Here is a 539,472-nt window from a genome sequence, read left to right on the forward strand (position 1 = left end):
GGGACAGATCCTCCTTGTAGGATGACATCAAGGTGCTCATAGAGCAGTACGAGTGTGGTGCCATCCCAGAGCATCCGCTCTGCTCTCCGGCCTTGTTATAGGCCTGCAAGAGCTCTTTCATCTTCATCCGGACCTGATTGAGGGTCTGGGTTTGGCCTTTGTTGGGCAGGGCTGGCAGCCATCTGGCCACAGATGTCAGCATTCGTTTTTCTGTTGTGGAGATCCTGGAAGTTGGTCTCCTTGCTCCAGACCTCAATGAGGTCCAGGATCTGCACTCTAGTCCAGGCCGGAGCTCTCTTGCGTACCTGGCGAGTGGCAGCCAAGAGTGCTGCAGGAGTGCTGGCAACTGTGGGAGGCTCAGAGCATTGAGGTCTGTCATGGCTCCATCGGCTCCTGCTATATGGCACAGGGCTTGCCAAGCTGGCCATCTGCCACGAGCCTTTGTCCTGCAGCCTGCTATTTTAAGCTCCATGGGAGAAGGGGAGCAGTAGAGATGCCAGGTGTGGCTAGAGCAGCCACAACTGCAGCTGTGAGAGGCCTCCGGAGGCCTATTATTTCGAATTAGCAGCACTAGTTATCATCTGCACTAAAGCTATTTCAAAATAACAATTTTGAAATAAGCGTTCTTCCCCGAGGAAAGCAGGAGTACAGATTTCAAAATAATGGATTTGGTAGTGTGGACACTCCACTTGTTACTCAGAAATAACTCCCTAGTATAGACCAGGGGTAGTTGTGCACAGTGCCTAGCACAATGGAGTCCAGGTCCATGACTGGGTCCATGTAGTGCTACTACAATACAAGTGATACTTTAATGTATTGTCTTGAATTGAAAGGTTTTATTTGGATTTTTAGTTTTCACAATACGTTGCTTACTTGCAATTATTGCTAAATTCACCATTTCATCACCTAATTTGTTCAGTAGTGTGATATTTTGTAATGCCTGACAGGAATAGGGCTAGTGTGTATATGCTTTTTATTGAATTTCACCTTTTTCACACCTTCCTTGTTCTCACCAATGACCATAAAGATATAAACACAGAAATCACTCAGAACCAGCCAGCTCAAATACTTGTTGTCTTGTCGGACTATAATAGAAACTGGAACATTCATTTGTACCCAACAGTTAGTTACAAGACCTTTGAAAGTTCTTACAGTTCCCAGACTGAGAGCTGAGATGAAGCAAAATGGGCAGGCAGTTCAGAAAAAAAGTAAAGGTAAGTGGAAGTAAATAGGCTTTGCAGCCTATGCTAACGGTAGGTCAAGAGAAATTCTATCAGTACCATTTTAAGGTAAGACTTCTTGGTCCTTTCCCATGGTGGTGAGAGCCACCCAAAACAGTCGAGGAAAGCAGGACATGCCCTGTTTCTAATCACTCATACCAGTGTAAATGAAATCAGAATCAGGTTATTATGGTGAGATGTAATTTCTCAAGTGTTAGAGACTTGATTACTATCTTTATATATTAAAACCCAATCTCATCCACAAAATCCTAGCACCAGTGCTTTTTTTGTTTAAAAAAAAAAAAGTGCCAGTACTCCGGGGAAAAGTTGTTGAGCTCTGACTGGAGGTGCTGGTACTGTGTCTGAAGGTTCCAGTGCTGCATACGGGACAGTACCATCACAAAAAAAGCACTGCCAAGCACTAATCAGGACATGCTGGGTTACGTGAAATTTTGTCAAAATATGGCATTTTGTTAATGGCTTTTGCAGAAATTACCAGTTTCAGCAGAACTTTTGGCAGGAAGTTGCTTTATGTACTAGGCTCTCTCCTAACATCTGACCAATGAGAGCGAGTCACTATTTTGACATACTATGTATTTTGGAGAAGTGTTTGAAGGATTGGAACAAAAACAAACTTTGAAATCCTGAAAGCTGTTGAGAAACATAATTGCTGTCTTCCAGACAGCTCTACCAAAGAGTTTTTACATAAAAGTTCTTAACATTCTCCTTTTTTACAATATAAGTACATAGAATCATAGAATTCTAGAACCAGAAAGGACCTCAAGAGATCATCAAATCCAGTCCCCTGCTCTGATGGCAAGACCAAATACCATATGAATCATCCCTGACAGGTGTCTGTCTAACGAGCTCTTTAAAATGTCCAGTGTTGGAGATTCCACAACCTCTCTAGGCAGTTTATTCCAGTCTTTAACCACCCTGACAATTAGGAAGCTTTTCCTAATTCCATCTTAAACCTCTCTTGCAACAATTTAAGTCCATTGCTTCTTGTCCTATCCTCAGAGGCTGAGGAAAACAATTTTTCTCCCCCTTCCTCGTAACACCCTTTTAGATACTGAAAAACTGCTATCATGTTCCCTCTCAGTCTTCTTTTTTCTAAACAAGCCAATTCTCTCAGTCTTCCCTCATAGGTCATGTTTTCTAGACCTTTAATCATTTTCGTTGCTCTTTTCTGGACCTTCTCCAGTTTCTCCACATCTTTCTTGAAATGTATTGCCCAGAAATGAACACAATACTCCATCTGAGGCCTAGTCAGTGGAGAGTGGAGTAGCAGAATAACTTTTCGTGTCTTGCTCATAACAATCCTGTAAATATGTAATAAGACAATACAGCATGAGGAGGGGCGTTCATTTTACAAGCCAGAAATGCCTTCATGTTGTAGCATTGTGTGCTCTCTGCATTGTATTAAAGTGAATTGTTTTAATAAAAACATTCTAGTAAGCGTTAAGTATGTTTAGCCAGAAAATATCTCCACTCCTCTGGGTTGTTTTTCTACCCAGCTCCTCTACTGGTTGTGTGTCTTGTTACCTAGAATGCATATTCCAAGACATTTGCTTATAAGTGCAAGTTTCAGTGGGGTAGCCATGTTACTCTGTTTCAGCAAAACCAACAAGGCACCATAATTTATTTGGGCATACGCTTTCATGGGCTGAAGTGTAGTATCTCATATGGCCCTCTGTTGCATTTCAGCTTGCGTGTCCATATTACCACTTCAAGAAAAGTTAGAAAAAGTTATCTAATCTAAGCCTGCCTTTATCCTAATTTCATCTTTCTTTGATATTAATGTAATGCGGTGTCCCTTTCTATAGCATCCAAATGCTCATCCCAGTTTTATTGATCAGTTCAGCAATGTCTGCCAGATGACTTCATAAGGGATTCCCCTCTTCGCTTTTCCCTGATTCTTGGAATCTCTGCTTTCTGTTTTTGTTTTATTTTCTCCCTTGCTCCTATTTCTTTTTCTTCTTTATATGGGAAAGGCTTTGTCAGTGAAGCATGTCCTACAGCATGCTTTGGAGATTCATGTTTTGGGTTAGTCTTCTCTCTTCTGGTAGCTTGTTCCATAGCCAGGTTCTGTAAAGTACCATTTTATGCTGTTAATTTAATACTTTGGGACTTCCAGCTTCCAAGATGAATGATTCTAGCTGGGGATAGTTGCTCCAGTACAGCTAACATCATAAAGAGAATGCCAAAGTAATGAGTTTTCAGCAGAACAACACATACTTCAGGAAATAATCCATGAGCAATAAAGGGGCCGTTTTCTGAAGTACTCTTCGTTAATGGGGAAGTGCATCATATAATTTTAAATGTTTTATAAAACAAACAAACACTGGGACATTTTGTTGTCCATGACATTCACTTCCCAAGGCAAGGAACAGAACCCAGAAATCCTGATTCTCCCTGCCTCCTGTCCCTCCTTCCCCTCCCCCCCAATATTTTAGCACTGTATATTGAATTGTGGTTACCCATTGGTGAAATGTGGAACCATTACCCTTTACGGCTGGCCCAGCTTAAGAACAACATTTACTCCTCTAGCTCAAGTGGCAGAGATCTGTGCTGGAAAACTGAAGGTCCATGGTCCAAGTGCTGCTGGTGATGTATGTTAAGAGGGCCCGTATGGGTGTACAGAATATAATTAGTCCGTTTTAAACAGAAAAACAATTTGGTTGACATGGTGAGACAACATCTTTTTAAAAGAGGCTTTATATTAAAAATCCATGCAACATTCAATATAACACAAGAGTTCCATAGTTCAGACATTTGTCACACATTTCCATGACTTGTCACCAATGGCAGATTTGAAGATAGAGAACTATGCCCCTGTGTCATGTAGCACTAGTAGAGAAACCCAGATCCTCAAAGGTATGTAGGTGCCTAACTTCCTGATTTCAATAGGAGTTAGGTACCTAAATAGCTTGTGAGAATCCTGGGCCAAAGTGTCTGTTCCTCACACTGAATAAGGAACTTCAATGGAATAAGGAAAACAATGTTATCCCTACTTTTTTCCCCTTTTTCTGATTTTTACCATAAACCTCTAGCATGGATCCTACCAGGACCCCATTCAGCATGGCTTTTCACTAAACATTTCATCACATCCTGTATCCCCCTAAATATACTTTCTGGAGGTGATCTTTCCCAAATGCAAGATCTAAATAAATTACTGTGCTCTTGGTCGAATTTAAATATGATTTATAAAGGGAGTAAAATAACATTTGGAGCATAAGCCGCTACATAATTATGAAGAATTTGCAATTTTCCTTGTTCTTTGCAACTCTTGCTTTTTTTTTTTTTTTTTTTTTTTTTTTTTTTTTTAAGGTCTTAGGGACTACTGTATTGGCATGAAAAGATTAATTTTCTGTTGGCACAAGACAAATACTCAGATGCTGCTTTTTCTGCTATTCAAGTCAATGCTTGTTTCCTATTGCTATAATCCATAATTAAATTATACTGAAGAAAAAACTGAAAAGTTTTAAAACATACAGAAAAATGGGATTCCTGAGATTCAGGGAATTAGTGGAGTCAGCGATTCATACTTGGTAACTATCACCTCAGTTTGGTAACAGGAAGACAGAGTCTAAAGGAGAGTGGATAAATGGGGCTTTACTAAAGGTGTTTGTTACTATTTGTACACCAGCTTTTCAACAAAGACTGGAGGGAAAATATTATTCTAGTTTTACAGATGGGGAACAGAAATGAAATGATTTGCCCAACATCACACAGCAAATCAGTGGGAAAGCCAGGGACTGAGTCCAGATTTCTTGATGCCCCTTATTATGGGTGCACTCATTCCTACTAGGAAGAAATGGGAAACATTCCTGAAAAGTCCAGACAGCAAAAGAAAATTACCAGGTTCTGGTCCATTTCATTGCTGCTTCCTTTAGCATTCTGGACACCAGTGGATCAGAATCTGGTCAGTTTTTTTGTCTGAGCAACTGAAGGGAAATATAGTCCCAGGTTTTCTGCACTGCCATATTCCGCTACATCCAGCAGCCTCTGCTGCTCTTCATATTTCTGACCAGGTCAGCGATAGAGCAATGCACCAGATTTTGAGTAAACTTTTTGGGAAACTTTTTGTGCTGATTTCCTTTACATTAAAATTAAGCCACATTTTCTTCTGCATAATCAAGTTTCAAAACCATTCAGGCACGTAAATGTTCAGTTGGAAACTTTTGAAAGAGCACCCATACAACTTTGTTCAGAGTTATGAACATTTCAGAGACATGAATGGCCTCCATTTCCAAGATTTTCATAACTCTGAGGTTCTTCTGTATTATCTGTCCTGTACACTGACTGCAAAGACTGCTCAGCATCAGGTCAGTTGGCTCGAGGGTTCCCAAAGGTGTTTAAATATGACCCACGTTTTCAAATGTGGACAAGTCACCTAAGGCGAGAATGGGACAACAGGTTGGGTGGAAAGAAGAGACAGTGTTGCTGTATTTGATAGCATCAGGGGAAAGAAGAAAATTTTTTGGAGGCAAGAAGAGGAAAAGAATGATGCTTTTTTCCATATCTGACTAAAGTTGATTGGAATAATGGACATTAAGAGCCCATATCAAGAGCTGCACAGATGAAGCGGTTTGCTGTGCACAGAGAGAAGTGTTATTGGTCCTAGAAAACTTCAGGCCCTAGGCTACATATTCTTCAATGCAATCTAATTAACCATAGAGAAATCTAACAACAGGGATACACCATCACACCAAGTTCTGGAGACTGTGCTCTATGCGAAAGGACAATTTTCTTGCTTCCTTAGCAATTGATAGCGGGAGAGACTACTTTGGGGCAGGTGTATTTGTTCATTAATAACATATTTAAAAGGGATGCTGCAAATTGCCTCTCCCCCCAGTTCTGACTTGCATGTGAATTAGTATAACCTGCCAGCTTCTGGTTTTTTTTAATGCACCTATTATCTTGCCAAGAATAAATTGCTGCCACGTTCACTGAAATACCGCAATGATGGGATGTGCCCTGCCTACCAGAATGCTCCCTAGCGTTTTGTAGCGGTGAGCACTTACTACATACAAAGGAGAAACAATTAGTAGCATGCTCAGGAGTTTGCTAGCACACAGATGGGCCCCATACTCATACATATGTAGCACTGGTGTCCAATAGCAATGCACAGATGGAGAAATAAATGAACCTCTCTGCTATTTATTCCACTTCCATTTTTTACACCTGCTAAAGTAAAAGATTTTGCCAAATGGTAAAGGACTAGGTACGAAGGAAATGGAGTTTTATTCACATGTTTGTAAGATAAATTAATATAAAATATGATTTTCAAATATAGTAGCTAGCTAGCTAGTGCCTCCAATGTATCAATCCCTTTCACATCATGTCAGTTAAACCATAAACCCACAAGAAGCCGTAAAAGCTTTGAATACAGCAAGTGAAAATCTGTTGCCAGATTTTCCTAGTATAGACACAGTTCTAGGCTATAATCTCCCAAACTCTGACGACAGTGGGGCTACTCACATGTTTCAAAGTAAGAGTGCTTTATATTAGGTGAGCCACAGACGTGTGGTGAAATCTTGGCTCCAGTGATTTCAATGGGGTCTGAATTTTTCTCCAGATGAGGCCATTGAAGGCTTGAATATTGGTATAAAATCCAAAAGTTGCCTTTTTGAGTAGCTGTGATTGTATCAAACTGCCGGGATGCATTCAGCACACAAAATTACTTTAATAGCTCTGCAGTGTGGTCATTTTTAGCATTCACTGCAAAGGTTTTATGAATCTCATCTGCCATTCTAGGGAATAGTAAGCCTACTGTTGTTAAACTAATATCACTTCCAAAGCATTTCTAAAGGAACCTAAGGATACAAGGGATTTTAGATACTCTTTCAAAAGACTTTTTAACTCTAGGGCTGTGTCTAGACTGCATCCCTTTTTCGTAAAAGGGATGCAAATTAAACATATCGCAATTGCAAATGAAGCGGGGATTTAAATCTCCCCCGCTTCATTAGCATAAAAATGGCTGCTGCTTTTTTCCGGCTCAGAGCTTTGCGGGAAAAAAGCGCCAGTCTAGACATGGATCTTTCAGAAAATAAAGCCTTTTCCGAAAGGTCCCTTATCCCTCCATTTCCTTGGAGTCTGGGCTTGTGGAGTCATTGCTTCCAAGACTGTGCTGGATCATCTAGGGTGTGTCTACATTGCAGCCTTGGCTTGAAATAAGCTACACAATTTGAGCTATGCAAATTGCCTAGCTTATTTTGAGTTAATTTCGAAATCATTTATTTTGTAATTTGGTGCTGTCTACGCAGTGCCAAATTTTAAAATAAACAGCTATTCTGAAACATGCCTTAATCTTCTTGGAACAAGGTTTACAGGAATATCGGAATACCTTGCCCATTAGATTTCAAAATAACAGGCTTGTTTCAAAGACACAGGATAGCTATTTAGGGATACTAGAAGTATCCCAAAATAGTACTGCAGTGTAGACATACCCCTACATTGCATTGTAAACCTGGGTTTCCTTGCTAATATGCTAATTTGACTGTACTGCACTGCGCAGACCTTTTGACTTGGGCCTGCAGCTTCACTAAATCCATGTTGCAAAATGACAGGGCTTGCTTGGCTCCTAATAGCTGAAGGGTCCTAAGCCTGCATCCTGAGTGACCTGACTCAGGCTGATTTTTGGGTAGCTAGGAGATGGGCTTGGGCACAAACCCTGGGCCTTTGTATGCAGTGTAGCCATACCCTAAGGAGTTAACAGGGATACTGTCTATCTCCTCTGCTGGGGCTAATTGCTGCATTTGCAACAGCTGAAGGAATAGAAAATGCTGCAGAACAGAAGAAAGGCAGGGCTGCCACACATACTCCAGAGAGGGGACTCCTTCAACAGCCTGGAAAGTTGGACTTCAAAGGGAAGAATCAGAATGTGAGTCTGGGGAAAGTTGAAAGAAGAAGATAGAAAGCAGCTCAGGGAAACAACAAGGGATTGAGAGGAACTGATTGATATGGGGTGGGAGGGGTGTTCCCTGGGCTGGAACCCTGATGAGTGTGTGGGCCTGGTTTTCTCTACCATTCCCAGGAGAGGGGACAGTAAAGATCAGAGAAGAAATGGGTCATGGGACCATAGGCCACTAGTGCCTGTGGGGGTGTATGTGAGGGGGAGAGTGCAAGGAGGGTCACCCAGGGGAACAAGGAGGGGGCATAAGGGAGCATCCCATTTAGCAATTAAAATTTTGGTAGGGGGGCAGGGAGCAGTGCACCTCCCGAGTGCTATTGCAAGTTGCCTATGCATAGGATTCTCAAATCTTAATTAGGATTACTGTTCTCAGGAGGCAGAAAACCAGGTACAAAACTGAATGATTGTTGGTGGGAAACTGAGTCAGACTTGTTGCAGCACTGCACATGGCTGAGAGAGGGTGGCATGACCACCCTGGTCATTCGTATTCAGCTCTGAAAAGTGACTAGAAAAATGGCACTTGCACTAGATTCTGCCCCTCTCTGCTTTCCAGTCATATCTGCTTATTTTACTGACAATTAGCAGGGTTTTTTTCTGTTTTTACCACTCTGATGGAGACGGCATAAATGTGTAGACAGATAAACCTGCAGAGCAACTTCTGCTAAGAGAATGATCTAGATTTTTGTGTAACCACAAGAGAATTGTTGACTCAACTCCAAATATTACACCTGTGCAAGCCCACAGATGGTGTGGTGTTATGCAGGTGTCATGGGGAGGAGGGGCAGAATTTCAAGACAATGGAAATGTGTGGGTGTCACCAAGTGGGAAAACTTGGCTTCCAGGTCTTTTACCACTGGTGAGATGTGCCATTAGAAAAGAGTTCAGCTTGTTTCTAAATTGGCTTATTGATTTAGTGGGTTTGTGGTGGTAGCAGGGTGGTGTGAGACATTGTAACAAGCCTACTCAGTCACTGCAGTCTACAAATCTGATACTGTTACCCTAGGCTTGAATAAAGACATTAACTGGTTAAAGAAATGTCAGTCTGAGGTTCCCAATCAAAATCCACTGAAGTCAATGGGAACCTTTCCATTCATAGCAGAGGTTTTTTGAATAGGCCCTGAAGCCCAAGTCCTGTAAAGTCCTTCATATAGGGCAGAAGATCCACCAACATGGAACTCACTGCAGGATCAGATCCTCAAGACCCTCTGAGTGTGTGTGTTAAACACTAGGCTGGGATGATAAGAGTAACAGAAAAGAACAAGTAGTTCCATAAATGAGCTATGTGCACGGCTTGATGGCTTTGTATTACTGTAATGTAAAATAAAATACATACAAGATTAAATACCAGAACAGCCCATTCCCAGCAATTTTCACAGAATTTTGGACTCTGCTGGGTTAATTCTGTAGTCCTTAACTCCTATTGAATCAAAATACAAGACTGAAGATTTTTGTCCTGGCACCGTTTGCTATTTTTACAGTTGTATTTCCCCACATGTTTTTATCTTTTTAGCATGATATAGTGAGACCGTTCCTGAAAGATACATGTGTTATGTCCCTTATGAACATGGTCAAGTACAGGCAGTCCCCGGGTTACGTACAAGATAGGGACTGTAGGTTTGTTCTTAAGTTGAATCTGTATGTAAGTCGGAACTGGCGTCCAGATTCAGACACTGCTGAAACTGACCGCCAGTTCTGACTTATATACAGAATCAACTTAAGAACCCCAGGCGTCCCCAAGTCAGCTGCTGCTGAAACTGATCAGCAGCTGATTCCAGGAAGCCCAGGGCAGAGCAACTCTGCCTGGGGCTTCCTGTAGTCAGCGCTGGTCAGTTTCAGCAGAACCTGACTTGGGGACGCCTGGGGCAGAGCAGCTGGGGTGCTGCTGGGTTGGTCCAGTAGCGCGGCCGCTCCTCGGTGCTACTGGACCAACCCAGCAGCACCCCATCTGCTCTGCCCCAGGCGTCCTGATTCAGCCGCTGCTGAAACTGACCAGCAGCGGCTGAATCAGGACCTGGGGCAGAGCAGCTGGGGTGCTGCCGGGTTGGTCCAGTAGCGCCCACGGGCGCTGCAGGACCAATCGGCAGCGCCCCAGCTGCTCTGCCCCAGAGTCCAAAACAAAAGCCTCGTCTGCTGGGGGGGGGGGAGCACACTAGCTGCGCCCCCCCCCCCAGCAGACCAGGGACACGGGGAGCAGAGCCGCAGCGGCAGCGGGGTGCCGCGCCTCTGAGGCTTTGCTCTCGCAAAGCCTCAGAGGCGCGGGACCCCCCGCGGCTGCGGCTTCAGTCAGGGTGCCTGTGGTCTGCTGGGGACCGTCCCCAGCAGACCACAGGCACCCGGACTGAAGCCGCAGCCGCGGGGGGTCCCGCGCCTCTGAGGCTTTGCCAGAGCAAAGCCTCAGAGGCGCGGGGAACCGCCGCTGCTGCCGCCGCTCCAGTCTGGATGCCTGTGGTCTGCTGGGGACGGTCCCCAGCAGACCACAGGCACCCGGACTGAAGCCGCAGCCACGGGGGGGTCCCGCGCCTCTGAGGCTTTGCCAGAGCAAAGCCTCAGAGGCGCGGGGAACCGCCGCTGCTGCCGCTTTGACTGAAGCGGCAGCAGCGGCGGTTCCCCGCGCCTCTGAGGCTTTGCTCTGGCAAAGCCTCAGAGGCGCGGGACCCCCCCGCGGCTGTGGCTTCAGTCCGGGTGCCTGTGGTCTGCTGGGGACCGTCCCCAGCAGACCACAGGCACCGGGTCTCATGCGGCAGCAGCGGGGGTTCCCGCGCTTCTGAGGCTTTGCTCTGGCAAAGCCTCAGAAGCGCAGGAACCCGCCTGCTGCTGCCGCTTGGGTCCCGGTGCCTGTGGTCTGCTGGGGACGGTACCCAGCAGACCACAGGCACCGGCACCCAAGTGGCAGCAGCAGCGGTTCCCGCGCTTCCGAGGCTTTGCTCTGGCAAAGCCTCAGAAGCGCGGGAACCCGCCTGGTGCCCCTGGTCTGCTGGAGACGGTCTCCAGCAGACCAGGGGCACCGGAGCAGCTTACGAACGGGGCTTTCTCGCCCCGACTTCCGGGGCGAGAAAGCTCCGTTCGTAAGTGCGGATCCGACATAAGTCGGATCCGCGTAAGTCGGGGACTGCCTGTAGTTAATTTTTCGTGCATTTTATTTGCACCATAAAGTAGGTGTCAATCTGAGGGTAGACTCCATTTCTTCTATTTCCTGTTGAATGCCATTCATCTCCATGCTTATATTTTTAACCCCTTTATAAAAATAGTTTACAAACCAAATAAATATTCTGAAAGAACTGTGTGCACTCTCTTGTCAGTAGAGGGGTCCCATTGACTGGCATTGCAATAAGCTAATGCAAATGCCCTATGACATCTGCAAAGGGATTTCATGCTGGAGTCCTTGAATTGGCAATTCCTATCTCTAAATCAAAATGAGTAAAACTTTGATAAAATCTCATAAACATGTATAAAATAAAGAAATATCTGAGTATTGTACAAACTCTATTTCATGTATACAGCAGTATTTGGATGAGTTATGCAGTATAAATATTTTCTCATTTATAGTACAACAGGTTGCCTTTTTATCGTTCGTGCTTATTTCCCTGAACTTCCCTGTCTGTATGTATTCATTTGTGGTTTTTTGTCTTATACTTAGATTATAAGCACTTTGGGCCAGGGACTTTTTGGACTAGCACAATGGCATCTGGGTTATGACTGGAGCTCTGAGGTGCCACTACACCTCAAATAATAAATCCTGACTGTTAAGCTTTGGGCTGTAATTTTGTAATTGGATATATCAAATCTTGAATAATTAACTTTATTGTTATATTACAATAATTTGTTGTGTTATTGATTACCATGAGGCTTGTGTGTATTTCTGGTATATTTAATTTTGGATGGTAGGGCCTTGATACTGTTTCCACTGAAGCCAATGTGGTTTTTTTTGGGGGGGTGGTCCTGCAATTTTATTAAATAGGTGAGGATCAGCACTACATTTTGTAATAATTTGGCTTAGTGTAATTAAGATGTTTTAAATGGTTTGGGCACCTCATTGTTGATTCAGATGCTGCTACTGTTGCATTGTTAATGCTTCCTCCTTGTTGCCTATCTTCTCATATAATGGAGAAGATTTAAATGTAATGGGGCAAGATTGGTCTGGAAATGGGAATAAAGCCATGTTTGCTCTTGAATTACAACCTCACATGTAGCTGCACCAGGGCATCATGTCTCAAGTTTCATTTGGTGTGGCTACACCCTTGGGTAAGATCCCAGGGTTGACAAAGTTTAAGAGTCAGCAGAGCTAGGGTGAAATCCTGGACACACTGAAGTCAATGGGAGCTTTGTCTTTGACTTCAGTGGAGCCAGAATTTCACCCCTGATTTGTCTGCCCAGTTAAACCATTGAATCACGGAGTTTGATCTCAGTTGCTAATAAAAAAAGACCATTGTTTGTCTTTTATCTACATTTGCAGCTGAACCACATTTAGTACCCGTACAACTGCACCCATTGCTGATACAGTTGTCACAAATAGTCCAGTTGCATAATATATTCCAGGCCCATGTGGGCGCTTCTATAGAGCATTGAGCCTCCAGCGTGGGTTGGCAGGCTCAGGCTCATGCGACTGCATTACAAATAGCTGTGTACATGTTATAATTGCCTTCCTTAGGCCACAGAGCCTGAGCTCCAAACTGAACCCCAACTTCACAACAATGTCTATCCAGCTATTTTTAGCATTATAGCTCCAGACCCACTAATCCAAGTCTGTCAATCTGACCTGGGAGGCTCCCTGTCAGGGGCTCAGTAGATACTGACACTAAAAAATAGGAGGAAGGGTATTTCATTTCTTTTGTAAAGCACTTGCATAAATCTCCATACATCTCAGAGCACAAGATTGTATTGTCCTTACAAAAAGAACACTTACACTTCAGAATTTATACTAAAAAGGAAAACTCGTGTGTGTTTGTGTTTAATTCCAGCATCTTTTCAATTTGTTTGACATGCGACAATCATTTCAAAATATTACCCTAAAAACTGGCAGAAATTCACACAGAGGCACAAAACGAAACTCACTCCGCACTTCAATGGATAAAAACCTCAGGAGCCAAGAGTGTTCTCAGGTAAATTTCAGCATTTATTGCAACATTTGCTTCCCTGCTCCAATTGTCCTGAAACTACTCAATAATACCCTGTCACCGCCCTAAATTCTGTGGTAAATTGTATTTGCCAACCAAATAACTCCCAGTTTATCCTTATGGCTTAGTGATTGTTCCACTTCCTTGAACTATTAACTCTGCATTTATGCTATTAACCCTCTTAAAGCCCCATTTTTACACCAGTAAAGTCAATGGGATTTTTTCCATTGACTTCAAAGACGGTTGGGTTGAGTCTTTAGTTTAAAAAACCTGAACAAGTTTAGAAGAAAACAGGAAAGGTAAAAGAAAATTTACATTAGATGTAATTTTAAAACAATATTATACTCAGATAAAATATCTTTGTGAACACTGAAATGTACTTGAAAACCATTTTTAGTTTCCTCTCTTTTATCATTCACTAAAGCTTCCATGGTATAAAGTCCCCATTCCACAGAAATTATACCTAAAGCACATAATCAAGAATAAAGAGATCTGAGCTCTTTTCTCAATCTGTCATAGATTCCTGCCTATATAGCCGATTTTACTGCCCTTTCCCTTGAGTACAATGAGAATCGAACTACTTTCCTATGTCACAAGGATGCTGTGAAGCATAATTCACAGATATTTGTGAAAGTACTGTATTTTTGGGGAGACTAGAAAGATGAAAAACATTGTTCAACATGAAAAGTATTGAGCAGGTATTTAAAAGTTCCTTAGAATTTGAGTGTGTGTGTACACTCATGGAATTGTTCAAGATTTAATTACTAGTATACTAGAGTTTTCATTTTAAAAGGACTGATTGGAATAGTCGTATGGTTAGTAAATGTAATTCTTGTGTAACTGGATCTTTCCTCTTTGGCTGTGCATGACTTCTGTGATATCTTGGAGAGAACAGTGAAGATGTGTGAAAACTCCTGAATAAAAGGTTTGAAAAGGGGAGAAAAATGTCAAAACTGAATTTTGGTGATTACAGTTATAACTTGTACTATGATTACCCTTGAAGAAAGACGTGGAGATAGGGTTCAAAAAGGAGACTTGTAAAATATTTTTAGCTGAACAGATTTTTTGCAGAGAGTGAATAAAGTCATTATGTCTCACATGGTAACTTCAAATTTTGGTTCCTATAGTGACATTTATTGGAATTGCTTTTTTTTAATTAGATTTAAAAGGTATTTTAGATGCTGATGATTGTAGCAGTAAAGAAAAATGTTTTCAGTGATAGCCGTTGGAGATGCAGAGCTATTTTATATATTATACTGCATACATCTGAGATGGGAAGATCCAGCTTAGAGGGCATATCAGAGAGTCTTGCTAGGAACAGTATGTGCATTATCTTGTCTCTAGCATCTGTTTGGTTTTGTTGGGAGCATGTATCAGCATTCACAGGAACCCTATCAGCTTGAAAATATAAACCAAACATAATCGATGCAGTGCTTGAATATGTAGAGAGACCCTATGGATGCGCAAATATTGCCTATAGTAACTTGTCCAAGGCCTCATGGGGAACTAGTGTCCGCACTGGGATTGGTCCATTGCTAAATCCACTAGGCCGGAGTGGGCAATAATTTTTAATAGGGGGCCACTCCAAGATTCTGATAAGTGGTCAAGGGCCGCACTTTTCTATGGAGGGCATTTGGGGTCTGGGATGGAGGATAAGTGCAGAAGGGAGCCTGGGTTAGGAGTATGGGACGGAGGAGGGGGTGTGGGCACCTTCTATTGATATGCATTTAGCTTCAGAGACTCAAACACCCATGGAATTATTTTTCTATGAAGAAGATACAGATTCGGAGCCCCACTCAGAAATACCAGGAGACTGTCTATTAGGAGGGAGTGTGTGTGAGAGAAATCTTCTGAAAAAAGAAGTTAGTTTATTCTATCTCAGTAGATGCTCAGCACAGTAAAATGCCCCTCCAAAAGGTCCTCTGCCCTTTGAGATGTTTGTTTAAATGGCTGTCTCTCACTGGTTCTAGCCTGAGGGTTTCTGCACAGGCAATATGCAGTCTGAGCCTGAAGTCAAGCAATTTGAGCCTAATGATTAAGATCCTAAGCAATTTGGGCCTAAAAGTTCTATTAGAATCACAAGGTGTCAGCAATGTCATACAACATTTTTTTCTATAATATTTTCTGTATTTTTTCATTAAAGCCAGACAGTTCAGCATACTGCCAAATCATGAGTTCTGAATGAATACTTTGATGTGTATTATGCAGCCTCCCAAGAGTAAGAGACTGGTAATATCTGAATGATAAAATCTAAAGCACTCTTCTTGCCCAGGGGAGCTTCACAACCTCCTCATTGTTTTAATGACATTTCAAGCATGCATTTTAACACATAATACTACCCCATATTAGCAAATTCATAAAATACCTTAGGACATATATTAATGGGCCTTTGTTGGGCATTTGTTATGTGGTGAGGACACTTGTTATACCAGTTATTTCATCCATATATTCTTTCTCCTATAGCTGGAGTGGTGGCCTTTTTTTTATATGAGGCCAAATCCTGTAGCCTATTGCAGTGGTCTCCAATCTTTTTACACCCAAGATTTTTAAATGACAGACCAAGCCAAGATCTGCCCCACCCCTTTCTGGGAAGCCCTGCCCCTTTCTTGAAGCCCCACCCCTTTCTATTCTCCTCCTCCCCATCACTTGCTATCCCCAATCCTTATACTGCTGCTTTTTTTCCAATTCTTCTGTAGAAAGAGGTTTTTCCAACATTTGGCCTGTCTAGACTGGACCAAATGTCAGAAAACTCCCTTCATTTGGAAGCCCCCTTATTCCTCGTGGAAAGAGGAATATAGGGGTGACCAAAAGAGCATGTTTGCTCTTCCACTAAAAAAAAGTGGAAGAACAAACGCATCCGTGGATACAGAAGAGTTTTTCTGGGATATCTCCAGAATCCTGAAAAACTCCTGCAGTCTAGCCATACCCTCATTGGGTTGAGAGAGAATGTGTAGGCTCTGGGGTGGGAATGAGGGATTTGGTGTGGGAAGGGGTAAGAGGTGCGAGCTCTGGGAGGAAATCTGGATGCAGGAGGAGTTGGAGAAGGGGACGCTGGCTCGGGGAGGGGGCTCCAGGCCGGGCAGTGTTGGGGTACTAAGCAAGCCACAGGCTTGTGGATGTGAGGGTGCAGGAATTTGTGCTGGGGTATGTGAGGGCCTCAGGGCAGGGGGTTCCAGTGTATGATAAGCTCAGATCTAGGGTCTGGGGAAAGGGGGAGTGCTGGAGTGGCTGTGGCCAGATGGGGGCTTGGCCCCAATTGGGGAGTTTGTTGACCAGGCTTCATTTTTAAATAAAATACTGTGTCAAACACAAAAAGTTTCTGCATTGTCTTTATTTATGAGAAGGGCAGGGAACCTGTTTTGAGTCAGGGGTCACTGACCCACAGAAAAGTCAATTGGGAGCAGGGGACATGGTACTGGGGAAGGGTGCTAGTGAGTGCTGGGGCAGAGAACAGAGTGCCAGTGGGGGGCACGGACGAGGGAATAGGGTGCTGGGAGGGAAGGGGACAGGTTTCTGCAGCAGGGGAGAGGGTGCCTGTGGGGACAGAGATCTGTGGCTGAGGACAGGGGAGAGGAAATGATGCCAGGAGGACAGGTTTCTGCAGCAGGGGCAGGGAGCCAGCGGGGGCCGGGTTTCTGCAGCGGGGGATGAGAACAGGTTTCTCCATTAGGGGGTAGGGGGCAGGGTGCCAGTGGGGGCTGGTTTCTGAAGCGGGGGAGCAGGGTACTGGGGGGAAGGTTTCTGCAGGGGCAGGGACAGGTTTTTGCAGCGGGAGGGTGGGGGGAAAGTTCTGTGGCTGGGGGCATGGGAGAGGGAACAGGGGGCAGGAGGGCGGGGGACAAGGTTCTCAGGCAGGGGGCAGGAACAGGGTTTGGGGGCAGGGTGCCAGTGGGGTCAGGGAGTCCCCTACACCAGCCTCAGAGGGAAGCCTCTGTTGCGTGCTCCCTCTGGTGCCAACCGCCCTCCCCCCACAGAGGAAGAAAGCCCTGTCGTGCGCCTCTGCCGGGCCGGATTCCTCCCTCCCGCGGAGCAGGGAAGCCCTCGCACGTGACCCCTCGGGGCCGACTCCCCGCTCCCGCAGAGAAGGGAAGTCCCAGTGCGCGCCTCTGGGGACTTACCTGGTAAGTTAGTGGAACGTCAGGGAGCCGGGGCAAGGAGCAGCTAGCGCATTTCCGCAACCCCCGGAAGTGATGCGCAGCTGTAGAACTTCTGTCCACCCCGTGGGAAGCTGCCACTATCTCCACTGTTGCTCGAGGTGGGTAGTGGGGCTTCTTGGGGATGGAGGGAAATGTGGGGCCCAGAACGCCTCGCGATCGACTGGTCGAGGCCTTGGGATCGACCAGTCAATCGCGATTGACTGGTTAGTGATGACGGGCCTATTGTCTTTAGAAGAGGTAAGATACACTTCCATGCAAAAGGCCGATACACATTCTAGGTACCTCTGTGCAGGGATAAATAATAGCCTGAAAAAGTCCCATAGAAATAGAAACCTATGTAATACCTTGTGTAAGTAAGAGATGCAAACCCCTTTTAGCACTAGTTCTGCTCAGATAAGAACATCATAGATGGAATTTCTGAAAGAATTCAGAGTTGGCTTAACACTGCTTTCATTTAAGTTAATTTCAAAATATTTAGTTCAAATTTCAACCTTTTTTCTTTTTAAACATTTTTTGGGAGGAGGGGCCTAAACTTAATTTTTAAAACGAAGCTGTTTTGATTCAGTAAACTGGTCTTTTTAGTTTTTAAAAAATGCTAAAACATAATATTGGTAACCCATCTGCCAGCTAGCACCAGCAGCAGCCAGGGCCAGGTTCAATATCTCGGTGTAGCTTTCAGTCCAACAGAGCTGGCTTGAGCCTGGTATTCTGGGAAATTCACACAACACCCGTGGGTGCCTCTGAGAGGCAATGCTTCCCTACTCTCAAGCACAGAGTCCGAGTGTAGAAAAGAAACCTTTAACGCAAGGGGAAGGAAGTAACATGGCATTAATTTGGGAAAACATCACAAAGTTCATAACCAAAACCCATGAGTAACAATCCCACCCCAAGCAGGTTGGGCAATTTCCTTTTACTCTCAAGTTCTTAAGTCCAGCAATTTAAATGTCCCCATCACATGCCTAACCTTTCTCTGTACCCCACTCACAATTGCTGTCCTTGGTTGGGGCAGACCCAGAGTTCAGAGGCGCATTCGCAGAGTCCACCTCCTATCCTGACTGGGGGGAGGTAAGGAGGCATCTTACAAATTCCACTGGTCACTCACCATCCACCTGCTCTCTGCCGTTACCTTTCTGGCCATTCGTCTCACCTCACTGCTGCCTCTCTCCGTTGTTGCCCTGCTGGCTGCTCATTACGCCTCTCCATTGCCTTTCTGCTGGCTGCTCATCGTGCTACTGTCACTTTGTTCACCACTCATCATACCTTCCGCAGGCTTGTGGTGGATTTGGCTTTGGGACAAACCTAGTGATTTCAGCTCTTGGACCAAAGCACAGTCCAGCCACAAGAAATTCCAGCATCTACTGGAGTAAATTTAAAATAATACAAGAGACTCCTTATGGAGTCTGTTCTGTTCTAGTGATAGAACTAGGTGGGGGAGAGAAATGGGTTGAACCAGTCTTACAGCTCATGCCTGGAGGGCAGGCAGCCTGCTGATTCAGCGTCCCACCCTCTCCATCTCATTTCAAAGAGCTTTGGCAAGGGAAATCTTGTCCATCGGAGGTTCTTTACACTTACAATCTCCTTTGAATTGAGTTAAACACAGTCTGACTTTTCTGCATTCCTACAATAACTGCAAGCATTGGTGGACAATTCCTGCATTTAGTGTTAACACAGTTTGTGACCCCACAACAGCCAAATCGGTTACAATGGGCCAAAATGCCATTGTAATAGCTGGATATCTAACACATCTAAGCAAAGCGGGGGTGAACTGTATTTACATAAACACACCCAGGATTTCTTTCACATTCCAGCTGGTTGTAATGGAAGCATTGATTCAGACCCTGCTTACTTCAGAATAATTTTGAAATTTTTATTCTTAACACTTTTTGACTCAAGAAACATATCCAAGGAGCCCTACTTTCAGTTGCAGAGTTGATAAACTGACATTTTTATTAGAATTTTTTCCAGTAATATTTTCCAATAAACTCTAATAACATTCTCCCACTTATATAATCAGTCTTCTGTTCCAGAAATTATATATTGGTTCAATGTATGCTTGCACACTAAGACAGAGAGAAATGTGAATCTGCAGTAGTAGGAAATGAAGTACAATGACCTATAAATGCAGAAGAGTGTAAAAATTTGGCTGAAATTGTAATTGTTTTAAAGTAATTGCCTAAATATTAAAGTACTCAGAAATTTCAATACATTGCTTCCCAGTCAATCAGCCCATCTATTCCTTATATGTCATTATCTTTCATTACAGTTACTGTGGGGTTGGTTCAAGTTTAATGTCAATAGTTGTATCTCCTTTTGCTATGATCCTGGCAAGATGAGTCATTATGTTTATGACATCACTGTAAGAATCATCCAGGTGTCCAGAAAGTAATAATTTATTGTTCTCTTCCCTTTAAGTCAATGCTGAACCAATCTGCCTGTATAATACTAGGAGTGCTGGGGAGATGCTGTCAGATGAGGTTTAAAATTGAAGTCACCTATACTTGTGGTCATTAAACCCTCTGGGTATGTCTACACTACATGCCTCTGTCGGCAGAGGCATGTAGATTTGTTTGTTCAGCAAAGGCAAATGAAGCCGCGATTTAAATGATCGCGGCTTCATTTACATTTACATGGCTGCCGCGCTGAGCCGACAAACAGCTGATCAGCTGTTTGTCGGCTCGCCGCTAGTCTGGACGTTCCCCCTGTCGACATCAAAGCCCTTTGTCGGCAGCCCCGGTAAACCTCATTCCACGAGGAATAACGGGGCTGCCGACAAAGGGCTTTGATGTCGACAGGGGGAACATCCAGACTAGCGGCGAGCCGACAAACAGCTGATCAGCTGTTTGTCGGCTCAGCGCGGCAGCCATGTAAATGTAAATGAAGCCGCGATCATTTAAATCGTGGCTTCATTTGCCTTTGCTGATCTGTCTAATCTACATGCCTCTGCCGACAGAGGCATGTAGTCTAGACACAGCCTCTATGTTCCTTAAACTGCTAATCTAACAGCCACAACAGGAATCTAGCTCAAGTAAATATGTTCTGTCTATTTAACCCCCCCAACTTCAATGCAGCTTCAATTCCCAGATTTTCCCGCAGTTTTGTTTGAATATGACATTCTTTATTTACTGTCTCAAATTGTCATCTTGCACTGTTTAAATCCGTTAGGTTCAGTTCTGTTGTTGAATAAAATGATCAACATGTATCCTTTACCCACCTCTTCATGATGGGTTCTGATGCTCAATGTATCAGTGTTTGTAAAATGCTTTGAGATTTTGGATGAAAGGTGTTACAGAAATGAAAAGTGATGATTATTTTTTTAGGATTTGTTGTCAGTGCAGAAAATATACATTTAAATGGAGTCTGCGGCAAAATGTAAAGTTATAGTGCTACAGTATTTTTCTTCTCTCGTGATGATATAAAAACTGATCACTATGGACTACATTCACATTATGCTGATTTATGCTGAGAATCTGGTGCTATATTTATGAGAAAAGAAAAATAGTTTAATTAGAAATCCTACGTTAGTTAAATTAAGAAGTAGGAAATGTATCGCTGATCTCCTTTTTGAGGAGTCCATGACTGTCACCTAGCAAGACAAATACAAATGCATTCATTAAATTAAAATAAATATTCCCATGTAAACATTTTTAAAAAGCCAATAAACATCTTATACCATATTTGCAACATAAATATTTGTCATTTTGTGTTAAAGCCTGAGAGCTAAAATATAAAACTGACTCAAAAGAAAAGTAAAATTAAATATTTTCATTGTCTAAATTGAGATAAATGCCAAACAGTGTAAAAAGTAAACAATCAGCCCCACCACAAGCACCAGTCAATGAATATTTTCAAATTTTTTCTCTTAATCTAAAGCATTAGTAATTTAAAGAAGGAAGATTGCTTAAAAAAAAAAGTTTTAACCTGACAGTGTCTGGTTCTCTTAAATAAGAATCACAGTGGTGGTTGTAAAGAGGTGCTCTCACATAGCCCTGAGAATATAAATATCACAATCCATAGGTTGGCTGGTAATTAATTTTCAAAGTATAGGTAATGGAGGTGGCAAAATGCACTTTATTAAACTATACAATGAGGAGGACACATGCTGTGTACTCTTTAAGGCCGCAGATGTCTCTGAATGTGGGAAAACCTATGCGGGAAGTAAAGAAGCATGTGCAAGTACCTACTCTGCACCCCCTCATTGCACATTATCATGCTCCTTGCAAACCAGCATGGAGGGTTGGTTCAGGATCTGTGCTGTGGGTCCCCAACACCAAACACTCTTCCCCTCATGGCAGAGAACTGGTTACAGAAGCAGCATAGTAGTAGTTGCCTGGTAGCACTCCACATCCCCCCCCCCATCCTTAATATTGAATGAGCAGCCTGATCCACTGCAATGGGAATCTTTCCATTGGTTTCAATAAGTAATAGATATGGAACTAAAACTGTTTAGTTGTTGTTAGTGTAAGCAGGCTCTCGGGAGAGCTCCTGGGTGTGTCCTATGTAAATACAGTTTTCTCCTGTTTTGCTGAGGCTATATCTATATTTACCCACAGATCGATGCTCTGGAGATCCATTTTCTGGCATTTGTTTTAGTGGGTCTAGTAAAGACCCTTAAAGCAAACACCAAGGGCACCCCCACTGGCGCTGGTACTTCTCCTCGAGTGGAGTAAGAGAAGTCACTGGGAGTGTTTCTCCCTATCAACCTCCCACTGTGGGAGGTTCGAATCAAGGTACATCGACGCCAGCTATGCAATTAACAGAGCTGTAGCTGTATGTCTTGATTCAAACTTATCCCCTAGTATGGACCTGGCCTTAGATTTGTTAGATATTGAGCAGATGGAATGGTATTTTGCTCATTGTAATCAATGTAATTTATTACCAAACACTAGTGATGTTTGTATTATTTTAGCTATCCTTATATTTGTTTACCAGAGTTTACAATTTTGGGGGAATACAGAAAAATAGGACAGTGCTAAATTGTTCCAAATGAAAGGACTCACATATAGTGGAAAGAATCTTGCAAATGCAGGGGCTGGACTTTCAGAGGTCTGTGAAGAAAAGGGATGAGGGAAGGTTATTCTGGTTATGAGGCTATATTGCTTCCCCTACCCACACTGGTTTAATCTATTCCCCTTCAAAGAACAGCACTAAATAGGCATCATTAGATGCCTCTTTTCTTATGTTAATTGGGTTGGGGTTGTTTCTTCTGCCCTGCTTGCTAAGAGTTGAAATCACTGGGAGCTGAAATCATTTGAAACTGGTGGGCAGAAGTCACAGCAAAGAAGTGGATGGCAGCAGATAGTGACTGACAGCAGAGCGTGCTGGAGAGATGTGATGAGCAGCCAGCAGAGCAATGGCAGTGAGCAGTGAACAGGTGGCTAGTGAGTGACCAGCAGAGCAAGATGCCTCTTTATCTCCTCCCACTCAGGATGGGAGGTGAACTCTGCAGATGCACCTCTGAATTCTGGGTCTGCTCTGACCAAGGGTAGTGACCATGAGTGGAGTGAAGAGAAGGGATGGGCATGTGATGGGGACATTTAGATTGCTGAATTTAAGAACCCAAGAGGAAAAGGACATTACCTAATCTACTTGGGGTGAGACTTTTACTCAGAGTTTTGGTTATGAAATCTGTTTGTGGTGTTTTCTTAAACTAATGCCACGTCACTACTTTTCCTTTTATTAAAAGTTTCTCTTCTATGCTCAGACTCTGTGCTTGCAAGTGGGAAGTGTTGCCTCTCAGAGGTGCCCGAGGTAGTGTGTGAATTTCCCAGATTACTGGGGTGGTGCTTGAGCCAGTTTTACATTGGATGGATGGAGAGAAACCACCCAGCTCAGTGGTCACCAACCAGTAGATTGGGATTCACTGTAGATCCTGGTGCCTCTTGAAAGGTGATCTTGACTGGTGGAGCAGGGGTAGGCAATCATTTTTGGCCACGGGCCACTTAATTTTTTTGAAGTGCCCCCGGGCTGCCTGGAAGGGGTGGGGACCTAAACTGGAAGGTGGGGACAGGATGCTTCTGGGCTACCCCACCCCCAGACCATGATTGGTCTGGGGGTGGGCGCGCTCCTTTGCCCCCCCCACCTTCCTACTAGGCACCCACTGTGCCCTGTGAGGAGCCAATCAGGCCCTGGGGTTGGGGAAGTGCTCAAGGCTTCCTCCCACCCTACGAGGAGCACATGGCCCTCACAGGGCTAGGGCAGGACAAAGGAAGTTTTGCACAGCTGCCCTGCCCCCAGGCCCTGATTAGCCTAGGGGCCGGGAGGAGCACCCGAAGCCTCTTCCCGCCCCATCCCCGCCCTGCGAGGAACACGCGGCACTTCAAAGTGCTACGTGCTCCTCGCAGGGTGGGAGGAGGCTTTGGGAATTCCCCCAGGCCAATCAGGGCTTGCGGGTGGGGGAGCTGCACGAAGCTTTCTTCACCCTGCCCCCACCCTGTGTGAGTGTGTGGCACTTTGACGTGCCATGTGCTCCTTGTAGGGCAGGGAGGGGGAAGGGTGGAAGAAACTTTGCGCACTCCTCCCGTCCCTAGGCCAATCAGGGCTTGGGGGTGGGGGAGCGTGTGACGTCTCTTCCCCACCCCTGCCCTGCGAGGAGCACATAGCACTTTGAAGTGCAGCATGCTCCTTGCAGGGTGGGAGGAAGTTTCGCGTGCTTCCTGTCCTCAGCCCTTAATTGGCCTGAGGGTGGGAGAATGGCAGGGCCTCCGCGGGCCAGATCAGCCCACTTGGTGGGCTGAATCCAACCCACAGAGGCCCTTTGTCCCATCCCTGGTCCGGAGACTATCAAGTGCCAGCTCTTCAGCAGCCCCTTCCCTCCCCTCCCGCCCCACTTGTGTGCATTTCCTGCCCTCTGCCTTGCAGCTGCCCCAGTCCTGGAGTCTCCTTCTTGCTGTGCAGGATGGAAAAGGCAGTGGAAGGGGGCATGGATGTCAGGGATAATGAGTCCATCCCCCTTCTTCCCTCCCACTCCCCCCCGGGAGCCACTGCTGGAGATGCTGGCCACTTTCAGTAGTGGTGCAGGGCCCAGGCAGGGGTGACTGAGCTACTACCTGAGAGCTACCTGAGGTAAGTGGTGCCCAGTGGAAATCCTAAACCACAGCCTTCTTCCCTAAGTGCAGGCCAGAGCCCTTACCACACTTCCAAACCCCTCAGCCCAAGACCCCTCAGCCCGCCCCACCGTACTCCAACATTCTGCCCTAGCCTGGTGAAAGTGAATATGGAGGAGGGAGAGCAGATGCAATGGTCAGGACAGGGCATAGGGAGCTTAAGTCGCACTGCTGAATATATCCAATAAGAGTACTGAATCCTCAGCACTTCTGAAAATGAGGCCACTAGATACCATTGGGTGACTATAGATTTAGATGCCTCACTGTAGGAATCCAAGTTTGAGCATGTTGACTATAAGGTCACCCACAACTCCATGTGATATCAGTGGCTTCCAGAGTTGGCCTTACCATGAGGTGAACTGAGGCAGCTGCCTCAGATGCCAGACTGGGGGGGGGGGCGCCACTAGGACCCAGAGTGTAGAAAATTGTGTCTGCTGCTGGTGCATATGTATTCTCTCTGCTCTAGATGCACAGAGATGGTGGACTGCCATGAGAGGAGTAGAACAGGAAGAAGACCTTTCAAAGTTTTGGCCCTAGCTAGGAGACATGGGGGCATCATTTGAGCTCCCTGTTTCAGGTGCCAAAATGTTGTGGGCCGGCCCTGATGGCTTCTAAAGGAATGTTCAGCACTTCTGAAAGTTGGGTCTTATGGTTTCTTGGTCTGGGTGGCCAAAAAGTGGAAACACACCAAAATAAAAGCATCTAGGAGTCCTGTGGCACCTTATAGACTAACTGAAGTGATGGAACATAAGCTTTCGTGGGCAAAGACCCACTTCGTCAGATAAGGTGCCACAGGACTCCTCTTCGCTTTTGCAGATTCAGACTAACACGGCTACCCCTCTGATACTTGACACCAAAATAAGTGACCCTTTTAAAAGGAGAATACTTGATTTGTCTCCGTTTCTCCATCTCTAAAAGGGGGATAGTATTCAGTTGCCTTAGAAGGGTGTTGAAATACTGTTAAACAATCTCCGTAAAGTGCTTTGCTCTCATTCAGTGGAAGGTGTGATTATGAGGATGGATGGTGGTATCAGACACCACAGCGGTGGGCACCGCAGAAAATATTTTGTGTCTATACACTTCTTCCCAGCCCGCCTCTTGCGCTCTTCCTGTTGTACAAATCAGTAGCATCCCTTTAGCAAAGGTAAATAACGGCCTCCCCCCACTTTTAAATTAACCTCCAGATGCCTAATGCTGGCTTTGCCTGCTGTTTTGCCTTCCAGGATTTTGTACCATTTTCCCTCTCCAGCAAGAGCATCAGGAAGGGAGATTTTAAAGGCAGGGAAAGTGCTTGGAGCTCAGAGCCTGCTCCCTTGCAGCTCTGAGGGGGCTGTGGGATCTCTCGCTGTATCTTTAAGATCCCCTCCTCCACCGTGTCCCTCCAGCCCCTCCCTGCCTCCCCCATCTCCTGCTCTCCTGCGCGCTCTGTCTCCGCCGCTGGGCTCTGCCTGACTCTGCTCCTCGCCAGGCTCCCTGGACCCGCAGCCATGGCCGACATGAAAACAGGCGTCTTCGCCAAAAATGTCCAGAAACGGCTGAACAGGGCTCAGGAGAAGGTCAGCGGAGGGCAGGCGGGAGACCGGGGCGTGGGGCGCCCGGAGGCGGGAGACTGAGGGGGGACAGGTGCGCCCGGAGCGCTGCCACTGACATGGGGAGGATGGAGAGCGCGCGGGGAGGCCGCCTCCCGGGCTGGGTGCGGAGGGGAAGCAGCGGCCGCTGCTGCAGGGGGCCGCGAGGGAGCATCTCGGGCTGGGGGAAGAGGAGGGAGCTGGGAAATGCAGCGAGCTGCAGGGCAGGGCTGCAGAAGCAATGGCACCGGGGGACACGCGCTGCTGCCTCCCCCCTCCCCTTCTCCCAGCCCTGACAGCTCAAGAACCGCAGGGTTCATTCATGCATAGGGTGGCCATCCTGGTATTAGGGCCTTTGTTTTACACATGCAGCTACCCCCCTCCCCCCCCCCCCCCCCCCGCCCACCGGGCCCAACAGTGTCTCCATCCCCTTTTGGTCACCCTGTATGCCCCGTCGCCCCTGCCGGGCACCAAAGGTCAATCCCTGAGCCCTCGTGTGCGCGTAACCTTCACCTTTTGCTGGGGATGGGAGGCTGGATCGTGCCTCTCTCTGGGATCACACTGAGGGGAGCAGCTGGAATTGTGCACTTTGCTGGGGGTGGGCTCGAGGGGGAGGGGAATAAAATGTCTCTTTAAACCCTCTCAGGGCAAGAGAGGAAAGAACCAATTTTCGTTCATTTTAAAATAGTTTGCCAAATAGTCATAGGCAAACAAGATCCCTGGACAGTTGCTGAAAATCTAAGGGGCTGCCTTGTCTTGAAAGGTCTGTGTGGCCTGCTTGGAACAATATTGGGTGCCCTTCCACAGAAGGTCAGGAGGGAACCGTAAACCCTAATCAATGTGCACACTACAGTGTTTCCAGGAAAGCAGAAAGTCAGTAATTACAAATATTGTGAATCGCTTTGGTTTTGATGTATACTTGTTCAATTAGCCTTTCTCTGGGGTATAATGACAGAAGGAACATGTAAATGCGTCTTTATTCATTATGGAATGTAAATGAACAATTATCATTTTAATTTGCAATGCCTGTATAACAAACACTTTCAATAACTACCGAGTAACACAGTGTATTCTTGCCTTAAAGACAGGAAAGCTACTGTTGTCAGTTATATAATATAAAACTGTCCCATTTATTCTTCATCTTGACTGAAATACTCTTAGACTATTGTGCAGATCAATCAGCCTTAGGTTTCTCAGAATAAATATTGTGTGACTAAAGTGGATTTATTTTGGTTTACCCTACTGTTCCCTTCCCCTCACACATTGACTATTCCAGGGTTTTATCTGATTGGAAAATTATTGCTTTGGCATGTAGAGAACACACCTGGCGTAGATCCTCACTGCATTTTATCTGCGGTGGCTCCATCAAAGGCAGTAGAGCTACATTGTTTTAGATCAAGCGAGAGTCTGGTCCACGTGTTTTGTAATTAGAGACAAAATATCAAGAGAATTTTAGGCCAAACGGTAGCACTGAAGAATGCAGCACAGTGGCAGGAATACATCCGTTGCCTTGACCTGCTCACAGAAATAAAGGCTGGGCTGTCTCTTCTCCCCACCTCCACAAATGCACACTTCCAGTACTCTAAGAGGATTGTATTTCCTTTAATATCCTCCCAAGCTCCTCTTAAACTAAAGTGCTTCTCCTTACACCTAGTTCATTTGTCAGCTAAGCCTTTCTGTGACAGAGGTAGTTCTAGCTACCTTCTACCTTGCTGGTGTCAGTAATCCACAGTGACCACAGCACAGACTTCTTTAAGGGCTTGTGTCAGATTTTCCATTAGTAATTGCTTGGAGTTGGGTTTCTCATTTTAAAAAAAGTTAGCCATGATGACACTAAAAACTCACAAAGCTGCTCGTATTTCAGTTGTTACATTTTTTTCTGATTAAAGAAAAATCCTTTAAGTTAACAGGGAATTTGCGAGAGTCAGTATTGCAGGATATCCTTATTAAGCCTTATTAATTGAACCCAGTGGCTATAAATGTGCCACATAAATTGTTCCAGCTTTATATTTTTTGCAGCTCTGGAAATATAGATACAGCCTTTGAATTCGAGCAGAAATTTTTTTGTGCATGAATGTATCGATGGAGAAAATGCATGTTGTCATGGTGCAATATAATGATTTTATCAGCATAAGTTAGTGATAGCCATATTCCACATTAGTGACAAAGTCATCCCAGCTGAATGCCAATAAAATCTCTAAGCCACACTATCGTGAATTCTGCATTTGCACACATTTTACATAAGTGCTCTAGGGAGTTTTAAAAAATTATTTTACTGATGCTGTTTTTCATAGCTCTCTACCAATATTTCAGCTGCCTTTGTATCCTGTACTGTATTCAACTCTACAGAGCTGCAAAATGTATCATAGATAGAATATAGAAAGCTCCCACATAAATAATGTCATCATTTTAGGACCTACCATCTGAGGTTGTCACGTGCTAAAAACAGTTCTGTATCCTGTTAGAACTTTCCTCTGTCAAATGACATAATGTTCTTGTATATCTATTTCTGATTGGTCCCCAAATATTCGGCTTTAAACCAGTCACTAGTCTAGTAGTGAATATTGACCATCCTGCAATTTGGCATAATGTTAAAAATAGAGAAGGCAACTGAAATTATTCAGAGGTTTTGATCAGAGTTCCATGAAAAAAATCTATTTCTTGATTCTGTATATTGGATGGATATCACCGTCATGTAGGCTTGATCCAGTAATGAATGAAAGTTAATTATTTTAAGTGCTTTGCTGATACAGGGGCATATAGTGTGTGTGTGTGTGTGTGTGTGTGTGTGTGTGTGTGTGTGTGTGTGTGTGATGTCAATACTAACATATAGTTTTGCTTTAGAGGAAGTACATGTTATCAATGGGTCTGGTGAGAACATAAAGTTCAAGAGTGCAGCTGAAGTAGATTATGATGTTGCCAGACAGAGATCTGTCTCTGCTGCTCTGTTCAAGGTTTGCATATAGTTTTATTGCTTGAAATACACAAATCTCTCTTATACACATTCTTTATTGTCCCTCACAAAATCTCTTCTCCTACTGTTTTGTCTTCAACATCTACTTATTTTTTCTCTGTCTCCATATATTTCTGCTGACTACTTGTTCTGCCTCAGGCTACAGGGATCTCATCTTAACTGCTATTTCCCACTCTCCAGACTTTTCTCTCCACTACCAGTTAGCTCTAGATTGCCATAATGGTTATATGAGTTAAAATCTTCAACATTTTTTTGCTAATATTTTAAAAGCAGAATTGAGAGTGCTAAAAACTCCACCTGCAGCTTTTTTCTTTTTTTTTTAGTTTTTTTAAATAAAAAAATGGGTTGGAGTTGCAAAAACTAACAAATATTTATACATTATATGTAGGTGTTTCACTGGTGTTTTATCAGGCATTTTAAATGGTTGAAAGTTTTGATTTCATAAGTTCAGTGTGATTGTGTGATTTATTCATTGAACAACACACACACAGACTTTAGTGTGCAATCTGACATAAAGGAGCAATATATTAGAAACAAATGACTTTTGTTTACTCAATTTATTCTTGTGATTTGCTGAAATTCTGGTGAAAGTACAAATATTTTCTGTTTTTGTTTTACTGTGGTAGTACTTGTGTCAAGGACATGAATGTTATAAGGTATTTGGTGCCATATGTCAAATCAGATCCAATAGCCAGACTGTGGAAAATTATCATTTTAATGGTAAATTATATAACTTTCAACTCCCTGTGTATATACATGTGTGAGTATGTGTTATATGTGTGTGTGGATGTATGTGTGCATGTACATGTGTATTAACTAAGTTAAAATTGGTGTGAAAATATTTTGCATTAATATAGCATGTCTTCATATTAAATAAAAGATTGATAAATTACCTATCTATATATAAAGTTTAACAGTAGCTTCCATGTAAATATATATACTACTGTACATGATTTAGCTGTCTCAATTGATTTAAAAAAATGTATCTTATGTAATTTAGTAATTTTTTTGAATGAGACCTGTAAACTAAATATCAACATCCATTTTGTATACGTTTTGTATAATGACTTGTTTCTTCAAGGATACCAAAAAGCTTTACAAACTAATCATTACACCCATTTCTAGAGTGTACTATGGCACGTGTATGACACTGCACTTTAACACGATAAAACACTTTTAAGACAGAGAAAGAGAATGAATTGGTGTCCATTTTTAAATGGTAGGGGTAACATTGGTAGAGGTAGAATGTAACTACCCAAATTTAGGTTTGACCAGGCTAATTCCCAAAGGTGTGATTTGGATTTTTTTAATAACACACACACACACACACACAATTTTGGACTGATCCTCTCTCCTTCAGTCTCTCCCCACCTCACCCCTTCACGCACTAATTTCAGTGCTATCCCTCTGTTTCTTTGCACCTCCCACCAATCTGTCCAATTCAGACCCTCCCTTTTCCTCTTGCCAGGAAATATGACCCATCCACCATCAGATCTTGTCTCTACCGTCCTCACATTGTTTAACCCCAAACCCACTGTTGTTCTCCTGAGAGTGGGATCTGATCATTTTTCCCTTCCCCACTCTCTGCCTTATTCCGCTGGACTGACAGGTACTGTGTGGACGAGGGAATCACTAGTGGGAGCAGGGAGGATGAATAAGTCTCTCCTCAGTAGCCTGTGTTGCACCCCGAAGAGGCACTGCAAATGAAACCTTGCTGTGACCGCCTGCTGCTCTGGGACTTGTCAGCTGCGATGGGCAGCAGCTGGGGCAAAGAGAATACTGGGGGGGTGGGCATGCTGGGGGCAAAGAAGATGCTTGTGCTCCTGCTCCCTGAGTGCAAGTGGGGTGGGCTTGCACAGCAAGAGAGTGCCACCGGGTGGGAGCACGGTGAGCTCCTACTCCCCCAGAAGGTCTTGCTGGTGATTAGAAGCAAGTGCTGGAGGGGCAGACAAGCTGCATGTGGGAGAAAAAAGGAAGCGTAAAGGGTGTTCCTGAGCACTCTTCCCTCTGTGGCAATGGTGGCATTCTGTCTGCTTCAGTACCCTGTAGGCAGCAAGCAGAGCAGCTCTGCCATCACCCCTGCTTCCGCTCTCACTGTGAGAGCCATAGCAGAGCCCTTCATGTGCGCTTAGAGCCTCTCTGTGTGTATCTGCTATTGCCTGAGAGTTGTATGTTTCTTTGCATCTTTTCTTCAGGCCATTGGGCACAAGCCGCATGCCCCCTTATCACTTTGATTAATAAGCATTAGACACAACAGGGACATGTACCTCCAATGCATCACTGTGCAAAATACATGTTAAGGCCCCAGTCTTCCTCTGCAGTGATGGCCATGGGGACATGGCTGTGGATCCCTGATGCTCAGCCCCACAAAGCAGTTAGAGTAGGCCACCTGCTCCTCTAACTTGTGCTGCAGGTGTAAGTAAGCAGAACTTCTGCTATTGGGAGGATCAGACACTGTGAGGCTCATTTCCACTCTGTTCCATCCTTGTTTTACTCCCGGCCTGCCTCCCCTCACATCTGCTTCTGTCAGTTTTACACTGCCAGAGAGTCCTTCCTATGTTGGTTCTGCTGGGTTAAGTAGTTTAACTTGTGCTGCCACAAAGTGTCATGGAGAATCCAGTCCTCAGCATCTGGAGGGCAGGGTTTCTTTTCCCCAGTTGGGCTGCAACATGAATGTTGTATTATAGTGAGTCTTTCCTGGTTTTGAGCACAACATAATTTGTTCCTGTCTCAGAGAATAGCTAGATAGTTGATAGTTTCTGGAGTTAGAAGCCACTGACTCACTAGGAAGGCAATACTACTCTGCCATGTTGCGTCACACGAGTCTGTCTCGACCAGCACGACTGTATGTAGAAAGCATTGGCATATTCTCACTGTCCCGAGATTCCTACTCTTCATTCATTATTCTTTTTCTTCTTTGTATTCGTGCAGCACCTAAACGCCCCATCTAAACTTGGGGCCCATGGGCTAAGCATTTTGTGAGGTCTTTGGGCATAATTCTTACTATGCATTTGCAATCAAAATAGACAAAGCAGATAAGAGGGCAGGTGCAGCAGGGCCACAGAGAGGTAGAGGGACTGGTCCTAGGTTACACACCTTGTCAGTGGAAGAGATAAATTAGAACTAGGTCTTCAGACTCACAGTCCAGTGCCCTACCAGATACCCTTGCTCTACTTTTCAGTATCTTTTGTTTATTTTTTCCTCACTTCCTTCCACTACCTCTTCTCTGGTTACTTGTGTTTTGTAACTTACTCACCTGATGTGACCTTTTGTCTTGTTCTCCCCAACTCATCAGCTTCTTCATTAGTATCCATTCCTTATTAATCTTTAGTTCTGAGTCACATTTCACACATACACCCCACCCCTGTGGAGCTATCATCAAACTTCCTTTCCTGTAACTTCAGCAGCTTTTTAACTTGTGCTTTAGAAAGAGCATTAAAAGGTCCAGTGACTCAATCATGCAATCAGGAATTAATACTTTACATGTATAGGGAGAGGGAAGTCTGTGTAAAAGTGATGCTGTCAAAACCAGCTATATTTACCATTGCTTACTACTATACTTCAAAAAGCAGCTCGTATATTTCAGGTGCTCTACACATATTTCAAATTTCCTTTCCTTTCCTTTCTGAAATTGTGAACTTTCCTAACACTGGGTCTAGATCTGTAAAATTCTGCTTCAGTAAATAAATTATTTTAATAGGGCTGTGACTAATTGCAGTTAATTCATGCAACTAACTCAAAAGATTAATTGCAATTACAAATTACCTGTGATTAATCACAGTTTGAATTGCACTGCCAAACAATAGAATACCAGTTGAAAATTATTACATATTTTGGATGTTTTCCGACATTTTCACTTAACACAGAATACAAAGTGTACAATGCTCACTTTACAGATATTTGAATTGTAAAAATGGCAAAAGAAATAGTATTTTTCCATTTACCTCATAATGCATTGTAGTATGAGCGCTTTATCATGAAAGTGCAATCTGCAAATGTAGATTGTTATATAACTTCACTCATAAACAAAATAATGTGACGCTTTAGAGCCCACAAATCTACTCATTCCTTCTTCTAATTTACCATTCACTCAAAGAAAAAAGTTTGTTTACATTTACAGGAGATAATGCTGCCTGCTTTACAGTGTCACCTGAAATTGAGAACAGGCATTCACATGGCACTTTTCTGGCAGGCACTGCAAGGTATTTACATGCCAGATATGCAAAACATTCATATGCCCATCCATGCTTTGCCCGCCATTCCAGAGGACATGCTTCCATGCTGATGACTCTCATTAAAAATAATTAAATTTGTGAGTTAACTCATTGGAAGATAGTTGTATGGCTCCTGCTCTGTGTTGTAGCCACAGTCTGCCATATATTTCATGTTATGCTATTCTTATATGATATCTCAGCATATGTTGTTCATTTTAAGAACACTTTCACTGCAGATTTGACAAAATGCGAAGAAGGTACCAGTGTGCGATTTCTAAAGATAGCTACAGCACTTGACCCAAAGTTTAAGAATCAGAAGTGCCTTCCAAAATCTGAGGGGAACGAAGAGTGGAACATGCTCCCAAAAGTCTTAAAAGCGGCATCAATAAGGAAACTGAAAACTTAAACTATTAGAAAAGAAAATCAACCTTTTGCTGGTAGCATCTGAGGCTACATCTATACTGAAAGGTTTTTGCGCAAAAACCTGCAGTGTGTCCACACTTCAAGCATGCTTTTGCGCAAGCAAATCAACAGTAAAGTGACAGAACAGAGGGCTTCTTGTGGTATAGGTAAACCTCCTTCTACGAGGCAGAACTCCTTTTTGATCTATAGCTCTTGTGCAAAAAGACATGTGAGGATGCTCCATAGGGGTTTCTTGTGCAAAAAGAGCCTATACAAAAATGCACAGAAATGGCCATCAGAGCTTTCTTGAACAAAAGCATCTATGCAGTGTGAACGCTCTCTTGTGCAAAAGCGCATCGCAAAAGCAATGCGCTTTGAGGTGTGGACGTGCTTTTGAGCAAGACGTTTTTGCACAAGAATTCTTCTGCAAAAGACTTCTTGCGCAAAAACTGCAGTATAAACGTAGCCTGAGTTAGGTGATGTAAATGAGCATGTGTTGCTTTGTGCTGTTTGAATAGTTATTAAGCAGAATCCATCATCAGCCTAGATGCATGTCCTCTGGAGTTGTGGCTAAAGCATGACAATTTTTAGCGCATTTGGCACATACATATTTTGTGATCCTGGCTAAAACAGTGCCATTCAAATGCCTGTTTCCAGTTCTAGGTGACATTGTAAAAAAGAAGTGGGCAGCATTATTTCCTGCAAATACAAATAATCTCATTTATCTGAGTTGATAAGAAGTATGACTGAGTGGATTTGTAGCCTCTAAAATTTTACATTGTTTCATTTTTGAATGCAGTCATTTTTACATATAAGTCTACATTTGTAAGTTGAACTTCATGATTAAGAGATTGCAGTGCAGTACTTGAATTACGTGAATCGAAAAATACTACAGGCAGTCCCCGAGTTACGCGGATCCGACTTATATCGGACCAGGAAGACGCGGAGCAAAGCCGCGGAGGGCTCGGGCAGCGGGACAGCCCAGGCGCGTCTGGGCTGTTCCGCTGCCGGCTTCCTTGGAGGCTTTGCAAAGTGTGAACGCAGCTGAATCAGGACGCCTGGGGCAGAGCAGCTGGAGTGCTGCTGGGTTGGTCCAGTAGTGCCGAGGAGCGGCGCTACTGGACCAACCCTGCAGCACCCCAGCTGCTCTGCCCCAGGTGTCCCCAAGTCAGCCGCTGCTGAAACTGACCAGGGGCTGACTACAGGAAGCCTGAGGCAGAGTTGCTCTGCCCCAGGCTTCCTGGAATCAGCCGCTGATCAGTTTCAGCAGTGGATGACTTGGGTACACCTGGGGCAGAGCAGCTGGGGTGCTGCCAGTTGGTCCCTGCAGCACCGAGGTGCGGTGCTGCGGGGACCTACCTGGCAGCGCCCCAGGTGCTCTTTCCCAGGCATCCAGATTCAGCTGCTGTTGAAACTGATCAGCGGCTGATTCCAAAAAGCCCAGGGCAGAGCAACTCTGCCTCAGGCTTCCTGTAGTCAGCCACTGGTCAGTTTCAGCAGTGGCTGAATCTGGAAGCCAGTTCCGATTTACATACAAATTCAACTTAAGAAGAAACCTACAGTCCCTATCTTGTACGTATCCTGGGGACTGCCTGTATTTCTTTTGTTTTTTATACTACCAGTATTTGTGAAAAAAAATACTGAGCATTGTACACTTCATATTGTGTTTTAATTGAAAGCAATATGTGTCAAGGCTGTTCCCCACTCTGGCATGATGAATGCAGAAGTGGGATCCTGCAAGAGTACTCCAAAACCTTGCCTCTACAGGCTCTGGTATAAAAACTCCACCCCTTTTCCCCCCCAATACCCAGATTATGGGGAATCGGCTGCCACCATGAAGTGCTTTTGAATCCACAGAGATGAACACTTGAAACCAACCTCAGGGTACCCCCCAAGCTCTTTTTCCCCAAAAGAGCTTGAACAAGAAGAGAGCAAAACAATCTGCAGTCTGTGGTAGCTGACCCCTCAGTTAGGCATGCAGATACACACAGACAAACCTTCCAGGACACAAAGATCAACCAATACCGGTTAATTAAAAAAAAAAGAAACAAATTTCCATTATCAAAACAAATCTATAGTTGCAAGCATAATAAAGTGGCTAGATGGGAAGGGCCACCAATTGATATAGATACTCAGGGAAAACTCCTGGGCTAAAACTTAGTTACAAAGAGAAAAAGAAAATTACAATTAACTTTTCCCTACTTACACATTAAGAAGTCTCCCTCCGTCTTGGAAGAAACTGCGCTAAATCTCAAGCACAGAAGAGAGATAGAGATGCAGCCGTGTTAGTCTGGTCTAGCTGAAATACAGGACTATGCAGCACTTTAAAGACTAACAAAATGGTTTATTAGGCGATGAGCTTTCGTGGGCCAGACCCACTTCCTCAGATCAATATGTGGAAGAAAATTGGCATGACCATATATACCAAAGTGATACAATTAAAAAAAAAAAAAGTGAACACATATAAAACTGACTAATCAGATTTAAGAACAGAGGAGGAGTGAGGGGGGAAGGTTAGTGTCTGTGAGGTAATGACATTAGGGGGTGATAATTGAGGAAGCTATCTTGTAATGGGTGAGAAGGCTGGAGGCCCCCTATTTCGAAATAAGTGTCTACACAGCGCTTATTTTGAAATAGCTATTTTGAATTTGGCTTTATGCCTCGTAGAATGAGGTTTACCAAATTCAAAATAAGCATTCTGCTATTTCAAATTTATTTCGAAATAGTGGTATGGCTGTGTAGATGCTAGGAAAGTTATTTCAAAATAAGGGCTGTTATTTTGAAATAATTTTGCTGTTTAGACATACCCTTAGTCACTAGGTGCTGGTCAGCACTCGTGCTTGACAGTATATTTGAAAATGTAGAAAACATCTATAAGATTTAAATAAATGATATTCTATTCTTGTTTAACAGCACAATTAATCATGATTAATTTTTTAATCATGTTATTAATTATGATTAAATGTTTTAATTACTTCACAGCCCTAATTTTTAAAAAATTAAAATGTCGCTAACCAACCAGAACGAACCCTTCCCTAGGCGCAAAGGGAAATGTCTGCTGAGGAAGGAGTACTGCAGAAAGGGTTCTGGGAGTTATAATGAACCACAAGCTAAATATGAGTCAACAGTATACGACAGACATAATAAGTTCTTTCACATTACAGGCAGTCCCCGGGTTACGTACAAGATACGGACTGTAGGTTTGTTCTTAAGTTGAATCTGTATGTAAGTCGGAACTGGCGTCCAGATTCAGCCTCTGCTGAAACGCCAGTTCTGACTTACATACAGATTCAATTTAAGAACCCCAGGCATCCCCAAGTCAGCTGCTGCTGAAACTGATCAGCGGCTGATTCCAGGAAGCCCAGCAGTGGCTGAATCAGGATGCCTGGGGCAGAGCAGCTGGGGTGCTGCCGGGTTGGTCCAGTAGCACCCAGAGCGGCGCTACGGGACCAACTGGCAGCGCCCCAGCTGCTGTACCACAGGCGTCCGGAGCAAAGCCGCGGAGCACGGGGACAGCGGGACAGCCCAGACGCGCCGTGGCTGTCCTGCTGCCCTCGGGCTCCGCGGCTTTACTCTGCTTTGCTCCCCGTCTCCCTGGTCTGTAGACCAGGGGGACGGGGAGCAAAGCCGCGGAACACGCGGGCAGCGGACAGCCCAGACGCGTCTGGGCTGTCCGCTGCCCGCGTGCTCCGCCGCTTTGCTTCCTCTCCCTGGTCTGCTGGAGACCAGGAAGACAGGCCCCGTTCGTAACTGCGGATCCGACATAAGTCGGATCCGCGTAATTCGGGGACTGCCTGTACTCTGTGCTGATAAGGGCGCACTTGGAATATTACGACTAGTTCTGGGCCCCACATTCCAGGAAAGATGTGGACAAATTGGAGAAAGTCCAAAGAAGAGCAACAAAAATGAATGAAGGTCTAGAAAACATAATTTATGGTGAAAGATTGAAAAACTTGTGTTTGATTAGTCTGAAGAATAGAAGACTGAGAGGGAACAAAACAGTTTTCAAGTTTATAAAGCGTTGTTACAAGGAGGAGGGTGACAAATTGTTCTCCTTAACCTCTGAGGATAGAACAAGAAGCAATGGGCTTAAATTGCAGCAAGAGAGATTTAGGTTGAACATTAAGACAAACTTTCTAACTGTCAGGGTAGCTAAGTATTGGAACAAACTATGTAGGGAGTTTCTGGAATCTCTGTCACTGGAGGTTAAGAACAGGCTAGACAAACACCTGTCAGGAATGCCCTAATTATTACTTAGTCCTGTGTTTGATTCAGGGGAATGGACTAGAGGACATGTTAAGTTTCTTTCCAGTACTTCACGTATGATTTTATGTACCTAAGGGCTTGTCTATACTACTGTGTAATGAAAAGCAAGGTGTTATGGTTAAACTTTAAACTTTGTGTGAGAAACAGTGTAGCATAGTTTAAAACCTGGCTTACAATTGTTTAATTTGCCCCTGTAAACCAGGTTTAGAAATACTCAATTATATCTTTGTTTAAAGTGATGCAGCATCTTCTGTGTGTAGATTGGGCCTAACTTTAACCATTTGGGTAATTTCACTGAAGTGAAATCCACTATTAACATGGCATTGTTTTGTTGCCGTAGAAGTGGTGGATAATTAAAAATAAACCAAAGTTTGTGTTTGTAAAAATGCAAGGAAAAGTAGATGGTCCTAAAGAGAGAGAAGAATTGAATTGCTTACACCATGTACAGTGTTTAGATATACATCAGACAGATACTTACAACAGACAGAGAACTGAGGAGTAAGGTCAAAGTTGGTGCAAAGAATGGGAAAACATCAAAGGATCATCAAGTCTGAAAAAAAGATGAAAAAAGGACTTATCTTAAAGAAATTTAACAAGTTATTCCATGGATGGTTAGGGACCTTTGTTTCCAAAGTTGTGGCTCATCTAAATGAAGAAAGAGGGAAGGCTAGGTAATCCTAAAATTTTGTTTTTAGCATGACTTGAGTGTGTCTGGGAGAGCAATATAGCCAGTGTGATTTGAAAACAAGACTGAATAATGGAAGGAATCTGAATTCCAGATATAGCATGTCTGATTATACAGAGAAGGCTGCTGCAACCACAATGAATCCATGGGTACCAGATTTGGTCATCAGAAAAGGATGACATAAGAGGAACAGATTAATTATCTGAGGAAAAGGCAGATCAAAAATCATCAAAATAGAATGGAAAGTGTTGGGTCTTATATCCAGATTTAAGTTATCTGGAAGGAAGTTGGGAACAGCAGCTGTAGTTTCAAGAGAGATAGTGTCACCACTTTGATTTCAAGAATTTAGTTTGTAAATGCCTGAAAGTGTATGCCAAATTGTATACAGTGTAGTTGTACCTATGTTGGTCCCAGGATATTCCATTCACAAGGTAGGTGAGGTAATATCTTTTATTGGATCAGCTGCTGTTGGTGAGACACAAACTTTCAAGTCACACAGAGCCTTATCTACCTTCTCTCTAATCATGCAGAGGGAATTCAGTTGAATACAGCAAAAATACTATATTTCTTCAAGGGCTTGTTCATGAGAATTCCAATCAGGTATAGGCACACTATGTGCATGAGCATCTGAAACTTTCCCCCTAGCAACTTCCATAGGGTTGGCTGTGGAGACTCCTACAGTGGTGCTGCTGTATCAGCGCATATATACCACACCTGACCCTGCCCTCTCTCAGTTCCTTGATGGCATTGGAGCATTCTAACTCTTGCCTTGGCAAGTGTCTAGTCCCTAGCTATAGCTCTTCATTGTCTTTGTTACATGTGGCAGAGTCTTCAGTGTCAGCAGAATCAGTGGGCAAGCATCCAAGAACTGTAGCCCCTCTGGGGCACTAGAGCATGCCTAGCGCCCCAGGCTTTGAATCATGCACAGTTTGTAAGTGTCCTATGCCCAATAGTGACCTGCACAACACGTGCCTTCGCTGTTTGGGGGAAAAACACTGCACTGAGAAGTGCAAAATGTGTAGAAGTTTTAAGCCCCACATCAGAAAGGACCGGGAGTACAGATTCTAGCCGCTCCTTATGGAAGTGGCACTAAAACCCTCTCAGGCCGAGAAATCAGCACCTGGAGCCAGCTTGGTCCAGAGTGCTCTGGCCTCCATGCAAGATAATGCTCCAAGACCAAGCACACTCAAAGATTCCCAGGCTTCCTATCACCAAAGACCACGGCGTTGAGACACAGATCCACCTCACTGGCACGGCGTGGCAGGAGGGAAGACAGGGTAGATCCCTTCATAAGTCTTGGCCAAGACAGGGCCAAATACGTTGCAAGTCTAGTATGAGAGGCTCAGAATGTGCCATCGACTCCAGAACCGACATCGTTGAGTCCAGAACGTGGCCTGTCACCAAGGGACATAAGTCCAGTGCAGGTCCTGAACTCCCCCTTGACGCCCAACACCTATGAGGTGGCCCAAGACCTCATAGAGGCAAACTCAGTAGATATTTCAAGGGCAGGGAAACTGAATCAGTGTCTTAATCCTAATAGTGATTCCAAGTTTGAAGCACACTCGCAGATTACAGTGTGGGAGATTTTAATGACCCTGGTACAGCATGAACAGTGACACTGCAAGTGAAAAATCACTGTTGCACACTGCAGAACTGGGCTGTTTGGTAAGGTTTATCTAGAGTAATAGTGAAGTAGAAAGGCTCATGGTCAGAGGGTGCTATGAGGGCTTTGTTGATGCTATAATTATTGTGATTACTGTGAAAATTTTGAATTTATTGTATGTGGGAAAATATAGGATGAATATTAACCTGGCAAAACACATTTAAGCATTTTAAAAGGGATATTATTCTAGTTTCTTAAATCCCCTTGAAATTTGGGATACCATAAGGATCACAAATATGCATTTTTTGGGGGAACTAATACTCTTACTGTTTAATTTCCTAGGTAACACAAGTGACCAGACTGGCACCTGTTTGCTAATGCCTGTCATTAGTCCTGTCCTGAAAACATTGACTCTGGGGGTCTGATTGTTACCAATGGTAGTCATCTCAGTGAGGTGATGCAGCTTGCTCCTGATAGCAAACACTAAACCCAGAAGGAAGTGTGTGCCAGATGGAGGTCATTGTGTCCATCCTCTCTAACAACTTCTCTCCACCAGTTGAAAAAGGAAACAGTTTTACCCTCCATTATATAAGTATTCTGTTTCTCACAGTCGCTGATTAATGGAAATACCTGATGCAGATTTGACTGCATGTTAATATGTCTTGAAGACGGACATTTTTTTAGATCCACTGCTCTTGAAATCATTCTGTAACTGGAAAGTTGGTCACAAATACAAAAGGCTCCTTATCCCTCTATTGCTCTGCCTGAAATAGTCTATTCTGTGCACTGCTGTAGGCAAGGCATTGTCATCACTAAGCCTCATCCAACCCCCGTCACCCCCAGGGATTGTGAGATGGTACTTGGCTTTTATGAAAAAAAATGTAAATGGAAATGAAACTACATTTTCAGCAGTGGGTCACAATTTCAGATCACAGCTCTCCTTCCTGCTCAATAATATACTTCCCCCACGATGCCTATGTCCATATCTGCAAGAATGTTTAATTCTGGAAGTATCGCATGGCAGTCTCATGTAACCTTAACACAGTCTGAAGTAGTATTGCAAAGTTTGTTACGGTCATATTTTGCTTATGTTCTACATATCTTGTATACCTAAGGCTCACATTTCATAAGTATGGAGGCTCCCACAGCTGCTGCTGATTCTGGATATTCTCAGCACCATTTCTGATGATAATTCTTAAATTTGTTTTGTCAGTAGTGGTTTTGCCAGGCTGGGCATTGCAGAATTGAGTCCTCTTTATATTTTCAATTTACTGTTGCTGTTAGGTGGTTGGAAAGGGTTGCCAGGTGTCCGGTTTTCACAGCATCTGTCCGGTAGAAACATTCAGAAAATACTGGACATGTGCCATGTCCGGTGTATTGTGAATTCCCGGCTGGGCGCCGGAGGGAAGCCTGGTGGGGGTGGGGGAGCGACTAGGAGGCGGAGCACGATTGGCTTTGGGAGCCCTATGGTTGCGCGCAAAAGCTGGGTAGGGCGGGGCGGCCTGGGGCGGGGGCTGGGACCCTCAGCCACCCCCCTAGCCAGCTTTTGCATGGCTCCCAGTGACAATCGCGGCCCGCCTCCCAGCTGGGAGCCTCTGGTTGCGAGCAGAAGCCGGGCGGGGGGAATGGCTCCCAACCCCCACCCCCCCGGCTTCTGCTGGCAAGTAAAGGGAGTGCCTGCCAGGGGCGCAGCTGGAAGGACTCCGGCTGTGGCCAGTGGCTGCACCCCCCCCTTGCCAGGTCTACTTCCTGCCCCCCTTCCTCTGTCCCCCCCATCCTCCCCTCCAGCCCCATGGTCCCCAATCCCCCCCAGCTCTGCTTCCCACCCCCTCTTCCTGCTGGCCAGTCCCACGGCCCCCGGACACCCCCCACCAGCTCTGCTTCCCACCCCCCTCCTCCCCTCTAGCCCCCCGGCTTTCCCCCACCACCAGTTCTGCTTCCCACCCCCGTCCTGGCCAGCCCCCTCCCCCCCCACAAGCATGTCTGGTTTTTTAGCAGGGTCTACCTGGCAACCCTATTGGAAATAAAGACTCTAGAGAGGTGCAGTGGTTAAAGCACTAGACTATACCTTTTAACATTTTCACTGTCAAATCTTCCTCTGCTATTTAGCAGTGTAACACATTCAGCAACAGGGGCTCCTCCCCTTTGGCTTAATTTTGGCTATTTGGTTTAGTATGTAGGCACTGAGAGGTGTTGGTGGTCAGACTAGATGAGATATTGGCCAGATGGTCGTCCCTTCTGGCCTTAAACTTGGAGACTGACTGAAATAATGAGTTATCCAAGCCCACATATGGGGAGGCCACATTGCATGCTTAGTGATCTAGGATTTATCCCAATAGGCTGAAGTCCTCCAAGGCTATGTCTACACTTGTGGGTTCTTGCACAAGTATGGCCGTTCTTGCACAAGAATCTGCAGAGCGTCCACACTGTCCGCCTGCTGTTGCGCAAGGAAATTTACAGTACTGTGTGATAAGAGAGGGCTTCTTGCGCAAGAGCTACGCTCTTTTTTAACAGGAGTAAGCCCTCTTGCGCAGGAGCTCTTGCGCAAGTGGGCAGCGTGGACGCTCAGCAGGGATTTCTTGTACAAGAAAGCCCTATGGCTAAAATGGCCACCAGAGCTTTCTTGTGCAAGAGAGCGTCCACACTGACATGGGTGCTCTTGTGCAAAAGCACAGCTCGCACATGGCAGTGTGGACGTTTTCTTGCGCAAGACTTCTTGCACAAGAACCCTTGCACAAAATGTTCTTGTGCTAGAAGTCGTGATTATAGACATAGTCCAAAGGTTCTCCCTCTTCAGCCCAACTATGCTGAACACAATAGTACAGCTAGACTGTGCTAACACTCATAGCACCTCTGTGATCTGTTGTTCTGCACTTTGCACATGAGTTTGGGAGTAAGATACAAGGCTACCCAATCTAAATCTTGTAGCAGACCCCTGCCAAAATGTTATCCAGAAGAGATGTTGGGGTGCGGGGAGGGGGAAATGGGGAACAGGGAAACGCATATCAGGCCCATACAGTAGGGCCGCCAGATTCATTGAGCCCCTGGGCAAGGCAAGGGAAAGCCAGCTCTGCACCCCCTGGAAGGGATGGGGCTAGTCTCCTCCATGTAACTATTAGCACTGTTTGGAGTGCACCACGCTTACCCCAGGCAGCCTTCAGTGCTTTAGTGATTTAAATGGTCTGTGGTTCTGGTTGCTGCTTCAGTAGTGACAGCAGCAGCCAGGAGCCCTGGGACCTTTTGAATCACCAGGACCACGGGGCAGTCTATTACTGGTGATATAAATAATAAATTATAATAATAACCAAGAAAGTGGTGGGCACAGATTGTTTTCTGATACCCAAACTGGTGATTCTGTGTGCACCAGCAAGGAACTTAAGAAACCAGCAATTTTAAATCCACAAGTTTCAGGATGAAGAGAACAAAATGCCCTAAATCATATAAAAACAATAAAAAGGAGAGAGGGAAGAGGAATGTACTTTTCACCTGGTGATGTGTGAGGGGTGTACTTGCTGGTTGCCTGAAAGATACTGTGTGCTGAGCTTTGTTTGTTTGTTTGTTTGCTTGGAGGTCCGTGTGCTGAGCTTGTTTGAAGCTAGCAGTGAGAGATAAAAACGCATAATTTAAAAAGTGGAAGTTAAATCCCAGTGAGGAAAATAGCAGGGAACATAAGCTCTGTCAAATTAAGTGTAAAAATATAATTAGGAAAGCCAAAAAGCATTCTGAAGAAGAGCTAGGCAAAAATTCAGTAAGTAATAGCAATTTTTAAAGTACGTCAGCCACAGGAAGCCTGCTAAACAACTACTGGGGCCGCTGGACGATCAAGATGCTAAAGGAGCACTCAAGGACAATAAGGTCATTGAAGAGAAACTAAATGAATTATTTGCATCTGTCTTCACAGCTGAGGTTGTTAAGGAGATTCCCACACCTGAGTCATTCTTTTTAAGTGACAAAATCATCTTCTGTGCCAAATGTCTGGAAGATAGTTAATGTGATGCCAATTTTTAAAAAGGATGCTAGAGGTGATTCTGGCAATGTTAGACCAGTAAGTCTAACTTCATTACTGAGTGAATTGGTTGAAACCATAAAGTAAAGAACAGACTTATTAGACATAGATGAATATTATTTGTGGGGAGAAAAGTCAACATGGTTCACTCACTAATCATCCCTCACTAATCTATTAGAGCTTCAGGGGGTAGCCAAGTTAGTCTGTATCGGATAAATGTTAAAAACAACAAATGGTCTGGTAGCACTTTAAAGACTAACAAAACATGTAGATGGTATCATGAGCTTTCATGGGCACAGCCAACTTCTTCAGATGACCAGATTCATGATACCATCTACTGTACATATTTTGTTAGTCTTTAAAGTGCTACCAGACTATTCATTGTTTTAAAAGTTTATCCTGTACAGACTAACTCGGCTACTTCCTGAAGCTTTAGATATTAATTGTTGACTTCATGTTTTACTTTTTCAGGTACAGCAAGAACAGTTTTACACCAGGCATGTCATTGTTGACTTTTGTTCAAGAACATTTGAACTATAAAACCCTATTTCTCACCCTAGAGCATATACAGTGACAAGCTTGATCATGCCCCAAACATTGATTCTTTCCCATGGCATAAGTGGGAAAGCTGAAGAATTTGGCTACTGAGTTTATATCTTGTCAGTCTCTAGGCTGACCCCAAGCTCTTCTCTTTGAGGTCCCAGACCAAGTACAATTGCAATCAGTGGAAATCTTCCCATTTACTTCAATAAGCACTCTAGATTAGGACAAATGTGCATATCTTACATCATAAGAATGGCCATACTGGGTCAGATAAAAGATCCATCTAGCTCAGTATCCTGTGTTCCAACCTTGACCAATGCCAGGTGCCCCAGAAAAAATGAACAGAACAGGTAATAATCAAGTGATCCCTCTCTTGTCTCCCATTCCCAGCTTCTGAGAAACAGAAGCTAGGGACACCATTCCTACTCATCCTGGCTAATAGCCATTGATGGACCTATGCTCCTTGAATTTTTATAGTTATTTTTTTGAACCTTGTTAAAATCCCTGTTTTCACAACAGCCTCTGGCAAGGAGTTCTACAGGCTGACTGTGCGTTGTGTGAATAAATATGTCCTTTTGTTTGTTTTAAACCTGCTACATAACAATTTCATTTGGTGACCCCTAATCCTTCGGTTATGGGAACAAGTAAATAACAAGTAAATAATATGTCTCCTGTTTACTTTTTTACTTTTTCCACATCAGTCATGATTTTATAGACCTCTGTCATATTCCCCCTTATTTGCCTCTTTTCTAAGCTGGAAAGTTCCAGTCTTATTAACCTCTCCTCATATGGTAGCTCTTCTGAATCCCTAATCATTTTTGCTACCCTTTTCTGAACTTTGTTCAGTGCCAAAGTAACTTTTTTGAGATTAGGCAACCAAATCTTCACACAGTATTCAAGACGTGGGCATACTATGGATTTATATACAGGCAATATGATATTCTTTGACTTACTCTCTATGCCTTTTCTAATGATTTCTTACACTCTGCTTGCTTTTTTGACTGCTGATACATATTGAGTAGATGTTTTTGGAGATCCAGCCACAAAGACTCCAAAGTCTCTCTCGAGTGGGGATAGTTAATTTAGTCCCCATCATTTTGCACATATTGTTGGGATTATGTTTTCCAGTGTACATTACTTTGCATTTATCAACATTAAAATTAATTTGCTATTTTGTTGCCCTAGTTCTGTGAGATCCTGTAGGACCCCACTAGTTACCCCTTTCCATTCTGAAAAATGACCATTTATTTCTACCCTTTGTTTCCTATCTTTTAACTAGTTCTTAGTCCATTAGAGGACCTTCCCTTTTATTCCATGACAGCCTTTGATGAGGGACCTTGTCAAAGGCTTTCTGGAAATCTAAATACACTGTATCTATTGGATCCCCCTTGTCCCCATGCTTGTTGACACACTCAAAGAACTCTAGCAGATTAAACTTAAAAAACAACAAATAGTCTGGTAGCACTTTAAAGACTAACAAAGCATGTAGATGGTATTGTGAGCTTTTGTGGGCACAGCCCACTTCTTCAGATGATCAGATGAAAGCTCATGATACCATCTACATGTTTTGTTAGTCTTTAAAGTGCTACCAGACTATATGTTGTTTTTAAAGTTAATTAATATCTAGTAGCTCTTGTCAGCAGAATCTTTATGAACCACAAATGTCATGCGCACTTACTCCACTTTAATACTGTGTAAACATGAGTTCTATTTAATAATGTGTTGGCGTCTGATCTTGGATACGGGGGTGTGTATTGCTGTTTGTTCATTATAATCCTGCAATAGCTAATTTTACCAGAGACATGATAAAATGTATGTATTCCCATCTGAGCTCTGTTTCTTTAGTGCAGGACTGGTACCGTTCTTTTTTTCCATACTCATAGGCAAAGACTGGATTCTGCCACCCTTCCTCACACTGAGAGCTATCTTACTCTGTGAGTGGTCCTGCTGAAAAATAAAGCATCTATATATAGATTAAGGTACTATTCAATGTGAATAAGAGTGGCACATATGGTCCAGACTAACTTTCTAGCCAGCAAATATATTTTTTTCCATTTGTGCTTTGCATAATTTAAAAATCAACTTTATCTTGCACACAGACAATTCTTCCATTGAATTAGCATGAGTTTTGTCTGAGTAAAAGAAAATTTGGAGTAATATTTAGGGAAATATTACTTCCTTCCATTACAATACTTAAGCTTTTGCTTATTACATATTTGGTTTAAGATAAACAGAAGTGCACTTGATATTATCTAGCAATGTGTTCATAGTATGGATTACCTTTCAACAGCCTGATTCTGCTCCTGTTGTTTTCAGTGGCAGCAGGACCAGGCTATCTTTGGGTTATATTTAGCTCAGTGTACTGCAGAAAGCTCACACAAGACTGATGGACCATGAAAGATTTAAATGGTGCATAGGCCTTGTGCTAGCTCTCTGCAGAGGACCTAATTTAACCTTTAATGTTAGAGTTATCTCTGGTACATACGTAAAACTGTATACATGGATATACTGAGTTCCAAAGCATTTTATTTTTAGTCAGCGTTAACAGTAAGGGACTAGATCCTCAAGGGTTTTAGAGGAACTCTATTAACTTGTGTGGATTATGCCGGCGATAGTAGCCAAGGATCCAACCCAGGGTTATGCAGTTCCTCATTGACCTTTTAGTATTGATTTACACAGGCAATGACAATAAAACAAAATGCACATTTTGTTCATCGGCAGTTTTCTGTTGTGCTGATACTGTGAGGTATTGAGCTAATTGTACCTGTGCCAGCAGCCTTAAGTGAATGTGCAAAGCCCTCGCATACCATTGCAGGGAAATGCCCGACATTGACTTTGTGCTAAAATTTCCCAAGGACTGCATGCAGACGCATTCGCATCAGCCTTTTGCTTGCTTGCTTCCCCCACCCGCTCCACCTCAACAAACGCCCACACACAAGTGCAGAGGGCTTAATAGATCAGTCTGGGGCCGTCTGTCACTGTTTTTAATCTTGCTAATTTTTCTACTCCTGTTTATACCAGTCAGTTGGATGAAGTGTGCCTCATTCTACGCAAGTAGTTTGATTGCTCCCTTTTCATTTAATTTAAGAAGCACTTCCACGGTATTTTCTTGTTACATTTAATTTGCTACGTTGTCAGAGATGTACAGCAAGTGAGCCAAATCCTAAGACTGTGCAAGGTTGTAGAAAATCCTCTTCTTTCTTTATTGTGTGTGTCTATGTTTGTATTTATGTGTTACAAATATGTCCGAGCCTCAACTGGTGTAAATTTGCATATTTCAATGGCACGATGCCACTTTGGGACAGATCTTCAACAGACATAAAGATTAGAGAAGGGAAAGAGTTGTTGGATATCTTGATAACACTGGATGTCTAGGGCTCCAACACTAATCTCATGGGCTAGGTCACTGAGCTGTAAACATGGAATTCACAGGCTAGTCCAGGGCTAGAGCAGTTACACAGCACATCAACTAAGGTCTTGCTGACAGTAGCACAAGGGGTGGTGTTTTCATGCAGATTAACTTTTTGTTAAGAATTCTCAATGTATTTGGCACCAATAAGTTGGTCTCCAGCATAGTGCTTGGAGCTCTTCCTTCCACCAATTCAAATAAATTGAACATCAGTAACCAGGATATATAATAATAAAAACTATGCAGCACTTCTGTAGATGCTTACATGGCAGACGTGCTGTACTATGCTCTAATCCTCACAGCGTTCTGGAGGGCATAATAATAATGACTGATGTATACTATAAATTGCTGGGAGCTGTTGTTATTCATAGTGAACTAGTTTTATTTAACAGATCCTCTCTAGAACAATGCAACTTCTGTTTGAGTTTCTGTTCACATCATCTCAGAGTAGGAATTTAGATATGATTTTGAGCAATGTAAATCTTCATGTTTCTATCCTTCTGTTTGGAGGGATCCCCTACAAGCGCCGAATGCCCTGGAGCAGCTGACATGTTTGTTTGTTTGTTTGTTTGTTTGTTTTCCTTCTCTGATCTGTTTGTAGTTTGGGGATTTTGTGTTTGGGGATTTTTGGATTTGATAGAGTGGGTAATTTGAGATTGAGGACCTTCACATGCTGAGAGATGAACAGAGAGCCCTTTTGTTTTCCTAGAATTCATGTCCCCCATTATTGACACTTGTGCAAGGAGAGGGCTCAGTCAGATTGTGTGCACATCCACCTGCATTGGCTTAATGCAGTATGGAAATATTGGACTGAGTGCCAAAGTTTACAATTAAATTTTGTTCAAATGTATTTAGGGATTACCACAGAGAGGAAATCTCCTTTCTTTCCTCCTGCACTTACCTCATGATCACTGGAATTTAGGACTTTACTGATTTACTGCTGGTGTCATAGTACCACTGGAAGCTGTAAGATTCAGTGGTGGTTGTTAAAAACAGAGTACTGGGTTCTTACTTGTGGTGAAAAAGGGACTTATTTTCACAATTCAACTCACTTTACAGCAGTCTCTCTGGGAAAGTTTTGGGAAGAGGAAGGCTGAAGTGTGCAGGCTGACTAACCCACATTTGGCAGAGTGGATCAGTTGAGATCCATTGATTGGGAGAGTGATCCAGCTGAAGTAATGGAGAGTAGTCCTAAGATCTCCCTAGGACCATGGAAGTGGAAAGCTGTCTTAGTTTTTTCACTTGCCCCATTCAGGGTGGCTCACTCAGAGTTTAAGTTAACATTGATATGTCCTTTTTTTTCAATTCAAAAAGATCTTTTAACTGGGCTGTTTTAGTGGTTTTCAACCTTGTTTTCATTTGAAGATCCCTAAAATATGTCAAAGATGTGGCTCCCTTTGCAAACTTTACGTATAGTCAGTTGAAAACCACTGAGCCATGGGTTGAGCTATGCAGTGGACTCTGACCCTTCATTGTTTCTTTTAGAGGATATGACAATAGTGCTGAGGAAAACCTCAGTAAACGTCAGGAGGTTAAACAGGTTAAGAGAGAGAATGACAAATGGAGCCTTCCAAAGATGTTGCTCTGAGATGTCACAGAGAGAGTCAGATACTGAAGCAAGATATCACCTGGTACACCAGGCACAATGGTATTCAGTGTCCATGTAGTCTAACGGAAAAAACCTGTCTTCTTCAAAGCTTCCTTTTATCTTCCTAGTGCCCCACAGATGACTTCTGGTTTTGCTATAATTCTTCCCCATCAGGTTGCACAGTCAAAAGGCTGCGAAGTAATGAGTAAAGAATCTTCCCTTCAGTAACTGTGCCAGCAAATTGCTATAATAGATTGTGCCTGTTTGAAAGACTAGTGTGCCCATATATGTCACGTTTCATCCCAGGGAACTTACTTACAAAGGGAAAAGAAAATGAGGATAGGCTTTCTGGGAATGAATTAATGGGAATATAGTTCAGTCTATCTCTGTTTTTTAGATGTTACACCCACCTGCATTAGTAATGCTGGAAAATATTTGCAGTGTTCTCTGATGTGGGGCAAAAAAAAAAAATGGGCGCGGGATATATATCGTAAGAGATAAAACCAGAACTGATTCTAGAACTGAAGCCCTGTCACCCCACATCTTTGAAATCTAACAGAGAGGAGCCAGTGTTGTCACTGTAGTTGAGTGGTGATGGGAAGGACCACGAATGGGAATGCATGGGTCCTGCAGTGCATTGAGAAGGGCGTAAGTCAAGCAGTAAATATCAAGGAAGGCCCAATTTTCTGATTGTGTACCTCCATGTCTTATGGAAGGCAGGTGGGGGGAGGGAGCAGTTACTGCAAAAATACCATTTGGACTCACCCCTTTCTGACTTGCAGTAGGAGCACATCAAATTCACTATATCCACCAGAATCAGGGCTGCCTGTTCTAGTATCAGAATGTCCCTCTTCAATCCCTGTACTTTTCTCTGAACCAATAAAGTTAATCTTCCTATATATTTATATTTTATATTAGTTGTCTTATCCATTATATGAACTAGAATAATTTTGGTGCTACCTTTATTATATTTTATAGACAAAATTCAACTCCCATTGGTTTCATTAGCACCAAGGATGAAGGTAGGCTAAGGATTGCATATTTGAGAATGATAAAGAAGTGCTGGAGTCTTTTACAGGTGAAAGCCATATGAACCTCTCTGTTTTGTCCTCTTCTAAAGCACAAAAAAAGAAAGCTCAGGGCACAGTCTCAGTCACTAAACCACAAAAGGGCTAAAATCAACTTAACTTTTGCATTCATGATCCAAATGCAAAGGTTGTGTATAAGCTAGTATACATTTGACTTTCTTAGATCTGCTTACACTTACTGAAGTATCTATTTGCACTTACTGAGGTATAACTGAATTCTAATCTAACTTGATATAATTTACATGCTGGTGATCTGGAATAATGTGTTGATGAGGATTATTCTAAGATGTATAGTCCCATCGGTCTCTTTGCTAACAGCCCACCTGTGCTGGGACACCATTGGTTTGTGAGTTACACTATTTTATACCCCATTTCAAACAGCGAGACTTTGAGGGCCAAGATCAGAGGTGATGCCTAGGTGGAGGTCTGAGTCACATATTGGTAATGTATGAGTGACTAAGTCAATGAAACATACAGGAGGAAAGGAAGGATGTTACACTAACTCTGGCTTAGATTCATTTGCTTAGATTCATCTGGTGACTTCAGTGATTTTTGAATGGGTGCAAAGGCAGAGTTGGGCTAGTAGGCCATAAGAATAACAAAAGATTTGAGAAAATACATGGTCTGTCATATGACTTTTCACCCCAGATCAAGAGAGAAAAATATTGAAATCCTTTCTAGAAGGATGGATCAAAAACTTTTTCAAAGGCAGATACAGAAAAAGGCTTTAACCCACTGAAAATAGAAAGGGCTCTTGAAGCAAACGCTTTATGAATAGAATAATATGATGCCTCCCATAGACACTACAAGTTGGACTTGCAACCTTCATTGAATACAGAATTTGCACACGAAGCTATTGGACGTCCTTCAGCCTATTATCTGTTATGATACTTTTTAAGTCTGCAAAGAAATTTTAATTATCTGAGTATTTTTCCTTACTTTGATCTCTGTCCCTGTTTTATTTGAAGTCTCCCTCTTGACTGCTCACTGGTGGAAAAATGGAGGTGAGCATGAGTGCTGTGGAGAAAAGACATTTTGTAACCTGCTAGTTTATTTTCTCTAAAATAGCACAGCCATGAATTCTGACCTTCCCTGCTGATACCAAGTGAAGGTGCAATAGTCGGAGCAGATTGTGTGCATTTCAATAAAACCTGCCTTATATGCACTAAAGACAGGTAGAACCCCACTGCTATTTAGGCACTTTGCAAAGTAGTGAGAAAAATCACTGTATAACAAAGCAAAAGTTATAAATTGCACCAACTGTACCTTAACTGATTCTGACAAATATAGGTCAATTTGAATTATTTATTATAAAAACTTGATAATATATATGTACAAGTTAATGTTTTGTAATGAATTGTATAAAAAACAGAGAGACCTTAGAACACAAATCGCTATTGCCTCTATTATTTCTGTTTAATCTTTCCTGAAAGATACAGAAAAATGGACAGTATTTTGCCCCGGTGTGAAGAATAGCGAAGTATGGACTAGGAAAGTCATATAGTATCACAAAACAATCAATTTCAGGCTATGTATATGCCGATGTCATTGGACATGGAAGTAAGGTAAAAGGAAAAACTGAGGGCAGTTGGGTGATTTGCCCAGATTTGCGTCTGAGCTAGAAATACAATACAGGTCTTGTGACTCTCCCAATACAGAGTCCTATCCATAGGCCTACACATCTCTTACTGTATTAGGGGTGTTATATATCAGGTAATTGAATAGTCAAGTAAACGCTTGAATTATTATCTGTTACTCAACTATTCTATAGTCCTCAGAGGTGTGGCCAGCAGCCAATACAGAGCTACATCTGCCTCTGTATCAGAAGCAGCAGCGTGGAGTGCCAGGCAAGAGCTGTTTTGTTTGGGGACCAATTTTAGAAACCAGTTCCCCGTGCAGACCAGCTGCCTGCTGCCCCACGCTGCTGCTTCTGATCGGCTCCCCGTGGACAGAGGGTGCTCCACCTGCCCTGTCTGCAGGGAGCTCAGACCCCACACCTTCCTGCAGACAGAGGCTGCTCTGCCTTCCACAATACAGCTTCTCTCTACAGTGAGCCTGGGTCGGCTGTGGACAGAGACTGCTCCCCCAGTTGCAGGCCCTGTCTGGAGGGGTGGGGGAGGTCTGAGCTCCTTGCCGACAGGGGAAGCGGAGCAGCCTCTGTCTGCGGGAAGCTCAAGCCTGCTGCAGACAGAGGCTGCTTTGTGGCAGTGTCTCCTCCCCCAGTAGGGAGGTAATAGTGCAGTTAATTAACCAATAAGGAAAAGCTCATCGGATAATGCTATAGATCAGTGTTTCCTAAACTGAGTTCCGTGGCACAGTTGAGGCAGTTGGAGGTGTGCTGCAGAGAATAACAGTTTTCAAAATGGCCACCCTTAAAGGGGCAAGTGACCTTTTTTGGAGGACTCAATAACTTTCCCCAGCCTCTTTTTTTTTTTCCTTCAACAAAAAATCCTTGGTGTTCCTCATAAAAAAATTGTTTGGTGTTCCCCAGGTCTTAAAAAGTTTAAGAAACACTGCTATAGACTACATGCATTTTTCCCCGCTCCTTTCCCCCCCCCCCCGACTAGTAAATTTTTTAGCAGGCTGGCCAGCAACCTGGCTCAGTCCTGCCTTGTTCTGGGTCCGGGACATATCCCTGCTGCATCTCAGCATTTAAAGTAGGAGATGGGTGGGCAGGTGGCCTGGCTCAGTTCCAACTCGTGCTGGGTCCGGGAGCTCAGCCCCTCCCTCCCCTTCCCTCAGAGCAGAGGCTGCTGCCACCCTGCACTGCTGCCTCTGTATCAGAGACAGCAGCATGATGCAACAGGAAGCCAGTCCATGAGGGGAGCTGGTTTTTAAATTGGCTCCCCTTGCGGAACAGTTCCCACTGGACAGCCCATACTGCTGCCTCTGATACAGAGGCAGCAGCATGGAGTGGCGGGAGGCTCCTTAGGAGTAGGACTGGGGTGTAGTGGCTGCCAGACCCACCCCCAGGGACTATAAAATAGTTGACTGATAAGAATTCATGCGATTAATCAACTATTCAATTAAATGACATTTAACATCCCTATTCCCTGCCCCATGTGGGAAGAGGGGGCAGGCAGCACCATGAAGCCAGTGCTGGGGGAAACCTGTGTTGCCAGTGCTCCTGCTCTCTCTCCCGTTTGTTGTCTCTGATATAGGCAAAGATTATAGGTTGGATCATATCTCCTAGCCTCACCATGACTTTGATCTGCTAGCGAAGGACTGTATGATTCTAGAGTTAGCAAAAGCCTTATTTTACAGATGGCAAATTGTCAGGTATGAGCACTCACAGGTAACAGAAGTTATTTTTCATTGAGGTACATCAGTGTAAAATTGGGGTGAGTTAAGAATTGGTCCAAAATATCATCAGTAAAACTGTGTTATGTAACTTGTCCTTTTTGTACACAGCTTTTATAGTGTTCCTTGTTAATGAAATGCAATATTACTGTGTCTTCTGTAGTCTGCTGAATTTGAGTTCTTCCTTCACTGAATTATGGTCTGCTAATGAAGGTCTGAGTATGCATACTGCAAAATGTTTAAAAAAAGTCTATAAATATGTATCCCTCATACTCTTGAAATTGAATGTTGTCATGACTCTGGACATGTTTTTAAACAAGATTATGTTTTGCCCATTTTAAGTAAGTTGTGCACCATTAAAATAATTGGTCTCTTTAGGAAAACATCACGAAATATCCTTTCCTCCCCATACTATGTGACTTCTGCCTATCTGATAGAATCTATTCTTCCCTGGGTGCACCTGCGTAGTTTCCCTTAATGCTAATGGAAGCTGTGTGTACGGACATCCAGAGTGATCATTTACTCCCTGTAATGACCATAATATTCCTCAATCAGAAAAAAATAAAAACAGTAACTGGTAAGCAATACCTAGCATTTAAATATGATCTATAAAATATTTTTATCCCTATAATTTGCTTTATCAGAAAAGAAGATCAGTTATGGCTGTTTTTGAGTTTGGATCTGCATTGTTATGCAAAGATGGAGAGAAGGGCACGAGGCGCCATATAGGCAGATCTCTCTCATACTGTCCCTGTTGGGAACCACCCTTATCTTGAAGTCACTTCAAACTTGTGCCGGGGTCCATTCCATTCCCTGTGTTGGGTATTGGAGGAGCACAGAGGTGGCATAATGAGCCACTCTCTTATGTACTTTCACAAGGCACAGAGAGGTACTGTTGTAGTTGGTTTATCTATAGTGTCCAGACTGTGATGGAAAAGGGGCAAGTCTGTGGTCAGGCACCACTTTTTACTGGCTAGTGGAGACGCACGGTAGACAAAGAAGTGGTCAGTGTGCCTTTTTAAAGGGATTCTTCCCTCCCTTGCTTATAACACTCAGAGCTGCAAAGGACAGTCTAGAGGTTGAACATCATCACATTGTCCCCTATGTAGGGCTCTGCCTCAAAGACACAATTTATTTAGTCTAGTGTAAACTTTGCACATCAAAAAATGGCGTGCCACTGATTCTGCCATGAACGTGCTTGTTTAATACTGAACTTTTTCTTATTTACTCTGCTCACAAATTCAGAATCCAAGGGACGCTATTCTTCTTTCGAAAAGCCAAACAACCTATGTGTGGGCATTAAGATCAGATACACCTAAATGTATGGACTGTAGCCATCACCAGCAGAAGGAGTTTGACATTCATTAAACAAATACCTAGCCACTGAGTACTGTAAAATCACTGAGCCACACTATCTGCCGCTGGAAGTGCTCAGCATCTCTCATGATTGGCTCCAGATATTGAAAAATTTAACCAGCACTTACCTGCTGAAAAGCTATGCATAGTCACTAGGGCTAAATAAACCAGCAGTGCCCCATACCAAGTCATGTTCTCTCCCCAAACGCATCTCTTCCACTCCAATCTGCAATTGACTGGATACCCTCTGAAGCCTTTGCCATTTCAACAACCTCACTTTAAATGAGGGCAGAGTTTGGCCAACTATGTTTACTTTCTGACTGAAAATGCAGCACCAAAAATTACAGTAATTATATATTTCTCTAGACGTGCCAGACTAAACCAGAACTATTGAAGTAAGTGGCTAAAATTAACAAGTCTTTGAATATTTTTAGTGCTCCAGGTTAGATTATAAAGAGTTATCCAGGAGAATGTGGGAAGTGCATGTTTTGCAAGGCATCACCATACTTAGTTTTCATTACAATTAGTTACTGTGGAGGGAAGTATAGTCATATGCTTTTGCTGTTGATAGGCAGTTCATAGCTGTTGCTTGCTTTTTTTTTTTTTAAACATCAAAGCAAAGCTAATGAAAATGATCTCATACTGAAAGAGCTCCTCTGGAAAAAAAAATTATCCCTAAAAGAATTCTGTTTTTTCTGTAGCAGCATATTTATTTTTAAATGAAAAATCCTTGCCAGGAAACTGCAGTAGTGGATTTGTGACTGTACAGAGCTAGGAGGGCTCATGTTCTGTTGGGGTGTTTTTTGCACATTTGTCGGGGGAAAAAAAGTCCAAGAAACACGCTGGGGTGCTGCTAATTAAATGTATGTTAACCTTAAAATGGCTAGTTCTTTAATTTGTGTTTTCATCTTCATTTTTTTCCGAATTCTGATTTCAACAACATACTTATAGCTAGATCAGCTCATTTTGTTAATGAGAGCAGAAAACAGGAATCAAAGGAGCATTAATAAGCAACTGTATTTAATGGAGAAACACTGCCATTTAAATCTTTTATTTAGGTACAATTGATTGTGCTTAGAAATATTCTTAGGCTTGGTCTTCACTTAAAATTCAGGTTAGGGTTGTTGATCAGGATTGTGAAAATGCTAACGCCTCAGTGTAGATGTAGCTAGGTGAATAGAAGAATACTTTTGTGAATCTAGGTGCTGTTACTCATGGAGATGGCAATGTAGCTATGCCGGTATAATCTTTGTAGGACAGACAAACCCTTTTGAAATCTGACTGTAGATAGATTGCACTGAAAAAGACAGTGTCTTGGGTAGCATGAGTTCTGTTTCTGACTTTGCCACTGACTTGCTGTGGGACTCTAAGCAAGTCATTTTAATTCCCTTTTCCTCAGAAAAAAACAACAAATGGTCTGGTAGCACTTTTTGTTAGTCTATAAAGTTCTACCAGACCATTTGTTGGTTTTTTTCTGTAACAGACTAACTCAGCTACCCCCCGAAGCTTCTATTCTTCAGCTTACCTATCTGTACAGTTAGTGCCATGACAGTACTTGGCCAACTTACAGGATGAGAGGCTTAATTTAGGTCTGTGTTGAAGCTTTCAAAGCTGCTACTGCATAAGAGGGATTGCGACCAGTCGTCATACTAGTAGCTGGAGGGATTCTACCTACAGAGAAGAGAGAGATAGAGGCAGCATGCCTAAAAGGGGTGGATGGGAAAGTGTGCGTTCGAATTGCAGCAATTGTCCTGTACCCCTTGTGGGTCTGTGACTGCCTTGTCTTTGCAATCAAGAAACACAAACACCAGGACTGTAGTTAGCATTTGTGAGGATGAAGAAGGAGAAAGTTTCCTTCCAATCTCTCCCCTCCAACTGAGCTTCGCTTATTTGAGCAGAGGAAGCTAGCGTCTGGTCCTGAATGTTTATATGTTTCCTTGAGAGCTTCAGAAAAAAGCCTAAAAGAGTCAAAGGAACATTGGCATCTTTCTGCTTTGAAGAGGTGTTTTCATAATCTTATTCAGCATAGTTTCTTGACCCATTTTGCTGTGTTACATTCCTGTAGAATGGATGGCAGGCAGTGCTTTGTGAGACATGAGACTTGTAACCCCTCAGAAATCCAATACCAGGTGCACACCCTCAAAGTTTGAATTCAAACATAACACACTGTTTTGGGATTAATTTCATTGCCATCTTGGGCTTGTACATTCGCTTTCCCTTCTTAGCCCTCTTATGTGAGGGTTACTCTATGAGGGGTGACTTGATGGTTTAGTTTTGTGTTCCATTTCAGAACATGCTAGGTGTTAGAGTGACTGGATAGCAAGTTTGAAAAATCAGGACAGGGTTGGGAGATAACAGGCACTTATATAAGATAAAGACCCTGAATAGCAGTGTTATATCTCTGAAATCAGGACATCAGGTGACCCTATGGAGTGCTGAGAGAGAAGGAATGTGGGCTTTTGTGTCTGTGAGTGAGGGAGACATAATGTAAGAGACAGGAAGAGAAGCCCCAAAACAAAGTATTTTTGGGGCATTTAAAATATGTGGCTGCAATAGAGCAAAATGATGGGGATACAGATATATTCTATGTCTAAGTCCCTGAGACTGAGAAAAGTTTGAGATTTTCACAGCTCTGTCTCTCACAACCATTACATAAATCCCTGAGAGCAAAAAATCTGATCTGGGTGTTCACTCATCTGGATTTGCCTAAGAATGTATTTCCTTCCTCTTCCCCCTCCCCCCACCTTTCTCACCCCACGCTAGGACTTCAAAGTGTCAGCAAATCTCTACCGCTTTCATCTTAGGGGTGTGTGTGTCAGTGTTTCCTCTAATGTTTTCCATCGATGTGCACTGAAATATGTACGAATGTGCACCACCACTAGAATCAAAAAGCTTAGCTGTGGGCTCTCTGCTAATAAGCTAGGTGACATCTGAATTTCTCCTGAGCAGCCGCACAAAAACACAGCTTACAGGGAACACTTGGCTGTGTTGGTGTGAGAGAAATTTCAGCCGTTTTTCTTTTCTACTGTTAATGAAAGTGATTTGTATTTTTGCTAGCAATCATTAGAGCTGGTTGACTGGCAACTAGTACTTCATAACTTGTTAATAATGTGATGGGTTTGGTCACGGAGAACCCCTTGGACTGTCATCGGATGTGCTGAAATACTACTGAACCTGCCTACCTGCCCTTTGGGAGGTTCCATCACTCCGTCCTGCTGAGCCAGGACCTCCAGTCAATCTGCCACTAGCACAGAGATGGGGCTGCAACCCACAGCAAAGTAATACAGACACTGAGATCAGCTCAGCTCTGGAAAGGCTCAGACAAAGGGACCACCCAGTTGTACAGTCCAAATGGGTCTAGAACTGCTGATAAATCTATCTTACTCATATTGTCTGCCCTCTTCCTAATGTAAGGAGAGAGATTCACAGCTGCTTGCCCCTCCCCCCCCCCAATAAAAATGCCTCACACCAAGTTTATTAATAAACAAAAGTATAAAAAGTAGGATTTACGTAGTGATAAGGGCTAGTGGACGGAACAGTGCAGATTGCTAAACAAAATAAAAACAACACACACTAGCTAAGCCTAATACACTTGTTACGTGCCACATCTTACCCTAACACTAGTTCTAATAATCTTTTCTCAAAGGCTGGAAGGTTGCCTGGGCCTGATCTTTCCCCATTCAGTTTTACATATTTCCATCTATTAACTTGGATGGTAAGCAGGGGTCTGTCATGACAACTGGTAGTCACCCCTCTTGTTTAGTGTTCCACCTTGATATAGATTTTGCTCCAAACAGGAATCCATTTGTGATCAGCTTAAATTTTTTCTCCGTTTCAATGTTAAAGTATGAGGACCAAGATGGGGCCCAGCATCATGTGATTTAAACGTACGTCCTTGGGGGAAACTCTCAGCCAACATGGAGACTTCATGCACAGCAAGCCAAGGCATAAATCTACAGCATGCTAGCCTGCTGGACAGTAAGTGTGGACCCTGCTATGACTCGCTAAAAGATATGTAGTATACTTTAACCTACTGCAGTGATTTAAGTAAAGATGTGGCTTTAACTGATTTAGTTAAATCAGTATCAACATCTAGGTAGATGTACTTATTTCAGTTTTAAATGTAGGAGGCCCCCGCTTGATGATGGCCCGATTTACGACCCCCCGCACTTGCGAACTTTTCTGTAAGTGCAGAAGGGGCCGAAATCCCCCGACTTACGTCCTCGGTCCCGCATTTACAAAGGCTTACAATGCCTGTTGTAAGTGCGGGCTCGAGGTACAACGCCCCTGACTTGTGACACTATTTCTGGAACCGATCACGTTGCCATTCAGGGGTAGCCTGTAAGGGTTATTTCTGGTTAAAGTTGATTATTGGTTTAAGCTAAACCAAAATAAGACGGTTCACATAGGGTACATCTACTCTGCAAAGCTATTTCGGGATCCCAAAATATTCTGAAATAGCTATCCCATGTCTTCACAGCAAGCCTGTTATTTTGGGCTTCCTATTCCAACCTCCCTGTAAACCTCATTTTATGAGGCATAAGGGATGTTTCGGAATAGCACTTTATTTCAAAATTTGGTGTCATGTAGACAGCGCCAAATAGCTTATTTTGTCATTTCAAAATAGCATCAAAATAAAATATGGAGTTTGTGTAGCTCAAATTGCATATCTTATTTCGAGTTACGGTGCTGTGTAGATGCACCCATAGGATGGACATCAGTTTAATTAGCAGGTTTAAAAATCAGTTGAAGTTGAACTGATACAACTATCTCATGTAGACACAGTCTTAAAAGACCATGCCAGAAAGCCATCAAGAAACACAGAATGAAGTTTGGACATTAACAATCTATAGCTGGAGGGAAATTTTTGAGAAGTTAATTGAAAAAATACACTAGAGAAAAAATACACTAATAAATCAGTGAAAAAATCACATATTTGGTCAAGCATTTTACGCTAGTGGAAAAAGAGACTATATTCAGAATTATATTATTCACAGTGAATTCTTCACTCAGGTTTAATTAAAACACATATTTGCATTCTCCAATTCTCATTTTAACCTACTTGAAGACCCATTTGCACTGTCAGTGAGATAAAGGCTGGCTTTAGTATAAATGAAAATCGGGTCCACAGAGATGTAACAATATCCCCATCAATTAGCTCTATTTCCGATTTCCAAGGCCTCTTATGAGACTGATTCAGAGCAGTCTCGTATTCTTTGTATATTGCTCCCTAATATTTGGTTCAATTAAGTTTTCAGGAGGACAAGATATTATTTTAATCTTTCTCTCTCTTAATAGTGTCAAATAATCAATAAGCTCCTATCTGGTAATATGGAGAAAAATTTGAAAGAAAATGGCTGCAAGAAATCCAGCCACTGATATAATATATGCCAGTTCCATAGTTCCGTTCTTAGAAACAGCCAAGAGCAAGAGGAGCAATTAATTGATGAGCAGATGGATTTTTCATATGGAAACAAGGTCTCATGTGAGAAATCACTGTACTCTATAATACTTACACACACACACACCCACCCTCTACCTTCCTCCTCCCCCTCCCTACCCACCCGGACAGCACAAGAGGTAGCACTAAGCAAAACAAAGCTTCTGAACGCAGTCCCCATTGTACTCACCCCAGGATCCTGCCCTGAGCTCTCTTTCCGCAGGGGAGTTGAGACACGATAGTACCTGTAAGAAATGTTAGTTGCTTTCACCCTTGTGGGTATCACTTGGCGACAGCTACCATCCATTGACTGTCAGTAAGCCTCACTCTATGCCCAGCCCATCAAATTTTACTATACGTGCTCTCAACAACGACATCCCGCATTCCACTCTGCGGTCTGATGATCACTTCATTGGGGATTTGGTCATAGATTGAAAATCTTAGAATTCTTCTTCCCATAACCTTCTCCATGACAGACAGTTGCAGTTTGTGTGTCTTCATCAGTGCCCATGTTTCACTACTACACAACATTGCTGGCAATACTGTTGAGTTGAAGAGACCGGCACATGTTGCTTTGTTAATTTTTCCTTGGAGCTCATCCCTGATAGAAGTAAGTGCGCACCGACCTGCTTGCTTTCTTCATGTAAGATCACCTTCCTGATTGAGGTGCATACTAATTTCTTGGCTCAAATATATGCATTGCTCAACTTCTATTTGTTCTCCTTTCCTTATTATTTGGGCTTTTGGCAAGGTACTAGCCCGAATAAATTTTGCTTTTCAGTGGTTATTTTCAGTCTGACTTAGCGGCTTTTTATATTGTGTTCCTGCAGCATTTTCTTTAGTTTGATATTTTTGGAGATCTACACAATATCATCCATAGATCTGAGATGGTTTAACTTCTCTCCATTGATGTTGATTCTACTCTTCAAATTCATCTACCTTGTTACCATTTTGAGGCAGACTATGAAGAGTTTTGGTGAAACAGTGTCTCCTTGTTTCACACCTTTCTTAGCTGGGATATGAAGGAGAGTATCAAATAGCAGGTTGCACTTTTCAGCTGTTGGAGGAGATTCTTGAGGTCAGTTGTGGTTGGCATGAGATATAGCAGCCCAAAGACTGCTCTAAATTGGACCAGAGCCACAACCTACTTTTGATTTTCTCCCTCCAGTTCAGTCTTTGATGAGTAAAGTCTGGAAGATGTAACATAGATGTCCCAATAAAGCTCATTAAAAATATGGCCCTGTTTTCATAATAGGACTTTTCTTTGAACTAAATGTACATTGGGATTTGTCTCACTTAATTGTTGGTTTGGTATGTAGCTAAGATTCTCATTTAGCACTCATATCTGTCACCTTCCTCTGCTGCAAAAACCCAAAAATGCTAAAGGCAAGTGAGAAATATAGACACTTGACAGTGCCTAAAATGTGAAAAGATAAAACATTAAAAATAATTGGAGATCTTGGACTCTAATTTGGACTCTACTTTTTAGCAATATTTTAGACTCACATCTTGTACAAATTAGACTTTTTCTTCATAAGAAAGGCAGTCAGTGTATTGTAATTGGGCTCAATTTTGTGATTAGTTGTAGTGATACATTCTATAATCCTAAACTATGTTCCATACTCAGTTTATCCAGTACCTTTTTCAGGAACAAATGCACACACTTTGAGCAAGATAACTCTATATAAAGGTGGTGTTCCATGCTGCTTTTCATAGTTGGTTATTGTCTAAACTCAACCTTTTGCTGGGAGCTGCCTTTGTTAATTTAACCTGCAATAAGAATACAATCCATAGTCTGGGTTTAACTGTTCCAGGAAGAAAATTTAGGAAGGAATCCTTTGTGTTTAGTGTCTTCAGTCTTTGTAAGACTCTCAACCCTCTTATAGTCCTGACTAATTAATGAGACCCACCTGGTATGATTACTTGCATGAATTGGCAAAATAAAGCTTTGCACCCCTATGTAGGGTTCTAACACCCGGCACCTGTCAGACACATTCAATATAATTGTTTGCTGCATGATCTTGCCTTTTCTTTGATTACAGTAAAATGATTTTGTGTAAGTGGGAAAAAAACGGAATAGATTCCTCAGTCCTTCACCATTCCTTTTGCAAGAGCATACTTCCTTTTCATATAGGGTTGATCACAGGTAAAGGACAAAAAATGTTGCAAGAGATCCTTGTTAAAATACTGAAAGCACATCTTAGATACAGAATAAAAATTCCATTTTGCCTTATGGATTTTTACTGAAATGCATATGGAGTATTGCAACATTATTGAATAATGTTGTGGACAATAATGTTTTGAAGGCACAGTTTCTCCTCTGCTTCTTATGTCAAGATGCCTTGAGGCATTAATTTCATTCAAATACATTTTTAAAATAAAATTTTACTCCCTGGAGCAATAAATACATGTTTCTCCTTGCTCAAAAGCTTTGGAATAATCTTTTCATGGAAGGGGTAGGAGCACTTGAAGCATTTAAAATTAGACTGGTTGAACAACAGACAACATAGTGGAGGGAATAATCCTATATTGTCAGGAAGAATAGACATGGGGATCTTTCCTTGATGTAAGTGATCCTATATGTAATCCCTCCTCCCCTTTTCTCCCTGGGTTACTTGGGAGCAGGCAACACTCATCTGTGTGTCTGGGCACCTTATGTTTTTTATACCAAAGAAGATCCTGAATATCCCAGTGGTGATGCTAGATAGGTGGGAATCCTCTATCAACCCCTCTGCTGCAGCCTATTACAGTACTTCTAAGGGGATTCAAAATTGACAGTGCCTCCACCTGGTTGGTCTCTGTCTACACTCAATAGCATGTTTTGGGGATCTCCAGGGAAAAAAAGCATTTTGATCATCTGTGGCATGGGTCTAACTCCAAAATATCAATTGTAAATAATAAATACCTAATGTACTTAAATTAGAATTAACACACCTTTACTTTACAATTTAAAGAAACAGAGTTTAACAGACTAAGATTAAATATCCCACCTAATTTGAATCCACAGTGTGCAGTTGAGTAAAATCAATTAACAAATAAAGAATATAGTAATACATTAAACTTAACCAGCATTTACACTACCACCATTTACCCCACCCCGGGGTGTACTCTCCTCTGGATTTCAAAGTCCCAGATGCTTGCTTTCATGAACATGCTTGGAGGCAGTATGGTACAGGTTCTGTGTGTCAGTCCAGCCAAGGCTATAATCTGCACAACGCTTCTGAAACTGGAGCTGGCCCCACTAAACACCAACAGCTCTGGGTTCCAGGTCACTGGGAAGATTACACCGCCTCTTCTCAAACTCAGCTTCAGTCTCTCTGCTGTGCTCCTTCCCATGCAAGCACTTCCCCAAACAACAGTCCCAGTTACTCATAGTTCCTTTTCTTCCCAGTCCAGGCACAGCAAGTCTCTCCCCTTCAGGGACAATCACCAATAGCCTGTGAAGCTCTCTGCTTGATCAAAACCCCAGCAGGCTCTAGCTTTCAACAGCAGCTCCTAAATCTGGATGAAGCTTCACACACAGAGTCTAGCTCCTTTATTGTCCAGATCAGCGTTGTTGTCATCCAGCATTATCCTCTTATTTTGTAGGGAAAGAGTTAGGGAGAACATTAAAGGCTCCATAAATCATAGCATGAAGTTAGCAGCATGTGCTTTGGAACAACTGTATATTTCTCACTGTAGCCATAGTGGTTGCATAAAAATGTTAAATATCAGTATGGATCCTGCAGGGAATCTGGAAAACATGAGAAATTTTGGAAAGTGTGGCTGTATTCCGAAAAAAACCACTATTCTCTGAAAATGATATACAGGCAGTCCCCGACTTACGTGGATCCGACTTATGTCAGATCCCTAGATACGAACGGGGTGAGGCAACTCCCGCACATGCGCAGCAGCATTCCCGGGGCTCGCTCACCTGGGTCCTAGGATCCACCTCCTCCTCCTCTTCGGCCAGCTCCAACTGGCCTCTGCCTGCAGCAGCTGGCCACAGGGACAGGGATCCCGCAGAGCTGCCGGGCAGAGGAAAAGTGCCTCCCCACGCCCGCTGCCTCCCTCCCCCCCCCCCCCCCGCGGCCTCGCATCCTGCACGCCTCCCCCCTTCCCCCCCTGCCAGCAACAGGCTGCCCCCTCCCCTGAGCAACAGGCTGCCGAACAGCAGACAAAAGCAGCCTCTCCGCCCCTCCTCCCCCTATACATGCTGGGCTCCCTGGGCAAACAAAGACTCCACCAAAACAAACAAAGTGCTGGCCTCATTGTGTTAGCAAAAAAAGGACCCTCCTCCTAGAACCCTGGGTGGTGTGTGGAAATAAAGCTATTAGCTCAAAGCATGGTGCAGAGCTGTTTGGTATTTGATGAGTTGCTCCTTTAGTCCTGAGTTTGTCACAGGGACAGAAATAGATGTGAAATCTTCTGAACAGGGGAACAGACAGCAAAACAAACATTAGAGGGGAGTTAACCTTTCCCTATGCTATCCAAAACTAAAAAAAATGTTTGGCTAGAGTTTCCCCTACAATATGTACCAGTTCCGACTTACATACAAATTCAACTTAAGAACAAACCTACAGTCCCTATCTTGTACGTAACCCGGGGACTGCCTGTAGTTGAGTTCCATGCTTGCTGTCTTATGATTTTCAGATTAAATCTATTTAGTTAAGAACATCAACAACAAAAGGTTTTCCTAACTGGTAGTACTGCATATTTAATCTGAAAATCTGAATAGGTTATTTCTGTTTACACCTTAACAGCCATAGATACTGTGCAGTTGGAACTTGATTAAAATGTGCAGACAATTGCAAAACAGAATACAACCCAGTGTACTCTTTTCTGTAGCTGTATAAGGACTGCTGTGCCAAAAGGAATGGAATGTAGTGAAATGTACTTTGAGGAAAAATAAGCAGGTATGGCTTGGAACAGACCTGATGAGTAAAAATATGGCATTTCACCCTAGAATTATGCTTTAAGAAAAAAGGCCAACTAGCTACAGCTGGTCTTAAAAAGGACAAAATGTGGTAAAGACATTTTGTGGTAAAAACATTTTTTGTTAAAAAGAAATTTCATGTCTTTGATTGACTAGAGAATTTTGATCCCTGTTACTGAATCTTGCATGAATTCTCTCATAGATAACTAAAATGTATTAAAATAGTTGGCTGGTCAGATTGCTCAGTCCTAAAATAGTTTAGTCACTATGAATCATCCAATTCTCACCTCAAATTTCTGTTAACATGCTGAGATGCCGCTGTAACATCTTCTTTTAATGCCTGGAACACAGACTGCCTCCATCCCACAATAAAGACTTAATAATAGCAATGTTGCACTTCTGGGAGGGATTAGGAACCCATCACCCTTTTTGTCATGCTTTATTGCTTAATGAAAATTCCGTTCTGCCATATGTTTTGGAAACACTGGAGATTCCCTTATGTGCTGTTTGCTGGGTAGTCTGCTATTTAGATTTGCTAGCGTGTGTGCTGCTCTGCAGTATATCATAATAAGCAAAGAGGTGATCTGATTCCAAAAGGACTAAAGGTTTGGCTTCATTGCAATCTTAACCTGAATTATAACTGTCTATCTTGAGTTCTATCCCCTTACAAAACCTGTCAAGTATGGGGGTGCTTTTAACTCAACTTGGTGGGCCTATCAGGGAATATAACCTTGAATTAGCACAACTCATCAGTGGATCATGATGCTGCTACATTCACACTCTGCCCCCTCCTGTTCTGCAATGTGATTTGTCCTTTTCATATGTGTTCATTTTTGTTTAATTGTATCCTTTGGTATATATGGTTGTGACTATTTTCTTCCACTATTTGATCTGAGGAAGTGGGTCTGGCCCACGAAAGCTCATCATCTAATAAACCATCTTGTTAGTCTTTAAAGTGCTACATTGTCCTGCATTTTGCTTCTGCCACTTAGTTGTGATTCAATGATGTGGCCAGTCTTAGTTGAGCCGGGCAATCTAGGTCAGGTATGGGAACCTAGGATCTGTAAGATGGAGCAGTGATGCCGCACTACCGATAAAGCCAGAGATGTTCTATTGACAAAGTGAGGAAAAGACTTAACTTCAGTAATGCTCACCTAAAGGTTCCAGAACGGTAATTTGCAGAGCGTGTGAATGTAGTTAAATTTCTAACCCTAGAGGCTGCCAAGGCTTTTTAGGTATTCAAAAGTTGTAGTTGAGCTCATGTACAGATTTGAGGAGCTGAATTATATGCCAGGGAAGAGGGTAGTTTCTTGAATCTTAATGCTTTCACAAAGGATTCATTTTTAAATTTATGTTTCAGAATAGTACAGGTGTATTTTGATTGATGCTTGTGCGAGATGTTCTGTCTCAAATCTCAAGTTCTTTTCTGGTAGTGCCAAGTTTTAGACTACTTCATCCAGAATTAGATTCCTAAATATCTTAAATTATGTACTTAAATATGAGGTAAAAGCCTACATTTGGCCGGAGAGGTATGATTAGTAAGCTTCTTTATCTGCTTGGAATGCAGCATGATGGAGGTTTCAGCACAGGAGAAGAAATTGTATTAAGATTAGCCTGTGTTGATAGCGCTATATTTCAGTCAGAAGCTAGAGCACACATGCATTTGAGGTGGAAATGACAATATAATCAAATTCATGAGTTTTATGACATATTAAGACAGAGATTATAAATGTCTACTTTTGGTGTACACAGTAGTTCCTTTACCTTCTCCCTGTGGTTCCTCCAATTAGCTTTGCCTTAGCAGCTGAAAGGTAATTGACTAAATTCCAGTACAAGTAATTACACTGGCCTAGATCCTCAAAGGTATTTGGGTGCCTAACTCTAATTGATTTAAATGGGAGTTAGGTGCCTAAATACCTTTCAGGATCCAGGTCATTCTCTGTGAGGTTTCAATTAGATATGGTTGTCTTTTACTTTTGGGTCTGAACTCTTGCGTGAGGTGTTGCTGCACACTGTTAAACTGCTGACTTTGCACCCAGAAGCAGCCGCATTTTAGTGGTGAGTGAAATTATACTTAGTACCATAAGAAAATGTTGCTTCCCTTAAAAAAAAAAAAAAAAAAAAGTTTCCATTGTAGCCTCCTGTTTTCATGCACTAATGATTTTCCAAATGTGTGGTGTTTTTTCATATTGGGTAAAATCCTCTCAGTTTTGAGTTCAAAAGCTAAATCTTTTTTCCATTGTAAAAATATCCTCCATTATTCGTATGCTTTGTCTTGTTTTGTGGAAGAAGAGAAATAACTCAAAAACAGCAGAACCTTGCAACTTAAAATTTAAGTTGCACAGTACTTAAGGAGGGGAGAAGGGACTCTTCCAGGGGACTAGCAAATCCCCTAATACTGACTTAACATATCCCTTGACCACTACCTGCAATTTATAAGCTTCTCTGGACAAAACCTGAGGAAGGATGGCCATTGTAACATTGCCTGTGCTTCTCCAGAGTGAACTCCTGCAGGGAATAATGGCTCCAGTTGATGCAGGAGGAAAGTATAATCTGCTTTAGCTTCCCTGGCTTTTGTGTGCTTGATTTACACAGAAGTTTCCGACACAGGAGTTTCCTTTCAATTTTTTTTTTTCGTGGAGCACATATAATTAGCAAAGTCCTTCAGAATATACCTGTTCTTGTAGCAAAGCTGGCATGTTGTGTATTCCCACTGTGATTCCTATGCAGTTGACATTTCTCAATGCTGATTAGGCCACAGTGTCTCAGAATCTTCAGTAAATTGCTCTGATATGGACACAGAATGCTTTTGTCTCTTTTCAGTTTGTTTTATCAAACTGCTTCTTGATTAATGTGGTTTGCATGCAAGGTACTTACATAAATGTGATTGGAGTTGTCTATTTAAGGGGTCTCCATTATGGAAGAACGGCCCATCCCTGATAAGCTGTGTTCTTCCTTTCCTGGTGTTGTTTCACTGATTCTTTTTATTATTTTAAATCACTAATAGCTTAATTTAAGTGCTGTAATTTGGAAACAATTCTCTTTGGTATAGTGACAGGGTACTTGACATGCTAGAATGATGTTATTACCTACTGGTTCTGATCCTGCATTCATTCCTCTTGCACCACATGAAACTGTCATTGACATTGAGGGGAGATTTGTGTGAACAAGGAATGCAAGATTGGGCCCCAGAGGTTCTGTGTAATTAGAAAGTTGGCAACCTACCTAACACCCCTGCCCTGACCCAAACCCGCCCTTTCACCTGGGCCCCACTCCTGCCCAATGCCCATTCCCTCCATTCTTCACTCCCTCTATCAGTTGCTCTCCCCCATCCACACTCACTTTCACAGAGCTGAAGCAAGATGTTGGCATGCTGGGAGGAGGATAAGGGCTATGGCTGGGAATGCAAGTTCAGGGTGGGGCCAGAAATGAAGAGTTCTGGGTTTGGGTGAGGCCTTTGGGCTGAGGCAGAGGGTTGGAGTGTGAAAGAGTGTTTGGGGTGTTGGGTCCGTGCAGCATTGGTTCTCAGGAAGTGGCTACCAGATCCTTTCAGCCCCTGGGCACATGGGTGGCCAGGGAGGCTTTGTGTGGGCCTCATGCCCATGGGTGCTGCCCTCACAGCTCCCGTTATTTGCAATTTGAAGCCTGTGGGAGCTGCAGAGCCAGCACTTAGGACAGAAGAAGTGCACAGAGCCTCTCCCTGGCTGCCTATGCACAGGGACCTGGCAGCAGCTTCTGGGAGGGAGTCTGCCTTAGTTCCAGGACCCTGCTGTGCTGCAGACTGGACTTTTAACAGCCCCGCCGGGGGTGCTGTCTGGAGCAGCCAAAGTCCCTTTTCAACCAGGCATTCAGGTGGAAAACTTGATGTCTGGCAACCCTACCCATGGTGCTTAGGGCTATATTAGTTGTCAATAGTTTCTATTTAAATGAACCACGTGATGGGTGCTGGCAGAAGGGCAGCAGATAGCATCTATAAGAAACAGGAGTTGAGATCTCCAGTGAACTTTAACTTTTGTCAAATAAAAATGGTTGCTAATATTGTCAAATGTGACTAGAACTTTGGAGTGCCATAATTTTAGGGACACTGTTGACCCAGTTTAAGGGGCATAATTTTCAGAAGTAGCAAGCAGTTAGTGCCTCAAGTGGGGCACTCAGAAATCAAGGTACCTGAAAGCAATAGTACTTTTTTGAAAAACTTAGGCAAACTCCTCCCATCTTTTGTCAAGAGCAGGAGTGGAGAAATTCTTCACCCATTCTGATTTAAGTTTAGCTATAGCATTCATAATTACTTGCAAATACAGTACTGTTTGTATAATGCAGAGGGAAATGCTTCCTTGTCTGTATTCAACAAGATGTCTTGTTTTGGTAAGTCAGAATTGTTCTTAGATGTTTTGTCTCTTGTCCAAACATAACTGAAGTCTCTAACCATGGGCTGTGAATCGGAATGTTCAGACATTTATATTTAGAGCAGATTTCTAATCCTTGCTGTTATCTTCCCTTGGAATCTGCCACTGTGGCATTGGGAGAGCCCTTTTAAACATTTCTGAATAAATAAAAAGATCCATGAATGTTTAAAAGGGCTCTCCCAATGCCACAGTGGGCATTTGAAGATGAACATTTATGATAGTGGAGCTGCTGAATTGACATGGTGCTTTGGAGTGGAAACATTTTAAAATTTATTCTCCTATCAGAAATGATTCAGAATTAATTATTGTGGAAGGAGAAGGCAGAGGGCTAGTGTGCTCTAGCTTTGGCAATTATGCTGCTTTGCACTTAATTACACAGTCTCATGTCATTCATATAGCTTCACATTTATATAGGGCAGGGAAACTCAACTTTGGAAGCCCTGGGGGCCACAATGATACCCACAGCACATATCGAGGGCTGAAGCTTAAATGTGGTTGTCCACTACTGATCCAGAAGGACTGCAAAGTTCTTTCAGGAATTGCCTCAGGAATTCACTCGCTATCAAAATGCAGTCTTCTCCGGAGGAGATGTGTACATGCTGTTAACCATTTGTTGCCTGTATTATGTACAGCAGTTTAGAACAGTTAGAGAAAAGGAAGATCATCCTTTTGGAACCGCATGGGAAAGGGTAGAAAGGCAGATACAGTAATTCCTCATTTAACGTGTGCCTGCTTAACACGTTTTTGCGATAGCACGATTTTTTTTTTAGGGAACGTTTTTTGAATTACACAACCGTCCCTGGAATAACACTATTTCCCCAGCCAGCCCATTGCCAATGGCTGTGCAGGGCTTCTCCTGCCTCCCTGGAAAGCGGCGGAGGGTTCGCTGCTTGCAGCGCCATTCCTCACTGACTCCCCCTTGCCGGATGGCTTGCCCCCTCTCCTCCACCCCTGCTTGCAGGCCGGCGGCTGGGTTTCCCCAGCTGGCCCGTTGCCGGCGGCTGCGCGGGGCTTCCCCTGCCTCCCTGCAAAGCAGCGGAGGGTTTGCCACTTCCCTCACCATTCCCTGGCGACCCCCCCCTTGCCGGACGCAGTGTGGGTCCCGGCAGACCCGTCACAGGGGCATACTCCCAACCCAATCCCCTCTCCTCTCCTCCCCAGAGCCAAACACCTCCCCTCCCTGTGGTAACCCAGTCCCCTTTCTCCCCCAACCTTATGTCCCGGTCCCAACAGACACCACTGCTTGAAATGCAACCCCAACCTTTTCCATTGTTTTCAATGGGAAAATTGACCCCGCAGAACACGTTTTCACTTAACTCGATCATTTTCTGAAACATATCTACAGTGTTAAATGAGGAATTACTGTAATGTAACTACCCTCCCCCCTCCCAATGACTTTCAGAGTCATAGGGTGCAATTTTACTCTCAAGAAGAGCGTCATCTGCAATCTGACAAGTTTACAGCATGAAATGGTGTGGCTGCAAGTCTGCCTCGGAAGAATGGTCTGAGAGATGTCTTAATGCAGTGTTTCTCCACTTTCAGGTTGCTAAGTCTTTGTTTACAGTCCAATATTTTCATGACTCCCTTGCAATTTTATTATGTTTGCTATATAAAGATCCATGATAATATTGATAATATTCCTTGAAAGGGAATCCTCTGAACTGTCATTCATGTTAAAATTCGACACTTTCCAACAAGGACTTAACAAACATTTGAACTATCTCACCCATTACCAAGATAGTTTCCCCAATTATCACCTCTAATACCATTAACTCACAAACATCCCACTCTCCCTACCTCTAATATCATCAATTCACAGACACTTACCTTCCTTCCCCCCCCCCTGCATCCCCCTCCTGATCTGCAATGTGATTTGTCCTTTTCATATTTGTTCATTTTTTTAAATTGTATCCTTTGGTTTATATGGTTGTGACTACTTTCTTCCACTATTTGATCTGAGGAAGTGGGTCTGGCCCACGAAAGCTCATCATCTAATAAACCATCTTGTTAGTCTTTAAAGTGCTACATTGTCCTGCATTTTGCTTCAACTACCCCAGACTAACACGGCTACATTTCTATCGATAATATTGGTGTGTGAGTACGGTTACCAGGTAGACCCCCCCCCCCAAATACCAGACACACTTGATCGTGGGCAGGGGGAGGGACCGGCAGGAGGGAGGGGCTGCCGGCCAGGAGATGAAGGGGGAGGGAGGCGGGGCTGGAGAGAGAGAGAGAGGGGTGGGGTGGGGGCGAGGAATTGACCTTGAAAGATAAGGGTATATGAGGAATGGGAGAACTAAATTATCTTTGCTTTAGATTGTAATAACATTTTGAACACCTGCCTTTTTTGACTGGCAAGTTGAGAAACTCTGCTCTGATAAACTAGTTTACCTCCTTTTATTTTTCTCATCTTTCTTCAGAGCTGCTTGACTGTTGGGAGCTGAACATCAAGCACGTGGATACATTAGTATGAGTCAAACTGAAATGAGATTGGTGGGAAACGAACAGGGGCTAGGAGTGCCAAAATAAAAATCCTGCTGTGTGCTGAAGAGTTTTTCACATTTTCTGCCCAGCTTAATGTGTTTTTTATTTGTATTTGACAGTGTTTTCATTTGATGGTTAGTAGAAAAGGAAAAATTATCATACATTTTAAAAAATGGGTGGGTGGTTGTTCTTGTGTCAGTGCTTGCCTAAATTCCTCAGGCGCTCAGGAGCAGAAGTGAAACCGTTTGGGGAGACACCTGGGGGAGATTTCTGCACTCCCTCCCTCCCCCATGGGATAAACTGATGGATGGAACCAGGTCTTACATCTTCCTATATAGAGAAAGAGTTCTTGACAGATTATACCTGGTTATATTTATAGGATAGAAGACAGTGACAACATTGTAATGTCTAAAGATATTCTAAGCATCCCTATGGAGAACATGACAGGGAGATTATTTCCAATGACTGTTAATTTCTAGTTCAATTTGCAATGCATTTGATATATGTTCTAAAGGGTTATTTCTCCTCGCTTTAGAACAGTTGATATATAAATGGTAAGGGCCAGACAGTTTTATAAGAAATGATCTGAGACCCACAATTGCGTGTAAATTATATGTAAGCTCCTACCAGAATTTAGAGGTGAACAAATAAATACCTCTGGAGCGTCTTTGAAAGGCACATGAAAGGTAAAATGATAGTTTTATAATCCTTGGCCATCGGTGGTTCCTTACAGCACTTTCAAAGCAACACATCAGCTATTTCTTATACTGCACGTAAGTTAACAGAACACATCACCCTTATACCTGGAGCAGAGATGCCATGTGTGACAGGTTGGACCACAGGGATCTCCTTGAGACTGTCACTTGATGATCTGATCATACCACTGAGCCTCCCTACCTGCCCTCTGGAGTGCATAGCAGAGTAACACAGACACTCAGAACAGGTCAGTTCTGGGAAGATTCAGTCACATGGCCTTGATGTAGATAAATTTGTCTTACTCTGCATAAAAGTTTTACACAGAGAAGTCTCATAACCAATGCTATGGAGTGAAGAGGTGATAAAGGAGAGAGAGCTCTGTTAGTTTTTGGTATTAACCTGATTATTCATCTCTTAAGTAGTCCTGCTAAGTGGCATTTTCTCCCAGTTATAACTGTTACTGCTCTGCCGGATTTGTGAAAACTTCTCTGTATTTAGAGCAGTAGACTGAAGATTGCAGTAAAACTGCACGTATGGCAGGCATGGTTACCGAAATTATCTAGTTAGCTGGCAGGAAATTGGACCTCCCTCTCCGAAGTAGCATTAAGCAAAAGACATTGCAGGAATCCATCCCTGTTTAACTGATGGCATGGAAAAGAACTAGGCTCTATCAAGTTTTGTGTAACAAATAACAGGATTATTACTTTTGGAAATGTTAGCAGAAATAAGCTGTATTTTTTCACCTTCCCCCACCTCGCCAACGTCCTTAGTGTATTTACATTTACTTGAGTTTTTTTACAGCCCCACGATCTATATAGGCTATTTCTAAACTCAGGTAGGGTTGCATTACCTAGTTTGTGTACCCATACTTGTGCTACGTCTCACCAACCTAAAATGTGTATAATGTAAGTAGCAGCATAGTCTTGATAGCATGAGTGGTCATGGCATACCTTAACTGTACCCAATACAAACCTGCCTGCAACGGGTGACTACACACTTGGTAGAGGTAAACATTGTTGCTGCTGCTGTTGCCCATAATACAATGGCTACACTGCTATTTATACTTCCTCTAGTTCAATAAGAACTAGTGCAAGTCGGTGTATATGAGCAGGGGAATCACGCTCCTAGCTCACAGCATGGAAGACCAAGCCAAGACTTCAAGTACTATGTAAAATTTTAATAAACTTCATTTTAATTGGGTAATCTGAATAAAAAGTGATACTGTATCACTTGGTTGACCATGATGCTTTGTAATGCGCTAACCAGTTTGTCTTTATTTAAGCCTAGGGTAACAGTGTCAAACTACTGTTACCTTGGGGTTGAATAAAAACCTAAACCAGTTGGCACATTACAAAGCCAATTTCCCCAGCCTTTAGTATCTGCATTTTCACATCAAAAGCTATGAATGGGATGCATCCACCCCACTTAATTAGCCTCATTAACACAGGACCTGCAGTTGACAGGTACTTCTTTTGTCTCTCTCTCTCTCTCTCTCTCTCTCGCTCTCTCTCAAATTAAAATCTTGGATTCTGTTATTTCCACTCCAGTTCTTCTGATGAAGTGGGTTTTAACCACTAAAGCTCATAATACAGCCTCTCCCTGAGTTACGAACGAGTTACGGACCAAACGCTTGGCTGTAACTCGATCTGTTCATAATTCGGACCCCATTGAGTTACACGTGACCACACTGTTCGTAAGTGCGGGTTGCATTCGTTACTCGAGGACCGCCTTTATGACCGCTCCATGGGAGCTTTGGTCGTAAGTGCGAATGGTTATAACTTGACCGTTCGCAACTCGGGGAGCGGCTGTACTATACATTTTTGTTAGTCTCTAAGGTGTCACACGACTACTCATTATTTTTGAAGAAACAGTGATGTTTCCCTGGGGCTGCTTGTCTTAAAACTTTCAATTCTATTCCCTGCTCCCTTTTACTGTCTGCAGACAGCCTTTTCTGCAGCTAATATCTCTCACCAGGAGGTGAGGTTTCAATGGTCAAAAGGGGTTGAAGTGGTGCTCTTAGTGCCCCCCAAACATTTAATTACTGTTTTTAAAACATTGATATTGCTTATATATCCACCTTCATCCTGACGTTTAAAAATGTTAAGTCAGTTGTTCTAAATATCTTCTAAATCATGCCCTGCAATATCTGGTTAATGAGAGTGCTGAGGGCAACAACTGTCTTTACTTACAGAAGGTGACACTCCTACACCTGAGGTTCACTGTCAGGGAAGGTCATTCAGAATTCATTTTGGAAGGAATGTTTCAGAGCTTGTTGTATTCATTTGTAAGGGAAAATGAGACAGATACACTGAATGACAAATGTGGATCTTTGTCAAATCACTGTAGCTCCTCACACTGTTAAATCTTGTGGGTGACAGCTCCATATTATACAACCCAAATCTGGTTTTTAGTCCATCTTTTTAGAATAAAAAATCTTTCTTTTCTATGTGGCTATTCTTTTGACCTTGTTTTTTTCTTTTGTACTAAACCACTTGATCTTGCAACAATATAATCAGGCTAATCAGAATATTAATCTACAGTCCAGGTACTAGATAGATTTTAATGTAGATTTTTTTTTTCAAAGGCTGGCAGTGTTTACCTAAAATACTCTACTTTGTTAGCAGGTTCTGAGAAGGGGTTAATTCCCAGTTTAGTCAGTATCTAACCACCCATATGCATAGGGCTTATGCTTAAACTTAGACATGCATATGAGTGAATTAGGACCTTATATATCATTAAATAAATATATGGAAGTTACTTGAATTATACATCCCAACCATTTGAACCTTGATGGAGCATGTCCTACAAATATATAAAATTTGTTTCTCAATTAAATAAGCCTTTGTAATGCCACAGTATGGTGTGATCATAGGACAAACTCTAATGATTTCTTTATAGCAGTGTTTCCCAACCAGGGTTCCATGAGAAATCGCAGAATAAATAATGCTGGGTGGGGCCTGGAGAGTCTGTCACGCCCTTCGCTTCCCGCCCTGGCACTTGGCTGACTTCTGCGCCGCTCAGCCGGGCCACTGCGCGGGAGCAAGTGGTGCAAGCGATTGGGTACTTCTGTGTTACTTAGCCGGGCCGCTGCACAGGAGCAAGCAGCCATTTGGGCTTCGTGAGTGAGAAGCAGGAGCGGGAGGAGAAGAGAATGAGAGAGTGAGGCAGGAGGAGAAGAGAGAGAAAGAGAGAGAGGCAGGAGGAGGAGGAAAAGAAGAGAAAGAGACAGGAAAAATGCTCCCGTTTTTTTTCTTACAATGTAAGCTGACATATATATGTATGTGTGTATAAAAAACAGCTCTTTACAAATACATTTTCTTGAAAAAATATAGCAGTACTTGAATTGCTCTCCCCGCTGTCAACTTTTTCTGGCCAAGCAAACGTTTTCATAGGTAGGGGTTCCTCGGGATATGAAAAAATATTTTAGGGGTTCCTCCATGGGAAAAAGGTTGGGAATCACTGCTCTATAGATTTAAAGAAAAACCAATATGTACCTAAGTGCCTGTATGCTTCCTACATTCCTTCCTTCTGAGCACGCCAGTGCCTACAGGAAGGAAATGTAGGAATAAATTAACCAAATGTTGGGATTTGCACTGCATTTTTAATCTTAGTAGCTGTCAGAGTCTAAATATGTATTTCAGTGTTTTTAAACAAATACAAGTTGCATTAATGCAAAAATAGTGTTCACTACCTGTAACCTTTTATTTATATATGCACTCATAACTTTCATTAAATTGGTCGTAAAATTTTGCTACAACATGTCAGCAGAATTTAAATAATTACCACTACTACTTAATACATAATTCTGGAATTGATAGGGAATGAAATCCTGCTTGTATAGGTTGAACCTCTCTAATCTAGCACTCTCAGGACCTGGCCATTGCAGAACCAGAGAATTTGCTGATCCATGGGAGGTCATCTACAGGGGCGGCCCATGGATGAAGGCAACCTTGGAAGTTGCCTAGGGCGCCACATTTATCGCGGCGCCCAATGATGACATCACACCATTGAGGGCTATGGAGGCAGGAGTGTTGATCGTGCTTTCCGCCTAGGGCGTCAGTTGCTGGCAGCGCTCCTCAAGCTGCTCCTGGTCATGTAGCAGCATTAGCAACACTTTCACTGCTTACTGGGCTCTTAGAAGATATTTAGGGGTAAATTAGAGCTAAATAGCAGCACAGAACACTGAGAGCCAGGACTGGTGGCTGTAAACAAACTTTATGGGACTGAAGGAAACTTGGCCACACACATGAAAAGTGGACATCTGGCTACAGTCATGCCAGACTAGGGATGTGATGGACCAGGGAGTGTCAGAGTAGGGAGGTTCAATCTGTAGTGGACCCACACAAATCAGTGGATCTACTCATCTGACTGAGGTGAGCAGGACTATCCTTTGTTATGTCTCTGAACTTTCACTTACATGACTAACTGATGCAGCTCCTGCAGAAACTGAATGAGACCTCACATAGATGCACAGAGAGCTCAGCCCTGAAATCATTAGTCATGTATGTAGCTCAGGTGATTTTTTTCCCCACTCCAATGAGGTGCTGAGTGCCTCATAAGAGATGCTGAGTGCATTCTGAGACTGAATCTGAAAACCCTTACTCATGTAGTCCTCAGTCACATCACTTTGAACACAACTATCCATGCAAGTGAGAACTACTTTTTGGGAGTGAACCTTGCCTTTTAGGAGGTGCTCAGATCTCACAGTGTTGTTCCTTAACCGAGCAAGGATAATCTTGAGGTTAAGGCACTGAACTATCAGAGAAGAGATCTGGGCTCATTCCCCAGATGGTTTGATTGAATGGATAGAGGAATCGCTTATTCTGTTCTGTACTTCTCTTCCCCATCTATACAATGGAGATATTTCCCTGCCACAGGGGAATGTTGTGAGCAAAAATTCATTGGAGGTACTGAACGATTACAGTGATGGGGCTAGCTATGTAGCTATATGAATAGAACACTGCATCCAAAAGTGAAGGACAGAAGCCAACAGGATACCTTGCTGTTCCAGTAAATGGTGAGGGAGGAGGGAGAACCCTTTTAACTCAATGTCTCTGTCGGTCTAATTTAATGAATAAATTTCAGCTCTGTGTCCTCCTCCCACTGATTTTTTCAGTGACAGATTGTCTGTGGCTGCGTCTTATTGAAGGATGTCTTGTTCTGCTGTATTACCTGTCTGACATAGACTTCTGTTTGTTGAAGAACAGCCAAAGCATGTTGACAGCAAGCCTTGCTTTAGCATCAGCATGAACATCTTGCATACTGAACAGTTAGCGGCACCTCTGCATTTAGGATTGCTAATGAAACACTTTTTTCTTACTGAATGTCACAGTTGGTGCTGTTTCTAAGGAGTGGCATCTGGGGTGGCCAACTTAAGTGCTTAGTACCTGTCTTGCCCATGGCTGGAATTTTAGTTTGAAAGCATTATGATGAATCAATTAAGTGCATTTTTTAACATTATTTTAAAAAACTGTTTATTTAGGAAGATTTAACAGGCTTACAAATTCTTGCACTGGAATAATCAGAGATCAAACAGTCGTCATAACAGTCATTTTGTATTTAGAGAAACATACAGTAATATCACTAGCTATCTTTAACCCCTGTCTATTGAATGTTGGGCCAATGTTTCCTCTATTTTTTCCATCCATGTGTGGAATAAATTTTATGTTCACTGAGGCATTTGCAGATGTATACCATATGCTACTGGCTGTGGGTGCTCTGCTAATCAGCTGTGCAGCATTTTAATCTCTTCTGGGTAGCCACCCAAGCGCACAACTTACAGGGAACACTGCATTGGCCCAAATCCAGTGCTCCCTGCCTAACTCTGTTCTCACTCTGGTAAGTTCTTTTTGGTTCAGAGGAAATTTGTGAGAGTAAGGACAGTTAAATCCACATAGACACCTCAGGCCTTGGCCACTTGAAAAGTCACAGGAGAGAACTGTGACCAACCTCTTCCCCTGTAAGAACATCAGCAAGTGATAACTAAGCTAAGAAGAAGCATCTGGAGTGACAGGGATTTTCTGTGGTGCTTGTCACTATTGTACTTCAGTGCAACACAAATATTAGCTTATTTCCATAACTCCCTTCTGACAGGGAGCTGAGGCACAGAGATTATGGTGAACAACACTCACTAAATTTGAGCTCTTGAGGACCAAGCCTGCCAATGGCAGAATAAGGGGGCAGTTACCCTGGGGCCTGGTGTTCAAAGGGGCCTGGAGCTCCTGGCTACTGCCACTGATACTGCAGCAGCAGTGGTGGCTGGAGCCCTGGGCCTCTTTGAACTATTGTGGGAATGCTGTTCCCATGCTCTGTGGGACTCTGAGGCCTGGGCGGAGGGAGGGGTGCTGACTGTGCTCACCCTTCCCCTTCCACCTGAGGCCCCACCTATTCCAAGGGTATGGAGCCAAGCCACCACACACCTTGCCACAGGACCTCAGTGGCTGTTGGCCCCACTGTCTAGGTCCTAATTTTCAGAGTGCCCAGCATTTCAAAGCCCTTATATGCTCAGAGCTCAGATCCCATTGACTACTGTTGCAGTCGTGAGTGCTCACCGTTCTGCAAATGAGGCCTCCAGGACTCTAGGGCTGTGTCTAGACTACATGCCTCTGTCAGCAGAGGCATGTAGATTAGGGTTGTAGGCAAAGGCAAATGAAGCCGCGATTTAAATTATCGCGGCTTCATTTACATTTACATGGCTGCCGCGCTGAGCCGACAAACAGCTGATCAGCTGCTTGTCGGCTCAGCGCGCTAGTCTGGACGTTCCCCCTGTCGACATCAAAGCCCTTTGTCGGCAGCCCCGTTATTCCTCGTGGGATGAGGTTTACCGGGGCTGCCGACAAAGGGCTTTGATGTCGACAGGGGGAACGTCCAGACTAGCGGCGAGCCGACAAACAGCTGATCAGCTGTTTGTCGGCTCAGTGCGGCAGCCATGTAAATGTAAATGAAGCCGCGATCATTTAAATCGCGGCTTCATTTGCCTTTGCTGAACAAACAAATCTACATGCCTCTGCCGACAGAGGCATGTAGTTTAGACATACCCTAGTTGAGCATCCAGAAAATGAAGAAGATAGTGTAGTGACAACCAGTGAAAAATTGAGTTTGTGACTTGCCCAACATCATGTAGGAGTCCTGTGCACAGACATGGGAAAAAATCCAGTTCTCCAGAGCAGCATTCTGTGGTCTTATTCATAAGACCATCCTTGTTCTTCCTGAAATCCTCTTCTTCCGTCACATTCCTACCTCTGCAATAAGTGAGTCAAGGGGCCTTCAGACAAGAATCTACTATACAACCCCGATTTACTTTAGAGCAGGTGCATACAGTGTATTGAATGAAGGAGTGGTCTTGTGGAAAAATATTATGATGTGATCACCTAAATCAGGGGTTCCCAACCTAGGGTACGCGTACCCCCAGGGGGTACAAGAAGCTTGTCAAGGGGGTACAGGGAATATTTGGTAAATAACTAGATTATCCTAATTGAAATATTCCAAAAGTAGTAGTGTTAGTGAAAAACGTTGTGGATTCTAGAGTCTAGAATTTATTTCCTTTCATATTAAATAGGGGGTATAGGAAGGTTTACTAAAAGCCAAAGGGGCACGGGGACCGAAAAAGGCTGGGAACCACTGACCTAAATAATAATGGTGTCAATCATAATACATCTGCCCAAGAAGGCCTGCTATAATAGAAAAGTAGGCTCTACTGCAATAAAAATAAAATTCCATTCTGTGCCAACATACAAGGCCTTATCCACTTCACTGTCCAACCACTGCCTGCCAGCCCACTCCTCCCTTCCACAAAGCAATATGAGGTATGCTATCCTGACGTGATTTCAACTTGCTCTTGGACAATCACTCTCACTGCTGTTTTGTCCATCAAGTAAAAAATATCTATGAAAATATCCTATCACTATTAGCATCTGCAGTTTTTTCTCTAGTTTTTTATTGTTGCCATAGGTATGAAAGTAGAATCTTTTTGAACAATTACTCCACTCTTGCTATTTATTCCCTGCCTGAAGTCATAATCCTTCTTTAAACATTGCAATAATTTATCTAATACCCAGAAGGTTATGATCTCAGGTGGAGAATAAGCCGCAAGAGCTCACAAACTACCATTTTGATGCAAATATCCTTGCGAAAAGCAATGTAAAAATAGAAATGTAAGCAATGTATATTACTGGAGCTGTTTTTAATTATCTTTGATGTTTCCACAACACACCATTGGACCTTTAAAATCATTTATTGTTTGGAATTTGTTAAGGTAATTTAAGAGTGAAAGCGAATTTGATGACTCTTCTAGAAGACTAATTCTTTCCCAGCAATATTTGACTAACACATTCTTTTTAAAATATAAGTTTGTTCCTGTAATTACTGTTTCAGAGACCTAGTGCCTCAAGATGCTTATGGATAGCTATGAAAATATGCCACCCCACAATCTCTTTATAAATCATCAAGCAGTGATCTGGATCAGTATATTTTTTGGAGAAGGAGCAATCTCACAGGTGTTCTCATAGAAGTTTAGATGTTTAGCTGCCAATGAAATCAGTAGGAGTTAGGTGCTTAAATACCTTGGGGGCCTTGGCTTGTGATTTCAAATACATCTTGTATTTTTAAATGTATGGACCAGGATGTGCTCCGTCTGATTTTTTCATTCTGATTTGGATATTTACCATGAGCTTTCTGAAAGTCTGAACCACTTTGCCATTTCATTCAGCGGTGAGTGATAGCGTGGATAAGTGATATATGAGATAGTGTTGCTCTGAAAGATGGTTTGGTAACTTCCCAGAGGTGTATGCTTATTACTGATGCTACCTCATCAGATAAGCCACAGTGCGTGAGGGATGTGATGCTGCATTAGGAATCTGAAATGTAAGTTAGGAAAAGCATCACATTTCAGTGCATTGGAATATGTATCTCAAAGTAGTGAGCGGCTGTCTCTCTGAAATCAGGGTGCCATGGCTAGGACAATCTGAATGTGGTGAAAGATTGTGTGGCATGGTGTGCAGCTAACTGTTGAGTCTAGAGATAGCTCTTAAACAATAATGTAGACTCTTGCCTTCATTTGCACAGTGCCCTTATGTCCATTATGGATTTCAGCTATAAATGTGGAAAGGACCAGGAATGATTGCTCTAAATCTCCAAAGCTAATAAACAATCAAGTTGGGACCAACTTCATGTAATTCTAACAAGGAAACTACATATTCAAATTATCTTCCCTAGTTTGTGCCAAAACTGAAGGCACCTTGGACATTAGGGTTTGCCTAAAGTTCTATCACTAGATTTGGCAGTTAAGAATCAGATGCCACATTATGGATTTAAGCCTGAAATATGTTTTAAAAGCACCATTACTTCAGATCTAAAAATAGGTTTATTTATATATTGCTTCCCTCCCCAATACTTCATCAGCTGAACTGCAGAAAGTAACATGATGGTGCAAAATAGATACTGTGATTGATTAAAGACTGGGATGATCAATGGATGAGCCCCTGTTAAAAGAAATACTGAGAACCTGGAGCCTTTTTATTTACCTTCTTATTTTTAAGGCTTGCAAGGGGAGAGTGCACACAGACACAGACAGAGTGGTTCAGAACCAAACCTCCCTACCCAGTGCTCTCCGCCCTCCATACCTGGCTGGGCCCCCGGGATGTGTCCGCCTCTCCTGGTACATGGCACTGCATCTTCTCAAGGCAACATAGAGGGCATGCAGTCGCAGCCCTTCCCACAATTAGTGCCAGGGTTCACACCAGAGCATGGCCAGGAGCAGCCTTTCAGATCTGTGCAGGACGGAAAGGATGGCGGCTGCTTCCCATTGCAGAGAGAGGTGCCAGGGTAGGGGGTAAGAATGACCTGGCCTCTGTTTCTGCAGCTAATACCTCTAAGCTGAGTCATTTTCCTCATGGTACTTTGTTGTGTGAAAAGAGAAACTTTGTACTAGATTTCATTTTGGTTATGAAATTATTAGTCATAGATCCATGCAGTTCAGAGCTGGACAAATTCTATTAAGATCATATATGCCATCCACCTGCCAATGGTTCTATGATCTTTAATTGAGATTTTGGCAGTAATAACTCTTCCATAGAGTGCTCTGTCCAAAGCACTGGGAATGTGCTACTATGACCATTCTGATTACCTGGGTTAGGTTTTTGTTCTTGATTGTGGTCAGTACTAAATGTCAAGGGGACAGAAATTGAATGTTTGGATAAAAGAAAGATATGCTATGTTGGATAGATTTAAACATCAGTGCAGTGAGACTGTGTTTGCTGCTGACCTAAATATTCTTTCAGTAGGCACACTAATGGGAATAGCCAAGTGAGCAAGTATCCGATGGGAGCAGTATCATTTGTCTGGGTTTTCATTGATTCACCAGAGTGGACTTGTGATTTGTTTGGGATGCAATAAGAGGCCGTTGGTTATGCTGTTGCTGTGTGGGCTGTTACTTTTGGGATGCTACAGCATGCTCTTGTTCAGTCAAAAACGATCAAATTGGTCTGTGCATGAAGCGGCAGCACCAACAGATGCAGAAACTGTTGTCGCCCAAGGCAGCGGAGTAGGCGTCTCCTCCAGTTCTTTGAGATGCCTCTTTGGCTCCTCCTCCTTCTCTCTTTTTTTCTATTCAGCTCTCTCCTCCTAGTGCTGTGGTCAGCAACCAGTTGATCGCAATCGACTGGTCGATAGTGAGGCCTTGACCAGTCGATCGCGAGGCATTCTGGGCCCCCCATTTCTCCTCACCCACAAGAAGCTCCACTATCTACCTTGAGCAACAGTGGAGGTAGTGGCAGCTTCCCATGGGGTGGGCAGAAGTCCTGTAGCGGCACGTCACTTCCAGGGGTTCCGGAAATGCGCTGGCTGCTTCCTTGACCCAAGTCTGTGGCAGGCTGGGAACTTACCGGGTGAGTCTCCAGAGGCGCATGCTGGGACTTCCCTTCTCTGTGGGAGGGGGGAGTCGGGCCCAGAGGGGGCACATGAGCAGGCTTCCCTGCTCCACGGGAGGGGAGAAGTCAGGCCTGGAGGGGGCACATGATGGGGGCTTCTCTGCTCCGTGGGAGGGTCATGCCGGCCCTGGCGGAGGCGCACAATGGAGCTTCCTTCCTCCGCGGGGGGTGAGGGAGATCGGCTCCAAGGGGGCACGTGCGCGGGCTTCTTTGCTTCGCGAGAGAGGGGAGTTGGTTCCGGGTCCCTGGGGGGGTGGGAATCCTGGGAGAAGGCGGGTGCAGGGGACTCTCTGCCCCCACTGGCACCCTGTCCCCTGTCACAGAACCCTGTCCCCTTGCCTCCCGGCATCTTGTTCCCTGCCCCCCAGCCACAGAACTCTGTCCCACTAGCACCCTGATGCCTGCTGCAGAAACCTGTCCCCATTGGCCCCCTGCTGCAGAAACCTGTCCCCTGACCTCCCGGCACCCTGTTCCCTCTCCCCTGCCCCCAGCTGTAGAACTCTGCCCCCACTGGCACCCTGTGCCTTGCCCCAGCACTCACTAGAACTCTTTCTCAGTACCATGTCCTCTGCTCCACCAGCACAGTTGGGGCCACATTAGTGAGGCTTGGGTGGGTTTTGGAGCAGGTTTTTTTGGCATCTCACTTGCGTGGTCTCAACTGACTTTTCTGTGGGTCAGTGACCCCTGACTCAAAACAGGTTCCCTGCCCTTCTCATAAATAAGGACAATGCAGAAACTTTTTGTGTTTGACACAGTATTTTACTTAAAAATGAAGCCTGGTCAACAAACCCCCAACTGGGGCCAAGACCCCATCTGGCCACAGCATCATAATGCTCCTGCACTCCCCCTTCCCCCAGACCCTAGATCTGAGCCTAGCATACACTGGAACCCCTCACATACCCCAACCCGAATTCCTGAACCCTCACATCCACAAGTCTGTGGCTTGCTTAGTACCCCAACCCTACATCTGACTCCAACACTGCCCAGCCTGGAGCCCCTTCCCCAAACCAGCGTCCCCTTCTTCATCTCCTCCTGCATCCAGATTTCCTCCCAGAGCTTGCACCTCTCACCCCTCCCCACACCCAAATCCTTCATTCCCACCCCAGAGCTTACACATCCTGTTTCAACCCAGTGAGGGTACAGCTAGACTGCAGGAGTTTTTCAGGATTCCAGAGATATCCCAGAAAAACTCTTCTGCATCCAGGGATGCATTTGTTCTTCCGCTTTTTTTAGTGGAAGATCAAACATGATCTTTTGGTCACCTCTATATTCCTCTTTCTACGAGGAATAAGGGGGTTTCCAAAAGAAGGGAGTTTTCTGACATTTGGTCCAGTCTAGACAGGTCAAGTGTTGGAAAAACCTCTTCCTACAGAAGAATTGGGGAAAAAAAGCAGCAGTATAAGGGTTGGGTATAGCAGGTGATGGAGAGGAGGAGAATAGAGAGGGCAGGGTTTCAAGGAAGGAGAGGGCTTCAAGGAAGGGGCGGGGCGCTAGATCTTGGCTTGTCCTGTCATTTAAAAAGTGATCTTGGGTGTAAAAAAGTTGGAGACTACTGTCCTAGTGTATGCATTCTGAACCTGGTAGATTTTAGCACCCTGAAGCCCTCCAGTGACTTCTTATCTTTCTCTCTCTCTCTCTCTCTCTCTCTCTCTGCCCTCCTTAATCTCATGCTGGCTTCTCTTCACTAGCTTTCCTCCAGCCTGCACAAGGTTCTTACTCTCTTACGTCTTTTCACTACCTACTGCATCTTGATATTTTTCATTTTGGTCGCCATCCCTCTTTGACTTCCTCCTCCTCCTAGTCCCATTCCTGTGAGGCCCTTCATCTCTATTCTATTCCAGCACCCCCTCCTTTGGCTGGGTCTTGTGCTGTGCCTTACAAGCATGTCAGACACAAATGGCTGGGGAGCACTGATTAGGTAAAATATTCTGAAAAATATTCATTGTGCTACTTTTCAGAGTAAACCAGAACTCTTTGAAGACATCCAGGATTTACCTTCTGCTGTAGTCAGCACCCTTCTGCATACTCTCAGCATTCATGTGATAAGAATTTGATGAGACATTAGCAGAGGGGAGTACTGTTTTAAATGCTGTAAAAGAGAAGTGAGAAATAGCCATTAGAAAGACAGTAGAAGCATTGCTACTACTGTTTATATCTCTGCCCTCTGTCCGGGAAATGAGGTCTGAGGCTCATCCCTTTCCCAATTCTTGAATTCCTGCTGACTAGCTAAGTTTTGTTGCTGGATCTTTTATAATCATATCAGCCAGGTGGTCACCATCCTGTACGATACAGTTAAATTTAAGGATTTAATGTTTATTTACAGAGGAACAGGTGATAACCTCCTGTTTGTCATAGATTTTGAAGTCTATCCATCCTAGCCCAACAATACACTGTTGTGTTAAATAAGTGACTACTATCCTTAAATGCATCTTTAATTAGAAAAATGCCTCTTAATACCTGTTAAATAAACCTTAGAAAATATCAACAGGTTTCTGTTGTCATTGTCATCAAATACTAACCAGGATTAAGCCTGTCTTCAAATGTATTCTGCATTCATACTAGGGATGTGAATGACTAGTCGACTATCTGATAAGCAAATGCTTATCATATAGTCAACAGGCTAGTTTACTAGTTGCTTTCCCCCTCTTGTCGCTTCTGTCAGAAAGAGGCGGCAAGGGGGGAGGGCAGAAGACGGTGCTTCAAAGTGGCAGTTCGGCGTGGAGCCTGGGGCCAGACCCTAGGCTCCACACAGTGTTGCCACTTTGAAATGCTGGCTCCACGCTGCACGCAGCATTTCAAAGTGCCAGTGTCACGTTGAGCCCAGAGTCAGCTGGGGACTCACCTGCTGAACAAGGGCTCCACGTGGTGCTGCTGCCTTGAAACACAGCGTGGAGCTTGACACCGGGCTCCCCAGGGCATTTCAAAGTGGCAGCACCGCACAGAACCCAGGGTTTGAACTGCTGTGGGGAGCATGGAGTCAGCAGAGGATTGCTTCGAAGGCGGAAGCGCCCTTATCGAGTAATCGAATAGTTGATGCAAATTGCATTGACTATTTGGTTAGCCAAATCTAAATTTGACATCCCTAATCCTGCTTCTCCACTCACACTCAAAATGGTTGTTGATTATTTCATATACTAATCAATCACTGGTTTAGAAAGCTTGTGTCTTACTTTGTGTGTGTTATGGTGACATTTGTTCCGTATAGCTCCCTAGTGCATCTTTGTGTCATCTGCAGAATGATCTATAACTGTGTTCTGTAATTCCTGTAACAGGTTATGATAATCATCCATTTTTCCATGGCATAATTTGCACATTTTGTCATTTAGACTGTGTACAAAGCTTGCATTTCCAGTTTTTTCATTTTGATGAATAGAACAGTTCTACACTGCAGTATGTTATGCTTGTATGGATATTATGTAGTGCTATTCTTGTTTAACTAACTGTTCCCATGCATCACAGCCCTTTACTATACACAAAACACTAACGAATAGTGATTTAAAATGCATCCATCAGTGAAGTAAGTCTTCAAGCTTCCTGACTCAGAAAAATGGATCAGCCAATAAGTTTACATTTGTACAGAGCCTTTAATCCTAAGCTTCCCATGGTACTCTGGAAATTATGTCTCTACAACGCCAGTGAAATATGCAGGGGAATAACTCCTTCCTCAACAGTCACTGCAGTGTTTGGTATCCTAAAGCGCAGAGGAGACCAGCATGAATTGCAGGGGTTGTAGAAATCCAATGGAGCCTCCAACACTAACCCTTCCTCTCTGCAGCCTCTGATCAACCAGGGAGAAGGAAAAACAAGGAGTAAGGAAACAAAGTGGAGACAGGACAGAGGATGGGGCTGCAAAGATCTCTAGCCAGTAGCAGAGAACAAGGAGTTGGAGCCAGCCATAGGTGGGGAAGGCAGAAGCATAGACAGAGCAACATTAACTGAATAGGCATAGACAGGGTGGCATGTATTAGAATATCTGTTCTGGGTGAGCAAATAGAAAGGGACAAGATATGGGGGAGTGGAGGATTTTATTTTCTGCAAGTTGGTTGGCAGAGCCATCCCCAGGCAGATGTAGGGCCTGGGGCAACCTCCCACCCAGTATCCCAGGCCTGGGTAGAGGGCAACTCCTCTGCCATAGGCCCCCACCTCCACCCTGCCTCTGCTCCAACCTCCCAGCCCTTGCCCCACTCCTTCCCCAGCTGGCACCCCTGCTCTGCCCCTGTGGCAGCAGAGGTCACCACCCCCCTCCCTGTCAGATTCACTATGGCGGTGGCAGGGAGCCAAAGCAATCCAGCAGCCTGTTCCACCCCACCGTGCCACCCTCCCAGCCTGCTGTACTCCAATTCTCTGCGTCGGGGCTAAGTGGGGTGCCCCAGGGCTTGGTCGCTCTGCTTCCTGCTGCTGTGGAGAAGCAGAACACCTCTATCTGGGAGAGGGTGGCATAGCATGATGTGGTGGGGTGGAGCAGAGCAGGCTTCTGGGCCAAGGTGAGTATGGGGATAGGGAGGGGAACTCTGTGCCCAGCCCCAATTCCCTGGGTCCCTCCCATGCATAGGATGATTGAGGCAGCTACCCCAAACCGCCCCAGGGCTCTGATGCTGAGGCTCAATTAAATTTGCTTGAGGAGTGAGGAACATCCAGATTTCATCGCACGTCTGGAATGATGGTCACTAACCACCATGTTGTCCAACAGTGAGTAAGTGTATTTCAGAAAAAAATTCAGTGATGGAAGGATCAGATAGGCAAAGATGGGGTAAACCAACAGCATTACTGCAGTTGGAATGCACAGTCAGAAGCAAAGAGATTTGCTGTTATTAATCATCAGAAGTCTGGTTTTCTCTACAGCATTAATTTAGCAAATTTAGTGCTGCAGTAGAATGAATCTTTAGCTAAAAGTCGAACAACATTGTACTGGAAGCCTGGGGCACAGTTTAAACAGGTCAGTTAAGATAGGTTATTGGGGGTGTTTCTTAGAGCCATGCTCTCAACCTTTTCATCCTACTGTACTCCTTTCAGTTTCACCTTACTTTAAAAACTACTTGTTTACAAAATCAGACACAAAAATACAAAAGTTTCACAACACACTATTGCTGAAAAATTGCTTCTTTACTCTTTTCACCATATAATTATAAAATAAATCAATGGAAATATAAATACTGTGCCTATATTTCAATGTATAGTATATAGAACAGAATGAAATTTTAGTTTGTACTGACTTCACTGGTGCTTTTTATGTAGCTTGTTGGACAATCAGACAAATATTTAGATGAGCTGATGAACCCCCGGGGAAGACCTCTGCATACTCACAGAGGTACGCATAGCCCTGATTGAGAACCATTGCATTAGAGCGATTTTTGCTCTGCATGTTTGGTGTCTAGGAGGAGGGCATGTGAGGTCAGCTGACTTTTTAAAATTGTTCATTTCCTTGTTTTATGTGACTGAGCAGGGGTAAATTTGTCATCTTTGCTCCCCAGTGCCATTTTCTGAACATGTAATATTTTGTGTGGTGGAAAAAAATGAGGAAAGTCTCTTAAACACTGTGGACTGAAGGGTTATCACCTATTCATAAGTGATATCATAGGATCTTAGAACTGGAAGGGACCTTGAGAGGTCATCAAGTCCAGTCCCCTGCCCTCACGGCAGGACCAAGCTGTCTACATCATCCCTGACAGGTGTTTGTCTAACCTTCTCTTAAATATCTCCAGTGATGGAGATTCCACAGCCCCCCTAGGCAATTTATTCCAGTGTTTAACCACCCTGACAGGAAGTTTTTCCTGATGTCCACCCTAAACCTCCCTTGCTGCAATATAAGCCCATTGCTTCTTGTCCTATCCTCAGAGGCCAAGGAAAACAATTTTTCTCTCTCCTCCTTGTGACACCCTTTTAGATACTTGAAAACTGCTATCATGTCCCCTCTCTGTCTTCTCTTTATGAAAGAGGTTTTCCAGATAGGTTCTGTGCCTTTACATGTCAATGCTTCTTGATATTTGAAAACTATCTAGCACATCACCGATGCTGATTCATCTACTCTATCAGTATGGTTGCTAAGTGCAGTTCTCAAGCATGCCTGAAGTAGCTCTATTATAGGAAGTCACTTGATAAAATATCAAGGGGACAAAGAGCAGCTATTTATCAGTGAAGAGCTTTGCTGCAATAGTCTTCCAAGCCTTCCATAGTCCTCCTTTGGCAAACACTGAAGTATATAGAGTTGTGTTTTAAATGGTTTGGCAGGTGTTAGCTATTCTGCTTTGAATAAATGACAAATGGATTTTTTCACAGCTGTAGCGTACACATCAATCAAAATTGAGGCCTGTGCAAACATTCTGCAGTAGTCAGCCAATGGCGCTGCCAGAAAGCAATGGCAACGTACTAATATGGACCAAGAATAACTTTGTGCTTTCGGAGGTGGTAGGAGTGCAGGAAACAAAAGATGAAATTCAGGCTTGGTGTAATTGGGCACAACTCTTATTCCAGGCAAAGGAATCTGAGCCTGATGAAACCAAGGCTATATCTGGACCAAAGTCTTTTCACTCCTAGTTTTAAATGTTGATTAAATGCTATTTGTGTATGCATGTAGTTTTCTAATTAAATTATGATAATTCTGATTAATTAAATAATTAGGATATTTTTGGTGCTAAGAGCCAGTTAACTTAAATTATTAATATTTTATAATGTAATGACTTCGTGGTGTAGTCATGAAGTGTGGCCAGAGTCTACCATTGAAGCTAAAAGGCTAAATGAATTAGCTGGAAATACTAGCAGGCTGATATTCTCTTATGCAGTCCAGCCAATAGGCTAAACATTTTAAATGAAAGTAAAATGTAGATGTTTAAATAAATGACTTGATTTCCAATAGGTATCTAACTTGTAAAATGTTGGTCTTGTTGATCTCTGTCTATTTCCATATGCTCTGAGATATTTCAGTGGAAGTTTTTAACAGAAATTTGAAGTATGTTTATTTTTAGATTTTTGTACTGTATCAAGCCCATTGCTTTTAAGAATTAAAGAGAAAATAAACAGTGCTTACAGGAAGAATTTAAGCAGATGTTTATCAATTGTTTTATGCATTATTTAAAACTAGGAAATACAAATTGTTTTTATTAAATCTGTAAAATAATTAGAGTAATTGTTTTTAACTCTAATATAAAAATACAACCAAAACAATCAGGAAATTTGCATCTTCCTGTCTTTTCACTTAAAGGCATTATTATTGAAAAGGTATCTGGGCCAGGAGACCTAAAAGACCAGGGCAGAATTGTTCTCAGAATCATCATGGCAAAACATTTTTTTTAATTTGCCAAATAGAAAAGCAGCCAATTGAAATACACACAAAATATAGTTACCTTATATCTAGACACTGTAACATAGTTCACCCCAAATGCTTCAGAAACTGCCATATCCTGCTCCCCTTGTCAGTAGAGATAACTATTTGACAATCTGGTTGTCATATTTCTTCAGTTGTAGCTTACTGATGTATAGTCCCATTGTAGTTGTCCCAATGGCAATTGTCAGAAATCAGGATTTTCCTGCCATTTCAGTGGCTCTTTTGCATTCTGTTTTCTCTGTTTAGGCATTGGATGAATCCCAATGCCCCATTGAAGTGAAATGAAGAAACGCTCATTTTATATAAAATAAAATATTTTAGTCTCAACAGTGCTACAGGACCACTCTTTTTTTTTTTAAGTCATGTCAGTGTCATTCAATGTCCTCAAGTGTCCTTCATAGCTAATCTGTCAGTTTGACCCATTGTTTGGTCGTATGTATTTTGATGTTCCTTTCTTTTGCACTCCGCATAATATGCTGTAGCCTGTTATAGTGGTGCCCCAATGCAGCAGGTTCCATATAACTTCCATATAATCCAGATCCTCAAAGATCTGGACTGCATGTGGCTTTCCTAGACCTCTGTTGCTTAGAAAATCTAGAAGGGCAGTTGCTCAGTCATATATCTACCAAAAGATTGGTTGGAGATGCAGAATTTTACATTCCTGTATTGAGCTGAACTAGAGAAAACCCTTGGCTTGCATCCAAAAATAAATATAATTATTTGTTGGCTAGTAAGTGGCCACTTACCAAGCTCCTGTCTAGACTTCAATCAGCTCGTTTCATTTGCTCCATTTTTGTCAAAGATTTCAGCTTTCTTATGACAACATACACAAAGATGTGACACACAGAATGTCAGTGAGATTTTGATGAGGAAAACTGATAATCCCAGTCACCAGTCACAAGAGGCTTACAAAATACCATTGAGATGAACCAGTAACCTGCTAGCTTTTTATCCCTACTTCCATCTCTTCAGCATCTGCCTGTAGTGGATATGTCAAAACCTACCTTCATCAGTAATTTCATCATTGTGTCACAGTTCAAGGCAGCTGAACATCTATCCTCCCTCTGTAGTCCAGCAACTCTAGGCTCTCAGCTCTTCAGCTGTCATGTCTTTTGGATCTCCCTCCCAAAGAGTATTTGCAGACTGCACAGTTCCCTGACTACACAATGATGCCCCCAGCAAAAGACAGACCGCCTAAGCAGCATTGCTTCACTCCTCTCCTCAGAGATGGTGCACAGTGTGCTTTCCACAGATAGATTACCCCATATCTCCTTGTAAGCAAGCATATTTATTTGTAAGATGAAAGCATTCAGAGCAAGCCTGCTAACACAATAGTAGAGCATACATGCATGCTAATAAGCTTATCACGGATCACCCCAACTCCAACAAGTGCTCTGGCCAACTTCAAGCCTCACCTACATCATAGGTTCAGCTCAGCACAAGTACATACTCTGTTTTACAGGGTTTCAGCATATGAATGTATTTCCAGCCCTGCCATAAGAATGGGACCTCCCATTGAACCAGAGGTCCTGCCTGTTTACTGGATGGGAAGGAAGGCCCCATGTCATTTAACGCAGATTCTTTAACCAAAATTTCTTTCTTTGTCTGTTGGTCTCTGGAAAATTTGAATTGAAACAGTATAGGTGAACACCTCTTCAGGGTGGTGTTTCTCTCTGGAGGTGTTACACCCTGAGGCCACATCTCCACTTGCTGTGCTGGAGATCGATCTTCTGGCATTTGATTTAGCAGCTTTAGTAAGGACCCACTAAATCAAACACTGAGGCTGTGTCTACATTGGCAAGGTTTTGTGCAAAAATGGCCGCTTTTGCACAAAATCTTGCCGCCTGTCTACACTGGCCGTGAGTATTTGTGCAAGAACACTGACGTTCTAATGTACAAAATCAGTGCTTCTTGCACAAATACTCTGACGCTCCCGCTCGGGGATAATCCCTCTTGCACAAGTATTCTTGCATAAGAGGCCAGTGTAGACAGGCAACGTTAATTTCTTGCGCAAGAAAGCCCGATGGCTAAAATGGCCATCGGAGCTTTCTTGCGCAAGAGAGCATCTACACTGGCACGGATGCTTTTGCGCAAAAGCACATGCCAGTGTAGACGCTCTATTACGCAAATACTTTTAACAGAAAAACTTTTCCGTTAAAAGTATTTGTGCAAAATCATGCCAGTGTAGACGCAGTCTGAGGGTTCTAGAACTCCTCAATTTGTGAGGAATAAGGGAAATCCGATGGGAGCCAATGCTCTGGTCGACCTCCCACTGTGAAGACAGCACCAAGCTCGGATTAAGGTATGTCGACTCCAGCTACATTATTTACATAGTTGGAGTTGTGTACCTTAGTTCCTGTGGGGTGTGGTCTCTTCCCCCCATGGAAATACATATAATCCCTCAATTGTACATGAATATATACATTTTAATACTGTGAACTCCTAAAATATTTATTGAATTAAATTTAAAGTTTGTCCAGGATATTGAAGGGTACTGTCATATCTGCCATACATTGTATTCACATTTAATAAGGTAAAATTTTGGAGAAATTCCATGTTTTGGGGGAAATAATTGAATTTTTGTAGTAGGGTTGAGTTGAAAATAAATATGGTGGCTATTTGGAGCTACTCAGAGGTTTGGAATATTAAAATAAGTGCATGTTAGTAGTCAAACATATATAAAATATATAGTAGGATCACATGATTTTGCAAAATATTATCACATGACTAGCCTTTTTTCAAAACACTTGCAATATCATACTTTTGAATGAATGTGGTGACTAAATAAAAGTTCTTTTGTAAGTTTAAAATAATTATTGTTTGTAATTTTCAGTTTTCCCCTCTTATTTCTTGCTAAAAACCATACAAAGAAGGATTATGTTAATATTGTAACATAGAATGACCTATAAGATGTAAGAAAGGTCTATGCATTTTGATATTTGTTCCATCATACCCAGACTGAAGATGATTTTTCCAGAAAATCTCCCTCTTTCTTTCGTTGAACCTTTGGGATCTTTCAGCATCAGAAATATTTATTGTTTCATAAAAAAGGAGCAAGAACTCCTCACATTTCATATATGCACACTCTCTTTTCCTCCACCTCAGAAATGTTGTAGAGTTCTGTGTCTGTAATCTTACTTTATTTTTTTTCAAAGGTAGTATCATGTATGTACTTTGGAGACAAATTATACTATGTAGCGCATAGCACAGCTAAAAAGTAAAATGCCATAAAAACGTAATAGCAGCTGTGGTGAGAACAGAGGCAGTTAAAGCCATGATATTGTTTTATTGTGACTCTAAATATTCTACTTACTAGACATAATGCAATTCTTTTTGTTCCTTTCTTTCTGATTTAGGTTCTCCAAAAGCTAGGAAAAGCTGATGAAACAAAAGATGAACAGTTTGAAGAATATGTTCAAAACTTCAAACGGCAAGAGGTCAGTTTCTTGTTTGGTTTGTGTAATTGTATCACACAAAAATTGGGGTGTATTTAAATTCTTTGATTGGATGAACATGCTTTTGAGCAACAGGTTAGATGCATTGTACGGAGAGATAACAATTAAAGGATTTCATCATGCAGTCTTAATATCAACAAAACTCACAGGATTGGGCCCAATACTTGTAACAAAGGGCCAGATTCTGATTTCCTGCAACACCATCCTGAAACTGGGGGCTCTCTCTTTAACACAGTGTCATGTGATTCTTGATGAACAACAGTATTAACTGAGAACAGAAGCTAACACAAATTAATATTGCAAATTCAAAATTTTCATTATGCTTTGCAAAGCAAAGGCAAATTCGTCTGATTTTTTTGCTTATTTTCTTGGTTGCATTACATTTAGTACTTGTCAATGCCAGAAGATTAACATTATAGACTATAATATGTATGTGTTCCTTCCTGCGCTGCTCCATTTATGTAGTATTTGTTAATAATATTTAATATATCTTTTACAACAGTGCCCAGGTATGTCCTATGTGCTTTTGGTACATCTATGATGGCACACTATCTGTAACAAAAGCCTTGTTATCTACTCTGTTTGCAGGGTACTCAAAATTCAAACCTTTGATACTCCTTGCCATACTGGTAAAACTGATCAGAGATGACTAATCATACTAAATTCCATTGCAGTTTTCTAGTGGGAGTTGAAACCTACTAGGAATTAAGTGAATGCTATCAAGATTTAAATATGAATACAGCTCTCCAGAGGTTTAGCCATAGTCTTTCTGTTCTTTCCTATGCATATGTGTTAAAGACACTCAAATAGTTTAGATCCAAGAAATTATTTCCCCATCTTTTGTAAAATGTACTCTGGATACAAAATATCTGTTTGTTTTATCCAAAATGTTTAATGTAAAAGTGAAAATAACCCAATTAACAAAAAGTTGATTAAAAACATCCCCATTAGAAAAGGAGCTAACACGGTGAAATGGCTACTGTTGGAAGACAAGGTAGGCCTAGATGGGCCTTTGATCTGACAGAGTATGGACATACTTATGTTACGACATTTTTCTGCTTCCTCTTATGTAGCTGCTTATTGTTCTGTGTGGGGAGTCATAATTCTTCCTTTGTAACATAACTGTCATTTTCACAGTAATTAATTGTGATGTCAAAAAAGAGGCATAGGTTTTCTCTTTACATGGAGACTACGTGGCAGGAATGAGGCCCTGTTGAGAGAAACAGCTTCTGTAAGATGTAATGTAATTAGAGCCAAATAACCCTTGCAGTAGATGGAGAAATAAGAAGGATGAAAGGTGGATCTCCCATTTCAATAAAATTTTGTCTCAAGGAAGAGAATTTGCTTCTGAAGAATGTGCTGCAGTGGTATTTTCCTGCTGGACGTCATGCTGTGTGCAAACAAGACTGATGTTTCTAATTTTGTGTATCTGCTCAGTCTTTGATGAACAGATTCTGAATAATGAGCACATCAGAATCTAGGTAGCACTAAATCAGTACATCACCATGAGACTGGGGCCAGAGGTTAAACTTGGGTGGGGAGTGTTAGTGTTCCTCTTCTAAGCACCACCCACAAAGGAAGTCCTGCCCATCTGATGTTCCAAAGTGACACCATTTTCAGAAGATAGTACAGGTGTTCACAGTGTGATCATGCATGCTTTCTGACCTCTGCTGGGCTGTGTGGGATTCATTTCCTCTCAAATGAACTCATAGGTTCTGCTAGATTCCTTGTGGTTAAGTATGGGCAAACTAAAGTCTGTCCATTTGTATAGGTCTTCATAATACATCTCCTCTTGGTTTGTCCTTGCTTTGATCAACAGTGAAACAGTTAACAAAGCTCAGATATAAAGTGTTATCACTGTGCATCTGAATTAACGCCTGTTTCAATTAAAGTAATATTTCTGAGGTTTCAAAGCAGCTCAACCAAACTTCCCTGTCAAAGAACCTTTTAAGGGGAATTCCAAAGTTCACTTAAAATTTCTGACTAGCAGTATGGCTCAATAATGCAGCGATCTGATTTCCAGTTGTGCTTTAGGACTGCATTTGAGTTTTGGGGAGATGTTCCTTTCAGCTTTGCTTCTCCTTCTGAGGTGTTTGCAGCCTTTGGTGCCCCTGCAGGCTTTTTAGCTAACTTGAGAAATTCCAGAGAATAAAACAAGCGTCAAGTGTCTCATTGGAGAGCTCAAAAACTTTTGTGGGTAGAATGCAGTCCACACCTTCACTTTTGATTCTTTCAGGCAGGATCATCTCCCCTCCCCTCCCCTCCCCTCCCCTCCCCTCCTCCCCCGCTCTTCCCTAGCAGGAAATAATTGGCTCTGAGGTAAACAACCAATCCTTTCCCCATGCCTCTAGCTGTATTAGAGCAATGATGCCAGATAGAAGATTGTGCCTAGGTCTTTGTAGTCTCCACTAGCAGCTCCACCTCTGATGGCCATATCTGTCATCCTCCTCCCCATCTGTTGTCCTCAAATATCATGGATAGACAGCACTGGACACAGCACCATTCCCCAATATCTATATCATATTACCACTCCCTCCACATCCTTTCACATATGGATTGCTGTCCCTCTAGCTGGCCAACGAGTGAGAAGAGGGACAGCAATCCAGCTGTGAAAGAGAAACAAGGCCCTTGTTGGCTCAGTGTTGGCTCTTCTTGGCCCACTGTTTATTTACTTCTAACCCTTTAGCCCACATTTTGTAAGGCTGGAAGGTTCCTCAGTGCATATTGGTCCAAATTGAAGATAGTATTACTATCTCCTCTTTGACTATTGGTCAAAGATTCCATGTTTCTAACTAGGGAAGGTGTTTAATTGAAAGCACAACCTTCTCAATATACTGGCCCTTCCCAGGCAACTAGCTCCAGAAACACATCACCTCAGTACCCAATGGAGCATGAAAACTCACAGGTGGCAACAGACCACCTGTCCTCTGGGAAAAAAAATAAAATTATGATCAGTCATGATGCCCTGTCAGAATAAATGCTAACATGGGTGATTTCATCCAGGATCGTGTTAGTGTTCATAAACACTTGAGGAAGAAGAAAATTCACTTATCTTTTTCTGGATAATTTATCTTATCAGGACTCAAGAGAGAGAGTGAGTTGAAACAAACCACACTGTCATACAGTTTCTAGAGCATGTTGGATTCATAATAAACACAGACATACAGTGCTAGGGAAATCAATCAAAGGCCAGAGCTTAGAATAATACTATCTGGTACAAAGTCTTATCTGAGGCAAGTATTAACTGAAAATGGCCACTAAGGCAGTAAATAGAAACAAAAATCCAATTCCTATTGGAGCCTAGTGGGAATTCTGATCTCAGACACAGGCATACTTCAATGAATCAGAGTGCACAGGAGACCTGTCCAGTATTATGTGTTGTTCCTTCCACATCTCACCCTATCAAATCCATTGCCAGAGACCACTGTCTCATTGTCAGTTCTCCCCTCAACTGGTGAATGCAGAGAATCAGATATGTTTACGGGGTCCACTGATTATCAAACAAATCAGAGTGGTATTTAGGTCAGACCCTAACTGGGGATAATGAAGGAGGGTTCGTAGAGGCTGTGTCTAAACTATATCCCTTTTTTGATAAAGGGATGTAGATTAGGCATGTTGATATTGCAAATGAAGCTGGAATTTAAATATCCTGTGCTTCATTTGAATAATGCCGATTGCTGCTTTTTTTCGAAACAGAGCTTTTTTGAAAAACACCCGGCAGTTTAGACGGGGCATTATTGACAAAAATGCCCAGTTTCTAAAGATCCTGTACTCCTCAAAAAATGAGGAACATAGGATCTTTTGAAAAGGGGAATTTCTGTCGAAAATGCCCCATCTAAACTGACGTTTTTTTCAAAATAGCCCTGTTTTGAAAAAAGCAACAGTCACCATTATGCAAATGAAGCATGGGATATTTAAATCCCGGCTTCATTTGCAATATCAACATACCTAATCTACATCCCTTTATCGAAAAAGGGATATAGTTTAGACACAGCCTTAGATTCCAGTTCTGTCCTGAAAATGGGCACCAGAGACACAGCACAGCATCCACAAACTGGAACATAGTAATTCACTGAGGCAGGAGTTACAGCATGTTATTTAAAGTGGAAGGGGATTCCCAACTTAACCCTTCTCAGAAATCCTCCCTCCCTCCTACCAGAAGCCTGAACTTCTGGCACATAAGTTCCTACACCCATCCCCTGCAATTTGGAGTCAGTGTCATTATGACCTGACAATTTCAGTAGCCTTACTCATTATAAGTCAGTTTAATGATCGGGTGATACATCTTCTCGCAAATGGTAACAGCTACAATGACCCGCTGCCTCTTCTGTATCAGAACCTGACTTCTCACAAAGCTGGGCAATTATTTTGCTGTGTGCCTTGCCACTTTTTCCACTGCTCCCCAGGACAATATAAAAGCAGGAAAGAGAGAGTAGCGATATACTATTTGCCTTTCTTGCTGAAGAACCTAACACTAGACTTTTCAGAAATATCCAACTCTGGAAGATTGCTCTTGCAAAATCCAGTCATTGATAGTGGGACATATAGAATCAACATGAATACCTGGATAAAGTGATTTTCACTTTTAGACCCAAAAAGGAAGTGAAAAATATAACTTACTCTGTTGGCTGGCACAAAGTCCATAGTCTAGCTACCATATTAAACAAATGATAGCCTTTCTTTCTACCAGGGGAACTTTAATGTGGGAATATAAGTATATCCAAGGGAAAAGGCCAAGTCTCTATTGTATGCATGTTCAAGAAAAGGCATCCCAGCATTAAATGCTTCCTTAGGGGCAACCTTCCTTGTTCAGAAGTTCACAGAACACTGCCTTGGGATCTCATTCTGCTACATACAGCACTACCCTGCTGGATGTGTCACTATAATTCTTCCCAATTAAATATTGCTCCTGTTTCCGATTAGATTAATTTTTTAGTCTCATCAGAGAAGGCTTCCAGTGTTGTATTTTTAACTCAGACAAGTAGTTCTTGCAATTGTTATAGCAGTGATTCCCAAAATCAATTAAAGAAATCATCTTCCTTTTGTTAAGCATCAAAGGCAGTCCACTGGAGCTTGACGAACTCAGGAAATGAAGCAGTGTCTCCTATACTGAGATCTGATAGGTAGCCTTCTCTCTATCAATACATATCGTGACGGTTTCTCCCTCTCCCCTACCTGTTTTAGGAAAATTGGCTTATGAATACAAATATGCATGACCCTGGAGGGATCTTGTACATTTCAAAAGCAAAGCACCACTGAGAGCACGGAGCCAGTGGGGGACTGTTTGAGAAATAAGTTTTTGTTTTTTAGACTGAGTCCCCCCACTGGCCCTGTGCTCCTGGCGACACTTCGCTTTTGAAATGTACAAGAGCCCCGGGAGGCTCTTATACATTTTGAAAGCAGGGAGCACAGGGCCAGCAGGGGACTGGGGTCCCCAGCTCACCCCAGGCTCCCAGGGTGCTTCCGCCAGTTCCCCACTGTGCCTCTGCCCCTTCTCCCCATGGAGACGGTGTTGCGGGCAACCGGCTTGTAAGCCAGCTCCCCCCAACACTGGATCCTGCTCTCTCCCTCGCTGCCTATCTCTGATAGTCAGCAATGGGGTGGGAAGTGACTAGTTGAATCACTAGTCAACTATCCGATAACCATTTTCTTATTGGATAGTTGACTAGTTGCTTACATCCCTACTATGTACTTAACTTTGGTCACATGCTTAGGTACCCTAATGAACCAGTGATGTAGCCGAACAAAAAAGTCCACTGGAAAATCTGTCTGGAGACACTCTGAAGTGATTGTTTTTCATGGCGGAATCTTCATCTGATTTTGGATCTCAGAGAATTTTTTCAGGTTCATCCACTACCATCCATCTCTTGGTTGAGTACTTCTCAATAGAAGCCATTCTGGGCCTATCAAATCTGATGTTGACTGGGCCAAATGAATCTCTGCAGACTAACAGAAGTCAGTTCATTTTTTGCGGGCACAGAACTTGCTGTCTTTACATAGTTCCTAGGTCCTATGAGTCGAAAGTCAGATACTACACCTATCTAGGGTCCTTTAGCATGGAGTACCAAGATGTTGATTTTAAATCATGCATAAAATATATTTGTATCTTAACTTTAATTTGATTTACATATAAGGAAACTGCCTGTCTCACAAGGAACTTGTCACTATTAAATAGAACTCATGAACTGTAAATGATCTCATACAAAACATATGCAGTTTGTGTATACCAAAAGATAGCAGTTCCCGAATCTCTGTTTCTTCCTTTCTGCACAAATAAATTGTGGACATATGTAGCCTTTGAATCAAACCTAAAATGGTTTTAAAAAAAATAGTCAAATCCTGCATGTTCCCCTTTCAGGAAAAACTATCACTGGAAGTTTGCCCTAATAAGGAGTTGGGGCCTACATTTTCTCTGCTCAATTAAGGCACGTCTTCACTCGCTGCACCCAGAGATAGATGTTCTGGCATTCAAATTAGTGGGTCTAGTTTAGACCCATAATTCAAACTCTGAAGCCAGCTCCAGCCAGCATTTGTATTCCTTGCAGTCACAAGGAGTGAGGGAAGCCAACGGGAGCCTTTACTCCCTTGGGTTTCCCACAGTGGGGATGGCACTAAGCTCATCTTAAGGTAAGCCGACTCCAGCTACCTGTTCTACCTAACTGGAGTTGCATACCTTAAGTCAGTGGTCCCCAACCTTTAGAGGCTGCCGGGCGCCAGGGGGCGTGGCCGTTCGCCTGCCAGGCGCCAGAGGGCGGGGACACATGCACGCTCGGGGGCGGGTGGGCCCCCCTCATAGCCGCATGCTCGGGGGCGGGGCCCCCCATAGCCACATGCTCAGGGGCGGGGCCCCCCGCAAGCGCTGCATGCCCGGGGCCGGCACCCCCTCCAAATGCCGCACGCCCGGGGCTGGCGCCCCTCCCCCAAGCACCGCGCGCCCGGGGCCGGCGCGCCTCCCAAGTGCCACGTGCCGGGGGCCGGTGCGCCCCCCCCCAAGTGCCGCACGCCCGGGGCGCGAGCAGCCAATTTGCGGCGCTCCCAGGGCCGGCGCTTACCATGCGCCCGGGCCAGCTCCGGCACCATGCATGCACTACATGCCCGGGGCCAGGTCAGCCCCGAGCACTTGGCGGGCGCACTTGGTGGGCACTGTGTTGGGGACCACTGCCTTAAGTAGACCTTCCTGGTCTACTGTAGATCTGGCCTCAGTGAAGCAAGTGTATCTTGCACTTCATTTTTATTTTCTGATTCCAGTCTCATGGAAATAATGTATTGCTTGCTGACTAGTATTATGCGAAATTAAACAGCAATTCCCTTGCCACTAACTGTATTCTAATCCAAATAATGCCAGCTTTATAGTTCATAACAGATCAATATTCTGCTTAATGTCTTCTGTGCATCTTTATCTTTAATTGCTGAGTTGCTCCATCAGTATGTAAAGCTATTTGCTCTTTGTTTTCCACCACAGAAGTTACATTACACTATATAAATAAAAAAAAGCCACTCTCTGTTATATAACCAGCAATCAGTAAAATATTGCCAGGATGAAAAGTAAGTAAAATGTCCAATATTCTGGGTGCTGATTTATAAAATGAGAAAGTAAAGAGGTTTTCCTTCATTGTTCAATACTTGCTCATTTAGTGGATTGTTTTACAGAATTCACATTATGCACACGAGGGACAGAATGGAGCTGTTGCTGTTCACACATGATATACATAATACGGAATCCTTGAAAGCTCCATTGTTGGTCTATTGTTTGGGCCTGGTAAGTGTATGGGGGAGGAATGTAGATCTTCATCTAGTGTAACTTGTTATTACAGGTTGAACATCTCCAATGCGGAACCTGTGAGACCTGACCAGTGCTAAATCAGAGAATTTGCTGAACCATGGGAGATCAATATTGTCTAGCAGCATTATCAATACTTCCAGGCTGCATCTAGACTGGCAAATTTTTCCACAAAAGCAGAGCTTTTGCGGAAAAACTTGCCAGCTGTCTACACGGGCCGCTTTGAATTTGTGCAAGAACGCTGACAATCTAATGTAAGATTGTCAGTGTTCTTCCGCAAATATAATGACTCTCCCATTCGGGAAAAAGCCCTCTTGCACAAATGCTTTTGTGCAAGAGGGACAGTGTAGACAGCTGAGAACCGTTTTGTGCAAAAAAGCCCCGATGGTGAAAATGGCGATCGGGGCTTTCTTGCGCAAAACCGCGTCTTGATTGGCACGGATGCTTTTCCGCAAAAAGTGCTTTTGCACAAAAGCGTCCATGCCAACCTAGACGCTCTTTTCCACAAATGCTTTTAACGGAAAAACTTTTCCATTAAAAGCATTTGTGGAAAATCATGCCAGTCTAGACGTAGCCCCACTGTTTAGTGAGCTCTTAGAAGACATTTAGAGGCAAATTAGAGCTAAATAACAGCATAGAACACTGAGACCCAGGACTGGTGTCTGTAAATAAATGTTATGGGACAACAAGAAACAGGGACACACCCATGATAATTAACTAATCCAGCTAACTAAAATCATACAACTTAGATGGGGCTACTATAAGGTAGGTGCATAACTGGCTGGATAATTGTTCTCAGAGAGTAGTTATTAATGGTTCACAATAATGCTGGAAGGGCATAACAAGTGGGGTTCCGCAGGAGTCTGTTTTGGGACCAGTTCTGTTCAATATCTTCATCAACAATTTAGCACAGAGAGTATGCTTATTAAGTTTGCAGGCGATACAAAGCTGGGAGAGGTTGCAACTGCTTTGGATGATAGGCTCATAATTCAAAATGATCTGGACAAACTGGAGAAATGGTCTGAAGTAAATAGAATGAAGTTTAATAAGGACAAATGCAAAGTGCTCCACTTATGAAGCAACGATCAGTTTCTCACATACAGAATGGGAAGCAACTGTCTAGGAAGGAGTACTGCAGAAAGGGATCTAGGGGTTATAGTGAACCACAAGCTAAATATGAGTCAACAGTGTGACGCTGTTGCAAAAAAAGCAAACCTGATTCTGGGATGCATTAACAGGAGTATTGTGAGCAAGACACGAGAAGTCATTCTTTCATTCTACTCTATGCTGATTAGGCCTCAGTTGGAGTATTGTGTCCAGTTCTGGGTACCACATTTCAAGAAAGATATGGAGAAATTGGAGAGGGTGCAGAGAAGATCAAGAAGAATGATTTAAAGGTCTAGAGAACATGATCTATGAAGGAAGACATGATTTACGGTACCATTTGTTGTTGCTGCCACCTTGTGGTAAGAAAGTGCACTCAATAAACAAGTCATTTGGTTTAAGTATTAGGACCAGATCCTCACCTGTTGTAAAGGCAATGGAGCTACATTGCTTTAAACCAGATGTGGATACTGTTCTTAACCTACAATTTTTATTAAGAGAATGAACAGTAACAAACCGTTACTTGGTATCTAACTAAAGATCCGTGTGGTCCCTTTCTCAGTACCAGCCAGAGACTAAAAGGTATGAAGGCAAAAGAGGGCACCAACATGTACTAGCTCACCTGGGATTCATCTGAACTGAAATTCTCCAGCAGTCTTTTTCCTATGGGAATTCCTGGGTGTCCCACCTATGGATGTCTTAAATCGGTAATGTATCATTATTAGTGTAGAGCCCATTCCACACTCCATCCTGTGGCAGTCACGGCCTTGCTTAGGCTTGGGATAGAAACAAGTCTGAGATTTTTCAGAGCTGAGTGAGTTAGAAGCCAAGCTTCACTCATTGATATTTTTGAAAATCTCAGTATAAATCTCCAGAGAACTCCTGACAGTTAGCATTTTGTGAAAAAAAATATATGATCATGTGTAGGATCACATGTAGGTTCCCATATTATGTTAATACAGATATTAAGGCTTCAGGGAGCCTTCTTTCCTCAAACAGAGTTGATGCCAAACATGATTCACAGTGGATACCCTGCAGAAAGCCCACCCCCCCCCCCAAAGAACATCCAGTCCATGTCAGTAATTTCTTCTCCTCCCATCTCAATATTGGTGATCAGTGAAAGTCCTCTGCATTTGAGTAAGTATCACATGAACTTTACAGCCAGAGCCTGTTGAGTTAACAGACCTCTTCCGTGGAGTAAGCCTGTGGCACAGCTGAGATGCTTGCTGACCATTAAACCCAATTTATGGTGGGAATAAATGCTGCAGGTCATGAGGGAGGAAGCAGGAATGCATTCCTACTCACCACTGGGAATCTTTTTGTGCTAAAACGTATTCACGATCATGATGGGCAGAGTGATGAGCTATAAATACTCAAAAATATACACCATTTGTGCATTTCACCGGGATTATCAGGTGACTTCATGTACAATTAAATCCCATATCAATCCCGATAGTTTCCAAGTAGGTGTGATCTCAGAAAGGATCTGTACTTTGATAGGTTTCTTTTTTCTGGAAAAGTTGACCTGCTCACTAATGAATTCAACAATTCACATTAGACAATTAGGTTTTGGGGGTTTTTTTAGTTGTTTACTCCTTCAAAATCTAAAATGGAAAGCTTAATTAATCAAAGTAGAATAGTTTAGATTGCATTTTGATAATTCTAGGATGTTTTTACCTGTGATATCTCAGCCCCTTTTAACGATAGTGTGTTCATTGCTTTACCTAACACATGAAAACTTGCCATGTTTCTTTAGTCCAATTATCATTGAGTATTTAAACATATTGTTGTGTGTGACTTCAGGAACGCTAGTGTCTGCCTATGGAGAGACTAGACATAAACTCTGGGCTTTGATAAATGGAGGGGATGCCGTCCAGAAGATCTTCCCTGAGGGATATGGAATGTGGAAAATAGCCCCTTGTTTTAATACTGCCTCCTTGTAGCCAGACAGGAACCCGCCTTATAACGTCCATTTTTGCTTGCCTGGAGCATACAGGGCACACAGAGCAGAAGGCCCAGGCTGTGTGACTGTGAATGGCTGTAAACAGAGATATGCCAATTGCTGACCAAGAGGCTGCCAAGGAGTGTCCTTAACTCAAACCCATATTGATACGAACACACAGCCGTCCGCGGGGGGAGGAATCTCTCGCCCAGTAAAAAAAAAATGTCTAATACACACAATTTAGTTCTCTCTCTTGCAAGTGTAAATTAACTTGAAACTTGCTTGTAAAAACTGGCGCCACAAAACGGACCAGTACAATTCGGCATCTTAAATAAAAAAGAGGATACAGGCCCCCAGGGGTATATAGATGGGTCCAGCAGCGCATTTTCACTAAGTGTCAATCTACCGTCTATCTGCTGGTCGGGTTAGGTGTTTGATCTCCCGAGGTTCCAAGGGAATGCCCACCTCGTATTCGTCTTTCCTAGAAATTAAGAAACCGGCCCTGGCCTGACACGCTGAAGTCAAGAGGCACAAAAAGGGGTAAAAATTGTACCTGGATGTGGTCCTTTGCTTAAGTGTATATATATATACATAGTGTTAAAGCTCTTTAAAAATTAAGCTGTCACTTGGTACCATTATTTCTATTTTCTATCTTTATATTTTTCCTGTAACCATTTTTAAAATCTATATATATATTTGCTAGCATTTTAAAAATAAAGCAATAGCCATTGTAACCATATAATTTATAAGCTTCCTTAATAAACCTGTAACTGTTTAAGCTTTAACCTAACTCCTTCAGTTGCTGTAATAAAACCAAGCACAATTTAAAAAAACTTCAGCCGGTCATAAAGAAACAAACATAGGAAGAGCTTGGGCATTTGGATCTGTGTCACTCCCAGGTGACAAGATCCATTGGGGCACCTTTTCAGCCTTTCCTAGGCTGCCCGCTGCAAAAAAAACCCCTGTGTTCTAGCAGCTAAAATCTAAGGTGTAATAAGCTCTTCCTATATAACGGGGCGTCTGTTGGCCTGCTGGCCACCCTCTGCAACAAAAGCCCGGTCCTAGCAGTAAAAACACAAACGTTAAACCCTTTCTCAAAAACATACACACACACACTGCCCTAACCGTCGGCTAACACTCCTGAAATGGGCAAGTTACTCCTTAATTAACAAAAATAAAGCAAATGTTAACAAGCCCACTAACCCACAGCATTTAGCTATAGATTATAAATGAATACAGGCAGTCCCCGGGTTACGTACAAGATAGGGACTATAGGTTTGTTCTTAAGTTGAATCTGTATGTAAGTCGGAACTGGCGTCCAGATTCAGCCGCTGCTGAAACTGATCAGTTTCAACAGTGGCTGAATCTGGATGCCAGTTCTGACTTACATACAGATTCAACTTAAGAACCCCAGGCATCCCCAAGTCAGCCGCTGCTGAAACTGATCAGCAGCTGATTACAGGAAGCCCCAGGCAGGGGCTTCCTGTAGTCAGCCACTGGTCAGTTTCAGCAGCGGCTGACTTGGGGACGCCTGGGGCAGAGCAGCTGGGGTGCTGCTGGGTTGGTCCAGTAGCGCCGCCGCTGGACCAACCCAGCAGCACCCAAGCTGCTCTGCCCCAGGCGTCCTGATTCAGCCGCTACTGAAACTGACCAGCAGTGGCTGAATCAGGACTCCTGGGGCAGAGCAGCTGGGGTGCGGCCGGGTTGGTCCCGTAGCGCCCAGAGCGGCGCTACGGGACCAACCGGCAGCACCCCAGCTGCTTTACCGCAGGCGCCCGGAGCAAAGCCGCGGAGCACGGGGACAGCGGGACAGCCCAGACGCGCCGTGGCTGTCCTGCTGCCCTCGGGCTCCGCGGCTGTGCTCTGCTTTGCTCCCCGTCCCGCTGCCAGGTTCCTCTCCCTGGTTCCTCTCCCTGGCAGGGGGACGGGGAGCAAAACAGAGCACAGCCGCGGAGCACGCGGGCGGCGGACAGCTCAGACGCGTCTGGGCTGCCCGCTGCCCGCGTGTTCCGCCGCTTTGCTTCCTCTCCCTGGTCTGCTGGAGACCAGGGAGAGGGCCCCGTTCGTAAGTGCGGATCCGACGTAAGTCGGATCCGCGTAACTCGGGGACTGCCTGTATAGGTACAGATACAGACAGAGGCAAAATACAGTTACAGAAAATATAGATCTATGTATTATTGTATGTAGGTGTAGATTTTATTCAGGAACATACTTTAGGGTCTGATCTTGCATTCTTAGCACACACAATTTCCTTTGATTCCAGTTTAAGCTTGAGATATATAAATAATGCAGGGTCAGACCTCTAGTTTTCTTGACTGAAAAACAAGAAGAGATATAGAAGTTAAAGGCCAAAAATACCACAAGTAGAATGTCCTGGATGGAACAGAACATAGTATGCAGTAGAAGTAAGATGTGAAAAAACTTGATTTATGTGATTCATTTCTATCTTAGGGTTTTTCTTGCTCAGGATGAATCAAGGAAACCCTAGCGCATTTGTGCCTTTTTTACATTGTCAAGGGAATTTTTTTTTATTTTGGTTAATTATCCCAGACACATGTTTGAACAAAGGCACTCTCTGTATCGATTCATCCTGTCCTCTAGATGTCTGCATTTGCCACTTCTTGTTATCGCAGACTGTGACAGTGTAAAGCACACTTTTCCATTCATATCTACTGAAGAAATAAGCATCTTATGAGATTTTTGATTAGTAGGATCTGTTGGATAAGGGAAGTACAAGTTATGTGAATACTACATATCTTTAATATTAGGCTTCACAAGTAGATTTTTTTAAATAAAAATCAAGACTGGACAGTCTGAGGTACTTTTGGGGGAGAGAAGGTATTGAGGGAAGAACTGAGCACTATTATGAGCTCATCTTCTATTGAGGGGCTACGTCTACATTGTAGGTGCTTTGTGCAAGAACAGGTGTTCTTGTGCAAAAAATTTGCAGTGTCTACACTGCACGCGTGTTCTTGCGCAAGTAAATTTTCAGTAAAGCATCGGAAAACAGGGTTTCTTCTGGAAGAGTTATTCCTCTCCCCATGAGGAATAAGCCCTCTTGCGCAAGAGCTCTTCCACAAGAAGGCAGTGTAGACCGGCAACATGATTTTCTTGCACAAAAAACCCCTATGGCTAAAATGGTCATCAGAGCAAAAGCAGTGGATGCACTCCTGTGGAATGTGCAGCGCTGCTTGGTGGCCCCTGTGCATAGGAGCTTCAGGGACATTTTGTTGCTTCTGGGAGCTACCTGAGAGAAGCACCTCATGGAGCCTGCACCCCTTCTGCACTGAATTTCCTGCCCCAGCCTGGGGCCCACTCCCACACTCCAAACCCTTCAGCCTCACTCCCCATGACAAAGCCTCCTCCTATACCTCACCTCCCTGTCCCAGCCCTGAGCCCCTTCCCTTATCCCATGCCCCTCATCCTCACAGCTGCAGCCGGAGACCCCGCCACTTCCTGTACCCCAGATTCCTGCCCCAGCCTGATGAAAATGAGTGTGTGTGTGGGGGGGGGGGGGGAAGAGTGAACAATGGAGAGAGGAATGATGGAGTGAATGGAGGCAAGACCTCAGAGAAGGGGTGGAGCCTCAGAGAAGGGGCAAGACAAAGGTGTTTGGTTTTCTGCAATCAGGATGTTGGTAACCCTGGGGTCTACCTCCCATGACAGCTACTTATCACTGGAACAATGGAGTTGTTACTGTTGAGAGTGACACTCATGTGCAGGAGACAGAGGCTTCTTGGTGACTGGCTATGAATCTGCAACTCACTTCCAGCAAAGATCAGGATTCCCATTACCTCAGTGTCTTCAGAGCAAAATGCAAAGGACTGATCCAGCTAGGAAGCTTGGTGATGTCTAAGAGGAACAACCGAATTGCTTATATGTGAGTGCAAGGAGTCTGGGCAGTAATGTTAAAAACTGGAAATGCAGGTATGGAAGTTTAGAGTTTGTACGGTTCTGGCCAACAGGAACTGAGACATTGTGCTGGGGATGGGGGCAGCATGCAAAGCCTCCACCCATCCACCCCAGTGCATGGCACAGCGACACACCAGTCAAAAGGAGCTGAGAGATTGTGCTGGGGGCAAGGGTAGCGTGTGAAGCCTTCCCCTCACACTCCTCCAGCTCGTGGTGTAGAGAGCCACATGGAGCAACCAGCCACTTTAAGTGGCACAGAGCTCCTCCATGCCCAGGGGTCCCAGCAGAGTGGGTCACAGGTCAATTAAAAGTCTTGGCGGACCTAATCCAGAATCCGGGCTGTATCTTGCTCACTTCTGCCCTAGTGCTAACAGTTCTTTAAATTAACACTTCTGATGTCTCTATAGGATGTCAATCCCCATCTTAAAATGCATGCAAATTAGGGCTCTTGATGACAGCCTAGATTTTTTGCAATAGAGACTAATAACTGTACATTTCAATAAAGTTGACTGATAAAGGTACTGATTTAATTTGAACTATTGTGCCAGACATATTTAGTTATAAAATGACAACTTTCATTTAGGCTTGCAGTGGCATAAATGATAAACTGTTTTGTAACTCTGTCTCACAATTTAACACCAAATCTGCACCCTGTGGCAGTCAGGTGGTATACAGTGATCTTGACTCTTATCAAGTTCATGTGATTTATTTTGTCAAATATCAAGTATGTGATATTTTCAGCTTCACAGCATAAACTGAATTGTAACTATGTGTTGCATATGATATGATTTAAGAAAACCATGTCCCCATCTCTCTTGTTCAGAGAAAATGCTAACCAAGGATGCTTTAAAACAGTTCCATAAACTCATATTAAGGAATTTTCCTAAATTCATAAGGGGAGACTTTCACATTCTTAATGGAAAAATTAAAAAAGTATTTCTAATGCCTCTGATGGCAAAACATTGCAGTTGCAGTTCCATTTCTAATGTCCTTTCTCCACATCTAGAAAAGCTTCCAAAGTCTTACAGCCAACTTTATCCTTCATGTGACTGGATTTGGCCCTTAATGTTTGAATCTGCTTTAGTATTTTAATCTGTGAGTCAAAATATTCCTACCTACTCTACCATATTTTTCATTAAAAGGCTCAATACTGGTTAAGGGATCTTTAGGTGCATCTACATTGTACCTGTAGCTCAAAATAAACGATGTAATTTGAGCTATGCAAATTGATTAGCTTATTTTGAGTTAATTTCAGAATAGTTTATTTTGAAATTTGTCACTTATTTCAAAATAAATCACTATTCCAAAATGTTCCATACTCCTTGTGGAGTGAAGTTTACAGGGACATTGGAATAGTGAGCCCATTATATTTTGAAATAACAGGGTGCTCAAAAGACGCGGAAGGTATCCCAGTGGTATCCCGAAATAGCGCTGCAGTGTAGGCGTAGCCATGGAGTCCCATAACTATGGTGGATTAGTGGCTCCTAACAGTGCAAGGATTTTCCTGGTCCCCCTCAAGTTTTTGCCTGTGTATGACCCCTGTCCTGAGGCATAAAATCCTTTGTAGACCTCAGAATATTGATGTATTTGAATTAGGGTGCCAGAGTTGGTAAATAAAAAGAGGAAAAAGAGGATGATGAGATGACAAGGCCAAGGATTTTTATACAATAATTGTCCAAAATACCATTGTAAGTTACCGTTTTGGACATCACAGTAGAGTTTTGCATTGTTTTTTAGTAAGGATAGGGTCAAATGGTTTTGTTTTGGATGTGGATCATCTCACAACATGATTATGTGCAATCTAATGAGATTGACTGTAAATATATTGTGAATATATATATATATTAACTTTGACACTGTGTAGCCTGAGGGTATCAGTTTTGACACCATGGAGCCTTATCGAATCAAGCACCTGGATTATGAGGATTCTGCTCTCCTTTTTTAAAATTATTTTTCCCTTTTTATATATTATAAAACCGTTCTTTTTTCTGTTATGTTTTTATTGTGATGATAAAGTAGGTACTAGCATGTGAGAATAATTTTTTTAGTTTAATTCTTTATAGATGAGAATAGCAGCAGACTAGTACATTGCAAAGAGTTTCTTTATGAAGCTACATCTCAATTAACAAAGTGGCGAGACTGATTGTCTTAATGCAAATTCAGGCAATAATGATTTCAGAGCTAACAGATGCTTTGAATAAAATTGTGAGGCACGTAGAGGAACATAATTTGTCGGACAAAAGTCAACATGGTTTCTGTAAAGGGAAATCATATCTTACTAATCTATTAGAGTTCTTTGAAGGGGTTAAAAAACATGCAGACAAGGGGGATCCAGTAGATATAGTATACTTAGATTTTCAGAAAGCCTTTGACAAGATTCCTCACCAAAGGCTCTTGTGTAAATTACAATACATTGCCATGGGATAAGAGGGAAAGTCCTTTCTTGGATTGAGAACTGGTTAAAAGACAGGAAACAACGGGTAGGAATAAATGGTAAATTTTCAGAATGGAGAGGGGTAACTAGTGGTGTCCCCCAAGGGTCAGTCCTGGGACCAATCCTTTTCAACTTATTCATAAATGATCTGGAGAAAGGAGTAAGCAGTGAGGTGGTAAAGTTTGCGGATGATACCAAACTGTTTAGGATAATCAAGACAGAAGCAGACTGTGAGGGACTCCAAAAAGATCTCACCTAACTGAGTGATTGGGCCACAAAATGGCAAATGAAATTTAATGTGGATAAGTGTAAAGTAATGCACATCGGGAAAAATAACCCCAACTATAGGTACAGTATCATGGGGGCTAATTTGGCTACCACAAATCAGGAAAGAGATCTTGGAGTTATCGAGGATAGTTCTCTGAAAACTTCCACACAGTGTGCAGCGGCGGTCAAAAAGGCAAATAGGATGCTAGGCGTTATTAAGAAAGGGATAGAAAATAAGACACAATATCTTACTGCCCCTGTATAAAACTATGGTACACCCACATCTGGAATACTGTGTACAGATGTGGTCTCCTCACCTCAAAAAAGATATTTTGGCCTTGGGAAGGGTTCAGAAAAGGGCAACTAAAATGATTAGGGGTTTGGAACAGGTCCCATATGAAGAGAGGTTAAAGCAACTGGGACTTTTCAGTTTAGAAAAGAGGATACTGAAGGGGGATATGATAGATGTATATAAAATCATTAGTGGTGTGGAGAGGGCGGATAAAAAAAAGTTATTTATTAGTTCCCGTAATAGAAGAACTAGAGGACACCAAATGAAATTAATGGGTAGCAGGTTTAAAACTAATAAAAGAAAGTTCTTCTTCACACAGCATGTAGACAACCTGTGGAACTCCTTGCCAGAGGAGGCTGTGAGGGCTAGGACTATAACAGAGTTTAAAGAGAAGCTAGATAATTTCATGGAGGTTAGGTCCATAAAAGGCTATTAGCCAGGGGAGATAAATGGTGTCCCTGGCCTCTGTTTGACAGAGGCTAGAGAAGAATGGCAGGAGACAAATCTCTTGATCATTGTCTTCGGTCCACCCTCTCTGGGCATCTGGTGCAGGCCATTGTCGGCAGACAGGCTACTGGGCTAGATGGACCTTTGGTCTGAACCAGTATGGCCGTTCTTATGTTCTTAATGCTTCAGGGGGTAGCCGAGTTAGTCTGTACAGGATAAACTTAAAAAATAACAAGTGGTCTGGTAGCACTTTATAGACTAAGAAAACATGTCGATGGAATCATGAGCTTTCGTGTGCACAGCCCACTTCTTCAGATGACCAGAGTTTTGAGTTTAGGATGTGCAGACCCGAAATAAATAGGGAAAAAGGGAGGGGAGAGAAACAAGGAGCAGAGGGTATGAAAATATCAAAGGGAAAAACAGGAAGGCAGAACTGGGAATCAGTAAGCACCTGAAGATTGGGTAGCTAAAACAAAGCAGATAAGAATCAAAGGCAATAACAGGAATGTACACAAAGAGCTGTTTGCACCTTCATTAAATGTTAGGTTTAATGTGATGGCTCTGAAAGGAAGGGGAATCCTCTGTGTATATCTGGCATACCACATTCATTACAGCAGTAAGATGTAATGGATATTTTTTATTTCGCTATAGTTGTATTTTCTATCATTAGATTTCCTCATTAAATGCACGGTAAAAATTATTGTTTCATGTTTAATGTGAGGTGTTCCAGTGGTCCAGTACTTTTAGCACTATGAGCATAATCTGGAAGAAGAGAAAAGAAAACCCTTTACAATTGTAAGACAAGTCTTTATGGAAGCATTTGAAGCAGGGATGGGGAACCTTTTTTGGGTCAAGGGCTGTTGACTTGCAGAAAAATCAGTCGGGGGTTGGACACAAATAACAAGCAAAAACCCTCTCCCCCCAAAAAAACCCCTCACTGATGTGGTCCCTGACTGAGAAGTACAAAGACACTCTCCACATTTTCCTCACCGACTAAAGCCTGGTGGGGCTCAGGCTAGTAGATTTTGTGTGCTTCAGCTGCACAGGAGGTGGCAGGAGCTAGAATGCCAACGCAGGCTGTCCAAAGCTCTGGGGGAACCCTGTGCTTTGGGGGCTGGATCCAGTCAAGCTGGGGGGCTGGATGCAGCCCCTGGGCCTTAGGTTCCTACCCCTGATTTAAAGAATAGAGGGGGGGAAATGAGATGCAATCAAAATGGAAAAACAATATGCCAAAGCTTTCCTCTTTGTTTTTATTGCCACAGGACAGAGGATGCAGGATCCTTTCAGAATATTGGGGACAAGAGAGGAGTGCATTGATTTCACTGCATGGAGAAACAGCTTGTTAGCTGATCAACTTATGTAAATCTTCATTAACTGTTACATTGTAAAATTGGCAGGGCAGAAGATGTCTGAAGGAAGTTTGCCTTTTTTGTCTAGTGAGGCCTAATTCTGGTACCATTAAACTCTATGGCCACATCTACATGTTAGCCTTCTTCTGGAAAAGCTTATGCAAATGAAGTGTGGAGTGCAATATTGCCACGCTTCATTTGCATAATGAATTAGCAGCCGTTTTTGCGCAAGAGGCTTTTGCCTGAAAAAATGGGGAAGAATGGCTCTTGTACAAGGGGGGGGGTTTCCTCAAATAGAAGCCTTCTACATAGCTCCTTTCTGTGCAAAAGCCCCTTGTGGAAAAACAGCTGCTAATTAATTATGCAAATGAAGTGCGGTGACATTCCACTCCATACTTCATTTGCATAAGCTTTTGGGGAAGAAGGCTACAGTGTAGACGTAGTCAGCAGGACTTTTGCTATTAATGTTAATGAAATCTGGAATGGGCCCTTAGGCCTTCTATTGCTATGTGTCATACAGTATTTGCTGGTGGAGTTCTGTGTTGTTTAGATGCTTTAGTGACTTGAACCCTATAAATAGCATAGATTGAGAGAGCTCAGCATTGTAAGTTACAACCATTCATACAAAAGGATAGTGCTAACAGATGATGTGATTAAATATTACCCCTTTTAAAATATGTCTCTATGTTCATTTTTTACGGGCAACTCAACATTTACCAATTGACCATAAAGTATAACAGTTTTTGTGACATTACCCTCAGTTAGGATGTGGAATTGGAACTGGAAACAATTTATTGAATAACGTGTCATTACAGCGCCTTTTGTTGCGTACTTGTTATTCCACGCATACTTGTTATTGCACAACAGGAGTGGCACCTCATATATAATTCTGTAGTTTATCTCTGAACAATACATAGACATTGTACTTAAAGTGGGAGTGTATAGTTCAGAAGATTGGTACTGGCCTATGGAACCTTCCAGTTTTGAGAGCGTCAATCCATCAAATTAATTAATGATCCAAAGCCTTTATCATCTCACCATCCACAGGGAGGTAGATTTCATGTAGTTCATACTAGATGGCTACGTCTACACTGGCCCCTTTTCCGGAAGGGGCATGTAAATTTCACGAGTCGTCGTAGGGAAATCCGCGGGGGATTTAAATATCCCCCGCGGCATTTAAATAAAAATGTCCGCCGCTTTTTTCCGGCTTTTAAAAAAGCCGGAAAAGAGCGTCTAGACTGGCCCCGATCCTCCGGAAAAAGTGCCCTTTTCCGGAGGCTCTTATTCCTACTTCAAAGTAGGGGCCAGTCTAGACGCTCTTTTCCGGCTTTTTTAAAAGCCGGAAAAAAGCGGCGGACATTTTTATTTAAATGCCGCGGGGGATATTTAAATCCCCCGCGGATTTCCCTACGACGACTCGTGAAATTTACATGCCCCTTCCGGAAAAGGGGCCAGTGTAGACGTAGCCGATGTGTGTCTACACCCAAAATCCCATCATCACAATTGGACCAGAACCCATTCTAACAGTGTCAGCAAAGTAAACCATGAATGGGAACAGAATTATCCTCTCACTGGACAGCAAGTCCTTCCAGAACTGGGTTGGGACTTGGTGGTGGGGTGAAATAAGTGTGATCATTTAGCTTCTCTATCTCTGCTGAAAAGCAGAGGACAAACTCTTCTCCTTTCCTTGCCTTGGGTAAGTAGGACAGCCCATAGCTCCCCTTCCTCCTTGATTTTGTGAAAACTTTCCCATCTGTTTGTCTACAGGTAGTATGGAAAGTTGTGCTCCTTAAGTCACCCATAATGCTCCAAAGCAAAATTCGGCTACCCCCTGAAGCTCTTTAATTTACATGGCTCCCAGTCCAACAGTACGCTCATTTCAACAGAAAATGAATAAATAAATGCACGTTCTGAAGTCTATTACCTTTTTTAGTGAAGATAATTTGCATTAAACCGTTTGAACTGTGTATTTAATCTGACAAAATCACAGAAGACACTTCTCAGCCATTTTTGAGCCTCTTCTCTGAGCACGTTAGATACCTAAGGGTGGATCCTTGTCATTGCTCCACCGACTTCAGTGTACATCAGCTGAGGGTCCATCCCACAGAGAGTAAAGATAGACACCTCTTTTGGGAGCTAAGTTTCATATTAAAAACCTGATTAAAGCTCAAAGCATACAACTGATGCTTCAACAGGCAGAACTCAGATCTACGGGAGAAAATATGACAGCAAGCTGATACTCTTAAACAATAGCTTCTTTAAGGATACGAAGCAGTTTATAAACATCTAAGATTTTCCTAATGCTGCAGAATATTAAAAGTATCCTAAAGAACAGGTTTTTTAATCTAAAGTATGTTTAAAGGCGTTAAAATATGACATTGTTTTTCTTTGTTAATACTCTTCTGAGGTGTGACACATTAACTATGTTACAATCATAGCTACGGTACACCAATCAATATTCTTACCATATGATCTTTGGAATTCTCAATGGATATTGATCATAGATAAAGGTCTCTTTGATGTACTTGCATAGGAAACAGTTAAGATTTCTGAACAGACTATAGGATACTATTGCTTAAGATGGCTTTATCTTTTTGGAACAATATAAGTTTTCCAGTAAAATTTCTGTAGTTATTTATTACCATTATGACATCAATTTTCTGAAAAATTGCTAATAGTGCAATAAGGATTGAGAAAACCTTAGATAAAATTACTTTTTATTTTTTACAATAGCCAATAAAAAACTTCTAAATTATTTCTGAAATCCTTTTGCAAAGTATTATGAGACTTACAATTGTGGCTAGATCTTTGGCTGGTATAAATTGGTAATTTCATTCGCGTGAGTAGCAGATATAATTTAATTAATTAGATATTCTTCATTGTTAGAAAAAGGCAGGGTATCATACATGTCAATCAGACCTTGGCTTTGAAAGACAAGCCTCTCTTACTAACTGAAATTCTCCTTTGTGTGGAGGGGCGGCACAAGGGCTGTGCCCCAGATAAAATCTCAAATTATAATTTTAGTGGTGCATAGGATTTACACGAGCCCACCTCTCTGTGTATGTGTTTGCACATCTACACAATAACACAAAGTGGGTATATATGATGTTTCAAATGAGTCATAATGAGGCATTATCTGATGGATATTGTCTGAAATTGTTCTTTTATTGCTAATTCAGATATAGCGGCATTTGTGGCTATTTTAAATGACTGTTGTATGTACATATTTTAAGGCACATGGCACCATGAGGAAAATGCTTATTCCATCTTTCTCAGCTACAGTCTGTATGTCCAACCTCCAATTTCATGTCTTTCTTTTTTTCAGGCGGAAGGTTCCAGGCTCCAGAGAGAGCTACGAGGATATTTAGCTGCCATCAAAGGTAATTTTTAACAGGCTTTATATCTGTATTTTTTAAACTTTTTTGGTAAAAAGATGCCCAAAACAAATAGGTGGTTCTGCAATCATTTGAAACACACAGGTGGAGAATCAGAGTGTAAGTGTGGGGCTTGCCCAACAGATAATATAAAGCGAGAGAGATCATTTTTCTCATCATGGTGCCTCATTTCTGATTTGGGGTTCTGCCCAGACACTCTGCTCGAAGCCCTGCATTTCAAAAAGTGACCCCCGATTACGTGTGCAGACTTGAATGTGCAGTCTTGTACACTATTCCTTATGGAGGCAAATTATGTGATTCATGTGCATAAACTCCCATTTGAGTATTCAGATCAAGCAAAACAGGACAGGCACATGCACAGGTGATAGTGTACAGAAAATATTATGCACAAAAAGGCAGCCATTGGTGAGAACACAACCACATGTGAATGCTGCCCTTGACCTCTGCAGCAGTGGATCACTTCCTCACAATCCTGGTCAATCTGACTTAGGTTCTGAGTCTTTGCATTGAGAGCTATCACAGCTTTCTGACTGCGAAATCCATAGCAGATTATCTTTAATCTGCCAAGGGGAAAATATTTTTTTTCTTCTGGGAACAAACCCACACCTAAGCTATTTTCTATGCTCTTTGCAGAAGCTCACTGCACATCAGCCAAACATCAAGGATAAAGCAAAGAGTTGTTTAAATCCTAGTGGACATGTAAATTCAACCCACTGAACACAGCTACTCACTGCAGAGAGGTTTCTCTTTTGTAACTGCCTCTTCTAGAAACCTTTGAAGGGATTTGGTGCCTGATTCTCTGGAGATGCCTAAAGAAGGAGGCCATTTGAGAGAGATTCCTTGTTTCCTGATTCTTTATCTGCCCCTATCTGCACACAGTTATAACATGGACCAGCTAGCAATTGCTCTCAAAGGATTTCATATTGGAGCTACTGCAAGTCATAATAAAGTTTCAAGGGTTGTGAATATGCTAGGATATTTTTGCTGATGACAGGGAGACCGACAGATTGGCCGGGCCACTGGGCAAGGTTGGGCGGGACTGGCTCATTGCTGCCATCAGGGGCAGCCAGCCCTTGGTGAGGCCCGGAGTGCACCACGCCAGCCCCTGCAGCCTTCAGCACTGCTCAGAGCATACTGAACGGGGCTATAGGGCAATTTAAATGGTTTGGGGTTTCCAGCCATCACTGCCACTGCTACCACAGGAACAGCGGTGGCAGCAGCCAGGAGCCCAGGCCCTTTTGAATTGCCAGGCCCTGGGACAACTGCTTCCCTTTGCTCCCCATGTCGGTGAGCCTAGTTGATGAGAATCACATTATAGAAATAAAAAATGGCTCAAGTTATTTTTACCATTTATTATTTATATAATTGTGCAAGGCATTATATGAAAAAGTCATATAACAGGCATGAGGCATTCCCTGGTATCTAGATCAGAACAAACTATTCTGCAGTTAGAAGGATTACAACTTCTCTCTCTCTCTTTTTTTTTTTTTTATTTGGCATCTGCCCATTTCTAGTTTTGTGTTATTACTCAGATCCCTAGCATTACAAGCCATATAGATTATAATGTGGCTGCTTGTTAACCAGATCATCTTTCCTTAATGTAGGTGGATTATTTTGCATGGTGTTTTGATTTCTGTGCTGGTGACAACAATCCTTCTCTTCCTCTCTGTTTATTTGTTAATATTTTGCCCCTTAATCTTCTTTATTTACTCCATTATTTAATGAATTTAATGACCACTCTTTTCATGGAATTTAACTTTCGGATAAAGTTCTTGCTTGAGATTTGCTTTATTGGCAGTGCTCATCTGTTTGAATGTTTTTCATAATGGTGCTCGTTATCTAAATTTGATATCAGCAGTTTATTACTGATGTGATGAATGAAATGAGTTTGGTGAATCAGTCCCTTCCCAGTGATCCTCCCAAGAGAAGTGAAATGATCACATTTAGCGTCAAATGGCATCCTCCTTGAGAATCTTATTCAGCACAAAATGCAACAGTGATGCAAACCTGAATGATCTTTTTCGCTAATACAGACAAGCGCCTCTTGTTAAAAATGTCATACTAGAGACAGTGATGTTGAATATGTAATGAGCAGGTGCTTTAAATTTACTAATCTATGATTACACAAACAAACATATTTCATAAAGGTGTGTGCTACACAGTGCTAAATTGTGCCCAGGTTCTACATGGCCACACAGGGCAACATTGATATGGCCTTACAGCACGTATGTGGAGTTTGTTTTAGCTAGGAGTGAGGAACAGGGACTGGTCACCCAAAAGTAAGCAACTGAGTACAAGATGTAGTCAGTCATGAGTCTTCCTCTCACTCTCAGTTCCCTCCCCTATGTACACGCACTCGCACTGGCCAGCAGAGCTGGGTGGATGCGAGGAGGGGGTATGCATCACCTTGGACAGACTGATAAGAGTACTCCCCCATCAGCAGAGAACTGGGAGTGACAGAAGGAGTGTACTTCAGGGATGCGTGTTGGTGCTCCTCCATGCTTACTGCTGTGTTGAAAGGCTGAGCTTAGGGTCACGGATGGGGGGGGAGTGGAAAGGGAGCAGCTGCCCTAGACACAATGATTTAAAAGGGTCTGGGCTCCTGGCAACTGCCACGGCTACCTTGGCCATGGGAGCAATCAAAGCCATGGACCCTTTAAATCATGGCTGGAGTCCCCAGCAGCGGCACGTGCCCTGCGGCCCTGGTAGCACTGAAGGACTGGCTGGGGAAGGTACCCCCCAACCCTGCCCCTTCTGCCCAAGGTCTCGCTCCTTCTGGGGGGCCTGGAGCCAGCTCCCCCCAGGGCCCAGTGAAGATTCTCTCATCAGCCCAAGTTGGTCTCCTAGAAAAGCCAGGAGAAGATTGTCCAGTCACATCAGTGATGAGGAAGCTGTGGAACATTCTTCACCCTGATGTCAAAATTTGCATTGGTGAATACTGCAGCATTCCAGCCCACACAAGTAAGGGTTGAGAGTGTTCACTTCAAAGCAAATAACAGGTCTGTTTATAGTTCTTCAAAAACATTGGTTACTCCACTGGTTAGTGCCTCTCGTGTAAAATGCACATAATATTCTCTTGTAACGCTGACGTTTAAACTTGTATGAGAATTCTGATCCTTTATCACTGTTACACTTGGTGGATAGCGTGAAAACTGATCTTGAACTGTTAGTTCTTCAGGGTAAAGACTCACCTCATTTTGTGTATTTTACTGTGCTGAGATCATTGTTGAAGTCAACAAATAATTATATTGCCTTTTAGTGTAGGGACTTATACTTAGGAGATGAGTCAGCATTTTTAACCATATTAATAGAGAGACTGTATACCGTGACTTACTATATATTTGGGGCAGGAATTATCTTTTTGTTCTGTATTTGCAGAGTACCTTGCACAGACTGTGGGCCAATACTGTGGCTCTGAGCTACTACAGGCGTACCAATAAATAATTAATAAGTGGTCCTATTTAGAGGTTGTATTTCTATAGTCAGGAAATATACACTTAGTTGATTTGGTGGGCAGAAGCAGATGTTTGAAATTCTGAGTATAATTACAGAGTCCACACCACGTGCGGCTCTTTAATTGTGAATACATTTTTGACGAGATGGCTGATATCCTCATCAGAACAGATTGTTAGCTATTTTTGAAGACAGAAGTAAAGTTGCATCACCATGAGTCTCAGGAAGTGGAAAAACTTTACAGTAATATTTAATCTCTAATTAAAGTGATTTTCTCTCTTATTTGACAGTAAGCTACCATGGCATGAGCTCTAGAATTTAACTTAATTTTACTCCATGACATTAGAATCACAGAATTCTAGACTTTCAGTGTGGAAAAGCGATAGGAGATCTTTGCATTCTTGAAACAATGTGCGGTCAAATGACCCTGATTTGATCATTTTTGTTCATTCATCTTAATGTAAAGAGAGAGATTTTTAATAATACTCATTCCTGCAAGATACGTCTCAGGAAAGTAGCTGTGTTAGTCTGTAACTTTAAAAATGAGTAGTCCTGAAGCACTTTAGAGACTAACAAAAAGTATTTTTACTGTACTCATGTTCCTCCATTGGGCTCTTTGGTGCTTCTTAAATCTCTTAGCCTACCTGAGCTCTTCTTGTCCCTGCACTGGGTCTTGCTCTTTTCTGGTGACCACTGGAAGGAATAAAATAATTGCATTAAATAAGTGTAGAATATTTGATTTTTATGAGATGCTAATAAGAGAATGTTGCACCTCACCTGCATTTCTCTATCACTCTGGCTACATTCTGCTGTATCTGTTCAAACTCTATTAGTACTGATTGCAGGGTACTAGAGAACTAAGAGAGTGGATAAAATTTCCCTGATTCTCATACTTTGCCATCTGATGGCTGGTGTCCTTCCTTCTGTCAAGCTTTTCTAGCAGTATCAGGTGCCTCCAGGCCTCTGTGGGGTTTTTGTCTCTTAGCTCTTTGAAAACACAGAGAGTTGTAGTTGATGCTAATGGTCGTGATTTTCAGATAAATCCTAAATCAACCTCCCTTTTTGCACCTCAAGTTATTGGTCAGGCAAACAAAGGCATATAGATATTTACCTGCAATTATTTGTGGGTAAAAATTGATGGTATTAAAAGAAAAGGACTGATAGGCCTCTGTTTCTTTGATTGATTTGACATAGGAATGACAAATAGGAATGGTCTTCCAGAAGAATGGTAGGAAAGCTCACATATTCTGCATCTAAAATATGTGCCTATATCACACATCAGTCCCCAAAACATAATTTACTTCAAGTTAGTAATTTCATTTATTAGAGTTTGTCTTTTTGGTAAGATTTAATGATGAATTGTGAAATAATTTATTTGCTCAATAAAAACTATACTAAATAACTCAGTTGATTCCTCCAAGACCCCCTCCACACTCATGTAATAAAACACTAGGAGCCAGGCTCAAATAGAGGAACACAAATTTCTCCTCGATTGAACAAGGATCTCCAATGGCTAGATTGTCAGGATCAATGGGTAGTGATCAACAGTTCATCACCCTGTGATGTCGGTTCTAAGGCTAGTTTTGTTCCACATCTTTATTAATAACCTGGATGAGAGGATGGATTGCACCCTCAGTAAGTTTGCAGATGATACTAAGCTGGGGGTGGGGGGAAAGATAGATACATTGGAGGGTAGGGAAAGAGTCCAGAGTGCCCTAGACAAATTGGAGGATCAGGTCAAAAGAAATCTGATGAGGTTCAACAAGAACAAGTGCAAAGTCCCGCACTTGGGACAGAAGAATCCCAAGCACTGTTACAGGCTAGGGACCAAATGGCTTAGCAGCAGTTTACCTGGGGATTACAGTGGATGAGAAGCTAGATATGAGTCAACAGCGTGCTCTTGTAGCCAAGAAGGTTAATGACATATTTGGGTGCATCAGGAGGAGCACTGCCAGCAGATCTAGAGAAGTTATTATTCCCCTTTATTTGTCATTGGTGATGCCACATCTGGAGTACTGTGTCCAGAAAGGATGTGGACACTTTGGAGACAGTGCAGTGGAGGGCAAGAAAAGTTATTAGGGGGCTGGAGCACATGACTTACGAGGTGCTGCTGAGGGATTTGGGCTTGTATAGTCTGCAGAAGAGAAGAGTGAGGGGGGATTTGATAGCAACCTTTAACTACCTGAAGGGAGGTTCCAAAGACGATAGAGAGAGACTGTTCTCAGTGGTAACAGAACAAGGAGCAGTGCTCTCAAGATGCAGTGCGGGAGACCTAGTTTGGGTATTGGGAAAAAAACCTTTTTTACTAGGAGGGTGGTGAAGCACTGGAATGGGTTACTTAGGGAGGTGATGGAATCTCCATCCCTAGAGGTTTTTAAGTTCCGGCTTGACAGAGCCCTGGCTGGGATGATTTATTTGGGATTGGTCCTGCCTAGGGCGGGGGGCTGGTCTCGATAATCTCCTGAAGTCTCTTCCAGCCTAGGATTCTATGATTCTCCATTTGGAACACAGGCAAGTCAGCCCCAGAATGTGTAAATGACAAGGGATCAGCTGACATTGATGGCCAACCACACAGCAAGCCTATTCCTCTAACCTCTGTCCTTGGCTCTCTGCTAGCTTTGGGCTCCCTGGGAACCTGGCTTCATTGATTCTGTGCCATTGTGGACTCCCAATACCCCTGCCACCTTGCAGTGAAACCATCACATCTTGGGGGCGGGGAGGTTCTGCTTCTTCAGGTTTTAAAATAACTACTCCTAGAATAGGTAGGGGCAGACTTGTTCCCTCCCATCCTTGGCCTGCTGCCTTCAGGCTTGACCGTCTCCATGTATGGCTCCCTAGTCTTCTTAAGAGCCCCTGCAAATTCTAGGGAAAGTGACTGTTCTGCATGGAAAAAGGAAGTAGATTTCATCTAGGTGAGGATCTCAGGGGGGAAATATAACCCTCAATAGCTGGATTATTTAGCTCAGATTGTACCACGTAATTCAATTATTTCACCATTTCTAGTTATTAACTAGGAAGTGATGCAATTACCAAAAACAAGCAATACTAATTCAAACAGTTGATATTAAATATCAATTGCTAACTCTACATCATTGGTAGAAATTATTTTACTATTCCTCAGAACTGTAATGGCTTCTTTTAAGTAATTTATTTTTCTCAGTGACAGGAGCAGAGAAAGAGAGCGAGAGCACATACAGCCTAGGGATCACACGAATCCTCTTAATTTCAGTATTGAATAACACATAAGCATTATCAGAATATGACAAACATTGAATGTGAATACAAATAAATCCCTGGACTTTGTGAGTGCACGCACAACTATCTTAGGGTATGTCTACACTGCAAAGATAACAGCCGTTATTTCGAATTAACTTTAATAGCATCTATACATGCAAACCGCTATTTCGAAATTAATTCGAAATAGTGGAGCGCTTAATTTGAATTTGGTAAACCTCATTCTACGAGGAGTAATGCCAAATTCGAAATAGCTATTTTGAATTAAGTGCTGTGTAGACACTTAATTCGAACTAGGGGGCCTCCAGCCCTTCCCAGGGAGCCATGGTGGCCACTCTGGGCACAACCAGGAAAACTTACTCTCCTCTCCCTCAGCCCCGGAGCCATTAAAGGGGTAGACCCTGGCCACAGTGCCTGTGCCAGTTCCAAGCCTGCCAGCCCAGAGCTAGCATTGGCCCCCGGGGCCCCTGACCCAGTGCCCCCAAAACATGAGCCAGCAAACCACTGGCAGCCAGCCCTCCACCACTCCCCAGGAGCAGTCTGCCAGCTCCCAGGAGCCTGACGGGCTGGAGAAGGTGGGCGCCTTCCTGGTCCAGGGTGGAGATCATGGACCTTATTCAGGTTTGGGGGGGATGCCTCCAACATCCATGATCTCCGCACTAGATGGAGGAATGCGGCCATCTATGGCAGGATAGCTGCCAGCCTGGCCACCAAAGGCCACATGCGAACCCAGGAGCAGGTTTGCATGAAAATCAGGTTGGTCCGGAGAGACCCCCCCAGCCCTGAGCTTCCCCTTCCCCTTGCTTCCTCCTTCCAGCTCCCTCCTCCCAGGTTTCCCCCTCCCCTCTCCCACCCTCTCTCTCACCTCCTTTTTCCAGTCTCCACAGAGGTTCATTTCCTCCCCCCAGTTTTGTTCAATAAACCCAGTTTCTATTTCTGAACATACGTGTCTTTTGTTTGACATCAGGAAGGGGGGCTAAGGAGGGGTAAGTGGAAGGACTTGAGGGAGGAACGGGGCATGAGCCCCTGGTGAGGAGGACCGGGGTGGCTCTGAGGGCTCCTCAGGGTGGACGCCCTCCCACAGGGCCTCCTGGATCCTGACAGCCCCCCAATGGACCCCCCCAGATGGCAGCCTGCAGCAAGTACAGTCGTGCTGATGGAAATGACCCCAAGAGATGCACCGGTGTGCCCAGGGGCAGCTCTGGCTCCATGTGGCCGAGTGCTGTGGAGTCCTGAGTGTGGGCACTCTTTTCTGTCCCTCATCGAGGTAAACAAGCAAGCGGAGAACCCTGAGAACTGTCTGTCCGGGGTGGGGGTAGGGTCCCTTTAAGCATGGAGCTCAGTTAGCCTCAGGCAGCAGCCCCACACACTGAGTCCCAACCTGATGCCCTGCCGGCACTGGTTCCAGCCAGCCTTAACTTTGGTTCAGGGTCCACTGAGTGTGGACGTGCTATTTTGAAATAGGTTTTGTGTGTAGATACGTTAATTCGTATTAACTTAATTCAAAATAGTTAATTTGAATTAAGCTAACTCGAATTAACGCTGTAGTGTAGATGTACCCTGAGTATGATCATACAAATAGCAAAGCACAGGCTGAAAGCCTGGCCATAGATCATTGTATAGATGTACATACACACATAGGGGTTGCCAGGTGTCCGGTATTCTACCAGACAGTCTGGTTTTTGGGCCATCTGTCTGGTAAAAAAAATCCAGAAAATATCGGACATTTGCAATGTCCTGTATTTCCTGTATTTCTGGCTGGTCGCCGGACAGCAGACTGGTGGGGGCTGGGAGAATGGCTGGGAGGCGGGGCGCAATCGGCACAGGGAGCCCTGGCTGTGTCTGACGCCTTGAGGAGGAGGAGAAGCCCTGTCCCTGCTCCTGAGCACGTGGTGTAGCTGCAGCCGGACTCACTCGCGCTTCTCCGGACCATGCGCGGGACTTACAGCACCACAGGATCTGCACATGCCCGGGTCAGTCCCACCCCACCCCTGCTTCCTCCGACCCTTCCCAACTAGCTCCACTGCCCCGACCCCCTCCTGATCACCCCTGTTTCCTGCCGTCGGGTTCTTCTCCTCCCGATCTCCCCGGGCCAGCTGCGCTGCCCCTGACCCTCCCATCTCCTAGGGCCAGCCCTGCCCCCCAGCCAGCCCCACACCCCTTCCATGGTGCCCTCTCTCCTCCCAATCAAGTGTGTCTGGTATTTTTTCTAAACCTACCTGATAACCCTATACACACATGGAGAATATAGCAATAAATGTAGCACACAAACTATAGTATGGCAGCAAGAATCGTAGTTGCAAGGCCAAATTCAGTCCTGTGGTGCAATTTGGTACAAGTCCCACTATCTTAGATACATCTGAATTTAGTGTATGATGTTTTACAGCAATGTGGGGAAACAACTGATTATTGGGCATTGATAAATATGCTTGCACTTTTCTGGTGTATTGTTGGCACAGGCTAAATATGATAGAGTCCTTTACATTTTTTAAAACATAGAAATAACTAGGATCTACAGGAGTTAGACTGCATTTGTCCTTTTTCTGGTGCATTAGTGGAAAAAGTGACTTGTCTGGAAAAAAATATGAGAATGTCTGGTCCATTTTGCATTTCAGTCTGTATTAGTCAATGGCACTCTCACTTATCTTATTTACTCATTTTAATAATTGGTGCCCTGCATGATCGCTATATGTTTAGGGTCAGTTGGCTGGTTTTCATTTCACTACTTCCCCATTCTGATGGCAGGCAAGATGGCAAGCCCCAGCCTCAGCTGGCCATTCTCTTGGTGGTGCAGGTACCTCCACTGGTCACTCTGCAGTATAGCTCTCCCCTGTGCTCGCTGTTCCCAGTAGCCACAGTGAGTATTGTGTCCTCCTGTCTGTCCCCTCCCTTTCTGTGTTATGGAAAACAGCCCCATTCCAGGGACGTCCCATTTTCCTGGTACAACCAAACTGTGGCATTGCTTTAAGTTAGGAGAAAAAAGTAAGCGGCGTACCAAAATTTGTGGCCCTAGCTCTTACTGTTTAGGAGAAGTTCATGAACGAATGGACTTGCAGACAGCCAGACACACTCTAAAATGTGCTTATCTATATTATCTGTTGATAGAGATGGTCTTATACATAGCACTGTTTTTTGTTTGTACAGTACCCTATCTGTGGCTGAGTTGAAAGTAAACTGCAGCGAGATCTGAAGACATATGATGTGGGTTTAGTACTTAGTGTGCTTAAGAGCACAAGAGCAGAATCATGATGTTTCAGGGAGGCTCAAAGTGTGAGTAGGGATGTGTGAACCTGTCTGACATGCATTTTTATTGAGTGAATGGACAGAACACAGTATTCTTAAAAGCAAGAGAGCTGCGTCCTTTTTTTCCTCTGAATTGTTTAATTTGTGGCAGTAGAAAGAGGATTTAAAAATCCTCTTCATTTTGTCAGGTACATTTTAAAACACATTTAAAAAAATCAGAAATACCTTAATGGTCCAGTGATGCATCATTCCTTGTGGGGATTGAGTAGTGAGTGGCGTGGTTTCCAGCAGAGAGAGGGAAATGTTCCATAAGCCCTTAGCATCAGTTTGAACACTCTGGGCTTGATTGTAGCATTACATAAAAAGACCCATGTTGTATGGAGTGTACCAAGCATGGTTGGAGCTTTGGGAAGCATTGCACACAGTGTCTTCTATTGCTCTGGGGAAGCACAGCCAAAGTGCCCTCTTTAAAATGAGTGGAATGAACACACAGTTTTGCATTCAGCCAGCTCTGTTGGCCTGCCACTGGTTAGGGTAAGGTTTGGTACTGCGCTCTCCCCTTCCTTTGTTAGCACTAACAGTCCTGAGGCTTTCTGACAATTCCTTTCTCCCAACCTGCTCATATAGTGAGTGGCAAAACAACCAATGGATTTAATGGTGCAAGAGTGAATGCACGAACTCCATTGTGTTTGACCCTTGTGCCTCTCCTATAAACTTCCAAGTAAATGCCAGAACATTTCTTTTTCTTTTCTTCATAGAAAATCATTTTTGTAAGCAGTCAAATGTCATTGTACTTGTAATGGCCTGTGTGTTTGTTAAGCAGTGAACAGATGACTGAGCAGGCCACAAAATACCTTCCAGGGAGAATTCTAACAGGAGTTTCAGGTTATTCCAGATGCTTTTTGGGGGGAGGGGAGAGATTGGGGTGTATGGTGTGTGTCAGAAGACTTCTCTATTTCTAGGAAAAATAGAAATCTAATTGCTGTTCCTAAATTCAGTCAATGAAAGGTTAATTCTAAAACTTACTCTAGAGCTATTTCCAGGGCAGAGCAGATGTGCTGTAGCAAACAAAGATTTTGGCTGGTAAATGTTTTTGTAATTAAAAAAATGGATTTTTTAAAAAACATTCTGGTTTTTTGCCATTGGAATTCAGCTCATTTCAGCAGGTTGTATGGAAAAGTTTAAATGAATGTGGTTGTAATGTTAAAACAAGAAACCCATGAAGTTGGTTCTAATGGTGTCTCAAGAGGCTCTAATCTCTGGTGAGGCCATGGTCTGTCTGAGAGACTTGTCTAATCCCTTCACAGGTTGTGTGGCAAGAAAGCAAGGATCACAACAAAGGAATTTCTTTATCAGTCACATTACTCCTGAAAGTAGTATAGATTGACAGACTTTTTAAAACGATGAAAGGTCTTGATATGCTCCAGGCCCCAGTCAGATCTCACACCCTCTGCAAGTCAGTGTTTCAGGCTGAGTAGGGTCTTTTCTGCACATCCTGCTTATGTGTTAACATTGCTCTTGCACAGGGTAACATGATCTCTTGAACAGTGTCTCTGCCTGCTTGCCAAGTGCTCCCCATCCCCCATTCATGCTGGTATCATAAACAGAAAAACGTTGTTCCATGGTGGGGGGTGAGCCAGGAGCTGAGAGTCATTCAAAGTTGATAGTTACAGATTGCCATTTTGTTGGCTTCTCATTGAAGTCCTTCAAGGAGTTTACAAGTGCTTTTCCTGGGCAGAGCTGCTATCTGGAATGTAATTCAGTACACTACCTCGAGCCAGTTTAGATACATGTTCAGCACATAATACAAATGGGAGTTCCTAACTGTATAAAAAGACACCCTACCCTGTCACACTCATAATAGACTATACAGTATAGGACATTTCCTAAGTAGTTAGTGGCTGGTTATGCTTTGAACATGAAGGTTTTTGGTTTGTTTGTTTGTTTGTGTGATAGTTTGTTTAAACTCTTTAAACGCTATATTCTTGTCACACCAACAGACATTGGTCTGGGGCACCTAATTACAAGTCCTGGCTGGTCTGGGGAGGGAAAGGACCTCTCCTTCCCATGCATGGTCACTCTTGGCGAGAGATCAGAGCCACTTCTGAGTACTTTGCCATGCTGCAGGAGGCTCTGGGGCTCAGCAGTATCCCCGGAAGTTCTGGCTGATGGAGGAAGACTGTGGAGGTGTCTGCGCCTTGTTGCTGGGAGCATCACAGATGGTGGCTTGTATCTGTGAGTCCTGGTCAGGCTGGGGAAGGATAGGACTTGTCTTTCCCCTGAATGGTTTCTGAAAAGGGAGATTAGTCACACCACTAGGTAACTTTTGGTTTGGGACCCCCACAGTTACAACACTGTGAAATTTTAGATGTAAACATCTAAAAAAAATGAAAATGACCAATTTCAAAACCCTCTGGCTGTGAAATTGATCTAAATGGACCATGAATTTGGTAGGGCCCTCATTATACAGAAGGGGAAAAAAGTGGAAGAAAATAAAGATTTGACCCACTATTCCCTGTGTCGTATAAAATAATATATTGTTTTTCTATAAAATCCTAGGCATGCAAGAGGCTTCTAAGAAGCTTACAGAGTCTCTTCATGAAGTATACGAGCCTGAATGGTATGGCCGGGAAGATGTGAAAATGGTTGGAGAGGTAAGAGATGCGAAAGAATATGGTTGAGAATAAATTCATATTGGTGCAGAATATAACAGTAAGGCTCCAAGAAAGCACCTTGTGGTAATCAGAGAACAATCCAAGAACCATATTTGTGTCATAATGCAGCTATAGTGCATAAACTATATTCTTAAAATACTTTATTATTTTTATTATTAATCATTATTTTTATTATTTGTTGACTTTCTAAACCATTATACAAAATGGCCTTTATTCTTGTCTCACTCCCATTCATTTTAAAACCTGTGTAATTCTAGCAACTTCAGTGGAGTTACTCTAGATTTACTTCAGTGTATCAAAAGTGAGGGCAGAGTCAGGCTTAGTAGCAGTTATTTGACAAGCTATTGTGAGACATCTTACATGCATACTGAATCTTCATGATCATCCTGTAAATAAAAATAATTAAATTAATGGAGATTGCCTATCTCCTTGAACTGGAAGGGACCTTGAAGGTCATCGAGTCCAGTCCCCTGCCATCACAGCAGGACCAAGTACCATCTCTGACAAACTTTTGCCCCAAATCCCTAAATCCTGTAGTAATTTATAATAATGGTAGGACTAATAAGAGATAGAATACCCGATTGCATACTGGCTGCTCTCTAGCCAGAATCTGTTCCTATTTACATGGTGCATGTCTGGAGTAACCCCACTGCCCTGTGGCCCAGCAATTTAAAAGGGCCTGGGGCTCCCAGCTGCTGCTTCCATTATATCAGAAACGACATTATCTGGAGCTCCAGGCCCTTTAACTCATTGCCAGAGCCCTGGTGGTACACTGAAGGACTGGGTGGATGAGGCTAGGACCAGTCTCACCATCTCTGCCCAAGACCCTGCCCCTCTTGGGGGCCCAGAGCCAATCCCAATCTACCTTGCTCAGGGCCCAGCAAAGTCTGTCAAGTCTGCCCTGACTCCAGATTTACAACATTGTGAGTGTAGACTCTAACCATTTCATTTTGGAGCAAGCCTTGTGGTGATGTTTTTATTAATTATTTTTCTTTAGGGTACAGTAAATATTAGAGGCCAAATTAGGGCCTGTGTAAACTAGTTTAAAGCCCATGGAAGTCTATGGGCAAATGTATTGATGGTAAGAGGGTATAAACTTGTGAGAAAACTGATGAAATTATAATCTGTCATTTTTACTGATCTGGCATTAAGTGTGGGAGCCACCCCAGGAAAAACAAATAAAAATGACTGTAAGATAAAGCAGCCCTCCCAAACTCCCTTGTTAATTGCCTTTCTTGCTGTTCTTCTCCCACCTTACTTCCTGCCAATGGAATATAAATTATATTTGTTTTGTAAACACACAGAATGCCAAATCAGTATAAATGACACACACTGTGGATTTGATTTACATCAAATTGATTTAAATCATGATTTAAACCTCTAGTCAGGAAGACTCAATTTAATCATGGTTTTCTGCATAAAAGTACATTCTTGTTGGTTGTCATAACCTTAATACGTATTCTTCACAACTCAGAGATAGATGTAGGGTTTCATTTTTAGAAGGTATTCAATATACATTTTTAAAGAGTGATTTATTTTGAAAACTTTTCAGAATAGTTTTACAGCTATATCAGAAAATGAATGATTGTTTGATTATTTCATTTATCAAAGGTAATTGAAGCAGATATTTATGAAGTCATTGGGAGGTGAACTATCTCCAATTCAGCAGATTAATCGTTAACATTTGGAAGATTTTCTTGACATGCTGTATTAGGAGGAGGACATCACCAGACAGACATTTAAATTGTTTTATTTAACTAGAACAACAACATTATGTATTCTGGATTTTTTCTTCCTTAGCCAACATAATATTTTAACAAATCAAGCATATGAATTTTTTAATTTAGTTTAAACAGTCAAGTTTTTTGAAGTCAAGTTTGTATTTGTTAAAATGTTTTTAACTAAAATAGTTAAATGAAATATATATTTTTTTAAAACAAAAATTAAATTGACTATGTCAAGCCAGGTCAACATGAGAAACTTAAAATATTGGCTTCTATTCACTGAACTTTTTGAAACTTTGCACTTTTAGGGAAAGGTAAGGGACTGACTCTCTGTACACAGATTTGCAGAGGGACAATAGAATTGAGGTCTGTTAATGTCTCACCTCTCTATATTATTTATTTCTTTGTTTAAAAATATTGCCATTGCCATTAACAAGCATGTCATCTCTGGAGATACAAATCCACGGTTTGAGAACTGCAAAACTAAGCATCTCTGTTGATACCTTCTAGACTGAGCACTGAGTCCCATTCGTAGATAGAAAGATTAATGTAAATAATCTATACAGAAGCCTAAGATTGGGTCCCTAACCCATGAACTATTGGAACTCATGTACAAAACTTTTTTCAAACATTACATGGTTTAGAATTAGAATTTATAATCCCTATTCCATGATGAGATATCTTTGAGCTATGATGTATCTTAATTAAAACTATCTTAACACAATTTTTTCCTCAAAAAGCATATAAAAAAATTCCAATTTAAATTAAAAAATCAGATTTTGTTTTAATTTTTTAAAAAAAAATTATTGATTTTTATCCACCCTAGCTACATGACACTGCTTCTATCTACGTGCGTTCATTGGCTGAACATTTAAGTTTTTATTTTTATCGTTGCTAATTTTGGACTTGGGGACAGAATCTTCTCTCATAAATACTGCTGTAAATCCAAAGTATTGCCGCGGATTCCTGAAGAGTTTCTCTGCATTCAGGTATGATGGATCTGCTAACCAGGGGACTACAACTTCCATAAATCCCCCTCCCACCGCTTTTCCATTTCCCTGAGCCAGGTAAGGGGAAAGATCCTGAACCAGAAGCTGTCTGGGCTCTGCTGGGAGGCAGCATTCCATGCAGAGAAACTGAATTCAGAACAGATTAGTTAAGAATTGTATATAGAGCTGCATGTGGAACAGTTTGGCACTGGACAATATTACAATGAGGTGTAGGTTAGTGTGGGATGCATGGGGGAGCAGCTGTAGCTGGGCAGGAAGCCACTGCAGAAGGGTGGGATGAGGTTTACCTGGGTGGTCGCAAATACCTTTGATGTCGACACCCACGCATCCAGACTATCGCGCTGAGCCGACAAACAGCTGATCAGCTGTTTGTCGGCTCAGCGCAGCAGCCATGTAAATTTAAATGAAGCGGCGATTATTTAAATCGCCGCTTCATTTTACTATGTCTGGTAGCCTAATCTACATGCCTCTGACGACAGGGGCATGTTGTCTAGACGTACCCGAAGACTAGCTTGGAAACCTACAAGCTCTTGTTTGATTGAATGAATGGAAACTGAACTAGAGATAGCATCTCAGGCACTAGGAATGGAGAGCCATTTCTCTCGATTGGAGTGTCCCAGGGACCCAGATAAAAACCACTTTTAGTCACTTAGTTTAAAATGTACTGTTTAATCCTTTATACCTAGGGTAGTTGGTACCTTTTCCTTGCCTGCCAGCCCTGTAAAATACCCATTCACTTAGCCATGAATCTGTTTGGTTATTGAATACCATGAGGGCCAGCAGATACAAGGCTTAGGTACTGACACACCTTCATTGCTTGTCTGTGCATCCTGGTGTACATGCCACATCACTGGAACCTTAGAGACATGGTATAGTCCCGTCATGAGAAACCCCAATAATTACACTGGTGTGAGAAATGGGATTTCAAATGGTAAATTTGGCTGGTAGGATGTAAAGGGAACGAGCCATAGGTACGAGGGCTAGTTGTTGGATAGAAATCTTACAACCATAGAAGACTAGGGTTGGAAGCAACCACGGGAGGTCATCTAGTCCAACCTGCTGCTCAAAGCAGGACCAACCACAACTAAATCATTACAGCCAATGCTTTGTCAAGCCTCACCTTAAAACCACCTAAGAATGGAGAGTCCACCACCTCTCTATGCAACCCTTTCCAGTGCTTTACCACACTTCTAGTGAAATAGTTTTTCCTAAAATGGACAACACTGATAATCTAAGGGTATGTCTGCACTACAGTCTGCCGCATCCAAGGAACTCATTTGCTCTTCCACTTTTTTTTTTGAGGAAGAGCAAACATGCTCTTTCGGGGAGCCCTGTATACCTCGTTCTACGAGGAATAAGGGCTCCTCCGAAAGAGGAGGCTTTTCCGCCATTTGGCTCCGTCTAGACAGGGCCAAATGGCGGAAAAGCCTCTTCCAGAAAAGCAATCGGAAAAAGCTACACAAATTGCGGAGCACAACCTATAGTGTAGACCTAGCCTAAGTTTTCCTCTGAGCTCTGATAGCAGAAATAGATAGAGAAGTGCAGTAGGGAGAGGGTGATATGAGTTGTAGTCCCTTGCTTAGTCTATACATCTCTCACTGCTGTAGATCCAAAGTATTCTCAGTGGTTTAAGAGGAATTACTCTGAATTCATAGTAGTCTACTTGAGAACAGAGTCTTAGACTCTGTTACATACAGGAAAAAACTTCTGGCCCCCTCCTGTGTAAATATGGTCTTGAAGGTCGTGTCTACACAGCAGGGTTTAACTTGAAATAAGCTACAGAAATTGAGATACGTGAATTGTGTCGCTTATTTTGAAATAGCTTATTTTGAGTTTTGGTGCTGTCTATACAGCACTTATTTCTGAAATAGAGCACTCTTCCTACGACTTCCCTTATTCCTCATAAGATGAGGGTTACAGGAGTTGGAGTAAAAAGTTCTCCAGCTTGACAGTATTTTGACATTATGTCGAAATAACTGCCGGCTGTGTAAACACAGACTATGTTATTTCAAATTAATGCTAGTTATTTAGAAATAATGTTGTTGTACAGACATAGCCAAACAGGGTAACACATGACACACTATAGTCTGTACAGCTGAATCTTTTCCAATGTAATTAATATTAAGTTGGGATATGAAGTTATAGATTTATGAATTGCTGAAAATACAGTTTAGGAGAATATGCTTACCTTGTAAAGTCCACAGGCAATTAATTCTAAATTGTTCCATCTTAATGACCTTGATCTTTAAGTGAGGAGAGAATGTGATTTAAGGCACTAATCATTTATTCAGCAAGTGCTTTTCAGTCCCATTAACTTTTTGAAAACCTCCAAGATTTTAATTTATCTAGAATGTGTCTCTGCAAATTATTTTCAAATATCAATGTACCATAATTGCTATTGCTTGCTATGATCTAATGCTTTGCTGCTTTTTACACAACTGTAATTAAATGTGGTGTTAATAATATGGACTTTTAAAGTGTGATTAATGGATTGTAATAAGAGTATTATTCGTTAGCATCTGCAATTAAGATAGGAAATAGATTAAATTAATTTTGGCATCTTGTGTCATACCGCATTTGCAGCATGTCTGTCTTGTGGCACAGAATAAATAAGCAGTATCCCTAGAAAATAGCTTGCTCATGGAAATTCATAGGACTTCTGCTTGCTCATGGAAATTCAGTGATCCTGCAGGGCAGTGGTTCTCACCTTTCCCATACCACGCACCCCTCCCAAAATTCCCTTTTATCTAGGTGAGATCTAACTGGAATCCCCTTCCCATTTACTGACATGAAGAATGGATGTCTTTTTACTTGCTGGTGTAGCAGTAGTTTATATCCTGAATCCAAATTGTCTGACTTCTGCATCCATTGAATTTAAATATTTATACCAGCCATTTCCCCTCAGAAGGCTCTATTAGTGATAGGCAAAGCGAGAAACAAATATGGGGAATATATGACTTCCTCTGGTTTGGAAGAATACTCAACCAGAAAACAACTATTAAAATAAAATAAACCCAAATGCTCCACTGTCATTAAAGTTTCAGAGAGGTAGCTGTTTCGGCAAAAACAATGAGAAGTCCTGTGGCATCTTAAAGACTAACTAAGTTATTTGGGAATAAGCTTTGAGGGCTTCATCCCAAATAAATGTGTTAGTCTGTAAGGTACCACAAGACCTCTAATTATTTTTATTGTCCATAAAATTTATTGAAAAATCAAAATCGAGGCTACAGATTGCTCTAGTGGAGGAAGGAACCAACCTTTATTCATTTTGTTTTACTTTTATCTCAGTTGCATGTTGATGGTCATTAGAGGAGAAACTATGATGTACATATCAATGAACCTATATATAGGTGGGAAACAGAGTAACTTCAGTTTTGGCACTCCCGGCCTGCTAGAAAAAGTAATAATCCTAAAGAGGTTGGATTCATGATTTTCCAAGACTGCTACTACTTTTTTTATTGATTACTGGAAAAAAAACTATTCAATTGTAAGTTTAAACTCACATTGAACTTTTTTTTTATCCATTTCACAAATAAATTCTGATTTTTGCAGGAAGAACATATTAAGATTCAAGGAGAATTAAGCTTTGCAGTTTACATGTGTTTCCCCTAAATTTTGAGTGAAAGTTAAGTGATTGTCAACTGCGTTTCTCTGTATCTTCTCTTTCTTTATAGAAATGTGATGTGCTCTGGGAAGACTTTCATCAAAAGCTGGTGGATGGGTCTTTGCTGACTTTGGATACATACCTGGGACAGTTTCCTGATATCAAAGTACAGTAATATGTTTCTATACAGGGAAGAACTAAAAGGATACCATTTACTATTAGAGAAACGAAATAAAGACTAGACAGGAAGCCAGTTCTCATGTAAAATGTTAACACATCTAATTCTGTAAGCAAGTTCTGTTCATAAGTATGCTATTTTTAAATACTATGCAGAAGCACCAACTGATTTTCTTAAAGAACCCTTTGTATCTCAGATTTTCTGCTCCCACTGAAGTCAATGGCACAACTGCCACTGACTTTCAGCAGTCTTGGATCAAGCCCTTGAGCCCAAAGTATTATGGATTTATTAAGATAAAAGCAGAATGATTTGGGTAAGAAGAGTTCTGTCATTAATCTTTTCTTGGTTAGATGCACCTCTGGATGTTTAAGGGTCTCTGTTTTTTTTTTTTTTTTCTTGAACGTGAAAGTTTCTTTGATATGATCAATAACAAAAGCATTGTACATTAAAGTTCCGATAATCCGGCACCTTTAGGAGCCAGGGGGTGCCGGATTATCAGATATGCCAGACTATCGGAAGGGGGGGCTATGAGGGCCACAGCCCTGAGAGGCAGCGCTACGGGACCTACCTGGCAGCACTCCAGCTGCTCTGCCCCCGGCTTTCCCGATTCAGCCGCTGGTCAGTTTTAGCAGCAGTTGAATCGGGGAAGCTGGGGACAGAGCAGCTCCAATTGTCCGGCTGCCTGGAGCACTTCTAGGTTCCTGATGGTGCCGGACCATCAGGAGTGCCGGACCATCAGATGCCGGACCATCGGAGTTTTACTGTATTACATCTCAGTAGAGACTGCTATTATACACATCATAACAAATACTCTCCAAGACTCCTTTTTAATTCTGTCTTCTTTGTAAGGAGTTCAGAGTGGCATGCACCCAGTTTCTCTGAAATTTCAGTAATGTAAACTCCCCATCCAGCAAAATGCTTAAGTATGCAACTTAATGCTTGAAGACAATAGGACTATTGACATGCTTAAAGTCTTAAGCTTAAAGCTAAAAATAATAAATGCATGACTAAAGAAAACATGGGAGTTAAAGGAAAACAACTCATTAACCAAATAGACTATGAGAAAAGGGAATGTTACAAATAGATGATAACAATTTTTAAAGTAATCCTGACTGGCATTTAGTTGCCAGATAGATGCCACCCTTTGGATACTTATTCCAAATCATCAAAAAGATTTTAACTTTGTTCAGAAGGGCAGAAATGTTCAGTTTCTACAGGCTATGATGGCTGAAAATTGATTACCATTTTGTAATATTGACAGCTGATGTACAAATTAAAAAAAAATTAACCAATCCTGCCTGGCTTTACCTATAGCTCTTGGTGGTATATAGTAAAAGTATGTATTCTGATATTCAAGAAATGCTTGGTTCAACTTTGTTTTCACTATGAAACACAAGTGAGGCGATAGGGATGTCAAGATGTTAAGAAATTGGGAACTAAACTGAATTTGGAATAATACTTGTGATCAAACATAATCTTCAGCCCTGATGTATGGCCGTTATGGATACCAATCAAAGCTGTAGCCAGCTCATTTTAACACCATAATTTCTAAGAGCCAAAGCTACATTGCATGGCTTCAGAGACTGGTAATTGGAGCTCAAGTCATTCTGGCCACATTGACCAATGGGGTGAGTGATTGAGGTGCAGCCATTCATGCCTGTGACAAATTTATTTCTTTTGCTTTCATGTTGATGGTTAATCAGGCCTATGTTGATAGTGGCTCTCATAATTATCATCTGGTGCCCTATTTGAAAACGCACTGTGGTCTCAATGACTTTCTGTAAGACAGGAAACTATACTGTAAAAATCACCAACATAAGGGCAATTTTAATTACTGTCTCATTTGAGACACAGAGGGAGATCTTCTTATATCCTCCCCATTGGTGCACAGCTGCTCTGCAGTCATTTCAGCCAGCCACTAGAAGATTCCCGCAGTACTGAGGTATTCTAGCAGGGGGCACAGAGCCATCTTAGTGACTTCAACAGTCCCCAGTCCTGCTGACATAGGAAAAATAGCCAGGGAAAAGGGAGCACAGCCAGAGCTTTTTTATGAAGGGATGATTTTCAGCTATGAATAAGGGTTGCCCATTCAGTCCCTGCTATAATTGGCACCTGGGACTACATGAGCACCAGAACAACCCTTGGGCCAGAGTGCTTAAAGGAGTCATAAAATCCCATTCCTGCTCCTAACCTGTGCCCAATTCATCTTTAGTGGTAGGCCAGAGATCTGGTCCACAATATTGTAAAAGAAAGTCTATATTATTGTAATGTGAGCAGTTTTCCAAGGCACCTTTTAGCATTCTGAGAGGTTCTACAGTAGCTTATTTGCCTTCCTGCTATATGATGTCAAAACTAAGTGTATTCATTATATACTCAAAGTCATACTGAGAAGTTTTCAGTGTTTCCCCTATCTCTGAAAAAAGTAGTATATAGTAATCATTAAATTCACACATTCTGTGATATGAAAGGGAAGGTAGTTTATGATACTATTCTAGCATAATAAATCCATTCACGCCGCTGGAGATAAAGATGTGTCTGTTCATATATTATAAAATTGATATGTGAGGTCCCAGCCCTTCAAGCTTTCCACACACAGCTCTCTTGTCATGCCATTAATTCTCAGTAAATAGGTTCCTTATTAAAATAATACATTACATAAATTGTCTCTTTACACCATTGTGCTTTCACTGTGCAATGTTATGATAAATAACGTTTAGATTGCAAATGAGGAGGTAAAGAATGAAAGACAAATTAAAGCAAATGAAATCAAAGTTCTGTCTCGAATTGCTTGGGTGCTTGGTAATAATGCTGAATTTTGCAACTGTAATGTTTGGCAGACTCGCATTGCAAAGCGAAGCAGAAAGCTGGTGGACTATGACAGTGCAAGGCATCACTTGGAAGCCCTGCAGAGCTCAAAAAGAAGAGATGAAAGCAGAATTACTAAGGTAGGATATGTCTTTAAATAATGATATTACTGGCAGTAGAGGACCCAAGTTTGGGTAAAATTTCTTTCTGCACGGTGGGATAGGCACAGCGTCTGTTCTCTTCTGTTCCAGATTATGGGACTGCTCCCATGCTGATATTTAAACATTTTATGCACTATGCTAGAATGCTCAGCAACTTTGCACGACTGTGTTCCATTTAAATCCTGTTTTGTGTTGTATTGGAATTTAAGATGTGCATAGGACTTGTGCTTGCTATGGATCAGTTACACTCTTTATGAAAGACCGCCACGAGGGGCTTCCTCCTACAGCCCATAATCATATGCTGATTTAACAGCATCTGCTCACGTGAATGAGGGTTGTGGGGGTCTTGCCCTGTATTATTAAATTCTTAAGAATATAGCCCATTACCCTTTAAACAGATAAGGAAACACGTGTAAAGCATGTGAGGAAATTATGTTAAAATGTGGGTTCTTTGGAAAATTGCTTATTTTACATTTTGTTAGTAGTGCAAGACTTAGCAAAGGTTCATCCAGAGGTTGAACCTATACAGTAAAATTGGGCTGGTTTATTGTTTGCATTAAAACCATGTGGCATTTGTGATTTTGCACATTTAGACACAAAAACAGGTGACATTTTTTCTTTCAATTGAGGCTGAATTCTTTGGAATAAAAAATGACTGGGATTCAAAACCATGTAAGGCAAACTAGACAAAAATGTATGCAGTAGCACCGTGGTCACCAACCAGTTAATCACGATCGACTGGTCGATCACGAGGCCTTGACCAGTCAATCGCAAGGCGTTCCAGGCCTCCCATTTTCCCCCAGCCCCAAGAAACCCCACTACCTACCTCGAGTGACAATGGAGGTAGTGGCAGCTTCCTGTGGGGTGGACAGAAGTCCTGCAGCTGCGCATCACTTCCGGGGGTTCCGGAAATGCGCTGGCTGCTTCCTTGCCCCAAGTCTGTGGTGGGCCGGGAACTTACCGGAGGCGCGCTGGGACTTCCCTTCTCTGTGGGAGGGAGGAGTTGGGCCCGGAGGGGGCGTGTGACGTGGGCTTCCCTGCTCTGTGGGAGGCTCATGTCGGCTCTGGCAAAGGTGTGCAATGCAGCTTCCTTCCTCCGCGGGAGGAGAGATGGTCTCAAAGGGGTGCATGCGTGGGCTTCTTTGCGCCACAGGAGGGGGGAGTTGGGCCCGGAGGTGGCACGTGACGGGGGCTGCTTCCCTGATCCGCGGGAGGCTCTCACCGGCCCTGGTGGAGGTGCACGATGGAGCTTCCTTCCTCTACGGGAGGGGGGGGTTGGCCCCAAGGGGGCGCGCGATGAGGGCTTCCCTGCTCCACGAGAGGGGGGAGTCGGTTACGGAGGAGGTGTGCAACAGGGCTTCCCTCCTCGGAGGTGGGGGGGAGGGGTATCCTGGAGGGGCCGGGTGAAGGGGACTCTCTGCCCCCACTGGCACCCTACCCCCTCTCCCCTGTCCCCAGCTGCAGAACCCTGCCCCCACTGGCACCCTAGGCCTTGCCCCAGCACCCTTCCTCAGTACCATATCCCCTGCTCCCACCAGCACAGTTGGTGCCACATTAGTGAGGCTTGGGCGGGGGGGGTGGAGGAGAGGTGGTTTTTTTTTCTTTGCATCTCACTTCTGTGGCCTCAACTGACTTTTCTTTGGGTCAGTGACCCCTGACTCAAAACCGGTTCCCTGCCCTTATCGTAAATAAAGACAATGCAGAAACTTTTTGTGTTTGACATAGTATTTTATTTAAAAATGAAACCTGGTCAACAAATTCCCAATTGGGGCCAAGCTCCCATCTGGCCACAGCATCATAATACTCCTGCACTCCCCCTTTCCCCAGACCCTAGCATACAGTGGAACCCCTCACATACCCCAATCCAAATTCCTGTATCCTCACATCCATAAGCCTGTGGCTTGCTTAGTACCCCAACCCTACATCTGATTCCAACGCTGCCCGGCTTGGAGCCCCCTCCCTGAGCCATCGTCCCCTCCTCCTGCATCTAGATTTCCTCCCAGAGCTTGCACCTCTCACCCCTTCCCACACCCAAATCCCTCATTCCCACCCCAGAGACTACACATCCTGTGTCAACCCAGCTAGACTACAGGAGTACGGCTAGACTTCAGGAGTTTTTCAGGATTCTGGAGATATCCCAGAAAAACTCTTTTTTTTAGTAGAAGAGCAAATATGCTCTTTCAGTCACCCCTACATTCTTCTGTCCATGAGGAATAAGGGAGATTCCAAAAGAAGGGGGTTTTCTGACATTTGGTCCAGTCTAGATAGGTCAAATGTTGCAAAAACCTACTCCCACAGAAGAATTGAAAAAAAAAAGCAGCAGTATAAGGGTTGGAGATAGCAAGTGATGGAGAGGAGGAGAATACAGAGGGTGGGGCTTCAAGGAAGGGGCGGGGCGGTAGATCTTGGATTGTTCTGTCATTTAAAAAGTGATCTTAGGTGTAAAAAGATTGGAGACCACTGCAGTCGTGTGTTCAAACTGAAACAAATTAACAGCAATGGTTTTTTAAATAGAAAAGCAGATTTGTGCAATTTCACTGTGATTGAAGAATAAAAGCCAACATATTTTGCTTTGTTCTAGGCAGAAGAAGAGTTTCAAAAAGCACAGAAAGTGTTTGAGGACTTTAATATTGATTTACAAGAAGAGTTGCCATCTCTATGGTCAAGGTAAGCCAAATTGCTAGTACACATAGACTGTGCTTTTGAAACAAACCTAATGGAATTAATCTCCCAACTCCAGCTGAATTGTAATGTGTGTGACTGGATGGTTAGTATCAGGAGTGAAGTAGATACAGCTCCTCAATGCCAGAACCACTACTCCCACTTGGAAAGTGAGTAACTGAGGGTACGTCTACACTACAACATTAATTCTAACAAACTTAGTTCGAATTAGTTAATTCGAACTAAGCTAATTCGAACTAACGCATCTAGAACTAAAAACTAGTTCGAATTAGCGTTTGCTAATTCGAACTAGCGCGTCCACATTAAGTGGACCCTGAACCAGGCTTAAGGATGGCCGGAAGCAGTGCCAGCAGGGCATCAGAGGAGGACTTAGAGCGTGGAGATGCTGTCTCAGGCTAGCCGAGGGCTGTGCTTAAAGGGTCCCGACCCCCACCCCTGACAGACAGTTCTCAGGGGTGCCCCGCTTGCAAAGCAGTCCTGGCTTGGAGTGCCCACACTGGGCACATCACAGCACTCGGCCATCAGCCCGGCTGCACTTGCCGCAGGCTGCCATCTGGGGAGAGGGAGCAATTGGGGGGCTGCAGGAGAGCTTCCACCCCCAGAAACCCGCAGAGCCAGCCCAGTCCTCCCCATCGGGGGCTCGTACCTCATTCCTCCCTCACCTCCTTCCACTTACCCTTCCCTAGCCCCTCTTCTTGATGTACAAAATAAAGATAACGTGTCTTTCAAAATGGAATCTGTCTTTATTGAACAAAACTGGGGGAGACTGGGAAAAGGAGGTGGGAGAGGGGAAGAGAGAGGCTGGGAGAGGGAGGGCAACTAACATGATCAGGGGTTGGGAACAGGTCCCATATGAAGAGAGGCTAAAGAGACTGGGACTTTTCAGCTTAGAAAAGAGGAGATGGAGGGGGGACAGGATCAAGGTCTCTAAAAGCAGGAGTTGGGTGGAGACGGTGCATACAGAAAAGTTCTTCATTAGTTCCCATAAAGAAGGACTACAGGACAACAAAGGAAAGAAATGGGTAGCAGGCTTCAAACTAGTAACAGAAAGTTCTTCTTTACAAAGCAGAGTCAACCTGTGGAACTCCTTGCTGCAGGAGGCTGTGAAGGCTAGAACTGGAACAGAGTTTAAAGGGAAGTGAGATCAAGTCATGGAGGTTGGGTCCATGGAGTGCTATTAGCCAGGGGGTAGGAGTGGTGTCCCTGCCCAAGGTTTGTGGAAGGCTGGAGAGGGATGGCACGAGACAAATGGCTTGGTCACTGTCTTCGGTCCATCCCCTCCAGGGTCCCTAGGGTTGGCCGCTGTTGGCAGACAGGATACTGGGCTAGATGGACCTTTGGTCTGACCCAGGACGGCCATTGTAAGCTCAGGGCTCAGGGTCGGGGGTCTCAGTGGACCCCCTTGATTCTCTTGCACACCTGCTCCTGGGTGGCCAGGCTGGCAGCTATCCTGCCCAAGCCGGCCACTTTCCTGTGCCTAGTGCGGAGATCGTGGACGAGGTCCACGATGTCCGCACTAGCCGAGGCGGGTGCCCGCCTCTTGCGGTCCCGGGCAAGCTCCCGGGAGCCGCCAGCCTGGTCCCGGGAAGAGGGGGTGGGCTGGGGGGCATCGGGTGGCTGGCTCGATCCGTGCCAGGTGCAGGGTCTGCTGGCTGGGTGCTGGCAGGCTTGCACCTGGCACAGGCACCGTAGCCAGCCCGTGTCCCTTTAAGGGGTCCGGGGCCGGGAGGGGGGCAGACGAGTTTCCCTGGTGTTGGCCATAGTGGCCACCAGGGAAACCTGGGGAGGGCTAGCCTCCCACTAGTTCGAATTAAGGGGCTACACACCCCTTAATTCGAACTAGCTAGTTCGAACTAGGCTTAATCTTCGTGGAATGAGGATTACCTAGTTCGAACTAAGCGCTCCGTTAGTTCGAATTAAATTCGAACTAACGGAGCGCTAGTGTAGCGTCTTTGAAAGTTAGTTTAAACTAACGTCCGTTAGTTCGAACTAACTTTGTAGTGTAGACATACCCTGAGGAAGGAGAATCTGTAGTGCTGCAGTGTGCTGAAGGAGCGCATTCCAGTTGGGCTACCCTATGATGGTTCCTTGATAATTCCAGCCATGTTTTTGGTTTGTTTGTTTTTTAACTAGCAATAGAAAAAAAAATACATGGTATCTGATCATCTTAGAACCTTTAATATATTTACCCTCAGAATGTCCCTGTCAAGTAAAGTGGTAACATTTATCTCTGTTTAAAAATGGGAAACTGAGATGTAGAGAAGTTGAGGGACTTGCATAAAGTCACTCAGGAAGTCACTGAGTGAGCAAACCCTCATCTTCATGTTCCTCTTCCCAAAAAAGTTGCTGATTCTTAAAGCAACAACATACACCACAACCTGGCTCTTGCCCATCCTAATCACAAGCCCCTAAAAACAGAACTATCCCTTTGTCTCTGTTTACAAAAAATACCGAACATGGTGGGAAAAAAATTGGTCAAGCAAAAAAAGACTAAAGTTGTTGAGGGGGAAAAAAACCCCAACTGCACGAAAAAAAGAGTCACCGCTCCTTTAAATCCCCCCCGCACTCCCTGCCCCCACCAGATGTGTCAGGGGAAGAATGTCCCAAACGGCCTTCCATCCGAGAAATACATGTCTGGTATTTTCTGGGTTTTTTTTACTGGACAGGGGCCACAAATACCACAGTCTGGGACAATACCAGACACCTGGAAACTCTATGTGAAACTGTGTTCTGAACAAAAAGAACTACAGAATGTTAAATGCTTTCAGAAAGCCCTCCAATTTTCAAACTGATCACTAAGTGTTAGTGTGTGCTTTTGACATTAATGTCTCAGTGCCTTAGTTCCACATCTATAAAATGGAAATAGGGATGTTGTGGAAAATATATTCATTCCTGTTTGTGAAGCACTCAGTCTGTGGCTTTCAATGTGGCCTCAGGCAAGTCATATGCCCCTCCCGACCCTTTGTCTTGTCTATTTGAACTATAAGCTCCTAAAGTCTGCCCCTTTGTTCTTCTCTCATTCCCTAAGTGTCTTATTATGTATTTGTACAGTGCTTGGCATAGTGGGGCTCTGCTCCCATCAAAGGTCTGTAGCTGCTACCATACTACAAACACGTAATAACAATGACTCTATATTAACACAGCAGGAGTTTTCTTAGACTGCATAGTGTTCATTGTATAATAGTACTATTTGTATTAATTTCATCCAGGGGGGCTGACAGAGTTGCTGGACCCCTGGGCAAGGTTGGGGAGTGGCTTCATGCTCTTGGAAGGGGTGGAGCTGCCCAGAGAATGCTGTGCCATATAGGGATGTTAAATTACAACTAATCGATGGAATTTCCACTGACTAGTCGATTAGTCGATAAATGAGGGAAACTGCAGAGCCACAGTGAGGTTATCTCCCTGCCCTGGCTCTTAATACATTTAAAAAGCAGAGGAGCGGCACCTGGGACAGGGCATGAGCCAGGAATCAGCTGATTCCCTGCTCACACCCGATCCCCCACTATGCCTCTGCCTCAGATGGAGATGGTGCTGGGAGGAACTGGCTTTTAAACCAGCTGTCCCAACACCAGCTCCTGCTCCCCCACTTGCTGCCTCTCATAGAGGCAGCAAGGGGGGAAAATGACTAGTTGAGTCACTATTCGACTATCCGATAAGCTTATGCTTACATCCCTACTGCCATGACCCACCCCCCAACCCGTACCAGCTCTCAGAGATGCCAAGAGCACACCACACAGTGCTGTGGTGGAGACTTAAAGGGGGGCAGCGGCAGCAGCAGCCGGGAGCCCTAGGCCTTTCTGAATTGCCGGAACCCAGGGCAATTGCCATCTTGCCCCTGCCTCCCATCAGCAGGCCTGACTTCAGCGATAATGCCTGCAGGACAGCTTCTGCCATCCTTACTCAAACTGAGTATTAATTTACTCTCTGGGTATTTTCACTGAAAAACGGGACCATGTAGGGAAGAAAGTGACCCTCATCATGAACAAAGGTGGCAGAATCTGGACCCCAGCTGCACGGCTTCACGAGATGTTACCTGAAGAGCAAAGCAGGATGAAATTGTTTGGTTAATATTCCGCAGTCATTGGCTTTTCTCAGGATCGTCAGGACACGGTGACAAACGTTGCTTTGCTGTTTGAAAGAAATGAACAGCTCCTTTTCTCTCCTTGTCTCTGTTCACACTTCTTTTTTTCCCCTCTTGGGCATCCTCTCTCAGACGAGTTGGCTTCTATGTGACCACTTTCAAAAACATATCCAGCCTTGAAGCCAAGTTTCACAAGGAAATAGCTTTGGTGAGTAAAAGTGAATGTGCTATGTGAATTGTACAATCAATTAATGTCTCATTTGGGAGCAATATAATATATTGAAGTGGCATCTCTGAGAATTTGTGATATTAGAATTTGTGATATTACTGTCTTGATTCCTGGTCACAATGTAGAATTAACATGAGTTTCCACTACATTCCTTTGTACTGTGCTGATGTAATAATGTCCGTTATGTTGTTGGATTAAAATGCAACCTCAATTACAGTATTAAGCTCTTTCTCTTTTTAGAGCATCTTCCATCTCTTCACCCCTTCCCCCCCACACACATTGTCCTTTTCAAAATTATCAATGGGACCAGGTTGCAGAGTATCTTATGTCAGCATTATTTTAAAACTGTATCATCTCAACAAGCGCACAAGAAAATGGTGAATGCTTCTCCTTTTAAGATCCACCTCTGTGAATTCCTGCACTGCTAGCAATTTATCATGTACCCATAATTCTCAAGCAATCAAAGTAACTTCAGTAAGACCTTTCTGAGCATATGCTTGTGTACTTCATCAGACTAGCCTAGTTGTTTGTCTGAACTCAAAAGTCTGTTGAAGTAAAAAAAAGTTAAACTGGTTCAATAACTATGCAGACCAGGTATAAGAGAGAGAGTTAAAAAAGTTTTCAGGTAAGGGGCAAACAGCAACCTTGACTGTACTTCATACCTGAAATCACCTACCACTGTCCTTTTTGGAGATCCTACCATATTACAGGTTTTAAAAGAAGCCTGTTAATCAAGTATGAATTCCAGCGGTATGCACTTCAGTTGTGTGCAATGATAAAACAATAGCGGTAAAGGGTGAGCTCTGTTTCATAGCTTTAGCTGGTGGATTAAGGGCAAGCCTGTAGATTGAGCCTGATATGGAAAGGGCTGAGGTACTGGAATAATTAACAGCACGCCCTCTTCTGTTTTCTTCTTTAGCTACAACAGGCTACAGGATGTTTGAGTACTGTTTCTCCCATTGTTAATTAAAAAAAATTATCTTACAACTGGCACCCTCCAATAGCTCTCTACACAAACCAAATCTTATAACTCACTTGGTTAGGTCCAATAATGGTATCAGCAGAATAAATATGTGGACAAAGCTGGCAACGGGGTTTGTTGCAAGGGAAGGTACCAGGGTTGGTATTAGTGTGGTATGTCCTGTGGTTGTTGGTAAGAATCAAGAACTCATATTCCTGCGCATCCAGAAATATAATCTATGCTATCATGTGCCGAAAGTGTCCGTCTGCTATGTACATTGGACAAACATCTCAGACACTTCGCCAAAGGATTAATGCCCACAAAACAGATATCAGACAAGATCACAAAGAAAAAACAGTTTCTTGCCATTTTAACCAGAAAGGACACTCTCTCAATGACTTAACCACCTGCATTCTGCTACAAAGACCTTTTACATCTGCACTTGACAATTCAGAGGATTCCCTTTCATTCATGTTAAAATTCGACACACTCCAAAGAGGATTGAACAAACACTTGAACTATCTTACACATTATCAAGATAGCTTTCCCAATTATCACCTCTAATACCATTAACTCACAAACATCCCACTCTCCCCACCTCTAATATAGTCAATTCACAGACACTTACCTTCCTTCCCCCCCCCCCCCCCGCATCCCCCTCCTGTTCTGAAATGTGATTTGTCCTTTTCATATGTGTTCATTTTTTTTAATTGTATCCTTTGGTATATATGGTTGTGACTATTTTCTTCCACTATTTGATCTGAGGAAGTGGGTCTGGCTCATCATCTAATAAACCATCTTGTTAGTCTTTAAAGTGCTACATTGTCCTGCATTTTGCTTCAACTACCCCAGACTAACACTGCTACATTTCTATCACTATAATTTCAGTAGGCTTGGAATCAGGACCTAAACAAATGGCCCTGTGGTATATCAGAAGAGGTCTGTATTGTTTTAGAGAGATCAGTAATTTCTAAACCTGGCTTGCCATGTGGACTTTTAGTAGTTATTGCCACCTTTACCCTAATATCACATTTAGTAAGCAAGTGTTTTCCTTCTCAGCTATGTCACAAACTGTATGAGGTGATGACCAAGTTGGGAGATCAGCATGCCGATAAAGCCTTCACCATTCAAGGAGCACCCAGGTAATAGTTTATGAAAGTACAATCCATTTTCTCCTTTCCAAAATAGTCAACCCAACTATAGCATGTTGTACAGCTATATCTTCATCTATGTAGACCAATGTACACCACCGAAGGATCTGCCCCTTACATTTTTGTGATTGGAATATACAACAGTGTTGCCTTGTCTAATTATTTTACCTCAAGTCTTGTAATACGTGGGGTTTTACTTAAAACTAAGGCTCCTGAAGGCATGTGAGTAGGTGAAAATCTCAAAGTACATTTCTAACCTCCATGGTTGTTTAGAAAGGCCTGAGAACATGACCCAAGTGCCCCCTATGGTTCCAAAACTGAAAGGTGAACTAAAACAATGCCAACATTATAATTTTTTAAATAAAATATTTCTTAGCGAATCCCATACTTTATGGGAGCTTAGTTCATAATATTGGAACACTTGGGGTTAAAGATATAGATCCTTCATCTCCTGACTTTTATTTTGCACACCGCATGACTTGCTGCCCCTCTGCCTGGCAAAGAGAAAAATGGATTTTTCCACTTTCACTTTTATAATGATCAAGGGATGAAAAGACACAAAATGTAATAGAATTGGTACTGAGCTAGAGAATAAAACTGATGTTTTAGGGCAAATACAGAATTCCTGCATTTGTGACTATCATTCCTTCCATAAGAAAATGTGAAATGAAATTCTGACCAGTGTGCTAAGTTGTGCCCAAAGAAGACTCACATAACCATTAATTAGAGTTGATGAAAATCCAGAATTTCTCTCAAAGGAGATTCCAATATTTCAACATTTGTTTTCATTCCAAATCAGAAGGTGAATTGATATATTAGAACGTTTTTTCACAAAATGTCACCATTAGAAAAATGTCTATTCAGAATTATCCAAACATTTTATCTGGGGTTCTTTTAACATTAATCTGCATCTGTATGAACTACCATAGTGCCTCGTGGGAGTTTTAATTTTTTAATGTCCCTATTCTCCTCTGTGCACTGGTTGGACTACGTCTCCCACGATGTACTTACAGAAACTTTGATTTTATAGAAACCACACAATCCATTAAGAATTTTCCATCAAAACACTTTTTAAACTGGCATTTATTTACACCTCATATTGTGGCCATCTGTGGCCCCACAAATGCACATGTCCTTCCCCTGCTCTTGCTTTGTCAAGTTACTTTTGACAGGAGGGGTAGGAGAGACATCTCTCTCCAAAGTAATAACCATTGGTTATTACAATATGGTCTTTTTTTTCCTAATTTACTTTAAAACCCTTGTATTTTTGACCTTCCAGTATGACACGCAACTTTATTTAATTTTTTTGTATCACATTATATTGTTGTATGTATAATCTCATAACTTGAGGTTAGGAAGCTTTTAATTGTTTTGCTAAGGTTCAGCATTAATATGAAGAACTAACAGCTTTACTTGAGTCTGCTTTACCAAAAGCCTGCATAAAACTAACTACAGTCACATTTTCAAGTATCTTATGTCCCAACATGCACTATATCTTGTGTGAAACCCTGGATGGAGTCTTAGAGGGTGGTTTTTTTTATTGGCATTCCAAAATCTTGTTCAGGAACTCAGGAAAGGGTCATTTCAAGATAAGACCATTGTTATTTTTTATTAAGAAGCAACTAAAGAACACAATGAAGTTTGAACTTTTCTGTGGGGGGGAGGGGAGGAAGAAAGAGCATGTCATTGAATATGCTTTCTCGGAGGGAAATAAAATAGATCAGAAGGAGCTTGTTCATAATTGCATATTCCTTTTTTTTTTAATATTTTCACAGAAAGAGGTGGTGAGTGTGATCTAAAATATATTCTTGCCAAAGAATAACTTTGCTTTGCTTTTGTGTTAAGAACATGATTGTGACTGGTGTCCTCAATCATGTCATGCTTCATTTTTTCCTAAAGATACATAGAGGCAGTTCTCCTCTTGCTGAATACTGTGCTCCTTGAATGCTGCAGCCTGTAGTCTTATTAATTATAGAAGGAAAAATCTGTTTTCTTCAATATTAGATATTAGAAGTTCCTAGACAGTATAATGCCCCTCAGATTTTGAGCCTGTTCTATCTGGTATAAATTAATGCAGCACCAATGAAATCAACTGAGCTGTGCTGATTTATACCAGCAGAGAAGCGGTCCTATAATTAGCAGTAGTCTTTTTGGTTTTGATGAAATTTCTTCTTGTAGCTGTTGTTTTATATTATTCTTGTTATTTATTATTGTGCCTTGAACTGGGATTGGGTCTCACCAGAGCCTTTTAGATTGTGAGCTGTGTATCAAGTAAGTTGGTTAGTAAAGACAATAATTGTTATTCACATTCTGTGATACTTTCAAATGGACACGAGAAATCATTTTAAATACAGAATCTTCTGAAATGTAAACACTGTTTTTTCAAGATATAAGCACGAGAATAAGACCAGTAGATCTGGCTAGAAAACAGAATCTATACAAAATAAGTATTTCCTTTGATGCCTTAGATCATTAATAGGTTGAATTTAATCACTGTTCTAGTTATTTATTACATAAGGGGCAAAATATATTCCTGATGTCAGGGGTGCATTTTAATGATTGTGTGAAAAATATGATGGGTTTGAGGCTACTGAGTCAGAAACCCACATTCTTCATAAGATTTAGAAGTGTAATAATTCATGGTATAAAGACAGTGAAGCCTCATGATATATTCAGCATATGTTACTTTGTCTTCATCCAGTGACTCGGGTCCACTCCGCATTGCGAAAACACCTTCACCTCCCGAGGAGGCCTCTCCCCTGCCTAGCCCTTCATCTAGTCCCAATCATACACTGGCACCTGTTTCATCTCCGGCACCAGCTCGGCCTAAATCACCTTCACAGGTAGGAAGAAAGCTCATCTGGGGCATGGGCCTGTTGCATTGTGAGATGTAGCTGAGCTTTTGTGGGAGACTCCACAACAGATAAATCTGGTGAGACTTACATTTGGATGGTGAGTGCGCAGTTCTTGCGCAAGAAGCCTGCATTGTAGATGTAGCCTATATGTATTCATACACAAATAGAACTTGTTTAGTGTTGACAATTTATTCACTGCATTGTCATTAAAAAGTCAGCATTAACCAAGAGTTGTCACTACGCAGTGCTATCTGAGATACCAGAGTTTTCCCTTTTCTTGGAATAAGGAATAATTGTGTTAGCTCAGATACTGGTCTACTGTGATAATTTTTGGCAAACTATGTATTAGACCTCAGTGTCTTGTTATATTTATTTTTGTACTAGATTGACTTTCACTGAGATTAAAATTCTCATTCATGATTCTCATCAGTGTGAGATACAACTTCAGCAGTGCAAGAATTGTATATGATGCTTTCACATGCATCAAACATAAGGTAGCTGAGTGATGAAAAGCTTAAAGTTTCATTGCAACATATACAATACAATGAATACCATTATTAAAAGAGTTTACCAAATTATATATATATTTTAAAATACAGTACAAAAAGATGGTGTTAGAAGTTTTCAACATTATTATGTTGCAGTAGTGGCAATTAAGTTGTATGTGGAAATCACAATTTTTTTAATATGAGGAACATTTAAAACATAATTACATATTCATGAATTGTATTGTCTACAAAATGTGTGTTTGCACACTGGTTGCCTGTGCATTCAGTCTACTGGCAACACTGATGGGCCAGCTCCTCACCTAGTATAACTCAGTGTTGCCCTATTGACTTAATTGGAGCTACATTGATTTATTTTACCTGAGGATTTGCCCAAGATTTATATGCCCAGCTTTTACATTTTCACAGACATGTATATTATATTAATCCAAACCATGTGTTAAACCAACAGACGCTGGGCATCCGCAGGTGGGATTGAACCTGTGACCATAGGAGCTAAAGCTATGAGCCTCTTCTTCATGAGCTAAAAGCTAATTGGCTCTTAGCTGAGATTGTAGAGCAGACTTTGCGCTCCCTTGCATGTGGTCTAAGTGCATCAGGGTTATATATGGATTTACCATGGCTATTTTTAGTCTTATGGTATCAGAAGGATTATAATTTCGTTTCCTAAAAATAGATATGATTTGATTTGTTTTGTCACTTTTTCCTTGTCGCTTTGTAAGAAATGTGTCCTTGCAGCATGTTTGTTATAGCTGGAAAAGTGCAGTGTTATCAACTGCCAGATTCTCCTCAGTGCAGGAAATGGTGCATTGTACATGCTGTACAGTTGACTTCACTCTGTTCACTCCAGACTCAAGACATTGAACATTAGCTTTTTTGCCATCTCGGCCCGATGCTTTTTATCAGTTTTATAATCACAGAATTCAGGGTTGTGTCACCGCTAAGGCCTCTATCCAGCAAAACACTTAAGAATGCAGGTTGTCGATGGACCTATGCAAATACTTAAAGTTGCACATATACTTTACATGCTTTAGTCAATCAGTGCAAAAACAGGATGAATATTATCAGATTTCAAGAAACTTTGCATAATTTCTTATTTCAACCACACAATGGAATTTTGAAAAAAATCCTGGTGTCAGTTAAGTCAAAACTGGTTTGATTAATGCCACATTAATAGTTTAACTTGATTATCTCATAGGATGCTGAGGGAAAATAGTCAATTTTACTACCCTTCCCCTACATCCTCAAATGCTTAATACAGTTTAACACCCCACAAACTTTCCCTGAATCTGAAATTTCCCTTCCTGAAATAACGCTCTCTCTTCCTTAAGTCTCATTCATGTGCTCCAGAATTATTTATCTTAGAATTTGGGGTGCTTGTAGACAATCTTGAACAAATTCATGTCCAGATTAAACCTCTCCAGTCTGGCATCCTCAAGACCTGACTGGTGCTGAACCAGAGAATTTGCAGTACCATAGGAGATCAATATTATTGTGAGTGGGCCTCTCTTTATTTTTATAAATGGAACAATGTTTGTGGTGCTGCTTAATAATCTATCACTGTACCGATACACCCTACGTAAGCCTACGCCTAGCAGAAGTTTATCAACTCTCTTCATAACAAAGTGTTATTGTTGTTATAAACACTTCCACTGCTTTCTGGGCTCTTAGAATACATTTAGGGGTAAATTAGAGCTAAATAACAGCACAGAACACTGAAAGCCAGGACTGCCAGCTGTAAACAATCTTTACAGGACCACAGAAAACTTGGCCACACGAATGATTAGCAGACACCCATATAACCAAAATCATGCTAGACTATGGATATTGCCGGACTAGAGAGTGTTGGACTAGAGAAGTTCAATCTGTCTTATATATATTTTAAAAGAGAAAAAATGTGATTACAAATTCATATATGATGCAATCTGTTCTGGTCCTTCAAGTACTTCTACACATGTTCAAATTACATAGGTGAGTAGTTTCATTAACATCCATATGTCCTTAAAGTTAAGCACATGCTTAAGTGCTGTTGCTGATTAGAGGTTTAATTGCTCCTGTACTTTAAATAAGCATGTGCATAGTTTCTTTGTTGATTCAGGACCAAGAATTCTTCATTTTTTGTTTGCCTTTGATGAAACTCTATGCCAGGGTTGCCAACCGTCAGTAAATTTATGGACAGTCTTTAAAAAATTAGCCAAAATTGGACATGTCCGTAAAGTCCGTAAAAAATTTAGGTATCTGTAAATTTCATAAAAGTGCAATAAAATTTCAAAAAACAGCAATTATTCTGTAGCCATTACATTTCTTCTGTGCTGCTTCAGCCATTTTACTGAGGAGCAGCAGAAATTGGACGTTTTAGTTGTTTATTTAGCTCAGTGGTTGAGGTGACATAATGTGAATCATATGATCCACGTAATGTTATCATCTACATTATCCTGCCGAGTTAGTATCAGTACACTTGCAATTTATGTAATTTAATATTTTTTACTGATTATTTTTCACTTTTGGCCATTTATGTCATCTTAACATAGTATAACAATTATGTCTGTAAAAAAATTTGTCCGTAAAATTTTCCCTTTTTGTCTGTAAATGAAATTTCTGTGGGTTGGCAACCCTGCTTTAGGCCAAGGGCTTGAGACACAGCCCAACAAAGTTAGTAGAAACATTGCCATTGACCCACAAGACAAAGGTTAAAAAAATTGTCCTAAGAGACCTACTATTTTTCATCCTTTCATATTTCAGAATTTCAAGAACACAAAACTTTGATGGCTACCTCTGAAATTTGTAACCCCTTAATTATTAGTGTAACTAGTACTCTCTTTTTTTTAAATTGCTTTTGGGGAGACATACTAGGAAATAGAAAATTATATTAAAAAAAAGTATTTGCCAATAGATTATTCCACATTGAAACATGTGACCACAGCAAATAATTTTTGTAACTGCAAAATTTAACAAATCTTGTGGTAGGGTAAAGCCCAGGTTATGCTTATATCAAACTAGAGTATAGTATAGAAAATAAGATTTTTCTAGAGGCACTTAGTTTGAACAGTATTATATATACACAGTATACTACCCTATCAATTGGGAACAAGACAACTTCAGGCTAAATCACTGGCCTTTAATTGATTTTGTTCTGGATTGATTGCTTATAGTTTTAAATAAAGAGAATCTTACCAATTTTCTATTGGATAGGAAGCCACAGTCAATAAAAATGTAATTGATGTAGATGATTGTCACTTTTTGTCGTACACAGAGAGGAGTTACACTGCAGGACTTAATACATTTCTATTCATAACTCCATATTTTGAACATCCATGCAGCATAGAGTCAAGTATCAGAGGGGTAGCCGTGTTAGTCTGAATCTGCAAAAACGTTGAGGAGTCGTGTGGCACCTTATAGACTAACTGAAGTGTAGGAGCATAAGCTTTTGTGGGCAAAGACCCACTTCATCAGATGCATCTGACTAAGTGGGTCTTTGCCCACGAAAGCTTATGCTCCTACACTTCAGTTAGTCTATAAGGTGCCACAGGACTCCTCGCCACTCATGCAGCATAGAGATTCTCTTAGTTTTAGGGATAAAGGACACCAGTTCCCAGTGCTGTCAGCTACTTAACATTACTGGCCTTAAATAATGGGTGTACAGGAGTCAGAAAAACAATACAGATGAACTATACAAAGTTTAAGAAAATAAGGAATGAGAGAGATTAGTTTCTATGCAACACTGCAGTGCAAATGCTGCTACTGTATTACAAATGAGGTACAGTATCTTCCAGTGTAATACCTTGATAGTTTGAATCTTCAGCCAAGAAATATTGTTGTATAAATCCTCTAAACTAGAGTCCCTGTAGAGGCAGGAGATTTAGTTTAAAAAATGTTTTATTCTCTCAAACCAGATGATTTTGAACAGACAGTGGGATTCTGATCTGAATCATATCAGTGGAGTCATTGAGGTTAGCAGAGTCCCTTAGATTTGCACCGGAGCAACTGAGAAGAAAATCTAACCCCCAAAACATTTTATTTTAGCCCTACTTAAATCCTAAAATTCATTCCCTTAGACCTGTCTTACTGTTTTACTTCATGATGTTTTTGCTTTTTGCCTAGTTGAGGAAAGGGCCTCCTGTCCCACCACTGCCTAAACTCACACCCACAAAGGAACTACAGCAGGAGAATATCATCAGCTTCTTTGATGACAACTTTGTACCAGAAATCAGTGTGACAACTCCTTCACAGGTCAGTCTCAGAGTCGATGAGCTGCTTCAGTGTGAGTCTAATCTTGCAAATCCTCCAATTTCTCAAGTGGGAAACTAATGTAAATGTCATTGGGGGCTTTGAGTGCAAAGGGCATGCAACATTGTATCTTTTATAGCATGGTTGTATGAGTTATATATATTGTGCATTCTCAGGAGGATTTGCAGTGGTAGTATATTGAAAAATGATGAGATGCCATTTGCTGAGGATGCCATTTGCTACTACTAAAAGGCTGCTGAAAAGTTTACAACTAAACTTGACACACATCTGGTTTCTGGTTTCATTAAAAATGCAAATTTCAGCTTAGTTTGTTTTTAAAGCCCAATGCTTTTAAATATCCCAAAATCCACTTTTGAGTAGTTCTGAGCTGATTTATAGCCTATATTTTGACTGGGGAAATCCAGGCGACAGAGGAGGGAAGGGTGAAACTTCAAGTTTAGTTATGCTTTTGTGCAGATTTCTCCATGGTTGTGTGTATTGAAAGTGAAAAAATATATTTGCACATATTCATGCAAAGCATGAATCAGGTACTGATTCAGGTACTTCTCTGGCTTTGACCTGTGGGAATATTAATTATACAACAGAGCACTCCAAGGTAACTTGATTTCTTAGTATGATTATACTGTAAAACAAAATAAAAATAGTGTAGGCTTAGTCTCTTATAACAAAAATCAGTTCTGCAAATAGGCACACACAAATTTCACTTAGTTACAGTGATTCAGGCACAGCCATGGTAATTGTAGGTCGCTTAGTGATTGTGAGCTATCAAGATAATTGCTTATACGCAAATCTGAAGTCTGAGCCTGCAAATGTACAAAGTATGAATTAATGTAGTATGTGTTTGAGTGTTAACATTTTCACCTGACTTTATATAAGACCAAGAGAGTCCAAACAGAATTAAAAAACAAAATTAATTACAGACTCAGATCAAGTAATGTTTAGATTTTCTTGACAAAATTTTTTGACTCTACCTTTATGAATATGGTATTAATTGGCCTGGCCTACACCTTTATGCTAAGGTTGATGTAGCTTGTGTGGAAAATGTCATGTCCTATGTGAAGAGGTTAGGTTGACAAAGCCACACTGCAGACTCATTGAGATCAATGCCAGTACCCTCTGGAGACAGTGGACTTACTACAGTGATGTAAAAGCCCCTTCTCTTGCTGTATCTACAGCATAGTGCTACTGCAGTGCTGATGCGACATGGCAGTTGTGTCACTGTAGCACTTGTAGTGTATGTATACCCCATAGTCAGTGTGTCCCGCCCTTCTTGCAGAGGGATGTAGAGAAACAATGCATGTCTTGGCCACCATAAGCGTGCACCCTTCAGCAGTGCCAAAAGCACTAATGGTGATGCCCTTGCAGGTAGATTGTGGGACCCCTGACACAGAGTGAGTTTTTCAAATATCTTACATCAGAGTTCATGTGTACTTGCCGCTGCAGGGGAAAGTCCTGAATTATGCAGTAGGCGTCAATCTAACCTGTTCCTGAATATTGTCCTCTGCATTAAATATGACCTCTATCTAACTTTTAATCTCCCTAGACATACCATTAGACCGCTATGGGTCTGATTTTCATTTATACAAAAATCTAATGCTGTAAAGGGGTCTTGAGTGCGGGTCAGTCACATTTTTCACTCAAGCCCTTTTACTCTGCCAGATGGTGTAAAGGGTCTTCAGTGTAACTAAGAATCTGAGGCAAACATATGCATACGCAGAAAGAATATGATCTCTACTTACTTGTGGTTTTGGATGCTTCATTAAGGGAAGTAATTGTTGATAATAAATATTTATGTATAAATGTAATACATGAAAATAGGTAGACATCATTCTCCCGTCTCATGCACTTTTACATAATACGTTACATTATATTATATTATTCCAGTTCGTTTGGAAGTATAATTCTGAGTAGTCTAAATGCCTTAAAGCCTACAGAGCCCTCTAATGGTACAGAGCTTTAAAACAATGATTAAAGCTTTCTGTGGCTTTTTATTGTCATCAAGAACCAACAAAGCCCCAGGTGGTTGAGTGGTGCTATGCTGTGCTGGTTACACATTTTTAAAAATGATTTTCAGTAGTTCAGAGCCCTTCTCTTCCTTTCTCCTTCCACACAAGGGAAAAAACCACATTGCTGTGATTGGTCATTGTTCGTTATTGGTTGATTATTTATTAAGCACTGACAATGTGCTTGGTGCTGTACAAGAATAAAAATAAGGACAGTCCTTCCTCAGAGAGTTTAAAAGTTAGGGCTCTGGCTCATGAAAGTAGCTAAGGACATACTTAGGTCCATCCCTTTTCAGGAAAACATTGACTGAAAAACAGACAGAGGAAAAAAACTGACATCTTGGGTGATCAGAGAAGGTGATAATTTAGAATTGTATTCTGTTTTTATAATGTTGTGTTTTCTCTTCTTCCCGGGTCTCACACCTCTCTCCCTCTCGACTCTTGGGTTGGGACACTGAAGGCATTTGATACAATTTAGTGCTTGTATGGGTCACTGCCATACTAACATTACAGAACTTTTCTCTGTTAACATTATTGTTTTATTTTCAGGGTTTGAACTACCAGATAAATAAAATATAAAATGACTCTGAGGCTCTCCCATGCTTATTCCCATCATCACTGTAATTTCTGGGTGCCAATTACATTAGTTAGAAGAAGCAGACATGATACTCAACAATGCTGGATGTTAGCAATGCTGCTTCCATTGCAGTGAGTGGGGAACATACATGCTTGTTTCCATGGGAGCAGCATGAGGCCAATGCTGAGCAATTCTGAAAAATCTCACACATACTGTCATCCAAAACTCCAGTGTGAATTGGGCAGCAGGGCTGCTGAGTCAGGCTTGGAGAGGCAACAGCGTTTGTTCCCCGTTGCATCTAGCTAGTTCCACTGACTCTTCCTGGTGAGGGAGCGAAACAGTGGCTCTGTCCCCTTCTCCAGCCCTTTATATCTGTTTTGGAGAGGCCAAAACAGGACATAGTGGCCTTAGATAGTCTTTGTACTGAGAGGGCTGCTTCATGCTGATCTCTACCATGAGTTTCTTGCATCTTCCTCCTCACTTGCACACTTAGACAGATGCGATCTTGCCTTTGCAATCTGATTCCGATTCAAGAGGTAGATCGTGCCATTCTTTGTTCATGCTTCATCCTGTTCTGCAGGCAGTAATCTACAGAACACACAGAGTAATTTGTTAAACATTTCAATATGCTTCATGTCTTTGCTAGAGGTTTTCCAAAGGTTTTCTGCTTTCCTAAGGTTTCAAGTAATTCAGTATCTAAGTCAAACTATATCCTTCTTCTGAGATGTTTTTTCTAGCGTTAAAATGAACATGCTGTTCATTTTGTTCTAAAGGTAGCTACTGTTGTATTAATCCCTGGAACAGTCTATATCCTCTCACAACAGATACTTTATCTTGTCACTTTGCAGGGATTAAATGAGACTCCCACTCATTTGTTTCAGTTCTCAAAAATAACAGCTTCCTTCTCAAATTGCGGTAAAAGATAATGAATCTCTCTGTATTTAATTCTTAGCACTGAATACAAGTCTACAACTTCTATTTATATACAACTTATAGTTTTAAAGTGAAGTGTGTGAATTCAGCCTGATTTTCAGATCATTTACAACTGATTTACCTAGATAGTTACCATGCTTGTGCATGCAGATGAGCTTTTTTCAAGAAAAATGCTCTAATTAGACATTTGAACCTGCTGTTTCTCAGTATTGGTTTTCATTTACAGGCAGTCCCCGACTTACGCGGATCTGACTTACGTCGGATCTGCACTTACGAACGGAGCTTTCTCGCCCCGGAAGTCGGGGCGAGAAAGCCCCGTTCGTAAGCTGCTCCGGTGCCCCTGGTCTGCTGGAGACCGTCTCCAGCAGACCAGGGGCACCGGGCGGGTTCCCGCGCTTCTGAGGCTTTGCCAGAGCAAAGCCTCAGAAGCGCGGGAACCGCTGCTGCTGCCCCTTGAGACCCGGTGCCTGTGGTCTGCTGGGGACGGTCCCCAGCAGACCACAGGCACCCGGACTGAAGCCGCAGCCGCGGGGGGTCCCGCGCCTCTGAGGCTTTGCCAGAGCAAAGCCTCAGAGGCGCGGGGAACCGCCGCTGCTGCCGCTTTGACTGAAGCACCACAGGTCCCCAGCAGACCACAGGCACCCAGATTGAAGCCGCAGCCGTGGCGGGGTCCCTGCCTCTGAGGCTTTGCCAGAGCAAAGCCTCAGAGGCGCGGCACCCCGCTGCCGCTGCGGCTCTGCTCCCCGTGTCCCTGGTCTGCTGGGGGGGGGAGCGCAGCTAGTGTGCTCCCCCCCCCCAGCAGACCAGGCTTTTGTTTTGGACTCTGGGGCAGAGCAGCTGGGGCGCTGCCGATTGGTCCTGCAGCGCCCGTGGGCACTACTGGACCAACCCGGCAGCACCCCAGCTGCTCTGCCCCAGGTCCTGATTCAGCCGCTGCTGGTCAGTTTCAGCAGCGGCTGAATCAGGACGTCTGGGGCAGAGCAGATGGGGTGCTGCTGGGTTGGTCCAGTAGCACCCCAGCTGCTCTGCCCCAGGCGTCCCCAAGTCAGCTTCTGCTGAAACTGACCAGCGCTGACTACAGGAAGCCCGAGGCAGAGTTGCTCTGCCCCAGGCTTCCTGGAATCAGCTGCTGATCAGTTTCAGCAGCAGCTGACTTGGGGACGCCTGGGGTTCTTAAGTTGATTCTGTATGTAAGTCAGAACTGGTGGTCAGTTTCAGCAGTGTCTGAATCTGGACGCCAGTTCCGACTTACATACAGATTCAACTTAAGAACAAACCTACAGTCCCTATCTTGTACTTAACCCGGGGACTGCCTGTACAGTTTTTTCACCTGGAATAATTTTAAAACTCTGGACCTGTCTGTTTCGGCTACTAGTAAGCAGGAAAGAGTTTATTTGTACCTGTAGTATTTTATCATTCACCACAGTGGTGCAGCTAACTTGAATTCCTTTAAAAATAATATAGCAGAGTCTCACAACCTGCATATTCCGTAATTCATCTATAAAAAACCCAGAAGTGTGTCTCCCTACTATTCTGCCAAAATGGAATAACCAAATGCTCTAGTGAGATCCCATTCTAAAAACTAAGGTATTTATCAGAAATAATTAAATCTAAATTGTAACTGTGAAATTACTGGAAAGAAGCATTTTCTGATGCAGTGTTCTAAATATATTTTTTTCACATTCATTCAGAGAGAGCCTGATTGAAAGCCTGGGCATCATAAGGAAGTTTGTATGAATTCCATTGAGTTTTGGATCAGGCTCTTACTTGATAATTTATGAACTGCAAATTAGAAGAGATCTACTGTAGTTAATGCAGAATTATGGACAAGTTGATGTATTAAGATTTAAGCAGGGATGGATGGGTATGACTCTACAGTTTGAAGTCACAGACATTTATTAGAGTGAAATTTGATTTGCACATATTCATTATCCTTCTATATTAACTTTTCACAAACAATTGAGCACTGTGACTAGAATTTGCACTGTGGCATCTAACTCCTTTGGGTTTTTAAAAAATTCTTACACTGTAGCTTTATCACGGCTGGTAGTCATGGATCTTGAATTCTATGGAGAATTCTCTGAAGTCTTTAGAGAAATCACTCACCTCCCACGTCTGGTTGCAGGTATATGCGAAACCTTCATATTTTCCTTGTACAGTGTGGTTTTTGTATGAGTTTAAAGTGAGCATCTCTCCTCTAACAGAATGAAGTTCCTGAAGCTAAGAAAGAGGAATGTTTGCTAGATCTGGACTTTGATCCTTTCAAACCAGAAGTGGTATCAACAGGAATAACCCATTCACCCATCTCTCAGGTATTTCTTTGTAAGAGGTATTTATGCAGGAATAGAACATGCTGAATTTTGCTCATGAATTAATGAATGATGGATTTTCCATAGAGTAATTGAGAAAAATTGTAACCTTGCCAAGCCTACCAGTTTTTTTTAATCCAACCTTGACTCTCTGTTGCTCACAAGATGCTCAGTCTTAAAGGGTCCACATACTGTCACTTTGCTATGATAGAGTTCCTGAACTAAGTACAGAATATGAACTGATTGGCTTTCTTTTTCATACATCTGTTTTAGTTATGACTACAAGAAAAAGAAAAGAAAATGGTCCTGTGAGATAATATAGTGAAAAATTATTCTATACTATATAACAATCTATGCCATGTTGACTGAAGGTAGTAGTTTCCCTCATCAAAGTTTTAGGTAATATGGGAGTTGCTAGCTTTCTGCTTGCTTGACCTAGTGAAGTTGCAATGTTAACCTCCTATCTACTAACTAATGCGAATAGAATCTTTTCTAAATATCCAAGGTGGAAAAAGTTTCTCTGGGCAGCAAGGACCTGTCTCTGTATAGCAGGCAGATAAACTATGTTTACATTCTGCTAACAATGCACATAAGTTTCAGTGTGATTCTGGCCTGACATGGTTTAAAGTGTTTATAGATAGTCTAAATTAACCGGTGAGGAGCTCAAGGGTGGTAGAAAGTGAGAGGACAAGAAGCCAGCTGGTTGAGATAATCCAGGTTCTCCTGCTGATCTTTGTGAATTAATTTATTTGGTGAGAATGCCTGGTTATGTAATAGATCTGTGATAATTTCCAATTATACACATGGGAACAAAAAAAATCACAATATCCGCTCTCCAGATTTCAAGACAGGGTTTTTATTCCAATTGTCCCAGTGTTTGCAGAAAGCTTAGTAGTTGTGGTGCTATGCCACCTCCTACTTGTTTTTTAATTCCCCTATCTGTAAAAAAAAAAAGAAAAAAAAAAGAAATCATTGGAATTTAGATTTCTGCATTCAGTGTTAACAGAAAATACCAGCTTTGACTCTGCTAGCTCTGCCCTTTCAGCTCCTTACTTAATAATCCTTAACTTGATTAGAGAAGTGGGAGAATTAAACACAAAATATGAAATTTTCATAAGAGCATTTGAGCTCTGACTGCATAATGTACTAATTGCAGTAGGTTTTTATTTTTGCAGTGGATAGAAATATTTGCCTACATGAAATATAGAAAACCATTGAACAGAGACTATTTATATTCTCTGTGTATTCCCAAGTAGGTGCATAGGAGGCATTTACCAACTACTTCCTCCCTCCCCCCAAAACATACAGAAAGGGATTATCTTTGTGTGAGTGAGACATAGCTCTGTGCCTCCCTACTGAGGGAGGATATCCTTGAGAATTACAATCCACTATTCTGACTAGATGTGACTGAGTCATTTACTGTGAAAACATAGTCAGGATGAAGTCTGTGATCTCAGTATTTGGAGAGCCCTATAATACTACCAAGGGGAGGGGTAGCTAAAGATGGAGTTCCAGCCTCAGCACTTTCTGAGCTTATGTTGGTTTTACTCCAGCCTCTTATCTGCTAGACCAGGGGTTTTCAACTTTTTTTTCTCTCTGGGGCCCCTCTCAACATGCTATAAAAACTCCAGGCCCAGCAGGAGGAGGGAGGACTCAGGTCAGGGGCTTTGGGCATAGGCATAGTTTGGCTTCTATTTGGGAGGAGCAGAGGCCAGTCGGGTTTAAGCCACCTCTGCATGATAGGGTTAAGGGAGGGAACGCTGCCTCCACCCCTACTCACCTTTGCAGGACACCCACCCTGTCTGGATTGGTGGGTGGCTGCATACAAAAATTATAACTCAAAGATGGGGGGCTTAGTTCAACAAATTTGAAAACCGTTTAGGGTGCCCGGAGGAAGTAACTAGGGGCTAAGTGCAGACATGGCAGGCCCGAGGCTATGTATGGACTAGGGAGTAGTTTTGGGTGTAGGGAAAGGATAGCTCCGGGTGCTGGGAGGGAGGTAGCTGGGGCTGGGTGCACAGAAGGGATAGCTTAGGGTATAGGGAGGAAGTATTTCAGGGCATAGGGAGAGACATACTAGCAGCCAGGGGCTCTGATAGCCTCCACCAGTCCCTGGGCAAGGTGTGTGGGGTTGGGAGAGGACTGGCTGTGTACTCCCAGAAGGGGAGCAGGGGAGGGGATGGGAGCAGCCAGCACTCCATGCTGCCTGGAGCACACCATGCCGCCCCACCGAGGTCTTAGAGCACCCAGAGTGTACGACAGTCCAGTGGCAATTTAAAGGGCCCAGTGCTCTGGCTGTCACTACTGCTGCAATTGCAGCAGTGGTGGCTGGGAACCCCAGAGCCCTTTGAATCACCAGGTCCCAGGACAACTGCCCCCTATGTCCTCCCCCTGTTGACAGGACTGGTAGGGGCTGCATGCGGGCAAGGGGCAGCTCAGCTTTATAGGGAGAGGGGCACTAGGGGCTGTGTCTAGGAGGGCTCTCCTGGGGTCCCTGTTGTCAGAGGGGTTTTCTAGCCATGGAGCCAGGTGTCTCCACCCGGACAACTTTCATCAGCTGCCTTGGTGGGAGCAAAGAGGGCAGGGAGCTGAGACGCACTCAACTAGGAGATGAGGGAACTTTGCCACTGCCTGGTCAATGGCACTAGCCCAAGCAGCAGCTGCCCCGCACTGCCTGGCTCCAGCTTCCCACCTCCAACCTGGCAAGAGGGCAGAGAGATGAGATGGGGTAATGGGGGGGGGGAAGGGTTAGGGGGAGTGTTGAGCTGCCCCTGGGAATGCCATGCTCTTGCACTGCAGTTCAGGGGTTGGGGGCAATACCCTCCATGTCCCTAACTGTGCCAGTGGGCCTGGGTCTCTGCCCCATAGGGAACACCAGGACTTGGGGCTCCAAATTCTGTCCTGCATGGGCATCAGCCCCCTGGGGGGTGCTGTAGATGAGGGCTTCAGTCCTGCACCCCTCAGCTTCCACCATGCAGGGGGCACCATGGATTGGGCCTTCAACCCTGTGCATCCTGATATCAGCCCCATAGAGGGGTGTTAGGGCTCTGGGTCTGGATTTCCACCCTGGGGCCCCACAGCTCCCTTGAAAGGGCTTGTGGATCCCCAGTTGAGAACTGCTGTGCTAGACTATCAGGGGGTGTTGTGATTCTTTTTTCCTCTCACTAAACTGCACTGAGGCAGTGTACTGAAGGTAAGCACAGTCTTCTGTGCAGTGGCTCCCAAATTTCTTCCCTACCTGCCATTTAAGTCCCCCACCACTGCAAACAGACTCTGAAAAGTGCCCGTCTGCCCTCGTTTCTGGCTCTGTGGCCCTCAATCCACAAATGCCTGGACTATTTTCCCTCTGACTCCCCCAGTCTGCCAGCAGTAATATCCTCTCCTCCCACCACACTCACAGACCAGCCTCTGTCTCTTCTCTCTCCATTAATTATGACACATGCACCTCACAAGGACCTAGTCTCAATCACCCCCTAGCTACTAAGCTCACCCAGAGGAACATTCTGATCTTCACCTGAGTCCTGCTGCTATCCGGTCTCCCAGAGCATGCAGTCATGCCTCAGATGTCAAATCTCTATACCATCCACATCTTAAATCCACCTTTTCCATAGGGGCCACCTGTATGGGAATGAAATAACATCCCTTAGGGTTAATATTGCTTTAAATAATTTTGGTTGCTGGCATTTTGCAACTGCACAGTCAAGTTAGTGCTATTGAAGTGTGTTTAAAGACATCTCCATCAGCCTAAGAAAGACCAGCATTGTGAATTTTTTTTGTTTTGTGTTTTTTTTTTAAACAGTAGAATTGGGAGAAATAGTTCTCCTTTCATGCCAGAGTTGTATTTCCTTCACACCATGGAGCTTTCAGGATTGGGGAAGATTACTAGGCTGTGAGGGAGGAGAGAGAAAAGGAGGCATTTTCCCCCCAAACGCCACTCTTATCCAGTAGCAAAAAAGCCACAACTCAGAGTAGGGTTGCCAGTGGAAATGTAGCAGAGCCTTAGTTGTAGTAGTAATGACAGACATCAACCTGGGATGCAACCCTCCATCTTGGACTTTACAATTACCTCTCATTCACACTGGGACTTTTAATGTGAATAAATACGATCATTTCCTTGAGTTGCAGAATTGGATCCATAACTTTTCAGGAAAGTATTGATATATAACTAATAGACTATTAAGATGCATGCAGATGAATATCAATTTGGATATACCCATGAAAGAAATAATTACTTGGGAATAAACTAATTGAGAACTGGATGATGTTCATCCGCAGTAATTGTTTTGATTTACGAAAAGGGGTTTGTAGTCGTGAAAAATTGGAGTAGTTTATTACATAAGCAGCATACTACATGCTTCAGGCATTCATTACATTGAGGGTGCAGTCATTTAGCAAGACAGGAAGGCAAATGCAATATGCTCCATCCTCAAAGTTAGGAAAATATTTAGTAGCAGTTCTCCAAACAGTTTTTGATTTTTTTTTGTAGTTGTGCTTTTATTTTGTAACCACTTTGGAGCATTAGTTTTTAAGGTATCCCAGCTGCCCCTTTTGACCAATGAAGACCATTCTGAGATGGGGGATTATTAATATCAGGACTGAATTTAGCTTTCATGTATCCATTGGTCTGTCCATCCATCTCTGTCCCTTTTGCTCATGGCGAGACGGCTCAGAGTGTAAACAAATACAAACCAATTCTGAGGGTTTAAAAGTTGCCACTTGATTTCACCTAGAGGGGTAAGTTTTTCCCTGGGTCCCTACAACAGCCACACAAGATTATCCATGTCCCTTGATTTTTGAATGAAATCTTGATACTTTAATAGCTGTGTGAGGCAGAGATACCCCTGCCTCTGACATTGCTAAAATCACTACAAGCATTCTCCTTGTTGTGGCCGTACAGCTAGATTGGCCCTTCTTCTGATAAGATGCTAACTTCTGTGACCTCTGTCCACAGAAAGGGATATTTTAATAGATTCAGAGGTATGAAAATCTAGTGTGCTGAGTGAGGGATTGAGAGCAAGGGATTCCTTTATCCTGGTTCTAACCATAGTCCTCTCATTGCATTGGTCAAGGCACAATCTTTTTTGCTTTTGTCTGCGTTTGTAAAATAAAACGGTACCTCCCTACCTTGCACAGGAATTGTCACAAGACCCCCCCGGTGACTGGTAAGCCAGACTTCTGGTTTATAAGAGCAATTGTCTCTTGCAAACTCATTTATTTATTGATTACTATGATGATGAGCCAAGCAGCTAGCCTTCGTTTCTGTAGCAACAGAGGGCTGGAGAGACCTGAAAACAAGAATGGCCATAATGATTATTGCCAGGTGCTTCGAAGGAATGAACAGAACAGGCAATCATCAAGTGATCCATCCCCTGTCTTCCATTTAAGCTTCTGGCATATAAAGGCTGGGAACACTAAGAGCATGCTGTTGCATTCCTGTCCATCCTGACTAATAAACATTGGTGGATCTATCTTCCCTATCTGAAGTTCTTGTATGCTAATCATATGCATAGGGGTGTGATCTCACTGGAGAAGTGCAGTTTGGTTGTAGTAGAAACTATCACAACCCTCCCTTTGCCCTTCCCCAGCCTTAAAAAATACACTAAGACTGTGCTTAAACACTGTGTATAGTTACAGCACTACATAAATAAGTTCTAACACACAGTGTACAAACAGTATTTTCACCAATATATTTTTTCTCCTTTTCCAGACATTACCCTGGGATTTATGGACGGTAAGATTGAAATGTATATTGTGTACTGAGATGTTTTCGTGCCTCTGAACCTGTAGCACTCTAGAGGATTTGTAATCATTTTCACATAAGGCAAAATGAAACATTTGCAGAGAATGCCAAAATATTTTACAGTATGTGAAGCCCACCTAACATTCTTAGGAACAAACAGAAAAATGTTTTTATTATTTGGACAACAAAAAGCAAACAGCTTTAGTCAATCTGGTTAATAGGATTTTGCCACTTATGGCATTTTTTGGCTTTAAAATTGCCATGCTGGTGATTCAAGGTCCAATAAAGCCATTTTTACCAAGGTAATTCAAAGTTATTTATTTTTCTTATTAGTGCAAACAACAAATTGCACTACATTAAGAGTGTATGACCTTTATTGTCTAGCTCCTATATAACAAATCTCTCTGGGGTTTAGTTTTAGAAGAATCTTCAGCCAGAGTCCAGTAATAACCCCAGAAGTGAATTAAGCCACCACAATCCTATTTTAATAATGTACCTTTATGCCATTGGCACAGCCACCACTCCATCCTCAAGAGCTGTTGCTCATCCCATCACAATACTGTATAAGGCCATTAGGGAATGTTACATCTGAGTCCCTTTGAGAGTTTCCATCATGTATAAAGAAGGTTTGACTGTTCTTGATTGACAGCCAATTTAACACTTACCCCTATCTAAATGCCTACATGTGTAAAACAGTATGATTCAAAGCAATAATTCTGGTGAGAGAGCTTTACCGTAGGGATCTGATCTTAACCCTCCGGAGGTCAATAAGCTTTCAATGAGGATATAGACAGCCTGATTTGGTAAGAGGCTAGGGGTGTTCTCAGCTGCCTATTTATGATCACATTGGGGAGGTGGAATTGTTTCCCTCTTGGGATGAAATTAACTCCTGGATTTAAATGATATAAAGTGAACCTTCTCTCTAAACCCTTCATTAGCTGCTGAACAGGTGTCTCATTATCAGGAGATACAATTCCTCCTCACCCAACCCATGTAAATCAAATGGTCTAGAACCTCATCTAGTGTCTGAAGGGGTGGGGCGGGCTGAGGTAAGCCATTCAGAAAATGCCTGCAACTGGCCTGGAGCAGCAGTGGCAGCAGGCAGGAGCTCCAGGTGCTTTTGTATCACCAGGCTTTGGAGCAGTTTCCTCTGTTGTGCCCTTCCTTCCCCATCCCCATTAGCAGGCCTGGCCCAGAAAGTTTTGCCTCATGTTCACTGCTTCAGGAGCAACATGCAAAACCTTCAAGGGTGGTTTATAAGCAAGCAGGGAAACCAAACAGGGTTTGGGAGCTCTGGGGACAGAAATAGGAGAGCTGGACACAGAGGTGGAAGGCAATTCTATATGAAGGGAAGGAGAGTCTTACAGAACAGAAGTGGCAGTGCTACTGCAAAAGAGGTATTTCTGTTAAGGAATTGTTCCAATCCAGGTTCACTTGGTTAACCTGAGTACAGCTATTTTCTGCTTTTATTCTCACATACTTAATAGCTATTGGAAGGTGGTTATGGATGCTACTGGTCACCTGTTTTCAGATTTCTCGGATTGTATTTCCTTTTAACGTAATTTCATCTACTTTTGTATTTTTCAAAATTCAGAAAGAGAATGGAACTTTAAATTTTAAAAGTAAGAGTGAACATAGCATAAGCTGCTCTCATGTAGAGAAGCAGCTACTACTGTAGAATGTACAACTGCTCTTTCTCCCATCTCCTGCTGCTAAATCAGTGCTGTGCAGAAAGACGACAGCTTATTTTCATGAGCTTTCTTCCAGCTTTGTGTCAAAGTGATAGCTGCCTACACGTCCTGAGGCGCCAAAGAACTCTAATCTGTTTCCTTGTACAGGCTTAAGTAGCACAGAAATCTGTGGATCTTTTCTGTTGACTCAAGGCCTTAAGTAGCAAAACAGGTAGCAAGTGTAATGCTCATCTCTGCTTCTTAGGGAGGATTAAACAGAGTCCAGAATAAAAAATAAGATTTAATCTATATATTTTAGTTAGAATTAAAAAAAATAATAATTTCAAAGCTAGTGTAAATGTTTTGAGAACATCTTGAAGTCATAACATTAAATGAATAGTGGATGTTTTGTGTAAGTTTGCTGGCCTCACATTTTTCTTTTGTAGCTTGTCAATATTTTTCTTTGTTATAGCTCATTCCAATTCCCTCTGCTCTTATAAAAACAAGTAACAAGCTTGTCAAAGGCATCACTGTTAAATAGTTTGGATTGGAAGTTTCACAAGCTGTATTATATTGTGAACTTCCTCTTAACAGGCAGATTGAATCAGATTCACCTTTGCCCTGCACTTTGAGTAGTCTCTTGTACCAGTGTAAAGTGATTTTTAAATAGATAGCACTTTAATTTGTAGGCATTTTAATTTTTCAGCATTTTACACCCATTTGGCACTGATGTCATTGCAAAGTGGATGGCAAAAGAGAATCGGACCTACAGGTTGAACCTCTAAAATCCGGGACTCTCTGGTCCAGCAACATCTGTGATCTGGCAGGACCAGAGAGACCCAGATGGCCAGATTCAGAAGCGCATCCTGGGCTGAGCTGATGTTGGGTAGTGTAGACCCTGTAGGGGCTGGCATGGCATAGGGAGGTGCAGCCCCAGTTGGGGCTGGAGGCAGCAGGGCTGGTAGCCAGGAGCACCGTTCTGGCCAGGGTGGGTGGTGGGAAGCACAGCCCTGGCCAGTGCTGGAGTCAACAGCGCCAGCGCCTAGGTATGCAGCCCAGCCTGGCACTGTGGGGCTCACAGCCCCAGCCAGGTCTGGAGTCAGCAGGGTGGCCCTTGTCTGGAGCTGGTGCAGTGTGTGGGCAGGGGTGGCTAGACACAGCAGGGCAGGCGGTATAGAGTGCCGCCCGAGCTGGGAGCAGAACCCTACATCTGGGTAGGGAGCCTTGACCTCCCCTGGTCTGGCAAATTCTGTGGTTCAGGTCCTGAGGATGCCGGACAAGGGAGGTTCGACCTGTATTTACAGTAAGTCCCCTGCCAGAGTTGTCTAAAGGAAGTTAATGTAAATGACATTAGACCCATTATTGATCTCTCTAGTATTACTGTGTCTCTCCAGTATTTTTAAACCAACATGGCTGTAACTGCACTGCATAGACTAGGCCTATTATCTTTTGAATCACTTCCCGTCCTATTCATGATCAGACAAAGCAATCTCCCTTTTTTCTGGTGTTTCAATAAGTTCCTTGTTATTAATAAGTTCCAAGCACCGAAACGACTTGCATGGAACATCATCAGGGAACTATTTAATATATGTTTAGCTACTTTTAGTGTGAGTTAGCAGCTCAAAAGATGGAGAAGAGCCAGCATCATTGTGATCAGCCAGCTTTGAGCTGCTCCTGCCAGCTCCATAACCACTGGTAATCCATATGGCACTGAAAAGAAACCACTAGTTTAGATAAATCACGGGGTTTAATATGACATTTGTTTATTTATATGGTTTTCTTCCAAACAGACAAGCAGTGAACTGGTGCAGCCGGTAAGTAAACCTCCTAAAACTCTGTTTTGAGACTCATGGCTTAATTAGTGTGGTGTAATATAGTTCTCTCTTTTGCCTTTCAATACCATTCTCTAGATTTCTAGCTATTGTGTTCAAATACTGCAAACCACATAACTTTTCCTTAAACAGTATAATTTAGTCATTTTGCATTCTTTATCTTTAAACTAAAATTACTATATAAAAATATCAATGTTGTGTTTTCTTATCAAGTCCACCGTTATCTTTTTTTCATCTTGTTCTTTTCTTTGCTTTTCTGTCTGCCTAAAGCCTGACTCTTCAAAAAGTCTTTCCCTGTGTAACCTGGTCATGGAGGAACCCCCAAACAATGGGTCAACAGAAGATATTAACAGATCCCATTCTGATCTAGGTTCACTCAGCTGGGGCCTAGAACTTAGCACAGCCAGTGTCAGCCAGGAGATCACTGCAGGTGGCTCTTTGCCCGAGGCAGAGCAAACCTCAAGAGAATCCACTGGTACATTGTCTGTTAGTGTTTGGTCTGCTGTAGGTGAGCAGGAGGATCATGCACCAGGGTCCTCTTCTGTAGATGGAAATCAGAGGACTTCACTGAAGGCACATTCAGATGCTAGAAGCATCCCATGGGAAGATTTGGAGACCAATCAGCCTTTTGTGAATGAATCCAGTTGTGAGATGCCGGTCATGGGAACTGATAGCTTATTGGATGACTCCCCAAGTGATGTGGAAAAGGCAGCGGGGAAGAAGCAGAAGGAAGAAGAGTCTATGTGGGCAGGTGTGGAGCCATGTGAAAAGGTAGAGACCAGAGCTGTTAACTTCAAGGAGATAAAGCATACAAAGGAGTTTGAAGAGACAGATTATGAAAATAAAGAACACAGTGAAGTAGAACCTCATAAGGGCTTAGCAGAACAAGACCATCAGATCCTAGAAAACAATGAGATAGAAACTGTATGGGAGTCAGAATATAATAACGAGCAAACTGAGCTAAATGTTGACAATTACCTTGAGGAAACTGGTCCAGAAAACCATGGGCAAATAAAATTTAAAGGTGTTAATGTCATTCAAGAGATAGATGGAGGTGTTCCTGGAAGTCTGAGTGCAGGGCTGGAAGATGAGGCCAACATAGCAATGAACACATGTAAACATGTAGGATGTGCTGATACTGAACCTGAGAATGTCTTAGATATTTGGAATTGTGTCCATGAAACAGAGTGTTTGGATGACTTAGATCCTGCTGGCAGTGTTATTGGAGGCAGTACAGCCATGGAGGGCATAAATGTTACGGGACATAGAGTCCTAGATGTTACAGAGCACTCTGAGAAGGACACTGCAGTTGTTGGGAAAGTTCTGTGCGATGCGGAATTATTCAGTGCAGAAGAGTCTGTTAAAGAAACAGAAGACAATAGCTTCGGCGCCCTCTCAAATGGTAGTGCTGCTGCTGAGTGTCAAGCTGCCTTTATACCCTTTGAAAAAGAATTGGCACTGCAGCTTGAGTCAGCTGACAAAGCTAATGCAAAGTGCAGTCATTCTTGTTTAGATAATGTGGAAGATAAATTGATAGTTAGGGCAACACCTACAGTGACCGAAGACCATAGTTGTAACATTAGTGTCCCTGGAGGAGCCTTGGAAACAGATCCCTGGCTGGCAAACTGGGATCCAACCGTTAATAATGATCCCTGGGGGTTTTCTAGTCTGACAGATGGCCAACCAAATGGATTTGATAGCTGGCCCTTTCCCCCTAAGCAACAAGACTCAGAGGAAAGTAATATGGAAAACACCTGGCCAAGCTTTAGTGATAAATGGTCTACCCAAGACTTAGGAGGTATAGATAGTAGCTGGGGAGATATGGGTGTAACCACAAGCAATAAAAATCAGGAGGTATCTTTAAAACAAGGCACATCTGGGGAGCAGGCAAGCATTAGCAATCCTGCACCAAGCAAGGAAATAGCTAGGCCCTTGGTTCTGTTTCAAGTGGGAAATTCCAGAAATGCTAGCACCGAGAGTTCAACTAGTCCCAAAGACTATGAGACCAACAACTCAGATTTATCTGAAGATGAAATTGCTAATCGGAGATATGGATTGTTGTACCAGGAAATTGAGGCTGATAAAGAAGAGGTACCTACCCCAGTGTGTAGCATAGTCTAGAAAAAGAGTTCCTTAGGTTGTACTTAACCCTGTGTTTTATAAACAGTCTGTTTACATGTCCTCCCCTGCCTCTTCTGAACCTTTGCTAATCTTGTTGAAAATTTCTCATGCAACTGTCCAACATGTGGTGCAGCTGTAAACCATCAAGGCCCCTTTTGCATTTTATGATTTTTTTTAAATATACACCTACAGTCTTTTCAAAATCCTAAGATCTATCATTCTGCCTTCTTGTAGTCTGTTAAAGAGTTATTAAGTAACTTCTCTCATTAACTGTCTTGCCCTTCATCTTTTCATTGTATTTTATTTTTGGTGTATTTTTTGGCATTTGTTAAATTTGTTAATAAATAACACTGAGTTAATAAACTAATGATAATTATTTGTTCTGCTCTTCACTTCTATTAGGCATCCAGCAGCACATTTAATGGATTCACGCAGGTAAGAAATAAAAACGTCTGAGAGCTATTTCTGTGCAGTTGAGAATGGATCAGGTCAGCCCTGATGTGTCCTCTGCCAGAAGCATCAAGAGAAGATGACAATACCACATCACGAGTTACCTCTTCCAGACCCCAAATGTTGTACATAGTGGGCATATTCATGTGGATAGCTTTAATTAGTTAGCTTGGATACCAAAGTGTTCCAAGATGGATTTCCTCATAGGCTAGTCCCATGAGTAATTACTCAGGCTTTTGAGTGGAATTGTCCAGTTTGCATCAGACAAGTTTCAGTATGTCTGTACAAGCTGCAGTCACAACCCAGGCCTACAGTGTAGACATACCCAATGTCATTAGAGTGACCAGATGTCCTAATTTTATAAGGATTGTCCCAATAGTCTGGGCTTTGTTTTTATACAGGTGCTTGTCATGCACACCCTTCCTATCACCATCCTGGATGATTACGACTTGCTACCTGACCATCCTAAATGTCACTGATATGGTGCCAATATTTCAGGGGATATCTTGGCTCCATGGAAGTCAATGCCAAACTCCCTCCACTTTTGTGGGGCCAAAGTTTTACCCATGAAGCAACTGTGTTTTAGATTTCTAGTTGAATTTTCGGAAGCTAATTTTACTCAGATACCAAAATGTTAAAAGCGAAAATTCATATTCTTATCCTGACTTTTTGTCTTTTATCTTCTTTTTTTTTAAATCTCACTCTCAGTGAAGAAGTTAAGTTTTAGACTAATTGTAAGCCATAGAATTTACAAGGGTATATGCTGAGTCTCTAAGGCAGAACTGGGTCCTTCCTTGGGTTGGAGGCCACTGACCCACAGAAAAATCAATCGGGGAATCAAATGAGAAGCCAAAAAAAAAAAAAAAAAGCCACCCCCCCAAATCCTTACTGACATGGCCCGAAAGAGAGAAACAGTTCCCTCACAGAGCAGAGCCTAGTAGGGCCCAGGTTAATAGATTGTGTGTGCTCCAGCCCCACAGGGGGACAGCAAGGAGCTGGAGTGTCAGCACAGGCTCCCTAGTGGTGAGGGGGAGCCACAAGCCTTGGGGGCCAGATTCAGGCAAGCCATAGGTTCCCCACTCCTGCTCTAAGGGGTGCAACAAATGGGTTAGGGTGGGGAAAAGCACTTTAAATGATTTTTGCATGCCTCACAATCTTAGGCTGCGCCAGGGCCCCCAGCATAACTTAGGCAGCCCTTGGTCATATGTAAGATTCAGCAGTCCCGCTGGGGTACCTTCTGGGCATGCTGCTCGGTATCTCTGCAGTGCTGTGGCCAAGCCCCTGACACTTTGTCCACACTCACCGACCTTATCCTAAATCTTGTGATGGAGTTCTCAGAAGGTACATGAGCTTCTAACTCCTAGCACCATTTTGCCCAGTACAGGGGTTTGGAATGGGGAAGAAAATCTTACCCTTAATTTCTTACAGAACCAAATCTGTAAAATAAATCAAAGGTATCATTGAATTCAGCGGGACCAGAATTTATCCTCATTATTTTGTAAATCATGTGACTGCATATAATGAACCATATTTTTTAAATCCGTCTTCTACCTTTGCACTTGCAACTTGTAGATACTATTTGTTTCCATAATTATACGGTGGGACAGATAACATCATAGGGACATCTCTGCATCTTTACCTGCTAAGATAACTTGGTGATGGGTGCAGAAAAAAACTTAAAAGGGATAAAACTGACTAGAGCAAATAATTACAAGCACAGAAATGCATGCCAATTCTTAAAATGCTGCCTCATTACGTGTGGATTTTAAATTGACACTAAGATTTTCAAATGAGCGTTGGTCAGACAATGGTCTTGTTGAAATATATAGCAAACATAAAAGATACTGAATACATAGTACTTATAAAACAACCAAGCGGAGCTAGTCAGAATGTTTTGATTTTTAAAAAAATGTTGAAGATGCTGTTTCGAAAAGCCATGGGCATTTTTTAAATAAATTTCAATGTCAGTAAAAATTCCAATTGAAATTTTTTCTAAGTTTTTTGCTTTTGTTCTTAATTGGTAAAAATTTGAACTTCATTGCTCAAGGGAAAAAAATCCCACTTTTTCCTCACCTTTGTATTCTTTTCTCTTTTTTCTCAAAAGGAAAAGTGCACAATGTAATAAAAAAAAAGTTAGATAAAATATAAAAGACCCTACTTTACCTCCCTTTTAAACTTTTCTCCACTGGAAAAGGATTGGGGAAAGATAGAGAGGAGAATAGGGAGGAGGGTTATTTAAATTTTTTTTAATAATAAAAAAATTCTAAAACTTTCATCACAAAAGTGCGTGAAGATTCTAAAATGAAATTAAAAATCCATTCTTTGAAAATGTTTCACAAAATATACTAATCTTTTTTTGAACAGCTGTACAGTATAGTTGATAATATCTTCCAGAGAGAAACAGAGGGAAATTTGGGTTTTTATAATAAACATTTAACAAATGTAAATTTATTGCATCCAAGGAACTCAAATTGTAAAAAAAAGCCCAATATTTGTTTTATACTATAATTTTCCACAGGAAGTTAGAATACCAGGTAGTGTTTAGTTAACCTTTGTAGAGTTAGCCAAACTTTAGTTATCCAAGTCTGTTATGTGAAAACAGAAACGTTCAATACATGTAACAAAATTCCATACTAATGTGTAAAAAAAATCTGTCCAACTTGCTTTTATATCCCCTATCTCATTTAGATAAGCAGATTTTAACTGTCTGAAGGTAGTTTCATTTGTTTAAATTCCTTTTTTTTTTTTGTAGTTTCCTTTCAATTTTTTAAAATGTCTTCATGGGTTTTGAAACAATCATGCAACATGACATATAAAATTGAACATAAACTGTGGGCTGACAACAGCCAATCATTTTGCACAAGTCTTCTTCTAGTGAATAAAAATAGAGCATGTCACTAGGGTAAATGGGAAGTCAAAATTAGGTTCTGAGAGTGCAATTCTCATCCCTACTCCAGCCACCTTACAATGTAGAAAAGAGCCAGAGCCATGTAAAAGGAGGCCCTAAGAAACCCAGGTCCAGCCAAGAGGAAACTTCAGTGTGGAAGCTCAGGAAAACAGTTTCAAGTTGTCTTCTAAGGACTCTCTAATAAATCCTGATATACAGGAGATGTGCTGAGACATGCCTGGGAATAGGCAGGCCCATAGCACAGGATTATGGAGATTCTGAACAGTGCTGTCTCTGAACAGCTGGGGACAGGCTGCCATAATTTTGCCCATTCATAGCTTCCCAGGCCTCAGTGCAGCCCAGAATCAGGAGAATACAAAGGTGATTTATAGCAGGCATATCATAGACTCACATCCCTCTACTTTGAATAGTCCCTTACAATATGTGCTAACTACTTATGCTAAACATTCTGCTCCATCTTGTATTTTGCTGGGACACTGGGAGTCACAGGCAGGAAGAGAAGCTATGAGTGGCCTGAAGATTTCTCTCTCTCTCAACAATAGCAGCTGGCAGTGGGCCCATCAGCCACCGTGGGTCCAGGGGCAAGGTGTGGGAGCGCACTGCACTCCTAATGGGGTGGAGCCTTGCATGGAAGGGGTGAGACTGAGGGCAGTCAGTCTTTAGTGCCCCCCCAGATCACAGTACTGATCACACCCCCCAGTTCTGAGAACCACACAGAGTGCCCAGCATAGCTCTCCGACACTTCCATGGCAATTCAAGGGTTGCCCAGAGCTCCAGCTGCCACCAAAGTAGCTGCAGGGGTGGCTGGGAGCTCCAGGCCCCTTTGAAATGTTGGGCCCTGGGGCAACTGTCTCCTTTGCCCCAATCCTCCCCCCACCATTGGCAGGCCTGACAGCTGGTCCAATAAAAGATATTACCTCATCTACCTTGTCTCTCTAGGGCTATGTCTACACCGCCACTTTTTATCGGAAGAAAGTATGCAAATTGCACTCCGCAATTTGTGTTCCTTTTTCCGATAGTTTTGTCAGAAGAGGCTTTTCTGAAATTTGGCCCATCTACACTGGGTCAAATTTTAGAAAAACCTCCTCTTTCAGAAGAGCCCTTCTCCCTCATGGCATGAGGAATACAGGGCTTCTGAAAGAGTGTGTCTACTCTTCCACAAAAAATGTCAGAAGAGCAGATGTGTTCCCTGGACGCTGCACAGTTTTTCCTGGATACCTCTGTTATCCCGGAAAAACTCTGTAGTCTAGACATAGCCTAGTAGAACTGTTGTAAGTTAGGTGCATTGTGTGAGACAGTGAACTTAGATTTACATTTCTATGCCTTCATCAGGATAACATCTAATAGACTTTTTTAAATTCTTCCATATAGTATTTTTTAAAACTAGAATATATTTAATTGTCTTCATTTGAAATAAACTTATTAAAATGATCTGTTTCAGATCTGAATCTCCTTAACTTACTTAAGTAATGCTCTGGAGTCAATGAGAGCTTTTCCTCATTAAGCCTTACAGAAGGAAACTGTTCGTAGACTTCTACAAGATTGCTTAAAATATTTTTTCTTGCTTCCTTCTTGGATATTTTTTTCCTTCCTTAGGATACTTCACTATTCACAGTGCAGTCAAATCAGGATATGGTCGATAACTTGGTAAGTTTTGGCTTCTATTTCTTTTTTTTTAAATGTTCTATAAACTTTGAGTTTTTGCAAATGCATCTATTGCACCGATGTGCTTCTTTCTTTTAAATCATGTATCCTTTGCCTTCAAGGCTGGCCTAAGGATTCTCTGTAGTGGTGAACTTTTCCCCACTCAAACATTCTTGTACAGAAGCAAACCAATCCAAAATAAAACCCACAACAACCAGAAACATTGTTCTGCATCCAGCATCTTAAAAAGGGATGTTTTTCAAATATTTCAAGTTTAATTTCTAGCATTTTAGTTTTATAGTTTAACAGGAATGGCCTATTTGCACATAATTTACATTAATTTATGTAACTGCTACAATCCGTGCATTAACTAAGCAGATGCTGGCCCAAAATAGTACCAACTTTATATTCTGTATTACAACAATACATTAGCTTTTTCACGTTTCAAATGTTACTTTTCATCTGTAGTTTTTCATATATTTAATCAGACACGTTCTTTTTCCAGAGAAGGTCCAGAGAAGAGCAACAAAAATGATTAAAGGTCTACAAAGCATGACCTATGAGGGAAGACTGAAAGAATTAGGCTTGTTTAGTTTAGAAAAGACGACTGAGGGGAGGACATAATAGAGGTTTTCAAGTATCTAAAAGGGTATTACAAAGAGGAGGGGAAAAAATTGTTCTTCTTGGCTTCTGATGATAGGACAACAAGCAATGGGCTTAAATTGCAGCCAGGGAGGTTTAGGTTGGACATTAGGAAAAACTTCCTACCTGTCAGGGTGGTTAAACACTGGAATAAATTGCCTAGGGGGGTTGTGAAATCTCCATCATTGGAGATATTTAAGAGCAGGTTATCTATCAGGGATGATCTAGATGGTGCTTGGTCCTGCTGTGAGGGCAGGGGACTAGACTTGATGACCTCTCGAGGTGCCTTCCAGTTATAGTATTTTATGATTCTATGACTTTTATTAATGAAGACATTTTATTAGAAATGTTTGTGCATATGATCATGCTCTGGTAGACAGTTAGTTCTCACCAACATTCTACTGCAGTTTTGATTTAGCTAAAGGCGATACAGAAATGTGAAGTGTCAGTGTAGTAGTAGAGACATAAACTATAAATGCTAGTTGGCAGTGGCAAGAGTTTGAAAGTATTATTTAGGGTGGCTTCCATATAGTATATATACACATATTTCCAGAAGAGTAATCAAATACTGTATTTCAGTAAGTATACTCTGGGCATTATTTTGCGGCAGTTCAAACAGGGCAAACAGACTGAAGATTACTTGATAAATCCTATTGTGTGCAAGCAACTTGAAGAAAATCAATGTAATCTGCATTATAGCAATTGTCTTAAGTAGCTACAATTACTTATACTTAAGCCTCAGGAAACTCATTAGTGGCCAACAGTAGGTAGAAATGCCTAGTGTTTTTCATTCCAGTTTCTGATTTCTTCTTTGTGAAATACCATACAGCTAATATTAATCTACTATGTACTCCACGCTATTTACTCCGCAGTGTGATATACTATAATGAATGTTTTTATACTATGCCAACTCCTGATATCCTTATTTAGGTAAAGACCTATTGACTGCAAAGGGAGTTAGCCTGTTTAAGGAATGAGTGAAAAATAAATAAAGGCCTCTTGCTTTTACTTGAAAAGTATTGAAAAAGAAAATGTTTTTATATCTTAGGGTATGTCTACACAGCAGAGCTAAAGTCAAATTAAGCTATGCAACTTCAACTATGTCATTTGCATAGCTTAAGTTGAAATAGCTTAAATTGAAATAGCTTAATTTGGCTTTTGGCGCTGTCTACACAGCATGATGTTGAAGGAAGAACTCTCTTCCTTTGACTTCCCTTACTCCTTGTAAAATGAGGGTTACCATGAGTCAAAGTAAGAAGTTCTCCAGCTCAACATTATTTCAAAATAAAGGCTTGTAGTTTACACGTGAACTATGCTATTTTGGAATAACGCTAGTTATTCCAAAATAACACTGCTGTGTAGATGTACCCCATGAGACTTTTACAGATGCTGCCTTTTATATCACAAGAACCCTTCCGCCCAACTGTGTGGTGGTGTCAAATGTGAATGAAGATGCTTGACTGAAGTAACTAACTTCTGAGCTTTGCAGTAAACAAAATAATTAGTTCATGGTGGACTAATCCAGTAAGTTTGTTTTGACTGGTTGAGCTAGTTATTCTGTGTAAGTGATCCCAACCTATAAAGCTCCTGCTATGTAGAAGTACTCCTATCCTAAGTATTTTTATCCCTTGGAGTAAACACTATTACAATTATAGTTTGGAAGCGGTCTTATGAAATGTGGAAGTTAGTATATATGTGGGGAAATCATTTTGGGTGGGTGAGGGGCACTTTACTGCAGGGCTCTTGTTCCTTGATGTGCTAACAACAAATATATGCTAAAATTCAGCAGAGTTTGAGCCACAGTGACGTGGCTCAGAAGATGGATTCCACATAGGTGACTGGTGTGGAGTTAACTATTAGAGCAGTGTTCCTCAAAGTGATCCATGGACCCACTCTGAGAAAGTTTCCAACAGGCCGCTCGGGTTTGTTTATTTACTGGCTCCGCAACCATGGAGCCTCGTGTCTCCCATTGGCTGTAGTTTGCCATTTGCAGCCAAGGAGAGCCTCAGGAAGCAGCAGCAGTCCAGGTCACACCACTTCCCATGACTCCTCTTGGCTGCAAACAGTGAACCTCAGCCAATGGGAGCTACGAGGCTTCGTGGCTATGGAGCCAGTAAGTAAACACACCAGAACTGCCAGTTAGTGGCTTTCTCAGAATGGGTCTGCAGACCACTCTGAGAAATGCTGTAGTAGAGGGAGAGTGTATTAATCACAAATTGTTTTCCCCTTCCCCGATTTCAAATGATCTTCATCACTGATTTTTCCATTTAAAATAAAAGCTAACTAAAACTGAGGTCGAAGAAGTGCCATCTTTGGAACCCGAGGCTGAAGAACCCCCCGTTCCCTCTGTTGCGGCAGCTGCTCCTGATCAAGAAGCTCAGTTTGCTGAGCCTAGTGAGCCAGCAGAGGAAGCTGTGGTGAGTGACCAATACCTCATGCCCCAGCTTTCGTCTTATTTGGTTCTTTGTTCATCATTGCGTATGTGTCCACCACATTTCAGCCATCCTTTCCATTTTTATTCCTCTTTACTTTTAAGGCTGGTTTCCGTTCTAGCCTCCAAGGCCACAACAGGCTTTCCCAAAGTCATGTGTGAGCCTTTTAACCCTTAAAATGCCATTCCTCTGTGGTTGGCATTTTAAGAGTGAAATTCAACTGAACTACTCTGGATTCAGATATTGTCATTGTTACATTAGAAGTGCTGTTTCACCTAGTCTCTCTGCAGATGCCAATAACTGTAGTTTATCACATGCAAGAGGCGTTCTTCACAGCCAGAAAATGAGGTGCTTAAATTTTGCAGAAATTCCTCTCGACCGGAAAGAAGGGCTAGTACTGCATGCCAATCAGGTGTAACTAGAGTTGGGGTTTCATTCAGTGGTGTCAGATCAATAATCCTGATGTCAGCTCTGTTTGATTCATACAGCCTTAAATGCACATGAATGCTTGACACCAACTAAGAGGTTGGGCTCAGTGCTGTGTAGTCATAATTTATTGCTCTTGTTCAGGGAGTACAAATAATATACTGCAGCTCTGAAAAGAGTTTAGTATATTTTTTCTAACTATCTGGGTCCAATAGCTGGCCTATTTGGTGCGGAGGAGCGTGCAGAAGCCATATATTCATCCATACCTACCCTGACCATTTGCCCCTGGATAGTACCTGGGCGTGCTCTACACAGAAATTAGATTCACAATCTGGGTATCCATAATGTTGCTACATGTGAGTCCTTACTTCCCCCCATGTTGTCTTGCACTGTCTTTAGGGACTCATTCTGATTGTATATACATTGGTTAACTCTTTCTTGGTTTGCATGGATTTACTCCAGATGTTTATCACAGTGAGCTCAGAATCAGCAGCTTACAATAATTCATCCAAACACATTAAGCTCTGCAATTTGAGTGGTTCTGCTCTTCTCCTCTGTGTTTTCTTTTGAATTGGTATAAATCACAGTAATAACATGTCAGCATTGTGGGAAGGCAAACAGTGAAACAGACGGTCTTTAGGCAAGGCATTTTGTCAAGCCTGAGTCTAAGATGCCTCCCATTTAATCTAAATAAATTTGATAGGTTAGAATAAAGGAATGGGGGTAGGGAAACAACTGTTAGCCCCAATTGCTTCTTCATTTCAGAGAACCAAATTGCATATAAAGTAGTTTTGAAGAGCAGATTATAATGAAGCTTAAGAGGTTGTTTCTAAAATTGGTTTGATTTTTTTTTCTTTTTACCGGGATTTCATGAAATAATCTTTGAATAAATTATTTTTCTGAAAGAAGCGATTGCTAAACCCTCTGTATCCTCAGTTGAGGCAAAATAAAAGTGTAAAATCCGCTATATTCCTTGAACACTAATTAACTGATCGACTATAACTGCAATCCCCGCTCATTCATAGTAGACTAACTTGACCTTTTCAGATAATCCTTTTTACTGCTTGAACATCACGTGTCGTATTTAGTTTGTGTTCTGCTAGAATATGGTACTGCTGAGGCACACATTATAGCACTATTATGGAAGTAGGCAAATAATTTGAGAGTGGGGGCAACTTTAGAGGTAATACAGAAGACAGATGATAAATATGAAACAGCAATTAAATTATTTTTGTTATGGTTTTCTCTCTTATTTTGTAAATCAAGTTCTTGTTCATTTGAAAAGAGAGCGCTCTCTGGGAAATAAGAAATGAAACATGCTAATTTTAATAACTGATGAGGTAGCTTCACAGTTGGATTGTGGTCCAGTGGGAGATGCAAACGTTACTTTAGAAAAATAACTTCTAATATCTAATTTAGAAAAAGTTTTTAAGATTAACGAAGAAATAGACAAATCAGTTCAAAGGCCAACATTTGATAAGTCTGCCATAGATTAAATTATTCCTCAATAGCAGACCTGCATTCAGTGTATCAGTGAATTTAAAAAAAAGTGTTATACAATATTAGTAAAGTTTCCCCTACTACATTTATCTTATAGCTTTACATTATATGCCATTGACAGTGGCAGTCAGTAGGTGTAATTCGCCTGTTACATGAACTGTCAGACCACATTATGCCAGAAAATGTACCTTAGCTATGTACTGTTCACTTTTGTGAGGCTCTGGCATATTTTCCAGCATAACATCTCTCATTTACTTGGAAGGAAGGGAAGGGGTAGTTCAGTTGTCAGGGCACTAAGTAGGTTCTGACTTGCTGGTAGACTTGAGTTCAAGTCCCCACTCCTCCACAATCTTCCTGTGTGACATTGGTTAGTGACTTACGGGTATGAACACTGTTCACATTGGCAAGCCACCCAGTTCAAGAGCTTTGCGCTAGTAGTGCTTCCACTAGCACTGTAAAAGCAGCTGTGTAACTAGCATTTAGAAATTGTATCTCAAGCTCTGAAGACCAAGAGCAACTTCAAAGTACTTTCTATATAGCCTTTTGTAAAGTGGCAACCCAAGCCCTTCTCACTCCAGGTTGGGAGGCAGTGCACTGGCAGTGTCAGTGTACCTTTGGAAATAGATTGGTGTCAAAAGAGGCACATAGGTAGCGAGTGGGATTTATAGAAGCACCTGAAGTCAATTATTTCAGTGGCAGTTAAGCATGTCTGTAAATCCCATTAGGCACATATTTGTGCTTGTAGAATAGTGATAGAATTGTAGCCGTGTTAGTCTGGTGTAGCTGAAACAAAATACAGGACTATGTAGCACTTTAAAGACTAACAAGATGGTTTATTAGATGATGAGCTTTCATGGGCCAGACCCACTTCCTCAGATCAAATAGTGGAAGAAAATAGTCACAACCATATATACCAAAGGATACAATTAAAAAAAAATAAACACATATGAAAAGGACAAATCAGATTTCAAAACCGAAGGGGGATGCGGGGGGGGGGGGGGGGGGGGAGGTAAATGTCTGTGAGCTAATGGTATTAGAGGTGATAATTGGGGAAGCTATCTTTGTAATGGGTAAGATAGCTAGGGTCTTTGTTGAGACCCACGCGTAGGGTATTGAATTTTAGCCTGAATGACAGTTCAGAGTATTCCCTTTCAAGTGCAGATTTAAAAGGCTTCTGAAGCAGGATGCAGGTAATTAAGTCATTGAGACAGTGTCCTTTCTGGTTGAAATGGCAAGAAACTGTTTTTTCTTTGTGATCCTGTCTAATATCTGTTTTGTGGGCATTGATCCTTTGGCGGAGTGGATCAGACACTTTGTAAGATCCTGGAAAAATTTTTGAAGGAGAAAGTAGTTAGAGACATTGAGGCTAATGGCAATTGGGACAAATTACAACATGGTTTTACAAAAGGTAGATCATGCCAAACCAACCTGATCTCCTTTTTTGAGAAAGTTACAGATTTTTTAGATAAAGGAAATGCAGTGGATCTAATCTACCTCGACTTTAGTAAGGCATTTGATACAGTACCACATGGGGAATTATTGGTTAAATTGGAAAAGATAGGGATTAATATGAAAGTTGAGAGGTGGATAAGCAACTGGTTAAAGGGGAGACTACAGCGGGTCATACTGAAAGGTGAACTGTCAGGTTGGAGGAAGGTTACTAGAGGAGTTCCTCAGGGATCAATTTTGGGGCTAATTTTATTTAATCTTTTTATTGCTGATCTTGGCACCAAAAGTGGAAGTGTCCTGATAAAATTTGCGGATGACACAAAGTTGGGAGCTATTGCCAATTCAGAAAAAAGATCGGGATATCATACAGGAAGATCTGGATGATCTTGTAAATTGGAGTGATAGCAATAGGATGAAATTTAATAGTGAGAAGTGTAAGGTTATGCATTTAGGGATTAATAACAAGAATTTTAGTTATAAGCTGGGGACACATCAGTTGGAAGTAACGGAGGAGGAGAAGGACCTCGGAATCCTGGTTGATTATAGAATGACTATGAGCCGCCATTGTGACATGGCCGTGAAAAAGGCTAATACGATCTTGGGATGTATTAGGCGAGGTATTTCCAGTAGGGATAAGGAGGTGTTAGTGCCATTATACAAGGCATTGGTGAGACCCCATTTGGAATACTGTGTGCAGTTCTGGTCTCCCATGTTTAAGAAGAATGAATTCAAACTGGAACAGGTACAAAGAAGGGCCACTAGGATGATCCGAGGAATGGAAAACCTGTCTTATGAAAGGAGACTCAAGGAGCTTGGCTTGTTTACTTTAACCAAAAGAAGGCTGAGGGGAGACATGATTGCACTCTTTAAATATATTAGAGGGATAAATACCAGGGAGGGAGAGGAATTATTTAAGTTTAATACCAATGTGGACACAAGAACAAAATGGATATAAGCTGGCTAGTAGGAAGTTTAGACTTGAGATTAGACAAAGGTTTCTAACCATTAGAAGAGTGAGGTTCTGGAACGGCCTTCCAAGGGAAATAGTGGGGGCAAAAGATCTATCTGGTTTCAAGATTAAACTAGATGGGTTTATGAAGGGGATGGTTTGATGAGATAACATGATCTTGGTAACTAATTGACCATTCATTATCAGTGGGAAATAGGAGTTACTATAGAGAACTTTCTGGGTGTCTGGCTGATGAGTCTTGCCCACGTGCTCAGGGTTTAGCTGATCGCCATATTTGGGGTCGGGAAGGAATTTTCCTCCAGGGTAGATTGGCAGAGGCCCTGGAGGTTTTTTGCCTTCCTCTGTAGCATGGGGTACAGATCACAGCTGGAGGATTCTCTGCATCTTGGGGTGTTCAAAGTATTTGAAGGCTTCAATATCTGAGATATAGGTGAGAGGATTATTCTAGGAGGGGTGGGTGAGATGTTGTGGCCTGCACTGTGCAAGGGGTCAGACTAGATGATCATAATGGTCCCTTCTGACCTGAGTCTTTAAAGTGCTACATAGTCCTGTATTTTATTTGTGCTTGTAGGCACCTCAGTATCTGTAAAAATCTGGCCCTTCATTTCCCCGTGCCTCAGTTTCCATCTGTAAAATGGAGATATTAGTGCCGTTGATAGATGTGATTTATGCCTAAGTTCCTCTGTAATTTAATGCATATCTTTGGAAATTTGTGGCATGAATATTCAATGCAAGTCAAAGGGAATTCTTGTGAAGCATGAACTCATAGTGAGTAACATCTGTCAGAATGTGGCCTGGCTGTTTTTGTTTTATTTATGATTCTTTAATCCTTATTATCCTGTTTAAAAATATTTTAGTTACCAAGGGCTTGTCTACACTACTGAGAAGATTGACGCTGCTGCAGTCAATCTTCCAGCATTTGAATTAGCGGGTGTAGTGAAAACCTGCTGATTTGGGCTGAGAGGGCACTCCTCACGAGCAGTAGTCCTGCCCCTCATAGGAGATGGGGAAGTCAGTGGAAGCATGTGTTCCTGTCAACCTCCCACTGTGTGTCAAAGCACCATTTAAGATACTTTGACTCCAACTAGGAGTTGTATATCTTAAGTTGACTTTCCCCTTTAATATAGACCATGCCTAAGTGAGAGAACAGAATCAGTTTGATATGGCTTAAGGAGTAAGTTATGCACATATAAAAGAACAGCAAATAGGCAAAAGGAACTATTCAAAATCCTACTTTTGCCTGTAAATTAATTGCCCAAATTAGAAACAGCAAATGCATTCACAGAAATCCAGGTTGGTACCTTAATGATTTATAAATGGGGGGTGGGAGAAGTGGGTAGACAGGTTTTTTCAACCAGCTGTAAATAACTGATTTAGGTATTTGTAATATGTTAACTTATGCTTTGGATCCATAATAATAGATCCCATTCCGTAATAAGATAAAAGTAATTTCCAAAGGCCAAATCCCAAAATACTTCTTATCCAGGTATCACTCCTTAACACACATGGCCCTTAAATGTGAATCTTTCTTGAAAAATCAGTTTGGTATTTCCTGCCATGTCAGATAGGTGGGTATTTTTCCCCCTCAGCAAACACTTAGGCTATGTCTACACTGGCAGGTTCTTATGCAAGAACGGACGTTCTTCCGCAGAGCATCCACACTGCCCGCCCGCTCTTGCGCAAGAAGATTTACAGTAAAGCGTGGTAAGAGAGGGCTTCTTGCGCAAAAGCTACGCTCTTTTCTAACAAGTGTAAGCTCTCTTGTGCAAGAGCTCTTGCGGAAGAGGGCAGTGTGGATGCGCAGCAGGGGTTTCTTGTGCAAGAAAGCCCTATGGCTAAAATGGCCATCAGAGCTTTCTTGCTCAAGAGAGCGTCCATGCTACCATGGGTGCCCTTGCGCAAAAGCACATGGCAGTGTGGATGTGTTCTTGCACAAGAACCCTTGTGCAAGATGTTCTTGCGCAAGAACTTGCCGGTGTAGACATAGCCCTAATGTTGGGAGTGAAAGGAGGGAAAAAAATATTCTTCCATGTGTGTTCCCCTATGTCCTCGATCCAGTGTCTGATTAAGTCATTGCAGTATAGGAACTTACTTCATCCTTCAGGGCTCAAGTGCTGTATAAACCAGCTGCAGGTTTTTATTAGTCTTTGGCAACCATTGATCTATTGTTTATTTTCTCATTTTTGTGGTGAAGGAAGGGATTGGTATGCAACAGGTTCACATATCTACCTTCTGAGTGTCCAGTAGCACCAGGGAAAGTAAAGGCATCTTTGGCTTACACTAGTATAAGAAGGGCAGTCTCATCAAGATCACAGATCTCTGGAGACAGTTCTGCCACTTATTTCTATGCATTACTCAAAGTTAGAAGTAGAATACCATTTAAAAACATATTGTGCTTTAGCTGTTGTGTTGTTTTTTTTCCTGGTTAAAAATGCTCCTTCCACTGTGTCCATTTTTCATATTCAAACTCAGATATATTTTGGATACGCTTTTGGCAGATGGCGTGCTACTTGTGTGGGAAGGATGTGCATTAATTTTAAATGCCAACATACATCACTAAATATAGTAATAATTCATGTTCAAGATACTCTGCTACATGTGAAGGAAAAAGAGATTGGATTTTAAATGAAAAGGGCAACAATGTGATGTCTTATTGTGAAACAGTTAGTAAATCTTGTTATGTTTGTTTGCTAGCCTTTTGTATGTTGTCAGGAACACATATAGGCTGTGTCTACATTGCATGCTTCTTGCACAAGAACAGCTGTTCTTGCGCAAAAACTTGTTTGGTGCCTACACTGCACGCGCGTTCTTGCGCAAGTAAATTTACAGTAAAGTGCTGGAAAACAGGGCTTCTTGCACAAGAGTTATTCCTCTCCCCACGAGGAATAAGCCCTCTTGTGCAAGAGCACTTCCACAAGGCGGCAGCGGAGACAGGCAACAGGAGTTTCTTGCCAAGAAAGTTCTATGGCTAAAATGGCTATCAGAGTTTTCTTGCACAAGAGAACGTCCAAACTGCCATGGACGCTCTTGCGCAAAAGCGCATCTCTTCCATAAAAGCACATGGCAGTGTGGATGTGCTCTTGTGCAAGAACTTTTGCTCAGGAACTCTTGCACAAAACTGTTTTTGTGCAAGAAGCATGCAATGTAGACATAGCCATTCTGTTTATTGAACTGACCCTAGATCCCTGTTTTATTAGTTGCCATTAGTTCTTCTGAGAGAGCTCTCCTGTGGCCTAGGGACTAATGCCTGCTTGCATGATGCCCTCCCCTTACATTAGTCAGTGTGTCTCAACTAAAGCCTGTGATTTTTTTTGTAAATTCTAGTTCACTATGCATGAGACTCCCTCTCGTTAAGATCCTAGCAAGCACAAACTGTGTACTGCATGTACTGGGTTTCATTTTTAAAAGCAGATTTCAATCTGAGGTTACAAAATTGTGGCTGCCTCTAGTTGTGGACACACTTCCTGGCGTACAGATGCTTCATTGCCTAATTTGGGAGTGAAGTGATGTCGCTAGCTATAGAAATGCTATGGATTGCACTTTTACTAAATGTCACCAACATTTTGTGTTTGCAACTAATTGCAAGTGTCACGTTGAAGCAGGAGGCTCTTTTAAAAATGAGGGCTCTGGGATATGTAGGTGAAAAAGATTGTGACAGATAAATAGCATTATGATGTGTAAAGATGGGGAGCAGAGCTGGTGCAAAACACAAGATGGGCTATTCAAGAGAATCTAAAATCATGGAGACACATCCAACTGAATACCTTAGCTTCAGAAAGATCTCTCTCATGTGTGCATTCAATGATGCAATAGAAGTTTTAATCAAGCAAATCCCCAGGAGTTGGCCTTATCTATAGACATATGATAAAGCACTTTGGGAAGATGGCTAAGCCCGGTCATTGGACAGTATAAACAACCAAAGACACCAAAACAGTGGAAGTCAGCAGTTCTTCTTAAGACTGGCAGGGACTCCTCTTGTCTAGGAAGCTAGCAGTCTGTATCTTCCACTAACCCAGTTTCTTGTTGTCATCAACTTTTATCAAGTTGATCTGGTGTTCTGCACAAAGGGCTTCAACCAATTTTACATACATTGGTTCGTCACAGTTTGAAGCAAGAACACAAAGGTGGGCTTGGCGTTTGTCCAAGGCTTTGGCAGCTTCACGAATACCACGAGCTAAGCCATCGTGGATGAGTGCGGTCTTCAGCACTTCTTGCAGGGCGGTGTTAACATCCATTACACCTCCAGCAGTAATGCCTTCCTCAGCCATGGTCGGTTGGGGGTCGCTCCCGCCTGGGTTTTGCCCCTTAGCCTCTGCTAGTATCTTCCACTAGTCACTTTATAAGATAATGGAAAGAATGGTACAGTCAAGACTGTTATGGTGGCTTCTAAAAGAAGGGAAGATCGAATTACCCACACGGCATTCAGGCCTTTCATTCAGCTCTGGACCCAATGATGGCATTCTGTCAGCCTGTTCTTGATGGATTCCAACTAAAGCCATCACAGTCATTGATAAAAGTCCTTTTGAATCCCAGTGTAGCATTTGATAGGCTGGCATGATAAACTCTGAGTCAAACTTAAGAGAGATGGGAATTCATAGCAAAACATGCCTCTTGATAAGAGATTTGCTGCAGTACAGAAAAAATAATAGTAAGACTAAATGTTAATTTTGATAAAGACAAGGCCACTCAGCATGGAAAAATTTCAGGGTTTGGTTTTAATTTCTCTTTTCTTGCTGAGCTCCTCTGGACTGCCAGATTGGTTGAAATCATCTCCATACAGGTATGAAACAGAAGTATCTGGAGTGTGAATTGAATGACAGCTTGATTAGGCAGGCAAAGGAACATAAAATCCAGCTGAGTCCAGCCAAAAGAGTCCACATACCATACCATTGGTAGGAGAAGGTATTGCTGCTGGAGAGAAACCTGGTGTATTTTGGAATGACCTTGGCCACAGAACTAAGGTTTGAACCAGAAACATAGCAGCCAAAGAAAAGAAGAGCCTGAAACATATATGATGGAATTCCAGTACCAACTGGGGTTCTTGTTGTGGCCAGTCTCTGAATACAGCATACTCCTTGACAGTTCTCTAAATACCCGAATATGCCTCATCTCTCTAGTCACACATTTGTTCCCAAGTAGACTTGTCAAGACTGACACTGTACAATCATTTGCAGTTTACCTGATAACTGGATTTGTAAGATCTGATCTAACAGTAATTTGTGAACAAGAGCATCTTGAAAATCACAGAAAACAGTTAATTTCGTATGGAAATAGTCTCCCTTCTCTAACTGAATGTCATCATTATTGAGGAACCCTCCTTCCCCTCCCCCCAAAAAAACCCACCAAGGGTGAAAGGATTGTCTTGTTTCAAAAGAGGTATAAAGTCCACTAAAGAAACAGTGGTATTTCAAGATGATAGGAAGATTAGGTGCATAAAGAAACTTGTATATCTATTAATTCCTCTACATGAACCTATTTACTTTAGTAAATGTCTCCTTCTTTTGAAACCTTGCTCAAAGGAACACCTGGACGTGTCTTTAAGGAAAATTGCATAAAAGCCATCCAGCACTGTCGGTTACAAGGCAAACAGATTTACACATACACTGATGGTTCATCACAAATATGTCAAGAGTTGTGAATGTGTATCTGCTTCTGGTAACCTAAATGGAGAGAATATAGGGCATGCATCAGTTTGAATTATCTGACTGAAATGAAAGCTAATAAAGAAAGTAGACAAAGGTGGATGTTCTCTTGTTGTTGACTTGCAAGAAGCAACCCTTAGTTCCTTTTGAAGAACTCAGAATGGTATCAACAGTGCAGTTCAAAAGGAGGCTCAAAGAATCAGAGAGCAAGGCAATAAATTAAAGAAAAATAATGAAAGGTGTCAGATCTGACACACTCATATCTCTAGATGAGTGCACAGTGGCGTTTTGGGGTGGCACCCCTCCAGGTAAGTTGACTTGGAAATGTATGTTATGGCACAAATTTAGATGTTCCCAGTAAGTATACAAAAAGCAAGGATACTACTCAGCAAAAGTGCCAGTTTGAAAGAGACCATTTTTATGATCAACATTTTAAAAAAGTGTAAGTCAACTCAGCAGTAACTTGCATTTGGTGCATGTGTGTGTGTGTTTACTTCCATAAAATATTATCATTTTATGCTCAATCTTTGTTCATATATCCATACATCTAAATTCTCACTCACGCTTGCAGTGTAAATAGGTTAAAACATTCAAGGAGTCAATTTTGGTAGCTTCAAATGAAAATTAATAATAAAAAGGTTATATAACACTGTAATTTTAACAGGATAAAGCTGTGAGAGGTTTCCATGGTAACGCTGCTGATAGCAAATGACTTCCCCTGGCATCTGGACATGTTTAGGGCTTATGATCTGACTGCAGGCAATACTAGAAGATTAGATTAAAAAAACATGATTGATACAAAGTTCAGAAATAACACAGCATCTCTTTATTAGGAAAAAACACAACCATTTCCAATGAAGTTTGTGCAATTCTGGAATGACAATTACAGGCTTGTGAAGGTTACTGAGGCTCGTTCTACATTATTATGTGTAAATTATTTTCAGCAATGGTTGTAACCAAAGATTACTCTAAAATGCTTTGTGTTCACACACAGTACTGGTGCAGACTGGGTTACCTCCACATTCAGAAAGCATGCTAAAATTTTGCAAAAGGGATAGATTATACAGTTTGTCTTTATATAATCCTTGTCTACTGCTGCACCTAGCCTGGTGTTAAAACTGTGCATGCTACAATAGAATTGGAAAACAGCTAGGAAATGGCTGCCCAGAAAAGTTCTGGAAGAAATGTACTTGTCATCTGTTTTCCAACAGGTCTTGCAGTTAGTACAGTTTTACTCCTCCTGACTAGAGGCCTTAGTGTTAAATCCCATCTACACTGAAGAAAATACCAGGTATGGGAAATCAATTACATCATTGTAATTTTTTAACTCAATTAAAAACTAACAAATGTGAGTACTTGGTGCAAAAGATCTGAGGCCTCTATTCAGCAAAGCACCTGATCACATTCTTAAAATTTTAACTTTAGGCATTTGTTTGAACCCTATTGAATCAGGCCTGAAAGTTGGTTGTAGATATTTCTACATTGGAAACAGTACAGAAGCATGGCTATAGATGCACTGTTGTGATGTGGACAGTTACTACAGCAATTGAAGGTGGTCTTCTGAGAGGCATACTGTGTTTCAGAGGGCATGACTTTTTTCAAAGTCCTGAGTAATGTAGTTAAGACAACCTAACTTTGTAGTCTAGACCAACCCTTGGTTAGCTGGGAAAGCAATACATTCTGTGCCACGTCATCACTTTCTGCACAGTTCACTTCACACTCCAGGCAGCATCAAAAAGAGTCTCTCCTTTTTGAGAAATCCCAGGAAGAAAATATATTTTAAATGTTGTTGGGTCATGGGGGGCGGGGAGGAAGCAGCTGTAGGCAGCTTTAGGAAAAGTTTGAGATTGCTGTAATCCAGAGGATTAGCAATACTCTGGGGAAGGAGCCTATAAAAAAAACTTTTTCAAAGCTAACAGTACTGCGAGAACAGCCATATAAAAATAATGGAGGTCTTACAATTCACAGAATGATAATGGTGACGAAGAGGGAAGAAAGGGATTAATTTTCTTAATTCTTAGACCACGCTGATTTTTTGCTCTGATGCTGAGTTGTATTAAGAATGGTTTGCTTTGCTAGACAATATCTGAATAAGCTTCCATGTATTATGCCATTAAGTTCCAGCTATTCATTTTGTTGCATCCAGTACATGCCATGCATCCATTAAATCTGAGTAATGCGTCCTTTTCTACTGCTAAAAACTTTTGAATGTGCTGACCATATTTCCTATTCAAGCAGGAGGAAACAGTCACAACAGGTGAAAAGGAGACAGCTGGTATTGCTGAGGAGGAGAGTAAGGTAAATATGAACAGCTATAGGAGGGTATATGTTCTTTAATATCACAAGAAAAGGATTGCAGAATTGTGTGCGTTGATTTTTTGTTTTCCATGTTATCAACAGGCAGGCGGATAGAATATGTGCTAGCTAGAACAGCTCACATGTCAACGCCGACCTATTTTAGAACCCATCTATTGAAATAGTACAGAGTCATAATTGTTTTAGGGCAGGGAACAATGTGGTTATGTGGCAGAGGGTGATATAATATTGGTCCTATTGACATTTAGAATGAACAGAAAATATATTGCCATGGAGTCTGAATGGCTTTTAACACTTCCTGTGGATTTGTTTGTCTGGGTTCTTAATAGTATCTTTTTTTTAAAAAATCATTCATCATTCCATTTTTCTAGCATGCTAAGCCCCAAACTGAAGCAGAAGTTAGAATATAATCCTTGAAAATTTTTATTTTCTAAAGTACTAATTCGACATTTCATTAGATTTTTTTTAAACACCTTAAAAGTTCAATGAAATGTTGTACCTATGATGTACTGTTTGTTTTAGATTATGTTCTCATAGGGGTGAAAAAACATAGACTGTTTATTCTAGATTCTTGTTTCCTAAAGTGCAAGCGTGACCATGCATTTTAAAATATGGTGAGTGTAATACAAGAGGATTTCAGCACTAGTGATTGGAAATTAAATGCAGAAAGGATTGAAAAATAAGGAAACCAGAGCCTCTGGTAACTAATCAATTTGGGTCCAATCCTGCAAGGTGCTAATTACCTCTCTTTTTATCTAAGTTTTTTTTATTACTGCCCATCAGTGTGAAAAAAACTATTTGCATGTATATGCAACCACACTTAAGCTGTAGCCCTCAGCAAGTGCTGTGAGTATCATTGTGGCCCCCAAGGCTTCCCAAGTTGAGCAGCCCTGATTTAGATGGTTGTTCAGTACCCTACATGAGAAATCCATCCAGACTTCCACAGGATTTATCCCCTAAAGCATTAGCTTCAGTCCTCAATAGCATTATTTTAACTTGCTTAGCTACAATTATATTTAATGATCACAACAATTATCTAGTCAATTTTTAAATCCAGCCATTGGAATTAATCTTAATTTAGTGAAAACTCACATGTACTATTCAAGTCAACCTTTATGGGTTTGATCCTGTTGACTCATAGAATCCCCCAGCATTAAATATCATGGGCCATATTTCTCCTCTTACTTACTCTTCTTCTATATACAGGAGAGTTTAATATATCATCAGGTAGCATATGTAGATATACAAGTACCTGTCTGATTGACCACTGCTATCTAGGGCAAAGTCATGATCTCACTGAAGTAAATGTGAATTTTGCCATTGATTTAAATGGAGGCAGGATTTCATCCTAACTGATAAGAAGACTTATCCAAGATATGATAGCGAGAAATGGCTCCATTTTTACCATTTGCCCTTGTAGTATCAGCAGAAACCCAGTTTCTTTCTTCTCTTGTTACAGTCTATGCCACAAGAATGAATAATGATGCTATGTTGATGCATGATGTACATACAACGACTAATATGACAAGGGGCTGTAAGAGTCTGATAGTTTTGTGTACCATATTTTAGGGTCGATAATTATAAAATTACAACCTACTTCCTTCATGGAATAAAATGGACTGCACAAATCCAAACAATAGAAAAGAAGGGTTGATTGTGATCACAGCAGATAGCAGGATCAGTTTCTGTGGCATCGTGTTAGAGGTATAGTGAATCAAATCAACCTAATATGCACTGCCACGCACATTTCTCCTCCACTAGCTTCTCTCTGGGTTTATAAAATGATTGTTTCTTTGAAGCAGGACTGCTGAAATTGGTAGTATAATGAAGGCCTGGCTTGAAGATTTTATCCATAAGTCTCATGGTTGAGATACTGAAGTTTGCTGGTAGAATTCAATGCGGCTTTCTATTAAAGCAGTGCATACTTGATTTTTGTATCAAATGCAATTAAAATGAAAATCTCCTCTATACAGTCACAAACATTAGCTTTACTCATATTTTGGAAAGAAAATAGGAAAGATTTATTTACCAGTCTCATTAATCGTTAACCATGGCTGAGACCACTGCAACATCCAGCATTGATGGCAGCCAACTCAGAGTGGATATGAACAACCTTATTTATGAAGCAGATATCTGATGCGAGACAACAAGGAATATCAGCCTATTAACCCACCAATGCCAGTTCTGTTAATGCAGCTTGATAAATGCAGCAGTGGAAGGGAAAGACAATCATTTTTACTCCCAGTCTCACTGTGGCATGATTCATCAGAAATACCATAATGAATATGCTGGAATTTGGAGTAGGACTTTTCTATTGGCCCATCCCCACAAGTAGATGAAACTAGCTGGGGAAAGGCATCCATTCATTATGTTCTATGGACAGCCTCCGCTGTCTGGGTTCTGATGGAGCTGCAGCTCTTTTGAAAGTAGCCCTTCTCCAGCAGAATCCATGAATAAAGTGCAATACAGACCCATCTGCCCTCTCCTAGAGGCAGATCCTCCAGCAATGCAGCTTTAAGGCAAATGAGCCCTCCAATTCTGCTCTAAATGTTTTTATTGTAGCGTATGCTTTATATCTGTGCCCAATATGCAGCACTATGGGTACATCTAGACTACCGGGTTTTGTCGACAGAAGTTTTGTCGACAGTATCTGTCGACAAAACTTCTGTCGACAAAGAGCGTCCAGACACATTGAGTTCTGTCAACAAAGCAAGCTGCTTTGTCGACAGAACCCTGTAGTCTAGACGCAACCCTACAGGCAATAACACCTTCTGTCGACAGAACTCAGCGGTAGTGTAGATGCTGGTATAGTTTTGTCGACAAAAGTCCACTTTTGTCGACAAAACTCAGTAGTCTAGACACACCCTATGCCTTTAAACCATTTTTAGTTTTGCTAATGCCTTAGATCTTCCCTGAAGTGACTTCTGTGGATGCCACTAAATATACTAAGGAAGCATCAATACAGCTCCCCCCCCCCCACACACCCCTTTAAAAATAAGGTGCAGAATAGAAGCAAAAGGCATAATTCTCCTTGTATTTATCTTGATGTGAATATATATTAACATAAAAGCCTGGAGCTCTTTAAAAGTGGCCTGGGTGCAGTTGGCAAATAGCTGAAGACAAGAATGATGGCCGTGGCTAAATGGTTTCTATTCTCTGTAGATAGTAGCTGTAGCTGAAGACACTGGTGCCGTTGAAAATGCTGTTTTAACTGAAGCAAGTGAAGATACTGCTGTAGCTGAACCCGAAACAGCTGATGAAGATGACAAACCTAAAATAGAAGGGAAGGATGCAGAGGTGGCTCAGGTAGGACTTTGTCAAGATGCTTTCTGAACCACCACACTAAAGAAAATACTGGACTGTTCATGTCTCCTAAGCCTAAGATACCACAAAATATCTTCTCAGGAGCATGATGGCTTAGCTGTCCATATGAGCCCCCTTTCTGTTTTCAGAAAGTAGCAAAGTCACACCACTCACTTCAGTAGAGCTATGCCAATTTATACCAGCTGGGAATCTGGCCCAATGTGCCCCAAAATAATTTCTGATGACTGTACAGTTGATAGATACGCTCTCAGATGTGCTCTGGGGATCATAACCAACTCAATTAATCCTAAAGATAAGCAGAAGCTAGTTCATTCCATTAGCTATAAGTCTGGTGAGCAGTGGCTGGTTAAGCAGAGCTTTCAGACTCTTCAGATGTGTTTTTTATTTAACAGATGTATTTCAGTGATAAATAAGATGAAGTGCATTGGTGTTCAGAGATACTGAACACATGTAATTCTCCTTGAAGTCAACAGCTGTGATGAGTGCTCAACGGGGAAGATTTGCAGAGGCACAAAATTTAGCACGGGCCTAAGTCCCACTATTTTGCATTGGGAGTTAGGTACCAAACTGTTCTTTGTGCCTCTGAAAACCTCTCCGCTGCCCTGGCACTTCTGAAAGTCAAGCCTTAAATCCCATGTAAATGGGAGGTCTAGAAGAAACAAATTGCACGGATATTCCAGTGAGTGGTCAGGAAGGCGTCCGTCGTTCCAGTGGCTGGAGACCAAAGAAATAACCTTATGTGGTACCCTGTCAGTTGAGAGTTGGAGGACTTCCATGTCATGATTCTTAGGTTCTGCACATCAGTTTGTTCTGGTCGCCCTCCTCTTGTCTTGCTCTTCAGGTTGTGGATTGCTTTTTCTTATATGCTTATCCAATGCCTCACACAAGGAAACTGGGGTCTCTAGGTGCTACCTCAGTACAAGTAATTAATAATAATACAATAATCAGAACAGCCCCTGACCCAGCAATAAAAGTTCTCTCTCTATGCAGGGCTTGGGGTGTTTTTTAACCCAGACTAGATAAAATAAGGAATTGATAGGCTGGTCATCCTTCCCTTCTACCTGCTTCCTCACAGGGAGTGGAAGAAGAGGGACAGATTTAGGAAACAGGAATTCATTTATATAACTTCTCCCACACCACACATTAATGAACAGTGCTGCAGCAGTGAGGGAGAAGTATTTCCCTTGAGAACCAGGATGAATTGGTTATGTTGGCCAGCTGGCCAATGGACCCTTTAGAGGGTTTCATGCTCTAAATAGCTGCATAAAATCCTGTCTGCACACTGCCCTTATATTAACATGATAGTAATGGGCTTCACATGGTTTCCTCCCTCATTTATGTTGGTGTCAATCAGGAGAAACTTCTCTTAACTCAATGGGTTTTAAATGGTGTTTAAGCTTTTGCAAGTGAATATAGAGGGGCTGATTTTGCTCTCTCACAGGGTTTGCATTCATGTCAGAGTTACTGTCAGTGGAGATACTTCTGATTTACAGCCATGGTATGGCCAAATCCAAAGCACTTTGAAGTTAATGTCCATGGATGTTGGATAGGGGCCTTGGTGAAAACTGAATAAGGTGCAGAGCATTTTATCGTCTGCTATGATGAGTCGTAATCCACTGGTAGTTATATAGAGAACTGACATGGGGAGAAAAGGAGACTCGCAGTCTCAAACTGGGAGGATATTATGCCGTAGGTGCACTAGCAAAGTTCTTGTCAACGAGAAGATCAACTGTGCATAAAAGGAAAATATATCCATATTTTCTCTCAAATAGTGTAGGGAATAGTGTAGTGTAGTTTACCCCTAAAAATAGAAAAGCAAATAAGCTTTGTTCCATGCTTTTTAGAAGCAATCTTTCAGAACATTTCTTTCTTTTTTTTTTCCCCAGGAGAAAATCAGCAGCATCCCTTCACTAGTAATAGAGCCAGCCTCAAACAACGAAGATGAGGGAGAGGAACATGAAGTAAGAGGGAACAAATCCGAAGATGTTGTGGAAGACATTGGCATTCAGGGCATTGCAAGTGATGCCAGTGAAACGTCACAGGTTGTAAGTGAGCAGAAAGCCCCTGAGGAAATCCAGACAACATCCTCTGAAGAACAGCCTGTGTCAGCAGATGCAGCCCATGGAATGCCACCTGGCTTTCTCTTTAAGGTCTACATGAGTATTAATCATTCTTATTTTACACATTCCTTTAAACCTAACATCAAGTGTAAATAAGCATATCCAGGAACACAGTTTATTTAGGCTGTTGGCTGTGTGGTTAAGTAGCAAAAATGTGAAGCAGTTTTTTCCTCCATAAAGGGGGAAATAACACTTGTACTGTTGAAAAGTCTCAGCGTGGTAGCCATGTTCATCTGCAGGACTTGACAAACCACGGCAAAAACCACTTGCCAGCCCTGCACTACGCATGCATGAACCGCCAGTGAAAGGGGCGACCGGCTGAAATCTACTCGCCACGGGCAAGTAGACAAGCGGATTGGTCGAGCCCTGTTCATCTGTATCTGCAAAATTAACAAAGAGGTCTCTGGCACCTTAGGCAATGTCTACACTACAGATAAGATTGAAGCAGCTGCAGTCAATCATCCGGGGTTCAAATTAGCAGGTCTAGTGAAGACACGCTAATTTGAACTGAGAGGGCACTCCCATGAATGCCGGTAGCTGTGCTTCCACAAGGAGTAAAGGAAAATGATGGGAGAGCATACTCCCTTTGACTTTCTGTGGATGGTGCCAAAATTAAAGTTAAGATACTTTGACTTCAGCTATGCAATTAACGTAGCTGAAGTTGCACACCCTAACTCGAACTCATCCCCTAGTGTAGACCAGGTCTTAGAGACTAAGAGATTTATCAAGGCATAAGCTTTTGTGAGTAAAACCCACTTCATCAGATGAATTGGAGTGGCAGTTTACAGAAGCAGGCCAAAGTTGCTTGTGTGACTGAAGCTAATTAAGTCAGGGTGGAAGTGAGTCATTCACAGCATTTGGTCTGGAGATGTGAAAATTCAGAGAGGGGAAATTGCCTTTGTGATGCATTAACCAGTTGAGATCCTTATTCAGTCCCAAGGTGATAGTGCTGAATTGGCAAGTGAATTCCAGCTCATCTGTCTCCCTCCATAATCAGGTTTTAAAAAACTATTTTGTAGAAGGATGGCTGCTTTCAAATCCATTACTGAATGGCCAGGGAGCTTAAAGTGTTCCCCTACAGGTGTATGTGTGTTATCATTCCTGATATCTGATTTGTGTCCACCTTGTGTGGGGGGGAAAGGAGGAGGATTGTGGGAATGTCACCCTCACTTCTGTGTTACCTTCAGAGCTGTATTGTCCCTCTCCTGCACAACCGGATATAGAAGCCCCCTTTGTTGGGGCACTCCCAGGAGCAAGGGGGCATCATATTTCATGGTGAAGGGCTTTATTCATGGTACATGACGAGTGTTCCATGGCCATGAAAGTGGTGAGGCTCTAATCATAGATGTAATTACCAACACATAGGGATGTAAGAGAGAGTTTAACCAGTTAACTATTAACAGGACCCAATAAGCATCAGCTTAACAGTTAAGCTGCCTTGGGGCTGGGAGACTATGGGGCCAGTACTGCCAGGAGCCCAAGGGGCAGGCAGCCCATGGAGCCTGTTTAATTGTGTAACCTATGGAACTGTAATTGGTTACAGTGTTAGTTAATCCTTTTTACATCCCTACCAGCATGCAACAGCGCTTACCAGTCCACACAGTAGAATTCCCATTGCCCACACCTTTAACTGCCCACTGGAATTATACCATATTCCTCATACAGTTGTTTCAGAAAATCCTGTTACTGTATGAATAAGGACAGTAGGATTTATCCAAGGAGCAGAACTCATGGGCTGTTACAGCATCACTGTTCCTCCAGACCCTGTGACTTGGAGTTGTGGTTATCCCCCTGTCATTGAAGCAATGAATGAATGGTCAGCTTGGTATGTGTATTTCTTCATAGAGGACAATAAAAAACATGTAACTAAGCGAGTCGGCCATTTTCTATATTTGCACTGATATCAGCTTAAATAGAGGAAATGCCATGGCAGCATGAAAGCACAGTACAGGTACACATGGTTTAACCTTAGTTCCAAGAGACAATTTTTCTACTTGACTTTTCTTAGTACTTTCTTTAGATGAGATCCTCATGTTTTGTTTTATTTCAGGTTGAAGCTCTACATGATTTTGAGGCAGCTAATACTGATGAGCTTAACTTAAAAAGAGGAGATATAGTACTAGTAATCCCTTCTGAGGCCACTGCTGACCAGGTAAACAACCAAGGAATGGTTTCTTTTGCTATTTTTCTTTTTCTGGAGAGGCTTCCAAAGTTAAGAAATGCACTCATTTAAAAATCAATCACTGTTAGGTGAAAATAAAATATGAAGTCAGAACACATTGAGACTAAAACTAAGAGTAAAAGGCAATACTGAAAATGAAGTACATGTATTGAAGGTATGATTTAACCTTCACTGTGGATCAAGATTCTTCTAAATTTCATTTGGCTGCTTTAAATCATGGTGCACGCAGCACGCACGCGCACGTCCTCCCTCCCTCTGCGCACACACACCTTCCATACATATAAATACAGGAGGCCCCGACTTGCGACGTGATTCATTCTGGACGAAGTGTCGAAAGTGGGGGTGTCGTAACTCGAACCCACATTTACAGTAGATGCTGTGCGCCGTCATAAATGCAGGCTGAGAATGTAAGTTGGGGGTTTCCGGCCCCTTCTGCACTTACAAAAATGGTAAGTGCAGGGAGTTGGAACTCGGGTGGTCACATATCGGGAGCCTCTGTAGTTCATTAGATCACTGAAATATCATGTTCTAACATTTCAGCAAAATTGATTATATGGTAATCTAGTGTTTTGAGCTTGTTATACATATAAATTTGAACAGATCAAATCCATACAAATTAGGTCATAGAGCAAATGCTCACAAATTGTCTAACCCTACAAGCAAGTTATATGTAGTAAGTCTGGAGCTTTAAACACTGCTCACTGGAAGTCTAAATCTCTTAGGGTATGTCTACACTACCCTCCTAGTTCAAACTAGCGGGGTAATGTAGGCATACCGCACTTGCAAATGAAGCCCGGGATTTGAATTTCCCAGGCTTCATTTGCATAAGCGGGGAGCCGCCATTTTTAAAACCCCGCTGGTTGGAACCCCGTGCAGTGCGGCTACACGGGGCTCGAACTAGGTAGTTCGGACTAGGATTCCTATGCCGAACTACCTAGTTCGAGCCCCGTGTAGCCGCGCTGCACGGAGTCCGAACTAGCGGACATTTAAAAATGGCGGCTCCCTGCTTATGCAAATGAAGCCCAGGAAATTCAAATCCCGGGCTTCATTTGCAAGTGCGGTATGCCTACATTACCCTCCTAGTTCGAACTAGGAGGGTAGTGTAGACATACCCTTACAGTACACTACCCCTGCAATTCCCTACCCAGACAAAACACCTAGAACCTTCAGCCAAATCTCTAGTGGTATAGGCTGTTCTGGACCAGGTCTTCTTCCCTCCCCCCTTCCTGCCCCAAAAAAGGGTTCATATTGTTGATAAAAGATTGACCACAGAGCTATAATTTTATTAGAACGTGCAAAGATGTTTTAGTTTCATTTAAATGTGAAACTTTGCAATAGTAAAATAAATGGTGTTTAGGTAGACAATTTTATACTCTAATTTTTGGCTTCATCTAATGCCCATTAAAGTCAGTGGAAAGACTTGTAGTTGCAGATCACAATTGAATTTGAACAAAAAATATTCTTCAGCTTTGCTAGAAACATGAATTCACTGCTTCTCATATAGCAATGGTAACGTTAATCTACCCATTCAAAGGGTTCAAGGAAGGTACTGCAGTTATTTTACTGGGCTTCTTTTTATTGTTTAGTTCCTCATTGGTAGGGGAAAATTTGAAGACCATGCTTCTATTGCTGTCATTTTGAGACCTCATACTGGGAATATTCCTAACCACTCTGAATAAACTGATGGTCTTCCATGGGACTGTTCAGAATGCAAACCACTATTCCTGGCATCATATGTTTGCAATATTGGGCCCTCATAATATTGCTTTTAAGAAGTGCTAATGTTATCAACTGATCTCTTGCTGTATATGAGCAGGATAAGTTATCTGTTTTATGATTCTAGTGTATTGTACTGGATACTTCTTCAGCATGAATCTACATTCTTCTTATAAAGCTAGATTCTGCTATCTTGGTTCACGTTGAATAGTACCTTATTCCATTTGTAGTCACGTTTATTTCAATGGCATTATTCTCAGAGTAAAGTACTAAATATGAGGATGACAAAAATCAGACCTTAGCTTCCACTGAAGTCAATGGAAGTTAGGCTGTTGAATATTTCTGAGGGTTTGGGCCATAGTCCTTAGTTCTTGGAGTATTAAATATTAGCTTGGATTTTTTGGGGTTAATCTATAAAAATATATTACTCTGTTATGTTAATCTCATTAGCATTAATTGGAGTAAATTGTGTGCATTGACAAAGGAAATAGACCTTCATATATGCATGGTTCTGAATTCAGAAAGTTCCTATTATTATTCAGTGCACATTTTCCCTTCATGTTTAACATCCTCATTAAACTTAATCTTTTTGTATTGCACTAGAGTACTTTGTGGTATTATACTGATTTGTTTCTTTTTCTTTTCTTTTTTTTTTTTTAAAATCTCAACTGCTCATTTTCTCTCCTTCAAAACTGGCCTGTCTAAAGCCATATTATCTGGTAGTATCAATTCATAGTTTCAGATCCTATCAAACAAGAATACTTTGAGCTTCTTTGCTCCTTGTGATTCCGCTTTTTCCAATATACTTGATTTGAACTGATTTAAGATTAGATCTAGTTAGCACGTGCTCCTAGCAGGAGCTGCTTCTTCCTATGATCAGGAAGCAGTCATTTACTGCTGCCCTTTCTGTCTCAATCATGCCACATGCTTGAAAAATATTCTCCTGGTTAAAATTACTCTGGTTTATTGCACTGCCACTTTAAGGGCTGTGATTCTTATCTACTACAGTAGTACTCAGTCCTGACTCATTAGCAAGCTATTTCATCACTAACTGAAAGCTACTGAATAAATGACCATGCCATGTTGGGAATTTCCCCCATGTCCCATTATTTTGTGGCCATCTGGATCATATTCCTAAAAACAGCCTCTAATTTGGGACCTACATTATTATGGATTCAGTTAGGTGTGCCCACCGTTTTGGAGCTGCAGTCACTGGGGGCAAAAAAAGGATTAAATTTAAATGGCCAGGATACAGGCACTGGCATAGGCAGCTAAGGAACCTCAAGCCCTTTGTGGATCTAGCCCTACATCTTAAGTTCCATATGTTAAAACTCTAAGAACTCCATTTAGCTGCTACCTAACTTTGAAGGTACTTACATGTCTGCCAAATGAAGTCCCCGAGGTGTCTACACTTCTGGTTGGGTACACAACTGCCTGATAATCCTGCATCCCCTCAGTCACAATCCCGCCTGAAGGGCCTTATTTGGTAAACATGGTCAGAGATCACCTGAGTGTGTGTTTAGTGGTCTGAGCCTCATACAAAACACAGAAGGAGGATATTGTCCTCTTATAGCCCTCTGGTTAGAGTAGTCCCACACAATATGGAAGTCATGTTCAGTTCTCACCTGCCCCCATCTAAGGTGAAATAGGGACATGAAACCACATCTCCCACCTGAAGCCAGTGACCCAATGAATATTTATTTGGACAAAGTGGAACAGCATCAACAGGAGAGATAAAATACCCCACCCCAAAATTGCATATAGCCCAGTGGCGAAGGCACTTCCTGGCAAGGTGGGAGGCCTAGGTTCAAGTTCCTACTCCAAATCAAGCAGAGTAAAGATTTGAGCACACGTCTCACGTTCTGGGTGTGGTCTCTCACCACTCAGCTATGGCTATAAAGAGACCACCCCTTCTCTCTTAGTCGAAGTGTGCACAATTTTAAATCCTGAGCCGGGGAACCTAAGAACGGTCTTACTGGGTCAGACCAAAAGTCCATCTTGCCTAGTGTCCTGTCTTCTGACAGTGGTCAATGCCAGAAGCCACAGAGCAAATGAACAGAACAAGGAATCCTCAAGTGTTCCATTCCCAGCTTCTGACACATAGGACCCTACCTTCCTTCCACACAGAGCTAGATAAGGGCTTATACACATTAGTACTTCCTTGGGTATCATTTGTCACTCAGGGAAAAACCACCTCTGTGAGTGATGTAAGCTACAGCGACCTAAGCACTGATACAACAGTGTTATGTTGGCAGAAGTCAACCTTCTGCCACATGGGAAGGTGGAGTTGTTATACCAATGGTAGAGCTGTCTCTCATCGGCATAGCACACCTCCACTCAGTGCTGCAGGGCCATCAGTATAGCTGCCCCACTGTAGCAATCCTAGCCATTTGTCCCGGTTTTCCCCCTTCCTTGGCATTTCCTGCTGACTGGCTTAGGCAAGTCATCAGCAGGCTGGTGTTTGTGAAACTCATTTGTTGTACAGGAAGCCTGAGTGCCTGTGGATTCCACTAGGCAGAAGGATGTCTACAGTTAGGCACTGCAATTCTATGTTCTTTGTGTGTTTCTAGCCACTCAACTCTAACATATGAAAGAGCAGCAATAATGTAGTTGCAAAATTATAAGTTGGGGGGTCATTGTTTCAGTGTCCTCAATTATCTCCTCCTCTCCCCCATCTATTTTTGTCTCTTTCATGAGTGCAAGGACAGATCTTAACTTTTCCCATCTATTTGATCAACAATTCCTGTTACACTTCCATAAATTAGGCCAGTTGCAGCACAGAGCTAGCCAAAAAGATTTGGAACTGAAAGCAGAGGATATATTTTGAAAGACATCAAATTATTTTTTTAAGCAGAGGTAGTTAATGCCAGTTCAAGTTAAGTTTCCCCTGTTTGGGGAAACACTTCCCCTGTTTAACATCCAAGCTATATTAATTTGGTGTGGTGTTTTCAATGCCACATGTCCATCTCCAGCTGGATTTTTGGAAAAAAGTTTCACATAAAGTTGTCGTTGGGTATGTGGATTTGGGATTTCTTGACTGTGGAAGAGACAGGAATTGTTGCCACCACTGACTGCCATTATAGAAACCCAGAGAAAATTCTGCATAAAAAGGGGACACTTTAGGGATAATTGGAAAATAAAAACGTATTTTTTTCTCTAGCTTCATGTTGGAAGATTGTGTCTCTGCCCTCCACCTACCGATATAGAAACTATGACTCTTAATATTAATTTAAATACTATTAATTTTAAAGGGACCTCAACACATGCTCCGATTTTGCACCAATGAAAAAGTCTGTTTACCTATAAACTCTCCCTTTTACCTTGCAGGAGGCTGGCTGGATGACAGGTATTAAAGAATCTGATTGGCTGCAATACAGAGATGCTGTAGCTTATAGGGGACTTTTCCCAGAGAACTTCACAAAGCCCGCGGAGTAGCTCAGGCATAACAGTGTTGTAAGAAGCGGTCAGTAGGTTTTTAAATCTCTTTGAAACACAGGAATCCACTTTTGTAGTTAAACTGCTAATGGTTTACAGACTGGTGCCAGACAAAGCTTGGTGAAACATATCAAATGAGCATGAAAGTTAAGCTAGCATCGTCTGAAATATTAAGAGATATGTCCTTATTTGTTCACACGTACGTGGCAACGGGTTTGTTTGTGCTTTGTCGGAGCTATGGTGATCCTGTATTTGATCCTTTCCCATGAAATCTAAAATTAGCCTCCTCACTACCAGAACCTTAACTTCTCTGCACTAAGTGTATTGTATTGAGTTGCTGCACTACCGAAAATTTTACTAGTAACCCTTTAGTAATGAGGTCAAACTATTAAGTTTCATGTGTTTAAAAAAAATGAACTGCTGCAAAGTTTTTCAATGTTCTTTTTGAACATATATACACATATATGCTTGTGTGTATATAAGTGCATACAGATACATATGCATTAACATGTTACTCTCCATTGTAGTACTTTGCCTCTGTAATATCACTGATAAATGCATTGCTCGTACATGGTCTGGCATTACAGTAAATAGTTTTGTTCCAAAACAAAGCTAGCTGCTCCATTGCCAAAACATTATACAATATCTGTGTTCTGTAATGTGGAAGTTTTACTCTGAGATGAACAATTATAACAATCACGTTTGAGCTGCTAAAACATTGGAAGGCATGGCTCAGTCTCCTCTATTTCTAGCTGCAATAGTTTGAGATTGTGTGGATGGAATGGCTGTAATGCTAATCTATAATTGGCTGAATTTTGAAAACAACAAATACCTAAGGTCAACAAATAAACAATATATTTTCACTCTATATATTTATGCAGCACACCTTCACAGATCCTTTTCAAATAAGGTATATAATGTATCCTGTATCAAGAAGTCATCTGTATACTCTTATGTTTTTCAGTGTTGTGTCATTCAAAATAAACCTTTGATCCAAAAGAAGCTGTTTTAAGAGTGTTTTTGAAATTATTATTATATTAATTCCAATTTAATCACGAAAAGTTCCTCTTCTTTCCCTTCTATCCCCCCAGAATCCATATGCATGAGTTCTAGCATAAATCATCTCATACATTCCTTCTTTATGAAGAGCATCTTATAGCTCTAACCCCCAATTAGTTTCTGCCCACAATGAATAAAAGAGCTTACCTGGAATTCAGTTAATGCACAAATACAGCTGACAATTTTTTTACTCTTCATCCTTTGTCCATTTACTATACTTTGAATCTGAATCTTTAAAAGAAAAAGCTTCCTACATAGTTTGTGGAGTCTGTATAAATTGTAGAACATCCTACATTTTCTTGGAGCCTTGTTTTCTTTTCTTGATACCTGGTGCCACATTCCTTAATTGCTTTGTTAGGATTCTTGCTCTTGTAACTCCCACAGACCTAAAAGTCCGTGTCTCTGATCTGGAGTCAAAAAATCTCCTTTATGAACTGTTCATCAGTTGTTGTCTGGTGCAGCAGGCTCCAAGTTATACTTCCAAAAGTTTGAGGTGGTCAGTGAGACCTAGTGTTGCTGGTGTATGTCTCAGATTTAATGTCCACATGTCCCACATTGCTTTAAATGATGTTTGATGTCTGTGCTTCATTAGTTTTCTGTAAAACAGTAAAAAAAAAAACTGCATTAAAGGGAGCATCCTCACCTCTTTCCAGAAACCAGTGTTGTCATCCTCTCTTGACAGCAAGTGACCAAGGACTCCAGGCCCTGTTGCTTCAGAACACTAGAGGAAATATTTGACGAAAATGGGCAGGAAGACATAATGATTGTTTGAATGTCTTAATTTAGCCAATACTAGCTGTACTTTGTAAACTTGATGCCTTGGGATTAGGGCTGGATTAAGGGGGGGGGGCTAGCCGGGCAGCTGCCCAGGGTGCCAGCCTATGGGGGGGGCGCCTGATTGAAGTGGTAAGGGGCACCGCACGCCCGGGGGTGGGGCCGCGCATATGCCGCGTGCCCGGGCGCCCCTTACCACTTCATTCAGGCACCCCCCACAGGTTGGCGCCCGGGGGCGCAGCCGCACATGTGCCGCTCACCCGGGGGCGCAGCATCCCTTACCATATCAATCAGGTGCCATGCGCCTGCTGCCCGGGGTGCAAGTTTGGCTTGGTCCGGCACTGCTTGGGATGCTGGGTCTCATGTCCTAGGGACCAATGCCATTGGTGTTGGTCTCACTGCCGTGCACAACAATTTACACAAAGCATATATTAAATGGGAAAGGTCTGATCTGAGCAACCATTACAGCACTTTTGGACATGTGCTACATAAATGCTATGTGACTATTTTCTTCGCCTTGCAATTTTGTCTCCTTTTTACAAGAAAAGTGGCAGTTCACAAGTCAGCAGGATACCAGAAATAAGAAGAGACTCACTAATAATGGCCCAGCAGCCAGACATACACGTGTCTAGATATGGGTTGTGAGTGGCAGCTTAATGCCAAGGGTGCGTGGGACCCCTCCAGAGCTTTTTCCAGTCTAAGTTTCTGCAGTACATGGCCTGCAGGCAGCCAGAGGAACAGATGCAGAGGAAGGTTTCATGTGCCAGACTCGGGCAAGTCTAATTTTAGAGTAGCCCTGCTAGAGGCAGATGAAAAGGCTGGGCACCATTGCTACTTGCAGTCAAGAAGGGAGCCCTTGGAAGGTCTGGAGTAGAAGCAGTCCAACAGCAAGAGTTCATCACCACTTCCTGTACCTACCAGGCAAAAAGATAGGGAGAGGGAGACAAGGAAGGTGGTCACAAGGGAGTTGCAATATTTAAAGGTCCTCTAGATTCAGACAGTGGCTGTAGTAGAGGGAAGGGAACAATTAGAACAAGGAGATTTTTGTTATTGTTGGGGCAATTGCATTAGCCAGCTTTGAGGGTGTAAAGAAAAAACATTCCTTGCCTTCCCTTATAGAATCTTGAGTTCTTGTTTTGTCCCTATGGGTGCTCTGCTGTAAGATGGTATGTGCCCATCAGGTCTCAAGTACAGAGTGGAAAGCAGTTTCCGTGAGCTGGTGTCTGCACAGAGCCAGCACTTCATGCCTCCCGATAAGGACAGATAAGGTAGGTACAGTCCTCCTACCTACCCACCCACCCACTCTCATCTCCACTGCAAAGCAGACTTTCTGCAGCTGAGAGGAAGGAGAGCAGGAGAAGGATCACAAATTGCAATGAAACATCTTGATTAACTCAAATAAGCAAATAACCTCTCTTCCTTTGAGTATACACCCTTACTGGCGCTATGCTTTAGGACACACTCAAACAGTAACTCAAAGGAGGAGCAGGAGGGTACTGAGCAGACTAGTCCAACACTGGAAGACTGCTGCACCAAAAAGCAGTGTCATCCCTGGAAACAGGTAAGATGATTTCATGATTGGCAAAGGAATGAATGGAAAACCAGGTTGCAGTCCTACAAATTTCTGTTATGGGGTCATCCTTCAGTAGAACTGTGGATGTGGACTGAGCTCTAGTGGAATGTGTTCTTTGGGAGCTGTATCCAACGAGAGCCATCGCATGTTAAGATGACAATTCAAAACCCACCTTGATGTCTGAGTGGAAATAGGTTGAGGAGTCATCCTCTCTGCAAATGATAAATAGACTAGGAAATGCCCAGAAGGCCTTAGACTTGTCAAGATAGAAGAGAGGGTCCTTGTGACATCTAGTGTATGTAGGCTAGGCTCCTTTCTAAGAGAGAGGAGGTTTCAGGCCGAACACTGACAGGGCAAGCTTTTGATTCATTCAACGTGGCATTCCAAAGATAACTTCAGGAGAGCGTGAGGATGGGACGCAGTATTGCATTGCCTTTATAAAAGAACGTTGAGCTCTCTCATTTGTCTAGCTAAAGAGATTGCTATGGATAACTAAATCCTGAACGAGAGATGGAGGAGAGATCAGGTAGCCATCAGTTCAAATGGAGGCCTTTTCAGAGCCTAGAGAACAAAACTGAGGTCCCACTTAGGGGTCAGGCTCCGTACAGGGAGAAACAAGTTGTGTAAGGCTGGATAAAGACTGAGAAGCCTTCGATGGGTGAGAGGAAGGCTGTTATAGTGGCCAAAAAGAACTCTGAGCTGATTGATAGAATTTGCATCTTTAAATCCAACAGGTAGTCCATGATTTTGGAGAGCAGAGCAGCTAAGGCTTGGGAAGAGTGAAGGGAACACCAGGAATGGAAGCATTTCCACTTTTGAAGGTAAGTTTTGTGAGTACTTAGTTTCCTGTTAGAAATGAGAATTCACTGGACCATACCTGAACAGGTTAGCTCCACCTTCAAGAACAGCCTAGGTACCATGCTCACACGTTCAAGGAGGAGGGTGTGGGGTGGATGGATCAGGATCTCTCAGTTCTGCAAAAGATGCTCCTTCCTGAGAGACATTGCCACAGAGAGATGAAGGAGGTTTGAGTACCATACTTTGCTTGACAAAGATGGTGCTATGAGGATAGCAGTCTTTCTTGACACTATTTAACTAAAGTTTCGAGGAACAGAGGCAGAAACAGGTTAGCCTACAATAGGACATGGGGCCATAGTGGTATGAAGACATCTCTCAATGAATCACAGCCATATCTTTCCTGGGAGCAGAAGAGACAGCATTTCACATTGTTCAGAGTGTCAAAGAAATCTGTTTTTGCAGAGCTCCAAGTCTGGCAGATTCTGTGGAAGATAGGGCTATTGAGCTTTTATTTGTTATCCTGAAGGAAGTGTCTGTAATTGTATTCTGAAGACCTGGAAGACAGACAGCTGAGATTTCTATTTAATGGGAAGTGCGCCATTTCCATAGCTTTAGCTATGGAAATGGCGCACTTCCCATTAAATAGAAATCTGTGGTTAAGGACTCTGTGGTTAAGGACTGGGATCTTGCTCTACCCTCTTGGTTAAAAACACAAACACACACACACTCATCAGCCAACATTACTCTGATGACCACTTATGATGTATGAGGGAAGTGTTGGAATGCATAAACTGCTCCACTCCAGAATGTTGATATGGAGTTTAAATTGTTGTGCAGACCACTTTCCCTTGGCTCTGGCCTTTTAGGGGTAAGCCCCCAATCCCAGAAAAGAAGAATCTATTGTGAGGATCTTTGAAGATGGGGACTCTGAGAATGGGTTCTCACACAGGCCTTCAGAAGGTCCTTGCACCACTGGAGAGAGTCCAGAACTTTGAGGTACTGTAATGCTGTTGGAGAGACTGTGTTTGCTTGGGGTTTGCAGCGACCTTAGTCACATCTGTAGGCATCTAAAGGTGAAATTTCACATGAGGCATGACAAATATGGGCCATGTCAGCCTCCATGAGTTTTAGGCAGATTTTTGCAGTTGTTTGTAGGCAATATTGCACTGTCAAGATAAGTGTGGAGAATCTCTGTTTGTGGGGAGAAGTTCTAGCTGTTAAGGAATATAGCTCAGACTCAGCATTCAAAGTCTTCTCCCACCGTCAGGGTGGTTCAGAATAGCTGGCAGTTCTCTCTGGGGGGCAGGGGCAAAGACTTCCAGGCCAATTAGGGTCAGGAGGGCGGGGGGGGGGGGAGAGAAACACGAAAGTGTCCTGGCCCCACCCCTTCTGCCAGAGGCTCACCCCTTCCGGGGCAGCCCGGGGCCACTTCAACTATTTCTGAAGTGGCCCTGTCAAAAATTATTGCCCACCTGTGCTTTAAAATATGGCAAATCATACACTGGGCTGAATGGAGCAGTGTCAGATTTTGATGCCATAGCCCCAGGGCAGCCTGCACCTAAATCCCTTAAGTCCCTCATCTCCATTCCCAGCTCAAGCTCAGAGCTCCACCCCCGCACACTCACAACAACCCATCTCTCCCAGCCTTGAGTCTCTTCGCACATTCCAAAACTATCAGCCCCACCTTCACCACACGTTTTGTCATGTTCACTAATATGAAGGTGATGTGTTCCACATCACCTCCATGTTGGTGCACATAAAATAAATTCCATACTTGTGTGGGAAAAATGAGAGGGAACACTGAGCATACCCTGAAACCAACAAGTCTAATCCAACCTTTCCTTTTTAGCGGGTAGAAGTTAGAACAGGGTTTCCCAAGCTATGAGTCGCCATTACATTTCAAAAGGGTCGCCAAGTGTCTCCCCAGGTGGCTCTCCCCCCCCCCCCCTCCCATTTTTGAACTGCCTTGGGTCTCACAGTCTTCCTGAATTGTCAAAATGGATCCCCATTTGGAAAAGGTCGGGAACTACTGAATTAGAGTCTTTAAAATATTATGGACATGCTTCAGTACTATCATAATGGGCACTGCCTGTAACTGACAAATAGATTGAAAGATCAATAATGATTTTTGAGTTTCCCATTAGGAAAACTCTGAAGGTTCTAAAAACGCTCCTCTGTGTCTTTATGGAGGGCAAACACTGACTTAATAAACAATTTCTTCACACTTGTATTTGACATGTCTGTCTGTGGCTCCATAAAAGAAATGTGTCTACTGTACATAAATAGCTTGTTCTAGAGTACAGTAGGAAACATTTTCTTATGAAGCAGTACATACTTCAACTATTCTATATTTCTGATTGATGCACAGGATTGGGTTTGGTGAATTACTAGGTTTCAGGCTGTGTCACTGTGGTACAACCCCATTGTACCAGCAGTTCGTGGATTTACAACATAATTGGTTCCTGGTCTCTTAAGTGGAGACATAACTCCCAACCTATTTTCCCCATAGGAACAACATTAGAAATGGGAGATTAGTTCCTAAACCATGACCGGATACACCATTTTAACCGCAATTGTTCTACGTTTCTTAGAATAAGAAACATCACTTGGGCCACATTTATGCTTTTCTGCCATTTTTATGGGCAAAGGAAAACTATGTTTTAAGAAGTTTGGAAACAAAGATTGACTCTGTAAAAAATGATGTTGGAACAGCAACTAAAGCGCCTTGAGTCAGGGAAGCAGGGCGTGCAGAATGCCGATGAGCACGGTGTTGCATCAGATTGAGCATTGTAAAGTTGAAGCAGATGTTGGACAGTCCAAACAAGGTGTTGGTTTAAAAATGCTGTTTGTGCCTTTCGTTGCAACTCAAGGTGACTTAAATAAGGTGACTTATTTATGCTGGAGCAACAGAACCTGCTGATCCTAGTAACCTTCCAGAACAGCTACAACATCTAATTCTGAATAAAATGAATCCTTGAAAAATTTAGTAGGGCAATCTCCCACTACTGTGCATTGATTATGCACAGTGTGACCTTGAAAGTGTAACTGGTAAGAGAGTAATATGTAGTCTGAGCAACCTGGCACAGACCTTATTTGTATCTGGTCTACAGCCCTCACCTCCCCAGAAATAATGTAAATACATTAGATCTTTATCTACTTTCCCCTCCCTGCGCAAAGAATCCAGTAAAAGCTAATTGTCGGCACAAAGCGGCAGTCAAGACGCAGATCAGTTGGCAAGAAAAGCCTTTGTCAACTGATCCTGTAAACCTCGTTTCAGGAGGCATAAGGGATCAGTCGGCAAAGGCTTTCCTTGCCAATCGATCCGCGTCTTGACTGCCGCGTTGTGCCAACGATCAGCTGAGCCGGCACAACGTGGTAGCCATTTTAATGAAGCGGGGGATATTGAAATCCCCTCTTTGTTGACTATGTCGGGTAGTCTAATTTACATGCCTCTGCCAGCAGAGGCATGTAGTCTAGACCAGTGGTCCCCAAACTTTAGAGGCTCCTGGGCGCCCGGGAGGTGGGGCCACTCATGCGCCAGGTGCCCAGGGGGCGGGACCACTCACGCGCCGGGCGCCCGGGGGGCGGGGCCGCGCATCCTGGGGCATGCTAGGGGACGGGGATGCCCTTGCACCCTGCACCGGCATGTGCCCCAGGACTGGGGCCGCCCGAGCTGCGCGCCGGGGGTGGGGCCAGCCCAGGTTGTCGGCGGGCACGCACAAATGCCCTGGCGGGCACCATGGCGCCCGCGGGCACCATGTTGGGGACCACTGGTCTAGACATACTCCCAGAGATCAGCTCTGAAGTGAGGAAGACAAAGGGTTCCGGGGAAAGGGGCGTGCTGATAAGATTGCATGGCATCTAGTTCAGAGAAACTGATTACTTAGCTGAAGTGCTAATCTCTAGTTACTGAGGTCAAAGGGAGTGCTTATGTGCTTAAATACACTGTCATGAGGATATCTTTTACTTAGTCAAATTTGAATAGTGAAGGAATAGGTCTTGGCTGCTGGTTCTGCTACTTTCTTCCTCCTCTCCCCCTGCCTCCCCATACAGCAGAGGTAGGGGAGTCGCAGGAACAACTCTTCCCCTCCTCCATGGTTCATCTGCCTTGGTGCACTGTTCTGTTGGCATCAGACCCAGGAGATCCCTATAAACCTGTGCTCTTTGCCAGATGGCACCAAGAGGTTTCTGAGTCACAGCAGGATGTCACCAAGAGTTATGTAAAGACTTAGCATGATACACAAAGCCCTCCATGGGATCTGTTCTGCCTACTTCATAAATTGCCTCTTTCTGCAGCAGTGACCTGTCATGATAGCTACATTCCACCAGAACAAGAGGAAGCTTGTATGAGAGACATTCCACAGCAGCTGGTGGACCTAGATTATGGTAATCATTACCTCAAGAGGGAAGGATGACCAGTGCCTTACTGTGGGTAGCACTACATGCAAGACTTTTGACTTCCTTTTCCACATTAAACCCCCCAACCCCCCCCCTCTCTCTCACACACACACACACACACACACACACAATTCTAATCACATGTTTCACTACAATGATTGGCACCACTGTAACAGAAAAATAGACTGATAGATAACGATTTTTTTGGTTTCTCTTTAGGAAGTGTAGGTTGTGACTATGCCTCTTGTCTCTTTGTAGACTGCAAACATTTATTTTCAATGAGCAATTTCCTCACACTCAAGTTTGGCTATGCAATCATGTTTCTTTGTGACACTATTTCCACAGCTCCATAAATGAACAGGTAAATGAAATTTAAAATCAATTTGTTCACTATACATAGAAGCTAGTTCTAGAGCACAATAGAAAACAATTTCTTATAAAATAGACTGTGTGTCACTGCAATATTTACTGCTTCATCTCAATTTCTCTAGTGACTTGTTGATGCTAAAGCAAAGCACATGCTGAGTCTAGTAACCTTCCATAACTGCTATAATATCCAATTCTGAATAAAATGAACCCTTGAAATATTTAGTAGAGCAACCTCCCGCTACTGTACATTGATAATGCACAGTGTGACCTCAAACATATAACTGGTAGGGGAGTAGCATGTAGTCTGAGCTACCTAGTACAATGTATATTTGTATCCATATCTGCTCTACCGCCCTCATTTTCTCAGAAATAATGTAAATGTATTAGGCCTTTATCTGCTTCCCCCTCCCACAAAGAATCCAAAGGATGCACCTACCCCAGAGATCAGCTTTGAAGCGTGGGAGAGGAAAGTGTTCAGGACACAGACCTGTGCAAACAGGGTTGCACAGCATCCTGTTTGGAGACACTGACTGCTTGATTGAAGTGCTAATCTCTGTGTCTCTACAGTTGCATTTGCTCGACAAAACTTTCGTTGTTCACAGGTGCCTTCCCCCAAGAAGTACAAAGTTTTGCCACAACAAGTGCTCATTTGAACACACTCATCAGGGGTGGAAGTATTTTGTTGGCAAAAGTGCCAATAAACCACTCACATGTGCTGACTTTTTGTGACAGGGCTATATCGACTCCTGGGCGCCCGGGGGGCGGGACCACTCACGCGCCGGGCGGGCGGGGCCACGCGTCCTGGGGCACACTAGGGGATGGGGATGCCCTTGCACCCTGTGCCTGCATGTGCCCCGGGGCTGGGGCCGCCCGAGCTGTGCACCGGGGGCGGGGCCAGCCCAGGTTGTCGGCGGGCGTCGCTGAAAGCTGAGTAGTGTAGATATACTCTAATGAAAAGAGACTATTCACAAGCATATCCCCATTTTTTAAGCATAAGTACCTTGCTGGATCAGGGAACAGATACACAGAGGAGAATGTCATTACAGTACCTTTTACTTAATCAAATGTGACTAGTTGAAGAGTAGGCCTTGACTGCAGGTTCTGCTAGGCTTCCCACTCCTCTCTCCCCTCCTACACAGCAGAGGGAGGGAAATCCCAGATGTAACTCCACTCCTCCTGGCTCATTTGCTTCTCCGATGTCTGAGTAAGAACAAGATTCCTTGACCCTCTCACTTCCATGATAGACAACCCGGCTACTTACACCATACAGTTCCTGAAGGGTTTGCTTTTCACTGGGTAAATTCACCAAAAGCAAAATGTGTTCACCAAGAATTACACAATTATTGGTATTTAAAACTTCAATATCAAGTGTGATGGCTGTAGGGTGGCCAATCCAATCAATCAAGGATGATAGTTGTTTACTTAGTACGTAAAGCCACTTTGTTACATGGAATAGAAAGAAACTGCAAGAAGAGACCCCCAGTGACTAGGCACATTGAATACAACTAAAATTCCGTTTGTCAGGCATCAACATTATAGCCAGCACCATTCACTGTGCAAGCTCTGCTGGGCACATGGGCAACTCCTTTCACTGCTTATTGCAGTCAGAGTAATTGGAATGGACCTGCTGACGACAAGCGGGTGTCAGTGTATCATACAAAATGAACACTCCTTAGTCTGTCCTCTTACAAATATAAAGTTTTGCTTTACTTACATGAAACACTGAATTTTAACAACATTTTGGAATGAATCAGTCGGGACAGGAATTTTAGGATATAACAAATTCTCAATCCACCTTCCAATGCACACAGTACAACTCTTCAAGGTATTTGGACTCACCGTCTTTCAAAACTATGGATATCAAATAGCAGCCCATATCCAGACCCCATTCAAATGTACTGTGCATGCTTATTGGATGCACTGATTTTGTCAGCAGCATTTTTTTAAAGTCACTTCAGTTTGTCAAGAAGCTAACATTTTGAATCGCTGCTTATTTCTCTCAAATTTCTCCCCTGTAAACATATTATATGGCAGTTTTCCTGTGATTTAAGGGAATGCAGTTCAAATGAAGGCAAATTTTAGAAAGCCGAAGTCATTCTGGGAGGAAGCAACACTCCGTGTTTGGACTCTCAGCATGAGCCATCCTGGTAACACAAAGCTCCCAAGCAATTCTAACAGTACCCAGGGAAGGGTTGACAGGCTGACGCGTGCACAGTTTCAGTCCATCCATAAATACTAGGAACTAGCTATCCAGAGAACTACAGAGGGGTTTGGAGACTATGGAAAGTGGAACCGTCAGCGGTTAGAAAGAGCCGTATTGCCCAGGCAGCAATGAATATTTCTGTGTCAGAGGAATTAGGCTCTGTGGGCTGCTGAGGTAATTAGAGCAGTGGTGGTGTCAGCTCTGCTCCGTTGGCCCCTGAAATACATTGACTTTGTCTGAAAACAGTAATAATGCCAAAGCCCTGCTGTTCCTTCACAGCAGGGCTGTGCACCCTGCATAATACATCAGCCTTTTCTTGGCTTCAGAGTTGACAGGATCATTGATTGCCAAAGATGAGCAGCAATTCCATGCACAAAGTGGACTCGCTCCACACCATTCCACACACACTGCACTTGCTGGCTGAGCATTCCCCTTGTGTAAAAACTACCCCTGGAAGACAAAACACCAGCATGGCAGGTCTGCACTACCACCACTCCTTTTGGCTGATGTGGGCAATCATAAGAGAAAGTAGGCATGATAGGAGTGCCCTGGGCCCAGCAATCCCCAGCAGCTGGATGACCCCTGGGGGGGCCATGGATTAGTAGGCCTAACAGACTAACCCTGAGTACATCAGTGCAAACTTTGGCTCCATGGTCATCTGTATGTTATATCTACAGGATTAGTTAGAACCTCAGTATGCTGCAGAGGTAAGACCAGTGCTTTTTTTGTGACGGTACTGCCTGGTATTCAGTACCGGCACCTCCAGACGCAGTACCAGCACCTCCAGTCAGAGCTCAACAACTTTTCCCCTGGAGTACCAGGATAAGACACCATGAAAAAGAGGAGGTTAACATGTTTCCAAGAAACACGTGTATTTTCTAATAAACAGTTTCTACTTGTACCACCATCACCCTCAGAGATCAAGCAGGAAATGTTGACATATATAGCCTGTAAGCGAGTTGTCTTACAAAGGAACAGAACAGGGTCAAATTCTACTTAAAATTACATCATCTTGAACGCAGTGTGGATGAACATATACTGTAACTGAGGGCAGAATCTGTCCTAGAAAATAATGTAATTTTTATTGTGTGTGTGTGTGTGTGTGTGTGTGTGTGTGTGTGTGTGTGTGTGTGTTTCCTTTAGCTACAGTGAGGCTATCGCTACACTACCTTTTTTTGTTTTTTGGAAGAAGATATGCAAATCGTGCTCGCATTTGCATATCTTCTTCCAATTCTTTTTGTGGACAAGGTTTTGCTACTATTTGGCCCCTTTCACAAGACCCTGTAAATCATGATTTATGAGGAATACGGGATCTTGTGAAAGAGGGTTTTTTTCCCCCAACCTTTGGCCCCGTTTACACGGGGCCAAATAGTGGCAAAACCTCTTCTGCAAAAAGAATTGGAAGAAGATATGCAAATGCTAGTGCAATTTGCATATCTTTGGGGGGAAAAACGACAGTGCAGCTGTAGCCTTACAGAAACCACTCTTCTTCATATTTCAGTACCAGCCTATTTAAACTGATTCCTATGAGTTTTACTCCTTTATTGCCACAAGGGGGTACCAGAAGCTTAAATTTGTATTTAGCTAACCTGAGCTGTCAGTTTGCCCCAAGTGGGAATTAGGTACAATATTTATTATCACAGAAAAAGGAGTAATTTATGGAGATACATAGAATAAATTAGGTGAAATGACAGAAGCAAAATCTGGGATGCATGTAATGTAATTGGCTATTAAGACCAGACAAATAAAAGATATATCTCAGAGTTCAGTACACACATTACTGAGCAAACTGCCTTGGGAAATACATGCATATTAAAATATATGCTCTAAATCAAATCATACTCTCTCCCCTTAGCAATTCTGCAATGACTAATTAGCAGCATACAACTGATTTGGTTTAAGAGGTCTTGTCAGGGAAAAAACACTTATTTTTTATTTAATTCATCTTTAATCATTTCACATTAATGAAATAAATGTTGAAATCTATTGCCCAACTCACTTTAATGCGCACAGAACTTCAAACTACTCTGACTATGCAAAGCAGCCACAAACTCATTTTATGATGCCAGTTTTCTTAGATCTGCTTTCTCTCTTTGTTTCCACTTGGACAAGGACGGTATATTACTCAGTTTCACTTTTTATTTTGTGTGTCTTGGCCCAAAGCTGCATTATTTGAGTTGCAGGCATGTTTTAAATCATAGACAAAACTGTTTTTTTATAATTAGTATTAGGGTGGATAAAATCATCTCCTCCTCCCAAAAAAAGTCTTGGCTCTCATTTGCCTGATAGTGATCCTTTAACTTCCACAAAACATAATCACACAACCTGATTCTTCCATGTAATGCACTCTTCGTAAGTCAATATTCAGCATCATATTTGAAGGAAGGGAGCAAATGGAAAAGGTGAGAGAGAATTAGGAAAGTGTAGAAACAACCCAAAAAAGCAAGAGCTCTCTCTTGCTCGCTCTCCTCACCCTCAAAAATCCTGGCTCTTTTGTCAGCCAATGAAGAATAGCAAAAGACTTCAAGTTAGCTCCAAGCTGTGCCTTTTGGTACATAGCTTACCTGTTTAACCTCCCAGAGTTCAACAGAATGGCACTGTCAGGGAGCTGGGAGGAGGGCTGAGAGAGGGACAGGATTAGGGTGAAGGCAAAAGGACTCCAATCAAATGGCTCTGTCTCACCTACAATTCTAGGAGCTCTCCAGGCCTGGAGACAGGCCCCATAGCTGTTGCCATTTGGTTTCCTCCTAAATTGGAAAATGTGCAAGAAACTCAATGGGGGTGTCTTTACAGGGACTTCAACTCCTTGAGATCCTGTCCATGGATTTCCCAGAGGAGAGCTGTCCTGGGGCATGAATAGGCATAGCATTTTCAGATGGCAAAGGGTGTTTCAATTTGGTGTTTACTTTGAACACACTGATATATAGATTACATCCAAGGCTTACTTGATTCAAGGTATAGGCTTGGAGCTATTTGATTTTTATTTTTGCAAGGTTAAAAAATATCAAAGTTTATTGTCCTGCATTTTGCTTTATTTTTAAGCACCTTCATCCATTTAATTTTTACAGCTGCTGAAAATTATGGTGGAGTCAGACAATTACTTAATACAAGTAGATGGGCAGAGTCAAAATGTTAATAGTTTTATAATTGTTAAGATAAAATGTGTTGACATCGTATGTCAAAATATGAAAGTAAACAGCCTTATATCAAACTAGTAAGTTCTCAGGCAACACTTCTCTTACCTTATCTATCTGTAAATTGACTATCATTGATGGAAATACAGATCTGTATGCATATTCGTGTATGCGCGTGTGTGCATGATATGTGAAATCAACATTTACCTCCATGTACAGTAGACTTCCAATAATCCGGAACCTATGGGACCTAGGTGGTGCCGGATTATCAGATATGCCGGACTATCAGGAGGTACTATAAACTGGTTATTTTATTTATATACACACGCACACACACACACAGTATACATTATATACTGTATATAAAGAGTTCTTAACCCTTTTTATTGTACTGTACAGGCAGTCCCCGGGTTATGTACAAGACAAGAACTGTAGGTTTGTTCTTAAGTTGAATCTGTATGTAAGTCGGAACTGGCGTCCAGATTCAGCCGCTGCTGAAACTGACCAGCGGCTGACTACAGGAAGCCCGAGGCAGAGTTGCTCTGCCCCGGGCTTCCTGGAATCAGCCGCTGATCAGTTTCAGCAGCAGCTGACTTGGGGATGCCTGGGGTTCTTAAGTTGAATCTGTATGTAAGTCGGAACTGGCGTCCAGATTCAGCCGCTGCTGAAACTGACCAGCGGCTGACTACAGGAAGCCCGAGGCAGAGTTGCTCTGCCCCGGGCTTCCTGGAATCAGCCGCTGATCAGTTTCAACCGGCTGAATCTGGACGCCAGTTCCGACTTACATACAGATTCAACTTAAGAACCCCAGGCATCCCCAAGTCAGCTGCTGCTGAAACTGATCAGCGGCTGATTCCAGGAAGCCCGGGGCAGAGCAACTCTGCCTCGGGCTTCCTGTAGTCAGCCGCTGGTCAGTTTCAGCAGTGGCTGACTTGGGGACGCCTGGGGCAGAGCAGCCGGGGTGCTGCTGGGTTGCTCCAGTAGCGCCACTCCTTGGCGCTACTGGACCAACCCAGCAGCACCCAAGCTGCTCTGCCCCAGGCGTCCCCAAGTCAGCCACTGCTGAAACTGACCAGCAGCGGCTGAATCGGGACGCCTGGAGCAGAGCAGCTGGGGTGCTGCCGGGTTGGTCCGGTAGCGCCCAGAGCGGTGCTGCGGGACCAACTGGCAGGGCCCCAGCTGCTCTACCACAGGCGTCCGGAGAAAAGCCTGGTCTGCTGCGGGGGAGGGGACGCACTAGCGACATAAGTCGGATCCGCGTAACTCGGGGACTGCCTGTATACAGTATACTGTAATATTTTGGTTTTTTAAAGCCTTTTTTACCCTTTTTCCTCAGTTCAGCTGATGGCGCTGTTACCTTGTGACTTATTTTTCGCTGAAGCTCACTCACTAGGCTCTTGCCATTTTGATGCCAGACTATCAGGAGTGCCGGACTATTGGATGCCGGACTATTGGAGTTTTACAGTACTGATAAAAATCTAATCCTTCCAGGTCTGTCTATATTGCAGTTGTCTCAGAGGTGAAATGTAATGATCCTAAACCAAGAGCTTGGAGAGGAAGCAAGGATAACACAGTATCCCACCAAAACTCCAGGGTCAAGTTCAGAGGAGTAAACTGGAAGTACGCAACTTGGAATTTAACAAGAACACTAGGGCCCACTTTCTCCAGCTATATCACTGTTGAATGCCAATTGAAATCAGTTGGTGTCATGCGCAGAAATACTTTTAGCATTGAGCATGGGCTCCTATCCTTATAAAATGTTCCATGGGATCTTTCTTTGACAGCAAGTTCATAAGGCCTTTCTCTTGCAACAGGCAGGAGAAATGTATTTCAGAGATCTGGTGTTGAATTTTTCAGAATCAGACATGGTTTGGACCTTTCAGTTTTACTGAAAGAGAATGATTCATGTATTAAAGCTTATGTGTTCACTACATGGATCTCACTTTCTGGGTAAAGAGAATGCAAGGAGGAGTGTGTTTTTTGTTAGCGGTTCACACACTGGGTAGACACGTGTCCCCTCTCACACTCAAATGAATTGGAAACTCTGGTACAGAATGAGTAACAGCCCTTCTGCTCACGACTAGGCAGCCTGCTCCGACCTTTTTCTTTCAGCATTTGAATAATAGTCACTCAAGCCTGAATAGCACTGACTTCTTGGGTTTTTATTTTATTTCAGGAGGAGACATGGTGAGGTTTCTGCAAATTGTCTTTGCTTACTTCTTACCAGGTAAGTTGGTTAAACTCAGTTATATTTATTGTAATTTATGTATCAGGGTGGGCTTGTATCCACAGAGTTACCACAGTTTTATTGCAGGGCACCCCTAGTGAAACCAGGTAGTGTGGCTAAAGCCTCAGCACCCCTGAATGTGGAACCACAGCCAAGGGACCTGATTGTCCACTGTGTTGCACCTTGTACAGTCATTGACACCTGTGCATGGGAAGAGAGAAACAATTCTGAGATCAGAATTGTTCTGTCACTCACACTCCTGGCAGAAATTTACCCACTTCACACTCACTATGCACAAGTCTAAATGAATGTATAAGGTGAAAGGCAGCAGAGAAGCTGTCCCTGTGCCCCTTCAGTCTAAGCAGCATTGATGGTGCATGGATAGACAGACATTACTGCTCTATGGAGCTGAATTGTTTTAGCAGCTGTCTCCACATTGCTCCTTACTCTCCTTTTGCCTTCCAGCAGTGCTGTGGGCCATTGACCTGGAACAGAAACCAATCTCCATCACAAAGCAGCCAGGAGCAGGCCACACAGCTGAATTCACCTGCACAATGTCTGGTGGGCTCAGCTCAACCTACATCCACTGGTATCGAGCCCAAGCTGGAAGGGCACTGCAGAGGCTGCTCTACCATTCTTCCTCCAAGCCTGAGCCCATTCGGGAGTCCAGCTTCTCCAGCGAGAAACTCACAGCCTATTTTCAAAGCAGCAGCATGAGCAAACTGTTAGTTTATAAGCTGGAAGCGGCAGACAGCGGCCACTATTACTGTGCTGCATGGGATTATACACAGTGCCACAAACTTCCTGCCGCCCTGCACAAAACCAACAACTCCCCTCCCCATAACCACACCACAACCTGAGGGGTGGTAAGGGTGTTTGGCCCAACTCTCACACACCTGCTGCAGTGGAGGGTAGGGAGCCCTGCCCTCTGCTCACTCTATAAGGCAGAGAATCTCTCAGAGACACCATAGCCAGTACGGCAAACTGACTCCTATCCTCACTCTAGCTATCCATGCTGATGCCTCCTATTCTAAGGAACTGGGAGGAGGAGCTTACTTAGTGGCACTGGGCCAGTTTTCCCAGTGTCTGCCTAGCAATGTCACCTCCACCCTGACTAGAGACAAAACAAGCATTTGTCCTGCTCCTGTAATTGGGCAGGGAGGTGGTCTGCTACAGCCTTGGCTAACCCTGCTGGCTCTTCAAGCTCATGCTTTTGATCTTTGCTTCCAACAGACCTGGGGCCATGGCACTACACTGACCTTACAAGGCCTTAGAACCCATTTTGCCCCAGTTTCACTCTCAGCAAATTGGGGAGGGGGAAGAGAGACTAGTGTACATGGGTTTCAGGAATTCTGTGGCCATGGCAGGAGGGAGGAAGAGAACAAAACATCAAAGAACTTCTCTGTACATTATATACACAAATGCACACATGCAGAAAGAAGCAGTATAATTATTAACATCTTTCAGGCTGTTCAAACCAAAGAAGAGAAGGGCACTGACCATTTCCAGGAAGTCCCTGCTAGTTATCAAATCTCTAATGAGCAGGTTGGCAGCACCTCCATTTTCTCTTACATTGGCAAGTCCATCATTTTACCCTATTCTGTATTTTGTATCTGTTGTACCTATTTTAGTAGCTAGCTTTTTGTATGAGGAAGGCATTCTTAAAATGGCCGTCACCATGGTATCAGCACACTGAACATAGGAACATAAATTCTTGCAGTACTGAGAGGAAATCAAAGTGGGTTCTGCTTTGTGTATCTCCCAGTTTCGACAAAGCATTATTTGCTTCTCTTTCTTTGTATATAAGCCTGTTGAATACGCAAGTGCTTGCAGCAGTTTCTTGTCATTGCAACAGGAAATTGTTATCTAGTTACATTTTTAAAATGCAAATATATTAATACTAGCTGGAGTTACTCGGCATTGCTCAGGAAACTGGAGGAACAAAATGTAGAAAGACAGGAGTCCATTATTTTTTTTTGAAATGGTAGAAAAGTTGCACTGATTTCTATAGGGATTAAAATATAGGTCTGCGTCATCCCCAGGGGAGGAGGGGTGCGACCCCGGGTGGAGGGGAGATTACACATGGGAGGGATACCCCAGCTCCCACCCAGGGCTGCAGGTGCCACGGGGGGGCAGGGCGGGTGCCCGAGCTGTTGTGCGCGTGGGGGGTCGGGTCACTGTGTGCCAGCACCGAGGGAAAAGGGGGGGAAGAGGAGGAGGAAGAGGGTCACTTATGTAACCTCGCGGGCAGGAGGGGGCGAGTCCTGGACGGCGCTGGGGGCCACAGGTGGAGGCACGGGACCTAGGGTGGGCGAGGCAGCCCCTACAGCGCAGTGTGGCGAGTTACTTTTTGATTTTTACAGCTTGAGCTTGGGCCCGATCCGGTCCAAAAGTACCTTAAAACCTTCTCCTGGATGAAAGGTTACCCCATGCAAAGTTTGGTTGCGGTAGCTCTTATAGTGTCCAAGTTATTAGCGCAGAAACTTACAAACCTTCTCCTTTATATATTAGATTATTTCTACTGAGGACACACACAAACTGCTTGAGCCCTCTCCCTGCTAGGCACTGTACAGTCCTGTGATGACAAGGACTTCCTGCTCTAAGAAATTTACAGCATATGCAACTATGTCAATTTATGCCATGTGAAGAACAGAGGGAGAGGGATGTAACTTTCCTGTTAGATGGTAAATTCTTGGGGGCAGGAGCCACTCTTTTTTGCACATCTGAACAGCACCTTAGATGGTGGGACCTTGATTCTGACTGGGGCCTTTGGGTTCCACTATAATAGTAAAGTATTTGCATTAAATAGAGCCCAGAGGCCCTCTCTGAAAGAAAGGGATCCTACTGTGCTGGATGCTCTAGTTCCCAAAGAGATGGTCTGTGCCTCAAAAGAGGTTACAGTCTATTCTAAATAGACAAGACATGACAAAAACAATAGCTCCCATTTTACAGATAGAGGCCAGGATATTGCAGGCCAGATTTCCAAGAAGCGCAGAGAACTTTTTCCTCCAGCAGAAATAGGCAAATTACTAAGAATCTGATTTTCAGAGGCATGAAGGACCCACTGCTTCAGTCTAAGTGCACGGAGTTTATGTCACTGCTGTGAATTGAATCCCTTGCTATGAATCCCAAATCCTAATTTAGTACCCTAAAGCCTTTGTGCTTGGAGAGGGCACAGCCATTCATTATATGGAGCTAAGCTTCCATAGAAGGAGAACGTACCCAAGACAGAATTCTCAGAGATAGTTAGTCTCCTAACTTCCATTGAAATACTCCTAACGACTGAATTAGTCATCTGGACCTAAGAATCTAAAGTGGTCCTCTTACCGCACTCGAAAGTGGTTCCTCTTACTCCACCCTCCCACTCAGCAGGAAACTAGCCAGTACAGTAAGAACAGCAGCAATCTCTTCACTTCTTGCTTTCTTTAGTCAGGACTGGGTAACACACGCAGTATTTTTCCTTGTAACAAAACTGAGCATTATTCATTTTGATAACTTTCCTGCCTGAAAAGCTGCAGCAAGTTAAGGAGACATGGTGGGTTGTTTGGATGCCCTCTTTGCTTGCTTCTTCCCTGGTAAGTTTACTGGGCACGTTAATGCTTTTACTCTTTAACAGGTCTGATACATCCTTGCCCTGCCTCATGCGTAATTGTACACACCATCTTTGCCAAGCTGTAAACAAAAATTGACGGTTCACTCCCACCAGGGATAGAGGCTTTAAACTTTTTTGCCCTCATATTTACATACATGATTTTTCAAGCTGCCAGGCAGGGGATAATGAAGCCCGGGTGCTTTCCACAAGAAAGCAAAATGTGTGGCAGTGCTGTCTCCTCATGGCTGCTTTCCCTCTTCTTGCCTTCCAGCTGTTCTGTGGGCCATTCGCCTGGAGCAGGAGCAGATCTCGGTCACAAAGCAGCCACTGCAAGGCAGCTCTGCCAAATTCACTTGCAAGGTGTCTGGTGGATCAGACTCTACCTACATCCACTGGTACCGAGCCCGAGAGGCTCCACAGAGGCTGCTGCACCTCACCCTCTCTGGGTCTCAGCTTACACGAGAGCCAGGTTTCTCCAGTGACAAATTCTCAGCTTACGGGAGACACAGCACCTGTGTCTTGTTGGTGCACAAGCTGGAAGCAGCAGACAGCGGCCACTATTACTGTGCCGCATGGGATTTCACACAGTGTCACAAGCTTCCCCCCACCTGCACTAAAAGTCACCACAGCTCTGCATGTGGGGCCCATCTCTCATATTAACACTACAGCAGAGCAGGCTGAGTCTCGCCCCAGCCGAGGCACGCCAGCTTAGAGAACAAGCACAGCCCCCATCCCACAAACCACAGCCAGCACGAATGCCCACTCTGCCAGCACAAGTTGCTTAGGGATTTGCCTCTGAGGCCTCAGCCATGGAAGAGACAGTTAGCTGTGTGCCTCCCACTAGGTTAACAGCCAGGGCCTACCGGTGCTGGCTCCATCTCTGAAGGCAGAAGAAATGATTGACAGTCACTACCCATTTGAATGGGTGAATGGAGAAAATGGGGAGTGACAGAATAAGGGACAATGGGCTGGGGACAAAAAAAATTACTGGGGAGGAGGTGTTAAGTGACTAAGAAGGAGAAGGGAGATGTTCTCTAGTTTGGAACAAATAGCACTTTGTATCTCCACTGGGAATTTCTAGCATAAATTCATGGCTGGAGCTCCAGTGTCCACAGAGTACAGGAGTTTTCTCTATGTAAAATTAAATAACTAAGTTGACGTCACTGAGTGTACATGTGCCATGACCAAAGAGCTAAGTAGCAATTTTTTAAAAAGAGTTTTCAAGCTCCTTATTCTAAATGAGAAAAGGAAACAGGACATTTTGAGGAGTTCCTTGCCAGGGGAAAAGGCCCTATCCTCATATGCATCTGCCCTGCACTCACTGCAAGTCAGGGCTTGGTGACATAGAATCATGGAGGCACTTAGATGGCATCCAGACCCCTCACAGCTAGTGGCTTGTTTTGCTCCCACTGCACTTTGTTACATTTAGTTGTGCCCTGGAAGGGTTGGCCCTGAGGAGCCATTCTGGCAGTAAGTGATCACAGTAGTTATAGTTCATAAAATCAAAGAGGTTAGAAATGGAGTCCGGGGTTCCAGTCTACCTTCCCTCCAGTGCAGAATTGTTCCTCAAAAATCGACTAGACAAAATACTAGAAAATAAACATCTTCAAAATGGGACTTCCATCATCTCTTTTGGGAGATCATTCCATAGCCTGATTGAGAAGTCAGGAAGTTGTCTTGATTTTTTTTTTTTTAAGTTTTGCCTATTTTCTCTACACTTGCAGCCTAATGCGAAATAGGGCTGAAAATGTAGGCAATCGAAATTGCAAATCAAGCCCGGGATTTAAATATCCCGTGCTTGATTTGCATCTTCCTGGCCAGGCACCATTTTTGAATTGGCAAGACCGGATTAACTGCCCGCGTCTACACGCGGCAGTGAAACGGCCATTCGAAATAAGGCCTATTTCGAACTACCCGTTAAACCTCATTAGAGGAGGAATAACAGGTAGTTCAAAATAGGGCTTTATTTTGAACGGCCGTTTCACTGCCGCGTATAGACATGGGCAGTTAGTCTGGTCTTGTCAATTTCAAAAAATGGCGCCTAGCCGGGAAGATGCAAATCAAGCATGGGATATTTAAATCCCGGGCTTGATTTGCAATTTCGATTGCCTACATTTTCAGCCCTATTTCGAATTAGGCTGCAAGTGTAGACATACCCTCTGTCCCAAGAACTGCAGGCACCAGAGTTCAAATGTTTGAAAGGTATTTTTTGCTGCATCCTCCACACCAGTAAGGAAGATTGATTAACGCACACTGAGATCTTTGAAATGAAAGCTGATCCTGCAAGAGCCAGAGCCATTTCTGAAGGAAGTGCAGGAATTCATCCTCTACAGAAATTAATGAGAGATGGGAGACCTCAGCAGTTCCAAAGTTACTTAGTGCTTTACAAGATAAGCTCTATATGAGAAAAGTATTCTGGTGTTTATTTTTAGTAGATTTATGTGCACACTACAATAATGAAAAAGACTTAAGATGGCATACTTCACTCGGATGGCTTTTCTTTCTCTTGATGGTTACAATGACAAGAATGTATATTTTAAAAATTATGAGACAGTCCTCAATGAAAAGTTTTCCCAACGTGATTCTCAGAAAAATCACGTAATATTTGGAGTAAGATTTGGAATGTGGAATCTGGGCATAAGCAGCTTAGATAGCTCAAGTCTGTCTTTTTTTATTATTATTATTAAAGATTGTGATCCCCTCTGTAGGGTGGAGCAAATGGTGAAGAGACACAAACATATCTGATACCTACAGAGCCAAGGAAAATTATTCATTTAATTACTGAATTAAAGATTGGACCATTAATACCTTGTTATTCTCAAAGCATCTTGTATTTTCCCAAATAAGTTGATACAGCACTTGTTTTGCACTCGCTTAACCACAAACATCCTTTGTCTCAAAACAGGAGGTGTCGCTTTTCAGCTGCTGCACCGTCAAAACAGGAAACCAACAAATTGCTGTTTACACATCTAGCAGTTTTGGATTCCAGTTACTTCACCATTATTGCAATAAGCTTCTTTTTAAAAACCAGAAAACAAACTCCTCGCCAAGGCACACTCAGAAGCAGCTTTCCCCACATTAGTATTAAGAATGGGATTTTCATTTACTGTTGGCAGGATTTAAAACCGTGTAAGGTGAGTTCCCATTGACTGTAATGGGAAGATGAAGGTGCTCAACACCCTGCAGGACAGGCCTCTATAGGTTTCATATCATGCTCAGTGAAGTCAGTGGAAGAACTCCCAGCCATTTCAGTGGACTTTTGACCAGCCCCCCAGACATCCACCACATGCCCGCGCCTCAGATTTTCACTCATGCTTTTTGCAGAGGAACTGAACTACTGCTTCTGTGCAGGGGCTCTCCTCAGATTCCAGAGAGGGCTGGATTTGACCCACACAGCATGAAAGTTGAAGGCAGCTTTGCTATTGTCACATAAATGGGAGAAGAATTGGGCCCATATTTCCAAGTTTTTATAAACAAAATACAGATCCTTCTGAGGCAAGATTATTTGATCAGGAATATTGTATATCTAACAGAATTAATTATGGTATTTCCATTTACAATGCCGTGCTTCTATAAAAAGAGAGATAGTAAAAATAAAATCAGAAAACCCCATGATAAAAATCTAGAGAGGTAATTGAGAACAGGACATAAACATGCATGAAATAAAATGCACAGTAATGAATTTTCCTTTTTTCAATATAACTGAGCTAGAGGAAGACTAAGTATAGTACTACCTGAGAAGTCAGTTTGAAGACAAGATTTTTTTAAACATACCTGAATACACCCATTTAAGTCAATTAAACTATTAATGTGACTGAACATACTGAAATCAAAACCTTCTTCTCCCTTGTACATCCCCATAAGGGTCAGAGCCAATTTAGCTTTTAATTAACAAGGCAGGACTCTTAACTATTTATCACCACTAAGAATCCCACACATAGGCCTATAGGCTCATTTACATGGCCATGCTCATCCACCTCCAGTGCAGCCCTTTGTGAGAGATTATTCCTGGTCTCAATTTAAAATGGCTGCCTGTGTATAACTGATGATTTTTAACCCCTTGACATTGAGACAAAACCAAGTTTCTTCAGGAGACCAAGTTCAGGCTCCTAAATTCTTTTAGGAATCTGGCCCCCAGTCTCTCTTACCCTAAACAGGAGAATTTTGTGTGTATGGTGAAAAAAAAAGGATCCCATGTTCACAGACGCTTGAATCTTTTTGATTCTTTGTTCTGTTGAACATAGAATCATAGAACATTAGAACTGGAAGGGACCTTGAGAGGTCATTGAGTCCAGTCTACTGCCCTCATTAGAGGACCAAGCACTGTCTAGCTCATCCCTGATAGGTGTCTGTCTAACCTGCTCTTAAATATGTTCAGTGATGGGGATTCCACAACCCCTCCCCCCCTTCTTTCGCAGGCTGTTTAACCACCCTGACAGGCAAAACGTTTCTCCTGATGTCCAACCTAAACCTCCCTTGCTGCAATTTAAGCCCATTGCTTCTTGTCCTATCCTCAAAGGCCAAGGAGAACAATTTTTCCTCCATCCTTCTTGTGACACCCTTTTAGATACTTGAAAACCGCTATCACGTCTCTGCTTAGTCTTTTCTTTTTTAAACTAAACAAGCCTGATTCTTTCAGTCTTACCTCATAGCTCATGTTATCTAGACCTTTAATCATTCTTGTTGCTCTTCTCTGGACCTTCTCCAATTTCTCCACATCTTTATTGAAATGTGGTGCCCAGAACTGGACACGATACTCCAATTGAGGCCTAATCAGCTCAGAATAGAGCGAAAGAATAACTTCTGGTGTCTTGTTCACAATGCTCCTATTAATGCATCCCAGAAGCATGTTTGCTTTGTTTTGCAACAGTGTCACCCTGTTGATTCATGTTTAACTTGTCATCTACTATAACCCGTGAATCCCTTTCATCAGTACTCCTTCCTAGACAATCACTTCCCATTCTGTAAGGAAGGAACAATCAGTTTCATGCTAAGTGGAGTACTTTGCATTGCCCTTATTACATTACTCACATCATTACTCCACTTTGTCCAGATCATTTTGAATTTTGACCCTATCCACCAAAGAACTTGCAACCCCTCCCAGCTTTGTAGCATCTGCAAACTTAATAATCGTACTCTCTACGCCATCATCTAAATCATTGATGAAGATATTGAACAGAACAAGCGCCAAAACAGACTTCTGAAGAACCCCACTTATACCCTTCCAACATGATTGTGACCCTTTAATAACTACTCTCTGAGAATGGTTATCCAGCCATTTATGCACCCACCTTCAGTAGCTTAAGTCAAAATAGCTTATTTCGAAATTGGGAGCTTCTACACAGCACTTATTTCGAAATAGAGCACTCTCCCTCTGACTTCCTCATAGAGTGAGTTTACAGAAGTCAGAGTCAGAAACTCATTATTGTGAATTCATTTGAAATAATGGGCTTGATGTGTAGATGTGCAATATGTTATTTCGGAATAATAGCTGTTTTTCTGAAATAAGGCTGCCGTGTAGACATACACAGATAGACTCGCTTATTGTAGTGTTTAATGGGTAAAACAGCCCTTTGCAGAGGAGCAAGGCAAGGGTTATATGGTGCTTATTCTGAGGGTTTAAAGTGAGGCATAAGGCATGTGTGGGGTTACAACAATGTAAGGACCTGTGTTCTGGTTCTCTGCACAGAGATGAATTTCAGCCAGTAAAAGTCACATACTCTTGGAGAGTGGGGGAAACAAACACCAAGAGATACCCGAAGGGAAACTCACAGACAGGGTGTATATAGCAGCAGAGCTCAAAGCCAGCATGGGAAATGGTTTCATTGACTGTAGAGCATTTATTGAGTGTACACAGTGGCTTTCAAAATTGACTCCTTTGATAGTCTGATACAACAACAATCTACTGATTTAGGTGAAAACAAAGAATTAGTCCCTGAGGCAGCTCTGAGTTTGGATGAGTCAAATTTAGTGCAAGGAAAATGTGTTAAAGAGATTATTAATTTATTTGTTTTCTTTGGCAACTGTGAACTGTTCTCTTATCTATACATTTGGTGGGACTCAGAATTAAGACAGGATGAAAATTCCTAAATAAATTCTTTCTACAAATTGGGTTTCAAAGCCCATTGAAATTAGCTGAACTTTCCATTGACTCCAATGGGCTCTGCATCAGACCCTTACTGATTTATTTCGTCACTGCTTGAAAAAGTAATAGTAGCTAGTTTTGTCATGTTGGGAGCCTTATTCCTTGATCAAATCTGCTGATGTTTGTGGTTAAAAAAAAAGTCTAGAGAACGTCAATACATGTAACCATGGTTATAAAATCTCACCCTCTGTTGCAAATGTTCTAAACAAGGGAGCAGTCAGAGAAGAATTGTAGCATATCATGAGGAAAACCGAGGCAGCTCAGTAGATTTCCTGTCAAAGTCCATCTCTATGAACTTCTATAGAAGCCTCAGCCCTGAAATAGCAAGTAATAACTCCTGCCTGCTGATGAGCTATCAAGTCACTTCCTTTGTTCAAGTGACACCCTTCTCCCCTTTCTGAGATCACATTCATATTCATATTTCAGCAGCTGGTTCATCATAACTTAGCAAGAATGTCACTACAGCAGGTCTTTCTTGTTGCTTCGGTAGTTTTGTCTTGTAAGTTGGTTTTCTCACCCTATGCTCCACACGCAGACATGTTACTGAGAAATAACCGGAGATCCTCTCTGTTCATTAACTTCATATTAAATAAATTCAAAGCCTGCATGAGAAATAGTTTTATTGACTGAACCGGTGTACATAGTGGTTTTATTCAGTGTACATAGAGGTTTTCAAAATTGATTCCTTTGATAGTCTGATACAACGTGAATCTATTGATTTAGTTGAAAACATGAATCTATGGATTTAGTTGAAAACAAAGAGTTAGTCTCGGAGGGAGCTCTGATTTTGGATTAATTAAATTTAATGTAAGGAAAATGTGTTTATTTAAGAGAGTTATTAATTTGTTTTCTTTTCTCTGTAGATGGAGAGGCCCAATCTATTGTACTGGTACAATCTCAAATATCCATCACAAAAGCAGAAGATAAAACTGCACAAATTCACTGTCATGTTTCTGGCATAACCTTTAGCAGTGCTTACATACATTGGTATCGACAGAGACGTGATGCAGCTCTGGAACGGATTCTCTATTTATCATCAGGAAAGCCTGAATTTGACCAGGATTCTGATAAGGGAAAATTTGAGGCAGAGAAGAAACACTCCCAATCGATCTGTACCCTGACAGTAAAGAAAACAATCAAGCGTGATGAGGCTACCTATTACTGCGCTGTTTGGGACCACACAGTGTTAGAAAATCTTCACATTCTGTACAAAAACCTACTTGGTGTACAACAGTCTTTCAAAACATATGAAACCACAGTTAGCTCCCTAACCATCTCTCTCACCGCAGGCAGAAACACCTTACTGGAATCTGCTACAAAGAAAGATAAAAAACAGAATTGCTGCTTTCACAGTTTTGCAAACAGTTATGTCTCTGCCCAACAGTAGGACCAAGTAGTTGCACATGACAGCTACATACTTAATCTAGTGCAGCGGTTCCCAACCTTTTCCAGATGGGGACCCATTTGGACAATTCAGGAAGATGGTGACCCAAGGCAATTCCAAAGCGGGGGGAAAATAGAGGAAACAGAGCCCTCTGGGGGGACACTTGGTGACCCTATTGAAATGTAGTGGCGACCCATATTTGGGTCCTGACCCATAGGTTGGGAAACCCTGATCTAGAGCATATGAAGCTAGATCGTCATTGTTACATCACATTTTAACATTATCAGAATAGAAATGGGAAAAAAGATTGGAGCTATTTAACTTTTAACCTGTGAAAAAGTCTGTTAGTATGCGTCTACACAGCAACTAGCGTTATTTCAAAATAACGTAGTCCACGTCTACACAGCAGGCAGTTATTTGAAATAATGTTGAAATACTGTCAAGCTGAAGTATTTCTTTCTCTGACTCCTCTAACCCTCATCGTACAAGGAATAAAGGAAGTCAGAGGAAGAGAGCTCTATTTCAAAATAAGTGCTGAGTAGACTCTCCCTATTTCGAAAAAAGCTACACAATTGACGTAGCTCAATTTGTGTAGCTTATTTCGAGTTAAGCCCTGCTGTATAGATGCATCCCTAGTCAAACACAAAACCATAAAGTTCAGTTCTAAGGATTGGGTTCATATTGAGACTGTGATTCCAGTTTGTTAGCTGACATGTAATATAGAAGGTACACTTTCTTAGAATAGTTATTTCTATTTAACCATATATGTGAATGCACTTTACAAGCAAATACATGATCAAAGTCCCTGCCCTCAACTCAGAAGTTATTAGAGAATTGTGGATAAATGCTTGGATGGTTAATGAAGAAAAACAAGGACTACAGTGATGACACATGCATTTGGAAACACCATCAGACTTATGCTTTTTTAAATTAATTAGTTATTCTTTTACGCACAGAGGGAGTATTAATAGGAATTAGGTTTTGAAGGCCCATGGAAAGAATTTTTTTTACAGAAATTCGAAGGAAGGGAGATGGTGAAAACATAACAGACTAGATTAAGGTACAACAATGAATAGGTAAACTAATAATGCTATAATGTACACTGGTTAAATGCAACAGAGATATGCTCTAATGAACTGGAGACAGTGTCATTGTATATCTGTGCATGCAGACTGAAAAATGCACTACAGTTCAATTCTGCCAGAAGCTCAGTGTTTCAATAAATATCATGAACACCATCAAATTGCATTGGCATCCATGGGATCTAAAGGCTCTCTCTCAGCTTCAGTGGATGAGGGAATAACAGAGACAACAAAGTTTTAACTGTACCAGCTTTTCCCCCTCCCCACTCTTTTTGCAGACTGCTCATTTGGGCCTGCTGCCTGCCTATCCAAGTCTCCAACAAATGATTTTATGGTTTTTTTCCCATATTTTGTCACATACACAACAACAGCCTTGTCTGCAAGATCTCTCTTCTGCAGGACGCCCAAGAAATTTGCTAACATCCATGACTGAACTATGGGTGCGAGTGAGGAGAAAACAAACAGCGGTTCATTTGTGAACAAACAATGGCATAGTAAAAAATTATGTTTTGACATTTCCCTTTTCCCACAAGCATGAAAAGTCACTCTTTTTTTTTTTTTAAGGCTGTCAGCAGTATGAGGCAGGGCTGTGCCTCTGTTTTCACCCCTGGGCAGAAACCCTGTATAGTACCACAAGGTACAGTACTACTGTACTATAAATAATAAACAACTGTACTAATGATCAACACTGATCCTTCATTCTCCATCAAAGGATTATAAAACTGACCTGAGGAATCTATTTGATGCCAGAGCTAGGGTGGAAACTCACACAAGGTCAAAGTTACCTTACTGAGCAGCAGTAAGTCTACGTCACCTTACACTAAATCTTCTGCCACAAGTACAGCTGTAAAAGTTACCTAAATGAGTCACTTCCTCTCCCCATCTATACTTCTCTCTCCATTCAAGATCATTTACATTCCTTTGCTGGAGTTCTAACAAGAGCAGCAAGAATGTTGCTGTTAAAGGCTTTTCTTCTAGCCATGGTTTGCTCTTGTAAGTTTGTTACTCAAGCTTCGCATACATTGACACAGGACAGCCGCAGCAACTGGAGAGTCTTCACATTATTTCAGGTTCATGTAGAGCTTTTTAATTTGTTTCTCCACAGATGGCTCCTCACAAGTAAGTCTGACCCAGCCTCAACTGTCCATCACCAGGGAAGAAAGTAAAACCATACGAATTGACTGCCATGTTTCTGTACCTGGGGATTTTGGCCAGGCTTATATCCATTGGTATAGACAGAGATCGGGTGCAGCTCCAGAGCGGATTCTCTACATCTCAACACAGACGGTCTTTGACAATAACTCAGAGAAAGAAAAGTTTAATGCTGACAAGAGGATTGGCCAGCCTATCTGTACCCTGACCATAAACAAAATATCCTACAGTGACAAAGCTACGTACTATTGTGCCTACTGGGATCACACAGTATTAGAAAACAATAAGCCACCTGTACAAAAATACACTCTGCAGTTCAAGGTGTGAGTGCATGAGGCCACTGTCACTGGTCTCACATGACTTCTCAGCCTGGAGCCAGCTGCAGAAACTCTTCATTGTCTTTGGCAATTGGATAGGAACAGCAATGGCTGATTTCATGTGTATTTTCCAAACACTCACTAAAGACAGATCAGTTCTAGCAGAACAGGAGCTTAGGGCACAGAGGGGGAGGCAGGAATCCAATCCCATTATGTATCTATGGGAGTGGTGAGTTTTGCTACCCCTTGGCCTTTGAAAATATCTTCCCATAGGGTACGTCTAGACTACCGCGTTTTGTCGACGGAAGTTTTGTCGACAGATACTGTCGACAAAACTTCCGTCGACAATTTGCGTCCAGACACATGGAGTTCTGTCGACAAAGCAAGCCGCTTTGTCGACAGAACTCCGTAGTCTGCACGCAGTGTTACAGGCAATAACACCTTCTGTCGACAGAGTTCTGTCGACAGAAAGTGTTATGCCTCGTAAAATGAGGTATACCAGCGTCGACAAAACCGCGGAGTTCTGTCGACGTTATGTCGACAGAACTCCGCGGTAGTGTAGACGCTGGTATTGTTTTGTCGACAAAAGTCCACTTTTGTCGACAAAACTAGGTAGTCTAGACACACCCATAGTGTGTTAGGTAGAGTAATTGTCTGGGTAGATTACCATAAGAATGGCCATACTGGGTCACATCAAAGGTCCATCTAGCCCAGTATCCTGTGTTCTGACTGTGGTCGATGCCAGGTGCCCCAGAGGGCACGGGCAGAACATGTAAACATCACATGATCCTTCCCCTGTCACCCATTCGCAGCTTCTGGCAAACAAAGGCACACGTCAGAGCATGGTTTGTAGCCCCGCCCAAAGCACTTTCAAAGCTGTTGAGTATTAATTTCATTTGATGATCATCTAGATCTTGTTATGAGGAGGAGCAAATAGCCTTTTCTCATCTGCTTTCTCCACACCAGTCAAGAACGTATAGACCTCGAACATTTCCCCACCTAGTATTCTCTTTTCCAAGCTGAAAAGTCCCAGCCTTATGAATCTCTCTCATATGGAAGCTGTTCCATTCTACCTTTTCCACAGGCAACCAGTAATGACAGTCACAAAGGGGGGGCACCAGCCCCACCCCCAACTGACTCCTTTCTATTCCACCCTCGTCCCAGCCCTACCCATTCTCTCCATCCGACCCTTCTCCATTCCATGTTACTTGGGGGTATGGGTGTGGGATAGTGGAAGAGAGGTGGAAGTGTCTATCATGCTGCACTGTGCCAGGTAGCAAGCCAGCTTCCCAGGCAGCGTGGCTGGGGGCTGTGGTGCTGCCACCCTGCTCCCTCCCATCTGTGCCCTACACCATGCTGGTGGCATCCCAGACAGTGTGTCTGGGACTAGGGAGAGTGCTGCTGGGTCACCCAAGCCCTGCAGGAAATTGGGTCGGGGGTCAAAATGGGAGACTCTGCCCCTGCACTGCCCCAGGCAACGTCTCCTCTCCCAAGCCCCATGGCCAGTAGCTGCCTGGGAGAATGCTGCAGCCAGGAAGCAAGACCCCTCCCCCACAGCATTTGAGAGGGTATGTGGCACTTCCTGCCTCCCCATACATATTGCCCCTGATCTTTTTTGTAGGTTTTTTCCCCAAAGCCAATCTATCCTTATTGAGATGGGGAAATAGGTCTGCAAACAGTATTTGCATGGTTGAAATCTATCGGGGTGACAATTTGGGTATGTCTAAACTGCAGAGTTTTTCAGAAAAAACTGATTTTCCCAGAAAAACAACACTAATGCCCACACTGCAATTTGCATTCTTTCAACAGAAAGTCAAAAGAACTGAGGGGTTTTTCTGACAGTGCTAAAACACTTTCTACGAGGAAGAAGTCTTTTTCCGAAAGCAGCCTGGCCACTTAACGCCACTTTTCAATACATCTCTGATGGAAACAGGTATAATTTTAGGCTGCTTTAATTTAATGTAATTAATTTATAGTTGTCTAATTAGCTCCTGAATCATAAAGAGCTTATTGTTAACTTCATAAAAACCAGAGCGTTCTGTTTTGAAGGGCTAGCTATATTGACTCTCTGATGCCAGCTGAGCAGAAATACTTGGTAGGAAAGCACGTTAGATGCTGCTTGAGCAGACAGTGTATAATTTCATTTTAACATCAATGTTCAGGGAACTTCATGGAATGTGAGATCAAGTCCCTGGCCCAGTGATTTTATAAGCTATGAGGAGTGACTAGAGCAAGGAGAATAAATTGAGTCCGGTTCTGCAGACCAGCGGAAAAGTGTATGATCACAGATGCTTGAAAGAAGGGTAGATGTGGAAGCATGACTTACTGAATGGAACTAAAAAGATATAATTAATAGAGATACAGCATAGAAAATAAATCATGGAGTCAATTAGCTCACATCAAAAGGGAACAAACCTGTGTTTAAAGAACAATAAGGTTATTCACAAATTAATTCAACAAAAACATCTTATAGAGTAAAACTGGCCCTTTTCTGAACTAGAGCAAAACTGACTGCAAAAGTAAAAGAGCAAGGCCATCCTATATCAGCAGAGGGCATTAGCAGACAGACAAATTAGCCACTTTACACAACTCAATTCATGTAACAGAGAGAAACGATGATCACAGTGATGAAGGAAGCAATATTCCGCTACTTAATATCTGGGGAACCCAGCAAGAGCCTGATCCTGGGAGGTGATTTGTATCTTCAGAAGGGTACTGATTGCACTACCAACAACAGAATGACCAGATGTCCTGCTTTTCTAGCGATCATCCTGATTTTTAAGCTATTTCTTATATAGGCCTCTGTTACTCCCCTCCACCGCCCCAAAATATTCAACACCTACTATTTGGTGACCCTAGCCAGCAACCGTACCTCCCAGGACAGAACATCTCATGCTCAACAGATAAAGAAAATAATCCCCAAGGAAATTAGTCTTCTCAAGCCCATCAACACAGCTCAGCCTCTCACATTCTCTTTGTGTTAGGTACAGTAATAGGTAGGAACCCCAAATCACAGTTCTGGTCCACATTGTTGCTTGGTTGTACCATGCTTGTGCAAAGATTGCATTCTCTCCCACAAACACGTCAGTACATCTGATGAAGTGGTCCATGAATGTTTATACTCGCATAAATCTGTTAGTCTATAAGGTGCCACAGGACTACTTGTTGTTCTTACAAATTCAGACTAATACAGCTACCCCTCTAATACTAAACATTTCAGTGTTTTCTTCCTCCACTTACATGTGCAATGCCACTCCAGCATTCCACCACTATACTCTCCTTACTCAAATCCCCCTCAAAAACAACTCCTGCTGCAATTCTTATAAGAAATGTGCCAGCAAACACGATGGTTGTTGAGGAGGGAAGAGGGAAATGGTATATTTGAATATTAAGCACCAAATGCTCTTCTGGTGCAAATGGTGAAAACTCCAGTAATAAAAAGAAAGTGAAGCAATGCCAGATGACAGAGAAATTGTCTTTAAATGTTGTATGTATAGTGTACATGCTAGTGTTTCCTTTTCCTGAGCCCTGCAACAGGCAGAGACACTCCCAGCTCTGGGCAGACACACAGAGTGTGCACGACTGCAGTGAAGATTCAGGCTAGACACTGAACTCAGACCAAATAGTGCTAGTTAGTGTGCTAGCTCGAGCACCAGCTACCACTGCCAGCTGCACTGTAGACATACAAAGATCTTCAGTCCAAAAGGATGACAGTCACTCAGTCTATTGCTGAGTATAGCACCTAACACAAGGGGGACCCCATCTAGATAAAGGCTTCAGGGGCCAATTAAGAAAGAAAAAGAAAAAGAAAAAAAATCCTTTATTATCCAAGTCTTCATGACACAATCTACAGAGGTCTAAAGAGAACAGAAGCATTTGCTTCATGTCAGATTGTGCTCTCTGATCAAAGTAACTTCAGATGAGCCTCAGACATAAGAATTCTACCTTACCTTAAATTAGCATATAGAATCATAGAATAATAGGACTGGAAGGGACCTCGAGAGGTCATCGAGTCCAGCCCCCCGCCCTCAAGGCAGGATCAAGCTCCGTCTACACCATCCCTGACAGATGTCTATCTAACCTGTTCTTAAATATCTCCAGAGAGGGAGATTCCACCACCTCCCTTGGCAATTTATTCCAATATTTGACCACCCTGACAGTTAGGAATTTTTTCCTAATGTCCAATCTAAACCTCCCCTGCTGCACTTTAAGCCCATTACTCCTTGTCCTGTCCTCAGAAACCAAGAGGAACAAATTTTCTCCTTCCTCCTTGTGACACCCTTTTAGATATTTGAAAACCGCTATCATGTCCCCCCTTAATCTTCTTTTTTCCAAACTAAACAAGCCCAGTTCATGAAGCCTGGCTTCATAGGTCATGTTCTCTAGACCTTTAATCATTCTTGTCACTCTTCTCTGTACCCTTTCCAATTTCTCCACATCTTTCTTGAAATGTGGCGCCCAGAACTGGACACAGTACTCCAGCTGAGGCCTAACTAGTGCAGAATAGAGCGGCAGAATGACTTCACGAGTTTTGCTTACAACACACCTGTTGATACAACCTAGAATCATATTTGCTTTTTTTGCAACAGCATCACACTGTTGACTCATATTCAACTTGTGGTCCACTATGACCCCTAGATCCCTTTCCGCCATGCTCCTTCCTAGACAGTCGCTTCCCATCTTGTATGTATGGAACTGATTGTTCCTTCCTAAGTGGAGCACTTTGCATTTCTCTTTATTAAACCTCATCCTGTTTACCTCTGACCATTTCTCTATAGAGCAGCAAAACCTCATTGCACGTTAATTAAATGAGTCACTTCCTGTGCTCAAATGAATTTCTCCGTCCACCCCAGCAAAGAAGTCACATTTCTCATGGATGTAGATCCAAGCAAAACTTATAAAATGCTGCTGCTCCACATTGTTTTGCTGGCTTTGCTTTTGTCATGTAAGTTTTTTTTTCCTTTTCTACAGAGTGGTACATTTCTGAGTAACAACTCACCATTCTCTGGGTTCATGTTAATTTCATGATTTCCATTCTTGCTCTCTTTCCAGGTGGATGTGCACAAATACAACTGAAACAAGCTCAGCTATCCATTACCAGGGCAGAAGCTAGAACTGCCCGTATAGATTGTAAGGCTTCTGGCATTTCGAACTTCAGGTCTGCTGTTCTACACTGGTATCGACACAGACCCGGTAACGCTCCAGAGCGGATTCTGTACATCTCAATGGATAAACCTGTCTATGACAAGGAGACTGATAAGAATAGATTTGATTGTGAAAAGATGCCTGATCAGCCTGTCTCTACTCTAATAATAAGTGGACTAACCCGTGATGACAGAGCTACCTATTACTGTGCCTACTGGGATCGCACGATGTTAGAAAACCAGAGACAGTCTAAACAAAAACCTCACTCTGTTCTGAGCCACAGACTTTCAAAGCTGTACAAAAATTACAGTTTTAGCTGAGAGGAAAGATTAAGTAGTAAATACTCCATCCTGTTTTCTCTCAGCTAGACGTAATACAATCTCATAGGATGGATGGTTTTAGGTAGGCAAGTATAGATTTAAAAGTGTGTTGTAAAAGCAAACGTTTATACATAATGTGCAGCATGTGACCAACAATTTCCTGCAAATAGTTATGGTACAAGTCAGCTATCTAGTTCTGCTTCATTTCTGGTTAATAATATTTGGAAAGTCATTCCTATCCAATCTGTCCTTGAACGTACTTTCATATCCTGGCTAGCGTTTTTGGGCCTCTTACCAATATTAGTTTTAACACCATTACAGGCAAGGACAACCTTTTGTTAGTTTGCTGGAGATCCATGACTGGAAGAGGAAGCAAGTTTTCTAGACTGATGGCAGAAGATGAGTTGATCAGCTAGAAGACATATTGTGTATGGATCACTGAACAGCACATCAAATCAATGGAGAGAGCTAAGTTACAGGACTGGAGGTTTCCCCTGCCAGTAATTTTACCCTGTCTTAGTTTTTCCCATGTATGGAAAATTCTTAAGCATTACCAGCCAGTCAGGAGCGGGGGAAAAATTCTAACAAATGTTATGATGGTTTTCAACTGGGTTGCAGGAACATGCCGACAATGAAACTGCCTGCATGTTCCAAATCCCCAAACATTTTGTCCATTCATTGCACAACCAGAATGCCATTGTCAACAAAAGACTTTTTCACATGGTACAGCCGCTGGGATTTATAATGCAATCTTCCTGCCATAGCCCTCTGATACTAGTATTAGAATATCTATATTAGTGTGTGACAGATACAGAAAGAAAATAATACCTGAAAGTATGACCTTCAGCTTCCTAAGCTTGATTTCTTCCCACCATCAGTGTAACAGTTGTTCATTTAATCTTCTCCCTCTCCCCCACCCGCGTTTTGAACGGCTTGGATCACACATTTGGAGGAGGGGAAACCAGGGACATGGCCTGGTTTCCACATATAACTGAAGCTAAGGTCTTTCCACAACATATAAATATCCTCTGTAACATTAGTTTTATTGGTTGTAACCTAGAAATCTCTTCCACCTATCCTTCAATATCCCCTTCAGTAAAAACAAAGGTAGTAGCAGTGACCACCATGTTTGCTTTTTTTCTGCAACAGTGTCACTCTGTTGATTCATGTTTAACTTGTCATCCACTACAACCCCTAAATCCCTTTCATTAGTACTCCTTCCTACACAATCACTTCCCATTCTGTAAGCATGAAACTGATTGTTCCTTCCTAAGTGGAGTACTTTGCATTGCCCTTATTACATTTCAGCATGTTTACCTCAGACCATTTCTCCAGTTTGTCCAGATCATTTTGAATTTTGACCCTATTCGCCAAAGTCCTTGCAACTCCTCCCAGCTTGGTGTCATCTGCAAACTTAATAATCATACTCTTTATGCCATCATCTAAATCATTGATGAAGATATTGAACAGAACCAGCCCCAAAACAGACTTCTGCAGAACCCCACTTATGCCCTTCCAACATGATTGTGAACCTTTAATAAACTACCCTCTGAAAATGGTTATCCAAGCAGTTATGCACCCACCTTATAACAACTTCAGTCAAAATGGCTTATTTCGAAATTGGGAGCATCTACACAGCACTTATTTGGAAATAGAAGAAGAGTGCTCTTCTTCTGACTTCCTCATACAGTGAGTTTACAGAAGTCAGAGTCAAACTCATTTTGAATTCATTTTGAAATAATGGGCTTGCTGTGTAGATGGGCAATATGTTATTTCAGAATAATGTCTGTTTTTCTGAAATAAGGCTGCCGTGTGGACATACCCAGATAAACACTGCAATAAGCGAGTCTAATGGGTAAAACAGCCCTTTGCAGAGGAGCAAGGCAAGGGTTATATGGTGCTTATGTCTCACTTTAAACTCTCAGATTAGGGCATGCGTGGGGTTAAAATAATGTAAGGACCTGTGTTCTGGTTCTCTGCACAGAGATGAATTTCACCCAGTAAAAGTCACATACTCTTGGAGAATAGTGATAAAAATGTAGCCATGTTAGTCTGGTGTAGCTGAAGCAAAAAACAGGACTAAGTAGCACTTTAAAGACTAACAAGATGGTGAAATTTCATGGGCAAGACCCACTTTCTCAGATCAAATAGTGGAAGAAAATTGGCACAACCATATATACCAAAGGATACAATCAAAGAAATGAACACATATGAAAAGTACAAATCAAGTTTCAGAATAGACGGGGGACGAAGGAGGAGTTTAAATGTCTATGGGCTAATGATATTAGAGGTGATAATTGGGGAAGCTATCTTTGTAATGGGTTAGATAATTAATGTCTTTGTTTAGACCAAAGTGAAAAGTGACAAATTTAAGTATGAATGACAGTTCGGAGGATTCTCTTTCAAGTCTGGTGTTAAAAGGTCTTTGAAGCAGGATGCAGGTAATCAAGTCTTTGAGACAATGCCCTTTCTGGTTGAAATGACAAGAAACTGTTTTTTCTTTGTGATCCTGTCTAATATCTGTTTTGTGGGCATTGATTCTTTGGCGAAGTGTCTGAGACTTTTGTCCAATGTACATAGCAGACGGACACTTTCGGCACATGATACTCTTGGAGAGTTTGGGAAAAACACCAAGGGATACCCGCAGGGAAACTCACACACAGGGGCTGTGTCTATATTGGCACCCCTTTCCGGAAAAGGGATGCTAATGTAGACTTCGGAATTGCAAATTCCGCGGGGGATTTAAATATCCCCTGTGGCATTTGCATTTACATGGCTGCCGCTTTTGAAAGTAGGAATAAGAGATCCTCCGGAAAAGGGCTTATTTTCCGGAGAATCACATCTAGACTGGCGCTTTTCTCCGGCTTATCCCCAAGCCGGAAAAAAAAGTGGCAGCCATGTAAATGCAAATGCCGCGGGGGATATTTAAATCCCCCGCGGAATTTACAATTCCGAAGTCTACATTAGCATCCCTTTTCCGGAAAGGGGTGCCAATGTAGACACAGCCAGGGTGTATAAGAGCAGCAGAATTCAAAGCCAGCATGAGAAATGGTCTCATTGACTGAAGAGCGTTTGAGTGTACACAGTGGTTTTCAAAATTGACTCCTTTGATAGTCCGATACAACAATCTACTGATTTAGGTGAAAACAAAGAATTAGTCCCTGAGGCAGCTCTGAGTTTGGATGAGTCAAATTTAGTGCAAGGAAAATGTGTTAAAGAGATTATTAATTTATTTGTTTTCTTTGGCAACTGTGAACTGTGCTCTTATCTGTACACTTCGTGGGACTGAGAATTAAGACAGGATGAAAGATTCCTAAATAAATTCTTTCTACAAATTGGGTTTCAAAGCCCATTGAAATTAGCTGAATTTTCCATTGACTTCAATGGGTTTTTCATCAGGCCCTTAGTGATTTATTTTCATCACTGCTTGAAAAAATAATAGTAGCTAGTTTTGTCATGTTGGGAGCCTTATTCCTTGATCAAATCTGCTGATGTTTGTGGTTAAAAAAAAAAAAAAGTCTAGAGAACCTCAATACATGTAACCATGGTTATAAAATCTCACCCTCTGTTGCAAATGTTCAAAACAAGGAAGTAGTCAGAGAAGAATTGTAGCATAACATGAGGGAAACCGAGGCAGCTCAGTAGATTTCCTGTCAAAGTCCATCTCTATGAACTTCTATAGAAGCCTAAGCCCTGAAATAGCAAGTAATAACCCCTGCCTGCTGATGAGCTATCTAGTCACTTCCTTTGTTCAAGTGACACCCTTCACCCCTTACTGAGATCACATTCATATTCATATTTCAGCAGCTGGTTCATCATAACTTAGCAAGAATGTCACTACAGCAGGTCTTTCTTGTTGCTTCGGTAGTTTTGTCTTGTAAGTTGCTTTTCTCACCCTATGCTTCCACATGCAGACATGTTATTGAGAAATAACCGGAGATCCTCTCTATTCATTAATTTCATATTAAATGAATTCAAAGCCTGAATGAAAAATAGTTTCATTGACTTAACTGGGTTTATTCAGTATACGTAGTGGTTTTCAAAATTCATTCCTTTCAGAATAGATTCTTATTGTATCAGACTGATTTAGTTGAAAACAAAGAGTCTCTGAGGCAGCTCTGAGTTTAGATGAATTATATTTAGTGCAAAAAAAAGGGGGGCTATTTAAGAGAGTTATTAATTTGTTTTCTTTCCTCTGTAGATGGAGAGGCCCAATCTATTGTACTGGTACAATCTCAAATATCCATCACAAAAGCAGAAGATAAAACTGCACAAATTCACTGTCATGTTTCTAGAATAACCTTTAGCAGTGCTTACATACATTGGTATCGACAGAGACGTGACGCAGCTCCGGAACGGATTCTCTATTTGTCATCAGGAAAGCCTGTCTTTGATCAAGAATCTGACCAGGGAAAATTTGAGGTAGAGAAGAAACACTCCCATTCGATCTGTATCCTGACAGTAAAGAAAACAACCAAGAGTGATGCGGCTACCTATTACTGCGTCGTTTGGGACCACACAGTGTTAGATAATCTTCACATTCTGCACAAAAACCTACTTGGTGATCTCAGCAACAGTCTTTCAAAACATATGAAACCACAGCTAGTTCCCTAACCATCTCTCTCACCGCAGGCAGAAACACCTTACTGGAACAAAGAAAAAAACAGAATTGCTGCTCTCACAGTTTTGCAAACAGTTATGTCTCTGCCCAACAGTAGAACCAAGTAGTTGCACATGACAGCTACATACTTAATCTAGTGCAGTGGTTTCCAACCTTTTCCAGATGGGGACCCATTTTGACAATTCAGGAAGATGGTGACCCAAGGCAATTCCAAAGCGGGGGTAAAATAGAGGAAACAGAGCCATCTGGTGAGACATTTGGTGACCCAGTTGAAATGTACTGGTGACCCATATTTGGGTCCCGACCCATAGGTTGGGAAACCCTGATCTAGAGCATATGAAGCTAGATCATTATTGTTACATCACATTTTAACATCATCGGAATAGAAATGGGAAAGAGATTTGAGCTATTTACTTTTTAACCTGTGAAAAAGTTTGTTAGGGTACGTCTATACAGCAACTGTCGTTATTTCCAAATAACTTAGTCCGCATCTACACAGCAGGCAGTTATTTGAAATAATGTTGAAATATTGTCAAGCTGGAGGACTTCTTTCTCTGACTACTGTAACCTTCATCGTACGAGGAGTAAGGCAAGTCAGAGGAAGAGTGTTCCATTTTGAAGTAGTGCTGTGTAGACTCTCCCTATTTCGAAATAAGCTACGTAACTGATGTAGCTCAATTTGTGCAGCTTATTTCGAGTTAAGCCCTGCTGTCCAGATGCACCCTTATAACTGAACTTCATGGTTTTGTTTTGACTAAGGAACTGTTTCGTTTTGAGTCTGTGATTTCAGTGTTAGCTGATAAAAGTTACACTTTCTTTGAATAGCTATTTCTATTTAGCCATATACATGAATGCACTTTACAAGCAAATACATGATCAAAGTCTCTGCCCTCAATTTCCTCTCCCCATCTATACTTCTCTGTCCATTCAAGACCATCATTTACATTCCTTTGCTGGAGTTCTAACAAGGAAGCAAGCCAGGCAGCATGTCTGGAGGCTGCGGTACTGTCACCCTGCTTCCTCCCATCTGTTCCCTACACCATGCTGGTGGCATCCCAAGAAGTGTGTCTGGGACTATGGAGAGTGCTGCTGGGCCACCCCAGTCCTGCAGGAGATTAGGTCGGGAGAGGAGGGTGGAAGAAGGGGAGACTCAACCTGCATTGCTCCAGACAGCATCTCCTCTACCAAGCCCCATGGCCAGTAGCTGCCTGGGATAATGCTACAGCCAGAAAGTAAAACCACTCCCACATGGCATTTGAGAGGGCATGTGGCTCTTCCTGCCTCCCCACACATATTGCCCCTACTCTTTTTTGTAGTTTTTTTTCCCCCAAATCCAATCTATCCTATCAAGATGGAGAAAACAGGTCTGCAAACAGTATTTGCATAGTTGAAATCTATCGGGGTGACAATTTGGGTATGTCTACACTGCAGAGTTTTTCACAAAAACAGTTGTTTTCGCAGGAAAACTACACTTACGGCCACACTGCAATTTGCATTCTTTCAACAGAAAGTCAAAAGAACTGAGGGGTTTTTCTGACAGTACTAAAACTGTTTCCAAGAGGAAGAAGCCTTTTTCCAAAAGAGCTCTTTTGGAAAAAGGTGCGTGTGAACGGGGAAGAGGGATTTTTTTTAAAGAAGAGGCCTCCAGGGAAAAGCACAGGTGCCCTGGTGGCCACTCCATCCATAGTAAAAGCAACTGAAATGTGAGATAGCATCTATATTGGACACTATCCTCTGAAAAAGCAGATTGCTTTTTCAATGCGCTTTTGCTGTGTGGGTGCTCTCTTTCAAAGAGAGTTTCTGGAAGATTTCTTCCAGAAAAGCTTCTACCAAAAGAAGCCAGCAGTCTGGACATAACCGTACTTAGGTAGGAAGCCTGCCTTAGTCCTGCTGCACTGTTGCCAGTGTCCGGGGGTCCCGAAGCCCTTTTAAAATGCTTGACAATTGCCCCTTTTCCCCGCTCCCCCTCTCCCAAATCCATGGGCCTCTATCTCTTTACGGCGCTCAGGAACAGGGGAATCATCTTGCACAGTATCCTCCTCAGGTACAGATGCTCATGCCAGTAGCTATAGACTCCAGTTACAGCTTGACCAAATATCCACTGAAATCTATCAACTTCAGTGTCTTTGGTCAAGACCACTAATCACCCAATGGCACGGGAAAGCAGCCTGGACACTTCTCGCCACTTTTCAATACTTCTCTGATGGAAACAGGTATAATTTTAGGCTGCTTTAATTTAATATAATTAATTAATTTACAGTTGTTTAATTAGCTCCTGAATCATAAAGACCTTATTGTTAACTACATAAAAACCAGAGAGTTCTGTTTTGAAGGGTCAGCCTATATTGATTCTCTGATGCCAGTTGAGCAGAAATACTTGGTAGGAAAGCAGGTTAGATGCTGCTTGAGCAGAGAGTGTATAATTTCATTTTAACATCAATGTTCAGGGAACGTCATGGAATGGAAGATCAAGCCCAGTGATTTTATAAGCTATGAGGAGTGACTAGAGCAAGGAGAATAAATGGAGTCAGATTCTGCAGACCAGCGGAAAAGTGTGTGATCACAGATCCTTGAAAGAAGGACAGATTTGGAAGCATGGCTTACTGAATAGAACTAAAAAGACATAACTAATAGAGCTACAGCATAGAAAATACATCATGGAGTCGATTAGCTCACATCAAAAGGGAACAAAGAGGTGTTTAAGGAAAAATAAGGTTATTCACGAATTAATTCAACAAAACATCTTATAGAGTAAAACTGGCCCTTTTTCTGAACTACAGCAAAACTGACTGCAAATGTCAAAGAGCAAGGCCATCCTATATCAGCAGAGGGCATTAGCAGACAGACAAATTAGCCACTTTACATGACTCAATTCATGTAACAGAGAGAAACAATGATCACAGTGATGAAGGAAGCAATATTCCGCTACTTAATATCTGGAGAACCCAGCAAGAGCCTGATCCTCGGACGTGATTTGTATCTTCTGAAGGGTACTGAGTGCACTACCAACAACAGAATGACCAGATGTCCTGATTTTTAAGCTATTTCTTATATAGGGTACTCTGTTACTCCCCTCCACCGCCCCAATATTCAACACCTACTATTTGGTGACCCAAGCCAGCAACCATACCTCAAAGGACAGAACCTCTCATGCTCAACAGGTAAAGAAATTAACCCCCAAAGCAATTAGTCTTCTCTAGCCCATCAATACAGCTCAGCCTCTGACATCCTCTTTGTATTAGGTACAGTAATAGGTAGGAACCCCAATCACAGTTCTGGTTCACATTGTTGCTTGGTTGTAGCATACCTCTGCAAAGATTGCATTCTCTCCCAGAAACACCTCAGTGCATCTGACGAAGTGGGTCTTTGCCTACGGAAGCTTATGGTCCCATAAATCTGTTAGTCTATAAGGTGCCACAGGACTTCTCATTGTTCTTGCAGATTTAGACTAAAACAGGAACCGCTCTGACACTAAACATCTCAGTGTTTTCTCTCCACTTACATGTGCAATTCCACTCGAGCATTTCACCACTATACTCTCCTTTCTCAAATCCCGCTCAAAACCAACTCCTGCTGCAATTCTTATAAGAAATGTGCCGGCAAACACGATGGTTGTTGAGGAGGGAAGAGGGAAATGGTATATTTGAATATTAAGCACTAAATGCTCTCCTGGTGCAAATGGTTAAAACTCCGGTAATAAAAAGAAAGTGAAGCAATGCCAGATGACTGAGAAATTGGCTTTAAATGTTGTATGTATTGTGTACATGCTAGTGTTTCCTTTTCCCTAGCCCTGCAACAGGCAGAGAGACTCCCAGCTCTGGGCAGACATACGGAGCCAGTGTGCTAATCATAGCATCGACTGCAGTGAAGATTCAGGCTAGACACTGAACTCGGACCAAATAGTGCTAGTTAGTGTGCCAGCTCAAGCCCCAGTTACCACTCCCAGCTGCAGTGTAGACATACAAAGATCTTCAGTCCAAAAGGGTGACAGTCACTCAATCTGTTGCTGAGTATAGCACTTAACACAAGGGGGACCCCATCTGGATAAAAGCCTCAGGGGCCCATTAAGAAAAAAAAAAAAAAAAAGCTATCCTTTATTATCCAAGTCTTCATGACACAATCTACACAGGCCTATAGAGAGCTGAAGCATTTGCTTCACGCCAGCTAGTGCTCTTTGATAAAAGTAACTTCAGATGAGCCTCAGCCATAAATATTCTACCTTACCTTAAATTATCATGTAGAGCAGCAAAATCTCATTGCATGTTAACTAAATGAGTCACTTCCTGTGCTAAAATGAATTTCTCCGTCCACCCCAGAAAAGTCGTCACATTTCTCATAGATGTAGATCCAAGCAAAACTCATAAAATGCTGCTGCTCCACATTGTTTTCCTGGCTTTGCTTTTGTCATGTCAGTTTCTTTTTTTTAAACTTTTCTACAGAGTGGCACATTTCTGAGTAACAACTCACCATTCTCTGGGTTCATGTTAATTTCATGATTTCCATTCTTGCTCTCTTTCCAGGTGGATGTGCACAAATACAATTGAAACAAGCTCAGCTGTCTGTTACCAGGTCAGAAGCTAGAACTGCCCGTATAGATTGTGAGGCTTCTGGCATTTCGAACTTCAAGTCTGCTGTTCTACACTGGTATCGACACAAACCCGGTAACGCTCCAGTGCGGATTCTGTACATCTCAACGGATAAACCTGTCCACGACATGGACACTGATAAGAAGAAATTTGATTGTATAAAGAAGTCTGATCAGCCTGTCTCTACTCTAATAATAAATGGACTAACCCGTGATGACAGAGCTACCTATTACTGTGCCTACTGGGATCGCACTGTGTTTGAAAGCCAAGACAGTCTGAACAAAAACCTCACTCTGTTCTGAGCCACAGACTTTTAAAGGTGTACAAAAATTACAGCTGCCTCCTGGGTTTAGCTGAGAGGCAAGGTTAAGAAGTAAATATTCCATCCTGTTTTCTCTCAGCTAGACGTTAGACTACCATATAGAATGGATGGTTTTACGTAAGAGAGTATAGACTTAAAAGCGTGTAGTAAAAGCAAACTTTCATATATATACTGTGCAGCATGTGACTGACTATGTCCTGCAGATAGTTATGGTACAAGTCAGCTATCTAGTTGTTCTTCATTTCTGGTTAATAATATTTGGAAAGTCATTCCTATCCAATCTGTCCTTGAATGTATTTTCATATGCTGGCTAGCATTTGTTGGGCCTCTTACCAATATTAGTTTTAACACTGTTACAGGCAGGGACAACCTTGTGTTAGTTTGCTGGAGATCCATGATTGGAAGAGGAAGCAAGTTTTCTAGACTGATGGCAGAAGATGAGTTGGTCAACTGAAGACATTTTGCCGATGGATCACTGAACAGCACATCAAATGAACGGAGAGAGCGCTAAGATAGAGGACTGGAAGTTTACCCTTCCAGTAATTTTACTCTGTCTTGATTTTCCCATGTATGGAAAATTCTTAAGCATTAGCAGCCAGGAGTGGGGGAAAAATTCTAACAAACATTACGACTGTTTTCAACTGGGTTGCAGGAACATGCCAACAATGGAACCGCCTGCACTTTCCAAATCCCCAAACATTTTGTCCATTCATCGCACAACCAGAATGCCATTGTCAACAAAAGACTTTTCCACATGGTACAGCCGCTGGGATTTATAATGCAATCTTCCTGCCATAGCTCTGTGATACTAGTATTAGAATGTGAAAATATGACCATCAGCTTCCTAAGCTTGATTCCTTCCCACCATCAGTGCAACAATTGCTAGAATAAATCAACAGTTGCGCATTTAATCTCCCCCCTCTCTTCCACCCGTGTTTTGAATGGCTTGGATCACACATTTGGAGGAAGGGGAACCAGGGACATGGCCTGGTTTCCACATACAACTGAAGCTAAAGTTTTCCACAACATATAAATATCCTCTGTAACATTAGCTTTATTGGTTGTTACCTAGAAATCCCTTCCACCTATCCTTCAATAGCCCCTTTAGTAAAAACAAAGGTAGTAGCCGTGACCACCATGTTTGCTTTTTTTCTGCAACAGTGTCACTCTGTGGATTCATGTTTAACATGTCATCCACTACAACCCCTAAATCTCTTTCATCAGTACTCCTTCCTACACAATCACTTCCCATTCTGTAAGCATGAAACTGATTGTTCCTTCCTAAGTGGAGCACTTTGCATTTGTCCTTATTACATTTCAGCCTTTTTACCTCAGACCATTTCTCCAGCGTTCTACCAGTATACTCTCCTTACTCAAATTCCCCTCAAAACCAACTCCTGCTGCAATTCTTATAAGTAATGTGCCGGCAAACACAATGGTTGTTGAGGAGGGCAGAAGGAAATGGTATATTTGAACACTAAGCACCAAATGCTCTTCTGGTGCAAATGGTGAAAACCCTAGTAATCAAAAGAATATGAAGCGGTGCCAGATGACAGAGAAATTGTCTTTAAATGTTGTATGTATAGTGTACATGCTAGTGTTTCCTTTTCTCCAGCCCTGCAAGAGGCAGAGAGACTCCCAGCTCTGGGCAGACATACTGAGTGTGCTAATCATAGCATCATGGATGTTACAACTGCAGTGAAGATTCAGGCTAGACACTGAACTCAGACCAAATAGTGCTAGTTAGTGTGCTAGCTCGAGCACCAGCTACCACTCCCAGCTGCAGTGTAGACATACAAAGATCTTCAGTCCAAAAGGGTGACAGTCACTCAATCTGTTGCTGAGTATAGACTCCAACTGGATAAAGGCCTCAGGGGCACATTAAGAAAAAAAAAAAAAAATCCTTTATTATCCAAGTCTTCATGACACAATCTACACAGGTCTAAAGAGAGCAGAAGCATTTGCTTCAGGCCAGCTAGTGCTCTCTGATAAAAGTAACTTCCAACGAGCCTCAGCCATAAGAATTCTACCTTACCTTAAATTAGCATATAGAGCAGCAAAACCTCATAGCATGTTAACTGAGTCACTTCCCGTGCTGAAATGAATTTCTCCATCCACCCCAGCAAAGAAGTCACATTTCTCATAGATGTAGATCCAAGCAAAACTCATAAAATGCTGCTGCTCCACATTGTTTTGCTGGCTTTGCTTTTGTCATGTAAGCTTCTTTTTTCTACCTTTTCTACAGAGTGGTACATTTCTGAGTAACAACTCACCATTCTCTGGGTTCATGTTAATTTCATGATTTCCATTTTTGCTCTCTTTCCAGGTGGATGTGCACAAATACAACTGGAACAAGCTCAGCTGTCTGTTACCAGGGCAGAAGCTAGAACTGCCCGTATAGACTGTAAGGCTTCTGGCATTTCGAACTTCAGGTCTGCTTTTCTACACTGGTATCGACACAGACCTGGTAACCCTCCAGAGCGGATTCTGTACATCTCAACCGGTAAACCTGTCTATGACAAGGAGACGGATAAGAGTATATTTGATTGTGATAAGAAGTCTGATGAGTCCATTTCTACCTTCATAATAAAAGAACTATCACGTAATGACAGAGCTACGTATTACTGTGCCTACTGGGATCGCACAGTGTTAGAAAGCCAGAGACAGTCTAAACAAAAACCTCACTCTGTTCTGAGCCACAGACTTTCAAAGGTGTACAAAAATTACAGCTGCCTCCTCGTTTTAGCTGAGAAGCAAGTTTAAGAAGTTTAAGAAAAGTCCATCCTGTTTTTTCTCAGCTAGATGTAAGACTATCAAATAGAATGGATGATTTTAAGTAGGAGAGTATAGCTTTAAAAGTGTGTAGTAAAAGCAAACTTTTATATATAGTGCAGCATGTGACTGACCATGTCCTGCATATAGTTATGGTACAAGTCATCTATCTAGTTCTGCTTCATTTCTGGTTAATAATATTTGGAAAGTCATTCCTATCCAATCTGTCCTTGAATGTACTTTCATATGCTGGCTAGCATTTGTTGGGCCTCTTACCAATATTAGTTTGAACACTATTACAGGCAGGGACAACTTTTTGTTAGTTTGCTGGAGATCCATGACTGGAAGAGGAAGCAAATTTTCTAGACTGATAGCAGAAGATGAGTTGGTCAACTGAAGACATTTTGCCCGTGGCTCACTGAACAGCACGTCAAATGAATGGAGAGAGCTAAGATACAGGACTGGAAGTTTCCCCTGCCAGTAATTTTACTCTGTCTTGATTTTCCCATGTATGGAAAATTCTTAAGCATTACCAAGGTTTTCAACTGGATTGCAGGAATATGTCAACAATGGAACAGCCTGCACATTCCAAATCCCCAAACATTTTGTCCATTCATGGCACAACCAGAATGCCATTGTCAACAAAAGACTTTTTCACATGGTACGGCTGCTGGGATTTATAAAGCAGTCTTCCTGCCATAGCTCTGTGATTCTGGTATTAGAATAACTATATTACTGTGACAGCTACCGAAGGAAAAAATGACCTTCAGCTTCCTAAGCTTGATTTCTTCCCACCATCAGTGCAACAGTTGCTAGAATAAATCAACAGATGCTCATTTAACAGCCCCCTCCCTCCGCGTTTTGAATGGTTTAGTTCACACATTTGGAGGAAGGGGAAGCAGGGATATGGCCTGGTTTCCACATGCAATTGAAGCTAAGGTCTCTCCACAACATATAAATATCCTCTGTAACATTAGTTTTATTGGTTGTAACCTAGAAATCTCTCCCACTTTTGTTTCAATTTCCCCTCTAGTAAAAACAAACATGGCAGCACTGACCACCACATCTCAGCTGCAGCTCAGGCTCCACTGGTGCTTCCTCTCCAGCACATTTCCTGGGTCTTTGTAGATCCCCACAATATGGGCTTGGGACATCCCCCCACCCCAGCCCCGCTGGCCAGAGAGCCTGTTCCAGGATCTAGTCCAGGCTAGGGCTCTGTTCTTGCTCCTCTACTCCCCTTACCATCAGAGAGCCCTGGGGGTGTTGTCCCATCTCCTGTGTACCAGTCTATAGCTCACATGGTCCTGGCTCAAGGTGCCGGTCATGCAGGAAGGGAGGAATTCATATTCAGCATGGTGATTAGCACCCAATTCATCTCCTTCCAGTAAGGGTAGGTAGATGGGGCACTGCTGGACTTTTTCTTGGCATCCCCTGCCTTGTGATAGGCAACTTTTTTTTTTAGTCACTCCCAATATTGGGTAGCCACCTGCTGGATCCCCTCCTCTGCCAACCCGAGGTACAGCTCCAGGACACATTGCCCTGCCCATATGTCCTGCCTGCCAGAACCTGTGTGGAGAGCTGTGACGGCGCTTTGGGGGTTGCCCATCTCCTGCACCCCCCGTAATGGCATGGACAGACTCCACCAGCCAGTAGAATAGAGGAGTTTATTGCTTCTTCATGATACAGCACAGCACAGATATAATCTGGTTACAGGGCAGGCCTAGGATGCCTCAGCTCCCCTTGAGATGGGGGAGCCTGGGCCCCTAAATCCCAGCCCATCACCTAGGCTGCTTCCTCCATGATACCAGCCAGAAACCTAACTCACTCACTTCCAGCCCTACCCCCAGCCAGAGCCCCACTCCCCTTCTTCCCATTGTTCCGCTCCTTGGGAGATAACTTGTCAGACAGATTTGAAGCCCCCTTGCATAATGACTCATTCCCTGCCCTGCTGGGCCGTGCTGCAGCCAGCAGCCAGTGGAGGTCACTCACACCCACTGCCCAGCATAGCAACCAGCAAGGTACCCCCTACTACGTCACAAGAGCACATATAGCAGGAGGGTCTAGAAGAGAGGAACTTTTGGGAGAGTGAAGGTGCTGGGGGTCAGGGCTGTAGCAGAGGTGCAACTTCTGGCTTGCAGGCAATGGGGGTAAAGGGAGGAGCTGGTTGCTCTTTTGCAGTAGGGAAGAACTAGGACCTCCCCCTCTGCACTGAACTGTCCCCTTCGTCTTGATTGCAGACAGTGGGTCATTAGCATTTTGCAGTGACAACCCCTCTGAAGAGCACTGACCTGTCCTCTTTTCCCCCCCATCTCCACTGCCCATGCCAATATCCACATTCCCTCCCCCACATTGCAGGCTGCACATGGTGCCTTCTTCAGCCAACCATCCCTCACCAGGGTAAAGCAACCTGTCCCCATGACTTGGGCTTACTCAGTAGTTTAGCTAACTGGTGCTCCCCTACCAAACACAGGGTTCCCCACACCATTCCAGACAAAATTGGGGTTCCCCACTGCACACCCTAACTCCCTGGCCACAAGGTAGCTAATCCACCCCTTCTAAAACACCTTGAACTAGTCATATGCCACAGCCCAGCCCTCTCCTCCTACCTGCCCATGAACCATTGGTCCTACCACCTGCCCATGAACCTGCTCCATCTTGTACCAAACTGGTCTCAGTGTTGCTCATCTCGACCCCCTGCCCCAGAGCCTCTAATTGGGGTAACAGGTTCAGTCACCTTTCTCTGTCTCCCCCGACCCTGTCTGCAGGAGAACCGAGCAGCCCCAGAGCAGAGCAGAACATGCTGAACCTGCCACCAGTGACAGGCCACACCACTAAGGGACTTCAGCCAGGCCCTCGCCCACACCAGTGTTTTTGTCCTAGGTCTGCAAGGGAAAGGATGCTGGGCACAAATGGACTGCCTTTATGGAGGACAGGTGGCTCCTGCCTTCAGGCCAGAGCACTCAAGGGCCAGGAACAGCAGAGGAGAAGAAAGATGCCCCCTGCTGGTACACAGAACTTACATGTATGTAATCATTAAAGTTAATATTTTCTTCAGGAAGGGTTAGTACTGGGCAGAGACAGGTCACAGGCAAAAAAAAGTTTGGGAACCCCAGTGTTACAACACCTGTGTGTGCACTGCTTCTTGTGTGGTACAAGTGGCTCAGAACCATGCTCAAATGGAGTTTCAGTTCAACTCCTTGAAAGATGTGAGGTCTCCATAGGTGTGGGCAGCCAGCCCTCAGCACCATTTTTAATGTACCACACAGGGCTCCAGTGGTGATTTAAAAGGTTGGGGCTCAGGCCTCTGAGGTAGTGACAGTGGTGACTGGAGGTCCAGGCCCTTTTAGATCACTGAGCTCTTGGGCAACCACTCCTTTTGTCTCTCCCACCCACCCACACACCTTCTGTCAGCAGTCCTAGGCCCTAACAGATTAACCCTGTAGTACATCAGTGCAAACTTTGGCTCCTTGTTCATGTGTGTGGCTAGAACCTCACTACTCTGTAGAGATACATCACTGTGTGAAAGAAGAGGTTAATAGGTTCAGAAGATTGACATGTATATGGAAGGAAATGGTTGTGGACTCCAAGTATGCCATTTGTTTTACAGGAACATAGAAGAGTGGGCAAAATTCTGCTCAAGATTACATAGTTTTATTGAGCATGTACTGTAATGAAGAGCAGAATCTGACCTAGAGGGCATCTACACAGCACACTAAAATCGAAATAAAATACACAATTGTGCTATGAAAATTATGTATCTTACCTCGAATCTATTTTGAAATAGTATATTTTGAAATTTGGCACGTCTACACAGTGCCAAATTTCAAAATAATGCTTTATCATCATCATAATGCTCTTATCCCTTATGGAACAAGGTTTACCAGGATGGCGAAATAGCACAGCTGTTATTTCTAAAAATATTTTGAAATAACAGGCAGCCGTGCAATGTAGACATGCCCTTTCCTTAAAAATACAGGATGTTACACTTTTGGATGTATAGTATAATCACCAGCTCATTCAAATTATGCAAAATTCCCACCTCAGTTCCATACAGACAATGCCAGTGACAGCAGTGGTCCTGCATCTCTGGAAATGCAAATCAGCATTTTGTCTGTGCATATTTCACAATATTATCTACTCTATCCTGGGTACAGTGCTTTTACAACACTACAATTACTAATTTCATACTTCATGTTCTTTCCTGGCATGAAAAATGTACCCCCAAAAAGTCACCCCATCCATATGCCTTTAAAAATCCCTAGAGCAAAAGTCATTGATGCAATGTAATGTCATAGAAAATTGTCAGCTACAGTTAGAGAAGCTACCTCTCTTTACATTAATTTCAGTACCAGCCTATTGAAACAAGATTCCTATGCGTTTTACCTCTTTATTGCCACAAGGGGGTAGCAGAAGCTTGGATTTGTATTTAGCTAACCTGATCTGTCACTTCAAGATGGAATTGGATATAATATTTACTGTCATTTAAAGTCATCTATGGAGATACACAGCAAAACTTGTGTTGCATGTTCAGTAATTGGCTACTGAGGCTTGCAGGCAAAATATAAAAGTACTCAGTGCAAAATATCACATGTTATAGCACACCATCTTGGGAAATGCACATGGCATATTTTTTAATATGCCATGAATCAAACCATACTGTCTCCCTTTAGCAATTCTGCAGTGAATAACTAGCACTAGCAACATACTGATGATTGGTTTAAATGAGGAACTGTCAGGGTAAAAGAACCATGCTATTTTTAACTGTTTCAAATCAATACCTCAAATCATCATTTCAAAATAACGAAATAAATGATTCTCACAGATGCTGAGGCTATGTCTACACTATCAGGTTTTTTCTGCAGAAGATATGCAAATGAGAGCACGATTTGCATATCTACCAATGCTTTTTGTGGAAAAGGTTTTGCCAATAAAAGCCGCATATAGACAGGGTCATTTGTTGAGAAAAAAAAAACACCACCACCTTTTTCGCAAGATCCCTTATTCCTCAAAAAGTGAGGCTTACAGGATCTTACAGTAAAGGGTTTTTTCCCCAAACAAATGGCCCACACAGGGCTTTTTTATTGGCAAAACCTCTTCCACAAGAAGACTTGGCGGAAGATATGCAAATGAGAGGGTGATTTGCATATCTTCTGCGGAAAAAAAATGGCAGTGTAGACATAGCCTCAGAGCTTCACACTACTGTGACAACGCAAGCAAGCCATAAACTCACATTAGGGTTTCAGTCTTGTTAGATCTCCCTTTTCTGTTTGTTTCTACTTGGATATGGACCACAAATTATTCAGTTTCACTTTTTTGGTTTTCATAGTCTGGCCCAAAGCTGCAATGTTGGTGTTTCAAGCACTGCTAGAGAATGTTTGCTCCCAAACAAAACTGTTCTCACTCTATGCAAATTATGGTCTGTAAAGCCTCTCTCCTCCCCATTTCCTAACCAGAGACTGCCCCCCAAATGTTGGCGCTCAGCCCAAGTGTGACAGTTTAAGCTCTACAAAATGTTTTCTGCAATCTAACTCCCCTACATAATGTACTCTTCATAAGTCCGCATTTAGCAACAGAGTTTATACACAGCGATAGGTGTCTGGCATTAGAACTGGGGAGAAAATGGAAAAGGAAGGAGAGAATTAGGAAAGGGTAGAAAATTACCCGAATGAGCAAGTCTCACCTCTATAATCCTAGTTCTTTTACTGAAACAATGGTGTTTGGGAGGTAAAAAGGGGAGTTACACCCACAAAGGTACAGCTTGGAGCTAACTTGAAGTCAGAGTCCAAAAGGCTGAAACTGCCAGGGACCAAAGGGAAGAGCTGCTAGGGGGACAAGAACAGGCAAAAACCACAAAGGCTCCAATTAAATGGGCCTGCCTCTCCTATAATGAACCCCCGGCAGCCTCGCAGGTCCAGGGCCAGTCCCCAGAGCTGTTTCCATATATTTTCCCCCAAAATAGGTAATTTCCAATAAACTCAATGAGGGCATCTTCACCAGTACTTCTCTGCTTGAGCTCTTGCCCATGGATTTCCGAAAGGAGGAGATGCTCCGGGCCAACAGTAGGTATGTCATCTGCAAATGCTAGCGTGGACTGTCAACAGATTGTATACCTGTAACAAACAGATCTAACCTACATCCAAGAGTCACTTTATGCTATATTTAGTCTTAGAAAAAAATAGACTTTTTTTCTAACACAGAAATGTTTATTTGTAAGCAATTTTATACAGTAGTGAGAAATTATGGGGATGGGGGCGTGTCAGACAATTGTTTAATGATAATCGATGTGCCGATTCAAAATGTTAAAGCTGTAGGGCTGTTGGAGTACAAATTTGCAAACATCACATGCTAAAATATATAAAGTAAATATCCTCAAATCAAACTAATAATTTTGCAAAGTACTGTTTTGTCTATTTGTAAATTTCAATCAGTCATTGACAGAAATGCTCTCTCATTGGTTTGTGCATGTGTGTGGCAAAATAAATAAATAAATAAATAAATAAATAAATCAACATTTACCTCCATTTACTGATCAAAATCTAATCCTTCCAAACGTATCTGTATTGCAGTTGTCTCAGAGGTGAAATGTAATGAGCCTTCTCATTAGAGAAAGAAAGCATAACACTACATCCCACTGAAACTCCAAGGGAAAGTATAGGGGAGCACAATGTAAAGACTCAAAATGGAATTTGACAGTAACAGTAGGACCCACATCTTCCAGGTATGAGGGTAGCTAACACAGACTGAAATTAACTGGAGTTAGGCAAAGAAATACTTTCAGCATTGGGCTCCTACTTCTACAAACAAGTCCATGGCATCTTTAATGACAGAAAGTTCTTGAGATCTTTGTCTTCCTTTTCTAATGAAATGTAAGAAGGAAGCGTATGCGCTAGTAGTGACCTTCCCAAGAAGGGATGCGTTTATGTTTTATTTCCAATGAGAGCACCTCCTGACTGCTGCATTTCAGAAATCTGGTGTTTAATTTTTCAGGGTCAGACATGGCTTGGTCCTTCTACTTTTACTTAAAGAGAATGATTCATGTATTTAAAGTTTCTGCATTTCAAATAATCAATATGTATGACTGTGTGGTTCTCACTTTTGGATGAGGAGAATCGAGGAGTCTGTTTTTCATTAGTGGTTCACACACTTGGCAGACACGTGTCCCTTCTCTTACTCAAATGAATTGGAAACTCTTTGGTGCAGCAAGACCAACATCCCTTCTGTTCGTGACTGGGCAACCTGTTCCCACCCTTCTCTTTCAGCATTTGATAATCACCACTCAAGCCTGAACAGCACCGACTTCTTGGGCTTTTATTTCTCCTTAGGAGGCACAACGTTGTCAGGAGACATGGTGGGGTTTCTGCAAATTGTCTTTACTTGCCTCTTGCCAGGTAAGTTGGTTGAACTCAGTTATGTTTATTGTAATTTATGTAACCGGTTGGTCTTGTATCCCCAGAGTTACCACAGTTTTATTGCAGGGCTCCCCTAGTGAAACCAATTCAGTGTGACTGGAGTCTCAGCACTCCTGAGTGTGGATGCAGCTTAACAGGTAATCCACAGCCAAGGGGCCCGATTCTCCACTGTGCTGCACCTTCTACAGTCATTGACACCTGTGCATGGGAGGGGAAAAAAAACTCCAAGATGAGAATTGTCCTCTCACTCACATCCCTGGAAGAAATTTGCCCACTTCACACTCACTAGAAGGTGAGAAGCAGCACCTGTGCCCCATACAGTCTAAGCAGCATTGACTGTGCATGGATCGATATAACTGCTCCATGGAGCTGAATTGTTTTAGCAGCTGTCTCCTCATTGCTCCTTACCCTCCTTTTGCCTTCCAGTGGTGCTGTGGGCCATTGACCTGGAACAGGAGCCAATCTCCATCACAAAGGAGCCACGAGCAGGCAACACAGCTGAATTCACCTGCAAAGTGTCTGGCGGATCCCGGTCAACCTATGTCCACTGGTACCGAGCCCAAGCTGGAAGGGCACCGCAGAGGCTGCTCTACCATTCTTTCTCGGAGGCTAAGCCCAATTGGGAGTCCGGCTTCTCCAGTGAGAAACTCACGGCCTATTTTCCAAGTGACAAAACCAGTAAACTGTTGGTGCACAAGCTGGAAGCGGCAGACAGCGGCCACTATTACTGTGCTGTATGGGATTTCACACAGTGCCACAAGCTTCCTGCCACCCTGCACAAAAGCAGTAACTCTCCCCCCTCCCCCCCACCACCACCACATCGGGGGTTGGGGCGGGGGAAGCTGGGTTCAGCTCTCAGGTTACTTGTGGGAGCCTCACCCTCAGCCCACTCTATATAGGGCAGACAGCTTCTTCTATTGGTAAGGTGTGTGTAGAACAGACTGGCTAGTGTCCTAGCTCCGCCCACCCATGCTGATGCTCCCTCATCCAGGGAAGTGGGAGGAGGCACTTACTGATCGGCACTAGACCAGCTTCCCCAGTATCTGCCTAGCAATGCCACCTTCACTCTGCCTCAAGACAGAACAAGCTTTTTTTTGTGATTGACTAATGGGTGACTAGATCATGCTGGGCGGGGGCGGGGGGGGGGGCGGCGACAGTAAGAGACAACAGGGTGGGGAGGATAAAAGACTGCAGAGGACTCCGGTTAGATGAATGGGGACAATGAGGGGTGGATAATCAGCTTAATTCACCTCCCTTGAGAGTTTTGAGCAATGAAGTGAAGCACAGCCCTAACAAGATGCAGGAGTTTCTGTTACTACATTGTTTAACCTCACTCAAATGGAGTAAAAAGGCCTGCATTCACTCTCCTATCATGTCACTACCCCTGGGGTCTGTAACAGTGCTAGCAAAATGAACATTGGGAGACAAAGGTACAGAAAGGTGCTGATTTAACCCCTCGGAATGCTGTTTTTCCTCTCTCTGCTGAGGGTTGCGCAACAGAAAGAAGTCTAATAGTGGCTCTTCCATCTCATGCTTTCTATCTTTCCTTCCAACAACCCACTCACAGGGCCATGGCATTACAAGGATACAGACAAGGCCTTAGAACCAGTTTTTCCCCAGTTTCCACCCAGTAATGAAGGGAGCACTAGTATACATGGGTTGCAGGAATTCTGTGGACATGGGAGCAGAATGGAAGGGGAGAAGAGAAAATTAGAGAACTAACTTTGCTACACACAGCTCAGTGGATTAAATGCAAGAGAAGCAGTATTTTAACAAGCTGTTAAAAAAATAAAAAAGACAGACATTTCCAAGAAGTGCTTTCCAGTTATCAAATCCCAAATGAGCAGGTTGCAGCACCTCCATTTTATGATGTTACATTGGTAAATCAAAGATCTTATTTTAGTCTCTATGCTGTTGCTATTTTTGATCTGGTCTTTTTAAGAGGTCAGCTGTTTGTATGTGGAAGGCATTCCCAAAATGTGCATCACCATGGTGTCTGACCACAGAAAAGTGAACTGACAGCACTAAGAGGACATTAAAGTGGGCATTTGTGACTGATAGCACTTGGGGAGGGGTGGGTACACTGTCCCTCTGTGCCCCCGCCAAATTTTTAACTACTAAATGGGGCACCCCCCTCATACCTCCCTCAGTAGGGTGATCAGACAGCAAGTGTGAAAAATTGAGGCAAGGGATAATAGGTACTAATATAAGACAAAGCAGCAAATACCAGGACTGTCCCTATAAAAACTAGATATCCTACCCCTGTCTCTCTGGAGGGAGGGGGTCCTTCCTGCACCCAGGATTCCCACAGGCACCAGTTACTCCTGAAAGTAGGTTCTAATTGTTGCATCTACCAGTGTCTCTAAAGCATTATTTGCTTATTTTTTTGTACATAGACCCAATGAATAGCCAAGTGCTTGCAGCAGTTTTTTTTCATTGCAACACGCAATCTAGCCCCATTTATCTAGCTAAATTTTTTAAATGCAAACATATGGATATTATATCTATTGGGAAGACACCCAAACTACTTGAGACCTGTTTGAGCAACTGTACATTCCTGTGATGAAAATACTTCCTCCTCTGAGAGATTAACAGCTTAAACAATCATGTCTATTTGATGCAATATGAAGAACAGACGGAGAGGGATGTAACTTTCTTGTTAGATGGTACATTCTTTGGGGCAGGAGCCACTTTTTTTGCATATCTGAACTGTACCTAAGACCCTGGGACCCTGGTTAGTGCCTTTGGCTTCTACTAGAATAGTAAAATTAGGGCCTAGAGATCCCAACAAAGAGAGGATGCGGCATTATTGGATTGTGATAGGTCTTTACAGATCATTGTTGCAAGCACTGTTATGTTTGCAATGAATCATGTACAAAGGGGGTCAAGTAAGATCTCTATGTACAGCTTAAGATTTTCTGCTTATACTTTATGTATACGTATAATTTTTTTTACTTGAAGATATGGACATTAACTGTGTGTCAGTATTTCAAATGTTAACTCCTCCAGTAACATCCACAGAATAGCTAGCCAGCATGTCTGAAACAGACTATTCAGCATGGTTGGCCCATCAAGAAACATTCAACCAACAATGAAGCATGGGAGCCACCCAACTACGCTGAATGCACTTTCCTGCAAACGTTCAGTCTAGGAGGTGGGTCATGGCATCCTCCTAGAAAGAACAGTCATGCATGGACATGCAACTTGTCCATGGGGCTCCCAACTCCATCTTGTTGCTGTACTTTTACACAGCAAAGAGAATGGGATTTCTCCCCTCCTCTGCACATGGCTGAGGATTTATAAAGGGCCCTGGAGAGTCCTCCATTTAGGCTCAAAGCCTGTTTCTCACCTCTGGAGGATCTTTGCTATGAACGGAAGCTTTGGAAAAGTTGTGGATCATCTTAACAGCAGATGTTCTTCGGCGACTTGATTTAAACGAGCAGTTTCTTCCATCTCTGCTGAAAGCCTGAACCAAGAACTTTGGGGTCAGAACCTTCTTATTTAGCGAGGCTGGTTTCCATAACCTCTCATCTGAATAAAGGAGTGGTACCCATGGTGTCACAAGAGAACTAGGTTGTCTGAGGGAATGACTTGTATGACTTCTTGTTAGCCAGTGTGGTGAACAGAAATGCTCTTTTTGTGACTTGGTGTGCCTGATAGTGGAGGACCCCCAGTCTTGGGCCATAAGTAGCCCTGTCTCTAAGCAATTCACCCTGAACTGACACACTCAGGAGTGCTCCCCAGAAACTACCATATTACACAGGGATCCCATTGTGCTAGATAATCTAGACCTCAGCGAGAGATGGTCTCTGTTTCAAAAGAGGTTCAGTCTAAATAGACAAGACATGAAAAAACAGTAAGTTTAGGTTAGATATTGGGAAAAACATCACTGTCAGAGTGGTTAAAGCACAGAATAAATTGCTCCAAAGGGGTTGTAGAATGTCTGTCTTTGGCTAGCCTACTCCTTATCTCCAAAGACCTGTCAGGGATGCTTTAGATGATGTGTGGTCCTGCCATGAGTGCAGAGGACTTGACTTAATGACTTCTATGATTAACATTTTATTTCGTCAAGCTACAAGAGGTCTTGAGAATAAAAATATGTTCACAGAGCACATTTCCCTCCACCCAACTCACAATACCACAAACATCCTTTTAACAAAACAGGATGTGTCGTTTTTCAGCTGCTTCATTGTCAAGACAGGAAACCAATACACGGCTGTTTAAAATACAAAAACAAAACAAAACACACATGTACACTCAGAAGAATCTTTTCCCCCTCACTTTAGTATGAAGACAATGGCTTTTGAGTTTCTGTTTACTGTAATGGGAGAGGAAGGTGCTCCATACTTCAAAGGATAGGCCCCTTCAGGTTTCATCCAGAGCCCACTGTAGACAGTGGAATAACTCACAGCCACTTCAAACCCACAACATCCACCACAGACACCCCACACTACATTTCCACTCACCCCTTTTTTATTGGAACTACTGAGCTTACTACTTCTGTAAATGGGCTCTCTTCAGACACCAAGAGAACAGCAGATGTTGATTCTCAAAGGGTAAGAATGAAGGGGAATATTGTACATTTTACAGCATTCATTATGGTGTTCCCATGCTATAACTATGTATTTCTATAGAAACAAAATGTAACAACAAAAATCAGAGAACCTTATGATAAAAATCTATAAGCATAATATAAGTGTGTATGAAAATAAGTGCCTAACAAATGAATTATTATAACGGAACAGTCTTTTTTCAATATAACTGAACCAGGGGAAGATGAGTGCTATCAGATTTTCCAAGGAGTCAATTTTGAGAACAACTATGTATGCTGAAAAAACTATTTGAGTCAACAATGAGAGTCAACTTACTCAAAGCCTTCTTTTCTCTTGTACATACCCACAAGGGTCAGAGCTAATTTAGCCTTTAATTAACAAGGCAGGAGTTCGACAATATTCATCACCACCAAAAATTCCACACATAAACCTTTAGACTCATTTACAAAGTCACATTCATCCACCTCCAACACAGCCCTCTGTGTGAGATTATTCCTGTTTTAACGTGACTGCCTGTATACAATCAGTGATTTTAAACCCTTGACATTAAGGCAAAACCAAGTGTCTCCAGGTGACCAACTTCAGGCTTCTAAATTACTTTAGGGATCTGGCCACAAGGTCTCTTTCCCTAGATAGGTCTGTTTAAAAGAAGAGTTAAAAATTGTACATTAATGGTTTAAAAAAAAAAAAAAAGGTACCCAACCTCCCTTCCACACGCACATACACACAAAACACCACACAAGGACAGTGCAGGTAACATTTCATCTACGTTCTTAATCGCTATACTTTTGAACTGTGGTAGATTTGTAACATTTGTCACTATGTTTGTGACTAGTGTACAAAATACTTCCAAAGCATTAGAGATTTTTAAAGTTCTGATAGAAAATAGTTTTGTTTTAGTTTTTAAAAAGAAAAATTCAGCCCTTTTCAGAGTGATAAGGTTCATATAGTGATTGCTTATTTTTAAACCCTCAAAATGGGAGTTAAGTGGGGTTAAAACAGTATAAGGACCTTGTTCTGATATTCTGCGCAGAGATAAATTTCATCCAGTAAAAGTCATATACTTTTGTGGGGAGGGACAACAGACACCAAGAGATAAACAAAGGCAAACTCAGACAGAGTGTATATAGCAATATAATCCAAAAACAGTACATGAAATAGTGTCATTGACAAACAGATTTATTCAGTGTACAAAGTTGTTTTCAAACTGGACGGCTTTGGTAATCTGATACAAGAATCTACTGATTTAGGTGACAAAGTTAGGGTTTGAGCAGCTCTGAGTTTGCATGATACAAGAGTCAAATTTTAGATGTTTAACATATTATTGATTTGCTTTCTTTGGCAACAGTTCTTTCATATCTATAAATTTGGTGAGACTCTGAATTAAGACAGGATGAAAAAATTCTGAATAAAGTCACCCTAAAAATTGGGGCTTATTTCAAAGCCCAATGAAATCAGCTGAAGTGTTTCCTCTAACTCCAATGGACTTTGCGTCAGAGCCTTTGTGATTTATTTTCCTCATTGGTTAAAAAGTGATACTAGTAAACTTTTTCATGCTGGGAGCATTATTCCCTGATCAAATCTTCTAATATTACGGTGGGGGGAGAGGGGGGAAAAAAGAGGAGTCCAGAAAACCTCAGTGCCTGTAACCATTATCTTAAAAGCACCAGACTCTTTCAAAAGGTCTAAATCAAGGGAACACTAAGGCTGTGTCTACATTGGCATGATTTTGCGCAAAAGCACCCACTTTTGCACAAAAACATGCTGCCTGTCTACACTGGCGGGAAGTTCTTCCGCAAGAACACTGACATTCTAATGTGTGAAATCAGTGCTTCTTGAGCAAGAACTATGATGCTCCCACTCAGGAAAAAGCCCTCTTGCACAACTGTTCTTGCGCAAGAGGCCAGTGTAGACAAACATGAATTTCTTGCGCAAGAAAGCCCGATGTCTAAAATGGCCATTGGAGCTTTCTTGTGCAAGAGAGCGTCTATATTGGCACGGGTGCTTTTGGGCAAAAGCAAGTCTCTTGCGTAAAAGCACATGCCAGTGTAGATGCTCTCTTGTGCAAATACTTTAAAGCAAGAGTTTTTGTGTTAAAAGTATTTACAGAAAGTCTTGCCAATGTAGACGTAGGACAAAAGTTGCAGCATAGCTTGAGAGAAACCAGGGAAACTTATTTGATGATCCTGCCTTAAAGTCCAGCCCCATGAACTTTTATGGAAGGTGAATATGAATCTATTTTACTTTGAAATAATTCATCTGCAGACAGACAAGCCATCATTCTATATTACTAATGAGTCACTTCCTCTGCTACTGTGATCCCCGCCCTTTTCAGAGATCACATTCATATTCCTTATTTTTCCAGCAGTAGGTTCATCATAACTTAGCGAGAATGTTACTACTGCAAGTTTTTCTTGTTGCTTCAGTAGTTTGGTCTTGTAAGTTGCTTTCCTCACCTTCGGTTTCTACATGCAGGCATGCTACTGAGAAATAACTGAACAGCCTCCCTGTTAATTCAATGCCATATTAAATAATGTCTGTTTCTTTTCTCTGTAGATGGAGAGGCCCAAGTCCTGGTACAATCTCAATTATCCCTCACCAGAGTAGAAGATAAAACTGCACGAATTGACTGTCGTGTTTCTGGCATAACCTTCAGCAGTGCTTACATACATTGGTATCGACAGAGACGTGATGAAGCTCCGGAACGAATTCTCTATTTGTCATCAGGAAAGCCTGTCTTTGACCAGGATTATGAGAAGGCAAAGTATGAAGCAGAAAAGCAGCTCTCAGAGTCTAACTGTGTCCTGACAGTAAATAAAATAACCAAGAATGATGCAGCTATCTATTACTGTGCCGTTTGGGACCACACAGTATTAGAAAAATCTTCACATTCTGTACAAAAACCTATTTGGTTTTCAAGAATAGTCTTTCAAAACATATGAAACCACAGATAGCTCCCTATCTCTCACCGTAAGCACAAATGCCTTATTGGAATCTGTAACAAGCAATTAAAAGCAACTCTTCTCACACATGTTTTGCAAGCAGAAAGAGCACAGCTGTCTTTGCAACAATAAGACTGCGTAGTTGCATTGGACAGCTACACAATCAGGGGAGCAAAACTTTCATTTGATCTCTGAATGACTTAAGTCTGATACAAATGCACATTTACCTGTTTGCCAAAGAGAGCAGAATATTTAGAGCTGACATTAAAACTGAATTATGTTAAGTTTGGATATTCCTTGACACAGAAAGGATAGGACAGTCAATCCGGAGCATTCCATCCAATATGCTATTCTAAGAAGAAGAAAATCTCCTGCTGACATAGTATGAGATTTCGCTACTCTGTCCTTATCTAGTCCACAAACTCATTTTAATACTGCCTATATATTCTAGTAGCCTTTGTTCAATTAGTTACATGCACTGGAAACTAAACTAGCAATGCTACAACATATTTTGACGTTAGCAGAGAAGAGATTAAAGCTATTTAACAACATAAGAATGGTCATTCTGGGTCAGACCAAAGGTCCATCTGGCCCAGTATCCTGTTTTCCGACAGTGGCCAATCCCAGATGCACCAAAGGGAATGAACAGAACAGACATAGTCATCCATCCTCTCTTGTCACCCATTTCCCGCTTCTGACAGAGGCTAGCGACACCATTCCTACCATTCTGGCTAACCTACATGAATTCAGCTAGTTCTTCTTTGAACTCTGTTAAAGTCCTGGTCTTCACAACATCCTCTGACAAGGAGTTCCACACGTTGACTGTGCACTGCATGAAGAAAAAGCTTCCTTTTGTTTCTTTTAAACCTATTACTATATCTATTAATTTCAGCTGGTGACCTCTGTACATTTGACCTGTGAAAGGTTTGTTAGCCCAGCAGATCCCTGCTCATAAAACCACAAAGTTCAGTTCTAAAGAACTGTTTCATATTTAATCTGCTATACCAGTTAGAAGAATATTTGCTCAAGGAGCAAATATTCTTCTAACTTTTATATTACATTTAATCTATCTAGCCATACATGTGAATGCAACTTACAGTCAAATATATGGTCAAAGTTCCTGCTGCACAGAACCAAGACACAAAACTGAAGTGAGTTGCTAGAGAACTATGGATTAATACTTGGAAAGATAATGAAAAAAGAAACGACTGTAGTGATGTGACATCCCCTTTTTAAAAAAAACAAAAAACAAAAAACACGTGGTTGCTTCTTTTCTGCTTCTGCCATACCGTTAAGCATTTAGACACTCTTACACACACACACACACACACACACACACACACACACACAGAGCAGAGGGTTGAATAAGGTTTTGAAAGCCCATTAAAGAGTGCATTTTAACAGACATTTGGAAGTGGGGAGAAAGCATGACATACTAGATTAGAGTATAATGGTAAATATATAGACTAATTGCGCTATAATGTAAAATGGTAAAAGCAACAGAGAGATGCTCTCATGAACTGGAGACAGTGTAGTGTGCATGCACACTACCCTTTAGTAGAGGATTCAACATTTACTCAACTATGTGGTATAGGCCCCATGCACCTAAAAGGATTCATATGTGGGGGAAACCCTTTCTTATTGTGTGTTTAACTGAAGAATTCACTGTCTGTTTACAAAGAAGCTATTGAAATACAGCACATTACTTGTCTTGGTGGACTTTTGTACACTAAGTAAGAGTTCAACCGTGATCTCCATTACTTCAAGTATAGGTCTCTGCTGTGAATCAGTCCTTGTTGCAAGACAATAAACCTAATATTGAAAAAAATAGCTTGTAAATTAATTGTGCAGATACCTACAGGCATGAACTGGCCCTCTCTCAGAGCTGGGTTAAAGTATCCGTGAGCAGGGCCACCCTACTTCAGTAGAGGGCATTAGCACGCAGATATATTAGCTCAGTTGTGAGTAGTGAAATGTAAAATGGCCATGCTATCATAATTAAGTAGGAAGAAACACAGAAGATTTGAAGACTGAAGAGTGCACTACAGCTCAGTTCTGCCACAGGCTCAGTGTCTCCATAAACATAGTGAACACCATCAACTTCCATTGGCATTTCTGGTATCTGATGCAGCAAGCAATAAGAGAATGACAAAGACAACTACAGTTTTGACTGCACTATCAGCAGTTGTTCTCCTCCCCATTCGTGCCCATCATCTGCCAATCCAATTCTCCAACAAATTCATTCAGGTTTTCTTCCATGCTGTCACACACACATAGAATAGCTCTTTGTCTCATATGGAGTCACATTATTTTTTCCTCTGTGAGGCTTCTATCCCAAGGATTAACAAGTCGGCTAACGCACAGTGACTGAGCTGTGGGGGTGAATGAGGAGAAAAATAAACACCAGGATAGTTGTGAACTAACAAAGACACATTCAAAAAATATATTTTGAAGTTTCCCTTTCCCACAAACTTGAAAGGTAGCTTTTCTATTCAGATTGGTAGCAGTGTTAGGCTGAGTCTACACAGCAGGGCTTAATGTGAAATAAGCTATGCAAATTGAGTTATGTCAATTACGTAGCTTATTTCAAAATAGCTTAGAGTTTCGGTGCTATCTACACAGCACTTATTTAGAAAGAAAACACTTCCTCGGACTTCCCTTACTCCTTGTATAATGAGGGTTACGGGAGTCAGAGTTAGAAGTCTTCCAACTTGACAGGACTTTGACGTTATTTAAATATAACTGTCTGCTGTAGAAACAGACTTAGTTATTTCAGAATAACGCTAGTTATTTACAAATAACATTGAAGTGTAGACATACCCTTAGGCAGAACTTTGCCTCCGTTTTCACCCTAGGGCCCAGAACCTTCTAAGTAGCTCCTGAGTACCTCCTGGTGCTACCGTAATGTAAATAACTAGCAGATTTACTCACCATTGCTCAGGTCTATAACCCTTTTTTGTTTTAAATAAAACGGAATACGTACATGCTTTTTAAAAATGACTATTTTTCAAAAACAGTACTCGTTAGAAAGTTATTTTAATTTTAGATTTTAGACTAACAACGCTTTTCCATTTTTTTTTTTAGTAAATTTTTAAATGGGAATTCCATCAAGTGTATTTCTTTCCCTTCATCTTATCATTTGCTTTGTTTTAACAAAAAAGAGCTATAGTCAATTTGGTTTCAATAACATTTTCTTCTAGTTTTCAAACCTTATTGTATTGATTTGACTGTGCCAAAAGAGAGCATGATCCCCATTTTCTCTCATTTCTGCAAGGTTTATTGAGAAGCAATCCTATTCTAGGGCCAGACTATTTTTTCTAGCTGCTTAGGTCCCCCAAAGCTGTGTGGCCACAGAACTGCCCATTGAGCCCAATGCAGGGACTCAGGGTTGCAGCAGGGAGAGATGCTTCTCCCCAAACCCTGAAGCTGTCAGGATGGCAGAGGAGCACCCCTCCCCTCTCTGCTAGCACCAAGCTACCACGGCCAGGGGAAGGGGCAACTCCTCATCCCCAGCAGAGAGTTCAGATAAACCAAAGGTGTAACCTCCTGCCAAGTCCCATCCAGACCTGAGTTCCCTCTCCCCTCCGCCCCCGACCTTCTGTACCTTCATCTCCAGTCTTACCCCCAGTCCAGAGCCTACTGCAACCCAACCCCCATCCCAGAGCCTGTACCTCCTTCTGTTCTCCAACTCCCAGGGCAGAGATCCTCCCCAAACCTGGAGCCCCTCTCCTGCACCTCAAACACCTCACCCTTAGCCCTCCCCCGAAGCCTGCACCCCAAGCCAGAGTCCCTGCACCCTTTGTCCAAGCCCCAAATCCCTCAACTGCAGCCTCAACCTGGAGTCCATACCTCCAGTAGGCGCTATCACATTCCTGTACCCTAACCCTGAGCTCCCTCCCACACTCAGAGTCCTTTAGTCCCACCCCATGAAGTGTTATGTCCACCAATATGAAAGTGATGTGTTGCAGGTTCATCCTATTTTATTGGCTCAGCCTCTTTCAACATTTATGTCAGTTCGGAGGAGTGCGCTTGCTTTGGTGATAGTCTCTTTTCTGTTTGCTTCTCATAAAACCAATCCCATTCCAGGCATATCCCATTTTCCTGGTATAACCAAACCCTGACTTTCCTTTCAGTTATGATAACAGGAAACTGTACTCTGAAATCGGTAGTCCTAGCTGTTACCATTAAGTAGTAGTTCTTGATCAAACAGACAAACCCTTTAAAATATATAACAACTGACCCTGAAACACAACCAAGGAATTTGTTTCATGCCAGGGTTAGGGTTGAAACTATCCCAAAGTAAGTCTACCTCACTGTTTCTCTATCAGTGGTACAAGTACCCTTGGGGTACTTGAAAGAAGTCTGAGGACTGGAGGGTGGGGTGAATATGTCAACAACTAAAATTTGCAGAAATCTGAATTTGTTTTAAGTTTTACAGCACTTTATTATTTTAGTAATTTGTACACCCAAAAATTTCATCACCCGCCAGCTACGATTAAGTTGTTTAAACAAACGTGTTTCAATGGTAGAAAAAAAATTGTGTGTTTCAATGGTAGAAAAAAATTGTGTGTATCTGAAAACTAAGTACTGGGGGGTACTTATTTTTTTAAATGGGTACTTTTTTTTTTAAATAAAAGTTGAGGAAAACTGGTTTATATAATTATATATTACCTCTTCTTCAGCCAGTGTGACTTAACTGCAGATTACCTAAATGAGTCACTTCCTCTCCTCACCCATACTTCTCTCTCCCCATTAAAGACCATCATTTACATTCCTTGGCTGGAGTTCTAACAAGAGCAGCAAGAATGTTGCTGTTAAAAGCTTTTGTTCTATCAATGGTTTTCTCTTGTAAGTGTATTACTGATAGGGCTCTCTGCATACCTTGGCACAGGACAGCCACAGCAACTGGAGAGTTTTCACATTATTTCAGGTTGATGTACATCTTTTTAATTTTTTTCTCCACAGATGGCTCCTCACAAGTGAAGCTGATCCAGCCTCAACAGTCCATGACCAGGGAAGAAAGTAAAACCATTCGAATTGACTGTCGTGTTTCTGTACGGAATTTTGACCAGGCTTATATCCACTGGTACAAACAGAGACCAGGTGCAGCTCCGGAGCGGATTCTATACATCTCAACACAGGCTGCTTTTGACAGAGCCTCAGACAAAGGGAAGTTTAATGCTGAAAAGAAGAAGATCGGCCAGCCTACCTGTACCCTGATCATAGACAAAACATCCTTCAGTGACACTGCTACATACTATTGTGCCTACTGGGATCACACAGTGTTAGAGAACAGTACGCCACCTGTACAAAAATCCACTCTGCTATTCAAGACACAGGTTTGCCAGTGTACGAGGACACTTTCATTGCTTTCATTACGTCTCAGCCTGGAGCTTGCTGCAGAAACTCTTTATTGTCTTTGGCAACTCGATAGATACAGCAATGGCTGACTTTGTATGTATTGTCCAAACACCCACTGAAAACAGATCAGTTCTAGCAGAACAGGAGCTCAGTTAGGGCACAAAGGGGGAGGCAGGTATCCAATCCCATTACAAATCTATGGGAGTTGTGTATTTTGCTGACTCTTGACTTTAAAAATATCTTCCCCTAGTGTATTAGGTGAAGCTACCAGTAATTCAATGGGTGGGTTAATATGGGCTGACTGGGCGGAGGTTTGACAGCAGCAGAGGAGCATAAGACTTGGGGTGAAAATTCTGGATCCAAAAAAGGAATCTCCCAGTCCAGACATCATTCATCCAATGAAACAGGGAGTAAAAAAACTAGTAGCACTGGACCTGGAGCGTAGGTACCATAATAGATCTCCCTCTAGCTACCTAGTAATGGGGAATCATCCTGCACAGTATTCTCCTCAGATACAGAAGTTCATGTTAGGGTCTATAGATTCCACTTAGGGCTTGACCAATACCCACCGAGGTACACAAGTGCCTTTCCATTGACTTCAGTGGCTTTGGATAAGACCACAAATCACATAATGGCATGGCAAACCAGCCTGGCCACTTAATGGTACATTTTGATATTACCCCAATGGAAAGAAGAGGTTTAAAACTGCTGTTTTATTACCCCTAAACTATAAAGAGGTTATTTTTAACATTATAAAAACCAGCAAACTCTGTTCAAGGGCCAGCCTATATTGAGTCTTATGGCAGGTGAGCAGAAATACTTTGTAGGAAAGCAGACTAGATGCTGCTTGAGCAGATATTGTATAATTTCAGTTTAAACATGAATGTTCAGGGAACATCACAATGGGAAATCAAGACCTGGCCCAGTGATTTTATAGTCTAAATGGAGTCAAGGTTCCGTCAGACCTAGTGGTTAAAAAGTGTGTGATCACAGATAGAAAGAAGGGCAGATTTGGGAGCATGGCTTATTGAATGAAACTAGAATGACAAACTAATAGAGCTACGGTATAAAAAAAAAAATGATAAAGGAGTAGATTGACTCTGACTGAAAGAGAACAAAGTAGTATTTAACAGGGGGGAAAAAAGGGTATTTGTAAATTAATTCAACAAAAATATCTTCGTGTAGAATTCACCCGCTCAGAACTAGAATAAAACTGACTGCAAATATTCTAGAGCAGGGCCATCCAAGATCAGCAGAGGGCATTAGCAGACAGATAAACGAGGCACTTCAGAAAACTCAATACATATACGTGGGAAACGATCTCACTAAATAATATTCCACTATTTAACCTCATAAAAACCCAGCAAGAGCCTGATCCTGGAAGGGGATTAATATCTTCTGAAGGGTTCTAAGTATTCTACTGGCAACAGGGTGACCAGATGTCCCAATTTATAGGGTCAATCTTGATAATCAGTCTTTACCTGCTATAATCCACTCTTACTCCCCACCACTGCCCCTATTTTTAGCATTTGCTATTTGGTCAGTAACTGGCAAAAGCACCTCTCATGCTGAGCAGATAAAGAAAATAACCCACAAGAAAATTATTCTTCTCTGTGCCATCAACAGAGCTCTCTCTCTCCCTTCTTCTTTGTATTAGTTACAATAATAGCTCAGAACCCCAATCCCAGATCTACTCCACAATACGCAAGTCACTCTGTGCAGAGGATGAAAAATGTTTGCATCAAAACTCAAACATCTTGGTTCTTTCTTCTACCACATATGCACAAACACCAAAGTGGACTATGGCTGGAGAGGGCAGGAGGATATAGCATATTTGAACATTAAGTAACAAATTCTCTACTGGGGCACATTCTTCTAGACTGAAGACCTTTGGGACTGTCATTCCATTTATTTCTATGGATAGCACCTAACAAATTGAAGCAAAATGCAGGACAATGTAGCACTTTAAAGACTAACAAGATGGTTTATTAGATGATGAGCTTTCAGCTACCCCAGACTAACACGGCTACATCTCTACCGCTACCTAACAAAATGGAGACTCCATCTAGACAAAGGCTCTGGTAACCACTGAAATAAATATTAAAAGACCAATCCTTCATTACACAGACTTCCATGCTCTGCTATCTTTAGAAGAGTATAGATTGTGAAAATTTGGTTCAGGTCAGATAGTGCGCTGACAAATGTAACTTCAGATGAGTTTCCCTTAAAGTAGCATATGGAAACAGCAAAACCTCATTGCTCAGTACCTAAATGAGTCATTTTCTGCCCCCAAATGAACCTCTCTGTCCACTCCAGCAAAGCAGTCACTTCTCTCAGACACAAGTTCAAGCAAAACTTGTATAATGCTGCTGTGCCTCATTGTTATGCTGGCTTTGGCTCTCTCATATGAGTTTCTTTGGTTTTCCCCCTTTTCTGCTCAATGGTACATTACTGAGTAACAACTCACTGTACTCTGGGTTCATGTTAATTTCATGATTTCTATTCTTACTCTTTTTAAATGCACATGCACAAATACATCCGGGGGGTTCGTTTAGACTACAGAGCTTTAACTCTGCTGCGTCCAAGGAACGCATCTTGGGGAAAAAAGAAAAAAAAAAAAAGCGCAGATGCATGTTTTCAGCATCCCTGTAAAGTTCATTCTACGACGAAGAAGGAATGTTCCAAAAGAGGCCTTTTTCCCCGACATTTGGCCCAGTATAGGGCCAATTGTCAGAAAAGCCTCTTTCAGAAGAAAAATGGAAAGAGATACCCATGTTGCAAAGCTTTTTCCGATAGAGCTTTATAGTCTACGCACAGCCTAAGACAAGCTCACTTGTCCATTACAAGGACAGAAACTAAAACTGCCTATATTGACCATGAAGCTTCTGACATTCAGGATTGCTGTTGTACACTGCAGAGTTATGAGGTCTGTATTGATACCAGAGAGGATTCTGTACATCACAGCTGAACAATCTGTACTGGACAAGTAATCTCTTAAGTAATTTAAGTATAAAAAGAAATATAACTGGCCCAACTCTACTCTAAGGCTGTGTCTACACTGGCAAGTTATTCCGGAAAAATCAGCTGCTTTTCCGGAAAAAACTTGCCAGCTGTCCACACTGGTCGCTTGAAATTCCGGAAAAGCACTGTCTATCTAATGTAAAGTCATCAGTGCTTTTCCGGAAAAAACTATGCTGCTCCTGTTCGGGGAAAAGTCTTTTTTCCGGAAAACTGTTCCGGAAGAGGGCCAGTGTAGACAGCACAGTAGTGTTTTCCGCAAAAAAAAAAAAAAAAAAAAAAAAAAAAAAAAAAAAAAGCCCCGATCGCGAAACGACGATTGGGGCTTTTTTGCGGAAAAGCGTGTCTAGATTGGCCACAGACGCTTTTCCGCAAAAAGTGCTTTTCCGGAAAAGCGACCTGCCAATCTAGACGCGCTTTTCCGAAATGCTTTTAACGGAACACTTTTCTGTTAAAAGCATTTCCGGAAAATCATGCCAGTGTAGATGTAGCCTAACAGTAAAGTCACTATCCCTTAATGGCAGAGCTACCTGTTATGTGCCTACCTGGATTTCAGAGAGTTAGAAAACCAGAGGGTATATCCACACTAGCCCCCCTAGTTTGAACTAGGGAAGCTAATGTAGGCCTTCGAAGTTGCAAATCAAGCCCGTGATTTAAATATCCCATGCTTGATTTGCATCTTCCTGGCTGGTTGCCATTTTTTTAAATTTACAAGTTCGGACTGGAATGAGGTTTAACAGGTAGTTCGAACTAGGGCTTTATTTTGAACTACCGGGTCCCTGCCACATGTAGACATGGGCAGTTAGTCCGGACTTGTAAATTTCAAAAATGGTGACCGGCCAGGAAGATGCAAATCAAGTGCGCGATATTTAAATCACAGGCTTGATTTGCAACTTCGAATGCCTACATTAGCCTCCCTAGTTCGAACTAGGGGACTTGTATAGACATACCCAGAGATAATATGTACAAAAACTTCATTCTGAATATTAAACCATATTTCCTCAAATGAGCAAATCTTCAGTTACCTCCCTATTTTTGCCATTCAGCTCTAGAAACTTCTCACTAGCTTATATTAAAACCTAAACCGTTTATTGTGAAGTAGTTACTGTCACCGCACATATAACATTCTTGGTTCCAACACAACCCAACACTACCCCAGTTCTTGTGACGCAGCAGCTGCAAGGGTGGAGAGGGACTGGGAGCCAGATCCAAGACAATACCTGTGAAGTGAGCTCATTAAGAGGACTGGACATACAGAAGGCCTTGGGAGTCCAGCAGCAAGTGCCTGCCCTTGGAAGAACTCTTTGAAGCAGCATTAAGTGAGGTGATGACAAATTGGGTGCATGAGAGGGATAAATAGGAGGCATCTTGTAGAGGGACACCAGGTTTTTCTTCTGTCAATATCGATCAGGATCAGCAGAAGCCCAGCTCTACCCCCCCCCCCCCACCCCCATCTAACTTATCTGGCCAGGGTAGTTAGGGGGAGCAACTATTGGTAACAAGATGGAATGTGTTTGTGTGTGTATAGGAGAGAGAGTGCATGAGTGAAATGTATCATATGCATATGAGAAAGTGTTGATTGATCTATGTATGTTTAATAAATGTGGCGTATTGCCTTATCCCCCTGAAAAAGATCCCAGGTGCTTCTTTTAAGCACAACAATATGGGCAACAGTAAAGTTCACTGACCTCTCTGAAACCTGTCACATGGAACTGACATACCTACACCCAACAGGACTATTCTTGGCTCCTTCTTAAGCAAGTCACTTCCTCTCCACAAAGGCACTTGGTTCTCCATCTGAGATCCTAAATTACAGCCTTCTATTTCTGATGTGCAGGCTCAACTGAAGTTAGTGAGAATGTTACTGCTGCAGATTCTTATTGTGGCTTCAAGCTGGTCATGTAAGTCAAGGGTTTTCACTCTGGTTTTTACTAAATGTGTCAGTTACTCAGCAACAACCAAAGAGGCTCCAGATTCATGCTTATCGTATTTTTCCCTTCCTTTCCTTGTAGATGGAGCTGCACAAGAACAACTGACACAAACTCAGATATCCATCACAAAGATACCAAAGAAAACCGTAAAAATGGACTATAAAATTTTTGGCATTGATGTTGGCGGTGCCTATATACACTGGTACGGACAGAGACCTGGAGAAGCTCCAGAGTGGCTGTTGTATTTATAAGACACAAAACGATCAATCCAGTTTTGACAAGGACAAGTTTAGCATTGACAAGACATCATGAAAACCCATCTGTACCCTAACAGTTAAATACAAATTAAGCAAGTGAAACTGGATATTATATGGATCAGTGTGTGAGACTCTTAATATGAATGAATTGTAAATGGTGCTCATTCATCTCATGTAATTTAGGTACTTAAAAGGGTATTACAAGGAGGAGGGAGAAAAATTGTTCTCCTTGACCTCTGAGGATAGAACAAGAAGCAATGGGCTTAAATTGCAGCAAGGAAGGTTTAGACTGGACATTAGGAGAAGCTTCCTAACTATCAGGGTGGCTCAACACTGGAATAAATTGCCTAAGGAGATTGCAGAGTCTCTAACACTGGAGATATTTAAGAGCACATTAAATAGACATCTATCAGGGATCTAGATGATCTAGATCACTGGTTCCCAAACTTTTTGGCATCATGCCCCCTTTTTGATTTTTGAGAAACCCTCATACATACACACACACACACACGCTCCTCCCCCCCAAAATAGCAGCAAAACTTAGTGTGGGATTGACAGGGTGTGTGGGGCTGGGTTGCCTCACGCCTCCCCTGGAATTTCTTCATGCCCCCCCAGGTGGGCACACCCCCCAGTTTGGGAACTCATGATCTAGATGCCCATGGAAGGGCAGGAGACTGGGCTTGATGACTGCTTGAGGTCCCTCCCAGTTCTAATATTCTATTAGAGCCATCAACATGCATGTCACAGTCTTCAGAACATCCAATATACATTCATATCCATTCAAGTTCTTGGTATAGATGTTAAGGAAACCATTTAGTCCACAACCATGGGTTAGCAATGCAGCCAGGGCTGGGGGAGGCAGGCCCCAGCTCCACCTACAACCCCACCACAGAGAGGGGAGGAGGCGAGACAGCACGCTGAGTGCACCCCTCCATGGGGAAGGGAAACGTGACTGCACATGGCTGCAGCCTGCCTGGCCCCCAAAGCACCAGGGAAGGGGCCACATGGTTGTCACTTTCTGGTCTCCAGAGCAACAGGAGGGCCGGTGTGGGGGGCAGCAACACCACCCCTAGAATGCCTACAGCATTCTGGGGGCAGAGTGTGTGTAGGGCCATGTCTGGCAGTTTGGGAAGGCAAAGCCTTCCCCACCTAGGCTACCGGCTGCCCATGTCCACAACTACACACGAACTTGGGACATTTCCAGAAATATAGCCCTTACATCGATCTTTCCAAAGAATTCATTAACATGTAGTTAAGGTTCATGAAATCCTAGAAATGGAAAAGTTCTATTACAGCATCTAGTCCTCCTTCCTGTCAATGCAGATCTAGTCTTTACAAAATATCATTTCTAATGTTGTCTCTGCTCATTTAAAAGGTCTCCCAAATAGCGCTCCCATCATCTCCTTTGTGAGATGATTGCATGGCCCGATTGAGATCAGGGTCAGAGTATCAAGAAGACTCCCTAAGTTTTCTAGATCCTCTCTGTCCTCACTGCAACTCAACCCAGTTTTAAACCACATGCAAGGTTTGTAAACATATCCTTCACAGCAATAAAGAAAGTGTTTGGGGTTTCTTTTTTTCCCTTCACTAAAGACGGATTAAAAAAAAAAACTTTGAAACCTCTGGGTGAAAGGTGATCTATCCTGCAAGACACCGAGCAGTTTCAAAAAGGTGTGAGTGTGTGTGTGCGCGGGGGGGTGCTCCCATTATCTATAGACATTACTGAGAGGTGAAAGACCACAGTACTTCAGGGGTTTAGTGCTTTACGGGATAAGCGCTGTATGAACAAAGAATTCAGTTTATTTCTTAGTAGTTCTCAGACTTACATACAGAATGCAATCAAGTCCTAATAAGATTGCATACGTGAGTTATTTCACTGTTTTCCTTTTAGTCTCTTGATTATTACACTGGCAATTGCATCATGTGTATTTTAAGAAGTAATGGCCCAGTTCTCCCACTGTGAAGATGAGTGCTATCAGACTTTCCAAGGAGTCAATTTTGAGAACAACTATGTATGCTGAAAAAACTATTTGAGTCAATAATGAGAATCGACTTACTCAAAACCTTCTTTTCTCTTGTACATCCCCACAAGGGTCAGAGCTAATTTAGCCTTTAATTAACAAGTCAGGAGTTGGACAATATTCATCACCACCAAGAATTGCACGCATAAGCCTTTAGACTCATTTACATAGTTGCACTCATCCACCACCAGCACAGCCCTCTGTGAGAGATTATTCTGGTTTTAAAATGGCTGCCTGTATACAGGCAATGATTTTAAACCCTGGACATGAAGGTGAAATCAAGTTTCTCCAGGTGACCAAGTTCAGGCTCCTAAATTCCTTTAGGGACCTGGCCACAAGGTCTCTTCCCCTAGATAGGTCTGTTCAAAAGAAAAGTTAAAAATTGTACATTAATGGTTTAAAAAAAAAAAAAGTACCCACCCTCCCTACCACACACGCATGAACACAGGCACACACGGACAGTGCAGGTAACACTTCCTCTACATTCTTAATCCCTATGCTTTTGAACTGTGGTAGATTTGTAACATTTGTCACTATGTTTGTGACTAAGGTACAAAATACTTCCAAAGCGTTAGAGATTTTTACAGTTCTGATTATAAAAGAAAACTTTTCTAGTTTTAAAAAAGTTAAATTCGGCCCTTTTCAGAGGGATAAGGTTCATATAGTGATTGCTCATTTAAAACGCTCAAAATGGGGGTTAAGTGGGGTTAAAACAGTATAAGGACCTTGTTCTGATATTCTGGGCAGAGATAAATTTAATCCAGTAAAAAAGTCATATACTTTTATGGGGCGGAGGAAGACAACAGACTCCAAGAGATAAACAAAGGGAAACTCAGACAGAGTGTATATAGCAATATAATCCAAAAACAGTATATGAAAGAGTGTCATTGAGAAACAGATTTATTCAGTGTACAAAGTTGTTTTCAAACTGGACGGCTTTGGTAATCTGATACAAGAATCTACTGATTTAGGTGAAAAAGTTAGGGTCTGAGCAGCTCTGAGTTTGCATGATACAAGAGTCAAATTTTAGATGTTTAACATATTATTGATTTGCTTTCTTTGGCAACAGTTCTTTCATATCTATAAATTTGGTGAGACTCTGAATTAAGACATGAGGAAAAAATTCTGCATAAATTCTCCCTAAAAATTGAGGCTTATTTTGAAGCCCACTGAAAATCAACTGAAGTGCGTCCTGTAACTCCAATGGACTTTGCATCAGATCATTTGTGATTTATTTTTTTCATTGCTTAAAAAGCGATACCACTTAGCTTTTTCATGCTGGGAACATTATTCCCTGATCAAATCTACTAATATTTAGGAGACGAAGAAAAAAAAAAAAAAAAAAAAAAAAGGAGGAGGAGTCCAGAAAACCTCGGTGCCTGTAACCATGATCTTAAAAGCATCACACTCTTTCAAGAGGTCTAATCAAGGGAACACTGAGAAAAATTGTAGCATAGCATGAGAGAAACCAGGGCAATGTATTTGCTGACCCTACCTTAAAAGTTTGCTACTGTGATCCCCGTCCTTTTCGGAGATCACATTAATATTCCTTTGTTTTTCAGCAGTAGGTTCATCATAACTTAGTGAGAATGTTACTACTGCAAGTTTTTTTTGTTGCTTCAGTAGTTTGGTCTTGTAAGTTCCTTTCCTCACCTTAGGTTTCTACATGCAGGCATGCTACTGAGAAATAACTAGAGAGCCTCCCTGTTAATTCAATGTCATATTAAATAATGTCTGTTTCCTTTCTCTGTAGATGGAGAGGCCCAAGTACTGGTACAATCTCAACTATCCCTCACCAGGGTAGAAGATAAAACTGCACGAATTGACTGTCGTGTTTCTGGCATAACCTTCAGCAGTGCTTACATACATTGGTATCGACAGAAACGTGATGCAGCTCCAGAACGGATTCTCTATTTATCATCAGGAAAGCCTGTCTTTGACCAGGATTATGAGAAGGCAAAGTATGAAGCAGAAAAGCAGCTCTCAGAGTCAAACTGTGTCCTAACAGTAAAGAAAATAACCAAGAGTGATGCAGCTATCTATTACTGTGCCGTTTGGGACCACACAGTATTAGAAAAATCTTCACATTCTGTACAAAAACCTATTTGGTGTTCTCAAGAATAGTCTTTCAAAACATATGAAACCACAGATAGCTCCCTATCTCTCACCATATGCACAAACGCCTTACTGGAATCTGCAACAAGCAATTAAAAACAACTCTTGCTCACACAAGTTTTGCAAACGGAAAGAGCCCAGCTGTCTGCAACAAGACTGAGTAGTTGCATTGGACAGCTACACAGTCAGGAGAGCAAAATTTTCATTTGGTCTTTGAATGACTCAAGTCTGATACAAATGCACATTTACCTGTTTGCCGAAGAGAGAAGAATATTTAGAGCTGACATTAAAACTGAATTATGTTAAGTTTGGATATTCCTTGACACAGAAAGGATAGGAAAGTCAATCTGGAGCATTCCATCCAATATGCTATTCTAAGAAGAAGAAAATCTCCTGCTGACTAATAGTATGAGAATTTGCTACTCTGTCCTTATCTAGTCCACAAAATCATTTTAATATTGCCTATATATTCTAGTAGCCTTATGTTCAATTAGTTACATGCACAGGAAACTAAACTAGCAATGCTACAACGTATTTTGACATTAGTAGAGAAGAGATTAAAGCTATTTAACAACATAAGAATGGTCATACTGGGTCAGACCAAAGGTCCATCTGAACCAGTATCCTGTTTTCCGACAGTAGCCAATCCCAGATGCACCAAAGGGAATGAACAGAACAGACAATAAAGTCATCCATCCTCTCTTGTCACCCATTTCCCGCTTCTGACAGGCTAGGGACACCATTCCTACCATTCTGGCTAACCTACATGAATTCAGTTAGTTCTCTTTTGAACTCTGTTAAAGTCCTGGTCTTCGCAACATCCTCTGACAAGGAGTTCCACATGTTGACTGTGCACTGCATGAAGAAAAAGCTTCCTTTTGTTTCTTTTAAACCTATCACTGTATCTATTAATTTCAGTTGGTGACCTCTGTACATTTGACCTGTGAAAGGTCTGTTAGCCCAGCAGATCCCTGCTCATAAAACCACAAAGTTCAGTTCTAAAGAACTGTTTCATATTTAATCTGCAATACTAATTAGATGACATGAAATATTAATTTTATTGTATAGAATATAGTATACTATAGGTTGGTGGGGCATGTCAACAACTAAAATTTGCAGAAAACTGCATTTGTTTTAAGTTTTACAGCACTTTATTTTTGTACTTTTTACTCCCAAAAATTTCATCACCCGCCCAGCTACGATTAAGTTGTTTAAACAAATGTGTTTCAATGGCAGAACAAAAATTGTGTGTGTGTATAGGTAGGTACTGGGGGTACTTTTTTTGTTTTGTTTTAAGGGTACTTTCTCAATTTTTTATATATATATATATAAACAAACACTGGTCTACATCATTTTACAATACCTCTTCTTCAGCCAGTGTGACTTAATTGCAGGTTACCTAAATGAGTCACTTCCTTTCCCCACCCATACTTCTCTCTCCCCATTAAAGGCCATCATTTACATTCCTTGGCTAGAGTTCTAACAAGAGCAGCAAGAATGTTGCTGTTAAAGGCTTTTCTTCTAGCCATGGTTTGCTCTTGTAAGTTTTTTACGCAACTTCACATACATTGGCACAGGACAGCTGCAGCAACTGGAGAGTCTTCACATTATTTCAGGTTGATGTAGATCTTTTTAATTTGTTTCTCCACAGGTGGCTTCTCACAAGTTAATCTGACCCAGCCTCAACTGTCCATCACCAGGGAAGAAAGTAAAACCATACGAATTGACTGCCGTGTTACTGTCCCAGAAGATTTTGGCCAGGCTTATATCCACTGGTACAGACAGAGATCGGGTGCAGCTCCGGAGCGGATTCTGTACATCTCAACGCAGACTGTCTTTGACAGAGACTCAGACAAGGGAAAGTTTAATGCTGAAAAGAAGAAGATCGGCCAGCCTACCTGTACCCTGATCATATACAAAACATCCCTCAATGACACTGCTACATATTATTGTGCCTACTGGGATCGCACAGTGTTACAGAACAGTACGCCACCTGTACAAAAACCCACTCTGCCATTCAAACCACAGGTTTTCCAGTGTATGAGGCACTTTCATTGCTCTCCCATCATGTCTTAGCCTGGAGCCAGCTGCAGAAAATCTTCATTGTCTTTGGCAACTGGATAGGAACAGCAATGGCTGATTTTGTGTGTATTTTCCAAACACTCGCTAAAGACAGATCAGTTCTAGCAGAACAGGAGCTCAGTTAGGACACAAAGGGGGAGGCAGGTATCCAATCCCATTACAAATCTATGGGAGTTGTGTATTTTGCTTCCCCTTGACCTTTAAAAATATCTTCCCCTAGAGTGTTAGGTGAAGCTACCAGTCAGTAATTCAATGGGTGGGTTAATATGGGCTGACTGGGTAGAGGTTTGACATCAGCAGAGGAGCATAAGACTTGGAGATTCCTTTTTTGGATCCAGAATTTTCACCCCAAGTCCAGACATTCATCCAACAAAACAGGGAGTAAGAAACTAGTAGCACTGGACCTGGAGTGTAGGTACCATGATATATCTTCCCCTCTAGCTACCTAGTAACGGGGAATCATCCTGCACAGTATTCTCCTCAGATACAGAAGTTCATGTTAGGGTCTATAGATTCCACTTAGGGCTTGACCAATACCCACCGAGGTACACGAGTGCCTTTCCATTGACTTCAGTGGCTTTGGATAAGACCATGAATCTTCTAATGGCATGGCAAACCAGCCTAGCAACTTAATGCCACTTTTTGATGTTACCCCAATGGAAAGAGAAGAGGTGTAAAACTGCTGTTTTATTAGCCCCTGAACAACAATAACCTCTTTGTAAATGTTATAAAAACCAGCGAGTTCTGTTCTGAAGGGCCAGCCTATATTGAGTCTCTGATGCCAGCTGAGCAGAAATACTTAGTAGGAAAGCAGACTAGATGCCCCTTGAGCAGACAGGGTATGTCTACATTGATGGAGGCATATAGATGAATTTACTAGACATAGGAAAATGAAGCGGGGCAGTCTGGACGTGCCACAGTTGACAAGGGAAGCCTGTGTCGACCGCTCCGGTATAACTCGTGAAATGAGGTTTACCAGAACGGTTGACAAAGGCTTCCCTTGTCGACGGCAGCACATCCAGACTGCCCCACTGTACCGCCAAACAGCTCATCAGCACAGTGTGGTGGCCATTTTGATGTAAATGAAGCAGCGATTATTTAAATCGCCGCTTCATTTTGCTATGTCTAGTAAACTCATCTACATGGCTCCGTTAACGGAGCCATGTAGTCTAGGCATACCCATATTATATAATTCCAATTTTAACATGAATGTTCAAGGAACATCACCACGGGAGATCAAAACCTGGCCCAGTGATTTTATAATCTAAATGGAGTCAGGTTCCATCAGACCAGGTGGTAAAAAGCACATAATCACAGATCGAAAGAAGGGAAGATTTGGGAGTATGGCTTATTGAATGAAACTAGAATGACAAACTAATAGAGCTACAGTATTAAAAAAAAGATAAAGGAGTAGATTGACTCTCATTGAAAGAGAAAGTAGTATTTAACAAGGGGGAAAAAGGTTATTTGCAAATTAACTGAACAAAAACATCTTCATGTAGAATTCACCCTTTCAGAACTAGAATAAAACTGACTGCAAATATTCTAGAGCAGAGCCATCCAAGATCAGCAGAGGGCATTACAGACAGATAAATGAGGCACTTCACAAAACTCAATACACATGCGTGAGAAATGATCTCACTAAAGCAAAAGTGATATTCCACTATTTAACCTCATAAAAACCCAGCAAGAGCCTGATCCTGGAAGGGGATTAATATCTTCTGAAGGGTTCTAAGTATTCTGCTGGCAACAGGGTGACCAGATGTCCCCATTTATAGGGTCTATCTTGATAATCAGCCTTTACCTGCTATAGTCCACTCTTACTCCCCACCACTGCCCAATTTATAGCACTTGCTATTTGGTCACTAATTGGCAAAAGCACCTCTCATGCTGAACAGATCAAGAAAATAATCCACAAGAAAATTACTCTTCCCTGTGCCATCAACAGAGCTCTGCATATCCCTTATTCTTTGTGTTAATTACGATAATAGCTCAGAACCCCAATCCCAGATCTACTCCACAATACACAAGTCACTGCGCAAAGGATGAAAAATGTTTGCATCAAAACTCAAACATCTTGGTTCTTTCTTCTACCACATATGCACAAACATCAAAGTGGACTGTGGCTGGAGAGGGCAGGAGGATATAGCATATTTGAACATTAAGTAACAAATTCTCTACTGGGGCACATTCTTCTAGACTGAAGATCTTTGAGACGGTCATTCCATTTATTTCTATGGATAGCATGTAACAAAATGGAGACTCCATCCAGACAAAGGGCTCTGGGAACCACTGAAATAAATATTAAAAGACCAACCCTTCATTACGCAGACTTCCATGCTCTGCTACCTTTAGAAGAGTATAGATTGTGAAAATTTGGTTCAGGCCAGATAGTGCTCTGACAAATGTAACTTCAGATCAGTTTCCCTTAATTAAATTAGCATATGGAAACAGCAAAACCTTACTGCTCATTACCTAAATGAGTCATTTCCTGTCCCCAAATGCACCTCTGTCCACTACAGGAAAGCAGTCACTTCTCTCAGATGCAAATTCAAGCAAAAAACTTGTAGAATGCTGCTGCTCCACGTTATGATGGCTTTGGCTTTCTCGTAGAAGTTTCTTTGGTTTTCCCCCTTTCCTACACAATAGTACATTACTGAGTAACTCCTCACTGTACTCTGGGTTCATGTTAATTTCATGGTTTCTATTCTTACTCTTTTTCTAAATGCACATGGACAAATACATCCGGAGGTACGTCTAGACTGCAGAGCTTTTCCGGGATACCTCTGGTATCCCGGAAAAGCTCTGCTGCGTCCAAGGAATGCCTCTGCTTTTCTGAAAAAAATAAAAATAAAAATAAATTTAAAAAAATCGGAAAAGCATACGCGCGTTTTCAGCATCCCTGTAAACTTCGTTCTATGAGGAAGGTGGGCTTGTTCCAAAAGAGGCCTTTTTCCTGACATTTGGCCCAGTATAGATGGACCAATTGTCAGAAGAGCCTCTTTCAAAAGAAAAGCAGAAAGATACGCAAGTTGCAGTTCGCAATTTGTGTATCTTTTTCCAATAGAACTTTATAGTCTAGACACAGCCTGAGACAAGCTCACTTGTCCATTACAAGGATAGAAATTCAAACTGCCTATATAGACCATGAAGCTTCTGGCTTCTGGACTGCTGTTGTACACTGCAGAGTCACGAGGTCAGTGTTGATACCAGAGAGGATTCCGTACATGTCAGCTGAACAATATGTCCTGGACAAGGAATCTCAAATAATTTAAGTATAAAAAGAAATACGACTGGCCCAACTCTACCCTAACAGTAAAAGGAATATCCCTTAATGGCAGAGTTACCTATTGTGTGCCTACCTGGATTTCAGAGAGTTAGAAAACCAGAGATAGTATGTACAAAAACTTCATTCTGAATATTAAACCGCATCTCCTCAAAGGAACAAAGCTTCAGTTACCTCCCTATTTTTGCCATTCAGCTCTAGAAACTCCTCACTAGCTTATATTAAAAGTTGTTTCTCCCCCTCCCCCCAAAAAAGCTACACGATCCTTAAAAACCTTTATTGTGAAGTAGTTACTGGTCACCATACACATAACATTCCTGGTTCAAAAATACCACAACCGTACCCCAGTTCTTGTGACGCTAATGGTGGGAGGTGAATGTCGTTTTATTCTGTGATTACTCTGTGATGAGGCACTTTCAGAAAATCTGAATTCTGTGTCAGATTCCAACTGGCTATGCAGAGCAGCACACACTGTATTACCCCATCCAGACATTCACTGGCAATCTCTGCCCGTACAGCCACAGCCCCATGTACTGCACATGGAGTACTGCTGAAGGCTTTTTATTATAGAAAAAGAATAGTCAAACAGAAACAGGCAGTGATTTGTCTTCACTGTGATGTCAGCAAAGCACTTAATCTTAAGCATGAGCCAAAAGCTGATGTTTCCCTAGATAAGGGCTTAGGATATAGTCAAGAAGAATTTAGGCTCTACTTGACAAGTCAAACTCCTCATTGTCCATCCTCCCCCCAAAAAAACCCACCACTACACACCCAATGGATATTGTCCTAGGTTCACAGGCGCTTCATGCTAGTGTGATGGACCCCGCCCATGCTTTATGAAATGGACTTATGTGAATTGGTGTCCATAATTCAAAAGTGCTTTGGACAAACTGCTTCATGTAACCTATCAATCTTCATGTCATAATCTGCTAGATTTGTTTATCTTATTGTGGAGTCTGTATAATTCTTCTGTGTAAAATTAGACATATGGAGTGCTTTACGGTTTTAAATGTGTGAATGAAAGCCACCATGGGCTACCCTCAATGTCTTGATGACCAACTGTTAATCACTTTTGTCCTTTAAGTCTTAGCAGTGGTTGATCTAGGGAAGTCACATGCCTACCCCAACTGGCCAGATGACTTCCCATGCAAAAAGGGAATCTTTAAAAACAATAGGAAAGTAGGAATGCTTGGTCTTTGGTCAGCACACCCGGGAGAGTGAACCAGAGCCCCCAGAGAAGGGGAGATTTCCCTGGTTGGAAGGCTAAGCTAGGAAAGGAACAGTTTTAGGGTAAATTTGAAATAAGTTCCTACTGAGGATTTAGTGTTAGAATTACCAAAGTGTTTGTTTGGTTTTTTGTTTGTTTGTAACCTACTTTGCTCTGCCTGTTCTCATCTATTACCACTTAAATCCTACTGCTTGTACTTTATAAAATCATTTTTACTTACTATCAAGCCCAGAGTAAATTATTGTTACATGGAGTGTGGGGGTGGGGAGGGCAAGCCAGTGTGCACATTCCCCCTTTCATAGTTAAAGCTGGCTTACCTAAGTCTTTGGGGTTTCGATCCCATTTGGGGAGTGGTATCCCAGGAAGCTGGGCCCTAAACTGCACTTTCCTTGGATCTGAAGAGATTCAGTGTCTGCACTGCTTCTCAGGGGGATAGCGGTGTCATCTTGGTGCATTGGAGGAGGCCAGCGGAGCTTGCCCAGTAGGAGCAAGCAGTGAGAAGCACCAGAGAGTGATTGGGTGAGTGTCAGTGGCCACATCAGCCCTCCAGGAGGCACCCCCCCCCCCAAGGGGTCTTCTGTGGCCGCACCCCATCACAGCTAGACGTATTGCTGAAACACACTATGCTCACTTTTGTCTCACATGGGCAACAGTCAAGTTCACTGACCTCTCTGAAATCTGTCATGTGGAACTGACATACCTACACCCAACGGAACTATTCTCAGCTCCTTCTTAAGCGAGTCACTTCCTCTCCACAAAGGCACTTGATCTTCCTTCGGAGATCCTAAATTACAGCTTTCTATTTCTGATGTGCAGGCTCAACTGAATTCAGTAAGAATGTTACTGCTGCAGGTTCTTATTGTGGCTTCAGTCTGGTCATGTAAGTCAAGGGTTTTCACTCTGGTTTTTACTAAATGTGTCAGTTACTGAGCAACAACCAAAGAGGCTCCAGATTCATGCTTATCATATTTTTTTCCTTCCTTTCATTGTAGATGGAGCTGCACAAGTACAACTGACACAAACTCAGATATCCATCACAAAGATACCAAAGAAAACCGTAAGAATGGACTGTAAAATTTCTGGTATTGACGTTGGCAGTGCCTATATACACTGGTACCGACAGAGACCTGGAGAAGCTCCAGAGTGGCTGTTGTATTATAAGACACAAAACGATCAATCCAGTTTTGACAAGGACAAGTTTAGCATTGACAAGACATCTGGAAAACCCATCTGTACCCTAACAGTAGACAAACTAACCTACAATGACACTGCTACTTATTACTGTGCCACCTGGGATCACAGTGTTAGAAAGCCATACACAGTTTGTACAAAAACTTCTCTATTCTGAGCCACAGACTTTCAAAAATATACCCAAAATACCCCCCCCCCCCACAAACTACAGCTGACTTCAGCTCAGAGGCAAGAATAAGGAGTAAAAACTGAATTTATCTGTGCTAGATAGAAGACCATCGCACACAAGTGTTTTTTAAATGTGGCAGGTGTAGATTTGAAAGGGTGTAACAAAAGCACACCTTACTTAGATACAGCATAGATACAGTGTAGCATGTCATTTTATCTGCAGAATGTAGTCACTTTCAAGTCAGATATCTAGTTCCCCCTTTACGTCTGATTCACCATCTTTGGAGAATGATTGCAATCAAGTCCCTCCTGGAATGGTCTTCTGTATGCTTGCGACCATTTCTCGGGGCCTGATTCAGAAGTTGGGACTCGCAGACCAGGGTCCTGCTACTAGTTTTGCTGAAGATCCCCTATTGAAAGGGAAATCAAGTTTTCTAGGCCTGTAAGACTGACCCATTCATCAAGCAATGACATTTTGTTCCCTGCTGACTGAACAGCAAATCAATGAATGGAGAGGGATAATGAGCAACGGAGGTAACCATAGATCATGCTGGATCTAGGAAAGCTGCCCGCTCCCCCTTCTCCTGCAGCTTGAAGTGGGTTTCCCTATATACATGGTTCACAGCTTGGTTCAATGCCTATTAGCACCCGCTCTATGAAAATAATTCCAGACAACCTTAGTTTACTCTGCCCAGGCATATCACTCACTGGATTGATTTACTTCTCTATGAAAAATTCTTAAGCATCACCAGCCACAGGTGGGAAAGAATTCAGACAATCCTTCTGAAGTGGGATGCAATGGAATAGCCTCCATCTTCCAATTCTCTGCCATGCACATATGATGCCATTGTCAGCAAAGGACTTTTCATGTTGTACAACCACTGCAATTTCTATTGCAGTCTTCCTGCCATAGCACTGCCAGACTAGTGTGATGGCTATAAAGGGAACAGAATATCTGGAAATAAGTACTCAAGCTTCTTAAGCTTGTAGTCCCAAACACGATTCCCACCTTAGCAATGCAAATGCTGCTGGAATAAAGTTTAAAAAAATTCAATCGTTGCACATTTAGATTTTTTTGACCTGTTTGGAATGCTTTGGATCACATGTGGTGAGGAAGTTGGAGGAAGGGGAGCCAGAGAAATGGCCTGGCTTCCACCAACAAATGAAGTTAAGGCCACCCAATAGCACAAATATCCTCTGTAACCTCAGCTTTATTGGTCAGAACCTAGAAATCTCTCCCACTTAATTCTGCAATTCTACCCTCCCCCGAGATAACAATGGTGGCAGCAATGACCGCTTACCAACTGCATCCTCATGCTAGACTTCTTGCTGAAACTCACCATCCATCGCACACTTTTGTCTCAAATGCACATCAGTAAAGTTGACACACCTCTCAGAAATCTGTCACATGGAATTGACGTACCTACAGAACTGTTCTCAGCTCCTACTTAAGTGACTCGCTTCCTCTCCACAAAGGCACTCTATCCCAGATGGAGGATTAACTTACATCTTCCTATTTCTGACTTTCAGGCTCAACTCAAGTCAGTGAGAATGTTACTGCTGCAGGTTCTTATTGTAGTTTCAGTTGGGTCATGTAAGTTCAGGGGTTTTGATGTAGTTTTCTACAAATGTGCTGATTACTGTACAACAACCAGAGAGCCTCCAAATTCATGCTTATCATATTTTTCTTCCTTTCATTGCAGATGGAGCTGCGCAAGTACAACCAACGCAAACGCCATTATCCATCACAAAGCCACCAGACAGAACCGTAAGAATGGACTGTGAAGTTAAGATCAGTGACTTTGAGAGTACATATATACATTGGTACCGACAAAGATTAGGAGAAGCTCCGGAGTGGCTGCTGTATTTTCAGTCCCCAACTCAACAATCAAATTTTGACAAAGAGAAATTTGGCATTAGCAAGGCAACTGGAAAACCGACATGTACCCTAGCAGTACACAAAGTAAACTCCGACGATGCTGCTACCTATTACTGTGCCTACTGGGATCGCACAGTGTTAGAAAGCCATAGACAGTCTGTACAAAAACCTCACTGTATATCTGAGCCACATACTTCCACAAATACAACAAAAACCCTCAAAACCACACACAAACGGCAGTTGCCATCTTATTCTTGCCACTCAGCTAATGCCAGGAATAGACAGTTTATCTGAGCCAGATAAAAGACGATCACATACAAATGTTGTTTTTCAGTATGGCAAGTGTAGATTTGAAAGGCTGTAATAAGAAGCACACTTGTATAGGCACAGTACAGCATGTCATCAACCACACCCTGCAGATACTTTTAAGTCAAATATTCAGTTCCTTCTTTACTTCAGATTCATCTTTAGAAAGACATCAATATCAAATCCCTACTGGAACAGTGTTCTTTATGCTTGCTACCATTTCTTGAGGCCTGATACAGGAGTTGAGACTCGCAGATCAGGGCCCTGTTACAGCATTGGTTCTGAACACTATTACAGGCAGAGATAGCCTTGAAAGCATTGCTGAAAAGCCTACTGAAAGGGAAATCAAGTTTTCCATTGACCAAGCGACAACATTTTGTCCCTTACAGACTAACCAGCAAATCAATGAATGGAGAGAGCTAATACAAAAACAGGGGTGGTCCTTGATTCTAGATCCTGGGGTGGTGCACACACCCACTTAGGCTATGTCTACACTTCCGGCTTCTGCTGGCAGAGAGTAAGCAAATGAACTTCTGATTAGTATTGTCATGCTTCATTTGCATAATTAGAGCCATTTTTTCCCACAAGGGGTTTTTGCGTAAAAACAAGCAGTATGGAGGTTTCCTTTTTGCACAAAAAGAGTTTTTTGTGCAAGATCCTTACGCCTCTCCAGGGTTTTTGTGCAACAAGGAAACATCCACACTGCTTGTTTTTGTGCAAAAACCCCTTGCACAAAAATGGCTTAGATTATGCAAATGAGTAACAAAATGCTAATTAGTGTTTCATTTGCATACTCTGCCAGCAAAAGCCAGCAGTGTAAACATAGCCCAAAAGTGGGATCATCTATAAACAGGGTTCACAGTTTTGTTCAATGACTATCACCACCCCTGCTTTAAAAAAAATTGTTCCATTCCCCTGTTCCACTTCATTCACAGTCTTGATTTTCTCATCTATGAACAATTCTTAAGCATTGCCAGCCAAGAACAAGAAATAATTCAGACAAACATACATTCTGAACTGCGATGCAGAAACTTGCTCACAATGGATCTGCCTCCACCTTCCAACCCCCTGCTATGCATATATGATGCCATTGTCAGCAAAGGCCTTTTCCATGCAGCAAAGGCACAATTATTACTAGTGTGTGCTAATAGCTGCTAATCAGCATTAGTATTACTAGCACAACAGTGGTGATGCCTATAAAGACAGCAGAATATCTTGAAATATGTACTTAAAAGGTCTACCCAGGGGTGTCCAAACTTTTTTCAAAGAGGGCCAGATTTGATGAAGTGAACATGCGTGAGGGCCGACCATTTTGCCTGACATTCTTTGAACCATTAAAATTAAATGCAAATTAACTATTTTATGCAAAGTTTATTGCAAACAGCATACTTTTCATTTCGTCACATGGATGACAAATCTAAACAGGTGTTAAATCACTCTGCCTTTCATATCTGAAGGCCAGATGAAAAAAAAAATCCAGGAAGCTGAAATATATGTCAGGAACATTGTAAAGTACATTACATATTATTGGTAATAAAGGTTGTCTGTCAACTTTTAAGTTCAAAAAATATGAACAGGAACATAACACCAAGTATAAATATATTTATAACTGATTTAGACCAACTGACATTAACTGAGATTTTACAATGTATTCATCTCAATACATATGGATTCGTTGGGGGCCATAAAAGATAGATATTGCCAAATTACCTGTGGGGCCGTATTAAACCGGAACACGGGCCGCAATTGGCCCCCCGGGCCGGACTTTGGACATGCCTGGTCTACACTTATAGTCCCAGATCTGATTCACCACCCCCCTACATCCCTTTCTCAATGCAAGTGTTGCTAGAGTAAAGTCAATAGTTGCACATTTATATATTTTTTCCTGTTGGGAATGTCTTGGATCACACGTGGTGGGGATGTTGGAGAAAAGGGAGCCAAGGAAATGGCCTGGTTTCCACCTGAAACTGAAGCTAAGGCCACCCCATAGCACAAATAGCCACTGTAACAATAACGTTATTGGTTATAACCCAGGTATCTCTCCTATTCATGCTGCAATTTCCTCCCACAATAACAAAGGTGGCAGCACTGACCACTTACCAACTGCAGCTTCAGCTACACTGGTGTTTCCATCTATTTCTATGTATAGCACCTAACAGAATGGGGACAACCTACAGACCAAGGCCTTTGGAAATCACTGTAATAAAAATAACTAAAAAACCCTATCCTTCATTATGGAGACATCTATGCTCCACTATCTTTAGACCAGTATAGATTATTTGGCATGAAGCAAATTCTCACAATGTGCTCTGATATGGGTCACTTCAGAGGAGTTTCAGCCTTAAAACGCTTCACCTTCATCGTACATTAGCATATAGAGCCAACAAAGCCTCATTTCATATTTGCTAAATGAGTCACTTCCTGCCCCCAAATGCACCTCTCCATCCAACCCAGCAAAGCAGTTACTTCTCATAGATGTAGGTGCAAGGAAACTGATAAAACGTTGCTGTTCCATGCTATGCCAGCTTTTGTTTTGTTGTACCATACTTTAGAAAAAGGCAAAAAAAGAAACTCGCACATTACTGAGTAACAACTCACCGAGGTCTGGATTCATGTTAATTTCATGATTTCTAGTATTACAAGCTCAGCTGTCCATCTAGAGAGAGGGTCTCTGGTGTATTTGTGCACATCCTTTACCAGGACAGTACCCATACAGAGTGTGAGGCTCCTGGCATTTTGAACCTGAAGACTGCGGTTCTACATTAGTATGGTAACAGACCCAGTGACGCTCCAGAACGGATTCCATACAGTCTGTATTAGAGAAGGGCTCTGACAAGAAGTTTAATTGGGAAAAAGACACCTGACCAGCCCATGTCTACCCTAACAGTAAAGGGAATATCCTTTAATGGCAGAGCCACCTATTAGGTACCTACTTGGGTCACAGAGTGTTAGAAAGCCAGAGAGAGTCTGTACAAAATCTTCATTGTGAATGCTATAACGTATCTCAAATGTATGAAACTTCAGTTACCTCCCCCAGCTCCAGTAATAATGCTTCCCCAGAAATGCTCCCCCAGCTCCTGTAATAGCAAAGGTGGGAGTTAAGTGTAGTCATGTTGTAGCCAGACAGGAACCCCCCTTGTAACATCCATTTTTGCTTGCCTGGAGCATGCAGGGCACACAGAGCAGAAGGCCCAGGCTGTGTGACCATGAATGGCTGTAAACAGAGATATGCCAATTGCTGACCAAGAGGCTGACAAGGAGTGCCCTTGACTTAACCCATATTGATACAAACACACAGCCGTCTGCGGGGGGAGGAATCTCTTGCCCAGTAAAAAAAAAAAAAAAAAAAAAAAAGTCTAGTACTCACAATTTAGTTCTCTCTCTTGCAAGTGTAAATTAACTTGAAACTTGCTTGTAAGAACTGGCGCCACAAAACGGACCAGTACAATTCGGCATCTTAGATATGAAAGAGGATACGGGCCCCCAGGGGTATAAAGATGGGTCCAGCAGCACATTTTCTCTGAGTGTCAATCTACCATCTATCTGCTGGTCGAGTTAGGTGTTTGATCTCCCAAGGTTCCAAGGGAACGTCCACCTCATATTCGTCTTTCCTAGGAATTGAGACCGGCCCTGGCCTGACACGCTGGAGTCGAGAGGCACAGAAGGGGGTAAAAATTGTACCTAGATGTGGTCCTTTGTCTTAAGTGTACACATAGACTTAGAGCTCTTTAAAGATTAAGCTGTCACTTGGTACCATTATTTCTATTTTCTATCTTTATTTTCCTTGTAACCATTTTTAAAAATCTGTATTTGCTAACAGTTAAGAAAGAGAGCAATAGCCATTGTAACCATATGCTTTTATAAGTCTTTTTAATAAACCTGTAACTGTTTAAGATTTAAACCTGACTCCTTCAGTTCCTGTAACAGAACCAAGCACAATTTAAAAGAACTTCAGCCGGTCATAAAGGGACAGGCATAGGAAGAGCTTGGGCGTTTGGATCGTGCCACTCCCAGGTGACAGATCCGTTGGGGCACCTCTCAGTCTTTCCCAGGCTGCCCGCTGTGAAGGAATCCTGTGTTCTAGCAGCTAAAATCTGAGGTGTAATAAGCTCTTCCTATAAATACAGAGCGTCTGTTGGCCTGCTGGCTACCTCTGCGACGGGACCCCGGTCCTAGCAGTAAAGACATGGACGTTAAACCTTTTCTCGGAAACACACACACACACATACACTGCCCTGACCGTCGGCTAACACATGTTCAGATGACCTGCTTTTTTTTCCTGTGCCACATTCCAACTGGCTATTCAGAGCAACAAACACTTCAATGTCCCACCCAGAATCTGTCTGGGAACCTCAGCCTGTATAGCCCACTGCCACCTGCAACACATGGGGAATACTGCTGAAGGCTTTTATTCTAGAAAAAAAAAGTATAATCATTAAAATACAAACAGGCAGTGATTTGTCTTCAATGGGATGTCAGCAAAGCACTTAATCTTAAGCATAAGCCTATTGCAGATGCTTTCTTGGATGAGGGCTTAGGATACAGTAAATAAGAATTTAGGGTCTACAGCACCGATCAAGTTCATTGCCCATCATCTTAAAGAGCAATTGATATTGTCCTAAGTTGACAGGAGCATGTTTCAAGCTAGACTTATTGCTGAAACTCACCATGGCTCAATTTTGTCGTAAATGGCTATGAATCAAGTTGACTCACCTCTCAAACTTGTCATGTGGAACTGAAATACCTACAACCAACACAACTGTTTTCCGCTCCTACTTAAGTGACTTGCTTCCTCTCCACAAAGGCATGAGCAGTCCTCCTTCTGAGATCCTAACTTACATCTTTCTATTTCTAACATGCAGGCTCAACTGAAGTCAGAGAGACTGTTACTGCTGCAGGTTCTTATTGTGGCTTCAATCTGGTCATGTAAGTCAAGTGTTTTCACTACAGTTTTCTGCAAATGTGCCAATTACTCAGCAACAGCCAGAAAGGCTCCAAATTCAGGTTTACCACATTTTTTTCTTCCTTTTGTTGTAGATGGAGCTGCACAAGTACAACTGATACAAACTCAGTTATCCATGACCAAGAAACCAGGCAATACCGCATGGATTAACTGTAAAGTTGATGGGATCAATTTTGGTGATGCATATATACACTGGTACCGACAGAGACCTGGAGAAGCTCCAGAGTGGCTGCTGTATTTTAAAACACAAAGAGATAAGTCATATTCCAACGAGGACAAATTTAGAGTTGAAAAGATACCTGAAAAATCCACCTGTATCCTAGTTGTACAAAAAGTCACCTATAGTGATACTGCTACCTATTACTGTGCCTACTGGGATCGCACAGTGTTAGAAAGCCATAGACAGTCCGTACAAAAACCTCACTCTGTATTTGGAGCCATAGACATAAAAAAAAAACCCACACACACACCCCATGCCAAGCTTCCCCTCTCCATCAAAAAAACAAAACACACACACCAACCGACCAACCACAAAAATGCAGTTGCATTTTTAGTATTGCCACTCAGCTGAAGCCAGGAGTCTACTCCTTTTATCTGAGCTCGATATAAAACCCATCACATACAAATGATGTTTTATATACGGCAGGTGTAGATTTTAAAGGGTGTAATAAAAGCACACCTGTATAGGTACAGTGTAGCACATCATTGACTACATCCTTCAGATATCTAGTTCCTCCTTTGCTTTTGGTTCACCATCTTTGGAAAGCCACTGTTATCAACTCCCTCCTGGAATGTAGTTCTGTATGCTTGTGACCATTTCTTGGGACCTGATACAGGAGTAGGGACACCCAGACCAGAGGCCCGTTACCAGTATTGCTTTTGAACACTATTACAGCAGGGACAGCCTTGGGAGGATTGCTGAAGATCCCCCGTTAGAAAAAAACCCAACTTTTCCAGTCCTGTAAGACAGACCCATTCATCAAGCAACGACATTTTGTCCCCTGCTGACTGAATAGCAAATCAATTAGGGTATGACTACACTGTGTGTTTCTTTTCAGAAGAGGTATGCAAACCTAAATCTAAAATGAGGTTTACAGGGGCTTTTAAAAGAGGGGTATTTCTCAGAAGTTTGGACCTGTATAGGCAGGGCCAAGTGGCAGAAAAGCCTCCTCCAGGGAGGAAAAAAAGCCACCAAAAAACGGAACAAGGTATGCAAATATTGCTTGCATTTGTATACCTCTTCAGAAACCCCCCCCACAGTGTAGCAGTAGGGAATAATTTTGGACACACTGGGTGCAAGTGAAAACAAGTAGAGGATTTATTGGTTCCCACAGCTGGTGGAGTATCCACCAGGGGTTAACCTGGTGAGCACTAACTTAACCAAAACATACATTAGATTACATAGGCAGCAGATGGGCGGAGGGGAAGTAATTGGATAGGTCTAGCGGCAGAAACCAATTAAACATATTATCACTAATACAAATAATTATTCCTAACAAGCTAAATAAGCCAGCATAAACAAAGGCTTGTTGATGGTCATTTTGTTGGTTGGAAATATAATGCGTCTACTGCGGGGGGGTAGTGAAAAACAATCCCGCACAGTTGTTTGGTACCAGCCTTATCAAAGTGAGGCCCTTTTGGAATGTGGTTGCCAGGACAACCAGGATCAAGTTAACTGCTGTGCTGTATTCCCAGGCTCGTCTAATGATTTAGGATTTGAGTGCTCAGCAAGATACCATGGACTGCCTCAGTTTACCCCACAGGAGCCATACAGAAGAGGGCTAGCAAGCAACAGGGGTGGTCATAGGTGCTGAAACTAGGGATGCTGAACTTCCTGCTTAAAGAGGGTTCTACTACATACAGGGTTCAGAGTTTGGTACAATGGCTATCAGCATCCCCACTATAAAAATTCTTTCAGCCCCCCTGCCCTACAGTTGGTTCCTGGAAGTATGCCGTGCCCAGGAATATCACTCACTGTCTTGATTGTCTCCTCTATGAAAAATTCTCAAGCACGGCCCGAAATAATTCAAACAACCCTTCAGAACTGGGATGCAGAATCTTGCTTGCAATGGAACAGCCTCCACCTCTTAACTCCCCTCCCATACACGATGGCAGACAGCAAAGGCTTTCCCTCCTCCCCCTGCCCCTGATGTATTACAGGTGCCAGTATTACAAATATGCACTAACAGGCATTAGTATTACTAGTACAACAGTGTAATGGCTATAAAGAGAGCAGACTATTTGGAAATATGTACTTAAGCTTCCTAAATTTATAATCCCAGGTCTGATTATGCCCCCCTTCCTCCCACTGCTTCTCAATGGAAATATTGATGGAATATAGTTGCACATTTAGATTTTTCTTCCTGTTTTGAATGCCTTGGATCACTTGTGGTAGGGGAAGTTGGAGGAAGGGGAGCCAGGGAAATGTCCTAGCTTCAGTTACAGGTTGAAGCCAACCACCTCCCCTCCCCCGTCATTGCCCATAAATATCTTCCATAACATTAGCTTTATTGGTGAGAACATAGAAATCTCCCCCACTCTGGCTGCAATTCCATACATACCCCCATGATAACAACAAAGATGGCAGCAGTGACCACTTACCAACTGCAGCTCTGGATCCACTGATGCTTCCTATCCAGCATATTCCCTGGGCCCTTGTAGATACCAAAACATGGACCTAGAACATCCCCCAGCCCACCTGGCCAGAGAGACTGGTCCAAGATCTAGTCCAAGTTAGGGTTCTGGTTCTACTCCTCTATAGCCTTTGCAGCCAGATTAATTCAACCTAAAAACCTCATAGTGTAGAATTGAACCTTTTTTTAAGAATTAGGCAAAACTGATTGCAAATATACAAGAGCAGGTCCATTGAAGATCAGTAGAGGGCATTAGCAAACAGATAAATAAGCCACTTTACTAGACTCAATTCATGTAATAGAGGGAAGTGACCACACTGAAGTAGGCAGCGATATTCCACTAAATCTGCAGAAAACCCAGCATGGGCTTGATCATGAGAGGTGATTAATATCTTCAGAAGGGTTCTGAGTCCTCTACTGGCAAAAGGGATACCTAACATTATAGGGAACATCCTAATACTCAGGATTTTTCCCCCTTCTTCAATATAGGCCCCTATTATTCCCTAACACTCTAATTTTTAACACTTGCTATTAGGTCACCCTAACTGGCAAGAGCACATTCCATATTCAACAGGTTAAAAAATAGCCCATCCAAGAAAATTACTCTTCACTGTGCCATAAACACAGCTCTGCCTATCACTTCCTCTTTGTATTAGTTACAACAATAGCTAGAAACCACAATCCCGGGTCTGCTCCACAATTCACAAGGTACTGTGCAAAGGACGAACAAAGTTTGTATTCCCACTCAAACATCTTAGTGCTTTCTTCCCCCACATGTGTGTGAATACCGAAGTGGACTGTTGGATGGGAGGGCAGGGGGATACAACATATTTCAACAGTAAGTATCCAATTCTTTACTGGTGCAAATACTCCTCTAGACTGAAGATCTTTGGGGCAGTCATTCCATCTATTTCTATGTATAGCACCCAACACAAAGGAGAAACTATCCAGACAAAGGCCTCTGGGAACCACTGTAATAAAAAAAAGTTTAAAAAAAAAATCTTTAATTAGGCAGACTTCCATGCTCTGCTATCTTTAGACCAGTATAGAATTTGCTTCATTCCTGACAGTGCTCTGTGATAAAGGTAATTTCAGAGGAGTTTCAGCCATAAAATGCTCCCTTAGCTTAAATTAACCTATAGAACCAGCAAAACATCTTTGTATATTGACTAAAAAAGTCTCTTCCCATCCCCAAATGCACCCCTCTGTCCACTCCAAAGCAGTCACATTTCTCACAGATGTAGGGCCAAGCAAAATTCATAAAATGTTGCTCCACGTTATGCTGGCTTTGGTTTTGTTATGTGAGAGTTTTTTTTTTGGCATTTTTCTACATTATGGTACATTGCCATGTAACAACTCATCCTTGCTCCAGATTCATGTCAATTTCATGTTTTCTATTATTGCTCTTTGTAGGTGGATGCGCACAAATATACCTGAGACAAACTCAGCTGTCCAGGGCAGAAGCTAAAGCTGCCTATATAGAGTGAGAGAGTCTGGCATTCCATATCAACACAGACCCAGTAACGCTCCAGAGCAGATTCTGTACATCTCAGCCAATAAACCTGTCTTTGACAAGGACTCTGATAAAAAGAAGTTTAATTGTACAAAGAAATCTTACCAGCTGAACTCTATCCTATGGCTATGTCTATACTACAGCCTTTTGTGCAAAAACATATGCAAATGAGGCAAAGCATGGACTATTGCTGTTCCTCATTTGCATAATTAACGTGCAAAAAACCCCTCTTGTGCAAGAGCCGTTCTTCTGCATGTTTTTTCAGGAAGAACGGCTCGAGCAAAAGGGGGGTTTTGCACAAAAAGGAGCCATCTAGACGGCTCTTTTTTGCACAAAAGCCTCTTGAGCAAAAATGGAGCCTCATTAATTATGTAAATGAGGTGTGGCAATATTCCACGCTTTGCCTCACTTGCATATTTCTTGCACCAAACGGGCACAGTCTAGACATAGCCTATCAGTAAAGGGAATATCCCTTAATGACAGAAATACCTATCAGGTGCCTACTTGTATCAGAGTGTTAGAAAGCCAGAGGAAGTCTGGTCAAAAACTTCATTCTGAATACTAAACCATTTCTCAAGTGTATGGATCGTCAGCCCCCTCCCCGATTTTGCAATTTGGCTCTAGAAAATCCTTACTTGCTTATATTAAAAGATGTTATTTGTTTTAAAATCTTTGTTGTGTAGTGAAGTTTACTCTTAACATTGTTAGTGTTACATTTAACATTGCAGAAAAATAAAATATCGCTACCCCATCTCCCATAATAGCAATGGCAGGAGGTAAGTGCAGTAGTGTTCAGTGACTACTCAGTGTTGCAGAGCTTATAGATCTGCTTTTTTCTGTGTCAGATTCCAGCAGGGTATTCAGAGCAAAAAAGCACCTTAATGACTCACCCAAACTTTCTGTGAATCTCAGCCTGTACAGCTACAGCCCTCTGTACCACATAGGCATTACTGCTGAAGGCTTTTATTCTAGAAAAAGAATAATCATTAAAATAGAACTAGACAGCGATTTGTCCTCAAAGGGATGACAGCAAAGTATTTAATCTTAAGCAAGATCTTAATGCAGATGCTTTCCTGGATACAGTAAATCAGAATTTAGTATCTACTGCACCAACCAACGTGAACCCTTCATTGTGCACAATATAAATAAATCGAATGGATATTATCTTAAGTTCACAGGAGCATTTGCTTCATGCTAGACTTATTGCGGAGATGCACAATGGCTACATTTGTCTCATATGAGTATCAGTAAAGTTAATTTGCCTCTTTGAAACTTGTCACATGGGTCAGACATACCTGCAACCAACAGAACTGTTCTCAGCTCCTACTTAAATGACTCACTTCCTCTCTACAAAGGCACTCAGCCCTCCATCTGAGATCCTAACGAATATCCTTCTATTTCTGACATGCAGGCTCAACTGAAGTCAGCGAGAATGTTACTGCTGCTCGTTCTTATTGTGGCTTCGATTTGTTCATGTAAGTTCAGTATTTTCACTCAAGTTTTCTTCAAATGTCCTGATTACTGAGCGAGAACCAGAGAGACTCCAAATTCATGCTTATCGTATTTAATTCTTTTCTTTGTAGATGGAGCTGCACAAGTACAAGTGAGGCAAAATCAGTTATCCATCACACATAAACCAGACAAAACCGTAAGAATAGACTGTCAAGTTAGTATCAGTGACTTTGGGAATACATATATACATTGGTACCGACAGAGACTTGGAGAAGCTCCAGAGTGGCTACTATATTTTAAGACAGAAAGTGAATATTTAAATCCTAACAGAAACAAGTTTGGTGCTTACAAGAAACCTGGAAAAGACACCTGTACCCTAACAGTAGACCTACTAACCTACAATGACACTGCTACGTATTACTGTGCTGCCTGGGATCTCACTGTGTTAGAAAGCCATAGACGGTCTGTACAAAAACCTCAATGTAATCTGAGCCACAGACTTTCAAAAAAATATACACAAAAACTCACTCAACCGCCCCGCCCCACACACCTTTTAGCTGGTTTCTTATTCTTGCCTCTCAGCTGAAGCCAGTAGTAGACACTCATGCTACGTCTAGATTGCATCCCTTTTTCGTAAAAGGGATGCAAATTAGATGTATTGCAATTGCTAAAGAAGCAGGGATTTAAATCTCCCCCGTTTCAGTAGAATAAAAATGGCTGCTGCTTTTTTTCAGCACAGAGCTTTGCCGGAAAAAAGCGCCAGTCTAGACGCGGATATTTTGGAAAATAAAGCCTATTCCGAAATATCTCTTATCCTCGTGAACGGGGAGGTCATGAGAGAACAGTTCATAGAGATCAGCTAAAACATTGCACCTTTAGTTCAGTCAGGAATCCTAGGAGGTGTAGATCAGGATGGCCTGAAGAGACTGAAAGGAGTTGGGGAATGGTTCTAGTCCCACAAATTGAATACCAAAGGGAACAGAGGGTAGCAACCCCAGACCATAATGAGGAAGACCAGATCCCTCAGGCTGACCCAGTATTACCTGAAGACAGGGAAATAGAAAATATGGGTAATGAACCACCTGTTGTAAGAAGGTCCCAGAGAACTAATAAGGGTGTATTGCCTGTTAAACTTAGAGATGATGATGTTATTGGTCCTATGTAATGGCTTAATGAGTGTCCGCATGTCCAGTAGAAATAAGATGTTAAGTATGTGAAATGTTTTTGCTAATTGTTAATGTTTTTTTATATGGTGTGAATTTTGTGGCTGTGGTGGAATTCTAGCAAGGGGGAATGTAAGGGGACTGTTACCCCTTACTAAAACTCTGTGGGAGTTTTTGGTTTGCCAGCTCGCAGTATCTGAAGGGGAAGAGTTCATGAGACTGACTGACCCCAGAGACAATGGAAAGCAGCCAACACTCCAGCTCAGCCTGATTGACAGGTTGGACAGGCCAGTGAGAGGCCAGGCCCTGTCCTCCCTGTGAGCAGGGATTATTCTGGGTCTCTCTGAGCAAGGAGAGAGCTGAGAGAGCAGAGCAAGCTGTGTGCAGAAGAAGTCCTGCCAAAGGAACAGAGAGCTGAGAGAGCCTCTGCCAGGCCAGGGCTCCATTCCTACTCTCCCTTTGCTACCAGATAGCCCTGGGGTACTGTTCCATCCCCTCTGCACCAATCTACAGCTGTCTCAGCTCAAAGGGCTTCTCATGCAGGAGGGGAGGGATTTATGCTCAGAGGCTGTGTCTTCACGGTGAATTTTTGCAGCAGAAAATATGCTAATGAAAGACTCATTAGCATAAATTGTGACATTATTAGCATATTATCCGCCCTTTCTTTTCGCACAAAAGTTTTTGCTCAAAAAGAATCAGTGAAGCCACTTCTGTTTTGCACAAGATCCTTATGCCTCTCCAGGACAGCTGAGGATTATGCTCATCAGGTTATCACAGTATCTATCAAAGGCTTTAAAAGGTCATTCGGAGGAATACAAAGAAGAAAAACCCAGACTTTCCTATCATAGTCGGGTGGCCCTGTAGCTCCAGTCAATAATTTGTGGAAGTGCAATCAAGCAGGATTGAAGGTCAAGTGAATCCAAAGAGGAAACTTTCTAAGATAGGCTATTGACATACAGAACTGCTACCCAGACCCTGCAGTGTTTTATAACCCAGTAATACAGACAAGCGAGTTGTTTTTTTTTTTTTCAGGAAAGGTATTATACATTTGGAGATTTATAAGAGAATATGAAAAGATTCAAAGATAGTTTTGAGCTAGTTAAGCAATTAAAGTAGGCCAGGGCAAAATACGGCCTGCCAAGCCACCAGATCCGGCCCATGGAGGCAGTAGGGAACCCCAGACAGGCTTCCCAGCTTGCACCACAGCCTCGTACACCCTGCAGAAACACAACTGCAGAGCTCTGTTTCTGTTTTAAAACTGGGGCTGGGGGAGGAGTTTTAGAAGCTGCCTCACCTCCAGCACATTCTCATTTACTGGATTCTGGCAGAAGCCAGCCAATGGGAGCTGCTTGTTAGAACAGGCAGCTAAGAAGAATCATGCCCCCTCTCCTGTGCTCAGTTATTCGTGAAGCACATGGCCAGGGAGGCTAGCTTTGTGGCTGGCAAATCAGTCTCTTGGCCACCGCCTGCTTCTGGTACCCCAGCCCTTTCCTGCCCCAACTCTCTGCCCCCAACTCCAACTCAACATACCCAAACCCTCTGTCCCACTCTTACACCCACGCCCCCTCCCAGACTGGCACCCCAATCTCCTGCCCCAGATCACAATCCCCTCCTACCCTAGGTCACATCCCAAACCCCTGCACTCCAGTCCCCTGCCCTAGACCATAACTGCCTGCTTCATCCCAACTCCCTCCCAGACTCCAGTCTCCCTCCTGCACTCCAGTCCCTTAACCCAAGTGCCCTTCTGCACCCAACTTCCATCCCAGACTCCACATCTCCATTAATTCCATGGAAGAATGCTACCCTGAACTTTTCCAAAATCTTGGCGTGACCCCCCTCCCACTCCTGCATCAAAAATTATTGCCCACCGCTGGATTAAAGTAAGCCTGAGCCAGATTGCCTCTTTGGGAGCCAGGAGCTGTTAGATTTTGTGAGGTCCCCCTAAACTCAAGAATGGTAAAAAAGAGTAATTCAGAGCATGGGAGGTGGCAGTGGGTTGAGGAAGGGGATTGGGTGGAGTGGGGGGGGGGGTTCTGACTGGGAGAGGTGAGTTTTAGGGTGGGGCAGGGATAAGGTGTTTGGGAACTTCAGGCTGGGGCCAAGGGATTTGGAGTGCTTAAGGCAGGAGATGGGCATGTAGAATCGGGGGGTGGGGGAGAAGACAGAGTGCAGGGGGATTAAGTCAGGATGCTGGGGGGGCAGGAGATCTGGGCAGGAATAAGGGTACAGGAAGGGGCTCAGGACTGGTCCTAGAGGGTTTGGGCACTTTCCCGAGGCAGCTCCCCGGTGATGGTGCAGGTCTTGAGGAGGGGGCAGGTGGCTCAACACACTGCCCTGTGCTCACCTGCAGGCATTGCCCCTCCCCTGGAGCTCCTAACAGCCATAATTCTCAGCCAAAGGAAACTGCCAGGGAAGAGCATGCAGGCAAAGGAAGTGCCTGGATGGAGCTTCCCAGTGCTTGCAGCTACAGCCCAGCAAGAGTGGGGGCAACAGTGCTTGGAGCTGCATCCCTCCCTGAGGTAAGGACTGAACATGGGGTCTTTAGCCTGAAGTGCCTAAAGGGCCCTGCAAAAAAAATTGACAACCTAGAGGTCTTTTTGCAGCCTCCCCCCCACATAACCCAAGGCCCTGGGTTGCAGCCTCTCTTAAAAAAAAAAAAAAAAAATCCATCCCTGATAGTAGCCACCCTACCCAGAAGGGATCGGTTCCCTCATTAGCTCCGAACACATCTCCACAACTTCTCCAGTAGCAACCCAGATGAGTTCTATACCCAGTCTCCAGAACCCCCTTTGCCACACCTCCTTCCCATCCCCCTCCTCTCCAACCCCACCAAAAAAAAAAAAAAAATATTCAGGTTAGTTTTTCAGTCACAAAGGCTGCAGAGAGTACACTGACCCTTCAGCTGTTTTCTGGCCACTGTCGTACAATAGCTGTTACACATTCTCCAAAGCACCACATGCATGGACATCACAACATAAATAATAATAATTAATGAAACATTCTGGAGCAAGAAAACTCACCACCAGAATGTCCCCTTGTGGCTGGCAACGTTTTCTCCTCTGGTGCCTCCTACTAACAACAACTCTGGCCTCCAGCAGCCTAACACATTCATGCCACCTCTTCCAGGCAACGGAGAGTCACACAAAACTACACTCCAATGACCTTAGGCCAGTGCTGCAGCCCCATGGGGGGGGGGGGGGTCAGTACCCCTTATCTCAGGGGCTTTTATGCCATTTTCCTTGGTAGCCAGCAAGAGAACATAGGCAAGCAGACAGGCATGTCCTCCACCATAGGTTCCAGGCCAAGGACCCTGGTCTGCTCCTCTCAGCTAGCATTCATCCCTAATTCACCCTGCCAATCCTACCCAGCTGAGCAAAATTAGCCCTTCCCCACCCTCCAGATGGAGCTAGATGCACTTACTGCAGTCTGGGTCAGGTTAACTCCTTCTTTCCTGGTGTGTGGTATGCATTGCATCATGAATGCTATTTGATATCGCATAGGTATGTGCTTATATTAGCTCTTTACAATGAAACCTCGAGGCAACATTTTACCTACACACTTGAGACAAAATTACATACAAGTAATGAAGTACACAAAGGTCCTTTTTTGAACAAAAGTATAAAGACAGCTGTGAGTGTGAGCATGTGCTAGCGCTCAGCAGAGGGCAGCAATAGCACACAGTTGCACTGACAAGGGCCAGTCTGTATCACAGTGACTTGTACAAATAAGACAAGATAGCACAATCGGATTGGTAAGAGGAGGGAGAACATTGCTACACAGCCATCATGGACAGCATTGCTGGCCCATGCAAGGATCTGAGCACAGATCCAGGCATCACTAGGGAAATGTAAACATGCTGCTAGCCAAACTACAGGGTCTCCTAATATGCCTGTGCCCAAAGGCATGCACAAGTGGGGGGGCAAGCAGTGACACACACCCCAATATTTGCCTTAAAAAATATGTATTTCTGCTCTAGCCGCAGTCGGACGCAGCCCAGGCCACTACTCCAGCTGACTGCATTTCACTATGTTAAGCCCAACCATGCACTGCTCTAAAATGCCCATCCAAAAGTGTGGTAGCACTTTATAGACTAACAAAACATGTAGATGGTATCATGAGTTTTCGTGGGCACAGCCCACTTCTTCAGATGACCCAAGTGTGCTGTGTCCATGAAAGCTCAAGATACCAACTACATGTTTTGTTAATCTATAAAGTGCTACCAGACTTTGTTATTTTTTAAGTTTCTCCGGTACAGACTAACTCGGCTACCCCCTGAAGCATCCAAAAGTGGTCATATTTAAATTCCTGTGCATGTCCCTGCTTTTTGTGCCCATAAAACAAACCAAAAATAAAGCACCGACAGCTGGAAAATCAGATGGGATTCCACGCACACAACTACACAAACCTTACTTTACTTGTTTTCATTTCTGCTTTAATGCATGCAGCTGCATTATCTGGAGCACACAAACCTTGATTTGCAAACATCTGCCCTCACCAGTTCATTTATGAAAACAGAAGAGACTTCAGCACCCTCCCCCTCCAGAGCTTTTTAGCTTCTGACCACCTGACTACATATGTACTGTGGCTCTTCAGAAAACTTAGTCTAGTATATTTGCAGTCACGAAAGCTATCATTGGGTACATATTAATCAACCCATTTCCTCTCCACAGCTGCACCTCTCTCCTAGCCTCTCCATTTGAGGGTCTATTTCATGGTCCTCTGTTTCAAGTTCAGCCCAGCCAGTGAGAATGTTACTGCTGCAGGTTCTGATTGCGACTTCAGCGTGGTCTTGTAAGTCACTTTTCCATTTTGTTCTGTTCCACATGTACACATTCCTTGAGCAACAAGGCACATACTAAGTTCCTCGGAGTGCAGATTTACGGTACATTTTTTTCTCCTCCTTTCTCTCTAGATGGACATACACAAAAAACTGTGACACAAACTCCCATTTCTATCACCAGACAAAAAGATAAAACTGCAGTTATGCACTGTGAAATTCCTGGTGCCACTATTAACAGTGAAAACATACACTGGTATCGACAGAGCCCTGGTGCAGCTCCAAAGAGGATTTTGTATGCTCAAGCGACATCAGTGACTGTGGATGAAGGCATTGATAAAGGAAGGTTTGAAGTTTCAAATGTTGCTTCTAAAAACAGATCTACTCTCCACATGCACCGGCTAACCCCTGAGGATACTGCTATGTATTATTGTGCCGTCTGGGATCGCACAGTATTAGAAAGCCATAGACAACCTGTACAAAAGCTCTGCATTCTGAACTTCAGCCTGTCAAGTGTGCGAAACCGGACACATCCCTTATTTTTCTTCTCAGTGTGGAACCAGCTGCAGAAACTCCTCGCTGGTTTCTGCAATTTGAGAGGAAGAACCGCAACATACAGCTGTGGTTTTGAAATATATTTTGCAAGAAGTCACTACAACATCTTTTAGAGGTGATTTCACAGAGAGTTTCTCCCTCCCCCCCAAAAAAGCACAATTTCAGTTTGAAACTATTTGCAAATGTAGGTTGAATTTGACAAATGGAGTTGCTGGAAAAAAAATAAGTTTTGAAAGTTGAAATTTGATTTCAACATTTTCAAAATGAGCCATTTTGCCTTTTTATTTTGAAACATTTATTTTTTATATTATCAGCTTTATCTACAGAAGAAACCCACTGAAAAGGTAAAACTGTCACAAATTCAAAACATAACAAAAACCAAGGGGGAAAAATGCTTTAGCAAGAACAAAATGTTTTATTCAAACTGAAACAAAAATATTTCAGTTTTTTATTTTGATGAGAAAAAATGTTTCTGTGCTGAGCCAAAACAAAATTTGGAGGATATTTTTCAAACATTTACACACTTGCTTAATTTTAAGCATCTGGATAGTTTACCGTGTCTGGAAAGCGGACGATCTCCTATGGTGGCAAACTGCTACATACATACATGCTACACTACGTCTAGACTGGCAAGATTTTGTGCAAAAGCGACTACTTTTGCGCAAAAACTTGCCAGCTGTCTACACTGGCCGTTTGAATTTGCGCAAGAGCACTGACTTTGTAATGTACAAAATCAGTGCTTCTTGCACAAATACTTTCATGCTCCCGCTTGGGAAAAAGCCCTCTTGCGCAAGTGTAGACAGGGAAGAACGGTTTTGCGCAAAAAAGCCGCCATGGCAAAAATCGCATCTTGCACAAAATCGCGTCTAGACTGGCCACAGATGCTTTTGCGCAAAAGCACTTTTTGTGCAAAAGCATCCGTGCCAATCTAGACGCGCTTTTGCGGAAATACTTTTAACGGAAAAGCTTTTCCGTTAAAAGTATTTCTGCAAAATCATGCCAGTCTAGACCCAGCCAGAATGTTTGTGTAAATGTGTACTGTATGGTAGAACTAAATATTTGTTTATAAAATCCTTGGATTGGGGATCAAACCTCCCAGGGTTAGTCTATATTATCACTGCACCGGACAACTTCATTTGCAGTCAGGAGTGCTCAGAGATTCTGCAAATCAGAACCCAGGATGAGACCACCGAGAAAACGAGGCACATGCAATGTTTTGGTTTAAATGACTTGCCAGCATCACAAAGAAATCTGATAGAAATGTAGCCGTGTTAGGCTGGTGTAGCTGACCATATATATGGTTGTGACAATTTTCTTCCATTATTTGATCTGAGGAAGTGGGTCTGGCCCACGAAAGCTCATCACCTAATAAACCATCTTGTTAGTCCTTAAAGTGCTACATAGTCCTGTATTTTGTTAAAGAAATCTGAGGCACCAGGAGGGATAGCTTCCAATTATCCCTGGTGGCACCCAACTGCCTGTATCATGAGACCAGCCCTCCCTTTCCTGCAGTCCCCTTCCTCTTCCACCAGACACCTTCCAAATTCTCAGCAAATGAGTTCAAGGTCTGATGTTCAACAGCCTCCTTTGTTACACAGCTCTGACCCTCAGCACACCATCCACCTTGGGCAGAAAATGAAGCAGGAGTCCTGCAGAAGAAATGATGTGTGATAAAGGCTGCATCAAAGCTCATACACATAAGGAAACCTGAATAAGGCTGCATGGGCAACATTAAGTCTGGCATTTACTAACTGTTGTGTGCTTGATTTTGCAACCTTAATATTCTTTAAAGGAGTGTTGTTATACAGTGTCCTAACAAAAACAAACAGAGGTTCAGTTCATACTAGACACTCTAGTATGTGAGCTAGGCACTAAAGGGGGATAATATACACACTTTGCCAGTGGGTTTCATAAGTATTTACTGTCAGGAGAGAAACACTGTAACTCAAGATTCCTGAATTAATTCTAGGAACTGCAAGGAAGGGTTCTCTAGAGGTTAGAGGCCCTTCTGTTTCCCCAGCACCCAACCAGCTAAGTTACCTCAGTATTGGAGAACTTCACAATTTCTAATGCATTTCTCCACATAATTGTGCTGTGAGTTAAGCAAGTCCTATTATGCCAGTTTTTTTCTACATGGGGAACTGAGGTCCATAGAAAGTCTGTGACAGAAGAGAACATTAAAGCTGGGTTTCCCAAATCCTAGGCTAGCACTAAGCACCAGACCCTGTCTCCTCCCTTCCATCTGAACCCTGACTCTGTCCCACTCTCCCATTTTTACTTCTCTCCTTATGCTCCTATCTTCCCCCGTATCCATGTCTAGACACAACCAAATGTCCTTCCTTCCTTTCCCTCCATTCCTATCTACCACTCACGGATGTCTCCCTCCTCCTACCCCATTTCCCGTAATAGCAATGGCAGGAGGTAAGTACAGTAGTGTTCAGTGACTACTCAGTGCTGAGGAGCTTATAGATCTGCTTTTTTCTGTGTCAGATTCCAGCTGGGTATTCAGAGAAAAAAAAATCACCTTAATGACCCACCCAGACTCTCTGTGAATCTCAGCCTATACAGCTACAGCCCTCTGTACCACATAGGCATTACTGCTGAAGGCTTTTATTCTAGAAAAAGAATAATCATTAAAATAGAACTAGACAGCGATTTGTCCTCAAAGGGAAGGCAGCAACGTATTTAATCTTAATGCAGATGCTTTCCTGGATACAGTAAATCAGAATTTAGCATCTACTGTACCAATCAATGTGAACCCTTCATTGTGCACGATATAACTAAACCCAATGGATATTATCTTAAGTTCACAGGAGCATCTGCTTCATGCTAGACTTATTGCGGAGATGCACAATGGCTAAATTTGTCTCATATGGGTATCAGTAAAGTTAATTTACCTCTTTGAAACTTGTCACTTGGATCAGACATACCTGCAACCAACAGAACTGTTCACAGCTTCTACTTAAGTGACTCACTTCCTCTCCACAAAAGCACTCAGCCCTCCATCTGAGATCCTAATTAATATCCTTCTATCTCTGACATGCAGGCTCAACTGAAGTCAGTGAGAATGTTACTGCTGCAGGTTCTTACTGTGGCTTCAATCTGGTCATGTAAGTCAAGGGTTTTCACTACAGTTTTCTGCAAATGTGCCAATTACTGAGCAACAGCCAGAGAGGCTCCAAATTCAAGTTTACCACATTTTTTCTTTCTTTTGTTGTAGATGGAGCTGCACAAGTACAATTGATACAAACTCAGTTATCCATCACCAAGAAGCCAGACAGCAGTACCGCAAGGATTAATTGTAAAGTTGATGGGATCAATTTTGGTGATGCATATATACACTGGTACCGACAGAGACCTGGAGAAGCTCCAGAGTGGCTGCTGTATTATAAGACAGACAGTGACTCTTCAAATCCTAACAGAAACAAGTTTGGCGCTTATAAGATACCTGGAAAAGATACCTGTACCCTAACAGTAGACCCAACCTACAATGACGCTGCTACCTATTACTGTGCCACCTGGGATCTCACAGTGTTAGAAAGCCATAGATGGTATGTACAAAAACCTCACTAATCTGAGCCACAGACTTTCAAAAATATCCAAAAAACTCCACCCAAAACCACACACACACCCCCTTTAGTTGGTTTCTTATTCTTGCCTCTGAGCTGAAGCCAGTAGTAGACACTCATTGTATCTGATCCGGATATGAGACCATCCCATACAAATTATGTTTTTAAGTGAGCTATCTAGTTCCTCCTTTACTTCCGGTTCACCAACTTTGGAAAGCCATCGCTATCATGTCCCACCTGGAATGGTCTTCTGTACACTTGCAACTATTGCTTGGGAACGGATACAGGAGTTGGGACTCGGTATGTCTGCACTTGCAGCCTATTTCTGAATAGGGCTGCAAATGTAGGCATTCGGAATTGCAAATCAAGCCCGGGATTTAAATATCTTGATTTGCATCTTCCCAGCCAGGCAACATTTTTTTGAAATTTACAAGCCTGGAATAACTGCCCACGTCTACACGCGGCAGTGAAATGGGCGTTCGAAATAAAGCCCTATTGTTAAACCTCATTGCAGGAGGAACAACAGATAGTTTGAAATATGGCTTTATTTCGAACCCCCGTTTCACTGCTGCGTGTAAACATGGGCAGTTATTCCAGGCTTGTAAATTTCAAAAAATGGTGCCTGGCCGGGAAGATGCAAATCAAGCGTGGGATATTTAAATCCTGAGCTTGATTTGCAATTCCTAATGCCTAAATTTGTAGCCCTATTCCAAAATAGACTGCAAGTGTAGACATACCCTCACAGACCAGGTTTTGCTACCAGTATTGGTTTTGAACACTATTACAGGCAGGCGCAGCCTTGGGAGAATTGCTGAAGATCCCTTATTTAAAGAGAAATCCAGTTTTCCAGGCCTGTAAGACAGAGCCATTGATCAAGAGAGGACATTTTGTCCCTGCCGACTGACCAGCAAGTCAACGAATGGAGAGGGATAATGAGCAACAGGGATAGTCTCAGGTGCTGGATCTAGGAAAGCTGCCCCTTCCCTGCCCCAGCTTGAAGTGGGTTCCTCTTTATACAGGGTTTGCAGTTTGGTTCAATGGCTACCAGCACCCCTGCTATAAAAATCATTCCAGTCCTCTGAGGGGGATTCCCATGTGTTTGACCTGCCCAGGAATACCACTCACTGTCTTGATTTTCTCCCTCTATGAACAATTCTTAAACATCACCAGCTATGAGTGGAAAATAATTCAAACAAATATTCTGAACTGGGATGCAGAAACTTGCTCACAATGGATCTGCCTCCCCCTCGCAACCCTCTGCCACGCACGCATGATGCCATTGTCAGCAAAGGCCTTTTTCGCGTGGAATAGCGACTGGCATTCATAATGCAGTCTTCCTGCCATCGCACTGCCATACTAGTATTTCTAGTACAACAGTGTGATGCCTCTAAAGAAAGCAGAATATCTGGAAATATGTACGTAAGCTTCCTATACTTGTGGTCCCAGATCTGATTCTCCCTTGGGCCTCTTATCAATGCAAATATTGCTGGAATAAAAATCAATAGTTGCCTATTGAGATTTTTCCTCCCTTCTTGGACTAACTTTGATCATGCATGGTGGGGAAGTCGGAGGAAAGGGAACCAGGGAAGTTGCCTGGCTTCCACCTACAGCTAAAGCTAAGGCCTCTCCATAGCACACTAATCTTCTCTGTCACAATAGCTTCATTGGTCATAACCTAGAAATCTTTCACTTATGCTGCAATTTAACCCCACAATAACAACAAAAGATGGCAGCAGTGACCTCCTAGCAGCTGTAGCTCTGGCTACACTGGTGCTTCCTGTCCTGCACATTCCCTGGGCCCAAATAAATCCCCAAAACATGGACCTAAAGTCCCCAAGGCCAGGTGGCTATAATCAGACATTCTGAACTGGGAGGCAGAAACTTGCTTGCAATAGAACAGTCTCCCCCTTGCAAACCTCTGCCATGCATGCATGTTGCCATTGTCAGCATAGGACTTTCACGTGGTATAGGTAGAGGGGTTTATATTGCAATCTTCCTGCCATATCACTGCAATAGTACTGTAATAGCGTGATGCCTCTAAAGAGGACAGAATATCTAGAAATATGTACTTAAATTTCCTAAGCTTGTAGTCCCAAAACTGATTCCCTGTTCTCCCCTCCCCTGACCAGTGCAAATGTTGCTGGAATAAAAAATCAATAGTTGCCTATTTAGATTTTTCTCCCTGTTTGGAATGTCTTGGACCACACGTGGTAGGGATGTTTGGGGAAGGAGAGCCATGGAAATGGCCTGGCCTCCATCCACAGAGAAAGTTAAGCACATCAATAGCCTCTGTAACATTAGCTTTATTGGTTATAACCTAGAACTCTCTCTCATTTATGCTGCAGTTTCTCTTCATTGTAACAAAGGTGGCAACAGTGACCACATCCCAGCTGCCCTCTCGCTCCACTGGCGTATTCCATGGGCCCCACTAGATCCCCAAAATGTGGATCTAAAACATCCTCTGGCCATCTGGTCACGAGAGCCTCTGCCAGGCCAGGGCTCCATTCCTACTCTCCCTTTGCTACCAGATAGCCCTGGGGTACTGTTCAATCCCCTCTGCACCAATCTACAGCTGTCCTGGCTCAAAGGGCTTCTCATGCAGGAGGGGAGGGATTTATGCTCAGAGGCTGTGTCTTCACAGTGAATTTTTGCAGCAGAAAATATGCTAATGAGAGACACAGTAGCTTAAATTTGTGACATAATTAGGATATTTTCCGCCCTTTCTTTTCGCACAAGGGTTTTTGCTCAAAAAGAATCAGTGAAGCCACTTCTGTTTTCCACAAGATCCTTATGCCTCTCCAGGACAGCTGAGGATTATGCTCATCAGGTTATCACAGTATCAATCAAAGGCTCTAAAAGGTCATTCGGAGGAATACAAAGAAGAAAAATCCAGACTTTCCTATCATAGTCGGGTGGCCCTGTAGCTCCAGTCAATAATTTGTGGAAGTGCAATCAAGCAGGATTGAAGGTCAAGTGAATCCAAAGAGGAAACTTTCTAAGATAGGCTATTGACATACAGAACTGCTACCCAGACCCTGCAGTGTTTTATAACCCAGTAATAGAGACAAGCGAGTTTTTTTTTTCAGGAAAGGTATTATACATTTGGAGATTTATAAGAGAATATGAAAAGATTCAAAGATAGTTTTGAGCTGGTTAAGCAATTAAAGTAGGCCAGGGCAAAATACGGCCTGCCAAGCCACCAGATCCGGCCCATGGAGGCAGTGGGGAACCCCAGACAGGCTTCCCAGCTTGCACCACAGCCTCGTGCACCCTGCAGAAACACGACTGTAGAGCTCTGTTTCTGTTTTAAAACTGGGGCTGAGGGAGGAGTTTTAGAAGCTGCCTCACCTCCAGCACATTCTCATTTACTGGATTCTGGCAGAAGCCAGCCAATGGGAGCTGCTTGTTATTCGTGAAGCACATGGCCAGGGAGGCTAGCTTTGTGGCTGGCAAATCAGTCTCTTGGCCACCGCCTGCTTCTGGCACCAAACCCTCGGTCCCACTCACACCCACACCCCCTCCCAGATTGGCACCCCAATCTCCTGCCCCAGATCACAATCCCCTCCTACCCTAGGTTACATCCCAAACCCCTGCACTCCAGTCCCCTGCCCTAGACCACAACTGCCTGCTTCATCCCAACTCCCTCCCAGACTCCAGTCTCCCTCCTGCACTCCAGTCACTTACCCCAAGTGCCCTTCTGCACCCAACCCCCATCACAGACCCCACATCTCCATTAATACCATGGAAGAATGCAGCCCTGGACTTTTTCAAAATCTTGGCATGACCCCCCCTCCCACTGCCGCATCAAAAATTATTGCCCACCACTGGATTAAAGTAAGCCTGAGCCAGATTGCCTCTTTGGGAGCCAGGAGCTGTTAGATTTTGTGAGGTCCCCCTAAACTCAAGAATGGTACAAAAACAAAAAAAGGGTAATTCAGAGCATGGGAGGTGGCAGTGGGTTGAGGCAGGGGATTGGGTGGAGTGGGGTGGGGGGGGTCTGACTGGGAGAGGTGACTTTTAATGTGGGGCAGGGATAAGGTCTTTGGGGACTTCGGGCTGGGACCAAGGGATTTGGACTGCTTAAGGCAGGAGATGGGCATGTAGAATCGGGGGGGGAGGGGGAGGTGGGGGGAAGAGACACAGGGTATATCTACACTACAACGTTAATTCGAACTAACTTAGTTCAAATTAGTTAATTCGAACTAACGGATCCAGACTAAAAAACTAGTTCGAATTAGCGTTTTGCTAATTCGAACTATCATGTCCACATTAAGTGGACCCTGAACCGGGCTTAAGGATGGCAGCAGTGCCGGCAGGGCATCACAGGAGGACTTAGAGCGTGGACATGGTGTCTCAGGCTACCCGAGGGCTGTGCTTAAAGGGTCCTGACCCCCACCCCGGACAGACAGTTCTCTGGGGTGTCCCGCTTGCAAAGCAGTCCTGGCTTGGATTGCCCGGACTATCCACACTGGGCACATCACAGCACTCGGCCATCAGCCCGGCTGCACTTGCCGCAGGCTGCCATCTGGGGAGAGGGGGCAATTGGGGGGCTGCAGGAGAGCTTCCACCCCCAGAAGCCCGCAGAGCCAGCCCAGTCCTCCCCATCGGGGGCTCGTACCTCATTCCTCCCTCACCTCCTTCCACTTACCCTTCCCTAGCCCCTCTTCTTGATGTACAAAATAAAGATAACGTTTCTTCCAACATTGACTCTGTCTTTATTGAACAAAACTGGGGGAGACTGGGAAAAGGAGGTGGGAGAGGGGAAGAGAGAGGCTGGTGTAGGGGTAACATATTAATGTATTAAAAATGTGATTCCCCCAAATGGAAGTGACTCCCCATAATTTGTTCCCCACAACTTAAAGTATTTAGATTTATTATTAATTCTTCTTATTATTATTATTTGTTAAGATTGTTAAATGTTTAGATTTATTATTATTATTGCCCCCTTTAGAATATAATGTATTAGGTAATGTAACTTAGAACTGTTAAAAATATAATCCTATGTAACCAGAAACAGCCCCCCCCCCCCCCCCCCCCCCCCCCCCGTGCTCCAGGGTATGCTCAAATTTGTGCAAGGGGCTGCTTGAAATTGACATTGCAAAGATACATTGTAACGATGCATTGTCAAACCACTAACTCTGCTATGGGAGCCAAGCCCTGTAATTGACTAAGGGCATTGTTACTTAATTGACGCCTGTTCTCTTTAAAACATTGTAACTTTACTCAGCACTCAGAGAATGTTTTAAGCAATACCACCCAGAAACTTTTTGTAACTACAACTCTGATATATGTAAAGTGATTATTACCAAAAACTTTTTGTAACTACAACTCTGATATATGTAAAGTTATTATTATACAAAAACATTGTATGGGAAACATTAAGGAATGTATGTAAGAGAGAGAGAGTGCTTGGATGATGAGTGAATGGTTCTAAGAGGTGCCAGCCTGAGAATACAGCAACAAAGGGCTGAAGAAGGCGTCAGGTGCCAGTGCAACCAAAAGGTGTCAAGTGGAGAAACTGGAGGTCCACCCGATAAGATCACTGATGAGCACCTGGCAGCCACCCTGGAGACATCAGCATGATACAGCAATTTCCATAGACTGGCATAGGAAGAAATTCCTATAAGAACTGGACTAAAAAACTATGGAATCAGAGTCCAAGGTTCTGCTGCCAGCCCACCAGGAGCTTCAGATGCGCATCTGATCAGGACTTCGCTCCCCACTACCATCACTTGTGTACAGAATACCTGGCCAGTATTCTGTCACAAGCAACTTCCAGGCTGGTAACTATACACAGAACTTGAATGAATGGATGTATGAATGAATGGTTATATATATATATAATATACATACAAGTGTATAAGGGTTAAGTAGTGTTAGGAATAAGTAGTAAAACAACGTTGTTTGCTTCTATCTTTTCTTTTTTTTATTATTATTATCTTTACAATAAATGTGGCTTTTTGCCTTATCCCCCTCATAAGATCCTGCTTGCTTTTATTTGGTACAACATTTGGAGAGGGGAGGGCAACTAAAATGATCAGGGGTTGGGAACAGGTCCTATATGAAGAGAGGCTAAAGAGACTAGGACTTTTCAGCTTAGAAAAGAGGAGACGGAGGGGGGACAGGATAGAGGTCTCTAAAAGCAGGAGTTGGGTGGAGAGGGTGCATACAGAAAAGTTCTTCATTAGTTCCCATAAAGAAGGACTAGAGGACACCAAAAGAAAGGAATGGGTAGCAGGCTTCAAAGTAGTAACAAAGAAAGTTCTTCTTCACAAAGCAAAGAGTCAACCTGTGGAACTCCTTGCTGCAGGATGCTATGAAGGCTAGAACTAGAACAGAGTTTAAAGGGAAGTGAGATCAAGTCATGGAGGTTGGGTCCATGGAGTGCTATTAGCCAGGGGGTAGGAGTGGTGTCCCTGCCCAAGGTTTGTGGAAGGCTGGAGAGGGATGGCACGAGACAAATGGGTTGGTCACTGTCTTCGGTCCATTCCCTCCAGGGTCCCTAGGGTTGGCCGCTGTCGGCAGACAGGCTACTGGGCTAGATGGACCTTTGGTCTGACCCAGTACGGACATTCTAAGCTCGGGACTCAGGGTCGGGGGTCTCAGGGTACCCCCTTGATTCTCTTGCACACCTGCTCCTGGGTGGTCAGGCTGGCAGCTCTCCTGCCCTAGACGGCCACTTTCCTGTGCCTAGTGCGGAGATCGTGGACAAGGTCCACGATGTCTGCACGAGCCCAGGCGGGTGCCCGCCTCTTGAGGTCCCGGGCAAGCTCCCGGGAGCTGCCAGCCTGGTCCCGTGAAGAGGGGGAGGGCTGGGGGGCATCGGGTGGGTGGCTCGATCCGTGCCAGGTGCAGGGTCTGCTGGCTGGGTGCTGGCAGGCTTGCACCTGGCACAGGCACCGTAGCTAGCCCATGCCCCTTTAAGGAGTCTGGGGCCGGGAGGGGGGTAGACAAGTTTCCCTGGTGTTGGCCAGAGTGGCCACCAGGGAAAGCTGGGGAGGGCTAGCCTCCCACTAGTTCGAATTAAGGGGCTACACACCCCTTAATTCGAACTAGTAAGTTCAAACTAGGCTTAATCCTCATAAAATGAGGTTTTCTTAGTTCGAACTAAGCGCTCCGCTAGTTCCAATTAAGTTCGAACTAGCGAAGCGCTAGTGTAGCACCTATGAAAGTTAATTCGAACTAACGTCTGTTAGTTCGAATTAACTTTGAAGCGTAGACATACCCTTAGAGTGCAGGGGGATTAAGTCAGGATGCTGGGGGGGGGGAGATCTGGGCAGGAATAAGGATACAGGAAGGGGCTCAGGACTAGTCCTAGAGGGTTTGGGCACTTTCCTGGGGCAGCTCCCCTGTGATAGTGCAGGCCTTATAGAGGGGGCAGGTGGCTCCACACACTGCCCTGTGCTCACCTGTAGGCATTGCCCCTCCCTTGGAGCTCCTAACAGCCATAATTCTCAGCCAATGTAAACTGCAAGGGTATGTCTACACTACAAAGTTAGTTCGAACTAACGGACGTTAGTTCGAACTAACTTTAATAGGTGCTACACTAGCGCTCCGCTAGTTCGAATTTGAATCGAACTAGCGGAGCGCTTAGTTCGAACTAGGTAAACCTCATTTTACGAGGACTAACGCCTAGTTCGAACTAGCTAGTTCGAACTAAGGGCTGTGTAGCCCTTTAGTTCGAACTAGTGGGAGGCTAGCCCTCCCCAGGTTTCCCTGGTGGCCACTCTGGCCAACACCAGGGAAACTCTATGCCCCCCTCCCGGCCCCGGACCCCTTAAAGGGGCACGGGCTGGCTACGGTGCCCGTGCCAGGTGCAAGCCTGCCAGCACCCAGCCAGCAGACCCTGCACCTGGCACAGCTTGAGCCACCCACCTGATGCCCCCCAGCCCTCCCCCTTTTCCCGGGACCAGGCTGGCAGCTCCCGGGAGCTTGCCCGGGACCGCAAGAGGCGGGCACTCGCCTGGGCTAGTGCGGACATCGTGGACCTCGTCCACGATCTCCGCACTAGGCACAGGAAAGTGGCCGTCTAGGGCAGGAGAGCTGCCAGCCTGGACACCCAGGAGCAGGAGTGCATGAAAATCAGAGTGGTCCAGTGAGACCCCTGAGCCCTGAGCTTAGAATGTCCGTCCTGGGTCAGACCAAAGGTCCATCTAGCCCAGTAGCCTGTCTGCCAACAGCGGCCAACCCTAGGGACCCTGGAGGAGATGGACCGAAGACAGTGACCAAGCCATTTGTCTCGTGCCATCCCTCTCCAGCCTTCCACAAACCTTGGGCAGGGACACCACTCCTACCCCCTGGCTAATAGGACTCCATGGACCCAACCTCCATGACTTGATCTCACTTCCCTTTCAACTCTGTTCTAGTTGTAGCCTTCACAGCCTCCTGCAGCAAGGAGTTCCACAGGTTAACTATTTGCTTTGTGAAGAACAACAACTTTCTCTTACTAGTTTGAAGCCTGCTACCCATTCCTTTCCTTTGGTGTCCTCTAGTCCTTCTTTATGGGAACTCATGAAGAACTTTTCTGAATGCACCCTCTCCACCCAACCCCTGCTTTTACAGACCTCTATCCTGTCCCCCCTCCGTCTCCTCTTTTCTAAGCTGAACAGTCCCAGTCTCTGTAGCCTCTCTTCATCTGGGACCTGTTCCCAACCCCTGATCATGTTAGTTGCCCTCCCCTCTCCCAGCCTTTCTCTTCCCCTCTCCCACCTCCTTTTCCCAGTCTCCCCCAGTTTTTTTCAATAAAGACAGAGTCAATGTTGGAAGAAACGTTATCTTTATTTTGTACATCAATAAGAAGGGGGGCTAGGGAAGGGCAAGTGGAAGGAGGTGAGGGAGGAATGGGGTACGAGCCCCCGATGGGGAGGACTGGGCTGGCTCTGCGGGCTTCTGGGGGTGGAAGCTCTCCTGCAGCCCCCCAATTACTCCCTCTCCCCAGATGGCAGCCTGCGGCAAGTGCAGCCGGGCTGATGGCCGAGTTGTGTGATGTGCCCAGTGTGGGCACTCAGGGCACTCCAAGCCAGAACTTCTTTGCAAGCAGGGCACCCCTTAGAACTGTGTGTCCGGGGTGGGGGTCGGGACCCTTTAAGCGCAGCCCTCGGCTAGCCTGAGACAGCATCTCCATGCTCTAAGTCCTCCTTTTATGCCCTGCCGGCACTGCTTCCAGCCATCCTTAAGCCCTGTTCAGAGTCCACTCAATGTGGACTTGCTAGTTCGAACTAGCAAAACGCTAGTTCGAACTAGTTTTTAGTTCTAGATGCGTTAGTTCGAACTAGCTTAGTTCGAATTAACTAATTCGAACTAAGTTAGTTCGAACTAGCGCTGTAGTGTAGACGTACCCCAAGGGAAGTGCCTGGATGGAGATTCCCTGTGCTTGCAGCTACAGCCTAGCAAGAGTGGGGGCAACAGCGCTTGGAGCTGCATCCCCCCCTGAGGTAGGGACAGAACATGGGGTCTTTAGCCTGAAGTGCCTAAAGGACCCTGCAAAAAAATTGACAACCTAGAGGTCTTTTTGCAGCCTCCCCCCCACGTAACCCAAGGCCCTGCGTTGTAGCCGCTAACATTCCGTGTGTGTGTGTGTGTGTGTCCAGCCCTGACATTAGCCACCCTATCCAGAAGCTCCAAACCCATCCCCACAACCTCTCCAGTAGCAACCCAGATGAGTTCTATACCCAGTCTCCAGAACCCCCTTTGCCACACCTCCTTCCCATCCCCCTCCTCTCCAACCCCACCAAAAAAAAATATTCAGGTTAGTTTTTCAGTCACAAAGGCTGCAGAAAGTACACTGACTCTTCAGCTGTTTTCTGGCCACTGTCGTGCAATAGCTGTTACACATTCTCCAAAGCACCACATATATGGACATCACAACATAAATAATAATAATTAGTGAAACATTCTGGAGCAAGGTAACTCACCACCAAAATGTTCCCTCGGGGCTGGTAACGTTTTCTCCTCTGGTGCTTCCTACTAACAACAGCTCTGGCCTCCAGCAGCCTAACACATTCATGCCACCTCTTCCAGGCAACGGAGAGTTACACAAAACTACACTCCAATGACCTTAGGCCAGTGCTGCAGCCCCACTGGGGGACTCAGTACCCCTTATCTCAGGGGCTTTTATGCCATTTTCCTTGGTAGCCAGCAGGAGAACATAGGCAAGCAGACAGGCATGTCCTCTACCATAGGTTCCAGGCCAGGGACCCTGGTCTGCTCCTCTCAGCTAGCATTCATCCCTAATTCACCCTGCCAATCCTACCCAACTGGGCAAAATTAGCCCTTCCCCACCCTCCAGATGGAGCTAGATGCACTTACTGCAGTCTGGGTCAGGTTAACTCCTTCTTTCCTGGTGTGTGGTATGCATTGCATTATGAATGCTATTTGATATCGCGTAGGTATGTGCTTATATTAGCTCTTTACAATGAAACCTCGAGGCAACATTTTACCTACACACTTGAGGCAAAATTACATACAAGTAATGAAGTATACAAAGGTCCTTTTTTTGAACAAAAGTATAAAGACAGCTGTGAGTGTGAGCATGTGCTAGCGCTCAGCAGAGGGCAGCAATAGCACACAGTTGCACTGACAAGGGCCAGTCTGTATCACAGTGACTTGTACAAATAAGACAAGATAGCACAATCGGATTGGTAAGGGGTGGAAGAGCCCTTCTACACAGCCATCATGGACAGCATTGCTGGCCCATGCAAGGATCTGAGCACAGATCCGGGCATCACTAGGGAAATGTAAACATGCTGCTAGCCAAACTACAGGGTCTCCTAATATGCCTGTGCCCAAAGGCATGCACAAGTGGGGGGGCAAGCAGGGACACACACCCCAATATTTGCCTTAAGAAATACAGGCAGTCCCTAGGTTACGTACAAGATAGGGACTGTAGGTTTATTCTTAAGTTGAATTGTATGTAAGTCGGAACTGGTACATATTGTAGGGGAAACTCTAGCCAAACATTTCTCCAGAGCTCAGTTTTATTCTCCCACACCTCACTTCCCTCAGCCCTTTATTCTCAAGCTGAGGTATCTGCTGAGAAAAGCCGCTCCGCATCTCCCTAGTCTGCTGGGGGGAAGCAGCTAGTGCGGGGTTGCCTCACCCCGTTTGTAAGTAGGGATCCGATGTAAGTTGGATCCATGTAACCCGGGGACTGCCTGTATGTATTTCTGCTCTAGCCCCAGTCGGACGCAGCCCAGGCCACTACTCCGGCTGACTGGATTTCACTATATTAAGCCCAACTATGCACTGCTCTAATATGCCCATCCAAAAGTGTGGTAGCACTTTATAGACTAACAAAACATGTAGATGGTATCATGAGTTTTTGTGGGCACAGCCCACTTCTTCAGATGACCCAAGTGTGCTGTGTCCATGAAAGCTCATGATCCCATCTACATATTTTGTTAGTCTAAAAAGTGCTACCAGACCATTTCTTGTTTTTTAAGTTTAAGACTAACTCGGCTACCCCCTGAAGCATCCAAAAGTGGTCATATTTAAATTCCTGTGCATGTCCCTCCTTTTTGTGCCCATAAAACAAACCAAAAATAAAGCACCTGACAGGTGGAAGATCAGATGGGATTCCATGCACACAACTACACAAATCTTACTTTACTTGTTTTCATTTCTGCTTTAATGCATGCAGCTGCATTATCTGGAGCACACAAACCTTGATTTGCAAACATCTGCCCTCACCAGTTCATTTATGAAAACAGAAGAGACTTCAGCACCCTCCCCCTCCAGAGCTTTTTAGCTTCTGACCACCTGACTACATATGTACTGTGGCTCTTCAGAAAACTTAGTCTAGTATATTTGCAGTCACGAAAGCTATCATTGGGTACTTATTAATCAACCCATTTCCTCTCCCCAGCTGCACCTCTCTCCTTGCCTCTACATTTGAGGGTCTATTTCATGGTCCTCTGTTTCAAGTTCAGCCCAGCCAGTGAGAATGTTACTGCTGCAGGTTCTGATTGCGACTTCAGCGTGGTCTTGTAAGTCACTTTTCCATTTTGTTCTGTTCCACATGTACACATTCCTTGAGCAACAAGGCACATACTAAGTTCCTCAGAGTGCAGATTTACGGTACATTTTTTTCTCCTCTTTTCTTTCTAGATGGACATGCACAAAAAACTGTGACGCAAACTCCCATATCTATCACCAAACAAAAAGGTAAAACTGCAGTTATGCTCTGTGAAATTCGTGGTGCCACTATCAAGAGTGAATACATACACTGGTATCGACAAAGCCCTGGTAAAGCTCCAAAGAGGATTTTGTATGCTCAAGCGACATCAGTGACTGTGGATGAAGGGGTTGATAAAGGAAGGTTTGAAGTTTCAAATGGTGCTTCTGAACCCGTCTCTATTCTCCGCATGCACGAGCTAACCCCGGAGGATACGGCTATGTATTATTGTGCCGTCTGGGATCGCACAGTATTAGAAAGCCATAGATAACCTGTACAAAAGCTCTGCATTCTGAACTGCAGCCTTTCAAGTGTGCGAAACCGGACACATCCCTTATTCTTCTTCTCAGTGTGGAACCAGCTGCAGAAACTCCTGGCTGGTTTCTGCAATTTGAGAGGAAGAACCGCAACATACAGCTGTGGTTTTGAAATATATTTTGCAACAAGTCACTACAACATCTTTTAGAGGTGATTTCACAGAGAGTTTATCTCCCTCCCCCCGCAAAAAAATGCAATTTCAGTTTGGAACTATTTGCAAATGTGGGTTGAATTTGACAAATGGCGTTGCTGAAAAAAATACTTTTTTAAAGTTGAAATTTGATTTCAACATTTTCAAAATGAGCCATTTTGCCTTTTTATTTTGAAACATTTATTTTTTATATTATCAGATTTATCTACAGAAGAAACCCACTGAAAAGGTAAAACTGTCACAAATCCAAAACATAACAAAAACCAAGGGGGAAAATGCTTTTGCAAGAACAAAATGTTTCATTCAAACCGAAACAAAAATATTTCAGTTTTTTATTTTGATGAGAAAAATGTTAAGGGTTTTTTTATTTTTCTGTGCTGAGCCAAAACAAAATTTGGAGGATATTTTTCAAACATTTACACACTTGCTTAATTTTAAGCATCTGGATAGTTTACCATGTCTGGAAAGTGGACGCTCTCCTATGGTGGCAAACTGCTACATACATACATGCTACACTGCGTCTAGACTGGCAAGATTTTGTGCAAAAGTGGCTACTTATGCGCAAAAACTTGCCAGCTGTTTACATTGGCCGCTTGAATTTGCACAAGAGCACTGAAATGTACAAAATCAGTGCTTCTTGCGCAAATACCTTCACGCTCCCGCTTGGGAAAAAGCCCTCTTGTGCAAGAATACTTGCAAAAGAGGGCCAGTGTAGACAGGGAAGAACTGTTTTGCGCAAAAAAGCCCCGATGGCGAAAATGGCGATCAGGGCTTTCTTGCACAAAATCGCGTCTAGACTGGCCGCAGAGGCTTTTGCGCAAAAGCACTTTTTGCGCAAAAGTATCCATGCCAATCTAGACGCACTTTTGTGGAAATACTTTTAACGGAAAAACTTTTCCGTTAAAAGTATTTCACAAAATCATGCCAGTCTAGACGCAGCCAGAATGTTTGTGCAAATGTGTACTGTATGGTAGAACTAAATATTTGTTTATAAATCCCTGGATTGGGGATCAGACCTCCCAGGGTTAGTCTATATTATCACTGCTCCGGACAACCTCACTTGCAGTCAAGAGTGCTCAGAGATTCTGCAGATCAGGACCGAGGATGAGACCACCGAGAAAACGAGGCACATGCAACGTGTGACCAGCTGTGACTATTTTGGTTTAAATGACTTGCTAGCATCACAAAGAAATCTGAGGCACCAGGAGGGATAGCTTCCAATTATCCCTGGCACCCAACTGCCTGTATCATGAGACCAGCCCTCCCTTTCCTGCAGTCCCCTTCCTCTTCCACCAGACACCTTCCAAATTCTCAGCAAATGAGTTCAAGGTCTGATGTTCAACAGCCTCCTTTGTTACACAGCTCTGACCCTCAGCACACCATCCACCTTGGGAAAAAAATGAAGCAGGAGTCCTGCGGAAGAAATGATGTGTGATAATGTATTTAAAGGCTGCACCAAAGCACATACACATAAGGAAACCTAAATAAGGCTGCATGGGCAACATTAAGTCTGGCATTTAGTAACTGCTGCGTGCTTGATTTTGCAACCTTAATATTCTTTAAAGGACTGTTGTTATACAGTGTCCTAAGTTTAAAAAAACAAAAACAAACAGAGGTTCAGTTTATACTAGACACTTATCCTCTATGTGAACTAGGCACTAAAGGGGGATAATATACACACTTTGCCAGTGGGTTTCATAAGTATTTACTGTCAAGAGAGAAACACTGAAACTCAAGATTCCTGAATTAATTCTAGGAACTGCAAGGGAGGGTTCTCTAGAGGTTAGAGGCCCTTCTGTTTCCCCAGCACCCAACCAGCTAAGTTACCGCAGTATTGGAGAACTTCACAATTTCTAATGCATTTCTCCACATAATTGTGCTGTGAGTTAAGCAAGTCCTATTATGCCAGTTTTTTTCTACATGGGGAACTGAGGTCCATAGAAAGTCTGTGACAGAAGAGAACATTAAAGCTGGGTTTCCCAAATCCTAGGCTAGCACTAAGCACCAGACCCTGTCTCCTCCCTTCCATCTGAACCCTGACTCTGTCCCTCTCTCCCATTTTTACTTCTCCCCTTATGCTCCTATCTTCCCCTGTATCCATGTCTAGACACAACCAAATGTCCTTCCTTCCTTTCCCTCCATTCCTATCTACCACTCACAGATGTCTCCCTCCTCTGCTGTCCCCTTCCCACCCAAACACTGTATCCTGTTTCCCACCACTTTCCCCCCATTTCTGACAACCATCCCCCACCCCCACTCTGCTTCTGTTGACTTGAGCTACCAAACTCTAACAAGGTTCCCCTGACACGTGCAAAGTGAGATTTTTGAAACACTCATAACTTTGGCCAAATTTGGGTGTTCCCCCTGCCCCCCCAGGAATAGTAAACAACTGTTCCCTGATATAAAGGCCACCCTCTTACAAAATTTCAATTCCCTGATGCAGTCCTGGGGGTTCTAGAGATTTTCAAAGAAACAGCAATAAAAATATATAATATACAAGGAAGTATTTTCCTGAAATCTAGTTCTTACAAATGCCTGAATTGTGACACACCTTTTTTTTAACAACAACAACAAAATCAACTGAAAGCAGAAACCTCTGGCATGGAAAATGTCAGTTTGTTTAGTAAAGATTTACGCAATTGAAAAGAGGGTCTTATAATTAGAAGTTTCAGGCAACCTCAGCTTACATGCATCTATAACTAAGGTGTGCCAGCTATCATCTCTCTCTCTCTCTCTTACCACTTTATCCAGCTACAACAAACCCATTTGTACTACATATAAACCCCTATGTTAATGTATAATTACGGTTTCACATTTAAAATAAAAATAGTCAGGAAGAGGAGGAGGAGAAGAGAAGATCATGTTTTTATTGGCTTCTCTTTACTGTTCCCTAAGTGGTCGCCAACCAGGAGCCTCGGACAGGCAATCTTGACTGGCCTGGCCAAGAGGCTGTCAAGTACCAGCACTTCAGCTGCCCCTTTCCTCACTGCTACACATCTTCTGCACTTTGCCTTGGAGCTTTCCCTTCAGGAGCCTCCTGCTTTCTGTGCAGGGCAGGGGAGGGAGAGGAGGGTGCTGATGTCAAGGTGCCTCCTCGTCCATTCTGTATCCTAGCTCCATTTATCAGAGAGGGGGCACAAGAGTGGTTGGGATGGAGTTTTCTGGACACTCTTGGGAATGAGCCAGGGCCAGAGCAGGAGTGAGCCTGCCTTAGCCCCACTGCACCACCACATAGGAGCCACCCATGGTAAGCAGTGCCCAGCTGGAGCCCATTGATGCCTGTTCTAGATGTGATGGTGGTGAAATACCAGTGAACACCATTCCCTTCACTACCCCAGTTCTTCCAGTGCTCACCAGTGAAGATTCTCTAGCACCACGCAATGCTGGGAGATATTCCCAAAGAAGTCTCGGGTAGATAAGCCCTTTGACACAATCACCTGCATATTTTTGAGGAGCCTCCCTATGTTTGTTCCATTTCAATTTTTTTATACACAGTCAGTGATTTTGCAGAATTATTCTGCAGGGATATGGGGATTGGAGCATGAGCATCTGTGAGAGACAGAGAGAGAAGGAGGGAGGGAGATAGAGATCAAATATTTTTATTAGTTCGCTTACAATTGCTGTATCAACTTCCAGATGGGTTTCCTTAGATGTTATCTCTATTCTGTTTTAAAACAACTACGTATGCAGAGGAAAATATTTCCCCCTCCTCAACAGCCATATAAAAAATGTCAGTAAATTGGTATTCTAGAACAACATATATACAGATAGGTAGCAAAATATGTATCACGGGGTATGTCTACACTACAACGTTAATTCTAACTAACTTAGTTCGAATTAGTTAATTCGAACTGAGCTAATTCGAACTAACGGATCCAGACTAAAAAACTAGTTCAAATTAGCGTTTTGCTAATTCGAACTAGCACGTCCACGTTAAGTGGACCCTGAACCGGGCTTAAGGATGGCCGGAAGCAGTGCTGGCAGGGCATCAGAGGAGGACTTAGAGCGTGGAGATGGTGTCTCAGGCTAGCTGAGGGCTGTGCTTAAAGGGTCCCGACCCCCACCCCGGACAGACAGTTCTCAGGGGTGCCCCGCTTGCAAAGCAGTCCTGGCTTGGATTGCCCGGAGTACCCACACTGGGCACATCACAGCACTCGGCCATCAGCCTGGCTGCACTTGCCGCAGGCTGCCATCTGGGGAGAGGGGGCAATTGGGGGCCTGCAGGAGAACTTCAACCCCCAGAAGCCCGCAGAGCCAGCCCAGTCCTCCCCATAGGGGGCTCATGCCCCATTCCTTCCTCATCTCCTTCCACTTACCCTTCCCTAGCCCCTCTTCTTGATGTACAAAATAAAGATAACGTGTCTTCCAAAATGGAATCTGTCTTTATTGAACAAAACTGGGGGAGACTGGGAAAAGGAGGTGGGAGAGGGGAAGGCAACTAAAATGATCAGGGTTTGGGAACCGATGCCATATGAAGAGAGGCTAAAGAGACTGGGACTTTTCAGCTTAGAAAAGAGGAGACGGAGGGGGGACAGGATAGAGGTCTCTAAAAGCAGGAGTTGGGTGGAGACGGTGCATACAGAAAAGTTCTTCATTAGTTCCCATAGAGGACACCAAAGAAAAGGAATGGGGAGCAGGCTTAAAAGTAGAAACAGAAAGTTCTTCTTCACAAAGCAAAGAGTCAACTTGTGAAACTCCTTGCTGCAGGAGGCTGTGAAGGCTACAACTAGAACAGAGTTTAAAGGGACGTGAGATCAAGTCATGGAGGTTGGGTCCATGGAGTGGTATTAGCCAGGGGGTAGGAGTGGTGTCCCTGCCCAAGGTTTGTGGAAGGCTGGAGGGGGATGGCACAGACAAATGGCTTGGTCACTGTCTTCGGTCCATCCCCTCCAGGGTCCCTAGGGTTGGCCGCTGTCGGCAGACAGGCTACTGGGCTAGATGGACCTTTGGTCTGACCCAGGACGGCCATTGTATGCTCAGGGATCAGGGTCGGGGGTCTCAGTGGACCCCCTTGATTCTCTTGCACACCTGCTCCTGGGTGGCCAGTCTGGCAGCTCTCCTGCTCTAGACAGCCACTTTCCTGTGCCGAGTGCGGAGATCGTGGGTGAGGTCCACAATATCTGCACGAGCCCAGGCGGGTGCCCGCCTTTTGCGGTCCCGGGCAAGCTCCCGGGAGCCGCCAGCCTGGTCCCGGGAAGAGGGGGAGGGCTGGGGGGCATCGGGTGGGTGGCTCAATCCGTGCCAGGTGCAGGGTCTGCTGGCTGGGTGCTGGCAGGCTTGCACCTGGCATGGGCACCGTAGCCAGCCCGTGCCCCTTTAAGAGGTCCGGGACCGGGAGGGGGGCAGACGAGTTTCCCTGGTGTTGGCCAGAGTGGCCACCAGGGAAACCTGGGGAGGGCTAGCCTCCCACTAGTTCGAATTAAGGGGCTACACACCCCTTAATTCGAACTATCTAGTTCGAACTAGGCTTAATCCTCATGGAATGAGGTTTACCTAGTTCGAACTAAGCGCTCCGTTAGTTTGAATTAAATTCGAACTAATGGAGCGCTAGTGTAGCACCTATGAAAGTTAGTTCGAACTAACGTCCGTTAGTTCGAACTAACTTTGTAGTGTAGACATACCCACAGATGTAGGTTCCCAGCTGCAGTTCATGGAGCTCTTTGTGCTAATCTGCAGAGAGCTGTCAGATCACATAATACTGGTTCTTCCTAATTTCCATCTATTAAATGTCAGTAATATAGCTAAAGAATGAAATACTTTCCAGGTACAATATTATTTTTCCATGTAAGCAATTGCTACAGTTGCCCCAGGGATGTGTGTATGATTGCAGATGGAGAAAGAGGAGCTGTTCAGTTATATTGTGAATGGGATATTATAGTCTATGGCATAGTCTTTCATTTCTATTTGGACCACATAGTGAAAATGTTCGAGAACGGTCTGATCCAAGGGTCTATTTATACCATTAATAAATAAAAGCCGTTATCTAGTTTCCATTTTAAGGTGTGAGAATTCATTAACATAAAAGTTGCAATGACATGTGAAGAGCATCATGGTGAAAAAAAAATCAGCTTTATGGTGGCATACAACTGTGAAATATGTTACATTCTCCAAACAGTAAAGAAACCAAGAATACCTCATTAGAAGTATATTCCCAGCTACTGGTTGGAGCTTGATTATTTGAGCAATGACACAGTGACATCAATACAGTACCACAGCTTCTTGTAAAACAGAAAGTCACCGTGATACTTCCACCTGGATCAAGTACTTTGGCACAGGAACAAAACTGGTTGTTTCTGGTAAGTATTTTTATTCTTGATTGGTTTTTTTGTGGTAAATAAAATCAAAGGACAAAGAAGTAGCAAATGAATAACTATAAAACAAGGAATTTGCACATAAGCCATGTATTGTTCTTGATCTGTATACGGTTCATCCATAGAAAAAAATGGATTGCCTAAAGGGAGTGCTTGGTCCTAATGAGTAAAGTGAGTACAAAAGTAAAGGCTGGGATGTTTCCTGACTAGCTGTTAAGGATCAGGAAGGAGGGAAATGGAGCTTTACATTTAAAATACTGGGCCAAAATCATCTCTTGTGCAGCTCCTCTGAAAGAGTCCAAATGCCATTAATGTAAAAATTACAATCGTATCAATTTAGTAAGCGTGAGATTATTAGAAAGTGTATTTTATTGGTAGGGCTATGTCAGTGTTTGATGACTAATGGAGGAAAATTGTCTGAGATGAAACAATGTCTTCAGAGTGTCAGTAACTGGTTTTATGAAATTATTTTTTCCTCTTACGGATAATATTCCCTATCTACTATTTAAGCTCCAGAAACAGTCCAATCGATAATATAAGTCTGGGTTAACAATGTTCTGTAAATATAAACATATTTAAAATACATTGCTGAGGAACAAAGCCCTGTTTGGGATGATTTAGTTGGGGTTGGTCCTGCTTCAAGCAGATGGTTGGACTTGATGACCTCCTGAGGTCTCTTCCAACCCTAATTTTCTATTATTCTAACTTTGTAAGTCATATATTTTATAAACACCAGACATTAAGAGAGCATCAAATTGTAAAGAGAAGTCCAGAAATTGCGTTTTGTTCAGGTCACATAGGCAGAGCCAGAAACAAAAGCCAAATCTCTTGAAGTTCAGTCCAAATGCTTTGACCACTGGATGATCCTTCCGAGTCCAGACACATTTGAGATCATCAGACTAAATCCTGCTCAACCACTGAAATTAATGGAACTGCTTAGTGACCAGCACTTCACCCCAATCAATTTGCCATACAGTTATGTACATCAAGGAGCAGAAACCATTTTGGTAGCAAAAAGGCACAAGAATTTACAAAGTGCATTAACTCAGATTAATACTCACATAATGGCATGGGTGATAGCAAGTTTAGATTGTGGACCTTCTATTTAAAATATGAACTTCAGAATTTGAAATCAGTGAAATTCAAACCTTGCTGATTCGTTAGTTTTTGTAGAAGATGACAGTGCTGTGAGTATGGAATAAAGTACTTTGGCTCAGGCACCAAACTGGTGGTTGCAAGTAAGTTTCTCACAATGTTTTCAAAGCTAACGTTTACTCTCTGCATTTATTATGCTTTTTATCTAGGACAACAACAAGCTATTCACAAATTAAATGATTCCATTGAAGTTAATGGCAAAAGGATTTCACCAAATTCTAGTCCCTCTAATTCAGAAAGAGCCAGTTACACTTCATTGAGAACAATGTAAAATGTTTGGAGATCTTGTTTAGCCTGGGAAGACTGTGAGAAGATTATGGAAAACTATTCAGAAACTGAACTAACCCTATTGCTAGCTGTAAAGGTGAAATGTAGAATTTGTGTTTTCATACTAAATTGCATATTTAGCACCCAGGCCTGAGAGGTGTTGAGCTCCTTCAATGTTCATTAATTTAAAGGGGAGTTGAGTTTGCTCAGCATTTGCAGCATGTAGCCCTTAGAAATCATTAAGGAGTATATTTATAGTAACAATAAATTGCTGCAGTTGTGTTTTCTTTCCTAATAAAGAAGGCATTTCAAGCATGTTTCTATTCCCACATTATATCATATGGAAATTTTATCAGTGGCATTTATGTGCCTGATATCCAATGAAACTCAGTGATAGATAAATACCTTTTATGCCTTTGGAAATATCTTCCCAAAGTTTTCTCGTTATTTTATGCATACTGTCTTATTTGCAATTTTATTGTAATGTCTAGAAGCAATTTAAAAAGCAAAACTGATTTATTTTAAAACAACCAGTTTTTGTCAGTTCATCAACAAAAAGATACTGGCTCTCTATTTTTGCAAAGGATGTGTTCACAGTGATACTTCTAGTGGTGTTTACATCAAAGTATTTGGCTCTGGCACCAAGCTCATCGTTACAAGTAAGTTCTGTGATAATTACAGTAATGCAAGGATGAAGAGGCTTATGTGATCATAGGAAAGCTTTTTTATCATAGGTAAGGTCAACAATTGTGAGTTAATTTTGTGAAGTACTGGGCATTTACGGTGAGGTGCTAGAAACCATCAATTCCTGCAGACTTCAATGGTAGTCAAGGGTTGTCAGCACCTTGCAGGATCTGACCTTGAAAACATCAATTTTGATATCCCAGCCCAAACTTGATAGATAGAAAGTCGATTTTTTTTCAAGTTAATGAATATGTCTAAAGATTGGCTATGGAATGTCATTTTACAAAGGATGTGCAGCCTTAAGGATGTTGGTCCTTAGTCCAGTTACTAAAATTAGTATTAGTTTTTATATTACTCTGATTCTTTACCTACATTTAATAAATGTGATTAAAATTAAACAATGGTGAAATAAATAACAATGTCATGCTTCTCAGTTAAAACAAAAGAAGCAACCTCTGGAGTAGTCAGTATCTTCATAGCTGAATTTTTCTTCTTCCCACTGTGAGAGTGAAAGAATTTGTGTCTACAGATGACTGTCATGTGTGAAGTACTCTGATAGTGGGAGCAAACTGGTGGTTGCAAGTATTCTTAACAGTGTTTAACAATATATTCTTGGGGCCTGAGTCTTTTTTGCCCTGCTCGTGTAAACCCATTTACACTCATGCAAAGTTGATGAGAAATGCTACCATTCCAATTAGGTAACATGCTACACCTAATTTGCACTGTTATAAAAGACTACACAAGTACAGTACAAACAAAAATCAGATCCTTATTTTCCCAAATCATACTATGCACTTTTATGCAAATCAGCTAGAACTGTCAGTCTATTTTAAATCTTAATTCACAATCAAGTTTCCTTTAGTACCCAATACCTCTCAGCTAAAGGTAAATATTTGTAATGCTGCCTATTAAAATGATAACACTATTGTCGTTAATTCTAAACATATCAGATAAGGATAAGCAAGTTTCTTTAAGTGAATATTCTGTTATATTAATAATGTAATACAATTTATTTAGCATTACAGTTTACAACTGACAGTTTTCCTACGTCAGCTTAATTGTATAAAATCCTGCATTCTTTGCATTGGAAAAATTCCGATAGATTTACTAGATATTTTGCCTGTGTAACAGATATGTTCTGTGGTAATTATAGTAATGCAAAGATAAAGAGGCTGATTGTAATCATAGAAAGTTTTTTTATCATGGGTAAAGTTAACAATTGTAAGCATGATCTGGTAAGGTACTGGACACCTACTATGAGGTGCTGAACAACAGCAATTGCTTTAGATTTCAGTGCCGGTTAGGGCTGTTAATAATAAGGTCTGATCTGAAATGCATGAACTTCTAAATTGCAGAGCAAAACTGCCATTTTTATTGATAGAGTTAATGAATATTTCCAAAGATCAGCTGTTTCAGGGCATTTTTCAGAGGATGTGTCACCATAAGCATGTTAACTTTGATTTTACTCAAATTCTTTAATTAAAATTCATAAACATGCATAAAATTAATCAACTGTGAAATAAGTAAAAACAACATGCATCTCAGTTAAAGAAAAGAAGCTATCTCTGCAGTAGTCAGTATCTTGATAGCTGAATTCTTAGAGATACACCAAAGAGAGTAAAAGAATTTGGCCTTATAAATTGTCATCATGTGTTAAGTATCTTTGGCATTTTGGGCAAAGTAGTGGTAGCTAGTATTCTTAACAATGTTTAACAATATATGCTTGGGGCTTGAGTCTTCTTTGCCCTGCTCCTGTGAAGCCATTTACACTCATGCAGAGTTGAAGGGAAATGCTACCATTCTGGTTAAGTAGCATGTTACACCAAATTTGCATTTGAATAAATGACTGTACAAACATAGGAAAGGAAAATCAAATCCTTATTTTCCTGGAATCATGCTATGCGAATTTATATAAATCAGCTTGAACTGTCAGTCTATTGTAAACCTCAGGTCACATTAAGTTTCCCTTAGGTGCCACTACCTCCTACCTAAAGATACATATTTGTGATACTGGTTATTAAAATGAATATACTATCATCATTAATTCTAAACATAGCAGAACAGAATCAGTATGTCACATCAAGCGAATATTCTCTGGTATTAGGAATGCATATACAATTTAGTTAGCATTATACTTTACAAATCCTCTTACCTACATAAAATCCTGCACACTTTAATGGACCAACCTCTCAGAGATTTACTGGATTTTTTGCCATATGTAAGGAATGGAGAAGCAAGCTTGTGATATGTGTAGTTTATTTATTACAGCCTGAAAACCTAGGATTGCTTCTTTGATTTATTAATGCATTAAAACTATAGACTACAGGTACAAAAAAATACTCTTCTCAAAGAGAAATCTGAAATATTGATAAGCAAGTTTCTCCTAAGAAAAAAAAGACCAAAGATAATGGAGACATTCAAACTTAAGCATAATTCTAAGGAAAGTCACTAGGAATTGTGGCATTTTCTGTCAGGGCAGAATTTGACAGTAGAATTATGAGAGCCAGGGGGATTTCCATTCTAAGTAGATGATTCCACAGAACTCATTAGCATTGCTGTCCTTGGGGTCAGGATTTTACCCATGTTGTATGACCACACTTCGCAGGGAAATATAATTCACAAGTACATCAAACAAGCAGAAATGGCTTTAAAGGTCAGATAGTGTTAGCTGTCCTAATTTTCTTTCACTAGTTATTCCTCTTTTTAAACTGTCTTGACCCCATTCATTTAAACGGAGTTACTCCAGACTGACCCCCGTGTAAATGAAAGCTGGGTCAGCACCTACCAAAGTTTTTCAGAATTCCTGCTGAGTGGAGTAGATGAGAAAACAAATTTGGAAACAGAACCAAGCTTACAGATGTCAATGAGCAAGATATAGGAATAAGTGTGTCCAATAAAGTGCATCTAGTTATCACTAGGGTTCCATGTCTGTCATGGAAGGTGCAGAACTCGTGGATTCTGTGTCTATCTGTGACCTCCCTACTTCTGCAGTGGCCAGTGTGGCTGATCCCAAGCAGCTGGCCAAGCCACTTAAATCTCAAGTCTACTATATTAAGGTGATTCTATGAACTTCTGTCCTGTTCATAATTGCATATAAATAATATGAAGCTTTATGGGCCAGATCTTCAGTGGAGCCCCTCTGATTTCCAGTAACTAAAGATCTGGCCTATGAGTTTTTGCAAAGCACCTGAATACAGTGAGAACAATGATATCAAAGTCTTCGGCTCTGGCACAAAGCTCATTCTTTCAAATAAGTTCTATATTAGCATAGAGAAAACGTTTCTTATGATAATAGAATGCAGAATGCAATTTATTCAAAAAGGATAACAATGGAAAATGTGATATGCAATCTACAGGAGAATGAAAGAATGCCTTTACTATCTAACTATGAAGATAATGTAGATAATTCAGTATAAAACAGAGGAATGATCACCCTGACTATGAATGATTGACACAATTTTTTTGGCTCACCCTGGGTCAAAACTGGACTCTTGTTTTCTTTGTAGGATCAGTGCCCCGGACAAGCAGAACATCCACATTTCTGTCCAGTGTGGGGAGGGGATAAGCCACAGAGCACTAGGGACCAGAGGTAGAGAAGAGTGAGGGCATGGAATAGCCAATGGGTCTGTGACCAAAGAGATCAACTGGCCAAAATCCTGAACACCATTTCATTAGGTCACATCAATTCATTAGGTCTCAGAAATTATGAGTCCAACATTATATCTCAAATGTCAAACAGATCCCCTTCTCAGTGAAATGAAGGATGTTTATATACAATTTAAAAGCTACCCAATTAATATTAATACACAGCATTTGAAAATGTCAGTGTAATCTCACCTTGACAAATAATTATAATTGTCTCCATTTTGGATTGAATTAAATGGCTCTCAATTCTGCATAAATTGCAATAATATAGGCATAATGGCGTACTCTGTCAAATTCAGTTTAATAATTTATCTGAATGCAAGAATTCTTACACTGGCTAAATTTTTATGAATGTAATAATTTATTAACACTCATGACAGTGTAATCATAAATAACAGGCTAACAACAGACAAATGTAGTAATAAAGCTTTACCTCGTGGGTGTAATGTGCATGGATTTTGTTCTCAAATAGTACCCCAGTATTATTTACTTATGTTTACCCATAAGTGGTATGCAGATTGGAAACACACACAATAAATAGTCTCAGAGGGGTAGCCGTGTTGCAAAAACAATAAGGAGTTCTTGACACGTTAGAGATTTATTAGGGCATGAGAACATAAAATTATTAGCAGGGAGTTGCTTACAACTTAATCTTTTACGTTGCAATCCTTACTTTTGCGAACTTCCCATTGATACTAAAGGGAATTTCTTTTGAGAAAGGAGGGAAGTCGAAGGGGCCGGAGCCAATTGCCTTCTTAAAAAAGAAAAATGATACATCATATAATAAACACATCTTAACTACAACACACCTACTTGTTCAAAATTCCACTTATATAGGCTGAAATCATTTCCAAAAAGGAATCTCCACCAGTTTTGACATGAGTGGGACTATTCAGTGCATAATGTTAAGCACATGAGTAAGACTTTGTGGGATCAGAGCTATAATATTTATTATTTATTAAAAACACTACAAACTTCCGTTTCTTCTTTGTGATGCATGTTTATAACATGAGGATCTTTCTTCTTTCTGCAAAGAGTATTTCTTTGACAGTTGGCTGGGATGGGAACCTGATTTTCAGGGATGTATCCCACAGTAACAAATGGGGACAGAGATTAGCTGCCATAACAGGGTTGAGAACCTGTTCACTTCTTGTGATAATAGTAAATTCTATATACTGTTTTTAAAAAGTATCATTTACTGTCAGTCATATGAAACACGCAGAAGGATAATGATTTGTGTAGGGAATTTTCTTTTTTGTTGGCCTAACTCAATATTTATTATTTCATCTCCTTACGCAAACTCAGGGATGAAATAATATTTTCATCCTTTCAGAACAATTTTTAATTAAAATATTTTGGTTCTGTTATATCCAATCCTACAGCAGTCAGCAATTTTTTAAAATTTCATGAAGTGACAATTTTTTTTAATCACCTTTTCTTGTGTAACAAATTCAATACTGTGGCAGAATCTTTCCAAACTACTGCTGGAGATATAGCAGAACTTCACTTTGCTAATCCACTTGAGGATTTGGACACATGCAGTAACCTCCCTTCTGTTCCTCAGCAAACATTAGGTAGCTGAGTTCTGTTGAAAATCCCATTATTAGTAATGCTTCATAATCAAGATTTTCAGAAGCAGTTGCCTAAAGTTACACCTTTAACTATTTCTTTGGGCATTTTTAAGGGACTTGGTTGGTGGAAGTGTTGAGCATTATGCGTAACACTTCATATTATTTGTCTTGCACAAAAAATTCATTTCAGGATGCATAATCCTTGACAATTTCTTAATTAATATTTTTAATGGAGTGATACATGTGTATGTATTTTGTGTACTTTCCCAAAATGGTATTCTGCAACAGCGCCCTCTGATGTGCTAGCAAGTGAGTCCTCTACATAGGTTACTTGGTATGTTGTTTAATGTGATCCATTAATGAAAAATATTGTCAGCGAAGGTTACATTTCACAAGGTGGACAAGAGTTAAAGTTTACTTTTCTCACTTGTTTAAAAAGTGCTTATCAAGGTTCCAAAATAATATGAGTGGTGAGTTTAGGACAAATGGAATCTCTTGATAAAATATTAGAGTGGTTTTTCAAAAGAGGCCTCTTAATATAGTGATAGAAATGTAGCCGTGCTCCCTTCTACAGCCCCCTTCTGTTCTGAAATGTCCTTTGTCCTTTTCATATGTGTTCATTTTTTTAATTGTATCCTTTGGTATATATGGTTGTGACCATTTTCTTCCACTATTTGATCTGAGAAAGTGGGTCGGGCCATGAAAGCTCATCATCTAATAAACCGTGTTGTCAGTCTATAAAGTGCTACATAGTCCTGTATTTTGTTTCAGCCTCTTTATGGCTACGTCTACATTGCCATCCCTTTCTGGAAAAGAGATGCTAATGTGACGAGTCGGAATTGCAAATCCGCGGGGGATTTAAATATCTCCCGCGGCATTTGCATTTACATGGCTGCCACTTTTTTCCGGCTTAGGGATAAGCCAGAGAAAAGCGCCAGTCTAGACGCGATTCTCCGGAAAATAAGCCCTTTTCTACTTGAAAGTAGGAATAAGAAATCCTCCGGAAAAGGGCTTATTTTCCGGAGAATCACGTCTAAACTGGCGCTTTTCTCCGGCTTATCCCCAAGCCGGAAAAAAGTGGCAACCATGTAAATGCAAATGCCACGGGGGATATTGAAATCCCCCGCGGATTTGCAATTACGAAGTGTCTAATCTGCATCCCTTTTCCGGAAAAGGGGTGCAGTGTAGACACAGCCAATATGTTTGTGGAATCTTTAATATCCTGTGGTGCAGGTATCTATACACTGGAATAAACATCACATGGCACCAAATCTCAGAGCCTGGCTGAATTAACTCAGGTTTGTGAGTCTCAGGCTTTGGTGCGAAATACTGCACTGTAGACATTCAGGCTTTAACTGGAGTCTCGGCTCATAGACCACCTCTGTTATTGGCTTTCTGAGCTGATAATACAGCTTGTGCCTAACCATTTATACAAGCAACTTTTAGCCCAGCTCCACAGCCTTGCAAATCAGAACCAGAGGACTTGAGGCACACATGGTTCTCCTGTGAGTCTTTTATTGTTGTATAGATGTACCCTTCCTCTCATTATAATGGTGTCTTTTACATATAAGTTTTGATTAAATAATGGGAAAATTTTCAATGTCACCCATGTTTTGAAATAAACCACAACATAATGCTGTACTTACCGTTAATTTTAAAAAGTCTTCAATATATATTGAGTTTGGAAGACAAATTAGTAGACACTATCACTGATTCTTCTCTTTCATAGAAACGTGTGTTCAATTCAAGCAATGAAGCAGCATGAAAAAACAAAAAACATTCAAAAAATGAAGTTGCCTTTCTCTAAATCTACTTTCAAATCTGTGGATTCTATATTGTTTCAAAAGTGTAAAATGAAATTCTCAATTTACTTAATGACTAATCATTTCATTTCTCTCTCTAAAATGAATCCAGACACAAAAGCAAAACTTAATCCTCAGAAGGTCCAGATCCTGTCTCCTACGACACAAGATGGGAATGGAACATACGTATGCCTCTTTGAGGATTTTTTCCCAAATGTTATTAACGTGACTTGGGAAGGCCCGGATGCAGATAAAAATGCAATACGTGGTGAAATTTGGCCCTCTGGTGACGATCAAAACTCATACTCAATGAGTAGCTGGCTGACTATCGATGATCCTGACCAGATGTATAACTGCACATATAAACATGAAAGCGGAAAAGATTCTGTTCCTCTCCAATCCCAAGGTATATGCTCTATATTTAAAATAGTTCTCTGTTTAGTAGATTCATTGTTTCTTTACAACTCACCGATAAAATGCATTATTGTTCCTAAAAAGGACACACATTTTTCTCTAGTGGTATATTACATCTCTCCATCATTCGGCTCTCACTAAAGCTTGCATTTCCATCATATACTCGGTTTTGGCTTCTTTCTACCAGTTTAAAATCTTCCTCTAATGAACAAAAATGTTGGCTGAGATCCTAAGTTTGGGTAAATGAACCCAATTCTAATGAAGGCAATTGAGACTGTAGATTCAGACCAGCCAAACTCCTGGTTTTCAGTGTTTGATATCAACAAGTGCTACATATTGCAACAAAAGTAACAACACACACACGACATCTAAAGTGTTAAAATGGACTGGAATAATTACACAAACCGAAATAAAAAAGATAATGCAAGAGAAAGAGAAATGTATGTTGAGAAGTAATTTCTGTCTAATTTAGCTTTGCAAGAACAAAACCTTTTCCATGTTTATGATTGAATAGGTATTTCTCCAACTTCTATTTGCATATAACTAGACTCTCACCTGGTGTATATTAGCAAAGAACTGTTGAAATGAACAGGGCCAAGCCAATTGATACTATCTCAGAATCTGGCCTATGTGCCTTACATTTCAGTTCTCAAAGTACCATCAGATAAAAGAAATGTTAAGGTAATGTAATGATTGGCAATGTGCACTTTACCTCCATGTCTCTCAGACTGGAGGTAACTAACAATAACACACACAAATTTATTTTTTCATATTCAATGGGGAAAAACAGGGTCATCTCCCTCTTGCACATCCAAAATGCCTAAGAGATGAGGTTTGGACTGTATGCTCATCTGGATTATTTTCTTCTGCCCCTTACATAGCTATTAACCTATAATACCATTATCCTAAGTACCAACAATCCCAGGCTCCATCAGGCTAGACAATCAGGTGGCCAGGTTTTAATTGGCCGAGTATAAATACATGTTGTCGAAGAGCAAACACAACTGAGTAATTTGGTTGGACAAAATGCATCCAGCCTTATGCAAACAGAAGTTTGCGTGCACAGCGAGCGACATGTCGAGAACCTGCAATCAGATCTGCTAGTCCAAACCCCTACACCCACACAAATACTAACAACTTCAAATGAGCTCCTTTCAGGGACAACATCTCCAACTAAATGAATAGAAAGGCATACAACTACTCATGGAGAGCATTTGTGGGGGGGTTTCCTTATTTATATCTACAAGGTTTTGCCCAATCAATAACCTGCTACTGAGTATATGTGTGAATGGAATTTGACTCCCTCCTCATTTGTTTAAAAAAGTAATTTTTTACATTTGAGGAACTGTAGTTACAGAATTTTTAAACATCCTCGTCTTTGAACTTCTATCAAACTTCTTTTGCTAATTTTCTACAGCACCTAATGCTCCGGACAACCAGATAGTGCCTTGCGTCAACAGAGTTGAGAACGGCACCACGCTTTCCACAGGTAATTGTGTCCAATTCTCATTTTCTCTACAGGAAGATTTAGAACAAACTTGGGCACCCAAGTCTGAATATTGGGCCGTAAAATCATGTCAAACACCCTATTAGAAGCTCTCAGTGCCAGAGTCACTAGCATCCTGCCTACTCCTTAGCAGATGTCAGAGAAGACAGCACTGAAATGGCTTCTTTGCTTCTCTCCACTTTGCTCTCTGGAAAGGGATGATCAGATCATAAAGGACACAATCAGATATAGATTTATGCCCACTCTGATTTGCTGGTATAATTACTACAATCAAATACCATACATAACTTATTGGATCATACCCAAAGCTTCATATTGTTTTTATTTCAGTCTATAGAATATGTACCTTTAACCAGTTGTTGTTGTGTTTTGTGCAGATTATGATTTTACAGAGAGTTTAACGCACACAACTGCATATTTCGTATACATCCTCCTTCTCCTGAAAAGCACCATGTACTACGTCATTGTACTCTTCTTCATGTACAGAATGAAAAGTTCAAGCAAACGCCATGGAAAGAAACCCTGAACTTCTCCTTCGGCCTTCCAGCCTCAACATGTGTGTCTGAAAGTTACTTTGTTTTGCCATAAACCATTTCACATGAAACACCTTGCTCCACATATTAAGATATGCTTTGACTTTGAGTTTGTTGGTTATTTCTTTAATGATAGCATAAGAAGGCTTCTTCTCGTTGGGGCCTAACAGTTTTACAGTTGTCCATTTTTATCATTTTAATTTTGCACCTATTGAATTTCCTAGATTATATTCCTTGGTTTCAGTGGGAATTCTGCCTCACAAAGCGGGGCAGGATCCATCTCTTAGGCTCCTCTACTGCAAAAACATTTGTGCACATAAAGAACATTTTGGATCTGGGCAGCCCAACAGCATGCAGTAAAGTCTGTGTGAAAACTCGGCCCCATACATATTTGCAGGAATGGAGTCCTAATCTGTAACTTAAAAGAATTTCTCATTTCATAGCTACTGATTTCATGTATTTGCTTTATAAAATAAAAACAGGCTTCTGACTATTTTACTTGTAATATTAATGAATTTTAAATGAAATTCATCATTGCAGAATTCTATCCAGTTTATTGATTTAAAGGAAATCAACTCTAGAAACTACAAGGCCTTTTTCACATAGTATCTAAACACATGGCAATCTCTAATGCATTTATCCACAGACCACCACTGTGAAGTAAGGAAGTACTATTGGTCCCGTACTGCAGATAGGGAAGTGTTGGCTATAGAGACTAAGGCCTGGTCCACACTCTAGTGGACGATCAAATTAAGACATGCAACTCAGGTATGTTAATTTCATACCTGGAGTTGACATATTTTAAATTGAATTTCTGCGCTATCCACACAGCGAAAAGCTGACAGGAGCAAATGTCGTTAGACCTGCTAAATCCAACACAGAAAGATCTAATGTGGCAGCTTCAATCTTCCATGTAGTGCAGATATGCCCTTAGTGACTTGCCCAAAGCCGCACAGAAAGCCTATGGTACAAGAGAATTAAATCCAAGGCCAGCACTGAGATCTAAACCATCACTCCTCTCTTTAACCCTAATCCTGTCTCTGTCCCCCCTCTCCCTTATCCACCTCTCCCCATCAGCTTCTATCCTCCCCATATCTTCTGCTGCATTCCCTTCTGCTCCTATCCTTCCCCTATCCATGCCTGCATATTTCCCTCTGGTCCTCCCTCTAGTCCTATCACCTCCAGTCCATTTTTTCTCTGTTGTCCCACCTCCCACACTCTTTCCTTTGTGTCACTGTGTCACCCACTTCTGTCAACCATCCCCATTCCCTCCTACACACACATATTCTTTAACTCCCACTTTGGTAACTGCCCCTGTCTCTCCTTGCGTCCCGCCCCCCTCCCTCCCACACACACACACACACACACACACACACTGTGTTCTTAGTTAGGCTGCTTCCTCCTTCTCCTCCTCCTCCTCGCAGCCAGCAGGAGGCGGGGAAGCATTGAGAAGATAGAAGAGAGAAGGTCTCTGCTCTCACATCTGATGCCATAGTGGCCTGCAGCAGCAGCAGCGCTGCCCACCACAACACTTGAGGTTTTGGCAAAGATGTACAAAAAAATTGCCCCCCAAAATTGCTGAGGCTGGTGACACTGTTCCTCTTACACTCCGCCTTCCCTGCGAAGTCACATGGTGTCGCTCTTCACTCCCATCACCCTAGTGCACGTGTCCTAATATTGCATGTGGCTAACGGGGGCTGTTGCAGAGGAAGGGGCAGCTGAGCTCAATGTATAGACAGGCCACCTCCCTGGTCCCCATCCCTGTTCTGCTTTCTCCTCCCCTCATCTCACCCATTCCCCAAGAAATCACTCAGACCACTCCTGTTCCCGGCCTCCTCTGTCAAGCACGCTACTTCCCTGCTACATCCCAGAACATCCCCAGCACCACAAAACAGCACCAGCGAGCGACAGGCTCTGGTGGGAGGTTTGCAGAGAGTTGAGCTTGTCGGCTAGTGGGTGCTGAGCACTGAGTCATTTTACCCTGTGGGTCCTCCAGCCCTAGAGTCAGTGTTGTTCCCAGCTCCTCCTATTCCTCCCAAGGCTTTGGCCCTGAGTTGCATCCCCACAGCCCTGGAGGGCACCACCCAAGCTGAGGTGGAGGGTGCTCCCCACAGCTGCCCGGGCCCTCTGGTAGCTCTAACTCCTGGCCAGCTCCTGGGTTGCTAGAGAGAGGTGCGACAACGTATTTATTCTATGAGACTTCCTACCATTACACTGAGTTCAGTAAAACCACCTAAAGGCCAGAAACTCCATCAGTGCCAGTGCTGCCATGGTTATTATGGTGTCACTTCATCCTGCTCATCTAGAAACCATCTAGAAGACATGGTGTAGAATGTCTGTGGCTGTGATTCAGCTCGCTACATCGGTTCTCCCCATGCTCACCACTGAAGATTCACCAGCACCATTGCCATCATGGCAGATTGTCCCAAAAATGTCTTGGATAGACAGTTGACACAACCACCTGTGTGACCACATTCTTGTACCCACTGTCAGTTATTTCCCAGAATTATTCTGCAGGAGAGTGAGGTCTGAGGAAGGGTGTCTCTGAGAAAGATCAAATGCTTGAATTAGTTCACTTACAGTTAATAAACTGTCACCCACACCTTTTGTCTGAAATGAGGTGGTCTTTCTCAGATGTTATCTCTGTTCGGTTTTAAAACCTGTGTGTATGCAGAGGAAAATATTCCCCCATCCTCAGCAGCCTCACAGAAAGACACCAGTAAATTGGAAATACTCTAACTATGATGATCCCTACGTATAGATGATAGGGGAAAAAAAATCTATCTAGGAAATAGGTTCCCAGCTGCAGGCCATAATTGAGGTCCCTTTAAGTAAGAAGAGAGCTGGTTGTTCATATGATGTGGTTCCTCCTCTTTTCCATCTATTAAATGTCGGGAACAGAGCTAAGAATGAAATACTTTCACGTATTTTTTTTCCATGTATGCTGTCGCTACAGGGATGTGATGGGAGTGCAAATGGGAGGAGAGAGAGGTAAGCCATGCTCTGTGTAATGGGCAGTTCATGAGATAATCTTTTAGCATGCGGACAAGACAATGACCATTTCTGAGAAAAACCTGATCCAACAATCCATTTACAACATTAAAATAAAACAAAAGCCATAATCCCTTCTCCATTTTAAAGAGCAAGGATTTGCTGAGTTGAAAAAACTTGTGAATAGGATCACTGTGAAGAGAATTCACATATCAACTTTAGATCCACATAAAAATATAAAATTCATTAAATTGCCCAAACTGTCAAGACATAAGGATTTCTTAGTGTTTCTAATGATCTCATCTACTGGCTGGAGTGCTTTGTTATTTGAGCAATGATACAGGAGTGTAAGTAAGGTTCCACTGGTTACTGTAAAAGAAAAAGTCAATGTGATACTTCTGGCTGGATTAAGTATTTTGGCACAGGAACGCAGCTAGTTGTTTCTGGTAAGTATTTTTATTCTTGATTGATTTTCTTTTCCTGAATAGAATAAAAGGACAAAAACTGTACTGAATAAATGAATATAAGAAAAGAAAGTAGCACCTAAGCCATGGATTGCTCTTGATCTGCATATGGATCTATATGTGAGTAAAGTGAATACAAGAGTAAAAGGCTGGAATATTTATTGACTGGCTGTTAAGTACCAGGAAGTGGGGAAATGGAGCTTTACATTTAAACTATAGGGCCAAATTCATCTCCCATTGAAGGAGTCCAAATACCAGCAGAACAGGTATCAATTTAGCAGAAGTGAGATTATTAAATGGTTTGCTATCATTAGTGCTCTTTCAGCCTTTGGTGGTTAATGACAGAAAATTACCTAGGATGCAACAGTCTTCAGGATATTATGGGAATATTTTTTTCTCCTGTGTATAGTAGTCTCCATATATTATTAAATCTACAGAAACAGTCCAATCACCTATATAAGTTCGAGTTAATGTTGAGTACATAGCAGTATTTATAATTGATTGTCTAGCAAATATTATCTAAGCCATACATTATGCACAGACAAATAGAAAGGGAAGCCCAGAGATTGTGCTTTGCCCAAGAGCAGACAGGGAGAGACAGAAATAAAGCACTCTGGTAGTTTAAACACTGGACCATCCCTTCCCATTTAGGCACATATTAGATCATCAGACTAAATCCTGCCCATCCACTGAAATAATTGGAAGAACGTGGTGGCCAGCAATTTATCCCAATCAATTTGCCATTCTGTGGTGTATGGAAATAGAAAGAGAGAGAGAAAAAAAGACCAAGAATTCACAAAGTGGATAAATTCAGGTTAATACTCACATAGTTATGCAGGTATTAGACTGTCTTGTGTGTATTATGGACTCTGTATATTGGATAGGAATGTCTGTATGCTAGTCTGATGAAATTCATAACTTGATGATTCATTAGTTTTTGTAGAGGATTTCAATGATGTGAGTCTGGGGTAAAGTACTTTGGCTCAGGCACCACATTGGTGGTTTCAAGTAAGTTTCTCAAGTTGTTTTCTGCATTTACTATGTTTATTATCCAGGACAAGAACAAACTATTCAGGAATATATGGGGTGAAATCCTGATTCCATTGAAGAAAAAGTCAAAACTGCAATTGACATGAACGGGGGCATGTTTGGATTTAAGGGGACAGAGAGAATCCTATGCCTTTAATTCATCTTATCCTTCCCTCTAAATACTGATAAATCATCCTTCTTGGGTGTCTAGTGCCTGCGACAAATGTTTCTGAAGAGCAACTGTTTTCTGTAGAGGAATAAATCTTATTACACCAAGTGGTAGAAGTTAGCCAAAATGATTCTCATGGACATACCCAGTTGAAGAGAGAGAGCATAGAGAAAAAGTTTCTTACGATAATAGAATACAGAATGCAATTTATTCAAAAAGGATAACAATGGAAAATGTGATATGCAATCTAGAGTAGAATGAAAGAATGCCTTTACTATCTAACTATGAAGATAATGTAGAGAATTCAGTATAAAACAGAGGAATGATCATCCTGACTATTAATGATTGACACACAATTTTTTTGGCTGACTCTGGGTCAAAACTGGACTCTTCTTTTTTGTAGGATCAGTACCCCGGACAAGCAGAACATCCACATTTCTGTCCAGTGCAGAAAGGGGGTAAGCCACAGAGCACTAGGGACCAGAGGTAGAGAAGAGGCGAGAGCATGGAATAGCCAATGGGTCTGTGACCAGAGAGATCAACTGGCCAAAATCCCTGAACACCATTTCATTAGGTCACATCAATTCATTAGGTCACAGAAATTATGAGTCCAACATTATATCTCAAATGTCAAACAGACCCCCTTCTCAGTGAAATGAAGGATGTTTATATACAATTTAAAAGCTACCCAATTAATATTAATACACAGCATTTGAAAATGTCAGTGTAATCTCACCTTGATAAATAATTGTAATTGTCTCCATTTCGGATTGAATTAAATGGCTCTCAATTGTGCATATATTGCAATAATATGGGCATAATGGCATACTCTGTCAAATTCAGTTTAATAATTTATCTGAATGCAAGAATTCTTACACTGGCTAAATTTTTATGAATGTAATAATTTATTAACACTCATGACAATGTAATAATAAATAATAGGCTAATAACAGACAAATGTAGTAATAATGCTTTTCTCTCTTGGGTGTAAATTATACCAGGTGTTGTGCCTGGATTTTGTTCTCAAATAGTACCCCAGTATTATTTACTTATGTTTATCCATAAGTGGTATGCAGATTGCAAAAACACACAATAAATAGTCTCAGAGGGGTAGCCGTGTTTGTCCGTATCTGCCAAAACAATAAGGAGTTCATGGCATGTTAGAGATTTATTAGGAAATGAGAACATAAAGTTATTAGCAGAGAGTTGCTTACAACTTAATCTTTTAAGTTGCAATCCTTACTTTTCCAAATTTCCCATTGATACTAAAGGGAATTTCTTTTGAGAAAGGAGGGAAGTCGAAGGGGCCGGAGCCAATTGCCTTCTTAAAAAAGAAAAATGATACATCATATAATAAACACAAACACACCTACTTGTTCAAAATTCCACTTATATAGGCTGAAATCATTTCAGAAAAGGAATCTTCACAAGTTTTCACATGAGCGGGACTAGTCAGTGCATAAAGTTAAGCATGTGAGTAACACTCTCGGGGATCAGAGCTATAATATTTATTGTTTATTAAAAACACTGGGTCACATTTTCAAAATAATCTGAATTTCATAGGGAATGGGACACCTGATTCTGTTTTTGTTATGCTTCGTAAATTCCAAACAATGTGCTGTGTGGAATATAGGCCCTCTATTTTATTAAATGGTCCCCAATTTTTCAAATAAAATAAGTGTTGGAACAAATAGAGAATGCATTTGATGCTCATTTGGGTACATCTAACACTACTGAAATATCAGCAAACTTCCATTTCTTCTTTGTGATGCATGTTTATAACATGAGAATCTTTCTTCTTTCTGCAAAGAATATTTCTTTGACAGTTGGCTGGGATGGGAACCTGATTTTCTGGGTTTTATCCCACAGTAACAAATGGGGACAGAGATTAGCTGCCGTTACAGTTTTGAGAACCTGTTCACTTCTTGTGATAATAGTAAATTCAATACACTGTTTTAAAAACATGTATCTTTTTTGTCAGTCATATGAAACACGCAGAAGGATAATATTTGTGTAGGGAATTTTATTTTTTGTTGGCCTAGCTTAGTACTTATTATTTCATCTTCTTGCGCAAACTCAGAGATGAAATAATATTTTCATCCTTTCAGATCAATTTTTAATTAAAATATTTTGGTCGTGTTATATCCAATCCTACAGCAGTCAGCAATTTTTTAAAATTTCATGAAATGACAATTTATTCTATGACCTTTTCTTGAGTGACAAATTCAATACAGTGACAAAATCATTCCAAATTACTGCTGGAGATATAGCAGAACTTCACTTTGCTAATCCATTCGAGGATTTGGACACATGCAGTAATGTCCACTCTGTTCCTCAGCAAACATTAGATAGCTGAGTTCTGTTGAAAGTCCCATTATTAGTAATGCTTCATAATCAAGATTTTCAGAAGCGGTTGACTAAAATTAGGCCTCTTACTATTTTTCTGGGCATTTTTAAGAGACTTTATTGGTGGAAGTGTTGAGCATTATGCGTAACACTTCATGTTATTTGTGAAACAAACAAATTCATTTGAGGATTTCTTAATTAATATTTGTAATTGAGTGATACATGTCTATATATTTTGTGTACTTTCCCAAAACGTGTTCTGCAACAGTGCCCTCTGATGTGCTAGCAAGTGGGTTCTCTACATAGGTCACTCAGTATGTTGTTTTAATGAGAATCATTAATGAAAACTATTGTCAGCAAAGGTTACATTTCACAAGATGGACATGGCTTAAAGTTTCCTTTTCTCACTATTTTTAAAAGTGCTAATCAAGGTTCTAAAACAGTGTGAGTGGTGAGTTCAGGACAAATGGAATCTCTTGATAAAATATTAGAGCGATTTTTAAAAAGAGGCCTCTTAAAATGTTTGTGGAATTTTTAATATCCTGCGCTGCAGGTATCTCTACACTGGAATAAACATCACATGGCACCAAGTCTCAGAGCCTGGCTGAATTAACTCAGGTTTGTGAGTCTCAGGCTTTGGTGCGAAATACTGCACTGTAGACATTCAGGCTTAAACTGGAGTATCGGCTCATAGACCACCTCTATTATTGGCTTTCAGAGCTGATGCTACAGCTTGTGCCTAACTATCTACACTGCAACTTTTAGCCCAGCACCACAGCCTTGCAAGCCAGAACCAGAGGACTTGAGACAGATATGGTTCTCCTATGAATCTTTTATTGTCGTATAGATGTACCCTTCCTCTCATTATCATGGTTTCTTTTACACACAAGTTTTGATTAAATAATGGGCAAATTTTCAGTCACAAATGTTTTGAAATAAACCACAACATAATGCTGTACTTACCATTCATTTTAAAAAGTCTTCAATATATATTGAGTTTGGAAGACAAATTAATAGACACTATCACAGATTCTTCTCTTTCATAAAAACGTGTGTTCAATTCAAGCAATGAAAAAGCATCAAAAAGCACAAATCATTCAAAAAATGAAGTTGCCTCTCTCTAAGTCTACTTTCAAATCTGTGAATTCTTTATTGTTTCAAAAGTGTAAAATGAAATTCTCAATTTACTTAATGACTAATCATTTCATTTCTCTCTCTAAAATGAATCCAGATACAAAAGCAAAATTTGATCCTCAGAAGATCCAGATCCTGTCTCCTACTAAACAAGAAGGGAAAGGAACACACATATGCCTCATTGAGGATTTTTTCCCAAAAGTTATTAACGTGAATTGGGAAGGCCCGAATGCAGAGAAAAATGCAATACGTGGGGAAATTTGGTCCCCGAATGACGATAAAGAATCATACTCAGTGACTAGCTGGCTGACTATGGATGATCCTGACCAGTATAAGTGCACATATAAACATGAAAGCACAGAAGGTTCTGTCTCTCTCCGATCCCAAGGTATATACTCTATATTTAAACTAGTTCTCTGTTTAGTGGGTTCGTTGTTTCTTTACAACTCACCAATAAAATGAATTATTGTTCCTAAAAAGGACACACATTTCTCTCTAGTGCTATATTACATCTCTCCACCATTTGGCTTTCTCCATCATTTGGCTCTCACTAAAACTTGCATTTCCATCATACACTCAGTTTTGGCTTCTTTCTACCAATTCAAAATCTTCCTCTAATGAACAAAAATGTTGGCTGAAATCCTCAGCTTGGGTAAATAAACCTAATTCTAATGAAGGCAATGGAGATTGTAGATTCAGACCAGCCAAACTCCTGGGTTTCAGTGTTTGATTTCATCAAGTGCTACATATTGCAACAAAAGTAACGACACACACACAGCATCTAATGTGTTAAAATTGACTGGAATAATTAAACAAACCAAAATAAAAAAGATAATGCAAGAGAAAGAGAAATGTATGTTGAGAAGTAATTTCTGTCTAATTTAGCTTTGCAAGAACAAAACCATTTCCATTTTTATGATTGAATAGGTATTTCTACAACTTTTATTTGCATATTGCTGGATTTTCACCTGGGCTACGTCTAGACTGGACACAAAAGACGGAATAGGCATGCAAAGCAGGCATGTCAGAACAGGGAAATCCACGGAGGATTTAAATATCCCCCGTGGGATTTAAATAAACATGGCCGCCGCTTTTTTTCCGGCTTGGGGAAAAGCCGGAAAAGAGCGTCTAGACTGGGGCGATCCTCCAGAATAAAGCCCTTTTCCGGAGGATCTCTTATTCCTACTTGAAAGTCTAGATGCTCTTTTCCGGCTTTTCCCCAAGCCGGAAAAAAAGCGGCGGCCATGTTTATTTAAATCCCGCGGGGGATATTTAAATCCCCCGCGGATTTCCCTATTCTGACATGCCTGCTTTGCATGCCTATTCCGTCTTATGTGGCCAGTCTAGACGTAGCCCTGGTGTATATTAGCAAAGAACTGTTGAAATGAACAGGGCCAAGCCAATTGATACTATCAGAGAATCTGGCCTATGTGCCTTACATTTCAGTTCTCAAAGTACCATCAGATAAAAGAAATGTTAAGGTAATGTAACGATTGGCAGTGTGTACTTTACCTCCACGTCTCTCAGCCTGGAGGTAACTAAGAACAACACACACACATTTTTTTTTCATATAAAATGGGGAAAAACAGGATCATCCCCATCTTGCATATTCAAAATGCCTAAGAGATGAGGTTTGGACTGTATGCTCATCTGCATTATTTTCTTCTGGCCCTTACATAGCTATTAACCTATAATACCACTATCCTAAATATTGACAATCCCGAGCTCCGTCAGGCTAGACAATCAGGTGGCCAGGTTTTAATTGGTCGAAAATACGTACATGTTTTAGAGGAGCAAACACAACTGAGTAATTTGGTCAGACAAAATGCATCCAGCCTTATGCAAATAGAAGCTTGTGTGCACAGCGAGGGTCATTTTGAGAGCCTGCAATCACATCTGTTAGGCCAAACCCCTACACCCACACAAATACTAACAACTTCAAATGAGCTCCTTTCAGGGACAACATCTACAACTAAATGCATAGAAAGTCATACAAGTACCTATGGGGAGCATTTGTGGGGGGGGGGGTTCCTTATTTATATCTACAAGGTTTTGCCCAATCAATAACCTGCTACTGAGTATATGTGTGAATGGAATTTGACTCCCTCCTCATTTGTTTAAAAAAGTAACTTTTTACATTTGAGGAACTGTAGTTACAGAATTTTTAAACATCCTCGTCTTTGAACTTCTATCAAACTTCTTTTCCTAATTGTCAACAGCACCTAATGTTCCGGACAACCAGATAGTGCCTTGTGTCAACAGAGTTGAGAACGGCACCACGCTTTCTACAGGTAATTGTGTCCAATTCTCATTTTCTGTACAGGAAGATTTAGAACAAACTTCGGCACCCAAGTCTGAATATTGGGCCGTAAAATCATATCAAACACCCTATTAGAAGCTCTCAGTGCCAGAGTCACTGGCATCCTGCCTACTCCTTAGCAGACGTCAGAGAAGACAGCACTGAAATGGCTTCTTTGCTGCTCTCCACCCTGCTCTCTGGAAAGGGATGATCAGAACATAAAGGACAAAATCAGATATCGATTTATGCCCACTCTGATTTGCTGGTATAATTACTACAATTAAATACCATACATAACTTATTGGACCATGCCCAAAGATTTATATTGTTTTTCTTTTAGTCTATAGAATATGTACCATTAACCAGTTGTTGTTGTTGTTGTGTTTTGTGCAGATTATGATATTACAGAGAGTTTAACGCACACAACTGCATATTTCGTATACATCCTCCTTCTCCTGAAAAGCACCATGTACTACGTCATCGTACTCTTCTTCATGTACAGAATGAAAAGTTCAAGCAAACGCCATGGAAAGAAACCCTGAACTTCTCCTTCGGCCTTCCAGCCTCAACATCTGTGTCTGAAAGTTACTTTGTTTTGCCATAAACCATTTCACATGAAACGCCTAGCTCCACATATTAAGATATGCTTTGACTTTGAGTTTGTTGGTTATTTCTTTAATTATAGCATAAGAAGGCTTCTTCTCGTTGGGGCCTAACAGTTTTACAGTTGGCCATTTTTATCATTTTAATTTTGCACCTATTGAATTTCCTAGATTATACTCCTTGGTTTCAGTGGGAATTCTGCCTCACAAAGCGGGGCAGGATCCATCTCTTAGGCTCCTCTACTGCAAAAACACTTGTTCACGCAAGGAACATTTTGGATCTGGACATCCCAACAGCATGCAGTAAAGTCTGTGTGAAAACTCGGCCCCATACATATTGCAGGACTGGAGTCCTAATCTGTAACTTAAAAGAATTTCTCATTTCATAGCTACTGATTTCATGTATTTACTATATAAAATAAAAACAGGCTTCTGAAATATGACTATTTTACTTGAAGTATTAATGAATTTTAAATTCAGCATTGCAGAATTCTGTCCAGTTTATTGATTTGAGGGAAATCAACTCTAGAAACTACAAGGCCTTTTTCACATAGTTTCTAAACACATCACAATCTCTAATGCATTTATCCACAGAACACCACTGTGAAGTAAGGAAGTACTATTGGGTCCATACTGCAGATAGGGAAATGTGGGCTATAGAGACTAAGGCCTCATCCACACTCTAGTAGAAGGTCAGATTAAGATATGCAACTCAGGGATGTTAATTTCAATATCTTAAATTGAATTTCCGCACTATCCACAGAGTGAGAGGCTGACAGGAGCCAATATCGTTAGACCTGCTAAATTGAACACAGGAAGATCGACCGTGGCAGCATCAATCTTCCATGTAGTGCAGACATGCCCTTAGTGACTTGCCCAAAGCCACACAGAAAGCCTATGGTAAAAGAGAATTAAATCCAAGACCAGCACTGAGATCTAAACCATCCCTCCTCTCTTTAACCCTAACCCTGTCTCTGTTCCCCTCTCCCTTATCCACCTCTCCCCATCAGCTCCTATCCTCCTCATATCTTCTGCTGCATTCCCTTCTGCTCCTATCCTTCCCCCATCCATGCCTGCATACATCCCTCTGGCCCTCCCTCTATTCCTATCACCCACCTACGACCTCCAGTCCATTTCCTTCTCTGTTGTCCCACCTCCCACGCTCTTTCCTTTGTGTCACTGCGTCTCCCACTTCTGTCAACCATCCCCTTTCTCTCCCACCATCACATATCCTGTATCTCACACTTTGTTTCCTCCTCCTCCTCACAGCCAGCAGGAGGCGGGGAAGCATTGAGAAGAGAGAAGGTCTCTGCTCTCACATCTGATGCCATAGTGGCCTGCAGCAGCAGCAGCACTGCCCACCACAACACATGAGGTTTTGGCAAAGATGTACAAAAAATTGCCCCCCAAAATTGCTGAGGCTGGTGACACTGCTCCTCCTACACTCCGCCTCCCCCCACAGTCACATGGTGTCGCTCTTCACTCCCATCACCCTAGTGCACGTGTCTTAATATTGCAAGTGGCTAACGGGGGCTGTGGCAGACAAAGGGGCAGCTGAGTTCAACATAAGCAGTACCCTGATCCCATGTGCCACGTGACAGTGCTGCTGTTGGCCCTTGCTCCTCCCCAACCCTGTGGCTGCAGCATCCCCTTCTCAGACTGCCCTCTCTCCACTGCTTGCCCTCCTCTTTGTTTGCTTCTCCCCCAGCCTCCCACCTCCTCTTCCTCCTCATACTTATTGAAAGCAAACAACATGATGGGCAAGGATCCAACTATGTCTCAGGTCTCCCCACCATGATAGACCTGGGAACTTTCCCATTGTGTGGCCCCTGCTGCCAAGCGGTATCACATAGGACACTCTGATCAGCTGCCCCACATTGACCATTCTCCAATTCCTTCCAAGGCTCAGGCCCTGGGCTGTATCCCCTCCGCCCTTGGAGGCACCACCAAAGCTGAGGTGGAGGGTGCTCCCCACAGCTGCCTGTGCCCCCTGGCAGCTCTAACTACTGCCCAGCTCCTGGCTTGCTACAGAGAGGTGCGACAACGTATTTATTCTATGAAGCCTCCCACCACTACACTGACTTCAGTACAACCCCACAAAGGCCAGCAACTGCAGCAGTGCAAGTACTGCCATGGTTATCATGGTATCACTTCATCCTGCTCATCTAGAGAACATCTACAAGAGATGGTGTAAAGTGTCTGTGGCTGTGATTCTGCTCGTTACAGCAGTTCTCTCCATGCTCACCCCTGAAGATTCACCAGCACCATTGCCATCACGGCAGATTGTCCCAAAAATGTCTTGGATAGACAGTTGACACAACCACCTGTGTGACCACATTCTTGTACCCACTGTCAGTTATTTCCCAGAATTATTCTGCAGGAGAGTGAGGTGTGAGGAAGCGTGTCTCTGAGAAAGATCAACTGCTTGAATTAGTTCCCTTACAGTTAATAAACTGCCAACCACACCTTTTGTCTGAAATGAGGTGGGCTTTCTTAGACGTTATCTCTGCTCTGTTTTAAAACCTGTGTGTATGTAGAGGAAAATATTTCCCCATCCTCATAGCAGCCTCATAGAAAGACATCAGTAAATTGGGAACATTCAAACTACAATGATCCCTACATACAGATGATAGGGGGAGAAAATGTATCTAGGAAATAGGTTCCCAGCTGCAGGCCATAATTGAGGTCCTTTTAAATCAGAAGAGAGCTGGCTGTTCATATGATGTGGTTCCTCCTCTTTTCCACCTATTAAATGTCAGGAACAGGGCTAAGAATTAAATACTTTTAGGTATTATTTTTCATGTATTCAGTTGCTACAGAGATGTGATGGGAGCGCAAATGGAAGGAGAGAGAGGTAAGCCATGCTCTGTGGAATGGGCAGTCCATGAGATAATCTTTTAGCATGCGGAAAGCACAATGACAATTTTTGAGAAAAACCTGATCCAACAATTCATTTACAACACTAAAATCAAACAAATCCACAATCCTTTCTCCATTGTAAGGAGCAAGGATTTGCTGAGTTGCAAAAATATGTAAATAGGATCACTGGGAAGAGAATTCACGTTTCGACTTTAGATCCACATAAAAATATAAAATTCATTAAACTGCCCAAACTGTTGAGACATAAGGAATTCTTAGTGCTTCTAATGATCTCATCAATGACACAGGAGTGTAAGTAAGGTTCCACTGGTTACTGTAAAAGAAAAAGTCAATGTGATACTTCAGACTGGATCAAGTACTTTGGCACAGGAACACAGCTAGTTGTTTCTAGTAAGTATTTTTATTCTTGATTGATTTTCTTTTCCTGAATAGACTAAAAGGACAAAAACTGTACTGAATAAATGAATATAAGAAAAGAAAGTAGCACCTAAGCCATGGATTGCTCTTGATCTGCATATGGATCTGTATGTGAGTAAAGTGAATACAAGAGTAAAAGGCTGGAATATTTATTGACTAGCTGTTAAGTACCAGGAAGTGGGGAAATGGAGAGCTTTACATTTAAACTATAGGATCAAATTCATCTCCCATTGAAGGAGTCCAAATACCAGCAGAACAGGTATCAATTTACGGAACAGGTATCAATTTAGCAGATGTGAGATTATTAAAAGGTTTGCAATCATTATCACTATATCAGCCTTTGGTGCTTAATGACAGAAAATTACCTAGGATGCAACAGTCTTCAGGATCTTATGGGAATATTTTTTCCTCCTGTGTATAGTAGTCTCCATATATTATTAAAGCTACAGAAACAGTCCAATCACCTATATAAGTGCTAGTTAATGTTGAGTACATAGCGGTATTTATAGTTGATTGTCTAGCAAATATTATCTAAGCCATATATTACGCATAGACAAATGGAAAGGGAAGCCCAGAGATTGTGCTTTGCCCAAGAACAGACAGGGAGAGATAGAAATATAGCACATCTCCTGAGTTCCACTCTTGTGCTTTAAAAACTGGACCATCCCTTCCCATTTGGGCAAATTTTAGATCATCAGACTAAATTCTGCTCATCCACTGAAATGATTGGAAGTATGTGGTGGCCAGCAATTTATCTCAATCAATTTGCCATGCTGTGATGTATGGAAAGAGAAAGAAAGAGAGAGAAAAAAAACAGGAATTCACAAAGCGCATGAATTCAGGTTAATACTCATATGGTTATGCAGGTATTAGAAAGTCTTGTTTGGATTATGGACTTTGTATATTGAATAGGAATGTCTGTATGTTAGTCTAATGAAATTCATAACTTGATGATTCATTAGTTTTTGTAGAGGATTTCATTGATGTGAGTCTGGAGTAAAGTACTTTGGCTCCGGCACCACATTGGTGGTTTCAAGTAAGTTTCTCAAGGTGTTTATAAAGCTAACATTTACTCTCAGCATTTACTATGTTTGTTATCCAGGACAGAAACAAACTATTCAGGAATATATGGGGGAAATCCTGATTCCATTGAAGAAAAAGTCAAAACTCCAATTGACATGAATGGGGGCAAGATTTCACCTGTAGTCTCTCTAATTCAGATATGAGGCAAGATTTCACTCCTGGCTTCTCTAATACATAAAATACAGTTACGCTTCTGTAATCAACAAGATTGATGTAAATTGTCTGGAGATCTTGTTGAGCATTGCAGCTCCGTGAGGTGATTATGCATATATATTTGGAAGTGGAACCAAGCTTACTGTTAGCACCAAGTGCAAAATGTAAAACTTTTAGACAATGTGGTATATTTAGCACCCAGTCCTCTGATTTGTTGAGCTTCTTCAATGCTCGTAAATTTAAATAGGGGTTGAGGATAATCACTCCGAGGATCTGGACCATGGGTGCGGTAAAAGGTACAGTTGTAGTACCAATTATTTAATGCAAATGTGTTTATTTCCTAACAAAGGCTCCAGTTCAGGAAGGCACTTGCAAACATGTATCTATTCCTAATCTGCAAGGTATTTAAGCATGTGGCTAACTTTAAGGAGCAATCATGGACAAAATACATTGAATCTTGTTTCTATACAATAATGCAAAATGAAGATGTGTATTTATTACATAAACATAAGATATATGAGATAGAGTAACCCTTTTAATAAAACACAGTAGATCCAGTAGTATTATTTTCAATTTTATTTTTAAAATTGGCAATTGTTAACATATTTTAGCCACGTTTGGTTTTAAGGGGATAGAGAGAGTTCTGTGCCTTTAATTCATCTTATCCTTCCCTCTAAATACTGATAAGTCATCCTTGTTTGGTGTCTAGTTCCTGAGATAAATGTTTCTGAAGAGCAAATGTTTTCTGTGGAGGAATAAATCTTAGTACACAAAATGGCAAAAATTAGCCAAAATGATTCTCATGAATATACCCCGTTCAAGAGCTGTATTCTGGCCTCAGCCTATTGTTATCATTAGCTGCAACATATAGGTTTAATGTTATAACCAGAGCCTCTGGTCCCTAATTTTCCATTGCCTATTTTATTGTAAGACCCGAAAGCAATTTTAGTAGCAAATCAGGGTTTTGTTTTGTTTTTTAAAAAGCAACAGAATAGAAAGATACCTGATCTTTATAGATTTTTGCAAAGGATTCACTCACTGTGTTATGTCGTCTGGCTATTACATCAAAGTATTTGGTTCTGGTACAAAGCTCTTTGTAACAGGTAAGTCCTGTGCTAATTATAGTAATGCAAAGATAAAGAAGCTAATTGTGATCATAGAAAGTTTTTTATCATGGGTAAAGTAAACTATTGTAAGTATGATCTGATAAGGTACTGGACACTTACTATGATGTGCTGAGCAACAGCAATTGCTTTAGACTTCAGTGCCGGTTAGGGCTGTTAATAAGGTCTGACATGAAATGCATGAACTTTTAAATCCCAGAGCAAAACTGCCATTTTTATTGACAGACTTAATGAATATTTCCAAAGATCAGCTGTTTCATGGCATTTTTCAGAGGATGTGTCACCATACTTTGATTTTACACAAATTCTTTAACTAAAATTCATAAACAAACATAAAATTAATCATCTGTGAAATAAGTAACTGCAGCGTGCATCTCAGTTAAAGAAAAGAAGCTATCTCTGCAGTAGTCAGTACCTTGATAGCTGATTTCTTAGATATACACCAAAGAGAGTAAAAGAATTTAGCCTTATAGATTGCCATTGTGTGTGAAGTATCTTTGGAATTTTAGGCAAAGTAGTTGTAGCAAATATTCGTAACAATATTTAACCATATATGCTTGGGGCCTGAGTCTCCTTTGCTCTCCTATTCTGAAGCTATTTACACTCATGTAGAGTTGAGGGAAAATGCTGCCATCCTGGTTAAGTAGCATGTTACGTGAAATTTGCATTGGTATAATTGACTGTACAAATAAAGGAAAATCAGATCCTTATTCTCCCAGGGTATGTCTTCAAACAATATCGGGGGGGGGGGGGGAGGATGCAACTAGCGCTGTGAATTTGCATACTTCCTCCGCTTTTTTTTTCCATAAGAGGCGCTTCTGGTATTTACCCAGGTCTACAAGTAGTCGAATTTCAAAATAAACTCCTATATCGAAAGACCCCGTATTCCTCCTACAATGAGGACCTAGGACTGCTTTCCTGATTTATTACTGCATTAAAACTATAGATTACAGGTCCAAAAAAAACTTCTCAAAGAGAAATCTGAAATATTGAAAAGTAAGTTTCTCCTAAGAAAAAAGACACCAAAGATAAAGGAGAAATTCAAACTTTAGCACAATTCTAAGTAAAGTCACTAGGAATTGTGACATTTTGTGTCAGGGTAGAATTTGACAGTAGAATTATGAGCACCAGAGGGATTTCCATTCTAAGTAGATGAGGTGAAATCCTGATTCCACAGATCTCATTAGCAGTGCCGTCAATGGGGTCAGGATTCTTCCCATTTTGTATGACCATACTTAGCAGGGAGACTTCATTCACAAGTACATCAAACAAGCAGAAATGGCTTTAAAAGTCAGATATTGTTCGCTGTCCTGATTTTGCTTTCACTACTCATTCCTCTTTTTAAACTGACTTGACCCCATTCACATAAAATGGAAGCTCTGGGGTATAGCCGATTTAGTCTATAGGTCTGGTAGCACTTTCTAGACTGACAAAACAGATAGATGGTATCATGAGCTTTCATGGGCACAACACACTTCTTCAGATGACCAGAGTTTAAAATGGAGTTATGCCAGACTGACATCCATGTAAATGAAAGCAGGGTCAGCACTTACCAAAGTTTTTCAAAATACCTGCTGAGAGGAGTAGATGAGTAAACATATTTGGCAACAGAAACAAGCTTACCACTGTCAATGAGCATGATATAGGAATAATTGTGCTCCTCCTACTGTGTCAAATAAAGTGCACCTAATCATCAGTAGGGTTCCATGTCTGTCATGGAAGGTGCAGGAGTCATGGATTCTGTGTCAATCTGTGACCTTCCTACTTTTGCAGTGGCCAGTGTGGCTGACCCCAGGGCTATCCAAGCAGCTGGCCAAGCCACTTGAAACACAAATCTACTGCGTTAAGATGATTCTATGAACTTCTGTTCTGTTTAAAATTGCATATAAAAAATATGAAGCTATCGGGGCCAGATCCTCAGTGGAGCCCCTATGATTTCCAGCAGCTAAAGATCTGGCCTATGAGTTTTTGCAAAGCACCTGAACGCAGTGAGAACAATTATATCAAAGTCTTCGGCTCCGGCACAGAGCTCATTGTTACAAGTAAGTTCTATAGTAGCATAGAGAAAAAGTTTCTTATGATGATAGAATGCAAAATGCAATATATTCTAAAAGGATAACAATGGAAAATGTGATATGCAATCTAGAGTAGAATGAAAGAATGCCTTTACTATCTAATTATGAAGATAATGTAGACAATTCAGTATAAAACAGAGGAATGATCACCCTGACTATTAATGATGGACATAAAATTTTTTTTGGCTCACTCTGGGTCAAAATTGGGTTATTCTTTTTGGCAGGATCAGTGCCCCACACCAGCAGGACATCCACATTTCTGTCCAGTGTGGGGAGGGGGTAAGCCACAGAGCACTAGAGACAAGAGGTAGGGAAGAGGTGAGGGCCTGAGGTCGTAGGTCTGTGACTAGAGAGATCAACTGGCCAAAATCCCTGAACACCATTTCATTAGGTCACATCAATTCATTAGGTCACAGAAATTATGAGTCCAACATTATAGCTCAAATGTCAAACAGACCCCCTGAAAATATTAGTGTAACCTCACCTTGACAAATAATTGTAATTTTGGATTGAATTAAGTGGCGTTCAGTTGTGCGTACATATGCTATGCTTGTCAAAATCTGATCCATTTGAATAGAAATATGCAGGGCAGTTTTTGTAGTAAGTTGCAATAATATGGACATAATGGCATACTCTATCAAAATAAGTTTAATAATTTATCTGAATGCAAGATTTCCATACTGGATTAATTTTTAGCATGTAATAATTTATTAATGCTCACAATAATGTAAAGATAAGTCACAGGCTAACAACAAACATAAGTAGTAATAATCCTTTTTTCTCTTGGGTGTAAATAATACCAGGTACTGTGCATGGATTTTGTTCTCAAATAGTACACCAGCATTAATTACTTATGTTTACCCATGAGTGGTATGCAGATTGCAAACACACACACAATAGTCTCACAGGGGTAGTCGTGTTTTTCTGTATCTGCAAAAACAATAAGGAGTTCTGTGGCACCTTTGAGATTTATTAGGGCATGCGCACATAAAATTATTAGCAGGGAGTCACTTACAATTTAACCCTGAAATCCTTACTTTTGTAAACTTCCCGTTGATACTAAAGAGAATTTCTTTTGAGAAAGGAGTAAAGTTGAAGGGGCCGGAGCCAATTGCCTTCTTTAAAAAAAAGTGAAACATTATATAATAAAAACATATCAAGTACAACACACCTGCTTGTTCAAAATTCCACTTATATAGGCTGAAATCATTTCAGCAAAGGAATCTTCACAAGTTTTGACATTAGCGAGATTAGTCAGTGCATAAAGTTAAGCACGTGAGTAACACTCTGTGGGATCAGAGCTTTAATATTTATTATTTATTAAAGACAATGGATGACATTATCAAAATGACCTGAATTTCATAAGGAATGGGACACCTAATTCCATTTTTGTTACACTTCATAAATTCTAAACAATGTGCCGTGTGGAGTATAGGCCCACTATTTTATTAAATGGTCCCTAATTTTTCAAATAAAATAAGTGTTGGAACAAATAGAGAATGCACTTGATGCCCATTTGAGGACCTCTAACACTACTGAAATATCAGCAACCTTCCATTTCTTCTTTGTGATGCATGCTTATAAAATGAGAATCTTACTTCTTTCTGCAAAAGAATACTTCTTTGGCAGTTGGCTGTGATGGGAACCTGATTCTCTGGGTTGTATCCCACAGTAACAAATGAGGATAGAGATTATCTGCCGTAACAGTGTGGAGAACCTGTTCACTGCTTGTGATGATAATAAATTCAATACACTGTTTTAAAAAAAAGGTATCATTTACTGTCAGTAACACGCAGAAGGATAATGATTTGTGTAGGTAATTTTCTTTTTTGTTGACATGGCTCAGTATTTATTATTTCATTCCCTGACACAGAGATGAAATAATATTTTCATCCTTTCAGTTCAATCTTTTAATTAAAAGTATTTTGGTCATGTTACACCCAATTCTAAAGCAGTCAGCAATTTTTTTAATCAGCTTTTCTTGAGTGACAAATTCAGTGCTGTGGCAGAATCGTTCCAAAATACTGCTGGAGATATAGCAGAACTTCACTTTGCTAATCCACTCGAGGATTTGGACACATGCAGTAACCTCCCCTCTTTTCCTCAGCAAACATTAGATAGCTGAGTTCTGTTGAAAGTCCCATTATTAGTAATGCTTCATAATCAAGATTTTCAGAAGCGGTTGACTAAAAGTAGGCCTCTGACTATTTCTCTGGGCATTTTTAAGAGACTTTATTGGTGGAAGTGTTGAGCATTATGCGTAACACTTCATGTTATTTGTGAAACAAACAAATTCATTTGAGGATTTCTTAATTAATATTTGTAATTGAGTGATACATGTCTATATATTTTGTGTACTTTCCCAAAACGTGTTCTGCAACAGTGCCCTCTGATGTGCTAGCAAGTGGGTTCTCTACATAGGTCACTCAGTATGTTGTTTTAATGAGAATCATTAATGAAAATTATTGTCAGCAAAGGTTACATTTCACAAGATGGACATGGCTTAAAGTTTCCTTTTCTCACTATTTTTAAAAGTGCTAATCAAGGTTCTAAAACAGTGTGAGTGGTGAGTTCAGGACAAATGGAATCTCTTGATAAAATATTAGAGCGATTTTTAAAAAGAGGCCTCTTAAAATGTTTATGGAACCTTTAATATCCTACGCTGCAGGTATCTCTACACTGGAATAAACATCACATGGCACCAAGTCTCAGAGCCTGGCTGAATTAACTCAGGTTTGTAGGTCTGGGGCTTTAGTGCGAAATACTGCTCTGTAGACATTCAGGCTTTAACTGGAGTATTGGCTCATAGACCACCTCTATTATTGGCTTTCAGAGCTTGTGCCTAACTATCTACACTGCAACTTTTAGCCCAGCACCACAGCCTTGCAAGCCAGAACCAGAGGACTTGAGACAGACAAGGTTCTTCTGTGAGTCCTTTATTGTCGTATAGATGTACCCTTCCTCCCATTATCATGGTGTCTTTTACACACAAGTTCTGGTTAAATAATGGGCAAATTTTCAAAGTCACCAATGTTTTGAAATAAACCACAACATAATGCTGTTCTTACCATTCATTTTAAAAAGTCTTCAATATATATTGAGTTTGGAAGACAAATTAGTAAACACTATCACAGATTCTTCTCTTTCATAAATACATGTGTTCAATTCAAGCAATGAAAAAGCATCAAAAAGCACAAAACATTAAAAAAATGAAGTTGCCTATGTCTAAGTCTAGTTTAAAATCTGTGAATTCTTTATTGTTTCAAAAGTGTAAAATTAAATTCTCAATTTACTTAATGACTAAACTTTTCATTTCTCTCTCTAAAATGAATCCAGATACAAAAGCAAAACTTGATCCTGAGAAGATCCAGATCCTGTCTCCTACTAAACAAGAAGGGAAAGGAACACACATATGCCTCATTGAGGATTTTTTCCCAAAAATTATTAAGGTGACTTGGGAAGGCCTGAATGCAGAGAAAAATGCAATACGTGGTGAAATTTGGCACCGGGAAGACAATACAGAATCATATTCAGTGACTAGCTGGCTGACTGTCGATGATCCTGACCAGACGTATAAATGCAAATATGACCATGAAAGCAGAAAAGGTGTTGTCCCTCTCGAATCCCAAGGTATATACTCTATATTTAAACTAGTTCTCTGTTTACTGGGTTCATTGTTTCTTTACAATACAACATTATTGTTCCTAAAAAGGATACATATTTCTCTCTAGTCCAATATTAGTTTCCATCTCTCCATAAATTGGCTCTCTCTCAAGCTTGCATTTCCATCATTAATGGAGTTTTGGCTCCTTTCTCTCAGTTTAAAATCTTCCTCTAATGAAAGAAAGTGTTGGCTGAGATCCTCAGCTTGGGTAAATAAACCTAATTCTAATGAAGGCAATGGAGATTGTAGATTCAGACCAGCCAAACTCCTGGGTTTCAGTGTTTGATTTCAAGAAGTGCTACATATTGCAACAAAAGTAACAACACACACACAGCATCTAATGTGTTAAAATAGACTGGAATAATTACACAGACCAAAATGAAAAAGATAATGCAAGAGAAAGAGAAATGTATGTTGAGAAGTAATTTCTGTCTAATTTAGCTTTGCAAGAACAAAACCATTTCCTTTATGATTGAATAGGTATCTCTTCAACTTCTATTTGCATATAACTAGATTCTCACATGGTGTATATTAGCAAAGAACTGTTGAAATTAATAAAGCCAGAACAATAGATACTATCTCAAAATCTGGCTTATGCGCCTTACATTTCAGTTCTCAAAGTACCATCAGATAAAAGAAATGTTAAGGTAATGTAATGATTTGTAGTGTGTACCTTACCTCCACGTCTCTCAGCCTGGAGGTAGCTAACAACAACACAAACACATTTATCTTTTTTCATATTCAATGGGGAAAAACAGGGCCATCTCCCTCTTGCATATCCAAAATGCCTAAGAGTTGAGCTTTGGACCATATGCTCATCTGGATTATTTTCTTCTGCCCCTTACATAGCTATTAACCTATAATACCACTATCCTAAATATTGACAATCCCAGGCTCCATCAGGCTAGACAATCAGGTGGCCAGGTTTTAATTGGCCGAGTATAAATACATGTTGTCGAGGAGCAAACACAACTGAGTAATTTGGTTGGACAAAATGCATCCAGCCTTATGCAAACAGAAGTTTGCATGCACAGCGAGGGTCATGTCGAGAACCTGCAATCAGACCTGCTAGTCCAAATTCCTACACTCACACAAATACTAACAGCTTTAGGTGAGCTCCTTTCAGGGACAACATCTCCAGCTAAATGCATAGAAAGGCATACAAGTACCCATGGGAGCATTTGTGAGGGAGTTTCCTTATTTATATCTACATGGTTTTTCCCAATGAATAACCTGCTACTGAGAATTAGTCTGTGAATGGAATTTGACTCCTATTAGTTTAAAAATGTAACATTTCATATTGGAGGAACTGTAGTTACAGAATTTTTAAACATCATTGTCTTTGAACTTCTATCAAACTTCTTTTCCTAATTTTCAACAGCACCTATCCTTCCAGACAACCAGATAGTGCCTTCAACCACAACAGGTTGCATCCACAAAACTGAGAATGTCACCACACCTTCCACAGGTAATTGTGTCCAATTCTCATTTTCTCTACAGGAAGATTTAGAACAAACTTGGGCACCCAGGTCAGAATATTGGGCCGTAAAATCATGTCAAACACCCTATTAGAAGCTCTCAGTGCCAGAGTCACTAGCATCCTGCCTACTCCTTAGCAGACGTCAGAGAAGCCAGCACTGAAATGGCTTCTTTGCTTTTCTCCACTCTGCTCTCTGGAAAGGGATGATCAGAACATAAAGGACACTATCAGTTATAGATTTATGCCCACTCTGATTTGCTGGTATAATTACTACAATTAAATACCATACATACCTTATTGGATCATACCCAATGCTTTATATTGTTTTTCTTTCAGTCTATAGAATATGTACCATTAACCAGTTGTTGTTGTTGTTGTGTTTTGTGCAGATTATGATATTACAGAGAGTTTAACGCACACAACTGCATATTTCGTATACATCCTCCTTCTCCTGAAAAGCACCATGTACTACGTCATCGTACTCTTCTTCATGTACAGAATGAAAAGTTCAAGCAAACGCCATGGAAAGAAACCCTGAACTTCTCCTTCGGCCTTCCAGCCTCAACATGTGTGTCTGAAAGTTACTTTGCTTGTGAACAGGTTTATGACCATGAAACACCTTGCTCCACATATTAAGATATGCTTTGAGTTTGAGTTTGTTGGTTATTTCTTTAATTATAGCATAAGAAGGCTTCTTCTGCTTGGGGCCTAACAGTTTTACAGTTGGTCTTTTTTATCATTTTAATTTTGCAACTATTGAATTTCCTAGATTATACTCCTTGGTTTCAGTGGGAATTCTGCCTCACAAAGCGGGGCAGGATCCATCTCGTAGGCTCCTCTACTGCAAAAACACTTGTGCACACAAAGAACGTTTTGGATCTGGGCAGCCCAACAGCATGCAGTAAAGTCTGTGTGAAAACTCAGCCCCATACATATTTGCAAGACTGGAGTCCTAATCTGTAATTTAAAAGGATTCCTCATTTCATAGCTACTCATTGCATGTATTTGCTTTATAGAATAAAAACAGGCTTCTGACTATTTTACTTGAAATATTGATGTATTTTAAATAAAATTCAGCATTGCAGGATTCTGTCCAGTTTATTGATTTGAAGGAAATGTAGGCTATGAACTATAAGAAAGGTTTCTCTAGTGGGCCCCATCTGTTACATCCCTGGCACGCAACGTGTTTCTATGCCTTTTTCACATAGTGTCTAATTACCTCACAATCTCTAATGCATTTATCCACACAACACCACTGTGAGGTAAGGAAGTACTATTATACCCTTATTTCAAATGAGGAACAGAAGTCTATACAGACTAAATGTCTTGCCAAGACCACACAGAAAGCCTTTGGTAAAAGAGAAAAGTCCAAGGCCAGCACAGCACTAGAGCATCCTCCTCTCTTCAGCTCTTACCCTCTCAATCCCCCTCTCCTATAGCTACACCTGACCTTCAGCCTCTGTCATTCTGCAGCCCCCATCTTCTGCCCTATCTCCTTCTGCTCCTGTCTTTCCTCCACCTCCGTTCTTACATACACCTATATGCCCCTCTCGCCCTCCCTCTATTCCTATCACCCACCTGCTACCTCCAATCCATTTCCTTCTCTGTTGTTCTGCCTCCCATGCTCTTTCCTGTATTACTGAATCACCACCTCTATCAGTCATCCCAACCCCCCCCCTCCACACACACACAAACACTCACACACACATTCTGCCTCTCGCACTCTGGCTCCCACCCCATCTCTCCTTGTGTTCCCCCACACACACACACTGAGTTTTAATCAGGCTGTTTCCTCCTTCTCCCAGCCACCGGGGGCAGGGTGGCCCCAACAACACAGAAGAGAGCAGGTCTCTGCTTTCACATCTGGTGCTAAAGTGGCCTGCAGCAATTCTATCAACCTCAAAACTTGAGGTTTTGGAAAAGGCATGAATAAAAATTACCAGCTGCTGTTGTCTCTTGTGGCTGCAGCATCCCCTTCTCACATTGACTTGTCTCCACTGCCTGCCTGGCTCTCTATTTTCTAGTCATCCCCCCATTCCTACCCTGTTTCCCACCTCCTCCTCTTCCTCACACTTATTGAAAGCAAACAATATGATGGCCAAGGACACAACTATATCTCAGCTGTCACTACTATCACAGACCAGTGAACTTGCCCATGATATGGCCTCCACTGCCAGGTAGTATCATATAGGACACTCTGACCAGCTGCTAAAAACAGAATGGGGTTTAGCATCTGCCTTTCCGGCTGTTGCAAGTACTTTGGACAATAGGATTAAAAATCAAACAAAACATTTCTGAAGTAAATAGGATGAAATTCAATAAGAACAAATGCAAAATATTCCATTTAGAAAGGAGCCATCAAATGACTGTACAGTCAACCTGTGGAATTCCTTGCCACAGGACATTTTTTAAGCCTGTTCTTCACAAAGAACTAAATAAACTCATGGAGGTTATGTCCATCAATACTTATTATCCAAAATGGGCAGGAATGGTGCCCTCGTCTCTGTGGGCATGTCTACACAGCAGGGCTAAAAGCCAAAGTGAGCTACACAACTTAAGCTACCTCAATTGAGTCGCTTAAGTTGAAACAGTTTATTTTGGCTTTTGGCACTGTCTATACAGCAGAAAGTCCGAGGAAGAGTACTCTTCCTCTGACTTCCCTTACTCCTCCTAAAATGAGAGTTACGGGAGTCAAAATAAGAAGTCCTCCAACTCGATATTATTTTGAAATAAAGGCCTGTGGTGTAGACTTGCACTATGTTATTTCAGAATAACATAACGAAATAACACTGCTGTGCAGATGTATCCTGTCTGTTAGTGACTGGAAATGGATGACATGAGAGGAATCACTTGATGATTCCCTGTTCTGTTCACTCCCTCTGGCGCACCTGGCATTGGCCACTGTCGGCAGACAGGATACTGGGCTAGCTGGACCTTTGGCCTGATCCAGTATGGCCGTTCTTATGTAAAATGGAATATAATAGACATGTGACGATGGAGCAGTATATTGCTGCTGACAGGCTGCCCACGGGTCCCATGTGGCCACTGTGGTGGATAAAGTGGTGGTGATTAGGGCCTTGGATGGCTGTACCATGGTTATTGAGGTGTCTGGTGAGTCAGGAGATGAGGAGGATGTAGGTGATAAATCATAGAGGTCCGAGTGGTACCGTGGCAAGCTGTTGGTATTAGGGATCAGAGACTGCAGTTGAGTCGGTTCCACTCTTTGCTGAGGCGTGGTGCATTTCCATGACACTTTGTCAACCACAGCCAGTGCCAAGTGGCATTTTGCCAGTTGTGCTGGAGCATGAACTGACACTGAGCTGTGCGCCTGTGCGGCAGTACTGGCCGGTGCCAGAGAAGTGGCGTGTCCGGCTACTTGGTCTTTGGTGCCACTTGATGGGTTGGTATGGAGGGTGCCATGGAGATCACTTCACGTTTCAGCTCAGATTTGGCTCATTTTGCTAGTGCTGGTTTGCACAGCTCAGCAATGCCAGAAGTGCGAGGTGCCTCAGTGACACTAGCCTTCCAAGAGCTCAGCCCGTGACCATGTCAGAGATGCTCTTGACTTGTGAGAGTCCCAGGTTGGGGAGGAGAGGCCTGGATTTTCAGTTAGAGTGGCCTTCTGAGAGCCTGAGGTACATCTCAGACCAGGGTGGAGCGACCTCTCCAACAGGATCACTTTGACCCTTAGCTCCCTGTTGTGTCTGGCCCTGGTGGTCATACTGAGGCAATGTGGGCTCTTTTGGGAGATGTGGCCCTCTCCCCGCCCCTTCACCCAGGAGGAATGCCCATCAGAAATGGGCATGGGCTCCCTGCAGGAGTCACACTTTTTGAATCCAGGAGAGTTCAGCATATTGGTAACAGGTCTAATTGGGCTTGGAATGAAGAAAGGCAGGATGGGGCGGGGGGAGAGATGGATTTGTTTTAAAGTAAAAATAAGGGGAGAATGGCCAAGTCCCGGGTAAAGAAAAAGAAGGTAAGTCAAACTGTTTTCATTGTTTATAGGAAGAAGAGACGCACTGCCAAGGAGCTCCATCTGCTGCTGAGGATGGTGGAGAAAGAACCAAGGCTGCTACACCACGCCACGCGCATAGTCAATAGACACAAGAGCACGAGGTTACTGCTGTGCATGCACAGTAAGGCACTGCTATGAACAACTTCTGATGGCCAGCACAAGGATGCACTAACACCTAGATTGGAACACCCGCAAGGACACTAGAAGAAGAAGAGCAGCAGAGTGGGGCTGAGTGCAGCTTGCTGCTGGGCCTCTGCGGCTCCTGCCACCAGAGTGAGTGTGGCATAGGGGCAGGTCAACTCCTGCTGCTGTCCCCAGCCCAGTCTATCCATAGGACAGTTGAGGCAGCCACTGTGGGGCAGGGGCTTCCCCGGGGGCAGCAGCCTTGAACCATCCTGGGGAAATGATGGCTCTGGCTAATGTGAGGGTCTGACAGGAGCACCTGAACCTGTGTAGAAGTGGGGGAGCAATAGCAGAGGCACCAACTTTCCCTCTAGCAGGGGATGCTCAATCCCCCCATTCTCTTTCCACACATATCCCACTCCCATTCCACCCCATCCACCTATTCCAGCCCCTGCTCTTCCTCCATTCCATCCCTTGCCTCAAGCCTCCACCCTGCCTCTTTCCCATTCATTTTTGCTTTCTCCATACTGGCAAGACCGAATCGTATTACAACTGTGGTGTTACATAACACACAACTATGACGTGGTATATTTGCTAGGGAGAGGAGCAACAGTGGCCTTATTTCAGGAAACCTCCCGCTGTTACACTAGCTTCAGGATGGCCCCACAAAGGCCAGCAACTGCAGCAGTGCAAGTGCTGCTATTGGTATAGTGGTGTCACTTAAACCTGCTCAGAGAACCTCTAGAAGACATGGTGTAAAATGCCAGTGAACATGATTGTCCTTACTACAGTGGTTCTCTCAGGGCTTGCCACTGACGATTCACCAGCACCCCTGCCATCCTGGGAGATAGTTCCAAATACGTCTTCGATAGAAATGCCCTTTGATGAAGTCACCTGTGCAGTTTGGTGGAACCTCTCTTTTTCAGTTTTTGTAACCACTGTCAGTTATTTCCCAGAATTATTCTGTGGGATAGTGAGGTGGCAGGCAAGGCGTTTGCTCTCAAATGCTAGATTGTCATCCACACCATTTGTCTGAAAGCAGGTGGGCTTTCTCAGATGTTATCTCTGTTCTGTTTTAGAACACGTGTGTATGCAGAGGAAAATATTTCTCCCCGCCCCAACAACCATATAAAAAGACACTTGTAAATCAGGAACATTCATACTACAATGATCCCTACATATATTTGGGTAGCAAAAAAAAAAAAAAAAAAAAAAAAAAATCTAACTACAGAACAGGCTCCCAGCTGCAAACTATGGAGCTCTTTGTGCTAGTCATTAGAGAGCTGGCTGATCACATGATGCTGGTTCCTCCTCATTTCCATTTGTTAAATGTCAGGATTAGGGATCAGAATAGAATACTTTCAGGCATTTGTTTTTCCATGTACACAGTTGCTACAGGGATGTGTTGTCAATGCAAGTGGGAGAAGGTAAGCATTGCTCTGTGGAATGGCTAGTCCGTGAGACAATCTCTCTTTCAGCATGTGGACAACACAATGAAAATGTCTGCAAGCCACTTCATCCAGCAGTCTATTTATAACATTAAAACCAAACAAAAGCCATTTTCAGGAATAAGTATTCATTAACTGAAAAGTAGCATGGACATGTAAATAGAATCACTGTGAAGAGAATTTACTGTTTTATGACAGCACAAAAATGTAACATTCATTTAATTCCCAAAACTGTCAAAAGCCAGGAATACATAATTATTCTAATGATCTCATCTATTGGTTTCAGTGCCTAGTTATCGGAGCAACAACACAACAGTGTAAGTAAGGTTCTTGTAAAACAGAAAGTCAATGTGACACTTCAACTCGGATCAAGTCCTTTGGCACAGGAACCCAGCTAGTTGTTTCTGGTAAGTATTTTTACTTTTGATTGTTTTTTCTTTAGCTAAATAGAATGAAAGGCAAAACATTTTACTGAGTAAATAAATATAAGAAAAAAATTAGCTCATAAGAAATGGATTGTTCTTGATCTGTATATTGAAGTCCCAAGAACACCGAAGTGCTCTCTGAGGGCAGAGTTTGGTCCTAATAAGTAAAGTAAATACAAGAGTGAAAGTCAGGAATATTTACTGACTATCTGTTAAGGATCAGGAAGTGGGGAAATGGAAAGCTTTACATTTAAAGTATTGAACCAGTTCATCTCCCATTGAAAGAGTCCAAATGCCAGTGTATTAAATTTGCAGATCAGGTATTCAATTTAGCAGATGTGAGATCGTTAAAAAGTTTGTTGTCGTTAATGCTATATCAGCCTTTGATGGTTTAAGACAGAAAACTCCCTAGGAGGCAACAGTCTTCAGGATCTCAGTAATTGATCTACGGACATAATTTTTTCTCCTGTGAATAATATTCTGCCTATAATATTATAGGTCAACTATGTAAGTGTGAAAAAAAGTGTCGTCCTACAGCACCTTAGAGACTAACAAAAGAATACAGATAGTATCACGAGCTTTCGTGGGCACAACCCACTTCTTCAGATGAGTGGAGCAAGAGCTAATTAATGTCGAGTATAAAACAGTATTTAGAATATATTACCTAGCAAATGTCACTGTCTACTCTAAACCATACATTAAGAGCACGGTCAAATGTAACGGAAGCCCAGATTGCGATTTGCCCTGGAACAGACTGGGTGAGAGAAAAACAAACCAACTCTCCTGAGTCCCCTTCTAGTGCTTTAACTAAAGGACCATCCTTCCCTCCAGGCACATCTGAGATCATCGGACTAAATCCTGCTCATCCACTGAAATCAATTGACGCACTTGGTGGCCAGCAATTTACCGCAATCAATTTGCCATGCAGTGATGTATATAAAAAGCAAAAAATATTTTTGGCAGCAAAAAGGCCCCACAAAGTACATAAACTCAGGTTAATGCTCACATAGTTATGTGGCTATTAGCAGGTCTTGTTTAGATTGTGGAGTTTGTATGTAAAATAAGAACATCCAAATTTTAGTTTGATGAAATTCTTGACTTGATGATTCATTAGTTTTTGTAGAGGATTTCAATGATGTGAGTCTGGAGTAAAGTACTTTGGCTCGGGCACCACATTGGTGGTTTCAAGTAAGTTTCTCAAGATGTTTTCAAAGCTAATGTTTACCATGCTTGTAAGCTAGGACAAAATCAAGCTATTCATAAACATATTGGGTGTAATCCTGTTTCCACAGAAGTAAAAAGCAAAATTCCAATTGATGTCAATGGGAGGAAGGGAGGAGCAGGATTTACTCTGCTAGTCTCTAATTCAAAAGGGACCACTATGGCAATCAACAAGAATTATTTTCTAGAGATTTTGTTGAGCATCGTAACTCTGATGATTATGCTTTGGAAAATATTTGGAAGAGGAAACAAGCTTACAGCGAGCAACAATTGTCAAATGTAGAACTTGTGTTTTTAGACAACTCAGTGACTGTGTCTACATTGGCAAGATTTAGTGCAAAAGCGCCTGCTTTTGCGCAAAATCTTGCCTCCTGTCTACACTGGCCATGAGTATTTGTGCAAGAACAATGACGTTCTACTGTATGAAATCAGTGCTTCTTGAGCAAATACTCTGACGCTCCTGCTCAGGGATAAGTCTTCTTGCGCAAGTGTTCTTGCGCAAGAGGCCAGTGTAGACAGGTAACATCAATTTCTTGCGCAAGAAAGCCCGATGGCTAAAATGGCCATTGGAGCTTTCTTGTGCGAGAGAGCATCTACCCTGGCATGGATGCTTTTGCAAATCTTTTGCGCAAAGGCACATACCAGTATAGACACTCTCTTACTCAAATACTCTAACGCAAAAACTCTTGCGTTTAGAGTATTTGTGCTAAATCTTACCAGTCTAGACGTAGACAGTATGTTTAGCACCCAGTCCTGTGACTTGCTGAGCTTCTTCAATGCTCATTAATTTAAACAGATGCTGAAGATGATCAGCACTGGAGGATCCAGCCCTTAGGCAGCATTAAAGGATACATTTATAGTAACAATAACTTAGTGGAATTGTGTTTTCTTTTCTATAAAAGGTTATTGTTCAGGAAAAAGTAGGAAGAAAATGGCAGAAGTTAGCCAAAATAGGTTAAAACAAGAAAAATAAATTCAACAATACTTAAGTTTCATAGCAGAAACAAATGCAAAAATATTTAGTGTGCCTATTGAGAGTCCCAGAGATCACATCTTTACAGTACAAAAGAGCTACTATTACTGATAATTTCTTTATTTTGAGAATTATTGGATTATGAGAAGTAGTCTAGAGTTGGTTTAAATTGACTTGCTGCCTTTTGAAACAGTTCTAGGTATTCATTTTTGACATTACCGATTGAATGTAACAAACTCTTTATAGAAAAAATATGTAAGTATCTGTTTCAAAACCCATTGGCTCTAAAAGACCGAATCTAAATTTTATGACAGAAAGTGATATGCATTTGTGAGCAAAGACTCTTTAGAGGACTGGTGTTCACATTAAAAAATTTCATATATCAACTTCTGTTCACAATTGCACATCAAAAATATGAAGCTATATGGGCTAGATCCTCAGTGGAACACCTTTGATTTCCAGCAACTGAAGATCTGGCCTGTGACTTTTTACAAAGCACATGAACACTGTGAAAACTATAACAACAAAGTCTTCGGCTATGGCACAAAGCTCATTGTTTCAAGTAAGTTCTATAATAGCATAGAGGAAAAAGTTGCTTATGCTAATATAAAATTAGAGAATGCAGAGCACAATTTATTCCTAAAGGATAACAATGGAAACGGAACAAATCTCTTTACTATATAATGATGTGTTAATGTACAGAATTCAGCATAAAACAGAGGAGTGATCACCCTGACTATTAATTATTCACACAAGATTTATTTATCTCACCCTGGGTAAAAGCTAAGTTGTTCTCTTAGGGCCCAGTGCCCCAGGATCAAGAGAACATCCACATTTCTACTGAGTGTGGGGAGCTGGCAAGCCCAAGAAGCAATATTAGGGGACCCCGTACACCAAAGTGCATCAGAGATCAGAGGTAGGGAAGAGGTGAGAGCATGGAATGTCCAATGGGTCCGTGATTAAAGTGATCAAGTGGCCTTGATCAGTGGGTGGGCAACTGCATGGACATTACAAAAGCTCCAGGACTATGATGCTCTAGCTAGGTTAGGAGAAGGATTTCATCTTCTCATCCACCGTGTAGCTCCTAGAGAAACCCCCTTTGCTTTGCTTAGTGCTGGTGACCAGGAGTTAGCCTCTTTTATCAAAAGTATGTATTAGCCAGGAGTTCCAGGGCTGTTGATGTCAATGGGAGGTTTGACATTCAATTAGATGGAGCCTGGATTTCATCCTAATTTTTTCTCTCTTGTTAAGGGTATAAAAGCAGGGGTAATGCCTGGGAGAAAGGTTGTGAACCAAGACAACCAATAATTGTGAATATTGTATGTGTGATTACTACCATAGGCATTTTAGATTAATATGCTAATTTTCTATTGCACAAAATGAATTCGAATTCATACTAAAACATGAACAAATCCCATCATATGAGAGTGGAGGGAGAGAGAATTAAAAGGGCCCTACCGAGTATCAAAAGTCCTCATAAAATTAATAAGTAAGTAGAGGATGGAGCCTGTAACTTGCATTATGAATCTAATCCTGAAAGGTTCTGCTCTGCCATTGATTTCCATGGGAGCTGAGGCTCCTCAGTACCTCAGGATAAGACTCACTATCATTTCTTGTCCACGTTAGTCACCCTGCATCATAGAGGGGGTTTCTTCCCAAACATATTAAAATATTGCCATTGTAAAAGTTGGTATTTTCCAAATTATGCAACAATTAAATGAGTGATTGCTCACAAACACAAGCAATATAAAGGAATATAGGCTACTTGTGTAATCTGAATCCAGTTCTCCTCTTATTACATCAATGTAACTGTATTGCTGCCATGTCATGAATTTGGCCAAACATGTTTTGTAGCCTGTTTGTATCAGCAATAGATTCTACTCAACACATTCTATAGAAAGTCTAATTAGGATTTGGCTGTCGTTGCATAATGTTCAATAGTGTCAGCTAGACCTCAGTACGAATAGAAACAATCCCCATGCCTACTTACCTTTTGTGATTCCTTTTAATTATACTGCACAGGAATGCAAAATTGTATGAGACAGTATTACATTTGAAAAATTCAGGAAACTATTCAAAAGGGGAGAAGAGGTCATGAAACGTTTGAGAAAAGGGAATAGGTCACATCACATAGCATACTGTAAAATTAGTATTTTAATTAAATTTTAATTACACTGGTATTTTAAAAAATACACCCATTCCACCACTCTGATTTTATAGGCACAAAAACACTAACCATGCAACAGAATTAAACTGAAATACCCTTTTCCATCAACTAATTAGGCAACAGAAAACACAAGTCCAACATTATGTCTCAAATGTCAAACAGATCCTCTCTGTCAGTGAAATGAAGGATTTTGTTTTAAACAAGTTACCAAATTAATATTAAGACACGGTGTTTGGAAATATCAGGGTAAACTCATCCCCCAAAAAAATTGTAATTTCTTCAGTTTCTTTGGTTGAATTAATTGGTTCTTAGTTAGCCTATGTTTGGTAAGATCTGGTCCCTCTGAACAGAAATAACTAGGGCAGTTTTTGTAGCAAGTTGCAATACTGTGGGAACTGTAAAAATCTTTGGAACAGGCACAAAACTCGTCATAAATAGTAAGTTTTTGGACAAATTATTTTAAATGCTTCATAATGGCAACATCTATTTATTTATATTTATTTATTTAAATATTTTTACCCCACCTCTCTATTTAAAATATTCATGGCGGCTTACAAAATTTTTTAAACACAATACAAATATACATAAAAATTTAAAATACGAGATCCCAAAGGGACATAAAACCTGCTAAAAACATATAGAAAAGAAGAACACACACATACAGACTCAAACACTAATAAAAGCATGAGTAAAAAGGGTGGCTTTAGTCTGATGCCGAAACAATGCTGGTGTTGGTGCCATGTGAATATCCCGAGGAAGAGAATTCCACAGCCTGGGAGCAAAAGCTGAGAAGGCCCTGTTCCGCGTAGATGTTAATCTTATCTCCACAAGTGGGGGAATAAGAAGCAAAGCCTCCCCAGCTGACTTCAATCCCCAGGAAGGTTCATATGGGAGAAGACAGTCCTTCAGATTCCCCGGACCCAACCCATTTAAGGCTTTATAGGTCATAACTAAAACATCTATCAAATTAATATTAATTTATCTCAATGCAAGAAATGCACGCTGGCTAAAATGTTTATTAAGAACATTAATGATAAATATTCTCAGAAAAATATAGGGTCAACCCTTTTCTCTTATGGGTATAAACAATGCTAGGTATTGAGTAACCTCAGTGTCTCTTGATTACATTGGGAAATGAGGAGCATTGAGAACTTCACAGGAGCACTCGGCATTTTGCTGGATCAATTCACAGCATACAAAATAAAAATTACAAGCATATCATTTACCTTTCTTTTAATAAATTGTGATGGTATAATTAATCTCGTTACAAAACAAACAGCATGTTAGCACTATTTATGTAAAATTTACTTATAAGAGGCATGCAGATTGCTAACACACAAAAAATAGTCAGCAATCACTTACAACTAAACCCTGAAATTGTTACTTTAGAAAACCTCCCATGAAAACTAGTAGGATTTATTATTATTTTTTATTTTTGAGATTGAGTGAAGTCAAAGGTTCCGGATTCAATTGCCATCTCAAAATAAAATTAATAAATAAATAAAATAAATAAAATATTTGAACTACAACACGTCTACTTTTAAAAGTTCCAAATAAATAAATTATACAGGCAAGGGGTTCTGAAAAGTTAAGTTGGATCAAAACAACAAGCAGTTCCACACAGGAAATTGTAATTAACTTGGAAATAAAGGTTCTGATCTTCTTAAAGTGTATTATCCAAAGCCCATGGAAGATAATGGAAAGAATCTCATTTGTCTCAAGGGCTCTAGTTTAGACCTAATGTGAGGCCAGAAATTTAAATTGGATTTTGCTCATGCATCTGCACATCCACATTCGCAAACACTCTTGCTGCTTATATTTGCACAATATTCCAATTTTATATTGGATAGGCACCTATCTAAATATTGGCAAATTAAAAATATTTTGTACATGCACTTAAAAGTCCTCATGTAAATGTGAATTGACTTTCTAAAATCATCTGTGAGAAATGCCAGAAATAATCATACATTTTTGCAAAGCACAACATCGCTGGGCAAGAAACTATGTAAAGACTATCAAGACTTGATCATTTGGCAAATCTACTGATCACACCCAATCTGGTATTCCTTGTGGTGCAAATGGAATCTAAGATTGAGCCCCAAATATTGAAATAGTTTGTGTCAAAGGGTGAGTATTTAAATGAAAAAAAGAAAAGAAAAATCAATTCCCTTTTTGAGGGACTAGTTCCAAAATGAGGGAAATTTCTTTAATCTAGGGATTTTTCTTGGTTAGGTAATGTTATATCTCAGCTCTCTTAAATTGCTTCTCAAGTCAAGGTCTTTGAATTACTTTTTGACACAACCCTAAGTACCAGTCTATGAATTGGTTCAGTTCCAAGTTGGTTCAGAAAACTATAGAATAGCCAGACTGCACATAATTAAGCTGAAATCATTTTAGAAAAGGAACCTTTATAAATTTTGACATTAGCAGGACTACTCACAGGATATAATCACGTGATTAAGACTTTATGGGATCAGAGCTTTAGTAATTATTAATCTACAGTATTTCATCTCGGTTGATTAACGACAATGACTGAAATTCAAAGGCGCCTGAATTTCAAAAGGATGTGGACTCCTAAATCCTGTCTTGTGGCCTTTAAAAATTCCATGCAGTATGTTTTGTGGGGTATAGGCCAACTATTTTGTTAGATGCCCTCTAATTTTCACTTAAAATTAAGTGTTGGAATGGAGAATGCACAAGATGCCTGTTTAGGGACTTTTGACATTAGTGAAATATCAACAACCTTCCGTTTCTTCTTTTTGATTCATGTTTATAAGAATGTTGCCTCTTTCTGTACAGAATACTTCTTTGGCAGTTGGCTGGTTTGGGAACCGGATTATCTTGGCTGTATCCCTCAGTGACACACAGGGGATAGAGATTAGCTGCAATAACAGTGTTGAGAACCTGCTCGATTCTTGTGATAACTAGCACATTCAATACACTGTTTTAAAAATGTATCACTTACTGTTAGCCATATGAAATAAGCAGATGAATAATGATTCGAGTAAGGAGTTCTATTTCAAATGTGACAAAATATATACTGAGACAGAATTATTTAAAAATAATTCACGTGATATAACAGAAGTTCATTAACTGGCAATTTGCTAATTCACTCCATGATTTGGACACAGGCAGCAACTTCCCCTCTGCTCTTCAGAGAAATTTGATAACTGAGTTCTGTTCAGTGCTCCATTATTAGTAATGCTTTATAATCAAGATTTTCAGAAGTGGTTGAGTAAAGTTAAGACCGTTAAATATTTTATCTGAGCATTAAGTGGTTTGATTTCAGAAGTGTTGAGCATAAAGCTCCATAAAGCTTGTCAAATACATGAACAAAGTCATTTCAGTTTGCACCACCCTTGCTAATTTCTTAATTGATATTTGTCATTCAGTGGTACATTTTAATGTATTTTCTGTGCTTTCCCAAAATGGCATTCAGCAACAGTACCCCTGATGGTTTATCGGATGGATGTGCCATAGAACACATCTGGTACATTCTTACATTGTTTAAGCTGAATAACTGAAAAATGGTTTAAAGTTTCAGAGCATGGAAAAATCCTAAAGATTACTTCTCTCAGAGCAGGTCTATGTTATAGGGTTAAGTCAATCTAAGTTATGCAACTACAGCTATGTGAACAACATAAATGGAGTTGACGTAGCTTAGATTGGTTTATTATGGTGTCTATACTGCACTAGGTCAATGAGAGAAACTTTCCCATTGACTAACCTTATACTTCTCATTCTGGTGAATTACTGGAATTGATGGGAGAGTAATCTGTGGTAGATCTGCTAAATCATCCCCTACTGGATTGATTGCTCCAGTGTCAATCTCCTGGTAGTAGAGAGAAGCCCTTATTTTCTTTTTAAAGGTGTTAAGATTCTTAATCAGAAAAGGCAGTTAGTCCAGAGCAAATTTAACTCTAGTGATTTTTAGAGGCCTTTTTAAAAGGCTAGTGGAATGTTTAATACATTTCCCTTCAGGTACATCTACATGGCAATAATCCCAGAGCACCATGTCTCAGAGCCTGGGTCAATTGACACCAGCTCATGGATCAGGCTGTGACCGGAGCCTGGGATCATAGACAACTTCCATCATGGAATTACAGAGGTTGTGCTCCATATCGTGCCTGAATATCTACACTGCAATGTTTAATCCTGTGCCCCCACCCTGCAAATCAGAATCAGGAGGCTTGGGTCCTATCTGGTCATGCAATGGGTCTTTTATTGCAGTATATGTGTACCCTTCCTCTCATTATCATGGTGTCTTTTATACACAAGTTTTGGTTAAATACAGGGAAGATTTTCTAAGTCGCCAATGTTTTGAAATTAACTGGATATAATGCTGTACTTAACATTCATTCAAAAAGAATTCAATATATTTTTAGTTTGGAAGCCAATTGAGTAGATGCTATCACAGATTCTTGTGTCACAAAAGCCTGTGTTCAACTCAAGCACATCTGCAATTCCAACTCCCTGAATATGTAACTCATAAGTGAACAATCCACTCCCATCTTCAAGATTTATTAGGCTGTGACCACATATTATTGACTTAAAATAGTTACAAAGCATTTAGCAACAAAATGTGTCAACTCAGTTAGTTTTGTGCTTGAATGCAATCTGCAGGAACAGGATGCAAGAAAAGAAGTTGCCTCTCTTTTAGCCCACTATCAAATCTGTGAATTCTTTATTGTCTCAAAAGTGTAAAATGAAATTCTCAATTCACTTAATTACTAACAATTTAATTTCTCTCTCTAAAATTAATCCAGGCAAAGAAGCAAAATTTGATCCTAAGAAGATCCAGACCCTATTTCTTACTGAACAAGATGGAAAAGGAACACACATGTGCCTCATTGAGGATTTTTTCCCAAATGTTATTAAGGTGACTTGGAAAAGTTCAAATGAAGAGAAAAATGCAATACGTGGGGAAATTTGGTCCCCGAGTGATAATCAAAACTCATACTCAGTGAGTACCTGGCTGACTGTTGATGATCCTAACAAGACATATAACCTCACATATGAACATGAAAGCGGACGAGATTCTATCCTTCTCCAATCCCAAGGTATATTCTCTATATTTAAGCCAGTTCTCTGTTTAGTGGGTTCATTGTTTCTTTGCAATTCAACAATAAAATGCATTATTGTTCCTAAAAAGGACACACATTTCTCTTTAGGCTAATATTAGTTTCCATCTCTCCATCAGCTGGCTCTCACTAAAGCTTGCATTTCCATCATACACTCAGTTTTGGCTCCTTTCTCCCAGTTTAAAATCTTTCTCTAATGAAAGAAAATGTTGACTGAGATCCTTAGCTAGGGTAAATGAGCCTAATTACACCGAAGTCAATGGAGATTGTAGATTCACACCAGCCAAGGTCCTGGTTTTCAGTGTTTAATTTCAACAAGTACTATATATTGCAACAGAAGTAACGACACACACATGGCATCTAACGTGTTAAAACGGACAGGAATAATTACACAAACCAAAATGAAAAAGATAATGCAAGAGAAAGAGAAATGTATGTTGAGAAGAAATCTGTTTGGTTCTATTGGAGAGCTAATTTACCTCTGCAAGAACAAAACCTTTTCAATTCTTATGATAGAATTAGTATTTCTCCAATTTCTATTTGCAAATAACTAGATTCACACCTGGTGTAAGTAAACTGGCCAAGATCTGTTAAAGTTAGTCAGGCTAATTGACACTAGCTCAGAATCTACTCAATGAGCCTTACATTTCAGTTCTTAAAATACCATCAAATAAAAGCACATTTTAAAGTTATTTAGTGATTGGCAATACACATCTTATCTACAGATCTGTCAGCGTAGAGGTATTTAATAACACATACACATTTCTCTCTTTCAAATACAATGGGGGGAAAAGGGTTTATTGGCAACACCTCTCTTGCATATCCAAAATGCCTAAGAGATGAGCCTTGGACTGCACGATCAGGATTATTTTCTTCTGTCTGTTGTTCAGCTATTAAACAATATTACCACTGTCCCAAACACTGACAATCCCAAGCTCCCTCAGGCTAAAGCCAAATCAGGTGGCCTGATTTTCATCTGCCAAATATATGTATTGTAAATGGGCAAACACAACTGAGTAATTTGGTGGGGCAAAATGCATCTGGCTCTATGCGAACAGAAGTTTCTGTACACAGAAGGGCTCACATCCAGATCCTGCAATCAAATTTGCTAGTGCAGACCCCTGCACCCATGCTAATTCCAAAGATTTCAATTGATCTCCTTGCAGCATTGGAGGCTACACTGATTGATCTATTTGCAACATTAACAGCTAAAGCATACCTTCTGCAAGCAAAGTTACATGTGGGAACATGTGCATTTTTTCCCGTTTTAACTCTGCATGGTTTTGCCCAAGAACTACCAGCTACTGAGGATTAGTGGATGGAATGTATATACTGATTTGTTCAAAATAGTAACTTTTCATATTTGAGGCAGTGTATTTACAGAATTTTTACACATTTTTCTTTGAACATCAAAAATGTTTGAATTTTGAACAAGAACCCTTTTGACAAATATAGCTCTTTACATGTTATGCTTCTGTCCTTTCAGGCACCTCCAGAGCCATAGAAGGTTGTATCAACATGCTGCCCGCAGGTAATTGGGTTCACTTCTCATTTTCTCTACAATATAGTTAAGAATTAAGCATGGTTTCATATGGTGAGGACAAAAATGAAAATATTCTCTAAATAGTTCACACAATTATTCTAGATGTGGAATACTGCCAAGAATTTAACTATAAGTTAATGCAATGTGTCCAGCACCAAATGAGCATGAAAGCTTAGGTTAAATCCTGCAGAGGTTCAGCTGAAATACATGTTTTGGTGATATTCCTGGTGCTTTAACATGGAATGTGTCATTTTTCTTTAGCTTACATTTGCAACTGTTTAATATTTAGCATGTTAATTATAACAAGTTTCTAAGGCCAATATTTTCAAATGGTGTTTAAAGGTGCTAAAAGCTTGAAGGCCCAACTGATTTCATGCTAATTTGGGGGTAATCAGGAAATCTTAAAATTAAACCACTTATTAAACTTTGAATACAGACTTAGAACAAATTAGGCACCCAGATCTGAAAATCATGGTGATACCCTATTATTAACTGTCCATATGAGAAGCCCTAGCATCCTGCTTGTTCTGTAATAGAATGTAGGGATGCCAGCACTGAGTACACCTCTTTTCTATTAGCTCTGTGGGATGGACAGGTATGTTTGCAATGTAGACCTGTCTGGCAAGGCACACTCATTTATAAATAATTTGGTTAGCCTGTATAGTTACTACAATGGAATATTATATAGAACTTCTGCCATCATATGCATACTTTTATATTTATTTTTCTTCAAAATTGAAGAATAAGCACCATTAACTGATTTTTATTTTTTTTCTAGATCTTAAAAATAGTTTCACACACACAACTGCATATTTAATATACATCATCCTTCTCCTGAAAAGCACCATGTACTACGTCATCGTACTCTTCTTCATATACAGAATGAAAGACCCAAACAAGCACCAGGGAAAGAAACCTTAACTTTTACTTGCATCTTCCTGCATCAGCATTTGGGTTTGAAATTTACTTCGCTTTGCCATGAGCCTGTTCATCTGAAACACCTTGCTCTAAATATCAAGATATGCATTTTAATTGAATTTTGTTGTTCTCTAATTAGCACAGATGGTTTTTCTTGAGCTATTGGCTTTATGGTTGATCATTTTTGTCTATTCGTTTAATTTTTTAACTGTGGAACTTAAAGGGCTGGGGCTACATATTGATTTCAATGGGAATTTTGCATCACAAAGAAGTCTTACATCAGTCTCTTAGGCTACGTCTAGACTGGCATGATTTTCCGCAAATGCTTTTAATGGAAAAGTTTTCTGTTAAAAACATTTGCGGAAAAGAGGGTCTAGATTGGCACCGGCGCTTTTCCGCAAAAGCACTTTTTGTGGAAAAGCGTCCGTGCCAATCTAGACGCGCTTTTGCGCAAAAAAGCCCCGATCACCATTTTTGCGATCGGGGCTTTTTTGCGCAAAACAAATCTGAGCTGTCTACACTGGCCCTTTTGCGCAAAAGCTTTGCGCAAAAGGACTTTTGCCCGAAAAGGAGCAGCATAGTATTTCCGCAAGAAGCACTGATTTCAGACAGTAGGAAGTCAGTGTTCTTGTGGAAATTCAAGCGGCTAGTGTAGACAGCTGGCAAGTTTTTCCGCAAAAGCAATTGCTTTTGTGGAAAAACTTGCTAGTCTAGACACAGCCTTAGGGTATGTCTACACAGCAGTTATTTCAAAATAACAGCCGTTATTTTGAAATAAGTTTACTAGCATCTACACAGCCAAACCACTATTTCGAAATTAATTTGAAATAGCGGAACGCTTATTTCAAATTTAGTAAACCTCATTCCACGAGGAATAACACCAAATTCAAAATAGCTATTTTGAAATAAGTTTTGTGTAGACACTTATATCGAAATAGAGGGCCTCTAGCCTTCCTAGGGTGCCCTGTTGGCCACTCCAGTCTCAACCAAGAACACTCCTCTCTTCCCCGCTCCAGAACCCTTAAAGGGATTGATTCTGGCCACAGTGCCTGTGCCAGCTCCAAGCCTGCCAGCCCAGAGCCAGCAGTCACTGCCCCTGAGCCAGTGGCCCCAACATGAGCCAGCAAGCCACTGGCAGTCAACCCTCCACTGCTCCCCAGGAGCAGTCTGCCAGCTCCCAGGAGCCTGCCAGGGGCTGGAGAAGGTGGGCGCCTTCCTGGTCCAGGGTGGAGATCATGGTCCTTATTCAGGTTTGGGGGGGGATGTCCCCAATGTCCATGATCTCCGCAATAGACGGAGGAATGTGGCCATCTATGGCAGGATAGCTGCCAGCCTGGACACCAAAGGCCACATGCGAACCCAGGAGGAGGTTTGCATGACAATCAAGGTGGTCTGGCAAGACCCCCAACCCTGAGCTTCCCCTTCCCCTTCTTTCCCTGGCTTCCCCCTTCAAGTTCCCTCCCCCCAGGTTTCCCCCTCACCTCTTCCCCTCTCCCGCCTCCTTTCCCCAGTCTCACCAGAGTGTCATTCCCCCCCTCCCCCAGTTTTGTTAAATAAAGAGAGTTTGTGTTCATGAAAATATGTGTATTTTATTTGACATCAGGAAGGGGGGTTAGGGAGGGTAAGTGGCAGGACATGAGGGAGGAATGAGGCACAAGCCCCCAGTGGAGCAGACCAGGGAGGCTCTTAGTGCTTCTCAGGGTAGAAGCTCTCCCGCAGGGCCTCCTGGATACTGACAGCCCCCAGATGGACCTCCCAGATGGCAGCCTGCAGAAAGTGCAGCCAGACTCACAGCAACACATCCACAAGAAGCATCAGAGTGCCCAGGGGCAACTCTGGCTCCATGCTGCAGAGTGCTGTGGTGTCCTGAGTAAGGGCAACCAGACCACGCAGAGACAATGCTTTGCTGTCCCTCATCGAGGTAGGCAAGCAAGCAGGGAAACCTGAGAACTGGCTGTCCGGGGGCGGGGGAGGTCCCTTTAAGCACAGGCCTCAGATAGCCACAGGCAGCAGCCACACAAGCTAACTCCTGACCTGATACCCTACCGGACCTGGTTCCGGATGGCCTTAAATGCGATTCAGCATCCACTCAGTGTGGATGAGCTATTTCGAAATAGCAAAAAGCTATTTCGAAATGCATTTTGTGTGTAGATGCGTTATTTCGAAATAAGCTATTTCGAATTAACTATTTTGAAATAAGACATTCCAAAATAATGCTGTAGTGTAGACATACCCCTAGGCTCTTAACCTGCAAAACACTTGTGCACAATTTTTTGGATATAGATAGGCCCAGTGCAGTAAGTTAAGTAATTGGAAAAACCTCACTGCTGTAATTACTTGGGTTGGAATCTCTTAATCTGTAATTAATACTTTCATTTAATTTCAATTCATTTATTTCTTTCATTACTATTTCAAAGCCTGTTTTTGATTTTTTTTAAATTGAAAGATTAGATATATTTTAAATAAAATTCAGCATTACAAAATATTCTGTCCAATGTATTTATTTAAGGGAAATCTAACAATTTAAAAACAAGTTTTTCAAGGAAGATGTATACAATCCTGGAAGAGAATGGTAAAAGGTGAATACTTAGTCTTGCCTCATATATGGCATACTTCCATTTTATCTTTTAAAAACATAAAAGTTACAATGAATGAAATACAAACTTAACTGGATATGCCCTCTTCAGTATATGCCTGAAATATTTAAAAAAATGAAATACTCTCTTCAAAATCATACTGTAAGTTCAAACTGATCATTCTTAACCAATAAAGGAAAGTTCTCCGATACCACTCTAAACTCTTCCACATCTCCAAAGTCTGCAATTTTGATGCTTCTTAGTCCACAAATCATGAATATTTATCAGTTTTTAAAATTGTCCAAAGATGGGTAAATTATTAGCACAAGTACAAGCATATTGGGCCCTGAATGCTTGCAGGATCCACATAGGACAGATCCACTCATATTAGCAGTATTTTACACAAATGCACAATTAGCAGTAAATTTTACTTTAATAACTTGTGCAGCTATTTTCTTAGTATTCCACATCCTGTAAAAACATTCAACTTATAAATTAGGCATGTTCTGCATACTTGTTTACTTTTTAAGAGGTTAAAATTCTTTAAAGCAAACAGTTGTGTTATTTGCAAAGTCATACATAGGAGGTTCCTCCTTAAAAATAAAGTTTTCTACCAAACAGGGAAGTGGAAAAAATACAGTAACTAAAATAAATTCTGTGTTCAAAGGATTACACATATATAGGAAAACTAAGTACTTTGCACCAAATGCTGCTATTCCCACTCCTTTTAGAGTAATTTAGTCAATAAAAATCAACAAGATTAGGATTCTACATACTATTCAATCTGAAGTTGGGAAACTGGCCCTTATTCAGCAGACAACATCTTAGCTTAGAAAATCTTCAAACATATTGGCATTTAAAGTGGCTAGCTTGCTCTGCTTAAGAGAAAATGAATACCTACAAAACTATTACAAAAGATTCAAGTACATATATTTTGGAGAAAAACAAAATGAAACACACCTCTATTGCTGCTGTTGGCAGTCCTGAGCACAAGACACCATACAATCCTAAAAGGTTAATATATGAACTTTGCTCTGATCATCCCAGATCCACAGCTGATATAAATTATCATAAATTTGCAGCTGAGAATCAGGCCTGAGATTGAAGAAAAATATGTGTTTCATGCTTGACTACTTACTATTGAGACTTATTTTGTACTATGATTTTGTTTTGCACAACACTCTGAACATCATAGCAAGAAGAGGGGCTACTTCTAAAAATGAATTAGATTGAAATAATTAGATTTGTAGGGCTAATTTTGCCCCCACCATTTGTTTTTCTTGGAGCTTTGCACAAGCAGCTACAGCTTTTATGTTTTTAAGCTTCTTTTGCAAAGTCCTTTGCTTACCCACAGCCCTTAGTATAGCCAACCACTGAGGTTTATCAGTCTGTGGTAGCAAATTTAACAGCTGCACTGGCTCATTAGCATGTAAGGTGACCTGCTGCTGCACTTTTACATGCTGAACATGGGAACCAGGGGTTGGTTTAAGTATTAGTTTTGAGGCTTGAGTTATTTTGTTTGCTATGTGGTTATTTAGTGGAAAATTTTGTAAACTAAGCCAGTCACTGCTGTTTCGGAAAAGTTAGGCTGTGATGGTGCATATGATAACAAGGACAGTTTAACCACAATCAGTCCTGCACCTCACCAAATAGGTACTTACAAGCCACAGCAAGCTAATGGAAATACAAAGATCTGCCTGAGTTACATGTACAGAGTACAGTAAAACTTCAGCTTACTACCACAGCATTTGTAGAAATAGTGCAGTTTAATCTACAGTCTGTTGGAAGTACATTAATATACACAGGTTACTATTGCAAGATTTGGAGGATTTAGGAAAGCTACATGCACTGATGTTCTTGCTTACTACGATGTAGGTATTACACAAAGTTAGATTTTGTCTAGTGAGGTGAATACCATTCAGGAGTTACCCATCTCCTCAGTTGTGAAGGCAAGTGTCCTATCGTACTGTAACCATACACACTGTACAGTGCCAGAATAATAATCCACATTCAAGTAGGTCAAAAGTTACAAAGAAATGTGAATTTACAGATTCTAGCCACCACACATTGATTATAGAACAGCAAAACCGTTGCTAAAAATGCTAGAAAAATGACACGGCAATCACAATCTGAAGGAAACATGTGGAACTTCTGCCATTCAAGCACAATTAAGATTCTTGACCAGAGAGCCTGACTAATGCAATGTTCACTATCAAAGCACCCTGAGACATGTTAGGACAACTATCCATGGACTGTTTTGCACCCTCACATGCCTCATGCAACTCTGGAGAAAATATAATTTGCTAATGGCTGTTACAGAGCTGTGAAAAAAGTTACTGTTTCACTTTGGTTTTTTGCTTGGTAACATGTGGCTAGGTTTGGAAACTATTATAGGTTGGACCAGAGTTTCAGACTAAGAGGTCCAGCAACATCTGCAGTCCTGCATCGTCAGGGTCCCATGGGAGCTCCAGGGTTGGAACACTCATAGGAAAAACTGATGCAGCAGGATCACAGATGTGGTTGGACTATAAAGCCAGGCAGGGATGGGACTGGAGTTCAAGAGCCAGGTGCCGGAGATCAGCAGCCGGGGGCTGGGGCAGAGAGCTGGCAGCTAGCAATGGAGCCTTGCTGAGGCCAGCAGAGCCCGGCTGAGGGAAGCAGAGCTTGTCTGGGGCCAGTAGCAGGGAACTGGCAGCCAGCAGCAGAGCCCAGCCGAGATAAGTGGCAGTAGAGCCAGCCAGTTTCGGGCAACAGGGACTTCAAATTTGAAAGATAATAAATTCTCCTAATAGTCTCTGTTCTTTATACTATATTGAAAATATAATTTATGAAGCAGACTGTTGTTAGTATTTAATGACTGGCTTGTAATCTGACCATCATGAAGGATGCTTAAGGAGTGTGAATAGTTTTCATTTGCTAAACCTGATTTTAAAGTAGATTAGTTTGCACCCTCCCACAAACCACATTATTGTGGCAGCTCATTTCCTGAAACTCTTCACAAAAACAGTTTATCATTTGCACTGAAAACTTGGTCCAAAATATTTATTAGAATAAATTCTGTATTCATCTCCCAACTGAATAAACAGGATTCACATTATAAATTAAATTACAGTTCACCACTCTAGTCTATCAGAACAGGCAGGAATAAATTAACTTTATATGTCTGTTCCATAAAATCTATACAATAAAGTCAATAAGATAATTTGTTTCCCCAGTGAGAGACAAGGAATTTGGAAAAGCAGGTCTTCCTACTACTAGGAGAAGGGACAAATATGTCACAATGTGGCACATTGTTTTTATTAACGTTTTTCTTTATTTTACAAACAGTGCATAAGTACATTAAAAATGCATGGAGTTTAAAAAAGAAAATGTAAAAATGAACAGGACAAATATTAACAAAGTAAAATAATTTTATCTAGTGAATTCAAACAATCATTAAATATATTTCCATCATACAGTGTTACTTCAATATATTATTGGGTCTACTGATTAGTTACACAAGCACAACACTTTCCAGTAGCTAACTAGTTGTTAAATCAATTTCAAGAATCATTGAATACAACAAGGATGACTAATTTTTCATAACTGCCATAAGGCAGTCTAATATATATATGTGAACAAGTTTGTGAGGTATTACAGTACAGGGGAATCATTTCCCTTTGCTAATAAATAAATTCTTTTGTTAGCAGTTCCGCCAGTAAGTCAACTGCAGACACTGTCATTACATTTTCAATATAAGCATTTCCCTAGAGACTTTTGATTCAGATTTTCATTCTGTAAGAGATAAAAAAAGTGAAGATGAAAGAACCAACAGTGTTTTGACCCAATACAATGGATATTAATATAGAGATGCTCACTTGTTTTGAGCCATATTGTAGGGTAAACTGAGGCAGACCATTGTATTTCACTGAGAACCCCTATTCAATCCTAAAATTTGAGACAGGCCTGGGAACACACAGCACAGGCAGTTAACATGACGCTGGTCACCTGGCAATCACATTCCAAGGGGCCTCATCTAGATAAGACACTGGCTGGTACCAAAACAAACTTTGTTAATGTTGTTCTCACTGTCTTCCTTTAATCCTACATAATGGGCCTGGGACCCAAGGACCATGCCAACACAAGACGATACCATTCTGCTATAGACGCATCATAATTCCAATAGACAAACTTGCCATTAAATTGTCTGTTATGTTGATGTTGGCTTATTTAGCTTGTTAAGGAAATTACTGTATTAGAGATAAGGTGTTTAATTGGTGATGGGAAGAGATGCTATGTAATCTCCCGTAGGTTACTGGCTTACGTGCTCATTTTGTCTTGCTGATAGAACCTATTGAATCACTTCTCCTCTGTCCATCTGCTGCCTATATAAACTATTGTAATGTTTTGTTTTACCAGTGTTCACCAGCTTAACCCCTGGTTGGGACTCCACCAGCGCTGTGTGTAATAAATCCTCTGACTTGTTTTCACCACATCCAGCTGTCCAGAATTATTCCCTACAAATATCCATTACTAGTCATGTAAAAGTCAGAAATGAGCTATGAAAAGACGACAGCATGAACTTATGCCTCCTAAGATTAATTCCCCATCAATTAGAAATACCAGTTTTAGTAGCATGAGCAGATCCGAAGGAAAGAATAAAGGTAGAACCCTTCTCATCTGAGACTCTGAGGTCCAGCAACATCTGTGGTCTGGCAGGACTAGAGATATTGATAGACCAGAGAGCCCTGGCCACAGAGGTTGAGAGCAGCAGGGTGTGGAGCTGGTCTGGTCAGTGGCAATCTTTGACCTGGGGGCAGGGAGCCCTGGCCGCAGCTGCCATCCTGTGTTGGGCCGGGGAACCCCAGCAGCGGAGCCCCATGAGCAGGCTGGGAGCAGCAGAACCAGGTAGGTGGGCCAGAGAAGGCTAGGTCTCTGGGTTCTCCCAGAGCTGTAGCCAGGAGGGGAGCCCCGGATGCCTAACCTCTCCAGATCCAGCAAATTCCCTTCTTCAGGATTGCTCAGGTCCCCAGGGTGCTGGACGAGGAAGGTCCAACTTGTATTATGAAATAATATAGAAATAAATCTTCTTCATTAGTTAATAAAATTGATATGAAAGAAAATAATTTGCATTAAGTAGTGAAAGGTAACAAAACAAAATGAATACACTAGGTAGCCAACAGGGATTTAGTGTATAGTTGTTTAAATGATTAACAGATAAGCCTGGGTTTATCAATTAATCCAAATGATTACACACACACACACACACACACTAGCTGCCTCTATATCAGAGGCATCAGGGGCTGAGGGGGGAGGAGGCGGTGCATGCCGGTTCCCTGAGAGCCACCTGCTCCTCCCCTGGTGCCTCTCAGAGAGGCAGCAGCATGGGGGGGGGGAGGGAACAGGTGGCAGCTGGTGTTCAGGGGGAGAACTTAACAGGGGGAGAGGCAGGGTGGGATGCGAAGCAGTTTCTGTCCATGGAAAGCTCAGCCCTCCATGGACAGGGGCTGCTTCGTGGGATATCAGAGCAGTCTCCGTCCGCAGGGATATTGGGGTCCCTCGTGGACAGGGACTGTCGCCACCTCACACTGCTGCCTCTGAATCAATTTAAAAATTAGCTCCCACACGGATACAGAGGCAGCAGCGTGGGATGGCAGGGGCTCCCCAGGAGTGGGGCCAGGAATGCACTGGCTGCCACCCCCATGGGGGAGCATTGTAGTAACCCTGTAACTGCTAAAACTTGTTGCTGCTACATGATTACTAAAGTAACCAATACCTAACATCCCTAATAGCCAATCCCTTTCCTAATCCTAATATGTTCTCCTATCCCTATTCTTTCTGTTGCTTAAAGCACTTCAACATGCAGAATTTCCCAATGTTCTACACTCAAGTCATACCTACACCACAGCATGGATATCTACTATATATTGTAGAAACTGTGCGTCTGTGAGCCAGTATAAGGACTCCTCCTAAACAGTAAGAGCTAGGTCCACCAAATGTGGTATGCAGCTTCCCCTTATCCTAACGTAAATCAAGGTCAGGGTTTGGATGTGCCTGGAATGGGATTGTTATCCATGACCGGGAAAGCGAGGGGGCTGCTAGAGAGACAGTGTGTCCACAAGGGTACAGTCATACCAGTAAACGTGGCCAGCTGGGGGAAGGGCTCTGAACATGTCATCCACATGTAAGGCTAATGTGCTGTTGCTGACCATGGTGGCCTCTCCCCACCCTAATCTGATCCCCATGCTCACTTCTCTTCCACAAAAAGATTCTGTAACTTCTTGTCCTCTACTCTCTAAAGTGAGAAACCAGAGCAATGTTAAAGGGGGCAATACATGCATGAACACTGCTAGCCCATGTCCATTCATATGCTTTGACAGTTTAAACAGTAGAGTCCCGATTATCTGACCTAAACGGGACCGACAGGTGGTCGGATTACTAAAAATGTCGGCTAATAGGGAGTACAGGAAGGGATGGATAGCTGCCGGCGCCGGTTGGTCCGCATCCCTGCCTGGCCCTGGCCCCAGCCCCTTCCCTCCCTGCAGCTCCCGTACCCGGGAGCTGCAGGGAGGGAAGGGGCGAGGCAGGGATGGGGACAAAGGGCACTGACAGGAGGCTCCGACCTGCGGGAAACTGCTGGAGCCTCTTCAGCCGGGGAGGCTGCATGCAGCATAGCAGCACAGGGCGGCTGGCCTTGGGGGCCGCATACTCGCGCTGCGCTCGGCTGACAATGGTCTGCTGCTATGTCGGATAAAGCGGAATGTCAGATTACCGAAGGTCGGATAATCCAGATTCTACTGTACCCAGATCCCTCCACTAGAGTGTCCAGTATAACTGACCTCAATTGTTGCTGGCTCCAGAAGAGAAATTGGGACAATCAGAATTCATTGGAGGTGGTTCCTAATCCACTCTTTCAAGTAGTCAGATATTTCAGCATGACTGTACCTGACTTTGCTCTCTAGCAACCAACTCAGACATTAGGAACAGGCGGATTCCAACAGTGGTAACCATCTGGCCTAATTCTTAGGTGTTTAAATGGAAGGAAATTAGAAAGAAAAATTAACTCTTTTAGCAAGAGATATTTTCCCTAAAGGATGACTTGCCTGTTATCGCTCATATTTGCTATACAATTGGTTTTTCACTATCTTGTTTTTCTTCAGATTCTTCATCAGATCCTAAACAGAAAAAAAAAACAGAATTCTTAGATTGGTAAGAAAAGCTCAAGATCCTTATTTAAAAATCAGTTTGAGTTGTGAAGACAACTCTTAGTTCCTATGTCTTAGTTCTAATCAGTTCAGGTCTTCACATGTCCTATAAATGGAGGCTGCGAGGATGGTGTTGCCAGGAGGGCTTCAGCTTCCTTGACCACGGGGTGCTCTTCCAAGAAGGACTGCTTGGCAGAGATGGAGTTCACCTTTCCAGGAGCGGGAAGGCCTTGTTTGGACACAGACTGGCTAACCTTGTGAGGAGGGCTTTAAACTAGGTTCGACGGGGACAGGTGAGCAAAGCCCACAGGTAAGTGCTGAATGTGCGGGACTGGGAGATGGGTTGGAAATGGGGGGGACTACAGACTATAATGGCAAGGAGAAAGGAGAGTCAGGGCACAACAGGGAGGCAAGATCAAATCAGTATCTTAGATGCCTATATACAAATGCGAGAAGTATGGGTAATAAGCAGGAAGAACTGGAATTCCTAACAAATAAATACAACTATGATATCATTGGTATTACAGAAACCTGGTGGGATGGGACGCACGATTGGAATGTTGGTATGGAAGGGTACGGCTTGCTCAGGAAGGACAAACAGGGAAAAAAGGGAGGAGGGGTTGCCTTGTATATTAAAAATGTACACACTTGGACTGAAGTGGAGATGAACGTAGGAGATAGCTGTGTAGAGAGTCTCTGGGTTAAGCTAAAAGGGGTAAAAAATGAGGGTGATGTCATGCTAGGAGTCTACTACAGGCCACCTAGCCAGGTGGAAGAGGTGGATGAGGCCTTTTTTAACAATTAACAAAACTATCCAAAGCCCAAGATTTGGTGGTGACGGGGGACTTCAACTATCCAGACATATGTTGGGAAACTAACACAGCAGGGCACAGGCTATCCAATAAGTTTCTGGTCTGCATTGGAGACAACTTTCTGTTTCAGAAGGTTGAAAAAGCTACCAGAGGAGAAGCTGTTCTGGATTTTAACAAATAGGGAGGAACTAGTTGAGAACTTGAAAGTGGAAGACAGTATAGGGGACAGTGATCATGAAATAATAGAGTTCATGATCTTAAGGAAAGGTAGAAGGGAGACCAGCACAATGGAGGTAATGGATTTCAGGAAGGCAGATTTTGATAAGCTCAGAGAACTTGTAGGTAAGGTCCCATGGGAAGCAAGACTGAAGGGAAAAACAACTGAGGAGAGTTGGAAATATTTCAAAGGGACGTTGTTAATGGCCCAAAAGCAAACAAATCTGCTGTGTAGGAAAGATAGAAAATACGGCAAAAGACCAGCTTGGCTTAACAAGGAGATCTTGCATGATCTCAAAATAAAAAAGGAGTCCTATAAAAAATGGAAACTAGGACAAATAACAAAGGATGAATATAGGCAAGCAACACGGGAATGCAGGGGCAAGATTAGAAAGGCAAAGGCACAAAATGAGATCAAACTAGCTACAGGCATAAAGGGAAACAAGAAGACCTTTTATAAATACATTAGAAGCAAGAGGAAGACCAAGGACAGGGTAGGCCCACTGCTCAGTGAGGAGGGAGAAGCAGTAACAGGAAACTTGGAAATGGCGGAGATGCTCAATGACTTCTTTGTTTCGGTCTTCACCGAGAAGTCTGGAGGTGTGCCTAACGTAGTGAATACAAGCAGAGAGAGGGTAAGTTTAGAAGATAGGATACACAAAGAGCAAGTTAAAAATCACTTAGGAAAGTTAGATGTCAGCAAGTCACCAGGTCCTGATGAAATGTGTCCCAGGATCCTCAAGGAGCTGATAGAGGAGGTATCTGAGCCTTTAGCTATGATCTTTGAAAAATCATGGAAGACAGGGGAGATTCCAGAAGACTGGAAAAGGGCAAATATTGTGCCCATCTATAAAAAGGGGAATAAGAACAACCCAGGAAACTACAGACCGGTCAGTTTAACGTCTGTCCCAGGGAAGATAATGGAGCAGGTAAATAAGGAAATCATATGCAAACACTTGGAAGGTAATAAAGTGATAGGGAATAGCCAGCATGGGTTTGTGAAGAACAAGTCATGCCAAACTAATCTGATAGCTTTCTTTGATAGGATAACGAGCCTTGTGGATAAGGGAGAAGCGGTGGATGTCATATACCTAGACTTTAGTAAGGCATTTGATACGGTCTCGCATGATATTCTTATTGATAAACTTGGCAAATACAACTTCGATAGGGCCACGATAAGGTGGGTGCATAATTGGCTGGATAACCGTAGTCAGAGAGTTGTTGTTAATGGTGCTAAATCCTGCTGGAAAGGGATAACAAGTGGAGTTCCGCAAGGGTCTGTTTTGGGACCCGTACTGTTCAATATCTTCATCAATGATGTAGATATTGGGACAGAGAGTACGCTTATTAAATTTGCAGATGATACCAAACTGGGTGGGGTTGCAACTTCTTTGGAGGATAGGGACATAATTCAAAATGACCTTAGCAAGTTAGAGAAATGGTCAGAGGTAAACAGGATGAAGTTTAATAAAGAGAAATGCAAAGTGCTCCACTTAGGAAGGAACAATCAGTTCCATACATACAAGATGGGAAGCGACTGTCTAGGAAGGAGCATGGCGGAAAGGGATCTAGGGGTCATAGTGGACCACAAGTTGAATATGAGTCAACAGTGTGATGCTGTTGCAAAAAAAGCAAATATGATTCTAGGTTGTATCAACAGGTGTGTTGTAAGCAAAACTCGTGAAGTCATTCTGCCGCTCTACTCTGCACTAGTTAGGCCTCAGCTGGAGTACTGTGTCCAGTTCTGGGCGCCACATTTCAAGAAAGATGTGGAGAAATTGGAAGGGGTACAGAGAAGAGCGACAAGAATGATTAAAGGTCTAGAGAACATGACCTATGAAGCCAGGCTTCATGAACTGGGCTTGTTTAGTTTGGAAAAAAGAAGATTTAGCGGTTTTCAAATATCTAAAAGGGTGTCACAAGGAGGAAGGAGAAAATTTGTTCCTCTTGGTTTCTGAGGACAGGACAAGGAGTAATGGGCTTAAAGTGCAGCAGGGGAGGTTTAGATTGGACATTAGGAAAAAATTCCTAACTGTCAGGGTGGTCAAATATTGGAATAAATTGCCAAGGGAGGTGGTGGAATCTCCCTCTCTGGAGATATTTAAGAACAGGTTAGATAGACATCTGTCAGGGATGGTGTAGACGGAGTGTGGTCCTGCCTTGAGGGCGGGGGGGGGGGCTGGACTCGATGACCTCTCGAGGTCCCTTCCAGTCCTATGATTCTATGATTATTTCAGTAAATGTTTTTGGACAGCTAATGGAAAAAAAGACTTTAAAAATGAAAAGGCTAGTAAAGGGTTCAGTAATTTAAACTATCACAGCATAGTTGTGACCAACTTTGTAAAAATATTAATCCTATTTTACAGACAGGAATACAAAAGAAATTAAATTACTTAACATCATAGATGGCATTAATATCAGATGGGATTAGAATTCTAGAGAACTTCTCTTCCAATCATGAGCTCAAAACACTGTACTCTACACTTTATTAATCAGGAAATCCTTTAGAGTGGTGGTGGACTCTTTCTCTATCCCCGCTAAGACCCTCAACCTACGGTGCCAGACTGGAGGAGTGTCCCTTCAGAATCTAATGCCCACTCAGATAGGACAAGTGCACTTGACAACCTTATTCTTAAGGCTGTCAAGCGATTAAAAATTAAGTGATTAATCACACTGTTAAAGAATAGAATACCACTATTTAAAATATTTTTGGATGTTTTCTACATTTTAAAATATATTTATTTGAATTACAACATAGAATACTAAGTGTACAGTGATCACTTTATAATTATGATTTATTACAAATATTTGCACTAAAGAACAAAAATATATTTTTCAATTCATCTCATGCAAGTACAATAGTGTAATTTCTTTATCATGAAAGCTGAATTTACAAAAGCAGAATTATGTAAAAAACCTCTCTGCATTCAAAATAAAGTAAAACTTAGAACTTACAAGCCCATTCAGCCCTACTTCTTGTTCAGCAAAAAAGAAATAATGCTGCCTACTTATTTACGTCACCTAAAAGTAAGAAGAGGCATTTGCATAGTATAATTATAGCTGGCATCCCAAGATATTTACATGCCAGATGTGCTAAAGATTCATATGTCCTCTTCATAGTTCAACCACCATTCTAGAGGACATGCTTGATCCTGATCCCAAGGAGTGCTGACTGAGGTGATGGAAAAGAACATTCATGAGTCAGATGCCACCAGCAGAAGATTTATTTTCTTTTTGGCAGGTTTGGTAGATCATGGTCTGTAGTTTCCACATCAGAATGTTGCTCTTTTCATACTTGTGAAAGCATGCTCTATACCTCGTCCCTCTTAAGATTCTGAATAGCACTTCAGATTCTTAAACCTTGGTCAAGTACCATAGCTATCTTTAGAGATCTCACACTGGTACCTTCTTTGCATTTTGTCATATCTGCTAGGAAAGCACTCTTAAAATGAACATGTGCTGAATCATCATCTGAAACTGCTATAACATGAAATATATGGCAGAATATGGGTAAAACATACAATTCTCCCTCAAGAAGTTTAGTCACAAATTTAATTAACACTTTTTTTTTTTTTAAAGAGCATCTGCAGCATGAAAGCATGTCCTCTGAAGAGTGGCCAAAGCATGAAGGGGCATATGGATATTTAGCTTATCAGGCAATACATTTTTTAAATTGTAATTAATGTTTTGAGTTAATCGCATGAGTTAACTATGATAGTGCTATTTATTCGGTTTCACTGTGCTATGCCATACACAATTAGGGCAAACAGTCCTACAACAGATTTTTCCAGAGGCTAAGAATTTGTTCTATAACCATTTCCAACTAAGTGACAAGCTACAGTTCTAAATTCATTGATAAGGACATATTCTGTCTTTAAATTACATATCCCAGTCATCTAGAAAACATTTATTTAAGGCTATTTCTAGACCAATAATCAGAAAACAAATGTTCCTATCTAAATTAATTCTAGCAGCCAGTAATGGAATCCAAAGGCCCAATTAAATTTATATTTAACATCTGCCACGCATAAGCCAATGTGAGGAAGAATCGTGGCCTAACATGGAAATTAGGGGTGGGGGGTTGTTTGTGTTATACAAGGTCTTAGTTTGGTCCAAGAGCAATGTTAGAGTTAATTCACTAGAAATTTGAATGCCACTCTGTGTCTGTCAGTCTCATCTCAAGTGTCTCCCTCATCTTGTCATTTCTCACTTCATCTGGATCGCATCTCTTTGCCTTTACTGCAAATATGATGGCATTTCTCAGATGAAATGGCTTGGCTGAACATAGCCTGAACCTCTCATGCAACACTTCCTATCACTAATGACAGGAGTGACTTTGAACAGCTCAATCACTTCACTAAAACACAATTCTATATTAGCAGAACAGGTGGATCTCCCAGTGCTGTGCAGGTACTAAACAAGTCAGATGAGGACTAGCAAACAGTTATATTTCATGTTGTGGATTCCTTTGTCCATACCACACCTGGCATTGAACACTGACCGTGGCCAAGTAAGAAAGTTCTTTCAGCCTTTTAACCATTTCATCTTAGATTATGCAACTTGGACAGTATTTTTCCTGTGAGAATCTCATTTGATGGTAACAGTTTATGATAAAAAAAAATGCCTGTGAAACTTATTCTGGGGATCTGTGCCACTATCTTAAAGCCAGATTGTGAACCACAAGAGTAATGCCATATTTTTCACATGAAATCTGTGGTAAAAAGCCAGAGTCTGGAGGGACTTTTTTTGAACCAAACTGTTCTAAGTCACAAAAATACTTTTGTCGCGGCTTAACTGTCTTTATTATTTTGGAGCTGAAATTTAAAAGTCACTGTAAACATCTAACTGCTGCCTGCCTCAGTTAGCACCTGTTCTAACCACAATGGTTACTCAGCAACTATTAGCCATTTACTAAAGATAAAGGGTCTGTAAGGATAGTAAATTGAAACTGAACTATTTCTGTTACAGATATACAGCTTTATATTTTTGAAAGGACTAACTCAAAACATTACATGTTTCACTAGAGCACCCTTCAAGGGCTTGTCCACATAGTGCATCAAAGGCATGTAGACTGTAGAGTGCACCCAAGTGCTGTACTCTATGGGTACGTCTAGACTACATGCCTCTGTCGCCAGAGGCATGTAGATTAGGCTACCAGACATAGGGAAATGAAGCGGCGATTTAAATAATCGCCGCTTCATTTAAATTTACATGGCTGCCGCGCTGAGCCGACAAACAGCTGATCAGCTGTTGGTCGGCTCAGCACGATAGTCTGGACGCGCGGGTGTGGACATCAAAGGTATTTGTCGACCACCCAGGTAAGCCTCCTGGGATGAGGTTTACCTGGGTGATCGACAAATACCTTTGATGTCGACACCCGCGCGTCCAGATTATCGCGCTGAGCCGACAAACAACTGATCAGCTGTTTGTCGGCTCAGCGCGGCAGCCATGTAAATTTAAATGAAGCGGCGATTATTTAAATCGCTGCTTCATTTCCCTATGTCTGGTAGCCTAATCTACATGCCTCTGGCAACAGAGGCATGTAGTCTAGACGTACCCTTAGTAGACTCTACTGATTCACTCTAAAGGTTCCTAATGCATGCTGACAGACTCAAATAAAACAGCACAACAATCTATGTCAGCGTGCATTAGGAACCTTTTAGAGTGAATCACAGCACAGTCTACATGGTGCAGAGTGCAACATTTTAGAGTGCTCTAGAGTTTCTACCTCACTGGTGCACATGGCCATGCCATGGAGACAAGCCCTAAAAATTTAAAACAAAAAAGTGTAAAAGGTTGTTTTGCTCTCCCATTGATCTCGTTAGCATAAAAACACCAGATTAGCAAGGGGAGCATTAAATGTAACTCTATATGAAGCTACTGGATACAAAAAAGAAATACATTGATAAGATAATTTGTTTATCTTTTAGTTAAAACAATCACTCGTTTTACTTTTAGCAACAGTTAGTACAGAATTTTCAAACGTTATTTTTTCCAAGAGTGTTTCTTAAATGTCTATTGCAGTTTCCTGATAGACTGCAAACACTTGACAGTCTAGACCACCACCTAGACATATACAGAAGTATTCTCATGTCTTACATTAATTATATCCAAATGTTGCTCTTCATTGTTTTTAGTTTTTCCTCATTAACAATGAAAAATATGATCAATTTCTCTCTCCAGCAACATTGTTTATATCATTTATCTTTAAAATTAAATGGCTGAGCTTGCAAAGGCCTTACACTCAACTTGATGGCATTTCTCTGTTCACAACTCAGTAACTGCCAACTCTAAAATGTCAATATGTGCTCTAGTCAGCAATGGGAAAGCTCTTATTGATTTTGGGAAACACTGGAAAACCAGAATGGGGAAATGTAGAGGTGCTTAAAACACTCTCTCTCTCTCTCTCTCTCTACAGTCCACAGACCAAACTGGTTGCCAGCACCCAATAATATATTCCACAATAAAAACCTCATCTCATTTGTTTGTCTTTCTAATATAGTAACATTGACACCCTAGATTATAACTTTTCCACAAAAATAATAACGGCCTACTGGGGAAGTAGTATGTGTATGGAAGGGAAATAGATGCTTGCACAAAGCCCTTGTGAGAACTTGGCATAAGGGGTGGGAAAAATTGCGGGCACACAATTTTTGGAAGAGGAAAAATTGGAGGGATTTTGGTATGGGATACACAAAGATGTTGCCTTGGAGAGAAAGGGAGCCCTTGGTGAGGAGGAATTAGGGATGTAAAATCCTCTGTAATTGGCTAGCCAATTAAACATTGTTTAATGGTTAGCTAATTAAAGTGGGGGTGAGAGGGAAGCCACTCCAACCCTGCTGCAGTGGGCCCTGCCTTGCAATGGGCCAAGGTGCTCTGCAAGCAGGGCACCCTGCTCTGGCATCCTGGTCGAAGCAGCCCAACCTGCAGGGCACCTGGACCCTCTGCAGGCAGGGAGCTGCTCTAGCTTCTACTGGTTAAATCTTTACATCCGTAAGAGGAATGAGGTCATAGAAACCCAGACAGTAAAAACTTAGGGTAGATGGAACAGAGAGGGACGGGAAGATGACAGACACGGAACTTGTCGGAGGGAATGGAAAAATACAAGGATCCCCTGATGTGTACAATAAACTTGGCCCACACAACCTAAGGAAACTTTAATTCATGATAATAGCAAGGAATATTTCTAGAATGAGCATACCTCTTCAGCAAACTTTAAAAAAAGTTGCCTCAAAGGTTGCTATCAGGCCCCATTCTCTTCTCTGTAGCACACATCTATTTTTTAAACTTTTTTTTTAACCACTTGATTGTATTGATCAAGCTACTTACTTCTGCCAATATTCCTCAAAAATCTACTGGAAGTCAGATTAGACTAGTGAACATTTATACTTTTCTAAAATATCTTCAAGTTAATTCTATGATATTTTCGCTCTATGCATCTTTTTGTGATTTTACCACTACATAGTTCACAGATTCAAGAAAAAAAAATACAGGGATTGTGGATTTCAAAGTAAGGTCACAAAGGTTGCAATGCTATACAGGCAGTCCCCGGGTTACGTACAAGATAGGGACTGTAGGTTTGTACTTAAGTCGAATTTATACTTAAGTCGGAACTGGCATCCAGATTCAGCCGCTGCTGAAACTGACCAGCGGCTGACTACAGGAAGCCCGAGGCAGAGTTTCTCTGCCCTGGGCTTCCTGGAATCAGCTGCTGATCAGTTTCAACAGCAGCTGAATCTGGATGCCTGGGACAGAGCAGCTGGGGCGCTGCTGGGTAGGTCTCCGCAGCGCCGCACCTCAGCGCTGCAGTGACCAACCCGGCAGCACCCGAGGTGCTCTACTCCAGGTGTCCCCAAGTCAGCTGCTGCTGAAACTGATCAGCGGCTGATTCCAGGAAGCCCGGGGCAGAGCAGCTGGGGTGCTGCTGAGTTGGTCCAGTAGCGCCGCTCCTTGGCGCTACTGGACCAACCTGGCAGCACCCCAGGTGCTCTGCCCCAGGCGTCCCCAAGTCAGCCCTGCTGAAACTGATCAGCAGCGGCTGAATCAGGACTCCTGGGGCAGAGCAGCTGGGGTGCTGCCGGGTTGGTCCAGTAGTGCCAAGGAGCGGTGCTACTGGACCAACTCAGCAGCGCCCCAGCTGCTCTGCCCCAGGAGTCCCGAGAAAAGCCTGGTCTGCTGGGGGGGGGGGGGGGGGAGCACACTAGCTGTGCCCCCCCCCCAAGCAGACCATGGAGACGCAGGCGGCGGGACTGAGACGCGCCACGGTCCCGCCGCCCGGGTCCTCCGCGACTTTGCTCCGCATCTCCCTGGTCTGCTGGGAGCAAAGCCGCAGACCAGGGAGACGCGGAGCAAAGCCGCGGAGGACCCGGGCGGGACCGCAGCGCATCTGGGTGCTCCAGCCGCCCGGGTCCTCCACGGCTTTGCTCCGCATCTCCCTGGTTTGCTGGGAGCAAAGCCGCAGACCAGGAAGATGCGGAGAAAAGCTGCAGAGGACCCGGGCGGGACCGCAGCGCGTCTGGGCGCTCCAGCCGCCCGGGTCCTCCGCGGCTTTGCTCCGCATCTCCTTGGTTTGCTGGGAGCAAAGCCGCAGACCAGGAAGATGCGGAGAAAAGCTGCAGAGGACCCAGGCGGGACCGCAGCGCGTCTGGGCGCTCCAGCCTCCCGGGTCCTCCGCGGCTTTGTTCCGCGTCTCCCTGGTCTGCTGGGGGGCCCCCCCCCGCAGACCAGAGAGACGCGGAGCAGCTTTTCTTGCCCCGGAGGACGAGGGCGGCGGGACCTCGGTGCGTCTGGGCGGTCCCGCCGCCCGCATCCTCCAGGGCGAGAAAAGCCCGGTTCCTAAGTGCGGATCCGACATAAGTCGGATCCGCGTAACTCGGGGACTGCCTGTACTTCAAATACTCAATCTGTATTCTTAATATCTCAAAATTACAATTTACTAGGTAGATAACCTCTCTCAGAGACAACAAATGACTCAGTATATAAGTATAGGAGCAATGAGCTGTTTTATTCTGTCTCTACATTGTCCTAATTTCTCTATCACCACTAGATGGAACTATACAACCGCTATTTTTATTATACCCACGATGATACAAATCTTGGGTTCTCACAACAAATCTTTTGGTGGCCTCAGAGTGTGCCCATCAACTCTTTCTGGCAGTTGTTCTAACAATTTGTGTTAAAATACTTAATTAACATAAATATGCACACATGTCCAAATCATTGTAATTTATTATATAGGATTTTTTTGCAGACTCAAAAATGTACAGTTTTCTTTACTCTTCACTACTGGACCTAGGCAGAATAGAAACACAAATAAGGTATTTTATATGTTCCTCTCTTTTTTCTTCTTTTTTTTTAAAAGACTTGCTAGATACTAAGTATGCTGTGAAAAGTAATATTAACCAATGTACAAATACCATTTTTCACAGCAGATACTCAGCTATGGCAACCCTGGGGACAAATTAAGCCCTGAAGGGGGAAGTGAGTACAGAGGTAGCAAGGAATAGGAGCATAAGGGCACGGGGGGGAGGGGGAGAGACCGGAGGTCAGAAGTGATGGGGGTGTATGATGAGTTTGGGGACAAAGCTCATCACCACATGGCTAAGGAATGGACCCAGAAACTTGCTATGTACCACCTCAGGGCTGAAGCCTAATCCCACTGCCTTAGGAAGACTGCCTGGTCCTCCAGTTTTTGTTTCTAGAGAAAGTGGCAAGGTGCAACTACCGCTGGTGGCTCCTGCCCACCCACCCACCGCCAATACTGCTGAAAAGGCTGTGGCTGCAAGAACCCCTCCTTGGTGACCACATTTGAGAAATACTAACAACAAACAGCTTAGCATTATACAGTACCAAATTCAGCAGTTAATTCCCATCTTCATAAACATATCATTATAATAAGATCTTTGATTATCTTGTATTCTTGCCCGAGTGATACTTCTACATTAAACCTCCATATAACAGACAAAATAAAAGCCAATAGAAGCCTCATGAAAATAAAATACTGTATTTATCACAAAGTTTTAGAAAAATGGATGCTTGATCTCCCCATGAAAGTTTCTCCTTCAACAAAGAGATTGCATGTGTGAACTCTAGGTTATTAGGGATGTTCGTGGCATGCCAGGCGAGAGCTGGTCTGCAAGGGGATCCAGTTTAAAATCCAGCTCCCCTCATGGATCAGCTGCATGTCGCCCCGTGCTGCTGCCTCTGATAAAGATGCAGCAGCGCAGGGTGGCAGCAGCCCATCTGAGGGTGTGGGGGTCTGAGCTCCCGGACCCGGTGCAAGCCGGAATGCCTGCCCACCTGGCTCCTAATACACTTTAAATGCAGAGCCTCAGCAGGGGTAGGTCCCACATCCAGAACGAGCCAGGTCTGAGCTGGGCTGTTGGCCAGTCCTCTAAAATATGTACTGTTCGGGGGGGGGGGGGGGGGGGGGGAGGGGGAAGGGTTAGGGTTGGAAGGGAGGGGGGGGAAAGAGAGAGAATGTGTGTAGCTTATCCATTAATGCTGTAGACTTTTGCTTATCAGTTAATCGACTACATTATTATTGTTCCTTATTCAAGATATTTCCTCTGCCACAGCTGGTTATTAGGTTTTACTGCTCTGTCAATCTTTTACAAGCCCCTCTCAGCCCTATAACACCTCTCAAAGCATCTGAGAATTGAAGCAGTCAATGTAACTTTCCTTAGTGCAGGAATACAGTTACAAACAGCAGCAAAGTATATCTCCACTTGTTGCACTTTCAATAGCACAAACCAAACTTTGATTTCCAAAAATTACAAGTTTAGTTTTAATGACTGGAATACATTCAAGGAACACCATAGCTGCTCTGGGGCGAGCATGGAAGAGGTCTGCCATTGAAGGGACCAGGCTCACTCCAAACATTGGGGCAACCACTGAATTTGCTGAAGCAGGAGGCTCAGAGCAGATAGCAGCAGATGGACTGAGATGGGTTTGCTTCCAAGAAATGTCTTGCTAGATGAAAAGTCATTCAGCTAGCTAACTTCAACAGTCCAATAAGACCAACAGTCCAGATTCTTGACTGCTGCGCTCCCCACAGAAGTTGGAAATAATTGTTTTGGGGGGTTCCCACCATGGGACAGGACAGAGAATTATGAAGAGTCCCTAATGAAACTAAGGGTATGAACTCATTTAAACTGTGAAAAATGTCAGAGTATACTTTTATAAAGCACAACTTACAAGATTGCAGGAAGGTATTTTGAATGTTTTTCAGATGAAAATATTTGATTTTATTTCATTTCAGATTTCTAAAACAATGAACAGACAGCACGACTGTACTGAAGTTCCAGTTTGAAGAATGTCTAGCATGGTATTGTAGGGTTCCATACTTGTTTCTCAAAGAATTCAGATGTAACTCATTCTACAAATAAACAGATGACATCGTATCTGCACTACCTGCAAACTCATCCTTGAGATCAGATAGCAAAGCTATTTCTCTCTGGTTTGTGTACAGTCACCTCTTAGCCTGGACCAACTGAGTTGCACCACAGGTGTAATTGAGATGCAACTGAAGCTTGCTTCAACAGAATTCAGCATGCTTACACCATATCTCTAACAGATAGTTACACTTCAACACCATATCAGCCAGTCTGATGAAGACATGCTATGCCAACAGGAAAGCACTTTCCTGTCAGCATAACTACTCCACTGCAACAAGAGGGGAAGCTACACCAGTGAGAGAGCATCTCCTGATGACACAGACTGGTATAGACACTGCTTTAAGTCAATGTAACTTACCTCACCCCTGAACATCATAAGTTACATCAACTTAAACAGTAGTGTAGACAAGCCCTTAGTTTTGCTCCAACTTTCTTGTGACATAACAGCAGAAAACCCCTTGATGTCAAGTTCTGATTTGTATTACATTTGTTAGCCTTTCAATTTGGCTTTCATCTTGCTTTTGTATTATGTATCTAAAAACCAAAGAACAGGTTTTATATTTCTTGACACTACTAGAAAAGAATGAGAGATTTTTAGCGTCAAACTGACCTGCTGACATATTTCAAAATAGATCCATCTTCCTATTATAAATGTATAGCAATTGATAAGTCTCTTATTTCTGCAGTTTTAAAATGCTACATGGTATTTTACGTTCAATAAGCGCCTTGCATATTGTAGCAAAAATTACAACAGGCAAGCATACACTGAAAATTGATGAATCAGATCACTTTTAAATTAAAATAAAGTTTTCTGGTACTAAAATTATAACATTACTTTGTCACTACCTTTTAGATTAGATATACTCGGTAGGAATTATCAATAAACCTAACACTCAGAAAATAATTTTCTGAATACACACACTGAACAAAATTACCTGCTGCAGATTCAGGAGGAGAATAAAATTGTCCTTCAGAGGGGAGTCCAGGCTGAAGAAGAGCTGCTCGCTCAGACACATCTTGTACTAGCAAGAGCCCTACAAAAAAAAAGCAGTAATTAGAAATCATGCATCTCTTACCACTATCAGTCGGAATGTAAAGTACTATATTATGAAATGTTTGTTTCCATTGTGATCTGTATCAGAGGGGTAGCCATGTTAGTCTAGATCAGCAAAAGCGACAAGGAATCCTGTGGCACCTTATAGACTTTGGGTACGTCTAGACGACAGGCTTTTGTCGACAGAAGTTTTGTCGACAGATACTGTCGACAAAGCTTCTGTCAACAAAGAGCGTCTAGACTACATTCAGTTCTGTCGACAAAGCAAGCTGCTTTGTCGACAAAAACCTGTAGTCTAGACACAACCCTAGATGCAATAACACCTTCTATCGACAGAACTCTGTCGACAAAAGGCGTTATGCCTCGTAAAATGAGGTTTACCAGCATCGACAAAACTGCTGAGTTCTGTCGACGTTATGTCGATGGAACTCAGCGGTAGTGTAGACGCAGGTTTAGTTTTGTCGACAAAAGTCTACTTTTGTCGACAAAACCCTGTAGTCTAGACACACCCTAACAGATGTATTGGAGCATAAGCTTTCGTGGGCAAAGACCCACTGCATCAGATGCATCTGATGAAGTGGGTCTTTGCCCACGAAAGCTTATGCTCCAATATTTCTGTTAGTCTATAAGGTGCCACAGAACCCCTTGTCACTATTGTGATCTGTGTAAGTTGTGTTACTGAAAGACATTGATTCAATACAAAAGAACACAAAAAAGTTAAGACTTACTCGTTGGGGGTGGAATTTTGGACTAGGCCTCAAAGAAACAAAGAGTACTGTGGGAAAATGCCTGAAATTCTGACAGTCATATTTGTTTTGATGATGACGAGCAATTCTGAGTAAAGCTGAAAGGAGGCTATGAATTCCACCCAGTAATTAGGGAACATGTTCTACTTAAATAACCTTGTTACCAATTGTGCAAATCATAACACTTCTAACAAAGTTTTCTCTTCGTCTACAATATGAACTGTTCACTCCATAAGGCGATATAACATATTCTTGCTAATTAAGTTCTTATGGGAATGAATTCAAGCCTTGGGGGAACAAAAAGTAAAAATCACACATAATGAGCTTGCACGGACTAATATTACTACTTGTTCCGTTGACCTTCCGCCAGTCTCAGAACTGCAAGTGCTGGGTATGGAAGATGGATTCAGAGACTGTATGGAAGGCCAGGTAGAGAAGGCTCTGGCTCCACCCCCTCCTCCCTGTCCATCCCTCAAGGGCTTCCTGCCTCCTATCCACTCCTTCCTTGCTCCTCTCCCACAGGTACCATCTCATCCCCTTATCCAACACCCTCTGCTTCCCTTCCCCTAACTGCACCCACAGTGCTTCCCAACTCTCATCCAACCCCCACTGCTTCCATCTCTGACTGTCTCGCCTCCCCAGATCCACCCCGGGTCTCTGCTCCCTCATGGCACTGTCCTGAGCACTGGGTCATGCTGCCCAGCTGGAGCCCATAGCTACGCTATCCAGAGCACCAGGGCAGACTGCAGCAAGTGGGGGGAAGCTGATGCTGCACGGGAAAAGGAGAGGGCCCAAGGGCTAATATCCCTGGGCAGGTGCTTGGGCACCAGACAGAAGGGTCTGGTGAACCGGATGTGACTAGCGGGCCCTAGTTTGCATTCCTCTGTGCTATCCAGTTCCTTTGGAGACAACAGTTTAAAAACCCCAAAGATTTAATGGTAAGCAATGTTCCCTCTAACTTTTTCCATCCTAGTGCAAAATAAAGTTTGTTGTGTGCACTGAGACATGTGCAAATGTGCACCTCTTCAACAGAAACATATATTGCTAACTAATGGCAGCTGTAGACGCGCTACCAATCAACTGAGCTGCACCTGAATCTCTCCTGGGTAGCCACCAAGAGCTCATCTTACAGAGAACACTGGCAGCAACTGGGAAAATGTCTATCACAACTGATGAATCAATAGGAGAGTAAAAATAAAGGAGGAATTAAAAATGGATCATACAATTTAAAACTTCACCTGAGAAGTAAACCTCAAAATTAGGCAGCTCAGTGCATGGGAGCAGACACGAGGATGTTTAGCTAAACTTCTTGATTTATAAGACTTTTCTGAAAGTCTTGTAAGAAGAAGGGCCCATGAGGTTTTCACTTACTTCTAACATGTCTGGAAGTTCTCTCTATATTTTAGCAGGAACCATAAAATGAATGTATATGTAAGAATGAAACAATACAAAGAGATAATCTCTTCTTTTCCAACCTCAAAATGAATGGGGGTTCTGTTTAAATGGATCCAGGTAGTTTTATCCAGATGGTTAACCCATGTCTACTTATATAACATATATTCATATGCATGTTCCGTTTTATGAAAAAATTAACTAGAATCATAGTATTGCACATTTCATCCTTTTAAAGATACAGAAAAAAAACTACTGCGCTTTCCATAACTTTGTTTGAACTTAGAATACAACTTTTTTTAAAAAGTATGTTGTATAGAAAAATCACATTTTTCTTCACTCAAATGGTGTAATTGGACAGCTGCAAAATCTCTAAATCCAGAGTCACTATTGTAGCAAGATTTCGTATTATATATAAAACCACGGTACATATAAAAGTCACAAACCTGGGAAGAAATCCCACGACTTGCAAAGCACCTACAATTCTCAAATACAAGGAAAGATCCCTGTGGACTGTCTATAAAGGAACTGCATAACAGTGCTCTAACACCAGGGAACACAGCATTTTCTTTAAAAGATTAGTAGCTCAAACAAGAGCATAGTGTACTTCAAAACAGAAGACTCTCTTAGAATAGGACAATCACTAACTCCATTAACTCACCAAAAATGAAAAAACATCTCAACAATTTCTATGAATTGAATCTCAAGATGATGTACAATGCACATATGAAATTTCTTCTTAACTTAAGGATATTAAGTATTAGGTTATTGACTAATCGAATAGTCGATAGGGCACCTCTGCCTTTGAAGAGTAGCAACAGCCTTAGGTCTGTCGCTATACTTCAAAGGTGAAAGCGTTGTGTGGAGCCCAGAGTCAGCTGGAGACTTCCCAGCTGACCCCAGGCTCCGAGTGGCACTGCCGCTTTGAAAGGCTGCAAGGAGCCTGACGTCGGGCTCCCTGCGGTGTTTCAAAGCGGCAGCACTGCACAGAGCCTGGGGTTATCTGGGGAATCCCCAGCTGATTCTGGGCTCCCAGCAATGCTGCCACTTTCAAGTGCCACATGCAGACTGAGGACACTCCAGCTGGCTGCCCAGGCTGCACGCAGCTTTTCAAAGCAGTAGTACCACGTGGAGCCCGTGGTCTGGCCCCAGGCTTCAAGCAGTGCTTTGAAATACTCCCTCTTCTCCCCGCCCCTTTGCTGCCTCTATCTGATACAAGCAACAAGGGGGGGAAGCGATTGATCAACTATCCTGTGGACTATCTGATAAGCAATTGCTTATCAGCTAGTCGACTAGTCCTTCACATCCCTATCTTAACTTTCAGTATTCATTGTAAAAGATGTACTTAAACTAGACTGCTAAATAATAAAAGAAGCTTGACTTTGAATTCCCCAGGCTGTTTAGCTACTGCTGGGATCCTGTGTCATGATAAGTGAAAGAATAACAAAAACTGGCTAATTAGAAAGGTAGAAAAATATAACACGTTTTTATTTAGTGTTTTGGGTTTTTTTAAATAAACAAACCGCTCTAATTATCTTTTTGTTGGGAAGGGATATTGAGTTGGTAAAAAAAGATTTGGCGCTTCAATGTGCTAGATTAACTGAAACATCTTATAGTGAAGAGACAGTGACTTCTACTATTGATGCCACTATCAAGATTGACCTTAGAGGCAAGCATTCACTTATGGTCACTTGTTTCAGACCAGATTTAAAACATTGTATAAATATGAAAAGGTTCACTGTACTATTACAGGTCTGAATCTTCTAGTTGTTGAAAAAAAACTTTTTTTTTTTGTAGAAACACATGCATTCCCCCCCCCCCCCCCCCCCCCCCCCCCAAGATCCTGCCCAATTAGTGGTATCTCTTACCAAAAAAAAAAAAAAAAAAAAAAAAAAAAAAACCACAATGAATGTGAATCTCTCTACCAGTCCTCACCTTCAAGCTCCTCGATTGCCCCTCACTTGTCTCTTCTTGAAGGAACACTTTGCTGCTCTGGTACCATACTATGGCAGATACAGTAGCTGTATTTTCTGCTTTACCCATCCTTTCTACTAGTGGCACCTAGTCTCTTTGTGAACTGAGTCTCCATTCAAGAGAAGGAGCCAGCAGTTGAACTTCCCACTTCACCCCAGTCATCCACTTAGAATTTTTACTTGCCCTACCTAGAGGTGATTAAAAGATGAAGAGATACATAAAATAAGCCATTTTGGGGTTAATGGCAAGCTGCCAATATGGCTCTCCTGTAAGTGTAATTTTGGCATTCCTGATGGATAAAACAGTCTTCCTTCTATACACAAATTCTTCTTCCTTTTTAGGGTAGTAGGGAAAAAAAAGGATAAGATATGCAGTATTGTTACAGCAGTGTTGGGCCCCAGAATATTAGACACACAAGCTGGTTGAGGAAACATCTGTCATTGGACCAATAAAAGAAATTACACTTCACTGGGGTCCCCTTTAAGCAAAGGGCAGCAGCTCTTGTGGTCATGGCCAGAGGAGCTGCGTGGGAGCCTGGGCGAGAGAGCGGCAGGGCAGATACCAGGATCTATACCAGTGAGGCCAAGGACAGCAGGCGCCTACCACAGAAGCTAGGCAGTTGGGGGAAGGAAGAGGGCGAGGTGCGGAATCGGACACAGCTCAATGGGTGAGAGGGTGGGGGGCAGGAGTGGGGATGGGCGAGATACAGGGCTGGGCAGGCACATGTCTCTGGGCTCATGTCTCTGGGCAGCTGTGCACCCTAGATCCAGGTACTAGCTGTTTATGTTTGGGGGGCAGATAGCATGATCCTGGCATATATACTAGTGGCATATGAGAGGGCAGACTGCAAGGCTGGGATCAACTATAGGTTGTGGGGGGAGTAGGTGGTTAGCCAGGCCTATACAGGTACCAGCTGGGTGGGTGTGGTCCTGATGGCGACACAGGCAGTAGGACACGCAGCGTGTGTGTTAGGGGCAAGGGCCAGCAAGCTAGGTGGTTTTCAGGGTGGGTGGATGCAGGGTCATTATCCATTTTTTAGTATTTTTTTCTTGCATAACAATTATTACATTTTTATATATAAATAAAACAAAATTAAAATGTAATTTTGTTAGTAACCAGTTGGGTGCCACAGTGGCACACATTTAGACAAGTGCACAGGATGTCAATATTGGTGCAAAAGACAAAATTCACTTCACTCACAGATGGAAAATCTTAGAGGGAACACGGCATTTCACCTACTTTGTCTCAGATACATTAGTAGTTTTAGGAGTGAGATGAGGGGGGAGAAGAGTATTGTTTTATCATAAAAGATAAAAGGAAGTACAAAGTGAACAGCTATACTTCAGGTGACTTTAAAAAGTGAACTTACTGTTTTCTTCTTCTGCTTCTTGTGGTAATACTTTAAAATCTAGGAACCAGGTTTCTATCCAGGCAAGTATGAAGGATATAATGGGCAGCACATAGCCAAAAGCACCTTGGGAAAACAACTTGAAAAAACAAAAACACCACATTTTTCCTCATGGAAAACCATGATTTTTAAATAAATTAATTAAAATTTTATCTGAATGCATACCTTTGAGAGAATTACTTTTGCTAATAAAAAGGCACTGGTCACTGCTGTTGTGAACTGAAAAAAACAGCATTACAATAGTTAAAATTGTGCTTATAATTGTGGATTTACTTTCTTAGCACAATTCAGCAGTTTAAAGTCACAGCAATTTCATTAAAGTTTACCCGAAAACTAACAAGATCAGAGACTAAGACGACAAAGATGAGAGGATGCTGAAACTTCCAACTCAAATTAGATCATCCAGGGATATACGGAAGTAACCATGGTAATTTGGATCTCTCAAAATACAAGGGGTGCTCACTTGTTTCCACATAGAAATAACCTGGAAACTATGCAGATACTAAATTACTATAAATTGTGATTTAACTATGTATTGATAATACCTTTTTTGGTAAAGCCTCTTCCATTAAATGATAAACCTACTTCGGAAAAAAAAATAGCTAGCAGTCCAAATACCAGCCCACCTACCCTGCTATTCATTTTGCGAGCCATTATGGAGAATCAAAACACTCAGATAAGATAAACATCCTAGAAAAATGCCTCAAATGGTAGGAATAGTGAAGTTCTCATTGGGAGGATGGAGAGGGGGGCAGTTTGCTAAGTGTAATATTTAATACATTTGTGAATGAAATTTGTCATCATGAAACCCAGGGGCTAATAGTAGTGACCTAGGCATACTGTGAACAGATGCTATGCATCCTTCCCCATATTGGTCTGCTAATGCACAGTGGTCCGACATCTCTCCAATATGCAACACATTGTGATTCTCTTCTGATGAGGAAGAAGAGAAATGTAAAATGGGAGATTTTCTAAGAAGTGAATCTCAGGTCTCTTTTTGTATCTCCTCTAATGCTTACCACTTGTGATAGATTTGGATTGTTCTCATAGCCCCTTGTCTAAAGACAGAATATGCAATATAGAAGTCAAATCACCTAAAAATGCTCTTCCTGATAAATACTCTAATCCCCTCTAATTCAGTAGCAATTTCTATTAGATGTACTCCTGTGGCAAGATGGCAACATTCTTTTACTGAATCAAGAGATTCAGAGTCAGCCTATTGAGAGGCATTGTATATTGCTCCCTTGAAAACATTCTACACAGAAATGCAAACACAACCCATGAAACAAATATAGCAATACAACATAGGAAAAAATGCTTTCTTGGACTGGCAATATAATGAGCTAACAGTGTATATTCCTTCATATTACAGCCTGAAGTAGTCACTGTAAACCACCATGTGAGTGGCATGAGTCAGAGCCATTAAATGTGTTAAATTCCTTCTCTTCTTCCTATCAGTTACAGAAATATGTGTTAATTAATTTTGCTCCAATCTACTCAAAAACATTTCCATTTTACAGGTGGCTTATGGGCAGCACTTTGAACCAGAATATAGAACAAGATAAACACAATGACATTTGCCTAAAATCTTAGGCAAGCAGAGCTAAGTACAATACATGAAGGAGTTTGAAGTGGTATGTAGTTGGAGGTCAACACCCTCATGTTGGTATCAGTATACTATTTTCTTTTCCCACAGTCCTCACAGAATAAAGCTGCTTAACCACTGGAAATTAATTAGATTCTTCAAACTCTGGTGTAAAGAAACCAAGTCAGATGGAACAAAAGGTTGTGAAGTGGCATTGCAATTATTGCAACATGTGCTAACCAGAACTTAGAGCAAGGGTGGGCAATAACTTTTGATTGGAGGTGGGCATTCCAAGAATCTGGAAAGCGTTCAAGAGCCACACTCTTCCATGATATTAATGGAGGAGATGCGGGGTCTGGGATGGAGGTTGGATGCAGAAAAGAACTTAGGGTAGGGGACTGAGGTGCAGGAGAGGATTCTGTCGTGGAGAAGAGGAGTAGGAGAGGGTGCAGACTCGGAAAGAGGGTTGTGATCTAGGACAGCAGTGAAGGGGTTTGAGTTGTGACCTAAGGCAAGAGAAGATTGTGACCTGGGGCTGGGGATTAGGGTGTAAGGTCTGGGAATAGATATGGGTACAGGAGCAGGGGTGCAGAGGATCTGGGATGTGACATGGGGCAGACATGCAGAGAGAGGGTGGATGCTAGATGTAGGCTCTGGCAAGAAGGTGCTTACCTTAGCCAGCTCCTGGCCAGAAGACCAGCAAGACCCACAGAGCAGGCTCCATGGCTGCCGCAGTCCCCCAAAACCACTCAAAGGAGCCAGGTGCAAGGCCCATATGTATCTTAGCACACTGCTGGGGAGGAGGGTGACATCCAGCCAATGGGAGCTACAAGATTGTGCTGGAGAGGAGGCAGCACACAAAGCCCCACACCCCAGAGGTGTGCAGAGCTCAGAGATTTACATGGCCCCCATAGCCAGCCACTTTGAGTGACATGGGGGCAGGGTAGGCAGGAAGCCTGCCTGAGCCTCCTGCTTAGCCGCAGGTCAGTGGTAGAGATGTTAAATATTGACTAATCGAACAGTCAATGCATTTTGCATCGATTAGTCGATTGGGCGCCTCTGCCTTTGAAGTCTAGCAACAGCCCAGGGGCGGTTGCTACACTTCAAAGGCGAAAGCACCATGTGGAGCCCGGGTTCCCAGCTGATCCCAGGATCCACGCAGCGCTGCTGCTTTGAAACGCCACATGCATACATCTTGGGGACACCCCAGCTGGTCCCAGCTGGACGCAGCGTTTCAAAGTGCCAGTGCCGTGTGGAGCCCATGGTCTGGCCTCAAGCTCCAAGCGGCACTGCCGCTTTGAAGTACCCCCTCCTCGTCGCCCTTCCCCCCCCTTGCTGCCTCTTTTAGAAAAGAGAAGATTGAGGGGGGACATAATAGCAGTTTTCAGGTATCTAAAAGGGTGTCATAAGGAGGAGGGAGAAAACTTGTTCATCTTGGCCTCTGAGGATAGAACAAGAAGCAATGGGCTTAAACTGCAGCAAGGGAGGTTTAGGTTGGACATTAGGAAAAAGTTCCTAACTGTCAGGGTGGTCAAACACTGGAATAAATTGCCCAGGGAGGTTGTGGAATCCCCATCTCTGGAGATATTTAAGAGTAGGTTACATAAATGTCTATCAGGGATGGTCTAGACAGTATTGGGTCCTGCCATAAGGGCAGGGGACTGGACTCGATGACCTCTCGAGGTCCCTTCTAGTCCTAGTATTCTATGATTCTTTCTGATGGAGGCAGCAAGGGGTAGGAAGCAACTTGTTGACTAGCCTGTTGACTATCTGATAAGCATTTGCTTATCGGATTGCCGACTAGTCCTTCACATCCCTAGTCAGTGGCAGGATAGATCGGCAGTTTGGAAGGCAAGATGCAACCCTTGGGCCATATTTTGCCTGTCCCTGGCTTAGAGCATTATAAAAAAGGTGCAAGAAAAGGTGGTCTTTATATACCGGCACATTTTCACTTCAAAAAGGCATTTATAGTTTAAATACTTCCAAGAACAGAAAGTGCTTAACAAATTTTCAAGACCAAGACTCATTTGTTTGGCATGCTACCTGTTGCCTATTGCTACATATTATATACGTCATATTACCTATTATATATAGATACTTCTCAACATACTAATGTTTGAAGGCATCTAAAATTGGACCCATTTCTAATTAACTGTTATGCTTGGCTATTACTCACAGCTATTGCCCACCAATGGCGCAGTCTGCACATTGCATATGCAAGTATTAAGACGTTAAATCGAAAGACTGCCAGTAGCTGTAGAGAAAAAAAAAAACAATTGTTGGTTAATTCAGAATATATAAAAACCAGCAAGATTCTCAGTTGACAGAAAAATAACTGTTTGCTATGTAAATGAACAGATGCCACAAAGAGAAGAGTTGGTTATAAAGAAAAAGTTTTCAAGTTGGATTTGCTTATTAAACTGTACACTCAACATTCTGGCTATTCAGTCATAAAGCACTTCACTCACTGAGACTACTCACATGCCTAAAATTAAGCCTATGTATAAATGTTTGCAAGATGAGGGACTCCAAGCATGCACCTAAGATATACTCAGCTGAAGTAAACTGAGTCAGTGGGGCTCTGCATAGGTACATGGTACACTTGTGTATAGTTCAGGAACTGAAAATTTAAGCTTTTGAAACAGTTAATTTGTCAGATACCCAGGGCTCAACAAATAATACGATCTACTCGCTCGTGGCGAGTACATTGTAACCTGGAAGAGCCAGGTTCGGGCGATCTGCGCATGCGCAGAACGATCTGCGCATGCACAAATTGCCGGAAAGCACAGCTAACGAGCAGGGGCTCGCCGCGGTTAGGCGAGCCCTGAAAATACCGAATGTGTTACAGCATAGGTTTATTTTAAATAGTTAACCTTAAAATGATAGGAGGGGAAAGTAATGTATTTATACAATGCTTTCTTAAAAGAAGGATTTAAAAGTCCTACTGAAATGAAGGTTGTACAATTACTCATGCACTATAGTCATTGTTAAGGCAGTGTCTGTCATGGAAGTGTGGAAATCAGATTCTGTGACTTCAACAACCTCCATGACTTCTGCAGGAGCCAGTGTGGTTGATCCCAGGGACAGCCATACCAGCTACTGCTCTACTGGGCCCTGGCCAGTGAGAGTGAATGTAGTTAGTTCCTGAGTAGCTGGTGCAGCTTGCTCCTGGTGTTCCCTCCCTCTCAGATGCAGAAATAGCTCTCCTCCAAGATTTAGTCTCAGGTGCTTTTAGCATAAGTCATGGGCTATAAATATTTCTTTATTGCCAGTGACCTGCCCGTGACTTTTTCTAAAAATACCCATGATTAAATTGTAACTTTATTCACTTCTCTTCAGGAAATGCCTGACATTTTTCATTTGTGTTTTAATTTTTTCTTTTTTGAAAATGTCTACTACTTAAAACTAATTTTTTGACAATCAATGTAAATAATGTAAAACACAGATTTATCCATATTTTACAGTAGAAAAGTTTGACAGAGGTTACTGAAACTGGACAAGGCCAAAGAATAAGTCAACAGCAGATATGTGATTAGAATTCTGAATTAGAGCTGCTACTCTTCCATTCCTGTACTCATTCCTTGATACTAGGGCTCTATCAAATTCCTGGTTCATTTTGATCAATCTCACAGCCATAGGTTTTTGTAAATTGGCCAATTTCTGCGAGAGGCAGAAATTTTAATTGTAAGCGCTAAGGGTACATCTACACTAGCCCTCTAGATTGATCTAGGGAGGCTAATGAGGGTGACCGGAATTGCAAATCAAGCCCGGGATTTAAATATCCTGCACTTGATTTGCATATTCCCAGCCAGTCGCCATTTTAGAAATTGACTAGTCCGAATTAACTGCCCGCATCTACACGTAGCAGTGAAACGGGATTCCGATTCAAAGCCCTAAGTCAAATTAGCTGGTAAACCTCATTGCAGGAGGAATACCAGCTAATTTGACTTAGGGCTTTGAATCGGAATCCCGTTTCACTGCTGCGTGTAGACGTGGGCAGTTACTTTGAGCTAGACAATTTCTAAAATGGCGACCAGCCGGGGACATGCAAATCAAGCACAGGATATTTAAATCCTGGGCTTGATTTGCAATTTCGGTTGCCCTCATTAGCCTACCTAGATTGATCTAGGGAACTAGTGTAGACGTACCCCAAGTCATTTATGGATTTCAAAGTCTCCAATTAAGAGTTTTCCATTTCAAGTTGTATGTTTTTCTACATAAGCAGCTCTAACTATAGGCTGGATTTATTTGTAAATTAATAAAATGAACAAACAGATAGCTTTTTTAGCTTTATGAGATGGGAGATACAGTACTATAAGGGCATTGCTGAAGATAGCACAGTGGGAGACACCAGAAGGGACAACTCTTGTCTGCTGGAGCAGGTGAACAAAATTACCACCTCATCCAAAGTGATCTGAGGTAGGGAAGCTAAAATGTGCTTAAACATGTAAATGCTGAAAATTTCAGTGGTTATATGTTCACATGCTGGAGAAGTGAGGGGTAAGAGCCTTTCCCTTTCCTCCCCTCCACCCCAAGCTCTGCTACCTCAGGGGAGGGGGGGTGCTGTGTGTAACCATGAAGGTTAACTGATGAGCACAGGCTCATTGGTTAACTGTTTACACTATCACATTCCTAGTACAAGGCAGTACCAATGCAGAAATGCATGCAAAAATTTACACCAATTTCAAATGAGTAGTCTCAATGCACACAGAGGTGGAACAACTGGAATATGACAAACAGTATGTCAACAATCGCTCTCTCTAGGGTAGACCAGGACAAATGTTACCCAAGAGAAATGAAGGTTATGGGAAAGAAAAGGAGAAGAACCTACAAATCCTGCTGATCCAAAGAGAAGAAAAAGTATTTATTTGCATATGAATATCTGCAGGGCTCTTGCAGTGAAGAGTTGCTTTCTTAGTCCCACAAGCTTTCATGGGTCAAAACCACTTCGTCAGATGCAACTCCATGCATCTGACAAAGTGGTTTTGAGCCACAAAAACATATGACCAAATAAATCTGTTAGTGTTTGAAGTTTCCACAGAACCCCTCGTTGTTTAAGGTTCCACAAAGCAGTAGTTTTGTTTTTGTTTCTAAAGAGAGAGGAAGATTTCTGTCATTCAATATGGAGGATGAATGAGCAATGGAGGTTATGCTCACCCTCCTCCTTGTTCCCGAACGTAAAGGGAATCAAACATGTCATTATGCCTATTGTCATCCATATTTAAAATAGATTTTAATAAATGTATAGAGTGTAAGTAAAAACTTCTATTTCAATTGAAATAGATAAATCTGCAACAAAACTGACATACATATCTCAGCTATTGTCCTGTGATCAATATCCCCCTCACTACTGGTGGGTCTATTTTTGGAATATTGGCCCAACCTAAGATTATCCATACAAATTTAAAGAGAGATATCATTTGGAGTATATGTTCTTCTAAGTTACAAGACAATGTAATCCTTGCACAAGAATCATATTATGGGATAACAACAGATAAATTTTCGCTGGATAATAAAAGCCAATTCTTGTATTAAGCATTTTTTAAATAAATGCTAAACCAAAACACTTACAAATATATCAAAATATGAAGAACGGTAGTCATACTGCAGGACCTCCTTCTCTAAAGTAGTCTCAATGCCTCCATTTACCTACAAACAAAACAAAGTCTTAGCATTTACAGTTTTAGAAAATGGGAAATTATTGAAGTCAGAAGAGTTGCCATTTTCAACTATACATATAATGGTTTCAAAGCATTTTACTTAAATCTATGGTTTCAAAGCATTTCAAAGCAAATTACTTAAATCTATCAAAGTAGAAAGAGAAGACCACAAAAAGTTACCGGCTACATCTATGTTGGTACAAGGAGTTTTCTTTCAATCTTCCTACTCTCAAGGTGTATCTTTTTTCATTGAGACTATTTTCTCTACTATACTGACTATGCTATGGGAATGGAAACAAAAATTAATTTATAATGAAATTGAAAGTTGTGGCTTTAATATTAATTGCAGCAAAAAACAACTGCTTTTCAAACAAATAGTGGAACATCATCTTACATAAAAAAAATCACAGTCCTTCAAAACAACAAAATGCTTCACCATTTATCTTTCCCAGATTAGTGCAGTAATTTTACTTCAATAAATGGTTAACTCACCTACAGTAAGCTACAAGCATTTGGCTTTCTCACACAGTTCCTATTAGTACAGTTCATTCATAATCTAGCGTGGGCCTTTTCCACAGGTTTGGTTTCCCCTAGAGTTCTTTTCCCAGGAATGCTGAGATGCAGCTCTAGATCTTCTTCTCTCTAGAGAACCATTCCTACATGTCTTACATTTATGTGGTAAATACAAGTGACTTGAAATACACTTTTCAAATGGAGTCACTACCTGGCAACAAAGTGGGGTTTTCAAACACATTTGTCCAATCTTTTACAGTTATACTACTCAAATATGTTAGCGGTTTCAAAACATACATTGGCAAAATGTGTATCCTAGGAGGTAGAAACAAGGGGAGCACTGCCTGCAAGATATACAGCGGTTTGATATGTCATTGTATTTCTAAAATTAAACATACAACCTTGCAGAATTTACAAAGCAAAACAAATTCTTTATTTTGGCTACATCTCAAAACTGATCTTTAACGCTTGCATTCTGATTGGAAAGAAAAGCTCCTTTCTTCAGAAAAGAGTGATCGCATAACTACTGGAATTAAATTGGGATGTAATCAATTTTTAAAAATTATGTACCGTATATTCCGGCGTACAAGACGACCTCTGAAGTTAAAAAACATCCCCCAAAAATCGGGGGTCGTCTTGTATGCCGGATGTCCCGCCGCCGGAGCCCCTCCGCGGCTTTGAAAGCCTCGGGGGAAGCCGGCGGCGGGGCATCCCAGGCGCGCATGGGCTGCCCCCCCGCCGGAGCCCCTCCGCGGCTTTGAAAGCCTCGGGGGGAAGCCGGCGGCGGGGCATCCCAGGCGCGCATGGCCTGCCCCCCCTCCGGAGCCCCTCCACGCCGCCGCGGAGGGGCTCCGGAGGGGGGGCAGCCCATGCGCGCCTGGGATGCCCCGCCGCCGGCTTCCCCCGAGGCTTTCAAAGCAGCGGAGGGGCTCCGGCGGGGGGGGGGGGGGGAGCCCAGGCGCTCCTGGCGGCTTTGCTCCCGGTGCCTCTGGTCTGCTGGGGACCATCTCCAGCAGACCAGGGACACCGGGAGCAAAGGAGGCGGAGGGGCGCTGGGGTATAAGATGAAACCCTATCTTTTAATTAAAAAGATAGGGGGTCGTCTTATACGCCCAGTCGCCCTATACGCCGGAAAATACGGTAGCTACAATGTTGATGCACATGCAACAAGCACCCTGATCTCAATCTTTCTGTTCTTTTTAGATTTGCAACAAACCAAAGCCTCCTCTTGGTTGCAATAGAAATTCAACGCAATTCTATGGTTATTATGATGTTCACAGTGTAAATAAATTGGCAAGGATAAACATGGAACAATTAAGAGTGTATTCTAATACCAAGATTTGGAAAACCTGAAGCCTGTATGCCAGTGAGTTACATGTTTTAAGACCAAAACATCTCAGTATGGTTATCAGATCTGACCTCCCAATTGGCTTTTAGAGAGAAAAAAAGACTTTCGTGCCAGCAGGCCTGGCTAACGATAGCCATGTAACTTGCACATCTTAGATGCACAGTAACAGCTACCTCATTTAAGTATCATTAAATGCAGTATTTGTATTCTTTAAGTATTAAGTCTATTTTCACAAGATCGTTTACTGGAGCATTAAGTAAGGAGAACAGGGAATCTCTAGGAAACAGTGTTTTGTCATAAAATTAATTTCTTTAATAATTTTCTCCCAAAATAATCTAATCCGGGACACATACCACATGTGCAAGCATTTCTCCTTTCCCTGAAACACCTCCAACAGAGCATCTCTTTAGTCACAAAAATATGATGGATCTTAAATGGTTAAATGTCATCTATAGAATAATTTACAAAAAATTACATAAATTGAAGATTATATATTCCTTCCCACAAAGACCTACTCATTTAGATTAATCTTTTCATGATGGTTCTTTTCATATTAACATCTTTTTTCAATTAAGACTGTATAATCTCTAAGAAGTTTAATCTTTTGTTCCAGCTTGCTCCTAGGTCAAATGCCTTTCAAAAACCTAGCTAATGGTCCAGATAGTGCCACCAGATAGGCAGGTTTCACAATAAAATATTTGATTCGGAAATACTGAAAACATGAGATCTTTATATTATTACATACCTCTTGGTAGGGTTTCAAATATAGGACATAGGAACAGTAGTTTCAATTAAGTAATCTCAAAACTTACCCACAAGAAACAATTAAAATATTTCTTAGAGTAAAGTTGACACAAGGAAAATCAAAACAACTTTGGTCACAAGCATCCTTCAATGGAGTCTCTCTCAAGAGATGAGTAATGCTGGAAAATATTGTTTTCACTGTGTCATATGGTAAAAACCCTAAACTTGTGCTAGGATGAAATTCATATTTACTGTCCATGTTCACAGATGCTTGAATCTTTTTTATTATTTGCTCTATTAAGTACAGACACTTTCTTTGTTCTAGTTTGACATAGCTAATATAAAGCTTTGTCAGAAATCATCTAACAATACAAATATATATATAATAATGAATTGTAAAACACAGCAATTAAAAACAGAATTGCCACTTCTAAGCTAAATGGATCTCTTTCTTATACTGAGGTTAGACAGCAAGACATTTGTATAGCGCAACATGCAAAACTAGGCTGATAGTACATACTTTGAGTTGGAGTAGAATGGTGGCAATTGGCCACCTAATCTAAACAAATCTAAAAAAAAAAAGCTCAAAAAACGAGACTCACATTTAACTCTATTATCCACAGCAAGGTTACGAATAAAAGGTCAAAGGTAACAAACAAACAGAAAGTCCTTCTGACATCTGATATGCCTTTCTTCTCTCTTCCTTCATAGGACTCAATCCTTGCCATCAGCTGGGCTGGGTTGATGGAATGGACATCCTGCAAGGAAGGGCAGGAGCCCCGACTGCTGTTCTGAGCATTTTCTGCATCATCTGGCAGCCGATTCATCCTGGCCGTGGTTAGAAAAGCCTTTTCTCAGCTTCACCATCACTAGCACCTTGATCCATATAGAAGGAGATGTCTTTAGAAAGAACAAATCCAAAATGTTAGACATAGCAAACTGACTGCTATTAAGAAAACTTCATCTAATCGTACTACAGTTTTTTTGTAATCCAACAATTGAATACTTTTGACAACTGCTTTTAACACGTTTTCTAAACCCACCTATAAATCCAAATTCTAAGCTTAGCTTTGCATCTGATAGATTGGATGGTCTTGGACAAATCCCTGGCTGTCTTGGATTGCAAAACTCTGGTTAACACCTCACCAGGAGGTTGTGTGAACTGGTTAGTTAATTCTTGCAGGATACTTCCAAGCTTTCATCTTTGTTTCATGGAATGATTATTTGATCTTCAAACACCATGTAACCTAAGCCTTACTGCATAGAAGTACTCAGGCCCAGATCATCAAACATCAGATCATTTAGGGAAAGGAAATGAGGGATTTGCTGTCTGCAGACTGAGGTGTGTGGTTTACACAGAGCATTGTAGTGATATAACCAAAGATGTGGTAACAGGCTGATTTAGTTAAAAAAGCCTAAATATCCACATTTCTACTGTTTTTTCTAAACGGATGCATCATCACACCTTAGTTAAACTAAAACAAAAGACAGAACTATGTAGCACTTTAAAGACTAACAAAGATGGTTTATTAGGTGATGAGCTTTCGTGGGCTAGACCCACTTCCTCAGATCAATATGTGGAAGAAAATAGGCACAACCATATATACCAAAGTGATACAATAAAAAAAAATGAACACATGTGAAACTGACAAATCAAGTTTTAGAACAGAGTGGGAGTGAGGGGGGAAGGTAAGTTTCTGTGAGGTAATGACATAGGGGTGATAATAGGGGAAGTTTAAACTAGTACGAGCTCTGTGTTTAGATAAGCCCTAAGATAGCTGATGTTAAATCCTGGCCATCATTTACACCACGTTACATTACCAGTGTGGGTCTCTATGAAGCTATAATATAGAACACGTAATGGCAACATATAAAGGTCAGACACCTAAATCTGTTCACTGCATTTGTATATTATATTGCATTTGTATATTAAGTGATCTCAGATTTCTCAAAATGATTCATTTCTTCATATACCAAGCAGCTGCTGGGCTTTTTTTCCACCACTTGCTATTGCCAGAGATACTATTTTTCTTGAAAACTTCCTCAAAGACAGCTGACTATGGCAGTCATATGCTTCAACAGATATGAAAAACATTAAATTTCTCCAACACAATTCACAAAAATGTGTTACGTTTATCCAAAAACTATTTCTGCAACTGAAAATGATACAGCTTCTGATATAAAATGGTTGTGGCTAATTTAAGCAATACAGGATGCTCCCATTATCTGCATAGCATAGAAGAACATATTTTATTCAATTCTACGGGCAATTCAGATAATCCAGAGGGCAGGAGCCACTCAGCAAGTGGGACAGTCTGCCTGGTAGCTGGGGGCTTCTCCTCTTTACCATCCTGGTCAGGGGTCTCTGCTCTGCCCCCTCCCAAAAGCAGGGCTGCAGTGGACTCAATCACTGTGTGCTGCTGCAGTGCCAGTGACACCTCTCCCACAGGAATCAGGTATCACCAGTCCTGTGACAGCACAGAGAGTCCTTAGCAATTCCACAGCTATGGGCTAGCTCATTCCCACAACAGCCCAGCCACCAAAGGCTTCCAGTGGTCTGGGTTCCCAGGCAGGAGCAATTCTGCAGCAGTGCCCCCCTCCCTGGCTACCAGGGGCTCCTTCTTCTAGCCTTGAATAGAGGTGGAATTCTCTGCTTTGTTATCCAAATCTCCACGTTATCCAAATCTCTTCCCTGTCCATCAGCCAGAGAAACAAGCCCTCTACAGAGGGAACAATGAAGGGACTTGGATAGTGTGGTGGTTTGGATAATAGGTTTTGATAATCAGGAGAATATGTACTGTATTCAGTGTATTTTTACAAATGACTACAATTATTCATGACCTTCTGTTTGCTGATGCCTGTGCATTGCTGGCTCATTCAGTGAAGGATGCATAGGAGCTTTTTGATCATTTTGTTACTTCTGCTCACCGATTTGGACTCACAGTGAGCCTCAAGAAGACAGAAGTTATGCCTCAGCCTGTCTGGAAAGAGCCCAGCACACCAGTGATTACTGCTGATGGTACAGTCCTTAAGGCTGTTGACAAGTTCTGCTACCTGGGAAGTGTACTGTCCTCTAGCATAAACATGGATCACGATGTATCTGCTCGACTAGCCAAAGCCAGCACTACCTTTGGAAAATTGACCATATGCCTATGGAATGACCATGGTATTAAACTCCATACCAAGATAGTAGTTTATTAGGCAGTTGTCCTGAATGTCCTGCTGTATGGCTTGGAGTTATGGGCAATATATCGTCACCATGTTTTGAAGCTTGATCAGTTCCATATGCATTGTCTGAGGAAGATTGCCCACATGAATTGTTGGAACCAAAATTTCTAATATGGAGGTTCTTAAGATGTGTTGTGTCACGGTCACGGAAGCAATGCTTATGAACAAACAGTTTCGCTGGATTGGTCATGTTATGAGCATGTGATGATACACAGATACCAAAGATGGTCTTCATGGCCAGCTTGCTCATGAAAAGCGCTTTATTGGTGGTCAGTATAAGCATTATAAAGACATCTTAAAGGCCAATATGAAGTCATGCGGCATATCTCCCAAGGATCTGGAAACTCACATTCAGGACAGATTGTCCTAGTGACAAACTACTGTACGGTCTCTTAATTGCTTTGAGAGTCAGCGTATCCAGACATTGCAGAAAAAGCACAGGATCCGAAAAGAACATACAGACTCTGCAGCTGGCAGCTTTTTATGTGACATCTGTAATCGGCTCTGCCGATCAACAATTGGTTTAGTTGCTCACCAATGGTGTCATAGAAGATGAAATCTGTCGATCGACGGCTCAGTCCAAGACAAATCAAAGACTGATTTTTTTTTTTTAAAACAGGTTGCTCTCTATTAAATCATACATGGGTAAATAGAGTAACCCTCTCCCCCAAAACTGCAACACTTCTACCCCAGATAAGTTAAAACTGGGGATGTAATAGTATAGTCAATTAACGGATAAGTAAAAGCTTATAGGTTAATGCTACAGACTACATGCATTTCTCACCCACTCCCACCAGTAAATTGTTTAGCAGGCTGGCCAGCAGCCCAGCTCAGTCCTGGCTTACAATGGGTCCAGAACCTAACCCTATGTGGCTCTGCATTTAAAGTGTATTAGGAGTGGTCCCCAACCTTTTGGGGCTGCCGGGCGCCCAGCTGTGCATGTGCCGCGCACCCAGGGGTGGCACCATGTATGCGCCAGGCACCCAGGGCACAAGAATGGCTTGGGCCAGCCCTGGTCACTGGGCGGGGGCGCACATAAATGCCCCAGCGGGTGTCATGGTGCCTGCAGGCACCGCGCTGGGGACCCCTGCTGTAGAGGGAGGAAGACAGACTACTGTGCTGTTTTGAGGTTCCTTAGCAGAGAGAGCTCACAGAGCTACTCATGATTCCATTCCCGGCAGCTAGGAAGCTGTAGAACTCAGTGAGAACTCCAAGATGTGAGAAGGCAGAGCTGATCAATGCACAATACTGCACCATGGGATGCATACCCAAAGTGCATTGCTCACATTGTCAACGATGGTGCCCCCAACATGGACATGATCTGTCAACAGAAGGAATAAGTGTGAATACCCTCTGGCAATTTTTGGTTTTATGACTTTGGGGCGTCAACACAAGTTTTGTTGACAAGACATACCCTTAGTCTATTAAGGCTTATCCGGTGTGTTTGGGGCCTTTTTTTGTTTTGTTTTTTGGCTTAATAACATTCAGATTAAAGTAAGCTATCACTTGCAAACACTTAGATCCTTCTTTTTATAGTTAAGAAAGCCACTTTTGTTTATCATCAAATCCAATGTAAATAATTGTTATTAAAGGGAAGGGAGCAACAACCGTGCATCACTCTCATTGATAAAGAGAGCAAATCTCATGAACTTTCTCTGTGTAAACCTTTTACACAGTAAGACTGATCTGAGGTTTTGGGTAGGGATGTAAAAAGGTAAAAATTTTAGTTTCATATGCTGCAGGCTTTGCTGCCACCGGCCCCACTCCTGGAGGAAATGAAAGTAGCAACAAAACCACCTCCTTGGGAGCGTACAGCCATAGACTGTAACCTGCAGTGGGGAAACCAGGCCTGCCATGGATAGGGGCTGTTCCAGCTGGCTGGGGAAGCCTGTGCATGCAGTGGGCCCTGTTCGGCTGGAGCAGCCCCCTACACACCAGCCCAAGGGGGTAACTGCTTCAGTCCCTGCCAGTTAACCAGAACTGGTAAGCTTCACCCATGTAACAGTGAGTTTAAGCAGCAAGTTTATCTCTAGTTTTGTTCCCTTTTGAAGACTGTGTTCCTAAGTGCTATCCAGTCCCTAAACTGAGGTTCATTTACTAATCAAGTAGTTGATAACAATTCTATCGACTACTCGATTAGCCAGTAGGCAGCTGGCTCAGTCCCAGCTCGCACTGGTTCTAGGACTAAACCCCACGGTGGCTCTGCAATTTAAAAGGCAGTAGGAACCAGGCAGCCTGTACCTCCCCCCCGGTTCCTGCTGCGTTTTAAATTGCAGAGTCGCAGTCGGGTTTGGTCCTGGACCTAGCGCGAGCCAGAACTGAGCGAGGCTGCTTGCCCAGCCAGCAGCAGCCTCTGTCCACAAGGGATCCCAGTGGCGAGTTGGGACCCCCTGTGGACAGGGGCTGCTTCGTGGCAGCAGTCCCTGCAGACGGCACTGTGGAAACGGTGCTGGGGGAACTGGCTTGTAAGATGGCTCCTCCTTCCCTCCCCTTGCTACCTCTGATACAAAGGCAGCAAGGGCAGAGGGATGGAATGTGAGTAGTTGACTACTCCCTTACATCCTAGTCTGTTTTACTTTGCTGGGGGACTGTTATCCCAACTCTGTGCCTTTACTGGGAGAGAATAGAACTTCTGGCCCAGCAGGACAGGGTGGTGGTTGGTAGGGCGGACTCAGTGGCATAATCAGCACACCAGATGACTGCCATCAGGGGATTTCTGTGATTCAACCCATCAGAGAATCTGGAAATAGAAAGGAACCTAATCAGCAAGTTCTGCCCTTAAAGCGACTATGACAGTTAGTTTATACACCACAGCTCTCTTCATTAATTTTTCTGGAGATACTGAACTCTTATTAAAGGACCATTCATCACTTCCTGCACTCACTTCACCCACACGTAAGTGCAACTCTTTTGGTGCCATATTAAATGCCCTGACCAATTCCTACCACAATTAAATGTGCAAATTACAGAGTTTATAACGTCTTCAAACCCAACTGGGCAGGTTCATGAATTTTGACTTTCTAATCCTTCACATCTCAGCAGTTATTGAAAGCTAGGAAGTTTCACATTAAGAGCTGGAAGATAACAGCAGTATAAAGCTTAGCGTTCTATTGAGTGCATCAATGCCTCTATCTATAGAACAAGAATTCCCTTAATCCAGTGGTGGGAAACTGAAGGGGCTGAAGCATACAAAGTCTATAGGTTGCATCTCCCAAATCTGGGATTCTCCGGTCCAGCATGACCATGAATGTTCCTGAATGGGAGAGTCCCAGAGTGGAGGGCCAGAAGCTGGCAGTCTGGTGTAGCCCTCTGAGTCTGCTAGAAACGGTGCCGCAGCAACCTGGGTGGAGTGCAACTGGGGCTTGGACCACAGCAGCCCGAGAAGGGAAGCCTGGCTAGCTGCATCAGTGTAAGTGGTGGTGGAGAGCATAACTGGGGCTGCCCAATTATGAGCAGTGGCAGCATAATTGGGGCTGCCCACAGCCCAGCAACAGGGCCAGGGTTGCAGCTGCAGCAGCCCACCATAATCAGCATGGCCAAGGGCACGTACCGCCCGGCAGAAGGGCTGGGGCCACAGCAGCCCTATCAGGCAACATACTATTTGGCAACGGGGCTGGAACTGTGTGCTGCCTGGCCAGCAGCAGAGCCAAAACTAGCCAGCAGACACCCCTGTGGGGCCGAAGAAGCCAGCAGCAGGGAAGGATCTCCAGTTTTCCAGAAATTCTCCCACTGTCTGGCCAATTCCCTCACCCAGGACCAGTAAGGTCCTGTACTAGACTGGGCCTCCTAAGCTCTGGTGTGTGAGCAGTTAGGGGCCATGTCAATGAAGATTTGGGTTTTTTGCACCTCTCACATGTTTGGCCTGACTGATTTTGTTGTGAGTCAGTGGCCTCCGACTCAAAAAAGGTTCCCCATCCCTTACTCTAAACTATCATATCTCATCTCTATTCCAAATACCAACCTTGTAATAACCCTGTAATCTAATTCAGGATTGGACAAAAATACGACCTAGGAGCCAGATCCGGCCCACCGAGCCGCTGGATTCACGGGAATCCAGCGGCTCCCTGCTTGCTCCACCAGGCTCCACCAGGCTCCCTGCTTGCCCCATCACCGCTCTGCACTGGAAGCAACTCTCTGAATACAGGCAGTCCCCAAGTTACGCGGATCCGACTTACATCGGATCCGCAGTTACGAACGGGGTCCTCTCCCTGGTCTCCAGCAGACCAGGGAGAGGAAGCAAAGCGGCGGAACACGCGGGCAGCGGACAGCTTGAAACTTGTGAGTACTACCAGAGAACAATGTGTGAGAAAGAATCAGAAGGAACAATGTGCTGGCAAAGGCTCTGTGTTAAACTTCCACTAACAAAGTGAAGGATTAGACTAGACCAGAGTGAATGCTATGACTAATGAGAGTTCACCCTCACTTCAAACACTGCTTTACCTTTCTATTTGTCTACTGGCCCTCAAGAAATTCTAGAGGGCCAATTTGATCTTTTCAATGCACAAAAATGCACCAGATGCGCAATGCCTGAACAAATATAATGAAGAAAATATGACACCTGCTTTCAAGATTTCCTCTTCCAAAAAGTTGAATGTGGTATAGTAGCAATAAACTCTCTTATTCTGTGTCTCACCCACATGTTTCCAAGTTATGTTACTGTAATATGTTTGGTTACCAAAAGATACTCTTTAGTTATGAAAACAAGTTTTTGTTTAAATAGAAAAAAAAAAGACCTTTACAATCCTTCAACCCTTCTCCAAGAACACAGATTCTAGGGCAGCATTTCTTAATGCAGCCAGGACAGCCTGGGTAGTGATGGGGTGGAAGCATCAGCTCCTCCCTCCCTGTTGTTCCTTGATGTACAGTAAAACTCCAATAGTCTGGCATCCAATAGACCAGCACTCCTGATAGTTCAGCATCAAAATGGCAAGAGCCTAGTGAGTGAGCTTTGGCAAAAAATGAGTCACAAGGTAACAGCGGCAGCAGCTGAACTGAGCAAAAAGGGTAAAAAAGGCTCAAAAAACTAAAACAGTACAGTATACTGTATACAGTATGTACAATAAAACGGGTTAAGAACACTTTATATACAGTATATAATGTATACAGAATATATATATAACCATCTCATAGTACCTCCTGATAGTCCGGCATATCTGATAATCCAGCACCACCTAGGTCCCATAGGTTCCGGATTATCGGAAGTCTACTGTACCATGCTATTTCACTTCTGGAAATGGTGAGCATAGTGCTGCAGTAACAAGATGAGTTCTTGACCCACCCTGAGTGGGTGGGGAACTATGGGGGACTCACACTTCAGCTCTGAGGTCATTGAGTGGTAGGCTCCAGAGGCAGGACTTCGGGACCCTTACCATGGGGCTCATCTACCCTGGGCTCTGGCAACATGGGGCTTCAGGCTGTAGCCCCCAGCTCCATAATAGCAGGCACTGACCCACAGCTCTGGCTGCAGGCACCGATCCTTGGCTCTGATCACACACTGTGGCTCTTGGCCGCATAGCAGGAGATGCCAACCTCCACTTGAGCCATGCAACAGCATGGTTCACCACTTCTCCCCATTGCCTTGGCACCTGCTGCCCACACCCACCATCCAGGGCTTAATTTATCCAGAGGCTTGCTGAGAAAAGAGATAAAAAATACAAGTATCACTTCCCACAACATAACTGAGTTTTCAAAAAATAGTCTACATAAGTATGTGCCCACTAGTGATACACACTGTGTGTGTCAACAGAATACTGTTCTCTAGCGTCTTGCTTGCAATTCCAGTTCTTATGCCACAAGCATGTGAGAGGTAAAAAGATCATCTGAAAAAGAACGATCTGAGGTATTTTTCGCTTTTTGTTTACTAAAGGCTGGGATAAGTCCCTGTTATTTTTGGGGTGCTCAAGCATACCTTTGTGTATGTATGAGTGAAAGTGCACTCATAAAATTCACATAGGCAAAGAAGTTCCCAGGTTTAAATAGACATGAAAACTGTCTCACATATACATTAAAGAACAAGTTCTCATTGTATTCTGACCCTTTTCTGACAACAAAAATTATTATACAATCCCAGAAGGAGGGATTGAAACCTGAGCCCACACAAACCCAGGGCTTCTGAACCTGTTTAAAAGTGCAGCCTGCTAATAGTTGTATCCATAAGAGTATCTCTAGTCAACCCTCCTCTTTCCTGATTGGAACAATTCAATAAGCAGAGAGGCTGCTACATTCTGCTCTGCCTGAGAGTAGAACCTGCCCCATGCATAGCTCCTCAGAAACACCTCAAATTTCTGCCCCTCCATTCCAATAATGCTGCAATAGCAAGCGAGAGGGAGACATGTATGTGAGGAGGACACACTGACTGTACAGTACCAGTGATTTATACATTTTTGCTGGATGCCTGAACCAACCCACCAGGTAGGGGCATGTGAACACTCTTCTAGCTTCTCTTTGTTTTCCCATCAGAAGTAATTTTTCTGAGGGAAAGCAAAAAAAATCTTCAAGGGACATGAATTCCACACACGCTTCTCCAGGAGTAATGTTCAGTCAGCTAGTACTTTAGAAAATGCTAATCAATCAGCAAGAGTAAAAAAGAATTGCTTTCACAATTGATTAAATCTTGGCATCATTTCTGCTCCCCATCTTCAAAGTGAAAAAATCAAATAGAAATTTATGATGGAAAATGAAAGCAAATGTATATATATATAAATAAAATTGATAGCAACTTGAATGCTTAATGACCATCAATGCATAGATTACAGTGTACTAATCTATGCTTGTGGGTCGCTAATACAAATACTTTATTTTAAACTTTAATAAAGATTACCAACTGTCCATACTAAATTCAAACAATGTATTCACCTGAACATAAAGTAGAAAGTTGACTAAACACTGTTCCCGCCCCCCCTCCCCCAAAAAGTCATATAGACTTCCCCTTTCTTCAATTCACTGTTATACGTTTATTACAATTTATGTACAGTTCTGTAAATCTTCTTACATTAATGTTATTGTTAGGGATGTTAAATATTGGTTAACTGAACAGTCATAAATTCTTATTTGTTAGCCGACTATTCTATAGTCCCTGGGGGCAGGGGTAGGGCCAGCAACCAGTGTGCTCTGACCTCACTCCTGAAGACCCCTACCACTCTGTGCTGCTGCCACTATATCAGAGACAGCAGCCCTGGGTGCCAGGTAGGAGATAAATCTGTGAGGGGAGCCAGTTTAAAACCCAGCTCCCCTTGTGGACCTGTGCTGTCACCCTGTGCTGCTGCCTCTGATAAAGAGGCAGTAGCGCAGGGTGGCAGCAGCCTCTGTCTAGGGAACGGTCTGATTTCCCGGAACTGGAACTGAAATAGACTGCTGGCCAGACTGCTAAAAAATTTACTGGCAAGTATGTGTGTATGGGGGGGGGGAGGGGGAAGAGAGGGGGAGGTGAGAAGAGATGCATGTAGTCTATAGCATTAACCTATAAGCTTTTGTTTATCAATTAATCGACTACACTTTTATAACCCTAGTTCTTGTATATTCTTTACATAATTCATTTCATCTTGAGAGAATGACAAGATTTTCATCTACTATAAGCTTCAGTAGTACAGGCAGTCCCCGACTTACGCGGATCCGACTTATGTCGGATCCGCACTTACGAACGGGGCTTTCTCGCCCCGGAGGTTGAGGTAGAGGATTGCTACCTGCGAGCTCCGGGGCGAGAAAGCCCCGTTCGTAAGCTGCTCCGGTGCCCCTGGTCTGCTGGAGACCGTCTCCAGCAGACCAGGGGCACCGGGCGGGTTCCCGCGCTTCTGAGGCTTTGCCAGAGCAAAGCCTCAGAAGCGCGGGAACCCGCCCGCTGCTGCCGCTTGGGTCCCGGTGCCTGTGGTCTGCTGGGGACGGTCCCCAGCAGACCACAGGCACCGGGACTGAAGCCGCAGCCGCGGGGGGGAGAGGTCCCGCGCCTCTGAGACTTTGCCAAAGCAAAGCCTCAGAGGCGCGGCACCCCGCTGCCGCTGCTGCTCTGCTCCCGTGTCCCTGGTCTGCTGGGGGGGGGGGGGGGGCGCGGATAGTGTGCCCCCCTCCCCCAGCAGACCAGGCTTTTGTTTTGGACCCTGGAGCAGAGCAGCTGGGGCGCTGCGGATTGGTCCTGCAGCACCAGCTCTGGGCACTACTGGACCAACCCGGCAGCATCCCAGCTGCTCTGCCCCAGGTCCTGATTCAGCCGCTGCTGGTCAGTTTCAGCAGTGGCTGAATCAGGACGCCTGGGGCAGAGCAGCTGGGGTGCTGCTGGGTTGCTCCAGTAGCGCCGAGGGGTGCTACTGGAGCAACCCAACAGCACCCCAGTTGCTCTGCCCCAGGCGTCCCCAAGTCAGCCGCTGCTGAAACTGACCAGCGCTGACTACAGGAAGCCCGAGGCAGAGTTGCTCTGCCCCAGGCTTCCTGGAATCAGCGCTCATCAGTTTCAGCAGCAGCTGACTTGGGAAAGCTTGGGGTTCTTAAGTTGAATCTGTATGTAAGTCAGAACTGGCGGTCAGTTTCAGCAGCGGCTGAATCTGGACGCCAGATCCGACTTACATACAGATTCAACTTAAGAACAAACCTACAGTCCCTATCTCATACGTAACCCGGGGACTGCCTGTACTGCAAAACATCCATAAGAGTTTAGTTGAAATCTCATTAACTACCAATTTACTTCTGAATCAATTTTGAACTTACCTGCTGTTGAGATGAGAAAGCATATTTCAGTAATTCACATAACTATTCAATGGGTATAACTGGACATTAAAATTATTCATTTTGTATGATTACACTCTAACAGGGGACATGGATCAACATTGACCTTGCATTCATTGTCATTATCCAGCCTAGGCAAGCTAGGGGAGCAAATTCAGAATGCCAGTAAAGGAACATTGGGCATATGCTAAAGCAGCGATTCCCAAACTATGGGCCGCAGCCTGTACCAGGCCGCAGGAAAAAAATACCGGGCCTCAGCATGGCTGCCAGGAGGGGAGCAGGACGGGCTGGGAGGAGATGTGTGTATAGGGGAAACCGGCCGCCAGAAAGCAGGGTTGGGGGCAGCGGAGCTGTCCAGCAGAGATGGGGGGAGGGCTGGACAGGAGTGAGGACAGGTGCGGGGCTAGCCAGGGGAGATCGGGAGGAGGAGGACTGGAGAACCAGTCTCCAGAAGAAGGGTTGGATGGGGGAAGCGGAGCTGTCTAGGGGAGATCGGGAGGAGAAGCGGGGGAAAATCGGCCAGCTGGGAGGGGGTTGGGAAGAGCCGGGACTGGGAGGAGGAGGAGGGGACCGGTTGGCAGAAGCAGGGCTGGACGGGGGAGATCAGGAGGAGGGAGGACGGGAGAACCAGCCGCTGGAAGCAGGGCTAGCCGGGGGCAGCAGGGCTGGCCGGAGAAGATAGGGAGAAGCGGGGTAGAACTGTCTGGCTGGGAGGGGTTCAGGGGGAGCGGGGCTGGTCAGGGGGATTGTCCGGGGAAGAGGGGCTGGCCGGGGGAGATCGATGGGGGGCAGATGGGAACCAGCTGCCGGAAGCAGGGCTGGACAGGGGAGATCAGAAGACAAAGACGGGGGGAGCAATTCGGCCAGCAGGAAGCGGGACTGACCCGGGCACACGAGTGAGTCCGGCCTCAGGGATTCCATTTTGCCCCTCTCCAATACCCTTCCTCGAGTAGTTGCGAACTGCCTGGCTAGTAGACACACGCAGCGTGAGCAGATCTACCAGCCAGGCAGTTTGTAGCTACAGACTGATACACCTAATAATAATAAAACTTACCTAATCGGAAAATACCGGACATTTTATATGCCCAGTATTTTCTCAATTTGTTTCCCGGGCAGAACTCTCAAATATCAGACTGTCCGGTACAAAACCAGACATCTGGCAATCCTACCCCTCCTTGTACCCTCCCTCCTAACCAGATATTCTACCCCCAATCTGCTCCTGATCCCGCCTCCTGGAGTGCCCATGCAGTCCCCACAGACCTAGCCCAGGCTGGGCAGAGGATGCAGCTGGGTGAAACACTGAAAATTTATTCATTTTTAATTCTTTTTTTATATGCATTTATATTTTTGGTGTGCAAAAAACACTACTGAAAAAAAATGGGTTCCAACTAAAGTTAAAAGTTTGGGAAACCCTGGTCTAGCCAGCTTTCTATCCACCTTACAGTCCATTTAACCAATCCAGATTCCCTTAACTTGCTGGCAAGAATATTGTGGGTGACCATATCAAAACCTTTGCTAAAGCTGGCAAGGGGGCTTTGGGAGGACCAGAAACAACTTATTTGACTACTCATTATTTGCTTAATGTATATGCAAATATGCGAATGAACGTTACCAGTCCTCCAAAAGCTAAAGAATGGATTTACTGGTCCCCGTGTCAAAAAGTTCAGGAATCCCTGTGCTAAAGCAATGACAGCAGGCAAAATCCTTAGAATGGTCCACCTAAATTTGTTTTGGCTGTTATCAGAAACAATGCAGAGATAGAGAATTGCTGTGGAGTTGTATATGACAGAGCATTAGACCAGTCTCAACCTATTTTCCATTGTGGGCTCTAGATACAATTCTCTCTGTGTTATGTAGGATGCAGCCACACAATACAAATACACACTACTTGTATGGCCCTGAGGATGTCACATGACATGGGCCACATCTGTGCGCAGATGGTTCTCAACCTGAGGGTGGCCCTATGTGTGTCAGACATCACAGGGCACAAAAACATGGGGAGCGGGGGGGGGGGGGGGGCACGTTCCCCTTTTCACCACCCTAAAGGCCAGTGGGATGAGGAAGGGGAGGGCTGAGCTGCGAGGGGGGGGGCAGTACGAGGTCAGGGACACAGTTTGGGCTCGGGTGTTCGGCAGATTCCCGGGCCCCTCAATCCCCTCCGAAACCCTTACGGCTGCCAAAAGCAGCGGGGACCAAGCTGCACACACAGAACAGCCGCGGGCGAGGCTGCCGACGAGCCCAGCGCCGGAGGTTTCTGTTCCTGCCCTGAGGAGAGCTCCCCTCTCCCCGCCCCCCGCAGCAGCAGCCCCCCTCGCGCCGCGGGGGCGGGACACGGACACGCTCTCGCCTAGCGATGCCCTAGCAGCGGCCCCGGCCCGGCCCGGCTCCCCATAGCTCCTGACACCCCCCCCACCCCCACAGACACATCCCGCAGCGACCTGAGGCTCCCGCCCCGCGCCGCCCCCACGGCCTAAAGGCGGGGCAGGCCAAGGCCCCCCGAGCAAAAGGCGGCGGCGCGCGGGCAGGGGCGGGGGTGGGTCGGCGCGGAGGGATCCAGTCACCCAAGGACGGAGCCGTTGGTGGCGCGGGGGGGGGGGGGGCGCTTACCTCAGCGGCGGAGGGGAAGCTGCGGTGCGAGGCCTCGCAGCAACAGACGCCGCCGCCGCGGGGCCTGGCAACTGCCGCCACGTGACCCGAGCGGCAGGGGACGGGCTCGCGTCGGCAGCGAGTGGGCGGGGCTAGTGCCGGGCAGGGGACGGGCTCGCGTCGGCAGCGAGTGGGCGGGGCTAGTGCCGGGCAGGGGACGGGCTCGCGTCGGCAGCGAGTGGGCGGGGCTAGTGCCGGGCAGGGGCGGGCCCCTCCCTTGTTGAGCGGGGGGCGTGTCCAGGGTGCCGCGGGAGAGTCCTGAGGCGCGTGCGCTCTCTAGTCCCTGCGGCCCCCGGCAAACCCGTCGCTCCCTGCCCCTCAGGCTGGAGCGCGCTCCACTGGGAAAGGGGCTGGACCAGTAGCCCCCCCCCCCCCACCTGCTAGTGCAGGGGTCTCCAACCTCCTTACACCCAAGATCACTTTCTAATGTCAGAACAAGCCAAGATCTACTGCCCCGCCCCTTCCCCCTAGACCTCACCCCTTCCTTGAAACCCCGCCCTCTCTATTCTCCTCCTCCCATCACTTGCCATCCCCAGCCCTTATACCTCTACATTGCCACCTTTTTTTTTATTTATCTGTAGGAAGGGGTTTGTCCAACATTTGGCCTGTCTAGACTAGACCAAATGTCAGAAAAACCCCTTCTTTCAGAAGCCCCCTTATTCCTCAGGAATACAGGGGTGACCGAAAGAGCGTGTTTGCTCTCCCACTAAAAAAAGCGGAAGAACAAATGCGACCCTGGATGTGGAAGAGTTTTTCTGGGATATCTCTGGAATTCTGGAAAAACTCCTGGGCTGCGTCTACACTGGCATGATTTAGCGCAAATACTTTTAACGGAAAAGTTTTTCGGACAGGCTTCATTTTTAAATAAAATACTGTGTCAAACACAAAAAGTTTCTGCATTGTCTTTATGAGAAGGGCAGGGAACCTGTTTTGAGTCAGGGGTCACTGACCCTCAGAAAAACCAGCTGGGGGCCACACAAGTGAGATGCAAAAAAAAAAACTCATCCAAAAACTCCCCAAGCCTCACTAATGTGGCCCCAACTGTGCTGGTGGGAGCAGGGGACGTGGTACTGGGGAAGGGTGCTAGTGGGTGCTGAGGCAGGGGACAGGGTGCCAGTGGGGCAGGGGGCAGGGTGCTGGGGGGGGGAGCAGGGGACAGGGTTCTGCAGCAGGGGACAGGGTGCCGGGGGGGGGTAGGGGACAGAGTGTTGCTGGGGACGGGACAGAGTCCCCGACACCTGCCGCCTCCTGGGACTCCTCCCTCCTCCCCTCCGTCCCGCAGAGGAGGGAAGCCCTGGGCGCGCACCTCCTCCCGGGCTGACTCCCCCCTCCCGCAGACGATGGAAGCCCCAGCGCATGCCTCCTCCAGGGCCAACTCCCCCCTCCCGCAGGGGAGGGAAGCCCTGGCGCGTGCCTCCTTTGGGGACTCCCCCCCACCAACTGCAAGTTCCCAGCACGCCACAGACCTGGGGGAGGGGAACAGCCAGTGCACTTCCGGAACCCCCGGAAGTGACGTGCAGCTGTAGGACTTCTGTCCACCCCGCAGGAAGCCAGCACTAACTCCATTGTTGCTGGAGGACGGTAGTGGGGCTTCTTGGAGGTGGGGGGAAAGAGGGAGCCCGAACACCTCACAATCAACTAGTCGAGCCCTCACAATCGACCAGTCAATCACGATCGATGGGCTGGTGAAACTGATCCCAGCAGCCTCTCATCTGATCAGGGCTGTCCTCTTCGGGACCCTATTCATTCAACTTGGTGCCCCTAGGCCTGATAGTGGGACAGAGGGGGGAGGTGAGATATTTTTAGAGAGGTGATTTTATTATCTTTAGCCACACTCCAATGCAATATTTTTAAAAGAAGGTCCTGCAGACTACTAACTCAGTAAAGTCAAGGAGTGGAATAGTGGTACCCAAATATATAGAATCTGAGCTTTTCTGGACAAAAGCCACTTCATCAATTAATATACCTGGGGTTGGCAAAAAGCCTGTTAAATGGCTTAATTTACACTTGAATGGCTCTTCCACAGGTTCAGTGTTCTGCTAATAGCTCTGGCACTTTAAGCTAACCAGATCCTCTCCCCAGGAAGCAGAGCCACAGATAGGAAGAAGAAAAAGGGTGAACATTTAACACCCAGTAGTGCCCCAAATTTCAGTTGCTCTATGCCACTGAGTATTCTGCATATGGATAAGGATGCTCCTGCATCTAATTGTCACGATTTAGGCTCCTGCTCTACTACAAGTGCTGGATCTATGGGTGGGAGGTTGCTGTACCACCCCCTGCCTTGAAGTAATTTCCATGATATCAAGGATTTACAGTTTAGTTCAGTGGCTCTCAGCTGGGGTTGCCAGGTGTCCAGTTTTGAAACAAACAGTCTAGTATTTGAGCTTTATGTTCGGGAAACAAATTGAGAAAATATAAACGAGAAAATATAAATGTCTGGTATTTTCTAAATAAGATGTACTGTAGATTGTGATGTAATGTCAAGTGTGTCCAGTATTTTTGTTGAAACCATCTGGCAACCCTACTCTCAGCACCCCTACAATACAAAGTGTTCCTGTATCCCTGCTAATGAGGTGGGTTACACATAAGGCCCTTAAGTTTTGGTTTCTGCCCATTTCCCACCCCCTAATTCCCAGGTTTTTTAAAAAATAAATAATCAGATTTCAACCTGAATTTTGCAAGTGCAGGAACTCTACATCCAGCTCAGCCTCACACATAGGCCTTGCCCAATAGCACAGCATTGGAGGAGGGTCTATGCAAGTTAGTTGCTGCTGGGCATAGGGTTGCCAGATGGTTTAACAGAAAATATGGAACACGCCATCTCCCCCAAAAAAACACCGGGGAAAAATTCTGTCAAGGAAAAAAAGGGGGGGAGTCCAAAGTTGTTAAGCAAGAATTCCAGCAAATCCCTTAACCCACATGGAAGGAGGGTTACAGGGACATTGGAATAGCACACCCACTATTTCTGGAAATAGCGGGAGCGTTTAAAGACATGGTGTTGCTATTTCGGGATACTTCTGGTATCCCAAAATAGTACCACAGTCTAGATGTACCCTTAGTAACAAGACCACCCACCCCTCCAATGATATGGTGGCCTGAGAACAAGATGTGCACTACTTGGCTGTGTCTAGACTGGCCAGTTTTTATGGAAAATCAGCCGCTTTTCTGGAAAAACTTGCCAGCTGTCTACACTGGCCGCTTGAATTTGCACAAGAGCACTGACTTCCTACTGTAAGAAATCAGTGCTTCTTGCGGAAATACTATTCTGCTCCTGTTCAGGCAAAAAAACCTTTTGCGCAAAAGGGCCAGTGTAGACAGCTCAGATTTGTTTTCCGCATAAAAGTCCCGATCGTGAAAATGGCGATCGTGGCTTTTTTGCGCAAAAGCACGTCTAGATTGGCACAGACGCTTTTCCACAAAAAGTGCTTTTGCAGAAAAGCTCCCGTGCCAATCTAGACGCTCTTTTCCAAAAATGCTTTTAACGGAAAACTTTTCCGTTAAGAGCATTTCCGGAAAATCATGCCAGTCTAGATGTAGCCCTTGGGTATAAAATCTGTTTAAACTGTTGATATGTAGGTCTTCAACCTCATATCATTTTAACACTCACTCAGTTGTAATGTTCTCCACTAAGGCAGCATCATGTCTTATTACTCAATTACCAGTTCCTGTATTCTGTCTCTATAAAATTATTTCTAAGGGTTTGTCTAAAATACACTATGAGAAGTTCTACTTTCCTGACTTAAGAATCCTCTCTGGGCAAATACACACTGTCCTTTGTAGAAATTAGTGCCTGCTATAAATTTAGGGCAGCTTGAAGTTTGTTTTGTCAAATTCTAAGACTGTTTCTACAATGGCAAGTTATTCCGGAAAATCGGCCGCTTTTCCAGAAAAACTTGCCAGCTGTCTACACTGGCCACTTGAATTTCCAGAAAAGCACTGATGATCTAATGTAAAATCATCAGTGCTTTTCCGGAAAAAACTATGCTGCTCCTGTTCGGGCAAAAGTCTTTTTCCGGAAAACTGTTCTGGAAAAGGACAAGTGTAGACAGCACAGTAGTGTTTTCTGCAAAAAAGCCCCGATCGCGAAAATGACGATCGGGGCTTTTTTGTGGAAAAGTGCATCTAGATTGGCCATGGACGCTTTTCCGGAAAAAGTGCTTTTCCGGAAAAGCGTCCTGCCAATCTAGACGCGCATAAAACCATCAACTATGCATTAATGCATATAGTTTTGGTAAACCTTTTCCGTTAAAAGCATTACCGGAAAATCATACCAGTGTAGACGTAGCCTAAATGTTTTTTAAACAAACATTTGAGGTAATCTCACCAATTATGGTGTATATTCTTTCTCAAATAATAGGGCAATTCAGTATACCACTTTGGTGATGTTGTAAATGGTAGAAAAGTGTCCTTGGTAGTAAAAACACATTCCTCTTAATATGCTTGTGTTTATAGTTATTACCTTTCACAGATAGGTTTCTACATACACATATACAGATATTACTAGCCCCAAAAAGCTAGTACAATGTTTTGATTCTTATAGTTGGCACAGGTAGCACAACTGTGGTTAAGGTTGTCTAACACTTCTAATTAAAAGACCCAGTTTTCAGTTGCTTATAACTTGTGAAAAAAATTAACTGTTTGAGATGAAGATTTCCATGTCAGGTAGATGGATGGAGAGACACACAAACTGCCTCAAATATACAGTAGATAGTAACTCCTATCCCTGTAACTTAGTTTTGTTTATATTTTACTAGCTTTTAAAAACTCATCAGGAATAGGGTCAGCATAGCACAAACCATAAGGCTAGCAAAAGGGAAAAACATTTACAGAAAATGAGAAGATACTGGAATGTTTATAAATATTAGAGGCTTGAAAGAAATTATGAAATTGATTAAAAACGTTGGAAAACAGGCATTAAAGTAACTGATTTCCTCAAATCTAACTACTTAGGCAATGTATACACTACAGACCTTACAGCAGCACAGCAATACCATTGCAGCTGTGCTGCTGTAAGGTCTCCTGTGTAAACCACTTTGTGCGGATGGGAGAGAGAGTTTTTCCACCGGCATAATAAAACTACATATGAGTGAGTGGCAGTAGCTATTTTGGCAGGCATGAATCTCCCATAGACATAGTGTTGTCCACTCCCATGTTTTTATTGGTAAATTTTTGTCAGTCAGAGGTTTTTTCCACACCCCCGATTAGCAAAAATTTTATCAACAAAAGTGCTAGTGTAGACAAAGCCTGAGCCTACCAAAGAGAAGGTTTAGGTGAAATTGATTACAGCCTGTAAGTGCCCTATATGGAGAACAAAGATTTGATAAGTTTCAGAGGGGTATCCATGTTAGTTAAACAATGAAAAGGTCTATGGTACATTAAAACTGACAAATTTATCTGGGTATAAGCTTTCATGGGCTAGAACCCACTTAATCAGATCTAGCAGACAAAGGTATAACAGGATCAAATGGATGGAGGTTGAAACCAGACAAATTCAGAGTATAAATAAGGTACAATTTTTAACAATGCTGGTACAGGCAGCCACCCGTGTCCTCCGGGGCGAGAAAAGCTTCTCCCGGTCTCCCTGGTCTGCTGGGGGGGTCCAGCAAAGCCGCTGGACCCCCCCAGCAGACCAGGGACACTCGAGCAAAGCCCGCCGCCTGGGCGGCTTTGCTTGTTTGCCCGGGAGCAAAGCCGCCCGGGCGGCGGCTTTGCTCCCGGGCAAACGAGGAAAGTCACCCAGGCGGCGGCTTTGCTCGGGTATCCCTGGTCTGCTGGGGTGGGGGGTCCAGCGGCTTTGCTGGACCCCCCTAGCAGACCAGGGGGACAGGAGCAAAGCCGCGGAGCACGCCCACAGCGGGACAGCCCGGGCGCGCTTGAGCTGTCCCCCTGCGGGCGTGCTCCGCGGCTTTGTTCTCTGTCTCCCTGGTCTGCAGGGAGACGGGGAGCAAAGCCTTGGAGCACGCCCGCAGCGGGACAGCCCAAGCGCGCCCGGGCTGTCCCGCTGCAGGCGTGCTCCGCGGCTTTGCTCCCTGTCTCTCTGGTCTGCTGGGGGGGGGGGGGCAGCTAGTGCCCCCCCCCCCAGCAGACCAGGCTTTTCTTGCCTACCCCTGGGGTAGAGCAGCTGGGGGCTGCCGGGTTGGTCCCGCAGCGCTGCTCCGGACCAACCGGGCAGCACACCAGCTGCTCTGCCCCAGGCGTCCTGATTCAGCCGCTGCTGGTCAGTTTCAGCAGCGGCTGAATCAGGACGCCTGGGGCAGAGCAGCTGGGGTGCTGCCGGGTTGCTCCAGTAGCGCGGAGGAGCCGTGCTACTGGAGCAACCCAGCAGCATCCCAGCTGCTCTGCTCCAGGCGTCCCCAAGTCAGCCGCTACTGAAACTGACCAGCGGCTGACTACAGGAAGCCCGAGGCAGAGTTGCTCTGCCACAGGCTTCCTGGAATCAGCCGCTGATCAGTTTCAGCAGCAGCTGACTTGGGGACGCCTGGGTTTCTTAAGTTGAATCTGTATGTAAGTCAGAACTGGCATCCAGATTCAGCCGCGGTTGAAACTGATCAGTTTCAGCAGCGGCTGACGCCAGTTCCGACTTACATACAGATTCAACTTAAGAACAAACCTACAGTCCCTATCTTGTACGTAACCCGGGGACTGCCTGTAGTTAGTAATTAGAACAATTTGTCAAAAGTTGTGGTGTATTCTCCATCTCTGGCAGTTTTTAAAGTCAAGATTGGACATTTTGGAAGATAAACCCTAGTTCAGACAGATATTAATTCAGGAAAACCCTATGGCCTGTGTTCGGCAGGAAGTCAAGCTAGGTGGTTACAATGGTCCCTTCTGGTCTAATTTACAAATCTATGAAAATTGCTTTTCTTAATGCTTAGTTGAAGGATACTGTATAAAATTAAGTCCCACATACATAACACTAAAGTGGAAAATAGAAAAAAGTCACAACAGTGTTGCACAATTTTTCTTTTTTGGGGGGTGGTGTCAAAGTTTAATTTCCATATACATTTTCTGAAGATCCCTACACCTTGCTTCTTGATTATTTTTCATGGGAGACACTTTTTTGGCTGCTTTTGATTCCACCATATAGAATACTACACGAGAGATGTCAGGTTACCGTGGGTTCCTCACTTCCAGAATAAGATCACATGCACAATTCCCACAGCATACTGGAAGGAATAAGCCACTGTAATTAACCCTTCTCAAATAGGTCACAAACCAGTTGCACAGAGCACTTCAGCTGCCTACCTGGCCAGCAAGAAGCCTCACGAGCAAAACACCTCAGACGCACCAGCTCTTCCTGTGCCCCAATCAGTCCCAGGCCTGCACACAGGTGAAGGGTTATAGAACCCAATCTCACCTACCCCAAACGGTCTTCTTCCGGTCCCAAGAAACCAGCCACAGTTCCCAGATCAATTTACACTCTGGATCTTACCCACAAGATCATGCTGAGCCAATCCTTTAGAATCTAAAATCTAAAGGTTTATTACTAAAAGAAAGAAAAGCATGAGAGTAAGGTTGTTAAAGGATAATACATTACATGCATTACATGCATTGAATCATCCAGTTCTTGATAGAGGCTCATAACAGAGATGTTATAACTGTTGGCTTAGTGTACATCCTATGTCAGGATGGGTCTACAGTTCTTTCCGGCTCGTTGTTCCCTGCAAGGCTGCATCTTGGATTCGGAGCAAAATTGAAGACCAAGATGGAGAGTGCCATATGGCACTTATGTCTCTCTCCTGGCATCTTGGCCAGAGAAGGTCACATGGTCCAACAACCTATCCTTGTGTCCCAAGTCAGCAACAATTATTCTGGCTGTCTTGCAGATATCCAGGCATTCCTTCAGGTGTGTCTCTGGCACTTAGAGATCTATTGTCCCGGGAGCCTTGCTAATTAGCATAGCCATTGGCTGAGCATTCCTTGCCCAATGTTCAGCCACAGACAGAGAATTCTCCAGCATCCCTATGGAGTACATGTGTATAACACCACATACAGATATTATACAATTACATGAAGAGCATATACAGAATCAGTAGAACAGAAGCTTTTATATGACACCTCACATGGCCCCTTTGAACGGACTTTTGGGGCAAACACCCTCCCATGGGTGCAGCAGTGATCTGGCTGCTCCCCTTAAAATCCAGTAACATGACATCCAGGGAAGCATGTGGTCAGAATTCACACACACAGTTCACCTCCCATGCACCTCCTTGCTCCTTTCCTCTACCATCACACCCTAAACTCTTTCCCACCATACAAATCACATGGCAACAACAGGAACTGGTACATTCAACAGAAGGCCAGCAATCAGAATAGCTTAATATCTGCATATGTGAACCATTCACTCTGTTCAGCCATTCTCAGTGATTATTCCCTCTTAATATCTCTCTTCCTCTGTGGAAGAACATTTAGGAACACATATTTAGAAGCGACAGACACATTGGAGCCTATGTTCCCTTGATTTTTGGAAAATGAAATGGAGTTTTACATTTTTAAGAGAGTTTTTTTCCCAATTCCATTGTAAATAGTAAAAGGAAGCTAGTCAGATATTCCTGCAGTAAATACAGCTTAACCTGTGCACACAGTTCTGCAGCTGAATATAAAGACAACAGGCTCTCAAAGGTTGCGTCTAGACTGGCAAATTTTTCTGCAAAAGCAGCCACTTTTGTGGAAAAACTTGCCAACTGTCTATACTGGCTGTTTGAATTTGCTCAAGAACACTGATGATCTAATGTAAGATTGTCAGTGTTCCTGCGCAAATACTATGCTGCTCCCACTCAGGAAAAAGCCCTCTTGCGCAAATGCTTTTCTGCAAGAGGGCCAATGTAGACAGCTAAAAACTGTTTTGCGCAAAAAAACCCTGATGGCGAAAATGGCGATCGGGGCTTTCTTGCGCAAAACCGCGTCCAGATTGGCACGGACACTTTTCCGCAAAAAGTGCTTTTGTGCAAAAGCATCCATGCCAATCTAGATGCTCTTTTCCGCAAATGCTTTTAACGGAAAAACGTTTCCGTTAAAAGCATTTGTGGAAAATCATGCCAGTCTAGACGTAGCCAGGGTGCGCATTGAGATACTCCATCTCCCCTCCTCCTCCCAGAAACTGCAATTGCGGCCAATCAGAGTGGCAGAGGAAAAGCCTCCAAGCAGCACATTGCTGAACTGCCATTTCCCCAGCCAGGAAGAAGGGGAGTGGCAGTGCACAGAGCCACTTCATCCCCCAACCAGGCAGAGCCTTGGCTTGCTTGACACTGGTCTGCGAGGCTTGGGGCTCCCTCCCCAACAGTGCTCCAGCCCCACAGGGTACACTGCGGAGGGGAGTGGGACACATGGCTGGAGCTCCAGCACTGGCTCCCTGATGCTGGGGAAAACCCCGACCCTTGGGGGCCAGATTCAGTCAAGCCAGGGACTGGATCTGGCCCCTGAGCTGTAGGTTCCCCACCTCTGTATAGTATCAGTATAAAAAACCTTAAAAGCATATGGACTAGTCCACTGGCAGGGGGCTATCTGCTTTCTTCCCACCCACCATAGCACTTGAGTCTACCAGGGAATCCTACTGCCAGCAGGAAGCAGCAACAGGTGAGAAGGGGAGCCTAGAGATAGCCTAGAGATCTCTTCTTAAGAGGAGGAATGGAGGGAAAGGGGAGCCTAGGAATGCCTCCCCCCCCCAACCACTCACATCATACACTCTTTACCTTCCCTACAGATGGCCTCTTGCTACCACTAGGAGAGGAGAAGGGGGAACTGGTAGGGAGGTGGTCGCTGGTGATGTTTCTGAGGCTTTCAGCTGCCAAGCTCTGTGCTGCTTTGGGCCTCAGGGAAGTGCTCTCTGAATCATCAGCTTTGCTCTTCTTCTTTTCCACTTCTTGCTGTGGTCCAAAAGAGGGGAAGCACTGGAGCAGCTGAGGCCCAACTACACTTCCAGGTTCTGGAGTGGAGAACTGCATTAGCGTCCACAAAGGGGCAGCCAGCCTGACAAAGCTGAAGAGATCAGGGAGCCCGTTGCTGGGAGTGTGCCGCCAACACCGCCCATTATTCTCCATTATTCTCCCATGCTCCTCTCTCAAACACATACACCTTGGAGAAGTCCAGAGTGTCAGGCAAGAACTCAAATACTGGCCCCCATGGCCTGTTCTGAATATTGTGTGCTGTATCTCACTGCAAGCATTCCAGCAATGTTTCCCTTCTGCACTTCCCCATCTCTGAGCAAAACACATAGAAGACTACAAACTTTCAAAACAGTTTCTAGTAGGGGAGCTGTCTTATAAGAACTTGATCAAATGAGCTGATATTTGCATCACATACCCTGCCTGGGCCTTTAACTGGCATACTAATATTCAAGCAACTCCAAACTTATAGAGAGATGTTACACAGGTTTGAAGGTTCAGCTTTAAACAGTAAGGCTGTGTTTACACTGGCGTGATCTTGCACAAAAACAGCCGCTTTTGCGCCAAAACTTGCTGCCTGTCTACACTGGCCACAAGTTCTTGTGCAAGAACACTGATGTTCTAATGTATGAAATCAGTGCTTCTTGCGCAAGAACTCTGATGCTCTCGCTCAGGAATAAGCCCTCTTGCGCAACTGTTCTTGCGTGTAGACAGGCAACATGAATTTCTTGTGCAAGAAAGCCCTATGCCTGAAATGGCCATCAGAGCTTTCTTGCACAAGAGAGCCTCTACACTGGCATGGATGCTCTTGCACAAAAGCACATCTCTTGCGCAAAGGCACATGCCAGTGTAGACGCTCTCTTCTCAAAGAGTTTTTGCACAAGAATTCTTGCCCTCATGCCAAGACCAAATACTGTCTAGACCATCCCTGATAGACATTTATCTAACCTACTCTTAAATATCTCCAGAGATGGGGATTCCACAACCTCCTTGGGCAATTTATTCCAGTGTTTAAATACCCTGACAGTTAGGAACTTTTTCCTAATGTCCAACCTAAACCTCCCTTGCTGCAGTTTAAGCCCATTGCTTCTTGTTCTATCCTCAGATGCCAAGATGAACAAGTTTTTTCCCTCCTCCTTATGACACCCTTTTAGATACCTGAAAACGGCTGTCATGTCCACCCTCAGACTTCTCTTTTCTAAATTAAACAAACCCAATTCTTTCAGCCTTCCTTCATAGGTCAAGTTCTCTAGACCTTTAATCATTCTTGTTGCTCTTCTCTGGACCCTCTCTAATTTCTCCACATCTTTCTTGAAACGCGGTGCCCAGAACTGGACACAATACTCCAACTGAGGCCTAACCAGTGCAGAGTAGAGCGGAAGAATGATTTCTTGTGTCTTGCTCGCAACATACCTGTTAATGCATTCCAGAATCATGTTTGCTTCTATTCTCCAACCTTGTTGTCACCAGGTTTCTAAAAGGTTTTTTTTCTTCAGATTGTATCCAAACATGCAAAATCCCATCCCTCCTTTTTCTATAATCTGCTCACATTTATTTAAAATGTTAACTCAGAATAATATATTGTGTGTGTAAAGCTTCTAAATTCTTGTAACTTTGGGTGTGTCTAGACTACAGGGTTTTATCGACAAAAGTGGACTTTTGTCGACAAAACTATACCTGTGTCCACACTGCCGTTGAGTTCTGTCGACATAACGTCGACATAACTCAGCAGTTTTGTCAACGGATGTAAACCTCATTCCATGAGGAATAACTCCTTTGTTGACAGAATTCTGTCAACAAAAGGTAAGTGTGGACGCATGGGAGAAATTATGTTGACAGAAAAGGCCTCCAGGAAGAACCCCAGGTGGACACTCCTGCCACTGCTTCCAACTCTATTGTTCCTGCCCACAGCCATCTTTAAAAGGCACAGGCACCCAGGATCAGCACTCTGGCAGCAAGCCAGCTCCAGAGCAGATCCAGACTGCGCAGCTCTTGTGTGGTGTGCCAAGCAGGAGCCATGTCCCTCAGAGAAGCCCCCCAATATCCTCCTGGCCCCGCTAGGGACACATCCCCCCAGGAAGCCACCTTCCTGGTCAAAGCCAGAGATAAAAGCCCTCCTGGGCCTCTGGGCTGAGAAGAGTCCCTCCAGGCCATGCAGTCCAGCAGGAGAAGGAATGCAGACACATATGCCAGAATGGCAGAAGGCCTGGCCAAACAAGGTCACCACCCTCGCACACTTGAGCAGGTCAAGGCAAGGGTGAAGGAGCTGCGGCAGGGGCATGTGAGAGCCCGTGAGCACAGCTCCCACTCCGGGGAGGCACTGCATGCCTGCATGTACTATGAGGAGCTGGACAGGATCCTGGGGCCAGGGGAACCCCTGCCTCCTGAGAGGCTCGTGGAGTCCGGGCGGGAGACTCCCATGCTACAGCAGCTGCAACACTTGCTGGGGGACCAGGAGCTCCAGGAGGAGGAAGAAGAAGAGGAGGAGGACGGCACCCAGAGCACCCAGGAGCCAGGCACCCAGACGCAGGAGGCCTTCTAGACCACCTCAGACACCGGTGAGGGAACATCAGGTGAGTGCTATGAGGGTCCAACACACACAGGGCAGGGCAGGCGGGAGCAGGGGACGGTGCAGTGCTGTGACATGTCATGCTGAGCACGGCCCGGGGAGAAGGGGAAGCACACACATGGCTGCCCTCAGGGAGGGCCGTGTTACACCCCTGCACCCATATGGTTGCTAGGCACCGCCTGTTCCTGCAGGCAGGGATGCCACATGCAGGGATGGGCTGGAGACGCTGGGATTGCCTCACAGCCACAGGCCTCTCAGCACTCTGCAGGAGCCCCAATTGTGGCCCGACACTTGTCCATGAAAATAAACTGCTGTGGTGTCTGAGGAAGCAGGGCAACCAAAGCAAAAACTGCAGCAGCTTTGCTTTCCCTCTGGGAGATAGGCAAGCCAGAAGCAGAAGCAGAGCAACCACTGTCCAGGAGTATGCCTTTAAGCACGCGTCTCTGCAGAGAGCATGCAGCAGTGCCTGGGCTTTAAGGCTGCCCCTGTGACCTTCCAGAAGCACTTCCGGGTGCCTTCTTTTGTCGACAGAGCATCCGATGCTCTTTATCGACAAAGCTGGTCACTTTGTCCACAAAGTGATGTAGTCTGGATGCTCTTTGTCGACAGAAGTTTTGTCACCAGAATCTGTCGACAAAACTTCTGTCGACGGAAGCCTGTCATCTAGATGTACACTATATGTGGATCTAGACATGGTGGGTTAAAGACTCTTGTTGGAAAAAAAAGTGAATTTAAGATCGCCTGTATCACTGAAGAAGCTAGGATATATCAGTATGTCTGGGGGCATTTTCAGCTACAAGTACAATATTGTCTTCGTGTATAGTTCCCTCCTTTGCTTTCTATGTAACAGTGAGGGTTGCCAGTTTGCTCCACCTACATGTCCAGTCACAATACTTCTGGGAATTCAGTTGTTTCAATCAATGGGCCCTTTGTGGGAACTCAGTTGCAATGTAAAGATCACTGCCTTGGATACTTTTGATTTCAGTTGGAACAAATATCATCCACTTACTGTTAAAAGCTGATGACAAATGTACTGTATGAGAACACTGAGGGAATTAGAAATTTAGTCATCATGAAGAAGAATAAAAAGCTCAGATGCATTTTTTCCCATTTACAGAACATGTTTCAATCCCATTCCCCACCCCCAGAGCTGCCAAACTATACAACTATACAATTGTTTGTTGTACTTGCGGGTGACTGAAGAAGTGACAAATCCAGAGTAATAAATAGTTACTACTAAATAATGTTCATAGTCTTGTCCCTTTGCGGAGCTGTAGCTTATTATTGTGGCCGTGCAGATCAGCTTCCCATTCGGAGCAAAAGTTTGTGATGCAGCAGAGTCAGGTACTTTTAGTCTCATTTGTTCATTTATAATTTCATTTGTTCATTGTATGTATGCAAGTCCTCTTAGCCAGGACAGAGGTAGTAACAGACTAACACAGCCAACTCATTCTTGAAGAAACCACAGGTCAAGCAGTTCTGCCTTGTTTCTATAGCCAGGATTTTATGGAAACCTCACTACCTAAGACTTGTTTCAACTCCAGCCTCCGAGAAACCCTTAATCCAGAGTTCTCCTGGACTGTAGGTTCTACAGTGGTGCTCTACAATACAAGGGAAGCTCAGAAACAGTCTTTTTGGCCCAGAACCCCACTGTGTTCTACACAACTCTGGATAGGATTCTTGCATGGCATCTTCAATTCTTTCTATGAAGAATTTTAACCTGGGTATTTATATATCTCCCTCTCTCTCTCTCCTGATGTGCAAGTCATTATAATCTTTTGGCATATCAACTCCGAAAAAAGATAAGTTTTAGGGACACTGGTAAGTGAGAAGAATATCTGATGGCAGAAATGAAATATTTCCAGCTGGGACAATTGCAAGTGAGGTGTAAATACCATAAATTACATAAATTAAGAAGACTGTTGATGATTTTGTGAATTTAGAGTTCTTTACAATACGAAAAATGAATAAAAACACCAGTTTGATACTTTTTGGGCCACGGCAATGAAAAACAAACTAATCTAAGGGACAAGAGAATTAGTACATTTTGTGAAATTACTGCCGTTACCACAATGGATCTACTAGCCATTGAACTAATTCAGCCTTCAGATGCAAACAGCAAGAGAGAGCTCCAGCTGAAGAATCTCCTCTAGCTGGAAATAGATACAGTTATAGTCCTTTACTTTATGTCCTTGTTGCAGATCTTTAACTGCCCGAAGAGGAGTCCATTACACACTAAAAACTTTAAACAAACTATATCATTTGATGAGCACAAAGAGACATTCCAGCATGGTATGTAGGTATATTATTATTTTTCATTTGTATTGCCACAGGATCTAGGAGCTCTACTCATGGACCAGTCCTCATTGTGATAGGAACTGGATATAGCATTCTAGCATGCACAAACTCAACCAGACTGGATTCACTGGCAGTGGGCTATCAAAAGACCTGTTAGGCATTATAGAAATTCATCTTGTATTAGATTTCAAGATAGGCACTTTCAGATAGATCAAGCATTGAAGTTGATGCTTAGGATATAAAGGTAATCCCTGTTCATTTTTTTCAATGGGATGAAGTAGAGGAATTTTTTTTTATATTTAAACAAAAGATCACTGTGAATTGCTGTTGAGTTTTCATTATTCCACCAATGCATTAGGGCAGTGGTCTCCAACCTTTTTACACCCAAGATCACTTTTTAAATGACAGACCAAGCCAAGATCTACCGCCTTGCCCCTTCCTTGAAGCCCCGCCTTCTCTATTCTCCCCCTCTCCATCACTTGCTATCCCCAATCCTTATACTGCTGCTTTTTTTTAACTCTTCTGTAGGAAGAGGTTTTTCTAACATTTGGCCTGTCTAGACCGGACCAAATGTCAGAAAAAAAACCCTTCTTTTGGAAGCCACCTTATTCCTTGTAGAAAGAGGAATATAGGGGTGACCAAAAGAGCCTATTTGCTCTTCCACTAAAAAAGCGGAAGAACAAACGCAACCCTGGATGCAGAAGAGTTTTTCTGGGATATCTCCAGAATCCTTAAAAACTCCTGCAGTCTAGCTGGACCCTTGCTGTGTTGAGACAGGATGTGTAGGCTCTGGGGTGGGAATGAGGGATTTGGGTGTGGGAAGGGGTGAGAGGTGCAAGCTCTGGGAGGAAATCTGGATGCAGGAGGAGGTTGAGAAGGGGACACTGGCTTGGGGAGGGGGCTCCAGGCTGGGCAGTGTTGGGATACTAAGCAAGGGTATCATGGGGTATATATAACAGCTGGAGCTAGACGCAGACTCCCTGGGCTGAGCGCAGGGCAGCTGGGCTGAAGGGAAGATAAGTGGCTGCCCGGCCAGCAGGCCATGGCACTCAGCCAGGGTGCACCAAACTCCACGTGGGCAGGCGCAGAGGAGAAGCCGCCGATCAGCTGGAGCGCGGGGCAGCTTCTTTCAGCTGAAAGCCTCAGTCAGCTGGCTGGGGTATTTCAGCCCTCCCGACCTCCCAGCTCCCACCATTCCTCGCGGTTACTCACCTGTGTTGTTGCTCGGTGAGTAGCTGCTCCTCAAATGAGGAAATCTAATGTAAATGTACTGCACAGGCGCGCAGTTCAGAGAGGGCTCAAGAGCTACTCTTAGAGCCCCTGAGATCTACCGGTAGCTCACGATCTACTAGTTGGTGACCACAGCATTAGGGTTAGCTTAGTGCAGATTTATCTGTACAGGATGGGTACATCTAGACTACAGGCTTTTGTCAATAAAAACTGTCGACAAAGAGCTTCTAGACTACATCCAGTTCTGTCAACAAAGCAAGCCCCTTTGTTGACATGATAGTGTAGACGCAAAGGACAGTGTAGATGCAATAATGCCTTCTGTCGACAGAACTCTGTCGACAAATGGCGTTATTCCTCGTAGAATGAGGTTTACAGCCATTGACAAAACTGCTGAGTTCTGTCAACGTTATGTCAACAAAACTCAGCGGCAGTGTATATGCAAGTATAGTTTTGTCGACAAAAGTCCATTTTTGTCAACAAAACCCTGTAGTCTAGACACACCCGATGATTTCACTGCCCATTTTTCATTTTTTGTCACTTTCTCCCTGATTCTACTTCTGTATAATTTCTGTTCCCTTCTTCACCTCCCTTATCCTGTTCTTCTCATGCATATCAAGCATCTTCCTACTAACTTTCCCTCACTGACTATTCTCTCTGAATCCTTCTTCAAAGTGGTCCTGTTGCTGTCACTGTGCTGTCTTCTGATCTTTGCTTCTCCAACTGGTCAATTCCAATCCTTATGGAACTTTGTGGTTTCAACATTCCTCCCCTTGTGCTGCTGTTAAAACAAACATTCCTCTCCACGTTAGAGATGGTTGGAAAAGTCTGACTAAAACAAATTTTACAGAAAAAGAACATTTTCAAAGCCTTTATGAAACTGAGTCGAGAGACAGAATCAGGAATCTGAGGAAAAACATAAATGTAATTTTTCCTGATTTTTCTTACTATACCCAAAAAACTTCCACTGTCTGAAAAAATTATTTTATGTGTGCACTTGATACAATACCCACCAACCAGCACACTTCTAGGTGGCTGTGCATGATATCACAAGCTCTCCTCTAGCACTCCCTGCTTACAGCCATTCCTTCCTGACACCAACTAGAATTCCTAAATATTTAGTGATTTATATTCTCTCACACTGCCCTATGTGCTTTAGGTACTTTAATAAAGCCTTTCTAATATTACCCCATTTTCCTGATATTTGTACTAAATATCCAAAGACAACACATGCTACCGATGGAGGGTGGGGAAAAGAATGACACAAGGAAGGGTGGAGGCTTCAGCAGATGTTACTGAGCATGCTCAATCCAGGTAAACATGGTCAATAGAAGCCACATACTTAAATCTGGCTGGGGCAGTATGAGACCCCACTTGTCCCCCACATATTGCTTCAGTAAATAACAATGTAACTTTTGTTACCTTAAGATGTTTGAACTCCTTGTATCCATAAAAGATTATTGTTCCTTTCACCTTAGAGAGTGCACATAGTCCATCTTTGTGCCTATTTATTTGCAAAAGATTTTTATTTAAGCCATAATGCCCAGTTAGTACTCTAAATACAATCACTTCATTTTTCCTATTCAGACCCAGAAATATGTTCTCTTCAAGTCTAGAGTACTATTCAGAAAATTTTTTGTTAGTCCAAATTTGTTGCCATTTCCTATATACTATTCTGTCTGGGTATGTCTACACTGCCACCCTAGTTCGAACTAGGGTGGCTAATATAGTCATTCAAACTTGCAAATGAAGCCCAGGATTTAAATATCCCGTGCTTTATTTGCATGTTCCCGGGCGCCGCCATTTTTAAATGCCCCGTAGTTCGAACTACCTGCCCGTGGCTACACGCGGCAAGGGCTAGATAGTTCAAATTAAAGCTCCTAATTTGAACTACCATTACTCCTAATTGCAGGATATTTAAATCCTGTGCTTCATTTGCAAGTTCGAATGACTACATTAGCCACCCTAGTTCGAACTAGGGTGGCAGTGTAGACATACCCTTTCAGACTTTTGAATTTCTGTTTACACAAGAATATTTCCATGTCAGTTTTTCATTTCTTATTGTATTTTCAGCTGCTTTGTCTATCATTTCATTCTGTTCTCCTGATATATACTGGAATACAAGCTAGTGCTACATGCATTCCCCCAATGAAATATAACATTTCGTTGATTAAATCATTTCTGTATTCAGGGACACCGTTTTAAAAATCACTATGAGGTCTTAAGATTTAATCTGATAAAAAGACCATAGCTTCTGGGCATACATTCCAGATTTGACTTCCTTTACTCCTCACATATTGAAGAGTACTGGACGCCACCGAGGGCTGCCCTCAGCCTTTGATTTGGGGGTCTACACTAGACTTGCTAAATCAAATATTAGAAGATTGACTTCCAGAGGGTCAATCTTCTCAAAAGTGCAGACATACCTTTAAGGACTAATAAACCATCATTTGTGGTTGCAAGAAGCTTAAAATGACATCATTTCATTTTATGCTTTCTTGTTATCTGATTTACTGAAACTTGACATTTACCGAAACTCAGACATTTACCAGCAAATAGGAACTAGCTTAAAATTAGAAGGGGGGGGGGGGGGAGAGAGAGAGAGAGGTCTGAAGTTTTAAAGAAAATTTTTCCCTGACAGTTTAATTTAGTATTTTATTTTGCTAAAGGAGGAATGAATCACATACAATTGTACAGAACCATCCTGTAAGAAACACTGAGGGATATTTTTACCAGACTGGATGTTACCCAAAAAGTATCTATCATATTCATTCTGCAAAGCCTCAGACAGCAGAACAACAGGGTTCATCAAAAATACAGCTGCAGCCTCAAATAAACAACTTCACAAACTTGGACTATTCAGAAAAGACCAGATCTCCGAAGCATGCTGAGCATCCTCCACTTCAATGTAAGCAGAGAGTACTCAGCACTTCAGAAGAGGCATTCAGTACTGCACATGATTGGGCCTTACCACACTCTTGCTATACATAGTAATTATTTCTTAGCTAATCTGGATTTATTCAGTACACACACGTGTTCTCTGGCCTCATGGAGGCTGTTAGTTCTGTCTTAATAGCATTTCTTTCATTAGAGAAGTTGACAGGTTTATTATAGGAAAGTTTGCTGGGATTTCTTTCTTTATTACTTTATTAATTATTATTGTTATTATTGTTATTATTATTAACAGCAGCATTTTTTCTTTATGTACTGTTAAGGTTGCTTTCTCAAAGGTTGCTTAAAAATGAAAGAGAGCATTTTCATGAAAATTGTTAGCATTTGTTTTAAGAATTCAAAGCTCATTTTAAAGCATTTTCTCATTTTTTTTTCATTTAATAAAATTATCCAACACAGCAAAATGTTATTGAAATGGTTTTTGAAGTCTTTTATTTAACAAAACAAGGGGTTTTGGTAAACAGATCCATTTCAACAAAAATTTAAAAATTTTTTGAAGGCACAACATTTTATAATAGTTTTTAACAATGTTGACAACTTTTCTGGAAAAAAAACAACTATTTAAAAAAAGGCCATTTTATTCAAAACATTTCAAAGAAATACTGAACTAAGTTATCCATCATTACTCTATACACTGCATCTCAGATATCCATCATGTACACAGCAAGTTGTTCTTACTTTCTTTTAACCCTCCTTGTTTGTGTCCACTTCCATCTTCTCCCCAGGAATGTACTTATAGGAATGAAACTTAAGCTTGTGTTGCCATTAGAATTAACTGAACAATTTCTAATAACTTAGTTGATATATTTTGTCTTCCCCCCCTCCTGTGCATTCACTATTCACAGTTGTTTACAGGATATTTTATGTAAATATATTTCTTCTTATAGATTTCTTATGTGCTACTCTTGGAGAATTTTTTTAAGTGAATTTGATATTCACTCTGTGATCATCTCACGAATCTGTTAGTATTCTTTTGATCCCTGGCTGGGTAAGAAGCAGTGCCTGGGCAAATTAGAGGTACAGGTTGAATCTCTCTAGTGCGGGGCAACATCCATGGTCCAGCATGATGTTAGTTAGCCAGATGTCCATTTCTCATGAGTGTGGCCAAGTTTCCCACCAAGTCCCATAAAGTTTGTTTACAGCCACCAGTCCTGGCTCTCAGTGTTCTGTGTTGTTATTTAGCTCTAATTTACCCCTAAATGTCTTTTAAGACCGTAGTAGTAAGCAGTGGAAGTGTTGGTAATGCTGTTAGACAATATTAACCTCTCATGGTCTAACAAACTGTCTGGTTTGGCAAAAGTTAGGTCCTGAGGGTGTCAGATTAGAGAGTTTCAACCTGTATTTGATTCTCTCAGAAAAAGGGTAGAGAAGCACTATGACATGCAAATTACATGCACAAACACTCTTGCTTAGGTAGTAAGTAGGTCTAAAGAACTTCAGGACACTTTCATAAACTTTTCCTTTTTTCCTCATTTCATTACATGAGTCTCCCTCAGATATAAAAATAGCAAGGCTTCTTCCGGACTAAGCTCTAGAGAAAGACCGCAATACGTATTGCTTATTTAGCAGACTTTACATTTAATTTTTCCTTTTTCAAATGAACTACATCTGTGTGTATATGGTTCTATTTGTGAGGTTGCCAACCTTCGTCCACCTCATTTACGGTTCTCCAGACTTGTGTTTCTTGTGAAATGCTGTGCAGGATTTTTTTATTTTTAAAAATATACATCAGTCTTGGAGGCATAATCAAGTGCATTTTAGAAATGCCCAATGGGCTCATTTTCAAAGTGAGTCTCCATTCTTGGCATCTGTAATGAGGTGCATTCACAATTAATTAATGCTTTATTGTACACTTCCCTAGCGAGAACCATTGTTGTTAGGCAAAGACGTTATGGCCAGTGACCAGGACCTGAAACAGTACAAGAACATCAAGCTACAATGATAAGACACCAGACTAGTTCAACTACCAAATGAGCGTGAGAGTCATTCTTCCACAGATCCCTTTCTGTCAAGTGCTGGATCAAGTAAACACACAAGAAGAGTTATTGAACCACAGAGATGGGATGGGCAAGTGAAGTGGGACTTGGCCAGCATCCTGGGTTTCAGCTAGCAGAATTCCCGACATTAGTTCAACAGGATCCAGCAACCATCCAACTGGAGGGCCAGCTCTTCACAATGTAACATATTGGGTCTACAAATAGAGAAACCAGAACCACAAAAATGCTCTTTTGAGACATTGCCTCTCTTAGATGCAATTCAGGCTAAATTGTCCATCAACTCATGTGCTCTCATTCTTCCTGAAACTTTATTCTCCCTCCTCATTTCAATAAACAATGCCATGAGAAAAGAAGGAAGAAAAACACATCCAGTCTGATTCTCGTGGATCTGTAATGAGGAACCAAGGTTAGCAAGATAGAAGCATTGTGTATTGAACAGAGGGATTTATTGTAGCCCACCAAACCGTTTTCAGAAACAGCTTGTGAAAGGGAGCTGGCTCCCTCTTCTGGCCATTTGATGCCCTATACAGTCTTTTTTGCAAGTAAACTGATCCAAGAGCACATATTCTTGTAGATGATTCAAGTAATGGGCTATCAGTATTTAAAAAAAACATAAATCAAATTAGGTGTCATTAAAGACTTTTAACTTCACTATAGAAGAGTAGTGTGACTATTGTTCCTTGATCTTAATTATTATAAGGGGCTAGTGAAGATGTTTTTGGCCTAGAAACAGCCTTCATCCTCAAGGAAATCTAACCTCTCTAAGCTGATCAGATAAGAAGCACCCTGGAAAGCAAGTGAACCCAGAAGCTCATTGATACAGAAAATCTGTGGCTTAATACAATGTACTGCTTGAAAATATTGAAAGTTTGAAATGGACTGTTAAAAGGCCTTCAGATTAAAGTGGGTTCTCAATGTTTGCATACCTATGACAGTGAAGATAGCATATGACACATATATTTTCTTTCATATTCTTCCCAGGAAAGCAAGGAAGATAAATTTAACATATGTGATGTACCCCACACAAAGTGGAGAGGAAAAAAGGACAAAAGAAAGCTACAAACAGAAAGGTAACACATTGCTTCTCCATTACAAATGTATTTAAATTACTTCTTTCAGTAGCTTTACAAAAAAAAGGTCTCCCTTCCAGATACAAGAAAAGGACATTGTGATAGGACATCTGATTCAAGTCAGTATTCATTGCAGATATAAAAGGTGTGTTTTCCTCAGCTTTAGATGTATGTGAAATTTTATATTACTTAATAATGTGATCCATCCAGTATCCCCTCATCAAATGCAGTGGCTCTCAACCAGGGTCCAGCGCCGCTTCTGGGGTGCAAGCAAGTTTCAGAGGGCTGCCAATCAGGGTCAATAGGACAGAAAGCCAAAGCCCCATAGTACAAGACTGAAGCAAAAACCAAAGCCTGAGCATGGTAGCTTTGTGGGGGACTCTGTGGCATGGGTTTCCGGGCATTTGCCTGGCTTGCAACCCTGTAAATCTTCTTTTATATGCAGAAAACTAGTTGGGCTGGGTGTTTTTAGAGCATATTGAAGGACCCCAAAAACAAAAAGGTTGAGAACCCCTGTTCTAATGGACACTGCCTGCATTTTCTCCTCTATCCCTACTCCCCATGAATTAAAGGAGGAGGAAGTTAGTTCAGTGCCAAAAAGATACAGGGCCTAATTCTTCTCTTGCTTTCACTCTTGTAATAAGCACTTTTTGCGGAAAAGCATCTGTGCCAATCTAGACACGCTTTTCCACAAAAAAGCCCCGATCGCCATTTTTGTGATCGGGGCTTTTTTGTGGAAAACAAATCTCAGCTGTCTACACTGGCCCTTTTGCGCAAAAGTTTTGCGCAAAAAGACTTTTGCCCGAACAGAAGCAGCACAGTATTTCCGCAAGAACACTAACAATCTTACATGAGATCGTCAGTGCTTTTGCGGAAATTCAAGTGGCCAGTGTAGACAGCTGGCAAGTTTTTCCGGAAAAGCGGCTGATTTTCCGGAAAAACTGGCCAGTCTAGACACAGCCTTAATGTTTGAAATATTTGCCCCTGTAAAATAAAGTTTTAAGTTCTGAAATAAATTCAGTTGCACAATTGTTTGCCAGTTGCAGATGCTCAGGTAGGGAAAATATATTGTTGCCCATGGCACAGCACAGTATTTTATATGATTGGAAATACCTTCTATCATGTGCAGCAGGTATCGTTGCATGGCAGTACAGTAGCCATGTCCTACAAATCCATCAGGGCTTCTATGAAATCTGACCTACATTTTAAAGACCTTTTTTGAAGGACAGTTTGGTTAGCTCTGTATACACATTCAGTTGCTCACCCTACATAAGAAGGACTGTAGTACAGTCACCCTGTCTGAGTCTACAAAACACTGGCTACATTGCACAGTTATTTCAGAATAAACTATTCCGGAATAGTTATTGCAAAACAGCTTATTTCAAAATAGCATGTCTACATTGCAGGGGAAGCCTCAAAATTAGTCCAAGGCAGGCTTCCCTAATCTAGAAGTGCTGTCTCGATTTAGAGCCCCAGGAGGAATAACTTAGAATGTCCCTGGTGAGGGGCTATTTTGAAATAGCAGCAGTGGAGTGTCTACCCACGCTTTATTTCAAAATAGCTGTTTCAGAATAGGCATTATTCTTCATAGAATGAGGTTGTAATAAGGCATCCGTTATTTCGAAATTATTTTGAAATAACAGAAATAACTCTCATTGTTATTTCCAAATAATGGCCTGTGATGGGGTCCCGCCAGCGGCCACTTTCCTGGTGACTCTCGGGGCAGGGGGTGGAGCCGCAGCACCGCAGCACCGGGCACACCGCAGCCCGGGGTCCAAGCGGCGCAGGAGACTGCATACCGGCGGTGTGCCAGGTGCTCACAGGCGGTCACCCCAACAGGACACCTGGTCACAGTGGGGAGTCCGGACGCCAGTGTGGAGGGGCGGTGACATCAGCACATGGCCCCACCGCCGGCCCGGAAGTGTGACCACGCCGGAAGGGGCGGGGCCCCACGGGCTGGGAGCTGGCGTGGGGATTTAAACCCCAAGAGACGCCGGGCAAGGAGGGAGCTTGGAGGGAGCACCCCCGCAATGAGGAGCAGCGACGGATGGGACCCAAAGTAAGGAGGTGAGCCCAGCTGCTAGGGGATGTGGTGATGGCGGAGAGAGGAAGTAGCCCAGGGCGGGCAAAGGGAGCCTGCGGGCTGGCGAGTTATGATAAACGCCCCATCAACCGGACTGGACGGCATAGGCGTTTGTGTCCTTACGGCCCTGGACTAGGGTCCGTGAGAGGGGGCGGGCCCGGACCCCCCTCTCCCCGCCTCAGGGGCTAGTGAACCTCCAACCTAGGGGAGGCCCTACGAACTGCTGTTGAGACAAACTTGGACGCCGGAGGGCGCGTAAAAAGAGGTGAAGGAAGCACGGGACCAAGGGAGGGGTGACATGGTGTCAACGGGGCATCCTATAGACCCATACCTGGCACACCGCTGGTTTACATTGCCTTTATTCTGAAATAACTTTTCTGTGTAAACACACCTACTGTGTCCCTGTAGGGTCTGGGTTTGATTGTGAAGTCACTTCTTTACATGTCACGTTTCTGACTTGATTTTCACAGGTAGTGTTCCTCAGAAAAACTTGGTACAATCTTTCCTTGAATTGTGAAATGTCCTGAATTGTGCAATGTTATGCCTCATGGCATAAAGCAGATAGAGAAGTGATCAATAAATAGTTTAAAGAACATTGTTAGATTAAAAGCATCCCTTAGCCTACTTTTCTCCTACTGTTTACAGCACTATTGTTTACAGCAGGATTATGCTGTCATTGTAATGTTTCCTAGGTGCTTCAACAATTACAATATGTTGTCATTTCCTTGCTGGGAAGTATGTGTTGCTCTCTTTCCTCCTGACCATACACATGGGAGCAAACACTGAATTAATTTAACCATATTTCTGCATGAAGCTGGCATCTGCTAGTGCATAACTATGGTTTTAGCTCAAGCCTTTCTCACGCTGCACAGCCACTATGCCAAAACCCAACGTCTGATATGTATTAGCAGGAGAGTCTAAGACCCTACACAAGAATGTATGACTGAGTAGTCAGTCTGCATTAGGTTGCTGAGCCCTGTATCAATTAGCAAAGTAAATTACTGGTAATTGAAAATGGCAGCTGGGTTCAAGTGGGGATAGTAAGTCTCTAGAGCAGAGAGAGTAAGGGGTGGGACAGAAGGGGTTATGCAGGCTAATGCCAAGGACAGACCAGCATTCGCAGAAAACTTAGGCAGAGGTTTATAACTTGTTTTTTCAATCTGTTCGTAAAAACCTTCAGTGATGGTGATTCCACAACCTCCATTGGAAGCCTGTTCCAATCCTTGACTCATGGTGGAGCCCTGTTCAAACTATGGCCATGATCCTTCTCTTCCTTGTCACCCTTTTTCTACTCCAATATGCGCATCCTCCCAGGGAGAGGTATTGCATGTTGCACCACACTGTGGAAGTAATATGCAGCATACAAAGGGATGGTGACAGACTTTGCTGGGCTTTGGACAATTGGAGGGGAACGCTCAGCTCCAGGTCCCTGAAAGGGAAAGGGCCTTAGGCAGAAGGGGCATGGCTAGGGACAGTCAGCCCTCAGTGCCATCTGGACCCTGCCATACCTCACATGGGGTCCAGGTATCAAGTTAAAGAGTCCAGGGCTGCAGCTGGCCCAGAGCCCCAGTCCCTTTTAAATCAACAGGCCCCAGGGAAGCAGCCCCTTCTCCCCTCCTCTCACCCTACTAGTGGCCCTGAACATGTGGGAATAAGCTATTGACTCCAAGGCTATGTCTACACTCAAGGCTTCTTGTGCAAGTACGGCCGTTCTCGCGCAAGAATCTGCAGAGCGTCCACACTGCCCGCCCGCTCTTGCGCAAGGAAATTTACAGTACAGCGTGGTAAGAGAAGGCTTCTTGTGCAAGAGCTATGCTCTTTTTTAACAGGTGTAAGCACTCTTGCACAGGAGCTCTTGCGCAAGACGGTAGGGTGGACACTCAACAGGGATTTCTTGCACAAGAAAGCCCTATGGCTAAAATGGCCATCAGAGCTTTCTTGAGCAAGACAGTGTCCACACTGCCATGGGCGCTCTTGTGCAAAAGCACAGCTCACACATGGCAGTGTGGACGTTTTCTTGCGCAAGACTCCTGGCACAAGAACCCTTGCGCAAGATGTTCTTGTGCAAGAAGCCGCCAGTGTAGACATAGCCCAAATGAACTAAGGAAGCATTAATGAGAGCCTATGAGGTCAATAATCCACATCCCACTACTCCTGAAATAGCATTAATTCCGGAGAGTAAAGTTAAAAAGGGGACATTCCAACTCAGTATTGGCTGTCTGGATAAGGGAGATAACCTCTTATGCTAGCATCTTGAGAGAAGGCTTGGCTGGGGCCTGGATCTATTAAAAAACTGCTAGATTCCAGATCTGAGAGTAGGTAGGGCTGGCATTAGAGTTACTGGCTGGTATTTGAGTGGATTTTGTATGGATTTGCCAGGTTCCAGAAAAAAATGTAATCTGCCAGGTTTTTTTTTATGTGTATCTAAAGACTTGCATTAGTGTCAGAATACAATGGGATAGCTAATCAGGGACACCATTTTGGGAGAGCAAGGGAGAGGGCAGTTGCAGCTGCACATAGTGGGATGTTGCTTGCTCTTCTTCCCCTTCCCCTCACTATCAGGAAGCAGGAGGTGGTGGGAAGTATACAAATTGTGTGCCATCATCTCACTCACAGCAGGTGAGGGGAAGAAGTAGAGGATTAATTCACACAAGCTGTGTACTTTCTCTGCACTCATTAATCTTGAGGGGAAGGGAAAGAAGAGCCCTGTGTGTGTCACAGTACACACAGCTCCAGCGCCCCCATGCTACCCTCCCAAAATGGTGCCCTTGTAGCTGATGTTAAAAGTTTTCATGTCTAGCTAAAGATGCTAGTGTTCCCACTTCTGCAGTTTAAGTGAAGCAGATCAAAACTGTTGAAACCTTAGAAGCTGTCTGCCCACCAACATTCAAGCCCATCATGCACATGTGTGAGAGAGGGTTTAAGTCAAATGAGAGAGTGAGGAGATGTGAGAAGCATAGTAAATAATGGATAACCAGGGGATGATGTAAGTGATCTTACTATGCCACTGTAAAAAAAAAAAAAGAGAGAGAGCTCACATGAGAAACAGCACATTCAATGGCAACTTGATAAACAAAACATTTTTTAAATGGCCTACAAAATGTGCTGATAAAACAAATGCCTGCTGCATAATTAGCTAAAGCATCGTTAGGACAAAACATAATGGAATTAATATTATTTGGAAACATTCAACCGGAAAAAACCTACAAAACAGCAGTTCAGAAGGCATATCAATGTTTTTCTCACAGGGAAACACAGCTAAAGGCATTGGGCTGCAAGTGGATTGACCTACAGTTTTTTCCTCAGTGGACTGTGTAGCTAATTTGGAGCCAAGGTTCAATTCTGCTTCTACTATGGCAAATAAAATGAAGCTGAGAAGAACAAAAATCAAAAGTATAGTTGAGAATGTGCTCAGGCTATTTTCTGTGGAAGCAGTCAAAAAGCTAAAAGAAAGCACATCTCCATTTGTAGTTGTACTTAAAGCGTCAAATAAAAAGCTGGAAGTTTTGACCCTTGGCTGCTCCTTTTTTTTAATGTCAAAAAAGGCATTAAAATATCTTTTTGGATTTTTATGAGGAAGCAGATGAGACACTGGGATCAATTTCAGGAAGTGTAATTAATACCATAATAAGTTTGGGTTGGACCAAAAAAATGTCAGTGCTTATGGAGCCGATAATGCCTCTCTGAATTATTGTAAGAACACATTGTGTTTGCTAAACTGTGTTTGCTAAGGTGTTCAACCTCTAGCCATCAAACCTAACTGCAACTGTCACATATTACACAATGCACAAAAAAATTGTATGAAAGCCCTCTGTGTGGATGTGGGAAGTTTGGTTTTGAAGATTTTCTATGTCTTTGCATGCAGTACAAAAAAAAGAACATCGCAAATCCAACTTTGAAACTGTGGAGCAATAGAATCAAAGTGCTTTTGCTTTTGTGCACTCACTGGTTAGGTCTCTTTCCTGTGGGTCAAAGCCAGCTAATTGACAAGCAAAGGACAAATTTTTCAGGTACCAGATGAAGAGAGGGTTACTCACCTTGTGCAATAATGGAGGTTCTTCGAGATGGTTGTCCCTGTGGATGCTCCACCTTAGGTGTTTGGGCGCCACTGCACATCTAGTCAGAGATGTTTGGTAGCAGTGTTCTCTGGTGGGCTGCACATACAGAGCAGATGGCACACACAGTGCCGCTACTACACAAGTGCAGCAACCATCCCTTCAGTTCCATCTCTGCCCCGGAAGGAGAGCCTAACTGTGACGGTCCGACCCTGGCCCGCACTCGGGGGGAGCTGCGGCCATGACCCCCCCCTCAAAACCCAGGAGACACGCCCCTGCAGAGTGCCGCACCCGGCACAGGGCAGGAGCAAGCGGTGTTTCCCGGCCGCGCTGGCAAGCCCGAGCATGCCGCGACATAGGAGAACCAGCAACGCTGAGACGCAAGCCCCTGTGGGCCATTTAAAGCCGGGACCAGAGCCAGAGGAGGAGGGAAGACACCAGGAGGGTGATCTCTCCCCCCCCCACCCCGGCTGAGGAGCAAGACCCGGCCGCTGGAGGAGGACATAGACAGGCTGCCGCAGGCCACCGCTGGGGAGGTAAGGGCCGAGAGGCTGCGATCCCGCCAGACCAGTTTGGGGGAGGCTAGGAAGCAGCCTGGGGCAGGGCTGTACTGGCGCCCATGGGCTGACGCGTTATGGGGTGGGACTCCATCAGCTGGGTGAGGGCTAAAGACCCGGCTGGGACCCAGTGGAGAGGGAGGTCCCAGGTCCTCCTAGCCACCCTTCCCCCCCCACACTTTCTTGGTTCCACCGAGCGATACGCACCAGAACCTTAACGTACGTGGGCTTGCAGGGCCGTAACCCCGGTGTCGGAAGGTTACGCGCTCGCGCCCAAACTAGAAGCCGTCACACTAACAGTCTGAAGCAGAGGGAAGGAACGGAGGGCGGTGGAGCACCCACAGAGACAACCATCTTGAAGAACCTCCATTACTGCACAAGGGGAGTAACTCTCTCTTCTTCTTCGAGGAGTGTCACTGTGGATGCTTCACCTTAGCCCTGAAGAAGGCGGGTGCTTTGATTAGGTGTTACTGTGTACTGTGAGGACGGTGTGTCCAAAATGCGCACCCCGAGAGGAATGACTATCCAGAGCAGGAGTGGGCAAAAGGGTCTCCACGGGCCGGATCCGGCCCACCAAGTGGGTTGATCCAGCCCACAGAGGCCCTACTGCTCCCCTGTTCTCAGGCCAATATGGCTTCAAAACACTGTGCGCTCCTGGAAGGCAGGAGGAGCCTTCGTGTGTTCCCCTGCCACCAGGCCAACAGGACCTGGGGACAGGGGGAGTGTTAAGTTTCCTTTGCCCTGCCCCCACCCTGCGAGGAGCACGTGGCACTTGGAAGTGCCGTGTGCTTCTGGCAGGAGAGGAGGAGGCTTTGCACACTCCTCCGCCCCCAGATCCTGATTGGCCTGGGGTGGGGGAGCATGGAAACTCTTCTCCCACCGCCAAGGGCATGGGTACCTAGAGCAGGGGTGGGCAATAATTTTTGAAGGGGGGGCCACCTCACAAATTTCAGAAGTGTCCGCGGGCCAACCAGGAAAAGGCAGGGCCTCGGGCAGAAGGGGCGGGACCTCGGGTGGAAGGTCATATTTGAATGACCTTCACATGTTTTATCCTCCTCCTTAAGTACTACTCTTTCAGAAACAACTGTACCACAGATTGTATTAAGAGCTGTTGTAGAAAAACCCAAAGGGGGGAAGAAAATTGCATGTGTCACTAATGTAACATTTTCCAGTCAATACTTGATCATTTTAGTTTTGTAGCGCACACATCATTTTCATGAAAAGGCATAAGGCACTGAAAATTAATACTTAGTCCTAGCCTGAGTGCAGGGGACTACACTAAATGACTATGAGGCCCCTTCCAGACCTATGATCCATGAAATAGTATCTAAGTCCCTCTTTTTCCTCCCACCCACACTAAGCATACTCAGTTAGGTTTTATGAATTACAAAAGATTCCCACATTTGACTATAAAAATGGAATCTAGATATTGTAAAGAGATAAGTTATTCGGCATTTATAGCTACTTCTTGAAGGAAGCTGCTAAAATTTCCAATGATTAGCTTTTTGAAACTCCTTGAAACACAGGAGCACTTCAGAACACAAATTATTTTTTCAATTAGAATATTTATTTAGTGAAATGAATGGTATATGCACGTGGTTTATTAATTCGTTTTCTCTGCTGTGCTCCTGAGCAAGATGATGCTGAGGAAAGCTCCAGAATCCAGCAAGAGGGATGGGTGGGACCTGGTGCTGAAGAGGCGGGATCGAGAGCTCCCCTACCGGGAGCTTTGCTTGGCCTGGGGTCCCTGCCCCCTGACTTCTGGCCAATGGAAGGGACCTGGAACAGAGGAGAGGGTGCCAGGAGTTAGCCTCCTCCCAGAGATATTTGGGGTGGAGGCTTAGATTTCATATCACAGGGCTCGCAGCTCCTGCCCCTGACTTCTAACCTGTTGTCTAGAAGCTGCCCAGGGTTCAGAAAAGGGCAACTAAAATGATTAGGGGTTTGGAACGGGTCCCATATGAAGAGAGGTTAAAGCGTCTGGGACTTTTCAGTTTAGAAAAGAGGAGACTGAGGGGGGATATGATAGAGGTCTATAAAATCATGAGTGGTGTGGAGAGGGCCGATAAAGAAAAGTTATTTATTAGTTCCCTAAATAGAAGAACTAGAGGACACCAAATGAAATTAATGGGTAGCAGGTTTAAAACTAATAAAAGAAAGTTCTTCTTCACACAGCGTGTAGTCAACCTGTGGAACTCCTTGCCAGAGGAGGCTGTGAAGGCTAGGACTATGAGGGTATGTCTACACTACAAAGTTAGTTCGAACTAACGGATGTTAGTTCGAACTAACTTTCATAGGCGCTAAACTAGCGCTCCGTTAATTCGAATTTAATTCAAACTAACGGAGCGCTTAGTTCGAACTAGGTAATCCTCATTCCATGAGGATTAAGCCTAGTTCGAACTTACTAGTTCGAATTAAGGGCTGTGTAGACCCTTAATTCAAACTAGTGGGAGGCTAGCCCTTCCCAGCTTGCCCTGGTGGCCACTCTGGCCAACACCAGGGAAACTCTACTGCCCCCCTCCCGGCCCCGGAGCCCTTAAAGGGCCACGGGCTGGCTACACAGTTTGTGCCCCGGGGCAGAGGGACCGCTCCCAGAGACGGAGGAGGAGGAGGAGAAGGAGGAGGAGGGCTCCGAGAGCCAGGAGCCTGCCAGCAGCCTGCCCACAGCCACCCCACAGAGCCGCTCGCCTGTGTCATCCAAGGCCGGGGAGGCGTCCACATGTGAGTACCATCGTGCTCCCCTTATGTGTACGGGGGGCTATGGCGAGAGGGAGCCCAGGGACCGTGCGCCTGGGCCTTGCCCACCACGGAGCAGCAGCTGGGGATCCTGCAGGGGCCCTGGCCTTGCAGAAGGGAGCTGGGTTTCACACACCTGGGCCCCTGGGGTAATTGACCGCTGTTCTTGTTTCACCACAGCCGCAGTACCTGGGACTGCAGGGCGCACCACCCCGCCTGCAGCAGCCGTCCGCGCCCGGGCCAGCAGGAGAGCCAGGAACCAGGAGGAGTACCAGAGGTGGCACCTCCGGTTCCTGGAGCAACAGCTCCGTATCCAGGACCACTGGGTCCAGGAGGACCTGAGGCTGCGCCGGAGGAGCTTGGAGGCACTGGAGGAGCAGGGCCGTGCCCTGCGAGGCCACCTCCAGAGCCTGCTCGACCGCTTCCCAATTCCTCCTGCTCCCTCTGCTCCCCCTCCTCCTCCCTCTGCTCTCCCCGCTCCCCCTCCTGCTCCCGCTCCTGCCCCACCCTCCACAACCATTCCCCACCAACGCCGCCGGACCCGCAGTGTTGCGAGACAGGAGAGGTAGCCGGACCCCCACCCCTGAGCTTTCCTTTCCCTTCCTCCCTTCCCTCCCCTTCCATCTCCCTCGTCCCAGGTTTCCCCCTCCCCTCTCCCACCCTCCTTCCTCCCTCCCTCCACCCCAGTTATGTTAAATAAAAAGACGTTTTTGTTGGAAAAACAGGTGTCTTTATTTGACAGTAGGTAGGGAGGGGAAAGGGGAAGGGGGTAGGGTGGAAGAAGGCCCCAGTGGGGCATGCAGGGAGAGGTCAGTCCTCCTCCTGCACCAGGAAGCTCTCCCGCAGGGCTTCCCGGATCCGGACGGCCCCCCGCTGGGCTTCCTGGACGGCGGCGGTGCGGGGCTGACCATAGTGGCCAGCCATGCGCTCAGCCTCAGCCATCCAGGCTGGCAGGAAAGCCTCCCCCTTTCTCTCACATAAATTGTGGAGCACACAACATGCCGCCACCACGAGAGGGATGTTGTGCTCGGCCAGGTCCAGATTGGTGAGGAGGCATCGAAAGCGGGCTTTCAGTCGCCTGAAGGCCCCCTCCACCATGATGCGGGCCCTGGTCAGCCTGGCATTGAAGGCCTGGCGGAAGGGATTGAGGTGCCCCGTGTAGGGCTTCATCAGCCACGGCTGCAGTGGGTAGGCGGCATCCCCCACCAGGTACATGGGCATGTCCACATCCCCGACCCTGATGTGGCGGTCGGGGAAGAAGGTCCCATCCTGCAGCCGCTGGCACACGGAGGAGTTGCGGTACACCCGGGCGTCGTGTGCTTTGCCGGACCAGCCCACATTAATGTCCGTGAACTGTCCCCGGTGGTCACACACGGCCTGCAGGAGGATGGAGAAGTATCCCTTGCGGTTCACATAACGGGACACCTGGTGTTCTGGGGCACGGATGGGGATGTGCGTCCCATCGATGGCTCCCCCACAGTTGGGGAAGCCGAGGGCGCCGAATCCCCGGATGACGGCGTCTGGGTCGGCGAGGTGGACCACCCTGCGGAGCAGCACCCGGTTGATGGCCTTGACCACTTGCGGAGAGAGACACAGCAAAGCGCCAATCAGTGGGGCGCCCGGGTGGCTGGGAGCATTCGTGCCCTGGCAGTGCCCCGCGCCCCACTCCCAGAAGCAACCCCCCTGGCGGCGTGTAGTACGGCCGGGACAGACCGACCCCTCCGGTGCGGGGCGCTTTCACCTCCTCCCGCCCCCCCTTTGTCCCTGGGGCGGCCCATCCCCTCCTTGCAGCCCTCCTCCCCCTCCCCGGCGCAGTGGCCGACGAGTGCCATACCTGCATGAGCACCACTCCGACGGTGGATCTCCCAACGCCGAACTGGTTCCCGACGGATCGGTAGCTGTCCGGCGTGGAGAGCTTCCAGAGGGCGATGGCCACCCGCTTCTGGAGGGGGATGGCGGGCCTCATGCAAGTGTCCCTTTTGCGCAGAGCAGGGGTGAGCCACTCGCAGAGCTCCAGGAAGGTGTCCCTCCTCATCCTGAAGTTCTGGGTCCACTGTCAGTCTTCCCAGCGCTCCAGGATGATGCGGTCCCACCAGTCGCTGCTGGTGTCCAGACGCCAGATGCGGCGGGGCACGCCAGTGCCGGGGCGCCGCCGCGGCTCCTCCACGGCCCCCAGGGTGGCCAGGTGGAGAGGCAGGGGGCTGACGTGCACCAGGTGATGCCAGGCAGCCTCGAGCCATTGCTGGCAGGCTTGCAGCAGCAAGTCCAGAAAGTGCACCAGAAGGTGCAGGGCGAGCTCTGGCTCCATGTTGCCATCTGCGGCGGCGGCCCCGAAGGGAAGCACCGACACAGACGGGCGCAGAGATCAATGCTTTGCTGCCCCTCGGCGAGGTTGGCAAGCAAGCAGGAAAAGCTGAGAACTGGCTGTCCGGGAGGGTCCCTTTAAGCACGAGCCTCAGATAGCCTCAGACAGCAGCCACACAAAGCAACTACTGACCTGATGCCCTGCCAGAACTGGTTTCAGCCGCCCTTAATGCGCCCCTGCGTCCAATCAGTGTGGACGCGCTAGTTCAAATTAGCAAAACGCTAATTCGAACTAGTTTTTAGTTCTAGATGCGTTAGTTCAAATCAGCTTAGTTCGAATTAACTAATTCGAACTAAGTTAGTTCGAATTAGCGCTATAGTGTAGACATACTCTAATAGAGTTTAAAGAGAAGCTAGATAATTTAATGGAGGTTAGGTCCATAAAAGGCTATTAGCCAGGTGATAAAATGGTGTCCTTGGTCTCTGTTTGTCAGAGGCTGGAGAGGGATGTCAGGAGACAAATCGCTTGATCATTGTCTTCGGTCCACCCTCTCTGGGGCACCTGGTGTTGGCCACTGTCGGCAGACAGGATACTGCGCTAGATGGACCTTTGATCTGACCCAGTACGGCCGTTCTTATGTTCTTATGTACTTAGTCTCAAGCACTTACACACGTCCACAACAGGTTAGTAAAACACTCCCACGTGCAATGAGGAGTAACAGTTAATTCGAGGGAAGGGTTTTGGATCAGACTACCGCATCTACATGTGGCGAGTTAATTCTATTATTTAAATCCCGTGCTTCATTAGCAATTTCGGTATGCTTCATTTGCCTCAAACTAGGGGGCAAGTGTAGAAATACCCATGGGCTACGTCTACATTGGCCCCTTTTCCGAAAGGAGCATGCTAATTTTACAGGTCGTAATAGGGAAATCCGCGGGGGATATTTAAATAAAAATGTCCGCCGCTTTTTTCCGGCTTTTAGAAAAGCCGGAAAAGAGCGTCTACAGTGGCCCCGATCCTCCGGAAAAAAGCCCTTTTCCGGAGGATCTCTTATTCCTACTTTGAAGCGGCGGACATTTTTATTTAAATTTCCCTATTACGACCTGTAAAATTAGCATGCCCCTTTCGGAAAAAGGGCCAATGTAGACGTAGCCTTAGAGAGCACAGCGGTTCTGAATGATGCCAGCGGCAGCAGAGAAGGAACTGAAGGGATAGCTGCTGCGCATGCGTAGTAGCGGCACCACACATACCATTTGCTCCATGTGCGCAGCCCACTGGAGAGCACTGCTACCAAAAATCTCTGACTAGTTGCACCGCAGCACCCAAACACCCACAGGGACACTTCTTGAAGAAGAACAGAGTTTTGCCACACTTGCCAGGAAAAGTGCAGAAATGAAGCACAGATTATTTACAATCAAACTGTAGCTTATATGGAGAAATGGTTTTCTTTTGAAGACTCTCCATTTAAGTAATTTTCATGCCCAAACATCAAGAAAGTTTCAGCATTTGATGACTTAATGAAGCTGCTAGACCTTTTGCAATTGAGTACTGTTATTATCATAGACAGGGATGATTAGTAAAGGGACTCCCGTATCTTATGTACCACTGCCCTAACTCTAAAGGAAGATGACAAACTCACCAGACATGTTGATAAGTGGCATATATTTTTCAGGACAGTTGTAAGCCTCTAATGTCTTGAAAATTGTCCAGGATGCTTTTTTCTGTGCCATGTAGTAATGAATTCACTGAGTGAGTTTTCAGTTTATTGGGAAACATTTGGAGTGATGAGAAAAATTGCCTAGTTGTTGAAGTGGTCAAAAGTGAGCTCTGCATTAGATGCCACCTCAGCTATTCCTGTGTGGAATTATATTGCCATTAAAAATAAGAAATGGCTGGAAACAGTACAAACAGAAAATTCAAATTCAAGAAATAGACTCAGTGGATTCAAGAAACAGACTCTTTATCTATAAAGTCCCAAAACATTCAAATTTATATAGTTAAAATATGGAATTAATGCAGTTTGGGTAAAAAATCTCAGTGAAGATAGACAAAAATAAAGCAGCTTGGAGAAATACAACCAAGGTAAGAAAATGACATTATCAATATTATCTATATATGTTATCTTTTCAGATACTACAGGCTGTTGAAGGGAAGGGTTGTGGCGATGCCTTCTGATTGGGGGTTGGGATTGTGGTGGACTTGCACTGTATGGAGTGGGATACCAGATTTTTGCATTTCAAAGGTAGTAATCCTAGCTGACATGGGTCTTTTAATTTTCTTTATTTCCTGTGGTTAACATGTTTACCATTGGACAAAGAGAGTTGAGTTTGTGGCCCTCTTTGAGCCCTGCTTAAGGTTGGAGTAGAACCACAGTAACCAATGGCCGCCTGCAGTACATGTGTGTTGATACAACCCTACCAGAGCCCTCATAGTTATTTGTCATAAGACTTGAAACAACATTGTCTCACACAGGTTTAAAACAGGTGGATCATGGGCCAGATTCATCCTGCTTGATGTATTTATGTGATCTAAACAAATTCTACAGAATGTAAGCTTTAAAGCAGTTTTAGACCTCAATTACATTGTTGTTCCTTTACCAGTCAAAACTTTAAACAGATAAGTGTTTTCTTCTTGAGTCTGAATACATTTAGAAACAGATGAGTGAACTATCTTCCCCCAACACCAATAATTAATCCATGAACTTCTTAGTGGACTGGCTGGAGAACGTTCTATATGAAGCTCATTGAATGAGTACTGGGATTTTGTGGGACTTATAGAGGGAAGAAAAAATCATGGTAAGCCTAAAGGTGAACATGTTTTCCCATTGAATGATGCCATCTATGACAGTTACAAATTAAGTTATTACACAAGTGTCATAATCTACCTTTAATCTTTTTTTTCAAAGCTCTCAATATCACTGGTAGATTTACTATCGATAAAGGGACAGTGTGTTGTCTTAAGTTTGTCTTTCAAACCATGGACCATAATTAAAAATGTAGGCCTTCTGCATAAAATAAGTTTGATATCTGTGGAAATTAAAATGCAGCACAGAGGTTGCTTAAGCGGACCAGAATCACAAGAGGTGTACAACAAAAAGGGCCACAAATCAAGAAAAAGAGGCTCTATGGCTAAAAGGCAAAGTTCAAAAGGTTATTTGAACTCATCAGGGATCTAAAATCCACCACTGGCAAAGCCAAACTAAAGGAAGATAAAATAGAAACATGGATTAGCTAGGCCAAGAATAAATGTTAAGAACACATAGCTAATTCAGAAAAATATAGTTCTTTAATATATAACTGTGACGATTAAGATAAACAAGGTAGGGGAAAGCCAAAGATTCAGTTTTGAGAAATAGAGACCAATCATAGGTTGCTATAACTGATTAGTGTGATACACAAAGTTTAATACTGGCTGAAATTTAATGTATATAGATGAGCCTATTTTTTTAAAAAGCCACAGTGTTGAAAATATTGTTTTTATTGAAAGAATAGAGATAGTGGTTACTAGAGCACAGTTACTGTAAGCATGAACTTTTCATATCTCATTCATAAGTGATGGCACAGAATACAGAACTAATGTTTTGCTCGTGGTTTAGTTCCGCTCTACCGGATTTTGTTGTAATTGCTGTGGCTTGAGAATAAAGTAACTGATGAAGTAGTACATGATTCCCATGTCAACATAAGCCTCCACAAACAGGGGTGTGGGCTCTTAAATACACACATTGCAATATAGTGTCCTATTATTTACATCTGACAAGACATACCCATTGTTTTGATTGGCCATCAACAAGAAGGGATTAGGCACATTTTCAATAGCTTCACTTTCCGAACTCCAGCTGAAATATCAAAAACTGGAAATGCAAAACAAAAACACAGAGTTCCATACATACAACAGTTAATCTCTCAAGAAAAAGCAACCCTTAGAGCAATTCTACTATGCTAACAATGGCAGATGTTCTGGGTATTAGTGGAGATTTATTTAAAGTAATTATTTAATTCTTTTCCATCTTTTTGTGTCTGTTATTCTGGGATACATAACACATCAATATGTGGATAGTTTTCGGCAATAACATACAGGTCTCATTACTATATATGCTTATCTCACAAGAATATCTGATAAAGTAATGTGAAGACCTAGGGGAAATCCAAAAAATTCTAGAACTAAAGATAATTGAAGAATGCCACAATAACTGGTACAGCTTAGTAGACTGGGTCTATTGGCAAAAATGTGTGAATGGGAACATTCACGTCAGCATTGATCTCAGAAGAGTGATCCTCTATTCAAAGCTTATCAGACCTGTTAACAAAAGATGGGGCGAAGGGGGCAGTTTTCCCAGGTCCAGCAGTTCAAAGGGGCCTGGGGCTCTCATCCACTGCCACTGCTACAGCAGTGGCCAATGCCCCGGGCCCTTTGAATCGCTTCTGGGGTGCTGCTCCACACACTCAGTGCGGCTCTGAGAGTTAGGGGGAGGCAGTACCAGGGTCCAGGTGATGCTGAAGGCTGGCTGCCCCAGCCCCACTTCTTCTGCCTGAGGCTGTGTCCTTCCAGAGGCACAGAGTTCCCCTCTCTTCCCCTCACCCCACACACCTTGCCCCGGGGCTCGCAGAAACTCTCAGCCTCCCTGATACTTCTGCCCATAGAAAAACTGAGCCCCTCCAAACATAAAGTCTTCCCATGGGAATGCTGTAGCAAAACAGAACCCAAACCACAGCTCTATACACCCTCAGAAGAATGATAGCTTAGCCCTAAATTGTGAGGTTAAGCATTCTGTGTGACAACTGGTTTGTATTAGAGAGAGGCTACCTCAGCCAATGTGCTGCTACTACTGTTTTTGAACAGTGTTTAACAATAGACCTTCAACAGACATCCCTAGGTACATGATTTGCGCATTGTAACTTCTTTAAATGAGAGGTCTGGCTCTTCAGACATTAGCTTTGGATCAGATGATTTTTCCTAAACTTTATGACTTACCATGAGAATTACTGGACACACAATAAGATGTCCAAGATGCAGGAACACATATTCAGAGCAAAGATAGCAAGTACCAGATGGTGGTTTTCCCCATGAAATCTGTTTGCTAAACATACCATTATTTTTTCTGAGTTACAACACTGCATAGCAGTCATTGTTTTATTGTATATATTGAAGTCATCGATTGTGGTTCGATACATTATAGGAGTTGTATAATGACAGTGAATAAAAGGGCAGCTCCTCAGTGAGCAGAGTTCATATACAAAATTAGGGCAGTCAGGTTACTCTGCATTATGCCTCCTACAGTGGATGGTTTACACACAATGACGTGCTGTTCTAGGGTAGTACTCTTGAAATAACTGCTGAGAAGACAGAGCCAAAAGTCTAAATAAGCTATAGGAAACCCCCTTGTTACAACATCCCGACTTGCAACCCCCGCACTTACGACCATTTTTGTAAGTGTGGAAGGGGCCGAAACCCCCTGACTTACGTCCTCGGCCTGCATTTACAATGGTGCACAGTGCCTATCATCAATGAGGGTTTGAGTTATGACGCCCCCAACTTGCAACGCTTCTCCAGGAACTGATCGCATCGCAAGTCGGGGGCTGCCTGTATTTTGACTTAAGCTACACAATCAGTACAGTTCAAGTTGCGTAGCTTATTTCGAGTTTAGCTCTGCTGGGTCAACATGCCCTAACTGATCATATGTTCCCTGGAAATGCAGAGAAACTGAAATCATTCATTGTTTTTGTTATAATAATTAGGCCTACAACTTTACCCTAATTGAAAAGTGAGTGAAAACTCATAAAATGGGACAACAGGTCCTGATGGGAAGAGATGCAACTAATTCAGGCAGATTGCATTTGTAAAAAAGCCTACCTGTATAATTAAAGAGCTATGTTAAGATCATGCCAGGTAAACACGAAAAGTGTGGGACCTGAGGCTACGTCTATACTGCAGGTTTTTTGCAGAAGAGAATATGAAAATGGCATGCTCATTTGCATATCTTCTTCTGATCCTTTTTGTGGAAGAGGTTTTGCTGTTAAAAAGCCCCGTGTAGACAGGGCCATTTGTCAGAAAAAAACCAACAAATGTAGACATAGCCTGAGAGAGAGGTGTACTGGATAATAACTTACACTGGTCAGGCTTGTGATCAGGGCAAGACTGTACTGTTCTGGGGTTATAGACTGAAGCCTCTCTCTTGTTGGTCCATGGATAGCTGGTGAAAGCATTGATGTAGCTCAGCTGGGTGTGCCCCTGATTGTGAAAGTTTGTGAGAGTGCAGGACCCTGAGGGGTTTGCAGCTTGTTACAGTAACATGAGAGAGCGCCCAAACTGGTGAGACAAGAAGGTTCAGCAGCAGCAGCAGCATTCCCTCTAATTTTTTACATCCATGTGCAGAATGTATTTTTTATATGCACCAATATGGAGGTGATGTGTGGTGGGGATGAGGTCAAGGGGTTTGGAGTGTGGAAGAGGGCTCTGGGCTGGGGCAGCGGGTTGGCATGCTGTGGTGTGAAGGCTCTGGGGTGAGACTAGGGATGAGTGGTTTGGGATACATGCTGCCCCAGGGCTGCAACAGGGGAGAGAGCCTGCTGTACCTCCATGCAGCTTACAGGGAACTTAGCACAGAGGTACCACAGTTCCAGGACACACCCCTAAGGAACCTGTCACAACCTTCATTGCATCCCGAGAGAAGTCTCTCTCTCTCTCTTTTATATTTCAAATGCTTTAGCTGCTTTACTTTTCTGTATCTTTTAATATGAATGTTAAAGTAGAGATTTTAATGGTGCGTTTGCCATAATACTAAGCAGCCTGAGATTTCTGTATACACAAGCCTAAGCATTGTTTAAACCCATTTAATGTTGGACAGTAGCAGGGTCACTACAGGGTCATCCTTTGGGTTCACTTTTCCATCACATTTAATACAACACTTTGAATGGACACCTCCACAGGTCACCGTGGCTACAAGTTATTACCCCAGGCTCAGTGTTCTCCACAAGGCCTAGCATAATGTTTGTCTCAAAAAAACCAAGATTAGGCACTGGCACTAAGGCGCTGACAATCCATTAGCACAAATATTAATGGAAACTGTGCTACTTGATGATGAAAGAAATGCAGGTAGGTTACAGCAGATGAGTTAATGTTTATTTTTCATAAGAATCAGCCAGTCAATGAGAACTCCTTGAGCCCATCACTACAGACTCTGCCTTACAGTAGAGGACTGTAAGGAGGACAGAGACTCTGAGTATAGCAATAATCAAGTTGCCCTCCTTCTCCAGTCCCAAGAACAAAAAGCAGTACACAGAAGCTCAAGTTCTAGAACCGTGGCCCCCAACATGGTGCCCGCGGGCGCCATGGCGCCCGCGGGGGCATTTGAATGCGCCCACCAGGTGCTCGGGGCTGGCGTGGCCCCGGGCACATGGCGCATGGGCGTTTGCGGGGGGGGGGGCGCGCTCGGCGGGGGGCAGCGCCGGCCCCGGACGCGTGGCGCTCGGCGGGGGAGGGGGCGCCAGCCCCGGGCGCTCGGCGGGGGGGGCGCCGGCCCCGGGCATGCGCCGCTCTGCGGGGGGAAGCGCCAGCGCCGGGCGTGCGGCGCTTACGGGGGGAGCGCCGGCCCCAGGCGCGCGGCGCTTACGGGGGATAGCGCTGGCCCCGGGTGCGCGGCGCTCGGCGGGGGGGGGGGGGCGCCGGCCCCGGGCGCGCGGCGCTTGAGGGTGGGGGCCCTGCTCCCGGGCGCGCACGTGTCCCCGCCCCCTGGCGCCCGGCAGGCGAACGGCCACGCCCCCTGGCGCCCGACAACCTGAAAAGGTTGGGGACCACTGTTCTAGAAGATATCAGTCTCCAAAGAAACACAGCTACAGACAGTGACCCAGACTTCAGGACTATGAAACCAGAGCTGTGGTCCTTAAATGGAAGCAGTGGATTTCTGTTTGGAACAGTTTTGGGACATTCTTTCCATGAACATTAGACATTGAGTTTGTTGGCAAAAGCTATTTAGCAGACCAAGAACTATTTAGCAGCAGAATAGCCTGGAAAAGAAAAATTACCAAAGACTCATCAGCAAGTTAGAGCCAAAGGCCAAGGAATCATACTGGCAAAGTAATAAAAGTCAGAGACTCCCAGAACTGTGTTTTCCACATATTGATGCTGTTTATTGCCCCTCCACTGACTTGTACCATAAAAGATTATATGCAGAAACATGGTAGCCATGGTTGGCTTCAGATATTAAAAGATTGTCCTCTTATGGAAAGAGATTGCCCCCCCCCCCCACCTCCGAGTATGTAGAAACTAGTGGCCTTAAGGTTTGTACACAGGCCAAAGTTCCCAAAGGGTGTGTTATTTGTTCAAATGTAGGATATGCCCACACTCTAGCTAGAAGCTAACTAGTAAAAACGTGATCTTTTGCAAACCACCCCCCAAATCTATTTCTTGTCTCCTATATTTTTGGGGGCCAAGTGACTTATCCCATAGTCACAACCCTGATGAAAAGAGGTCAGTTAGCAGGCCAAATCTTGATTGACTTATAATTATAGAAAGGTAGTGAACCATACCTATGCCTCACTAGGGTCAGCCATCATACCTGCTCTTGCCCGGCTATCAAAGAAGGCCTCACTAATAAACTCTGAAGTATTCCCTGACATACAGTCAGATCTTTTGAGAGGCCATCCTGGGCCTGCAGATACAGAAAAAAAGCAGTGAAAAAAGTTACGATAATATAAAGCAAGCTATATTAAAATGGGATAGGGCTTGCTTGGTGAAACTCAACCAGGGAGACAATCCCCTCTAAACAAGGATTAGAAAATGAGGCTCTCACCAGACAGCTTAACAGATGCCTTTGATCCACTATGAACTGGCAAAACTCTTGATGAAATTAATTGCCAATTGGCTGCTGTAAATGGGAAATCACCCAAGAAAGACACAGTTACAGCAGGACACACTTTACTAGACACTTTTCAAATAATTTAATCCAAACTATTTATCAGGGACTGTGCTTGAGATAGCATAGCTGAAATTCAAACTTCTAGAATGCTTTGAAAGTAATGATCTCATCCACTGACACATTATCTAAACTATGTTCTTTTGTTATGTTCTTACAGTTTACCTGGTGGTAAGTATTATAAACATTGACCCATCAATATTATTAGTGTCAGAACACATCTTGAATTTAATTCAACTCCATGAGCATGAATTAGTTTACTTGCAGGTATTCAACCGCTCTAACTCAGAGATCACCTGCTTAAAAATGCAAACACTTTAAAGACACTGGCTGTGTCTAGACTGGCCAGTTTTTCCCGAAAATCAGCTCCTTTTCCGGAAAAACTTGCCAGCTGTCTACACTGGCCGCTTGAATTTCCGCAAAAGCACTGATGATCTCATGTAAGATTGTCAGTGTTCTTGTGGAAATACTGTGCTGCTCCTGTTCAGGCAAAAGTCCTTTGCACAAAACTTTTGCGCCAAAGGGCCAGTATAGATAGCTCAGATTTGTTTTCCGCAAAAAAGCCCCGATCGCAAAAATGGCGATCGGGGCTTTTTTGCGCAAAAGCGTGTCTAAATTGGCCACAGACGCTTTTCTGCAAAAAGTGCTTTTGTGGAAAAGCATCCGTGCCAATCTAGACGCTCTGTTCCAAAAATGCTTTTAACGGAAAACTTTTCCGTTAAAAGCATTTCCGGAAAATCATGCCAGTCTAGATGTAGCCACTAAGTATCAAGGCAATGGGTTTTTATTCCCCCTGTAAGAATGCTGGATGCTGCTTCTATGAGCTTAGTGCCTAAAAAAATATCCTTACTTATAAGTGACAAGCTAAGGATTTGAGGCAAATCTGGAGAATTACAGACTACTGAGGTGCCTGTACACTAACAGTCCTGGTTAGTTTAAAACCAGTTTTTGTCTGAATCTGACTTTAAAATCATCTCTGACCCCCAAAGCCTCTCAATGCCCACTGTACTGAAACTCCTCTCAGGCCTGACTTACTCACTTCACCTAACACATTGCTGCCATAGTGTTTGTCTGTAAAGAGTGTCATGTGATGCATCAAATGAAATCAACTGACACACCAGTCATTAATATCATTACATAATGAATATGCAGATGGTGTGTAAAGGTTACATCTGCGTGCTTGAAATATATTTTCCTTAATTATGTTTTGGGGAAAGAACTGATAAGTTTGTCCTGTGTCTCTAATGAAAATTGAGCATTGGCAATGCCAGAGACAATGGGAAGCTCATTTGTGTCTGAGATAAACATCAATTCTCCGAGGGATGAGCAAACAGTATGACCTCTGCGCACTGGAAGACACACCACAGTCTGAACCACAGGAGGTCATCCTGACACTTTAGACAGAGTCAATGAACTTGCACAAACATAAGGGCTACGTCTAGACTGGCATGATTTTCCGCAAATGCTTTTAATGAAAAAGTTTTTCCGTTAAAAGCATTTGTGAAAAGAGCGTCTAGATTGGCATAGACGCTTTTGCGCAAAAGCACTTTTTGCGGAAAAGCGTCTGTGCCAATCTAGACGCGGTTTTGCGCAAGAAAGCCCCGATCACCATTTTCGCCATTGGGGCTTTTTTGCGCAAAACAGTTGTTAGCTGTCTACACTGGCCCTCTTGCGCAAAAGCAAGAGGGCTTTTTCCCGAGAGGGAGCAGCATAGTATTTGTGCAAGAACACCGACAATCTTACATTAGATCGTCAGTGTTCTTGCGCAAATTCAAGCGGCCAGTGTAGACAGCTGGCAAGTTTTTCCGCAAAAGCACCTGCTTTTGCAGAAAAACTTGCCAGTCTAGATGCAGCCAAGGAGAAGCAAAAGCACATCTTGTTATCCATCACTGAAAGGACAAAGAGGTCCGTGCTTTTCTCCTTCTCTGAAGGGTGGATCTCTCCCTATGTGGGACTGGTGATGCTAAGAAGGGGTTATAGGTGTAAGGGCTGTGTTAGACAATGATTGAAACCTGTTGAGTTAAGCTTTAGTCATTAGGAAGCAGGATTTTTTGTTTTTTGTAACCATTTGCTGTTTCATTATCTCTGCTTCGTATCACCACTCTTTATTAATACATTTTTCTTGTTTTATGATAAATTCATCTCTGTGCTGTTATATTAAAAGTGAGGTGTGTATTCTCAACTGAGCCAACAAGCTGGGCAGAGCTCTGGCTGTGCCCACGGATCCTGCACTTCCGGTGGATAATGTTCAGCCTCAGAGGCTCGCTGTGTCCCCACACAGCCTCTTTCTTTTTGCTAGAGGCAGGGTTCACAGCTTACTGAGCCATACTCATCACAGGCTAGTCTGTAATATGAGGGGGGGGAACCCCTCTGTAGTCCCCATCTCCCTCTTCAGGGACAGACCCTGTAGTGGCATGGGAAGGGCTGGGGGGAACCTGAGCTCACCCTGGGTTCCAGCCCATGGACCTTAAGGCAGCAGCAACAGATGGGGTTTGTTCTACTCCCCATCTAGCAACTACTTCTCTGGGCCACTTCCCCAAACAATCCCTCTGGTACCCAAGCAGCTTATCCTGCCCCTCCAACACACTCTGCCTAACTTGCAGCATCCAGCTCTCACCCAGACTCCTCTCACTCTCAGAACTTTGGCCCCTTCCTTTCTCTCTCCTCACACTTCTGAACTGACAGAAGAGGAGCCCTTTTAAAGCAGCCTCAACTAGTTCTTGATTGGTCCCAGGTAGTCTGATTAGCCTGACTCCCTTGTTGCCGGAAGGCTACTAATTGGCTGCAAGTGTGCTGACTGGCCTGCTTGTCCAGATGGATTCTGGAAAGTTCCTGCTGGTTGTAGGCCAGCTCCTGCCAGTTTACCCAGGGAACAGAGACCTCCTTATTCTAGGGCTCACATATCTCCCTTTGAATACTCTTCTATATCCATCTGACCTGACCCTGTCACAATATTCTGTCTCTGAAGACATCCAGTAACAGGGGCTGGATGCTGCATGAGGACAGTTCTGGAGAGTGCTGAACTAAACCAAAAGGCACCTTTCAAGCCAACATTGGAATGGGAAGAGTCCCAAGAAGTTTGTTTGGCTAGCTAACAGAGTAGGTTGACAGAGAGCTGCCATACAACGTTGCACCAACAAATCACTTTTTTGCTAACGCAGAAAGGTAACAGGGTGATTTATGGTTGTGGATGCCCCCAAAAAAGCATCACACCATCACCTACTCGCTTATCCTCTCTAAAAAACACATTTGGGATACAATATTGGTAAATGGTATTCAGCATAATAAAATGTACTGGAATATGGCAATATAAAATGCTAATGAAGTTGGACTGAATATGGCAGAATCAGACACAACATTTGTGTAGTGTAAGGCAGTGGTCTCCAATCTTTTTACACCCAAGATCACTTTTAAATGTCAGGATCTACCGCCCCGCCCCTTCCCCCAAGACTCTACCCCTTCCTTGGGGCCCTGCCCTCTCTGTTCTCCTTCTCTCCATCACTTGCTATCCCTGGCTCTTATACACTCTCAGGGTATGGCTACACTGCCACTTTTTTTTGATCCTTTTGTTGGAAGAATTTTTTCCAACATTTGACCCAACTAGACTGGGCCAAATGTTGGAAACCCCCCTTCTTTTGGAAGTCCCCTCATTCCTCATGGAATGAGGAATACAGGGGCTGCCAAAAGAACGTGTTTCCATAAAAACTCCTGCAGTCTAGCCGTACCCTCACTGGGTTGAGGCAGAAGGTGCAGGCTCTGGGGTGTGAATAAGCGATTTAGATGTGGGAAAGGGTGAGAGGTGCAAGCTCTGGGAGGGAATTTGGATGCAGGAGGAGGTGGAGAAGGGGATGCTGGATCAGGGAGGGGGCTCCAGGCTGGGAAGTGTTGGGCTCAGGTGGAGGGTTGGGATGCTGAGCAAGCCACAGGCTTGTGTATATGAGGGTGCAGGAGTTTGGGTTGGGTTGCGTGAGGGGCTCAGGGCAAGGAAGTTGGGCCCCTGGATGGGCTCAGGACACAGATTTGCAGAGTGTGGATGGTGCAAGAGTGTTGTGGCAGAAGACTGAGGATGTGGGGGTGCAGGACAGGAGGTCCCAGTATATGATAGGCTCAGATTTGGGGTCGGGGTGAGGGGTACAGGAGTGTTATGATGCTGTAGCCAGATGAGGGCTTGGCTCCAACTGGCGGCTTGTTGGCCAGGCTTCATTTTAAAAATATTATGTCAAACACAAAAGATTTCAGCATTGTCTTTATTTATAAGAAGGGCAGGGAACCTGTTTTGAATCAGGGGTCACTGACCCACAGAAGTCAGTCGGGGCCACACAAGTGAGATACAAAACCACAACCCCTCCAAACCTCACTAATGTGGCCCCAACTGTGCTTGTGGGAGCAGGGGACAGGGTGCTGGGGCAGAGTGCCAATTAGTGCTGGGGCAGGGGACAGGATGACAGTGGATGCCGGAGGAGGGTGCCAGAGGGTGCTGGGGCAGGGTACTTATGGGGGCCTGGTGGGGGGAGGGGACAGGGACCAGTACCTGGGGATCCTGCAGCTGCACACCAAGGCCCTAGAAGTACGTGGACTGCACCTCCGTCCCCTAAACAGTAGCGTGGTACGTGAAACGCTGGTCCGTCGCATGCCTGATGCCTGCCTGCGCTGGGGACGGGGAGTCCCGGACCACACCAGCCCCAACCGCTGAGGCACCGTGTGCCACCTGAGCAGTTGGAGCCAGCACGCTGGAGACTTTATTCCCCCGCTGCCTTCCCGCACAGGGAAAGGGGGCGAAGGGGAGTCCTAGACCATGCCAGCCCCATCAGCTGGGGCACCATGTGCCTTGCTCCTCTGCTCCTCACTGCAGCACAGGCCACCCAAGCAGATGGAGCTGGCGCGCTGGGGACTTTATTCCCCCGCTGCCTTCCTGCACAGTGGTAGGGTGGAGGGAGAGTCCCAGACTGCGCCAGTCCCAACCGCTCAGGCAGCACACGCCTTGCTCCTTTGCTCCCCATGGCAGCGTGCACTGACAGAGCAGCTGGAGCTGACTCGGTCCAGACCCCCAGCCTCTCCCCCGCTCACAGGAAGGCAGCATGGGAACAAAGTCCCCAGAGCGTGACTGACTGGCATTTTAGGTACCGTGCCAGCTGTTGGGGGTGGAGGGGAGAACAGCCCGCGTACTTCCGGGATCTGGTGCACAGCTGCAGAACTCCCCCACAACCCCGCAGGAAGCCCATGCTACCGCCATAGTCCCTGGAGGTAGCATCAGTGCGGCATTATTCTTGGGGGGTGAAGGGCAGCGAGGGGGGGCCCAAAACCTTGCGATCAACTGGTCGAGCCTCCAGGATCAACCAGTCGATCATGATTGACAGGTTGGTAACCATGGGTATGTCTACACTACCCCCCTAGTTCGAACTAGGGGGGTAATGTATGCATACCGAACTTGCTAATGAAGCCCGGGATTTGAATTTCCCGGGCTTCATTAGCATAAAGCCGGCGCCGCCATTTTTAAAAGCCGGCTAGTGCGAACCCCGTGCCGCGCGGCTACACGCGGCACGGGGTTCGCACTAGCCGGCTTTTAAAAATGGCGGCGCCGGCTTTATGCTAATGAAGCCCGGGAAATTCAAATCCCGGGCTTCATTAGCAAGTTCGGTATGCATACATTATCCCCCTAGTTCGAACTAGGGGGGTAGTGTAGACATACCCCATGTGAGTAAGGATTATATTTTTTATTTTAAAGGAACTACACATTTCAGGCCTAGAAAATTATTACATAACCCTCTTATTGCACCTTCCATCTGAAGTTCTATAGGTGTTTTATAATAATTAATGAACATAATCATGAGATAGCATGTAAAATAGGCATGTATCTTTAACCAGTCTACAAAATGGGAGAGCAAGGGGCCAAAATTCAGCATTTTGCCTTAGGCTGATAGCACAAACAAGGAGTAGAACTCAAGACTCCAGTTTCTGAATTGCATACTTTAATCTCCAGCCCATGCCTCTTCTGCTGGAGAGATTTGAGTCTTAAGAGTTAAGGTGTAACTAGAAGACTCATTTTAGTGTTGCAATATTGAACAACTAATTGTGGTCCATGGTTTTATTTAATATCGCAAAAGTAATCCACAATCATAGCAGCCACACCATACATATCCTTTCCAAAACTTCTGAGTACACTTAAGAAAGGCAAACCAGACCACTGAATACTTGAATTCAAAAGCTATATTGTTGTCCATTCTGGCAAAATTCTCTTTTCTTCATTTATGTCCAGTCAAGTCCCCTCAAAGGGGAAAAATGTTTGCTTCCTGGCTGAGTGTGGCCTTCACAACTTGTGAAAACCGGCAAGGAGATAGATTTTTAAAGGTATTTAGATGCTACCCCATTCAGGACTGCAAAAATGAACTCCCCAACTGGCTCATTCCTAGAAGAATTTTCAGAACCTGAGTAGATAGCAGGAGATTTCTCACTTTCCATGGAGCAGGGGCAATGCAAGCATCTTACTATAGGATTTTTAGAAAGTAGGGAAGAGCATTTTCCTGATTACTCAGATACTTTCCCCCAAGCAATGTGATATGGCTGTGGACTCTAACCACTGGACAACAGAGATATTGACTACAGCTATTAGGCAAATCAGACATTGATTTTCACCATGGGATCATGGGATGACATAGTCTGGAGCATCACCACTAGACAGCATCCCAGTCTTGGACTCAAAGACTCCTCCTCACCCCTTGATAGAGAGGAACCTAATAACAGTCTTCAAATATGTTAACTGCTATTATAAAAAGGATGGCGATCAACTGTTCTCCATTTCCAGTGCAGGTAGAAAAGGAAATAAACAGGCTTAAATCTGCAGAAAGGAAGATTTAGGTTAGCTATTAGAAAAACTTTCTAAATGATACTTAAGCACTGGAACAAATTTTGGAGGAAGGCCGTGAATCCCCATTCTTGGACGTTTTTAATAACAGGTTAGACAAACATCTTATCAGGAATAATGTATAGGTAAAGCACAGAAAGCTGGACTAAATGACCTCATAGGGCTGGAACCAACCTCACATTTCTCTGATTCTATGAGACCCAAAGGCATAGGGCTCAGGTCCCAGATAATCTTGAAGGGTTGAGGGAAAAGGCAAGGCCAGGTTGGGGGTGGGGGGAGTAGTTCTAGCCAGATCTGACTCCCATAGGTCATGTCTTTATGGCTTATTGCTAGGGTAGGCAACTGAGAGAATCTTTGGCTGGCTAGACCCTATAGTCCTTCTACCACCCCACCCTTGAGGAAGTAGTGACAAAAACAGTTTTATATCCCCCGGATGTCCTAGGAGGGTTATCCTTCCTGTCAATGCTTCTAATATGGAGTTCAAGCAGGATTGTCCCAGGAAATCTGCAGGGTGGAACACCTTGGCATGTACAATAGCACAACACTGTTTTTCCAAGGGAAGGTAAATGCTGCCACTGAGAAAGAAGCACTGATGCTGAAGGGAGCTATGGACACTCTCTACTACTGCCTCTTCTCTCCTTGTTTTCAGAAAATGCCCTTCTCTGGCAGCTTAACTCACTGAAGGATGCAACCCGCCCAGCTAATGCAATGATACTTGTACCTTCAGCCAGGTTCAATCAAGATACATCATAAGTTGGGAAAGGCACTCTAGAACACAAGCTTCTCCCAGGAGCATTAGCTCACAGTGCCCTGGGAACAGTCTTGAGGAGGAAGTAGGTAATGAGAGCCAATGGGATTAATCAGCCCTGCCTCCCTACTCCTGCTGACAGCTTGCTGCCTATCAGAGTTTCCCCAGGGGAAGGAAGGCTTGAAGCAGAGAGCCCAGAGGAGCATTATCTAGAAGGGACAAGGACCTGATCCAGCCACTGATGACTCTCCTCTTTGAGTGTTGCATTTGTTTTGGAACTTTGATGCTCTGTGAAGGACTGGAACTTTGGCTTGCTTTAGCTAGAAAGCAAGGACATGACAGAGGGGGCTGATGACCACTGTGACCCAGAAGGAAATTGAGGCAGGTTGAATAGTCCCACAGCAAATACACTGCAGAGATCGACCCTGCCACCAAGCACCCTTGCAAAACGATGAGGTGCGTCAGTATCTACACAGATGTCTGTCAAACAATCGCTATGCAGTCCAGTCAGACAGTTGCAGCCCTCACATTTTACAAGGCATTTCCACTACCTAGTGCAATGCCGGATAAAAGAAATGGTATCCCTCTCCCCTTTGGAGGCTCCCTTAACCCTACAAGACCCAAGGCTACGGAACAGGACACACCTCACTCCACTCCTTCATTAGGATAACTCTTAATACTTCTATATTAAAGTATATTAAAATACTTAAAATATTTAAAGTATATTAAAAAACAAGAACATGAATTTGTACTAGAAAACCACAAATTATTCAGGAATATAATGAATAATCCTGTGGCACCTTAGGGTACGTCTACACTACAGCACTAATTCAAACTAACTTAGTTCGAATTAGTTAATTCGAACTAAGCTAATTCGAACTAACGCGTCTAGAACTAAAAACTAGTTCAAATTAGCGTTTTGCTAATTCGAACTAGCATGTCCACATTAAGTGGACCCTGAACTGGGCTTAAGGATGGCTGGAAGCAGTGCCGGCAGGGCATCAGAGGAGGACTTAGAGCGTGGAGATGCTGTCTCAGGCTAGCCGAGGGCTGCGCTTAAAGGGACCCGACCCCCACCCCGGACAGACAGTTCTCAGGGTGCCCCGCTTGCAAAGCAGTCCTGGCTTGGAGTGCCCGGAGTACCCACACTAGGCACATCACACCACTCAGCCATCAGCCCGGCTGCATTTGCCGCAGGCTGCCATCTGGGGAGAGGGGGCAATTGGAGGGCTGCAGGAGAGCTTCCACCCCCAGAAGCCTGCAGAGCCAGCCCAGTCCTCCCCATCGGGGGCTCGTACCCCATTCCTCCCTCACCTCCTTCCACTTACCCTTCCCTAGCCCCTTTTCTTGATGTACGGAATAAAGGACAATTGGGTTCAAAAATGGAATCTGTCTTTATTGAACAAAACTGGGGGAGACTGGGAAAAGGAGGTGGGAGGGGGAAGAGAGAGGCTGGGAGAGGGGAGGGCAACTAAAATGATCAGGGGTTGGGAACAGGTCCCAGATGAAGAGATGCTAAAGAAACTGGGAGTTTTCAGCTTAGAAAAGAGGAGACGGAGGGGGGATAGGATAGAGGTCTCTAAAAGCAGGAGTCGGGTGGAGAGGGTGCATACAGAAAAGTTCTTCATTAGTTCCCATAAAGAAGGACTAGAGGACACCAAAGGAAATGAATGGGTAGCAGGCTTCAAACTAGTAACAGAAAGTTGTTCTTCACAAAGCAAAGAGTCAACCTGTGGAACTCCTTGCTGCAGGAGGCTGTGAAGGCTAGAACTAGAACAGAGTTTAAAGGGACGTGAGATCAAGTCATGGAGGTTGGGTCCATGGAGTGGTATTAGCCAGGGGGTAGGAGTGGTGTCCCTGCCCAAGGTTTGTGGAAGGCTGGAGAGGGATGGCACGAGACAAATGGCTTGGTCACTGTCTTCAGTCCATCCCCTCCAGGGTCCCTAGGGTTGGCTGCTGTCGGCAGACAGGCTACTGGGATAGATGGACCTTTGGTCTGACCCAGTACGGCCATTGTAAGCTCAGGGCTCAGGGTCGGGGGTCTCAGTGGACCCCCTTGATTTTCATGCACACCTGCTCCTGGGTGGCTAGGCTGGCAGCTCTCCTGCCCTAGACGACCACTTTCCTGTGCCTAGTGCGGAGATCATGGACGAGGGCCACGATGTCTGCACTAGCCCAGGCAGGTGCCCGCCTCTTGCGGTCCCAGACAAGCTCCCAGGAGCCGCCAGCCTGGTCCCGGGAAGAGTGGGAGGGCTGGGGGGCATCGGGTGGGTGGCTCGATCCGTGCCAGGTGCAGGGTCTGCTGGCTGGGTGCTGGCAGGCTTGCACCTGGCACGGGCACCGTAGCCAGCCCGTGCCCCCGGGGCCGGGAGGGGGGCAGATGAGTTTCCCTGGTGTTGGCCAGAGTGGCCACCAGGGAAACCTGGGGAGGGCTAGCCTCCCACTAGTTCGAATTAAGGGTCTACACAGCCCTTAAATCGAACTAGTAAGTTCGAACTAGGCTTAATCCTCGTGGAATGAGGATTACCTTGTTCGAACTAAGCGCTCCGTTAGTTCGAATTAAGTTCGAACTAACGGAGCGCTAGTGTAGCGCCTATGAAAGTTAGTTCGAACTAACGAATGTTAGTTCGAACTAACTTTGTAGTGTAGACATACCCTTAGAGATTAACAAAAATATATAGTACCATGAGCTTTCATGGGTAAGAGCCACTTTATCAGATCAGTTGGAGTGGTCTTACCCAGGAAAGCTCATAATACAATATATTTTTGTTAGTCAGTAAGGTGCTACAGGACTACTCATTTTTAAAGTATCAGACTAACACAACTACCCCTCCGAGACTTTTTATTCAGAAATATGTTATGAACTAATTTGTTAAGCTGGCTTTAAAAACAAAAGCAAAATGCAGGACAATGTAGCACTTTAAAGACTAACAAGATGGTTTATTAGATGATGAGCTTTCGTGGGCCAGACCCACTTCCTCAGATGGATTTCTATCACTATTAAAAACAAAAGTCACTGACTGAAAACATGAAAAGTGTTGTGGTAAGCATAAAAGTTTTCTTTTCAGTTTTAAGTGAGGGATTTGGGGTCATGTTCTTAAATGATATGCTTGTGACTTTCATAAGGTCTAATTAACCATTTGCTTGTAAATGTTAACCCTTTTTGTATAGATTGCACTTCAGCCTAGCATTTTTGTGGAGAAAATCAGAACAAAATGTCATGGTGGGGACATGGGCTCTTGTTACAATGGTTATGCATAAATAAATGTCTTTGTTTTCCAGTGGTCAGAGTAGGTTTTGAAACACTATAATCACTTGTGGCAAAGAAATATTTGCAAGAGAATAATTTGGTCACAGAGGCAGACTGCATGCACACATGTATGGGTTGTATACACCATGGACCTTTGGGGATAATTTTCCATTTTATGTACTTTAAGAAGTGGTTCCCCAAGATCTATGGAGGACAACATTAAGAGAATTATTTTTATGATTGTTGTAACATTGATATTATAATATTGATAAATGATATAGAAGTGTATCCCAAGTCACCAACAGATGAAGTTTTAGTATTTGTCTTACAGCTTCTAAGACACTGTACAAATGAAACACAATGCTACAGAATAAATAAAGTTATTTTATTTTGTAAACCAGTCTCTAGACAAAGAACTATGCTATTTGTTTGACCAACTAAAATGTGCCATATATTTGCTTGTTAGACAGTAGTAATCCAAGCTCTACCAGTATCAGGGAGCTAGAGGCGAGTTAAAAATCACTTCCAAATATTTTGAGGCCAGTCAGATTATGAAATGAAACAGCTATGAAATGATTATCACAAACCTCACCACCTTCTGTTCTCGGGGCAAGGCTGATTTCCTGGGCCTGGCCTTCTGTAACATAAATAAATAGTAACACGCATTAAAAACCTCATGCAAGACAAGATACTCCACTACACACACTTCTCCCCTGGGGAGAAAGAACATACAGGGTGGCCTGTGCAAATATTTCACAAATTCAGAAGTCTTGCTAAATCAAAATGAGGCCATGACATTGGAACCTTTGGGACTGCAATAGACCCATGCACAGGGCCTCACAGGTTTGTTGGGACTTCAGGATTGTTCCTATCATGTGAGCTGCACAGGTCATTACCTCCATGAGGGATAAGTAGGAGAACTAGAATGAAACTCTACCAAAGATACCACAATCAGTCACACAGTTGTTTGGTATTTTATTTATTGTACAGCACCATATGCAATAAAAGTGGAAATATTTACTTAGGTAAACAAGTATAGCATAGAATGCAAAAGCAATCACAAAGCTATCACACAAAGCGATCACTTCAAATTTCCAAGGAAAAAGGGGGAAGGAGAGGAAATATTTGGGATATACTGCACTTAATAAGATGACCAAGTTGACATTTCAACCACAGACGTCAGCACTGGAAAAGAAAAGAAGGATGGAGACAGAACTCACATTTAACCCAGACACCTGCTTTATTTCAAGTTAGTAAGTCATTCAGCAACCATCAGCTTGTCAGAAAGAAAAGTAAATGCTGCATGTGTGATAAACAGCTGCTAATCTAATATCTACACATAGAACAGGTACATCATGTACAACAGCAATACAAGCTTCTCCTTGCCCACTCCCTCCTCTATGGCAAGCTGCAGATGAGAGGTTGTGCTAGAATAGTTTTTTCAGAATTTAAGCTTTCATTTTAAGAAGTCGTCAGCTTTTAAGCTTGCATTAGTGTGGACTTTTAAGCTCTTAATGTGAAACCAATCCAAGGCTAATATTCTTCAGCCAGAGGTTATTTCACTGAAGCATTAACTCAGGAGTGCAATTTCTATTTCACTGCTTACATTTTTTTTTTCAGCAGAAACATCCAGTTTAGGTAAAGTACCATTACTTTCTTTCATAATCACCATTGGTTCATGCAACAGCTTGTTTCCCTAAATTGTTGTGCTTTTTCCCCTTCCATTTAGAGAAACTGTAACCCTACAAGGCATTGTCACAATCAGTATGCATAGTACTCTGATGCCAATAACAAGACTCCACATTTAAATGTGCACATAAATAGGGGATGAGAAGACAATAGAATGGGGGTTGTTTCCCCCCTCTCAATGCCTTAAATTCATCTACAACTACTTGAAAGTGATGTCTCAGCAGTTTAAGTGAGGTCCTAACAAATGCAGAAATGGATATACCCAGCCTGCAGGTGGCATCAGAGACATTCTCAGGTCTTAAAAGGTAACAGTTGTAAAATAGAATCAGATGGGGCACACCTTTCTGGATCAAGATGGAGTTCTAAAGGGAAAGCAACCCATGTATTGAGCAGGTGTGTAAGCTACAAGCATAAGGAAGAATAACAGGAACTGTGTCAGCAATAGAGGATGAAAATGGTAGATTCAAGAAAAGCTGACATAATCCCAATATACTTTGCTTTCAAAGTAGCATACGGGAGATGAAATTCAAAAGAATTCTCTAGGGGCCCATTCTTCTGAGTCAGATATCCAAATGGGGAACTTCACAAAAACTCAGTAAATTGACAAAACAGGGTGAATGGAGGAAGAGGCTTTAGCCTTTCTGCTTTGGAACTTTCTTTATTTTAAAGAATTATTTAGGTCATAGTCCAAGGCACTGGAATGGTCACTTTTAAAGGGTATGTCTACACATCAAAGTTAATTCAAAACAACAACTGTTATTTCAAATTAACTTTACTAGTGTCTACACAGCCAAACTGCTATTGCAAAATAAATTCGAAATAGTGGAGCACTTATTTTGAATTTGGTAAACCTCATTCTACGAGGAATAATGCCAAATTTGAAATAGCTAATTTGAAATAAGTGCTGTGTAGACACTTATTTCGAAATAGGGGGCCTCCAGCCTTCCCAGAGTGCCCTGGTGGCCACTCTAGCCTCAAACAAGAACACTCCTCTCCCTCCCCTCCTTCCCCAGAGCCCTTAAAGGATGCCGGCCCAGAGCCAGCAGTCACTGCGCCTGACCCAGTGGCTCCAAAACATGAGCCAGCAAGCCACTGGCAGCCAGCCCTCCACTGCTCCCCAGGAGCAACCTACCAGCTCCCAGGAGCCTGCCAGGGGCTGGAGAAGTTGGGCGCCATCCTGGTCCAGGGTGGAGATCAGAGTGGACTTTACTCAGGTTTGGGGGGATCCCCCCAATGTCCATGATCTCTGCACTAGATGGAGGAATGCGGCCATCTATGGCAGGATAGCTGCCAGCCTGGCCACCAAAGGCCACATGTGAACCCAGGAGCAGGTTCACATGAAAATCAAGTTGGTCCGGCAAGATCCCCAACCCTGAGCATCCCCTCCCCCTTCCTCACCTTGCTTCCCCCTTCCACCTCTCTCCTCCCAGGTTTCCCCTTCCCCTCTCCCACCCTCTTTCCTCCCCTCTCCGACCTCCTTTCTTCAGTCTCACCAGTTTCATTCCCTCTCCCCCAGTTATGTTAAATAAAGAGAGTTTGTGTTCATGAAAATATGTGTATTTTATTTGACATTAGGAAGGGGGGGGGGCTGAGAGGGTAAGTGGAACAATGTGGGGGAGGAATGAGGCACAAGCCTCCAGGGGGGCAGACCAGGGAGGCTCTTACTGCTCCTCCGGGTGGAAGCTCTCCTGCAGGGCCTCCTGGATACTGACAGCTCCCCGATGGACCTCCCGGATGGCAGCCTGTAGAAAGTGCAGCCAGGCTCGCAGCAACGCGACCATGAGAAGCACCAGAGTGTGCTCTGGCTCCATGTTGCAGAGTGCTGTGGTGTCCCGAGTGAGGGCAAACAGAGCACGCAGAGACACAAATGCTTTGCTGTCCCTCATCAAGGTAGGCAAGCAAGCAGGGAAAGCTGAGAACCGGCTGCCCGGGGTGGGGGTCCCTTTAAACACAAGCCTCAGATAGCCTCAGACAGCAGCCACACAAATAAACTCCTGACCTGATGCCCTGCTGGACCTGGTTCCAGCCAGCCTTCAATGCAATTCAGTGTTCACTCAGTGTGGACGCGCTATTTCAAAATAGCAAAACACTATTTCAAAATGCATTTTGTGTGTAGATGTGTTATTTCGAAATAAGCTATTTTGAATTAACTATTTTGAAATAACACTGTAGTGTAGACATACCCTTAGGGAATTAGTTCATTTTGAGAATTTCAAGACTAAATTTTAGAAACACATTATTTTAGTGACTGCAGTGGATTTCTTTTTTGGGGATTTTGTTTTTGTAAAAACTAAAACAATGTAATTCATTTGTGTAAGCAAGAAATGTTTGATTTTCCTTGTATGCTGTTATGTGGCATAGTCTGGGATGTGGGTTTTTAATGACCCATAGTTTGTGCTTTGTCCCCAATCTATCATCATCAACACATGCTCCATCGTATCCCTTGAGTTTTACAAGAAAAACCTCTGGGCACTTCAACCTTTCCTTTTAGTAACCTTCCACCTGTCACACAAAAATGGAAATTAACCTTTGCAGTTTTCTAGTACTGTAAAGCTATTTCAACAGTTTCAAATGGAAATTATTTAAAAATACTGCAGAATCAAATGCAACTAGTGTAAGCTAAGGACTTTTATCTGTTATGGATTTATGAGCTTAAAAGGGAGCTATGGGACCAGTAAAACAGGTTATCAGTACAAGTGACAGGCTTCTACAAAGCATTGTATTTTATGTAGAGTATGTTTGATACTTAAAAGGACATTTGTGAAGTAAATACTTCAGTGGCACAAGAGGCTTCAGGCATACAAAGATTGGAGAGGGGAAAATTACAGCAGACTCTTCAGATATTTTCATTATTTTATCTCTATCTTAATATTTCTTAGAGTTGGCATCTGGGGGCACTAACTGTATTTAAAAAAAGGAATTTTGGGTGGAGGATAAGGCTCATTGTATCTCAGTGTTAATAGATGTATGGACAACAAGGGTACTGAGTTATGGATCATTGCAAATAATGAGACCAAGAAATTGAGTTAGTGTTGCTGGCTCACCACAAGTGTTATAAATCTTAACTTAATATGTCAGCAGTCAAAATGATATACTTGACACTACAAGTCTCCAATCAGCAAGCCCCCTCCACCCCCCAGTCTCTGAAGGAAGTAAGATGGGGTGGGAAGAGAAGAAAAATCACTTTGTCCAATACAGGCAGTCCCCGAGTTATGCGGATCCGACTTATGTCGGATCCGCAGTTACGAATGGGGTTTGCTCCGCGTCTCGCAGCAGACCAGAGAGACGTGGGCGGCAGACCGAGACGCACCGTGATCCCGCCACCCGGGTCCTCCGCGGCTTTGCTCCGCGTCTCCCAAAGCTGTGGAGCACGCGGACAGAGGACAGCGCAGACGCGCCACGGCTGTCCCGCTGCCGGCGTCCTCAGTGGCTTTGCTCCCCGTCTCCCTGGTCTGCTGGTAACCAGCAGACCAGGGTGACGGGGAGCAAAGCCGCGGAGGACCCGGGCGGCAGGACCACGGTGCGTCTCGGTCCGCCGCCCGCGTCTCCCTGGTCTGCTGGGGGGGGGGGGGAGGCGCGCAGCTATTATTCCCCCCCCCCCCAGCAGACCAGGCTTTTCTCCGGACGCCTGTGGTAGAGCAGCTGGGGCGCTGCCAGTTGGTCCCGCAGCACCGCTCTGGGCGCTACTGGACCAACCCGGCAGCACCCCAGCTGCCTGCCCCAGGCGTCCTGATTCAGCCGCTGCTGGTCAGTTTCAGCAGCGGCTGAATCAGGACGCCTGGGGCAGAGCAGCTGGGGTGCTGGTGGATTGGTCCAGTAGCGCCAAGGAGCGGCCGCGCTACTGGAGCAACCCAGCAGCACCCCAGCTGCTCTGCCCCAGGCGTCCCCAAGTCAGCCTCTGCTGAAACTGACCAGCGCTGACTACAGGAAGCCCGAGGCAGAGTTGCCCTGCCCCGGGCTTCCTGGAATCAGCTGCTGATCAGTTTCAGCAGCAGCTGACTTGGGGACGCCTGGGGTTCTTAAGTTGAATCTGTATGTAAGTCGGAACTGGCGTCCAGATTCAGCCTGTTGAAACTGATCAGAGGCTGATTCCAGGAAGCCTGGGGCAGAGCAACTCTGCCTCGGGCTTCCTGTAGTCAGCTGCTGGTCAGTTTCAGCAGCGGCTGAATCTGGACGCCAGTTCCGACTTACATACAGATTCAACTTAAGAACAAACCTACAGTCCCTATCTTGTACGTAACCCGAGGACTGCCTGTAATCATATTTTACATGGCATTTTTAATCCAGTTAGCGAGAGGCATCCTGGAACACTCCATCAAAATCCTATAGATAAGGCTTAGTGCGTCTTAGCCCGAATTCTGACCACCTTCTAGTTTCCATTTATTGTCACAAGAATGAGAAGACTCTGGGTGTGGCTACACTGCCCCACAAATCAGACTAAAGGGAGCGAAAATGGCAGCGCACTCCAAACTGAAAGTGCCATGTGTGGCTGCTATGGGTGCAGACTAAAGGTTCCTAGTTCTTACTAATGTAGTTTAAGAAGAATTACCATTTGGATTACCACATGATGAAGCCCAGTGGCAGCTCCTGTGGCTGTAGGACTGCTCCCCTCCACATGCAGAGAAGTTTGGGCTCACAGTTCTAGGGCATAAAAGCCATAAGAGGCCAGGTGTGGAATGTGCTCTGGGATGTGACTGAGGGGGACTTTAGGGAAAATGTTCTTGGCAGGTAGGGGAAAAGGTGTATGGCATTTGCATGAGTCTGATGGTGCTGCTTTCTCCTTGCCTTCCCATTGGTTGCTTCACTCTCCTCGTTTATGGGCTCACATGTCCCTGTGGAGTTTTGGGTGGCGGGAGCTTTGAACTCACCCTCAGTGCTCTTTGTTGCCTCTGTGTACAGAGTCCTAAAAAAAAATTAATGGAGATCACCTATCTCCTAGAATGGACCTTGAAAGGTCATTGAGTCCAGTCCCCTGCCTTCACAGCAGGACCAAGTACCACCCCTGACAAATTTTTGCCCTAAATGGCCTCTATAAGGATTGAGTTCATAGCCCAGGGTTTAGTAGGCCAATGCTCAAACCACTGTGCTATCCCCCCAGGTGTTTGAGGGGTGAGCAAAAGATGGATTGAAAGGAATGAGTCTTCTCTGTGCCTGTCTCCTTGCAATACATTTAAGACAGCATATGTGTCCATGTGCTTTCAATGTAAGGAACTCATTACAGCCTGTTTTCACTGGGCCTGTTGTTCTGCTTGACAGACCGTTGGAGCACTTGCTTATGTCTGTCAGCATCAAGGCTGCCATGTATGAGCACAGCCTGTCTCTGTGCTCCCAGCTCATCTGGGCTGTTTTCTAAGCATGTGCCAACTCACCCTGTTCATTGCGTAGGGAGCTTTGATGCCTAATTCAAGCATCATGCATTGCAGCAGTGTTCAAATGCCAGAGGCAACCCAGCCTTCCCTGCCACCACTGCTACCACCATGTCTCCATCAGCCTTACTCTTCCCTGTATGTTAAAGAAATTCTGCTCTGCACCATTCTAAGTCTATCTGTCAAGGAAGGCTCTAAGATGTCCACTATTTGCTTCCTGGGCACTGCCTTTCACCAAAACCAAAAGTAATAAATGGAAGAGATGCAGGAATGACCAACAGCTGATTACAGAGAAAATGAAGAAATTAAATTTGTTTTTCTCAAAGCCTCTAAACTATATCTACATCAAATAAATGGTGGAGAAAGCAAATCAGATCTCCATCTACTTTCTCAGAATACAAGAGCCAGGAGACATCAAATGACTCAGAAAAGATATAAAAAAATTATATGTGCCCCATGAGTTCACAAGTCTGCGATAGCAAAATAAATTATTTCAGCTTTATGCCTAACTTTCTGATACATCTGCACAGTCACTGATGTAAGCCAATGTAACAATGTAACAGTGTCTTTTTGTCCATTGTGTGTGGCACGTTTTTGACTGACTTACTGTGCTCTTTGCCTGATCTGCACCATCCTAAGCAGTGGCCAAACCCTTGATGGGCATGTGACAGGTGAGAGACCTGGGAAGTTTAATGTGTTCAAATGACTATATTGAAATGTACTAGAGAGCATGCTCTTTTGTGACAGTAAGTGTGAATGGTTTTCTTTTGGAGGATGGTTAATGCAAACTGCACAAAATGCAGCTTTCAAAGCTTCACCTTGAGGAGAAGGTAACTGAGTGTGATTTTCTGTTACAGGCAGTCAGATTAAAGGCTCGAACTGTATAAAGAAACAGCTGAACTGTCCCAAAGTTATTCTCATTCCTGATCTGAAACCTGACACAAACTGGTAACCAGAAGAGCTAATCCAGTTGAGGGATTTGACAAACTGACACCTACCAAAACACTGGCTGGGAGCTGAGGTGGAAGGTGGCCTTCGATAAACTTTCAGTACACAAGCAGGTTTCTTTTTATGTTGTCCTCTGTAATATTTTTTCCCTTAAAATAAACATGCTCTCCTGTGTGAAGGCCATTTGGTAACAGGTGTACACCGGTATAATGCCTGAAAAAAGATTAACCTCGTAAATTGCGTAGCTTATTTTGAGTCTATTTCGAAATAGGTTATTTTTAAAGTTGATGCTGTCTACACAGCATCAGATTTTGAAATAACATGCTATTTCGAGCCATCCCTTAACCCTTGTGCAATGAGGTTTACAGGGATGGCAAAATAGCACTCCTGTTATTTTGAAAAATATTTCAAAATAATGGGTGCATTTCTAAGATGTGGGAATAAGGGATATTCCGAAAGATACGCAAATTGCGGTTCTCAGTTTGTGTATCTTTTTCCAATAGAACTCTGCAGTCTAGACACAGCCATAGTTTTGGCTTTGTACATCTTCCTCTTTGACTATTATATCCCAAAATATCTCTGCTGTGTAGACGTACCCTAGGACAGTGGTTTTCAAACTATGGGTTGTGACCCAGTACTGAGTCATGGAATGTCAGCCACTGAGTCTCATTGCTGCAGGTCATCAGGTGAATAGTGGGGATGCTAAGGCAAGCTGCCTGCCTGTCCTGGCACCGCAGACTGAGCTGCGCCCCAGACCAGCAACAGACCTGGTTCCTAGGTAGGGGTGGGGAGAGAGAGCACAAGGCTCCACACACTGCTCCTGCCCCTAGCACTAGCTCCGCACTCTCATTGGCTGGGAACCTGCTGCCGTCTGCTTCTGGGGGCAGCATGATCTGTGGTGCCAGGAGAGGCAGGAAGCCTGCCTTAGCACCCCCGCTGCACTGCTGATCAAGGGCAGTTCCAGATAAGCACCTCCTGCCCCTGCCCTGCCCCCCTAATCCAGATCCCCCTCTTACACTCACTCCAAAGCTCTCAGCCTCAGCCTCACCCCAGAGCCCACACTCTAGTTAAATTATATTGAGTCATGTGCATCAACAATTTTCTTCAACTGGGTCACGAGAAAAAAATGTTTGAAAGTCATTGCTCTAGGAAGACTGGGGTTGGAAGGTGTTGCAGATACAGTTAATTTATGAGCGTGCATACGGCAAATGCCATCAGCTATGTAAGTCACCCATGGAGGGAACATTAATCTACCAAAACAGAACATGGTTCCCCTCAAGAACCATATTTATGAGTGAACTTAAGCATGTGGCTATGAACTGGAACATATGGAAACCACCAGAACCAATCAGTTAAATATTACTGAGAGATGAAAACCATGAAAAAATTATAAGTTAGTATTTGCCTTTACAGCCACAGGAAATTTGTGGTGCAGCATGAACTGAAAAGACAGCACAAATATATGTCCAATTAGGACTAGCTCAGAAAAAGGTAGTTTTTGAACCAGCTCTAATGCTCAGACTATAGTGCTCTAAAGCAGAGGCTAGTGAAAGCCCTAGTGAGAGGCTCAACTCAGAGGGTAACAGTTAATGGTGACTGCACAGCTGGAATGATTCCACGGTGCAAGACATTTTGGGGAGAAAGGAGCATGCACAAAGGCTCAGGAGTATGGTGGGACATCAGGGTCGCTCCCGTTGTGTACCCTGCATGAAGTGTGACAAGCTGGGTGGGGTAAGACACAGTACCATGGCTCTGAATACAACTGCAGACACAGTCACACAAATTGCCACCCTGTGCAGAAGATGGCGTGATCCTCTCTCTGAAAGGGGTATCCATCCATGCAGAGTTTTGCAGATTGGCACATTCTCACGTGTACTTGGAGTTGTGGATGGAATGTGTGTCAGTGCTCAGAAGCCCAAGCACAGATGCACATGCTTATCATGAGGGACATAGCACGTAGGCGCTAGCCATGATGGCCATCTTCAACATCCAACATCTAAAGGAAGTCATGCCAAGTTTCCCCAATCCTACTATGAATTATGTCTGGGCAATGTCAGATCTCTCAATGTGCTTCATCCTAGACAGTTTTCAGTGGGCTGGCTACTAGATAAAATTCCCGCCTTCACCCACCCCATCCTTACAACCCAAGACTCAGCATTTCTACTATCCTTTACCTGCCACATAGGAATGCTATAAGATTTAATTATGTTTATAAAGTGCTTTGAGAGAGTCAGCTGTAATGTAAATACAGAACATACACACACACTGTATCTTTGTAGCTGTTTGCATGACACTAGAACGAAATGCATGTTGTGCTTGTGGGTGCTATACAAATTTCAAATGAGAATTCACTTCCTTTATAGGCTGGAAGAAAAATAGAAATACCCAAACCATAAATAATTAAAAATACTCCATGCTTGGGATTTTATACACTTTCAAATGTGCAAATATCTTATGATTCAATAATGCTTGATCCAACAGGTGATCGCTTCTAGATCAAGTCAAAGAGGAAGATGTACAAAGCCAAAACTATGGCTATGTCTAGACTGCAGAGTTCTATTGGAAAAAGATACACAAACTGAGAACCGCAATTTGCGTATCTTTTTTCGCTTTTCCGAAATTTGGCCCGTCTACACGGGACCAAATTTCAGAAAAACTTCCTCTTTTGGAATATCCCTTATTCCTCTCACCGAGAGGAATACAGGGATGCCAAAAGAACGCGTCCGCTTTTTTGGAAACTGTTCTGAAAAAGCGGACGCATTCCTTGGACGCGGCAGTATCCCAGAAAAGGTCTGCAGTCTAGACATAGCCTATGTCTTGTTTTAAAAAAAGCCCATGAAACAAAAATAAACTAAACAGTTCTACTAAGTGCAGCACAATACAAAAGGTCTTAGTAATGATAATGGCAACACCAGCGTCCTTCACTACAAAATGGATTCATTAAACATTTCAATGTTTGCAAAAAAATTAATCCATTCTCCATTTTTGCTAAAGATTGAACATCATGAGAAATAACAAGGACTCCAAGGATGTTTAATGTAGTGTTAGCTGATGCAGCGAAGAGAAAGGTGCTTGGGATAGAGGGCAGTTGCACTATTTCTGAGGAATTTGATGAGACACACACGAAAGTGGTAAATGCAGGATAAATGGGACAATATCCCGCAAGAGCTAAAAAATCCATGACTTTGCCTAGCATAGACAGTGTGACCCATTATTTTCAAACTATGAAGCTCAGACACTGGTTAAAATTAGATGATTCATCTTGATTCATGACAGGTTTAAAAAAAACCCTCTGACCAAGTTCTTTAGTGGGCAGGAGAGTCTTCTTTGTAAAATACCACGTTTAAAAGTTACTGTTTTCTCCTGGAAAATGTGGTTTCTCTAATTGATGGTTGTAAAAAAGAAAGTCTTTTCTAACATCCCACTCGATTAGTCATTTCAGGGTGGGTCAGTCTTATCATGTCACGTAATGTGATGCAGTGTAACAAATGCACCCCAAATGGTGTGATGCTGAGATCAGTGATCTGCAAAGTTCTTCAAATGAAGTCTAAGTCCAAACCTTTTCTTGGAGTTCAAAAATATTGATTACATCCCTCCCTCCTTAATCTTTGTATTTCTCAGGACATCCCAGATCAGAAACAAAGGACTGCAAGGCTGTTTTCACAATTTTCCCATTTGGAACCAGCGTTATCAGAAATCCTACAAAAGTTTGGTCAAGCTTTCCAACCTAAAATGTTCTGGATAAGCTTCTTAGGGTATGTCTACATGGTAATAAAACACCTCTGGCCCACATCAGCCCACCAGGTGCATGGGGCTTGGACTATGGGGCTATAACATTGACTACAAAATATCTAGATAGTTCTCTAAGGCTGTGTCTACACTACAAAGAAAAGTCAGAAAAAGATACGCAAATTGTGAACTTCAATTTGCATATCTTTTTCCACTTTTCTTCCGAAAGAGGCTTTTCTGACATTTGACCCATCTACATGGGGCCAGATGTCAGAGAAAAAACCCTTTTTCAGAACATCCCTTCTTCTTCATAAAACGAGGTTTACAGGGATGCCAAAAGAACACGTCTGCTTTTCCAAAAAAAATTTCAGAAATTTTCTGTTCCTTGGACACGGTAAAAGCTCTGTAGTCTAGATGTACCTTAAGTATAAGAATATATATCCACAGTGCTTTTATCATTAGGTGACAGGAGATTACTAGACTACCCTAGTTGTATATTTTCGAATGTGTCAAAGAGATGCCTAGAGCAGAGAATAAGTATTCCTTTTCATGGAACATTTATAAATCAAAAATAGAAGTAAGGGACAGAGTAAACTGAACCCTCTCACCTACTTTATAGTTGTTGAAAAGTTGTAACTTCTGTGATTAGGAGTCCTTTTCTCTATTTTGTTTGAATGTGCTGACTGCTTCCTTCTCCACTGCCTCTCTCAAAATACAGTTGCTTGTCTCTCTTCATCCATTATACTTTGCCTCAGGCTACTTATGAATTGCCCTTCTTCCTCAGGCATGTCAGCAAAGAAGAAGGTCTGTTGACTAGCAAGGCACAACAAGGCAAGACAGGTACAAGAGTTTCATTCCATATACACATAAGATGCTCCTTTTGAAGTGTAAATGACTAGAATCTGGCTAATTGTGATGGGCTAACTTTCCTGTCAATTAGCTTCTTCAGTATTAATATTGGGATCCCGCTCCTCAGCTAAGGTAAATTCACATAGCTCCCATGAAGAGATGATTGAGCCTTGAATGTTTATGTCCCTTAAACAAAAGCTACTGATATCCATCCATCAGTAATCAGAAAACAACTAAATAAAATAATTTCAGGGAATCAATAGTTGATTCCTTCCTAGACGATTTGACACTCAGTCATTGAACATTAACAGTGTACTCTTCCAGCCCGATTTTATGGCTCTCAACTAGCTACTAAAAGTTCAAAAATCTTTCTGATGACTTACCTTCCTGCTACAGGGATATACTACGTAATCATGGCAGGTTCTTTTTTGGGGGGGAATGATATTGGGAACACTTTATTATAAGATAAAAAGCGAGGGTGTTCTGTACTTTGCAGACCACATATTTGAAAGGGTTATTTAAAAATGTAGAAGATAATATTTCTGCAGATTTGTTGTCAGCAGCTGCAGAATGAAGAAAGTTTCCATCATAAATAATGTCCTGGCTTTTTTTCTAGCAGAATACTGCCACTTTTTAAAAAAATCTCATTGCTTATTCATAAGTCCTGATTTACACTGGCAGTTGGTTTGGTGTTTGTCATCTGATTAGCACTTCATAGTTTTCTGAACACCACTCTCTATTTTGCTTTGGCAACAAAATAATGGGTATAACATTCTTATTTGTCACTTGAATTTACTAAGGGAGCTTTGAGGTCAGAAGAGTTTTATACAAGTAGCTAGGAGATACTGTATGTCACAGGGTTTTTGTTTGTTTTTAAAAAAATATTTTAAAAACTATAGTAACTTAACTTTGACAACCAAATGCATCATGGAACACTCCTCTCCTCTTCCCAGGTCTGCAGAATACCAATCAACTGACAGGATTATGTAGTTCCTACATAAATAGGAACTAAATTAAATGGCACATTATAGTCACTCATCTCTCCCTCACAGACTTCAAAGATTCAGCACTCCCATATGCCTGCCTTAGGAACAGACCTTCAAGAGTCAGACAATATCCTGGAGGGACTGAGACCTCGGAGCCCCAAGATAGCTTTGTGACACCTCAGGGAAGACATCTTGCTCACTAGATTGCTGCACAAAGCTTTCTGTGGAGATGTCATTCAATACCCACCTCCCCCCACCCTCTTTGCCCAAGAGGCTGGAATGTCTCCTTTAATATGAGCAGAGAATGGAACACTTGAGTTGTTATACAGTAAGGCCAGGTTTATACTAGGGGAGAAAGTTGACTAAGACACTCAGCTCCAACTATGACAATAATGTAGCTGGAATTGATGTATCCTAGGTCAAATTTCTGCAGCATCCCTACTGAGGGAAGTCAATAGGAGAAACTCTCCCATTGACTTCCCTTACTCCTCGCAATCAGGTGGAGTACCAGAGTCAATGGGGGCACTAGCTGCAATCGATTTAGAGGGTCCTTACTAAACCCCCTAAATCAATCCTCTGGAGATCAATTTCCACAGCTTCAATCTCCTGGTAAGTGAAGACAAGGCCTAAAGCTCAGTACGTATGGAGCTTAAGAGAAAACTTCCCTTATTTTCCTCCTCATCCAACATCTGGAGAGGGACTTACTATCTACTAGCTAGAGAGACTCCACTAGGTAAAGGGTCACCCATACACTGATTTACAGTACATTGGGAGAAAGACAAAAGAATTCTCTGCCATCTCCACATTAAACTTTTTTTTCTGTCCTAAGTGGGAAATGCAACAAAGGTCCTCACCTCCTCTGTAATATCTATAGGAACTTTTAGGTTTAAAAATATACTAGGGAGCTGTGTCCACTGCTAGCTACGCTTGCCAACCCCCCTCTTGTGGGGGGTAGGCAATCCCAGCTCCCCCCCAGGCCACCAAGGAGGGGTTACATCTTACATCCCTACTGTACCGTACAGCCCTGCTCTAGGGACCCTCTTTAGAAAAAGTTTTAGGTAATGAGACATTTTGTAGAACATAAATAGGATGGAGTCACATCCAACTTACATACGAGTTGTGTTCCAAAAGCTTGTTTGTAAGTCGGTTGTTTGGAACTCAGAACACATTTTCCCATAGAAATAATGTTATAAGTGGTAGTTAGATTTTGTGGACTAGCCGGAGAATCTATCTCACATATAATGTAGCTGAAATACTGTATACTTGCAATGAAATATAGTGGAAATTGTTTTTTTTTAAATTTAACCTTGAATGCTGGTGCTTGAGGAAGGGCAGGATTAATGAGGAGGATGAGCAGGAAGTTGGAGATTTTGAAGGGGACTTCTGGGTATCCCCTGATTGCTATACCCTTCCCTTTTGCAGGCTCTGTGCAGGCTCCTGCAGCCAGCCCCAGTCCCTGGCCTCCTTCCCCCACCCCTAGAGGATGCACTCTGCCCCTGCTTACCAGGATGTGGTGAGTGGCATCGGTGGCGGCCCATCAATACAGGTGAACTAGGCGGTTGAGGGCTTTGGAGGCGGGGGCGCCGATCACGTGTTTCACCTAGGGTGCCAGTTGCCGGCAGCTCGTCTAGGGCCGCTCCTGAGTGGCATGAGTGTGGGCTGGAGGACTGTAGGGCATGTCTAAACTACATCCCTCTTTCGAAAGAGGGATGTAAATTAGGTAGCTCGAAAGTGCAAATGAAGCAGGGATTTAAATATCCCACGCTTCGTTTGCATAATCGCATCACAGCATTCTTTCGAAAAAGGATATTTCGAAAGTGAAACCGCTGTCTAGACGCGGTTCTTTTGAAAAAAGAAGAGGAGTACAGGATCTTTTGAAAAGGGTTGTTTTTTTTAAAGAACCGCATCTTGACAGCAGTTTCACTTTCGAAATGCCCTTTTTTGAAAGAACGCTGTGACACAATTATGCAAACGAAGAACCTGATATTTAAATCCCCGCTTCATTTGCACTTTTGATCTGCCTAATTTACATCCCTCTTTCGAAAGAGGGATGTAGTTTAGACATGCCCTAAAGGAGCAGGGAGTGGCCATACAGCCAGTGGCTGGAGAGAAGCAGCGATTTCCCCTTCAAAGTTCAGCTTTTCTCCAGCCACTGGCTGCACAGCTGCCCCCAATCCTCCAACATCCTCTGGCCAGCACTTGCACTGTTCACCACCACTTGTGCTTCTTGCTTGCTCTGCTGAGGCCAGGGCCATCCATACCCATATGCAGAATACATAGCTTCATAGGGCATCTGGAAATCTGGGGCAATACTTGGTCTTCCTATCCCTGTTTTGAGGCTCTGCTTCCTCCGGAAAGGATTTAGTTAAAAGTGAAAAAGCCTTCCAGAGCTATTAGCAGAACATTGAACCTGTGAAAGAGCCATTCAAGTGATAATGAAGCCATCTAACAGGCAACTGCAAAACCTAGGTATACACTGTCAGTTTCTGAATTTACTGTGTTAGTCTACAGCAGTGTTTCCCAAAATGAAAGTAAGTGTTCCACGAGAACTCCGCCCCCCCCTTTAAAGAGACAGAATATCTTCTGTGGTTCCCTGCCAGCCCCACTGCATTACCCATGTGGTGGTTGGTTGGTTGGTTTTTTTGCTCGACAACTTTTCCCCTGGCAACCTTAAGCCCAAGGGTTCCGTGGCCAAATACAATTGTGAAACACTGGTCTTCAGGACCATAGTTTTAAAAAATTGCTTTAAAAATATTCCATTGGTGTGTTGCTGACCATTAGACAATCACATCTGTAAAAAAAATCATCATCTCCTACCCCTTGGGCTTCCATTGGGAATGGGGGCATCAGTTTAATAGTACTGCATGGAACCCCATAAAGCCTAAGGATGTCCCTTCCTGAGACTGCAGTGAACTTTATTTGTATATTCAGTGCTTGTAAGTCAGATGTTTGTAACTCAGGGAGTGCCTGTAACTTGGTTGCAGAAACCACCTCTATTTTCAGAGACCACATAGAAAAAGCACTTCTACAAAGACACCTGTCAAATTACTTGCTGTTGGACAAAACCGACTACTGAATGCAGGGAAAAGACTGAAATAGAAGTATCTCAAAATACAATTTGAGAAAACCATCCAACGGTCAATACTGACATAATTTATTTTGCAATAAACTATATACATCCTGGAAGTCAACCAAACGAAACACACCACAAAGACAAAGCTGCAAGGGTATTGAAGACTATGTATTATTGCACCGCTGTAGAGATTCATGCATTTCAGTACAGTAATTTTAGCTAATGGATCCATTAGACCAGGCGTTCTTAACCTTTTACCATCACACCTCCCCTGAAAGTGAACTTAATGTTCACACCCCCCTGGGAGCCATTTTGTGCACAGCCTAACCCCGCCCCCTCACCTGACAGGAAGCTAAGGGGCATGGCTCGGACTATAAGAACTCTGCCAGGGAGCTCAGTTGGGGCCCAGCTATGAGGGAGACAGAGGCCTGCTCAGAGCTCCTGGCTGACGAGGCTGAGACCTGGCCCGGGCCTCCCACAGCCACCTTCCCTCAGGCCAGCGAAGGCTTCCCTGCTTGGGCCGCCGCGACCTGGCCAAGCCGGCCAGCAGGGCTACCCTCTGACCTAGAGGAACCCAAGGCTCTACTGGTGCCTGGCGATTCGGAGGACCAGCCTGAGCTGAAGGCCCGGCTCGAACCCCGAGGCCTGTCTGAACCCGGGGACCTGACGAACCAGCTGGATGCTGGACGCAGCTGTCCGAGCTAATTCCCAAGTCTGATGGCTGGTGGCGCTGTGGGGTGAGTGAACCCTATTACAATGCCTAAATGAATAATATGAGCTTTTTACTTTGAACCTTTTCCTAACAGATGTACGTAATATTTGAAGATGAAAGCTGACAATGCTCGCGTACTGTTATTGTAGTGTGTCGTCACATAGGCCTGATTGATTTGCACTGCTATTGTAGTCTGCCGATCTCTAGAAGTTAATAAGAAATTAATGTTTATAATTTTAATTCAGTCTTCACGGCTGAAGATGTTAGGGAGATTCCCAAATCTGCACCATCCTTTGTGGGTGATGAATCTGAGGAACTGTCCCCGATTGAAGTGTCATTAGAGGTTTTGGAACAAATAGAAAAACTTAATGTTAACAAATCTCTGGGACCGGATGGCATTCATCCAAGGGTTCTAAAAGAACTCAAATGGGAAATTGCTGAGCTATTATCTGTGGTTTGTAACCTATCCTTTAAATCAGCTTCTGTACCTAATGACTGGAAGGTAGCCAATGTGACACCAATTTTAAAAAGGACTCTAGAGGCGATCCTGGCAATTACAGACCGGTAAGTCTAACTTCAGTACCGGGCAAATTAGTCAAAACAATAGTAAAGAATAAAATTGTGAAGCATGTAGAAGAACATAATTTATTGGACAAAAGTCAACATAGTTTCTGTAAAGGGAAATCCTGTCTTACTAATCTATTAGAGTTCTTTGAAGGGCTTAACAAACATGCGGATAAGGGGGATCCAGTAGATATAGTATACTTGGATTTTCAGAAAGCCTTTGACAAGGTTCGTCACCAAAGGCTCTTGTGTAAATTACATGGCCATGGGATAAGAGGGAAGGTCCTTTCTTGGATTGAGAACTGGTTAAAAGAGAGGAAACAAAAGAATAAATGGTACATTTTCAGATTGGAGAGGGGTAACTAGTGGTGTCCCCCAAGGGTCAGTCCTGGGACCAATCCTTTTCAACTTATTCATAAATGATCTGGAGAAAGGGGTAAACAGTGGGGGTATGTCTACACTACCCCGCTAGTTCGAACTAGCGGGGTAATGTATGCATACCGCACTTGCTAATGAAGCCCGGGATTTGAATTTCCCGGGCTTCATTAGCATAAGCGGGGAGCCGCCATTTTTAAATCCCCGCTGCTTCGAACCCCGTGTAGCGCGGCTACACGGGGCTCGAACTAGGTAGTTCGGACTAGGGTCCTATTCCGAACTACCGGTACTCCTCGTGAAACGAGGTGTACCGGTAGTTCGGAATAGGCACCCTAGTCCGAACTACCTAGTTCGAGCCCCGTGTAGCCGCGCTACACGGGGTTCGAAGCAGCGGGGATTTAAAAATGGCGGCTCCCCGCTTATGCTAATGAAGCCCGGGAAATTCAAATCCCGGGCTTCATTAGCAAGTGCGGTATGCATACATTACCCTCCTAGTTCGAACTAGGAGGGTAGTGTAGACATACCCTGAGGTAGTAAAGTTTGCAGATGATACAAAACTGTTTAGGATAGTCAAGACAGAAGCAGACTGTGAGGGACTCCAAGAAGATCTCACCAAACTGAGTGATTGGGCAACAAAATGGCAAATTAAATTTAATGTGGATAAGTGTAAAGTAATGCACATTGGGAAAAATAACCCCAACTATATGTACAGTATGATGGGGGCTAATTTGGCTACGACAAATCAGGAAAGAGATCTTGGAGTTATCATGGACAGTTCTCTGAAAACTTCCACACAGTGTGCAGCGGCGATCAAAAAGGCAAATAGGATGCTAGGAATTATTAGGAAAGGGATAGAAAATAAGACCCAGAATATCTTACTGCCCCTGTATAAAACTATGGTATGCCCACATCTTGAATACTGTGTACAGATGTGATCTCCTCACCTCAAAAAAGACATTTTCGGCCTTGGAAAGGGTTCAGAAAAGGGCAACTAAAATGATTAGGGGTTTGGAACGGGTCCCATATGAGGAGAGGTTAAAGCGACTGGGACTTTTCAGTTTAGAAAAGAGGAGACTGAGGGGGGATATGATAGAGGTCTATAAAATCATGAGTGGTGTGGAGAGGGCTGATAAAGAAAAGTTATTTATTAGTTCCCATAATAGAAGAACTAGAGGACACCAAATGAAATTAATGGGTAGCAGGTTTAAAACTATTAAAATTAAGTTCCTCTTCACACAGCGTGTAGTCAACCTGTGGAACTCCTTGCCAGAGGAGGCTGTGAAGGCTAGAACTATAATAGAGTTTAAAGAGAAGCTAGATAATTTCATGGAGGTTAGGTCCATAAAAGGCTATTAACCAGGGGATAAAATGGTGTCCTTGGCCTCTGTTTGTCAGAGGCTGGAGAGAGATGGTAGGAGACAAATCGCTTGATCATTGTCTTCAGTCGACCCTCTCTGGGGCACCTGGTGCTGGCCACTGTCGGCAGACAGGATACTGGGCTAGAAGGACCTTTGGTCTGACCCAGTACGGCCGTTCTTATGTTCTTATATTAATTATGAAGAAATCTAAACTTTAGAATTTTATCCAGTGAGTAGGCAATTGCAATAAATTTTCTGGGAGGCACCTCACACCTCCCCTGGGGAGGCGCACCTCACTGGTTAAGAGCCCCTGCATTAGACAATGAGCTGAGCCTTTGACTTTTATATAGCTGTCAGTCCTGTGAACACTTAATGGAACAATCAAGCATGTGACTGCTGGGACTTATAGTCTATAGACTGCAGGGTTATAGTTTAACCCTGGGCACTTGTACTTTATAACCAAAGATGAAGGGTAGCCCTTGGTCTTTTCAACCACATGCTTTCAAAGATACAAGCTACACACTGTAAGACACACATTGCAAGATACACTCTGTATTCTAATGTTCGATTCTGTGCTCTAGGTTAACAAGCCAGGGGAATCAAAAGGAAACACAGGATGTACCAGAAAGTTACCTAACTATTTGGAGCTGGAGCTCAGCTAAAACAAATAGTCTTTCAATTTGGGAACAGAACTACAGGTCCTGAATTCAGATAAAGAAGTTGGACGCAGAGTAGAAGGAAGCTATTCCTCTGCAAAAAGAACTTTGCAGCAAGTAAATACCTCTTGAATTGATGCAAGTGATATTAAATATAAACAATATTGTAGAGTCAGAAGTTAAGAGCCAAAAATTAGAAATTTCTGCTTCCAGGTGAGAATGGAGTTTACAATGAAAGTTCCCAAACAGCATGTTCCAGAAGCTTTGCTATAAATACAGAAGAAATGCAATGGCATAATATTTACAGGTGTGGGGGATGCTAGTTCTGAATCCTGTTTTAATTTGTGTGTATATGCACCCCCCCACACACACTATTTGTTGAGATAAATGGTGTAGCCTAAAACATGTATATTTCCTGTAATACTGTTGACAAAAATGTGCGGAATAAGCTTTGATATATAAAGATCTTATTTTAGTTAAAGATACTAACATGAGCTTGTCATAATAGGACAGAGAGAGAGAGAGAGAGAGAGAGAGAGATTGCTTGGCCACCACACTTGAGCAGTTTTACATACGTACTATTTTACAATGAAACACGCTACTGCAAGATACAGCCCCAAATTAGCTGAGACTTTATTTAGGCAATGGCCACTAAAGATGCATCTACACTGCACTCTTAGCTCGAAATAAGCTACGCAATTTGAGCTACACAAATTGTGTAGCTTATTTCGAGTTAATTTAAAAATAGCTGATTAATTTGTCTACACAGCACCAAATTTTGAAATAAAACACTATTCCAAAACATCCCTTAATTCTAATGGAATGAGGTTTACAGGGACATTGGAATAGCGAGCCTGTTGTATTTTGAAATAATGGGTTTCTTTGAAAGACACAGAATAGCTATTTCAGGATACTGGAAATATCCCAAAATAGCACCACAGTCTAGACATACCCTGAGTATGCTGCATATCAAGCTTCAGCAATTTGGGTGTAAGACCCTGAATGCCCAAAATGTACCAAAAGGATCATTTGATATGAATTTGTTCTTTTAAATTCTATCCCACCAGATTAGAACAATGAAATGGAGATCCACAACCAGCCTTGTAGAATGTGAGCAGAGAAATGACAATATTTAATTTGTTGATCTATGCAATAATCTAATATTTTTTTATTATGTCTGCAATATTCAAGTGCAAAGAAATGGTTTGATGAGTTATGTGGAGTCACTCAAATATTCCTTTCAGTATTTGGCAGCATACAACAGTAATAAAGAAGGGGAAAATTGCTTTTTCCATCTTAAATTATTCAAATGTGCTGGTTTTCTATATTGTATACATCTCTCATTTGGGTAATCTAGTTGTAAAATTGAGTATTAAACACTTGCATTTGATGTTCCATATCCTAATACTTTGAAGCCAGTGCAAAGCATGTGGAGACTAATTCCAAAGAGTCACTGATGTTGAGTGAAAGAGAAGTCAATCATTTTTCAATAGGTGGTTGTCCACAAGCAAACCTGCCAAAGTCTCAGTAGGAGGCTCTGTAGGCATATTTTGTTTAACATGTACCTGGCAAGTAGAGAGAAATCCACTCTTCACAATTCTGTACAATGGTTAAATTAAGCTTTCTAAGATCTGGTATTTGCCTTGCAACTACTGCAAGCTGTCATGCCTCTCTCTGTTTTTTATTATTAATTATTATTAATTATTATTATTATAATTGTTAAAACCAGGTTACCTACCAACTTTCATCTCAAAATCTCATTTAGCAGTGTTTGTCATTTGCTAATACACAGTACAGGTTGAACCTCTGAAATCCGAGATTCTCCGGTCCGGCAATAACTATGGTCTGGCAGAACTACAGAAGTTGCTGGCTCAGAGATCCCCGGAGCCCGGGAGTGCAAGCCCCATTCCTGGGGAGTCCCAGCAGGGTGGAGCAGCAGCGGGACTAGCGAGCCCTGTTCCTGGGGAGCCACAGTCATGTGGGGCAGCAGCGGGGCAGCCAGCAGCAGAAGCGGGGCAGCTGGCAAGCTCCATCCCCAGGGATCCCTGGCAGAGTGCGACACAAGCGGGGCAGCTGGTAAGCCGCACCCCAGGGATTCTGGGTGGGGGAGAAGTGGGGCTGCAGTGGCTGAGGAGCTCCGTCCCTGGGGAGCCCTAGTGAGCCGGAGCCCAAGTCCAAGTCCTGCAGGCTGGAGTCCAGTGGCAGTGGGGCCAAAGCGAGCCAGCCACAGGGAGCGGAAGCATCCTGGGAGGCGGTGGAAGGGGCCTCCCCTGATCCTGCAAATTCCCTCATTTGGGATGCATAAGGATGCATAAGGTCCCCAGGAATCCAAACAAGGGAGGTCCAACCTGTAGATGGTAATTTCTGCATGTGGCAAGTGCCACCCAGCCTTTAATTAGATTACATGTTGATGACTCCCACTGATAAAAATCAGGTCCGGTCAATCATGTTAGCCTGATTTCATTGCTGTTTGTCAGTGGAGCGAACTTTCATATTTTTCACTACACTATTTGCAGGTAAGATCCTGGAAAAATGCATCACCTTGGAAATCACATAAAACTTCCATTCTTTGACATTCTCAGCTATCGAATAAACTAGAATAATGTGGGGAGGGTGTTCCTGCCAGAAATTTTCTCTTCACTCTCAACACCAAGAAAAGGTTCTGGGTCCAGCCTACTAAATCCCAGCTGAATGGCTGGGTTGTAGTAGACTTCTTTTGCTGTACTTAAGGTCTCCTATGAATGCTAAGAGAAACATGAAGAAATTCTCCAACCTTTAGGTACTGCACTGTGAACTGCATACCATTAATGTGGTTCTATGTCCAGTCAGATCATATTGCACTTTTCCCAATGTTCATTCTTTATGATCCCTAGTACAGACCCTGAAGCTCACGCTATTGCCCCAAGAGATTTAAACATGTTGTTGGGACTGTGATAATTTACGATAATCGGAATGATTCTGGACTCTAAACCAGAAGGTAGAGCAGAGGTTCTCAGCTTGCAGCCCAATCAGCACAGAGCTTCTGCCCATGTGGCATTCCCAGGGCTATGTAGGTAGCATTGGTTGCAAACCACGTAACATATATGACCTACAATGGTAAAACAGTTGAAACCCATGGAGTTAGAGTATCCAGGATAAACAGGCGTATGAAGTATGAATCCTGTATAGATTTTTAAAAATTCACTAAACGAGGGGTAAACATGGTTTAGCCTGTCCATCTAAGCAGTGGACTTAGTGGGAGTGAACCTGTCCTTCCCAGAAAACATAAGAGCCAACCTGGATGAATTTCTGAGATACGTGTAAGTGACTCATGTCGCTGGAAGATAATCCATTCCAGGGAAATGCTTCACTTAAAGACTGTTAGCTTGTCTCTTTCACCCACAGATGTTGGTCCAATAAAAATATTACCTCACTCATCTTGTCTCTCTCCTGTCCCAGGACCAACACAATTTCAACACTTGCTTCACTGAGTCAGATATTGCTTAATAAATTTGCAGATACTGTTTTGTTACTTTCTACACTAATTTCAGTGAATCAGTGCTTGGCCACAGTGGAATAGGATGCAGGGGAAGTCAGCTAAGAGCAGCTACAAATACATGTGGGGCCCATACCCCAAGCTGTAGTGGGTAGTATGGTCAGAGAGAGGCATTCTGAGTTGGTTCTCTGTGGCAAGCAGAGGTTAGTTTAAGAAAGATACTAATTTTAAGCAGCGCAAAACCCATTCCTAAGTAGGATATGCACTAGGGATACAATTAAAAGGGCACGAGGAAGTGATAAACTAGTCAGGAAGGTAATACTGTATCCAAAGTCCTGAAGGCTCAGTCAACCATTCAGCTGTGTTTGTTGACTTTAGAAGCTCATCCAGAAGTCATCTTTTTATGTTTTTTTTTCTCCACTTGTGGAAAGTGGAGCACTAGGAACAGCCTCCTTCCTGCCTAATTAGGCATTAATTGTGGCAAAACATTTCAAAAGAACACCTGTTTAAAAAAGGGTTTCCATAGCTGATGCTGCCTATATTAGGAAAAATCAAATCTGCCTGGCAGATTTTAATAATTAATTTTACTTGCCTCACTGGTTATTTTAAAATGCTCTCAATTTTTAAATTTAAAACAACTTCAACAGGCCAAATGAATTTAAGATAATGCCACAGTTGCCACTGACATGCAACACACACATGCTATTTAATTGTAGCCATCCATGCATTTTAATGTTAATTTACATGTTTGGTACACTTGTTACCATTCTTATCACCTTTAGGCATGAGTCTAGCTGCAGCAGTAAAAGAACCTCTCATCTTTTCAGCATGAACTGGCTGGCTGTATGACTTGCTTTCTCCTTCAGTGTTCTCCCATGAATGACTCTCTTGCCTTCCCCTGATAGAAGCTAGTCCACTTCATAATTCTGTATGAGAGGGCTTTAACTCTGCTTATTGGCAGGGCAAAGGCATCTGACTCTCCATTTAAAATACTAGTGAAAGCAGTGCTCCCACAGGACCTTGCTCATGGTAGCTATGACCCACCCATCTGCTTCTCTGCATTCCAGTGCTGTGGAGTCGCCTAGACTGGACATTAACTACTGGCTCAGGCAGAACTGGTAAATACTGAAGGGTCTAATTTGCAAGCCACTTTTATATAGTGAACACACCACACACGAGATAATTCAAAGCTCCATTACTGCCTCTCATGTCTGCCTGGAATTAGAAAACAGCTTCACCGGGGAGAATTAGGAATAGGGGGAAGTGGGAGTGCAATCCCAAGCAGAAAGCAATTGCAGAGTTCATCTGTCCAGTTGGCAGCAGTGGGAATTAAGCATGTCACTGTCTGGTCTGACGTGTTCTGATAGTTCAGACTGGCTGAGACTGGCTGGGAAGTAGCAAGAAAAGGGCACCTGCACAAAAACAGCAGGACACCTTGCCATCTATTTAGTGCTCTGTAGGAGGGAGATGTGGGAGGTATTTTACTGTCCCCATTACCTGCCATATCTGGGTTGAGTAACTTTGAAGGTACAATGACATAGAAGGGATTCAAGAGTCTGATTCAGTGCAGAGGTCTCTTTATGTTGAATATTAAAATGCACCTAGTAAGAAAAATGGAGGACATGACAAAACTACTTCTATAAAAATAGAGCTTTTCAAATCTGGAGAGCTGCAGAATTGAAAATTTTTTTGTTTACGTCACCAATTCTAAATTGTTTAAGCTTTGGCAATTTGTAGTCTGTCCCTTAATGAATACTTTTAAAACTTTCAGACCTATTTTCAAGTGACATTTGGGGGAGAAGGAACGATCTGTCCAGTGATGTGAAAAAAAGCCTGCTTTAGCTAATTGGTGATGGGCACAAACAGGCAGCATTCTTCACTGTTTCACTAAGGGTACGTCTAGACTACCGCGTTTTGTCGACGGAAGTTTTGTTGACAGATACTGTCGACAAAACTTCCGTCGACAAAGAGCCTCCAGACACATTGAGTTCTGTCAACAAAGCAAGCTGCTTTGTCGACAGAACTCCGTAGTCTGGACGCAACGTTACAGGCAATAACACCTTCTGTCGACAGAGTTCTGTCGACAGACGGTGTTATGCCTCGTAAAATGAGGTATACCAGCGTCGACAAAACTGCTGAGTTCTGTCGACATTATGTCGACAGAACTCAGCGGTAGTGTAGACGCTGGTATAGTTTTGTCGACAAAAGTCCACTTTTGTCGACAAAACTAGGTAGTCTAGACACACCCTTGGTCATGTTAGGAATCTCTTCTAAGGAGTAAAATATTTATTTTATCAGTGTAGCGCTACTAATTAACCACAATGCTTAACAGAATAAGGAGGAAATTTAAAATGGTCACAATACAAATAAAGATTCAGTCTTTCTAAATTCAAATTAATTTTTTCAAACAGCACGTAAAATAAAAATTCAAGCATTAAAGTCATTCCATTTTCACTTTGCATAATTCTTAGCAAATAGAACAACTGACCAATATTCTAATTTAATAAATATTCTAATTTAAACCAATGAGCCAAAAGGCTTTTGGACCAATGCTGAAAATTGTTATTTGAGGGGGAAATGTCTACTGATTTTTTAAAAAGTTGTAATAAATCTTTAATCTGGCTAGTCAAACCAGTTTTTCTGCCTCCCATTATTGACATTTCATGGCCACATTGCTGGTACCCTGTCAACGGACAGAGCAAAGCAATGTGGGTAAGCAGCCAACAGTGCAGTGTTGTAGAATGGCAGAGCTGATCCTCAAGCTTTTTGGAATTCTCTCTGAGTTCTCCCACAGTATTCTCAACTGCTGAGAGCAACATCAGGAGTAGCTCTATGAACTGTCCATGCTGAGGAAAGTCAAAGCAGCACAATAGTCTCTCCAGCCTTCCCCTTGCAGAAGCAGTCTGCCTACTGCTGTGTTTCTTGCAAGGCAATAAAGAAGCATTCCAATGATTTGTTCTTTGTTTTTCAAATGGAGCAGCTCACTCAACTGTGAGATACTTCCCAGAGCTTTGAAAGGGAGGGGCACATGCCTGCAGGGTAGCAGAGATCACAAAACACTGAGTACAGCCATCAGGGCAGGCATTGTAGGATACTGGCAGAAGCCAGTTCCCTTGACAAAACAAACAACAGAATATAAGCTGGATCTTTGTGAACAATAAAAAGAGGGGGAAAAGACAAAAGTCTATCACAGGGCTGAAAGTTTTTTGTCCCCAGAACTGGGTGTTTTTCCAGACAAAAGTCACATTGTAGTGCTGCTCACTGATTTGTTGCCAAAAGACAGTTTTTGGCAACAAAATGCGCCAGTGTAGACAAGGCCATATTAAGCTATTTCTCCAAATATAATATTGTCAGATATAAATTCTCATTCTGAATTCATAGCCAGCTAGAGAGGCATTGTGCTTTGTTTGAAATGGAGCACTCTCCCACCTCTAGCCTAAATAAAGCAGTAGGAGTATAACGGGGAAGACCAAGCATTCTGTTAAATTGATTTTGCACCATCTTGAATGACTTAAGTTCTTTCCCATCCCAAATTTCCACACCACATAAAATCTGAACATAAATTTTAGCACTAAACACCAAGAGCCAGTACGTGCAATTAAACTGTCCCATACATGTGAGAAACTAAGAGTTGCTTGAATGGCTTTAAGCCTCCTGTATATTTATGTCTCCTTTTTATATCCCCCTTATAAAAAACCAAATACCCAGATTAAAAAAGGAATCAACCTGTTCAGTACAGTGGACAATTATTACTTAAATAATTTTGGTCTGTGGTTGAAGGTAATTAGATTTCTGATAAGTGATTCATACATCCTGCTGACCAAAAAAAAAAAAAAAAGAAAGAAAAGAAAATTTTAAATAGATGCTCAGATGCTTCAGACAACAAAACTATACTTGACTACAGGAGGACTGACACTACTGTGTTCAGCATTCTAGAGGCTCCCCCTAGAGGTGTGCCACTACCTCATTAATGTAAACATTAAAAAAGGGGGATCCGTAAACATGCTTGACTCCTACCCCTCCTAATGGAAATAGGATACGGAAGAAGGGTGATGACCTGCTTCAAAAAAAGGCTGTCTCAAAGGATATCCCAGCCGTGTGAGTTAAGTATTAGGTTTTCCCCCACAGACTACCTCTATCACCAGCATCATAAGCAAATTTAAAATCTAAGGACTCATGCTTCTTCCAAAGAAGTGAAAATTGTATGTTTAGGTCCAATATGAGCACAAATATCTATAATCAAGGGTTCTTTCTTAATGTCAGCTCATTCCTCTGTAGAAATGGTTAGACCTCTCAGACCATCAGCCCAGTCTTATAACCTTCCCGGAAGGCATCTGGAAGAGATTTGACAGACTTACTGGATGATAATTCTCAAAGTATCTTTTATTTCCTTTATAACAGAGGTACAATAGTACCACTAGATATACTGGCAGGGACAATCCATGTTATTTTTATTAGTAAATACCTTCACCATAAGCTTTTTTATAATGCTGACTGATTTAAATTTAAACTTCCCTAATGCAGAAGAGTACAATTGGTAAAGTCCACCAGAACAGACGATGCCAGAGGAGTAATGGCTAGGGTATCAATAAAGAATGGGGAGGGAATAAAATTTTCACGAGAACATTTAGAGATGAGAGCTTCAGTATTTATCTTAACCTTATAATTGCCATCAATATCAATGCATTCCTTCTCCAGCACTCTTTGATCAAACTTCTTAGCATAGTTTTTTATATTGCTACAGCCCCTATTTCTAACAAACCCAGCCATAGCTTGAAGCTGTTGCATATACAGCCAAATATGCAACATAATCCAAATCATAATAGAGTATCTTTCATGGGATAAAAATATCGCCTCTTCATAATTTGGCTATCAGTAAATACCTTATGGACCTGTAATACACCTTCAGGCTGAGGAGTTTTTTGAAATGAAGTTACTAGATGCAAGTTTCTCTAATTTTTAAGCTTAACCAAGGGATTCAAAGCCTAATAATAACTTGGTATGTTCCAGAAGAGCAATGTCAATACTCAAACCACTCCTGCTATTTCCGCTCATATTTCTGAGGTTAGAGAGCAGCCTCATATTTCCCCATGAATTATTCCAACCTCTCAGCCTTGTTTAATTGAAAGTATTTCAGATTCAACAAGAAGAAATAAAAGCATAATTAGGCCATATTCCTGCTGTTTACTTTTCTAGGGGAGAGAGTGCGAAAAAGGCCCAATTGCATCATAGCGTACACACATTTTGGAATGAGTAGTGTGTTGTCTACCCAGATATCAAAGTCAAAAGGTTGTCTTTCTCTAGAACCATAAGCATGGAGATGGAATTTAAAGAACTGTTCAGAAAACCTGGCACATGAGAGGGCTCCTTTGCTAGAGAGGCTACCTGATAGAAAAGGTCAAAGTGAAACAAAGTATTCCGTCAGAGAATTTCAGCTCTAGATAACAAAATGAATGCTCAACTTATTCAAGTAAGCTGTTTGCCTATACCCTACTACTCAAGTTAATCATGGGGGTAAACATTATAATTCCAAGAGAAATAGGCCTAATTATAAAGAAAACGGAACCGTTTGTCAGCACAGTCTTTCAACTGATGCTCTACAGAAGGAGGTGAAGTGACAAGGAGATGGGCCTGAGCAAGACTGCATTAAAATATTTCATGAAGATTGCCTCCTGGAATATTGATCTCAAATAACATAGTCCATGCCTACACTCCAAGCAGTCATTTCAACATAATGTCAAAATAATATTGAGCTGGAGGACTTCTTATTCTGACTCCTATAACCCTCATTTTACGAGGAGTAAGGGAAGTAAGAGGAAGAGTGCTCTAACTTGGACTTTCTGCTGTGAAGACAGTGCCAAAAGCTGAAACAAACTATTTTGACTTAAGCTACGCAATAGATGTAGCTCAAGTTGCACAGCTGTGTAGATGTGCCCTAAACGTGAGACCTTTTTTCTTCTAGGCTTTGAATCTCTTTTAAAAGAGAATGTAACGCATGCTAACAAGCTAAGGAGTAGACATGCTTTCTGGCCCTCTTTTTCCACTAAAATAAATATCATATCTATTAAGATCAGATGACCTTCTATTTCCTGGACTTACATTTTCTTTTCAGATATCACTTGTCTTTATTATCCATGGATAGTTAAACTCCTCTGCCTGCAATCCTCTTGGTTTTTCCTCTTATTATGAGTCTTTCTGGGGACAGGTTGACTCTCTCATTGATTCTTTTATAGTACCTATATAGCAAATTTGTTTTTTGGGAAGATTTCCATGCTCCACTTAGTCCTGAAAATGAGGAAATTCCCAATCTCTCTGCTGACCTGGTATATAGAATTTTTCCTTTTTAAATCACCCTTGATTTACCAGGATCGTGGCTGATAGGAGGAAGAGGAGGGGTTTTAAAAATAGGCTGTAATAGGGCTTACAGGTCAAACCCAACACCTTTAAATTCTGCCGAGTAGAAAATAAATAGCAAGACAAATCCAAAATGTGAGGTACCCTGTAACAAACAGGGAAGTTACTGAATTCTACACAGTCTGTAACTTGAAACTTATGATGTTTCCTTATGTATAAAAAGTATTGTAGTTTAATCTGGAAATAACAGATGCATATAGAATACAAAAGATGCCCTTCTGTCAACAAATTGTGATCCCATGAGATAGTGACTATAGAATGCAATATAAATAAAAGTTAACTTGAAATCTTTAGTCATAACTTTAAAAGGCAGTAGCTCCTTGAAGAGTATAAACCTTACTGAGTTGCATAGAAAGGTGTGTGGACTAAATATTATAGCTGTATCGCAGACATCTTTGAATACAGTAATAGATCTTTGCTCATAGTCCAGGCTCATGATATTTGATAGTAGGTAGGAAAAAAATGACAGGAGTGTTGGAAGCCAGTTTCAGCACTGGGTAAAGATCCTACTGTAGCAGACTGAAAACAAGGCAGGCAAAACATACCCCTAACAAGCCTCTGCTGACTTATAGGTGTTAGTGAAGTCAAACTTAACTAGGAACAAGGAACCATTTCAGATACTTGATGAATCATTCTTCCAATTTTATTCTGGGTCTTGATCCATGACTAGAGCTCATTAGTGCTACTGCAAAGCAAATTAATAATGTGCTGCTTGTTAAACATTAGATCTTTTACATAAAACTGAATTTTAGAATTTATTGTAGACAGTAGCTATAACTCTCTTATCAAAACCGGAATTTAGATCCAGGAAGGAGCAATGATTAAGTCAGGAGACATGGGCTTTGTTCCCAGTTCTACCATTGATGGGGTTTGATCTCTGCATTGGTTTCCTATCCGTAAAACAGTCATTATCTTTGTGTAATACTATGAGATGCTCTCTGGATGAAGACTTACAGCATAGTAAGTGCAAAATATGACTTCAGACAGATGTGTGCCAAATGTATTTCACAGACTAACATTTCTCATTCTGGAACATCCATTCTTTGTAGTGTTCTGTGAAGACATGACACTCATCCTACTTCAAATTTTAAGACGATGTAATTTGTTTGCTATGTCACAGTCATTTGAAAACTAAATGCTATGGCAGTCACTTAATATTTAGAAAGCATCCTAGTCTACAGCAATGTGCTGTTTACATTCAGGCAGTTCATCCACTTTGTGCTAGTACCTGATTGCCTCACATCAATGAACCTAGAAACTGCACCAGTTCAAAAGAGCAAACTTTGGGGAAAACTAACATTTGGACTTGAATTAAGAGTTTAACTTATTTATTTTATGGCATGTTAAGGGCCATTATGTGCTGTGGACAAGGACTACTAGGTCTCTTCTAGGAAGCTCTTAAGTATGCTCAAATAAAAAGAAATTAACATCTAGATGGCTTGTTACCAGATTCCTCTTTTTTCCAGTGGGCTCGCCCTTACCTTGTGTCCCACCTGGAGGCAATAAGAACATTCCAAAGATTTAAAGTTCATGATGTTCCTGCTGAAACCAGACTTTTTTTATGTCAGCTGCTGCTCAGTTATAGGCTTATAGCTTTTCACTAGGGCATAGTGCAGGCCAAAGTGAGAAGTTACCTCTGAGGATACAATTACACTGAATCCCTGCACTGTGAATTATGCTAAGGAGCAGGGTACGATAAGCAGCAACACATTTAGAAGTTTAGTAAATTTAAGTGTGTCCCTGTTAACACTAAGCCAGGTTAAAACAGGTGAGCTAGACCAATTGTGACTGGTACTCATGTAACCTTTGGGTGGGCTAGCGTAGTGTTTTTCAATAACCAGTCCACTGTTACCCTAAAAAGGGGGAACTATATTATGGTTTTGTTCAGTGGGTTCCATTTTAAAAGAGACAGTTTGCCTCAAGAGGTTTTTCCATCATGGAGGTTTTCCCGCTCAAACTGTTAATTTGCACATGGTACCACCTTGTGCACCCCTCCCAAATAGGCTGTGCACTCATTACTATCTGGTGCACTCAGCACCAAAAGAGGTGCACTCAGCACAAAAACGCTGCACACAGCCCCTGGGAAGCTGCACTCAACACCCGAGTTCATTAACATATTTTTCCCGCCTCTGGGCCAATAAAAGCCCTGAGGTATCACCGGCTCGGGTCCTTGGATTTTCAACCTTGGATCTCGTCACTCCTTTTGTTGTTCCCTGCTTACCCTTGTTTGTGTATTGTCCTTCCTGAAGCTCGGATACCATCTTGGTAATCTGAGGCCTGGACTTTTGGACTGTGCTACCCCTTGTGTGGTGAATACCCACAAGGTTTCTTTTTGCATCGGCCATTGGAACCGGGACTTTCTCCCTCTATCATCCTTATTGGATTACCCGCCTACTGGATCAGACGGTGTTGCCGAAGGACAGACCAGACTGTTTCCAGAGGGGATTCCTTTCCAGATCAAGGATCCATATCGGGGCTCGTCTCTCCAAAGAGGACTCGCCACTGTGGGATCCCCTGCTTGTCCTCCCCGGAGGCTTCCAAATAGCCCGAGGGTCAAAGGTCACAGGCATCGATCGCCTCAGGCTTTGTATATATACCTTGTGTATCTAGGGAATTGTTCTATCTCCTTTCTTCGGGTTAGGGTGGGTTGGTTTGTTGTGACTTGCTGATAGTTGTATATCTGTTCACTTTATTTCCATCAAATACACAGTTTGGCCCTAAAATTGTGTGTGCCCCATGTGGAGGCGGGGCCACATAGCTGTGTGTGCTGTCCCATCTCAGGCACTGCTCCCACTGGCCACAGTTGTAAGCCAGTGGGAGCTGCAGAGCTGTCACTTGGGATGGGTACAGCGTGCCGAGCCCCCTGACTACCCCTACTTCTGGGAGCTGCCTGGAGATGCTGTTGCATGCGCAGAGCAGTACCGGAGTGCCTCAGCAAAAGCTCGAGGGCCAGATTAAAAGGTCAGACCGGCCAGATATGGCCCATAGGCCATAGTTTGCTCACTCCAGGTTAAAAGATGGAACTGAAAACAGATCTGTGTTCTAGACATTGGCTTGTACCATGATCTTGAGCAAGTGATTTGGGTCCAGATCTTCAAGAGTACTTAGGTACCTAACTAGCCTCTTTATGCATCCATACCCCCTCTGTAAAATGTGGAGATTACCCACTTTTGCAGAGCGCTTTGGTATCTTTGCAAGCAAAATGCGATAGCAAATGCAAAACATTCTCTTTATAGTTATATTACAGACACTTTCTGTATAGACAGTGATTCTTATTATAAGAGAACTGGACAATTTTATATAATAATAGTAAATTATAAACCAGTAAATTATAAACCTGCTTTAATACAGTTAATTGTGCACTACCAAAGTCCTAAGAAGTTAGCAATTGTAAATATTAAGAGCAATAATAATTCAGCCAACCACACTGTTGATGCTGTGTGTTAAGTAATAATGTAGGCCTTCCTTTGGCACGTACAGGTGCTGTACCCTGCAGGTGACATGAACTGTTGCATTCTAGTGAAAGCACAAAAAGAGAGGCTAATGTTCATATGGAAAGGTTAATGTTCATATTTCTCTGCACTCTGCAGTAATAATAAATGTCAAGGCTCCTGTATATCTAGATCAGGGGTGAGCAATAATTTTTAAAAGAGGGCCACTTCACAAATTTCTGAAGTGGCCCTGGGCTGCCCTGGAAGGGACGGGGCATTGGGAAGAAGGGGCGGAGCCAGGAGACTTCTCGTGCTCCCCCGCTCACAGCCCCTGATTGGCCTAGGTTTGGGGGAGCACGTGAAGTCTTTCTCCCGGCCCTCGACTCCTAGAGAGAATTGTTGGCTGTTTTAAAACAACTGGCGATTCCTTGTAGACGCTGCAGCAGGAAGAGACCTCACATGCTCCCTCTGTCCCCACGCCAATCAAGACTGGGGGGAGGGGCGTGCAAAGTCTCTCACCCCCCGCCCACGCCCTACCAGGGGCGCACAACAGCTGGCGGTTCCCTTTGATGCCGCACACCCCTGGTGGGAGGAGGAGACTTCACGCATTCCCTCAACCCAGGTCTTGATTGGCCTGGTGGTGGGGGAGTAGCAGGGCGACTGCAGGCCAGATCCAGTGTCTTGGTGGGCCAGATCTGGCTCTTTGTCCACCCCAATCTAGATCCTGATCCAATACTCAAGTGAAGTCAGTGGCAGGTAGATCAACACTGCAGCTGGAAGTGAACCTCCCAATCCAGGTAGAGAGATACCTGCTAGTGTAATGCTGACAGACCCCAGTCACCTGCAGGCAGAATTTCACCTGGGACCTCTGGAGCTTAGTGTAGATGCCTCTGTCCTCTTGCCGCTGTAGAGCAGACTCATTATTCTCTCTATCAGTGGTCTCAGTGCTAGTAGGTGGGACACTACACCACAGCCAGAAGCTGTGTGGGTTACATTAGCATGCTAAAAATAGCAGTGTGGTACGGGCAGCAGCATGCGCTAGCCACTTGAGTCCAAACCTGCCTGACCCTCTGGATCTGAGCTCAGGGTAGCCACCTGTGCTGCAAAGTCAGTGCTCACCTTTAGCATGTGAGTGGGTAGAGTGAATGTAACTCTGTCTACTCAGGCTGGGAGGAGTGCTCCCTGCTGCAGTGCAGACATATCTAAGTTGGCTTCCCAGGTTGCATTTGTCCTAAACTTAAATGTAAAGTCAAGGAGAGCTTTACCATTGACTTCAATGGCTCAGGTAAAGCTGTCTCACTTGTAAGTACAGTGGGTTGGAGAGGAAGCGGAGTAAAGGCAGAAAATAGGCACATCTGAGGAGATATGAATTTTAGCAGGATCCTCATCATGCTAATTAACCATATGCTACATGGTCACATATACACCCCTTTATACTACTGAGCAGGAGTATCTTGGCAGCCACATAGCAGTTTTGGCAATGCAGGACAATTTTCTCCAGCATTTCTTCTTCTGTTCAGCCTTTTCTTTTGGGGGAAGGGGGTAGTTTCCTTATACTTATGCAACATTTCTCATTTCAACTGCACATAATCAAGCCCAAGGTGCCTACTGCAATGCATTAGCCCCTGTAAATTGCATTAGGCGTTGATGTAAAATTAGTTACTTGGGAATTTACAAGTTCTACTGGCAAAACTGTTGCATCTCGTAGTCTCTGCAAACCCAAATCACCTAAGATTGATTTAGCTTTTCTTAAAAGGAAATATTAGAAAATCTACATGATATAATCCTGCCCAAAATGTATTTTTTTGAAAGTTCATTCCTGTTTATATCTCTCTTCCTACTAATAATGATAAGGATAATGTTTCTAAACAGATTACTGGTGATTCAGATCAAGTTTTGAGTCTTGGCTCTGGATGTCCTTATGTAGCTGAATAACTGATGTAAATTATCTGCTGTTAAGAGATTAACTATGCAACAATACATCTTCACTAACCGAGTACATTTGTTAGACATGCACAGATTAAGTCTAAACTTTCACTGCTCATTATAGTTTGTTGTGCATGACCATCTTTCCCCCCATTCTTAATGCAAAACTGCTGACTTGGCTCATCTTCATACTTAGCTCTCCAGCCTTAACTGAGGACTGAGTGCAATCAAATCAAGGTCCCCCGCATGCACATACATACATACACAAAGTTACAACTAGATTTGATACAGAAGTTCCAATCTGCATGTCAGGTCTCTAAGTATAAACGTAAGTCCCAGACTAGCTCATTCTGAGGTAGTGCATTCTTTCCCAGAAGTAAAATATCCATGGGAACCTTAGCTCTAGTTGCTCAATTGCAAGGAGTTTTAAATTTGGCACTTAGGCAGCACTTTCCCCTTACCCTCCACCCGCTCCAAAAAAGAAAAAGAAATCCAGGCCATTGCCCAGATTTTTGTCTGTGGACAGATCAGGAAGAAAAATGTGTGTCTATACTGACATAACTTCACAGTACAAAAATACCATTTTGGTTAGTTCCAATATACTTGTGTTACGTGTCAGTGTTATGGTTGGTATAGAGATGAGTTTTGTGTGGGTCAAAACTTCATTAGCTCTGAACAACTGGTAATAACCAAGACACCAAACAAACAGGCAATGCTGGGTGGACAAACCCTCCTAAGACAGCCTGCCTCAGCAACAGATACTACTTTGCTGTCTATGAAGATGATGAAAATATTTTCCACACTGTTTTTGCAATGAAAATGGCCCCTTTTGTGACAATAAAATGTTTTGTAAAAGAACTGTCAGCATTATAGAATGTTTCTATTTTTCTGTGACTTTTTTTTCAATCATTTAAATTCTTTTGAACATTTTTTACTGTAGAAAACTTTGTTTCAATAAGAAAACACTGGGTTTAGCAAATTCTGTTAAAATAATGGAAAACTTTCTATAACAATGTTGGCAAAAACATGACTAAAAGTTTCAAAAAAAGATGAAAAAGCATTTTGAAATCTGCCATGCAAGTTTTTTTCTGTCTTTTGACCAGCTCTGTGTCTCTGCGGAGAGAGAAAGTTAAGCTCTGCTGCAGACATATATCTGCCTTATTTACCTCTTTCCACTCCTTGCCAAAGAGCAAGTCCTCTGGCAGCTCCTACCCTGGGGACTGGCCAAACATGCTCTATTTGTGGCCTATCCATGCTACCCATCACAATATTACCTCTGCCACTGACTTTCCAGGAAGATTTAAAAGACTCCAAGCACTCATGAAAATATAAATTAACCATTGTTGGACAGCTGGATATATTAACACTATTTGGGGAAAACAAACCCTAGCAATCAGCTATTATGCTGTTGTGAAGCATTCCGCACCAGTCCCATGACAGCAGTCAAAGAAGCCAAATTAGCTTATCCATAAAATAGATGGAAAATTCCACACAGTGAGACATGCTTGAAGCTATGAAGGAGTGAAAAGAATCTGGGTTCACCCTCCAGAACGCTTCAGACATTAACGTCATGAAGGAAGGAAGGAAAAAAATCTTAATTGCAGTCATGGGAAAAGAATGTACTTACTCTGGTGCAATCAATTGGCTTGGGAAGGAGGTTTCCACCACTATCTGGTTGTCTCTCTCTGCCTTTTTACTTGTCTTCGGTGATTTTAGGAGAGTGGGGTTATCTATGAGGGCAGTGGAAGCACAGCATATTTAGGAGTTATGGTCTCCATGCCCAAGAACCAAAAGGTAATCACAGTAGGACACCAAAGAGTGGTCCAGTAGGATGAAGAGCCTTTACTTCTAGAATTCTTAAACTTTACACCTAAGAGAAAAAGAAAAGGAGCGTAAAGCATAATCTGTGACTATCTGTTTTTATGTTGAAATAAAATGGGTAGCCAAAGAGGCACGGACTAGATAGTTCGGATTAGGCTTCCTCGAGGCGTTCCACGAGGGGTACAGATAGTTCGGATTAGAAGCCTAATCCGAACTATCTAGTCCGTGCCGCGTGTAGCCGCGTGGCACGGGGTTCGCACTAGCCGGCTTTTAAAAATGGCGGCGCCGGCTTTATGCTAATGAAGCCCGGGAAATTCAAATCCCGGGCTTCATTAGCAAGTTCGGTATGCATACATTACCCCCCTAGTTCGAACTAGAGGGGTAGTGTAGACATACCCTGAGAAAGTCTTCGCTCAACCCATGTCTCATCTAGACCTAAGAACTAAAAGCAATTTACCTCAGTTGATTATAACAGGGTTGCCTTCCCAGATCCATCACAGCAGGAACTAACGTTCACGTATCCATCTTCAAACTGCCAAATCCCCACTTCCCAACACTGTTAATCTACTTTCAGGACTGCTATTTATTTGCTCAGAGGATGGATGTTGCTCCTAAACCTGGGAGTGGAAACAGAGACCCTCAGAGCAGGAGTCAATGGACATCTTGCAGTAAACTCCATCATTACCTCCCCTGGCCCATCCCAGCAAACTTTCGGACAGGAACAGTGGAGATGTCTGGCCATGCTCTTAGCTATTGGAAGGTCGTTGGTGGTTGCTTCAGAGCTACCAAATTCTCATACTTTATTTGAGGATTCTTAAAGCCAAGTTCATGATGTTTGGGGAGCCCGAGTCACAGTTTTGGTTGCCTGGCATTGGCCAGACTATATGATTAATTATCATATTTGGCACGTAGGCAGCACTTTCCAAATAAGGTAGGCAAATGAGCTTGAGATAGCTGGGACTAGTCAACTTTGTCCTCCTCCCCCTCCCTGCACTGACACAGGAGGTGCAAGGGAGCAGGAAGGGAAGCATGAAGAAGGGGAGAAGGAGGAGCAAGTAAGCCTTGACTACTTGCTTAACTGTCCTGAGAGTAGACCCTACCAGGCAGGAGAGTGAACTGCAGAAGAAACCTTAATCACCGCCAGCAGGCCTACAAACTTTGCTGGTCCCTGCTAGCCCCACCGATGGTCGAGAGGGTCCAAGTCACTGGCAATGTTCCTGACCATGTGGAAGTGGACACCAGTTGCTACTGTTGATTTTTGTCTTCCCCAGCTGCCTTTGGAGCACAGCACAGCCTGCTGTGGAAAAGGGGAGTGCAGGTATCCGGCAGCAGCAGTGGGCAGGGATAGATACCAATGTTCTTAGCTCCCCCTGCTGAGTGTGGAAGAGGGTTCTGCTTATGGAGGAGTTGCCTTGCACAGCGTCCTGCCTTCTGGTAGTGACAGGGCTGCCAGAGCTATCCCATCCATAGGACAAATTGGGGTGGCTGCCCCTATACTTCTGAGGGCCCTGCAGCAGCTGCCCCAACCACCCTATGGATGGGAGCAACTGGGGGATTACAGAGACTTGGCATGGCAGCAGCAGCAGGGACCACTTCTCCCCTACCCCAAACAGGCTCGCCATGCAGGAGGTGGGAGCTGGAGCGGTGCGGCAGCCTGCTCTGCCCTGCCCTGCTGCCCTTCCGGCCCACTGCATTTGGCTTCTCAGTGGCGGCAGGAAGCAGCATGCCCTGCCCCAGGGTGCTCCACTTCCCTTCCCGTTGTCCATGGAGAAGCAAGGCACAGCAAGCTGGGACAGCAGCAATGCAGGGCAGAGCAGGTTGCCAGGCCACTCTGCTGCCTGAGTGGTAAGCGTGTGGGGGGAGGCGATCCCTGCTGCCGCCTCTGTGCCAGGCCCCTGTAATCGAGGGAGGGGGGCAGGGTGGAATGGAACAGGGGGAGAGTTGAGGGGGGTGGGTCATGCAGGGGGGACTGCCCTAGGCCCTGTGCCTGGGGCACTAGTGGTAGTAGCGGGGTTGTTGCCGCAGGCCCCTTGTTCCCCTCAGGACGGCCCTGGGGGCTGCTGATGTTTTTTGGCTGCCCTTGTTGTCCGTTGTTCAGGTCCCTGCAGAAAATTCCTTCCTCTGACAATTTTTTTTAATTGGACTTACATTTAAAATCAGTTTGGAAAATATGTTGCTTTAAATGAACTCAGTTTTAACAATCAGTTCAAGATGTGTCACTCTGTGAGCCAGCTAGGGTTGGGAGCACTCTACAGGCAGCCCGCTCAGCCCTTCGGGCAGCGGGAGGGATGCTGGAATGCAGGCAAGAGGTGCTTCGGCCAGAAAGGACAGGAGGGCCTGCAACATCTGACAGAACACCAAGGTGCGGATCGTAAAATATTTATTGATGCTTTAAATCTGTGTAATACATCCTTTGTACAGGGCCACATCCTGCACTTGCACAGAAAACTGGCTGCAGTGTTTTAATAGGTTTTTTCCAGTTCTAATCACTATAAGCCCACCTGTTCTTGGCAAATTACCTGCCATAATGTATACCAATAAACGATTCCAATTGCAAAGACCTAAGCAACGATGGCAACAACAGAAGCAAGCAGGACCCGCTTTGTGTAGCCAGCCAACTTCCCGCCCCCAGGTCACTGAGACTCAAAGCCAATCCTCACTGCAGTACCAGGAATTAAAATTCTTCACAACACAGTCACATGTTCTCTAATGGCAACGTGGTGTTCCGAAAACATTCCTGACACAGCTCCACAGTTGCGGCTCTTGTTAATGTCTAAAGGCGTGGGTGATAAGGAATAACTGGAAATTTGGCTGAGAATATGAAAGCCACAGTGCAAGGAATAAATCAAACAGTAGGAGAGTCAGAAGTAGATGCAGGAAGAATGTTGAAGAGACGGGCTAATGAATCAAGACAAACCGAGAAGGAATGAACTCTTTCAAGTAGCAATAATACAAGTCTGGGTGTAGAGTTGCCAATAAGCATCACCCTGGAAAGGCTTGCAATTTTCCTGGTGCAGTGCACGCCTTTAAAAAAAATCAAATCAATCCCAGATTAGTTGATTCTTATAAGTGTGTTTGATTCTTACAAGTGGGGTATTCAGTACTGTAGGAATAATTTTGGCCCAGTAGTTTTGATCACTCTATGCCATTGATTCTTATAAACGAAGTCCACTGTCCCACAGGATATATGTTCTTTGAATGTAACCACGGACATGATTTTTTTTAAATGAAGACTTGATCCCGTTGACTTCAGTGACTTCAATTTTTTCCATTGACTTCAGTAGGTTTTGGAACAGGGCCTTTTTGCAGTAGATTCATCTAGCAACATTAGGTAAGTTTTGAGACCTGCACTATTGGAAGAATGTCTAGAAATAAAACATTCTGAGGGAGAAATTTAAACTACTGACCAGAATGTGCAAGGAGTCCGTTTCAGCCATTTGTTCTTTCTCTTCCATTTTTCCTTCTCCTCTTTCATATTCTTTAATTCCTTCTTGCACCTAATCTGTACTATTCACAGAGTGTAAAACATGGATTCCAATATGCTCATTTGACTTGGTGTTTTTATTTTTGTTGATGCTTTTGGTGTTTGTGCATATTTGTGATCTACAACTAGCTCTTTCCAATGTAAATTATACCTATAATATGAAATACGCAACAATGAAATACAGGGGTTGGCTTGCATAAGCAGGTCCTCTCACAGGACCCACTTTTCTATATCACCTTTTTTACAGACAAAACAATCTTTAAAACATTTTACGTTTTACAATTTCACAACAATTTTCCATCTAAAGATACAGACTTCCTCAGTTATTTACTCTGAGTTTAACTGCTCTTCTCACTGCTCAACAACACTTCCTCTTGGTTGTTCAGGGGATTAACTCAGCCCAGCCTACAACCCTTTCCAGTGGTTGCTTAGTTAACCTCATTCCTCTGTTAAAAACCTCATTCCACGAGAAGTAACAGCTAATTCAAGTTAAGGGGCTTACTTCAAACTCTCGTTTCACTGCCGTGTGTAGACATGGGCAGTTATTCCGGGCTAGCCAGTTTCCAAAATGGCGACCACCCGGGAACATGCTAATGAAGCGCGGGATATTTAAATCTCGCGCTTCATTTGCATTTTCGATCGCCCTCATTAGCCTCCCTAGTTCAAACTAGGGAGCTAGTGTAGACATACCCTAATTCTTCAGGGTCACAAGTTGTCACTGCTCAGAGTTAGTATTCTATACATTTCCCCCTTACATTTTGATGTATTATATATATTTACTTATATTTATAGGATAACAATTGTGTTCTCTTTCTTTATATCATTACCATAGGGTTGTGACAGGATGGTCCAGCCCCGCACTGGCCAAGGGGGGGAGCCAGCTGGCCTGCTGGGCTGTGTTGGCCCCGCCCCCGCAGCAGTGCTGGGCATGCTCCAACTGCAGGCCAGGTACAAAGGCCAGGGAAATAGCTCAGTTATGGCTGGCCTCCGGGGAGGGAGGAACTCCTGCTCAGCCTCCAGAGCCACAGCCAGACCTGCCACTGGAACAAGAGTCGCTGGCCTGCCGCCATTGCTGCTACCATCCCCGGGCAAAGCACGACCACAAAGCCGATCCCGGGGGGCAACCCGCCCCGCCGCGTTGGACAACCCCGTCGCTGCTGCCCCAGACGCCGGACCTGCCGACGGCACGGTCGCCACCAGCCCAGCGCCTGCAGGTGGGGTCTCCGTTGGCCACGGGGCTGGGGTAGGAACCAACCCAGGGCAAGGGGCAGGGAATCCCCTGGTGGGCTCGGTGCGTTTCGGGGAGAACTCCCCACTGAGCCAGTGGTGGGAACCACCCACCACTAATAGGGCCCTGGGTTGGGGTCCGGTGGAGAGGGAGGGCCCGGACCACCCCTACCCCATCCTCCCAGAGCATGGACTAGGCCTCAGGGCCTGCGTTGACCTTGAACTAGGCCTCAGGGCCTGCGTTGACCTTGGACTATGCATCCAGGCCTGCGTTTGTGATGAACTAGGCCTCCGGGCCTGGGAGTGTACGGCCCAACCCCAGGGCCAAGCAGTGCGAGGTGGGACACCCCGCGACAAGGGCTCATACATGCTCCCACTGAAGTCAATGCTCAGAGGGAGCAGAAGTGATTATCTTTTTCTCATAAATATGTTGACTGCGCACAAAAAAGTAGAGATCTCTGTTCAGACAGTAAAGCAGTTATGGATGAGATTTTAACTTTTAAGTCTGTTTGCACATCTTAAAAAGGAAGGCAAGTAGAAGCAAGAGCATTGTATTGAAATTTAAATCTATATGATCATAAAATACAGACAGACATATAAAGTAGACAAACTGGAGAAATGGTCTGAGGTAAATAGGATGAAGTTTAATAAGGACAAATGCAAAATACTCCACTTAGGGAGGAACAATGCGAAGTGATTGTCTAGGAAGGAGTACTACAGAAAGGGATCTAGAAGTCATAGTGGACCACAAGCTAAATATGAGTCAACAGTGTGACACTGTTGCAAACAAAGCAAGCATGATTCTGGGATTCATTAACAGGAGTGTTGTGAGCAAGGCACAAGAAGTAATTCTTCCATTTTATGCTGCACTGATTAGGCTTCAGCAGGGAGTATAATGTCCAGTTCTGGGCACCATATTTAAAAAAAAAAGTTGTGGAGAAATTGGAGAAGGTCCAGAGAAGAGCAAGAAAAATGATTAAAGGTCTATGACCTATGAGAGGAGACTGAAAGAACTGGGCTTGTTTAGTTCAGAAAAGAGAAGACTGAGGGTATGTCTACACTACCCCGCTAGTTCGAACTAGCGGGGTAATGTAGGCATACCGCAATTGCAAATGAATCCCGGGATTTGAATTTCCCGGGCTTCATTTGCATAAGCGGGGCGCCGCCATTTTTAAATCCCCGTTTGTTCGAACCCCGTGCCGCGCGGCTAAACGCGGCACGAACTAGGTAGTTCGAACTAGGCTTCCTAGTTCGAACTACCATTACTCCTCATTCCACGAGGAGTAACGGTAGTTCGAACTAGGAAGCCTAGTTCGAACTACCTAGTTCGTGCCGCGTGTAGCCATGCGGCACGGGGTTCGAACGAGCAGGGATTTAAAAATGGCGGCACCCCGCTCATGCAAATGAAGCCCGGGAAATTCAAATCCCGGGCTTCATTTGCAATTGCGGTATGCCTACATTACCCTCCTATTTCGAAATAGGAGGGTAGTGTAGACATACCCTGAGAGAGGACAAGATAGCAGTTTTCAAGTATCTAAAAGGGTGTTACAAAGACGAGGGAGAAAAATTGTTCTCCTTGGCCTCTGATGATAGGAAAAGAAGCAATGGGCTTAAATTGCAACAAGGCAGGTTTACATTGGACATTAAGAAAAACTTCCTAAGTGTCAGGGCAATTAAGCACTGGAATAAATTGCCTAGGGAGGTTGTGGAATCTTTATTACTGGAGATATTTAAGAGCATGTTGGATAGACACGTATCAGAGATGATCTGATGATGCTTAGTCCTGCCATGAGGGCAGGGGACTGGACTTGATAACCTCTCGAGGTCCCTTCAAGTTCTTGTATTCTATGATTCTATGAATGTGTATCATTATCCAAAGGTGAAAATAATGGCAAATCTTTTTGAAATATCCTGCATAAGGCTACAGTAATCAGATGAGATATTAGAAAGGCTGCAATAATATGATTTTACCTCGAGGTGAAATTTTTCAAATATTCGTGCCCAAGGAATTAACATTAATGGAAACGGGGCATTCAGATTCCCTATGGAGCTTTGAAAATTTCAGCCTAGAGTCCTTAGTTGGGAACCTTGAATTTATTTTATTTCCAGATGTACTATGCTCAAACAGCTCCTATGGACCTGATGTTTTTGGCTTGATGTCATTGTTGATGCATGGAAGCAGCATGTACCCATCATTGAGTTAAATGCTGATGTGCTTGCAGATGCACTGTTCCACAGAAAACAAAGATTTGCAACCATTGTGCTTTGACCACATAGTTTATTTTCTATGCTCAGACTCCGTGCTTGTGAGCGGGGAAGCATTGCCTCTCAGAAGCGCCTACGGGTATTATGTGAATTTCCCAGATTATTGGGTGGAGGCTCAAGCCAGTTCTGTGTTGGGTAGATGGAGAGGATTCCCTAGATATGGAGCCTGGCTCCACCTGGCAGAAGGATTACAGAAATAAAAACAAACCTATTTTGTGAATTTTGATAGAGGCATTTATAGTTCATTTGAATTGAATTTCTGTGTAATTCAGAATCATTTAGCTTGGTGTTCTGGTATGTACTTAAGTGGGTTTTTAAATTTTTTGGGGGGGTTATTCTTTCAAGATTGGATTGATTCTTTCTTTTTTATATTTGCAAGTAGCTGAGGCTGTAAATATATTTTATTTTTATATGGGATCACCACAATAGCCAGACATATGTGAATGTACACAAACTCACAAACACAGACAAGTTAGACTGCAAAGTTGTTTGGGACAGGAAAAGTCT

The 539,472-nt window shown here is 42.9% G+C and overlaps 4 protein-coding genes, 1 long non-coding RNA gene and 3 gene segments (V, D, J or C); 6 read left to right on the forward strand and 2 right to left on the reverse strand.

Annotated features, from left to right (window-relative positions):
• Positions 1-25,923: 25,923 nt before the first annotated feature.
• Positions 25,924-208,182, forward strand: AMPH (amphiphysin). 2 transcript variants are annotated; one of them, XM_006124072.4, is made up of 22 exons: positions 25,924-26,066; positions 95,056-95,136; positions 118,007-118,061; positions 130,566-130,660; positions 137,090-137,185; positions 140,035-140,142; positions 142,745-142,830; positions 147,059-147,134; positions 149,176-149,258; positions 151,969-152,110; positions 156,730-156,858; positions 162,594-162,701; positions 168,406-168,429; positions 171,899-171,922; positions 174,464-174,496; positions 179,016-179,066; positions 181,985-182,122; positions 194,360-194,422; positions 197,603-197,746; positions 199,651-199,914; positions 201,935-202,036; positions 207,110-208,182. In XM_006124072.4, the coding sequence occupies exons 1-22, from the start codon at positions 25,998-26,000 to the stop codon at positions 207,215-207,217; spliced, it is 2,079 nt and encodes a 692-aa protein (XP_006124134.2). In that variant the 5' UTR covers positions 25,924-25,997; the 3' UTR covers positions 207,218-208,182. The 2 variants fall into 2 exon arrangements, with proteins under 2 accessions (XP_006124134.2, XP_006124135.2); XM_006124073.4 differs by having other exon boundaries at positions 194,363-194,422.
• LOC142827268 (uncharacterized) lies at positions 156,154-310,754 on the reverse strand. 4 transcript variants are annotated; one of them, XR_012901874.1, is made up of 5 exons: positions 309,682-310,754; positions 208,424-208,872; positions 166,213-166,316; positions 162,496-163,637; positions 156,154-160,044 (listed from the first exon to the last, which is right to left on the reverse strand). It is a non-coding gene; the product is annotated as an uncharacterized LOC142827268 (long non-coding RNA). The 4 variants fall into 4 exon arrangements; XR_012901875.1 differs by lacking the exons at positions 162,496-163,637; positions 166,213-166,316 and having other exon boundaries at positions 309,682-310,732; XR_012901876.1 differs by lacking the exons at positions 156,154-160,044; positions 162,496-163,637; positions 166,213-166,316 and adding an exon at positions 166,325-167,983 and having other exon boundaries at positions 309,682-310,734.
• Positions 269,260-271,353, forward strand: LOC142827266 (putative non-functional T cell receptor gamma variable 10). The segment is given in 2 exon segments: positions 269,260-269,590; positions 269,709-271,353. Coding segments are annotated over 2 exon segments (432 nt in total).
• LOC112545965 (putative non-functional T cell receptor gamma variable 10) lies at positions 284,107-285,650 on the forward strand. The segment is given in 2 exon segments: positions 284,107-284,317; positions 284,436-285,650. Coding segments are annotated over 2 exon segments (417 nt in total).
• A 3,650-nt stretch (positions 310,755-314,404) lies between the features above and the next one.
• LOC102448091 (uncharacterized) lies at positions 314,405-371,645 on the forward strand. Its single transcript, XM_075919831.1, has 13 exons — positions 314,405-314,414; positions 315,214-315,544; positions 315,732-315,862; positions 327,668-327,895; positions 336,443-336,595; positions 343,751-344,044; positions 345,470-345,541; positions 345,937-346,084; positions 362,644-362,762; positions 364,637-364,825; positions 368,195-368,488; positions 369,904-369,990; positions 370,392-371,645. The coding sequence occupies exons 1-13, from the start codon at positions 314,405-314,407 to the stop codon at positions 370,538-370,540; spliced, it is 2,205 nt and encodes a 734-aa protein (XP_075775946.1). The 3' UTR covers positions 370,541-371,645.
• On the forward strand, positions 350,412-357,562 carry TARP (TCR gamma alternate reading frame protein). Its single transcript, XM_075921737.1, has 4 exons — positions 350,412-350,555; positions 354,323-354,613; positions 356,445-356,516; positions 356,918-357,562. The coding sequence occupies exons 2-4, from the start codon at positions 354,538-354,540 to the stop codon at positions 357,064-357,066; spliced, it is 297 nt and encodes a 98-aa protein (XP_075777852.1). The 5' UTR covers positions 350,412-350,555; positions 354,323-354,537; the 3' UTR covers positions 357,067-357,562.
• Positions 371,646-377,220: 5,575 nt separating the features above from the next.
• Positions 377,221-390,408, forward strand: LOC102455559 (T-cell receptor gamma chain C region C10.5-like). The segment is given in 4 exon segments: positions 377,221-378,769; positions 385,141-385,434; positions 386,942-386,986; positions 387,777-390,408. Coding segments are annotated over 4 exon segments (630 nt in total).
• Positions 390,409-393,011: 2,603 nt separating this feature from the next.
• Positions 393,012-441,233, reverse strand: STARD3NL (STARD3 N-terminal like). 2 transcript variants are annotated; one of them, XM_075921738.1, is made up of 9 exons: positions 441,075-441,233; positions 427,127-427,424; positions 423,831-423,908; positions 420,436-420,513; positions 416,840-416,893; positions 416,636-416,753; positions 411,036-411,134; positions 397,575-397,646; positions 393,012-394,266 (listed from the first exon to the last, which is right to left on the reverse strand). In XM_075921738.1, the coding sequence occupies exons 2-8, from the start codon at positions 427,349-427,351 to the stop codon at positions 397,594-397,596; spliced, it is 705 nt and encodes a 234-aa protein (XP_075777853.1). In that variant the 5' UTR covers positions 427,352-427,424; positions 441,075-441,233; the 3' UTR covers positions 393,012-394,266; positions 397,575-397,593. The 2 variants fall into 2 exon arrangements, with proteins under 2 accessions (XP_075777853.1, XP_075777854.1); XM_075921739.1 differs by lacking the exon at positions 397,575-397,646.
• Positions 441,234-539,472: the final 98,239 nt, after the last annotated feature.

The sequence above is a fragment of the Pelodiscus sinensis genome, chromosome 2, assembly GCF_049634645.1.
Source record: "Pelodiscus sinensis isolate JC-2024 chromosome 2, ASM4963464v1, whole genome shotgun sequence".
Lineage (NCBI taxonomy): Eukaryota > Metazoa > Chordata > Testudines > Trionychidae > Pelodiscus > Pelodiscus sinensis.

What these genes read in the sequence shown, in the direction of transcription:
- AMPH (XM_006124072.4), top strand. Translation starts at nt 25,998, where the DNA reads ATGGCCGACATGAAAACAGGCGTCTTCGCCAAAAATGTCCAGAAACGG. An exon ending in CATTTAATGGATTCACGCAG is followed by an intron (nt 174,497 to 179,015) that starts GTAAGAAATAAA and finishes TTCCTTCCTTAG; the next exon opens with GATACTTCACTATTCACAGT. An exon ending in AGGATATGGTCGATAACTTG is followed by an intron (nt 179,067 to 181,984) that starts GTAAGTTTTGGC and finishes TTAAAATAAAAG; the next exon opens with CTAACTAAAACTGAGGTCGA.
- LOC102448091 (XM_075919831.1), top strand. An exon ending in AAGGTTTGAAGTTTCAAATG is followed by an intron (nt 327,896 to 336,442) that starts GTGCTTCTGAAC and finishes CAATTTAAAAAG; the next exon opens with CAAAACTGATTTATTTTAAA. An exon ending in TGTCCCTCTCGAATCCCAAG is followed by an intron (nt 368,489 to 369,903) that starts GTATATACTCTA and finishes AATTTTCAACAG; the next exon opens with CACCTATCCTTCCAGACAAC.
- TARP (XM_075921737.1), top strand. Translation starts at nt 354,538, where the DNA reads ATGGATGATCCTGACCAGTATAAGTGCACATATAAACATGAAAGCACA. An exon ending in TGTCTCTCTCCGATCCCAAG is followed by an intron (nt 354,614 to 356,444) that starts GTATATACTCTA and finishes AATTGTCAACAG; the next exon opens with CACCTAATGTTCCGGACAAC. An exon ending in CGGCACCACGCTTTCTACAG is followed by an intron (nt 356,517 to 356,917) that starts GTAATTGTGTCC and finishes TGTTTTGTGCAG; the next exon opens with ATTATGATATTACAGAGAGT.
- STARD3NL (XM_075921738.1), bottom strand. Translation starts at nt 427,351, where the DNA reads ATGAATCGGCTGCCAGATGATGCAGAAAATGCTCAGAACAGCAGTCGG. An exon ending in GCCATTGGTGGGCAATAGCT is followed by an intron (nt 416,894 to 420,435) that starts GTGAGTAATAGC and finishes TGTTTTTTTCAG; the next exon opens with TTCACAACAGCAGTGACCAG. An exon ending in AGAAGCAGAAGAAGAAAACA is followed by an intron (nt 411,135 to 416,635) that starts GTAAGTTCACTT and finishes TTTTTTTTGTAG; the next exon opens with GGCTCTTGCTAGTACAAGAT.